The following is a 537,829-nucleotide window of genomic DNA, read 5'->3' on the forward strand; positions in this document are numbered from 1 at the left end:
TAGGGTTCGCACTGCCCAAAACAGTTTATTCAATTTAGGTCGGCAACATTAAAAAAAATCACTTCAATATTCTCGCTACTTGCTGGTTTGCACCTTTCCAGCATGCGTGATTTGGCTTCACGGGACGAATGTCTAGCGTTTCAATGCAGTCCTCGGTGCGGAGGCAAGTGGCCCTTGAGCGGCCTGGGTCCCTGTGCGGCCTGGTGCGCCCATGTTATCCGTTCGCGGTGTTATTGGGACCCGGGTTTCAGCATTCGTGCTAGTGCAGTGCGCGCCCTTCCCGGTCCGAGAGAACAGGGATAAAAAGAGCAAAAAAAAAATATGTTGAGAAATTTTTTTTTCCAGATACTATAATATCACAATATATTGGTTTGTGCGTTGCTTAAGAATATCTTCACTATAGTAAGTTGTGCGAGAAACTATATACAATTTTCTTTGATATGAGATATGAATGACGTAAATATTTCCCTAAATTTCATAAATAATACCCTATTATTGCCTCAGTTCAACTGAACATTTTGGATTATTCAATGCATCATTAGAAAGAAAACTGCATTATGCATTTCTAAACTGAGACACCCAAATGAAAAATATTGGCAAATGCGCACGGACCGAAAAATGCGAGATGACCAAAAAATAAAAGAAAATGGAATTTTATTTATTTGTTTATTTATTTTGATTTATTGACTGATTTATTATTATTGATTATTTTGACCAACATTATCACACAAAAAATTTGTATTTGCATATTAATATTTTTTGAACTGCGTGAGATAAAAATACTGTGACTTTATGTGAAGCCATACCGATACAAAATTGTGAATGTCTGCTTTATGTTCGTTTTTTAATTATGTTGCACTGTCTCGTGTTTATTAAATTATTCATTCATTCATGTAAAATGGAAGTAACTAGTCAAACCATTTCTTCATTTTCATACTTGAGTATTTTCAATCTTTCCTGTAGTATCTGGCAATACAAATATATATGCAAACGCGGCTTCAACGATGGGATCACAAGTATAGTATTTATTTCCAAGCGCCGGCGTCAACGCGCTTATCAGAGCTATAAAGAACGTATCAATTAGGTCAGAATATTTGTTCGGTTAGATCACGATTAAGGCGTGTAGCAGTGAGGTGCTTTATGTACTTTTTGTAGCAAAAAGTGACCCGTATTTATTCAACTTTATACGTAAGTGATTTTCTCGGAAACAGCTAGGAACGCCGCGTTTGTGTGCAAAAAGATGCCGTGTTAAATCAGAAATGCAAATATGCAGGTAAATGTAAAAGGAGCATCAGCGATTGGCATTGTCTAAATAGCGAGTGACGACAAGCTAATAACGGGGGGTTTTACCTGAAAATTATTTTAAGGTGTGCGTGTGGGAGAGACACTAAATATTGAATACGTCATCAAATGCATCATTGAATTCCCCTCAGACCCACCAAAGCGGATAAAATATCTCTTCGGGCTCGAGAATGTGAACCATTCATTTCTATTTTTAGCAAGCAGAGTTCACAGGACGATTTTTTGCACTAGATGAAAAGACCCTTTTATTTTGTATTTTCGACAAGTCGAATGTGGACAGAAAATATTTTTAGCGTTATATTTGTAGTTTAGTTTTGAAGTATTTTGAAGTTTAAAACAGGAGAAAAGAACATAAAAGCGCATTAGAACAAGTATGTTATGACAATGATTTTTTTAAAGTGCTATTTTACATGTAAATAATCATATTATTTTTTCAACAGTGTGTCAAAAGAAAAATTTGTATCTCATAAAAAATTGCCAGTTGGAATCAAAACACGTTAAGACTAATATAAAGTTTTTATCAATGACAAATTCGAATTTTATTTAGTTAGCAGAATATTAATGGCTTTCTTCAAATGGGAATACTTCAATTCATTACTCGAAATATTCTTGAAAAGGGAGAATGGAGGAATTGTGCACACATACTTAAATTGAAGAGAAAAAATATCTTGCAAGTTTTTATAGTGTAAAAAAGTCGTTTCAGCCCTTCATCTGTCGTCGACACTTGGCAGTGCATATCAAACAAAATGTATACTGCAGAATTGACTGCAAAGGATTCTGCGAATCACCGATTAACACAGCTCGCATCCTGAAAATAATAAAACATATTGAGCAAATAGCTTTTTATTTTGTTCATTTCATCTGAAAAATTGTGACATCGTCTTCTGCCTTCATTGGACACTACCAACTATTTTTCCATGTTTCAGTTCACTTACAAACCACCCCCTAAAATAAATTCTCCTGATTAAAGCCGTGCTGGGTTACCTTTAATCAATCTCAATTTTCGTCATCAAAAGATCCCTTTTGATGCAATAGAAAAAAGCTCTTTCAATATTTTTTGCAAAGTTTTCATTTAGATCTGATCAGTGCACATAAGATGAAAAATGACAATTTTTTCTCGCCGCAAGACCTTCAACAGAAGTTTATGTGCACTAAATGGAGAAGAAGTATTACATTTCCAGGCTGGACTGCAACGCTGAGAGAAAATAGAATTAAAATCAACTTCATTTGCAGGCGGCCGTATGCACATAAGGCAATTTAATATTTTAATCGGTCGCACATCCCACATCGAGGTGTTGTTAATTTATTTATTTGCGGCGGCTGTTGGCATCGTATTGTTTGCTTTTCAAGTCTCCGTCACTGCTTACCAATGCGTTCAGCTGTGGGTATTGTTTTTGCGAGTGGCGTGTATTATATGTATGTGCTCTCAGGACAACAAGCGAGAAATAAAAGCGGCGCCGTGTGCCGTAGAATGCCGCTGCGGCCGCCGATCGAGAGAAGAGAGAGAGATAGCGAGAGAGAGGGAATGAAATTTATCTGTGCATATAACGTGTATCGTAATGGTACGCGGAATTTGGAGTCTGATTCCAAGAAAAATACCGGCTGCGGAGTTTCCCTGTCGGACCAACTGCGCGAGAGAATAAAATGATATGCAAACGTGACTTGTTTCTCCTTTGAGTGTGTGGGGCAAAAGAATTATTATTCATGTGCGTGTATATATTGAATGATACTTTAAACGCCCATTTCTATTTCACCGGCGAATTAAAGAGGGCGATACAATTTTGCCTTCGCCGAAAGTATGTGTTGCAGCAGTTGGAATAGTGTATTTTGTATTTTTGCTGCGTGCGTTGCATTAGCAGGTGAAATTCGTGCAAAACACAAAGAAGTGCCGGCATAATGAGAGAGAAACGTGTATCATTACCACCAGACGAAAGCATCATTATCTCGCGAGGCCTCTATCATTTGCGCTGGCGCAATTTGCATCTTCTACCGTAATTATTGAGGCTTATTTCAGCAGCGTTCCAGATGATCTGGTCAGACGTTCGCTCTCTCGCTCGCAATGAAATCATTAAATTGATTGGGTGTTGAGTACCACTCTAAATATCAATTAGCCATAGACTTTTTATTTAGAGGTGAAAACTCCTCCAAAATCATTTCAAGGTATTTCTAATTAAACAGCGAAATCGTGCATCTGTTTAGAAACGATTTGATCGCCAATAAGATTATGTTTTTGAAATTATTTTAAGTAATTAAAGACAACAATTTGACTAGTAAGAAGTTAAATTTGCATTTTTTTGCTGCCCAACACAATTAATAAGCGCAACCTTGATTAAATTTATTTATTTTAAATGGTCGCAGGCTTTCGATATAAGATAAATCCTTCTTTCAGCAGCACACGAGCAAAGCAACGGCACCAACAGCACAGCAGCCCTCCGTATAATACATTCACGAGATGCAGCAAGAGGAGTGGTCGTCCGTCCCTGGCCGCGCTGCCGGGACCTTTTCGTACTGTACACATCTCGGCGATTGCTCTGAGAAATAAAATGAAACTCATTGCAGGCGCAAAGAAAGTGGGCAGCTTTCAAGTGAATAAAAATTATTTATGTGTTAATGCACGCACTCGTCGAGTTTTGGCGAGTAAATCAAGAAATTTTGAGTCGATGCTAATAGAAAGTTGTTCGCAGATTTTAGTCTGCGGTGGAGCGAATATAAATACATAAAAAATAAACAAAAACGAGTCTCTCGCTGCTGATCACAAACATATCAATGGCAGGCAAGGCACAAAAGGTGTTTATGCCGAGAGAGGCTGTGACGAGAGAAAGAGACACCGCGCCCGCCCTATATTTGTGTTTTGCTACCACTCGTCCTTTGTTTTATCCGCCAGCAAAAGCTATACATTTTGCGTGACAAGAGAGAAAACCACCAGCACGCAGATTTCGCGATACAAACAACACGGATCTAATGTGTTCAACCATACCATTGAGCCTAAACTGTTTTGGATATTGCCAAATAGAAGAAAAAGGGGAAGTATAAATATTGCGTTGGCTTAGAGTGTTATGACAGTGCAACCTCAAAATTAGTCTCTTATTTCATTAATACTTACTTTCACAATTTGTCATAAATACATAATATTGATTTTTCTTAAATCAAAATTAAAACACAAAAATGGCGACGCATCAGGTAAACAAATTGACTAAGACCCTCACTATATAGGAGGACAAAGCTCGAATGCGAAATGAGCTCCACTTATTATTAAGGATATTTTATTTTAGGTTTAATTTTTAATATTCGACTTGATTAATCTAAAAGGGTGTTTAGATTTCACTGGATAGTACTGATTTTAACAACTAGTATTTGGAATTTGATATGTTTTCTGGCTGATTTCGATTGCTCCTAACGAGATCTGACCAACGGTGCTTGCCTTATGATGGAAAATATCATTTTCTGTGTGAGACTATATGCTCGCCAATAGAAAAACTTTTTTGGCCACTTTTTTAGTGTTTGAGAAATGCTATAAAGTCAAGTCTGATTTTTTTTAATTAAAAAAATGAGGGTTTAATTAAAAAAATGATATTAAAATAAAATTACAATTCATATTGAAAAATCTCTTCATCAAGTGAATAAGTCAGAAAATCATTGCCTATGAAGGCAGATGTTCTCGAGGATGGCACATTTTTCATTTGAAATTCAAATATCATTTTAATACTCGAGCTAATAAATTGCACGATTTAACTAATTGTTTTCCTTGGCATTCTCGAAAGAAAATACTAAAATTTCACACCTACTTCACATTAAAACAATAATCTGTTAATTAATCGATCCGTCTTGATTGCACTGATATCGAATTCCTTTTGTATAAAGGATGTCGAATATCTTCAAAATCATACTTACGTCAGAGCCATCGAACCACCTATCCTACTTAAAAAAGTCCTTCGTATATAGTACTGAGTAAACAAGAAGATTTGCTGATTGAGCCTAATTTTGATTGAGGAGAAATTAGGCGGGCAAAGGGCAAGAATCCGAACGATATTTAGAGCAAATTTTGTCGCCGCGTGACTCTTCTTGTTACGCACGAGCTTTTTTATCTCCCCGCGAAAATTTCCCACATTTCTTTTATATGCTTCCCAGACAAATCCTTGTGATCACAAGAGATTAACAGATTTGGCTGAAAGTATAGTTTCGTCGATTTCGAAGCAACGCACCTTTATTTATAAACATTTTGGCCAATTTTAAAGCCCCACAGTGAGACAAGAATGGTCATAGACAATTCAATTCCCCAATGTTTTCTGTATTGTAAACGCAATTTCAAACTTAATTAAGTGTGAAGAAAGAAAGTTCTAATGCCCTTGAATTCCATCCAGGGCCATATACAATATGTCGCATATATATTTACGTCAACGTTTTTCATGAACTTTTGTAAAGGCTCATTTGGTAAACGGGGGCGAAAGAAATTTATTGTACGTAAAATACATGAATACCTGTATTAAAGACATAATTATTTCCTTGATTAATATTAATGACATGTGTTCATGACAAATGTCAAATTGTGACATATTGCACAGGGGAGATTTGATAACCAAAAAATTACTCGTGTGTTCTTCTTGAATTTCTATTTAAGTCGATAATTTTGGTAAAATTCTATCTAGTAAAACAGGTGATATTTCTCAACATCCCGTGAGCTACGATCTCGCTGGGTCCCAATAGCACCCCGCCCAGCGGATAGCATGGGACCCGAGTGGCTGCAGAGGAGCTTGTGCCCACTTATTAGAGCATCTTTTCGCCTCTCCGCTCTCCGCTCTGACCTTTTGATTGAGACACCAGATTCGTACGTAAAGCCGCTAAAAAGTGGCGAAAACCAGCAAGTTCAATGACAAAGCAATTTTCCACGAGTTTCCTTTGTTGATTATGATTATCGTGACACCGCGGCCCTATTATGTACTTTTCCAAAAATGGTTTCGGCAGTTAAAATTTTTAGAGCTTATTTTTGTCTCCAAAAACGATCAGCTCACACATTGGTTTCCAGACCTCGTGGCAGAGCAGCACCATGAAAAATGTACTTGGATTTATGGATCCAGGACAAATAAATCATTTTGTTTAATGATCGGGAAAAAAACGAAAGGCTGCAATTGAAATCATCTGCGCCATGTCCACGATAATCTGCTGCTCTTTATGTGTTTTTGTTTGATGATGCATTGAGAAAGATATACATAATAGCTTCAGCTGAGTTATTCAATAAAAAAATACAGAAGCGCGGGGGTGATCACGATATGACCTTAAACGTATAATAAAACCAACAGCAGCCCATGGATTTATATAGAGAGAATAAGCCACTTCAGCATATTATTGTACGACGTGTGTTCTGCACTTGCCTCCAGTCCATCTGTGTAGTGTTATTGTAATATTGAATGTATTATGTATATGCGGGCAAAAGAATGCAGGGCAGAAATCTATCTTTGCTTGCTTTAAATATTGAAATGAAAACCTCCGACACTTCTTTAACTTCTGCCAAGTGCACAGTACAGTTCGCCAAGCCTCGCTACCGGTATAGCATGCATTTGAAAAAATAAACACAGAGACATTTTCAAGACAACAGCTAATAGAAATTTGATATTTCCAACAAAAAGTGCTCATTACTTAATTGTGACACATAAATTATATGACTATATGTAAATTAAATTAAAATATTATCTTCGCCTTAATTACAGACAGAAATTAAAAATGTTCGAATGAACAGTAATCTTTTGTTGAGCCTAATTTTTCTATAAAATTTTAAATTAATATTTGAGATTTATCTGGTTTCTTGATAGATACCATTTGAGGCTGAAGAAGGTGAAATTGTCATATTTTTTCACTTGAAATTAAATGCAGTCTCCTCTGTGTATAGCGAGCTGTTGATTTTTCCTATTTTTACAGAAACGTCCTGATCAGCTATATAGTTATCCTCAGGAAGCTCATGCATTAAGGGTTGCAACAGACCTTCCTGTAGAAATTCGAAAAAAATAAGAAAGCTCGCTACTCTCCAAAGTAGCTACATTTAATTATGATTTAAAAAAATACACTTCGTTATTAAAGGAGGCAGCTCTCGGATCCCCTTATTCTATTTCTCAACTCAAAATACCTCTAACATGTAAGGATTAACTATTGCCACATTCGTGAGAAAACTTAATCAGTTCACCAACACCTTCACAATATGCGAGGGTTTAGAAACAATTTTTCTACGCAATGAAAGTGTTAAAATAGTTCCTTATGTAATAGACCATGGTATTAATTAAATGTCTTATTAACACGAATTTTTAGTTTCGTGCTCTATAAATTACCGTCTACAAGGTAACTGGCATTTTAGCAATATACAATTCTCTCATTCATTTTGAACAGAAGGTTGGAATGTGATTTATTTTTTGACTCATCTTCGTATTGAACTGTCTTGTATAGAGTAATGGAGAATCCGGGTGAGTCGAATTTAAGATAAATATGCTTTAATTTCATGGGCTTCACGGGTTATTGACAGTTCAAAAGCATAAAACATATCACCCACATCGCTTGTTGTGCTATACTAAATCCTCATCCCCTTTTGTAGAATACCACCATTTGTATTATTTTCAATATGGGATGCACGAAGTTTTGTCGCAGCACTAAGGGGTGCATTTTCATTGTTTGAGAGTTCTAGACGCCTACTGTACAAAAGATGTTACACACTACCTGTGTGGCGTAAGGTAATAGCTTGATTACAAAAAAATTCCAGAGTCGTGTGATTTAATGAAAAGACAAGCTTGCACTTTATTAATCGGCATGCAATGTGCATAACTCTAGAAACAACGCACCTGTCTCGAGATAAAGGCATGCCTCTTTCTTATCAGACCAGCCTCTCTAAAATAGCTCCTGTTTGCTTGGGATTTTCCACGCATCGGACTTTGATCGTGCTTAAAGCCGCATAAAACCAATTGGTATATCAACACGATTTAATAGTGATTCACATTGCAGGAAGTGAGAGAAAACAGAGATGCAAGATAATCATTTCCGTTCTAATTGAAATACTTGCCTGCTAAAGATTAAAAACAGCAGAATCTACATATGTGATCATCTTTCCTCATTGTCAAGCCATTATGACTTTTTCTCGCATATTTCTTGAGTGAAAACATCAAACGCGCCGATAAAACCAACATGCAATAACAATCAATATCGAGCGCGCGCTGTAAAAAGTTAATTAGAACTAGGCACAAGACTTCTTTGGTCTGATAATGACACCTGAGATCTTTTTTTTCAATTACCTTTTTCCGCCCGACAAAACAACATAACTGAGTGACTAGTAAAATCAGAATTTGAAAATGAAAAACAATGAGAGGAAATCAGAATAAAATCACAGACGCGCCTCTGTGATTTTTTGCGTATATTGCGCAATATACGCACTTGAAAGTTTGTTCTTCAAGACTGAAGGAAGCAAGGTGCGATGGGATTAGTCAAAGAAATTATATTTTTTATGCTTTTATTGTTTTATCCGGTTTTGTCCTTTTCATACCAAACTCCAAACATGATAAATATATTAATTGTCCTGCCCTTTTGTTATAAGCCAACAATTGTCGGCGATTTGAATTATTGTAATTATGCAATATTTTTTAACAGCAGAAATATGAGTTCACGCTATTTCTGCACTATTAAATGACCCGCATCAGCAACGTGGGGCTGACGGGAATTCTCATTTTCAAAATTATCTTTATGCTGTTAAACACTAATTCAAACCACCGACAATAATTGCTGGTTCACAATAAAAGGGCAGGACCGCGCACCTGAACAGCTATACAGAATACTTTTTACATAAAAAGCTTCTGCTAAGTATATATCTGGATCTAGAAGTGTTATATTATTTATTAATTGTTTCAAATAGTTCAATTAGTTTGTTTCAAACTCTTAGTGTCTTGTTCTACTTAATCTCTATGACCCAAAATTGGCTGTAAAATATTTCATTTTAACAGTTGACAACTGCTATTTCAACAGCCAATATATTAAATTAAATCTATAAAAATATATCTCTAATCTTTGTGAGCTGAGAAGCGCAGAAAATAAAAAAATCTTAGATTGTAAAATGAATGTATAATAGAAACATTTTTTATGAATAATTTCTTTTTGTAAATCAATTGATTTAGGATTTCATTTTTTATTAAAAGATTTTGTGTTTTATCATAGATCTGATTGCCGCTAATGATGCTACCAAGTATAGAATTAAGTCCTCCCGAATTAGATTTGCATTAAGTAAAGTGCACTAAGATATGGACACAAATTAAACAATATTAAACTCCCTTCAAGAAGTTCTGCATCTTGTCAAAAGTACGAATATGTATTTTTAAGAATTGTTTTTCATTTTTCCTCAAAATCAAGAAAGCTATATTTGTAATTAAAATTAATAATTGATTTAGATTGTCTAAACGAAAAGCTAGTTGAAGCCAAAAATGTCATTTATTGCTCTTTATTAAAAAAACGGCGGAAATAATTTGATTTTCTTTTTAAATTGTACAATTATGATTATGGATTAAAAATTAAAAAGCAATTTGTTGAAATCTAACAGAGGATTTATTTTTCTAAATCGTCCATCAATTTATTCGACTTCTTTTCTACCGTCTTGATTAAAACAATTCACTTAGCACACACTTGGTGATAAACCCAATTCCTAAAATTAATTGTTCTTATCTCCTTGCATCAACAAACGCAAACTTCCGCAGTGATATTATTCTGTCCGCGATCATTAAACCTATGCGATAAGCGCCAACATCTTCCAAATACGAATGAATGACTGCATCTCTGACTCAGTGACGTAACGAGAATGAAGATTCGTACTCTCAGCATACATATCCACACACGTATACCTGTGAAATTATCTCAATGGGGAGGAGTGGTTTGCCTCGGACGGCCGCCGTTAGTGTTTATTTTTTTAGCTTCTCTCCTGCGTTGAAGCGTGGGTGCGAGAATTGGTGGAGAGCATTTCAGGTAGAGGGGAGCAATAGAGGGAGGGACTTAATATTTCGCTCCGGACTTAATATATACATAAAAGGTGGCCTATTTGGAGTATATAATATCACTCTCTTTCGAGACCTGAAACCTCGCACACGACCGTAGGTCACCCGACTGAGAAGACCTTAGAGACGTTCCTCCGACCCAAGAAGGCAATCCCTATTACTCATCATCATGAAAGGTAAGGCTTTTTCCCGGAACTTTCACACCGGCCGCCGGAGCCGGCTGCTCGATTCTCCATATAGTCGCGGTTAGACGCTTAGCGTAGGTCAAGTGCCAGTTGTTGCACCACATTGAATTAAAATCGCGCGCCGCATTTACTAGGATGCTGCGATACATTTTTTCAAATTTGCCTTTGCTTATGAATTCAGACTCGCTAGTCTATGATTTAAATTAGGTGCTATGCACCAAATTGCTTCTGTGACGAGACGTAAAAGTACTGATGCGCGTTTTCTTGTACTTTGAAACCTTTTATGCTAAATCAATTCGTTGGAAAAAATTTTACAAGCTCCTTCCTGCTCTAGAGTTGAAATTTCCTTGATTATAATTTAATGCTTTTCTAAATCTGAGATCATTTCCTGAATTGTGGAAAAAGTAGTCTGTCTATAGCTAGTGAGATGTACCTAGCTGTACACATTTTAATGTTTAATAAATTTAATGCAGCATCGACAATACTTTACTAAAAGCTATATAACAAGTTTAATACCTTAATGATTTCTGTCTGATTTATCATTTTTTCGTCTCGGGTGCTCATCAAAATTTCAAGTTCAAGGTTTTGATGATCATCTTACAATTGATAAGTGTGATTTCTAAATCACGACAATATTTTTTTAATTCTTGTGTATTCGGATTAATTTGATCTCAATTTTTGAGAGAGCGCTTTGTTTTGATTTTCGAAATTCATTTTGCTGAAAATGTCTTTTTAAATAATTCATTTCGTTCTTTCACGCGTCACATTTTAGCTGCAAAATTCTCTCTCGTGTGCTTATGCTGGCCCCGTATTTTGCCAAGCCATATACACACGTGCTGAACTGGTCAGCGTGCGCTTATTAAACCGTCTGGCCATAATCAGCACATTTTGAGCCTCCCCTGCTCAATCTAGTTGGCTACAGTTTAGCATAATAAAATGTTATGCACAAAGTTAGCACACATTTATTTGGCGGAGGTCTATGGGTTTTTTGCGATTTTCGTCTAAGTTTCTTCACTAAATCGTCTTCTTTTTACACAAGTTATAAATCCCTACTTGACGTTTCTCAATCCGGCGTCAATTCGCATATTTTGGCCGAAAATGCCAAGGTAAACGCTCGCGCCACTAATTAAATTTGGTGAAAATTAAATATGGGTCAGCATTCCTGTGTCACAACCTGCTTGTTTTGTATGATCCGCGCAGAGGCGGTTGAAGGCAAAGAATTTTGTCGTCGACGGCACGTTGGCGAGACGCTTTTCGTTTTTAATTACTCGTGACACTATATAGTCGCGGGTAATTATGAGCACATTATACGTTTTGAAACGTCGAATTTCGTCTGGTCATTTTTCTCCTATTTCGTATGAATTGCCAGATTCAATTAGGAAATTACCATTGCGAGCACGGCTTATTTTAATTAAATGGCCATAATTTTAATTGACCCCGCGGCAATTAGTGTTTTGTTGTCCGGGCGCAGAATAAAATAGCTGCGCAAACCTGTTTGTTTTTCCTCTCTCTTATTCTTTGCAAAATAAGGGAATTTATAATGCTTGCATTATGATGTTTTTGGTAAAAAATTGCTCGCCGCGCATGAAATATAATAAGCCGACTTAAACTGTCGTTAACTTTTCCGACGTCTTCTCGTGAGATATGAGAAAATTGGTCAGAAATATCCTAAATATTAACTTCAAAGCAAGCGAAAGATTTTTGTCTCGCAAAACTGGTTGCACTCTCGTATAGTTATCATATACGGGGAAAGCAGTCTGCCGATAAGCCTCCCATTCACAACTCGCATCGATGATTAATTCACTCACTCTGCGCGAGGCTCACCGAGCGAGAGGTCTGAGAATCGAGCTGCCAATTCTCAAGAAAACGCAACGCATGTACTTATAAATTACTACACAGTGCTACGGCTGCTGCCTGTCTCCGTCCGCATGCAGCGCGAGCACATTTTAAAACATCTGAGTGACTCATGCAAAGGTCGCCCATGTCGAGAAAATCCCAGTCAGCAAAAAATTCATTCTGGACCGCTTTCTTGCGCGCTCATAGCTGTCTGTTCTGAGTCAATAGAAAATCAGGTAGACGCGAGGCTCCTTTGCAAATTAAATAAGTACGCCCACACGGATTCGGCAATTAACACATGGTTTGAGGTTTGAATGAATCATCACTCCGGGATAGGCTTCTAAATGGGTTTAAACAAGCGGTATTTTACCAAAATTCAACGCTTCATAAAGATATGTAAACACTCAAAAAGCACTTAAAGACGCTTGACAAAACTCTTGGCTGTAGGTTGAAGCTATAAATACTTTTGCATCCATTCCGTCCTTCTATCTGGATTCCTAATACTAGAGTTATTTTATTAAGGTCGGATTAAAAAATTAAATGATTATAGTACATAATACACGCTTCAAAAGTTCCTGACACTTGCTCAATTTAAAAGTGGGATCAGAATTTCATTCACAAACACTTATCAGTAATCTTAATTTTGTATATCTTTGGTTTATCTTTTAAATCTTAAACCGCAGATACGTTTTTAACTGGCATTCCCTAATAACCCCCGCAAGTGAACGACCATCAATCGGGGCGATGAAGTGGAAATAATAGTTTTGGATGGTTGAGAAGGGGAGGGTAAAATTTCATTCACGGTTTTCCTGTCGTTTGATTCCACTTTACCAATTTATACACTCGGAAAGTGACACCTCTGAATAATTAGAGAAAGATGAAACACACGAGATTATTTGACACTGCGCCAACAATAAAAAATACAAATAACTGCGCCAATGCCGATGGCACACAACTTGCGGCGGCGAGTCTCGCGCATAAAATACGAAATAGATAAAGCGTCTGGAGAGAGGCGAGAAAAGCTGCTCGTTCGCATGTGCAGGTAGAAAATCCAAATTCCGTCTTTTAAAATATGTTAACATGTCGCGAGCTAATTAATGCGCACTTGAATTTTCTCCAGTCGGCAATTTTATGTCATTATTAAAGCGACAAAAGGATCAGATCCTCTTGACTTAGAATATTCATGTCTGCCGGCCTGGCTCTCTTGCAATATTATCTACAGACTGTTTGGCACCTTTCATTGGGTGGAATACAAATGAGCACAACTCCTTCAAACTAACGTGTGTGTGTGTGTGTATATATATATATATATATATACACACATATAGTTTTATTTGCATTGACTCTTTCTTTCTCACTCTCTCGGCTGCGAGCTCGCACAGACAGCAATATAAAACAGGATTCTCTCTCATCCTGTTGACAGGTGTGCAATTCAACGATTTTAGAGCTATTTTGCCAGAATTGACAAGCGAACATGAATTTTAAGATCAATCATTGCGACGCAGTTTACTTTGTTGCTTGCGTGACTGAAATTATTGTGCAATTTGTCACTCTGGAGGTAATCGGAATAAATTATATTCCCAGCCATAAAAACTTACATGAGACAATCTGGCAGAAACTTTGTTAGTGAAAACTCGCCGAAGCTTTAGTGCCAAAACAATCCAACGCGCTCTCATGTGATGAGATCGGCTGCCATTGAGTCATCACCAAGAATGGCAAATGAATGAAATCGCACTTTTTTACTAGGATAAAAATAGCTGGGACAGAATACAAAACAAACTTGGATAAATCAAAAGGAAAAAAGGTCCAGCTTATTAATTCACTTTCCATACACATTAACTTAAATATTTTCCATAAACTTGAACTAGCTCTAGATAATGTGCCAATAACAATATTTTTTAATTTATCAACTTGCTCAGCTCTGCGCGGATCAATTCAGGATGGATAGCTATTAGCGAAATTTAGAGAGGAACAAGTAAATGATAGCTTCTCGCACTATTTCCTCTTTAAATTTCACTAATAGATGTCTACCCTGAAATAATCTACACACAGCCGAATCATTTTATTAATATTCTTAAAATTCATGTATGTCTATTTATTTTTTTCTGTTCTTAAATACATTATTTTAACCATAATGAGTTCCTCATGCTTCTCGATTGCTCTGCGAGCGGGTACGGACACACATAATTACACCGCATCTAATAACATAGTAAAAACAGTTTTATGTCCATAAAAACACATGTTGTCTGCGCACGATATAGGTTAAATAACAATAAAGAGTATAATGCTAGAAATGCAACTGCGAGATGAGAAAGAGATGCATTTGTTAATAGGAAAAGGCCGCTGCTCGGCTCGTGGCATAATCTATTATTCCTCGCTGCACTTATTATTATTTCTTACGTAAGCAATATTATATGCATCCCTGAGCAGACGGCAGCAGTCTATTAAAAAATCGCCGAGTGTATTATGTGCGCCGTTCGATTTGTGTGTTTAATTATTTCTAATGTGTGCAACCCAGTCGCCCACATTGCGCGGGGAAACTGTGCCACAAAGCAAGAGTCGTATAAATTTATTGCTCTAGAGCGATCTTTTTGTTTCTACCGAGCTCGAGGTTTGGACGTTTACACCGCATAGAACGATTAAATCTTTCTAATTGAATACCACTTCATGGGCAAAAATTTCTGTCTGGAGAAATCGGAGAGGGAAAACGGCAGTCGTAATTTGAATGATTTGTATACGCGTTGCTTGCTTGGAGAGTTAAATATATAGGGTTATCCGTGTTCCCCAACGGTGAAACATGTTAAGAAATCTTAAATTTTAATCAAAATATAAGAGTAAAGTTATCTTAAAATTCTCCGCACAGGGAAAGCCATTTTGGAATCATGTTGACTGATTGTTTCTAATCATTTACTTTCTCCAAATTTATTTTTAAACGTGATTTGAAACACCTGTTAGGTTTTTTTTATATAGCTTCTATCAAAGTTTGTTTTTAGTCTACGAAGGCGTCTAGCAGCAACATGCATAAATAGTGCGCTTGTTTTGTTTGACTCCCTCACAAAATAATAGCAAAACATGCTGGAGCTGTCTTTATAAATTTACTGGGCGAGCGCTAAAAATCACTCTTTGCGTCCAAATTACCCACATTATTCGGCACGTAGGACACGCTATTTAATAAAAATAACTCTCGCAATTTACCACCTACAAGTGCCAGTTCGGAAAGAGAAAATTTTAATACGTCGCGGGCACACATGTGTGTACGAGCAGCTCTTTATACACTCGTGCCACCTACCACTCATGCATCGAGGAGAGTCAGAATACATTACCTGCCGGCTCCAAACAACCGCCGCGTCATCGTCCGGTCCGCTCTTTTTTACCTGCCAATTGTTCATTTTATTGAGTCTAGCCAATTGTCATAAATCTCACCGTAATAACCCCTGGCATAAATAATAATACACATGCTGAAAGGCCAGATATTTGTCGAAAAAGTGCCGGAGTGGTGAGAAAAAAAAATCCTGATAGAGGTGTGCATAAGGGTCGTGTGGAGACACAATGAGGAGCGCGGCGCGGCGGCGGCGGTAAATCCAGACAAACAGACTTTTCATAAATCAAACCTGGCATATTTTTATAAAGAGAACGACCCATCACAGTTAAGCGAAAATAGCGGCCCACACCGCTTTTATGTTTTACAACATCCTCCCCATTCTTACCCATTTCAACAGCGCAGATTTGTCTACCGAAAAGAATTGTGTTAACACATATATTTGCGTTCCTCCCACGTGCGGCGCTTTTCTCGGATCGTTTTTATTTAAAATTTCCAACTGAAATAAACCTGTCTGATCAGAATTTCGCTACTAGTGTTGTGCACTTATGCCGAGACGAACCTTGTAATTAACCTGCGCCATTTTGAACCGCGCGCTCTCCGCAATCGCGGAACGATCTCGGTGGAAATCACGGCACAAAACCACCAATAAACACACAATAACATTATTACATGCACCTTTTGTTTGTCAAGAAGCAATAACTCAGGCGGCGCGCGGCGCAAATTGCGCCCGAGCGCCTTCTATATAATATACTCGCGCGGTGGAACACACCTTACTTACTCTTAGCCGGCAATAAAGCTCAGGCAAGGCATCAATAATTTATCCATTACCGTGACACAACACGGAATGGATTGCTATAGGCCGCGCGCGAATGCACCACCTCTCTCGGTTTGGTGTGTGAGTGTGTACGCGCTCAATGAAAGGTGCATTCGGAGCTCATTATTTTCGCCTGGTATGGACGAGCACGCTCTCCGCGCGGCGCAGCATCCTCTGCATGTGGCCTCTCTCGGTCGGGCTTATTTATGAAGACGTTGTAATAATTCAGCGGCCGCCGTGTGAGTGTGTTATTACGCGCGGGGCGATTAAGCCCCCGCGCGCAAATCTCCGTTGCATGCGGTTCTCACACCGACATGCACCGCGTCTCCTTTTTTACGACGCGGTTTGCAATTCCAGGAGACGATTTGCATTGATTGTTGCAATGAATTAAATTGAATGCGTGCAGCACACGGCGTTAAGATTTATTCAGGTTGTGCGATAAAGCGATAAACTGCAGGACGCATTTTTTTATTAACTGCCCATTTGTCGCGAAAGAGAGTAAAGTTTATTTCGATATAATGATGAAGGCGAGAAATTTTGAGCAAGACGCGTTTATAGAGCACGACACTGAATGAATTCTTGAAATGCTTCCAAGCCTGCTCGAATATTGAAGCGCTCATGCAGTGGCCGGTTTGCCCAAGTCTTACTCACATTAACAGCTCAATTTGCACTTTTATTAATTTATTGCTATGCGAATGCTGATTGGCCAGACCTCGCGCAGTACCTGTCTGAAGGTGCGTGGACGCCCCCAAAATACCTGCCTTTCTCGTCTATTAGCATTGTTCGCAATATAAATATTCATGGTGAAATTCGCTTCTCCTTAAGAGGTTTCACAATCTCGTTTCTCCTATTTTTCACCAAAACTATCACAATTTGCGGCTGTTTTTGCCCTTAAGCGCATCTCTTTTTCACAAATGCTCGCGCGACTGGTCCTCTCCTATATAACTCGTCTCGGCCGAGAGAATGCTTTATTATTATGCCGTCGAGAGTGTGTATGGGAAAAGCTGCACGCATCATTAAAATGTGAGTGATTCTTTTTTCAGGCATCAGTCGTAATAAATTGAAGGTTGTAACAAGAAAATAATAACTATCTCCGGTGGTCCTTTATGATATTTTCTCTTAAAAATATTCGGCCCAGGTCAAAGGGTTACTTGGCCTGCTATTTTACGGCCCCGCGCTTGATACATTTGCTCGCAGAACTGGTGCTGATGAGGTTCAGCAAAAGATTTTCACTGTGCCAGTGCTTTATGACGGGGATAAGAAAAGGAGCGTCTTTTATTCATCTTCCCTACCTATCTCGCAGAAAAAAAGCATTCCACGGAGAGATATGTTTGTAAAAAATTAATTTTCTCCCTATGAATGAGTAAGTCAAATTTAGCCAAAATTTCTGTTTCGAAGGAAAATTATCGCGTGCATCGGGTCTATTAACAATTCAAACTGTTGGACATAATATCGTACTTCCCCTTTCAACGCGTCGATAGGATTACCAGCGTTTGGTTCATCACAATATTTGCACAAGCAATCGTGCTGGTCAAACGAACACGCCACGAGCCAAAATACCCATACGTGTGTGCGTCAACAGAGATGTGCCGCAAGGGAATCCCTGTTTTGCATAATTAAGTGCAACGACCTGCTTTCTTTAATACTCGACAAATTTGTCCACACTGGCTGTTTTGGAATTTGCGTCATCGGACTTTTTTTCAAACAAAAGTTTAGAAGCTCGGTTTACTTTTGGCAGACCTGCAAACTCGGTGGAATGTGTGACGGTGGGCTGGTCCTCCGTCTCAAGAAAAGGGTCGCACGCTTTTCTACCGCGCGCAGCCAGTACCTGGAAAATAACATTAAAATAATTTTTCAAATTGACATCCGTGTGTATGTGTGTGTGTTCTTCCTCTGCAGCAGCTGGCAGAAATCTCTATTGTTGCCGCTGTTGTGGAGCGAGCGAAGAGGCAATTAAACAATCATTACACATATTTGCCTGTTTGCTCCTCACGGCAGCTTCATCAGATTTGAGATAAATAAAATTATAACCCGTTAAACTGATAACGCGCTTAACAGTTTGTCTCCGAAATTAATGGTCATGAAGGAGAGGATAGAGAAACAAAAGTAATTAATTTTTTACGACCCGCCGGGGCAAGAAAGAAAAATGCTGCCTAAGATTAGAGAAGGGATAGCACCAAACGGAAGCTAAATATTACTCCTTTATTTTACACGGCAGCAAACATAATATCTTTCGAATCCTCCAAGTTTCTCCAGTAGTTGTCTGTAAACTGAGCGAATAGCAACGACGCAGCCGCGGTCTCTATATATATATTACCTATTAGACGAGATCCCTAGCACGCGATGCTAAGCCACCGATTTTTAATAGAAACATCATCATCGTCAGGTGAAGCGCTGCCGCGGCAATTATTGATAGCCTTGCGAACCTCTCGCGGCTAATTAGAGAACAAAAATTAATAACCGAAGGTTTTCACGATATTCCTTTTCCTTTCTTGCAATCAGCAACTTAAAAGTAATTAACAAAAGCGGGTAAAAAGTGAAAATGTTTCTCTTCATATTCTGTCAAATCATAAATCATTTTTAAAATCACGTCACATCAAATTAACTAGGTTAACTATATTTTTGGCTTTGTGTTTCAGTCTCCATTGTCAGAGTTTGCGCCAGCTTCCTGATGCTCATGGTGGTCGCAGCCCATACGCTCCCAACTACCACTACTACTACAGAGAGGGTCGAATCTGTAAAAAAGCAAAAGCTAAGAAGATTTTGGTGGAGTAATCCATGCGGTCATCAGGGCGATCATTTTCCCCATGTGTCACGTAATGCGTCCAGAAAAAAGGATCATAAAACCGTAAATGAAACTGCAGTGGTGATAGAACTAGAAATTGCGCACAGCCATATCAAGGATATTTTTAACAAAACTACGGTAAGTTTTGTCATTACTTTCAGCTATTTATAGAGTGCTTATTTCTCTAGACAAAGTAACAGAAAGGTCAATTTTTCTACTAAACTAACGCTTACGATCCCTACTTGATATCATTAATGCACGAGATTATCAACTTCGGTTATTATATTCAATAACTCATTTAGTATAGATTTCACCATAGCTTTTTTAAGTTATGTATTTGAGCAATTTGCATCTTTTACGTTTTCCTAAAATAATATTTTCATTATCTATTGCATGGTCTTCTGACGCTATTAAACACTCTTACAGAATCGGACACAAAGACTCACTGTCAATTACGCGCTTCTAACTAAAATTTTTATGACGATGGAGGTGTAATCACTGATTTGTTTTCATTGGTTGAAGTTGAGATTTGTATTTTTCTTGACATGTTTCGGCTCCAACTGGCGCCCAAGTCATGAGGGGGTCCTGACACGTAGACCCTCAGGTACAAACTCGACTTCAACCAAGAGAACAAGTACGGCTATTTCTCCATCATCAAAAATGCCTCTCCTAAGTGAAAATAACAAAAGTTGTATTTCTAATCATATAAAAATGATAGTAATTTCGCAAACGATGTATAAAATTTCTAATCGTTTGGTCTCTTTCTAGGTAGCATTTCCAAACACGGAATTGAATTACCCTTGGCTGCCAAAAGCGGACGAACTATTAAAACAGGTTACAAAACGAAAGGTAGTTAATAATAGCGTTTTACCTCGATCCATTCTAATACCGGAAACTTTATCCTGATAATTAGATTACACCTGCTTTTGCCAAATTTTATAAAGGACTTATGAAATTTGCCATCACTATTGAGTGCTTGATGAGAGGAGAAGAGTGCGATAACTTTCGCAAAAGGCACGGTCTGCCCTACAGGACAGTTGCCGAAAATGACGCACGGAACAGGGTACTTGCGGAACTCAAGGGAAAACTACGAAAGGTAATAATTAAATTCTGAAAGCCCAACTAAATTGAATGATTCATATATAAAAGTTAGATCATTAATTTGCGATACATATTTCACTTCACAGTTTCCAATAACTAATTCAATTCAATTCAAACTTTATTTAGCTTGTGTGTTTACTATAGATCAGGTGGACTTCATCTCTATAATGCAGGCACCCACTTGCAAATTCACACAAATAATGCATTCAACAAAATAACAATAACATCTCTGCATGCGCTTACAAATCTTTGACATAAATTCTATCCATTAACTCATCGCAGTATATACATTTTACTTTGAATTTGTGCAATAAGCTTGAAAATTCATTGAGTCAGGTCAGAGTTCGAGACCTAGACGGAACGAAATATGGGCAAGGCATTTTGGTTAAAGAGTTCAAGTTTTTGGAAAACAAACTTGTCTGAGGCGGCACATATTAACTCAGGCTTTGCACTTTGCAAGCGTATTGTGATCGTGCACGACTCTGCGGTTTTTGTGAAGTATTGCCGATAAAATCATATAGAAGAAACAGTAAACAACTCTTCTTTGAACATCATAATATTAAAATCGATGATCTTAACAATAATGATTTTGAATACAAAAATTTCTTTGGATGAGATCTAACAACAGAATTTAACCAATTGAAAAGATATTTCTAAAAAAATGAAAAGAAACTCGTTACTAAAACTATTTCTATTTGATTGTTTCAGCTGTTATGTGAAGTTAACGATTTCCTTTGGACGAGAGTTAAAAAGCTGCCACCGGCACCTATCAATTTTTACTCTATCGATTTTAAATGGCTTGAAGAAGTGGACGGATCGGGAACAACAAATATCAAGCATGATTATGTGGTATTCAAGACGTACTTCGAATACTTGTCTAAATGGGTACACTTGACAAAAAAGCTAGCGAAAAGAGTGCTTCGGCAACATGCCGGCCATAAAAAAAACAAAAGCAGTAGAGTGCAAAAGTCGAAAACTGTTAAAGTCTAAACTGACACAGGTGGACAGTGTGAGATGGTTTTCACGTTTATAGTTACACGTTAAGTTAAAAAACTGCAAAAAGAAATATTGGCCAAATAGCACAGCGGTTGCTTCACACTAATATACATATCACTAGTTTTAGTAATTTATTCAATCATACTGTTAATAATTAATGACTGCTATAAAAGGTGCATTCCAAACAAGTTTTAACTTATTTATCATGTACGTATAATGTAAAATTTTTAAACTATCGAGAAAATATTTTTCGCAGAGAATGCAATAATTTTAACTTGACAAGTATCATTTCGAACAATCTTAAAGCTAAAAATTTGTAGAGTTTAGAAAATATGTGTTTCAGTAGACTGAAGGTAGATTTAATTTGAATTTTGATGTCAGAACCTTGGGATAGCTGAATACGCTTTTAAGATTTTAAAACTCGCTTTTCGCAGGAGAACGAAAATTAATTTCACGTTTGGCAATAATTATGGACATAGTGCAACAAACCGTATGACAATTGCCACAGATTTGCAATGAAAACACACCAGGATTGATTTGCTAAAGTTTATCGCCCAGCAATTAAAGTCCACCTTGTGAACATTCCTATGTATATAATTATGTGTAGTATTAATATATTTATGTCATTTATTACCTCAGTAACTTTGTAGTAATTTATTATACTATGTTAAAGAAAGCATTTTTCAATTTCAATTTACATTGCTCAACAATTGATGCCTAAGACAAATATTTATGTGCCTTTTGATGATAGTGTTCATAGTTCATATTAATGGGAAGAACTGTATTTAAAGTAATCAACCTTTTTTACTGTGTGCACGCACTCCTCAATGATGAGTCAAAATGCACTTCAATAGTTCCTTGCAGGTTGAGCCCGCATTTCATCGCGACTCAGCTGACGTGTTAAAATTATCAAAACTTAAAAGTCGGTTTTTTTGTGAAGTTTTGAACTTGTTTTGTAAGTTATGTTAAATAAATAGAAGATTGAAAATGGACAGTTCGTATTTTACTTAAGTTTACCCATTTTAGTAAAATAACGGAAGTTCTAAAGTAAAATAAGGTAGTTGTAAATAAAATAATACAACTACCTTATTTCAAGCTGCTAAATATAAGAAAGTGCATCTAAATAATATCGTTATATTAATGTACTCTGTGTTGTACACCGTTGGTGTCTAATAAATACAATAATAATAAAATAAAATAAATTAACAAACTTTGAATTGAATTATAACAATTTCAACACTTATTGTAAACAAAATTATTTCTGATTGAAAGCTAAATTTTCAAACAAAATTGCGAGTTTTTATTTTGAAGATCTGCTGGATACATCATCTTACAATAATTCAAACTGTGACAAATTATGCAACAATAATTGTGCTTTGTATAATATATTGCAACTTCTTCGACAAGCAATTTTCCAAAACGTTCATGATTATGAAAATAGCAGTTAAAAATTAAAAATGCACTTATGGTAAAGTCTTAAAGCATAACTCTGGATAGACTTAGAGTTGGATTTTGAAAACACTCTCTGCACAATTCTTGAGGGTTTTTACTGCGAATTCGATTTCATTCTTGGACAATAAGGCATTAACTGTGACCCGTATGCTTGGCTCTGGCAGATTCACTTCTCTATCAGACAGATATGCAGCAGTTGTCAATGCTAGGCCAGCCTCCTCACACTGCGAATCAGAAGTAGACAGATTTGAGCAACAATAAAATGTAAATTTTGTTATATTTTTTGTTTAAAGGCATCATGATTGCTTTTTTTTAACTCCTCACCCAATGATTCTCAAGCAGCGTAGGAACCAATTTATTTACAATTTACAGTCTATGCCATTTACCATTTTATTTAAGAATTAAAAATAATCCCTTCATGTTAATCACACTACTTGACCTAGTTGATCTTGTCATTTTAATTTTTTAGTGCATGATCAGTATAGAAAAATTATTCATTTGCAGAAATCACGCTTAGTGGAAGAAACAAGCAATAGATTGTAAGTTAGTTTGATTTATTTTCGTGAGCAATTTAGCCTTCTTGGGTTAAGTCTTTAGCGAGTCACGATGCTTAACTTGTCTCACCAAATTTAAACCATCACTAAAGAAGAATGTAAATGGTCATTATCAATGTTCGCCAGTTTTGCAATGCGCAAAAAGGCACCACAATTATACATTACTCAAAAATAGCAGCTGAAAATTGCAGAAAAAACATATGCAGGGGGATTTTCTAGTAAAAATGCAGGTCTTTGCAAATCCTGATTATGCTTTTTTACGCAAAAATACGCTTTAAGCAAATTGTGGTGACTGAGTTCTGTTTTGTGTCTGCAGGGAGTCTCTCATTAGTCAGTGGAGTTTTTAAAAGGCTTGAATCATGAATCATTTAGGCGCAAAATGTTTAGCACTGTGCGAACTGAGGAACTGTAATCATTGTACTTTATGTGCGTTAAGATACAACTTGCGCCGCTGAAGAATTGCAAATATGTCAATCTTACAATTGGATTGGATTTGAATTAATCAAGTAAATAGCTTTTTTTTAATTGTTTGCCCAATTTTTCAAGGTGGACTTAATGGAGTAGCTTAAATATTGTACATTAGCTTTCACTAACTGATTCTTATGCTAACTTTTAACCACTAGCTCAAATAAATCAATTTTAAGTTTTTCATCATTTAGGATGCGACTCTGATCACCATCAATCCTAAAAGTTTCTGATGCGTGCCGATTATAAAGACAAATGACCAAGTCTCAAATTATTCAAAATAAGTGATTCCCTACCTCTTCGACAATTTCATTGAGGAGTTGTTCATCTGCGACCTTGTCCCCAGATGGATTGGCAAGGCGAATATGTTTGATGACAGACTCGGGGTGACCGTGCACTCTCAGGTCTGAGGGCAGCTGGCTGCTCAGCTGAGAGTGAATAAAGGTAGAGTTGTCTCTGAGTGTCTGGAAGATGGACGGATCTCTCTGCATGATGTCAAGCGCGGTAATGGCAGCAGCCATAAGAAGAGGAGGCGCAGAAGCAGAAAAGCAATATCCTGAATAACGGAATATTGATAACGTACTGAAGGAACTTGAACTGAAACATTTACCAAGACCAGAGAGCCTTTGATGTTCAATGATAAAGTGTGAGCCGACGCAAAAGCCTCCAATCGACCCGATCGAGTTTTCCAAACTTCCCGAAATCATGTCCAATTCAGATGGATCAATGTTAAAGTACTCGGTGAGACCATGTCCGGTCTTGCCAATGGTTCCAAAGGAGATCGCCTCGTCAAGGAAAAAGCGCAGCTTGTACTTCTCTCTCAACTCAAGCAGTTTTGGCAGAGGAGCCATCAACCCCGTGTTCATGTAAATTCCCTCAGCGACCAAGAATCGCCGTGTCCTCTTAGCCTTCTTTGGATTCTGTTTAGATATGACATTTTGCATTAATTGATTCTCAATTTAAGGACAGGTCTACCTTTCTGTCCAAGTCCGCCTGTTCCATTAGCAACCGCTCGAGATCCTCCATGTCATTGTGCTTGAAATAGTTGATCTGGCTTCGAGAAGCGTCTAAGCCCTTTTGAATGGCAAAATTCACCATTTCGTCCCTGCAATATATCTTGTTATCACTTTTAATCTCATATTAGGTTTGCCATACACAAATATCACATCAGAGCGCTTAGCATAAGCAGGAATTGCACTGGCAATGGTCGAAAATCCATAAGAATAGACAACAGCCTCTTCACACTTCATGTATTCGGCCAGCTTGTCTTCAAGATCCAAATGAACCTCTGGAAGATACAATTGATTATAACATAAACACTAACGCTTGTCAATTGTAATAGTCATACCAGTTGTCCCGTAAAATCCTCTGGGCCCACATGATCCTACTCCATAATGAGAGAGGCATTCCAGGGCTGACTTCTCAATTTCAGGGTTCTCAATCATGCCAAGATAGTTGTTGGTTCCAAGGTTCAGGCAATTCCGCTCACCAAGCTGGATGTATTTTCCAACCTACAACAAAGTTCAAATAGTTGATATTCAATGTTCAGACAGTCAAATTTAAATCCTGATAACTACAATATTTTCAAATGAAAAATTAGAATCTATTTTAAGGATTACTATAGATTATTTGTCATATTCGTGACATTCATCAGAATAGAGCAAAATAAAAAAAAAATCAGAGAGTATACAATTTTATTAGACACCAACGTTTTGCGACTTAAAACTTAATTAGATGGTCTATAACAGGTGTATACAAAGAATTACTGAAATGCTGAACTATGCACTCTCTCTAGTCACAAGCACATGTGCAAATTGATGATAAAAATACAATTTTAATCTCAAGGGAATTTTAAAATGTAAGCATAGGCTGAAAATTTTCTGGTCACTCATTCCACTTTGAGATTTATTTCCTAAATACATCATTTAAAAAATTGTGCAAACCTTTAATTTAGCAATTATTGTTTATCCCTTGAAAAGTAATCCGAACACATAAGGTCTATGAGCCTTTTTCAGGGTGGTAAAAGAATGTAACACTCAGTCATCTGAGCTTTGCAGATTGCGATACCCTTCTCCATGCCAAAAATATACTAATGGTGAGTTTAAAGCGATCAATGATATTCAATTATTGTAATTTCCCTCATTGTCAGTGCGGCGAGATAATACCTACTGGGTGAGTCAGAATTTGACGCTTTACCGCAACCGTTTTCCTCAATTTTAATTAAAAGTTGAGGGGACAGTTGAGGTTTGGAGCTAATTTGGACTCGCCCACTCTGTTACAAATTGTTTTCGCTTGTTCTGTGCACTAATTCTTGCTTGTGTTTACTTAAATTTTTTTATATACTGTATTACTGTTAATCAAGTTCCATAGGCATTTTGGGTGTGGACTGGTGTCTGTAATGTACTCACCATACACGAGCAGAATTAAAAAAGTGTCTTCTTTTTCTCACAAACATTTAGCGTGTCAAAAATTGGTTTAAGTGAGCATTATACTATTTAAGACACAAAATGTGTGTAAATTAGAATAATAATGTTATCTAACAAGGGTAATGGTCCTAAAAATATGATGTTTATGATACAATACAATAATAGTGTTTTCGAAAGTAATATATAGCTCCTGTTGTTTGAGTTTCGTTAAAATGTCGAAATTTTAATAAATTTCAAAGCAAGACGAATCAAATGATATACGATTTTATACTGTTGCTAAAGTTTGTGTTTTTTTCCTAATATTTGAGACAGAAAAGTGCTCTGGGAAAATTGAACGCAGAAAAAGAGCAACAAAAAAGTGGTTCTGAATTACTAAGTGGTAAAGATGCTGTGCACAGCCAGGGATTTTTTCTAAGTGTTGTCATAGAATCAAGCTTCCTTTTGGCCGTTTTAATTTTTGCCGGCTGCTTAACTTCTTGGTAAGTTTGAATCAACTCAAGTTCCAGATATTGAGCAGAGGAAAATAATTGTTCAGCATAATGCTTTAGCAAATATCATCAGCTTTCCGAATTTAAAAATACTTTTGATCTAGCACTCTTAGCAGCTGAATTTCAGAGCTCGATCAGAGTATCCATCATTTTTCCTATCAATAAATTTTCAAGTATTTTTTTTGTGAAAGTCAGAAAATCTTTGTCAACACTAGATAGAGATTTTCAAGATTTTTCACTTAAGCTATCAGCTTTTAAAGCCATGGAGTTTAAAATTTTGAAATTTGAACGGCTGCAAATTGTGGAAAGATTTCCTTTGGTATATTTTAATTATGAATGATATTAATTAAAAAAATCGGATCTATTATTGGTATTTCCTCCTAGTAGATAATTTGTCTTGAAATTGTATTTTTCTATATTATACCTTGCCAGAAACAATTCTGGGATGCAGAGCTCTACTATCTTGTGGCGTCGCAGGAACAAGCGGCTCAGGTGTCCATTCATCGATAAGCTCTTGTTCCTCCTAATATGAAGTAGGTGATTGCAAAATCAAATATATACAGCCGTAAAATAACAAAATTTTACTGTTCTGGTCAGCCGTTCCCTGTCATGAGGGTTGTAGCTTGGCCTGAAGAGCAGCCACATAAGCCATGCGATAAGACCTGCCTCGAATAGTAGATGGTAAGTGGGCGCCTGTGAAAGATATGTAAAGCAAAAAATATTAATTATTAAAATAGAGAGTTGGAAATTGTAATAATATGTACATTTTGGAGCGCATTCAAGGACTCAAAGAGTTCGTGGAACATGTCCAGGGACACCATTTTTACGACGATGCTTCACAGTTTGAGGATCACGCCTTGGATCTTTGCAATTTAAACAATAAAATGACGCAGAAATGAGTCAGACGAGGAAACCACAGTCACAGCTGATTAGTACTAAAACTTAACAGCGAAATTCCACCTCAGAATTCTTGCCGGTCTGTCAGTCAGAGTCAGCAGGTTGATCAGCAGATAGCAGATAGACGGACACGCCCATTTGACAGATAAGAAAACAGCGGCGGCGCTGCAGCCGGGCTGCGGCAACGTGGGGATGGGCACGTACAGACTAAGGAGAGTAAAGGTACTGACTTTACTGACTTTACTCTCCTTAGTACAGACGGAGACCACAGACCACAGACACAGACACCGGTGCTGCTTGTGCCTGCACAGTAAAAATCGTAAAAATTTAAAAATAAAAATTCAAAATCCAGAGACAGAGAAGAGAAGAGACCCTGCCTGAATGCCTGGTCCAAGCAGCCTGTAAGAACTTAGTTTCTGTTGTGCAGTTTTAGCCTAAACCAGTCACAGCCACTAAAGTTCTTGTTTTCAAAACTGTGCCCGCATGTACTTTTATATTATTACATACATATGTATGTCGTGGACTTTTAAGTAACATACAAATCCTAAAATAATTTTATTGCTAAATCTCGTATCTCACGAAAATTCATTTCGATGATAATTATGATATTTACACTGCTGAACCATAACACGTGTGAGTATTGAAATCTTTAAGATGTGTCACAATAATATGTACATATCATGTATATTTTTTATATTATAATCTCTATCTGCCAAAACAGATCTGATAATATCTATCTCAATTTTCAAGAGCCAAGAAATACACACATGTCTACACTTCTTACGGATTATTAGCAGAATAATTTAATCATAAAATGCTGGACGTCGTCATCGTTGGGGCTGGAGCATCTGGGGTGGCTGCAGGCACCAGGCTACTCCGGGGCGGAATAACCAATTTTGGTAAAGATCAAAATTTTTAGTTGAACATACAATTATAGTGTCTGATAATATTGCAAAAGTTTTTTTTGGCTATCAGAAATTACGAGCAAATTTTTTATTTTCATAAATGAATACTCTCAATAATTTATGGGTGGAACTAATCGCACCTATATTATATGTAGATGCGACTTTGGGCTGAAATAATCCTAATTAGATGCGAATAGTGGAAGTAGGTCACGGCAGACAAGCCTATTTTGACAATTTTCATTGTAATCCTGGAATGAATGTTGCAAAATTTCATCTCTAAACCATTATCGAATTAGTTGCGAATTTAGGGGCTGCAGGGTTGTTCCATGATTTTATTCTATTCGCATCAAATTTTGGTGCACCTGAATTTAGGCTTGAGTATTAGCTATTATTATTCATAATTAATTTGACATCTCAATATAATATGTTGATATTTTGTGTTTTAGTGATATTAGAAGCAGAAAACCGGCTTGGAGGACGAGTTTACTCAACTGAATTCGGTAAAAGATAATGATAATTCTGCATTGCAGAATGATTAATCATGTTTCATGTTGTCTGAAACAGATGGATGTACTGTCGATATGGGTGCCCAGTGGGTGCACGGCGAGCAAAATAATGTCGTCTACCAGATGGCAAGTGACCGCGTTTCGGTCGACGAGCAGATGAGCAACTACGCATCGGCAGAGGTGTTTTTGGAAACTGGCGAAAAGTTTGATATGGGTCTTGTTTTCCTATTATACTCGTGGATCGGCGAAATCGAAGCAACCATGCCCCTGAAGCTCAAAGACTTCAAAGGCTCACTGGGTGAATTTTACAATCAAGAGTATGGATTAGGAGAATTTTTTAAATTGGATTTGCTTATTTTTCTATCAATCTCATACAGGTTGTTGAAAAGAATCAAAGAACACCCAGAGCCTCTTGCTGAAAATGATGTCCGAGCTTTTATGGAATGGTTTGAGAAGTTTGAAAACTCGATTGATGCGGCAGACTCTTGGTTTGACACTTCAGGCAAGGGTCATTTAGCCTACGTTGATTGTCCAGGAGAGCTCCTCAACAAGTGGAATTCTGGTGGCTACTCCTCGGCCATCAAACTCTTGATTGTAAAAAGTTAAGGTCCTGAAGTAAAAATTTTTGTTTTGACTTTTTTTATTTCAGGAGCAAACAAAGCAAGTTGAAGAATTCAACAAAAAAGTGGTTCTGAATTGCGAAGTGGAAAAGATTGATTATTCCAAAGGTCATGTACAAGTGTTGTGCAAAGGTGGGAATGTTTACAATGCCAAGAAAGTTATCGTGACAGTCTCGCTGGGCGTTTTGAAAGAAAGGGCATCTACCTTTTTTGCCCCGAATCTGCCACTGTACAAATTAAACGCAATTAAGGTTTGTTTACTCATCACAAGCAACTACACCAGGCTTATCTTTATTACAATCACTTAAATTACACAGGGGCTAGCAATTGGCAGCGTTAACAAAATTTACATGAGTTTTCCACATCGTTGGTGGCCTGATGAAGCCCCTGGTTTCTGCTTCTTTTGGAGCCATTCTCAAGATGATCTTCCAAAGGAAAAGGTCTGCTGCTATTCAAATTATGAAAAATCTTTAGGCAAAGCAATTTCTATAGAAATGGCACAGAGGCGTATTTGGCTTCTTCCCTGTGTCCAGTGCCCCAAATGTCTTGTGTGGCTGGATGGTCGGCCCTCTGGCCAGGCATGCAGAATACTTGCCGGACAATGAGGTGAAGAGTGGGTGCATGGAGCTGCTTAGAAGATTCCTTGGAAAGAAATACGCAGTAGTTGATTGCACTGAATTCAAACGGTACCTCGCCCCTGATCTCTACTCTATCTTTGGTTATTGTACTGTGCGAATCAATTTTTTTAGGACCCAGTGGTATTCCAATGCTCATTTCAGAGGGAGCTATTCCTTCCGGAGTATGCAAACAGAGCAGCTGGATACAGGTGCAATTCACCTCGCAACTCCAGTTACTAATTCAGAAGGAGCTGATGTAAGTAGTAGCTTCGTGCCTATTAACTAACAATTTTTGACAAAAATTTCTTGTAGGTTTTGCTCTTTGCTGGAGAGGCATCTCACCCAGACTATTTTTCAACCGTACATGGAGCCATTGAAACAGGATGGAGAGAAGCAGATAGAATTTTAAGAATCCAAAGGTATGGATACAATTAATTGTTTTAAACTGTCCAGGATAAATTAGTTCCTTTGATTTAAGACATTTGGACTTGGACTCTGCCCTTTTGAAGCAGTTTGATGTGATCATTGTCGGTGCTGGTTTCGCTGGTTTAGGAGCAGCAAGGACTCTTCACAAAGCTGGATTGAAGAATTTTACTATATTAGAGGGTAGTTAGTTCATTTCTTCTAGAATTTCAAATACATATGTGTTCATATTTAGCTCAAAATTATGCTGGTGGCCGAGCACACACTGTTAGGTGGGGAGATGGGTCGACCTTTGTTGAACAAGGTGCCCAGTGGATTCATGGGGAACACAGAAATCCTCTTCACAAAATAGCAATGGACTATGATTTGCTAACTAGCGTCGTTTCATTTGAAGGCTTAGGTAAGGCATTAATGTGTGCTACAATATTTAATCAGTTAAAACAATATTAAATCGGGTAATTTTGCCTGATTACAGTTAAGCTTATAAATATTTCAAGTTACTTTATCTTTGCAAATTCAACTCAGAATATAAACAATCAAGTACACGGTATAAGACTGATCATTTTTAAATGAATTAGGGCCTTATATCCTTGAAAACGGAGACAAAGTTGATCCGGCGCTGGTTCGTGAAGTAGCTACTGAAGTGAAAAAAATTCTTGAGAGGTGCGAGAGTTTTGCTGATAAAGGATGCCAGGAATACCCACCGTCAGTCGGCCACTTTCTGCGCCAAAAGTTTTATGCCTACATTGATAGAACGGCTGTCGATGAAAACGACAGACAAATCAAAGAGAATTTGCTGGACTGGCACCTGCGATTCCAAGTCATTGACAATTCCTGCCGCATCCTTGACGAACTCTCTGCTAAGTCGTGGGGCGACTATGACAACTGTCCTGGTAAGGACTGCAACAACCTTCAAAATGGCTACTCCTCTCTGGTGGATGCGATTGTTTCGGAGCTGCCCAAGGACGCCTTGTATTTGTCACACCCCATTGACACCATTGTATACCAGACAAATTTATCCAAAAACAATATTACGGAAAGTCTTGCTGGTCAACGCGGAAGTAAGGAAAAATGGAATCCACCTGTGATTGTGACCTGTGAAAATGGAGCGAAATTTGGCGCTCAGTTTGTGCTTGTCACATGTTCCCTGGGTGTTTTGAAGAGCTGCCATAACAACATGTTCTTGCCAGCCCTTCCCAACAGCCTGAGTCAGGTATGTTTTAGTTAATTGCTCAAGACGGAATTATCATTTTTAACATCATTAATTTTACAGACGATTCAAAATTTTGGTTTTGAAAACATAACTAAAATCTACTTGAAGTATGAAGAAAGATGGTGGCGTGAAGACGAGTACGGATTCCAACTGGTGTGGTCTCGTGATTCCTCAATTCTTCCAGGGGTAAAACTTCATGTTACTAAACAATAACTGAAATTTAAAACCTTTTTGTAGGAAGCAATCTGGTGCAAAGAAATGACTGGCTTTGACATTATGCCCAGCAATTATGGCAATGTGTTGCTTGGTTGGGTGGGATCTGAGAGTTCCAAGATTATCGAGAGTATTTCCGAGGATCAGATTGCTGCTGATTGCACCGAGGTGCTGAGGAAATTCCTGAACAGAAACGTTCCTATGCCCAAAGAAGTATTCAGGTATTTCATTATTACTTAACACCTAGTCGCATTGATTGAAATATTTAAACCAGGACACAGTGGCACAGCAATCCATACGTTAGAGGTTCCTACAGCTTTTCCTCTGACAGGTGCGATGAGTCTTGCTCCAAACCAAGTGACTTGCTCCAGCCTGTGATTGCAAATTGCGCAGAGCTCGATTTGGAGGTTTGTATTTAATAAAAATGTTTAGTAATTTTGTTGCTTAATTCTTAAATACTTGTAGATCCCAATCGTCATGTTGGCTGGTGAAGCAGCACATGATAGCCATTTCTCAACTACACATGGTGCGTATGAAACTGGAGAAACTCAGGCAACTAGAATTTTGCAGGTTCTCAAGCAGCAGCAACCCCAAATTGTGTCCAAATATTAAATTGTACCCATTTTTACATTGTTAATCTTTAATTTTATGACATGATATAAACAGTTTGACAATTTTTGTCAATAATAATGCATCATGTGTTGCACAAATGATATAGAATGGCCTCTCATAAATCACCTTGTCTTTCCAAGTGTTATCAAATGAACATTATTGGGAAAGCTAATAATTTGCTTTATTATTTGTGCAAGTAACATCTGGCACCTCCTCAGTGAACAGCTCCACGGGAGTGACATAAAAAATATTTTTAAAAGTAGAGTACTTCTTATGATGCTTGTTGCTGAGGCATGTTGTGCTGTTGTTGCTGCCTCTGCATCCTGATTCGCCTCTGCACGAGATGACATCTGAGTGATACCGGGTTGGCGCGAACAGTTTTCACCTTGGGATCTCCACGTGGGTTTAGAACGATGGGTGGGTTCATTTTGGACAGAACATCTTGGATCCTTTCATGCAAAGTCAGCAAAGAGTTATCTACAAAAGGCATTTTGACTTCCTCAATTGTGTCTGTGGAAGAAGGCGGTTCTGGCAGCTCCTAGGGCACAAAAATTTAATTTAGCGACAGCTGCATTTATTGACTTACTTCGAGTGTAATGAGGAGAGAGAAATCAGAAATATCAGTTCCTTTCATGGTTTTCTCCAGTCTTCGTAACACATCCTCCATTATCACATAAATTTCCTCATATGTCCAATAGGAAAACATGTTAACTTGTCTGTGATTTGTCTGAAATATGATAAAACAAGGAGTTGCAATCAACTTTCAGATGATCAAATTAAAAATTTTTACCATTTGAGGCGGATAAGCAGAGTTCAGCCGACCTGCGTTGTAGGCATCCAGCGCAAACTCCAAATTTATCTTACGCAATCTCTGCACAACTGCTCTTGTCGTTCTCTTATCTAGGCAATTGGGAGCGTCTCTCATTTCTTTCCAAAGTTGCAACACCAATTCCAAATCATTGTTGTTGAGTAGCCGAACCATGAATGAAAGAGTATTTTTGGGGAGTTCTGGAATTGAAAGAATACTTAGTGCTGAGCGTTTCTAATTTCACCAGATATATACCAGAGGGGATGTTGTTTGTGAGGCAAAACTTCAGTTTTGTATCCCTGGCATGAGTCCACAGTAAAAGAGTTTCTTTGTATTTATGCTCGTTCAAAGAATTTTCTATTAAGAGCTCTAACACATCAAGCAAGTCTTTTGATCCTCTTGAACCAGTGGTCTGTTGGAACTCTACAAAGTTTGTTCGATGTTAAAATATCCCTTTATGATTTTTACTATTTTAACTTACTCTTCAGCAGATCATATGCTTCTGGTGTGTGTCCCATTCTGAAGCACATCTTGCAACTTTTAAGCAGAATCTGTTCCAAAGAAATAGGTGAGTCCCTGTAAGACGTAACATTGTCCCAGTTGAAGTGGGTCATGCTCTTGGTAGTCAAGTAGACAGGTAGAGCTTCATTCATACAGTCTTGGTCAACCAGATCGAGCAAAATGTTGATCCCAATGGTGCCGAGAAGATTGTGAAATTTTTGCGCCAGTCCAGCTTGTGCAGTTTGAGCATTGCTTTTGACTGAAAAATATTTAAGCATAATAAAATTAACGTATTTCCTTAAACAACTATGAGCATTTACCACTAGCATAAGATGCAACTTTCAGAAAACCTTGGCTAGGCCTCTGCATCCTCTCCTTTAAAATATTGTACAAAATTCGCCCCCGGGGCAACTTGTCACCAGGATGTCTCAGAACAATTGAAGTAACTCTGGCAAAGTCTTCAGATTCCACAGCTCTCAACAATCGCGCAAACAAATCACGAATCAGTTCCTGTAACATACATAAAATTGGCTTATGACTTGAATCGTTGTTTTGTCGTTTGTGTAAGTCTGGGACTTAATTTCTCTATGGCTAAAATTTGAGTTGATGGTAATTTTAATCACACACACATAAATATAAAAGAAAATACTCACGGGCTTGTCATGTCCAACGCAGAGCACCTTCAATGATTCAGCATTGTGCTCAACATCGAAGGGGTCATCCAGCTCATCATCAGCCTTCTCAGAAGGACTGTACGGCCTGCTCATGTCTACTCCACTGATCAAAATTTCGTGAGGCATTGGAGGTGGCTGAACAGATGTTGGTGGAGGCGGTGGTATCTCTGCTGGTACTTCTGGAGGCAGGGGTGGCAAAGGAGAAGCTGACGGAGGCAAGGGAGGGTTTATCGACCGCTGCAAGGGATTTGGAGGCGGAAGAGGAGGTTTTACATCAAGTTTTGACGGAGCAGCTGGGGACTGTGTAGATGCACTTTTGATAAGGGTTGGAATTTGCCTTCCAAATGCAGCGGAAGTGGGTGGCGCCCTGCCAGACTTGGTATACAGGGAAATTCTGTCAGACTCCCCGCACAAGTAGGCCAATTCATGGATGACACCCTGGAACAATCAAGTGGCGATGGTTTAAAGCTTGGCCAAACTAAAAGAGTAAATGCAGATTTTTTTACATTTTCTTGTTCCTATGTGATAATTTTCTTCATAAAACTTAAAAAACAAAGATCACATAACTTTCCTCAATGAAATAGCTCTAAAGCATGAAATGTAAAACAAAGGTAATAATTTTGTTCAAGACGTTACATTCAATGTGTCATGTCAAAAGTTAAGCTGTTCATCTTTGATTACTTAATAATTTAAGCTGCTAGTAAACTTGAAAACTTATTAAAAAACATTAATTTCAAAGCTGTTTTTTAAATACCTTTAAATTTTAAAATAAACACCAAACAAAGACCAAGTCCCAGTATGATAGCATAGAAGAATGATTACCTGTTTGAAACGATGCCAAACACTGTCAGGCACATTTGCTACCAGAATCTCCAAGGCACGTTTGGTCCAAGGCTGAATTTTGTTCAGTAAGATGTGCTCGATGAGAGGCTCTACGATACTCTTATGAGCAACGAAATCTCTGTCTCTGAAAAGTTCATTCAGCACCACATGCACGTGCTGGTATGTCCTGATGCTGAGCCGAGCAACTTCATTCCGCAGCATCAAAGTGCAAGTTCTGTGGCCCATGACGTAGATTAACACTCTTTTCAACTCAAAGGCGTTGTCATCTCTAATTGCGTCAGCGACTTGCAAGAGAGCTTCTACTAGGCGAGACCACCAGTAAGGCCCAAGTTCATCTTCACGGTACATGACTTCGTAGCACAGGCACAAGAGCAGCCGAGCTTCACTGGCTCGAGACAACTTCTTCAAAAGCTCTTCAAAACATGGCTGGTAGTACACAGTGAACTGCTTCTGTCGGATGGACAAGTAACACTCCAGACTTCTGATTGGTGATAGGTTTTGCATACAGATACTCATTGACACCAACTGGAAACATGGACTGTCAATTTTCTTAAAAAGATGGATCGTAATGCATACCTCATGCAGCTGAGGACATCTGGGAACTTTGCACCCTTGACCTTTCATCTCAACAACACATCTGTTACATAAAAATTCAGGAATGGGAAACTCGTCCAACACTAACTTCCAGAATGAAACCTCCTCTGAAAAATAATAATAAACAGTAAAAAATTCCTCATGGTAAGAATATCCACTTACCAGACGTGTCTCTAAACAACGAAGGCAGTTTGTGGCCTTTGATTTGCCGGTCAAAGTCCTAAATGACACAGAATTAGTCAGAAACAACAAACTTTATTTCTTTTTAACGCACCTGCACATCAAGGAGATTGGAGGCGTTCCATATATTGCTAAGTTCTGGAACTGTTACCACAGTTGGCGGAGGTACAGGCTTTAGAGCTGCAGTGATTGGATGAGGCACAGGTTGAGGTACACCAAATGCATTTGGCGAGCTGTAAGGAAATGCAAGTCCGTTGCCGAGAGCAGGACTCCTTGAGGAATCCATTTGAGGAGGGGTCGCACCAGGCAAAGGAAAGAAAGACGGCCTTGGAGAACTTTGTGCGTTTGGTGCTCTGACTGGAGGCTGAATAAGAAGCTTGTGAAAACTGCAAGGTGTCAAACGCAATATATACTCACTGGCACTGGACTTGGAGCTGCTTTTTGCGATGCAAGCTGCATGAGGAATGGGTTAGTCTGGCGTAATCGTTCATCTAATGAAATATTTGCGGGAATATCACTGAAACAAAAACCAAGTGATTGTGTGAAAAACTAATGATCAAACACTTCCCAATTACGATAAATTTTCTAGTTTTTACATTTATAAAATTTGATTGAACCCTTTACATGATTTTTTAATTTTGCTTTGAAGCCATCAATAGAAGACATTACTTTATCTATAGAGTTTGTCATAGATAATTTTTTTTTAACAAAAAATAATACTTTATAATTTCAATCCTAGAATAATTTAAATATATGATTAAACTCGAAACCAGATTGAGCATGATTAGTCAGCGAATATCACGGAAATTGAAGTTTCATGTGAATTTAATACAATACCTGGTATTTAGCTGAGAAGTTGGGATCATGAAAGAGCTGCTTGTTTTCACAATACTTGTCAGGTCCAGCTCGTCTTGTGTAGGGGTGCTGTTACCTAGAGAATTTTGAAGGGGAGAGAAACCTGCTTCCTCCATAATGTTGTCCTGTGCGATGCTTGGACTAGATTTAGGCACTGCAAAATGCTGTTTGTGGTGTGTTTCAGATCTTGGGGTTGTGGAGGCGTGAGGTTTGTCACTTTCAGGAGCAAGCCTCCTGTTCACAGATTGGCCGACGTCCTCCACCTGAGGAGAGTTGACGTCTCTGCTTCCAGTGGTTGATGGTAGAGCAGCCTCCAGGCCATTTGGCACAGTATCTTGGTGGGCCCTGTGCTCTCTGCGCATCAGAGTTTCTTGGTGTTTCCGTTCTGTTTGGCCCATTTTGCTCAATGGCTTTGGAGTGTATTTTCGGTTCTTGTAGTCGTTGACGGAAATCTTGTGCTTCAGTCTATCAGTCTCTCTATGCTTCTCCACTTCCCTGGCCGCTTTTTCTGCCTCTGCTTTCTTCTGCCTGATATGTTGGAAGCGGACCAACTCAGCAGCTGCCACTGGTGGATTCCTGGACCATCTTGCAAGAACTATTGGCGCTTCTCTAATTTGCTGCCGCGCCAAAAGCATAAGATCCTCTACACTAGGTCCACTGTAGTTTTTCATGCAGCTGAGTGGGTCAGTTTGGACAGATCTCTCTAATGTGACAGCCTGAAACGTTAAGAATAATCTTACTGTACCGTCAAAGGAAAATTTTAAATTTAAATGAAAAAATTTAAAGCAGCTCAAACATTTTCAGGGTTTTAGAAAATCAACATTTCCAGAAAAAAAACCTTCATATAAAAAACTTTTGCAGTTTTTCTGAAAAGTTTATTTAAAGATGGTAATAAATGGTTTTCGTTATACATTTAACCCATTTAACTAAAATACGAGTTTAAAAAAATTAATGCTATACAGTTTACTAGTAATATAAAGATTGCTATGAATTTCAAAAAACCACTGGATTTTAAGATTTAATAAATTTTGCATACTCTGTTATCTTGCTTAGTGCATGACGTGACGTCAAATTAGGAATATCCAAAAATTACGCAAAAAAAAACAGTGCTTTTCAGCGCTTTGCAAAATATTTGAACCCTAATTATTTTACGTTTTGATTAGTTCTTTGAAGACAACAATGCGAATGAAAAAATTATTTTTTATCAAGTTACCTTTCTTCCTACCCTCGGCACATTCTGCACAGGTACTTTCTTTTCAGGTCTGCGGTGTTCAAGATCTTGGGCAGGAAGTATGGAAAACTCCTTGGGTGGTTTGGAAGTTTCTGTTCTTTTCGGAATTTTGAAAGATGGTGTCTGCAACGGTTTAGGAACCTCTGGCTTCTTAACTCGATTCTTTTCTTGCTTGCTTTGCTTTTTGCTGTTCTCTTTCAGCTCTCTTTCTTTCTCATTTTCTTTTTTGTCCTTTCTTTCTTTCTTTTCCTTGTCTTTTTTCTCCTCAGATCTGGAATTACTTCTTTCCGGCAAGGTATCTTTGTCAGCCTTTTCAACTACCTCCTTCTTTATCTTTACCGGCTCTTCATTTCTAGAATCACTTCTGGCAACAGTCTTTTCAGTCTCGCTCTTTTCCTTGGCTTTTTCTTCACCTCTGGAAACACTACTGTCCCTGGATATTGACCCCTCAGATCTTGTTTCTTCCGCCGACTCAAATACTGATTTACTTGCGTCATCTACCGCGGCACTTTTTGATTTGACTTTCACAGACTTTTTGGAATCTTTGTCAGAATCTTCATCGGTAGACATAAGTCGTTGCCTCTTTTTCTTCTTCTCCTTTTCTTTGCCCTGCGACTTCCTCTTCTTTGCTTGCTCTTTCAACTTTTTCTGCTCCTTCGCCTCCTCCTTCCCCATTTCCTCTTTGGCTAAGATGAGATCCACTATTTCGTTTCTAATCACCTTCATCTTTGACGAACTGTAATTCTGAGGTGGTTCAACTTCCATAGTCTTCTTTTTTGCTTTGCACGCCACCTTGATCTCTGCTTCGCTCAAACGGCGAAGATTGACGACGCACGGAAGAACGGTCAACTGGTCCAAGCAAGTGTCCATGTCTTGAGCGGAATAATTATGCTTTGACCTCAACATGATTCTCACTGCGTCTATCAACCATTGGACTGGAGCTCCGTGTTCCAACAAGCGAATTCCAGACCGAACTGCCGGTGGCTTCTTGTTAACTACTTTTGACACTTTTTTAGTTTCTTTAGCCTTCTTTTTCTTCTCGACTTTCTTCTCATGCTTCTCTTTTGCAGCTACATCTGAATCAGCTGAACTGCCATGTGTGCTAGAGGCCTTCAGCTCAACCCTTTCTTCCGGTTTCTCTTGATTTTGGTCAGCCTGAACATTTTCCGTCTCGGTCAAAGTCTTTGCTGGTTCTTCTAATTTCTCATCTGGTTCATTCACTGCCTCTTCCTTAATTCTAGTCTGAAGCAAATCATTTCTAATTTTGATAGTAAATGGTTGACCCGCAATGCTACTAGGGATCGCAGGCTTCTCAGGCTCCTCCCAGTCGAAACTTTTTAATCCAAAATTTGCTGGCAAGTTTGGCACAAGTGACAAACTTTGTTCAAGTGGAATAGAGATTCCCACTTGGTCAATAATGTCTTGTTTATCTTCTTTGAATTCTGTCATTTCCTCTTCATCAGACACAGGTTCATTTTTTATGACAAAAGGAGCAACATTCTCACTGGTGCACTCGACAAGCACAACCTCAGAGGTTTCTGCGTCAAATCGAGCTGGTGCATCCAAACTTTGGTTCTCATGAGTCCCAGAGAGTGAACTTGGCGCAGCTTCAGGTATCGATGGCTCAATAGCATCATCAAAGAATTCGTCAAAATTATCTAGATTCGCTAAGTTTCGTAGAGCTTCATCCACGTCCTCCTCTCCCACATCCTTCATTGTTGTTTCTGCTATTGTCTGCTCCATCGCCTCCGACAACGCCTGATCTGCGAAGAATGGTTCTTCATCCCCTTTGTCAACCTCAGCACTGAGCGCGAGGGCATTGATTGTGTCTCCGTCGCCAGGATGCTGAAATTAAATTTAAAAGTGTGAATTAAATATTTTGTTTCATTTCACATTATGTAGTTGTTTGAAGTGGAAATTTAGCAACAAACGCCAAAAAAAAAATACATACCAACTCTGAATCCATCCTAACTTTCTATCTTAAATAATTTTGGACATCCATACATAAATCTAGATGACTCTCTTAGGTATCGGATTAAAAGTAGATACGCGCCCGATTTTCTGAAACAAGAAAAATCATGACATTGATCAGGTGTTGCAAATAAATAACAAAAAAGCTAAATTAGCCACTCAAATGCATATAAAGGACAGTTTTCCAAGCAAAATTAATAGCTTGATTCCAATCAAAACAAAATACTGACAGGTATGTAAAGTTTAGCGACTCGAAGTTTTTAAATATTTAAGACGGTAAAGGCTTTGTATTTTTACATCTTTCCATCATCGACAAATAGTGCTGGATTTTACACAGCATTCTATGCCTTTGAGCGAGCAATGTGATGGCAATAGAACGCTAAAAAGGTTTGCCGACCATAACAGTAGAGCCTTACCAATTTTTGCCATCAATCGGAGTTTTGTCTCTTGTGTATGTATGTAAGTGTCTGGTGTTTCATTACTGTACTTATGATTCCTTACTTTCCCGCTGACTCGATCAGTGGCGCTACTCTACAGGTGACAGGAGCTGCAAAACTCGGCCAAGATAAGCGGGAAATTTAAGCGCATGAAATGAGTCAACCTTATTTGCTGTCTTCTGAAACTTTCACGCTTTGCATCAAACATTCCTCGAAGATATTTACTAAACAACTTCTGCTGTACTAAATTTGAGACTGATTGACAATGAGTGAGTTGAATTTTAGGTTTTCTAATTGCCTCTTCCTCGTCAAACACGGCAAGAATTGTGCGTCTGCGACCGGTCCTGCCAAAACAATTATGCCCCACCAAAATTTTTATATATATTTTGGCCAAGCCGACTGGAATGAAACTTTTTTCCATTTCAGCTGCAGTTCCAAGGAGTTTTCGTCTTTTGGAAGAACTTGAACAGGGCCAGAAAGGTGTCAGTGATGGCACCATAAGCTGGGGTCTGGAATGCGACGATGACATGAGCCTTACCCATTGGACTGGAATGATTATTGGACCACCTAGAGTAAGAATCGAATTCTTTTGTTTTCAATTTAGAGACAATGTTGTCCCTTTGGTTCATTGTACCTACATTAATTATCTATAGTAATTTTATAAATCCAATGCACAATTAAGGCACACATGAATTTTATAAAATTATCACTTATGTAGTGGTAGCGGAGCCGAGCTCCCACTCCTTTTTCATTTTTAGTCTAGGGTATTGTTATTTATGAGATTGTTAGAAATTCGTTAATGCAACAGAGAGAGAATATAGAATCATCCTGCTTTTAAGGTAATAATAATTATATTTGACTTCATATATTAGATTTCAAAATATTATTGTGCACTACCTAGATGTCAAGCAAAGAAAAAAAAGTTGATAACATGCACAATGTATCTTGACCTTAATAAGTATTCAAATAATTAATTAAACAGCACATCATGCTGATGTAACGTCAGGAAGTCTAGTAGGTACATGATTTATGCAATTTACATTTTCAAAGGTATAAAATTAAGAAAGTAAATTAATATTAATCTGCAAGAGACTAACGACGAAGTATTAAATTTTGTTCCAGACTCCTTACGAAAACAGGATGTACAGTTTGAGGATTGAATGCGGCCCTAATTATCCTGAGGTGGCTCCGACTGCCAAATTTCAAACCAAAATCAACATGAACTGTGTGAGCTCAACCGGAGCTGTAAGTCAATGAATAACTAGGGCCTTTGCTAAAATAACTTTCTGCTTATTTTCCTCTCAGGTGGACACTAGAATGGTGCCTGTACTAAGCAAGTGGCAGAATAACTTCACAATCAAAAACCTGCTGAGTGACCTACGTAGACTGATGGCCACCAAGGAGAACCTGAAGCAGAGTCAGCCTCCTGAAGGTACCAACTATTAACAGAAGTCCATTCCAGCGCATTCCTTTGATTTGATTTTGCTGAAAAATGCTGCAGCCATAATTGTGGTCATTTGGGCTGGTGTCGCTTTCTGGCAGCTCGTGCTGTTCATAAATTCTAATCAGTTGACCATTCAACCGCCGTCTTTTTCAAAATGAATAATTGTAAGCTTTTGCGTGAAGGTGTAGCTGTCACGTTTTTGTTATAACCAACTATTAACATGTGATAAAAGTTTGAAATAAAAACAAATGCTCCGCGGCTTTATCCAAGGGTTTGAATGAGTTATACTCGGCTCGACTACATTCAACAGCGACTTTATTCGGTTTTTTGGCTTTAACACCCCGTGTATCAAACATCTGGTTACTTGATAATTGGCACTCAATACATCTTTAACCTGAATTATTTATTATACACACTCAGTATCCACATTGTTTCTGTTGATTGGTTATTCTGCATAGACAAGAATTAGTTTTGACTTGATTATTTTGCCTTTGCGGGCCAATAGTGGCCACAGCTCCCGAATAAGGGTGTAGATTAATTGTTGTCGGACCCTTTTAACCAGCTTTGCCTTTGGAATACACTTATTTTTTCAGCCGCCGTAGGCTTTCTTTCGTCAACATCAAATACTCCATCTTGTGTAAATAACTCGTCAATACTTTGGATCTACAATAGACACAGAAGTGTGTAAGTTGATGTTTCTCAGCATTTTCGTTCAGCTCTGAAGTATATCTCTAACATAAATAGTTTGGAGTTAGATTAATATCTGATCCACTGAAACATCGAGTGCACATCAAACATGTAACATCAACTGGTGTATATTTTGTGTGTATATCGAATATTTTTGTGGGAGGCATTTTTATAGACGTACATTAGCCATGGTAATATTCCACAAGAGTCTTTCCATTATGATATTTGATTTTAAATGCTGTTTTAAGTTAATTTGAATGGAAGAGCTTTCAGTCTCAATTTGAGAAAATGTTCAGCCAAGAGATTTTTTGCCAAGATGGGACTGTGCCAATATTCACCCTCAGGCGAGTTCCGCGCAGCCATTCGAGAAACTACAGAGGGATAGTCCACTGTTTTGTATTTGAAATTTTGTTTTCGCTATGCTGCTTCCATAGATCGTTATTATTTGTCATATCCAGCAAAATGATATAATTAGAGCGTGTTTTCTTCTTCATCGCCTTCGATGTTTCAAGCTTTAACATAGGCCTAGAAAGTAATATTTTTCATTGCCGTAAATCTTATTTGTCTTCGCTAAACTCGTTCAATTTTAATGTGATTGTTCTCAAATTCTTGTCTCGTTCTTAAAGAAGGTCAAAAAATATTGACATCTCAAATGAACATGTTCTTTGGTTATTAATAAGGTCGTAGCAGAGATTGGTCAGATATATCTCGGCCACAAGCTCATTCCTACTTATTGTTCTGTGTCATTTATTCGTCTTCTTCCTCGTTCTGGTATGTAACATACCTCACTGATGATTTATCTCCTGTGACCAGGGACTGAAAAGAGATAAAATCATAATGTCATTTAACGAACATAAAAAATACAACTCACAGCTTTTTCCTCTCGACTTGGTGGGCTCTTAAGGATGAAGAGAAGGGGAGCGTAAAGGAAGGTGAGGCAAGCAATTCCAAAAAGCATCCATTCGAATCCAATCGAGTTGACTAGAGTGCCGCTCAAAGCAGGACCTGTTGGCACCCGGGAACGTTATTATTTTGTTGCCACTAAACGAATAATTTTAGCGCGAGACATACCCACTGCGAATCCCAGACAGAAAGCGACATCACCGATGGCGTAAACAGAACCGTAAACCGCGGTGTGGCGAATGTCCACCAAGTAACCCAACTCTGGCATCATGGAGCTGTCAACCATGCCAATGGCAAAGCCGAGCCCGGCGTTCGGAATGATCAGATGTTTCATGTTTGTTGCCAAGGGAATCTATAAATATTCAAATTTTATTTTTAAATTAAGTGCTACAAAATTCATCATAATTTTCTATGTTGTTGGTATATGCTGTAGAAATCAGTAGCATTTATAAAAATGTAATAATTTTTCATGTTCTTATGGTGTATAGCGAGCAATTTATTTTTCCGTATTTCCGAAAAGGAAGTTTCTGTAGATATATGGAAAAACAAACAGCTATAGCTCTTCAACGAGGGAGCTAACATTTAATTTTAACTGAGATTTTTTTAAATTTAGAAAATGCATCAGATAAAATCTTTAAAATAAATATGCGATTCTGGTTTCTTAGACTTGACTGCGTTTGAGGATTATTCATGAATCGAAATTAATAATTTTACAAGATCTTTAACTATTAGTTACCATCATGAGACAGAGGCCGATAACGATGAGTCCAATCATTGACGCCAACCAGCGTCCCATCCTGTGTCCCAGAGGTCCGAAAATATTGGTTCCTATCAGGTAGGAAATGCTCGCAGGCAGGAAAGTAACGCCCTGCTGCCACCTGTCAGCTCCCATTGTGTCCATCATCCAAATTGGAAGAGAGGGCTCAAGCATAGCGATTCCCATGTTGGCAAAAGTGATGGCTCCTTTTTTCAAGACAAATTTCAGCATGAGTTATATGTTAAATATGGTGCGGGTCCAACCTGCAGCGACAATGATGTACGGATCACTGATCAGGGCTTTCATTGAGGGTGGCTCAGCTTCCTGTCTTACCACTTTTGGCTGCAGGACTAACAGTTGCAGCACTGCACAGTTCAGGATTTTAAGAATCGTGTTGTAAAATCAAAAAGTTCAAAACTCACTTCCGTCTCCGAGCGCAAGAGCTGATAATATCAAGAAAGGGGCCGTTTTTCCAACAAACTCATACATGACTCCTCCAAAAGGTGGTCCGATTAACACTCCCAGAGCCAAACCACCAAGGGCGATTCCCATTGCATTTCCTCTTTCCTTGTCCTCGGGATAACGTTCTGCCAGCATTCCCATTCCTGAATTTTTCATTGCAATAAAAGTTATTGGTTTTAATTTTAATTTTCAAACCTGATACACTGGAGCACGATGATCCAATTCCTTGTAGAGCTCGGGCGATAAATAAAACGGTGTAGCTTCGTCCGAAAGCAAAAACTGAAAGCAATAGTCGGATCGTGTTGCTTTTATTTGAATTTCAACTCGGTAGGAAAAAGAATAGACTCAAACACGAAAGCGAGAGCTTAGAGAAAATCTTGAAAGAACAGAACTTTGAAATCGAGTCAATTGGAGGTCAATAATACTCACTGATTGTGGAGAGAAACATGATAACAAAGCCGGTGAACATAGGTAGGCTGTATCCGATCCTGAACAACAAGACGTTTCGTAATAACCGATCTCCACTTGGAGCAGGTGAGTAATTATCCGTACTTACTTGTGAGTCAAAGGGCCGACGATAGGGTTGGCAAGGAGCTGCACAAAAGCCTTTGAAGCAAACATAACTCCGACAGCCACGGTTTCCTCTATCAAGTCCTTGTGCCGCTGCAATTTCTTTTCCTCTGCCGGCGAGATGGTGGTGGTGGCGTTCAAGCCTGGAACACGCGACGAGCCTGACTGAGACACATGGGACAGGCCTCTCGCACACGGAAATTAAGCCCGTGAAATGTGGTCTCATTAGACGAGTCTCGACTGCCCGGACCGAAGTATGGAAACCACAAAATGAAAATAAGATCCTTACCTCGCAGCCAGTTAGTGTCGTCAAGGTCAGTCACAGGCGCCGCCGGGGTGGTCACGGCGAACGGGGTGGCGGTGGTCGTCATGCGGCTCTCGTTTGGGTGCCGGATCTCGTATAGAAACTCCGGTATGATCGGCACTGCAAAAAGGTCAGCAATACTAATTAAGGGATGATCTGAGATCTTTTTTTAATATATAAATGCTATCTGAGAGGGCTCGTTTCGTTGCATTGACAGAAAAGACTCGTGTGATATATCATGTACTGGCCTGCATTTAATGTGATCTTGATTTATCATATTATTTTTCTTCAACAAGGAAATAATTCCTTGCTGATTTATAATCGAACAAAATCCGATAGAAATACAAGAGTTGATATTTTGAGCTGAGATATATATTAAATGGTTTTATCAAAAATTTTATTATCTCATATTTACAAAAATCAACTCTAACCGATTTTGAGTGAGTTAAATTTACGCAGAATCAGTTGAAACATACATTGATGGATCAGTGAGAGGTAATTTTCGGCTCATATGCAATATTCTATATCCGGATGAAGTGCTGTTAGATGCATTGTTTTTTTTAATTATTTTATGCGTATTAACAAACAAAGCATAAATAAATCTGAATTTCTGGTTAAAACAGTTTAGCAATTATTCAGCAAATTGATTTTCCTCAAGCGGGAGTTTATTTATGGTTGTTTGCAGCTCCCACAGCAATTTGTAAAAGTATGAATCCTCATAAATACAAATTGATCGCCTAGAGGGCAATATTGAAAAATATTTGCAAGTAAAATTAGCAACAGCTCGCAATAAATAAGTGAATTTTTTCGCGACACCCGTTTATACCGCTGGAAAAATCGCGATTTTTTGCTAGCGCACGAAAACCAATATCCACAGCACTCCTGGTTCCTGATAGCATACAGAACGCAACCTGCTTCACAGCAGTGGTGTGCATGATGCATACTTTATTGATCCTGCATGCAAGCATAACAATTAAAACATTTCTACTCGATTTGAAATGAGGTTTTCACAAAACAGAAAAAAGATTCTACTCAATAGGGATTATTGCTGAACAAAAAGTAGAATTAGCGGATTAATCAAAAAGCGATCGGACAGAAAAAAGATTTAATGAATAATTTATCAGTATCAATCACGTGCGCACTCGCTCATTTGATGATAATGCATATCAGCAAGCTCTCAGCCGGCCGACGTATTTTTCACGAGTAAAAAATCAACGATAAGCTTAAAAGCCTCTGGGTGTTAACTTCAGCACGGTAATGTTTTATTCAATGCTTAAGTCTGCCATCAACCTTCGGGGCCGGCTATAGGGGTAGAAATATACGAGTGTGCTGCCTGCCCGCCAGCCATTTCCGATATTGACCAGAGCACAAAAAGACAGAGCGTTTGACCGAGGAGAGGGGTCGCTGCAGCAGATTTTTCCGAGGCGGAAAAGTCGTAGCTCGTCGCCTTGGGCAAATTCAACAAGTGGAATGACGCCGAGGAAAATGCAAGACTAAGTGTCTTTACATATGCTCTGTGACGACTTTCCTATTCAAGCTGAGCCAATATTTGAACTCGTCCCAACAGACGTACCGACGGTGGTGAGGAGCATGTTGTCCAAAAGGAGGGCGATCGCCACGATTGCCAGAACCAAGCGTCTCGACTCGCGCCATTCCTGCAGGTGCGCCGCGAAACGCGGCCCACCTATCAGCTCCATGATGCCCATTGGCCTCCTGAAAAAGAAAACGCAATTTTTCATTAGTTTAATAAGTTCTCTACGGAGGTTAAAGGAAAAAAGCAAAGTTTAACATGTAGAATAAAAACAAATTATTCTTCAACACTATTTAACAATTGTGAAACAAATATTTCGCACTTGTCCATAGTGGATAGCAGCTGTTTCAGCCCACTTGATACGCTGCAGCCCTCATTCATAAACACGGAAATTTTATTTCTAAATTTTTAATGTACAGAAGAAACAAAATTTCTTGCTTCCATTTAAGAGCGAATTTAGGGTTTATGGACATTTCAAAAAAGAGGTGGTTCTCGGAGAAGATTTCACAGAATTCATCCTTAGTATATCACTTTTAGCAGCTTAATCCGATTGAAGTCATTTGCAAATATATATTTTTTTCATTTTTTTTTAAATTAACACAATAGTTAAGCTCTTTGAAAAAATTGGTGCAGGTAATTCATAAAAAAATATAAAAGCAGCTATCAATATTTGGTTTGGCTTGTTTGGTTTCAGAAACTTAACATCTCTTATACTTTCACACTTAAACCATCCCTCTTTGATTTAAATTGTTGTAAGAATTTTTCAGTTGAAATTAAAATTGATATAATTTAAAATGAGACCCTAAACCGAAAATGTTATAAACTTTTACGACTCTTTAAAAAAACAAATTTCTCCTTTAAATCATTTTATTGGTCCACGAGAGAAAGCCTATAAAAGCCACCATATTCTCAACACATTCATTTTAAGTGCACAGATCTATCCACCGACGCAGTCACTTTATTATTCATGGCCTCAATATTTTTGCGCCTGGTTTTTCGGCAGAAAACATTAGCAGAGGCACTGGCTGGTCATAAATCTGCGACGAAACAGGTGGTCATAAAACCGATTCAGCCAGCACCCTGCATGAACAAATCCCTCGGGCTCAAAACTGACAAAGAGCTATTTTACGGCTGGCAGGGCCTAAAGCAGCCCGAGCGCCTTCCTCTCATGCAGAAATTTGATGTTTGCGTTCATACGCCATTTGAGCTCGCAGCCTTCTCGTGTCATATGTAATAGTAATAATAATTTTTACTGCACGCCGCCTTTTATACGCGCTGTACACTGCAAGACGAATATAAGAGACGTCACTTTTGTGTGGTGCGGAAAAATCAATGCACACGGATGAAAGTGGCTTTTCACGCGCTGCAATATAAAAGAGTTTGGGTGACCGTACGGCACGTACATATTTTGTGTCGCTTTATCGGAATTCGCTTTCCACTCACTTCGGCTGCAGGTCCATCAGCGGTAGCCACACGCCGATTTCATCAGAATAAAGCGCGTCCGACCGAACACAGCGATCTTTTTTTTCGAGCAGCGAAAATACGAGAGCCACCACCGCACTTGTGGAATTTTCGCTTGTGGTTTTGGGGAAACTGTTGCCTTGGGAAAACAAACACAGCGTTTTGCTTGAGCATATTAAATTTCCCAGACACAGCAATGCTGGTGGCAGGGAGGAGCTTACAGATGATTTTTCATCGAAAATTCGGAAAGTAACTCCGCAGTTAACTTTGCAAAAGAGAACATGTGTTTGAAACTTTATCACAAGACGACGACGGCAGCCAAACTTCTGCACGAACAGCCCGTCAAGTTCTTTTCAAGCCTCCCCTATCTTATTTAACATATATGTGCTCTTCCATAGCCATTAGCTGCGAGCACGGACTGGTCTAATTTAGAAGTTCGAATTCCAAATTACGCAGTCTCGATTTTGGCCCTTCATTTGGTGTTTAGCTGGCTTGGTAAGAAATTGTGCCATTTTGTGCAAATGGAAAGCCAAAAAAAGGCAAATAAAAATAGAAGTGATTAAGTTTTTTTGTAATTTTGGTTCTCTCTATTTTACGCACTTAAAAAAAAGTGTCTTGCTTCAATTTCAATTAGATAGTGTCAAAACCATCTTTTAAAGAAGCTATCTAGAAAACTTATTTTAATCTGATTCTAATTACATGCGTTTTCCGTGTTTTCAAAGAAACGATTTTTAACAATTTTTTAAATTTGCTACCTGCAACCTGGATATAGTTAAGTGAATTCTAAACACGTATTAGTTCTATTATGACAAAAATCGCGAAATATTATTTAAGTTGCAATGTGAGTGAAACTGAAATTATGTCTGGCTAATATATTGGTTAATTAAAATACAGGTTGTTGTAAACTTTTTTGTGCACTTCTTTCCTCATGTTAAATTTTATTGTCTTCTAGTGACAATAAGAGTGATATACTTGAGCATATTTTTAATGAAAAATTTATCAATTGTCTTTCGTAACGTCAATAATTGTTCATTTAATTTGTCCTACGTGTATGCAGATGTTGAACAAAAATCGCTTGTGCGTAGAAGTTAAACTCTCAGCTGCTTTGCGATGAGTTCCTTGCTTTTAATTAATTTCCGCAAGCACTGACGGGAGTGGATCGAGAAGTCAGAGCTTTTAATTTCACTAAGCACTCGATTCCTCGGCAAATAAACACCGGCGCCAAGGGCCAAAGGGAGAGAATGCAAGCAAAACGCGGCGTGAGGGTTGCCTTCTTTGGTCCTGATGATTGTGTGTGCCATGCATGAGGGGGCATAACTCGAGTCTGCCTGCTCCACTGGTGGTGGAAAGTGAGGAGCGGACGAACGGGCGATGGGAAATCGTTAAATTCAATCAGTCACTTAGAAATCCTGGCCTTCTTGGAGAGAACAAAAATCGGCGCCATCGTGAATGGACGATTTCCCGTCGTCTTTCTCCTCCGCTCTGCGCGGAGAGGAAGTGAGGTACTTTTACTCACTTTTCGCACGATATATAATCGCGCACTCCCTTCTTAAAATCAATTTCCTTTGTTCCTGCCGGTTACATTTGCGGCGTGAAATATTAAAAAGGCCCGGTCGCGAATTTTCCGCGACGTCACTTGCGCTTTTTCACGCCGATATTAATTGAGAACGCCAGATGAGCGGAGCATCGCGCTTTTGCGGTGTTTGCGTTTAATTATTCCACGCGCGCGTGCAATTAATGCTCGATTTTTCGCGTAATTTGACTGTTTGCCCTCCAGATTATTAGTTGGCCCGCTCGCTGCGTGTTTGCTCTTGAATCATCAACTGGGCAAACACAATCTGCGCACCCCTAAATAGCTCGGCCGACTCACTCTCAACAACCTCAGCCTTTTTCAGCGTGCAAGAGGGCCGAAATTTATGATACTGTGTAATCCACCAAATTTCTGGTAAAAAGGCTACTTTTTGTAAAAAAAATTAGCCGTGGTAAGTTTATCAGAGAAATATTGGAAAGTGCTTGCCAGTTCAATCAGCCAAAGGTCGTTTGAATTTGCGTCTGTTCTGCTGTCAAGAATTGGTAAAAATCCTCACTCCTTCATTTTGAGATCAATGTTAACAGAAAGCACTCTCATTCCTCATTCAATTTGCAAAAATAACCGACATATTACATTCATCTCGTTCTTCTGAATGCATGCACACAAAGCGTGTATATTTCATTTTACCTGGCGTAGCACGCGCCACGAATTTACAGCCGAAGTATTAGAGCCGGTGGATTGATTTCCCAAGAGGCGACCTGTGCAGCGATTTCAATTCTCTGATCACTTGCCGCTCTCCGTTCACTCCGGCTGGGAAATTTTGAGCAATTGTTCTCCTGTCCTCGTGTGTCTTTGCTTTACCTCCCTCACTTGAGAATGCAAAGCTTCTACTCCCATGGTCTTAGTAGAGAATGAAACATTTCTCGTTATTGCACAGTTAATAAATTATGTCTTACGATTTGTTCAATAGATTCAATGGTATCAGCATCCTCTTTTGTATTTTATTTTATCCAAATATATTTATCAAAGTCGATTCTATACTTTCAAAATTCAATTCTGTCCTAGCGTTAATGATTTGTTTCTTCATGAACACTCATCATCATTATTCATATTTTTTTATTTATTTAGAGTAAAAATATTATCCTTACGTATTGATGCGTAAAATTTTTTTGAGAAATGTCGTAAAAATAAAAATTCGGTATATTTATACATGTTAATAATAAAATGATTATTTATTTGATGAGTGAAAAACATGCAATTTGCGTTGGAAATTGGTTTTCAGTATCGAATGTTTGTGGCAAAGGATGTATAAATTCCAGTAAAAATATAACAGTGAAAATAAATCCTCGTATGAAAGTTTTTGTTTTTTAACTAGCTGTTTCTAGATTCACTCTAAACTTGTGAAGCACGTCTAAATCTAGCTTGTCTTGAAAGTCAAGGCAGTGCATTGCTTCAAAGTCCCTTGTATATGTGAGAGAGACTCTGTCATGATGAGTAAGACCGTGACACAAAATCGGCTTTTGCGCAATAAAGCAAAATCTCATTGTCAAACGTTGGCGTACGAAGCAAAAAAGCCTCGCTTTCCAGTGGAAAAATGATCAAAGCAGAGGATATTCACGACCGCTCGCGAGCAATTAGGATAATTTGCCTACCAGCAGCGAGGTAGACAAATAAAACCGATTCAAAGAAACACGGCGAGCTTTCTGCTGGACAAAGCACGCGAAACCACAAGAAGTGCATATCGCCAAGGCGCACCCTTCACCGCGGCAGAATGGCAAAATGACGCTCTCGAAACGAAACGGGCTCTCTTTTGACTCAAAATCCCCGTTGAATTGGACCGTAATTAGCAAGTCGTGTCGCGTTTTCAGCCGCCAGTCGATATTCCGTCGGCAGTCGGGGATGCGAAATATTAAAAAGCGGAACGGCTGGCGCGTACGAAGCCACCCTCGCTCTGTTGCGCCCTCGACCGGGCTTGAAATTGAATTTGCTCGTCGAATTGGAGCTTAAAGTTTAATAGCACGGGCGACACACCGGCAGCCGTTGATTGAAAGTGCGGCAAGCGCTGCCGTTCTCGTCATTTTTTGCGTACACCGCACCCCCGCAGAAACCTTAGCCCGGCGCTTGACACCGCGTGATGTTTTTCCAATAACTGTCTGCCGAGCGAAACGCGGTCAATCTTCTTTCCTGGCGCTTCTCTCTCTCTCTCTCTCTCTCTCTCTCTCTCTCTCTCTCTCTCTCACACACACACACCTCTTTACGCTCCACATTCCCGCGCTTTCTCGCTGGGGCGATGTTTGAAATATGACCCTATCAGGAAATATGGTATACGGTGCAAGTTTTTCCTCCAGGGGCACGACGGTGACAAGGGGTGCGCCTTGCACAATAAATTGTCCGTCTGCTTTCGTGAGAAATTATATTGCAAAGTCATTGAAATTTTTCTACTAGTGCGGCAACAATTTGCACAAAAGAGTTGAAACTTTTTGTTTAATATAGTCTAAAGGTTCTATCTATTTTGTGCTTTTTATAACTAAAAAAAACTCTTTTATCATCTCATATATTTAAAAAATCTAATCATTTCATTTTTAATGAAAGTAGTGAAATATCACGAGTCGCTCTTGATGATACACTTGTTCATTACTCTGCGTATCATTTCAAATGTAGGGTGTTTTAATGTGAAGAGGGAAATGGACATATTTCCTATGTACGTTATCTCGGTGCTATTCATCTCATTCGTTCGCACCATGTACCATAGCAGCGAGTTTGTTTTCGCACACGCAAGAGGCGGGGTTATGATTTTAATCATGAGTCAAGAAAGTAAAGATGAGAGGCAGGGAACGCTGTGATTTGGACGAAATACGTACATATAAATGTAAATATGTATGTACAGGGGTGCTGTATATTTTAAATGAAAACATGCCTTCTCTCCACGCCGCCAGTGCTTTTGAGCGAAGCCTGTCTTCGAATCTCACGTCTACCTCTCATGCTCTCCCTGTTCAAAAGCTGTATTGTTGCTTTTGAAGACTTGCTTGTTCGCGAGGCGAAAATAAGTTGATTCACTTTATTTGCTTTGAAAGAGCGAGCACTAAAAGGGACGATGACTCGCTCGCGCGCGAGCAACAGGAGTGTGCGAATGCTTTTTGTCAGAGAGAAAAAAATCGCAGTTTTGGCTGCTATAGTGTCGATGTTCAACCGTTTCCAATTTTATTAATTAGCAAACAAAGAGCTGATTCATTGAAAAATTGAAGTGGATCCAGGATATGAAGGGGAAAATAGTTTTGAAACGTGAATAATAGTTCTGAATTTTCAATTTGGTTTAAAAAAGCTTCATTCATTTTTAAAGCCAAGTTGTTGCGGAGTTTTGCTTTATGGAATAATGCATCATTCCGCAAGCCAATGTGGGGTTTAAGTAACTCAGCTTAAACTGACGTGTGGTGAGATTTTCCTTGGGCTTCCGCTCTCATCTCGCCGGCCGCCACGACCGCCACGCATGAAATATTCAACGCACAATAGACTGCTGGATGAATGAAACAGATTAATCTCTGTCTGTCAGATGCTGTGTGTTTTACGGTGCGGGGGTTGCTGCAGTATGTGGGTTAGTAATGGATGGCGATAATAAATGCCCCCATATGCTTTGCCGCGTGCCCTCCGGAAATAGTGCGATTTTTCTTTTCGTGAATTTTATATCTTTTCTACTTCAGTGGTGAATTTTTCCTCACTTTCATCAATTCGGTAGCTGTGACATTTTGTAAATCTTAAGGAAATTTTATTTTAGTAAAAATGATAGTTTATAAAAAACTCTCTTTAGGAATAAATGAAATGTAATCTAGGAAAATATCTTTAGGTAACGCCTCTAATACTGTCTGAAATGGGGCAAAGAGTTATAAAAAAACATATATCTCGTTAATGATATATGTCAAATTAACTTAAATATCCTTTGACAGCAATTGCTTCCCATAAAATTAAATCTAGATCTTTCTGCAGTCACAGAAATTAATGATAAATCAAATATTTTTTATTTTGATAGAAAATTGTAATTAATTTCAAACAACTGTGCAAAAATATTTTCTTCAATGTCCCTTTGAAGTTTAAGTGAAGTTTTGAATTTGGACTGACCGTGTGGCTCCGGGCTGGCCGGGGGCTTCGGGTGTCGTCCTACTCCATGGTTTGGGTGGTCAACGGCGGCAGCAGAGCCGCGAGTGCCGCCGTCGTGTGGCCGCTTCGGACTGTGGCGCCGCAGCCGGAGCACCCCTCGACGTACCCCATGGCGTGCTACCCTTCCGAGCGCACAGGTGACTGCTCGCCGCTTATTGGCTGTCGAGGGGCAACCCTTGCTCCATTGGTCCGCCTGCAGGATGCCGAGTTTTAATTTTGGCAGGGTCTGATGCTCTTGTCGCCCCGTGTGCCCGTCGTCATTTTGCCTCGACCAAGCCAGTGGGCATGCGCCCACCCCCGCACGAGGGGCGCGACAAGCACCCCTAACCCGCTCTCACGCTGCTCGCGATTGATTGCGTCAGAGGGTGCTCCTTCGCAGCAGCCCGCGAAAACGTCCTCTCGCTAATCCAAAGAGTGCTGACTAAAAGCCGGCTAATACAAATTTGGAGGTGTAATAATCAAATTGTTTGCCTCTGTCAAAAAAGTTTTACATTTTTTGTAGAGGCAAGATGCTGTTTCTAATTCCATAAAGCCCTATTTTATCGTATTATTTATTTGATGCTCTGGCAACCATATGTAGAATCATCTGAATTTTGACTCCTTGAATGTTAATTTTTTTGCTGAGAGAGCCATCAGGGAATATTTTAATGAATTCAAGAAATTAAAATATCCAAATTTTGTCTTATTTCAAACTATTTTTTCCTAAAAAATTTATGATCATAAGAGCTGGATTGAAGCCCAAAATAATTTTGATTTTTAACATAAGTATTCAATAAATTTTAAAATATTTTTTAACAGATAAAACGCTTGTAAACAATTTCACTCAGACACTGCAGTTTTATTTTGAAAAAATGAACTGCTTATCAGATATTACCATAGAAACAGAAAAAACTCGTATTGACGGTAATTTTTGAGGGGGTAATAAATTAGGGGTTCATGAGTGAGGGTGTGTAAAACCTTTTTTTTAGATTATTTCAAACATTCAAGGCCAGCTACTGTGCAATTAGTACTGGACAAAATTCATCAATTCTAAAACGGCGAGGGGTGGATCTGGGATGGAAAGGGGCGAGGGTTACCACCCTGAAACCTCTATTGCTTGATTGATTTTTAGACCTAATTAAAATTAATTGAATTCGTACTCGGCAGTTGTCCAACACACTCTTTCACTTTTTGTTGAAGTGTGTTGTAATTTCACATTAATTAGAGCAACCACAGAGGAAAGATTCTGAGCAGGATGGAAAAAAACCCTCGACCCTCTTTCCTTATACTGCATGCTGTTGAAAGACAGAGCTACGCAAGAGACTTGCTTTAAAGACGGGATTGATGTCAGCCGGGGGTAGAAAGATAAAACGCTAGGCCCGAAGGCTCTCCCCGAGCCGAGAAGCTAAAATATACAGACCAAACAAGAGAAACCACTCTCGGTATCAAATTAACCGTGCGAAGGAGTGAGCAAAATGATGACTCCTACGCATGAAAATCGGCTTGGGCGGCAGCGCATGAGGAAGAACCCGCGCTGCTGCATCAGACAACACCAATTTCCACTGTTATTTTTCACACACCGACCGAAATTGGCGAAACCTGTCTCTTTTTGCAAGCATGCATGCTGCTCTTCTCACGCCCGCAGGAAATTTCAGAAGCAGTGTAATTTTTAACATGGCAAGAGTTGCATTCTGCTGATTAAAAAATTTTAATCGATACCAAGTCTTCGCCGTATTATTTTTCGTCTGACGCTTTAGGCAAAACAAGACCGGATCATTAGCAGCACAGCCGTTAACTAAATCAAGTCAATTAATCTTCTCTGACGCCTCTTTTTATTGAGTCGAACTTTCAAAGAAATTTAATTCAAAGAAGGTTTTCAAGATATATATCTGTGCAGCATTCCACTCCTGCAGAACTGACTATTTTATTTAAATACGTAGTAGTTTGCTTTCATTCTACTTTACCCTAGGAGCTGATATTCATATATATTTTTTTAAACTCTTTTACGTTTTTATTTGCGAGAGCGAAAAATGTAATTTGAACAAATTTTGTTGGCGTATTAAAATATCTTTTATCTTTCCCGATACAGTGTTGAATTGTTAGAACCTGTTAACATCAAACATTTTTGCTCAATTTATAATTAAACGCCATAGATACGTAACTTAAAAAACGTCCGATTTTAAAAAGATAATATATATAACACTATTTAAATGTCAAAACTAAGAAAGTGAATATTATAATTCCTATTTGAAGAACTGAGTAAATTTGTTCTCAGTCGTCGCTCAGTAATGGATTCAATTAGCATAAAATCAGCCATTTCTCGTATACTTTTTTATCGAGGGTAAATCGTCGCTCTGCAGGCTCCACGCCAGATGTTGCTCAGTTGACTAAATTGGGGCGTGACACTTTGAAGCTGCTTTTTCCCTGTTCGCGCTTGGATCGCTCGGTGGCACTCGAAATAATAATTTTCGCCAGCTCGCTCGCTTGGCGCTATATCGAGCGTCGCTTTATGCTTGGGCGTGTGATACGCCAAGGTGTTAATTCAATTTCGCTGGCGCCCTTCTCCATCCATAATGTAGACTTGTCGCGCGGGTAAATTAATTTTCAACTCCTGATACTGATGTGTATATCACGAGACCCAGCGAGAGAGAGTGTGTGTATGTGTGTGAGAGAGAGAGAGAGAGGCGCAGATTGGCGTGCGTGCCAGCCAGTTAATCATCCACCCCTGCTCGATCGTTCAGCCGCTCGTTTTTCCAGCACTCGTGCCCCGGAGAGTGTGAGTCAGGGTGTTGTTCACGCAGCGAAAATCACCCCGTCACCAGATTATTGTTTGCTTGTGAGCAGTTGTATCGCTGCAGGGGATTTGGCGGCTGCTTCAAAGCCGGCTCAGATCTTCGCACCACGCACGCACAAAGCCAGCCACCCGAAGCTCATGGTTTCATTTCCTCCGCGCCAAAACCAAAATCGCGTTTCATCTTAGTCTTCGCTGCAGGTGCTTTTCCTATCAGCAGAAAAGTTTAAATTCGGTGCTGCTGGCTAAGAACGTTCAGATAGTGCAAAGTTTGAGAAAGATTTAAATCCACATGTTTCGATATGTTCAGCTAAAATTATTTAAAAACTTCGTCTAGAATATTAAGTTTGAATTCGCAAATAATTGCATGATTTCGTAATTATTTATCTTCCTCACCTTGAAAAAAGCAGGTGTGTTGATTAAATTTCATTTAAAAAAATCTTAAAATGCCTAGCCTGCATCTATTTTGCTTTAGACAAATGCCGTGCGATGGTTCCCATCTTTTTTTTCTGCAGCGCACGCCAAGACAAAACGTAACGACTTTTCTTCACAAAGTGCGCAAATTGGCGGAATCGCAAAAGTGTCACGCGCTGCTGCACAATGTAAAACTCAACAGGTCTGACTCTCTGCGCACTGCAACAGGTTCATTTTGGAGTTATACACACTCGTCGCTAACTCTGCACGTCAGCAGAAAAGAGACGCAGTAAAAAGCGTGTATAAAAAGATGGCTTTGATGTTACCAGAAAGGCGAGGAGGACCGTTTCTTGAATAATGGCCATGAGTTTTTTTTTTAAATTATTGACTGAGCTCATCATGATATTTATTGATTTTTAATTTTTCTTGAGTTGAATGATACATTCAAACATTTTAATAATATATTATATTTTTTCGATTTAAATAAAACTACTTCACGTGATACAATTTATCTAAAAATCACGGCAAGCGTTTTTATTTCCATTTATCGGAGGTTTAAAGTTTCCACAAGTAGGAAAGCCTTCAGGAACTTCTGGCAAATCATCCCTAGTTCCGACCTTTAGAATTGCGGACATTCCAGCTTCAGAGTGCGGCAATACGTGGCAGTGAACCAACCAGTAGCCTAAATTAAAATAATTATTTCAGATAATTCATTTTTAAAGCTGGTGCTTATACCTGGATTATCCGCCCTGAATCGCAACTGAACAAATCCTTTGCTTGGAACCATGATGGTATCCTTCATCGCAGGAACTTTAGAAGTTGATGCGGATTTGAGAAACTTTCCTTCGGCCTTTTCTGTGTCACTTCCTACCTTCATGACAAGAAATGAATGGCCGTGAAGATGAATGGGATGAGATTCGTCCTCTGCAGGATCATTCGCATCTTTTGAACATTATGTCCATAAATTAAAAATTAACATTTTCGATTGATTTCTCACAGCTGTCAGAAATTGTCATTTCGACGACTTTTCCCAAAGGCACAGAATAAATATTAATGCAGTGTCTGTAGTCCTGAACTTCATGCCCGTTCGCCCTATTCCAGCAGCATTTTTCGCTTCCTGAACGGCACAGGTCTCTCAACACATTTGGCTGGCTAAGTGGCGGTGCTGGTGGCATCATGAGGCTAACGTTGTTCATGTGGCTTCCTGCCAAATCCTCGTCCTCCACTAAGAGAATGAGAATATTGATTATAATAACATTATTTAATTTGCTGCATTTTATACCAAAGAATTTGAAGGGTCGTCCTGTTCCAAAGACATCAGCAGACTCAAAGGTTTGCATATCAAACACCAAATTCAGACGCTGCACATTATTTTCCAGTAAAATTGCTCGAATTTCTGGTGTTGGCTCGCTCAGTGCAAGTTGGTCAACGCAAATGTGACCGGAACCCTTGCAATCAGCGTTCATCACGTTCAATACCTTAAACGAAATCAAATTTCAAATTTGAGCTTGAAATATTAAATAAAAGACCCTACCCTTCCCTCCAGCAAAGGTGATTGAGGGTACTTGTCATTAGAAGCGTAGGCGTTACGATCAGCATTTTTGTAGCGCAAAATTCCGTTGTGCAGGATATTTTGGCCTTCGCAAGGCCCTAGAGCGATTACGTTCATCCAATAAATACGTTCAGCAGCATTTGCGTGCAACACAAGATCGTATCTTTCACCTGCAGACAAATACTGCGTTAAGATGGAGTTTCGCATATAATTAGTATTTTTTATTACCAGGCATGATAACAATTGAATCAACTTGCACCGGCTCAATATCATGGCTGTCCGCTGCGATCACCTGCAGGCTGTGTCCTTCAATCGTTAATCGCAAGGGACACACGAGACAACCAGCATTGATCAGTCGGAAGCGATATTTTTTTCCAGCCTCAACTTCAAACTCGGCCAAGGGAATGTCCCTCAGAAGAGTGTGGTTTGAAGGATCCTGAATTATAAAGTGGTGTTAAAATATTTCGATTACTATATATGCCCTGCGTTTTCTTACAAGTCGACCCCCTCTGCCGTTGATCAGCAAGGAGTCAGGGATTTCTGCGCTCTTTGTGAGCAATTTAGTCCCAGGCATGTACTCCGCAAAAAACTGAGCCTTCCAATCCTGGAGCACCACGACATGATCGGACAGGTCAAAGTCGTAAAGGTGTCTGCTTCGGTCAGTGGCACCTCTAACAATTAACGGGCCGACAATACCGTCCATTTTCTGAAAACCTGAGATCAATTTAGATTCGTTAATTTAACAGAAATCTATTAAGGTATAAATTTTTTGCCTTCGTGTGAATGCCAGAAGTAAGTGCCAGGATGATCAGGCTTGAATGTGTAGCGGAAAGAGCTGTGATGGCCCACTGGACATTGCGTTAGGAAGGGCACGCCATCCATATACTGGGTGCCGCGCTGACGCAGCCCGTGCCAGTGGATGGTGAGCCCGGTGCCGGACATGTAGTTCTCAACATCTACCACAATCGTGTCCCCTTCACAAACCTAGCGATTTAGAAAAATTTCAGTATTTTACTTAGTTAATTATTTTTAATATAAATTTTTATTACTTCAATAGATGGTCCCGGGATCTTGCGATTGACACTCAAAACACCCCTAGCAAAGCCATCAGCAACCACACACTCCGGCTCAAAGCACTCTGTTTTGTTACTGGGGCAGTCACCGCATTTGCTAAAATAAAAATCATATTTTTAATAAAATACGTGTATTATTTAATATTTTCCATTTCAACTCACGGTCCCATTGCAGAGTAGTACTCAGCGGTAAATTTAAAGTGGCAAATTAGTGCTTCCTGTTTTCCGCCGCAATCCCTGTTGCAAAGCTCGCCTTTGACGACTTTAGCGTCGCTTGCACTTGAGTCGCACCTTTGATCGTAGTGGAGAAAATCTGCCCGTGTTTTCCGTGAGTTAAATTAGTTCATCGAACTGATAATAAACACACAAACCTCCGTTTTCGTTAGTTGACAAATCATCTTCGGCAGCGCAGAAAAGCACAATGCAGAAAATCAGCAGTGCTGGTCTCAGGATGCCCATCTTCCAACCAAATGTTGACAAACTTCAATGCCAAGAAATTGTTCGACGCTAAATATTAAGCTAGCAAAGTATGCTTGGCAACGAGTGGGGGCAATCACGTGCCATATATGGAGGATGACTTAAGAATTTGAATTGCAGTGGACGTGATGTAATGGAAAACACAAGCCAATCAGTTTTGTCAACATTACCTTGACTTTGCTATATTTTGTTCTGAAGCATTTATCAGCATACTAATATTTTTCTGCCAATAAACGATGCGGTTTTAAATAAAATTTGGGATTTGATCCTCGTTGTAGTTACATTCATGTTTACTCTCAAAATATTAATTTTACGAGTTTTGGTGATCACATCACCCTAATTCGTGAGAGCAAGAAGAAATTATATTTGAATCGTGAAACCAACCACAATAATGTCATACTGATAAATCAATAAATGGAAAATATCATTTATTGGAATTGTTGCCTCGGTGTTTCTCAAATCAGCGCATAATACTGCCTATGACTGAATCGAATTCTCAATAAATGATTTTTTTACTCGATTTAATTCAATTCAGCCGGTTTGCCTGTATTAGTAATAAACCAAAATTGGGGATTCTCCCAAGTTCATTCCAGTGGTACAGTATGAGGAAAAGAGAAAATAAGTTAATTCTATTGGCATATGGTATCTTTTGGCCTTTGATGTTGCTGTCAGAACATTTGACCTATGACATTTATTTATCGCTGATGGACGATAGGGGAAAAATTTTGATGACACTTTTCAAGGGCACAGTTGAAGAAGGTCACGAATCAGCTTTTAATCCATTTCAGTAAAACCAGAGAGACGTGAGTTCATTACCGAAGCACGGATTCATTTAAAACGATTCGAGGCAGGTCTTTTTTACTTCAACCAGCGAAGGGCTGGAGCTGGGAAAAAATTGAGCAAGTGAACAGAGAAATGCTTTTAGATGGCTGACTCGCCGCCCCCGCCGACCTACATATTATATAATGACAGCGGCGAGAGAGCGTGTACGGGAGAGAGAGACCCATAGGAGGCGTCGATTAGAGTGGAATTCGAGGCTCGCCTCAATAAAAGCACCACTTTTATTCATTCAGCTGCGGCTGGCGAACGCCGAGGAATGCGTACTGCAGAAATATGCGGTAATGAAGTCGTCTCATCATCGCACCCAGTCTGCCTTCCCTCTTTTTCCACCATCTCTGTGTGTGGGTGTGTGCGTGCTGAGATGCATCGCCTTTGTTTTCTCCTTCTCTCTGAGCCATTTCCTCCACCTCTGAAGGCCTGAAGGGTGCGAAGTGGGCCTCTTCTTGCTTCAACTCACTCAACTGACTGAGAACAGTGAGAACAAAGCAAAGGCACTGAAATCCGAATCGCTCCTGCTCTGCCATGGCTTCAGCCATAAAATCTGACACTTTTAATGTTATAATGCGACCATTTAAACATGATATTCCCCGGCTACAGCTCAATATTTTCTCTCCATTTACGCAAGGTGTTGTATTTCTGGGCGAATACTTATTCCTTTTTATGCTTTATGAGCGACAGTAAATAAAATCCCGATGATCTTTAAACCCAAAATATAACCTGATCAGAACAAAAACCGAACAAACACTACAAGGCGTTTGTTTTGAGTTTTCTTTAAGACGAGGTTTTCCAGATTGATATCTTTCTTGCCATAGTGTTTTTGCGGGATATATATAGGCATAGGCTTGAGGCTTGAAACTAGTGATGAGGACTATGAAATTTAAACATTTACATTTTTTCCGAAAATAAAAAAGTTGCCTCAAAATAAATTAGGTAACTAGAATTTTGAAGCTTTTGTAAATCTTATTTTGGGCGTATATGAAATTAATTTTGAGGCTATATATGCATTAAATGTTGAGTTTAGTGGCTGAGTTTCTACAAAAAATGATAAAACTTGAATCTGCATTTTTGTTAATTTTGAAAAGATTTTGGGTGTAAAAGACAATATTTTGCTCTAGCTATATAAGCATATAAATAAATTTAAGGTTTTAAGATTTAAAATTTCATTATTTGTGATTATTTGACCCCTCTTTAACAATTAAAAGTTAATCAAAATTTCTCACAGACTGATTTGGTATTTAAAAGAAAAAATACAATTAAAAATAAATTAGTTTTGAAATGGTTTAAAAATAGGCAGCTCAAAACTGATTGTGAGTGCAAATATTTAATTAAGAAATTTTATTTAGACTTGTGGAATTGAGTCAGAAATTAGCTGTTCAAGATTTGGTAGATCGGACTTGAATTTAATGACACGCCCGCAATGCTCGACCAAAACTGGAAGTCAATAACGCTCTGTAATAACAGGCACATTTATACGCGATACCCTTGTCACGGGTTCCATTATGTACGGTAAAAAAAATAGAAACTACCACGAACTATGAACCAACAATAGACTGTGTTTGTAAACTCTACGATAAGAGAGCAAGCTTTTATTATTTCCTGAATTGTGAAATGAGATATTAGACTGACTGTAGCAAGTAAATGATACATAGTTGTACACTTTTCAGTGTTTAATAAATGAATAATCATTCAAATGAGGAAGTAAAGTTTTTATTTTGACGGGAGAAAATACATTTTGCTACAAAAGAAAAATATGGTGCATTGATTAATTGTTTCAATTCCAGTTTGTTGAATTTTTCGATCAAGAATATTAACTATTAATGATTGGATTACTCTTTCAACTGGAAAATAAAAGTAGTGTGCTTGAAACAGTATGTACTTGGACATAGGAATGTATAAAGGATTATTGAAAAATTTACCTTTCGTAAAAATTTCTGTCTCAAATTAAATAAAAATCTAATTTCTCTTTTCTGCGGAAATGATTTCTTGCTAACGAAATGTATTTTCTAATTAAAACACCTGTTCAATTAGATGGTGTAAGTGAATTCATGACATTTGCTCGTTCAGTCTGGCAGACACGTAATTTGGGAATGCTCAGTCCATCGGCGCCTTTTACAACCGTAATTAACAAACAATCGGCGGCGGCGGCGGCGAACGATCCGTTTAATATTGCCGACTGACATATTGTCACGGCTCGTTTGACGTCAGCGGGCATGCTCGCGCTTTTCCAAAGGGCCGCAATTGCGAGAGCTGTATTTTGCCGGCTTTTCAGAGCAGAAAGCTGCGCGGTGGTGTCAGCCACAGATGTGGGCGCCCATAGCCACTTGTGCGAGAGGTCCTCGAGAAGTAATTGGAGGGCGCGGGTGGGTGGCCGCGCGCGCAAATAAATGGCAGCACTAGCTGCGCCGATGGTTCGCACACTGCCGTCGCCGCCGACGCCTCAAGTGTCCTTGCTGCTAATAGAAAACATACCCCTGCAGCCGAAACTGCCGCAATCAAACCCCCGAGATTCTGCCGAAAGGAACGACTGGTGATTCCAGCACTGGAAAAAAGTGTTTTTGCCACCATTGCTTTGTTTAGAAAGTGTTTTTACTTAATTAATTTTGCTTTTTCGTTCGAAACATAAAAAGTTTGAATTATTATTACAAATAAATTTAAGTGTATTCAAATTAAATATGTTAATTTAGTCTATAAATGTATTATGATTAATTTTTGCTTGCTATGGAGACTTAATTTTTCTATATATTTATCATTTTAAATTAAATTGCGACTTTTTAATTTACGTAGATGTATTAGCTTATGTTTTAAAGTGAGGATTTACACATGTACAGTATAAGTCAGTGGTCTACAAAAATTGTTATTCAAACATCACAATTACAGAAATTAGGCGTTTTTTGTAGGACTACAGCGAAAAACGTAACAAAACTAATTATTTAAACCATGGCAAAATTTACATATCACAAACATTTAACATATCACCTATATTTTACAACATTTTAGATTCAAATGTAATCGTAGAAACTGGGAATTCGGACACAAATCAATCACGCAGAGAGGGAATTCGATTTGGTGCGTGGTTTGGAACGAAAATTAATGCACGCTTGCGAAGAGGAATCAGTCTGTGCTCGCCGTCCACATTTCTCATTGAACTGTCAAATTGTCATCACGAATCACCCGTTACTAAACCGATCGCGAGTTCCATAACCAGCTATTATTGGAATTCCTCGTCACCAAGGCATTGCATTTTAAACGACGTACATTCACCATATTCTCGACTATTCAGGGATCACGTCCGGCGAAAAAGGTGAAAACCTGCTTGCGGTGAGTCGATGCAGATTATTCAGCATCTCTTACTTAGAGTTCAGTGACCATCAGCTGGCGCATGAGTCCACCTTTAAATTCAATCTTTTCAACATATAAATGCGAAACATATACTAAAACTCTCACTGATGGAGCAAAATTATTGTGTTTGCAAAGCAAGCAATGCAACAACCCCATGCATCCAGCAAAATGAAAAATAAATGTGTGTGTTTTTTTGCAAATTGCGTAAACTAATTTTCCTTCAGTTTCTAACATTGGATGCTAATTTTCTCTTCTCGCAATCATTTCTTCTCTAACAGAATAGGAATATTTGACTCGTGAATTCAATGGAAACGGCTTTTCATTGGGGTGGTAAGCATAGAGTACTGTCAATCTTTTCCATTATTCCCAGTGCTATGCTGCAGAGGTGGCAGCTTGCAGGTAAATTAATTTTGAAGATATATTAAATGATCTGCAAATTTCAGAGCATGTATCTATGGCAAGCAGAAAAAAAACTTAGAATAGCTATTTATAATTCAATTTTAATATTTCAACACATTTATTCTTACTTGGAAATGCTGCACACAGTGCAAACTAACTGGCGTAATAATATATCGACTCGAGAGTATTATTTACGTAAGAGCCTACACTTTCAAGAGTATGCAACCTGCTTGGTTTGTGAGCTGCGCTGGTTGCGTATCTCTGTGTTAACTAAATTACGAATTTGCGTGAGAAGGTCAGAACGAAAAGAACGGTATTTACTTCAAGTATCTAACATGAAGCGAATTTCATTTGGAAGCCAACATATTCGGAATTACCAGAACACCTTTCCAGCATATATTACTGTTGGCAAGAGCTGTTTTAGAAGTATTACTATTATGTATCACACATATTGAAATAGTCAAGTCTGATTTTATCTATATTTCCAATCAAACATTTTTGGCATAGGCGTGAATTTCGCGGGGAAATCTCAAAATTTTCAAGATACCTGCCAAATTTTTAAATCAACATTATTCCAGTTAAGTAGAAAAAAATGGAAATGGATCTTGACAAAGGTTCTCAAGCTATACCTCAAAGTGGGTTTGAATTAATTATGAGATTAAAATGGGGATATCTTATTTTAATCAAATTCAAAAGATTCTATCAGGTCTCAGGTCCATCTAATATGTTTTGTAAAGATTTAATTAGCTTACGTTCCTCGATGATCTAGAGCATCGTTCTGTAATGGATGAATTAGCTCGCAAAGTAATCCTCTGCCAGCAGATTATAGTGAAAGCAAGAGCAAATGTGAGACGAAAATTTCTCTAATATTAGTTAAAAGGATTAAAGATTTACTCCACATTTCAATATATAATTAAATCTTCTTTTCATCCAAATCAGGGCCATCGCCTGGGCCAATTTAAACAAAAATGCAAGTTTAGCTTCTCGCCAAATTTCGTTGCTGGGCACGTGTTGTTAAAGCGCCTTCAGCGCGATGAAGATTCGCGGCCATAGCAACGGGCTCAATCCTTAGATTTTAGGACTAGAGTGAGACGTTAGAGTATTTTAAATAGACCCAATGTCAAATTTTAATGTAGCTCAAGTAGGCGAAGTATTTTTTCTTGGTGACTGGTGATCTACTCTGCGTGAAACTTTTAGATCATTATTCCCTAGAAAAAAAATTAACGTCACTCATTTTAACATGTTTTATTACAAAGCTTTACAAACGACGCTTCTCTCAAGCAGGATCCAATTATCTTAGTATTTTTCACTTCTTCTCCATTTATCATTTTACTGCCCGTTATAAATATTGTATTACATTCCAGCAGAGTCACGGTGAACACAAAAAACTGAATAAACTCTCGGAGGCAGTGAAAATCTCCGAAATTTCACTTTTCTCCAGCATCAGCGTAAAGCGGCCAAAGGGGATCGAGTGTCACATACGTTAATTGTCTTGAACAGCTGCAGGATGAGCGAGTGAGAAGATTTTTCTCTTTTTCGTGGCACCGCTGCCGCCGCGTAAACATTTTCGAAGGCGGATGGAGAGAACGAAGAGAAGACCGATGAGGCCAACTCTGGCCCACTAAAATGTGGGTCACCAAAGGCTCAGCAGGTACCTGGAGGGCGCCCACTCTGCCGCCGCTTTTTGCAGTCGACCAAAGACCCGTCTTGCATGTACACACACATACGCCGAATGTAAACCGCCGCGGCAAAAGTGGATTTTTGCGCATCATTTCCTGCGACTTGCCAGATCCGTTCGCCTTTAAATAAAACTGCAATGCTAATTTTGACTCTCTTTACAACGTGTTATTGCATCAGTCTTGACTCGCCAGTTAATTTTAACTAAAAACGAGGTTCACGGTTCGCGTGCTGAAAAAGTAATTTTAGCTATGAATTTTTTATTTCATTTTTTTTATAAATAGAGAATAGGTGAATGAACTTTTTATTCACAAAATATGTAGATACAATTTTAATAGTTTTGAACTAAATTTTGTAAATAAATTAATTGGATAAATAATTTTAAGCTTTTAACCTGAAACATTAAATTAAAAATACTTGCGAGTAATTTTTGCGGGTTCATAAATTCGTACTACTACTGTCAAAGAAAAAATAAGATAAATTTTGCAATCTCTTTGCACGCCATTACTAAATTCGAATCAAAACAAACAAAATAAAAAGGCTTGATGCGAGTAAGCATCTGCTGTTAAAAAAGCACTCAAGTGCCAAAGTTTCCAGCCGGGTGCTAACGTAAGAATGTGAATTGTGGGAATAGTCGGTCGTAGAAAAATTTGAAGCTGATGTGTGCGAAGAAGCGCCTTGGTCGGCGGATTGCATCAACACACGGGCTTGAGAACAAACAGCAGTTTCAATAAATTGGCCCTCCCGGGGCTAGACGCCGCTATTCACACACTTCGGACCAAGGAAGACAAATGCGTAGACGTGGAGGCAGCACATTTTTATGAAGTTATTGGCACGGAACTTACGAAATATTAAATCTCTTGTGTTTGGACGTGATAATTACATGGGGAGATGATTCAGGACGAGTGTGCTCTCGATTAGGCCTCCGCGTGCAACCGAATTCATGCGCTTTTTACAAACGGACTGAGAAGTCCGACACGGCAAATGAGCTGCACGTGTGTGTGTAATTAATTTACTGCTGTTGCAACTTTCGGGTAATTATTTTTGATATACTGCTGATTTGGAAATCCGTCTTTTCTCCTGCTGCTCCCGTTTTGCTGCATTTTCGACATCAGCGGTCCAAACTGTAAAACTGATTTATTCCAGATCACTACTCTACGTCTAGAGTTTCATTCCTGGAATTTCGTTGGAGAGCACAGAAAAAATACAGACCAATTTCCGCACCGTTATCATGAAAATTAAACCTGAATAAAACTAGTTGACTGTTGGTTTAAAGGAATATTTTCTAAGGTCAATTTTTTCTCGTTTCTTCCTAAGCAACGAATGAATAATTTTCCAAAAAGTGCTAGAGAAAGGGTTAAATTGTATTAAATTTATTTCGATTTACTATAAAGAACTAAAGGCATAGTTAATATAGGTTACTTTAATTTAAGCTTAGAAAATTATAGATTTATTTTTAATTTTTGAACAGTTCAACTTTATCGAGCTAGGTGACCCCCTGATAGCGAACAACTCGCGAAAACTCTGTGTCCCAGTAACATGGGCACGCAGGCCTCATTTGAAGAAACTTCAGTCCAGAAAAAAAACAGCTCGTGTTACTGCCCCAGCACTTTTACTGAAATATTAGACATTTTTGTACCATGAAATTAATCGACGCATGCTAGAAAGGTGTAAACCAGCAATTTGAGAATCGTAAATCATTCGCGATCCTCCTAAAATCAAATGGAATCGTCATTGCAATTTAAGAGAGTCAAATGTAGGCGCAAATCAGCATGCACATCACTTGGATGCTCAAAAGAGCAAGTAGTGGACACGAAGCATGTGCTCAACAATGCGAGCTAATTCGGCTTGGACTTGGAAGACACAAATTGTTATAATGGAGTCATAGGTCATTTTTTAAATTAAATAATGGAAACCATATCGTGATTGTCTTGTGATACTGTTTGCAGAGGTGAATTGACTTTTTATTTTTCTATATTCCTGCAGACAGCATTCCCAAAATCATGAGCACCTTTTTTGACGTTGACATGAAGAAACTAAGAAACTGTCCAATATATAAAGCTACATATTTTATTTTACGAAAAGCTAGAAACATAGTTGTTAGCTAAGCGCTGTCATCAAGCAGTTAGCAAAAAGTGTGAAAATAAGAGCCAATTTACCTGCTTGCGAAGTGACAAAGTGCAAAAAAACGCGAGTGCACTTATTGGGACAAAAGAGCATTAAAACTTAATTCCGGTAAAAACCTCCCATCAAGAAAAGTTGCACAAAAACGTTCTCACGCGTTAAAGTGAACTAATAATAACAAGTTGACGACAGCGGGCAGCCGAGCGAAACGCTAAGTCATGACAAAGAATGCCTTTTTCCTTCCGTCCCGCAGAATCTCCAAACACAAAAAGCATTGCCCGACTGTGATAATAATAAAACTATCACTTTCAAAGTGGCTTTTATCTCAAAACGAGGTGCTAATTCGGCGCACGAGAGAGATCCAATTCGTGCGCGTTTTGCGTCCGGAATGACTGGTGGAACGATTGTGTTGGAAGGACTCGACCTTCGGTGGAATGCGGGCCCCGGGGCGCCAGTGCCGCGACTAGATTCAGACACCGTTACTCATCACCGCCGGATTAGCACATAGATGCCTCCCGGTCGGCCAAGAGGATGCCTCCTATCAAAATGGACCCTGCTGATGTCATTGCGGCTTGCAATTCGCCGTAATTCGTCGCTCCCCGTTGCTCATAAAAATTCTCGTAGGAGTTGAATCGCCTTATCGGCGGTGCGTGCGGGACCTCCGCATTTGGACAAATACCTGATGCAACAGGAAACTCCGGTTTCCAGTCCACTATAGTGCGGATTCTATCATAGAAAGTAGTATAGCTAAGCGTGCGATTCTGATTGAGTATGCCACTTTCTTACGCTCTGCGTCGCAAAATGCAAATTCTGAGGTGACTCAGTGAGAAACTTGAATGATAAAACAGCTAAGAGACAATAAATGGCTTTACGCTTTGGGAATAAATATTCAAAATTTATTTCAGATATAATTTAAAACCAAAAATGTAAAGAGATTTTCAGGAATAATTTGATTTTTCTTTGATAAACATGATAGCCTTACATTATTCAAAAATTTGCTTTTTGTTTTGTATATTAATTAATATTGAAGATTTTTCGTAATAGTTTCCCCGCGTTTGAAATGCTTGAGTTAATTCAGTTCATATACATTTATGTTCTAAAAAAATGGAAAATAATCCTTTCAATGTCGTTAAAGAAACTCAGTGCACGCAAGTGTATAATATTCATTTAAAAATATTTCAATAGACAAAACAGAAAGCATATCTAAACATATCGTAAATGCTGATACATACATATATATTTAAACATGAAATCATAGAAATAATTACGGTTATTTAACTTTGGAAAAAATCCCTCCTAATTTGACACTTGCAGTACTAAACAAATCTGTTATATCACTCTATAATTTTAAAGTAAATACAAAGCCAAACTTTACAAATTTGATTTAATATTAAATAAGTGAATTAATAGATCGCAAGGTTTGAAATGATATTTCATGGGTAAAATATTAATCCACACAGAGATAGACGTTCCTCTAAAATTCATTCACTATATAGCTGGTACTTAATAGGCACAAGGTGTAATTATTCACATACTTGAGTGAAAAGTTAATAGCTACTCGTTTTATAATTGTCCTTTGCTAGTCTCATTCTGACACCAAGTGAAACACAATCTTGATAGATTTCGCATAATTAAAAGGCAACGCGATATCTAAAAGGCACGCCAATTTCCAAACTGATAATTTCGCGCGGATTTTAATGATCGCATTTCCTGCAGATTGAAAGGTAATTCCATATAATTAAGGGAGCCACGTTGCTAATTTAATTTGGAAGACGCGCGTCACATCGGCCGTTGTAATTATTGGTGCAGATTAATCGCTACCCGCGTGCAGACAGAACTGGTTTGCCGCCGAATTGTGGTGCCCGGACCACTGAGGCAAATAATCATTTTCGACGTTCATTATGTTTGACGTGCAACCTGATCCCCATTTGTTTACAGCTACTATTTGTTTCCGCCGCTTCACGATCGCGGAATGGTCACTGCGCGTATTTGCAATTACTGCAGCCGCACGATTTCAATTATAGAGCATGAGTAGATATAGGATGTCATTATTAGAAAGAAATTGCACAGGTGACCATCGCAAAAAGTGATGAAAATGAATTCAGCACGAACTTCACAATACGGCAAATGCAATGCAAAATATGTTAGGTAGTGTTCATCCTTATTTTCTCCTCGTCAAGGGGAGAAAATTTCATTATTTATAATCAAAACGAAACCATATAACGTTAGACTTCTATGTCATAAAGAATTTTTAATTTAAGATTAATTTAATTGGTTGGCGCAGTTTGGATTCTTCATTTGTTCGTAAATTTTATAATTTAAGATTCCCAATAAGTAGAAATGTTGTCTAGTCTTGCATATCTCAAATATTTTGTCTTTGACAATGATTTCATGAAAGATTTGGGTTCCTTTTGTTGATATCTTTATAATATGTAGCATGCATTTTATACAAGGAAACAACTTGAAATGAAACAGTTGTTGTTAGCAACCTGAAAAGCTCTCCAAACTTAATTTTTAAATTTATGTACAATGCTACCTGAGTCAATTTAGACTTGAACAAATTCCTCGAGGATTTTCCTGTGTTTTTAATTATCATTGCTTTTTAACTAGAAACCAAAGGAAAAGAAAGGTTATAAAAAATTATCAATAGTTCACCATCTTGAATAAAAGTCAAGTACAGACGTCATGGGATAAAAATTCGACTAGATATAAGAAGCGTGCATCCATTAATAGGATGAAGTCAGAATTATTGCGCTTTCAATCACGCTCTTTATGTAATGCACTCTTGAATAGGCAAAGTAAACCTCTCAAGACTCGGGGAGTTTAAAGCAGGTCAAGAGTTTAAAGCCAGATTCCAGCGACGCACAAATCAATATCTGCCGCGAACAAATAGACAATAATTGGTTGCGTGCGGGTCTCAAAATCCTTAGCTGGTTGGAATATAAAAAGGAACTCACTCGCGTGTGTTTTCCACCATTTATTTTGGTAATGAGGCCACGAGGGTTACATTGTTGTTTGGACAAAATTCCTTGCCTGCAGGTGGGTGTAGAAAGGTTAGAAGGAAAGAAAGGGTTCATTGGGTCACACGCAGCATTGGAATTATGCGCCGCCGTGGACCAAGACAATAGCTTGGGATGCTGCCTCAAAAATCGCCTTCGTGGAGAGCCGCGTTTGCTTGTGCTCGCGCGCGCGCGCACGTGTGTGTCTGTGAATAACAACCGTTATAGCCAGCACACACACACACATACACCCTACACACTTGTAGTGCGTCGCTTTGGCAAGACGGCCCCTCGTAGCACTAATAAATTGCCACTTTGCGAATCTGCTAACAAATGCGGACGAGGGCGAATCATAAAATTATTCAGCATCAAACGCCTTGCTGCCAAAGAACAGTTGAAGACCACGCAGCATTGAGTGAAGGAAGAATCTAACTATTAAGCTTCGTTTTCAGAGCATGTATAGAGTCCACTATTGTAATTCAAAAATAAGAATTTGAATTTCGCATTAACTTAATAGAAGGCATTCTTTAGCATAAACAAAAATCCAGATAGCATGAATAAAAATAAAAAGCGCATTACACATTTATTTTAGTTTTTTTTAGTTGGCACGAAATAGATGTGATCCAAAAACCTACTGAATCATTTTAGCTTTGTAGTTTGTTAATGAAAATTCATAAATTATTTTGTGGAACAACAAAATGATGTTCTTCATTTCATTTCATTTCAGAGAATTTTGCTCTGATAAAATATAAAAAGAAATAAAATATTAAAATTCAGAAAAAATACACTCAATTAGAATTAGAAGGCTGACCGATTGTGTTATCTTTGAAAATTAATTCATGGTCTGTGATAATGAATCTTAATTCGTCAAAAGATATATGACAATATTCTTCAACAAAAAATATGTCTTATCCTGATCCTGTCATGAATATAGGTAGATATATTTGTCCTCTATTCACGTCCCCTACAGCAGGAGAAAAAAATCATTATTTTACTTCATATGAGCTCAGCTATGGAGCCATCCATCTTCCTCAGCACAATAGCATTCACACCTAGCCTCTCTTTCGATAAGTATTTATAATAGACTTTCCCGTGGTGCATCATCACGAAAAACAAAGCGCCGTCTTGATGGCAAATATTGGCACACTTTCAAGCCAAGCCTTGTGTTATCGATAAAGCAAAAACAACAGTTCCGCCTCTCGCCATCTAATCAATTGCACATTGAAACGCGGCTCACGCAGCAGCGATTTGCTTTTAGTTTTAACACCTCGCAGCGCCGTTCAATTTATGCAAACTAATCCGATCGACGTCTGTATTAATTGGACAGCTGATCTAGCGTTTGCGATAAAAAAAAGAAAAGCGTCAGTCAATAAATCACGAGCGCGCGGATGTGGGTCAAAGTGGGTTTTTCTTCCCAAATGCGTGGCCCCTGGTGAACTTGACACTGACTGAGAGAACGCGCCGCTTCCTTCTTAGCGTAGGCTCAGGTCTTGAACTTGAGAAAGGTTGAGCCGAAAATCTCCACGTTGCTCTTGGGTGTGCCCGTTTGCCTAAACTCCGACCAGATCCTCGTGCGGTTGCTTTGTAATATAATGTACGTGTGCCCGCAAATTGCCGCATGTCGCGCCTCTGCAGCTCCATACTTGTCGCGAAACTGGCTCACTCGGCCGGGCGAGTTCGCTGAAAAAGTTGTTTCTCGCTGCATGAGTTATGATTCTCACACTTACGCTGCGGAAAATTATGCCTGTCTCATTGTGATCCTCGCACTGTAGCCCCGGGCGCTGCATGAACCTGGACGAAAATTGCATAATGAGGGGCATTTTCAGCGCCATTAGGCACGACATTGTCGTGATCGATTTTGATGAAATGCATTAACTCAAATTTCTTTATTCCCCAAATACTATGTTCTTAAAATTTATTAGAATAGTATGAGACTGAAAATAAACTTCTCAGATGGGAAAATATTTGTAGGTTTTTTGCCGTGAAATCCTTTTGATTAGACAATATAGTAGCAGCCAATATTAAATTACACGGTATTTTTATTTCTATGTCGTGTCCAAAAAAGTGAAATTTTGGTTTTACGAATTTTTGTAAGGAGTTTGTCGCCGAGTACAGTCGATTGTGTTCAAAACAGTCGAGAATCCAGAATCCTCTTCACTTCACTCCATGGTGTGGATTTTTTTTAGCAGGTACAGTACTGCTGAAGAAGCCTGTGCATAGACGAGCGAGTTAATTCTTTGCAAATATTCAGTTTTTAAATAGCGAAACAAACAGTACAAAATATCTTTGCTCGAACAGTTGGGCAAGAGTCCCAAAACCTTCATTTACCGTTCTCTGCGTATATTTCCCCTTTTAATGATCATTTGTCTTATAGGTTATGTAAATGAAGGTCTTGATGGGTTTTTGCACCGCGGCTAATCTGACTTAGCGTTGCGAATAAATAAAAGCAACGCCTAGCGCATCAAACACAGATTTGAAATGATAACTGATGTGATCTCTTAGGCAAATTGGAGGCATCCTCCTTTTAATTTCTTATTTATGCAAATTAGATCGCGCTCCGTAAAGTTTTTTATTAACTTTTTTGCCTACCAAAGATATTTGATGGGACTCGAGCAATAATTTACTTTTAATTCACCAGGATGCCCACTGGCCACTGAATGTAGAGTGCTGTGTGGTTTTTCGTTTTTATTATGTAGGAAACTGATAGATGCAGCCCTTGCTGGGGGCAAGGTTGGTTGGTCAGACGTGCGCGTCGGATCTAGGTTAGTGAAGCACCTCGCACCGAAAAATTTCGAACGAGAGATTCCGTCGCTCCGCGCGCATGCAACCACAATTATCATTGTTCTCGGAACTGATTTGGGTAAAGAGCGGAGTCATGAACTTCCATATCATGATCGTTGGAGGATTTCAGTCAGGCTCTCTGGCGCTGCCTACGTCTAGCCTACTTTCCTTGTGTTGCAGTTGACAATAAAATAAATAAATTGTAATTTATATGCGTTGGAAAAGGGAAACGTGCAAATCACGCCGGCTGGCTAGCCAAACGGTCGTCGTGCTTTATGGCGATCAAAGTCGTGTTTTTCTGCTCGTTAAATCGCTTCCACTGATGCGTGGGTGAATCATGGGACACGTCCTATAGACCTAGCTAAAAACTATTAAGGTGGCTTCCTCACCTCAATTGTGACTTTTTCGTGAATTGCAAAAATTCGCACATTCAAAATGATAAAAATCAGATATTAAATGGTTTAGCAGGTCATAAATGTATCGCAAAACAAAGTGACATGCAAAAATGCTCCCCCCCCCCCAAGAATGTGGCAAACTTTCGCATACTTTTACCCAACATATTTTGAAACTGCCATTCACTTCCTACTGTCCCGACAGTTTAAATTTTCTGGTCTCATCTGCCACCACAAATTTTAATTATTTTTTGGGCTGTCCAACGCGGCGTTGGCTCGTTAGGCGCAAATTCGAAATCTCTCTCGAGAGAGAGTGAGTGCCGTCACGAGGATGATTGATAGAATCGGGCCTAACCAGCAGACAACGCGCAGCTGACAATGAAATTCGGGGGTCCGCACAGCACGAGCCATAATTATAGCCACACATCTTCTACCGCCGAGATACGCATCGGAAATCATTTTATCTAACAGTATATTACTCACCAGCCTTGTTCGAGGCACATCCCTCTAAATGAAATAATGTATAGCAGGTCATGCGAGTGATAAGACATATTTCATTTAGGTTAAATAAGACGTCAGTAGGATTTTTTAATTAAAATTTGACAATCACGCGCGCTTTTTCTGCATTTTCCTTTTTCACAGCTCGTTTTCTTAATAAGATAGGGCCGAAAATTGCTTTGTTGGGAAGCCACGGCAACTCGTGCTCAAATCAAGCACAACAAGCTGTGCGTAACAAATTAGCAGCTGTTTTCCTTCCTGTTTAATTTGCAAAGCATGCACGGAGCGAGAATTGGTGATTCCACAGCACGTGGGTTAATTAATTGTCGACCTCTTGTTTGGTCACTTATTATATAATTTTCGGAAGGGGCAGGAGACTCTTTAAGAAGACTCATAAAACAATTAAAACGAACATTTTCCATGATACAGACCACTCTTTAGTTTAGAACGAGGATCGCACTCAGACACAGTTATTTTTAAGAGCCTTCAAACGAAAGGAAAGGGTTATTCGGGTCAGTCAGACTAGATTATTATGTAAGATAATCGAAGGGCTATGATAATTGGCTCTTCTAATGGTATTGGACTCTGAGGAATCCCCCAGCGGAAGACGAAAAAAGTAATTACCTGATTATATTTACAGCCCTCGTTCAAATGAAAAGTTCAATAAACCTATATCTGCATGTTTTGTTGGAATTTTTTATACATCCAAGTTTAATAAATTAAAATGCTATTTAGGCCAACGAAGATTAAAAGAAGACGCCTTGACCTATGTCATCGTCCACGCTGTTGCTTCGCCAGCCAAGCCAACCCAGTTATGTGCACAGCTTGGGTAATTGAAGAGCTGCTAACACAGTTTATTCTCCTTATTTCTTTTTTGATCTGGATCACTCCACAGGGAGTGCGTCTAATGTTTTACTCAAGCCTTATAAGGAGCTTATTTCCAACCTGGAAACATCCAATGTATTTTCGCTTAGCTCCTCATTTGAAGCTACTTTCTGCTGTTTTGCACATCAAGATAAATAAGATCTTTTAGATTTGTAAATTGTGTCCCAGCTGATTGAGACATTGCCATTAAAATTAGGTTAAACTGGGTTTGATGTTTTGTCAAGATTTTGCAGTTTGCCTGCCAAGTATTGTAGCCCATTCGTGCTATGCATTTGACCTTAGCAAGAATAAACATGTATATATTTTAGGACCGAAGCTAAAAGATCAAAAATATTTACACAAACGAACTCAGAGTAAGGATCTAGCTTTTATAAAAAGTCTAGAAAGTTTAAGAAACGATAAAAATTCCTTTTAAAATTCCTTTTTAAAAGCAATCTTTTATGTTCCTCCAGGCAGTTTACTAAATAAAATATAAAAATTTCCAATCTTATAATCATTAATTGTAATATTGCATGTTCTAATAAAAGCCTCCCTTAAGTAAAATCTGAGACTACGCAGCACAATTAGTAATGAAATCGAACTGTAATTTTTTCCGCTAGCTTTATAGCCTTTTCTTCTCTTCTTTTTTAAGTACCATTAATATAATTGTGACTTGGCTATGAATAAGCAACAATAGTAATATTTCATGTTAGTCTACTTGTCAAAAGAATTCAAGTGCACACAAATCAAGAGCTGGAATTATCTAGGGTCGTAAATATATCACGATTCGGACTAGTTCATCTTTGTATCTCCCCTCGGCGGTGCGTGTCAACGTACCTTCCATAATTTCGCGTCCGCGTCGAAAAGTGCCAACTATAAAATCCGTTCTGTTTTTGCGCAACTATTACACATCCTTCCATTCGCCGACAGGACGTGCGAGCGCGAAGAAGAACAATTCGCTCTGCGGCGACGGCAGCGGCAATTAAGTGAGCTGTTGTTGTACGCCAGAGCAAGGTGCAAGGCAAGTGAGTCATCTCGTGGGAGCGTGAGGTCGCTCGGCCCACCCCCAGGGGTTGCCAATATTCACGATCTCGTGAGAGACCTCATTCTCAGCAGCTTCACACCCGCGCCCGGAACAGTTTTAATTATTTGGACACCGTGCGCGGCGGAAAATGATCCAAAGTGAATATTTGTGTATGTCAAAAATTGGTATGGCTGACGAGTCGTTATGGCCGTGCCTAATAAACGGCGTTTTACTGGAACTCATCGAAATTTAATGGCCATGTAATAGGTGGACAATGACACCGATCGCAGCATTTTCCAGGATGCATGGTCTCACTTTTCTTTCCTTCTGTTGCGGCTTTTCAGACGATTATGCGGTAATTGTGAAGAAAGCAATAGGTGTGAGAGGGCAGCAGATTCTCAGGTCTCTCTGTAACATTACGATTGATTTGAATTCCTTTAGAAAATTATTGGACGGAGGTATATGAAGCATAATCCTGAATAATTTACTTTTAGATAGATTTATTTAAAACTAACGGTGAACAGCAACAGAGACAATAGATACAATTAATTGCTATTTTTAAATAAATCATTTTTGTTTTGATAAAATAAAACAATGCACTACAATGAGCTCCCTTTAAAATGCTACGAAGTAAACCATGCTCTCAATTTTTCTTATATCATAAAAACAGATTTTATGCCAGAAATCTGAAAATAATCTCACTTTCTCACCGTAAAACTCGAGAGTGTGTGCTTGCTTTTGAGATAAAATTAAAAACGATACACCAACATGCAGTTTCGCTCCCACGCCTATGTGAATTTACGAGGCTCCAAAATAGAGCGGCCAGATACTTATCAATTAGTAATTAGGATGCACGTATAGCTGGTGTTCTCCTCTGCTTTAATTACCACACAATGCGCAGCACACGGATAGAGCCGACAGGAGGTGCAGCGTGCCCCGTTTCTCTGCGCCTGACCCATATTTTCTGCGAGCGGAAGAGGATTCCTACGAATTTCACAATCGGGCGTTGGACTAACGCGCAGAATTATATTATCCAAACACAACATTCATCATGCTGATCATTTGAATAATAATGGACAGAGACTTGAACGCGCTGCGCGCAGATACTGTTATAATCGGCCGGCGCATTTAGTCACCGCGCGAGCCGCAAACTTTGTCAGAATTTTTTCTCCGTATTCGCTTCTCTCTCCCTCTTGCCTCTTATCTGCGACGGTCAACAGGCCCGCGGTGTGCTGTGTGTGTTTTGTGTTCGCCCGAGAACAAATTCTGTTTCTCTGTCACTCGAGAGGCCCCGGCATTTGTAACTGGACTAGTCATCAAATCGTAAACTCGCTGTTTTAGGCGAAAATACATCAATGACGCGCCGCTTCGTCTCCATTCAGGAAATAAAAAATAAAGTCGTTGGATCGTGCATTAGAAATTATATGGAAAGAATGCACCTTTTAGGGCTCCCAACACCTGTTTTATGTGTTTATTGACTCGCGTGACCGCGCCGTAGCCGTTGCGCTTTTTCGGTTAGAGATTGAAAACTCGTCAATTTTTATTTTGAACAATCCAAACGATTGAAAAAAATGGCAGGGGCACATTCCCAATCTCAAAAGAAATGAGAAAACACGTTAAATGAAATTTTCGCCTTTTTCAAAAATGAAACAAATTAAAAATTACTAAAACAATTATTCGAGAGATGAAGGAACGAAAAATTAGAAGCCTAATGATGAAATTAATGGTTTGGAGCAAATTGAGCATGAAAGCAGTGCACGTTAAGAAAATTCGCGGAGTGCAACAGAAAAATAATTACATCCAAACGTACGTCAGAGGCGAGGCAACAATAGAGCGTGATGTGAAATATTCTGTGGGCGGTCGGCCTAATTGCGAATTAGTTTGTGTGCAATTAGCTAGAATAATACACGTACCGTTTAATCGTACTTGTGCAGACAGCGCTATCTGAAGGCATAAAAATTACGCACACTACTCCACTTCAGGCACTGGATTGGATTAACGCTTTGCAGTAGTTGTCCGAAATTAGAGCGGAGACCTGAAAACAAACTTAATTGACTGAGAACCACACAATTGCCAGCGTTTCCTTTTCTCTTTCTCGTTTCGCAGAATGCGGATTCGAAAGAGGAGCATCTCGGAATATTTTCTATACGGAGGCGGATAATCCCAACTGCAAGATATGCACGTCAGAGATTCCACTGTTGGGCCGGACCAACGCGATTGGTGTGACCCAATGACAAACACACACAGAGAAACACGGCATAACCCACATATTCGGATACGCACCTTTCATAAGACACGGAAGCTGCGTGCTGAGCTTCACTTTCCACTCTTCGGCTGCATCTTTATATATTGGTTCAAACAATTTTCAAATAATCAACGCGTTGACCTACTTAAGAGAGGGAGAATGATTTCAAGCTTCTTATACTTCTTCTTAAATATTCAGACGCACACGCCTGAAGATGTACGCTATTGTCTTTGTGTCGCGTTTAGTTTCACGCACGCCTTTGTCTCAACAATTTTAATGTGAATTTCTTGCGTTCCGAACTTCCTCCTCTTGACACTCAGCGGGCTTTTACCGTTTGCTTATCCGCGGCTCTTTTTTATCGCTTTTCGCTTTCTCATCATACAGCACCACCTGATTCATCTCAGACGCATTTTCAGCCTCTCGCCTACTTTGATGTGTGCCAAAGTGCGTCTCGTCGAGATAAATTGTGTGCGCTTCAACCATAATTTATGAAGAAAATGGAATTATTACGGGAAGTCGAGAGCCTGAATTGCAATGAGCGCGAGCGTCAGTGCGCAAATCCGTAATTTAGCACAGACACCGGCAAGAAATTATGCATATACGCTGCTCACTTAAGCACCTGATCAGATTTTACGACCTTTCCCGAAATTTGCCCCGGCCATGATGCGAAATGTGAAACAGAGTGGCGTGTCTAAGCTGCAAGACTGCTCCTTTTGCTCCAACTTCGCGGAATAGAAACACGCACGAACAGCCAGGGGAAAAAGTTTTAATTTATGCTAGGATTGTAAAACACTAATTTCCACTCACGCGTCTTTCCTTGCCAAAAATGGCGCCTTGTAATGAACGGGTTTCGTCTATGTTTGTTTACTTAATGAATTTATCTCATTAACAGATTCTTTGGGTATAAAATTAGCCACGCGATTCCAGTGTTTCATGCGCCTTTTTCTGAAAACTGAATTGTGTCACACCTTTCCGCAAATATTTATTTGTCCGTTGGCCGCTATTTACTCAAACCGGTCGAGTAAGTGAAACGCGCACTTGTCAAGCAATCTTTTATCGTTTGTACAGCTTAGTTTTGCGCACAATTTTGCGTTGTCCGCGTTGTCAAAGGTATGAAATACTTAGCTTTTAAAATGATTTTTTTAATCGTGGCTTTTAGCATATCTATTATAAATTAGGGGAAGAAATCATAAACAAAAATGACTTTAGAAATTCAACCGTATTCTCCTATTATTACTCGTAATCCCAAAAAACGTTTATAATCTAAAACCGCAGCGGATTTCCATGTGGCAATTTAAGTAACAGCTCAATTTAAAGGTAATCTTAATTCACTTTTGCTAAGATGGCCTCCACACCTGTTGCTTGACAAAAAACCAGCTGTGCTCTCGCAAATCCTGTTTCTCAAAGCATATTCGCAGCCCACACCAGAGCGGCAACAGGCACAAACACCACCGTGAAAAATCCTGTTACCAAAAACGCCGGCCGATTCGCTCGGAGACCATATTTTTAGCAAATTAGACAAGGCACCCATTGATTTTCTGTGAATTTTAATTTAGCCAAATCCTACGAAAGATGAACGCAGGAAGACTCTCAGCAGTGACCCTGGAGGTCAAGCAGCCGGCTCCAGCACTTCGAAAATACCGCACAGTTCATCTGATGCGGCGTGAGGGGCGCTTCGGGCTCGCCGCAAATATATACATTTACAGCGTATGACCTCCTCCGAAATTTCGGTTCCTTCCTCTTGCAGCGTTCGTAATCACGGCCTTCTCGCGGTACAGACGACTTACTAGCTCCCGTGCAGGCCCATTCCACTAGCTTCAATTCCATTATTTATGCTGTCGTTTGTTTTGGAATTAACAAACCCTCGCCAGCAGGAACCAGCGGCCTCTAAGGTTTTCGCGCGAGCTTTCTTCTGTATGCAGTTGCTCTTAGAACGCGGAAAAGTGTGTTACGCGCCCGACCACCGGCCTTTATGTCTCGTTGAAGGTGGTTATAAATGTTAGCTAGGTCGGATTTGTTGCTTGACACAATAAAAACGTCAATGTACTAGTGTGCGATTTATAAATAGAAACTTGGCAACACAATGTGATCTTTCTTCAGTTCAGTGAGCTCAACAGGTAGGAATGCAACATAATAACTATGAATGCAAGAACTTTCATTTCAGTATTAACTCATTAGGTCAATGTTTTATCTAAAAAAATACATTTTTTTGTATCTCTGACTAAATTTGTTAAGTATTTCTGAAAAACGCAAAATGCTATTTAACGATTTGACCCATATTATCCTAGGTGATTAAGATTATTTTCCATCAAACTAAGGAGCAAGACAAGTGCTGGTGAATTGTGAATCCAGCCTACGCTAAATTTTTTTTCATTTTTGGGTCAACCCATGGTTACGCTTTGTTGGTGGCCCTTTTGCAGTGGCTTTTTTTAGAATAATCATCAAATATATATTTGAAGTACAATAGAGGGTACATTTTATTAAAAATCGTTTTGTGGTATTACTGAACCGCGAGCGACTGTCAAGATCTTAAAGATTCTAACACGAACTACTGGCCAGTGCCAGTTGGCATGCCTTGGTCAAGCGAATGATTGAAAAGTCGGCATTTCCCCTTTCCAGATTTTTTTTATGCATAAATGATGGTTGCCAATCCTGAACCCTATAAAACATGCTTTATATGAATAATGAAAATATCTATTCTTTCTTGGTATTCTGTCTATCGTATAATTTTATATTTTTTGAAGTTGAAAGTTTATGATGGAAAATTACCATAAATTAAATGGTGTAGGAAGAGGCCATACAACGAGGCAAATGATAAGTTTTTTGAAAACGGCAACTTTAACTAAATGATGACAAAACAGAGGACCACCAAATACCTGATAGCATTTCACCACATTACATAGGAACAGATTTACAGGTTTGGTGGTTAAAGACCTGGTAAAGGTGAAAGAGTCAATTGAGTATTAAAATATCAGTTTTTTGTCTCGTGAGTCACCGGGCAATGATCAAACGCTTTCAATGATCGAGGAGTTTCTTAAGTGATGTTCAAAATTAATTTAGTTAGACATTTAAAAGAGCCAACAATTTCAGATGTACAGATTGGAAGTGCAATTATTATTTTTATGATGCAACGGTCTGATTAGCTGAGTTTGTATTTGAAGACTGATTTTTCAACTCTATGACATTGACTTTATGAATTTAACCGTTCCTTGGAACATATCAAGTTAACTGCATGACCAAAGTGATGGGAATTTTTTTTATTTTTGATTGAACTGGTGAATCGCGAACTTGGTACCTGTTCAGTTAGGGCACGCATTTCTCCCCTCGGGACTAAAGCAACATTCCAATGATTGGGATGCCCGCAAGTGGTAGAGAAAAGCATCTGTGCAGGACAGCCCATTAATTTGGTCTGCTGCCAAATTTGGATCACGCGTCCTGGCCAACTAATTTTTTTTTCGCCCGCTCTGGCCGACATCACTTTTGGCGCAGCTTAATTGCCTCAAATGAGCGCGAGAGTGGCGGCGAAAATGCGACGAGAAGCTAGGTCATTGTGGATTGAATTTTGCATCTCGGCTGGTGCAAAAGAAGATGAAAAGGAAACGATAACACCGCCTTTAACAAGTCGGCGGCACCTGTGCCTCGATCTAATTGAGCTGCTTTTCAGACTACTTGCTAGATCTGCGCACATCAAACAGCCACCTGCGTTGTGGAGAATGACGGAAAGAAAGAGAATCAGCAGACCTGGCTGACTGAGATAAGCAGAGCTAATGTGATTTCGATCCCGCGGGCGTGATAAGCCGGCTTTTTGAGAACAATACGCCACGGCAGCGCGAATTTGGAGCGGCAGCGGCGGCGGTGGTCTCGGCCGGACCATTCAGACTGCATCTTCATCACATATGGATGAGCGGAGAGAGAATAATGCATAATTTATGAACGACCGGCCTGCTTCTCATTCGCCGCATTTTAATTCACTTTCAGGCAGCCACGATAAAACGAAAAATAGAGAAGAGCTTTTTCCTTTTCACTCCACTCTGGTTGACCAAAAAACAACCGAGAGGCCTACATCGGCACACGCACAAATATGCAGCCCGCTTTTTCACACATTCTGAAACGCGCCTGCAGCATTATTATCGCACTAATGATGTGTGTGCCATATTTGCTTCAATTACTTTTGTTCTCTGGCCGAAATCGACTGCTCGAATGGTTGCGCACCACCGACCGATGGACTCGGAGTGAAAATCAGATCTCTGCTCTGCCGCAACTGATGATGGTGGATATTTATAATAATAACGCTTTAATTGAAGCGGCTTAATTTTTGGCGTGTAAGAACAAGAGGTGTCGTACAGGAAGTAATTACGCACGTTTTGATACTCCAGCTGCAAGCTAAATACATTAAGACTTAATGACACTTGATGCTCGAGCCTTTTATTTAGAATTCAATGTGCATAGACGATGACAGTAACAATAATGTTAAATGCAACAAACGGCCCTGTCGTGTCTGACGTAGTAAATAAAATCAGAGTTCAAAAGTGCATTTCACTCAAAAGAAAAACGAGGTTACAGCAAAAGCTTAAAAAGAAATCAGCTATCCCATAAAACAAGCGATTCTCCTTTTTTTTCTCTAAATTTCGTTTCATGCTTTTTAGGCAAAAGGATATGCCTGCCACTAACAGTGCCTTCTTCTTTTGTGATGCCGTCAGCAATTTGCATGTTTCAGAATAGCTTATCACTCCTCTTAAGGCAGAGGTTTCTACTCAAAGTTGCCTGCTAGCTGTTCTCCAAACAACAGGAAATTTCTCTCAATTACAAACGCCTTATTGATAATTTTAGATTCAAGACTGTTTAGCAAACCGTTGAATCAGCTCATTTACACACGAATTTGGAGGCAAAAATCTTCACAAAGCTTACCCTCATACCCCGCCGCACACAAATTCCATAGCACCGAGTTGACTGTGCGGTTTTTTACGCAGCAAAATGTGCTTTGCTTTACAATGGGGCAAGCCACATCTCCCAATTCCGATAGAGAGAAATATTCTGAAATAAAACACACTCGCGCGAGCACGTCTACTGCTGCATGCAAAAAATGCCATTTATAGCATTGCGGGCGTTCATGTTCCCATGCCAGGAACTATATGCGTAAAAAACCGATGAAATGATTTATTTGACCATATAGGCATCACTTGTGCCAAATCATGCACATGATCTCACTGAGCCCACATTTTTCACCGAGGCGTAGTGAGTATACGCAGCATGTGACCGACTCTGGTATGTACATATTTGCAGAGCTTGCTCGCAATGTAAAAGTGAACTATAAACGCCGTGCCTCTCGTTTCGCCTTATTTTTATTTACGGCCGCGCGCAGTGAGAGAAAGAAAAAAAGGCAGCCGCGTTACGAGTGGATTTGCATCGCGAGCGGTAACGGTTTTATGCCAGAAAGTCATGCACAGGCTCTTTGACCGCGCGGCGAATTTTTCATTGATGACTTCCAACAATATTTGCCGTGCTTAGTTAAAATACTTGAGGAAAATAGCGTGCCCTGCACTCTGCACTCAAGCCGTGTTCTATATTCAAAAGGAAGAGTCCAATTACGGAGTTAGCAGCGCTGCTGTCTTTCTCTGCCAAAGTTTTATTTATTTATGCCGGCAAATTTCCTTCTCTCTTTGCTTACAAGCTTGTTTGCTGTTTCCATCATCGCGATTGGTAAAGAGGTAAAGGTCGTCGGGCAAATCTCTCGGCTGGGTGTTGTTCAGTGATAAAGGAATTTCGCACATTTAAGACAACTGTTAATTTTACGGTCCGTGCACGCGTAGTCATCGTGCCATTTTTTCATAAATCTCCGCACACACCTCTTTTCGCCGCGGACACTTTGTGGTGCGATAGCACATTATTCCCCTAATGCTAACGGACTGGCAGATTGTGTCAAACTTTCCGCGTTGCACCTAGCACTGGTCCCCAATTAAATCCAACAATCAGCCGGTTAATTTGGCCAATTAGCAGCTTCAAAAGAGAGCAATGATGCAGCACAAACGCAGGGGATTGAATGATTCTGCGAAAATATTAATTTTCTCGTCAGCTGTTCATTGTCTAATCGAGAAATCAATGTTTCGTCCAGTCACAGCAGGTGCCACTTGATTTAGACATCGATTACCATCTCGCCAACAATAAGATCAATTTGGCTCGAAACAAAAGAGACGCAATTGTAATTTTCTACGCTAATTTGATTTTTGTCGAGCGATAACCTATTTAAAACAAATTTATGCCTTGAAGACATTTCAGAATCATACCTACAAACTTTTTGAGTAAATGATCCACTTTGTTTATTCGATGCGGACACTTTGGGTTGTGAAGTTCAGAGCCCTTATAAGATCCGTTAATTAAATTAATAAATGCTGGAAACAGGCTTGCAACTTGAAAAAGCAAGGTCTTTAGTTTTACTTAAAATGTGTGAAAACACAACAAGCGTTTCCTGAATCGTGAGAGTCGCGGGCCAAATCTTGATGCAGAACCGACGCAAAATATTTCGCATTGCGGTGCCTTACTTGTTGGCGAGCGATACTGTTTTCGCGTGTGCCAAAAGGTTACGTTAACTCTTGACAGGATTGAATTTGCTCAGGAATTCTCAGCGAATTTGTTTCACAACAATTATTGTTACATGCTACGACGCAATCATGAGGAAACAATTAAAAATTCAGAGATCCGTTCCATCTTTGTATTGTTACTTCGTTGAAATGAGAGTTGGGGAACGGTTGTGGCTTTTCTAATAAACAGCAAGGTAGAATCAATTATATTAATACAATAATTTTTAGCATGGATTTAATTTTTGCATCAAAAACCAAAATTGAAATACAAACAATAAAACACCAAGTTATTCTTATGTGGTTTTTCACAATCATCAAACAAAAAATAGTTGATACTCAGAAGATATATCATTTAATTTGTTTAAAAGAATACTTTTAATTTAAATTCATGATTGAAGATAAAGACGAGTTAAACTGTAAGCAAACGCATGATGGTTTGATCTTGATCAAAATAGCCAAAACAGTAAAAATGTTTAGTTAACATTTTGGGAAGGTAATATTTTCAATTTTTATGATATTTAAAAAATTGTTCGTGAGATCTATGAATGCAAGAAATATAACTTAGAAAAGGTTGGAGTTCTTATCAATAAACCCGTCACGCATATTCCAGAGTGTGAAGCCGACCCGCGAAAATCGGCATTCAGAGCAATTTCACGTGCGCTTGAATGGAGGCAGACGCGAGCGTGAAATCTGCGTCTTTGAACTTGACATTCTGCATCAGGTCTGCGGTCGTGACACTGACGTGAGTCGCGCAAAAGCGAACGTGGAGCACATGCAGCGCGCGGCGCGCCTTTCGATCTCTCTGGCCGACAACAATGCGGATCAAAATGCGGCGAGAAATCAATTTCCTGCACGCGTAGCTCGCTACTCTCATTCAGGACGGATCTGACGCAACACCAGGCTAATGATATTGTTCCATAAAGCAGCGTGTCCGTGACATTGTCATTTGCAGTCGCAGCGAACGAGAAGCTATAGGAAGCGAGAAAGAAAGTGTGTACGCGGCGGGAAAAGTGGAAACGCGAGAGGTGGAGTCGGGGCCGCGCACCGGTGCAAGGGATGCATACAGAAAGATAAAACACATAGACGTACGCCAAGGATGATGGGATGTGTGTCACTTGGACCTCGAGACTCCTCCTCTCATCCCATATTACAATATTTTCGAGATTCGCGTACGCGCTGCTCACCTGCGGCCAGGAGGGGGGCAGCCTATAAAACCCGGCACTCCAGTATGCGGCACGCAATTTAACTCTAAAATCCATCCAGTTCGTATACCAAAGGAGCTCTCAGTTCAAGCCTATACATCCAGAAATGGCCGTGTTCAGAGTGTGCCTTCTCTTGGCCCTAGTGGCCGCCGCTTTGGCCGTCCCCGTGGCCCAGGAAACCGCTGCCGCGGTTCCTGCTAAGGAGTCCCAACGCGACATCGCCGATATGGTTGAAGCCGCCATCACCGGAGATGAAGACAAACTTGGACTTCTGCCTCGTGTCGCTCTTAAGCTGGCCGAGGCCGGAGGTGAGTCTGGTAAGCATCGCAGCGACCTTTTTTCTTGTTCAAATTCTTTTTCCTTGAAAACCAGTCTGGACGACACCAAAATGATTTTCTCTCCAGAATTTATCTTTAATTCCAATTCGATTCTGGACTGAAAATTTTATTTCGTCTTCCAACCGGTAATTTGTAAAAACAATCCTTGATGTGTGAATGTGGCTCTGGAAATTCTTTTAAAATTGTGTAGTCTCCGCTTAGGTTTGCGGTTGCTACAATTTTTTGAAAGAATTTTCGGTAACGTGTGATTTTGTAAAAATTGTATCTAAATAGTATTTCCGCGAAACGTAATAATTGGGCCTCCACTATTTTTCCTTTGGCGGCTGAGCAAAAATTAATTGCGAGTAGGTCCCTAACTGTTACCGCCTAATTACTATTTCAGACCAAAAAGGATTACTAAATTTCCATGTCCGTTATTTTTTCGTCTCTCCTCACTCGCTCACTTGCGGCGGCGTCTCTCGCATCTCCTTTTTTTTAACCAAACCCGAAGCATTAATTCCGGTGGTCAACACCACACATGTTCTGGCTTGCCCAATACCTGCCGCGGTGAATGGAGAGCACGCGGGTTCGATGACTCCCGCTAGGCGTGAGTTTTCGTTAGTGTACCAAAGGGTCAAGGGCGCCAAAAGACACACTCGTCTCGCTGGATTTTTATGCGCCGGAACGCAGCCACACGCGCGCAGACACACCTTTACTTACTTCTAGTTGGTGGCATTGTCGTTGCTCGCTCTGTTTGCGCTGCAACTGTAGTACGCCAGGCCTAATTGATTTAAAAGTAATTATTTATTACCTTTTTACGTAGCTAGTTCTTATGTATATAATGCTAGAATATCTATCTTGTACACACTTTTAGAGTTTCTTTTTGTAAATAAATACTTAATTTCAAAATTATTCAAAATTTCCTAGCTTCCTCGAAAAGTAGATTTGTTAATTTTTTACTATCAATTCTTTTGTAAATGTCACGTTTTTCACGGATGACAGGCTCTCTCAGTCATCTCTTGGACAAAAACTTCTCACAAGTACTCCACGTGATTTTGGTCGCTGCGACATTATTTAGATATGAAATATGTGTGCCAGAGTGTGAATCGTTGTGGTTGCATGGCTGGTGGTCATGTGTGCAGTTCCCAAACGCATGCAGGCTTGCTTCTCGCAGGGCGTTCCGGCCCTCTGAAACTTTGAACTTTTCCATTGCAGCTCGCGGCAAGCTCAAGCTGAAGAAACTGTTGCCCTTCCTGGCCATCTTCCCCCTGATCAAGATCCTGCTCCTGCCCATCGCTATCCTCTTCCTTAAGGGACTGACCCTGAAGGCCCTGATCATCGCCAAGATCGCTCTGCTCTTCGCTCTCTTCAACGCCGGCAAGAGCCTGTTCAGTAAGTGACTCCCTCACGGGCTTCAGGATTCGATCACTAACTCGCCGATTTTTCTTGTTGCAGGCGGAAAGGCCGGCGGCCTCCTCGGTGGACTCGGCGGCATCGGTGTTTCTTCTGACAGCTACGGCGCCTACGACAACAGCCACGGACACGACACTTACAGCAGCGCCAGCGCCGCCCCCGCACACCACAGCGGATACTCGCGCAGCTTCCTCGATGAGGCTGAGGTCAAGGTCAACTCGATGATCGAGGCCGCCGCCAAGTTCTTCGAGGGTGACGATGAGCCCGCCAAGACCCAGTAAACGTGTGCTGGAGCTTAATTTATTAATGCCGACAAAGACTCCAACTGTTAACCTTAAGGACTTGTGACTTGCCACTCTACTTCCTCTTCCTCTAGCGCTCTAGGGTGTATCATGACTTCCGGCCCCTGAGCGCACGCTCTCGGGCCCCGCTTTTTCAGTTACCAGTCGGTGGCATCCGAGTTATAGGTACACTTGACGCGCCCGCTGACAGACAGACAGACATGTATGAACAGACATATCAGTTTTAACCGGGGACTGTTGGTTGATTTCCCGCTCTCGTTTTCTCTGATTTTCCTCTCGCCACTTTCACAGCGGCTGAGCTGAGTAATTTCCCTTACTTTCGCATCACGTCTGCTGTCGCCACCTTTCTAGTTCACTTTCCAACCCCCCTTCGCTTTCACTCAGTTGTCAATCAAACACCCCTCCACGTGCCAAAATAGTTGTAACGAATCAAAATGCAATTATTTTTTTTAATTCTACCCAACCCTGGACGACGCGACGCAGAACTCTGTTTTACTTTTAAGTTGACGCTCAATCAAACGCACACGATAAGCAATAAGCGAACACATGCACCGACACTAAACGGTGACTTTATGCACACGTATACACACACAAGACACAAAGAAGCACAGTTTAATTTATTGTACAACTTATTTATTGTTGATCAATGTTAATTTATTGCCTAAATTATTCTGTTGAAAAAAATAAAACAAAGAATCTTGAAATTTATCTCTTTGCGTATTATTATTTATTTGGGCAAATCACGACGAAACAATGGCCTCTCGAGTATAAAAGGGGGCCCACGCGGCATTAAATCTTTCACTTCCCGTAGGTGCAATTATTCCAGATAAACCTCCGCCGCACACTCAACAAGGCACAAAATTATCCCACGGATACTTGCTCCGCGTGCCCTCGCAGTTTATAGGTTCGAAAGCAGTTTCGCAAAATGTACAGTTTGTCGGCGCTGAAGTGACGGCGCGAGTGAGAGAGAGAGAGAGAGAGAGAGAGAGAGAGAGAGAGAGAGAGAGAAAGAAGGAAAGAAAAGCAGCGCTAGATTAAAGGCGCGCATCATTCATGGATCGAGTCTTTAACCCAGTGGAACACATACACACTCGGTGCCCGGTGCGATGACGAGCCGGATAATACCGTGTTTGGCCGCGTTAGCCCGCAGAAGGCGCAGAATTTCGCAATCGCGCGTGATTTATGCAGCGTTGCACGTACGCACAGGAGAAGCCACGACGCGTTGTTTGATTTATTTTCCTCCTTGCCTAATTGTAAGACGGAATTGATGTTGGTAGCTTCTCGTCGCTGCACAAAGCATAATTTCTGGGTGTGTTTGTCTTTCTCTCCGTTTTCCGATTGTATATAAGGCAATAAAAATTCCTGGCTCCACCATCATAACGGCAACTCGGGGCTTTACTCAAAAAGGGACATTCCAGCAGCAGCCGCGTGCAATATTTGCTCGTGTACGGCTTTAAAAATAATTGTCATTAAAATGGTGGGCCGCCGCGTGCGCGAGAACCGGGAGCTGCGTGACCCAGGGCCACTCCTCAAATTTCAGAGATGACCAATTCGGTTATTCGTTGTGGTCGCGCTCACCGTTGCCCGCTGCCGAAATTGTAATCCGCAGAAATTGCTTATCGCGGCCATGAGAACAGAAATCGAGCTGTCGCTGCTGCACTTCGCTTGAAAAGTGAAGCGTGATCATGCAAAACACGATTAAATGAAATTATATCCTGCTTTCCGAGCTTTGTGGGTCAAGTTTGGCCCCACGACCTTCACGATTTGTGTTGGGGTCCAACTGCACGATGAATATCATTACCCGAGACCGCGGAATAAGAAGAAAGAAGAAAGAATATAAAATACCAATGCTGTTTTATTAAATTATGACGACCATTTAATAGTTAATAGTTTTCTTCTCTTTTTATTCCGAGCTGTGCGTGGTACCGTTAGGCGGATGGCTTTAAAGAGATGTGCGTCTCTTTTCTTTTGGCCACGCGCACACATAAAGATGCCGGCTGGACCCGCAGAGTGAGTGCGTCAGATGATGGGTGCGAGCTCGCACGCGTTTCTGAGGATGGCTCAACTTTTGACTATATATTCTATCACAGTTAGATGGGATGGCTCCTTTTTGATAATTAATCACTACACACTTACAGTTATTATAATTATATACAGACGCACAGCTAAACTCTTTGGACGCTTTGGCGCCACAGAATTTCGAGATAAAACGGACAGATTTTTCCTGAATCGGTAAAATACTTTTCACAACTTATTATTGATAAGTTGCACAGCTAGCAAACAGCAAGAATGTCAAGAATTTGAAAAAACCTATCAAGCAGTTACTGTGAGAGTGATTTATTGTTTATAAATTTATTTATCAAAATTATAAAAATAATATAAATTTTCTTGATGTTCCAAGTTGTTAATTTACCTAATTAAAAAAAATCAATTTTATAGTTGATAAATTATGAAATTATCGGCTTTTGAAAAGCAAAAATAAATTAAGGACTTTTTAAATATGTATGTGCGATTTTACTGTGTAAAAAAATAAATTATATTTTGAGATAGAACAGACTTTTGAGATGGATTTTATTCACAAAAACATTCACTATCATCTATTTTCACTATGAGCCTAATTATGATTGTAGATGTAAATTCTGTGGCGAGACTTGTGAAAAATATCATATCCAAAAGTGTACGCAAGAAAACTTACTTTGAGAATAGCAGCGAAAATTTGAAAAAATTTATTAACCTTTAGATGTAGAGTGTTGCACGCATATTTTGCGTTTAATAAACCATTAATAATTATATCAGCTATTGCCAAGAATAACTAATAAACAATAAATTAATCCCCAATCAATATTAATATAATATGTTATGACATGTGAGTTAATCGATTGTAGTAAATTTGCTTAACTAGAGCAAAGAGAATCAAGAGCGTTTATTATTAACTGTAGAATAAAACGCTACCAATGGGCCATAAATTACTTTAAATTGGTATATGCACGTTAGCGTGGATGGTAAAAACTCTAAACTGTATAGTATATGAATGTACAGCTTTACTTTCCGAAATGACTCGGCCGTCTGGAATGAAAGCAGCCAGATAGGCTGCCCGCAACAGTCTCCTACTATACTGGTTGCCTACACTACACTAAACAGATAATCACAAAGTTAACAGGTGAAAACTCTGAATCCTTTTATGCTCGAAGTCAAATAAAGCAAAAATTTAATCCATCAACACAGTACTTAATTTTTTGGTAGCATAATTTATATTTTAAGTATATTTTGAACACATGACTTTTTCCTACAATAAAAATTCTGATTTATCCTTGTTTTTCCTGAAACAATTAAAATTTATTGTCCATCATCCATATCTTTCTTCTTGAACACAAAACGCAAAATTCCGATTTCATGTGTCTGTAAATCTACACGTAATTAATGGATCCATTATTTTATTATATTATGCTATAGCAGCTATACTCTCCTGATTCCTTTACTAACTATATAGTAAATTAAAAAAGCTTCAGGTGGCGTTTCAGTGCCGCTCACAGCGTGGATATTTTTTCTGTTTCCACGGTAGGTGGCTTACACTGTCTCAATTTTTTGAAACATACACACGTAAGAAATATATTGAAATAAATCAAGATTTTTAAAAGATGATAGAGAAATTTAAACGAATTTGAATTTACTTGTAAAATAAAATGATATTATTTTAGTTTTGCACTAAAGTAGCTTTAGTGCATCTAGTTTCAGTTTGAGAGCAATTAAAAAGTCACTGCTCTCTATCTCCTCCAATAATTATTAGGAATGCCATTATTTTGTCAACCAAATACGGTTTTTGCAGTTTGTGTCATGTTTAATTTGATGCCATATTATTCAAAACAAACATAACCGTTCAATATTTAAATTTTAATATGATCATATATTTTGTTTCTTTAAAAAACTTAAATGCCAAACTTCTGGACCAATTTTTATTAAAGTCTATTTTAAACAGTCTAAAGGTGAATTACGAAATTGGTTTATCTCGCACGTTCTCGTAGTGAACATTAGCTTATTCAACCCCTTCAGGCCTCATTAGTGGTACCATATACCTGCAAAACAAAGTTCATTAAACAATAATAGTTAACTGCACTTATACCGCATCCCCAGCGCCATCGAAAGAGATTATAGCTGCACTTATTGCCAACAACACCTAAGCACAAATCAAAAAATACGGTGCTTGCCAAAATTTGTGATTAAACTCCACCTATCCATGCGACTTAATTCCCCTTTTCGATAATCCTCTAATCTAAATAATTCCATACTTTGTATTTTTAGCTGTTTCAAAAAGTAATTTAATTTAATTCTATTTTTAATAAATAACATACAATATACAAGGAAAATGTTTGTACGTTGGAATTAATAAACATCTCATTTACATCAAAGACTAACTCGAGACTACATTTATACATATACCTTAGTAACAATTTGAGCTGGTGTGTTAAATCGTATACAAGAGAATATGGTGACTTTTTTAATTTAAATTTTTGCATTTTATGTGTGTTCTCGTTATAATAGCTATATGTATAAGAATACGAAAACACTCCCACACATAGAGCCCTATAATTATTGTTTTTCATTCGAGGTTTGTTGCATTATCGTTGATTTAAGAATTTTTTAACATCCAATTTGCGCCATATTTTATGAGTCGGTCTCGTTTGGCTACAAATAATAAAAGTCTTTTGTTTTTATTAATTCCCCATATAAAATCCTAATATTTAGTTTGAAAGAACATATAGATCCCCAACAATAGCTTTGGCTGAATGCTCACTAATACAATATGACAGAACATAAGCGGGAAAACAAGAACATTGATTAGGGAATTGCTTTTATAATGCTAACAATAAAATACAATTGTGCACACTCAATGAACGATCTGGTGCAAAAATAAGGGGTTGAGTGGATAGTAAAAAATGCCAGATGTCATCAACAAATACTAGAAATATTTATTGTCTTCTCCAGTCGAGATAAACTTGCATTGCATGTAAAAATTAATCTTTGGATCATGAGAAAGTAATTAAAAACTGCTATTTCATTGCATCAGTTGCTGAAATTTTCTTCAATGCTGAGATACGGGTAACTGCACAGAACTGCAAAGTCAACAAGAGGTTAAAAAAATCTGTAACATCAGTTAAAGCACATTACAACCAATAACCTCTAGTGTGCGAATTAACTTTGGAATGTATAATAATTGAGTAATGATTATCGCTTGGGTTGATATGTAACAAATTCATCTTATTAAGTAAGCATTTGCCATTACTACAAATAATTTAACCAATATCATAACAATAAAAATAGCCTTAACAATAACGTGAGTCACGTTGAGAACACCATACTCTTTCCAATAAATTAAAAATAAATAAATACGTGCCGCTTACATTAGTATGACACACGCAATTTTCGGCATGCACATATATAGCACTTGATTGACTATTTCCTGGTTTGGAGATATTGGCGAACCTCACAGTGTCCGAAAAACTGGTCTTAAAAGCAACTGAGGGATTTCCAATATGAGGTTCGCCATTTCTCCAGAGACGTGGGTTGCTTTACACATTAAAATTGACTGGTATATCCACACATTAAAAATAAAGTCCAGCTAGTTTAATAAGTTTGAGCGGCTTGCGCGGTTTGGCCCAAATGAGCAGCCCTGTTGTAGGGGCTGAGGTACTGCTCGTTGGCGGCGGCGGTGGCGCCGACGTAGCTGCTGCGGCTGTACGGCGACGAGTGGTAGTCGGCGCTGGCGTGGCCCAATGTCTCCTTGTTCAGGCCGTGCAGGTGCACGTGCACAGGGGGTTGGGGTGCGGTGGCGAAGCCGCTGGGTGCGCTGAAGCCGCTCGCGTGGCCCTCGAAGCCGCCGCCCCAGTATGCCTTGTGCTTGACGGCGCTCGCCACGGCCAGGATGAGCAGGATGACGCCGATGGCCAGTCCCTTGGCCACCATCACCACCAGCACGCCTAGAAGGGTTGTCATCACGCCCAGCTTGTACATGATGGGCAGCAGGGCCATCTGCAGCCGTCTCTTGAAGAAGGTGCGACCTGCAATTGACATTTCGTATTAGTTGGATTGCTCAACGTTTTAAAATCGATTGCAATCAGAAAAAATCCTGTCCTTTTCCTTTGCATGTCTATATTTCCCAGAAAGGTTTATCCTATTAATACTCATGCCACTGCAATGAAGTATAGTAGACGTATAAAATACGTTTAATCAATTATCAAACCATTTTGAGCTCAAATAATTAGATGCATATAAAACGGTAGCAAAGCGTTGCAGTAATAAAGTATATGATTTCTAAAAAATTTCAAAAGTAAACTTCAAGCTATTGAAAACTCAGGAAACGAGAACTCCCAATGTCAATTTTTAATAATCAATTTTAAAATAAATATTAAACATCAATTGTTACTTAAAGAGTTAAAATAGCATGGGAAACTTTTTGACATAAGAAATACACATTGTAAAATACTGCAAATAATTCCATATTATTAAAATATTGGCAAAGTACTGAATGCTTTTAAAAAAAAATTTGCGTTAATTTAGTTTTCTCAGCATTATTTGTCAAATCATCATCAAAGAAATTATACAAAGTTTGAATTCCAGATTAAAAAAATACTTCTTGCAGCATTTCTATTTGCAGGAAAATTAATATCGTTATTCATAAAACAAATTCTCTAGCCAAACTTAAGAAATAAAGTGAATCCATAAGTAAATCGACAAATTATGTTTTAATTAACGGTGAGAAACCGCACGGCTTGTAAAATACGTTTATTTGACGAAGAAGTCAACCAAAACATTTAGGGTAACGGGATAAGGGAGATAGCTAAAATATTTGAATGCTCTGCATCTGCACATTTGGAAATGGAAATTGATCGGCAGCACGCGGACTGACCGGTTTATCCCTATCCATGTGTGGATTTAATGGCGCGCTCTCAACGAAGTGGAAACGCGCTTGGCTACCAAAATTTTGCCGTTAACTGTTTCTTTGGCGTGCAATTATGCAATGGCAAATTCCGCTTAAAAGATGAGATAAAAGAAAGGTTTTATTATGTTTTACTAAACTAGCGTCCCAACAATTAAATCAGGCGTGGAATTTATTTCTTTTATAGTGATATTCTATTCGGATGCATCCATGCGTGATTTTTACGTTTCAGATCAAATTTTATAACTCGATGCAGATATTATACGAGTGGTCTAAAGGTTTATTGGACTTTTGTGACCTGGGAAACTACTTTGTGAAAAGTGTTAAAATTAACAAAGGAAGGTGCGCGCGTGCTGGGCTTGCCAAAGAGGTGCGAAGTTGACTGCAAACAGAAATGGAATTTCGCTATCCGTAAATCAAATCTGCAAAAATTGAACAACGGCTGTTAAAAGGTTTCGGATGCATTATTCATCGTGGGTGAATTGCGCTGTCTTGGACTCAGCGAATCTGTGTCACTAGTGTGAGCAGACGAGTGGAATCAAAGTGTGAAGGGAATGTGCTATTAGCGGAGCAAAGCATGATTGTGTTGTTATTTTTTCTGATTATACCGCTTACTCTCCCATTCAGCGTCTCGCTGTTAGTTACGGTCGGGGATCGTGAACTTGGTATATATACTATTATCAGATCAGTGATTGTTAAGCCAGTCCCGGAATAACCGAAAGAAGAGATTGTCGGCATGTTGAGGGCCAAAATTTAGGCAAGGAGTGGCGCTCTTTAAAAAGTACTGATCATTCCTATACGTGGATGCGGAAATTCAATGCAAAAATCTTAGCTTTATAAAACACTTGGACATCGTAAAACCGGCATTTAAGTGTTTTTCTACATTTAAACTAGGAAAACCAGCATAATTTACAAAAGAGTATTTTAGGAAATAAAATTTTGTTCTAGCACTTGATTCGACTTAAATCGCTTCCATTTTTCGCACTGTAGATACTTTTAAATCTTTTTCTATCAGAAGGATATTTTTTATTATTAACAGTTCTGCGATGTCACCAGGCGTGGGCATTAATACCGCAATTTTCCAACATGTCTATTTTCTGGTCGAAGGAAATGATGATGATATTTCCCTTTCTGAATCACAGTTAACAAAAAAAAAACGATGACATTCGTAATTATATGTTGTTAAACGGACTAAAAAGGAATGATGGTATACTGTCAAGAACTCGACCTTAACATTAAGACAAAAAATAATGCCGGCAACAAGTGTCCTCAGCGTCGAGAGCTATACTAATTGAAAATCACCTCTCCTCGTAAATTGCTTCATATATAATAACCAAAGAGGCAACCTTCCAAAAATGAAAAATATTGTAAATCATTACCCTGAACTGTCTCCTGCGAGCCAACGTCCAGCGAAATGTCAAAAGGTCCCTGCGGCGTCTTGAACAGCTTGACAGACAGGCTGTTGGTGATGGGTGCCTTGACATCGTGCGTCTCGAGCAGGCGGCCGGCCCTCTGGAAGATGTTGCCCTGGGTCAGGTCGGGTAGCTGCGTCGCGTCCTCCCTCCTTTCCAAATACACCCTTTTGCCGAGCAAAGGGAAAAAGGAGCTTTTCTGCATGCGCTGCAGGCCTTGGTCGACGCCGACGGCGGCACAGGTGAGCAGGTCGGCGCACGGGGGCTGCACGTCGTGTGCCAAGACGCACGTGGCCGCGGCGAGAATCACTGCCAGGGCGCGGAGCATGTTGCTGCGGGACTGCCTCTGTGGGTACTCACTGACTGACTGACTGAGCGCCGGTGCTGTTGACCGCCGCTTCGGTGATACCAAATGTGGGGCACGCGTCGCGCTCGCAAAGCTGGATATTTAACTCGCACAGGTACACGCCTAGCTGCTTCCTCTAGTGCACTTGCAAGGCTACCGCCACGCCAAATGTTTATATAGCACTTTCCTGCTCCTACCGCAAGCTCCGTGCTTTTCCATTTTGGGACCGGCACTCGATGCCGGGGAGCAGGGTGCAAGAGGTGCCGCCTATTGTTCCGGCCACCCACTCTGTTTTCTTTGTTCATTGCAATAATAACATAATTATTGAACTTATTATAAAAGTTTAAAAAATATGTATTTAATCAATTTTATAATAATATTTTCACTTCATACATTAAATAGGTTTTAGTTTTAATATTTAATAAATTCCATTTTACTAAATTTTTAAACTTAGTTAATTATTCAATTGATTAAGCGTTTTAAACAAACAAAAATAAAATAAATTATTTACTAATCTTCTCTCTTTAAAGACATTATATATGTAATTAAATTGACCCTTTACTAACAATTGAATGTAGATTTTCGTTTTATCTCGATGGAACTAACTGATTGAACCCCACACCACATGCTACCATCATTTTGAGATCTATAAAAGAGCCTAATACCAACCTTGAACGTTGAGAGATTCAAAATTTCAAACTTGTTTTATTGGCTCTAGACGCTTGCGTAAATAAGACGAAATCTGGCGCATTCAATTTTCCTTATTATTCTAGACAATTACATGTAATTATTCCAAGCACGCATAATTAATTCCGCAAATTATAAACCATTTAAAAGCAGAAGATCTAGTTTACAAGTAATTTTTCCAATTACGCTCATATTTTTATGTACAGCACGTGTGTTGATTGCGCCGATAAATGAAATTTCATATTCAGCAGGCAGAGGCAGCTGAAAACAGTAAGTGCTCTCCTCATATGCAAACTGCAGAGGGAATCCAACAACTGCGGTCAGGGTCAGCGACGTCACCACTGTTCACGCAGTCTCGATCCAAGTCGGAGGCTGCGTTTACAGTAATGTAGCTAGCACAGTAACCCTTTCTTTGCTCTTGCGCATCAGGTCGTCTTCTTCCTTACGTAATTATCACCGCTCTTGCCTGCATCCAGCCGGCGGATTTACTTTCTTTCTTGCGCGAAAATAGCGTTTCCTGCGAAGCGGTTTCGGCGCATCAAAGGTTACAGCAAGAAGGAGCATTACTGACACGATAAACCACGCCTCGTGGACTCGCCCAAAACTAATTATTGCCGCTCGTTTGTTGTTTCCTTCCTTTATTTATCTGGCAGTGCTTCTTGAATTGGCGGTACCTCTGTAATCTTCTTTATTGTTAGGTAGTTCTCAGGTTTCCCAGCTTGTGGCCTCTCATATTCTGATAAATTAATTTTAGGGTACGGCTCCTTACCGTCTCTCTCAATTTTCTCATTCTATTTTATTTCTCCTAAACATTTTATCACATGGTTAAGTGAAATTTATGCTTGGATTGTAAGCAATTTTAAAAGCGATGTATCACTTAATGTGAATATAGGTGTTTCGCAAATTTAAACCATTTATCAAACACACATGAAATGCTTATATTGTAATTTATAATGTATAATGCTTTGAATTATTTCAAGTCCAGCCAATTCAATCATTGGCTGGTGCTAATCGCAGCTATAACAACAAAAAATCTGCTTATCATTTTGTGCAATTTGTTTAAAATCAAAGAATTCAATCAGTATAGGTACAGTGAATTGCTATATGTACAGGATTCGTATTCACCCACTTTGCATCCCTAAAATTGAAGAAACCATCGATATCATTTTAGTTTTGTCTATTTATATGAAAAACAAAGTTTGTGAAAATGTTCTACAAAAATGGGTTATTTAATTCATTTTAAAAACTTATAATTCGTCCTGGCCCCGGCAAAATTGCGTAACTTTCAACAACCAAACGCGAATTTCCTTGTTGCAAGAAAAGGTCAACAATCAATTCGACAATGAAAATTTGGGTGTTTGTTGAACGTTGCGCAATTTTGCCGGGACCAGGACAAATTATAGTTTCATCAATTTTAATAAGTAGCTTCAATATTCCTTCTACAAAGATTGTATAGCTGTTTGGATGGCAGCTTAATAAAAAGGACGATTATTTGAGTATGACTCAAACTTGTAGTCGTCACTGAGAGTAAAATTAATTAATAGAAGAACCGTTCCTCCCCGATGTTCATGTACGACCTTTGACTCTCGATTTTTTCCCCGGCTTAAAAACAGCTCAAATTGAACTCTTCTAAAAGCCGCTGGGCATTCCTCTACGAAAGTGCATGGGTGTATGTACAGCTCGTGCTGTAAATTTCGAAGCATCTGTCGTGTTGTCCACCAGCCAAACTGCTTGGCCGCTGTTGACCGGCTTTAACGGTTCTCGTTCCTTTTTTCCGCGCAGAAATGAGATACAAACACTGTGAAGGCGCAAAAAGTAGCGTAAAATCTCAATTTTTCTGCTCCTATATACCCATCATTATTCCAACTGATCAGAAGGTCTGAGAGCTTTGGTGGTCAGGCAACAATCGAGCTCGTGCGTCGGAAATTGGTGCCGGTCGATTCTGTACACATACATGCCGCAGGTGCATTATTCACTCGCGTCTAACCCACTAACCTGCACTGCTGGGTGCCAAATGAAATTGCTCGTGATTGTGATTTGACTGTGAATTAGCAGCAGCTCATTCCACTTTGAGAAAGAGAGATGGAATTATTTACTTTTAGAAATCGATCTCTCCTAAGATATTCATCTTGAGTTTCAATTAATATAATTTGTTTTTTATTTCCGCTTGGGTTCAGTCTAAATCAACTAATGCATATATGCATATTAATAATGATTTCATTCAGGATTTTGTGCGTATTATTGATTTATTTATGTAATTTATACAATTTGCTTGTTATAGGCATGAGTTGCCGTAGCATATTGAATAAAAATCAACGCTGTATTATTATGGAAAGCTCTTTCCCTATTGTAGCAATGTGACTGTGAAACGATCCTAGAGAAGAACAACTACGGATTAAATTTTTCAAACATAGCGCCAGTAACAAGTATTTCGAAAGTCATTGTTTGGTCGCCTCTTTAATGGAGCTGAGAATTTAAGACGAGATGAGGGTACCGCCAACACAGATTCATTTTCGGTGGCGTGGAGTTTTTACTGTATATCTAGCACGCACTAACGATAACCATGCAGTGCTACAAATTTAAATACACGAGGTGATTCGTTTTCACCAATTTTATCTCCATGCGACCCACTTAGTCCATGCGGAAACCTATAGACCTTCATGACTAATAAATTAGGGAGCTGATTAAAAAACCAGCGGCCTTTGTTTCGAGCGAGGAAATTAGAGACACGGTGCAAATGGTTGTGTGTGCGTGGAATCGAGTGGCCGCTGAAAAAGGAGACGCCGCTGAGCACCTGTTGTTGGCAAAGGAAGCTATTTTATTATCTTTCATGAATAGGTCTGTCGAAATATGCATTAATGACCCTTGATATAAAATAACAAACAAGTACAGTTAGTATATTAGACTAGATTGCACACAGTGTGCCAAATATTTGATGATGCGCCATCCTCATTACGGTGCAGTTTGCGAAATGTGCATTATTTTAAATGTCACCCACAGCCTTTCAATTTTTTAAATGTCACCTGCCTCTAGTCACTTTGGACGGTGTCCAAATTTGGAGTATTTGTGTCAGAATTTGCATTTTCTTGCGGTAGTCTCCTGCCAATGGACCACACCAGTGAGTTGCATTTCGCCAGCAATTTTTCATAATAATTGTGCGCCATTGAATTTCGATACGAAACCGCTATGTACGATGACTCATCATTTAAGAATAAATAAGATTCAATAAAGAAGAGATATTTTGTTTGTTATTCAAGCAGGTCATACCTTGGCACAGACAACTCTTCAAAATCATTTGTATGCCTAATTAAAAAACGCCTTAAATATGTTAAAACTAATTGTTATAATATCCATTTCATTTCAATCAATTAATTAACATGGAACTAAAAAAAAAACTTATTTTCAAGCTGCTAATATGTCATACTAATTTGAAGTGATAAAAATGGTGGCTATAGTATGTATCTCATTGTCAATTAAATTATTATTATTATTATAAATGTTTATTCTCACTTATATACAATATACAAATACATCAATATGTAAGACAAGTCAGAAGTAATATTAAATATATATCTTCAATATTAAGATATTTTTTACAATGCGTTTTTCTATAAAAGATCCAACAATCACAATCGCCGAGCAAAAGAATAAGAGCCACAACGCTGGTCACGCTGGCTCGAGGACCATTCAACGCAACGAATCAGACCGTGGCGGAAATAACACAGTCCGACTAGCAGCTCCCATCTCTGGTGCAGCGTGGACCAGTGCCCGAATGTTCCAGTTTCGGCCAGCGCCGTTGCACTCGTACTAGACAGATTACGTCTTAGGCTCTAAACGAGGGCCATTATCTCTCCCATTACTTTTGCCAGCATTATTCACGGCCGCGGCAATCTGATATTATGCACCGCCTTTTGCCGGACACGTGTGTGTATTGAGTAACAGCACTTGATAAGCATCCGCGCCGTGATGGATTCCTGCACCCTGGCTGCCAGGATATGATCTCGTAACGCAGAATACAGTTAGCGAGAGCGAAACGTCTAGCTTGAATTCAAAAAAACTCGTAGGCGTGCTTTGGCCGGTGGATTCTGATGCACTTACACGGAGCAAAAGGATGTGTAGCGGTGTTTGAATGAATATTTTGCACGTGAGAGAAACTCAGCGTCCACGCCTGGGAATGCTTTGAATTGACAAATGACACAATATTTCTTCTTTTCTATGATTTTCCAAGATAACGTTTAAATGGTGGTGGACAGCAGTAAAGAATTTTGAATAAAAAATAATAGCCATTTGAATGACAGTTCCTATTTCAACACACCTGCTCCATAAATTTGAACTAAAAATAAGGGAACGGGATTCTGACTAATTTATAGACTTTCCTTCTAAACGTTCTTTCAAAATATGCAGTTGATTAATGTGCGGCGGCTCTCTATTTTACAGTTGACTATTTTGAATAGCAATAAAATATGTTTTTCAAAAAATGCAATAAACATGGCAGCACGCGCCAGATGCTGCACTTTAGCAAAACCCCTCCAGCTGTTTAACTGCTCTTACAGTCGCACCGCAGATGGCTGTTCGCAGCCGCAAATTATCGTCACGTATTGCAACTTGAAACTTTTTCAGCAAACCAGACGACTCCTGCCCTTTGGGCCTTCCAAGAACGGTCGTAAACGGTTCGAGTGCAAAAAGATGTGGTTTGCTGGTCGACCCACAATTCGCCGCAAAACAATGAAAGTGCGTTATGCAAACACGCAGGAAGAGGTGAACTCGTACAACGCGCATACAGCTATTTTAACGACTTGATGGTTAAGAGGTAAAAAGTAGCCGCCTGCCAAATGCTTCGAGTTAGCCATCAATCACGACACGCGTTTTGTAATTTCCCTTTGCCACTTGAGGCGTAATCGTCAGCTTTCAACAAGATAATTTTGTCACCGGCTCCGCACCTGCAAACTAATGGGAGATTTAGAATTCAACGAAGAATCTCGCTTTTAAAGACTCGATACAAAATTCTTCTTATATGCTGTGAAATTTTTATAATATTTAATAGTTGTTTCCTTCACATGCATTAGCTCCCTTCTAATCCAATCCATTAGCATAAAATATATTTCCATTGAATTTCCTTATTAGATTTAATAGCTATCACCTACAAGATTTGGCGAGCCAAATTCAAAGAGCTTTTCCAATATTCCCAGTAATTTACCATAATTGGCGCGTAAAAAGTGAGTTTTCAAGGGCTAAGAGTAAACTAATTTTTGCAACTCAGCAGTTTCAACCTAAACTACAAAATTTATCTCCTTTCAATGACCTCTGAACTTTGCAAGATGGCGCAGATAGCCAGGAGCGTGGCAATAAAAGAGCAAACCAATCATTTCTATGAATTTGCGTCCTTGTCACGTTCCCAAGACAAATTCCTAGCCATATAATAATCACCGACATTCTCATGACCAAAACAGAGCTACGCGCTCGAACGACTAAGCGCGCAGCCGTCAGACAATGTACTAAAAAATTTCAGCGTTGCAAGAAGTTAGCATAAAAATTATACAGAAAAAAGTTAATTTGGAAAAAATGTATGCGCATCAAATTTTAACAGTTAATACAAATTGATACGATTTAAATTTAAAAAATCTAATTCGTAATATATGAAATGTTAAAATTTAATTTTATAATATTAAATACTTATAAAAGAAACATTGCAATTTATTTCAATATGGGTACCAACCATATGTTTCACACATGCGTTAACTCTCGTCACTATCATCCATGTGTTCGTGCTCCATTTTTATAAAGTGGTTTTCGCTGGTTAATTTAGCTATGATTATGATCACATTGATCGCTTTATTCATGATAAAATAAATAGCATAAAGGAAAATAAAAGTATACATAACTACCAAAGCTGACAAAGCTATTGATAAATAATTAATTTTGTTAACAAAATACTGCATTGTAATACTTGATAAGTGAAGAGGATCTTCACCAATAATTGTTAAATACTAATTATTTTAATGCAGAAATCAGCTAGAACGTTATAGTTTTCTAAATCACGCAATTAGAAACCAAACGGTGGTCCAAAACATGCAATCTTTTGGAGCAATAAACATTTTCCTGCTCAAACCAATTTTTGCACACCGTTGCGACCTAATGTAACAGCCCATTTTGTAACGGAATCTCCCTTTAGAAATATTTGCCCTGCGGTCACAAAAGTTATCACAAATGGATTCTCCGCGGGGCCACTGCAAGTGGGTTCTAATTACACACTCGTCAAAACTGATGCAACTTTAATTGCAGAGCAAAGATTTCTGATTCAATGAACAGTTTTGGCCACATTCTGCAAAAATCCATTAGGCGGCTAGATTGAGAGATAATCATTTTCACTGCCGTTTCACATATGAGATGCAACTGGTGAGAAATTTTGAAGAGACTGGTTGGCATTGTTATGTAAATATATTAATGAATGGCACGTTACCTAAGCGCAAAGGCCAAATGTCAACAAATAATCAAACAAGGCAGACTGGTCGAAAAAAAGTAAAAGTGCTGGGTTGGCATATGAGGTTTTTTTCCAGGGAGCGAGTGAGAAAGAGAGACATTCTTGCACGAACTCATCCTCGTCAGATAGGTGTGACCTTTGGAGGCTGACCCATTTGCCTCGGGTCAACACCTGCAGCTTTTGCACAATTGGCATCAGGCGGCCGATTACTAACTCTTGGAAATAAGGATGCACTCTCGAGTCAATGATAATATCACAGGTTTCTCTTGGATCATGATATATTTATTTGCTTCAAATACATTTATAAAATGCTTACAATTACTGAATATGCTGGATTGTACAAAAAGCGAAAAATGAACACGACTTTGATTTTGGCCCCAAGTTCAGAACATTCAGACCCTTTTTTCGTACAATTTAAACCCATTTACAGCGAGTGAGCGAAGTGAAAAAAAAAACTACTGCGAAGAATTATTTACAGGGCGTGCGATGAATCGGCACTGGAAATCGTAAAATTCCGTCTCTCGAGCTGACTATTGCGGACGTGGATGAGCGAGTTTAGCTGTTTAGTTTCTCCTGGACTTCTCCTTAGGAGGATCGGTCACGTAAGTCAGATCGTTGAGGTAGTACCTGGAACACAATAAAGGTGGATAAGAGAACAAATAAAACCTTATTTCGCATATATAGGGCGCCAAGTCAACACACTGGTGACGAAGACAATGAAAAGAGACGAGCTCTTTGTTCAGGCAAATATTGACATAACGCTACTTGAATTAGGCGGCTCAAGTTCAGCTTGAGATGCATTCAAAAGTGGTATTTCCATGAACACAGTCTTGTTCTAACTAACCCAATTTATCGTAATTTATTCCAAGTGAGTATTGTTAAAAAATAGATACAAAGTGTCGTTAAACTCAATTGCAAGGAACCACGAATTCAATGGTATTTTTCGCGGTCATCGCTTTGTAAGGTATTATGTGAAACAGATAAATATATTAAACGAGCGAATACAACAAAGGTTAATTAATGAAATGAAATCAGGAAAGTGCAGATAGGTGGAAGAAACGAAAATCGAAAAGGTCCGTTATGCAGCGGGCTCGCACGTTCGCCGAGATGACGAATGATAAGATAAAGCGGCACCTGTCTGCCTTTTAAATTGCCCCTGCACGCGGCAGGAAAATCATTTCACGCGTGCAGTTATAGCGGCGGCACGCGTCAAACTTAGTCACAGTGTGAACCCAGTTGCCGGAAGGAACTCGACGAGGGGCAATAATTAACCACACTTGCAATTAGCCGGCTGAAAGGAGGCGACGGATCGATATATGTATCTAGGATAATTGGAGCTTAACAATTGGCTTGAATATGCACATTTCTTGCTGGAAAAACGACTGGTCGTAATTTAAGGATGCATGCGGTTATAGGTGTAATAAAATTTAATTGAAAGCAAAACCCAAAAGCGTGAATTAAATACCGAGCACTCTCTTTCCATTGCTGATACCCGAGAAAAGCATTACAGAAATGAAAATTCAACTAGGCGAAAAAAATGTTTATTTACCACTTATCGGAATCCTCGCAGTTGAAGTTGTAGTTCCAGTCGCAGACCCTGTACTCCTGGTTGAATCCAGTGTTGTTGGCACAGATGTAGGGGATCCTGCGGCCCTCCTCGTCGCACATGTGGAAGATGTGGCAGTGGTGCTCCACGTCAGCATAGAAACCAATCGCCCTGTTGGAGCAGTCGAAGGTGAAGGTCACGTTCGGGAACTCCTCCCATCTTTTGGACTGCAAGCCGAAAACGAAAGTTGAGAGTCAATTTACGAAGAGCAAATTTGTGACGTAAGATCAGTCTGAGAACTGGACTCACCCTGTGCAGCACTGTGTTGTCAGTGTAGACGTACGCAACCACTGCAATGCGGAATATCACATTAAAAAGCGTCATAAAAAACTAACGAGCCATTCTTTGGTTTAAACTGGACCAAATGCGTGAGAAGGAAAAGCAGAAAGTGAAATTCGACGAGGAAATGCGTGTGCACGAAATTTGCAAATAAAGTGGATGTGAGTCGGGGCAAATAAAATCTGTACTAATACCAACGCGGGAAATTCCAACCGTTTCTTTTCTCTCAAACGCAGTTTGGCAAGCAATAAAAATATCATAAATCTTACCTGCAATGAGCAAGAGAGCTACAAGTTGCCGCATTTTCTGAAACACAGGAGCGGACAATTAATAAAAGTGTAGTTGACCTGGAAACAAAAAGCAGGCACGCATTTGACCTGTCTGAATGGGGAGTCAAGATTTCAAGCAACGTGAGTGAAATCGCAATGGCGTCATGTCTGCCCACTGTCAAATCACTCCGTTGGCAAACAAATCGAAGTAAAAAGTTTTGGACACTTGGTAATTAATCGTCGCGCTTTGTGTGTTCATTATGCAAGAGACGCACGAGCGACGAGTAATCCACCGAGAGATGAGTCGTAACGCGTCGATTACACAACTTTCTTTTTTCGAGTATCGCCGTTTATGCCCGTCACCGCTTCATGGTGACAATTACTGAGCATGCAAGGAAATATAAAAAGTGCTTTTATATTTATTCTACGAAGGCGATAATTGCGTAGTGACACCTTTCAACACCCCGTTTAACTCTACTTAAATACCATAGCTTTCAGGGACACAAAAAATGTTGCTACGTTTAATTTGAAAAAAATAGTTTTTACAGATACTACTTGTGTCACAATCAAATGGAAAATCAAATTAAAAAACTATTTGATTTTTTTTAAAGAAATTATAATCATTTGAAATTAATCACAAACTGCTCTCTAGAAATAGGTTTTTATACAAACAGTTCCTTTCCTTTTAAATTTGAATTTTTGCCATTGGTTAATCGATATTATTTAACTTAATAGAGAGAGAGAGTAAAAATTAAATTAAAATGAAAATGGTAAAATGTCACTATTTACTGGTTCCCACTGAAAATAATCCAAAGGCGGCGGTAAGCACTGCTGAGTTCAGTCGGTTCACTAAGGAGGCAGAGAGCAAAAGCAGGCAGGCAGCCACACTCACCTCTGCAGAAGATGAAAGTGATGGAGGTAAGGCACCAGTACACAAATTTGTGATCTCTGCAGCATGAAGATGCTCCTCTTATAGCCTGTCGCCCCCACCGAACACTCTCACCGCTGGCCCAGCCGCGGCCAGATGAGCCGCTGCAAGGACATCCCCATGCAGCAGCCCCGGACCTTTTTCAGCCATAAATCCCTCTAGCGTGCAGAATTATGGTGTCTGCTGCCGCTGGTGGCAAAAGGAACGAGTTTTCAAGGATCATCTGCCGCGATTTATCGCACCCTCGAAAGACTTCAACCAGAGTATTTTGTGGGAGCGGGTCGGCGCCGTGCTGTCGCCAAATACGGCAGTCAACTCATTAAAATGATTTTATTCGCTTTTGCAGAATCCGCATGCTGTACTTATTCTCTTCTTGGGCATTATTTGCATATAATCTGATTGGTGCTCCTCTAGCATTCTTGGAAATTGAAGGCCTCCCATTTAAGGAGTTTCCTGTTAAAAATGCCTGTGACTCATTGTTAAGTATTGTTATTTCTACACGGAAGAATATTGGAGATGATTTCTGTTGCAGTTAGTGGTTTTTGGACGAAGAAATTTCCAAGAGTTTAATGCAGCATTGTTAATTTCAACTCTACAAGTCTACAATGGAATATACATATATACATAAAATGATTCCTATAGGTATTTTTGAACAATTTAAGTATGCTTGTCTTTTATTCTCAAGTACATATAAATAAGTGTTCGTGATTCTCTGAATTAAGGATTTAAAATTAATTTCTCTGTTTTAGGCTATTCCAAAATAAAGAGACTTGTTTCATAATTTTAAATATGCACTCCTGGGTCAAAATGTAATAATACAAGCAGCTGATAATAATATGCTAACGCGAAACTTCATCATTTTGGCTATTGCACAAAATGTTAGCTAGAAACTCCTTTTGATTTCACTTCGATTCGCGGAAAGCATTTTTTTAATAAAATCCTCAGTATTTTTTGCTGCGCCTGATCAAGTCTCATTAATGCGCATTCCAACAAAAACAACGTCTGTGCAGCGCATCTTTCGTTTCCTCCCGAGATCGAGCCTTGAATTATAATAGGATCTCTTTTTAAAAAGGTTAAAGTTCGTTCTGGAAGCACCAATTCCCTTGTCAAACAAGCTAATCGCACCAATTAACACCAAATATTTAATTCGTCTATGTTTCTTCACAATGCGTGAAAAAACTGCAAATAAATCACCTTGAGAAATAGCAAGTGAACTTTTAGATCGTTACACAAGCAACCATTTTCAGCTAAAAAAGAAACTGATTGAAAAATGATTTCGTCGCAAGTAAAGTGTTCACGCGCTAATTGCGGTTCATTGTGGCCGTTTTCAAATAAATCACATTTTTGCTTGTGCATGGTGCGGGAAAGTTGGCTAATATTGGACTCATCGTGAGAAGAATAGTCTGGCTGCAATAATAATTTGTCGTTTGGGAACAATATTTTCCTGACAGATTATAAAGATTAAAGATTTGCCAGGGCCGTGCGTAAGACGCTCGCCTTGGCGAGTATTTTAGCTCGGATGTTACTGCTCATCTTCGCGGATCGCTGCTGGCGATGCTTGATTTTAACGTGTATTTACGCACGCATACTATGCCTCGTGGACCACTCAATTTCGGGCACTGTGATGGCAAGTCAAAGTGGGAGATGAATGGACCAACTTGCCGTGAACATTGGAAACAGGGCCGGAGCAACATCAATAATTACCCAAACAACTTGTCCGCGTAGTGATGGGATGAATTTATTACCAGAGTGTTTTCAATTCAGCAAAACCTCAATCCCACAGTAAATTAATTTTAAATGATGTGGTTTTCGAAATGGAAACCAAATTTTAAGTTAAGTTTAACCATTTATTGAAACAAGGCATTTAAAAACTGGGATGCGAAATAGAAAATAAAAATAAAAAAGAAGACGAGTTCAATGCCGTTTACATTCTATTCTGAAAGTATGTGTCCATTCCAAAAACATGCATGTCAATATGCACCGCAAGTAATAAACCTGCTTTTAAAACTAAAATTTAATAACACACATTAATACGTCTTTGCCTTCGGCTCAAATCCGTGGAGCAATTTGGTCTTCTCTCACTTAACCAAGACTGCTTCAAATTATGGAATTAAATCTCGACGCGTATATAATGAGTGCCCATAAACCGCATGTATGCTATTCCAGACTACCTTGAATTTATGATAGCAGGTGAGATAATCCACGCGACGTGCCGGATATGTGATTGATGAATTGGATGATCGTTTTAGAGCTCTTAGGTGTCGCAATCAGAGGGAGAAAAGCAGGAAAGGTGTTTTACCAGCTTTGCGACTAGTTAAAAGTATCATCACGTTTGCTGGCGCGTATTGAGCAAGAAGCAGCATCAATGAACGGATTGATGCAATTAGACATACAAATGTAAAGAGAAAATGCGCGATGCCGGGTGACTGCGAGATGCGCATCGGTCCTATTATCATTTCTGCCCGTCCCGTGCAGGCAGGACGAGGCAATCGGCATTATGGCTATATAGTAAGTAATAAAACCGGTGTAATTCATCAAGGATTATAAGTGCTCTCGTAACAAACACTGGGGAGAGAGAAAAGAAAGCTTTTGCTTGCAATATGGGTGCGAAATCCGAGCCTGGATAAATAATTTAATTGCCAGTCGGTTTGGATCGGTAAAAAGTAAAGAAACACAATCGCAGCTCAGATTTACGAGTGAGATAAATCGCGGGCCAGCGCGCGCGAGCGAGATGCAAAACGGCAATGTGTCAAGGTTACATCACACGCCGCGAGAAAGAAGACGGTTTCGGCCCTTCGGCCAGACCGTAAAAAGGCTGCGTCCCGTCCAATTGTGTGTTTTTCAGCCGGTCGTGTGTTACGAGATATGAATTTCGAGGTGCCCCTCGAATTCCTCCTCTCGTGCACTTTCCTTGACTGCTTTCTCCGCATATCCTCTCACTTTCAGCGCGATGATCACCGTGACAATCACATGTTTGTTAATATTTTATGTGTGTGCCGGCTCCATTCCTGCGGTGTGATGCATCCGAGAGATGTACCTCATGTACTGTGTAGAGGCTTTTGCCGAACGCCCACGCCAGTGAGAAAGGTCCGCGTTGCGCTCATTAAAAAGCGGAACCGCCCTCTATTATACATAGGTGCAGTAAATAGAGAGAAAGAGTTTCCCGCACGATGATCTGGCGTATTGGCATTTTTCATCTCGCGCGCTCTCGAGTAATCATAATTATTATTGTTACAGGAGATAAATAGCGAAGGGAAATTTCGGTATTCACGTCCGCGGACTGAAAAGGGCTGCGTGTCAGATTTGAGAGCTAGGGTGACCCTCTCAAACCTTTGCTAATTGAGCGATCTCATTGCATGACGTAGCTCTCTCGCGCTCAGCGAACTGCATGCTCAATTATGACATTAAATATGGCATTGTTTGACTTTGGCTAATTTTTATGAGTGATGCACGCTTTGCATGGTGGTAAAATAATGATACCATCTCTAAAATGCGGAACTTTTTTAATATAAACGCTGTGGGAAAGGCATCATCTTAAATGTAGCAAAACTTTTCAAATCTTAAAATTAGATCAAAGTTTTAAAACTTTCTTTACTAACTCTTGTGATTGGGAAAACCAAGTAGAATATTTGTTGCCAAAAATCTGATGAAATAGAGAAGCACAAAACCTTTTGATTTAGTCTCTTGATGCTTTGTACATTTCCAGCATGTGTGGACATCAATGATGATCACAAATTAAGACAGTTTTGGACTCCGTTTAAATGGTTTTGAATCCATATAATGTCAAAATTTTTTCCAATTTTATCAAACCTTTTGCTAACAATCTTTTCAAAAGGGAGAATATTTTCAAAAAAATAAAAATCAAATTCAGATCAGGTTTCATCAACGAATTCCGATTTTATTTAATAAAATATATTTATATATACAAATTTTAGACCTAAAACTTATTTTCAAGATGCACAAACTTCCAAAATAGACTAAGGCTGGATATAAGGGTCAATAAAATATTAGGGAAATATGGCATCTTCAAATTAACTAATACATAATTTACTGGTCAAACTCGACCATCTGTTTCCAATTAAAAATATATTAATGTATTTGAAAGCCTAAACAGTAATCCAGAAAATCGTGATCTTTTAATTTGACAGTAAAAAGAGATGCACGCTAAAATAATGTGGTAAAAATTACTTTTATTTTTATTATAGAACAAACAGATGTCAAAGGCTACTCCTGCGAAAGTTGAACTAAAGTCGCTTTTTTCTAGGAAATTAATAAATACACCGGTAGTGTAGACCATTGCGCGCCTCTCTATAATAAAATTTCACGGGTGATTTTATACGGCTTAACACAGTATTTTTGGAGCTTAGACGAGTGGGGTCTTATGTCGATTTTAGGTGTAGTTCAAAAGTCTTTAAACAGAAAATTTCGACAGTAAGACGCATAGAAAATAAATAATCAATCCAATGCTGAAATCCCAACTCTAAACCCAGGTTGTGAGCTCCCTTGCAGTGTGTGCTGCCCCATGTTATAAACCATGTGCTAGTTCCCATTGTTTCTAGGCGCACATGGTTTGATTGTTTCCAGGAAGGGGTTCACCTTTCTGATTTGGAGAAAAAATTCCGAATGGAAACTGAATTGACAAAAGCCCCTTTTATTTAAACATATTTGTAGTGGTTGCGGAGCCGAACTCCCACTCCTTTTTCATTTTTAGTCTAGGGTATTGTTATTCATGAGATTGTTAGAAATTCGTTAATGCAACAGAGAGAGATTTTGAATTTAAATTAGTTTTCGCCGGACACTGAAGCCAACAAATCGCATCTTAATTGTTCCGAGCGTTTAATTGTGAAGGACCCGGCTCATTCGGGTAAATTCTTTTCTAATTTAAATTGTTCTTCAAGTCGATTCTCTTAAATTGTTAATCCTAAAGTCAAATATCATTTCTGTTTAAAGGTCCTTGTAAACTGTTAGACTAAGTCGCCAAGTGACTGACGTTTATAAAAGAGAAGAATTCGTAGAAATTCCCGCAAGGTTTAATTTTCACCTCCTAACCCCAAATATTCAATGCAAATTTTTTTATGCCTCTTAAAATTTAACTCCTACACGCAATCTTGTATATTGTTTTTCCCCATTTCTGGCAACGCATATACAAAATCAGGCTGCGTAAATTGTTTATGTCACACGCCTGAAATTGAGAAAATAAATTACTTGGAAAGTGTAAAGTGACGGCGGAATTTAATTAGCTTGACTGTCCATAATGTCAAGGACAGCGGCACAGACTAGAATTCGCTGACTTTTAGAAGGTGTGCGCGTGTTTCCATCAGCACCAAAAAAGCGATTGTGCCCCAAGTCGATTTGCATGTATGCTGAATGTGAGCTTCTTGAATCATCGTGCGATCGCAACCCAAATAGCACACACCTGTTTTTTGGATGGCCCAACCAGCGATTCGATTTGTGTGCAATGCTCAATGTCAGTTTCTATAAAAACTGATTGGTCTTTTATTGTTTCTTGCTTATCCAAAGTCAGTGACTTAGAACATTTCTGGCTTTCACAACATTGTAACAACTTTTTCACGTCTTTCTCATGGTTAAATATTTGATTCAGTTCAATAAAATGAATTCCCCATTTCTAAAAAAATTGCAACTCTAATACTTTTAACTCCAAAATACTTATGCATTGTGTGCTTCTAGTTTTTGGTAGAAATCTAAAGCTGAAGTGGATCATGACGAAGTAGAATAAAAATTTGGAAAATTCTTTTGATAATTAACGAACAAAGCGTGCGTCACCCGGAGATTTATGCACCTTCTTCCGCTTGGATTGAAATGGGAGGAGTGATTGATTTTTGTCATGGCCCATCAATTTGTGCTGCTTGCAGGCCATTGAAACCGTCCTTAGAACTGTTGGAATGCAGCATTTGGACTCATCCTTGGCGCGGGAGAAGATAAAAATCCCCATTAACACTATGTGTCGCCAGCAGAACTTTCGCTGGCGCAAGAATTTCCTTTGTTCTGCTAAATATTCGTCCACTGATATATGAGAGGAAAGGAAAGGGCCGATTAATATTTTTCATGAGTGTGCTACTTCCTGCTGAATAAAGTCTTCTCGTCAATAAATAAAAAGCGAGACGAGACGCTCTCGTGCGATATCACGCTCACAAATTTTACGTGATTGTTATGCAATGGTATTTATGTTTTAATGGCGCATGCATACGCGAAGAATAAATCATCATTAGCTATGGTTCTTGCGACAAATGAAGAGGATCTTTTCAACTAAACTATTCTGGCTGCGCGTATATAGAATCATGAGGAAAGACACTGAGGCGCTAGTTTTAAAGACAGCTCTTTGGAAAACGTGAGCGTGCCTTTTATCGCATCTAATGTCTTCTTTACTTAATAAATTAAGTGAGAACAACACCTCGTATTTGCAATATTAATTCTATAATTTATTTTCCTTGTATTTTTTAAGGAGACGTCACTTCTAACCCATTTTCACCATCTGATACAATGCAGGAAAGTGAATTTATTAAATCAAATGAATTCTTTTCAAACTATGAAGAATGTCAGAGGCCACGTATAGGTTTGAAGAGTTGCATGATATACTTCTCGCAACTTTAATTGGCCTAGCGGATCAGTTAGCGTGTCAACAGTCAGAATTTTTGTTAAGAGTTTAGCTCATGCCCTCCAGAAGTAATCTAGCGGTCAGTATCCTTCGCCTCTGTTTAATGGTCGCGTCACATGTGCTATGCATATTCTTTGCTGGTTGGTCTGAATAATAATTTTACAAACGTCAGTCCTCTGTGGCGTTGAATCCTACACATACTTGTAACAATTTACTGTAAGTTGGAATAACTACGAAGCAAGTAAAGTGATACAATACCGACTTTATTTTTTTTTGTCAACCCTAGAATGTTTATTTTGCGTCAGTAGCAAATGGAATGGATCGAAGAATAAGTTTATCATTAATAATAAATTACACTTAAGTGGATAATTTATTAATCAAACATATTGTGGCACAAAATTCAAGCACCAATAATTTTCGTAGCATTCCAATACTAAATTGCTTGCAAGAAGCCACACATGTTATACCTGCAGCTTCGGTGTACCCAAAAGCGCAGTCAGCCATAACTCAAATCGGCCTGAATATTAGTATTTAGGAGCGAATAGTCTCCAGCAGCGTAAATGTTAGCACTGACAGCCGCAATGAGCAAGTGTGGTGGCAGTGTATTTTTATCTTGTAATAATTAATGCCGTGCAGCAGCAGCAGCAAGAGGAAAACCAGGTGCTAAAGAAGCAGGGGGTACTGCATAACAACAGTGGACACAATTAACGAGCCCATCCTTAAAAAAAATGCTCACACCTTGACCTATGTGAAAAATGATTTATTTCAGGCGTTAATTGCATTCTAAAAGCGTGCGATTGAGTGCGTCGTGAAGTGCGTTTAGTATACCTCTCTTTGAAAACTTATTTACTCGCACAAGTTAGATGGCTTTTGTCTGGAAACGCAAAACGGCTTTTCATTTAGTCCACCTTGAAGTGTCATGCCTTTACTGCTTTCAGACAATCTTTGTTAATTGATGTGTTTGAGAAGCTCACGTGAGCTTGCATTCGAAAGGCACGCTGACCATAATATAGCGTTCAAATGTCAGCGTAGCAATGCGTCATTGAGGATGAAATCGGACTTTTTGGCAAATTCTGTGCAACAACAATAAAATAGCAGTTCATCAAGGTCAGAATACTATTCTTTCGCGTGTTTCAATAGAATCTGAAGCGGTCACTTAACGGCACCACTCGTATTTTATTATATTTATTACTATGGTGTTTGGCCTGAAGTTCCTCGCGATTTTAAGGCAAAAATGTAATTTCATGCTCTTGTGTGCAGACTGATGAGTTCTAAACTTTTCAAGCTAATAACCAATTGAAAAGTATCGCAAAACGGAGTGTCAAATGAAACCCTAATTCAAATACACAAGATGTAAATATTAAAAGTGGAGATTTAAAGAATAATTCTGAAAAATCGTTTTATCTTTACTTAAATAATCCTTCTTTGTGTAATTCCCCAAAACCATATTTATCAAAATTTAAAAACACACGACATTTGTATTTTAGCATAGGGGCGAAAGCCTAAAAACTCAACCACGGTTGTATAAAATAACGAATGAAATTTTGTACAGTGAATAAGTTTTATAGATGCAATTGTCTTTGAAGCCTAATAAAATCCCTAAAGAGTCTCGCGCCTAATTTGCATATTTCAACTATTAACATAGATGACTTTAATACTTTCTACGGCAGGAAAAAATTAGCCAACAAAAGATTATGAGCTTAGAAGAGATTTTGCATAACACACCGAGCCAAGATAATAATCACTGGTCAGTGGCTCGACTCTCGCAGGATATTAAAAGCGCGTTTCCCAACCGCGAAGATGCGCGATTAATTTTATTGGCCATTTTTTTTTGCAATTAGCCTCCGAAAAGGAAAAGAAACTCGAATCTCCAGCTCATCAGCGACGACACCACGCACGACAATTATCACTCGCGGCTTTGATATTAATTTGGCTGAGCTTTCATCGGACGAGTCTGTGTGTGCTGCTCCAATCGAGCACTTCCAATCGAGCAAAAAGTGCGCATCATGCTTTTAGTGTTCACTTTCGCTGGTGCTGCGACCTGTGACCTATTGGCCACCAGGGCATATATCACTCGGCAGGCCAGAACCACTACAGGAAACACAGCTGCCGTGTATTGTGCCGGATTATGCATATCAGGCGCGCACTCTGCTTCGGATTTTCGGCATAACAAGCTCTCCTCTCTTGCGAGACGACCCGGCCAACCTCCTGCCCACCGAAACAGAAATCTGCTCGACCTGGCACTCGAGATTTTTGACCTGGGACTGCTCTCCCTACGAATAAATTCACTTTTAGAGTGTATACGTCAGCAACCTAAACTTGTTCTTCTTAATTCAATGTACATAATGAATTTGTATTCAAAGCAGATAACCGAGCTGAATTTAACTGTAAATTTCTTTTTCCCTTGTCCGTTTATTATTGCAACAGATTTGACTTACGTATTGGAGGGCCAAACACCTATCCTTCTAAAGTCCAGCCGTTTTCATTGATTGGAATATAAATAAACTTTGTCTTTTGTTCGTGAATGGAAAATCGTTCATGTTAAAATAGTCCTAGAGATCGATATTATCAAAACTATTTTACTTTTATCATTTTTATATAATATACTCGTCTCTTATTCAAAGAAAAGCTTTTACCGTTGCTTTAATTAAGTAAGCAAGGTAAACATTTATTCACATGTTTATGCAGATTCGTTGTTTAGTAAGCTATAAACTTCGCCATGCACTCAAAGGATTAACAACCTACAAGATCCTGAAGTGTTTGCATAGTCTCTATGCTGAAATGAAGTACACATATTGCGAGCGCGGTCTCCCATCAAAGACCAATAATTGTGCGTGATGTAATCAAAGAGAATCGCAGTTTAGATCCATCAAATACATTTTATCTCCTCTTTTCCATCTTCCAAAGCAACGAAATAATGCTGAAGGATTTATAGATTACAACATATGGTTATGCAACCGGCGCCGCACTCACGAATGGCGGAAAGCATAACGTGCTTTTGTTTCAGATTTTTTAATATTATATTTATATGGTTTTTAGCTTCTACTTTTTCACTTAGATATAAAAATATTGTACAGTGATTTCTTGATTTAAATGCTAGCCTAAGTACCTTATATTTTTTTAAATCTCCGCACCAAGGATTATTTGGCTTCCCCTCACCCCACTGTTTATAATTTAATTAATCGATAAATTAGAACAAAAATTATTAACAGTAAATAAAAGACAAAACTTTTTATAAATATTTCGATGATATCAATAAATATTTTTAATTAACATGCAACACCAACGGCCAGGCAAAAGGATAATTTAACTTTTTAATTTAAATATTACCGCAACCATAACTTTCAATTTAGTTTATAATATTTGATCCTGCAATTCCTGCAGCAGTGTACAATAATGATGAGGTAAATAAAGATGCTTCAAAATGCTTCATAATATTTATTTTAACCAACACAACATGACGTTTGTCAAATTACGTATGAGTTTCCTCAAATAAAAATTTTCGCTCCTAAATTGACCGAGCGGAGTAAATTTTTTGCACAGTTGGAGTGGTCGAAAGAATGCGGAACCCAAGATCGACCAGTCAGAGTGTTTTGTGTACGGCACGTACGCTATAAAGCAGCAGCGGTCGGTGAATTGCGAATTGCGAGGCTGATTGCGTTCTTCTGACCGTGGTGGCGCTTCGCAGAACCTTCCACGGCACTTGAGCAAAATCGAGTGACTGACCGCGCCATCTGGTACCTTTTCCTGATGATGACATGTAGTCTTGGACACGAGCTGCCTCTCTAAAAATCAAATTCAACAAAGAACATATATCGTATGTTGTTTGAAAAATGATACATGATCAATGGAATAGAAAAAAAATAATTTAACTATCATAATCTGTGGTTTTCTAAAGAATAGGTCTTTTAATATAATTTACAGAGAGTATGGTATTGTATTTCCAAAATTAAAGTGTAGGGATTTTGAAATTACTGAGGAGAAACTTCACTATAATTTTCTCCAAGATATCGATTATGGAAACGTCTCACAACAAAATCGAGATAAATGAAAATAAAACACAGCACGACAAGCTTATCTATCTTGAATCTATAGTTGACAGTGGTATCATCGTGAATTTTGTGTATGGTATATATTTTATTTTACCAAATTCATTTGAGAACTCGAGATGGCCATACAAAATTCATAAAATAATCAGCATCGATGCGCGTATGCCGTCAGCTTCGCTGTTTTCCTTGTGTTGGTTATGGCAACTAAAACTAACCTCTAACAGGCTATGTCTGAATCCTGAAGAAAGACAGACAAAGCCTAGGAGAGGCTATTTCACGTCACCAGAATATTTCAATCCTTTTGTGCCAATTTCTTGAAACCTAGAATTTTAAAAAGTTTGAGTTAAAAAATCAGTTCCTAATTTTGTTACGATAAATTCCCGGATTTATGTCTTTAATTTCCATTACGTCGGGAGAACAAGACGAAAAAGCTTGGGTCTATCTTGTGTAGCGGGTCTCATCTAAAGCTTTACGAGCACCACAAGCTATTAGCCGTGACTGGTTCATCATCATCTTCTTCCACCCTATAGCCACAGAGAGCATCTCGCTGTCAGACCCGGCAGGCGCCTTGAATCTGCATCAGTGACGTCATGCCAGGAGGATCATCTTTTCAAGATGTGTGGAATCGAGGCTGCAACGGCTCCAGAGGAGCTCTGTAGACCGCACTAATTGTAAGCAACTGTCAGTGCAAATTGAATTGGAAAGTGCAGTAATTGAGATAAAAAACAGTTGAAAATTTTAAACAAGTGAGTAACTATTTGAACGATAAATTAATATTGTGCTCTACTTGATCAAAATAAATTTAATTTTTGATAGGAACCATAAATTTTTAAGATAAGCACCTATGCAATAAAATGCTGAACTCTGGGTTGCAATTTAATTATTTTAAGCGAAGTGAAAACGTGTACTTACAGAAGGTGACAAAACGGTTGCGAGCTGGAAGCGTTGTGAGAAGCCAAAAAGCCGGCCGGCAATTTGACACGGTTTCAGCCGAGCACCATGAAACTTTCGCGGGCACTGAGTTTGGCATCGCACACTAAATATTTATGCACCGGCAGCACGAGAAGAGCGCGAGGTAGTGCGTTAAGGTCTCCGCAGAGAAAAGTGTGGTACATGGATGTGGTGCCTCCCTTCTTAATGGTTGGCCTGCCTTAAGAGCGGGGGCAACCCCTCTCGGTACAAAGAAAAGAGGCGTCCTTGGTTCGGCCTTGCCTGAGTGACGATAGCGAGGGCTTCCCTCAGTTATGCGAGGAATGTGACTTGCACAAAAAACACGCACGCTATATTTTAATAATTGATAGATGGTCATTCATGCTCTGCAGCCGCGGAGCGCTAGCAGTTTGGATATCAATTACGGATATGAAAATTCATATTTTATCCAAAAACAACAATGGATTTGTACTGTAATTTGAAAATGGACCCTTTGTAATTCTTTTTGGAAGAAAGATGTCCGAGTGAATATTTTTTCAAATTAAAAAAATTGTCTCAATATTGGACGGAATTTTAAATTAATTCAAAAGTCCGGCGTGGAACCAAAAAGTTTGCGCCTGCCCAGCAAAATCCAGCTAAAAATGCAAATGAAGTCATAAAAATAAAAACGATTTCCATCCCGGGCAGACTCGTTTGCAGGGCAAAAAGTAAAAAAGCGCGCCGAAAATTTATTTGTGGCTTGCGATTCGGATACCTGGCGGAGCGGCACGCAGATTGCCTAAAAAGTCGCCTGCCAATGAACCAGTCGAGGAGGAGAGCCGCCGAGGGTTGTGTGCCTCACTCACTCTCACAGAAATAAAGAAGAATCAGCGAGGAACAGTTGTTGTAACTGCTCGAGGGCCTTGAATGGGCGCCATCCAGCCGAGTTATTTAACCACACACAAAAGCAGGAGGGACATCTTTTTCTGCAGAGGAGGCACCGCAGACGAAATTCGTTACTCCGCGCGCGGCAGACGTGTGGGGGTGAAATGGGCACCGAATAAATAATTTTCTCACACGCCGCGCCGCTCGCTGAATTGTTTTTTCTCCGCGCGGTGCCCTGGACTATATTCTCTTAAATTTGATATTTTCTATTCGAGATATAAATCAAACGCGAGGGTTAATAAATTCGCTTTTTGCAGCAGCTGGAGCGGCGCAACAGCGTCTAGTTTAACTCGTAATGCATTGTGCTCTGGAGCAAAAAGCGTTCAGATTATCCTTGATGCTAACAGGATGTGCTCCAACTTTTGGCGAATCATTTTTTACAACACTCTCCTCTGCGATTGTAAGAGCGCATGAGAAAAAACGCGCTCCTTGTCGGCACAAACGACCAGTAGGGAACGCGTTTTCAGGCGTTTAATTTTATAAGTTTCCCACTATTCCAGCATTGGTTTGTACTTTTCTTTCTCAACTCTATGCGTTGATACAGCTTTTTTAAGTAATATAAGGCGTTGTTTTTTTTATAAAAAAAATATCCACAAGTCCGCATGCGTACTTTGACATTTTTCAAATTTACAAAATTTGTAAAGTCACTCCTTTGTTTATGATAATTTTTTGTTGTTGAATTTATGTTAAGATTCTAATTTTACCCATTCGCACGTAATTTATTTTATTGCAAATTCGACAGGAATAATACGTGTTGTAAACAATTAGTAGCAGTAATAACAAATATAAAGAAAAAATTTAATCAAAATTAACAGGTTCTATATCCTAAAAGAACTTCAAAATGAAGTAAAATTTTAATTTATTTTTGAGGAAAAAAACCTTCTTTATAAATAGAGAGGAAAGTGATTTACGGTGTCCTGCAGAAGACCTTGAAGGATTGAAGTATTTTGAATCGTATTTTTTAGTGTTTCTTAAAAGCAGACTAGTAGATTTTTCACATTAGAAGCTGAATTCCATTCTTTGAAATACCTTCAATAAGTGTAGGGTAGAATATTTGGCTCGTGATTGTTATTATGAAAGGACGGAATAAAGATGTACTTCGCTCTTCTCTGTTGTGCTCTCACAATCAGTTACGAGGACAGTTGATCGCTTACAACGACCAATGATTGAAAATTTCCTGCAGCTAGCACTTAAGCGTGATTTTCATCCTGACGAGGAGCCGAAAAAGTATGAGAAATAGCGTAGTTATTTTATTTCTCTTAAAAATTTTACTCTTTAAGCTGTTCTCCATTAGTCAATCTGTGCAGAATAGAGCAATTTATTTGTTATTTCTTTCTTTTTTAATTTCAAAATTCAAAACCGTTTCTTTTAAATAATTTAATTTATTGTAACATTATACAGAAACATCATTTGAATTAAATCAATCTGAGGCGAAATTAATAGAATTATTCAATATTGTTCTGCAAGTATTAAAATTTTAATTTGTAAAAAGGAGGAACTAATTGCGTGCAGGAAAATTATCTAATATATTCCATTACTTATTTATTAATTCCCTATCTCGGAGACACTCACACAATGATTTAAAAATAAAATAATAATAATTGCAACCCTTGCAAGTGGCTACCCTTTTGTAGCGGCAAGCGCGGCAGTTCTCGAATTCTCTTAAGCCATCGCAGCGGCGGAAAGGTGAATGTTTTTTAAGCTTACGAGCCGTGATCAAGTGCAAGGTTACCGTGAATCACTTCTATATACCTGCCGCGCGGCATACACCAAAATAGCACTTGAGGACCACGGGCATTTTCGCTCTCGGCTCCGCACCTTGACAGTGATCTTCTGGTGCTGGACGAAGGTTCAAACTGCCGACCCCGGTGCTGTCAGGGGCCGCGCAGCAACACGTTTTCGGCATTTTCGGTCGGTCAGTTCAGTGTCCAATTGTTGCGAGAGGTGCTCGCTGCGAGCGGCAGGTGCGTGACGTCACTCATCTTCATTACTTTTGTAGCAGTTTCGAATTGAGCGACCAAAGACGGCCTTGGCGTATAGGCAAAAAAGCGCGCGGGATGAAGAATTTTAGGTATGTGAGAGGTGCGCACGGAATGCAGTCCATCCAGACACACACATAAGGAGCTGGGCCAGCCGACATCCTATTTGCGACTTTACAGCATACACCCACCCATCTGGAACAAAAGGCTTTGTCGAAGAAATTCGCGTATTCGATTGGGCTGCGTTGCGAGCTCCAATAAAATTATCTTTATTCTTTGAGAATAGCAGAGGAGGCATTTTTTCTTTCTATAGGTTTTATTGTAACATCAATTTTGATATTTGATGGATAATAAACAAAATAAATATACATAATAGTTGGTTTAGTAATTTATTTACCTTTTGTGTCAATAATTCAATTCACAAACCTACAATGTTTTTTCTGACTATTAATGTTAATTTTATGTTTCAATTGACCAACTTAAAATGTTTAACATGTTATGAAATATTTTAAATTAAATCTTTAGAAAGAGAGAAAATAAAAGATAAAAAGATCAAGTTTTCTTTTTATCTTTTAAAGTGGAGCAGTTCGTGTTAAATGTAAGAAGCAATGTTGTGCGTCACCGGGCGATCAATTACAAAAGTGAACACACACTACATCATGTTGTACAGGATGAAATGAAATCAGCCCTTTGCGGGAGCGAATTATCCTAGATTGTTGGTAGGATCAGATTAGCGAGGAATGTGACAGTGCCGCCACAACAGCTAGCAGCTCAATCGACCTCCAGACCCGACGGCGCGAGGTGCTTAGATGGCGCCTGTCTTTGCAAATTTTTTGCCTGTTTCTTTTCGCGAGCAATCTCACTATACACTACACACAGGATGATGAGAACTCGGCGTGCTGCTGTGGTGGAGTAGGAGGAGCAGCGAGAAAGGGAGAGAGGAACCTTATTCTCTCTCTCTCTCTCATCGTCAAGAGTCAGCATCCTCTCTCTCCTGCTCACAGGCATCTGTGGTCTTTTCTATGTCTTGCCCCTTGTCCATTGCTAGTAGCTAGTATGCCAATATGCCATTCTGAAAGTGGCAGGAGTGCGTTCTTAAAAGTATAAAAAGAACTCCGAAATTCAAATAATTATTATTCGTACATATTTATTAAATTTATATATTCATTTTTTAATTTGAACAAGAATTTTTAACAGATCGCATTATGTATAAATAATTTTTTTCCATTGAATAAAAATTCTTCAGATGCAATCCTTTTCTCTTGCTTGCAATGAGTTCAATGAGTTCATTCAGCTCTCTCATACAATTTTTAAATATTTATAGTTTATTATTGTAATCATTTTGATTGAGAACTCAATTTATCATAAATAACATGACTGTGGTAAATAAAAACAATCTCTTCCATTTCATCTTTATGATGTTTCTTTTCAACAAGACATGCTTGTGGACCCCAAAGAAGCTCTTCTTATGTCTCATACTGTTAATGAATTTTGAAGCTCGATTTTAACCCTTTAACCCGTTTGGTGGATGCATGCTATCCAATTCAGTGCTACCATTTTATACGAAAGTAAATGAAAATAATAAATCTAAGGACATTTAAAATTTTTAACTCCTTAAGCAAATAATATCTTCTATGTAACTATGTAACTACTTCTATAAACATAACGCTCTAGTTGGCATTTTAATTCCATTGTAATTTTAGTATTCCATTGATTCCATTACTAATTCGCGGTCATGAAGTACAAAATATTCCGTATAGTGACGTCACAACGTGGCGCAAGAGTCGTTCGGCGCTTGTGTGTTCTGTGTTGCGCTTGGCCAACCCAGCCCCAGCAACTCAAAGGCCCTACACTTCAGCAGGATTATCCAATTTTTGAGAGCTGCCGGCATTCGTAATACTAAATCCGATTTTAATTACATCTCTGATAGTTCGTATTATCTTGAAATGTCTGGGCAGTGAAATTAATTTAGCGTGTTTTTTCAGACTGTGACACTGGCAGCTACATAAACCTGGTGACTAAATTACGCGGATTGAGGATTGAAACTGCTGGTGTTTATTGTGCACTTTGTCGGCACTGGCTGAATTGCTTCTTATTCATTTACCACCTACCCTAATATCATGGAAACTGCTGCAGAAATGAACAAACTTTTTTCTGACTTCTCTGAATACATTCGTCAGGAGCAGGACTTGAAAGAAGTATGTAATATTAATCATAATATATATTTATTTTGTTAATTGATGATTTTGTGGGTTACATTATTATCATTCGCCTAGGTTTTACATAATACATACATTATGTGGCTGAAAAATTGCGCAAAGCTCAACAGCCATAATATATGTACGCGAATTGCCTTGTTGAAAGAAAAGGGCAACAATCAATTCGACAGTGAAAATTTGGATGTTTGTTGACTGATGCGCAATTTCAGCGCTACTACGACGCATTCTTCTGTGTAGATTTTATATTACTAAAAATATGTAGAACATACATATTAATTATTTGTTATTGAGTTTTATAAGAATGCTCTCTATTCATGCGTTTTGCGACACGGAACACTACAGCTATGACTGAATTTTTACATTTGACAATCATCGTTTGCATAGAATCTCGTAAAATGTTGTAAACACTTTATTTTTACAATTTTAATTGAAATCCGGAAATAAATGAATTGGTGTTGTCATTATCATAATATGTAGATGATAATCGATTAAGGCGCAAATTTAGGGGCTGCTGGATTCTTTTCATGCTTTTAATCCTATTTGCACCTAAATAATATTCAATGATATCATATTATGTACTATAAAAGTTGAGGGGTCGAGCAAATGTGGACTCGTCCATAGTCACCGATTCGCATTTATGAGATTAGAAAACATGTGCCAAACGTTTGAATTTATTGTGATTTAATGAAAAAATTTAAAAGTATTTTGGAGTAGCTTAGTGTGTTGTGTACTGTGGGAATTACAATGTCTGATTGGCTTATGGTGCTATAGGGCACAGTGGGCATCACCCTGTGCGCCCCATTTTAACGTGGGCCTTATGCGGCGCTCCAATGGACCATATTGTGCCCCTCAAGGCCCCAAAAACTCAAAAAATGTTAGTGACCAGTAGATTTTTTACCCCGGTCCCTGTTTACATAAAAATAATTGACTAAGTCCACCAAAAGAATCTGATAAAATACACTACAAATATGAACTAGTGTAGTAGTTCATAAATTTAGTTTTTCAAGGTTGAAATACAACTGCTACAATTCTGCATCATGTGACATAGAATTTTTGAATTAAAACATTCTCAGGTGCTGAATTTCACTTACTAGTTAATCATTTGTAATTTTAATTTCAGAAAATCCGTGATGAAGTCAAAAATTTGGAACACATTGCAAGGGAAATCACAATGATCATGCAGAATGTTCACCAAAACCCGGCTCAAGATGAAGGTGAGTACTTTTGCAAAGCCAATACTTATAATATAATATTATTGTCTTTTCTCATTTGTGTATACATTTCAGTTTTGAAGTGTTGCAATTCATCCAGGGCCAGTTTCGCCACTTGCCAAACTCATTACGCCCAGTTGGCTGCTCTTGTACCTGTTAACCAGTTCTATCACTTCAATGATATGTGGCGATTTGCCACTCAGAAGCTGGCTTTCCTGGTCTCATTGACTGTTTTCCTGGAAACGGGGAAACTAGCTAGTTTTGAGGAAGTCGCTGAGAGTTTGGGACGTGAGTCTAGTCATCTACATTACAGGAATTAGTGACAAATCTTGTCAATGACTTTCAGTGAAGCCTGAAAGAGAAAAAGGGTTCCACTTGGATTTGGAGGATTACCTTACTGGTCTTCTTCAAATGGCCTCGGAATTGGTAATTACAACCCTACCATTATTCACGTGTATACAACTCGTACAATTGTTTTCATAGGCCAGATTTGCTACAAACAGTGTCACCAGTGGAAACTATGACAGACCCATTGAAATATCAAAGTTTGTCTCTGAGCTCAACGCGGGTTTCAGACTGCTGAACCTGAAAAATGATAGTTTGAGGAAGAAATTTGATGCTCTCAAGTATGATGTGAAAAAGATTGAGGAAATTGTTTATGATGTCTCCATTAGAGGCTTGCGCCCAGCAGTGGGCAATGCAGACCAGGCTGGGAACTAGATAAATTTAGTTGACTTTTTGAATTTGAATCAGGACTTCTGTGCTTGACTGGTGCAAACCTATAAATTATCACTTGAGCTTTGTGCTTGTAAGGTGGCACCCATAATATGTGCATATTTTACACATATTTTACACTTTTGGTCTCTGGTTAACTATTGAGGTACAAATAATAACTCATTTTGATCGTATGCTCTGTTGCTAATGGAAAACTTTTAAGTCCTCACTTCAATACTCGTAAACAAAACCTCAATTGAGTCTGAACTTTATTGTTAAATCAACTAAATATTTGTTTTCACTTATTTTCTTTAAGAATAATTTTGATAATATGCGCCAACTGTGTATGATGATCACACAAATAAAAATCGTCAACTGAAGAGTGTTCTGTATGTATAACTTGAAACATAACTAGCATAAAGACTTATGATTTACAGAAAGCGATACATATTCGTAAACTCACTGTAGAGTATTGACAAAGTGAATAATTCGGAGTTTGAAATGTGAATGGTCCTTACGTAAATGCTCATTTTTTTTAAACAAAATGCCATGCAGTGATTAGAATTACTTAAATTGAGTTTCTAAGCATGATGTCACTGATAGATAAAAAAGTTAAAAACTGCATTGGCAGGTGTCAGTTAACCTATCATTATAATAAACCATGAAACAATAATGAAGTGTTGCGAATATTGCCCTGCAGTTCACGCAAAAATAATATTTAAGCTTGTTGAAAGGGGTTGCTGCGGCATTGGGCGTCTTGCCAAATTATGATGTTTTTATTACTCATCTGGCTGAAGTCAAAATTATACAATCAAATGCTTGAAAAAAGCAAAAATTACAAAAAAGCAGTATCTACAAAGACTCGTTTTGCTCATGCTTGCTGCATTTATCAAAATTTGGAAACCTGTTTTTTAAGAACAAAGTAAACAACGTCATAAATATCAGTCCTATAATTTAGCTCTAAAACTGACACGAAAAGCAATGGGAGATATTTGAGCATTTACGGAATCTATTTTCTAGCTTCCCAACGCAAAAGTTGGTTTTAGTTTAAGTGAATTGATATGTTGAAGGGCTAGAGGGTTTTCGCACCTTTCCAGCGGCTCTGGGGACGTTTCAATAAAAGACCTCGGGGCAGGAAGACGAAAAATTGCCACATTTTGGGCCCGAGCTCCTCTGTGGCCACTCGGGGCTTTATTTTACCCACTTGGAGGTGTTATTAGGACCCGGTGAGAGCTCATAGCCCATGGGATGTGCTGAGCAGAGCAGGTTAACAAAAAAGCAATGTTTCCAATTTCGGAAAAAATACATACGTTCACTCATCGAGATTGGTTACGCGTGATAGAAAACAATTAAATAATAATAGGAATAATAGAGCATTTTTTAAATTTTTAATATTTTGGACCTCTGATAGAATGGTGTAACCAGAGCAATCTTTATATAATTTGACGTTTTTATTAAATATCTTAAATACAATAATACTCGCGTTCTAAAATAATGATTTAGCTCGCAAAAATAATCTAATCTTATTTTGCAATGAACAGCACTAATAATTGAAATATAATCAAAATTTAAAACCCTTATTTGCAGTCAAAGGTTATGTTAAAAAATAGGGATTTTTAACTTTGGATCAGAGGAAGCTGTTTATTGAGATATCAATGCTCAAGTTGTGTGTGGAATCTCCCGCCACATTTTTTAAATCGATTTGGCGCCATAGCTCATAATTGAAGATTGTGTAAAATTTTTACGAATAAGAAGTTTTGAAGACCTTGAAATAAAATATTAAACTAAAAATAATTTTTAAAATTGTTTTGATTCAATATTTATGGCATATAATTGTTTTTTTAAGTCTCCGACTTAACATAGTGCTTGTTATGACTCGGGGCCAACGCACGTCGAAAAGCTTCCCGCGCGCCGCAAATGCATTTTCGGTGAATCAAGATGGTCTTAAATCGCCAAGATGGCGATGAGTCTAAGGAGTCACAGTTTGTTGTTTGCATGCGGTTTTTTCTAATTGTTAACTGAGTGCACGCTAATTGTCATCATGGGTAGAAACTAGAGTCTTCAGAGTTTAAGTTCGACCAGGGCGAGGACCCTTAGTGGCCGCTTGAACAAGCCCCTGTGCCCTTTTTCGCGGCGTTTGGTGTGTGCATAGCCTGTCAACAACCATGAACAAGCTCTCATTTCGAGCCAGGGCGCTCGACGCCTCGAAGCCCATGCCCATTTACATGTCGGAGGAATTGCCTGATCTCCCGGAGTATTCGGCGATCAATCGAGCAGTCCCTCAAATGCCGAGTGGAATGGAAAAAGAGGAAGAATGTGTAAGTTTTTGGCTTTTTTCGGTAGCGTGCTCGGGCGGCCATATTAGATTGGCGCCATATTCAAAAATTTTGAATTTCGACTTGGACTCTTAACAAATTTTCAGTTTATTTGGTCTTGTCAACTGAAATTTACCAAGCTATTGCTGAAATATAATATTTCCCAATTTTTTCCACAAATTTTCTAAACGCTACAATTCCTAGTTTTCTCGTTATGAGAAAGTCCAAGTTTGGCTTATGACTTCCCTATCCAAAAAATAAAATAATATTTTACTAAATTCATCTGATTCTCTCAAGTTATATTTAGTTGTAAAGTCCAATTTTTCATTGATTCAAGATTCCTAAAATATTTCAATGAGAGCTCCCTAATCAAATCTCATTTTACAGGAACATCATCTTCAAAGGGCAATTTGCACAGGCATCATCATACCCACACCTGAAGTTTACGACCTTGTTGAAGATGCTGATTACGATATGTTGTATCCGGCAGACTATAAAATGCCTAAACAACTTATTCATATGCAACGTAAATGCGAAAACTGCTTAGTATCAAAACATTGTTATCATACTGTTAACCATAGCATTCCTTATTGACCAAGAAGTCCCTGAATATGACATGGATTCAGATGATGAAGCGTGGATTAGAGAGCAGTCCAAAAAGATGGACATCAACCCCTTAAAGGTAGATTTGGCATATTTGATTCATTTGGGTTCGCTCATATAACGTCTCTTCCGCAAAGTTTGAGGAGATGATGGACCGTCTTGAAAAGGGCTGTGGCCAGACCGTTTTGGAACTGAATGAAGCTAAAACGTTGCTCAAGGAGGATGACGACCTCACTGTAGCTGTTTATGATTATTGGTTGACGAAACGTCTAAACACAGTAAAGTTTCCACTAAATCTCCGAGAGCCATAAATCATTGACCTTGAAATTTTTTTAAAGCAACATCCCCTGATCCCACAAGTCAAGACAGAGTCACGAGCGCCCACCACAGCCACTAACAACCCCTACCTGGCCTTTAGGCGAAGAACAGAAAAAATGCAAACAAGGAAAAATAGGAAAAACGATGAAGCTTCATATGAAAAAATGCTCAAGCTGAGGCGGGACCTGTACCGTGCAATCACTCTCCTTGAACTTGTAAAGCGTCGTGAAAAGTACAAACGGGAAAATCTTCAACTTGCCATAGAAATCTACGAGAAGAGGTAATATAGAGCTGACTATTGAAGCCATCATTTAATTTGTCTCATCCTTTCAGATACCAAGCGCAAGATTTTTCAGGATCCATTGTGAATGAATTAAGTGCCGCAAAGCCGCCAAGGCCAGCGTTTACTCAACTATACAACCACTTAAATCACAATTGGGTGCATAAAATGCCGCCTCCCAAAGTAAGCCCTGTAGCTGCCAAGGTGAGTCATTGACGCTCCTGTTTTTTATCGTGACATTTTTTTAACTGTCTTTGTCTTTTACAGGAGGACATAAACTCGAGAAAAGAAAAGCGACAGTATAAAAAACGTAAACATAGGTCAGGGCAAGGCTCTGCAAATTTGAATCGAGGCAGTGCTTTGTTGGAGAGCTCCGCTATGCCAGTGAGCTCAGAAGATGACAGCTTTGAGCCTTTGGGCGGACTAGCTTCCGATACTGAAGAGGATGCAGATTCTGATGGACCGTTTACGTTCAGACGCAGGAAGAATTGCGACAGCTTCCTTGCTGTGAGTGCTAGTTGTAGCTGTATGGGTGCTAATTGGCTATTCATATTCAGCAGTAGTCGTCCCGTTTTCACTGATGGCACATCTTGTAGAATAAACTTACCTGCCATTTTGAGGCCCACATTTTGCATTTTTTTTCTTAAGTCAATCTGACTAACAATCTACAAACTTAGCTGGATAAAAATTCCCTTGTAAAACTCAATTTATATTCTTGTTGCAACATTTTGTTGAAAAATATTCAGGCAATAGTTGGTAAATATTAAAATATTCGTGAGATGGCAATGCTGAGATGATGTTTACCAAATTAATTCAGGGAAGGTTGACTTGTGTGCATTATTTGAACCATTTCAATGAAGAAATTTAGGCGTAATTTTGCACTGAATTCAATTTTCTTGCTCTAGCCAAAACCCCTTGGTCAAGGAAATTGGCCGTGGACAAGCAAAGAGGACGGTGGAGATGCAGATGTTAAATATAGGTACACACTGGCTTCAATTCGACGTCCAAAGCCTATGACTGTCGGCTTCGTGAGACGAAGATTGGGTCGAGGCGGAAGGTAGCATACACCACCACCCGAATCCATCAATTTTGACTAACAAGGTCCACTTCCCAGAGTAATACTGGATAGGGCAAGCACGTCGCTGGACGACTACTGGTCCACCCTCGATTTCACTGTTTTCGACTCGGCAGCGCCGAAAGTGGCAGCGTCGGTTGAAACGCCCCAGGCAGCCGCGGTTGCCGCCCCTCCTGCTTCGCCAGGGCCCTCAACGGCACTACCTCCTCCAACAGCAGCAGCTGCCGCAGCTTCGGTGCCAAGTTCTCCTTCCAAAGCGTTCACATTGACGGCACCGCCGCTCCCTTCACCGTTGACAGACAAGACAGACGCACAGTTGCTGGGCGAACTAACCTCCGACTGGCTCCACTTTCATCCTGTCTACAATTTCGGTGACGAGTTTAGTGACTGTCAATTGCCGTTCGAAGAGTTGGACGTTGAGGAACCAGACTTTGAAACAGCACCGTCGCAGCTTGAGCCAAGTGTCGACTTTGATTCTTCTGTATGGTCGTCGTCTAAGTTCACAGTGATTGATGCTTCAAGTTATGTTCCTCCCAAGCCCGTTTCACCCATTCCATCAACATCAACTGTCGTTTTACCGCCGCCGCCCGCTCCACCTCCGCTCAAGACTCAACGACTAGCTCTGAAGGATCGAATTTACCAGTTGCAAAATAATCGGGGCACCACTCCGAATGGGCCTCACAGTGGTTAGTGAATTTCCTTACTTACTTTTTCAATATTTTTTAAATTGTGGAAGTGCAGCTGTTCAGCTGTTTAGGAGAATTGTAGGACAATGCATCCGTGACAGCTCATTGAAATTTGTTTTAATTATTGATTTTTAATGTGCTCTCGCAGGGCGTCATCATTTACAAGTTTTAATTCAATCTATAATATAGAGGAGTGCTCTAGTTATACTCAAATTCTCTTTGTAATGGGTCCATTTGTTGTTCATTGGATTCATTCACATTGCAAAATAAGCAAGAGACAAAATTTAAAGTGTAGGCATCAACTGCAAATACTGCAAATACCGTAAGAATGCTCAATGAACACGAAAGAAAACGGTTGCCATTTAAATTTTAGCCTTGTATTATTCTTGTAATTATTGGCAGACCATGATTGTAAAATAATGTAATTTAAGTTACTAAAGAGAAATTGAAGACTTCATAATTGATGGGGGTTCTGGTGGTTTCTAAATTTTCCTAGAATTATTCATAAATAAACAGTTCCTCTTTGATTTCTGCATGTGTTTCACTGATTCAAGTGTCTGGTCGCATAGTCTTACAACCACCATAAACTAAAATTGCCCCTTAAGCGTGCTTTCAACGAATGGAAAAGATTGAGCTCACGGCAACGAGAGGGCACATTGAGGAGATCTTATTAAGCCCATAATATTTAAGGAATTTTTCAACTACATCTGAGGCGAGAGATTAGTCCTACTTTGTCAGTAATGTCAGGCTAGCGTGTTTGACCGCTTTACAAAAGGTACAAGCTTTTATATTTACGCCTTTCTGTAAAACTTTATAATAAGGTGTATTGAGCATAATCACTGATGGAAATATTCATGTTTTCAGTTAAAGCTGCAACTGGGATCCCTCAGCCAAATAACACGAGCAGCCCTGCAGCAATCACGGCACTTTCACCCCTCACCCCTTCTTGGACCTCTGACGCCCCCACCTCTTCACGACTGACAAAGCCGGTTCAGCCATCATCTACTGCAGAACCGTTAGTTGCTTCGGCGAATATTAAAGGGAAGACTTTGTTACACGTGCTATTTCATTTCAGGGCACTCCCTGGAGAAGGTGGTGCGGAGATGAAGAAGGAATCACAAATTCCTGACGATCAGTCTGTAGACGCGATTTTAAGACATGTCATGGAGGTCACATGATAGTAGCCCCCCGGAAAGCGTACTTTGAATTGGTAAAAACTCCTGCAGGCTTTTTTGATGTCATCATTGAGAGAGGCTCGACAAACACTGCTTTAGAACTGGTGCCGGCCTCTATTTCTGACTACGAATTCAAATAAGCTTTAAGACAGTTACATGATGTATAAAAAACAAACAAAAAATAATTAACTCTCTGTGATAATGTATAGTGTAAGCCTGGAGATCTTTGCCACCAAAATCTTTGTTGTCTTTTTGTTCTTGTAATAGACCTTGTGTGCATTTAATGATTGCAGTAGCCAAAATTTTAAATTGTATCAATCTCAATGTTTTATCCCACTGTACTCTCCATGATGATAATGTCATATAGTGGGTATTGAAAATAGCCCTCCATGTGGGTAAATTGTAAAACATGTATGTCTCACACAATATGATATTCTCGTGTATACAAGTAACTAAAACTAAAAATGGCTCATAATTACACAGTAGAATACCTGCAGGAGAGTCCTCAATTTTTTTGTGTATGGACATTCAAAATCATCCTAATTTGATCTGGTGCTACTTAATTGACAACTTGAATAAATCGGGCGCCGCCACTTCAACTGTTAAACGTGAGAAGACTTCAGTCAGTGAAAATGGGAGCGAATACGTGCTTTTTTATAAATGAATTTAAACGGACTGTAAATATTGTATCGAAACGAAAGAATGCGGAGTTAACTTTCGGTTGTAACATAAAAAGCTTTTTAAGTGAATAGAAATTTCAAAGTCTTCAATGTGAAACAAGTGTGCACTTTTTATTTTATGAAATTCCTTCTTTAAATAATTTTTATCTGTAATAACTTTACAAGAAATAATAGTGTTCTGCATTCAATTAATGACAGTGGCTTTTTGTCATGTATTGCTTTTATTGACTTGCTTCCGCCCACAGGAGTGAAAACGACAGTGAGATACAATATCTCTCAGCACAAAGGGCGGAAGTAGATTTCCACGAGATAGTCCCGGATCATGGCTATGTGCCAAAAATTGACCATGGCTTAGCAAGTGAATAACGTTGTGGGGTGAGGGCGAGTGCAGATAAAAGGCAGGCTTCACAGCACTCAGCCCAGCGCAGCCAATGCAGATAGATGTAAGCAAAGAAAATGTTGCCAACATAGGGAAACAAATATCGTAAAGTTTCGACGTAAGGGCGACTCAAAAATTGCATTAATATCTAAAAAAAGTCAAATAGTAAAATTTGAATATGTATGAACTTTCTTTTCAAAAAATTTGAAATTCCTAGGAAAATGAACCGAACTTGTTTTTTCACTCCGTCTGTTGGCAGCAATGGATAACGAAAATGGCGTTCTAAGCAAATTTAAAGAGTGACCACTGCAGCTCATCACAGCTCAAATGCGACACTGCAGTGTCCGGAGTGATCGCAACTGCATATGAACATGCGTTCCACGACGGTGAAGAGCCGTAAGAAAAAGGCATCGCGTTTTGATGAGTGACGACGATGCCGTACCTCAACGCCGGCTGAAAACAACCAGCCTGCATAGGGTAGCGCGAGCCGCGGCCTCCCCGAGGAACGTCGACCCACCTGAGCCGTCACCCTTGCTCACTCCTTACCAGCTTCCCGCCCTCAGGAAGAACAAGCCACCCCGATACAAACACTGGGTGAGGCTTATTTTCAATAAAACGCTTAGCTTTCAAGATCATGTTGAAATCAATTCTTAGCTGTGCGAAAATAGAACATAAAATCCCTTATGAAACGTGTAGAATTTCCCTTTGGCAAATTTTTGTGCTGCGAATATTTAAATTTACGCGTCTTTTGGTTAAATTAGGACAGTAGTTTCATCAGCTTAACGTAACGTGAATTTTTTTTACCTTAATTCCATTAAAAAAATACATGCATCTATGTATTACTGAAATATTAATTTTTGAAAAAATGAAATATTTGAATTTTTTTTATTTCAAATTTTCAAAACACCAAATGACTGAGTGAAGTCTTCAAAACGTTTAATATTATTTCCTTAAATAATGTTTGTGTTCTCGGTGTGAATTGATTCTGCAATGTTGTCATAAATGATGCTAGATAATAAGATAATATAGCCACGGTGTGAGTTGTGATCGATTGGAGCTTGAAATGCAACCGTCAAGTCATTGAGCACACACATAAATTGATCGGCTCAATTAAATGGCAATTGATGTCAGTTAAGACTCACACGCGACTTGCAATTTGCATGTTTGTGTATTGTGTGGCGTCAGGCAAATCGAATTTAGCGACTAGTTAGTTGCAAATATATGCGCGCAGCCAATTTGTCTATTCGTGTGGTGGCTTTCACGACACGCATTTTATGGGTCGGTCATTTAGATAATGCATCTGGTTCGGAGTTGTTGCTGCTATTCGTGTGTCCTTTAATAATTATTACTTTTTTATCCATTCCGTGAGGCCTAAAATCAAATAAAATACCCCGAAATATCTCCTTGAAAACTGAAAGTCTACTTTCGAATTTATGGCTGCATTTTGAGTTAAATGGCATATTTGACTGCCTCAGCTCTAGTCGTGATTATATAAGTAAACATTTACTTTCAACATACCAGCATCATAATATATATTGCTCTACCTCCAGTGTGTGAAAAGTGCATTTATCGAGTTCATCATCTCTAGATAGCAACATCGTCTAGTGCATGTTGGTCGCTTCTTCTTCTTCTCTCCTTGGGTGTTCAGTTTGGCTGCTTTCAGGTGCGAGAGATTTCTGCTTTTCCAATTTGTTCGATATGCTTTTTTTCGTTTAGCAGAGAAGCGTTTCAATTTTATACAAATGATAAAGCTTCTGTAGATCACCGTTTTCTTGATCGTCTTACTTCCTAAATCGGCTTATTGCATTTTAAGAAAAGTAGAGGCAATTAACCCACACACAACATAGATATCCTCCAATCTGTTATTCTATTCCTACGACATGGTATCAGTATTTTAAGCACTTTTTGTTCCTGGTCTCTAATGATATTCCTTATTGCAACTTTATCAGATTAGATTAAATATTTTTCATATATTTATTTGAATAACAGCAAACCCGATAATTTTGAGCCGAATTTCCTCAAACATTCAAACGGCAGGCTGGGAAATTTTAAGCTTTTTCCTTAGTTTTAGTTAGTTTTCATGTAAAAGTAACAATTATTTTACACAAATTTTCTGTTAAGTTTTGCTTTAATTATTACTACAAGCAGTATTTACTCAAGAATCTGTCCCAACAATTCGTTATGAAAATATGTTTTGAGAATGAAGCCATGCTAAAAATTGAAGTTTAAACATTCATAGTCAGCCACCCAAAACAGTTTTCCTGATCTCCGTAAATTTGTCAATGCTGCATGTACTCATTGACTTTTAGGTGGTAAAAAATCCGTGCTGGAATCGTTTGAAGAGAACCTTTTGCGAATGAAAGCATGATATTCGATTGTGTGCGTGACGGCGGCGGCTCAAAGGCAGCCAACCGCCTTGAATCAATATGCAGAGTCGCACTGTGATTTCCTTTGCTTGACATCTGCCTTTGTTATGTCCACAGATGGGTCGGGCGTACTCGCGGGGCCAAATCTACTCGGCCCTGCTGGTGGACAAGTGCAATAACGTCAACGGGCTGGCGGATGACACGAGACTGCTGCTGGCCGACGACGACGAGTACGCCGTCGGGCCGAGACGGTCGCCCATCTTCGCTGTCTGCTGCATCTTCCTCTTCCTACTCGCGCTACTATACATCCCCGTCTACTACCACGTCCAGGTTCGAGAGGGTAAGTTGACTCGCCTCTCCATTGTTTTGTTTCCATTTCCAAGCTCCCTGTGTCACGTTGGTTTTCGTTTTGTCCGCCAACATAAAATTGTGATGCAGCTTCTGGGGTGGTGGCTGCCTGCTTTTTTCTGGAGGAAGCCACAGGGGGATCGGTTTCATTTTTCATCACTGCTGGTTGTGGGATCGTGTTGCCTCTTTCTTTTTTTTATAACGTTGCAGCTGCTGCGTCCCGATTCATGCCTCAGTCAGCCATCCGCGCTCAGTTGATCCCATAATGGAATTGCTTGGAGCCACGTTCTACTCCTTTTTGCATTATTTCGTGTTTCCATTCCATATCCATTAACTTAAGGCTGTCTTTGCAACAATTTTGCATGTTGTATGTGCTGCGATTCTTCATAAATCTTCGTGAATATTGAGAAAAAATTTTCCTATTGTAACATTTTTGTTACGCAAAAATTACTTTATCCCCCATATTATGAAACAGCGCAATAAATCGAGGTTGCATGTTTTTCTTTTGTTCATTTACAAAACTTTATATAATTAAGCAAAAAAAAAAAGGCAAAAAAGTCTTGAATTATTTTTCTTTTTTTTCTTTTTCTACCCTTTTTTATTTCTAGAGCACAAAAAAAACTCTGAATGATATACTTTTTCGAGCCTGCTTAATCAGCAGATTTATATTTTAGACAGTCAAGCAGCACATTCACACTGTTTCCTAGGCGCTAGACGCGTTTATCAACGGCCTATGTGATTTAAACTGAAATTAATGGAAGAAAGAAGCTAATAATGAAACGATTACAAAAATGCTAATTGAGGTAATATTTTGGACATGTTGCATTCTGACATTCAAAATGTTTAGTAACATCTGAGCACTTAAAATAATATATAACGGACGTGGATAGTGTTATGTTGCGTCACTTATTGTTAGTTACCAAAAAAGTGTCTCTGGCGGTGAGTGATGGAATCCTTACATTCCTTAATTACGGTGAACGCAAAGTTGGGCAAAATTTTGGTATGTATTGCAAATTAAGACTGAAGGATTTTGTTAACCTCAAGTTCCCCAGAAATTTTTCACTTTAATCTTTTTTTACGATTTTATCTTGGTTAATCCTTTTTAATTAAATTTTTGTGTGAGTCTGTAGATATTTCAAAAATGAAACGGTTGAGTATGCGAATATATATGTAAGGCGTATGCCTTCCCGCATGAGCAAGCGACACGATATTAGACATTAACACATGAATTACGACACTAGCAAATAGTTACTCTCACTGTGTACAAAGCATTAAAACTGTGTTACGTGTGAGCAGCAATATTTACACTCCCTTGCTGGCGGGCATCGATTTTCAACGTGAACAAAGAATAGCTCATAATTGCTCCGATTTGCTTAGAACAGGTTGTGGAATCTGAAGCCGTAGAATCTGAGAATCACGCCATATATTTTTTGTTTGTGGCTTTCAGGCTTTTGGGGCGAATTTTGGAGCCGCGGTTCCGTTCGTGCTCATCGTAAAGCTGGACCCCAAGTTAAGTATTTCTAGCTGCCGCCGAACAAATGCATTGCCGCTGCTGCCGATTTCTCACTCAGCTCAGAACACCATCATATAATTCGCCCTTCTTTGTGTGCGTGCGTGTGACTGTGTTTGGTGGTTGGAGCAAAATGCATTATTTGTGCGTGGCGTGTTCGCCTTCTCTCTTGCTCTCTGCTCTTTTTCTCATCTGCTACCGTTTGCTGTTGTTGGCAAAATCAAGTTAGTAATCCACTCTCACCTGGGTGTGCTTGCTAGTTTGTGATGCGTGCACCTGAAGACGCTCGATTCGCGATCATTGATTTCGCCAACAAACTCATTAATTCGCGTCCGGTGGCAGGAAATCGATTCTATTGTATTCTGATTGCAGGTGGCTTCTCGACTCTGACTTTCAAACTTGGATTATACATTGTTGCTGTACTTAATATGTGTTGGACATTTCAGCCACTCAAAGAGTTTATCTGTCTGCTCATACTGAATACTAATTTGAAATTAATAATGTTGGTAGAATTACAGTTTTTAAAAATTAACTACCAGATCTTAAAGTGGTGTAAAAATCCGAAGCTTTAAAATTGTATTTTTTATAAACGCAAAAAATAATGATATTATATTTAAATCGCGATTAAAAACCTCATAATCCATCGTACTTAAATATAGATCATAGAAATGACTTGACATAGATTTAGAGATTTTGCAAGACTGGACGAAACTTAGACATTTCTAGGTGTTGACGAACCTTTCCTTATTTTACATTTCACCTAACAGATCACTAAAATAGCGAAACACAACATGCATCGTCATTAGGGAATGACGATGCTCGAGCTCGATGGACGAACTCGATGCTTTCCCTTTTTTCCCTTTCCTGCTTCACTTGTCCTTTCATAGCCACACAATCGATTTTCACTGTAATTTTTCTCACTGCAGCATGTCACTGACACAAACTTTTTCCATCGATTTCGCAGGCATTTTAACGTGACAAAATGTGTTTTGGTGTCGTTTCCCCCCACTTGTTTTGCCACACTTACTTTTCCACATGTTTTAAATTCTTTTTCGGCGTGCGGGTTCAAACACATTTTGCGTGTTTATCGCACTGGTGTCGGCACTTAAACTATTAGCGCTCTCATTTCTCTCGCCCCCGCCCGCTGATTTATCTTTGCCAACGCTCTGTAAATATACAAACTAGTTTATTTTTCATAACGTCGTCTGCTGGCATATGGAGCTAATTTTCCTGTTTTTCCTCGACTCCGCAGCTCCCGTCGCCGGTTGGGAACGCAACTCGAGCCGCAACCTGCGCGAGTACGTCCAGCCGGACAATCTGACTGCCATTATAGAACAACCCTCGATATGTGCCTCCAGCGGACCCATTCTCTTGCTGGTTATCGTCTGCTCCAGCGTCGACAACTTTGACGCGCGCCTCGCCATCCGAGAAACATGGGGTACGAATGGATCACTTACCAAGTGCGGCTTATTATGCAGCTGCGAGGAAATTTACTTTCGCCATTTAAATGCATGAGTCGTCGCGACAGATCAAAACCGACTGAATTATCATATGCATGCCACTCCAGTTCACTGACCTACAGCCCTCTCGCCAAAGAGGAAAAATTGAATTTCCAGCTCAAGACTCTAACTGGCCATTTGCTGATTTACTTGCAAATAATATGCATACATATTTCTTGAAACTAATTATAAGAAATATTCTCAATGGCTTTACTATGTGTTGAGCGACTAAAAGTGAACAAATGATGAGATTATAAAATACCTCGCACGTTCTCACGCACAAAATAAGCTGTTCTGGCCGGCTACTCAGGTCTGATCAGCAGTATTTAACCTGCGAAACAAAATCCGTATACCACAAAATGATATTCAGATGACTGTCAATCCCTATGGCCATTGAAAACGGGGGACCGCAAGAAACAAAGCTTAACTCATTGTCCCTGTAACACAACTTTGCCTGCAAAAACACACAAATCCAAAATTCCATCATTTTTTTTAAAGCAATTTCAAAGATTCATACTTAACGGAAAATCTCCATCAATTTTTTAACTAATGAAAAATTACTCATTAACAAAATTGTACTTGATCAGTTAGTACCTGTCCATACTGTTGTAAGTATTAATTTTTCGATTTCCAATGAAGTTCACTGCTGAATTCTTATTGAATAAAACAAAAAATGTTGCTTTCCTAATTCCCAGTCATTTGCAACTCCCGTGTCTCTTTCTAGGCTCGCCAGCCAACGTGAGCGATGAGACGCTGCGATTGGCCTTTCTGCTTGGCGACACGGAGTCGCTCGAGCTGCAGAACAAGGTGGAAGCAGAGAGCGGCAAGTACGGCGACATCATTCAAGAAGGCTTCCTCGACACCTACAACAACCTGACCCTCAAGTCAGTGATGCTGCTGAAGTGGGTGCGTTCGCACTGCCGACACGCGCAGTATGTGATGAAGACGGACGACGACATGTACGTTAATCTGCCCAAGTTGATCACCTACCTCCAAGAGGACCTGGCCAAATTCCGTCCCCGCATCGCGAAACCCACTGCTGTCGAGCTTCCTGCCACCACCTTGACAAGCTCTCTGCCAGATTTTGCAGACTCGCTTAGTGAGTTGCTCGTCGGAACTCTAATTTGCAACGCGCAGCCCATCTCCAACGCCCGAAGCAAGTGGTAAGTTGTTTAGTTTCATATTCTGCAGGACAACTTTGCCAAGTTTTAGACAAGTAATCAAATACTAAATAATCAATATAAAGAGAATGATCTAGTTATTGTATTAGCAGATTGAAGTATTTGAACATACTGCGTTCATGTCAAATTGAAGCTTAATTCCAATTTAAAAATTCATGAACTGATTAAGAATGACATCAAAAAACAGTTTAAGTTGGAACCATAAGTTTTTTTTGTCTATTTACTTTAAATTGAAAGGTCAGGTTTAGAAAAATTAAATAAACTATTCAGAGATACGAATTTTGTTGAGTAAAAAGAAGATAGTGACCGCTGTCAAAAAAAGGAAAGAAAAACAAAATCAATTGGACAGGGTTGACGACTGACGCCAAAGAGGCTGCTGGCTGACTTCCATGATGCTCGCTTGCCTAAATAAAATATATCTTAACCATTCCTTAAACTAAACACGTGGTGAGAAGGACTTGGTTTGTGTTTACAGAGCCAGGTTTGCCGAAATTGAGAAAAATCAAGGGGTACAATTGATTATATATATGCTATTTGTATCTCTGCACAGTTAATTTAAACTGTCTACAACAAACAGAATATTTCCAGTTACATTTTAGGAATATTACTCAATTTGTTCTTACCATAATCTTGCGTACAATATATTTTCAACTTAGTATCAACACATTGAAACTTTTTAGTTCGTAAATTTAACAAATAATTTTCCATTACCGTGTCTAACAATAAAAATATGTAGAGTTTTTCATTAAATTTTTGTATATGCGTGACATATATGGTCTTGATAAGGATTAATTAATTTAAAAAAATAACCTTCAGAGCAAAATAATCACTGCACGGACCACTACTTGTGGCTGGTTTTATCATTTGAGGAAATGGCATAAATGTATTCGTTTATCACAGTATTTGAAAACGAGGTTTCAGTCGAGCAAGATATAAAATTGAAAACTAAAATTACAGACGGGACAGGCGTGTCGTGCTAGCATAGAAAAACGCTCTTGAAATTTCGGTTCTGATTTGGTTGACCTCTATGAACACAGGGTTGAATGAAGAGAATTTAAATGGCAGACTAGCCGTGAATTTACCAAATGCGTCACAACGTCAGTCTCTGGAAATGGTTATTTATTAGAGTAGCTAATCGGCAATGAATTATGTGTCTGACAATTTTTATAGGCAGTGCTCATTTTCAAAACTCGATTTTGGGAATTTAGCTTGATTTTAGCGAGATCAAATCAAAACTAGTAACGCTCTCAGGGGTTTTCAATTTTGCACTAGTTTTTTTTGCATAAAAACCAGCTGGAAAAAAACACTAGTTTTAGGGTTTTCCGTATTTTTCCAAAATTAACCCCAATAAGGTCACATTTCGCACCAAAAAAGTAAGAAATATTGTAAAATTACTATTAGTGTTAACATTTTTAGTCTGTTGGTGAAACCAGTGGCTTTTATACTGATTTCGTAAAAATCCCTATTATTGGTTTTGGCATGAAGCGATAGTAATAGTTTATCATACTTAAGTATCTAGCGAGTTTATCGGCTGTGGCAGGTGGCAGCAAGCATTGCTCCCCTGTGGCAGCCACCATAATGGTCATACACCGTGCGATTTTTTTTTTATCTTGAATACAAATGCAAGTGTTCCGGAAAAATGCGCAAAATTCCTGCAGAAAAAAAGCAACGCAGTGGGGTTTTCCGTAAAAATGCGGATTTTTGCTAACCCTGATACCACTAGAGGTTTGTTGAAAAATTGACATAAAAAGACTTCATCCTCATTTATGCAATGAGTTATTTTATAACTCGACCAGTTTTGGTGTCTCCATGTAGAGCCTTAATTTAAAAGGCGCGGTCGGTGTCAAAAATCAAAAGACCAGATACATTTAGACTATCAAATTTAGTTATTTCAAAATGCTGGATTTATAAAATGGATTTGATTTTGTGTGTTTCTTTACTGTCACAGTGAGATAATAAATTTAATTTCCGATTATTATTTTTTCAAATATGATAAAGGAGATTACAGTGAGTTTCGATGTAAGCAAGGGAAATTCTATCTAGAGGATACGCTCTTTTTCCTTTTACGTTTCACAAATTCACAAAAGATAATAATTAAAATGTATAATGTTAGAAGAAATGTAGTTTCATAACAGAAGAAATCTCTTCATTTGGTAATCTTCCATTAAATTTTCAACATGGTAGATTCTCCCATGACAGCGGGGGTAAATTGTTGTTAAATTCAAATTGCAGGTATGCTCCGAAGTACATGTTTGAAGGCCGGAGGTATCCAAAGTACTTGTCTGGCACAGGATACGTGATGTCGGCAAGGGTGGTAAAAAAGCTGTTTGACGCAGCGTTGCACACGCCGCTGTTCCACCTGGAAGACGTGTACATCACAGGTATCTGCTCGAAAGCAGCCAAAATCCGGCCGCACGACCACGGAGGCTTCAGCTACCAGAAGCGCAAGCTGGAGGCGTGCGCGTACCGCAACCAGCTGTTCACCAGCCATCACATGAACAGCACCGACCTGCGAACGGTGTGGGCCGCCGTGCAGGACCCCGGCCTCGTGTGTCCCAAAGTGGTGCCTACCGCCAAGAAACCCACCAAGAAGGGCAAGAAAGCCCCGATATGTGTTTGATACGTGAACATTTCAAGTGCCTGTAAAGCCAGAAAACTTACTTTTCACTACAGTTTAATGCGATTTTTGGATGATGCGTGTCAGCAGGTTCTGCATTTTGCAAAATTAATTTAACTGGTTAAATGAAGGGTTTGTGTGCACAAATAGCGTGGTGAATATTAACTAGCCTTACCGAGGCAGAAAGTCGACTGAAAAGAGGTTGTGCAATCGTACTCTAAATAAGGGAATGCCTCAATTATGATGTAGTAATTCACCATCATTAACTAAAGCTTAATTTCGTACCGTGACTTCAAGTGAGCAAAAATTGGCAACAATATTTAATCCCTGATCCATCTCAACAGCTCTAACTAGAAGTCACTTGAGGTATTTAGTTCTGCTACCATTGCCTGTTTCTTTTCACCTCAAATTTCGATTTCAGCCGCACATTGCTTCATTATTTATTGACTCCGGGTCACGATAACCCTTGAAGATTTGTTCCTAAGGTTCCTACTGAAGCAAAATCAGAATTTGTACTGGCTGATATGTCCAAATTTTGCTCGTGGATCTAGAAAACTTACTAATTTTACATCACACATTCTTCGATCCTGGCCTAATTGAAAGAGTGAAATGTAGCAAAAGAGCAGCCGATGAAGCCTGCTGATTCTCTTCCCGTTTAGAATCAAAGAGTATATAAGGAAAAGTGTGATTCACCAAGTAAATTGATAATAACTGATAGCAAGCCGCATTCCCTGTGAGGATTTTAGTTGTTTAACTCGGGCCTGGTGCTTTTGTCAGTATTTTCTAATATCTTGGACAGGCTGAAATTTTATTTTATCTTGCGTCAGTCACAACTTTTATCTTTCAAACTTGACGACAGTTGATATCAAAAAGAGCTGTTACCAAAATTGTTGATTTGTGTGCTAACATAGAGAATGCTATTACATGTTTTGTTGGAATTGCTGGTGCTGGTTCTGCAAGAAAGCTGAGGTGCTGGAACGAATAATATTGGAGTAGAATGTTTCTATGAAACACAAATACTATTTAGATCCAATTTTTGAAACATCAAATTTCATATGAGGTATGTTTAACTCAAAGCCCTGTAATCTCAATCAAAAAGTTATCTCTGTATTCGTATTTGTATCCTCGCCTAACTAGCATGCTAGAAGTAACTTATTATTTTATTATCAAAAGTACACTTCTTGGATCTTTGAAAAAGCGAGTCATAATATTATCTTTGCACTTAAATTAATAGAATGCTTTCAACGCATTTGACATAGTAATTAATTTTTTTTATTTTGATTCTTAAGTATAAAATCGACCATCTCCTAAGGTGCTAATTATTAGAATTATCCATAGATTCCACCCAAACTACTATTTTGAAGTGGCTCCACAAAATATTTGGTCTTTCAAGATGCCAACAATATTCCCTAATTAAAACATATTCTTTATTTAAAGGTAGTGCAAGAAGTCAGTTCAATTTTTGGATTTTAGTCAATTGTTAAGATTGTAATATTGTGATAAATGAAAGGTTTCTTTAATTATATAATGCGAGATGAAGTATTATAATAAAATGAGAAATTCCAAACATAATTGCAGTCGTTTTCTTCCTCAGGAAAGCAAACAAATAGACCCAAGTGATATTATCAACCATTTATTATTAACTCCGCCTTGAATTATACAAAACACAATTCACGTTATATTTTTTTGTCACGAAGATTTTTAGATACAAATAGAGAGTGAGGAGTAGGATAAATATAAAATGGGCAAAGAGATTTACATGAATAGGCGACACTTACCAACATGGCAATGATTAAATATCCATACAAATAATGGCTGTTTGTACGAAGATACCGTCGAGTGAGCTAATTTTGCAATACCTACATTTCCTAAGATTTTTAACAGAAAAATAATGCTTCTCAAGTGTGGTGTGTTTGTTCCTCATCAATGAATTCATTGATTGATTAGCTGTTGCTACGCTAGCTGCCGTTGTTTATTGCAAAAGTATAAAATGCAGAAAAGCTGCCTGAAAGTACATGAAAAGTAATACTCTAAAATTAGTCAGTTTAATGAAAATTAAGTTCTCCTTATTATGGCACGCACATTTCTTTCTCTCATAAAAGCATCCAAGAGGTAGGTGTAAAATTTCATTACAACCAAAAGCATTATGTTTTATTCACATCTTTACAACACATTGTAAGTAGCGTAACGTTTTTCCAGCCAGACGTATTAATTTTCCATAGAAAGCTGTTGTGCTTCTACAATTTAGCTCATTATATAAAATCAGTCAACGTGTTATTCTTAATAATTTATATAAATTTAAAAACTTGCGCACCTGGTGAAAATGCGTTAGTCATGTCACTTACAATTAAGGTCAGCTGGACGTGGTTTTTAGCTAGCTTGACCCATGAATCGGTCAGCAGACACAAATTCCGGGTCTCTTTTCTTTTTACAAATAATCTATTTACATTATAATTTACGTTTCAAGGATGAGATCTCAGCATTCAAACTCTTTAGCTGTTATGGCGTTCAAGTCTTTCATCAAGCCTTCCAGGTTTGCCATTTCCTGGTTCAATTCTTCAGTGCTCAGTGAAGGCTGCGGATAAAGAATTTGGTAACGTTAATTTAAATTAGGTTAAATAACACACTGATTTGACATTGAAATAGATTATGTGATACCCTTATACTCTAGGAGGTACACTTAATTAACAAAATGGTTAACGTTTAATCAGATGACATTAATTTTCAAAATTTAGTAAAACCCAAATAAGGCTGTTTTAGACTGCTACCTTCGAAGATATATACAGTCTTCAGATCTCAATTTTTCCTCAGGCAAAACAAATTCAATACTAACCTGCAGCCTTGTGCTTTCAGTTGGCATTTCATTTTCACCCCACGAAGGTGTGAGCAAAGGGGTTGTGCACGTTGACGCACGACCAGCTTCTGAGCCTCTTTTAAGAGAGGACATGCCCGACGGCAGCTGGTTTGTCGATGGCAGCTTGTTCTTGAACGGGCTGCCAGACTGCCTGATGCCAGTCCCGGCCTGGGGCGGCGGCGCTGGCACGCTGAAACTCTTCAGGGGGTGACCCTGCATGCGCTTGCCCAAGGTTCCCGAATCTCCACTTGTACCCGCCAGAACACTAGAATTTCGAGTAAAAATTTAGTAAAAAAGAAATTTTATCATATATATTTTATGAGTACTTGTAATTAGCAGGAATTGCATGGGCGTGAGGTCTGTCCACGGTGTCGTACCCTCCTTGCAAGGAGTAGGGGTTTTCGGAGATGGTTGTTGACGCTGAAACAATGAGATGGTGAACCGAATTGTTCCACATCTTCGATATATCTCAAAGACTTACATGCAACTGTTGAGGTGCCTGGGTCAAGAGTCACGTGGGCTCTGGAGACGGTGTACTGAGTCCGAGGGTACGGCCTGGGATCATTGCTTGAAACTAAAGTTGCCCCTGAGCATTAGAAATCGTACCGAGCGATTAAAATAGCCACAATCACAACTTAAACAATTTAAAAAAGAGCTGCCAAAATATCTCCCTGCCAATTTTTCCACTTCATGTGTACAATTATATATATAATATAAATTTAGGTCCTGCTTCTAGGCAGGTTTCAAATGACAAGTGAAGTTTTAAGTAACAACACCACACTTTAAACACAGAAAAGAGGTCATGCACATATTTACATTCAAATTATATATAATTCAGACTTGGGGCTAGCGATACGTTTTGAACACAGTTCCAAGTTAATTTTTGCAGCTGTGCAGGAGCAGAGTTAGTGCAGAGGATACATACCTGGGTCCATGTGCAGCAGCGACGCGTCCACATGGACAGACACTGGCTTAGATCGGCGCACCGTGGATGACCTATCATCGTCACTGAGGCGACTGCTGGTGCTACTGCCACCTGGCGAGAGGGACAATCAAGGTGCAACGTGGAGTATCATGCAGGTTTATAAGCAAAGGTCAAAGCCAGGGGAAACGACTCGAAACAGGTCCAAAAAGCAAAATGCTTGCGCTTGTATAGGTGCAATCGAGCAGTGTGGTGGGTTTACCTTGCGACAGGTACGAGGGCACGTAGGTTCTTTTATCTATCGAGCTTGTGTTGACCCTTGCGAGCTGAGGAGGCTCCGAGGACGGCGGCGAGTCCTGATCCAGCGGGTCTTGCGACGAGCTGCTGCTCTGGCCATTCTTCTGCTCTAAAGCTTTCAGTTCCATTGTGTCATGGTGGATCCACAAATCAGGAGGCTTGATGTTGGGCTTCTTTTGCACCCTGTTGGAAATTATTGTATTTTTGTAAAGTTATTTTATACTCATAGTTATGTTTATTGTGGACCAGCAGTGTAACTATGCTCCATTCACCCAAAGTAAGAACAAAATCAGTCAACTCAGTATGTTGAGAAAAATACATGGCTGAGATTTTGTTTGAATGTACTGGAGTGTTTAAGGTAACTCAAATTCATCGATTTAATTCTAAATCTAATCAAAATCTTTCCAAATATAGGAGAATAGCTTAGCTTAGACATTATAACTTACGCTTTATTTCTTTCAGTAGTGTCATCTTGTTGCTTTTTGCAGCACACAAATATTAAGAAGGCAGAAACCAGCAGAATTCCCACAAGTGTCAAAACACCCGCCAAGAGAAATATGTTAATTTCTGGAAACTCTGTTTCATTGCCGGCGGAATTTCCAGAGCCATGAGAGTAGCTTCCAGATGCTAATTTAATCAATTAGTAATGAACAATTAATACTTGAGGCTTACAGTGTGGAGTCTTGAACGTTGTTACGCTTGAGAATGGTCCATGGCCGATTTTGTTTCTGGCCTGGATGCGGAAGTAGTAGGTGGTGTCAGGCTTCAATCCCTTAATCGACGTTGTCATTCTATCTTCGTCGACATCGTGCGTAGCCCATTCCTTTTCTGATTTGCGCTGGTCATCTGTATAAGCAATGTGATAGCCGGTGGTTTGCCCATTTGGCGTTTTGGGGGGCTGCCAGTTGAGATTGAAATCCGTGATGCTTCCTTCTGAAGACACAACGGTCAAATCCCTTGGCGCTGAGCTTGGAGCAGCTTCAAGAGTTGTGTTGTACACCATCATGCTGTAGTGGCTCTCTCGGTGACCCTAAAATAGCGATAAAAATATTGGATGATTTATTTCCTAGAACGGCACTGCTCAAAAAATATATTCCTCCAGGGAGTACTAGACATCTTTTATGACTAAAAATTCTGAGTCCTAAGCTTACGCTGAATGTATTGCGCTTTGCATTAAGCAAATAGACGTAGAAAAACTGGAAGTTTTTTAGTTACTTATTACTTCTTTAATGAAAGAACAAGTAAAATCAAAATTATTGACAGACAAGACCGTAAGAAATTTTGAAAATCAATACCAATATTTTTTCCGGAAAACCTAAGGCACAGCAATAAAATTAAAATTTTCTCACCTTGACAACTTTAACAGTGAACTCGTATTCGGTGTTTGGCTTCAGGTCGCCAATGATTACGTTCAGCTGAGAGGTGTTGACGTACTTGTACCGTGGATTTGGTGCGTGGTGCAAGGAAGTGTATCTCACTACGTAATGTCTTCCGTCAAACACCTCTTGGTTCTTGGGCAGTCCGGAGTCCGTCCAGTACACGACCGCAGACTGCGCTGAGGTGACGACCGCCTCGAGACCGATCGGTGGCAGTAGTACAGGCGCCACATCCAAAAGCTCTTCCTCTCTGGTCCGCACGCTGTCATAAACGGGTTGACCATCGCCCATGTTGTTGTACGCTCTCACAGAGATGACATACTCGGAATTAGGTTCTGCAAAGGAGTGGTACTATGAGTTTCAAATAATTTTATAAAACTTATAAACATACGCAAGTTTTTAATGTGGTAATATCTCTGCTTTCCCTCGACAACGTGGGTGAACACATCAGGAATTCCAATTCCCCATCCAATGGTGTAGCCTCTGACCATCACATTCCTACCAAGCGTGGGCGTCCACGTGACATGGACTGAATCAGCCGCTGGTCGAACCTTCAGGTTTGTGGGAGGGTCTGGCACTCTCGACTCGTCCAAGTCGTTATCCAACGTGGAAGCCGAGAGCCAGTCGGTTGGCGGTCCAGTTCCATTTGCGTTCAACGCAAACATTCTGACTTGATATTCTGCGTCTCTGTCCAAGCCGTCGATGGAGTACATCCGCCGATTTCCAGCAGCTGACACAGTCTCGGCGCCCTTGCTTCTGCCCTTCCGCCTGAACCGGATTTTGTAGCCGTTGATCAGACCGTTCTGGGTATGCTCTGGTGGTGGCTCCCAGCGAACTACAATGCTCTGGAATTTAAGAATGTATATATCAATTATAAAGTTAGTGTTATTTTAAATTTATCTGAAGTTATAACACTTCTGTAATAAAAATTAAAAAAAAATATAGAAAATAATACTCCTTTTATAAAAAACAATTAGTAAAAAAATAGGAATATTGGAGATATTTAACATGAAATCAAATTAATTTTAAGATAGTTAATTCGTGTATGAATTCTCATTCTCTTTTAATTATTGATTTTTTATTTAAATTAAATAAGTATTAAAAAAGTTAGTGTTCCTCAACTTTCATTTTAAGCGCATTTTCACCACTCCCTCATTTCAATTTTTTATTATTATTATGTGCCACATTATTTACTAGGACTTGCATGATAATAAAAATTTTGTAAATTATTTTATTAAAAGGAACCGCATCACTTACGGTCGACGAGGCTGCTTCCAGTGTTACGTTTGATGGAGGCTCCTCTGGAATGTCACCCAGAGTGCGAGCTACCACTTGCTCAGTGCTGGCTCCTGGTTCGTGATTCTTTGAGAAAGCAACAACCCACACTGAGTACTCTGAGTACTTCTTCAGGTCTCTGACTTCAAAGGAAGTGTTCATTGTGACCACGTGGTGTTCCATGGAAGAGTCGCCTAGCATGTAGAACAGTTTGTAGTAGCTGACGGGTGCTTCTCCGTTATCGGGCTGCCGCCACTCTGCTGCTATCGACGTTGAAGAGGTGGCGTACACTTTCAGATTTTTGGGAACTCCGGGCACGTGCGCTTCGGCCAAGGTGGACGCCTCTATCGAGTCAGAGAGCTTTCCGGTGCCCTGCGAATTGATGGCTGCCACTCTGAATACGTAGGTTCTCGACGGCATGAGGCCAGAAATGCTGATGTCAGGTCTGCTTGTGTTAGCAACCCTCTCCCTGTCAATCACTTGATTCAAGAAATGTTCATTTTCGGAAATGTATCCAATTACCTGTCAGAGTCTTTCAGTTTGTAAAAAACCGAGTAGGCGAGCACAGGGCTGCTACTGTACTCTGGCTCTTTCCACTTGAGAGTGATGAAACGCGCGTTTGTGAACGGCGCCATAACCTCTTGCGGCTCAGTTGGCACGTCATTGTACACAGAATCACCTAGTGGCATACGTTTTGGAATGGTGTTCTCTTTCGGTTGAGAACCTAAGTACCATGCAGAAAAAGAACAAAATCAAAATAAACGAAACTAAAACAAACAGAATATCTAAATTTCACAAAACTATAAAAAAATACAAAAAGAGGACATAAAGAAAGAAAAAATTGATCACCAAATAAAGTACCTGGTTTTAAAACGTTTAAGCGTGCTGCTGCTTGAATTTCCCCTGCTGGATTGGATGCGACACATTGGAACACTCCCGCATCCAGTGACATAAGACCAAGAATTCTTAAATTATTTCCGTTGAGCACCTGGCAACACAGGCAAGGATTGCAGCAATTTGCATCAGCAATGGAAGCGAGATTTCTACCTGCATGTATTCGTTCTGTTTGATTTCTTCTCCATTCTTCAACCAAACTACCCTTGGTTCAGGGTGGCCTTCCACCTCACAACTTAGCTCTATATCTTCTTTTTCCTCAGCAAAAGAGTCTAGTGGTTTTTTCTTGAATCTGGGAGGCACTGAAAATAAAGATATGATGGAAAGACTGTTTTTAACATTTTGTTACTCAATCATACCTTGAACTTTGAGATTAGCCGTGGCGTCCAACGAGTCTTCTTTGTTCTCAGCCCTGCACTGGTACGCGCCCGCGTCTCTAACTTGCACTTTGCTAATTTGCAGAGACGCTGTTCCGATCTTGATATACCTGCTGTCCAAATCCCTGTGAGATCACGCTTAATGATCACAGAAAGGACAGAAAAACGCCAACGCCTTACTTGAAATCGATGCTGACTCCATCCTTGAGCCAGATGAAAGACGGACTGGGGTTGCTGACCGCAGCACAGCCAAGGGTGACGTTGCTGCCCTCGATGGCTACAGTGTCCTCGGGTTTGGCAACAAAGGTCGGTGGCGTCAGTCTGGTCTGCTGCTCTTGTTTGATGGTCAGCGTGGCTTTTTCGCTGAGTGCGTGTCCGTTGGGACTGGTCGCGTTGCATCTGTAAATGCCAGCATCCCAGAACTCCACGTCGTTGATGTCCAATGAGCCGGAGGGCAGCTGCATCATTCTCGTCTCGTCCAGAGCGAGGACATGGTCATTCCTCAGCCACACGATGGACGCGGGTGGACTGGCCTCAACGCCGCACTCAAAATGGGCTATCTGCCCGTTTTGAATGGTTTGGCTCTTTGGCTGTCGTTTGACGTGGGGACCAACTGTGGACGCCAGGAATATAATTTAAAGACTCAAACACCCCTTTAAAAAATTAAAGTTTTTTTGTCAGTTGATTAATGAAAAAGTGGCTGTTGTAAGTGGTATGTTAAATATTGAATGTATTTTAAAGATTTAACATTACATCCCTTGTGGTCTTTGTTGATGCTGTTAACAATATGTAGTTTTTAACCAGTTAAAAAATTAAACATTTTACAATATTTCGTTTCAGCAAGTTGTTATTGAAGAAAGTTTTTCCTTCTGTTAATATACATATTTTAGTGATCGGTCCAAAATAAAAATTGATTTAATCCAAGCAAAATATTCAACAACATAAGTCAAAGTAATCGAAGAGGTATGCCTAATTCCTCCTTAATGTGATTTGCTTGCTTTAAATAAATTATAATATTCGTTATTATGATGACTTGCTATGGAGAATTAAACCGAACTGAATTGACTGTGCACAAAGTAAAACTTACATGCCAAGGAGAGGTTTGCCTTCCTGCTGGCTACAGTGCCTACGCCGTCGATGTGCACCAGGCACTGGTAGGTGCCGAGTAGCGTAGACATGCCGATGGGTACACTGCTGAAGAAAAGGGTGCCGTTGCCCAGCTGCCGACGAAGCGAGTCACCGATGAAGTTGAGCACGCTGCCGTCAGGACCACGCCAGGTGATGAAGGAAGTAGGTTCCGACGCTGAGGGTTTCAACTCGCAGTGCAGCCATGCCGGGGCACCCGGTGGTACCACCGTGTCCTGAGGCTCTTTGCTGAACTCGAGACTGCCTGCACTTGACCGAGCTGTAACATGAATTGCGAATTTAGATTAAGAAAAAGCCTGTATGGTATTTATTCAAACTTTTAGGTTAAGAGAGCACAAGAAAGGTCAACTTCTATTTTTAACCATTTAATAATTACTACTCTTTAACATGGTGAAAATAATATTTTTTGGGAGAGAGACTAATCAGAATTACGACCCGTACATAAATTATCTCTTAAAAACTTTCGCAATTAACAGTAAGAAAGGCCGCAATTAAAACTTCCAAAAGGAGTTCAATCTCTCCCACCCAGAATAAATCAATCGTACAAAAAGTTTCGTGTCTCTCTCTCTCTCTCTCTCTCTCTCTCTCTCTCTCTCTCTCTCTCTCTCTCTCTCGGATTGCAACCACTTTATGGTCTACAATGAATAATCACCGTACCCAAACGCAAAAAGATTCGCTCATGGCGCCAACAAATTAGATGAAATATTGCAGCTCATTGTGCGACTAGCGTGCTCAAAACTTGGAAATTTCCAGCATTGTTTGCGTCGAGCAAAAAACTCAATCTGATCATACAATGGCGCGAAGCGGAATTCGTTCTCGAGTTATCTGCCGCAATCTGGTGCACTCTTGTTACAAGCTGCGCGTTTCCGGAAAAACGCCTGAGTGGCTGACTGGTTGTGCTTCCAGTTTCATTTTGCACGCTTGAGCGGAAGTTTGGAAAGTAACTAAACTTCTTCTCGTTTGTTTCGGCGCGCTGCTGCTGCTGTTTACATAAAAAGGGAGACGTCGGTTCATTGAGACAGAAAAAGCAGTCGTCGCTCTCGAATGCTCAGCCACACGAAAAAGGAAATACATAATAACGATTTTAAAATGCTCGTTACATCACGAACGTTGCAAATGATGGGGTTCGAGCAGCAAACAGCAAAGCCGGCCTGATAACCAGCGTGCAGTGCACGCCGGGCAGCGAACTGGCGAAGAAAAGGAAACTTTTCCCATCGCGATAGACAATTGTAAACGTGCCAAACATCACGATAAGCAGCCAACGCCGCTTTTATGGCGCAAACGCTTTTTTGGCACCGGGTCCTATTGTTTCGCCCGTCTCCTCAGTGATCCAGAAGCGAATCCGGCGTAATCCACTTTGCAAAAGAGAAAAATGTATGCAGCGATTACGATCCGGATGCTTCTTGGCATCCCCAACTCAATCAATATTATTAGTCGTGATTGTCGTTGCGTTTGTCCGAGCGAACAAGAAGGCGGTCCCCGAGGGGCAAAAAGTGGCTTAATGACAAGAGACTCCATTAGCGGATGAGAAGCAAAAATGGCAAGAGATGGCATTTCGTCATATTGCTGCCGCCAGGCAAAATAACTCAGCGTCCAAGTCTTCATCTCTCTATATATCGAGGGCCCCGCGACGCGAGGGTTGTGATTTGAAATCAATAGATGATGCGAGTGGCTGACGTTCGCAAGTTCATAATGCATGCCCTCTCGCAGCAAAATTTGAGTGGCAGCGTCATTAGGGACAGACTGACATTATTATTTCCTACTGGAAATTGGATCGCTTTTTGCCTAACTTTTTGCTGGCGAACGGGAAGAAAGCGGGTCGGCTATGTTTTTTCACAAAGTCCCTAGGAATAAAGTTATGCACGCCAAAATCACCGTCTTGATATGGCAGATTGTATGCGTTTATTTTTTAACAGAGACACGTGGGCGTTGGTTTTGCAAGAAGATAATTTTTTATTCGTATTTCAAGGCGAAGCGAAATTCATTTTTGCAAATGATCTCGGTTTTGCTTCAAATAAACAAACGGTTTATGTTTCATTAGCATTACAATTTCGAAACGGTTGGGCGTTCGCGAGCTGAATACAAAGGGGATGCGTGAGAAACATTTTCCAAGCACGGAGGAAAGCAGCGGCCGCAATCATTTCGTGAGCGGGCAGCCGCGCAAAAAGAAACGCTTCATTAGCTGACCACAATCGTCCCGACGAAATGACCACTTTGGCCAAATAATAAAAACTGCGAGAGAGAGGCTGTGGAGATCGATTCAATTGGCCTGCCCGTGGGGCACAACAAATTCATATGAGCGCGCACAGGCCGTAATTACGCAGCGGCGGCCGGAAAATTGAATTCGGCGAATAGCGTTGCAGCATGCCGCTTTTTCACCAGCCACACATGAAAGTATAGTATACTCGGCGGCAGCATTCCCGAAATCCAATTTGCCTGGACATGCAACCCTGCTGCTGGCGTTTCACACACACAGCAGCAGCAGCAGCAGCAACGGCGACGGAGAGAAAGGCTCATACTGCAGTGTTCTCACGTCTGCTGCTGCTGCAAGCGCGGCGCCTAATTCATAAAGAGAGGGCTCACCGGCACCTGTCACCTCAGCACCTCTCGCCCTGCGAATTTCTTCTTCTCGTCTCGTAAATAAATTATCACGGGAAAAGACGAGAGGAAGAAATAGGGGCGGAGTGGAGCTCAGAATAAATAAAGCGATGCGCTGTGCACGAGAGCAGCGGTCGGTCGCGGTGGTCGTGAATTTCAATCAGCCCCCGCGAGCGGACCGAGAAGCCAATTTCCTAATTACGCCGCAATCAATCGTGCCCTTCGAACGTCTGACGGTGCGCCTCCATACACCGCTGCCGAGGCCCGATCGAGCAGAAACAGCACGTTGGCGGAGATGTCGAGGGTGCCGCTCTATGGTTGATTGGAATGTTTAGTGAAACAACAGACGCCTGCAAAAGGCACGCGATTGGCAACGCCAGAACTTGCTTGCTGCCAAAGTGTCAAACGCTTGTCTCAAAGTTATAGAGCACAGATCCGGTGCAATGCTTCCATGGACCGGAAAGTGGCATTTAGTTCGGAAAAGTCGCAAGACTGGTGCATGACGATGTCTGTTGCAACTCTATACGTATAATGGTTCATTGTTTATTTCAAACAGCAGGCACATTTAAAATATAGACATTTAATCGCCTGTGCACATGCACGCTATGAACATAAAGCTATAATTTAGGGCTCCACGCTTATTCTGGAAATTGCTGAAATAATTTTAAGCTCAAAAGTATATCCTACGAGCTAATTTAACTCCTCGCACTGTTGGCATGAGAGTTGCGCGAGATTTAAATTTAATTTTAATAATTGTTAGCGAAATGAAACGAAGAGTTTAATTCCTGCGGAACATTTCCATTTTGCATTATATGAAGCAAGCACGCTGCCGACGTGCAACAGAAAAAGCAATTTAAATTGCAAAGTGGTCGCGTTTGCGACACGTGCTATTGCTGGCAAAGTGTCCGAAAAGCTGAAAAGCGGCCAGTTTCTCTGATTCTCATTAGCCGGCTGAACCGCAAGCAATGAATAATATACACTGACTGAGTGAGAGAGGGAGGAGAAGTGTCAGCGCGCACTCTGCGGTCTTACCTTATCAAAAAAGCAGCGGCGCACCGACCAAAGTTGCGCCCGTCCGCAAATTTTCGCCTTCATTTGCAGGCGGCTCTCGTTTCCCCGTGAGAGAGCGAGAGAGGGAAGGTCGGAGGACCAATTTCCTAATTAAGGCCGGAATCAATTTGCGGAGCGGACGCAACGAGCTGCGCGTTTTTGCCTTTGTGCGTTTTGGCAATCAATGTGCCTTTGCCGTGTGTGTTTGTTGTTAAACTCATCATCGTGCGGTGAAAACGCGGCATAATTTGATTGCGACCGCGGCCGCAAACGAAAAAAAGCAGCCCAGCTGATCAAAAAAGGAGCCATTAGTGCAAAAAGCACGTGCCTTTCTCATCGTGGGAGTCGACAAAAGGCTGCAGTTCGGAAGGGGTTAATGTTCCCATCGGACGCCCCTTTTCCATTATGCAACGTTTTACAACCGGGAGGAGCTCACCTCGGAATATAATCATGCTGTTGGAAAGGCCCCTGCGCGTAATTACGCGACGGTACTTGAGGGGCCGCCGAGAGTGTGCAAGACGATTGCGTATTATGCACGCGCAGGCAGGCGACACTGGAAATGTATGCGAGAGCAGGCAAAGAAACGAGGTGCGAGCGAGGAGTCGAAAATAATGACTGCAGCACCGCTTGCTTGCTTGATGCTTCACAGTCGACGGAGACAATGGCCTTTCTGGCTCACTTCACCTCCGAGCTGTGTCACGCCGCATGTGGAGCCGACCGTCTTTTCCTCATTCCACGACTGTCGAGGGAGGAATTCGATTCAAAAACACTCTAGGAGTCGCGGGCGAGACTTGGAATAGAGTCAGTCAGGTAAGAAGTCAGTCTTGAGAAAAGACAATAGGCTTTACCTGTCTAGGAGGGTTTCGCCTATTAATATTTCTTAGTATCTGCGTTCTATGAAAATAATTGATGATTAATAAAGGATGAAATTATTTGGCTTAGTTGAATTGAATTATTATTTATTTGTTTATTCCTACTGTCATAGGCACAAAATTTAATTACATCAAATTAAGACATGGTAAGAACGGGCAAACAAATGCTAGCAGAAAACTGCAAAAACGCTTGAAAATTTAATGATTGCTCATTCAAAATTCTCTGCAGTTAATAATGTGGCAATGAGTTTTGTTTTCGAGGTAAAGTACTGCTGAGATGAGGTATGCGGGGTCGAAACAGCTGCTCTTCTGCACGAGAACGTGTGATATTAGTTTTCTTTACAATATTTCAATCTTAATTGTACAATTGTGGTAGCCATTGTAAAATAAGTAGAAAATAATTATGTTCATCATGGTCTTGTAGAAACGCATACGACACTTTTGCATAGAAATAGGACAACCCCCTCTTGCACACGCCCTGTTGCATTTCGGGAAATCCATACAATGTAATAATTTGAAAGTCAAATTACCATCAAACAACTTTATGCTAAAAATTTCTCTCAGCGTAGCAACGGGCCGCCTCTGAACTGTTTATACACACCTCTAAACTTATGAAGGATACTTTCAAGATAAAACGAAAACAATGTAATGAACACTTTCTGCTGTTTGTGTGCTGGGAGCAAAAGTTTAAATTACGCCAGACAAACTTTGTCTTTTTACAAGCTAATTAAATTGCAGATAAAGCAGCTCAGCTTAAACAGGTCTCTCTCCGAGATCTGCATAATTTAGGACGGTGTACTCGCCTCAAGAACATTTTACTGCGGACCTTACAACTTTTCGTGCGGTCCGACCGCAAATTTGCCTTCTCGTTAATTCAATTCCCATCCGCCGCCAAAATAACGCACGTCTAGCTCTTGAGCAAAATTCTCTTCAGAGCTCTCGTGCTCCATTAAATTCGAGTTATCCTGCACTTAGCACCTTCCGACGGGTTTTTAAGTGTCATAAAAGCATGATCGAAAGGTGCAATTTTCTTGATGGATCACGTCGCGCTAAAAGCATGGCATGAAGAATTTTCCGGCCTCTCTGCTGCTGCTCCATAAACACGGCTCCGTATCAAGCTAATTAAGGTTAATGCAGTTAATTTCGCGAGATATTAAACGGGCGCGGAGAGTAAGCTCACCAGGCGTTGTTGAAGTAGATTAACGCCGACAGTCTGCTCAAATTTTAAGCGATTCTACGTGTTTAGAGCAAATGGCTTCCGCTGAACTAACTTACGAACTTCTCCGCGGTAGCTGCCTGGATCTTGGCAGAAATTCTGTTCGCACCGAGCGTATTAGCGGCCGGGTGCAGACACTGCAGACCGTTTTGCAAATCTAAGAGCGCTGCTATCTGCTTTAATCGTGCGAAGATGCACTCTGGCCAAGCAAAGCAGGTGAGCTCTTCTCCTGCTACTTTTACGGCCTTTTTCCAGCACTTTTGCCGTTCTGCCGCGTCGAGAGATAATAAAAACCCCTTTTTCTCGGTGGAACTCCGCTGGGATTTGCATTCAGATGAAAGCAGTTTGCGCGCGCGACACCGTTGGGTACCTCTCTGCTTTGCGATGAGAGCGCAGTCGACGACGGCGACGACTCTTTTCCCTTTTATTTTGGCACAAAAGAGAGTGAGTGCTTGACGCTGGATTTTGCGAGTGACAAGAGACAAAAGACCAGACGCACACATGCAATTATTATTGCTCTGTCCAATCTGATACCGAGCGGATGACTGATGCGGGCATTCGCCAGCTGCCTCGCGATGATTTATTAACGGGTCATTATTGAAAATGCTGTCACTTATGTAAACGAAAGTAATTTCGTTTTGTCTGCGACGCGAAGTTATGGCGCTTTCAATAGGAATTCTCGTATAATAACTCTTCCTCCTCTTTCAGATTTGAAATCGAAGAGAGCAGGGCAGCGGATTATTTTTCTCTAGCTGCCGGTTATAAAAAAGGGTCAGCATTCACACAGATGGCTTTGTGTCTGCAAGTCGGATTATGAGGGGCTCTTTTGTCCAATCGGAATTACTTTTTTACTCAGCTGTTGTCTGAATGATGTTCTTTATGTTGTTAAAAAATATACTTTTTAATACCACAAGACAGTTCTATGCTCTCATTTCGCCACTCTTTCCTTTTAAGCTACAGAGCTCATATTTTAACTGCCAAAACCTTTTATCCAACAACGAAATTGCCAAAATATAATCTTTCTGTGAGACCTTATTTTTTTCTTCTCATTTTCGCACAACTTGGAGCCTTCTCCAGGTTTGCAGCTTTGTAAAAAGTTTGGCTTCACTTCTCTCCCGACGAAAACTGCCTGAAATAGTCTCTTCCTCCAACAATGAAGTGAAAATTTGTTCTGTTTGGGTAAAGTGGCGGACACTGCGCTACACAAATTATTAATAACTACTGCATGTCTCATCAAGAACTTTCCGTCTCGATCGCTTCGTAAAAGCCTTTCGGCAAACGAGCTCGAAAAAGAGGCTCTTCCGCGAGCGTCGAAGAAAAGAGGCCCATCTTCCAGCGCGGCGGAGAAGCAGACAAAAGGAGGTTTGCTGAAAGCACCGCAGACGGCGGAGGAGGACGCCCCTGCGGCTTGGCTCCGCATGCGAATAATTCGCAAACAAAGAAAGACGGGTTTGGTGATACATTCGCCGTTGGTCGAGTGAGACGGCCATCAATGCGCCTGAAGATCACCATCTCTGTCCGCCAACAAGCATGCAAATTATTCCAAATTTCCAAACAAAAAACGTTTCCAGGAAAAGAGCAACGGAGAGTATAGACTGGTCAATAAATGGTATATCATAAAGGTCGGTCGTAAACTTACGACAATCTATTTTTTTTTAGAAAATACCGGATGAAATTGTACCGTTATCATTACAACCCCTGATATAATACATTTCTGATATTCCCAATTCGATCTCGTAAAGGTATTTGAGAGTCAAGCATGCTCTGGGTAATAATGCAAAAAGTCAATAAAAAGCAAATGCGTAGGCGAAATCAGCAAAATCCAATCTAAAATGTCGAGGCAGAAAGCTAAGCAAATTTTCGGGCAAAAACTATATAGATTTTGGCATGAGAGCGAGGCGAGGAGAAAAAGTGGTGTCCCCGGATTGCACCGAATTTACGACGAGCGCCATAAATCGCGGACGGAGCCAGTGGCGGCGTCGGGGCTACACGGATAAATAGCATCGCGCGACATTAAAAAAGAGGCGTCCGATCGCCACCCATCCGTCAGGAAGTACTTAAGCTGCTGCTTGTGCGTCGTCCGCCGACCGCTCCGATGATATAATATACATTTCACTGCGCCGCGAACAACAGACACACGGGGCTGCTCTTTCTTTTATTGGCGCTCGCAATGGGGCGCCATCAGATTGCGAGCAGAGCGCCGTCCGCCATGTCTCGCTAGCGCAACGACAACAAATTCTTCTCTTTTTCTTCGTCTACGCTGGCCATTATTTATCATTGCAATCGCCAGGCTGGCGATTTAATTCAGCCTCGCGGGAACTGCCGCACATGCATTTCACGAAAGCTACACACAAGCCTGTTAGTTTGTTTGTTTATCTGCCTGAATGACGGCGGCGGCAAACATGCCATGAGCGAAATTGCGCCGGGGAGAGCCGCCAACGCCAACCATGCCACCGCACCAGGCAACCCCTCCTGGTTGACGGCCCTGTTTCGCACTGATTGGATTTCAAGTTAGAGTAAAAAACAGACTGCTCTCTGAAGTTGGATTAGTTCAATGTCACCGCTCAAAATCGACGCCTCGCGTGCAGACCGGCTGATTGCGAATTCACTCTGTGCACTTTCAAGCTTTGATTTCTCATCTCTCCGTTTTTTGCTCCCCGGGGAAAGCCTGATTAAAATGAATGTCATGCTCCAGCTTTTTCTCGTGCTTGTGGTGCGAATATTTAACATGTGGCTGACAGCTGTGGCCGAGCTGCAAATCATGCGAGACTTTTTGCCACAATTAAAGGCTTCTGTGGCCCACGTATCTCCATTGCAAATTACTCCTTTTTTGCAACCACACCAATTTAAGTGCTAATTACCTCAAGGTTATGCTCTGTATTTTCGCTTCTGGTTTGAATTTAAAAAATAGGGAACGAAAGGTCAAAACCTCGCTTTCAAAGGTTAGATAAACAACAATATTCATGAAATAGTTGTTTATTAGTGCATCAGTCATTGTTAGTAATGTTGTCAACAGATGGCTGTAATTGAATTAAAGGCATATCATAATAGTAACTAGCGAATAATTAGTACATTGCTTAACTACACGTTTTAGAAATGCTGTTGCGGATTTTTTCGGTCTGATGTGAGCATTCATATTTTACAAAATATACAGGTTTCCAAGATCAAACAGTTGAAAATAAGAAAAAGACGATTCAACTGATTCCTACAATTTTTTTAATATCAAACGTACGTGTTTTCGTGTTTTGACATTAAATCCATACGAAATCGCTTAAGAGTCCCCTTTTATTCCACAGAGCTTATCATAAGCCTAAAAGGGTCGTAACACCTCGCACTTCCACTCCAGCGCGCCGCACACGGCACACGCCTGATTGACCAGCACAGGGCGGAATTGGCCTGCAAAGCAAAGAGCCGATCGCGAAAGCCCGGCAGCGGTGTTCCCCGCCTTGCTATTGTGTTTGTTTGCACAGCATTTTCGCAACAATCTAGCCAGCAGTTTTGGGCGCGAAAATCTTGTGAACAGAAGGGCACGGCCTCCGATATTGGAATTCCTGAGCCACATGAAAGGGTTGCTGGCGGGCCGACTACTATATACTCGCTCGGTTGCTTGCTCCTCACCGCCTGGCATTATTAGCAGCAAAGCGTGCGCGACACTCGCTCTCTGCCAGTCTGTTATTCGGTCTTTGGTCGCCGGGGCGCGCGACACACGCAAAATTATCCGCCGCGAGCTATTGGAAAAGAGCGAGATTGATCCGACGAGGCGCCGGCTCCGCCGCCGCGCTGAAATTGGATGCGAAGCCAATTTGCATCTCGGCAGCGGGCACAATTCGCGCATGAGTTGTCATTAGCGAAGGGGACCCAAATTAAATACACGCATTGTTCGCTTTTCCGCTGCACAGAGATATAGGCACTCTTTGTTTAGACTCGTCAGTGCAGTGCACGCACACCGCCGCCTCGGCACAGACAGACGCGGATGTTTGGTTTCCAGAGCTATTTTCAGGGATTTTGTCCGGACAGCGGCAGGCATTCCGGAGAGATTCTTTCTCCCTGATAACACACGCGGCCCTGGAAATGGGAGAACGAGCCTTTTTTCGCTTTTTTTTATATTTAATTAAACGTGGAGAAGAGTGAAGCACGCGCGTGCTTTTATCTCTTTGCCTGTCAAAAATGCAGCTGACAGAGCGTACAGTCCCTCGCTTGCTTTCAACACAATTCTGGGAACGGGTCGCCTCATAAATTATTCAGATCGAATTGTTTTGGACGCGTCCTCGTGCACTGCGCGAATCAATTTCTATTCGACTCTCGACCCCAGTTAGAGTATACGCGCGAGGAATCAAATTTCTTTTAATTCTGCATGACAATGTGTGCGATCCAATGAATTTTGAATTTATCACATGATGCCTTTCACATAAAACTGGGCTCTTGTGTTCAACTTCGCCATGCGTTTTTATCATTATTATTTTCAATTCAGTGTAGTTTCTTCTGTAAGAATTAAAAACCTTCCTATATAATATAAAATCTGCTGTGGGAGATGGATATCGAAAAAAATGTCTTTTCGTGTTTTCTGCTGAGGGCAGGAAAGATTTAGGATACGCCAAGTGTACCTAAACTCGTGGTTCTCAAGATTTTTTGTTGCCAATGTGTTTTTTTTACCATAAAATTGAAAAGACAGGGCGACAAAATTAAAGTTTCATAGATCATATTTGATATGAGAATATTTTTAAATAAACCAATCTCTTTGTTTAGTGCTAGTTTTTAACTATGTGACGTGTTCTGGATGACCCAACGACTCTTCAATCTCAGAATATTTGGCTAACATTGCTAAATAAATTATTTATTTGACATCCATATTGTTGATGAGGCATGGCAAATTTCTCAAAATTTAGCGGGAACAAATTAACTATTGTGTTCTCCAGTCGTAAAGCACTACAAATTGAGAAAAGATGTCATAAAGAACTAAGATGTATTTGAGATATGTGAAATCTGTCAACCAAATCTGTTTAAGACCAAGGTCTTAAATAGAAATTTCACAGGAGAGATGCAACCAGTTTTAGCCACCGCGCGGAGTGAAATGGTTGCAGCGGATCTTTACGGAGATTTTTGCAAAGATTTTGTGCGGAAACCAGATGTGTGGGTCGAGTTTGGGTTGCTTTTAACATTTACAGGCAGACCGTTTCTTTATTTATCTGTTCACAATATAAATGAGGAAACATCCGGCTGTCCCAAAATAATAAACCTTTTTAAGGGATGCCACTGAGAAACTATGTAGTTTGAACCTTTCTCATTTTTAAAATATTTTTTTTCTTCTGGCTGACCACTGTGTTATTTTACCGTCACCATACGGATGTTCATTGATCATTGCACTAGTATTGAGTTTGGCATCTAATTACTGTCTTCTTATCAACTTAATTAACTATCCATTCCATTATTAATTGCGAAAATTTATTTTATGATATGCTAAATTAGCATAGAGATATTACAAGTATTTTGATTGACGCTAGCCCTATAGCTTTTTAAGATTTACAATAAAATAAATTAAAAGTAAAAATGGCGAGCAGAAGAGATTAGCAAAATAATGTGGTTTCTAAATGGAACAGGGGATATTGAAAACTCGAGAGATGTTGGCGTAGAAGACGAGGCTTTCCATTTCCTACCAAAAGAAACGTCACATTAGTTCTTTTCCACAAAATTCGTTCGTTTGAGAAATCGAGATACGCGTTTAAATTGCCCCCAGCTGGCTGCAGCGTCAAATTGGACGAGACTTGGGAGATGGGAACTGGGAACACACATATCTTTTTCCGAAGAGAAATGATAGAGCCCAAAAGGCCGATCTGCTCTGGCTGGATGCTGGCCGACGGTGGCAGAACCAATTTCGGCGAATCCAGTGGACCCGCATTCTCATTCAGATCAAGTTTCCTTGAGCTCGGAGCAATCATACACGTCTCGAGATTGCAATTTCGCTTGAGAAACGGGCCGAATTCCGACGCCGTGCACGCGGGGTGAGTTATTTTGCGAATTAAAACGCCGGCGGAGCAAATTTCCAATTACACGAGCGGGCGCTGGAACAGCTCTCTAGGGACGACACCGCTCCAGCATTAGCCAAATTACTTGGCCGTATCATCATCGGTTGATAAAATATTGATCTATCTATCTGTCTGCATGCGTGCGGCGGGGTGGCGCGCGTATATTTCGCGTCGAGGCACCACCATCACCACATCCCGGCAATTTTCTCTTTGGGGGTCTGCCACAATTGCACATATCGGCTGGCTGGCAAACAAAGGAGATTTGCACAGAAACGAGCGGCTGTTGGTGTCAGATGTTGCTGCTGGGAAAACACCAGCTGTCGCAACAAGCGCACCAATGAGCTAGCGGGTGAGCAGAGCAGCCTCTTGAATTTTATCCAGAATAAGTCCATTTGAGCGAGTGTCTGCTGCCCCGGGACGAGTGAAAGAGCATAAAGATCGGATTTTAATTAAACGGTGTGTTTGCCTCCGCTGCGAAATTGCGAATCGAGCGGAGATAGAAAAAGAAAAGCTGCGTCCGCTCTTTTATATGGCTGCGTTTAGCAGCTCTTTAAATATTTCTCGTCGGCGAAAATTTCGCTCTCTTTGAGCTTATAATTGGTTTCTGCCACTGGTGCGTTAAGGGCTTTGCTAAATCTGCCCTTTTCGGTAGACCAAAATTACATCCTAAAGAAGAAAATTCGAGCAAAGTTGCGGGTAAAAAGGACTCACTTTTTTCTTTTGCCAAAAAATATGAGAGAAAGAGGAGTAAGCTCCTAGGTCGTGAATTCAGGGAAATCTTCGCTAATTAGCTATAAGGGGCCTTTTGAAATAAATAGAAGCGGAATATTTTTTATCAAGAACACAAAGGACTTAAATTATGAAGGGGTTTCGTGTCCATTTATTCTGCTAAATTTAACACAAGCTAAAAGTAGTCAAACAAATACTTGAAAATTAATGATATCACTTACGAAAAGTGCGTCATCGTAGTAAAATGAGACATAAATCAGCAGTGCTGTTTATTTCCAGGGCGTTAATTTTCAATAAACAGCTCGTTCTATCTCCATCTCTGATTTATTAACAGCACAATAAATCAACTCTTTATGCTCTAATGTACCATTAATTCCGGCCTCTTTTTTGTGGCGCGCTGCTACTGAAATTCAGATTTACAGCGGTTGGCTCATCGCGCAATAATTTTTATGCTATCTGCCGCGGCGTGGCTATAAATTGGAGGCGCGAAACCGCGCGAGTAATTCGCTGTGATGGCACAGCAGAGAAAAACGACCGGACGAGAGATGAAAAATCATTGATAATCAATAGATAGGAGGCGGGAAAGAGAAATGCAGCCGTTGTGTTATGTCAGCAGCAGGCAGTCACTTCTTCGCGTAAAACGTCCCAATAGGGCCATTTGGACGGCTACTTAATACCCTTCCCTTCGCCGGATTTATTTTGCTTGTTCGGCGCAAAGGAGGCCATTTTTATTTGTGGGCTATCGAGAGGTTTCAGCCTCGCATCATTATGCGAATGAAAAGCTTTGCTCTTGCTCGCCGACTTAGAAAATTTCCTTTGAGGAACCTGTGGAGGTGGATGAAAGGAAGAGGAGGATTGATTTTCGGCAGGGTTCATATCACACAGTATAAAGACTGCTTTCATCTCTTTCTCCTTTTGCAAGCTAACAAGTTGCCAGTCGGTTGGTCTGCTGGGCCGGCCTCGGCGAATATAAATCCATTTATTTATTTTTCAAACATAAACAGCCATAATTCTGGCGGCTCTCCATCCTTTAAATTTTAATACTCACACCAACTCCTCTTCGCTAGAAAAGCAAGCAAGCAAACTTTTATATAGGGCTCACCGCGGTGCGAGCAGGATTAGAGCTTGTAAGACAAATTATGTCCGCCGTTGCGCTCTCAGAGAGAAGTCTCTGAATTTATTTTGTGTTTGTCATTTGGGACCAATGAGAGGGAAGTGCAAAAAACAGGTTACATCCAACTGTCCGTGACACACTTTTGTAGGTAACTTAAAAAGAATATTTATGGCAGCTTTAAGCAAGTAAAACAATTTCTTTCGTATAACAGAGCTGTAATTTTATAAACTAACAGAGTTTGATACGCTTAATACTTGATTCTTTAACAATGATTTTAAATTGATTGCGTCGGCCCCCTAAGTATTGACCAGCGCTTTTAATAATGTTGTTGTATAGAGTAGAAAATAATCCAAATTCAGCTTTGGAGCATTTCAAAGCTCTTCTGATTTACAACATGCAAATTCATGAATACTAATTCCACTTATTCATTATTCTTGCAAGCAACAAAACGTTGGCACAATAGCAGCCAAATTTCCACCCTTGTGCACAAGTTTCTCACTTCCCTTCTGAGTTGCGAGTGCGGTCGGAAGGCCCTCGCCTTTATTTAATACTGCCACAGCTCACACACACATGCTTCTGGCTTCTTGCTCTGGCGTCTTTTCATTTCCACTCCCTGGCTCCCTAATGTAAATAACGTGTAATCAAGAATCATTTGTTGAGCTACCATTTATCCTGTCAGTCAGTCAGATTACGTTATTCACCGCGGCGAGGCCGCTAAGTGTGTGTGTGTATTCGTATATATATATATATACATGTAATTCGTGCATGTGGACGAAGAGATTTATTCGGAGCAGGGCACAAACATTAGATTATCCGCCCGCGCGTTCGCTCTCTTTGAGTAATCAAATCAGCGGCCCAAAAGAGAGCAAAAGAGCACCAGCAGGGTTTAGTGTGTGCATTTCCACAAACTCCTCCCTCTCTTTCCGGCCGATTTCCATACCGAGCTGCAAAACGTGGCGCAATTCGAAAGGCCTTTTTGCGCATATCAGCATACAAGGCGAGGGCGGCTCATTTCGAATTCGCAGCAACCGTTTCTCCCTTTGCCGGCCGGATTTGGCCCGACACCTGCTGAAATTCTTTTTATCCCAGCTTTTAGTCACCCCATTTGAGAGAGAAAAAAAGGAGAAACTCGTCGCTGGAGGAACAATTTGGGCGCAATCTTCTTTGCATGAAAGTTTAAACGTGTACAGGAGAGCAGAGGCAAAATGTGTTTGCCTCAGCAGTGCTTTTAGTGGCTAAGAAGATTTAGAGGGGTTTATTTTGAAACACTCAAACTTTTTCCATCGCTTTCAAAGAACGCTTCAAATATTCACGCTAATATTTTTACCAATTCTAAATCCGAGAAATTCGCAGAAATGACAATTTCAGCTCCTACGAAGTAACCATAAATACGCCGCTCTCTTCCCGCACATCTTTCTGCTCGGCGACACATCTCGTTTCAATCAATGTGTGCACTCGAGTGAGCAGCGTTGATACACAAACGCATTATTCATAGCTCAAGAGATGGCCATCAACGCCAGCACCAATTACCTGAACGAGCTAGCAGGGCTGGAGAGAAAAGAAAAATTATTACAGCACGTCGTCATGGTGAACACGCAGACAATTGAATTTGAAAGAGGCATGAAACCACATGACGCGTGTGTGTGCCTGCCAGAGATAAACAAGAAAGAACGGCTGACTTTGACTGCTCGCTAGAGCAACAAGAGAGCAAGAGTGCGACACTCTTGAAGTCTTGGAGAAGAGAACTTGATACCTCTTTCTTGCTCCTCTCGACTCGAGAATTCGCTGCTTCCTGTCTCATCAATTCAATCCGCTGGCTTGGGAACTCGCGACGCATTAATTAAAGACCAATTTATTTTGACAAAACTAATTCCGCGCCGACTCTCGTGAACTTTTCTCATCTCGTACCGTTTGATTACCCTCTTTGTGCCCGTGTGAGCCGTATTTTACGTTTTTGATAGATTTTCATAGCTTGCAGCAAAGTCAACCAACTTTTCTTGCCTTGATCCAAGTTTTCGCACTGCGAAAAATTCGCTTTGACGCTGGAAAATGTAGCATGCGTGCCTGTTGAAATTAAATTTTGTTCGCCGAAATTGGTTTCGTTTGAGCAGCCAGAACTGTTTCTGAGTTTATAATTAACTCACGAGAGAATGGAAAAACAAATATGATATTATATTTATATTAACTATTCGCAAATGAGTACAAAACCACGTTTCGTTTCACTCCATCAAAACAAACCATTTTTTTACCGCTTCGCAGCTGGCGCGATTTTTGTAGAATATTTGTTTTACAAGTCATCAGCAACAGCAAAAAAGGAAGCCCTTCAAATAATCCAACTATTTCTACGAGGGAGAGAAAAATCGAAGCAAAAGCTGCCATTTCCACGCCGGTTGTGGGCTTTTTTGTGCGTAACACTCACTCCCGCCGAGAGAGACCCTTTTCATCGGTTGCCGCCACGCGAAAAGCGCTTTCCAAATCGAATGTGCACGCGCGAGAAATGGGGTTGCGAATTCGCACCACTCAGCACGTCGATGAAACACACATATTTTGATTCGAGCTGCAGCAGGCGGAAACGCGTGCACTCGCACACGAGAGTGAAAATCGGCGGCGCGCCGTGCTGGCTGTCACGGCTTATTTCATTTTCCTCCCCCTGCCCGACATACCAGCCAGCTTCAAAGCAGACAGAGAGGGTATCTGCCGACGGGGGTGGGTGGTGCTGGCGCACGCAAAAGCAACCCTCAGGTGACTGCTGTGCAAACTTACTTAGGAAATTGTGAAAGCCAGCAGCAGCACGCAGAGACACACACACACACACACACACACACACACACACACACACACACTTGGCTAGATCGCAGGCCCCTAGCCGTGCTCGCTGAGTAATTAATTTATGGAGTCAATTTTTGCCCGGCGACATTTTCCATTCCATTGTGGCTGTGCATGCTGGCGATAAACATTAACCGGCCTGCGTGTCCATCCCGCGCGAAAGGGAGAACGTAAATAAAGAGCCGTCCGCCTGGCCGGGGAAACAATTAAAACGAGGCCATCTGTCAACGTGCGACCTGGAAATTTAGCCCGCTCCGGTTACACCCCAACAGTGCAGATCTAAATTTAGAGGTTTTGGAATAACGCTCGGGAGGAAATCATTTTTTGTTCCAAACCGACGCGTGACAGCTTCAGGGAGCGGGTAAAGTGGTGCCACAAGAGGCAGCAGTTGTTTGTGCCTGTGAATCAAAATGCAGCTGCAGTGCTCGCGTAGGGTAAGATAATGGAAGCCAGTCGTTTGGTGGTGGAGTTGTGCACAACAGTACGGGGAAGACATTTTCAGCCTCCATAATTAAAACGTGAGAGCGTAATTCAATTCTGGAACATAATCTCTCACTTGGAAACTTACGTAAGCCTTTTAATTTCAATAAGACATTTTAATCAATTAACTCAACTCTATGAAGTTAAAGAACTGTATTATTTTCTGACTTGTCTTATTCGATGTATTTTTTATGTATATGAGTGAGAATAAACATTTAAAGATAAGCAAATATTTTTAATTTAGTATCAAAACTATTTAAAGTAATTTTAATAAAAAAAATAATGTTAAAAATCGAATCGATAGGCTATGCTATAGAAGCACAGTATGAAATAATGTGAAATGCCAAACATTTTTAGTCATAGACTACGCAGTGAACCATTTTAAAAATCAAATTTGATAACGAACTGAACTAAAATATCTCCAATATTTTACATTCGCTTCAATCGCTTTAAATCTAACTAGCAACCAATCTAACTAGTGTTTGCTGGACTTGAAAGAATTAAACGCTTTGGAAACGTTTCACTAAGCACAAATTACAAAGACAAGAGACGATGACACAAAATCGATCGAGCCTAATATTTGGAATCGAGTGCATTGTGGCAAGAATTTTTCCATTTCAAAACACATTGAATGGTTAATTGGCATGTTCAGTGGGACTATACCCAGTGTTGGGTGAACAAACAAAATCGCCACTAGTGTGCACGTGGCGACTGGCGACATTGAGTATTTATTCTCGTTGTTTGCATTTATTTGCACCGACGAGAGAACGGTAATCGCGAGAGCGTTCCTGCTTTGCGAGTCAGCAGCGTTAGCATTTCAGCGCGGCAGAGCAAAAAAGTTGCATCCTCCGTTGCTTTTGGCGTCGGGCTGCAAACAACGAGCTGTGCTGACTGATGCAGCAGAGAGTGAGCCAGCCTCTCACAGACCGTAATCAATTATCAGCGACCGGCGGGCTCATTTTATTAATAATGCCGTGAAACTGGATTATTCGATTCTATTGAAATCCGTTGACGCGGCACCGGCGTCAGAACGAGCCGGCACCGTTTAGCCTGCAGATTAAACTCTCGCAAAAGCTAGGCGCCGTGATTAATGTTCGCACGTGTATGGCAGAAAGAGACGGATTACAGGCGCGCCTTTGAAGTGCAAACCCTTTTGATGTGTTTTACCTGAAAGCGGAAGGCAAAAATGAATGATGTGCAAACATGTGTCCTCTCTCGTATTAATATTTATTTTGTCTATCGTTAGTGCAGCGTTTTTCCCATTGACGCATCCACGATATAATGTTGTTTTCGAGCGATTTTGTCGATAGGCATGTAAAGCATCACCAGCTTATATTCAGTGCCAGTTCTTATTTGAAAATTAAACCTCGTATATTTAGTAGGAGAACTCCAATAAATTTGTTGAGCATCATCATATTTATCGCTAAGCCTCTAGGCTGTTAGCAAAACGGGTTTATATTTTCACAGTAAACAAAGGCTTGAAGCATCAAAATATAAATGTGTTTGAAGAGATATGGGAACATGTTATTGCTTCTACCCCGAGCACGCTCGCAAAAATTTCATTACGCAACACCGCCATGCACGTATCAGGCAAATATGCTTGCCGACGTCTCTCCACCCGTTCGTCCAATCTTGAGTCAATTTTGCAAAGTCTCGACGGCAAAATCTATTTGCATACGTAGTGAAAGCGCCTTCGCAAGCCTTTCCTCAAACAGGATACTTGTATAAAATTTTCATGTATTCCATGCATATTTGTCGCGCTCGCGCTCTGGTCCCCGCGCCGATCGTTTTTTTCTATTCTCGCGCCAAGCAATTTGTTCAAATTGCTTCGAGCATTATTATTTTCCTCCCTGTGCTGTAAATACATTCTCGAAAACCGGCGGAACAGAAGGAACGCTCGAAGTGCACTGACATATCAATTTTCCCGAGCACTTTGCCATTATTATTCAGGAAACGAGGCTCTATTACTCCGGTTTGCCATTTTGTTATAATAACCCAGGCTCTTTCCTCTTTCTCTCTCGCGCGCAACGAACCTTTCGCATTTTATATTTCTCGCTGGCAAACAACAACAGCGACGACGACGTCGGCGAAGGAAGCAGCGGCAACAGCACCAGGGAAATTCAAATTACGCTATAATGTAATCCTCGCGGCGCCTGGCTCGTTTTTCGCGCGGCCTCGCACGAGCAAAACAAGCAGGTAATATATAACGAAAAAACCTCGTTACACCGAGGGTCGAAAGGGGATTAGAGACCGGAATTGCAGGAGAAAGGCGGGGCGAACTAATTGTGTTAAAATTTCATTTCCAATTTTGATGTCACCGGGCGCCGAGTGAAAGAGAGCGGCGCGTGGCTCTGAACGTGCAGACGTAATTTATCTGGACAAGAGAGGCTGGCCGGAGATCAAAAGCGACGGACGCAACAGCAGCAGAGCCACTTCATAATTTCCATAATCGAGTCGAGGAGCAGCGTAGGTGCGGAGGAGCAGTGAAACAGTTTGCCACTTCACAGAGCACAGAGGCAAATCCCGGCGGCCTGGTGCCTGTGTAAATCATGCGGGCTGCGAAACAACGCGCACAAACGCCGCACACACATTGTTCGTATATATATACGTATAGCATGTACGAGAGTGCACGGCTCTAGCTGCTGTGTGTTTGTGTATGCGAAAAGGCCACTCGAGGAGATCACACGTGCGTCGTGTCCACCGGCCAGACCGCAATAAAGCTAAATATTTGCAAAGGCTTTCGTGCAAGTGAGGAGGAACACAGCAGCGCACACCATCGCATTCGACGGAGAGAGAGAGAGAGAGAGAGCATTTTGAAGCCGATTGCCTCCTGTCTTTCTCAATCGTTGGTTTCGAGGGGTTTGGGATTACTGTTCGGAATGTGCGGCGCTTAGTTGTGACTCACAATCAGAAAATACAATCAGGTGGAGGTGTTGAAATTCGAGCCCTCTATAGATCAAGTGGTTGCAGACAAAATGTGAAGGCTGAATTTCAGCCTAAAATATATGATTATTCAATTCTGTTTCGAAAAATCAGCAGGACGTTCACATGTGTGTTGTAATACAAATTGCATTGAAAACTCACTTTGGTAAAAAAAAAAGGGATTGATAATGGCCAGTTGGGGCAATATTTCCACTCAGCAACCAATTAGCCTGGCTCGTAACAAAAAAGAAGGCTAGTTTTTCATTAACCGCTTCAAAAAAAGCAAAAAATTAACTTGGGCAAAGGATCAATACACAACACACATTTAGCGTAGGTTCTGAGCTTGATTTTCGCGCAATAATTTACCCCAAAAATTACCTCACCGTCGTCTTGTGCTAAAATATACCAACAGAGCCACCACTATATGTAAATGCGAAAGCCATTACAGAGACAACCGGCAGCACTCTGGGGCGAAATTAAAAATTTAAAATTTATGTTCAATTTCGACGCGCACGAATAGCGACATCAAAGCCGCGAAAATAACCGAGCGCCCATTAAAAAGGGGCCAGAGAGTGAACCCTTTACTTTCCGACCGACGATATTTCTTATAATTTATGGATGCACGGTAGAAAATGCGCTGCCACCGCCGCTGCTCCTTCTCTCGTCGCTGACGGTAATGGCGGTAATACGAATTTGAGCAGCCAGAGACGCATTCCCCATAAACGAACGACGAGGCTGCGGCTGCACCAATGTATTGCCTGGCGAAGCGCCAAAAAAGCCGGCGCTTATTTACAACCCCGCGACGGGACGGCCTGAGCGTGGGCCGCGGACAAAAAGTTTTGTGCAGCGACAGCGCTGTGGTGCGGCTGTCGTTTTTATGGCGACGCTAAGAATTAAAGTGCAATCGGGGGGCAAAAGATGCTGGAGAAACTCGATCGGTAGACTAATTTGACGTGACAGCTAAATCTATTCTCGAGCTGAGTGGCCTCGTAAACTGCGAGAAAAATACATTTTTAAATTGGTGTTAACTAACTGGACTAGAACCTCTCATGCAAGCAGGGAATTGATTCTAGTGGAGAAATAATGGAAATTAATTTGAAAAAGAGTTGGAGAGTACATACACGAAAAAGTTAGTTTTTCCAGAGATTGTTAGCGAACTTTTCCAATATCAATTTACTTTATTTTTCATTTCGTTAGCTTAATTTTGCAAGCAGAATGTAATAAAATCCACCCGCATGAACATCAAGCAGGCCATGTTGGGTTGGGCTGCCGAAGAGATTTACATCCCTATGTGGCGGGCGAAGTAATTTTCAAGATCCTCCGTCCTAATCTCCAAAGTGCTCCGGAACAAAAGCTGCAGTGCACACGATTTCGAGCCCGTACTTTGCAGAGGGTTCGCCCTCGCCGATATACAAAAAAAGGCTGAAACAGTGCACAAAACTCTTTTCGCATGGCTGGAGAGGAAGATTCCGTCTGCCCAGTGCTTTTTATACTTCTCGCAAACATGCAGCGTCGCAATTTCGTTCGCTTGCCAGTGCAGCGAGCAAGCGAGCGGGCTTATTTCGCGGGATTGCCGTGTGCACCCTGGCTGGCTGTTTGCCCTTCTTCCTATGGGCTTCCGCTCCTTTGTTGTTTCCCTTTATGCTCAGCGCATCAGCGCGGCCGACCCGCCCTTACTGCCGACGCGCTAATCCGCGCAGAATGCAAACGACCGGCTGCCGTTTTGCGCCAAACAAGCGGCACGCGATTTTTTTCCCAAGTAATTCGCACGGATTTCCCGCAGAGTTGGAAACGCTTAATGCAACCCGATGGCCGACAGAAAAGGGGCCCACGTGCGTGAAAAGGGGGTTGTGCCGCTGACACAAGGCGAAAATAGTTCGGACAGCGCTGATAAAAATTCTTTTGAAGTCGGTAAGCACTTTGAAACGACTTTCTAAAAGGTCTATTCTCGTGTTCATTAGTAACAGATGTGGCGAACGACAGTCTTAATTTGAAGAATCGCAAAGTTGGATTGAAAAAGTGCTAACAAGTCGCGGTGATGAAACTTTTAAGTGAGACGGACCAAGGACGCTGTCGTTTTCAGCAGAACACTTTGTAAAATGTCCAGGACAGAGCTTCATGCACAAAAGAAAGATCCCTCGAGTACAGAAATACGGTGTAACATTTGTGGATTTTGCACTCCATTCTCCTCCCCTTGTCGAGAAGGGTGCGTTCTATGGTTATTCAATTTCCGTCCTCAAACTGCATTTAGAAAACTGGATCGCCCATTCCTTTTGTTCTTCTCAAGTGCTCGTCAAAGAACAGCACAGAAGTTCGAAGTTGGGATTGGCAAACTTGGTCGCCAAATTGAAAGCTGCCGCGGAATCATCACTTTTGGTCTTGTCTCTGGAGAGCTCTTTTATCCAGCAGAAGACACCAAAACAACTCCGAGTCGCACGCAAAAACTGGATTCGGAAACTTTCCCTCTGAGCCGAATACGTGCAGAACGGGCTGGAAAAGGCACGATCTCCCAACTTGATCCATTATTCGAGCCTAACTTTCTGCAAAACACACCGGCCAACTTTTGAAAAACGAGTCCGGTCGCGGAGCAACAGCAAGGGAAAAGCGGAATAGAGAGAAAGAGAGAGGCACGTACGAGGCACACATATTTTCCAAATTCGAATATTTTCGGCAAACTCCCGTGGGCGAGAGAGAGAGAGAGAGAGCGAAAAAACACGCACCGCGCGCGCGAGATGATGCTCCAGCGGATCGATGAGGGCGCCATCATGACTCATGGTGGCAAGCGGCACTGGGACTGCACTCCCGTCACTTCAAGTGCCAGCGCCCATGGAAGAAATCCCCCCCCCCCCCCCCCGGGCACGTTATGTTGTTATGAAAACATATCACCGCTTCTGGGACACAAACAGTTGTCGTCACTTGCGACCATCACGGGGCAAAAGTCGGTCTCCCGGCGTGCGGGTGCTTGCCTGCCGGTCAGTATGGCTTGCAGGCCAAAACGTTGTTGCTCCTCTCCCGAGGGAGTCCAATAAAATAATGGTCACTGCCGGGACCACCCCGAAACGGACACGCCACTTAATCCAATCCAACCGGCTGCTTTTGTTTCGCCCCAAATGCGGCTGAATGTTTTTGTGAATCAGAGTGAGTGTGTGCGCGGGTACAGAGGATGCAGGGTTAGGCCCGATCGCTCACTCTCCCTCGCATTGCGACCGGCGTCAATATTTTTTGTGTCAAAGTGATACCTCCAACACGTTTGCCTGTTTTTGTTTTCCGGCTTGCTGCCTGGGAAATTTAATTTGGACGGTGATTTACATGCGCACCGCATCTGATTGGACCGACGGAATGGAAAATGGGGATGTTGTTTGTGTGCGGTTCAGGTGTTTGATGCCCTCCCTGCATCGAAATTAGCCCCGATGCTGTGCGGCGCAAAGCTCTCCGTAACAAAGTTATCCTACGCTGGTATTTTGTCTGACTTTTTTTTATCGCACTCACTGTTTTTATTGGCCACGTAGTATTCGGCTTCATGTTGGTAATAGTTAAGTCATTTTTTTATTGCCCAGTGCCTCGTACTGTAAGAGCTCTTTGTTTTGGCCATAAACCCAGTCAAATGGGTATAGAAATGACATTTTTTCAACGCAACGCTCTTGTTTTAAAAAAGACTTACATAGTGTTGAAGGTTGAAGTTTATATTTGTTGGACATACGTTTGACGCTTACGAAATAAATTTCTGGTTACATCCATTAAGTTTTGAAGTTAAAGCAAAGCAGGCTTTCAAAATCCAATAAATTAATAAGTAGTGAGTCCAAAACATCCAATCTCACACGCGATTTTAATTAAAAACAGTCTGTTGTCCTGATTTCACGTGTATACCCTCGTTCCCTATTCATCTCACGAGTATTTTTGATTTGGCAGTTCGTGTAACGGCAGATTTTCTTGTGAGCTACGCGGATGATGCGAGCTTGTTGATCTGTGACTCGCGTCCGCAGGAGTTGGTGCCGAAGGCAGGCGTTGCAGTGGAAACGATGCGGGACTACTGTGCTGAAAATTTCTTAAGGATGAACGTCGACAAGACAGTGGTAATTTCATTCAGAAAGCCAGGTTCCCGACTTGTAGCAGATAATCTGAAGGAGTTGAGTTTGAACGGTTTCCAGGTTTCGTTGGCGGCAGAGGTTAAAATTCTAGGTCTCCGTTTCACAGCGGATTTTTCCTGGAAGCGTCATGGAGAGTACGTCGTTGAAAAGCTGCACTCAGCGACGTTTATGGTGACTTCGCTTTTAAAAATTGTTGATTTCAAACAAGTGCTTAATGTGTACTATGCTTTCGCGTACTCCCATCTCCAGTATGCTGTGATTTTTTGGGGTTCATGCCCCAAAGTACGTCAGGAAGTGTTTGTTGCGCAGAAGCGTCTCATTCGGGCGATGGCTGGAGTTCGTTATTGGCGCTCTCCTGTGCCGCTTGAGTCAGCGAAACCATGGTTCGAGAAGTTTGATTTGTTGCCTGTCTTTTCCATATTTCTATTGCAATGTTGCAAATTTGTGCGTCGTCATCATCACTATTTTCAGCTAGTTAGGGAGGTGCACGGATACAACACTCGCTCCAGAGATAATTATTTTGTGCCCTCCCAGGTGTCAGCGGCGGCTTCTCGAAATCCAAAAATTTACATGCTAAATTTGTATAATAAACTTCCTGAGCAGATTCGGGGCGAGCAGCAGTTAGACGAATACGAAAAGCAGTTAAAGAATTTTGTTTATGCTAACAAATTTTATACTTATGATGAATATCTCAATTTCAGAGCATCAAATGTAGCAAAACACACACACTCGCTTGTTACACAAACATAACGAAATGTTAACACTATGTTTCTTCTTTATTGTTATTAATTATTTTGTTGTTTAAGACTCATTTGTAAATGCGCGGACAGAAATGGAGAAGCTTCGATTTTTGTACCGCTGTGTAATGCAAATAAAGGAAATTAAATTAAAGTACGCAGCCATTAGTTTTTTCATCAGGTCGGGCGTCCGAAATGAAACACGAGTGCGTTTGCGTTGCCTGCTGAAAAAACAAACGCGCTGGAAAAATAATCACCTCCCTTGTGTCATTCAACCCACAAAAATCACGAGAGCACACTTTTTAGCACCCGGCTGCCGCTCTAAATGCCTTTTCCAGCACCGTCTCTTTGCCGTCCATCGAGTGGGTGTATATTGGGGCTAATTTTCGCCGCTCAAAGAGTTGGAATGAAGCGTGAAAAGTTTGCCTATTTATTGTTGGTTAAAATCCGGTAACAAAACTCCAGGGAGCAAAAAAGCAAAATAACAGGCTGCTTGATAGCCAGACTGACGCCTCTCTTTGCACAATGAAGTGTATTCCTAATTAAAAATGCAACCCGACCCCTTTGATACTGCAGCATGTGTGGCCGGTGAAAGAAGAGGCGCGACGCCGTATAAGTGCCGTGTTTTGTGTACCACAACAGGCAATAACAAATTGGCGCAACCCATTATCCACTCGTGTTGCAATTATGATCTCGCCAAGCGAAGATTATATAAAATGCATGCAGCCACTGCGGTGATATTATTGCTCGAATTCGCCCTAATGTGCTCACGCTGCGAGCGAGTGCTGTGTGTGTGCGGTGTGAATTTGTTATGCGCCGTGTGACATTATTTGTGTGCTCAACAGGGCTTGTAATGAAATGCTGATGGTTTACAAATTGCGTTAAGCTGCATGCGTGAATAGCGATCACGACAGATGAATTTTGATTGTTTCGCCGAGACTAAACTAGGTTTGAGATTTCCAAGTTGGATGGCGATCACTTAAATCTTACATTAAAAATTAATTTCTAACAGGGATGTAATAGAATTTCTTTATGTCAACAAAATCAGTGACAAAAAGCCGAATAAAAAATAATTCAAATGATATAATTAGATGCGAAAAACTTGAAAAAGATCCCATTCATTTCTTTGGAAGTTAGGTTCACTCAAAATATCAATCCAAGATCTTAAAAGAACGATAGTACGTTATGTGCAGTAATTATTATTGTAAGATTAACGCTGAGTAAAGAAAAAATTATATAGAAGATAACCACGACGAAGAGATAACTTTGCTGCTTGTTATTTTGGTTCAGACGATAAAAGAGTGTCGGATAGTTAATACTATCAGGATTTTCAATAAATTTGATTTAAATCTATTATACAAGATCACGAATAATTTGGAAAATTTTAAAAAAACTGAAGATAATGTAACAATGAAAAACGGACATTGCTTGTATTTCTTCGATTCCAAAGAGGCATCAATTTATTTGTCCGACTTCAGTAGTTACGCCGAAACTGGTTAGAGAAATAAATTGACGCTTTTTGGTAACGAGGAAATACAAAGTCTGATTTTCTTTGTTACAATGAAACATTCTTCGACTGGCCTGTTCGGTAGAACTCAGGACAGTTTTTTTTAAATTAATTTAAATATTTCTGGCGATAGCAGTAGATGCCATACCTATTCCAACTCTCTATGATGTTCTTTTTCTGAATGAAAATCTTTCCAAATTCAATTTCTTGCTCCTCGTTAGAGATATATTTGAAGTTAAAAAATGTACTCAATTGTAGCAACTGTAAAATGAATACCTTTGGGCGTGCAGACCGTAATAATGCACACAAAGCACCGCGATTCATAATAAACACAGCAGGTGTGCGTCTTGCGAGACAGCCGCTGATGTTTACCAACAAAATCAATCGTACGCTGCTGCAGTTCGATCAATTTGAGCAACAAGAAAAGTGACATCGGACAGCGAGATTGTGTACAAACTGAACGGACTCACCTGCAGAAGTGGACGAGCAGTAAGTGGCTGACAACACTGCGAGGAGCAGCAAGCTAGGCCGAAGCAAGGACTCAAGCGGACGCATTTTGGACTCCGCTCAGGACGATTTCTTCACAGAAACAAAGGCGAGGAGCGCATATTGGACAGTCCAGCCTCAAGGAGCAGTCAGGCGAGAGGTTGCGTCCGAACTAGCCCCGCATATTTTGGACGACAACAACACAAGCGGCCGATGGAGAGGGAGCGGAGCCAACCAGCCAGCCAGCCACAGTGAGCAGTCGTAAAAATGAAATATGTGGAGAGTGGGCATGCGCCCTGCTTTCTCTCGAGCGCCCCTCGCTACCTGACACGCTAAAAGCACGCAAACTCCCTCAGCCGGCTGCGAGTCGAACCAACAGTGATTTGATTCATAAAATGCGCCAAGCTCTGCAGTCTGCAATCCCTGAAGTAATAGGGATCGAAGTAAGTAGAAAAGACAGCAAAGTGCTCATGATTTAATGACCTAACTGAATGCGCGTGAAACACAAATAAATCAGGGTGACTGTGCTACATATTTTGATTAATTTATGATTGAGAACACTAGGTAAAATAAAATAAAAGGAAAATGAGATAGAATTTTATCTTTTGCATTTTTAATTTAAAGTAGATTTATCAGCCAGTAGCGCTGCGCAGCGCCAGCCTGCTAATTTTGGGTTACGCGGACAGCCACCAGCCGCCGGTGAATAAGGGCAAACGATTAAAAAGTGCAGGAGAACAGAAAATGTAGGCCCTTCAGGCAGTTTTAAGACTTCAAACTTCACGTTTAAAATATTGTCAGCCACGCCAGCTACCGGTGAAATTGGCCAGCCGGCGCCGGAAAAAATTCGGCTAAGCCAGTCCTGCCAGCCGCCGCCTTAAATCTCGCGGTTGAGACCTCTAAATTTAAGAAGTATATACATTTTATAAAGGTCCATTAGAACAAAAATTATTTTACACTAAATTTAAAATATTTTAGTTGAGACCACGTATAAAACTTAACACTTGATCCTATATCAAATAATTAATATATACCATCCCCCTCTGCATCCAATTCCTCCTTCTCACTGAACAGAGTAGAAATAAATATAGCAACCTACGTAAAGTTTTTCTGTTAGGGCTCTACTGAATTTTTGCAAATAATTCTGATACATACCTTTTGTTTAATTAACAATCTTATTCTTTCCTTCTGATTAGTGTTTCGCTGTTTCCTTGCTTTTGGACATCCCTCTTTTAGCCAATGCGGTGAACCCTGTCCTACAATTTAGTTCTTGAAATTCTAGCTGCGGAATTTGATGCGGGTCTGATAGGATCAGGTTGTTGCCGCACTGTTCAAATTCAACCCTATGCCACATGCCACCAGCTTTTTTCCTCATCTTTTTATCCCTGTCCGAGGACCAAGAAGGACGCGCACTTTCAATGAAAGCAAAAGCACCTGTGGAATTTATTGATAAATCAGGATACTCTGTTATTAAATAATATCAAAATATATTATTATATTATCCATCTATTATTATTTTTACTCCGATAATGCCACCACTTTCTTTGTTGAAGCACTACTTATCATTCGCGCGCTTGGTGCCTTTCCCTTTCCTCCAATCCAATATCCAATGCCTCCCTCCGAATACGATTTTTCATTGGCTACATTAGAAATCAATGAAGATCTAACCTCCAATCCCATACATTCTCATAGTGGGCGTGGATCGGGATGTTCTGTAATCTGTGTTGTGTTTGTGGTTCGAGGCAGATTTGAGTGGGTTTAGCAAGGAGGTTGTTATTGTGCATTTTAAATTCATTTTCGTGGTATTCACTTGAAAAATTTTAACATAATTTCATACCACAGCTAAATAAGACCTCCCGTTACTTGAAAATCGTAATCTGGTATTGTTTTATCTGCTAAAATAGTAAATAGAAGACCTCTGAATTAATTCGAGGAGAAAACGTATCGTAGAGTAAGTACGCGTGTTAAAATAGTTATAATAATGTTACTTTGCCAATTTTTGCTTCGGTGAAGTGGGTTTTGCAACTGTATTGACTTAAAGAAAAATCCGAGAGTATGTAGAAAGACTCCGGCTATTATGTATTGTACATAACTAAATGTACAATCTTTGCACCACCACTACTTACACTGCTTCTTGGTACACTATTTCCATAAGAATAACATTATAATTATGTGTGTTATTCTTATAAAAAACGAGGAGTGTATGCAAGTGAGCGATAAGTGTACGAAAATGGTACTTATTTTAGCCGCGATAAAATTTGGTAAATTGGCCAAAGCCCAAAATCGTCAACGGGTGGGTTTGAGATAGGCTTGTCAATCAATGTGTCGCCTCACTTTTATAAATATGATATGTGTATGTTCCAGCTTAAAATTGAAAATTGAGGTGACAAATGAAAGGATTAGGTGACAAACCTGTCTCAGACAACAACCGTCAAAACGTTATTATATTATTAACTTTTCTTTTGTTATTTTTTGCATAAAAATTTTTAGAGTTCTTAAAAAAATAATGTATACAATACATTTATTATACCGTTTAAACCTTTATCAACGCTGAAGGAGGGAAACAGGAATAAGGGAGAAAAGTAAATAAATTACACCACACAATATTTTTTAACTGACACTATTATTCTTGCAGATGGAGCAAGAATTGGAAACCACCAGGATGAGGATTTTCTCCAACATGCTGACGACCCAAAAAGAAGATCTCAAAATTGCGTATGAGCGAAGGGAGAAGATGAAGCAAGAGTTGCTTGACTACAACGAGCTGGCAAACACTGTCAAGATCATGCTTGAAAACAGAGACGTGCAGGAAAATGGGCTGCAGACTTCAGTCAACTTGGGCTGCGACTTTTACGTTGACTCAGTTGTGAAAAAGCCAGAAACGATTGTCGTAAGCTTGGGCTTGGACCTTTTTGTCGAGTACACTCTTCCTGACGCCTTGACAGTGGTTGCCGCCAAACAGGCTGTCCTCGAGCATCAAATCGACTACATGACTCAACAAATAGCACAGATTGAAGGGTTCATCGCTTTATCTACGTCTTCCCTGGGATCTAATGCTCAGTTGCACCCTTCTGAGTTTGAACATTTGAGTGCCAGCAGCTTGAAAAACAAGCCAACAATATTTGACTGCCTTCAGAATCAACTGCTCAACCAATTGAAACAGTGAATTGATGTTATGGGGTCATCGATCCTACTAACTTTGTACATTCAAATATTAAATATTATAAGTCATTTAATAAACCCAACGATGTTTTAAATTTGAAGTTCAGTAGTTTATCTCGGTGCAACCAGCTTTTAATTTTTGCAATGTTATAAAATTGAATACACTTACACTTGATTTTATCGTTATGTTTTAGGAAACAAATGAACAAATCGGCATTCACCTGGGTTACACTGTCCTTGCTCTTTCCTTTGATACTTGCTAAAAGAAATTTTTGTCACAAAACAGCGACAGTTCACAGATGGGTCTCGCAGAATGGATTCCACAGGTTAAATCTCAAATGAATGTTTTGAATCGCTACAGTGACACATTTCTCAGATCTCTGCAAACGAGTATTCACATTCCCTGGAATCTGACGGGATGCATTATTTTATTGGAAGAGAAATTCCCATCAGGAGCCTTTGTCGATCCTGATGAGCTGGCCAGAGACAGGAAGAACGGGGTCAATTGCGTCCTGCAGCACATTGACGTTGAGGCATTTGAACCAAAAAGCAAACCATTCCGCGTCTACAGCTACAGCATGCCCATTACTTCAGGCCAAACAGGTGACAATCACATTGAATTTGACCTCATAGAGCTCAACAAACCTTTGTTGCAGAGGTGCGGATCACCTTACCTTTCCATCTTCGGTACCACGAAGCTGGCCCGAAGGACAAAGAAGTCGTGCTAGTCCAGCCGTCGCTTTTGGCTTCCTGTCCGTACCTACCCGGCGAAGTGGTGCAGAACTGTCCAGGGTGGTCTGAGGGGCCAGCACCGTGTGTCTATTGCAGCCACGAGTTGTGTGACTGGACGCACCTCCCGTACTCGTCGGTAACTAATTTGAATAAATTTTTGTTAAATTGAAGTTGATGTTCCAATATTTTACCCGTTGAAGAATGAAGTCTGAACCAACCAATTAATATGAATGATTGCTAAAAACGATGTTAAAGCAATTTGAGGTGTAAATTTTCTATTTTTTTTTTTTTCAAAGTTAGGATATTTATGAATTATGCCTAAACACAGTTCCGGTTTGTGCAAGGATTTTTAAAATTTTATTTCCCGTCTGTACAGTCAAACATAAACTTTCCCCCTACTAGAGATTTTTTCCATTTGTTCAACGTTTTTGTTTTTAAATCATTATCATATATATTTTTGATATATTATGTGTAATTTAAGTAGATTACCTTGATTTTATTGATGTCGTGGCAAGTATAAGTGAGAATAATGAACAGGAAACCAAATATTTTCAAACTCAAATGGTAAATTAAAGATTTACTTCAACAATTCAATATGAATAGTAATCATTCTAAGAAGAACACTGTTAATAATTTTTGGCTTCATAGCAAAACTATAAATCGGTATGTTACCTCTCAATGTCAAGCAATAAGTTGTGGTTTGATTTCAGAATGAGTTGGAGGTCAGCTTGAACGTTCCAGTGGGAAATTCAGACCACGGAGGAGTCGTGATGGTCGTGACAGCTTTCACTTTGATTCTAGCCACTATTTATTTGATATTTACTGTACAAAAAAGTGCAAAAAAGAATAGATAAACTACTAGTCCAAAACGTAGTTTAATTTTACAGCGTAACATATGGGACAGTGGCATTAAATTAAGAAATCGACCAAATTAATCTTCAGGCTTTCAGCGTTCATGTATGATTTATTATCACATTACAGACATAGCATAAATTAAAATTTAATCATGGTGCTAAATCATAGATATCACAATTTGCGGCTATTAGACGGAATGATTCTGCTGTTGCTCATAAGCAGATTCGAGCAGTTTGAGGTTTTCTCGCAGTGAGCAAACCTCATCCATTCTGCCTGCCTCCATGGCCTGTTCGATGTAGCCTCTGACCAAGTTGATTTGCTGAAGAATCGGGTCGTCCGTCTCAACAACCGCACTGCTGGTGGTGTAGGTGCCCCAACCAGCGCCCTGCATCACCCTGGCCGACTTGGAACCACCGGCTTGATTCAGTCTGCTGGATATTCCACTTTGCAGTCGCTGCCGCATCGTCTGCAACTCCATCTCGGTCGGCAGGGATGGCAGGCACATCAGTTTGTCGCGGATGAAGTTGGAGGCGGACATACGGATCGACTGCTGCAGTCGAAGAGAGCGGCCCCTTGGGGCACTTTCCTCGTTCGACTTGGTGCCCAGGATTAGAATAGATTTGCTGGTTTGCTCTATTTTCTCGGCTAGTTGCACCAGGTAGAGTCGAGTCGTTTTTGCCTCTCGCAGGTCGTAAATTGACTCGCCAGAGCACAACGAGGAACGCATTTTCAAGTAGTCTTTCAACAGAGCGTCCGCATCTAATTGTAATTGCTGAAAATTTATTATATTTAAGAAAATTAAATCTTTAAGATTCCCTGCACTGATCATAATAAAAGGATGGGGGCAATTAAAGACATTTTTAAAAAAAAAATCCCTTGGCGCACTGTGAAGGTGTGAAGCTAACTGTTTCTGGCCTACAGGCCTCACACCTATCCCTTCAAAGCAAAATTCATAAATTCATTTCGTTTCAATTAAAGACCTCAGTTCGAAGAGGCGTAAAGAAGGCCACATGGGGCCCAAGCTCCTCTGCGGTCACTTGGGCCCCATGTTGTTGGGACCCCATGTGCACATAACCCACGGGAAGTGCTGAGCAGAGGTTAATAAATAAAAACGCTAGGAGCGCTGATTGTGAGCTGGTGCATATTTTTCATCCCTTCATATTTAAATAGTTGTTATTTCTTACCTGCAGCTTATCATAAAATTGGCAAATGATTGGTCTGGCAGTCTTTCCCTCCACCTTCTGTCTTCGGTGTTCCAGCCTCTCAGAGCAGGGGGCGCACACCCTGAAGTCTGGAAGGTTCATTTGAAGTATTTCCTCAGAAGGTTTCTTGCTGGAAAGCTTGAGGGCATCTGCGATTGACAAGGAATGTGAGCATGAGTTACAGGTGATTGCACCGCACAGGCGACAGTGGTGCTTCCGTCGGGTGATGTTGAAAGAGCAGCCGCAACTTGGACATAAGTTTACTAGCGAGTCATCCAGCCAAGACACGACTGCTTGCTCATGAGCTTTTCTCTAAAATCACGAATTTTTTTTTATTTTTTTTTTATCAAAAATAATTATATTACAAACAAATTAAATTGTATGCCATGGATAGCATGAGTGATAAATTGATTAATCATAATTTGACGCACCTTAACAGCATCAGTGGAGATCCCACTCATCAATTTTTCAAGCCTAATGACTAGTTTGTTGATGTCTGTATTGTAGCTGTCCATTTTCTCACTCCGAAACTCTCGAAACTTGGAAGTCAGTGATCTTGTGGCACCAGGCTGCATTTTCGGGGCAGCTGCAGTGGCCCTAGCACCCTCAAATTCATCGTCTTCGTATTCATACATGACTATAATTTTCTGCAAAGTTCGGGAACCTATAAGTGAAGAAAATGATCGGATTAAAATTATTATAAAACTTTTTTGTATCTACACATATATAGATAAATCAGTTTCTTAAAAGCAAAGAAAATACCTTATGACATTTAGTTGCATATTATGAGATAATTTAACAATTAAGATTACCGAAAGAGCCTCACCTAATCCTCAACCTAGGCAGGCAAACTAGCACCCATAAAAACTTGATTGTGATTGATTTTGAAAATAAAGAGGCTGGAAACGCCTACCTATCCTTCTTTAGTAGGCGTGGCAGTTCATCGGGGGCGAATCAAATTGCAAGCAGAACGCGCGAATTAGTTCTGTGCCTAAATCCAAGAGCCACACACTCCCACAGTGAAGATCTACGATTGCGAAAGTAGTGGTTGTGGTGATTAATTTTAACAACGTTTGTTTATCTCTGTTAATGATTGTAGATAAACATCATCCTTAGTTTTATCGGATGTAGTTTATAAACCAAATAATCGATTTAATACACAAACATTATGTGTCAAGTTTTCCGGCTGAATTACTTTTCTGTGATCATTTTGGTAAATTATTAATTATTAAAAACATTATTGTTGTGAATAAAGCCTGTCAATTTCTATTACTATACCATGCACGAGTGACATCTTTTCCACGCATAATTTACTCTCCAAAATTTAAATTTTTTATTCTATTTTAATAGATAATTATATACATCTATTTAAACATAATTGAATCCAGCTTCGTATTTTATGTGGGAAAAAATCAAACACAAGTGTTTTTCTTCCAAAATAGGATTTATTATTATGTGCTGCCCTTAGTACATTAATCCGTTTATCACTTAAAATAAACACCACAGTAATTTTGGTACAAAGATAAAATATCCTCTCGCCATAAAATTACACTCGTGTGGTTGTTCATCTTCATCATCATTAAGCAATAATTTAAAATGTTATCTCAGACTACAATTTAATAATTATATAAACTCTCTGTCTCAAAGTCTGCACACATCTACGGAAACTCTGTTTTGCTCTCTTTTTCAATTATAGCTCTCTTTCTCTGTATCGTTTTACTTCACATCGTAATCAAAACTTGCATTTTACAATACAGAACAAGACAGAGAACTTCATCCGGGACTCTCGGTTTCATTAAACTCAAGGAGCACACAAATCATCAATAATTTATAGCGCGAGACAAGAAAACAAAAATTCATCTGTTACAGTTTTGCCACGTATTTCGACAAGCAAATATTTTTTGGGTGTAGAGATCATTGTTTATTTGATAGTCAAAACATTTTCTTTATTTTTAAAAGCAGGCTCAAGGTTTTTCTTCCTGCTTTTCCTGTCCTCTCGTGTGTTAATTTAGTTAACATACAACAAACACGGTTTATTTGCACTTTAGCCAACAAAATGCCGTCCAATCAAACAAATTGACTTTTCTCAACAGAAACGATTTCCACCCCAGATTTACACAGACATCCTTTTTGATTTGGGAGCTGCGCACATGCGTGTGTATGAATTTTAAGACTTTTCGACATTGAAACAACTTGCACATTATGATCATCCAACACAAATCATGGCATTTCTCTGCAATCGATTTTATGCGCTCAGTGAATGACGGGTAACAATGATCATTCACGAATATTTTACAAGATATTCAGCGACGATAAGAAACGAAAATAATACACTCTACATCCTGATGATAGTACAAAAGAATTATGTTGTGTGTGTGTGTGTTTTCCTGAGACTTTTATGACCAGCAGTTTAATGACAAAAACAAATTATTAAGGAACATCCGCATAAATGTTGGCCGACCGCGCGCGTTCAGCATGATAATTGTAATTTGATCTCGACCAAGTGACAGCTCACAGAAAACAGATTTAATTGTACATGAGGGTCCCGTTTCATTTAAATTACGTAGCAGCCAAAAGTATATTATGTAAGAAATGTGAAAATGGACTTTGGCAATGAAGTGTACAAGGGCGAATATCGAAATTTCTTTGGCTCTACTCTCCTTAACTTCAAAAACGTGTTTAATGACGAGGAGTGCAATTTTAGTTTGATTTTCGTCTCAGCGTTTTTGGCAACCTTAGATAGACAGAGGGAGTGCTTTACTTTACGCTTCACCTCTCCCGTTTCTTGCATTCATTCTCATATTTGGTAACTTTGCATTGAAATTTGTCTTTAGAATAGAAAATAATTCTTTGGGGACTATTTGGAGAACCACATTATGGTGATAAAGAAGCAACATACATAGTAAAACAATTAATTGATTGAAAAGGTACAGTCAGTCATAAAAATCAACACAAAACGCCATTCGCTGCGGATTAATATTTAGTGTCGACTTCTTTTGCTGTTTGATATTATTTCTATTTCTCTTGTTAAGTGTTTTTGCTGTTTTTCTCTCTTGCGCGCGCCCTCTTGATCGGCACGTGTGACTATTTACGTGTTTACTTCGCTTTAATTAAACTCTAAAATGCACTATCATCCAAAGAAATTACTCCTAATAATTATTTTAATTGTAATTATTCAATTATATGACTCGATTTTAAGTACATAATAGTGTAATAATAAATTCATTTTTCACAACAATAAAGGCACACACAAAACATCGTCTGCTGATTTTCTCCATCGTTACATGGCAATTGAACAAAATAACACATTGCATTTCCCACTTAATATTTCCTGTACTACACATCTACCAAGAAATCAACCAAAAATTTGAAGTTATAACAAAAAGATAAAAGAGAAGACACATACTTTTCGCGTGCCGAATGCAAAAACTAAACCAAAGAGAAGAAACACCAAACGAAATTAATCAAGGGGAGAAACCATCATAAAGTAAAGAAGTAACATTAAACCCACGTAATTTGCGGAAAATTAAAGACACAAAATGAATAACTGTCAAATGTTTCTAAATCAGGAGAGCGGGCGAAGAGTGCGATTCTTTGTCTGATTCCGCACATACTTTGCCCGAATTATTTATCGGCTCTTTTTACGTGTCGAAGGGGAGAGTAATTATGATTTTCTGTAAAAATATGTATAAATCCGCTGCACTATATTGATCTGTGACAGTTAATAATTTTCCTATCTTTGTGATATGACGGTTAATTTTTGCTCGTGTAATATAGAAATCTTTCATCTTCAGCTGCATCAACATTATACTGTTATTTATGACACCAACCAGCAACAATAAAAAAGTGTAAATATCCACCAATCAACGAATACGATCTCGATTCATACAACGTATATAATATTAATCAATAATGCGAGACAGGTCGAGCGTTACTATTTTGTTTTTGTCTGAATCCAGAGTGAATGAGTGAGTGTAGTAGCAACAGAGAACTTTTCTTCGCACGTACAACAACATGACACCTAAGACGTTGACACATCAGGCAGAGGAGGGACGGCGGTCAAAAGGTCAACACTCAACCAACAAATTGTTGTGGCAGTCTCAGAACCTACATCTAGGAAACAGAAAGCAAACAACAAGGTCAAAAATAAAGTAAATTAATCCATCCACACACTTAATTAAAGAGATTTAATACGTATATTAATCGAGAAAGAGACACGCTCTGCGCTTTGTACAGTGAAATAAATTCAACACACAACTTTTGTCTTCCCGTGGCGCTCGAGTTTATTGAGTGCCATATTCTGCCATTCTTGGAGAACGTTTACTCAGTAACAATACTGTTCTTTGTGAGTTATTAAACTAACAGTTATTTGAGCATGTAACCTTACTTTTTGGGGTTAATATGTATAATATTCCAATAGACACAGACACCAAACAGTTCTGTTATTTTCTTAGTAACACAGATCATCCTGTTTTTGGCAGACCCTGTGTCGTCCTTAAATGTAATTAATTCAGTTGAGGTGAAACCTTGTGTGAACCCCTAACCAAACGTAAATCGCTCCTCCATTTAATAACTTTTCCTCTACGATTGGCCCCGCGCAACACAAAGCATATATACATTATGAATCGGTTACAAACACGTCGTGACCTTTTTAACTGGTGTGGCCACCAAAACCATGACTGCACGATCTCTTTTCTGCTTGGTATTTTAATTTAATAGAGGAAGCAAGAGAATTGTTAACTTAGAATACCGCTTTCAATAGAATGAAAGGGGAATAGAACACTGACCAGAGTTAAGCAACCGAAACACCTCTTTGATTGAGCAATAAATTCTCACTTTGTAAGTAGTAATAAATAACGTTCACTTTGATTAGGATCACACAAGGAGTTTCACCCAGAGAGTAAGAGAGAGCCCAAGGCACATTTAAAATAGAGACATCAAGATGTAGCAGAGTGCAAAAATGCCACGCAATTACATAGATATGCACCATACTGATAATCTCATCTGGCTGTGGATTGATCACCGCAGCTAGAGCAAGTGCGAAATCAGCCAGAGATCGGACACATAGGTGCAGTACAGAGCTCACTGCTCACGACAACCTCTATTTTGTTGGATTGCGCACAAAAAATATATAAAAGCCTGTGCGTGTGTGTCTGAGGGAAACTATATTATCCGGAATAATTAAAATGCAATAATGAATGACTAGAGAGTGACTAGCGGATTTTTAAAGAGAGTGAGGAACACTGAACAGTAATTTGACACTGAGTTAATTTTTGATATCATTTCACGGAAAACAACTAATTCAAGACGATGAGAGATGCTCATCGGCTATGAGGGCAGGAATGGCTGAATGGGTGAAAGGGGACCGTCAAGTGGACCGCCTTTCAAAAATCGAAAAGTCAACCAAATGCAGCGCATTATGTTATGTGCAAATATACAGATAAACTTGCTTATATTCTCTTTCAAATAATGTTGCGTTCTCTCTCGCTCTTAGAAATCATCACTTTTTAGGCCTGTTAGTATGCCATGGCATGGGTTTTTTTCTGTTTGTTTAATGTTTTGTATTGTCGCACGTCTCTTTGGTCTTTCCTGGCGCCTCGCCGCACATACTTACTCATTAGTACGGCTTTGAGGCCTCTTTGGATCGCTTGAGCTGCACCTTGAGGCGTTTGGTTCCGATCTGAAAACCGTTCATCGACTGGATGGCAGACTGGGCACTCAAAGGGTTGTCGTATGATACAAAGCCTGATAATTAAAGAATTAATTAACGCCAGGAAAAAATGAATCAAAAATCGCCTTACCAAAGCACTTGGAGAGGTTCGTCTGCTTGTCGATGAATACTTTGGCAGAAAGCACCTGGCCGAAGGGAGCGAACGTTTGCCCAAGGTCAGAGTCACTGAACTCTTGTGGCAGGTGATAAATGAACAGGTTGGCACCTTCAGGGCCCTCGACTTGCTTTCCAGAGGTGACAGCCGCAGCCGCCACCGCCGCCGTATTCATTGTATTAGAACTAAAGCCAGGGAACCCTGAAATTTAAAAAAAGTTAATGTGTTGTCCAGCGAATAGTTTATTAGTTTAGTTTATTCAGCTAGCATATATTGCTGAATATTGAGAAACGAATTGTTAGTGCTTTTCCATGCTTTTCAAAGGAAACTAAAAATTCTTAACATTACAAAATATCCAGGTTTTGTAAGTATGTGAAATTTAAAAACAAAACAAGATTGTAGTAAATACATCGCTGAATTTTCTTAAGTAAAATTGAAAACAACACCAGCTTTAATAAATAGCTTGTTTGATAAATAGATCATTATTCTATATTTATTGAAAAAAATTCACCTGTGTACTGTTGTATGCTAGAGTAGGAAAGGGGGTCGAGGCTGGAGCCGTTGGTGGCCGCTGAGCCGGCGAGGCCATTGAGGCTGGTGAGGGTGGTCCCTGAGAGGGCGCCCAGTCCCATCGAGGTGACTGGACTGACTGCACTGAACGAGTTGCTCGCACTAGAAGTGACCGGCGCTATCGACCCTGCAAAGGTGTCAAAAAAGTCGGGCATGAAGACAACTGTCAGAAGGTCTTCTCGTGAAGAGATTTTTTTTATTGAAAATTATAATCAAATTGCTAATTGGTGGCTGGAAAATTATATGGCGGAGGGCTCTAGAGATGAATTATGTGTGATGTCATGCCGAAACCAATCAATTAAAAGAGAGTCTGGTGAGAACTTTATGTGGAGAGTAGCGAATTGCGGAGAACGCCAAAAAGCTTAAACGGACACATACAGAGAAAATGGAGAGACGCGCACACTTTTTAATATTTGAAAAGAAAGAGACTAGAAAAAAAGGAGCCAGTCGGTGAGCGAAAAGGAGAAATATACACAGACACGCACACAAAACACAGAGGCTTGAAACGAGAGAAAGGAAAAGAGAGAGTCGAAATAATGTGTAGGAGAATTCACGCCGCACACACTGGAAAAAGCGAAGAAAAACTACGCGATATTTACGCAGAGAGAAGTGAGAGCGGAGTTGAAGAAAAAGCGGGGAGAAATAAAAAGGAACGTCTCGGGATGACATAAATTTAACCCAAAAGATTGTATATCAGACCCACAAGTAGTAGTGTGTAGCACCCTCACCTTTGGATTTGGGTTTGCCAAGAAGGGCTAGGTAGGCAGAAACAAATAGAAGAGAGTATCAAAGAACTGCAGCGAATTTCCCATTTCCGAAAGAAATATACTATGAGTGCATGTACTTCTCTTTTATATCTTTCGCCAAAATTAAAGGGGAATTTTGGAAGAAGAGCAGGGGATTGAGTTCGTTTGCAACTTTTCCGCTCGTATTGCACCAAAATTGAAAAATCTCAATCCCCTTTGGAATAAGCTTTTTGACTTGAAATTTTTCCAATACTAAAACCTGATGCAAAAGAGAGTAATAAAGTGACACTTACACATACCTGCCGTTGAATTAGTCAACCCCGTGAGGGCTACAAAACAAAACAAAAAATAGAGTTTCCATCACAAAACACGATCCCGTGTGGGTTTTTGCTAAATTATTGATAGCACAGGGAAATTTGCGTCTGCAACGTTTCTGCTTTGTGTGATTTACACGGATTTGTTAATATAGTGGAAGGCTACAACATTAGGACAAATAATGCTTTTTCTTCAAGGGCTTGCGTGTGCACAATTTATTCATAACCCCTGCCATTTGCTCGCGTAACAGGAAGGAAATGAGTAGAGTGTGCTATTTTAGATAGAGAGCGAGGAGGGAAAGGTTTGCAAAAATTTACTGGGTATTCATAACAAACAGGTACAATGGAGAGTAATATGTCATTATATGATATGGAATACGGCATTGCGCACTCTTTGTACAAGTGGTCTCAGGCTACGGGTCGTGTGGACGCTATAATATAGTAGATGGTGAGAATGGGTTGAAAGGATACGATTCAGTGAGAGAGAGGAGGTATTATGTCAAAAGAATGGTTCAAAACTATACGCAATGGAGTATCAAACGGACATCGCATAAATTGCGTAAAAAATTATCGTTTCTTTTTTTCCAGAAGCAAAAACCAGTATGAAAAGCAGGCATATCTTAGTAAAATATAAAATAATGGCATGTAATCGAAAACGCTCCAAACTGCATGCTTTAATGATACACAATTCCAAGCTGGGGAAATCATCTGCTAGGAGGGAGATTAATACGCGCCTCCGAAAAATATACACATACGTCAAGTGAGGGAGAGAATACTTGAAAAACTACATCAAAACACACTTGTAATCCAGCATTGTAAGAAATGAAATGGCTAATTCAGAAGATTCATCAATTTGGGAGAGAGCATTCACATTTCTGCTGAAGCACTAGTCAAATGAAATTGATCGCTAATACAATATGCTTCTTACAACACTGACCAAGGCTAAAACTGTACGAGACTATAAATAAATAAACGCACTCAGTAGTAGTAGAGCGCGCGCACGGGGCATTAAAAAAGGTGAATCAGCAAAATGCATGTTCAGCTATGTAAATTAACAAATGTATACGCAATAAATGTATAATTACAAAACGAGAGAGATAGAGAGCATATATAGTGGACAGAATCTCAGAAAAAAATTGTTCAAAAATACGAGAGCAGATAGTAAAGAATATTACTTAATTTCTGCGTAAGAGATTTATATGTATGAGAAACCAACCTGGACTACTTAACCCAGAGGCACTGGATCCTATAATGTGGGAAAACAGCATCGTAAGTAAAATAATTAAGTCCAGAGAGACGATCAAAGTAAAAAGAGGAGAAACAGAAAGAAACGCCCGCGGAGAGAATTTTGCAACTTTCTGTTCATCGAGAGCTAGTTTGAAAATAAGAGCGGCCGCCCTGCTTTTCTTAATGCACAAAAATTGTCACAAGAAGTGTGAAGAAAACAACAATCAAACATAAACTTTTTATGTACCAATCAGGACAAGTGGCTGCATTCTCGATTCGAAAATGTTTTTCGACTTTGCGCAGCCACTTCTCGGCGCCAAATAAATTATACAAACTCACCAGTGGGTGAAACAGCCTGCAAATTCGCTCCGTTTCCACCAGAAATGGCGGCCAGAGTGACCAAATTCTGCATGCTCATCGGGTTCACAGCTGAAAACACGTCAGGCGGGTAATTAATCGTAAGTTGGCTGGATTGATGTCACCAAGCGAAAGATGGATTGTGTCTGAAGGGGGGTGGGGTGGGAGGCGATAATGAGAGTCAAGAAGTACTCACTTTGATTGGCGACAGAGAGGTTCGCCAGAGTGGCGAGTCCCTGAAGGTTGGCCGCGCTGATATCACTAGTGGCTCCGGACCCCGCAGAGCCGGACAGGCTCAAACCTGCAGAGCCCTGGAGGGCAGCTAGCGTTTGCAGGCCGGCTGCAAAAGTGCACGCTGTTACCATCCGACATTAAAACAAAGAGAGACATTGATTATTGAGCACAAAAGAGGCCCGAACAATGGTGGTGCACGTTACACTAGGCTCAAACCTCGCGAAAATTCAAGCCTTAACTATGAATAAGATATTATGTATATGAGCAAGTTAATGCCTTGAACCAGGTTGTTGAATTTTTGATCGTGAGCAACGAACAGTCTAAACTGAATTTTGGAGCAATATTGAAAAAAGTCTGCAAGAGAAAGCAGAGATCAAAATTTAACACGAAAGCTCTTTAAAGGCTTCTGCATCTGCTCCAATGTTGGATCGAAACTAAATGGGTTTTTTTGCGAAAGCAAGCAACCTGTGCAACAAGCGTGCTTAGTGGTTGCCTATCTATAGAATCGCAGGCGGCGGAGAATTTCCTCGCTGATGTAGTTTGTCTAACCTGATCCAGCCGCCTGCAGTTGCTGCATGCTCATTAGCTGCTGCATGCTGGCAAGCAGGTTGGCGGGTGAGTTGGCCGCCCCCGCTCCCTGTGTCGCCTGCGTCTGCTGCTGCATCTGCTGGAGCAACTGTAACAACACAACGTCAGCGCGCGTCTGCCCAAGCAATGCGTCATCTTTACGTTCGGGTTGGCACTCACAGTCAAGTACTGTGGCAGTGTGCTGAGGTTCCAGAGGTTGGCTTGCATCTGCTGCAGTCTCTTTTGGTCCTTCTCCTTCTGTGTGTCGGCAAACTTGACCACCAGGGGCGACGAGCAGCCCTGCGAAATTAGAGAGTCCAACTATTGGTTTCGTGGCTTGACTGTTTATGGCTGGTGATGACCTCCTTAAAATAATTAAGCCGCGGGGGGGGGGGGGGGTGCAGAGGAAGCAGCGTTACTCTCTTTTCGAGATTTCCCGTTGCGAAATTAATCACGACACGCGCTGCTACCGAGGGCTCTTAAGGCAACCCAATTTCAATGTAAATTGCGCGTTTAAAAGTAGAATCAAGGGATGCAATAAATTATTGATAAATTTAAAAATCTTGAAAAAGCTAGAGGTTCTTTTGTTTTCTCTAAATTGTTGTTTGTGTTGTGAAAACAGGAGCTGTCGCCAAAATTAGATCTACTAGTTTGTTAGAAAATATTAAAATCGCCTCACTTCAAATTATTACTTTCTTTCTAAATTAAGAAAAAAATACTTAGGAGAAAACTGATAATTTGGGGCCGGGTACCAGTTTTGAATCGCCCTAAGACTAGTACATAATCTCGTGCGTCATAAACAAACCCGGCGAGGGTGAGCAATCTCGACACCGAGCGACCGAGTTCATTGCCGAATCATCTGCGGCTGGCTGCTCGTTGATTAAATGCGAGCGAGCTCTTTCTCCGCGGCGGGACAAAATTATTCTCGGGGCTTCGCGGCTGTTGATTGAGTTTTCCCAGGGCTGCTCTCTCTGGGTTTAGAGCAAATTGGAATACGCGCCTCGTCGCCCCACCCTATCGAACAACCCCCGCTACGCGTGCCGTGCACCGAGCCATATTCGTGGCGATTATTGAGATTTTCCAGCGCGGGCGTACACACCCCTTTCGAAAATTAAAGCCGAGCAGCCCGCATATGGTTAAAGAGGCTCGCTAATTTCGGATTTGAATGCGTGGTTGCGAAAAACACTGCAATTAATCGGCAGCTCACGACCCCCATGCGTGGCGTCGAAACGGGGGCGCACAACTCACCTCCATGGTTTGGGAATGATGCATCGCCTTGATGGCGTTGATGGCACATTGTTTAGATGTGTAGGTAACAAAGGCACAGCCTGAAACAAACAGAACACACACAAATAATGTGACTTTCGGTTTTGTGAGAGCACTTTTTCTTCAAGCAGAACAATGCGGGCGCGAAAAAATCATGCATTTAGAGTATGTAAGTGCACACGCGGCGACGAATTCACTGCGGGAGCGAAATTTTTTTTACCGAAGCACAAGGAGAGGTTTGTGTATTTGATATGAAAAAAGCGATGTTGTTATGAATGCCAAGTGCTGAAAAAGCGGTGTGTTGCTAGTGGTCGATTCGGGGAAGCTTCGCAAAAACTCGCTGACGCACGCGGTTGATAGAAATTGGGAAAATTCTGCACAGCGTAAGCTTGGTAGAACGCAAGTGTGTAATTTTCTGTACCCATCAATTTTATTTCTCTACAAAGTATAGATGAGAGTGAATAAAACCAGTTCAGCGACAGTGTGCTGCATTTTGTTGACTGCACATGACATGAAACGCTTTTATTATTCTTGCTTGTTGTGAGAGTCTATATTTCCCGTATTTAAAAGGGCGGATAAGCACGCGGTGCTGACAAAAAGGCATGTGTACTTTATCCTGGGTGGAAAGATAAATTTGCTTTATGAGATCACCTCTACGATCGAAATATTTTGTTGGTTTTCCGGCACTACCTCGTTGGCACCTTTCACTTCTGCGGACATTTTCCAATATTTCTAGCTACCTGTTTACAATGGCTTATCGTTTATAAACGTTTCGTGCATTTAGCTATTCAGACTATTGCTGATAAAACTAAATTTATAGAGCATCGTCATTATGCATTTTCAAGTTATGCACATAAAACGTCGTTGGTTTTCCACGATACACCATTTCTTATGACTTCTCCCATTCAGTTCGAACTCCCGGTTTAGGTTAATTTCTTGAGATTAAAAAAAACGTGTTCCGGAATAACTCGACTTCGTGCAACGAGCGCGAAGACAATATTTCCAGTCTCTCGAGTTTTATTGGCCCATAAAGCGTCGAAATTTGGAATTCCGTCTCACAAACAGTCGTAACGCTTGCTGACAATTGTGGGGAACGATCAAGACGACGAAGACGATAGCACACACTACTGGTTGTGCTCGGCAGCAGCGTGCTTAAAATTATTCTAATGAGAACAATTATTTTGCATACGAATTTCCATTTGCCGGCACACTTCGCAACGCAAAACAATAGAAATGAAAGTCCAAGCTCGGATGAAACGAACGTCCCTTTCCGTTCCGTTTCGCTACCAGAACGTGCAAATACAGCGAAATTGATCCCTCGCACAGAGAGCACGTACCGTGTGGAGCGCTGGGGCAGATTCGGCGCTCGAAATCAATGTGTCGCAGCGGGAACAAAATACTAACACAAAATATAAAAAACAGAAGCCATCTAAGGCGAATCTCGGCGTGAGCGTAACGCGGCTTCGGGCGCGTGTTTTTTTAGAATTATTCAAATTACAGCGCACATGTTCCCGCGCCGAGTAAATTTGGACCGTAGGGACGTGTTCCGCACACGCAGTCCGATAAATTGTGTCGGACGCAGTAATTTTTTCTCGGGGCGCGCTTGTAAATTTGTCCGGGTGGATTTTATGCACCAACCCTGATATTTCACGCGTCTGCCTGCTTGCGCGGAATTCGGCGAGAGAGAATGGGCGGGTTAGCAGTGCTTGCTATCCTCGCAGACGTATACAAACTCTGGTGGAATTAAATTATTCAGGCTGTTATTCGCGAAAGAAGCACCGAGAGCACTCTAGCCGTCCGGCCCGCTGCCGCTGCGTTGCACATGGAACCACCGCTCTCGGTTGCGAGCATACGTGCTTGGCGTAAAAAGGAAAAAGCAAAAGCACTGCAATGAGCAACAAAATTTTATTACACGGCTCAGGAGGAATGTTTGTCTCGTCCTTTTGATGTTTTACGCGCAGAGAAAATGGAAAGCTGGCCAAATTTTACTGCGGCTTTCCGCCTTTTTCTCAGCCGAGGTGGAATTTATCTGAGGGACCAGTAGGGACCGGGGTTGAAGGTGAAATGAGCACCACAATAAAATAGTTGCTGCAGAAAGAGAGAACAGAGTTTCGGTCACTTGGGGAGGTCCGATAAAAAGCTTTCCAAAAGAGGGTCGTGTGCAAGATAACGCGAACAACGATTTTGTTTTATCGCTGGCGTACAGTTCACGCACCAAGCTAAAATTATTGGCGAAAAATTTTCACTGCTTTGTAGCTCAATTAAGTAAAAATTCCGTTTCAACTCCTCCCCAGTTATCTCGCTCTTCTCATTTAAGCAGGAAAGTAATTCAGGGAAATCGCTTTAAAGGATAGGAAGCACACTGTTTCTTGCCAAGAGCGTAAAACTCAATTTATAAACGCAAATGGCCGTTTCATGTCTTCCGACAGCACGTTCCCATTCGTTTCGACTCAATCACGCATTAAAAATTACCCCGCTGGGCTGGAAAAAAGATATGCAGCACGCTTCACTCCTATTCAAGACAGATACCACCGTTGGCGGGGAGCGAAATAAAAAAAACTTTTATTAAACGGCGATTGATTGAATTTATAAACGCCGGCTCACGACAGTAAAAACCGAGTTATCACGGGGGAAGGAAATTATTCCGAGAGCGGCGCCGATAAGCTGGAACATAACGCCAGACAGCCAGGTAAAAAGCCGTGGCTTACATCTCACATCAAGAATGTAACTTATTTGGTAGCGTGTCGTGTGCGCCAGAGGAAAGAAACGAGAACTTGGCTCATCAATACCAATCAATCAGGCTGGCGTGCACCGCGGCCTTCTTCGTTTCAGGCCCCTCCGCACTTGCTTTGCATGGCGGATCTTCTGCACTGCACACATACTAGCGCCCGGCCCGGCCCCGCCACGCAACCCTCTGATATTAAATTGCATTATAAATATTTCCCGGCCGACACGAAAGGCCGCCTTCTTTTATACGCTATGTACCCGCCATCCTTCATCAGAGATAAGTAATTGAGTTTTCCGAGAAAACCCTGTGAGCTTGTGGGTGCGTGGCGCAATTGATTACTATTTTCGGCGGGCGACACAACAAGTTGGCCCGACATTAAAAGAGTGGGCCAGTGTCGCTTCGATTTTCCTCTTTTAGAAAAGCGAGGGTGCTGTATTGGGTTACACACTGCGCGGGGAGGGTTAAATATAGAGACCGGGGTTGCGCCAAGCCGCGATATGCTGTGCACCGGGATTCGCAAGGTTAGCGCCGGGGGCAACTTTTTCGCGTGTCACGTCGAGCTACCAGGTTATTGAGACGCCACAAGCACTTTGACAACTCGCAGAAAGAGATGGAAGTTTGAACGGAAAGTGGATTTAAATCGAGTGGAATTGTATCTGCGGGCGGATTCGCTTTGTGTGAAGCACTTTTCCGCACAAGTAAAATTTTAATTTTGAACTGACTTTGCTCAGTGTGCAGGAAAACGCGTAAAGAAATTTAATCACATTCCTGTGCACGCAAATAACCAAAATATATTGAACAAGAAGAGTTTAAATCAATATGCTGATATATACGACATTTTATATTTGGCAAATTATATTAGATATCTGTTTTTAGCAAGGTTGAGCAAAATTATAGAAGTATTTTTCATGAGATGGAAATCAATGAATTATTACTGTGAGAAGATCATTTCGGCAAACCTATCCAAATATTCCAAAATATGTAGGGCACCACAATGTACAACAGTTATAAAAAAAACGGGAGGGAATCAAATCGAGGGAAACAGAGTTTGAAGTATCGAAAAAGTATGTTTCGAAGGCAAGCAAACTTTGCGGCGAATTGATCGCGTCAGTTGACGGACTGTCCAGCGAAGCAGAGTGGAAATCAATGTAAAAGGACGGCGAGAGCATTTCGATGCGACCTTTTATGCTCCGCCAGGCGTGTGTACGTTCGTTCCCTCTCTTGCAACCCTCATCGCGTCGACGGTCGGGCGGAGAGGCGTACGGTGAAACATGCCCAAGGCAGAAAAGGGAAAAATCGAGACTTGCGCGCCGAGGGGAGAAAAAAAGAGCTATTCACTCAGGCTCTTTTTCATGCAACACAAAATTAATTCCACAAGGCTCACTTAATGAGCCGGCAAAATTGAAAGTTAATTAGGAAAAGACGCGGCTTTCGAATTACCTACGAACAAAAGAAAGGGAGAAAACACCCTGGGGGAGAGTGAAAAGTAAGTAAGGCGGTCGAAGCGGCGAGAACGAGGGAGCTGGCCGGAAATGAAAGTTGCCCGTCTTTACTGAGTGCAAATTTTTATTTCTGGGAAGAGCAAAAATGGAGTTGGAAGAAAAATGATTGGCCGCCTTTCTGATATCCGCTTTTCCATGCATATGGCGCTATTTATATACACTTTTGTTAGATCGAAGTGTCGACTTCAGCGAAAAATATTTTTGCACACGGAAAAAGCGGATACAAAAATTGCACGAGTGCCGATTTATGGGCCAGATCAAGGCTCGAGCCAGATCCGCTTGCGGAGCTGTTTTTTAGTTATTTATCACGCGACTAAAAAATATAATTTCCCACTCTGATTGCCGATATTTGCCGCGCATGACTTCCACCTTATTTTTAAGCGCAGAGAAAATATTGCTACTAATATGATAGTGAAAAATGAAAGTCCCCAGACTTTTGAATTTTGCATTTCACTAACTAATTTAGAGTTCCGATTCCTCGAACGTGAAATAATGTCATAGTAGGATATAGTTTTACATGCTACTATAAGGCAAGCCAACTACAAGAGTCGCTATTCTAAAAGCAAAAGAGTAGACAGAAACTATGCTTGCTCGTGCCCTTGCGGCGTTACACGCTTGACTAATTCAACTGCCAATAGCTGTCTTTGTGATCGATTGAATATGGAGTTTTCTCATTATTACTATTTTGTTACAATAATATCCGTACTATTCGTAGCCGCAGCCAAAGTCGGGATCGAGAACTAGCAAGATGCAAGTTTGTATAATATATAAGTGAGATCGATAACACTGTCTGCCTGCCGCCTTCCTTTGTGCTTCTGCTAAAATAGAATTCCAAGTTTCCTTCTGTGACCGACGGATCGAACATTATCGTGCAAATGTCAATAGAAGTGATGGAGTTAGAATCAGACACTCACCTTTACTTTGGCCGTTGGTATCTCTCAGAACGGTGCACTCTTCAATTGTACCAAACGTTCCAAACATTCCTCTCACGTCATTTTCATTGCATTTCTTTGACAGCATACCAACAAAAAGTTTACGCTCTGAAACAAAAGAAGGCAAAAGTGATAAGTATGCGAACACTTGATACATTCAATGTGGAAGCTGGGAAAATAGGTCAGAGAGCCAGCCCGGGGGAGGAAAATCTTCATAAAATTTTCAACACGGTGCTTTTCATTTTTCCGCTCGCTTTGTAGCGGCGGGGGAGTCGTCGGCGTGTGGTGGTGCTTTTGAAAAATTACGCTGCCACTAAAATTGTGCATCCTAATGTATTCAAAAGAGCGAGCAGGCCGAAAAAGAGATTATCATCGCGCGTCGTCGTCGGCCGCCCCGCCACCATTTATTCTCTATGTAAAATTATAATAATGGATGTTTTATTCACCACCATTGGGCCATCATCAATATTTAAGCAGAGCGAAAGAGAGAGCCGCCGCGGCAAAGTCACCGCGAGGTCAAATTACCCTCCGGCGGCACAAGCGACGGAACATCCACCATCCACAGGATTATACAAACTTCGTCTCTGCTCTTGCTTTGCTTGCTTGCCAGCTTCATACACAAATATTGTGCACGGCGGATAGGGCTGAGCGTGTATAAATTTAAATATCGACCGCAGGCACCAGCACACATGCATTATTTAATGACCGCGCAGAGATTATTTCAGCATCTCGAGTGTATAATGACACACTTCAAGCCACGGGGGAGTGAAGCAAATCGAATAAGCAAGCGCGAATTGGCCAACTGCGAAATCACCATTTCCATTTCAAAGCCGGGCAAGCACGTCACCTACTTCAATTCAGCTTATATGATGGTTCCAGGGGAATTTCATCGCCATAATTTAATATGGTGGATAAATTATGTGGCAACTTCTCAAAAGAACTTGTTATGTATTAACTTGAAGTTTGAGTAATTAGAAATAAGAGGTTGAAAGATATTTAGCTAGCTTTGTCAATTATTACCTAAATGTAAATCATCTATTGTATATTCAAAATGAAAATTGTGAGAGTTTCAGTTTAGATTCTGCCTCAGACCTTGAAACTTAAAAACATGATCTCAAAAACTCGGGAAACGAATGATTTTTTTGCTTTTTTAAAATTAATTTTGTACTAATTTTAATGTCTGTGTTTCGATTTTCAAGATCATACTCAGATAAAACTTATGTTTAAGCCATAAATTCGAAATGAATGCTGAATTTTCCTCTACATACATTATGTGTCTATAGGAAGTTTTCAAAATTTATTAATTACCGAAGTGTGCAGGAAACGATACATCTAAAAACTAACCGGGGCCTATCGAATCCATCAGAATTGCGCAACAGCAAGTGCTTGAGGTCAATGTAAAGGCGAGTAGCCGTGATCTTCGCAAATAATAATAAATCGATTTAAGTGACGCTGAACAGCATCAACTGTCAATTTTTCTTGTAAACTGACTGTTGTGCTAGGCTCACTTCCCTCCTCTGCCTGGCACACACCGAATCTGCACATTGGGCAAAATCTTCTGCTCTCACACGGCGGCACTATCTTTTTAATGCTCTGCAAGCAACGCGTGCGAATAAAAGAGCAAAAGGGAGGACCCAGAGGGTGGTTTTAGCAACACGGCCGACGTGAGCGAGTGTTCATGCATGTTTCTGTATATACATATCATGTACTTTTCTTTGCAGCATAGGAAATTGGAGAGAAGCGCACAGAGCGTCATTAGCCCTTTCTCGTCGGCGCGGAGAGGCCGGTAATGGAGTTGCCCGCGGCGATAAGCACTGATAAGAAAGGAACCCCGAGGCGCCCCAATCGACTCCCGCCGCCGCCGGTATCTCGCAATAAGTGAAAAACATACACAAGCATACATAGCTCGAGGCGAGTGTGTCGGCCGCCCACACTTGGTGTGCCCCGGCACTTACTCCGCGTTTTAGTGCACCGGCCACCACATGCTGAGTCCCGCGTTACTCCATTTTCAGCAAAAAGTTTACTGCTAGCGAGCGAGCAAGCGAGGGAGAACCTTGCCGGAGATTGGCCGTTTTTGCCCACGGAGCAATTAAACTGTCGTTTGGCGGCGCAACTACCGCCGCTTTTTGGCGAGATTAAAATTTATCGATTTCCAACGGACGGGTCTAGATTGGATTTTTACTACGGTTGATTTAACCCAACGTGATGATGAAATCACATATTTTGAAACGAGTCTTTGGTTGTGCAACCTTTGATCAACAAAGTCTCTCGGTAAAAAACAAGCATTTTCATTTTGAAAATTTCTAGATAACAATTTTTTCTTGATAAACAGAATTGTGTTTTTCCTTTCAACTAATGCAACAATTTCAAGCATTCACTTAATTGTACGGCGTTGAAATGAATTGAATTACACGGCAATTGAAGTGCTGCAACAATTTCACTGTACACTATCAACGGATTCGGGTTTCGGAATAGAATCACAGAGACGTTGAGAAGTTAACCATGCTTTCCGTCGCGTCATGAATATTCAGCGCCTTGTCACGCCGCCTCACAAACGGATCTTGCCGCACGTGAATATCACCGGTCGGGGCTTTTCTCTCCCTAAGCAGGTACACGGGTGGATTGAGCTGAGCAGCCAGCGAGCACTTTTGTTCCGCCAAACCACGGACTGTAATATCACATAATGACACACGAACACTTAATCGATTTAGGCAACGTGCATAGCACAGAAGTCAAGACGGCTGCTTCTTCCCAGCACATTTAACATTTCCAGAAGCGACGGGCGCGGCACTTCACTCTGCCCACTCACTCGCACGGCCCGCCACCAACCAACTCGCTTTCACAATCGATTTTAAGGGGGTGCTATATGCAAAGAATGCGTGAAAGACGGGAGCACGAGATGGAGTGGTCTGGAATTTTGGATTTGCTTCGCTTCATTTAACATGCCGGGTAGAAAATTCGGAAAATTCCTGACACGTGCCTGCCGTGTTCATCGGGCGGAACGGTACGGCACAGAATTTGCTCGTGCGATATTTTAGGAATTTTTTAATAAATGAATAATGTTTCATCCCATCTACATATTATCGAAAGCGCTCTTCACGTGCTGGGGGAATTTGGTTCGTTACACGATAACTAGGGCAAAACAATACAATTCATGCGGGTCCGTTCCGAGAAGGCAACGCACTCAGCTTTAATCCAAAATACAACCCTCCTCGAATTTAGTGTTAGGGCTTTTGTTGCCCCTAGCGTGCACTGCATAAAGCGGTTTGATAATAATTCAAGGAGAGGAAATGGAAATTGCGGCAACGCACTCCAGTTGGACGCATGAATTGTTTAGCAGATCGAGCGGGTGATATACTTTACAGGCGGCTGACCGCTCAATGAAGAAAGAATTCTCTTATTAATGGACAACAGCAATTGCACAAGAATCTGACCGCGTGGACGAGAGAGGAAGAAGGATAGGTCTGCGTGCCAACCACTAGCGGTGAATCGTAAATAAGTTTCGCACGCGCATCAAATTTTCAGTCTCGCCGCCCAGTTGGCCACGAATTATTTTACCCAGAGGAGCGAGTCTGGTTGAAATAATTATAATCACCGTGGCCAACGCACGAACTTGCCAGAGCAGCTTTGGATGGAATTATTTATGCATTATACTGCTTGATAAAACACTAGACGCGAGACCTTAATATCGTTTTTTACTAATGCTGGCGAACTATTCGAGAAACTTAATTAAACGCAGCTGCGAGAGAACTTTTGCAGACTTTCCGGAAATTAATTCAATTTGCCATTAGATTGTTCTCATCTCGTCAGCGGGGAAACTCCAAGGGGCGCGAAGATTAACATACTAACAAGGCGCTGTGTGTGTCTTATTAGCATCATCTTGCTTTTGAGAAAATTTGACTCAAAAGGCAGATGGCCTGCTTCGCTTACAAGAATTTTAACGCAACTAATTTTCGTTTCCAAGGGGCATCAAAGGAGCAGCACGCATAATCTGCAATTTCAAAGTAATACGCTCGCCGGGACTGCATTGGGTATTATATTCAGCGATGCTGGATAATATAATTTTCTCCGGGACGCGCAAATTACTGGGCACTCTACACTGGAAATGCAAATGATCTGCTTCGCAAAGGCTGTGCGTTCATCGCATGCGTCATCAAACAGATAAAAATTTGTTGAGATTTGAAGGAACTGAGGAGGGGTTTTTAATTCCCCTTTTGATAAATTATGACCCATTTCTCTTTTTTAATTCTCTGTTGACATAATTCGATATAAATTTAGTTTGAACGTGCATATAAATGTTTACTCCATTCTAAATTCGAATGAATCTAGTACTTAATATTGTAAGCTCTTCATTTTTTCGGAAGCAACAAATTCGTTCGCAGCTCAAAAGGCACGCACCCATGCAAGAAAAATAACGACCGAGCAAAGGAAATCGCGTCACTTGCAATCTCGACGTAAAAACCTTAGCGACTCAGCTAGTTCAGCGGGTGGCTCGGAAAGGATGCTAGAGGAAGGGGAGCAGGGTGCACATTCCTCGGAAAGAGCTAGGTGGCGTGGCCAAAAAGCGCTCGAGAAAAGTGTCACATGCATAGAGCAGTAATCAGAATTGAGAGGTCTCTCTCACTATTAACGTGACCTCCACTCCGGGCCAAGAGCGCATTGTTTTCATTTGCCAGGCTCTAAATTTGCTTCCAGCGCTAACGCACGAAAGAATTGCACGGGGCACCATGCCAGCAGCGGGCGAGATAGAGAGAAAGAGAGAGAGAGAGAGAGAGAGAGAGAGAGAGAGCAGACAGAGACCGCAGGCCTGAGGGTTGGCCCGTTGGTTAGTTAGCGAGTGAGGATGCGAAGTTTGCGAGAGAGCGGCCAAAGACGGGACGTGAGCCGCTTGCGAATCGTCTGCATTAATCGCGCTCGTCAGGTGCATTTTAAAACATATTTTTATGGAGAGGCCGCGGCCAAAACAAGTTTTGATCGCCAATAAGACGAGAATGAATGCTGGCCTGATTTGCCGCAGCGAAAAGGGGGTCTTGCGTCGCGCTTATTCTCTGGTTAGCACCCAGGTGACAATGGCAAAGGGAAACATGTTGCTCCACGCGAGAGAGCTTCTTCCAGTATTATCATTTCGAGATGCTGCTCTTGTTAATCTGCAATGCTAAAAGCAAGAAAGATCTTAACAACAGATGAACAGAATTAAAACGCTCGGCGTGCTACTACTTCCTTGTCGCTGCTTTGATCTCTCACGTTATTGAAGCTGTTGAGCAGCAGATTCTCGCCGGCTTGGCGAAACAACCATACCAAGCTTGGCAAAAGAAAGAACACTTTGGAGAGCAATTTAGCGCTGTTAGTCGCCGCGGCAATTTCGTCATTTAATTGAACGAGCCCTTTTTGTCATGGTCAGGCAACGCAGTGAAAAACTGAACACCGAGAATACAATTTGAAAATATTGTCGTTATTTCTTCCTTAACACTTTAGACTTTCAAAGCATGGAATTACAATACGATGCAAATCAGAGATTAAATCGGAATTTTATATTTAAATTTAAATCCGTATACTTTGAAGGTTCCTCGACATTACAATTTTAAACACATCCACGATTTGGTACCGATTTAAATAATATTATGAAACCCTAATTCATATTCACGGCAGGGAACAATCTTTACATTAAATTGTAGGTCACTAGCCGAGCTGACCGCGAGTTATACGCAGGCAGCACGTACTTTTGGTATCCTACCATCGCCTAGCGAATTTGTCGAAGACCCCAATTCATCAGTTCCGATTTCAATATAGTTTTGCTGCAGCACTGCTGTACGGAAGTCCTTGAACCCGCAAGGTTGGGCCACGGCGGTAGCGGTAGTTCGCGGAAATCACGCTATATCTATTACCAGAAAAGTTGGGAGGTGTGAAATCCAGGTTATGCACACACTGCGTCTGCTCGCAGAAGAAACGAGCGAGGAGCGAGCAGGAATTAATTTACGTGCGAGCACGATCGCTCCGAGAGAGATTTGTGATATAATGCGAGAACAATGGCGAGTGGCAGGAATTGTACGGAGGAGAAAATGGATCTTTCTTTCTGCCGAGCTGCATTCGCTGAATATGTGCGTGAGTGTGTGCTCTTATCAGCTGAAAACACAGCTTTTCGACGACGATGACGACGGCCGCCTGCCTGCAGCGTTTGAGAGCAGCATTTTGTAATCAGAAAAGCGACGGCGGCAGCAGGTACTCTCGGGGGGTGGTGGGGAGAATTTAAACTACTTGGGTAAACAGCTCTCCGCTGACGACAAATAATAATGAGTCTCTCTGTTTGACTTTGCTGCTGCTGAAACTATACCCTCGGCGGAGTGCAGACGCACCGCTCTGTTTAATCATTAAGACTCGGTGCGCAGAACGAATTTGGGGCCTTGTGTGTGTGCACACGAAAATTACCATGCACACAGCATGCGCGACACGCAGCGCCTGAAAGCTGGTAATGATCAGTCGGTGCAGCACGTCTTTCTTTCGCGCTCGTCAACTTTTTGTACGCGACAGAAAATGTCTTTGTGCAGAGCAGAGCATGAAAAGTCGGTTCCACGAAGTTGAATCTCGGATATTGAAGTAGAGATTTTGTTTTGACGGCGGAAGGTATCCTTTAGAAATTTACAAAACGTTGTGTGAAACAGAATTTACAATTTTCATGCATACTTTGAGAAATAAAAACTACAGAGCAAATGGAAAGAATGAAACAGAACCCGGTTTTTATCTTAGCAAATCCAAAGTCGAGTGTTTTTGCGAATGGGGTTTTTGTTAAAATAGACTGATAGCTCTATACAACCTAAATAAAATATTTGCGAAAACTTTTATACCTTAAACACTCTAAACACTCTTATCTCCCATCTACTTCACCGCAAGTTCGTACATTTCAGAGAACCAGGAGAAAAAATCAGGCAGGCAAAGAAAAAGTTGAGCCCACTGCTCATACCACTAAACTTTCGCAATTAATTTAATTTGCTGCAGCGGCAAACTCGTGTCCCGCGAACTCTCGGTCAGATTCAAGAAAGGGAGACTCGAGAGTGACGAGTGAGTTTGTTGTGAAGTGCTTAAAAAGCAAGAAGCTGAAGCAGACAACACGATCTTAATTGAAAGCGGGCCAAGTTCGAAACTTTATACAAGATTAAGGAGACGGCAGGCAGCAGCAGTAATTTTTCATCGAGTCTCCGCGTGGACCTCCGCGCGAGCTACACACGCAGCACCGACCATATTGTTGTTAATAAGTTGAGCCAACATACACACACAAATCCGACGCCGTCACTCAGTTAGTTGGAAGATGATGCGCTCGCTACTCAAGCTCGTGACAACGTTTGCGCCGTGTTACCGCGCTGAGCTAGCAAAGCGAACAAGCGCCTTCCTGCATTTATTACATTTTATTATTCACACCCGACGACGCGCAGACATTTTTCATTTAAATATATGCCGTTGCCCGCTGCCGCTGGTGCATGCATACACAGCCGGACAATTTAATGCAGAGCGCAAACACTCTGAGGAAAAAGCAGCGACACAGTGCATATGGAAAATGTGTTTGTGACGATAGAGTGAGAGAACAAACACACATTCGTTATCACTTGTTTTCCAATGTGACACCTGAGCGAGTAGGTATGTGTTTTCGCTTTCTGTTTTCTCTCAGGGGGTTGGCAAAAATAGCATTATTTTGAGAAACAGCGTCAAGGCTCAAAATGAGCTGGCAGTTTTTCACACAGTTTTTGAATAGCTCAAAAATTTGTTTGGCACTTCCGAGGAGAGATATTAATGATGATACATTTCTCTAAGGGAAATTTCTTTTCCGTCTGATTGATTTGCAGTCGGTATCGGTGGAATATGCATTTCTAAAGCTCACATTCAAAAAAGCAAGCTATACAACTCTGAAAGCAGCAGCAGCATATTCGAAAGGCTCTTTTCAGCAGCCACGTCCGCTTCCTGTGCACGCAATCAAAGGCACGGGCAAAGGGGCACACGCGTAAAAAGCATCAAACGCAGCGAATTTCCCTTGCAGGCAATTTCGCCAGCCGAGTGAATGGGGTGTGCACCCTTTGGGTTCGCACATCGGCTCAAAAGCGGACCCGCCTCTCTGGTGTACACACAAACCTGCACGCGAAACTCAAAAGCGAGGAGAATCAGGCTGGCTGGAGAGGCCGTGATTAAATTATCAGCCGCACGCAAAATATGAGTCGAACTCTTGCTTGTGTGCGGAATGAGAGAGGGTGCAACAGACAGCAGCTTTTATCATTAGTCCGTTTCATCTTCAATCAGCAGCGCCATTCACCACAGTGGCCTCTAATCTCGGCTAAGAAATGCGGGAGGAGAAAAATATTGTGAAAATCACCATCGACCCTGATTCCGCGCGTGCTGTATAGCGCTGCAGAGAATCCGAATGCACGGCACGGCAGAGGGAAAGAACGCGGTCATTGAAGATGAAAAACGCTTGAATGGACGGTCGGCCGGCCGTCTTGCATCCCTTTCTGCTCACAGACATTATTCTGGCGCCGCTGGCCGGTGTGTGTTTATGCTGGTTTGTCGAGCTCTTAAAAAGTAAGTTCATGTCTGCAAATTAATCGCTCTTGGCGACCAAACGAGCGATGCAGCCCCGGCTTAAAGCCGGCTGCGCAGACACGTCACTCGAAATTATGCTTGCGGTGCCAAAAGCTAAATATGAGCCGGCTGCATTTTCATTTTGTAGCAAAAAGTAAGCTTGCATGTGCTCGCCGGCCCAGACAGTTAGTTTGCGCTTTGTCTTTTGGCACCCGGCGAAAAGAGGAATCGGCGTGCTGTGCATTGAGACGCGCGTGTTTTACACTCGTCTCACGTCTTGAGCGTTCCCGAGCGGGCGAAATGGATCTCAAGCCTGGCATCGTGCGGCCGACGAAAAGTTCATTAGACGACGAGGGTCTTCAACGTGTTTTTTCATGCCGTTGTTAATTGCGAAAAAAGACCGAGCACTTAAGAGTGCTCTACAAATTAATGAAGTTGGCCAAAGAATATTTTTCCTCTCATTTAGCGAGTGCTTGGATGGAATCAAGAAGAATTGGAAAGTGTGCAGTACTTTTAACAAGTGGGTTAGCTACGGTTTAGTTTAAAAGGGGTTAGCTATTCTTCGTTTTCTCAACAAACGCTTAAAATGCGCCCCTTCCCGAAATTCTGAATTTATGCAAATTAGAGAGATAAAACAAGCGCAATAAAGAACAGGTTATACGAGTGAAGAATTCGGCGAATAAGACAAGCTCTTCTGCTACATTTAGACACCTTTCCTGAGCAATAAAATTCGAAATCATCCCGAAATATCCGCGCTACATAACTGCCCGCCGGCCTAAACATGAAAGAGCGTGACGCATAATGAAGCCGGCGATTTCGCACTCATTGAACGCGACAGCAGCGAATAGCCCAAAACGACGCGCGCCGGTCGCAGACAATACACACACTTTTAATTAAAAGAACGGGCGAAAGGACGGCCGACAATTAGTATTAACGGCAAAAGGATGGCGTAGACCGACTGAGAGAAGAGCGGGCTGGCACGCAGAGTGTTGTGAAAACACGCAGTAAATTAAGTGAATTATATTTACAGGCTGCGCCAAAAAGCGACGATTAATCTGCGGATGCACTTTTCAACAACAATCACACTTGATCATTCCTTTGCTTGAGGAGACCATTACACCTGCCAGCAATAAGAATAGACTTAATCTATCATGGAATCAATGAGAAAGAAAGCTGTGAACGAGAAGGCGTGAGCCATCCAACTTACAATGAGCATTAAATTAAAATTCCCTCATTGACAGTCAAGTTGATTCCCAAACCTAAATTGAAAGGAATTCACATAAAATAAACACATAAGGAAAAAAACGGGGGAACGAATTCATTATTCTTGGATTTTCAACCCGCATAGCATGATACTCATTAAAATCTTGATTAATCATTTTTCAACTTGAATAATATTTCGACTTGTCATTGATTGATAGTGAACACGATAGTTGAAATCACAGAATGTCTAATTGATAGTTTCCAGAGCTCTTTTTCACCAAACAATGTTACATTGCCAACGCGTGCCGTTAATCAATATATACCAAGCCAAACTTGGTCGAGTGCAAAATCACCAAAACCAAAAACCGCAGGCTGAATGAACATTTCCATGGCAAATAAATTGTGTTGGCGACGCACGCGTGTTCCGTGCCATTTCTCTGCCGAGCAGTGCACAGAGGCCTATGTAATGATTCCAAGAATAGAGAGGTGTGCTGTTCGGTCACGTGGTGTGCGTTTGGTGCTCGTGCATGCGGGTGGATCCAACCCGCGGGGAGCACACACACATTTCCACATGCTGTTCATTCGTCGTCCTCGAAGTGGGCCGCGGGCCGGAACCCTTGCTTGTTCGACTGCATGCCTAATCGAAAAGCTGGTTGATGCTCTTCTCCAGCGGCAGGCGCGCGCGGCAGGTGGAAAATTGGAGTTTAACAGCCAATTACGGGGATCAAAGCGCGAGCACGGATTGCCTCCCGCGAGCGAGCAAGTTGAGCGAGCCGAGACGCAACTTTAATTATTTAGGACGGCGCGGTAATATCTGCCAAGAGTCATTTTTAATCCAATATATTCGCTCAGATGGTGGTGTCGCTTTCGCAAACTGCGGAAGGTGAGCTATTGCATTAATTACGAAAGCGGGCGTGTGACACGCGCTTCCTCGCATGTGAACAGATTAGCTCTTGTGTTATTTTACAAACTACCATACGTGGTTTCACAAAATGGTGCGGAATTTTCTTGAGTTCGTTCATGGAAAAGATTTTCAGAGCGCAGTCACGTGGTAAAATGTGCCGCAACTTTTTGCGACAGTCGAAAGCGCAATTAAAGAAAAGGAACCCTTCTTGCGAGAAGCATGCAACACGTGCAGCACGTTAGTGCAAACGGTTGCACCCCCTTTGAATGGATAATTATATTCAGACTCGTCGCTGCTACTCCCGCTGCTTTTGCTGACATAAATTCAGGAAAGCGCGCTAACACAATGGCACACAACGCCGGCAGCTCGCAGCGAAAATGAAATAAATATTGCGAAATGTGACGCGCTTCGCTCTCACCGATTACGGTTTTTATCGCAAAAAAGCACTCGCACTATCAACTCTTTATTGCTGATAGCAAAAATATGCAAACTCCTCTGTCAGCAGTGCGCTCGCTTCTCGCTGGTTGTGCAAGTCTGCATGCATAATTTCGCATTCCTACATAGGCGCTTTGCTTGCGAATAGCTTTTTTAAATACACCACTGCACTTCAGGGCAACATGAACGCTCAAATAGACTGCCACTTTAGAGAGAAATACATTTTATCCTCGGTGGATTTTCCTCGAATGCGAATTTCATATTTGTGCAAATCCAAATACATTTCACAACTGTAGCGTTTTTTAGTAATCTGACCCGGAGGCGGAAAGAGCGAACTGCTGATCATCACACGCGTACGGCAGCAGCCGCCCTCCAAAATACACAAAAGCTCTTTCTTCCCGCGGCTAACACGATCACATGCGAACTCACATTTCTTTCACTGGGTGCCTTGTGCAAATATTATAAATAACTGTTTGTGTGGCAGACGCGGAGCTGGTTCAAGCGGGACGCCGGATTTGTATTTATAATAATCAGGCGGACGGCTGCGAGTGACGCGCATAACAAAACGCGGGCGTGCGTCGGTTTTATTACACAAGCTGCCGAGTGCACGCGTCAGCCATCCAGCAACCCCCGCGACTTGGTGGTGGGCGAGCGAGCTGTTTATTTTTCCAGCGTGGCCGCGTGGTTTGTTGTTCCACCTGAGTCAGAAAGAGCGAGCGCGAGAGAGAGAGAGAGAGAGAGAGAGAGAGAGAGAGAGAGAGAGAGAGAGAGAGAGAGAGAGAGAGAGAGAGAATGAACCGTGGGGGCGCGTCACGCATTTCCGCACGGCCAGGTCCGCACGTGCGACGCACCGGCAACCGGCAGCGACAATAATCTGCAGGAAGGAAGTCAGTCGGGGCCCCGAGTGTCCAGCTCGTGGGCTTGACCTCTCGCTGGCATATTTATATGCGCCTTTAAAGGCTCGGCAGCTGTGTTCGCCGCGAATTAATGCGCGCATGCCGACACGCTCGAATACTTAATGAGCTGCGTACTGTTTTCGCTGGCTTTGTCTTCGCGAGGACTTAAATGGAAAGGCAATTCGATTTTAAATAAGGAGAATTTGCGGTTTGGCTGTGTGCACGCTTGGTTTTGGCGTTGGTCGGTGCCTGCACCTGAGTACCGCTCCATTCGTACTTGCCGAGACCTATTCGGTTTCGCACGCTGCATTGGATCATAACCAATATTACACAAGTTTAAAATTTTTATTAGACAATAGAAAAATATAGAAACCAAACTATGATGTTCACTTTGATTTTCGTACCTGTCTATAGTGTAAAACCGAATTTTTGTTTAACTTGAAGCAACCTAATTGGACGTGTAGACCAAAGTGATATATTAATTAGCTTCTGTTTGGAATTCCTATCATTGCCATACATAAATAATTACAACGGCTAAAACAATATGAGAAATTTGATAAATTCCTTGTGAAATATAATGGCATTGCGTTCACCTTCAATCGATTCCACCATTCATATTAATTCAGTTAGTGTCTTCGTAAGTTTCTTTTGTTGACATGCTGACACGCGTTCAGTAAACTTTCTCCAAAGTGGCCGTAACGCCGATCGAATAGTTCTGGAAACCGATTCGCGCCGACGGGTGATTCGTGTTCACAGACGCCGGGGCGAATTGCGGCCCGGCCGGCGCGCCGGTGCGCGCAACGTGTTACTAATAGATTTTCCGACTGCTCCGCCTCAATCGCAACGACCCAACTCGGCCCTGCTATATCTTTGTCTGGCATGATCAAATTCAGCACCACCTTTGGCTCAAATTCGTGCGAAAGGGAAATGTCGCGCAGCACACTTTGCTTTGCACTTTGAGCGCTCGAGCACGAGCACGAGCCACTGCCTGACTTGATTATAGTCAGCGGGGTCGCTGGGGACACAGCCCTGCTCGCACGCGCCTGCCAGACGAGCAGGAGCTACGCGCTGATGGATCCGTTCAGGCTGCTGTGGGACAAAGGAAGTCGAGAAGGATGCTACTGCTGCTGAGCCGCCAAAATGCGTTTGATTAAAACTTGCAGCGTGAGCCGAGAATTCGCGGAATTCTATCTTTGGAGAGCGAGTGTGATGCTGCATTTATTTTCGAAATAGTGCGGTGCTCGTGGCGATAAAGTGCGCGCGGCGCGCACGGGTGAGGCGACGTCGCTCCAGAAAAAGAGCACAAAGGGCCATAAAGATAAGGCACCGACTGCTGGTTGACTCTGACTGACTGCTGCTGAGGCGAACAGGCTTCGTGCATTAAGAACTGCAAGCTTGGGTGCCGGGACGAGCGTGGCCCAATCGCCTGACGCAAATAAAGCCCCCGCGACGAGAACGAGATCGATAAATGTAAACGGCAGATGATAAAAAGGAGGAAACTGTAGGAGAACACGTCGCTGCACACTCGGCGGAGGCATCTTTCAAAATGTGCCACGGCTCGACGAAACGTAATATTGCTGGAAAATGCAGAGATTGAGAAAAATCAAGCTGGGCTCACTCAGTTAGCCCTTGCGGAATGAATTTCGCGCCTTATTTCCCTAGGGAGCTGCACACGAGGTGCAATTTCTGTGACCTGAAAGCGTTGCGCTGAATCTGTTCGCCGTCGCACTTTTTGGAGGGAAGAGAGCAGTGCGCGACAGTTCTAGATTTACTTCAGGTCCCGAAACGACCATACAAATTTAAGAAATATGCTTTATAAATAAGGCATTTGAGGAAATGTAGTGGCGTCTGAGCTATAAAGTAGTAAAAAAATGCATGCTTCATCTGGCGAGGTGATTCCAAGAAAAAGTGTGCGGAGATTCAATCATCCCTTGCGCCAATACCTTTGGAATTCGTTTGTGGATTTTGTCGGCAGTATCATCGGTTTTTCTTTCAAACGACCGATCACGGGGAAAGATGGATCGAGCGAAGCGACGCAAACCATCTGCCCAAATGTTGTTATCTCTCGGGTGTCCAAACATCCCGGCCAAAATTTCATCTCCGCGGGCACCCACGGCCAATTTCTTCCCAAAGCGCGATGACAAATAGTAAAAAGCAGCCGGAGGCTCGATGATCGCCGAGGGGTTGCAGAGAGAAGGAAAACTGGTGGCTTGTGTTGCAATTTTTCTTGCTTAAATAAATTGGGGCTGCGCTCACCCGGCATCCCAAACATTAGAGGCCTGATCCTTTTTATGGGCGTGACACGACGTTTCGGATTTGCCCGTACGATTTATACTGTGTACTCGCTCGAAATATGAACACAGCTTAATTTACACTACACGCAGCAGCACCCTCTCCATCCCTCCACCAAACCGATTAATTATGCAAAAACGTGCTCCAAGCAGGCAGTCTCGGGAGATTTCGAGATTTGCAACGCCTCTGACATCGCAGCTGCCTAAATTAGGATTTGTTTCAGGCGGCGGGTTGATTACTGCGACGCACAAATCAGCCCTCCGTGGATGAGCTTCTAATCAATCAGTCGAGTGAAAAGAGCCGCAGATCACTTTCTGCGGTTTCATGCCTACTCCCGCGTAAATCTAGTGACCGCCTCGGGCTGGATAAAAAACGAAATAATCTCGTGCGCCCTGCCAGTCATTCAATTTTTTTACTGGGAGCAAGCAACTAATCTTTTTATAGGAAAGTCAAGAAGAAACTGACTCTATATCTGGAAGGGTAAGTAGATCTGTGCGCAAGGGGAAAGCGTCTGGAAAAGGCCTAGGGGTGCCGGGTTCCCTCCCATTTTTGATAGATGCCATTTTGAGCAGCTCAACATTTTGGGACATAAAATACATGCGGTACGAATTGGAAGCGCACTCAAGGAAGGTTGACCCGAATCACTATGCCATGATGTTTGCTTAGAATTGCAATATTAAGCGTATATGATGCGAAACACTGCGCAATAATCAAGCTGAGTGCCTTCTTTGCGATTTTTTGCATGGCAGGGCAGGCCTAAGAAATCAATACTCGGCAACCGTAAATCTACGAAATGCGGAGCGAGATTGAATTTGTTGCACGCTTAAAAGATTATCTCGCTATTCTCTGGCACTTTCTTAGGCCGTCAACCCTTTTGAGATAATATTATTCCGGAGCAAAAGCAGCTTCATAAATCGCGGCGGAAAACCTCATTCCACTTTCGCCCCACAGGCCAGATATAAATCTTCATTTGCCAACCCTAGTTCCACGCAGGCCACATTTCGAGGGTTTGATTGGACACGTGTCGCGAGCAAGAGGCACGTTCTGCTTTACCGAGTCAGCGCGTCGATTGATAAGCCAAACGAGGCAGCCGTAATTTTCACCACCGTCCTCGATGTCATTGCCACCAAGGAGAAAAAATCTTATCAAGTCCAGCGAATCAAGTTAGAAACAAAGTGGAGATAGGGAGAAAAAAAGCAGCATTGCATCCAATTTCCAGAGACCCCTTGGCCAGGGGAATTGCAGCTCATTTTTTTCCTTTCTCACCCCCCGATTCTACGTATTTTCCCCGCGGGAATGTTTTCCGTGCGTGCATTTCACTCGCAGGAATTTCTTGCCTAATAACTGACTCCTTACAACTAGCGAGAGGGAAAAAAGAGAAGGAAGGTTCATGCACTTGACGCACGAGAGAGACGACGACACTATTATCGCATCTTTGTTTCTCCGTTGCCTGCTGGTGCTCACAGGAAGGAAAAAAGAGGCTTTACCCATTGGTATGGAAGGTGTGCGGCGTATTTGGCCGCTTTGTATGCGAAGGCAACGCTCCTAAGGCTCGCCCGCTGCTGAGGCACGTCCCCTTACATGGGAACACCCACAACAAATAGAGAAAGACACTGTGCGGATCCATCAATCTGGTAATAAATTCCCTCCTCCCACAGCTTGCGATTATTATTCAACCTGTTTTCAGCATTTTTATATTTCAACTAAACGATGACTCTGCATTTTAGCAAGTGCAATATTTCCATCGAAAAAGGGTGGCAATAAAGGGAGAGGAACGGTTTTATTGCTGTTCAATATTTCAACGCGGAGACAAGAATGGTGCTCGTTTTCGGCGCGATTCCCTTTCAGCCGAGGTATATGGGAAATATTTAATTATTTCTGACGTTTTGCACAGCTCGACGATGAAGTGAATCTCGCTCAGCTTAAGTTAGCTCACGAGAAAGCAGACAGAGCAGATGATAAATTTTAATGATTATCGTTACAAAGCCACTCTGCACATACAAATAAGCTTGAATTTTATTTCCAACTAAGTGGTGTTTGCCTTTCCACTGCACTCGGGTGGAATCAAATATTCGCCGGTTGTTAGCGACCGAGGAGTTTCCCGCTGGGGAGAAAATTGGGAAGCGTGAATCAAATTCGGTGATGCAAGAACCTGGGCAAACACTGCGAAATACTAGTTGGAAATCAAAGGGAAACAGTCTCAGCGTGCATGCGAGTGTTGGTGTATATTTACTTTTTCCCCCTGCAAATATCAATAAACTAGAGCACAGAGAGCAAAGTGGAGTCAAGCATGCACCGCGTCCAAACGGGAAAGATGAAGGCACAAGCGGGAGATAAAATTTTCCGTCGCTCCGCTTATCACGTTATATACGTGATTGTAAATATAACGCGCCCCGATGCTGCTGCAATAGTAAAAAGGACTCATTTTCCCCCGCTGCGCTCAGGATGGAGTGATAAAAATGCAACACGCGTCTTAATTTTGTTACGCGTCGCAGCGGCGTTTCCTGTGTGGACGTGTGGAATTATCTTCGTGCACCGTGCTCTTTGTCGTGCAAGCATAGAGACGACGATAAAAATAATGAAACCAGAGAGACAGACAGAGAAGGCTTTTAAACACACTGCTCTGCTACAGGGACTTAATTGAATCTCTCTCCGCCACTCTCTAACTCTTTTGTACGTGTAAAAACGGGACGAATTAATTAAAAACGAGGATTGCGGAGGCGTCGAGTATTCTCTGGCGACCTCTCCATTTCTTAATACTTGCTCTTGTGAATAAAACCGTGCGTGCAACTAGCTCTCCGCAGCCTTGTTCGTGACATGGCGTTTCTGCTTCAGCTGACTTTCCTTTATCGATTACAGGTTTATTAAGTTGGCACCAGGCGTTTGATGATGATTAGCATAATTGGCGATGTCGTTGGGCGGATTTTTTTCGTAGCCGTTTGCAGAGAGAATGGATAAAGTTCGCTGCTATACGCAAAGGCAGATGGAGAGAGAAGCCAAAAGCCAGGAAGCGGTAAATTATTGGCTATTGAACTGCACTTTTTTACTACTTGGGTGGATAGATATGCTCTTCCTTGGCAAACTATTACACAAACTTTTCGCCAACGACCTCATCGTTTTTGCACCAAACACTGGCATCTTTCTATTCAAACAAAATCCTTTGCGAAGAAGAGTTCAAAGAGAAGTTTATAGTATGCATTATTAATCTTCTCAAGTTATCACAGACGCAAATCCGCACGTAAGCAAATCCGGATGATGGAAAACTGCAGACAAACTTTGGCAAGCCGATTTGCGGATTATACTCAATTATTCAAAATTCATTCAAGCCAAACTGATCGAAATAGGGTCTAATGGGCGTTCTCTCTCCATTCATAGGAACAAACATGGCACGTCAACATGCAATTTGATCGGGAAACAGCGCACACAGCGAAACCAAAATCTCTAATCACCAGCAATTTCGGTGCCAAATTTCAGCTGGTGGAGTGCAGATCAGCAGACAGACAGGCGGCTAACAAGCACCTAATGGGGGATGGAACGGCTCGCGTTACTTTTTGATGAGCCTGTGTTTGCACACCCGAGTGCTGCTCTTTTGCATCCGCCAATTTCCGACAAATAATCAGTTTCGGCGACGAAACAGCGAGACGGTCGGGTGAATTATTCATGCACCCCGTCGAATTGGATCATATTAACGTCGGTGTGCAACGGGAGGAGAGAGAGAGAGAGAGAGAGAGAGAGAGAGAGAGAGAGAGAGAGAGAGAGAGAGAGAGAGAGAGAGAGAGAGAGAGAGAGAGAGAGAGAGAGAGAGAGAGAGAGAGAGAGAGAGAGAGAGAGAGAGAGAGAGAGAGAGAGAGAGAGAGAGAGAGAGAGAGAGAGGCGAGCACACACCAGCGTTGCGCGATTTGGGTCATCTAATTGATCGGCGGGTCTGCAGCAGCCGCTGCTTTTCCACTTGCATCTCTCGCAATTGAATTCCTGTTTATGCGCGTCTGCGTCCACCTCTCGCTCACTATCTCTGGACTGAGCGGCAGCTGCGATTGCGGCCTCTTCTCAAGTGCACATAACGGTAAGTGCAACCTAATTGTGCGAGCGAGCTCGAGTTAATGCGCGCCGGCCGAGCGAGCGATAGCTGCCTAATGCGAGACGAGATGCATTTCGCTGCATCCGCGCGCCGGCCGGCTATACGTGACGTCACTTTCTCGACATTAGCCGCCGCCAAGACAAGTGCATGACCTCCTAACCACTTCTCGCGACGATGGGCAATGATCGTTGCATCTTGAAAATGGACTTTGGTGCGACGGTAATCATTTACACAGCACAAGTGTGAAGAATATAATATATTATTATTTTATTTCCTGTGGCTCGCCTCTGAAGGCGATGGTGGATTACAATAAAACGGGCATTTTTTGCATTAAATTTTGTAAATTTTTTAAGCAGCTCAGTTCTGAACCCAGAAGTTTGTGCAGGCCATGTTTCTTTCGTGACATTAATTCTTGAATCGACCGTGGCTGTTTCAACACAAAGGATAAGCTTTAAAAATTTAACGGCTGGAACGTAAATGTTTTATGTTCTTTGTTTTCGCACGCACAGACCTGGCCCCCAATTCAGCAAAAACGGCGTACGCTTGTCACGCGCCATGTGCAACCCGCAAATCGACACCCTGCCGGTGGCGACACGGTTTTGCTTTTGTCACTTTTCGGCTCCCGGCGGAGCTGCAGTTGAAATTGCACTTTAGGCTTTCGCAGTGATTGCTTTCGTGGCGCGTGTAAAGCACGTCGCGGTTATTGGTGCACTTAATGCGGTGAACACACATTGATTGCCACAGGTCAGGGATTGGTCTCACTCAGGTTTTTTTATTCACTCCGCCTCGCTGGTCGCCGCAGCATCGTTTGCGCTCACTTTCCTTTTCAATTTTCACCACGAATACCTGATATTTATCTCACCGACTCGGATAAAATTGTGGTGATTTCAAATGGGAAATGCGTCCAATGTTTCTGTTTGAGCACGTGAATTGAGCCGTTTCTGTAGCATCTTCACGCACTAAAAACCTAAAAAAGTACAACAAAGTCCGAAATTACCGATTTTTATGTCCCAATAAAAACGGTAATGAAACGTTTTGCTTGCGCAGATGGCGGTGACTTTTACGGCCAACAAAACACTTAAGCCGCGAATAATAAAACGGATTTTCCGCTGCGTGACATTATTATAAAAAAGGGAGGTATTTTCTCTCTCGCCTTGCAAACCCAGCGGCCTCGGAGAAATCCTCCAGAATTACGCATGTGCGCAAGTGGTGGCCCTTTAAGGAAGACGCCGCACGGTTGAATTATCCTCAACGCGCACCGAGAGAAAATTGGCGAAACCAGTTTGACCCAAACGCGCCGTTATTTATCAAATAGCGGCGGCAGGCTTACTTAATATGCGTTGGGTAAGGTCAGCACCATGCGCGCCGGTCTAATTATATTTAATGCGAGGATGCTCGAGCGACGTGAGCGGGACACCCATACACGCGCGTCCAGCAATAACAACATATTCAGTCCTATTACCTCGCAGCCTAATCGCCACTTTGTTGCACACTCACGGCTCCTTAATACAAGCACACATAATGAAGACACCGCTTTGTGTACGGAGTTTGGGCTACGACTTGAAAATACGCCCCGTTCCCATGCGTGATTCAGCGAGTTTGAATGGAGCTGCACTTAAGTGTGATTTAATGGAAAGTATATCTGGTCTTGGGAACTTGACGGACACTACATGAGGTTGTCGTCCAAAATATGAAAAAGCTTCTCGCTATAAATCGAGATTGATAACGACTGTGAAGACTCAAGTTGAGGAGATATCTATATTGTTTTTCTTTTAAAATTTATGAAAAGTAACCGTTTTTTAGTGGAAGATTGTCTCGAAAATTAAAATGAATAATTTACAATTGGTAATTTATTTAACACTTTTGCATATATTATGTGTTAAATTTTGCGATAGTAGTGAAATGAAATTTACTATTGACAACGTACTTTTAAATTAGCATTTTGTAGCCCAACGATACTGACTTCATAACCGTATATACACACACGCTTCACAATTATGTTGCTGGCAGATACTTGAACAATGCGAGTCGCGCAATTAGCACATAACAAGCATTCTCCCGCGTCATACCTGCCAGAGATAATTGGAGACATTTGTTTGCGTGAATAACGAAATTCAAACATTGCATTAAACTTTTACATGAAATTACCGCGCACTCGGTGCTTGCGCCACGCAGGCACACCATCATGCATGCACGCAGCCGAGCTGTGTTTAACTGTGCATTTGTGATGACAAGCGGGATTACTGCGAGCACTGCACCGCACTCACTCACACGTCCATTGCGTTTCGAGGCGAGGAGCGACCCGCTTGCTTCTACGGAAGATGCGCAGGTTTTTATTCATACAAAGGAATGCGAGCGCGTGCGTGTTAATTAATTTTCACGCTTTGTTATCTTCAGCTGTCTGCCTGACCGGCGCAACCTGCAGGCAGGCACGCGAGTCTCAATTTGATTGCCGAGATTAAGGGTAACGGACAGGCGTTGTGATAAAAAATTACATCGCCATTTCAAGTATTTCATTAAGAAACATGTTATATAATAATTGCGCAATTAGCATTCACTCTGAGTTATGAGAAATATTTGCTTGTTGTTAATAAAGAAGGAAAATACACAGCTATTTGAAAATATTTGCAGAAAAATACTCATTCACTTGCAGGACGAATGCATCAGAGCTAGAGCAAAAAAGAGGAATTTGTCGCTCAACTAGCAGAAAAAGCTGTACGAGAGATAAATATTAATAACGCAAGCAGCGATATGGAACATTATTTACAGCACCAACTAAACAGAAAAGCCTCTGGGAATGGGCGGCGTGATGTTGATTTAGATGCCGATATGTTTAGAACACGGAGGCGCGCATGCAGTCTGGGGAAAAAGGCCAACAACGGCACAAATACGTACACCACGAAACTCGCGCACAAAAATGGCACGAGCGGACGCATTGCCGTGCATGCTAACTGCTAATACTCTCCCAAATGTGGACGCCGCGTTCGCAATTAATTACACGGCCTTTATGAAACACAACGAGTGCGTAGCGTACACGACTCCCTGTGCACATTTGTGTATGTATCGCGAGCGCTCATATTTCGTGGCGCCAAACGCTGGTCGTCGCGTTTATAGCTCAAAATTGTTGCATGCAAGGCTCTTTTGCACGTAATCGCATTCGACTTTCGGGGCTGAACACAGCTGCGGCCCCTCCAACACGCCGGGCACGGGGACGTTCCGAGAAAATAATGGATTCAGATGGATTTTCAGCTTATCGGAGTTCCAGCTGTTGAATTTATAATACCAGAATATTTGAGTGGCCGAAACAGACGAAAAAGCATTAACTCAAAGGTGCTGAGTAAAAATTCTTAGCTCTTTCCACGAATACAATTTCCTCCTGATCACGCTATGATAGTTTTGTAAAATTCTTTGGAGGCGCATTTATTTAGATCTTTGCCAGGAGCTTAGATGCATATAATAAGTTACATTGCCCTGATTTGGTGCAGTATGGCACCCGCATGAAGGCGCCTGATTAGCATAAACAGGTAGTCAAATGGGAAGAAACAAATCGCTGGAACATAGACGTTGATCCATATAGCGATATGCAAAGCTTATAGCGGTTCCACCTCCAAAATCATCTTCACGCCCGATTGACGCATCCCCTACGTGATCAGATCCGAGCTCACTTTTGGCAGCCTGGCGGTCCAGCCCCAAAGTGGCGAACTTTGCCAGAAAATTACTCTCTGCTTCATAAAACGCCCATGTGCGCGGAAGAGTCGAAAAGTTCAAATAACGAGATTCACCGCACGTCCTGAATCTTCTTTTCGGTGCAAAGGCCAAAGTTCAGCTCTCGTCAAAGGCCGCCTGCCAAATTTGCGTCGCGCGCGTTTATTTAGTCCAAATTCTCCACGGCCGACAAGTGCGGCCGCGGCACCAATCAACGGGCGGGATAGAGAGAGCGGATTCGGGGGTTCCGAGACTGACTGATTGCCAGAGAATCAAGCGACGAGCGCGTTCAATTATTCACGTGGCTCAGTTCAATCGACCGAGGTCACAGCTGTGTGACCTTTCGCAAACAAGGGGTGGAGAACACGCGGCGTACGCATTCTTCTTCCTCTCGTTCGCTCGCTCGCACACATACACACACACACTCCGGCCGGAGATTAAAGCAAAGTTTATTTTGGTTACCAACGAGCTATAGCAAAGCAAAGGGTCCTGCCTGCGACTCAAGCCCATCAGCGCGCGATTCTCTCGGCTGCTGGGCCATGTGTGCGTGCACCGATGAATTATTCATCCGCAGCAGCAGCAACAATATTAGATTCGGAGAGACCCGGCCGGCGAATCTCTGGCATTGTTGGTTTTACAGAGATATCCGTGCTGTAGTTAGGGTTGAGGCTTCTAATTGATATAGACCGACGAGTTTGTCTACACTCGGATCTGGGATTTAAAGTTGTACCGGGGTTGGGGCGAGTGCTAACGACGCCTCCGATGAGCCGCTATGTAATTGCGCGTATTGCAAGATTTTGATTGCCTCATGTGCAGCGCGACACGGGCTTTGTCGCTTGAGCCGCATGGGGATGATATTACGACATGTCATGTTACTTGTATAGAGGATCGAACTGTCGCAACAAAATCGAGACGTGCCATGGTTTTGAAATATTGTTTCCTGAAAAAAGTTGAGAAGCCACTAAAAAATAACAAACACAAATTTTATGTAAGCATAAAAGGATGGAAACCACTTAGAGGGTGGAATCTGTTTTGAGAAGCTATCAAATTAACGCTTTGGTAATCTTATCAAAAATGCTGTTCGTAAGTATTTTTAAAGGACGTCAATAATTCAAAAACAATTTAAATTACATTATTATACGTAATAATCCATTTCAAAGTTTTTGTTTGTGGTTGACGGTACTACTGCTATCCTGCGCTGTACAGTAATTATTTGAACTTTGGATTCCAAAAGAGAGGCGACGCCTAAATTAAAACAAATAATGGTGGTGATAACATTAATTCACGTAGAGAATTTTCGCGCTCCATTACGCGGGGCTTAGTCCGAAAAATAGCGACAAGTTCCATTTGCGGCAGCGCTGTATAATTCATTGTTATGTTTTAGCAACACCTGAAAACATTCCACAAGCCAGCGAGTTGGACAACGAGAGAAGGAGGAATATCGCAGTTGTTCCAAGCGGAACTGTTGCTCATGAAGCACAATGTGTACATAACAATTTATCTAAACTCGGGAGAAAGTAAAAAGAGGACAAAATGCTGGCACACCTAAAGTGAAGCGCACTGTGGACACAATAACACACATAATACAGAGTGCACGGTCAGACTAGTTGAGGGCGAATAATATGTGTATATATTTATGGAAAAATGGATGAAAATCAATTTATGGAATGGAAAAGTTAAGAATCAAAAAATAATTACCTGGCACCAAATACGGACTATGAGAAGGCATAGCTGGCCAGAAGGCTCTTGCATACGAAGATGCGGGGTTAAGTGTAGTTGCAACAGTAGCGGGATACAAGTTTAGTGGATGTCGTCTGCTACTCTTCATAATTACATTACATATCGAGGCTTTCCAGCACAACACACATCGACAGTACCAGGAGCAGCAATTGTATCAGTAATTAATTAGATTGCCTTTGTCGGCTGTTGTTTGTGGTGGGCGAACAAAATGTGTAATGGATGTTTTACATCAACTGACTGAGAGCAGAAAAAAAACCAAGAAGAGACACACCGCACGAGAATGTCTGAAGCTCAAAACTCATCTGTACAACAACAAAAGAAGGGAGAAATCGAAAATTAATACCAACGAAAAAAATGTAAAAGTCTAAAACAAGTTGGCGGAGAGAAGGGTTGCGAAAGCGGTTTTTCAACGACGAAAATGAATAATTTCGAATTCCAGAAATCATAGGACTAAAAATGAAATTGTTTAACGTGTATGTATGTATGTACAAAAATGCAACACTAATGTTTTGGTTCACAGTTCAAATTGCCGTGAATTTGGTCCACAGACAGATGGAATGCAATTAAATAACATACACGAAAAAGTAACAGCTGTTTGATTTGTGTGTGAAATTAAAATGGATAAAGGGCGAACAAAATGAATAAATATCTACATAATTCATAGTCGAAGCTGGTCAAAACACAGGTTTGCTTGCCTCTGAGTCGGTTTTCCGGACAAATCAAATAAATTTTGAAACCCAAGTTACCAGACCAATGGTGACGGTGGTTTGTAATAAAAAAGTATTGCTAATAAATAAATAAATATACATAACAAGACGAGAAGTATATAACAATGAGAGTGAGTGTGTTCAGATAAAGTAACGAATTACATCCATCTATAGAGAAACAACAACTAACTCGAGAAATTAAAAGAAAACGAGAACCGTATAATAGAATTCATATTTTTGAATGGGACATAGCAGAAAATTACGAGATTGAACAGATCACACGAGAATAATAATGCGAACGAGACTCACTGATTCAAGAGACCGAAAAAGGTGTGTCCAACAAAATTTCGATAACCTCGCGAAAAACTTGCACACACTCACACAAGTAGTAGAATTTTTGCGAATTTAGGAAACTTACGCGGCGGCTGCATATACACGGGATTTTTAAGCGAAACGCGCGCACACGACCTGTAGCGAACACCAAGGCGCATCCGACTGACTGGGACAGAAACGCGCGGCGCGAGGCGCGACTGGCCTCGCAGGCGCTAGAGGGGTGTGGCACTCCACATAGCATAGTGGGGGCCGCCCGCTACCAACAGTACCAGCTCTTCCTCTCCATACAATAAAACCATAAACATGCCATTCTGCTCTGCTGCTAGGGACAAGTTCACTTATTATTTTTTGCAGCAATGCGATAAGACTCGAACCATTGTTCGACACGCTTGTAGCTCCATTGGAAAGGAAGGATATATGTATTATACTATTCTTTATACATATTTTTTGGATTTGATTAATTTTTTCCGATTTTTGTATTTGCAGGCAAAGGAGACAAGTTATTAAGTGACTACAAAATCAAATTCATTAAGTAAATATTTGAAATTATGATATTAAAATGTCATTTTCTGATTTCATTACCGTTTTACAATAATTAGAGCAGACTATTATTTCTGGAAATTATAGTTTTTTTAACTTACTAAATTGAAGATTAGCAAGATAATTAAAGGATCGAAATATCATTCATTCATCTGACAGGTTTAACACAAACAAGCATAATTTTCTAGAAAAGTAAAATATAATAATATTATGGGCTAATCGAAACTCGTGTTAGTTTAGCCATATATATATTGCTAATATTTTCAGTATGTTATAACGATATGTGGTAAATTAAATAATGATTGTGATTCCCATATCCCCTGTCCCTATATATTTTTTTAATAAATCGCGCCGCGCGTACAACGAGTGTAAAACAGTGCGTGCAGAGTGCAGTGAGTGCAACAAGAAGGAGAAGACTCCCACACCTGAGCTGCGCGCGAAATAGGTCTACCACGGGGGGAAAGGTTGCGACCTCTCGCACGAAAGTCAGTCAGTCGCCCAATAACCTTTGTCCGCCGACCTTCTTGATGGTGTCAACAGAAGGTTTCGGCAAATGTTTCGTCCGTAGGAAGGACGGATTTAACAGAAGCTCGGTCACGAGTGAAGTAAGTTAAAACACTTATTCAAAACATATTTCTGGGCGACTTATAAATTGAGCAACTTTCTGTGTGCTCATTTTTATTTTTATTTGGCGCGACTGACGGTAGACTTTGTGCGTTGCTTCCCTCAGGTAGCCCTGGTGGGCTCCTTCGTTACCCCTGGTGCAGCCCCGTCTTTTGGTGGTCCGTTTCAGACGTTTAGGCTGGCACCTCCCCATCCTGAAGCGGTCGGCAAGCAACACCTAGCCTGGACCCTTCGTGTGTAGCAGCTCCCTTCACCTTGCGCGACTACGGCACGGGAGACGTCCTCGGTTTGAGCGTCACCGTTCGTCGTCGTCGGCGCCGTCATCGACTCCTTCTTCACCCATCGTATAGATCGTCAATCGTTAAGTACAATGTCAGACTCGTGTGCGCGCGTATTTTCCGATTCCGAATATTTTTTTCATTGAAAGGCCTATCCCCCATTTATTGTAAACCCAAATTGTTCTATATCACAATTATTATTAAATTACCATTATCTCATTACATTATCAATATTCTATTTAATAATAACTATTCTACAATTTAATTGTTTAATGTTTAATTTATCCGTACACACCAGCAACACTTTAACTCCATTTTAAAGGTCGAATTTCCCACGGACTGAGAGTTGAACTAATTTAAGCCCGGAGTTTGTTAGCTTAGTTGATTTTGAGTAATAGCGACTTTTGTGTCGTTATAAATGGGCGCAGCTCAGGTGTGGGAGTCTTCTCCTTCTTGTTGCACTCACTGCACTCTGCACGCACTGTTTTACACTCGTTGTACGCGCGGCGCGATTTATTAAAAAAATATATAGGGACAGGGGATATGGGAATCACAATCATTATTTAATTTACCACATATCGTTATAATGTATTGGTTGATTTGGCTTAAGACTGGACTGATACGTAAATTATTGTAATTATTGTATTTCTATGTATTGTTGTTACTCTCTAATTTTGTATTGTTGGCCGAGAAGCAAAAACTCAACAGACCGAACATCCAGTATTTTACAAGTTAATTACAGATAACGTTAAACAAATTAACCGATCTCCCCGATAGCAATCGATTGAATCTGGCTTGTGGTATGTGTTGTGTGAACAGTTTAATGGAGCAGTCAAAACAACACGTGCCACGTATCAGCTTACTTTAGTGCATGCAAGTGTTTCATTCTTTGCTGTTAATTACATGCGATATTTTGTTGGCCATCATTCATTGTGCGTGCTGCTTCGCTTGCATACTGTTGAGTTTGCAGTTAGCTCCTCGTGTTGCGCGGCCCCTCTCTTTTCCCATACGGTTAATGTATTCATTGAGCTGACTTATCGGCCGTGTGTTATCAAAATGAGTCTGTGGGTCAGGGCCGGACTGCTCCTTAAATAGCATGCTTTTAAAGTCACGCATTTCAGTGAACTAAAGCGAGATTTACGGATGCTCTTTCACCTAGCTTCCGCTTTGATTTGCATATTTTGAGAAAGGAATAATAGTAAAATTTAGTTTCCATGCACGGCTTAAAGGTATAATACTTTCAGGTTAGTTAATGATACTCAAAATTTTATTTCTTAATAATTACCATAAAATTATTTCGAAAATTACAAATAGGAAAACCACAACAAGTTGATTAAGATTAATTAGTATATAACAGCTATTGATAATAAGAAATCCAGGCCCCGCTGCATGTACCTGCGCATCCGGTATCAGGCGTCGGAAACGATCGACAGGCAGTCCGTGCCTCTCACTATATTGGGAGGGTGGGATTTGCATAATACGCACTCCCAGCGCCGCCGCCACAGCCAGCATTTAACCCAGGTGTGGGACTCGACGGTCGGAAAACACGGTGGTGCGACATCTATCACTCATCCAACCACTGAATCTGTGGGGCCGCCGGTAGAAAAAAGCCTCTCGATTTTTGTTCCATTATTATGTATGCTGTAGCAGCGTCGGCTGCTGAATATTCAGCCGGCGGTCATTTGAAATTAAGATTTGCAGTGACCCTCGCAGGCGTGTAGCTTGCGACACACACAAAGAGAGCGTATTGCTTGAATAAACGAGCAGCTTCGTGTCCGTTGCGGCCGCGGCGACCGAAACACCCAAGTGCACCCAAAGCGGCCGAGAGATAGGGAAAGGGACGAGATGATCCACTTGGGCGCACGGACTGAATCGCAAAGTGGGCGAAATCGCCCTCAGCCGGGCGATAATCTCGTGTCCAGCCATTCAAATTCAAATTAGACATGCGGAACGGGGTGCAGAGCAGACGGAATTGCTCTGGACTTTTTATCTAAATTTTCCTAATCCTAAATCCGCGCCCCGCGTAAATTACCCATTAAGATGTGTCTGAGCACCAGCTGGAATGGAAAAAAATCACGAGCTTGATGTAATTAGCGAGCATAATAAAATGCACGTGCCGAAACTTCTGCGAATACGCCTGAAGCACGGCATTCCGCCTTGCCAGAAAAATGTGCGAGCCGCGAAAAAATTTAAACTTTCAACTTGCGGCCGAGGGCGGAGCTGTAAAACTTCCCTTTTTGCCTGGCACAGAAGGCAGACACGAGATAGAGAGCTTGGAAAGAATTTCCATGCAGCGAGGTGCGCTCACCCAGTAGAGGAATGTGCAGAAAAAGTAAACTGGCAAAGCTGATTAAAGGCCAAAATAAACACCGACGCGTTGGAAATAGCAGGACGGGTAATCGCTGAAAATTAGCACATAAATGATACGGCAGGATTTGCCGACTAAAGGGGAACTGACAGTTCAGCCCTTTAAATACCGAACCAAACTCGGCGTTTAGTGAATTCAACTATCATTCGGCCCATTCATCACGATACTAACGTAATTAAACGTCATTCCGCCATATTTCGCAAGACTGATGCTTCTCTCCGTTCATTATGATGGTCATTTATTAACAAAAAATAAAATAAAGCCTCGCAGGAAAGAGTGACGGGTGGTAATTGCGATGAAGAGCAATCGATCACCCATGACAAAGCAGCAAAAATTACGTCCAAATGGACCAAAGCGGCACAATTTTTTCCAGACGAATTGACAAAACAGCAGAATACGACTGGACTGACAAGTGCAGCAACAAACTCAAGTTCACGTGTGTACACATGCATAGTGGCGCTGAAAACTTGTCGCTGATCAATGATTAATGACCCCCATCCTTTGCATATATGCAGTAAACGGGTTGGGCGATCAGGTCAAACAAAGCGAGCTAATATCAATTTGGGTGGCAGCGTTGAAACCAGGCAGTTGGATATTGAAATTGCAAATGTACAAATTGATTTATTTAGCATATACATAAAAATGTAATGAAATATCGAATAGGGAAGATAAAAGCGTGGTTTGGACGGAAGCCACAATTTTGCCGTGACTTTAAGCGGCGAACCTCAATTTAACGTAAAATTAAATTTGTTGAAGTTATTTGACAAGCTGATCTGTACTGCAAACGCCGAATATACGCTGACCAAAGTCTAAACAGTTTCGCTTAAACGCGGAGCCTCAATCCAATGAAATAGATCACAAACTACAATCCTCAACCCCCACAGCTTCCAGCTAACAAAGCCCACGCAGTGAAGAGATCAGAAACTGCATTATTTCACCCATATAGCAGAGATCGAGGTGGGTTCTCGTATTCTCGTCAAACTTTGTGTGTGCGATCCTTTATTTATTCAGCGAGACAATCTGGCACAGAAACACAGAGCGGCGCGCAATCAAGGTTCTGGGCGGGCGGGCGTATGTTCGTTTACGGGGTCTCCATTATTTGTTTGATTTGACGAAGGGGCTGGACGGGTGCTGGGGGCATGTATGGTTTTTGTCTCGCATGATGAGAAGGATCGGCGCATCGGAGCGCAGTCAACGGCTATTTATAGCTCCTTCAAACTCGAGTAAGAGAGTAAAAACCCTTTTGCCGCCTAGCTCGCTCTCTACACGCTCTGTATACACGAGGTGGAGAGAAAACGGTTCGGATGTGATAATGTAAACAACCGTCTCATATCTCACGTGAGCCCATCTTGCGACTGACGTGCCAACCCGCGCTGCCACACCACTAATCGCGCAAAAGTATTTGCGCTGTCAAATTTCCGCCGTTCCACTCGAGCGTTGGTGGAAAATACAGCCCCAAGCGCGCGCACCAGTTTTTAAAAGCGCACAGCTGGATGTGTTCGGTAGAAAAAATGCGTAAATACTTTCCAGCGCGCGTGTTTTTCGCCAGTCAGGGTGGAGGTAAAAATTCTGTTTGACAGGCTGAAAGAGAAAAATACACAAAAAGTGGCGGCACGCATACACTCTGTATTTCACGAAGAAACTTTTCATAGAAATAATACAGCTCCGTGCGGTGAGCGCCGGCATCTATATTTATACGCCGCGCGAGCCCCTGATAGCACGCAAAGTGCAAAGCATATTTGCCCAGCGTGGTTGCATACTTACACGGGGCCCCTATTTGCCATAACGCTTTCCAAAATTGAGACAAATGGTTCTAATTGTCTCCCCGGATAGCTCTATTTAATTTCCGAGCAAACATTTGATGGGGAAAAAATGACGTACATAAAAACTTATTCATTTTGCTTCGCAAATAATAATTCCATTGATTTATTACTTAAACTGTGATGCATTTTGAATTGCACGGTTCTCAACAATTCTAACAATAAATTAAAAAAATTGTTGAATTTTAACTGACAGAATGTTTCCTCGTTTCCTGTTTATTAAAAATCTAATTCTGACATTTAAATTATTCATGAAAACATACATGATTTGCATAGGAGGGTTTCAGGCTGTTGGTTCCTTTCCTGAACAATGTCCTTATTAAGCCATAATATGAAACTGGAAAAAGGTGGCCACTTTGTAGCTGATTATAAGACAAATCCGATAGGTCACTTGATATAAATAAAACATAATAATAACTTCGCTAGCCCATAATATGTATATTTTTTGCCACTAGGTGAATGACAACTAAGGACAGCTATAGCATCACTTTGGGAGTTTTATTATCCGATACGCTTTGATGCATCCAATCAGGTTGACTCTGGGCCACGTGAGCCTTCCACCGGTTCAAAAATAGAACTTCTTTATGGATTAACAATGGGCCGAACGCATAAACACGACCTGACGAAATCAGACCCGCGTCATCGGCAGCGATCCATTTCTCTTTCACGCGGGGGGCGAGTTTGACACCCGTGTGCGGGCGTGTTAGTGTTTTACTGTGTATAATTCAGGCCGCACACAACGCGGTCTCTGTAATCAACATTCAATAAATCGGCAGTCAAGTCGGTTATTATTAAAGCGCGACGAGGGAGGGCCGACGGCAGCGGTCAGTCAGCGGGATTGCACTTCACATCTAATTAAAGTAATCTGTGAATTGCGTGCGGCGGTGGAAAATGCCAAGTGAGCAGGCGAGAGAGCAGAAGCAGCAAGGGTGGCCGCGCGGCTCCGAATTAAAATAGCAAATACGCGATGGGGAAGAAGCGAGTGGCATGCAACACAGCAATTCGAAGGGCCCGCTTCCCCGAATTATACCCGAACCCTTTTCTTGCCTCTTGTGTCCTGCCCAATAGTCCAATACAGCAATGCCTGCTGCACGGTCTATGTGCAGTTTATTTTTAGGGGGTCATTAAAGAGTCGCCCGACCGACCGACCGGGCGACCGCGCGCGTTATTGGTCCGTTTTTTGCAAATCACACAGCCGTCCGTCGGTGCTCTTTCCAGTGGCTAATGGTGCACATTTGCGAAATGCATTGGGGTCCACTCTGGCTCGTGGATAGCGGCGGTTTTTGGTTAAAGCGTAATTCCGCTGCTGATTCATTGTCCCGCGATTTTTATTGCCCCGACAATTACTTTGTTAGTGCAATTGAAACACTGTGGACGGGTTGCGTTGGTTGCTGCTCTCTTTGCTCGCCTGTGTGCGCCATTTACCTCGCAAACAGTCAAATGCATTTTTTCGCCCTATTTAAACTTCCACACTGCTACAGCAATGTAGGCGCAACGTGCAATTTTTCATTCGCAATCGCACTGTCAGCTGCAAATTACGCAGCTCTTGCCCCATACACGTTATTCAAAACGTTGAAATAGTCAACGCGTACATTAAATATATGCTACCTGAATCGCAAAACTGTCATCATTTTAAAGTGAAACAATTAAATTGAGTGTTGCAAGGGTGCAACAGCTATACTAAATTTGAACAAACAAAAACAAAAGTTTAAGACGAATAGATTTTGTTTGAATGTAATCAAAATGCAATTTCGTCAATCTACAAGTGCAGAATAATAACAAACTGTACAAAAATTTAGCTGCGTTGCGCAACAGTGCAAACAGCTTTCGTCTCTCGTAGATCCAGCTGAAAGTGGCAGTGTCACGGTGCACTCCTTCTGACCACATTGACAAAAATAAACAACTCTTACTTAACAAGATCCACACAGCACGCTTTCCTCTTCCGCAGATGCGCTGCGTCATCCCACAAAATTAACCTTTGTTTCAGCGAGAGCACAATTTCTCGTAATTACACACCGGGCACATTTATATGTTCTATACACCAGACCGTCTGCGCGTCCGCAGTAATCTAATTATCCGCGGCAAAGGTCGGTTCATTTGTCTGAAATTCGTGGCGCGCGGGTGTTCTATATTCATTGTTTCGTCGCACGCTTCGGCTAAAAATAGCCGGTCCTCAAGTCAAAACACAAAAATGTCAAGCACTCGCGGCAGGAAAATGCCGACCATTTGGCAGGCACATAGTGCTCGTTGGGAGCCGTCATAAGGTTTTGCCAGGCACCGATTAAAAAGTAGTGAGGCAAATCACCGCGTCGAGCCATAAATTAAGCGCGTAGCAAATGGCATCAATGGGCCGCTAACATATCACTTTTCTCGCCGATGAGGCTTGTTTCCCCATTTGTTTCCGCGGTGATGGTCCACCCGCCAGCCTTTATTTCAGATAATTAACTCACCAGCTGGCGCGTCGAAAAAAGTCCTAACTTTTGGCACCACGCGCACACACTGCTTGGAGTGGAGCAGGGAGATGAATGATAAAGAACAATCGAGAGAGCGCTGCAGCAATCAACAAAACACAGTCGCGTGTATGTGTTTGAGACGCGGCTAACGAAGTAAGTGAGCCGCTTATATTGTGTGTGCACGCTTTTTTGCACTGATCCGGCCGCTGGTTTCGCGTTGCTCTCGTTCTAAATTACTGAGATGGCCCGTGGCCAACACCGTCGATAGCAGAAAGAACAAGAAGACCCGCTTGCTCGGTTGGTTGCCTTCTCTCTGAGGATTCGCACGCACTCGTCGAGATTATTTTATCTTCTAATGGGCGGCAAAAGGAAGCGAAAAGCCTCAATTAGGAAGATTAATTCGGTCCAGAGACTGCTTCCAATTAAAGTCGCCGCCCTTTATCACCGGCACCGGCGATGAGACTTGTAGGTCGGTCGTTTTAATAAATATCCCTGCGTGTGTTTGCACACTCTAAGCGAAGCCAATTCCTCCCCGAGAGAGGAATGCGCGCACGGTAAATAATGGAGCCGATGTGGTACTCACCATTTCTATTTTCACTATCCGCAGGCTTCATTTGAATCGGGTGATGCATCTGAAACATAAATGTTGCGAAGCATTAGCTTGGAAGCTTGATTGTTATCCAGAAGCGCATTTTGCGAAAATTTAATCATATTTTGAAAGTCCTGAAAAGCTCCCGATTCCTTTTGACAGATCAAAAGTCTCAAGGATGCTGGCGAAAAATGTTAATTCCCTCTAAAGCCTCCTTTGAAGCGTCATTTATGATAAAGAAAGGCTTCTTCAAAGGGTTTAGAGAGGAAGGAAGGCGAGTATTTTAACTTTGTTCCATGGCGGACGTCTCTTCAAAGGAGCAATTTGGCATAAACATATTTATAAAGCAAAAGTCCAACTAATTTTTTGCCCACGCGAACAGAATATAGCAAACTCCATTTAAAGCCTAATGTAAAACAGGTAGGGAAACTTTTAAAGAATGCCGTATCGATCATATTCCGTTTAAAATTCCATACCGTCGCATCTCATTTATGTACTTAAAAGGGTATTGCTCTTTTTAACAGCCCAGCAATATTTTCGTGAACTCCCCACGTATAAAGTCAGCCCTTTGAAGTTTGAGCACGACAACTTGTTTAATATTCATAAGCGAATTGCGTCTTAAAGTAGGCTCTTTATTAACATTTATTTTCCAATTTTCAGCGCGCCAGAGCGGCAGTATCATCCGCGCGGCAGCCCCGAAAGAGAACCGATTGCAGTGACAGTCAGGCGCCGGTAATGGACTACTAATTAATCAAAACGCGGCGACAGCGAACGGGGTCGCGTGAGCGGAGCAGCCCGCTCATTTTCTGGCTCACGTCGTGCGACATTCATATTTGACTTGCGAACGCGAGCTGCGCGCTCTCGACTTCTCGTCAATAATGCACGCGCCGCTCGCTGTGCTGCCAAATGGAGATGGATCGAAAATACGGACAAATTCGACGCGACGGGCAGCGCACAAGGCAAACAGGGGACTTTGAGAAGAGGATTAAAATTACAGCGCGCGCCGATGAATAATGCAGACAGAAACTTCCCTCTCCGAGGGGCAAACACAAAATTAGGCTGGAACAAAGAAAGCCAGCGAGCACGTGAAGGAGCAGTCGGTTTGATCGATTGCTATCGCGCTCGATGAGCGTTATTTATTTAGGGCCAACCCCTTTCGCCCTTGGCTTTCTCGGGTAAAGAGAAGGGCGCCCGTTGTGCAACAGCGGACGCTTGATATGAACGCCTCAATATTTGATGCAAACACTCCCTGTCGCGAGAGAAGGAATTTTTTCATAAACAAAGGCTAACTTGGTTAGTTCAGTTTCAGATGGATTAAAACGTGAGGTAGGAGTTCCTTTAGTAGTTTTCTCTGCAAATGAACAGTTTATTACCTTTGTGAAGCTTTTCTGATGTACATATATCACAGTCTTTGTGAGACGGTAGTTAAGGTTGTAAAATTAAGACGGTTTAATGGTCGCGATTTAGACAGTTTTTAACACATCGTTCTTTGCATAATTTTCAAGTATTTGGTGTTTTAAATTGATTTTTTTTTCAGCCTATCAAAATCATTGCAAAGGTCACTTTTTTATGCTGGATTGTTTTCTCTAAGAATTTCTAACTTCGATTTTAAATAACGACAAGTTTGCATTTATTTGTTTAATCCTGTATTGCGAATCCTTTGTTCTTTTCTATTTGAGTGTTTTTTCTGTAACGAGTAATTGTATATCACTCGTTTAATTTCTTGTATGATTGATATGTTTCGCCATCTGAGGGATATGTTTGGAAATATTTGTAATTCACTATTAGAATGTTTGTGAGCCGGCAAGAGCGAATGCTCAAGCCTGGCATTAGGAGTGCGTGTCTGGCCGAGTGCAGCACGTAGCTCATTGAAGGTGGAATGGCCACGACGGGCCATGTCCACGAATGACGCACGCTTGATGCGGATCTGCGTACCTTTGTAATTTGAACTGATGTTCAAATTAATTTTTGTGAGTATTTTCTTATTGTGAATTTCTTTCCAAACTATTGTTATTCTTTTGTGAATTGTAAATTTATTATGGCGAAATATGTATGTTATAAAGGCAACCTGGCCGATAGGCTGTAGCGTGGACATGGACCAGCTACTACTGTTAATTAAGGACGAATCAATGGGATGTTTAATGCTCGAATCGGATCTGTACGAAGATGAGATTAGCTCCATTGAAGATCGTCGATTGAAGATCAATTTGTATATTTGTTGGGTATGATTGTGAATTACTAACCATGAGCTGAAATTTATAATTTAATTGCCACACGTCACTTAGAATTAAATCTGACGATTTTTAATTGATTTTTATCAAAACAATCAGTTTATTTCTCCTCTCGCCCCAAAGAAACTTCTATTCGTTAGATTTCCATGGAAAAATTGCATAGAATGTCAAGAATCAGCCCATGACGATGGGAAGCTTAGTGAAAAAAGTCTATATCGTTTTACACTTACGGCTTTAGCTTTAATGGGGTTTCCAATATTAATCAAGATGTGATTTGCATTCAAGTTGGCTGTTAAACTCTCATGTTACAATCAAATCATCGAGCTTCATGCGCGCATTATTACACCACGACAACTTTATTTCATGGAAGATTCAGCTTTCATAATATCTATTAACTTGAGCGTAATACATATATAATTATGTCACAGCAGAATACTGGAAGTGACAATATCCTAGTCGTATAGCTATTATAAAATCAACCAGGTCTCTAAAGGATGATTTTCCATTTATAGAAGCGAATCAAGTTGACGTGTCTCACCATGTCCGCTCGAGACTCATTAAGACCGAGGATGCTCTTTCTGTATTCAAGGAAATCCATTAGCTGCTGCATGTACCCGCCACACAAAGCAGACATCTAGTAACGAGCAAGAATCCTTCGATCGCGAATGTTTGCACACCTTAAGCCCGACTTTTTCAAACTGTGCAGAGAAACACGAAGCTGCTAGCGCAGCGAAAATATAGTACTCCCTCCACTGCAAGACGAGAGCGAACAGGCACGAGATGACGAGAGAGAGAGAGAGAGAGAGAGAGAGAGAGAGAGAGAGAGATTCGGTGCTCTTCACAGCACTTTTCCTCTCGTGCTTGTCTGCAAAAAAGTTGAATGAATGGGCGAGCATGCGTGATTACTGTAAAAATTCAAAGTCATCACTTTCGAGTGGACGCGCGCATTTTCTCCACGGAACTTTGGTGCTTGACAATTGCGAAATGCGTTTCCATGCTTCGGAAAAGGAGAAAAAAATTATTTGCGATATATTGCCGCAGCAGCAGCAATCAAAGTCACATTTTGCACTGGCGCGTTGGCACCAAATGACCTTGCGCAGAGATTCTCTTCCCTCCGCTTCATGGCAAAAGATGGCTTTGTTTTTGCTCTTTACACGAGGAGTGCAATTAACATGCCATTTTATGACGGCTCAGCGCGGCAAGTCGGACTATTAGTCGCGTCTCGTGCAATAATAAAAACAAACGAGTTACCCGGCAGGTTTTGTTGGGTAATAAATTATCACGCGCGCCTGCATCTCCACCCTTATGTGCGAGGTAATTGAACTGTTGGTACAACTTCGTCAAGTGTGCTCTCATCACTGTGTGCGCGTTGCATCACAGAATATTGCTGAGGCAACGCAAAAATGATATCAAGAGAGCGCTTGCACTCGTCTGTTGAGCATATCTGAGTAATTATTGCTAAAAATGAAGACAGGCTAATCATGCTTGACTTGATTTACATTAAAATTTACCAAAAATTGGTTCTTTACTAAATAAGTTATGAATGACGGGAAAGTTGCACGGTATTCAAAAATTAACGATGTTAGTGTACAGGCGCGGATTACCGGGACGAGACTGGCCTGGAGGATGGAAATAAGAGCCTTGAACTAACGCATAACTTCAAAAATGAGGACTACCATACTTCAATTTATTTTCTCACCGGCGTGGCAGACAGGGAGGGCCAATTATACATCTTATCATCACATGAAATTTTGCCCCAAAAGAGTATTATTTGCGATATTTCAATATTATTAATTGTTGATATATATCATCGTTTTAAAGCAAAAGTTTACGAGTGGGGAAAAAAGTACGACATTTCTATTTCCTCTTCGATTTATTTATTGACGGAAAATCCTTGCAAGGAGAAATCTTGTTTTGAGGCTCGTACCTTACCTTATACAATAGACTGAAAATGCTTCTTGCGTATGTGTTTGTTAACAAATTTCCGTTCACGTCAGCGAAAAGTGCGTGCGTCAGCATTTTCGCGTTTCACCTCTGGTGCCAATATCTTGTAAACAGAAACCCAGAACGTGAGAAGCGGATGGGCCGCTCGTTCACTGCATGCACGCCATGGAAGATGCACCGGCACGCAAGACGACGGCCGATTCAAAGTGCACGTTCCGCTGTAAGTTGAGCGAAAGGGCGAAATTTTCTGCGTGACGTCGATCGCCGTTCATTTCCATTCTCTCTCAACGAGAGCCGTGCATCGTGTGTGTACATAAATACACACATCGACAGCGCAGCCTCCAACCAGTTTCAACCCTCCAATGATTCTATTCTTATGCAAAAATATTTTGGCCACCGTTCAAAGAAGGCACAGGGAGCGAGAAAAAATCGCCGTGCTTGGGCGCTCAACAATTATTATTGCTTTTTGGTGCATTGTTTAATAGCTATTAGCATGGCAGAGGCGGATGAGATATATCTGGCGCGCGCATGATCTTGATCGAGATTTATGGCGCGGATCATCAGCACGCGGCGAAAACAGCGTCTTGATAGGGCGGCAGAAAAACGAATGGGTTTATTTATTGCTGCTGCGTCAGACGGGAAATATGAGAAATGTTATCTGTTGTGGCGCACAGGACAGCCATGGGAGCGTAAATGTAAACCATACAAACAGTAATTTTAGATAAAGGTAGTTCATAAAAGCAATTAATGACCTAAAAAGCCAAATGACCTTTATTAAAGCACGTATCTACAATGCCAACCAAATATTACACTCAGAAACTTTATATTCTCGTTCCCGCATGTAAAATGCTATCTCGCTCTCAGCATAACTTCTTTTTAGTTATTTCTTGAATTAGTAACTTGAAAAATGGGCGTTCGGCATTAAATTAGGCAAAGCGCACGGATAAGAATTGCGATATTGCGTACTTTGGCTACGTACATACTGGACAGACACTGGATGGAGCAGGGCGATAGAGACACCGGTGGTGGCGCCAGCTCGCTCGGAGTTAGTCTGGTTGGCGAATGCGCCGTTCGCCAACAGGTGCTCCGCAGCGCTGTACCCCATTCACCGACTCAGCCTCCACCCTGGTGGCGCCGCTGCGAACCGCGTGCAGCACACCGGACATCTTTGAACTTGGTTGGAGCCAACTCTTTCCAACTAGGACTCTATTTCCAACGATTGACGGCGTGATATTATGACAATACACAATAAGACAAGTTTATTTTTGAGAAATCTTGAAATCGTCATCAGACTTAAAAACAGACTTAATCTTGACAGTGCCACAAATTATAATTAATGACATACTATCGCGAGTAAAATTAAAATTATTAAATGTCGCTTGCAAATTTGAGAAATATGCGAGGAGAAAAAACATTCGTCTGCAGACCAAAATGTGATGATAAATCAGCAAAAACCTTCATACCATTTTCGAAAACATCTCGCAGTTAGAAGTCACAGACTTAGCAACGACGTTTTGCTCATGTTAATAAAAAAATCAATGCGTAAAACGCGCATTTAATTTAGTTTTGAGCAGGGAGGACGGAACTTCAGGGAGATAATTTTTCAATCAATTTCCGAGAGTCTGCCGTATCTGCCTATCTTTATGAATGGGGCGCGAGATTGATTCGGGCAAATTGCCCCGCTCCACCCACTCTCAATTTCTTAGAAAGCACTCAGTCAGAGAAGCGAGCGACGCTCACAAATCAATTTTCAATTGCAATAAAAATGCAGTTGAGGGCCACGCATTGCTATCACTCTCTCGCTGGCAGTCCTATTAAATTTTAATGGTAGCTGAGCATATATCAGTTTTTATATTACGCGGGGGTCCTAAAACTCGGAGCCATAAAGTTCTACACGAACACGGGCATAGCAAATCCTTGACTATTTGAATCGCAAGACAGCCATAATATTTCTGTGAGCAGGAAAGTGTTTTACTATCAATATAGAATAACGCTGATAACTTTCACCCGCGCAAGGTCAAAGCCGATGCAAGCAGAAGAACCTTTTTATTATAATTTAGTTAATGACGATTGAAACTGCAAAACATCGGCAATATTTGTTGCCAATGCAAAAACTAATCCTGAAGAAGGATTCATTTAAAGCCAAAATTGAACTTGGTATAGGACTGTATCTTTTTTTAGAAAAATGGGTGCACAGTTAAGCATGCGTTCCCTATTTGAGATCTTATTTTATTTCACAGGAAAGAGTTCCCCCAAAAAGCTAAAAACACCATTGGATAGATTGCGACAAGGAGAATCGAAATCTGCCACGAAAATATGAGCAGTATAAAGTAAAAAGTTTGGGAGAAAATTGGAAAAAATTGAATTATTTTGTGGTAAAGTCTTCTTTTGAGTATCGCACATTGTAGAACAATTTGATCAACTAACTACTTCTTAAAGCCAACAATCCTAATTCGATGTTTATAAATCCACTTTAGGTTTGCATTATTAATATATTTCGTTTGTGACTCGCTTTGTTTAGCTCGAATGCTTTGCGTGCTCGTTGCATTGTGAGAATCTTAGCGATGTTTGGGGGTCGGATGCGGGCCGATATGCGTCTACATTTTTGACTCCTTGCAAAATGACGATTCCATTCGGATTTGGTAGGGTTGCGCAATCTTCTCGACTCAATACTAATTGCTGTTTTGCACCTTTCCGGCATGCGTGAATTAATTTCACGGGACGAAAGCGTTAAGCGTTTCAAAAATGACCCCGGTGCGGGGGCAGTAACATGAGTTGGTCCTTTTCTGGACTGGGCTTCTTTCAACGCTATCCATTCACGAAGTTAAAAAAGGATAATTAGACCTATTTTTCAGAAGAAAACAATTTTGGCTTTTCTTGAAATATGTTCCGTTCGTATATTTTCAACGTGTAAAGTTTAACGCGTTTCTTTTTAACAGTAAAAGCTGCAGTTCGGGCTTAACGCTTGTTGTATGTGCCTCGATGAGTTATCCATCAAGAGCGATTTCGCTCGCGCTGCATAAATCAGCTTACCAACCCATCAGCTGTCAAAAGTTGGTAAATCAAGAGCAGCAAGCTGCTTAAAATGTATTAGAAGGGAACGTTTCAGCTTGTGGTGGTCCCCGGTCCCCGCCACTTACTGGCGCCAGTCTAGTTCATACGCTCCCGAATCGGCAAAGGGCAGTGTAACTGTGCGATAAGCGAGTTACCTGTACTGACCCTTGCACCTCGCACGACAACTCACTCCACATTGGAAATTCCATGCGAGCAAAAGATACAGAGGCAGAAACATAATATTTCATTAACTCGGATTCGGGGTAAGCCTTTTGTGATAATATATATTATTATATAAGTAGGGTCCATAATTGATTTTGTGATAAAATATTAGTTGTAAACGATTAATTATTTAATGTGAATATTTGTAATTGATTTACTCTTATCTATGAATTATAAATTTACAAGCTACATCTAAGATGATGATTAATGATTAAGGCGCTTATTAATAAGGCAAAGATGCTTTTCCATTCTGGGCTCCTCAACAACAACCCACAAGCTCAACGCTACCGAAATTTCAGCTCCTTTAGCCAGCGCGAGTCTCAAAGCGAGCAGATTAGCACTTACAGCAAGCAGATGAGAGCGAGGGAATATTTCTTCAGCCATATTGTGATGCCACATCGCCTCAGCATCACGTGTTGCCTTTCCACGCTTCCACAAGGTGCAACCAAAATGTATTTTGTTTTTACCACTCGCTACAAAAGCAGCTTGAAAAATGAATTCGCTAGAATTTTTCTGTATGCCTTTTTTATCCCTGTCCTCTCGGGCCGGGAAAGGCGCGCACTGCATTAGCACGAATGCTGAAACCCGGGTCCTAATAACACCGCGAACGGATAACATGGGCGCACCAGGCCGCACAGGGACCCAGCCCACTGAAGGGCCACTTGCCTCCGCACCGAGGACTGCATTGAAACGCTAGACATTTGTCCCGTGAAGCCAAATCACGCATGCTGGAAAGATGCAAACCAGCAAGTAGCGAGTCGGCGCCGGTGCGCCTCCCAGTCCGTTGATCAATTTGAGTATTTCGAGTCACTAAACTAACCACTTTTTGCCATCTCTGACATTGGGTAGCCAGTATTAGATCTCTGAACTGCTCAAATACCTCCCATTGCTTCGACACTCCTGAGAATGCCTTAACAATGCGAGTTAACGGGCTGGTTTGAACGTCAGAAGATCACAAAGAACTTTTTTACACTGACTATTGAAAATCAAAGTTAAATTTTTAAAACTTCTAGCAATAAAATAATAATTTATGAAACAAAATTCCGATTAGGAATTAAAAAATGATAAATGGAAAATCACATCAAAAATGCTAAAGATCGAACAGCAAGGTTGCACTTTTTAGCCTTTTTATCATCGGCAAAAGATGTGAGCAGATTGGTATGCTGAGGCTACGGTGGAAAAATTCGCTAGATCGCTTTTTGCACAAAAGTGGCTGATTTTTATTCCGGTGGAGCGCCATTGTTTTACACGTCAAATGAATTTTGATCACATCAGCATAAAAAGCGGCGGGCGCACACGCGTTTTAACATTCGACGCGTGAAATTCCAAGCTGGAAAAGCGGTGGCGGCAGTGATATCTGAATTTCCATTTGACATACGTTGATTGGCAGACGTGCACGTGACGTGAAAGATTTTCGATAGCCTTTATGCCATTCTGCAAAAGAATTTGCTGTTTTTTGGCATCTAGTATATCTGCAGGTAGGTTTTTGCTCTATTCATTTCTACTTGGGACGGATAAAGATATGACTTCTAATTTGTGGCATGGTATGAAAAAAGTAACTTTTACTCATTACAACATCATGGGCAAAAACAATTATCAGAAGGTTGGGCGATGAAGATTTTTTAAAATTAATTAAATTTCCGCAGAGATTGGAAGTATCGAGGTAATAGTTTAAAAATGCCACTCAAACTCTAGTAAGATTCTTAACCTTAATTTACAATTTGTTCAACGGTATTTGCTGAAGATATTCAAATTCCAGTGAATAGGTTTTTAAATTTACAAACCCATTGGGTCCGCTCTCTGCTGATCTGGGTTGTCAACAGGTCTCTCCACGATTGCTCCTTACAAAATCATGAGCTGTTTTTGCGGCGTGCGTGGTGGTGTGTGTTTTCGCGACGCCGCGTCCCACTTGTTTACACTTTGGCAAGGCCCCAAAACAATGTCCAGCAGCATTTTCCTGCGCGGACCATCGGACCGAAAGCATCAGAGAAACTTGCTGGCTGATTCGCACGCCTCGCTGAGTGAGTTACACACTTTTCGCACCACCGGCCAACGGCAGCGATAAATTTCGCTTGAATAAATATTTTGTCTTGTCGGAAAGCGGGAGCTGGAAAATACGACGATGGGCCTCACTTTGCCCGCGCCTGATAACAGAAAAATATACCCATTTCACGCCAGAACAAATATTTGTTTTGACGCTTTCACTGTGTTTCTCCTCTTTCCTATTGGGGGAATCTTAAATTTGATGCTTATTGATTCATTATCAAGAAATTTTTATGCTTCATGGTTCGCACTTTTCCCAGAATTAGTTTTTTGGCCAATGATTTAGCCCTTAATTACAATAAAATTTCCCCATTCTCTTACTCGGAATCACTGATTTATTCACAAACTTGGAAAGATATCAAATTCAAAATTAACCTACCTAACGCTTCAACTGAAACTAATAGGGGATGTAATTTATGAAGGCATCAAAGCGAAATTATTTAAATGAAGGTCCGAACAGTAAGATCTGCTTTTCTTCCGAGCCAATAGAAAATAAATATAAACCATATAAATTTTGATTGATTCCCCTTAGGTTGAGTGTCAGCGCTCGGCATGTGAGTAAGCAATATAGGATGTTGTAATTATATAAATCCCACGGGCACAGTGAAATTATGGAAATTACATTGAACACTATGCTTCAAACAGAGCCGACCGCAGCGCCATATTACATGTATTGCGGAGGTACGCTCGCTCGCTAGGCCTGTCCGACACGCTTTGTTATGCGCGCTCTTGTGGAATTTTGACCACACATAAATATGCAATTTCGAGCAGCTGAAATACTACCACGCACAATGGTGTAAGTGTGTAAATTTTGGCTCAGCATCAATAAATCTCTTTTAGGCTTATAGAAAATTTCATCGCGTTTGCTGCTTGGTTAGTGGAGAACAAGGTCGTAAAATCAAATTGAGCTCTTTTTCAAGCACGGAACTTTCAAACAATTTTAATATCCAATTAAAAGTGAAACACGTGGAAAATTCCTTGCAGAACTATTGCAATATAGCGTTTGATGGAATGTTAGCACATCAAATAACTGGTTCGACAACTAATTTCACAATCAGCTCACGCTGGTGCCGGCGACGCAATCGCCAGTCCACCAGCATGTACGCAGAAATCAACAACACATCTATGCAAATCGAATCGAAATTAGACGAGGGGCTGGTGGGGAGCGTGGCGACTGCTGCTGTTTCATCACCACCGAGTGCATAGGTCTTTGGCGGCGCTGCCTCGATTGGTCGCCGCCGCACACTCAGCAAACGCACGTCGGAGGCCAGAAATGTAATTATTTGCCTGCTTGTTGCAGATGCGGGTTCTGCGGTTGTTTGCCAATTTCGAGTCCACCACGCAAATAATAATAATGATATGCCTAATACGTAGACTGCTGTTGCTGGCATCGGCATCAATCACCCACCCTCGGTCGGGCTGGATAAATAGTTTGCATGCGTCGCCTAATTTCCAGTGCGGCTGAATTATGGATGGCCTTGTCAACGAACTGAGAACTGTGGTTTGCAGCACAGCGCGTTTATTGCGATCCCTTCCTCTCAATTTATGTTCGTTGAGGTAATTTTATGTCCCATTGCATTTCGGGCGATGCTGATGTTCTCCCCGCGGACGTTCATCATTCTGCAGTGTACGCGTACATTTTAATTTTGCTCTTTTTCGTGTAAAACAAATACCAGATCCAAAAGGGATTGATGGGAACGAGCAAAAAATGCATGGCTTTTCCTGGGCAAATGAAAGTCAAATAAGAAATTCCATCGTCCCTTGAGGCAGCGACACACATCAAAGGCGCGAATATTGTTTTCCAGGCGGGGTCGAGTTGCAATCATCTCGAGAAAACGGGCGGTGCGTGTCATGGACAAGGACGAAATAGGACGCCCGCTGGACATTACTATTGCATGCGACAAGAGTGGAGAGACTTGTTTTCTCTCCCGCTCGGAAAAGTAGTTCTCTCTCTCTCTCTCTCTCTCTCTCTCTCTCGCGAGCGCACATTATCAGACGGCGCGTGTTTCATTTTTCACATCTGCTTGTGGCTCGAGGATGACGTCAAGCATCGGATTCCCTCTTGGCAAAGCGGGGTGCATCACTAATTCAAGCGAAATTTCCGACGGTGCGAAGAAACAAACAAACATTGACGCGCACCAGATGCGCGCGACTAAAAGCCGAAAAGAAGGCTGCAAGAGAATCAAGAAACTTGGCCTTTTCAACTCGTGGTGCATTTGAATAAAATAATACACTGCGAGCAAGCAGAGGAAATTTCCGAAACTTTCCCAGCACGAAAGGAAAACTTTCGCTTTCATAAATAAGTCTCTGGCCGAAAATGTATTCATTTTGCGTAGGGGCCCATTTTAATGGCTCGCAGCAGATGCTGCTGTTGAGATGTGAATGTAACTTCGCAGCAGAATCCAAAACGGGAATGCGGTAAGTCATCAAAACGACCGGAAACTTTCAAAAGTAAAAATTCCTCATTTTCAAGGCTTCGCCTGTTTGCTGTTTTGGTTCCAGAGTTTTCGCTTACAGAACAGAATACTCCAGCTGTGCTTGCCTAGTTAAATAACAATAAGAGATTTTATTTCAACGAAGTGCTCGTTAAAACAAACAAAGGCTAATTTAAAAAAGGCTTTCTTTGCGTATAAGAAAAAACAATAATGCTTTTCTTCTCCACGTTCCATTACTAATTCTCAGAAATTTGATAGCATTTGAGGAAGCTTCCTCTGAAATATTAGAGACGAGGAAACCGCATTGACAAGGGAAACAAAGAAAGTTGGTCTGCCTTGTATTCGTCTGCTTGTGAGCAAAAAATGTCAAGACATTTCTCAAAGGGAAAGGAGGCGAGTGCATCGGCGCACTAATGAGGTGGAAAAATTGAGGCTTTCACAGGAAGACTGAATTTGAGATCACTGCCGTGTTCTCCCTGGGGGCTGTTTTTTCGCTCGCTTGATCTCGCCTGCTTGACAAGACATTTTTCGTCCCGAGCCGAGAAAATTCGAGCCACTTTCAGCCTGTGTGACGGCGTAGATTCAATTTTGGCATCGCGTCGTTCACAGGCGGATGAAAAACTCGATACCGCACAAATTTGAGGACGATTTAAGCTTGAAACGGTACTAACTGTGAGTGTTTACGGACTATAATTGCATCTCATAAGGAGTTATATAGTTTAAAAATATATATATAAATTACTGACAGTAGGAGTTCCCGATAATTATATGACATGTTGTGTGATACATAAGAAATTGAATGGAAACTTCGCTGATCCTGGTATAATGTTTATTTTTTTTACGTTTTCAGTCATGTGTATTATCTTTTTTGTACTCACCCCTGTTAAAGTCTTGATATTATGAAGCGCATTCTGCGCATCCAAAGCAGCCTTTCTTGTATAGAAGGTGACAAAGCAGCAGCCTGAAACAAAAAAAAGATAAAGATAAATAACAGTTAACCTTTGACAAGAAGAATAACATTTTAAATGCACTTTAAAATTTTGCATTATATTACAAAAATGCCATATAACTTGTTTATTTTAGCAAGGTAGAATATTGTGCTATTTTTTTATCATAACCAAGTATTACTGACTTTCCATTTTTCCTCTCTTACACTCATAATATTTACAAGATATTGTCTTAAAATACACCTACTTTTGGGCCATTAAGGGCATAGACCGACAAGAAACGTTATGGCTCGACCCAATTAAAAAATCCAGGTACTTCATTATTCCATTAATTTATAGATTATAAAGCATTACAAACCACAAAGACACATCTAATTCACATTTTTCCTAACTCACGACTGCAATATCACTATGAAGTTATAACTACAATAACAGTTATTTCTTTTCTAAAAGTAGTTTGTTTCGTTCCAACACTTATTCTTATTCTTCTTAGGACCCTTTAGCCTCACCCTCAATTGCTCTCTGGGCAATTTTGTATTGTAGGCATTGGGTCTATTTTTCCTAATTTTGAATGGACAAATTAATCATCAATTCCGCAAATAATAGAGTGCCATTTTTCCATAGCCTTATGCAATTCGACAAGAAACTAGATTTCCACTTGACGGTAGTGACGGCACAGGTGGAGGCGCGGTCCTCCGGGAGATGACTCTGGCGGTGCCTTTAGCGCGCGAGGCGAGCTCGGGTGAAAATGCAGTCGTCGCGTCTACATGGCGGGTAATGGGCACTTCAATCAATTTAGCTGGCTGGGGGCCTCGCGCCATTAAATCTTGGCCACACACGCTCGCCTGCGTTTGGAGAGCGCGCGGCTATCACCTGTCACTCAGACCGGATAATTAATCAAAATGCCTTTGTCCGGCCGCCCCCCGGGGGTGGTGAGCGACACGGAGATGACATCAAAAAGGCACCCAATTTGTTGGCCCTATTATTAGCCGGCGGGCCGGCAAAAAACAATGCCGCCGGTCGTATTTATGGACTATTGATCAACTGCCAAACCGACCGGCAACGCACTCTCGCACCGCCTCTACTGCAAGATAGCCCTTAAAAAATAAAACGCCGGTCTCGTTTTTGTTTCGTCTCACCGACGACGGCGCAGCTTTTGGCTGTGTTGCGTAGAATTTGTCACGCAGCACACACTACTTTTTGATGAAGACAAAACACGATCGGTTTTTATGTGACCAGTTCTCGAGCGAGCTAGCTCAGACATCAGAAATGGCGTTTTCACGACACCCATTTATGCAGCTGGTTTGGTCACACTGTAATGACCAATGAAAATGGAATATTTATTTTCAACAAAATCATGTTAATGGCAACAATTTAAGTGGATCAGCGCAGCAACAGCACAAAAAAGTGCTTGCTTTTGCTTAAAATAATCATCTAAAAATACCAACTGATCTTTGATAAAGGGTGCCACGTTTATCGAAATCAAAATTTGTATGATATTTGATTTTTTGCATGTTGAAAATCGAGATTAATTTTAATTATTACAGAGAAAACCCATTAAATAAATGTCGCAAAAAATGGGATTTTCACTGTTGCTTGGTTCTTTTTTAGTATTATTTGATAGAAGCAGTGTTTTATTCTGCGAACGTTTTATTGAATCCATTAAATCTGCCACTTGCTGGAGCCAACAATGTACACACCTCTAATGTTGATGGCTTCCTACATTGCACGACTGTCGCCATAAAATTAAATATGGTGATAAGTGTACAATTCAGATTTTGATGTTATGAGCAAACATTTTGAAAAATTCATTAAGTATAGGGTAATTTATTTTCCAATTACGTAGGTGCGAAAAGATGGGAGGAAAATCAGTTTGAATAAAATCACCTGCGAACTGGATGTAGGAATTGATCTATTGTAAAAATCTGTGCACACAAATAAAAAAAGCATCATAGATTAAAGGGTTAATGCGGCCATGGCGGCCGGTTGCGGAGGCTATAAATTCAGCGCTGGAAGGTGCGACGGGCGCTGGCAGGGTAGGCTAAAGGGTATTCAATTAGCGGTAGAGCGGGCAGTCACCAGCGAGAGTCATAACCGCTGGTCGCTCCGTCATCTCGGATGCAAGCGAGACCATAAAAGTGGAGCTACCCGTTTTTATTGCCGCCGCAAGATGAGTCGGGCCCATTTCTCGACAGATAGGTATAAAAGGGATCAATTCGGGTAAAAGCTTTTGAGCCGCCGAAAACACACACACACACAACTCGGCCAGCGCACACTTTGCTCTGCTCCCCTGTGTTGCAATATGTGTGTGTATGGAACAGACTGCTGGGGCCGGCACCGAAATTAATTTCGGCAAAGTCGTCTGCGGAGCAAAAGTCATAGGCTGAGCCCACTTATTGTCCACCCAGCGGCTCTCTTTATGACGACGACGTCGCCTCGCTGGATTTGGCACGCGCTGCACTGTTTTTATTCGCGCTTTTTGCGCCTGCCGGCTTAATTAAAATGTTTCCCTTGAAAACTGCCGACTATGCGGTGGAATAGAGAGCAAAACCAGACAGTCGGCTGTTAATGGTTTATGTGGTGGCACATCAGTTTTGACGCGAGAGAGAGAGAGAGAGAGAGAGAGAGAGAGAGAGAGAGAGAGAGGAGAGAGAGAGAAGAAGCGCGTGCAAATGCAAAATATGTAGATGAGCTTTGCTGATTCTGTGCATATCAATAGAAATTTAACCATCGACTTCAAAGATAAGTGCCCCATTCAATCATACCAGAAATTGCAGGATCATTTATTTTCATAACTATCATACGTCGATTTCCATTTGAAAGCAATAAAAGCGGCCAACATTAATTCTCAAGAGGCACTTATCGACGATGTTAGCAAGCCAAGTAACAAACTAGAAACACGAGCAGGTTCAACGACCCCTCAGCGTTACAGCAAACTCGATTTCCTCTCTCGGCATGATTTACGAACGAATGGCCCATGCATATACACACACTCACACGGAGCGATGCATATGCAACCGGCAGCGCTCGCACTGACAATTGAAATCCAACTTCTCCCCTGGAGTGCTCATGAGCGACATTCATCTCTCCCACCAACCGAGTAAGTGCGCCTATTATTTTCCAAAGTTATGCATCCCGCTTGGCAAACTCGCTGCACAGGTTGCATAACCAATCGTCGCTGCCTAAGGACTAAGGATGCAATTTATAAAGTGGGATGGAGCGAGCGAGCGAGCGATATTTGATGAAAGCACGAACAATGAAAGACGCGGCTAATTTATGGGATTGAAAAGTTGGTGAGCGAGCGAGTCGATGGAATTAGCAAGCAAAAAGCATGTCGCTGAGCAGGAAGCGCGAGAGCCAATGCAGTAGTAACACGAAAAACAACAAAAGAAGAGGGATCGTTAAGTAATTAGAGTGGAGTCAGAGCTAGCGAGCTCTCTCTCTCTCTCTCTCACACACACACACACACACAGACAACCCCGCCGCCGAGGGAAACTCTGGAAAGTCGAAGATCATTGTCGTGAAATTAGTGCTGTGCGGCGGTAGTGAAAAGGGCCTTTCCGATGGCAAGCGAGCAAATCTCTGGCTGCCTGCTCCTTTGTGCGTGTCTGCGAAATTCACTTAAGATTCTACGCCGCGTCGCCCCGAGTACTAGGCAAAGATTGCGCCATAGCTTGCCAGACTTTCGGCCTCTTGAAAAGGCATAGAGCGATTGTTTGTTTGTATGCTCGCTCTTCAAAGGGACGAAAATCAAGAGGCGCCACCCGCCGCTTTTTGCTCTCTTGTGAATGTGTTCTTGTTTAGGACACGTTTCCAAACTTGGTTTCCAATTGTCTCTGTGTTTCCCATTGTTGGTCGAGGCTCTGTTACCCTGGCGTGGATACAGGAATTAAGTGCTCCGAGCTATTCAATGAGACCATCTCTCTGTTCTCCAAAACCAAATAGTCAAATACTCATTTTTGTTCAGGTCAGTAGTATACAACTTAGGCTGTGAATTGTGGATGGATTTTTCCGAATATTAATCAACGGATAGTTGGGTTCTATAGCCAGATTTTGTGATAAAACATTTTGAAGCCCAAATTATTTACATGCGTATTTTATTATTTTTCTTCCGTATATTTGTAATAATTTAAGAATCTTTATTTTCTCGGGGAATATTATTGCAACAGAGGTACAATTAAATATAATTAAGTTTAAAAGTAGAGACACATATAACGTACCTTAAACTGACAATTTTGACACTGAATCTTAATAATTGAATTTTTTAAATAGGCGCATGAATTGAAAATAGAACTTGTAAATTTTAACACTCTTTTGCTGGATTTTGCTGTCCAAAAGAATATAAATATGCAAAAAATAAGTATTAAAATTGCAATAAAACCAAATTTCAAAAGGAAAATAAGCATTTTGGCCTGTAGCAAACTGATTTGAAAATATATTTTGGGCTCAGAAATTTCAACCAAATGACAACCCTTTGGTCGAGGGATGCTATACGCTACAGAAATTAAATATAAGATGTGGTTTTCCAAGGCTATATAGCTGATTTAAGAGGTTTTGGCATTTAAACGATTTTAGTATGGTACCAATGGTTCGAAATTGCTTGGTTCTTGCCCGTATGCAAAATAAAAGTTCATAAAAACTTGATGTAAAATTTGAAAGCAGAGCAAGAAGAAAAACTACAATAACCCGAGATCAACAACCTGCAATATACAATCTAAAATTTTATCCATAAAACTCGATGATTTACCGGAATAATTGTTTTCATTTTTGCTACAAGAAGCTCAAGCAATTGATTGACTCTTTTTGGCAAATTTTACGGGCCACCAAGCGCCTGACAATTGTGAAAATTTAGTTCAATTCCATATCGATTCCTTTGTCAGCGGAGAACAAAAGAATCTGCTCAGACTTTGTTCTGGAGATTTACAGCCGGTGCTGGAAAAAAGTATTCCCAGCGCTCTCATACATCTCGTTGGCTGTGTGTATGATTTCTTCGCTCCAACGACGGAAATACGCATGCAAATTGGAGCCGATGCCCGTGAAACACAAACGCGTGTTCCGACCTGCTCCTCCTCCTCCTCACCATCTCTGCCGCTCGTTGTGTATTATTCAATACGAATTTTATATCGTTGCTTCAATGTTCCTCCATCCGACGGGTGGAGCGGCGCAATATTGGAATCCGCGCGCCGCACCTCCGCATGCATCGGCTTCACGAACACAACACGCACTTTTACATAATATTGATTCTGCGCGTGCAAGATCAACTTGTAAATCTGTCGACACCGCGTTCCTCGAGTGGAAAGTGTACTTACTCGTTTAAAAACCAAGTATCGTGGGAGACAACCACATCTGCTGCGCGCAGGAGTGAAGTGCAGAATAAATACACGCGTGGTGGTGAAAGATGGCAATCGACTGCGTTCTATCCCTTTCGCAATCTTGCAAAAAGTGATGTAGCATATAATGAGTTTCCCATCATATTGTCACTCATGACTTCCATACCTCTCATATTGCAATCGTTTAGCGAGAGAAAATAAAAATGTTTGGAATTCGGATGATTTTTTTAAATTTATATTAATAGCAGTTCCCAATCATGTAGGGGGTTTAAATTCACTTTCAATTGGTAATCCGATCGATTTATTGTTAGAGATACAAAATAGTTCATTTGTTTCCCAGTAGGTAAGTAAATGAATCCACATGGATTTAAAACGGCTAGCTGTCATACAGAATGATCTGGCTAAAAAGTCACGCTAGCTAGAAACGTCTGAACATTTTTAACTTCTTTTGTTTATTATTACTATTTATAATTCAAAGTTTCTAAATAAATTATGGGTGACATTAAAAAAGAAAAAATATTTTGCTATTATTGGTTAAACTATTTAAAAATCAATGATTGTTCACTCCTCAGACTGGATTAAGTTAGTGAAACATTAAAGAGTCAAGTAAATTACCAAATTGTAGACAACAGCATTTCATTTTTCAAGTCCTATTTATAAATTCTTGAAATAATTTACAATTACTCTACCACTCGTACTTGATCGCAGGTGGGAAGACGGCAATTTGGTTCATTCCGTTACGCAAAAGGTAGAGCAGAAAATTGGCGCTGGGATTCGCGAGCGGCTAATTCGAGAAGCACGACGAGGGCCTGCGGCGTTTTCGGAAAAGGTTGCGGGCCGCATTTGCATAATTCCTCGGGCGGCGACGGCCTCCATGCTGGGCAATTTGTATTCCACGCGCGCGTTCGCCGCGGGCGAGGCACCGCCAGACTGCCTGCTTCATTCATTTATTCGAAATTATTATAAATATTTAGCCGATCGAGGGAGGGGCTGCTGATATATCGGACGAAAAATCCCCGTGGCTGTGCGCGTGATAGGGCGAATTCTTTTTGCATATTTGCTTTTCGCCACGCTGATAATCTTGTTCAGCCGGGGAAGCGAGCAAACATCCCCTCGACTTCCACCAGGCGCACACACACACTGTATTGGAATATTAAGATATTTTATGTATGCGCTGGGAAAATATTGGAAAAACGGCTTCTTGGCTTATGGCAGCTGCAGGGGTGTAGTTTTGATGTCGGAACCTGAATGTGACGTGTTTGGACTCGAGCGGGCGAAACTATTTCGCTTTCTCGACGGCGGTGGCGGCGAAAGCAGCGGGAAATCGAATCTGTCATTTTTGTGCGAGTGTGTGTGCGCGCAAAGCATTCTGCTCCGGGGCCTCGGCTGTCTTGTTCTTCGTCGTCGACGACGATGAGCCCGCGCCATGCATCTCAATAATGGGGCCCGGCATCAATGTATCCGCCGAAAGCGAATGCCAAATTGCTGTCTCCCTCCATCCCGCCCTTCAATTCAAAGTTCAAGGTGCAGCTAATGCGCGCGACCCTTCCCCAAAACTTTTTCTCAGCTGTGCTGTTTTTAAGAGGGAGACTAGAATTTATTGCAATTGACAAAGAAATTTTATTTTTCTAAGCAAAGATCAAATGAAAAGTTTATAAAGAAATATGTTTTTCCAGTTTGAAAAACGAATAGCTAGAGATCTGCCTTTTAAATCACTATCAAGACTGTAGAAAATGTAAATTTATTTTAAATTCTACGATTGTCAAATACAGGTTAGTTTTGGATCTACATTTGTTTTTTTCATAAAAAGTTTGAAAATGTAAGTGCTTACTGCACTTTAAGTGACGCAAACCATTTTTGGAAATAATAAAAATCTAGAATACCACCAGAATATCTATAAATTTTCAAAAACTTTTCCGGCAAGCGGGGAAATGAGAGTTTAAAATTATCAGAATGGAATTTATTATATTCCAGGGGCGTGCATTCCACTCTTCAAACACTAGTACATAACTAACTAACATTATCTTACTGCTGCAGCTTCTCTGTAACTAATTTGCATTTTACCATGTGATATTTTTCTCATTTGTAGACTCAAGACTTAACTATGAATTTCTGGGGTATTCAACCCAAATCAACTACAATTTCAATTTGGTTCAGACGAAAGCACTCTTCAATAAGTGCTTGATGTTTCAAAAAGAATTTTAGAGAGAAAAATGTCAGGGAAATGATTGACTCCTAATTATCGATATGATTACTTTGCAATTTGCAGAGTTACACTTTTTGTTAACAAAAAATGAAATGATTCCAGCGTTCGTTTCACCGACTTCATCTGATTTTGAAATAACGCAGTGTCAGGGAAATGCAATCTGAACACGCTGCTGCAAAAAAGAAATAAAAAGCGCGATTCTAACGAGAAAGAAAAATCGGAAATAGAGTTGCATACGTGGCCGCGACGTGACGCCAATCCACTTCAGTTGCAAATGATTGAACACGCTCTGACGGAATGAAAAATGTAGATTACTCGCACTCGGCCGCACAGCCAACAAGTTAGCGAATTTCCGGGCGAGCAGTTGAAATCGGCGGCAGATGTCTGGGAACAAGCGGACCAAAGTGGTGGCGGGGCACAAATTCAGCGGCTCAATTGAGCGTAAAGGAGCTGGTGCTGCCTTGTTTTCCATACACCCGCACACATCATTCGCTCAAATCGCGCGCGTACAGCCGGAGCGAGAGCCAGAGGCAAATAAATTCGCCTGTCAGCGTCAAATGCCCCGTTTGATTCGTAGCAATCGCCGACCCACTCTGATTCGAATTTGATCCCCGGCTCTTTATTATTTATGGCACGCATTACGCCAAACTTTGCCGCGCGTTTGCTTTCGCTCCGCATCCCAAATCGAATGCGGTGAAATTACGTGGCGAGCGTGCGTTATTCTATGTGTGCGTGGTGAAAATTCGTCTCGTCCGCACCGCTTGATATGTGTACAATCAAATACGCACTGTCAAATGACCTTTTCGAAAATTCAGAGATCAAATTTTATTGAATTCAGGATAAAATTACACGTGTGACTGTGACATGTTTGGCATGTATTGGAAAAAATGTTTAAAATTCACGGCTATAGCCCTAAATTTATTTATTTTTAACGGCTGATTTGATGAGATTTAAGCTGATTGGTCGACAATTTCAAACAACTGCCATTCCACAGTATTTTTCCATTTAACAATTCAAGAATCTGCTTGCATGCAGAGTGTCAATGGATCAAAGGCAGTGCAGAGATCAAAGATTTACGAGCTGATTGGAGCTCCAATCAGGAAAAACAAATAACGTGCAAAAAGCGTGTCCGCGTGACAAGCATTCCAATCAGTTTCTTTTGTTGCAGCGTCGACCGTCCAATGATGCGCGAAATCAAATTAACAGCATCACAAAGCGATCACTTTGCATTCTTGCCGCGCGAAGGGCGCGAATTTTTAATTGTTTTGCCAATGAATGTGAATTGAAGGGAAACTGACGGATTTATCTCTGGGCGCGCGTGCCAGCGGCGACTGACTGACTACGAGGAGCGGCGTCCAAATCGAAATCCACCGACATGATTTGCGCGTTTGGCCCTACAGTATAAATTTCCGGCACCCGGCAAATGGCTCCTGCGCGTAAGGAGATTTAGGGTTTTGGCGGGCCACGCGCAGCATATTGCACCAGTTCCTTTTGCCACTGGGAAAAGCGGCAGGTAAGACGATTGACTGCTCGCAGGATCGAGCAGGCTCACCGGGTATTAATTGTGTGACCCGAGTTTGTTCGTTTTTAGATTTCCCCGGAGACACCGAGGGAAACTAATCACCCTCGAAGATCGCCGGCAAGAAACAACCCCGTCTTGTTTCCCACTGCGATCCTTCACTCTATTTCTTTCTCATTGACGTTGTCAATGTAGCCGACGAAAATAACAACAAGAAACGAGTCGTCATGGGTCGATGGATCGTCAAACATTTACGACCCGGATTAAAAATTTAGCGGCTATATTCTTGATCCTCCCTCCCTCCGTAATTGCAGACGAGACAATTATTCGATCCATATATATGTAGGGGTTGCTGCGGTAGGGAGGCGCTTTGTCGTGTTTGATGGTCGACCTCTATTACCAGCACGTGAATTTAGGCGAGTGGATTAGGTCTTCTCTTTTTCAATTTTTCTTTTCTGCCTCGGATTATACGCTTTAATTATTGAAACCATGCATATTTCATTCTTCCGATTCTTCATCCCGACAAAATGAAATTGACGCAGCAAAACGTTTATTTATAGAAATTTTTACACGGCACTTGGGTTTAATTTGAAATATGGATTGGTGTAAATAAAAATTGAAAATTAGTCCTCTTGATTGATTTATTTTGTTTTGAGAGGTGGAATAGTTTCAAAATCGTTTCCTCTTTTTAAATACTAACGCCGAAAATAAGAACAACAACTGTTTATGTACTGTTTTCTTGGGCTTACAAAATGGCACAATAACGTTCCCATTGTAAGAAGGGAAACGTGCTATGATTATTTTAATGAGCGAGAATTTATTCAGCGCTGAAATAAGCAGCATGTAAATGACGGGGGGCTGCTTTTTGCCGCTTTATTTGCATTCATGACGTGAGCCAACACACACACGCGCGCGCTCGCAACGTCGGGCGGGCCGTTCGCAGAATATGCGAGGAAATCCCGGGGCAAAAAAGAACATCAAGCGCTGCCGGGAAAATTAAAAATTACAAAAAAGCAGCAGGCGGCGTAATGCACACACGTGATTTAATGATATGCATGGACACGTATTAGCTGCGGCATTAAAAAGCACAATCCTCGCGCCGAAGAGACCAGTGGGTGAGCTGCAACTTGAATATTTATGACGGAGCGCCCAGTAATTTCTAAATTTGTTTTACCGCTTGAAAACAACGGCGGCGGCGCAGCTTGCTCAGTCTCGAGAGTGGTTGCAAAAATAGCAAGAGCGAATTTGCATTTTTCCTTCATTAATTGAAAATAGAGCAAATATTTGGTTTACGCTAAAAAAAGGCTGCAATAAAAATGGGAGGCACTTTGAAGGCGTTTTTCCTCAAGCCGATGCTTTCATTTCACTCACAAAGCAACCGCACTCTGTCGATATGAGGACGAGAGGGTTTCCCTTACCTGAAACAGAAATAGAGCATGTTCAATGACGGGATTTTTTTATTCAAATTTTAAACTTTCGAAATTTACAAAGGTGGATTGGTAGATTGACATTATTTAAGAGCTGTAGGTGAATCTCGAAGAGTTTTTGTAAATGTCTTCATCGATTAAACTCCTGAGCAAGGAGTAGACTTCCATAAGCAACAAGGTTGAACAGGTTGGCGTGTTCCGCAAGTAACGCACAATAGACGGACTGTCGAGCAAATCTCGAGTGCACACACTCGCAAGCGGGAAAAACGCACTAGGAGATGGCGGGTGGGTTTCGCCAGTCGGTAAATTAGAAATTAATTTATTCATTATCGCACGTGCAGCATCAGCATCAGGGGCTAATAACTTGAGACTGCTCGGCGCGCTTATTAAACAGGCGGCAGGGGCTGCTCATTAAGGCGCCATTGTTCCGCTCGGCGCGCCGTAATTTATTGTTGGGGCTGCATGGTAATGATCGCCATAATTATGCTTGTCAATACAGTGCCGAGCAGCCTTTTGCGGGCCTGTACATGCTCACTTTATTAGCTGCTTCCTCGTTGCTCTCGCCTCCTGATAAATTGCACGCGTTCTACCCCGCACTCTCTCGCAATCCATCCTTCCCGCAGAGAGAAAGGCCGCACAAGTGTGGGTAAGGTGGGTAAGAAGAGCTGCTGCTGCTGCTGCTCTCTCGACTCAAATATTTGCATAAGACGGCCTTAAAATTTCTGCCAGAGTAGTTTTCGTTTGCATCTCGTTGGGTCTTGCAGAGCGGCAGGGGTGCGACAATTGAATTGGAATCGCGGCTCGATTGCCGCTTCTCGCAATTAGATTCATTCCACAGCTCACGCAGCCAGAGGGGAAAAGCTTTTGATCAAATATTATTACCATTAGAGAGGGTTTTTCTCTTTGATACTGTTAACCCTTTGTTAACGGGAAACGATTTCTTGTCTTAAAAATACCTATTAGACGTGAACGGTTAAACTAGTTTTGGTAGATTGAATATTCAAATCATATTTTTACGGAAATTAATTTTTTACCAATAATAAAAAATATAAGAGCACGAGTTGAAACAGAATAATGTAACAAATGAGGGAACGCAACGAAAAGATTTTAGCATAGCAAGCACAATTGAAATTGAATTCCACTGGACGAATTTCACCACTCGAATCTATTTTCGATTCCCCACGTTTTCCGTTCTGGTGTGCCAGCAGAAATCACAATTTGCTGAGGTGTAAACGAGTGAGCTGTTTTTCCCTCTGCAAATTAACAGCGGCGCTTTTGAATTGTACAACGTGTTTCCACTCGCGTATGTAATTCAAAGCCGTGGGTGCCGTTTAACGCGCAAAAAGCGGCAGGCAGCGTGTGCATTGAACAGACAGACAGATACTGTTTTGTGCACGACAGAGAGACGGAAACACGCGTCTGCTCTCTCTTTGTCCTTTTTTCACACAGCAGCAGGAAAATCTGCATGGAAATGCACGCACGCCTTGTCGAATGAATTGAGGCGCACGTGCAGCTCCAGCTGACATGGACAATTGAACAAATGAGCCGTTTTTCCATGAAAAGCGATTGCCGTATTTGCGCATCAAAGCGAGCTGTCTGATACTGCAAAGGCAACGTGTAGGACGACAAATAATACTGAACTAGGGAGAAGTTGCAAAAAAATATGATTTTATTTAACTGATAAATTTTATACCTCAATTCAATGGTCTCTTTAAAATAAATTTTAATTGTTATTTCTCATTAACAAATTGCTAGAGGTACGATAAGAGTTGATATAAAATTAATTTAGCTGTGAGGTGACACGATTGGATGTTGCTTTTTAATGAATTAAAAGTCATCGCATGCGTCTCGCAACAGTGGGCAGTCCTTTTTGCCACATGTCCTCTCGTTGGTGGTGCAGACATGCCCCTCGAGAGCTGCACCTGCTATGCTCTGCTCCCCAGGCTGACGCAATTCTCATTAAGGCCAATATTCCAGCCGGCTTGCAGGCGCCGCATGCAATATTTAGGTCGGCGTGAGCGCGTGCAATTTGCGTCTCGCCGCTGGTGCAGGCAGCCGCGTTGCTGCTGGTCGCGGATTTGCATCCGACGAGAGAAGAAGTCGGCCGGGTGGAGAATCAGAAAATCTTGCTCGCCTCAGCACAGGCAGCATCCATGCAGCCGGTGTATGTAAATCACGCTCGTGTGTGTATGTTTGTGAATGTTGGTGCGATGAAACCGGGTTGTTGAACCCTCTACTGCGCCGAGCGGTGGCAGTCAAGGGTTAAATCAACACACCACCGGGCCCGCAAGAACACTTAAGGGGTGCCTGCCAGCTTGGCAAGCGGCTTTAAGTCAGAAAGGTTAACCTTTGCGTTCAAACAGGGTTTTGCTACTTAGTGCTGACTAAAGGTCTTCTCGGCCAGAGCCAGACAAAAGTTTCTAATTAGTTGGCAGAATCAGCTTCTCAAGTTAAACAAATTCACGACGGTTTTGAAATTTTAAAAAAATGTAAAATACAAAACTAAAATAGTTTGAAAGGATGAAATTTTCGGGGTATTGAATTTTATAAAAATCGCATCTAAGAGAAATTGAGTGGAAAAGGCCGGTTATTCAGAATCCTCAAAAGTGGCGTGGATTCAAGTAAAATTAACTACTGTTAAGGTCTTACAGGGACGAAGCAGATTTCTTAATTTGAAAATCAAGCTTAAAAGTATTGAATTTTTAATTTTTTGGGATAATTACTAGCAGTGTGATTTTATTATTAGTAAACTTCTCTACCATAAATTATTGTGGTCGTTCTTCTATAAAAAGACAATTTTCGTATTTCACTGCTTTTTCATTTCTATATAATAATGCCTCAGTGAAGAATTTTCATTCAATATCCAGCATTTCAATCTTTATTTGCTCCGTCAGTTGGTTTCTTCCCACTCAATAAGCCGAGCCGAAGAAATTAACTCTCAGAGGAGCACCACCAATTCCTCTCACTCATTGTCTGCCAAAAATTGACATCTCGCATTAAAAAAGTTGCATCAGCAGCCGCTGTCACGCCGGTTGAAATGGAATTTTCGGCGCGCGCAAAACTCCCTCGTCGCATTCGTCACTAATACATTCGCTCCGTCTCTCTCTCTCACACACACTTCAGGCCTTTATTCCCTCTAAGAAAGGGAGATGGAGATAATTCCCCGACGAGCGAACAGGCAGGCAGGCAGGCGACCGACCAACCTAGGCGGGCCTAATTGAGACGGATCGACGCCCCTGCTTTAAATCCCCAGAGAGATAGAATCTGACAGTCGGACTGACTTCCCTCTAATATACTAAGTAAGCACTCCACCCAAAATCGCCCGCCGCTCGCGCAAAATACCAAAGGACCAAGGGCCGGCTTGCATGTGGTCGCACGATCTTTATCGAGCCGCTTGATGATGACGATTTGGCCATTTAATTTGAGAGCTCGCTGCTGAATTACTCCTCTCGTCGACAGGTCTTCATCCGGATTATCAGGCAAAGCCATCGCCCGTCCTTTTTGTGCTCATTTTTCTTCCGGGTGACAAATTTTTATGGCAATGCACCCGCTCGCTCTTCTCTCGACTGGCAAATTGGGTCAGCTGCCGAGAATGACTTCTTTGCCCGAGCCGGTTAGCGGTGGCGAAGCACAGGGATTATTGAAAAGGAGGCCGCCGTGACTGCTTTGTTGAGATGATTGCGTGAAAGATTGCATCAACTAGACGATTGTGTCCGCACTGATTTCAAGTTGAGACGGTGCCTATTCAATTGCTCTTTGATTTTTTGTAATATAAAAGTGATGAAAGCGATAGATTTATTGCTTTATAGACTTTTTATTATTTTCGCAGCACCAAAATACTCTTACAACGGAAATTTGAGCTATAAAATCGTTGAATATTTGATATTTTTACATGACTACATAAAAATTGTATTTTTTTGTCATTTTCCAGTCTATGATCCAGGAAACGATTTTTTTGCGCAAAAACTCGACAAAATCCATTATTTTTCATCAATTTATTTGGCCCTCATATTCACACCCCTTATCAACATTGTGCATTTGAATTTGAATCAAGCCGAAAGGGCTGTCCGACGTGCGTTCCCCTCAGCCACAAAGGCTGGAAACAAATCAGACAGAAGCGGGGACCAGCAGCAGCGGCGGCCACGCAATTTCCTGGCAAAGCTATCTAACTCTAGCTGCATTCGCAGATTAACAGCGCGCTAGTCGGCTTGGTTTCAATTACGCGCATGCATAATTGAAATGCACCACTCGGATCAATAGCAGCTGCCGACAGGCACGAATCTCACATTTGTCGGCATCGTGTGCACGCCAAAGAGAGTGTGTATGTGTGTTAGCAATAAGTTAGCCCGTTTGCGTTGATGTGTTGGGCGGCGTGTATTTATTCGCACGTACGTCTATAGGATATGATGTATATGTCGGCACGGGAGTCGACTTTCAGCGCCCGCAAGACCGGCGTAATTACGCGTACATGCATTCTGTGCTGCTGCATTACATATTTACGAGAGCAGATCACGGCAGCCAGCTGCTGGCGGCGAGCGCCAAGTAGGCGGCCGTGAGCGATTCCATATCGCCGACCGGTGACGGGTGCCAAGAATCTGCATGTGTATTACAAAGATATGAGCGCGCACAGGCCACTACAAAGTGTGTGCTGCCGGAGTAATAACAATCTTGTTGAGCTCTCGCGAGAGAGAGGAAACGGTCTTTTCGACCTCTGCGCTGGCTGGTTATTATTTTTAACGTCTTTACTCGAGTCTGCAGCCATATACAATCCGAGTGACTTGACGTGGTGCTTGGGATCCGCTCTTTGTAAGTGAATTCATAAACCGTTGAATTTGCACGGCGCGCATAGACTTGTTAAAATGTTTTTTACTGCTGCTACGCAGTAAAATGAGCCCTAATTGCGACTGCAATTTAAATACTTGAGATTAAATTTCTAAAATTACAGCAATGAACAGGTATGGAAATTTATGTCGTTTTTTAAGCCAATAGATTTAATGTTCTTTTTTACCAAAATAGTATCTGTTGACAGCTGATAATTTTAGTGTTACTATAGGGATGAAAACCCGCGCTTTTTTGGCAATTTGATCACTAGTGAAAATTCAGATTAAATTTTGAAACATGCAAAATCGATAATTTTCTTAAATTTGCCTGACTTTATAAAGATTTGGGATCTTTTTAACCATTTTGAGGGTAGAAAAATATGTACGGAAAATACATTTTTTTTACTTGAAAATGGTTTGCTTCATTAAAAATATATGATAAAAATCAATACTTCAGAGAATCTGTATTTTTGGTCGCATTATTTTGAGATTTTGTAGTAACAAAAATGTTTTAACAGAGTTATTTCAGATGTTATGTTGTCTACGGAGCTTACAAAAATACAGTCGATCGACTATATTACCCAAGCACTTAAATCTGCTTGGTTAAGGATAAGGTTGGTGAGGATAACCGCACAAAGTTTAAAATCGAGTCAGTATTTGATAATGAAGCTGATGACAGGGTCAGATCCAATAAATTTCCAAACAATAGACTGCGCATGAATGAGATCACACTAACACACATCCCAAAAAATCGGGATCAAATTTCAATTTCACCCGTTGACGGTTCAGTTGGGCATTATACAAATAACGCAGAACTCTCTGGCAGCAAATTAGATATAACAGATGCACAATTCATGTTGAAACATTCAAACGTCATTTTTGATGGAAATCCATGCGTAATCCCGAACACAGTCAGACGGGCCATTCCAAAATGTGCAGGTAATCCTCCATCTGCTCAAAAGAATAATCCCCCACACACGTTGTTTCATCAAACACGAGTGAGTTCATTTGCCATCAGCATGAAATACTAGGAAAACACACTCGGGGAAGTTGGCTCGGCGCGATTGATAATTTCTAATCCAGGCGCGCGCGCGCGCGCGCGCGAACGAGCAGTTTAATTGAAACAACCGATTTCTGGGCTAATCCGCGGCATGTTTACCTTGGCCTGCTGTCGCTCGCGATTTAATTAACTTTGCGCCGAGGAAATCGAATCAGCAGCGGGCGCGACGCAACACGCGCACGTGTGCAAATCGCACGTCTCGCGCCGCCTTTTCCGCGTCACCTGCGCCCACTCTGCATAATTGTAGATTTATTAGCTGCTCGACGGATCAGCGGCACTCGCAGCCTCCGCTCTCGTCTCATCCATCAACGTCAATTTTTTCCCTGTGCAACCACCGGCGTATGCCGCGCCTCCTTCCTAATATTGGCCACTAATCGATCTGGTTAATCTCTCTCTCTCTCTCTCTCTCTCTCTCTCTCTCTCTCTCTCTCTCTCTCGGCTCACAGCTGGCCAAACTTTGCCTTGCACTGCACCGCCGCATTTTTCAATCTGCGCCCGCCAAGATTTCGCACTGATAAGCCGCTTGGATTCTCCTTTGTTCGCGCCTTTCTTTTCTTGCAGTTTGAGAGAGCCATCAAAACTTATAAACTTGAGCAGCTTGCTTGCATGAATTTTTGTTGAAAAATATTTGAATAAATGATTTATTAAACACGAGAGGGTACAAGAGACACAATAAATGCTATATATTATCAAAGAACAATAAAAGCAGACATTCACAATTTGATATTGGCGGCTTCACATCAAGTTAAAGTATTATTTTTATATCAAAGTTCAAAACACTGACGCTAACTCGGCCTCAAAATTTCTAGAAAAATACTACTGTAACATCTGTAACATGTTATAAACATTTTAATCGCCAAATCAATAAAAAGCGAATTTAACACATCGATTTTCAGACTTATGAATTCAAGTCCCTGATCTTCCGAACAAAAAACACGAGCCTGATGATTTCAGGTCCCTGAACCCCAACCAAATTTTACTGAATTTTTCCATGCATGCAGAAAATGTTCAGTGCGGGCACCACTGATGCTAGATATATCACGTGCCCAGCGGTTTGTAAAAAATAATAAACGCCATTACCAGGCGGAAAATGAAACTTATTTCATAGCTGCGCGTCGAGCATGTTGTGGTGGTTTGTATATCAGCACGAAATCGAATTTCCCCGCTCAACGGACTGCATAAACCGACACCTTAATTAGCTAATGAGATGTGTGTATGTGCCGCGCATTTTGCATTTTATCGAGCGCCGCACTCACACATATGCTAATGTGGCCGCGGAGTTGCTGCCGGCGAGTAATTTGTTATGCTGTGCTGATGATAATGCACACTCGCTCTCTCTCTCGCTCGCACTCACACATATACACCGTACACACACATGCGCTCGTCGCTAGTTCGCTCACCACCGGCAACAGGTATTACCAGCGTGAGGTTGGCGAATGTTTAGAGGCACCACCCTAGCACACATGCACACCCTTTTACAGGGAGTGTCGTGCTGACAAAACTCCCACTGCCAATTGAATAAAGTGTGTTGCGCAATTATCGGCAAGCCTTGAATTTAGTAGTGTATTTGGATCTCGGAGAAAAGCATTTTGGGAGTCAAGCGACAAGATTTTGGTAGCGTCAAGCGTGTATAGAAGCCAAAGGCCGAAATAACTACATCAGAGGGTGTTTGAAAATTTGATCACTCTGCATGAAGCCATATTTTGCTAAAATAAACCTTTACGATATGTTGCAACAATAAAGTTGTTTGTTATTTTATCAGGACACAATGATCATTATGTTTACATTTACATGTGAAACGAGCTACATTGCAGAAACGTATTTTACAAAAAGGGGGGTGCAGCGCGCGCGGTGCTGAGCGTGCGGTTTCAATAAATGCCAACACGCATTCTGCCAGCAAAACAAATTTCCACCAGTTGTACATATATTTCTACGCTCGGGGCGGAAAGAATGAAAAGCAAACAGCAGAGGAAGGGCACGGCACGCAGCCTCAAAGCTCCTTCACAGGCATAGAGGCAGGCCTAAATGCGTTTGCTTTTCGCCCTTTCCCGCGTGTAATGTGTATTAAATATGAAACGCGCGTCGGCATATGGCCCAGGGTGCTTTTAAAAACCGACCGACTCACTTTAATTCCGGCTGGCACAACAATAATTCACGATGCTATGCAGCGCGGTAAAAGCATAAAACTCAATTTTCCGCACCTAGAGATCTCTCTCACCTTTTACGCACCCCTTTCCCGCATATTGAAGTGGCCACGCGCAATATTGAAAGCACCGCGAAGAGCAGCTTGACGCACGTATTATACAGCCGAGAGCAACAAAAAGCTGCCGGAAAAACACGTGATGTCGTGCGCGTTAAACAATATACGCGCGCTCGACGAGGTCGACGACGCCTGGGAACTGCTGCTGGGAAAACACACACTGCAGAAAAGCGAACAGTAGCGTGAGAGAGGCGAGTCGGGCCAAAGGGTTGTTAATGGCAGTTTTGGCATTCTCTAACTAAAACTTACGTTTTGCAAGTTGCGGAATTGTAAACAACAGGTACTATATTTGCATATCGGCCATGTTTGCACTCAAAACGTGGGCAGTTTTCAAGAGCTGCCTGTTTATTTTTTTTTATCTAAATTAAATGTGAGTTGCTAGTTTTGGAAGTTGCTACTGTCTAATGGTCAAGCCTCTTTTTTGGCTCGGAAAATTTCGTCTATTTTAAACAGAAATTTTTCACGTTGCCTCAAAGAGTTGACTGACAAATTAATAAACTAAAGAAATAAATCAGTGGCTTTATATCTATACTCGGCGTAGATTTATGATAGGATGAGCAGCTTAAAATGTAATTTAAACATCCTGTTCGCACTTTACTCAGCATTTCCAATGTTTAAATTTAAAATATTGTTGTATAGAAAAAAAATTGGGATTCACCTCATTAAAGATTTTTTTTTAGAAGCAGTTTGTTTATATTTTTCGGGGTTTTGGTCCACAACAATTTCGACTGATGCAAAGACTGCTTTTGTTTCATTAGAAGTGGTAAACTTTCTCCTCTCGTTGCTGACGGTGCTCTTTTTGGCAGCTACGGCTTCTGAGAGTAGCAAAGACAACGTGCGTGGAAAATCGAAGCCATTTATCTGTGGAGTGGGCAGGTTTTTGCGGGGAGCTGGAGATAAACTGCGCGTCGTGCGTCCAGTATGCCGGCCAGACCCGCCGGGGTGAGAGTGAATAATTGAATTAGGCGGCGCACAGCAGGCCATATTAATAAGAATACCTGATTACGGCCGGCGGCTAGACGCGCGCGCACTAGGCCGATTAAATTGGAGAAAAACGGACAAGTGGTGCGTCCTTCTCCGCCGGCTCTTACTTGTATTACATTTTATCGATTACACGCGGCGATAAGGCTCGGCTCCCGATATACACGCGCGGTGTAGTACTCTCGATAGCTGTCCAGTGGGGGAGGCCGGCGGAGCGGCTCATCAATATTTCGCGCGGCACGCAAGTCCCAAAAGGCGGACGGATAAATGGACGGACGGCTCGGCCGACGGGCTAAAGTGGAAAATTAGCGCCAAATAAAAATGCCTGCGCTGTCACTCGATGATTTATCAGAGCTGGAAAATCGACAGGCCGGGAACAGCTTACTCGCCACGCCGGCCAATCGGCTTTTTCCACCGCGCAGCCTGCTATAAATTTTTTCTAATAAACCCTACTTTTGACACGTTTGATAATGCGCTCCACTGTTTATATGCCACTTTTATGCAAATGAAACTCGTTGATGGAGCGAAATAAATCATGAAAATCTAGTGGCTATGCGGACCGAATGTTTAATAACACACGATGACAAGAGGAATGGGCCGCTAATTAGGGCGCTCGGCTCTGTTGCTGTGCAGCTTTATCAGTCCACATACAAATGAGGCATATTATAATTAATTAGACAATTGTAGCGGATACGGAGCCGAGTTCCTATTCCTTTTTCATTTTTGGTTCCGAGTATTGTTTGTGATTGTGGATAAATTATTATTGTTTTACGCCGTTAGATGGATATATCATTGTGAAACAGAGTGGTTTTAAATTCAATTTAGTTTTTGCCGGAGTAAGGTGAGTAGAGACTCTCCTTACGCGGGACTGCGGACTTAACAAGTCGCAATTCTTAGTGCCGAGCGTGTTTAACTGTGAAAGAGCCGGATCAATCGGGTAAATTCTTACTCTTATTTAAGTTGTTACATAATAATTGAACTAGATTTATATTTGTCAAAATACGATTTGCTGCAAAGGTCAAATTCTGATTGTTGTTAAGAATTTCTTTCTGATGGGATTTCAATTGTTACAGGTCTTAGTGTTCAACTTGAATTATTAAAGAAGAAAAATCAAACATCCAACAGCGATTTCATCTCACATCCCCTAAACAAATAAAACGCAGAGCTGGTTGTTGATTGCCTAATTAATGTTACACACACAACACCAAAGCAACGTAAAAACTAGTTTGCCAATTAGGTTGCAAAACTGTAGAAATGTTTGTTGAGCAAACATCGGAAAATATTTAACTTTTGAAAACATCATTTTGAAATCGTGTTTGGCAAGTTTTGAATTGGGATAGAAAAACTTGATTAATAATTTTACCATAGTCAATGAACATTTAGGAGTTCCACATATCGCATTCTCCTCAACGATTTCTCAGGCACATTTCCTTTTGCATCAATGTTCTCACGACGGAATCCAATTAGCGTCCCTATCTTTTGCAAATAGTTGACGGACGATTTTTGCCGGAGGACAAAACAGTCGTGTTTGATAAGCAATAACTGCCACCGCCAACTCGCAATCAATCAAAATTTATTCTCGAGAGCACACAGAACGGAGCCTTTAATATCACAGTGGCCTCCTATTGTATGTATGTTTCGCCGATGCGTGGATTTCGCTCGCCTGGCTGAGGCGGTCCGCAGTCGGCAATTTGATGACTAAACAGAATCGACGGAGGCAGCTCTGCAGGGAGCTGATTATTCGAGTGAATAATGTCGTCCAATACTTAGCGACGCATTCAAGAGTGGGCGAACCAGTCGCCATGCCATCGCTGCTGCAACAACACTCGCAAAATTACACAATCTGTTCGGGACAGTGCGGAAGGACTTTCATCACCGATACTTTTTAATCAGCCAAGAGAGTTACTTTTTATATTACTGCAAGATATTTTTTCGTTGCACTTCTATCCCAGAGGTTTCCCAGCCGTAAAATTTCAATGTGGCGGCTTGCTGAATTTCGCTCGGCTGGCAATTTTTTAAAGATTATATAGAGTTTTATTGAAATTTGTCCCTGAAATTCCGAAGGTTTTTCAGCGGCAATTATTTTATTATACTGGTGGCTAGCGTGTCTGGCTCAGCTTAGTCAAAATCATGAGTGGCTGGCGACGGACCACGTGACCCAAAATAAGCTCAGAGATAAGGTTTTCATCTATCACAAGACAGAACAAACTTATGTTTTTTACATGTTTTAAAAATTTTGCTGGTCTTCCTTTTTATTATTTTTAATTACATTATGAATGAATCAATAGCACACTGTCCAACTTTCGCCATTGCTTGAAATATCAATAACTTTTCTTTACGAGGTGGCAAAGTGCCCATTAATTATTAACAATCGTAACCGTTTCCCGCGATTGATTTTCCGCACTGCCCCGAAATACACGCCGCACGTCGACCATCACAGGCAAGGAGGAAAAAAGGGAGGCCATCATCACATAGCGACGCACTCGCACACAACACTGCCGGGCTGCACAGGCGAATTTTTGCCATTGAAGCAGCACAAGATCAGAGGCAGTCGGTCTCCCCCGCACGGGCGAATCTTTTACATAAGCCTCATTATTTCGTTAGATTTTACGTTGAGAGAGAGAGAGAGAGAGAAAGAGAGACTGCAAAGCTGCAGCAAAACGCTTTGCCTCTCGCTTCATCTCTCCCTCATTTTTCGAGCCAGCGACTCGCTGCTGACGACGAATTGTGGCAGCGAAACGGCGCTGATGACAAGAAACACGCCAACGTGTCATCACACTGCGCGCAATTTCATCTCGAGGGTGCATCTGGGGGTGCGTGGCAAGGTACGGTGGGCGGGCGACGGGGGGAGCGGGCGCAAAATGAATGTATCGCGCAATTATGCACTCGTGCTGCCAGTATACGCGCGCACCACTTGAGTTTTTAATGTGCCGTGGGAGTTTAGAGATCTGCGAGGAGGGAAAAGTTTCGAGTGAATTGAATCAAGAGGAAACTTTTGAGCGGCGCGCATAACTTCAGCCGGTGTGTCTTATATTGCGAGCGGCAGGGGATTTGACGCCAAGCAACGAATTGAGCCAGCACACTGTATCGTATATTTCCTGCCCTTTCCTGTGTTTGCACGTTTCCTTTTCTTTTGAGTTCATTTCTTGATTAGATATAAAGATTTATATGCTGATGAGATATACTTAAACATTGTTGAAACATAGGAGAGTAGATTTTCACGCGGTTTTATTTGTTGATCGAATTGCAGAAAATCTAGGCACAAAATACAAAAACTGCCAAGAATATAATATTTTTCAACTAGAAACTTTGTTAAGTTTTGTTCTAAAAAATTAGTCGCCACTTTAAGCTTCGTAACGTTTCTGCAATATGTATATATTTATGCTGTCTGATATTTTAATTATTTGCTATTTTATTTTACAAATATTGTGATTACCTTTTTTAGAATTAAACTGTATTGGATCACCTTCAACCAATAGTTTGATCCAAATTTCTGGTCTCTCTTTAACTTGAATAAAACACTAAAAATAATACATTTCTCATAAAGCAAAAAATGAGGCTTTTACGATTTAAATTTAATATATTCAAATTTAGAGTTGCATATACCCCTATAGATTCGCGTGAAGCAAAGGCGTTGCAGACCTCTAGCTAGAGCAAAGAATATCATTTTAATGAAGCAGAAGCGTCGGGATGCCTCCCCCTCGCCATTTCGACGGGCGTAATTCAGCAGAGCGGGAGGCAAAAATTTCCAAATTCCGCATGACGTCGTTAAAAAGAAGCCCCCCGGCGAGAAAGATGGAGCAGCAATATTGCGCACGGCGTGCGCGATGAGAGGGGCGTAAGCTAATTTACAGCCGCGCGTTTTGCATATAAATGAATTAAAATTTGTCGCCGGCTGCTTCACGCTCGATGTACTCGGCGGACAAAAGTCGTCGCGCCGGCCGCCGGCTTGTTGCTCTTTCAAGCTGCGGGCCGGATTTTGCTCCTCAGAGAGCGAGAAACTTTCTGCGGGTGACCGCAGCAAAAGTGGAAGCCGACTGCTGTGTGTGTATCGCTCGTGATAGAAGAAGCGAGAAGACGCCAGCCAACTAATTTGCTGCGGCCGGCCAGGGCATTAGCCATCGGGGAATTGCCGCTCACAGAAATCAGGGAAACGAGCAAAAGGGGAGAGAGCGACGCAAAAAAGCCGGCAGAACGTGTGCCACATTTTAAACCAACCAGACATGTGTGAAGTGAGTTACAAATACCGTGCGGCAGAATTTACTTTCGTTAGCAGTGAAAAAATTCTTGCTCGGCGCACTGTCACAAATGTTTCGGTACATTTCAGCGCGAGTAAACAAATTGAAAAGGGCTTGATTAGTGCGAATGCCAATCTCCGACAGACGAGTCTTGTTGACCTTTCCAACGCCACATTACTTTTCAGACAGCGAAGTACTTAAAATTACAGTGATTGTAGTGTTACATGATTTTGAAGTTGTGTCTTTAAGTAAAGCAAATATTTAGCAGTGTTAAATTTCTTATCTAAGCGTGTTCTTCAGTATCAACATTTGACAGATTTATAAATCTAAAAAAATGTACATCATGCAGGTATAAAAATGCAAACTAGGGAATAAATAAACATTAATATCTATTGCATGAATTGATTTTGCCAACAGCAATGACCCGTGGAAAGTAGAAATTAGCACATTTATTTATAATGCTCTATCGTTGGGTTCAAACTCATTTGAACAGGGCGGTAATGAACAGTGCAGAGTGGCGCAGGTGTGTGCCAGAGAAATTAAACAAGGTAGCTGCAGCATTGGAGACAGAAATAAAAACGTTCCGACAGTAAATAAGCCGCGAGAAACCGCAAATAATACGAAAGGACAAATAAATTGGCCGCTAGACGATGAAGGCGTCGACAGGCTACGCAAAAAGAAACCGCCAACGTCGCCTCGCAATTAGCAAAGCATTTTACACCGATTCTCTGGCAAGCAACGAGTGCCTAAGCAGTTGAAGGGGTTGCATAACGTGCGGCGGCTCAGCCTCGGCAGCGTTTTCCTGCTGCTCAAGCGGTGTTAAACTCGGTGTTTTGCACCTACTTGCTTCATTCTGCGCGCAGTAAAACTGCGTCTTAAAGAAAATAGCGTTCCTTTTTTAGTGTCCGGCTTGGAAACTAATTTTCCGCCCAGCCCGTAAAGAGTTTACGGCCTTTTCCAAAGGCTTTCAAATAATAATGCGGTTTGCGATGCAAAATTGAAAGCGTCTCGTGCTTAATGACGCGGCGGCAGTTTGAGTTGATGGACTGTGTAATAACGTTATATTGATTTCCGTCTCGGTTGCCAATCCTGCAGGCTCTGCTAGCTGCCAGTAGTGCATTTTTAAATTCGTGCTGCATTATCTGCTCTAGTGGTTCTCATCGAGAAATGGATATTCCACATGCCTGGAATGCAATTTGTAACCAGTTTACATGTAACCATTCTTCGATAGCCTGAAATCCATTAGATGCACACACTTGCTCAGAATTCCATTAATAGAAACGTTGAAGAGCTCAAGTGAGTAAATAACGTTTTCCAAGAAAAAGCTCCTTTAATTTGTCTGCAGGAAATAAAACAATCTTAACGAACTTCAGCGTCGCTGGCTTGACCAACGAATGTGTGTGTGTAGACGATTCCAATTTTAAAAGCGTCAGGCTAATGGAAAGAAAACATCAGATGGGCCATCAAGGTGAAACGATAGCACCCCTGCTGCCATTTGGAAAACCACCAAACGTGCGCGTTTGACGTGAGCGGCAATTTCCATTTCTGCGTGTGTGCTGATGGCAAAGCCATTTCCACGTTCGGTCGGTTTCAAAAAAGCGGCGCGGCAGCAGGAAGCGGCTCACACTTGTGCCTCCCCCGCAATAAAAGCAGCTATGGCACACTTTTACTTCGGCAGGCAGCCGCCGGCAATAAAGATTAAGAGTACAGAGCAGCCTGCACTTCTCTCCGTCTCGCGCAGCGCAGAAAACACCGAAAGTGCGAGCAAACTGCTGCGCTCCGGAAAAAAGATAAAGATGGATACACTTGCGTCGGAACGAACCAAATGCTGACTTGACACTGCTGTTTGCACCGTTGCAGCAAAGCTCAAGATTGTAGAGGAGAAACTGCTTCGTGCCTTGTCATGACTTACATGGAGACTAAAATGCCATTTTAAATGAAACTTTTTTAATAAACGTTTGTATTCCTCTCTAATCAGCTATATTCCATTAAATCAATTCGGCTTTATTAAAGGGAAATCTACTGTACAAGCTGTAAATTTACTTATTCAACATATTCACTCAACAGTAATTGTAAATAAGAGACCCCTGTACGCTTTATTTTTAGATTTACAAAAAGCATTCGATTCTATTAGTAGAACATTTATCTTTAAGAAAGTCGTAGATACAAAAATCTTTTCTTTTGAAGAGCTAAACTTGCTTGCAGAAATTCTTGACGTAAATTTTCTATTAATTAATGATGGTATTTCCGTTTCTGAAGAAATTTTACAGTCAAACGGGGTTAAACAAGGAGGGTGCATGTCACCCTTCCTGTTCATTTTTGCTATCAGTGATATTAACGATATTATGAAAGATTTCCCTGGCGTTAAATGCATTTTGTATGCAGATGATATTGTACTTTTAAGTGAAAATTTAAATGATTTTTCCATTTTACTGCCCAGAATTACAGACTACCTAGCTATAAGATGTTTAAAATTAAACGAAAAGAAATGCCAAGTCATGAAATTTAGAGCCGGTGGTCATGGTCGTTATAGCAAAGTAGATTTGAACTGGGAAAAACAGAATAAAATTACCTTCTGCTCTTCAATTAATTATCTAGGAGTCACTTTCCAAACTGCAGGTGTATGTTTTAGTAAACATATTGATAAGAGAGTTAAAGCCTCAATATTTGCTACAGGCAAAATTAAAAATTTGTCAAAAAGTTCTATTGTTACAGCCAAAAAATTATTTGATTTAGCTATTTCTCCTGTTGCCTCATATGGTATTGAAGCTGTCTGGAAATACTTGACTTTAAAAGACTTAAATAATCTTGAATGTGCTAAGTCTAGATTTTTTAAGAAAGCCTTATGTGTCGATAAGAGAATGAAATCAAGATTTGTATATGATCTAGTTGAGACTGATTATTTTGTAAATGACTTAAAGACAAAATTCTCCCTGCCGGACACACCTGTTTATATTAAATTCTTGGATAATATGATGCATAAAAAACAAAATATTCACCCTAATTTTTACAGTACCCCAGCTATGACAAACAAGAACTGGTGGCTACCCTATTGTAAAGATCGAAGTGTTTTTACGAGATACTCTTTCCATGGTTATCATTTTCTGTTATGTAAAGACAAACGTTTCCATCTTGATGTTTCTGCTAATTGTGTTTGCCAATTCTGCGATGAAAGCGGTATAGACATGTATCATTTCCTCAATTGTAAAAATAATACAACTACCTTATTTCAAGCTGCTAAATATAAGAAATTGCAGTTAAATAATATCGTTATATAATGTACTCTGTGTTGTACACCGTTGGTGTCTAATATAATAAATAATAATAATAAATGAAACTTTTTTAATCGAAGCATTTTTCAAGTCTATATCTTGAGTTAAATCCCGGGAACAGAGGACAACAGTTTGAATTATTTTTTGCATTGCTGGCTTCAGCTAAGGATTGTAGATATTAGTATCAGACAATAGGTTAGGAATCCTGTTATCGGTTGGCATAAGAATTGGGGGTTAACAGGATTGTCGAATCTTAATCTCTACATTCTCTGCATACCTCAGCTTCAACAAGCAGTCGTTTGAGATGATTTTTGGAACAAAATGGAACTTTACAACGTTAAAAAGGATAAAGCTGAAAGCGAAAGTTTATGATTTGCAAATTTTCTCGGAAATTTATAGAGTTTGACCTATTTTTACCTTAAATATTTCAATTGTTCTCGACGAAAGGAAACTCGTTGAAATGAAAATATATATATATTACCATCTAGTGGTGGACAGTTCTAACCATAAACACATTGAATTCACGATTCTCGACTCATTAATTTAAGTGTTACACAAATTTTGGCTTGAAATCAATTCTTAAGGATTGCTTGGTGCCGTGGGTTTCACGTTTCACAGCATCGATTTACTTGATTTATTTTTAATAGCTCCAAACAAATCCACAAATCTTATTTTGTAATGTTTACTCTCTGGCATATATACATCTGTTGCTGGTTTCTTTGGGATTAATTTTCCTTTTATGGGAATGCCAACGCATTTGGAGGCGGATTAAATTCCACGATCCTGCCTGCACGAGCAGGGCCTTGAGCGGCGGCTCGCTCTCCAGCTGCATCTGCGGCCGTCGGGTTATTAATAATTCGGAAGAGCGGCTCAGTCATCGCCGGCGAGTTTGTTTTGCTGATGGCAAAGATGTATTCAGTGCACATTACGCCAATGCACACCTCGTTCCTCCTCTGCTTGCTTTAATGCAAACACCGCCGTAAAAAATAAAGAGAGAGAAAGACGACAGCGAATACAATTTTTATGGCGCCCCGTTTTTTTAAAGAAAAACTCCATGAATACATTATTATTATCGTCGTGGCGCGGCAATACACACTTACAGCTTCTTCTAGAGAGAGCTGTTTACTTTTACTTAAGCTCTGACAAACATATCTCTCGGCTCTCCGATTCCACAGGCACCGCCGGCTGCTGGAAAATTGAAAGAGTTTGCCGCCATCAAACTTATTCCACGGTTTTTCCGCGCTGCCTAATGGCAAAACCATTTGCATGCACCGACCGACTTTGAAAACTAAAACTCTCGCACCGCGACGAGGGCGGCGGGTTATTAAATTTTCAGCGAAAGAGTTTGCGATTAAATAGTGCCACAGAAGAGAAGAAAAATAAAATCCCAGAGCAAACGTTTTGCCCGCGCGCTCGCCGATTTGCATAAAATATTGCTTCTTTCGCATCACGTGCGGCTCTAATCCCGCGACGCCGACATTTTACCCAAAACACTTAGTCGCGATAACAGCAGTCAGCAAGGAAAATAATACTCAACCCTTTACAATGTACAGAACTGGCGTTTTTTTCCTCCAGTAGGTATTCAACTTTATTCCGGTTGAAATTGCAAGTGAGCATCTCGTGCGACGCTGGCTGCTTTCTCCAGCAGACCTATTTGTGTTTAATCCACGTGTGTGTTCTCAAACAAACACACACGTACGCAGCGCTAGGGAAAGGGGGAAAAGCGCGCTAGAGACAGACGGATTATTTATATTGCGGTGAGCAAGGGAGGATGAAGTGCGAAGCCTTTTAATAATGTGTGTTGCGCTGGCTTTAATGAATTGTAAACAAGATAGTGTTATCGGTGCGGTTAGAGCTAAGATGCTTCTGGAGCAACAAACCCGCGACGCGAACACACTTCTCAGGAATACTTAAACGATTTTACTGGTGCCAGCAAAACAATGGGAAAAAAGGTGTCATGCTTTAAAATAAAAAAGAGTTTATATAGATCGTGAATAGAGCAGCTAAACTTTTTCTGCTGATGTTTTAATTTAAGTTTTTATGACGGTGTGATGATTTGTATAAACAAAGAATTGTTTGCATGCGAAAGTAATTAACAGCATATGGAGGAGTTTAATTAGGGTTTGCGTTTGTATACTTATTCGCATGCCAGAATATTCTAACAATTAAAATTGATTCAAATTACCAAAATAAACGCCAAAAATAACAATTTCCTCTTTTGGTTTATGTTAGATCAAATTAATCCATTTGATATTCTACTGTGATTTTTGCCCAACAAAATGCATTCAGCTGTCAGCAGATATTATTGCAAAGGCGTAATCAATTTGAGAGCAGGCAGGAGAAACCATAGCATTAAAAGGGCACTCCAAATTAACTCTAAAAGATCTATGGTTTACTCTTTCGCGACCGAATAAGTGTTTTTATACTAGCCCATGAAAGGAAATTGGAATGCAGTAAAAAGACGAATGACGGTTGGCTACGATTTTCGTAGTCTTGATCTGGTCCATTCCTTTTCCACGGTCGAGCTTGGTCCGCTCGTAATCGTTTTTGTTGTTATTCGACAGGATAATCCGATTTGCAGGCATATTATTGAATCGGCAGTCACCGCCGTTGTTCGCTTAAATTTGATTAACTAGTCAAAATTCAGTATCGCCGTGTTTTATTACTGCGATATTTCAGCAACGCGAGCAGATGTTAAATAAACACTATTTGCCAGGCACAATATTTCAACAATGAGCTGTGGATTTCGCGATGCACTGAACGAGATTATTCATATGTGGCCGGTGTTTATTTATTCCGCGATCCCACCGAACGTATATCAATAGAAATATTTAAATTACGTGTGCCTCGTGGAATTAGAGGTCTGTTTTGCATTCCGCCTTTCAATGGATGGCCGACATTACACTCAGTGCCGCTTATAAATATTTTCATTTGGAATCAAACTGTTTATGTGGAACGCTCATGGATGACTGAATTCAATTTTGATAAAATCGCCGAGTGTATATATTTTAGCGATTGGAGCTGAATGCAGGAAACTAGGATGTGTAACGAACCGAGATTTGATCTGCTCACTAAATATAATTTTCGTAATATAATTCACAAATTTAAAACTGATTAATGTTTATGTTTTGAATTCATCCCCAAATTAGCTTGAGTTTGTGAAGTAATGCGGAAAAATCTTTACTTTCCATGTTTTATGATGCTTCAGCACGGCACAGCAGGCTCTCTACGCGTCTGGAAAATGCGCACCATCAGGCGGAGTCGATTGCGGTGTGTGCTTGTGCTGATGAGGCACTCGAAAATCGCCGAATCTGCAGCAGATTCTAATCGCCTCTCCTTCTCTCATTTGGCAGAAAAATCGCATTTTTGCATTTTCCAGGGGTATAAACCGATTCAATGACGAATATTGTCGAATAGAAACTAACTTTCCAACATCGCCAGCGAGCCACCCTAATGATATGCCACTCGTTACTTTATTTGTTTGCACTTTCACGGCCCATTAATTTAGCAGGCTGAGGGATGAGGGTGGGGAGCTCTCAGATTTTCACATTAAATCTTATCGCGCGCACAGGGATTAGCAAGCCCGGGCTGAAGTGCGTGGCGCGTTTTAGCGACGCCGGCAGATAAACAAAAGTGACCGAATCCGATTGTAAATCACTGCAAATTGCCGTCCGGCTGAAACTCACACCCATACACCGCCAGCAGGATTAATGAACGGGAAAGCAGCGTGTGCGTCCGGCGGGTATAAATGCACCCAGCTGCACTCCGCGGCACCTAATGGACGGGATTAATTTTAAATTTTATGCACTCTTCGTGCCGCGTAAGCCGCAATCCAACTCTCCTAAATCGCGTCCGAGTGGGCTGCCGAGGTTGCTGAATTTGCACCAAATCCGCAATCCGCTCCCTGTCACGCGGACTGCCAGAATATTAGAGGTGCTTTTTGCCGTTTGTAATCTTGTTTGTGCGCAGTTTGAAAAGCTGTGTGGCCGGCGTGGTGACGGATTAAAAAAGATTCGAACACATTAGGTGGAAATTGACACGGGAGGGGAAAGCATCGATCACAATTTTGACCTTTTTCGGAGCACCATTTCCCACCACCTTTCCTCGATAGAAAAAAAATTAATTGCAAATATCTGCTTGTCTGTATTATTTGAAAACGGACCACAAGGTAATAAAACAAACTTGCATGATTTCATGTTTTTCTGTACGGCACAAAAACACGAGTCTGCCCACTCAAACCGCGTGGGTGGAGGACCGAGCGGAGAAGAAAAATAATAAGCACGCCAGTAAAGCTATCAAAAGTTATAATGTTTGCACTGAAAAGTTTCCTGTTTGGCAGAGCGCAGGGAACGGCATTATCCGCCGCAAATAAACTCTATGCTCTAATGATTGCGATCTCCGCAACGAGAGCGCAGCTTCGTGAGCGAAATAAAGAGAGAAAAATTGGAGAGGCCAGAGGAGAAAAATAGGAGGACATCATTGGCGGGCGACGGGCAAAAAGAAAAGGGAGCAAAACGCGCCACTGACGCAGAAGAAATAACAAAACTCGAGATGACCACGCGAGCCGGGAAAAATGGAACGGGCGATGAAAGGCCTAATGACCGGCCCTCAATGGACGCTCCAGGCCATAATAATTGGTGTCCGTGAGTGCAGCTGCCTGCCCGCGGCCATTAGGCGGCCGATCTGATAGATCGCATTACGGAATGCAGCAGCAGTTATTTCCGGCCGTAGAGGAGCGAGCCCTCGTCGTAAAACAATCATGTGTGCCAGCCAGCCAGCCAGCACGGCCTGGTGGTATATAAAAGTTTTAATGGAGTGAAATAACAAAATGATGAGGCGGCGGAGGAGCAGGCAAGCAGGGTCAGCCAAGCAAAATTCAATTTCGACTCAATTTGATATCTGTGCCGCCGCTTGCTCGCTCACTCGCTCCGTCTCCTCTCACCAAGCCAAGCTTTCTCAGCACTGTGCCAACCGAATTATTAAAAGTTGAGAGAAAAATGTGGCCGTTTAGGCTGAACGGCGAAATTGGGGATTTTGCACTAAGCCTCTCGCATGCAAAGTTCGTCGGTTTCGTGGACGGAATTTCCAGCAAGACATTCCTAATTTCTCGGAATTGCTCCCAAAGCCGATATCTACTTACAAATTGTCCGCTTACAAATGGAATTCAGCTCATACCTGGAACAGAGGAAGATACAAATTAGAGAAAATACGACAAACGATAAAATATGTATCAAGAAGGAAAGCATGTGCGCAATTTTGACTTGTTATGCAATCCGCTCGGCACAACTGCCGCGCGCGTTGCATACTTTTGATATTGCTCCCGCGGTATTTCAATTAAACGTACACATATCACATTATTCATTATTAAATTTCGCTCATTAATTTGGTTTTTTCTAATAATCAAGCGTGCATATATTACGGATTCCGGGGAGCAGAAGAAGCAATGCGTCGCGAAATGTTTTCATCAGGGAAGAGGCATGAGAGGCCTTGGCAGGAACGAAATTTGATTTTAATATTCTGCTGGCAACTGCATCTCAAAAAAGAGAGCTCAATCAGACCGCGCGCGCATCTCGTTATTCGGCCGACGAGACCGAGAGATGGATATGCAGCCAGGGGAAATAATTGGGAAACGTTATTGGGAAATGTATGCTGCTGGGCGCACAAAAAAGAAGCGGCGCATGCAAATAAATAAAACTGCTTGGGCCAAAGAGAAGGTAGACACGAGACCCCGTCCGCCATCCAACTTCACGTTTTTTGGCTTGCCGAGGCTACGGGCGGCTTTTTAATATAAGCACCAAAAGAAGGAGAAGAAGAAGACATCGCAGTCGAGAGATGATGCCTCTCTCTCTCTCACTCTTTTTCTCAGTCGGTGTACCTTGCTGGCGCAGTGATTTGTCCGTTGCTATGGCTCTCACTAATAAGACACGCATCCCCTTCCCCCAACCCCCTTTTACCCCCGACGGGCCTCACCGCACTCTCTCTTCATTCAATATGGGCGGATTTTGTGCTGAGCCGAAGCATTTTTCCTCTGCCGCCTTTCACTCGTCCTTCTTTCTGCTCGCAGTCGCCAACTGCCGACGACGTGACGCATTGATTTTTGCGTGCGTCCTTGTGCACCCCTTTTGTCGACGCTTGTTTTCAGACGAGTATTGTGACGAGTGTATACTAATAACGCGACCTGCCCTCAGCTCGTCAATCCTCTATTGACGGCCCAAGGGAACCGCACGCACCCTCGATTTTTGGTCCGCGGGACAAGCACGTCGACTCGTCTGATTATTTTGAGTGCTTTGTTTCGAGAAGTGCACGTAACAATGGCAGTTCAACCATGATGGCAACTTGGTAAGGGGAGCATCGATTGGAAAAAGATTGTTTGTAAATGTAAGAAGAAAAAATCGCTCGCTCGCAGAATGTACAGTTTATATTATTTGCAGATATTTTTTGAAAAGAAAATTTACAAACCAAGAAAGAGTTTGATGTATAAGAAATTTTGTTTTTAACTTTACCATTTTATTTAACTTTTTGGTTCCATGTACATCTCTAAATGAGTAAGGGTTGACCAATGAATACCTCTTTTCAGAAGATTAAAAATTTGATTTAATCTCAAAACTATTGCAGAAAAAGAGGTTGAAAATTCAAGTTTCTTCTTTGAGTTCGATTTACTTTTACGTACCAAGCGACCAAGAATCTCGCCAAATGTGAATGTAACATTTATTCTGAGCTTGATTTTTAATTATAGTGTCTTGTTTGGTGAAATAAAACAGAACAGATATGTACAGAATTTCCCCCTGTATTTTAACTTATTTTTTTATTATATTTTGGTGTAGGGATGTTTGAAGTCTAGTTAACATGCTAATCCGCGATGCCCATACATTTTTAGTTCAATTCTTTGCTGTTACCGAATATAATATTGCATAGCAAAAATTATTTATGCAAGCATAAAATGAAATTTAATGCATCTTTTCCTCCTTAAACTAAATCAAATTTGTATTGCAGTTAATTCATCACGTCCACAATAGTCGATGCAAGCAAGGAAAATATTTAGTCAAGCAAAGCGAAATATCAAAAGTTCACCGGCGCTTTCATCAAGTGGTTCTATTTGCAGTCCGCAGAAATTGAAAAGGCCTTTATGCAGAGAGGCCGTGCAAGCCCCATTCGTATAATTACATTCCGATCCGCATAAAAGTGTGAAAGGGCTGCGGCGGGAGCGTGAAAAGGGGGTGCCAACTGCACTGCCCGGCGCTGCAACGAATTAATCGTAGCAGCGGCGGCGGCGGCGGCTTTGTTGTTGTGCACTAACCCAGATTCGCAGGCGGCCGGCAGCATTTTTGCGCGATTCACGCGCCGCCGACTCCAGCTCCAGAGGGCGGGCGGCCAGCTCATTGCCGGCCGGGGGTCGGGGGGCTCGACTGTCGCTCATTACCGCGTGCTCCTGACGTGGAAAAAAGCTGCGCTGCTTTTCACCGACCAACAGCAGCCGCAACACGCCGCCGACAGCTGGCTTTTTTAAATAAATGAGTTCGCCCTTTGATTCTGTGTGGCGCGCACACAAAGTTGGGAAAATCCGGCGCGCTCTCTCCTTCAAAGTCATCTCGCGCGTAATTCATTTTTCGCGGCGCAGCCCTTTGATCTGCCAGCGCGGCAGCGACGGCGGCGTCAGCGGACTTCATTTGCCTTGCTGTACAGTGGAAAATTACACGAGCCCCCATTTTATTGATAGGGAGAGCGTGTTCGCAGTATCGACGTGTGCGAATTTCAGCCAGCAGTTATTTACCAGGGAGTTTTTCATTATAATGGCGCAGCAGCCTGCTCCTTTGATTGTTGAGGCGTGTGCCGAGAGCTGTCGGCAGAGATTACAGCGGCGTGCAGCTGAAACGCGCGGCGACGCGCACACTGGGAGACGCGAACCAGCACCTTGACAGCACAAGTTGCGAAGAAACGGGAAGTGAGGCTAAGAGATGAGATTCAAGATTGCCTTGAACTGTTCAAAAAGTTCACATTGCACTAGCTCAAAAAAGCACAGTTTTAGATCACGATCGCTCTTCAAGAAGAAACAATCTGGTGGTTTCCTAGTACAAAGTTTTATGCCTCTCAAAGACTGCAGATATACGGTTAAAAATTGATATTTTTAGAATCCCTCCACGTCAACATTAATCTTGGAAATTTGTCCTCATACAGAAAACATTGTTTAAGGCGAAATATGATTAAGATTTTTTTAAAGAAGGAATCTTCTCAGGTGGAAGGTAAAATTTTAAATTAATGAAGCAAATATACAGTATTCATGCGAGAAATAAAGATCCGGCCTGGTGCGTCCATGTTATCAGTTCGCGGTGTTATTGGGACCCGGGTTTCAGCATTGGTGCTAGTACAGTGCATGCCCTTCCTGGTCCCCGGACAGGGATAGAAAGAAAAAAAGAGTTTCAAATGCAGTTAATTACTTCCGAATTCATTTTTCTTTCTCCCCTATTCACATCCAGCAAGCAAATAATAACGTTCTGTCGCTTATATAATTTTGCTGGTGAAAATATTTTTCATGATTAAAAATGACGACGAAAGACCCTTTGACAAAGTTTATTAATTTGAATCAAAAGCGGCTCGTCAAAGACCTGACCCTCCCTCTCTGCTTCCTCTCAAAATTTACTTGCAGCTCCAGTTTGATGTCGCAGAGGGAACTTGCCGAGCTCAAAGGGCCCGACGACTGTTTGCCTGGGAATACATTATAATGCGAAAACGCGTCACCAATTTGCCGGCGCCAGGCACGAAAAAATTGAAAGAAAAAGCAGTAGAGAAGAGAGAAAATGAGATTGCAGATTGATACGAGTTTCTCTACTCTCATTGGGGACTAATGATCTCCGGTCGCGAGAGCTTCCTGCCAAAACATTTTCATCGGCAGTTGTAGAGAGAGAAGTAGATGAAGAGAAAGAGAGGAAAGATTTCCTCCTCACTTCACCCTTCCAATTATGGAGTCATCAATAAAATTGGGGTGGCGTTGGTGGCGACGGCAACGGGAAAAAAGCTCGGGCTTTCTCTCATTCGGCTGATATTTAATCCTTGGGCTCTTTTATTTCCTCTTTTTTACTCTCGCAATTATTCCCGAAACTGCGCAGAGTGGAGAGCGGCCGTGCACCATTAAAATCTTTTGTTCTCGGCTTGTTTTTGTTGGCCGGCATTTATCCGTCGTTTATTCCAAACTCCTTAATGGAGACAAACTTTTGCGAGGCGCGTTTAATTTCGGCGGAAAGAAAGGAGCGTGCTTTTCCCTCTTTTCTTCTCGACAAGCCTCCACCCGTCGTCGCCTATTCACAGGATAATTAGAGTTTGCTTCTTCGCACTGTGCACGGGCGCAGCAAAGGAAATTGAGTTAGTCGGAGAGGAAATTCGGGTTATTTCGGGCCCTGATAAAGAAAGATTCTGTCTCTGCAATACTAAACAGTCGACGCGCGAAATAGTGCAAATCGCTAGCCTCTGGGCGCAGGCACACTGCCGACGCGTGTGCGATTAATTCAATTACTGCCAACTGACCGCAGCGAGAGAGGGCGGAAGCGCATCAAGAGGGAATATATGTGAAAGAGAGGAAACGCGAATCGAAAGCAATGCGCACACGGCGTTATTTTTTTTTTGCGAAATCTGCGATGAGTAATGCGAGCACAAGCCGCACTTTACCATCATCGGTGCGCGTGGTTTTATGACCTTCGCTGAAATAATTATTTAACAAAACTTCCCTTTGTGCAAAACCTATTTTTTGTCAAAATTCTAAGGAGATTATACGAATAATTTCGGAGATTAGCTATTAGGAAGTGTGAAATATTACAAGAGAAGTCACCTATTATCCTAAGAGAAAAAACAGTTTGAACAAAACCAGGCCATTTTACTAAACTAGATAGCTCAATACTAATTTGTAAATTTTGGACTAATGCAGATATTATTACATAATCATAGCTATGCCAAAGTAATAGAAAAGCCTATTTATGTTCCATGAAATTAAAAATAAATTTATGGAAAGTAAAAGTTATGCACTCGACGTCATTCATTTCTATTCCTTTCTATTTAGAACCAAATTATCACATCACTAACTATTAGACCACACGAGTTTCTTTAAAAGCCGGCAAATATATCATTCAAGGAATCTCAGATGCTTTTAACCACAAACGCACCCCCTACAAATTGCACAGACGCCTCAGATTTATAGCAAATGTAAAAGATGTGGCGGAAAAAGATTTGACATGTGTGTGCTACGAGATATCCTGGTGATTTTTTCCTGCTCTTCTTATAATTAATGCCACTACAGCCCAGATAATTAATGTAAAAAATGCGTCTCATAACATCACATTAAAATAATTAATTTACAAAACAGCGTGCGTGTTTGTCGCCTTGCGAAGAGGCACGGTGGTGTAGCATCGGCTTTCCAATTCATTAACGCTAACAGCGTCCGTTTTTCTCTGCCCCCGCGGTGACAAATTTACGTGAGCGGGAGCCGACTTGCACCACGGCTGATTAGCTGGCGTGCGCGTCACGATTTTGGTCCGCCGAGAGAGAGGGCGCTGTTTATTTTCGCCGGGCTGTGTGTGTGAATCATTAACGCGGTGCGGATTATTAAATTAAAAAGAGCGAGGTGCAGCTCGAGGGCCGCACGGGCAGATTAGGTGTCGTGTTTGGCACCAGCACGAGAGCGGGAGGCCTTGGACGACCTCCAATCGAAAGTGAGCGGTCGACGTTATGACCGACGACAATTTAAATTCTGCGCCACACTATGTTAAAGCCGAGAGCCACTTTGTAGTCGGCCGAATAATAGCGGCGTGAGTGTTTCGATCAAACGGCTCGGCTTCTGCGAAAATCGGCGAGTGTGACTTGGCCGCACAGGGACCTTCGAAAGCGCGCTTTGAGCACTCTTACTTGGGATTTAATTAAAATGGGCTGAATTAGCCAGAGGAATGCGTTTGTCGGACCCTTTTAAAACTGATCCGGCTGGCCTGAAATTAGTAAGTGCGCCCTAATTAAATTCTTTGAGCCGGCCAGGAGTGATCTGCGCTAATTGGAGTGAATACAGTTTAAAATAGAGGTCTATTGCCTTTTTATATTAAATAAAATATGAGCACTTGAGAGAGGAAATTTTAACAAAATTAGGAAATTCCTGGATATACGAAGCGCTATTTCTGAAATGCAATATCCTTTGTGCCTTTGGGGCTCAATATTGTAATTAAATTGCGCATGCCAGCACCGAGGGCTTTTTTAGTTACCTAAACAATTTTCAGCTCTTGAATGAATTCGGATTCATGGTATTACTACCCAAAATGGATTAAGGTGTTTAGCACAAAAATAACTTCTATATGTATGCATTATTTGTGTCACAATTCATGCAAAATTTTTATTGAGAGCAAGTTTTAAATTAAAAAATAAGGTCATTTTGAGTCTGGTTCTGAAGTTATTCATTCTCATATAGCTTTATGAGTTCATTATGAGTTCATTTGCCTTTTAAAAAACAAAACGCAAAAACTTTCTGATTGCAAATGGCCTTTCTTATTCTTTAGCAATAAAATCGTCGCTGTCTGGTGAAAAAACCGCAGAGCCGGTTTGATTCACGCTCTTCCAATGAAACAACGGCCAAGTGAGCTCAGCGCGCAAAAATGCTGCAGGCCGCATTCCCTGGCGGCGATATTTGTCAGAGGGCAGAAAGATGGAAACGCTTGTTTTGCTTCGAGTGCGAATAAAGCAAGTCACGCGTTGGCACCTGCATTCGACAGCTTGCCAGATTTCTTGTAAAATCTTCGTTTATCTCCCAGTTGGCCTCGGGACAACAATGCCGGGGCAAGCTATTAGCGCAGAGACTTAAGGACGGCCGAGTGGTTATCTTGGTTCACTGCGGGACAAATCACCGCTATGTCTTCAATCGGGTTGCAAAAGCAAAACAAAGAAAAAGCGAGCCCGGCATCATTTCGACCGGGAATTTCGAGAAATTCCGCAGTGAGCCCTCGAGCCGTGGGCGGAAAACAATGTCAGAAATTAAAACCGCCTCACCGCCCCAGAGAATCAAATTACACGGCCTCTTCACTGGCTGTTTGTCTGCTGTTTGGTGCACGCGGGGCGAGGGAAATAAAAAGCTATACCTGCCGAGAGAAATGAGAGAAAGAGGCAAGCAAAAGCAAAGGAGAGGAAGCGCAGACACGCCCTTGTGCTTTCATCGAGCAATAAACAGAGCAATAAGATAGCGCGAGACGCGCCGTGGGAGGCAGAAATCATTTATCCTCATGAAGTCATGAAACTGTCTGCGCAACGAGTATTTTTCTGCTCTCTCTTGCCAATTACAAAGCGGCCGTAATAACTTTTAATTAAGCGCCAAGCTCGGAATTTAATTTCGAGCGCGCATTTTCCGGCAGAGCAATTTTTAAGGAGAGTCCTAAGATCATTTCTCGTGTCGACGGTGTTCGGGCTTTTCATCCTCTCCGTCTCACTTGCTCTTGTTGGCGATTTCAATTTGGACGGGCAACAAACGAGCCCCCAGGGTCGTGTAATTACCTCCTAATTACTGCTCTGCGAATCAGATTCATTCCAAGAGTTAGTACGTAGGTAGTTAGCTCGTGGAGCGCATCAAGTGGCGCTGATCAATGATTCAGGAAGCTGGCGTGACATTTCCCCGATTGTAATCATATGCCTGAGCGCAACTTTCATGCGTGTCGCAAATTGACTGGTCAGTTTATTGGACAGTTGAAGTAAAACAGCAAAAATGTTTACTAGCAAACAAATCTAATGCCCTTTTGTTTGTTTGCTGTTAAAAAAGGAAAGTCATGAAAATATCGCATGAAATTTGAAACGCTTGAAAAAATTTTCTTGCTAAATAAAACTTAATGGGATTATATTAAATCCTTTTTGCAAAGAAATTAAATTTGCTAGTCACATCAGGAAACATCCTTGCTCTCTCGTCAACTCGAAATTTTGTGTAATAAAAAAGCTGCAAACCAAATAGAGCAAGGAATAATGTTTGCAGAGGCGGTGGCGCCGGTCAAATATTCATAAGCGAGCAGCCGAAGACGCAACTCAGCCGACCGACCGGAAAGAGAGTTTGGCGTGTTTGCACGCCGCACTCGACACAGAGAGCCAAGTGCTGGCCAGCCGAGCCTCTAAATGAATTAGTATTGACACGAACTGCACAAAGCTGGAAATAGAAAAACCTTAGACACTGGATATTTTTGACGCCGATAATTGGCGTCTTTTTGGAATTGCACCATCGCTCAAAATAGTAGCCTGGTACAACAGCCAAATATTTCATTACTCTCGAGTACGTGGTTATAAATTGTAAATAGCTTTTGACCCTAAAATGTAATAATAGTTCTAACAAAATCTTTCCCACAGAAGAATAAAAAATAACTACAACAAAGACTAGCTGATAAAGGGGGATGCTTTTATAGTTTAAATTAAAATGCCAACAGTAGGTTTAATTATAAGATTTACTCTGAGTTAATTAAAAAAAACTCGAGCAGTTCTTTTTGTAACAGTAGCATGGGAAAACCAACAAAATGCTGTCTTGGTCTGACCAAAATAATTTATCAAATTAATCATTTTTCATTTTGTTTTGGAGTTGGAAACAAACTTTTACGTCGGTGGAGAAAAATTCCAACGTGTTTGATTAACCGACGAAAAAATAACACACCGTGGAGGATCGATTTATTCAGTTTGTGTAGTCTCTAAAAAAGGAAAAAAGTCGCTTCATTAGCGAAATTGAAAAGTACCATTAAAAGTATTGGCCGGTGGAAAAACGGGCCGACACGGACCTACACGAACGTGCGGTGGTTTGCTTCAATTGATGAGATTGCGCGCCGATTTTCATTTTTTATCATTACACTCACACGAGGAGAAGTCATTTCGGGTCCGGCAAAAAGGATTCTTTTTACTGCTGCTGGCACGCCCAGCGCACTACAAAAGCCCAAAGTGAGTGAGTGAACTGGCCAGCTCTTTTTACCACAGTGGGCAGCTCCTCCAGCTCTTTGCTAACCGGGTGAAAGATTGTTCTGACGGTCAAGTTAAAACAATTCCTCCCTCGAGGGCGCGTAAATCATCGTGGACGCAGCTTGCACATTTCCACACGCACGGTCGGCACTCTCTGCCCCACATATAATTCCGGGGATAAATTTCAATTTACGACCGAAAAAAGAGTGCTGGAAATTATTATATTGTCCGAGAGCGCGCGCGCCCGTTTTGTTATTAGTGGGCTCTGAACGAAACGCCATCGTTTTTGCAACAATAACTGTCGGCAAAAACGCTCCGCACGGTCGACTCTTGTATGTATGAGCGAAATCGATTCCGCTTTTTTAGCGTGAGCCGCGCGCGCGATTGAAATAAACAGCAGTTTGTTTTTTCCCTCGCGCCACCCTCTCGTGTTTTTGGAGAGATTCCAGTTTTTGTGCGGGATCAAATGTTGAAATTATTAAAAGTACGGCCACGCTGACCACAATTAGCCGGAAAAATGGAGCCACATCTGCCCGCGCGTAATTTTTCCACAGGATTAACTCGGCTCGCACACGGCATATTTCATTTCTGTGTATACTATATTTTTTTAATTGATTTCCCATCAAAAAATACCGTGGCGCTAAATATGTATTGTCAGAGGAGGGAAAATAAAAGCATTAAAAAGCATCAATGGATGATAAATCCCTCATTTACCGTCGATTTTCAAAATTCACAAATTAGAATCATCAAATAATATAACAATCATTCAGAATATACATATAATAATCCCCACAAAAAATTGTGCTGAAATGCATGGATGAAAATCCTAATTTATAAAACTGTTAGATCCCAAGGATTCATTAACGTATTTCATCTATGTTAAGCGCGCAGAGAGTGCGAAGCGTGAAATAAATTAGTCTATCTTTGGCCATGAAAGAGTGAGGTTCATTTCTTTCCTCCTGGAGCGGCCACTCCTCAATGCATACGTTTCATAAGAAAATTCTGCATGTAAGTTTTGAATAAATCACTGATACTTGAAGAGGATTCTGATTCAAAGACAGCTAAGGGCAAATTAATGGAAAATTCTTTGAGTATATAACTGACGCCAACAAATTTACTGAATTAGCACTTTGCCCGCATTTCCCACTCGCCATCTGACACGAAATAAAAAGGACGGGAGGAAAGGCGCCAAATAGAATCCATTTAGAGGGTAATATCCCGGTGGAATTGGACGAATTCGATTAAAACGGCCCTCAAATAAGCAGCTAGCTCTCGGCGCCGGATCCGAGGAAATAAAAGCAGCGAGAAGTATTTTCCGGTCCACATTGCGATCCGTCAGAAGGAAGGAAAGTGGGCCAGGCGCGTCCGCCAGCTTTAGCTGACCAGCCTTGCGTCCGTGCTTCATAGCCTTTATTCGCCGCGTGATATTTCGAACGGGGCAACGTGCACGCGGCCGCAACGCCTAATGCCAAATAATAGGTTTTGGCCCGTTTCAACAGCTCAGCTTCTTACAAGTGTGCGAGTGTATGTGTTTGTGTGAGCAGGCGTGGATTTAGTCATTTTATTCCAGCGAGTTGCGGTTCGCCATTGCGTGACTGGAGGCGCGCGCGAAGCCTGACATGGTCATTATTTACCCCTGCTACCACCCCATGATATTATGCGGGGCACAAAATTTGAATGCGCCCCAGTTGCTTGCCGCCAGCGGTGCGGACAGCCGCTGACGAGAGCAGTGCGTTTTTTATTACTATTCCATTCTATCCGCGCCTGCTAGTTAGATATTCCAATTTCCACACGCCACTTTTTTATCTCGTTCCTTGCGCCACAAATTTCCACACGGTACATAATTACGTTTCTTTTTGCATATGCACAGTCCGTCGGCTTTGTGGCCTCCAAAGCAAGCCATGATAAATGCCAGGCTGCTGTTTTACAAACTAAAGAATGCTGCAGACTGCGACTCATTATTACTTCACTTGAGTGTCAGACTACGCTTTACTTTTACAATCTTAAAATGTAATCGAAAAGTCCTATTGATACAACAAAAATATTTTTTGACTTAGCTATTTCTCCTGTTGCCTCATTGAAGCTGTTTGGAAACACTTAACTCTGAAAGACTTATACAATCTTGAATGTGCCAAGACAAGATTATTTAATAAAGCTTTATGATGTGTAGTTAAACGGATGAAATCAAGACTGGTCTATGAGTTAGTTGAGACTTTGATTATTTTATTAATGATCTAAAGAATAAATTCTCCCTTCCAGTTACGTTTATAACAATTTTTTGGAAAACATGATGCATCAAAAACAAAATACCCAATTTTTACAGCACAGCAGCTATGACAAATAAGAAAACTTGTGGCTTCCTAATTGCAAAGATCGGTATGTTTTTACTTGACACTCCTTCCATGGGTACCATTTTCTTACTTGTAAAGAAAGACAAACGTTTCCATCTAGATACTTCTTTCAATTGTTAGTGCCAATTTTTTCATGAAGAATGTATTGACATTTATCATTTGCTCAATTGTAAAAATAGTAATATCACATTATTCCAAACTGCTAAATATAAAAAGTGTTCCCCTACCGTATCAATTTGTTAATATGATAAATTTCATGTGTTTTACACCGTAGGCATCTAATAAATATTGTAATCCGAAATAGTTTAAAATTATGTCGAATTGTTACTGTTTTCAATGGCAAGAATTTATCACTCGGAAACAATTTCCTCTCAATTTGTGTTCACTATCAGATTTAGACGACCCCTGCTAATCCGATTTGTCCAGGCGCCATTTCCCGACTTGGCCTCTTTTGTATGTTATGTGTATTACTGTTTATCCAGAAAAAAACAGAATAATAATAAAAAAATATTATTGTATTTTTTTAAGATGGGAATTGGCGCGTAAACTATTCAAAATGCAGATTGGTTCATTTTTTGCCTTCAATACTTCGACATTGCACAAAAATAGTTTTGTTCCTGACTTGCTGAATAGCACTTCGTTTTTATTGTGCGTTGGAGAAAAATGTATTCAACTAAAAGCAGCTTCAATGTTGACGGCACAAAGAAGTTACCGCAGCAATAAGTAATACAAATTATTAATGTTTGCACAGTTTGCTTCACACATTTTTATGGAAAAAGGGCTGCTGGATTTTTTATGTGTATAATTGCATAACAAAATTAGCATCATGAAACATGGGAAGCCCGTTAAATCCAAATGAGATACGAATTTTCAAAGAAAATGTATTTCATGTAGATAAAGACAGTCAAAATCAAAAGCACCGAAAACACTTCATCATAGTCAGCGACCCAGGTGTGTAAACATTTTGCTTCTATGGCCGTAAATCATCTCAAAGTTCGAAGAGTGTAGTGACTAATTACAAGTCTGCTTAGCAAATCGTCTTGATGGCTGAGTGCCCGCCGGAGCCACTGGGGCGGCGTCGGCGATGCTTTATTGGATTGCACATAGCAGCTAGCAGTGAAGAAATCTGCGAGCGCGAGGTCCAGCAGCTGCAGTAATTTAGAGCGCTCGTAATTGAATTCCCGGCAAGCAATGATAATCAATTAAAAGTTGCTTTGTTGGACTTTTCTCTCTCTCCAGAGCAACGCCATAGACTAGACACTTGCTTGGTTGGCGCTGTGTTTACGGTTGACAATACTTTATGCTCTGAAAATTCCCTGCTCTCAGAGTTTATTGCCCGACCGCTCGTCAAAGACTTTGAAGTGCGCCAGTGTAGCCATCTATCTATAATATTGGTTGTCCGCTGCCGGAGAAACTTTTCTATTATTGACTGTCGCCGTGCGGAACAAACTTTTCCGCTTTACTACCTCCGCCGATCGGTCGCACGGCTCGGGCCTCATAAAAGCGGCGGCTGCTGCGTAATATTTTTGTTTGGGGATGTCTTGATCGTTTCCGAATAATTCCTGCCTCCGTCTTTCAATTCGGCATGCACGCGCGCGAAGCAGAAAAGCCCATCCATCAAATAACCTGCTGCCGCTCACAATAAAACTCGGTGTGCGTCTCAAGAGCAGAGAGAGAGAGAGAAGGAAGGATATCGCTGCTTTATATCGCATTATTATTATTCCCACTCACTCCCGCTGCTCCTTCGTGGGCTCTCGCTTGACGTGCCATTTATCAATGGGCTTGTCACCGCTGCGAATTTATTAAGAAAAATTGTCCCGTCGAATCTTATTGGCGTTTCAGAAGAAATCTGCCCGCGCACCTGCGACGGAAATTCTATTTCTGGCTGACAGCGGTCTCGCCGCGGCATCAAGGCGACGCGTGTATTTCTGCTTTTAAGGAAATTGGACTCGCACCGATTTTATTTTCCAGCTTGCATTTGCAGGAATTGCACGTCGTGTCCTTTCTAGCTTTCACGTGGCACTGAAATACGTGATGAAATTGAATACGCTTTTCCTTGTTACCGGAACACCACCACCATACCAGCAAGTCTGAACAAATTTCCTGAAAAAGATAGTTCATACTGTAGAATTTAAAAAAAAGCTTCGGAAATACGAAAGCTAAACGAATTCATGGTTTTCATGACACATCATGCTTTAAATATTTTGCAATCTTGCTGCTGTTTCATAAGAAGGCTCCTGAAGCCAAACAAATAAATAAGAAGTTTAAGCTCCCTTATAAAAACTATGCCATTAATTGTCATGTCTAATTAAAAACGTTAGCAACTGTTTACATGGGGAAATATTAAATTGGAAAATGCCCACTAATTTTAAATAACGCACGTCAACAAGCATGCACTTCATCCCACACGAATTTTCCACTGCAAAATTTGCGTGTCACGTAGCCACCAGAGCGCGAAACACCATCGCTACGGTCCATTGCAAACGAGAAGCTTTTATTTCACAAAATAAAAGGACCGCACGAATGAAAAAGCAAAAATTCCGAAACACAAAACAGCTCATTTATAAGGCAGCAGGGGAAAATCGGCGCTCTTTAGCCTGAAATTCAAAACATCGAGTGAATGACCGAAAAAAACAGAGCAAAACTGACTCACGGCACGCGTTGGACCTTTGCACCTCGCTCTCACCTGCGGTTGAAAAGCTCGGAAAATAGCCCGCTCGGCGTGTGTGCAAAGCCAGTCAGAGGCGGCGGGCGGGTCGCACCGATTCCGCCGAGGGGAAGGAAGTAGACAAGCAAGGTGATGAATGGAGTATTCAAGAGCAGCGGCCCGCTGCTGTTTAACCCTGATATAGCCTTTGCAGCGAGCGAGCGCGCGCGATTTTGCTTTTTCCGTACCTCTCGCAGCGAGTGGAAAAGAGAGAAGAGAGCATAGCGGACGAGTTTTTGCAGCTCCACTCGCCGCCGGGGCCATTTCTTAAGGCATTTTCCTAATAGAGCTCGGTGACAAATCATTGCAGCCGCGCAGCAACGGCGAGAATGGCGCTCGCTGATTGATGGTCGGATTAAGTGTGAGAGTGCCAGCCGGGGGTTTGCCACTCGCTTCTTGCCTCCGCCGTCGCGGCCGCCGCACCAAACGCTGCCTGCCTGAATAATGAAGTGCAGCTAATTAGACGCGGGTATTCATTGTCGCTGCGCTGCTGGGTGGGAGCAGCAAGGCGCTGGCGAAACACACAAAGGCAGACTGACTGAGTGACTTGAGAAGTTTTTAGTCAGAAGCTGTAAGAGGGGAATTAATTGTGATTCCGGCAGTTGGAATGGAAACAATCCGTCTGCATGCAGGAAATAGCGCGCGTTCTATTCGCACAAAGCCTGCGCTCGCTAAATTAAGTGGATTAGGTCGTCGCCAACGGCATCGACACATTTCCGTTTCAAATTCATGCAAGCTGCGGAATTTGTGAGGGAATTAAACAATTCTGTACGCGGAATTCGATAAAGGTGGGCGATGCGACTTTCTCTTCGTTTGAAAACATGAAAATAGCTTTTTCACCTCTTTTCAAGCAAGAAAAACTTTATTGAGGTTTGCCAAAAATTTCAGTTAATCTTAGCCCCTCCAAACAATGCAAGCCAAAGGTTTGAACAAAATTTCAAAATTTCAAGTGTACAATTTAGAGGAATTGTTCCAGGTTTCGAAGGGTAAAAACCTGCAGATTTCCATCCTCATTCCACTAGCACAATTGTAATTTTCAGAATATTAATAACGCATGTAATTTAATCTAAATCCTCTTAACGTCGGAAATGAATTCAGCAAGACAAGTTAATTACATTTTTTGTGTGCCGGCACGCTGGGACTTGTTGTAAATTCGTGACATTGCATTAAATTTTGAACAGACGGCGTCTTTTGCGTTGTTGTGCTAAAGTCTAGGCAAAGTAAGTGTTTTAACCCCCTGCTCTCTCGTCGTCACATAAAAGCCTCTCTTCATTTTGAAAAGTTGTCGCTGAAAAGGCTATTTAGCGTCGCAACAGCAGCAGTCTTCTCATTTTATAACCGGAGCTGCAGGCCTTCCCAGGGATTAAATTTTCGTCACTCTCGCGACAACGACGGTATTAAAATACATATATACGGCGTGCACTTCTGTTATACCTTCTGGCGGGACGCGAAGCACATTTCAGCCCGGCAGTGCGCTGCTCACATTTGAATGCTTTATTGGTTCAACCGACTGTGCCGAAAATTAACAACTTGTGGCAAGAAAACAAATTCACCAAAGGCGAAACGAAGCCTGAATATTTTACGCTATTTCACAGATTAGCAAGTTCTTCGGTTTAAACTGTTTTCGAAAATTAAATTTGTTGTACCTCTAATGGAGATGTAAACTTCATAAGCTCCAGTTAATTTATACTCGGATGCTGTAAACATTCGCAGGAAAGTTACTTATTTTTAATGCCAGCATAGATCTCGCGGTACTTCTGCATCGCTAATGCACACCGGCGCAAAATAACAGATAAAATGCAAATGAATCGCATTACGTGTGCCGGCCTTAAATAACGGAGTTCGCGTAATGCGGAGAGTGAATAAAACTGGCGAGTGCATGGTGCAGTGCCCGAGTTTGTTTATATTATTTGCATCGCGCGCGCAGCCTTATCGCTGCTCCCCGCACCCTGGACACGTATCTCGAATTCCTAGCCGATGCATCTTGCCGCTAGACTCCAGGTGAATGATAATGTGCACGGTGTGGTGTATGGTGTTGGGCGGAAATTTAATGGCGAGGCACGTCCATTAGCGCTATTAAATTCACTCTTCCGACAACAACTCGGCAAAGCCGCCGCCGCCGCCGCCTCCGCTTCCAAGGAGCGCTTTGGCGATTTCTCATTTGGAATGCGAGGCGCCAGATGGAGGCGAGCATGGTTTGCTTTCCCAATGTTTCCCCGCTGGTTATTAAACGCCTATTTTCTTTTAGAAATTTTTATTGCGCCTTCCAGAAATGCCAGTGGAATGCTCAATCGACCGTATCTTTGCTATCCAGGGCATACTGCGCCGCAACACACTCCCGTCGTGCGAGCTGCTTAGAACTCTTAGCGCGAGAAACCAATTTGTTCCTCAACCTTTTCATTTTTTATTTCGTTCTGAAGAGCGTTTGCTGGAAATATGTTGCAAAATACCAGAGCACTTTTACAAGCAAAATCATTAAATTTAATGAAAAGAGCATTGAATTCCAAAACTCTTACGAATAAAAAGCGCCTAGCTATTTCTGAACTTTTTAATGTGCTTTTCCATCACTAGGATATTGCGTAAGAGGTAAAATTCAAAGCCGATTAATTAGTAAACGGCTTGCACAACCAATCTGCATGAAAAGACAAACAAGAATTTGCCTTCCCGCTCTTTGACTGCGGTTCATGTGTGTTGAGCTGGATCACGCTGACACGGTGGAGCAAAGGGCGGAAAAGTTTTATTTCTCATCAAGCACGAGTTCCTGGGGCGCAAGCAAATCCGTTGCTGGCGTCTTTTGCTCAGCAGCTAGCTAGTTGATGAAATCAAATTGCTTTTAAGTGCCGTAAAATCTGATAAAGGAGAGGAGAGAGAGAGACCCAACTGAGAGCTGCTTTCTCTCTTTCTCATTACGCGCAGCTAGCGTTTGGTGCGGCTGATTAAGACCTCTTTTATTTCTGTTCCTCCATCGCAGAACAAGCGCGAGTAAGAAACCAACCAAGCAAGCCCATCAAAAGCGAGAGAGAGAGAGAGAGAGAGAGAGAGAGAGAGAAGCCGATTTGCATCGTTTGCGATAGTTTGCAGCAGCTGCTTAGTGATTTGGTTTTATCGCGGTTGAGCTTTGACGACTTGCTGAGCAGGAATGCGAAAGGCCGTTCCACTCTCCACATTCATTACCCCTTGATATTGCCATATCCCAACGCAAGAGGGTGAAAATTTAATTACCCGCCTTTGCCACGCTGAAGCTAATTCGGTGCCAGCAGCGAAAGAACGAAAAAGACAATAACAGTATCGGCTAACTGCTTCGCGGCACAGGCTGATACGACATTTTTATCCGCTGGCACGACGCTAATTAGCCGTAAATTCGATGGCGGGGCAAGAGGACGAGGGGATGGCAGGAAAAGTTTCAATGGCGTCGTTGCAACTTACGTCTCATCAGGCATTTAAAAAAGATTTTCATTTAAGCAGCTAAAGAACTAAAGAAAAAAGGGAGGTTTAAATCGGAAAAAAATTAAAGGAAGCAAAACATGCTTCAATGAAATCAATTTAGCACAGTTTTTTTATAGAATTCCCCAAATGGGACGAGCAAATGGGACTCATCGCCGTATATTTTCAAATATAGGAAGGAGCTGTAGTGCCTTCAGATTGTGTTTATTTCAGTTTTTCGGCAGCCGGAGAACAAGGAAGCAGAGGGAAGTAAAATTAGATATGCATCACACTGTTTCCAGCTCCGTGCGTCAGTCGGAAAAATTTCCAGCCCCGGGCTGTGTTTGAGACTAAATATTCGCCGACAGCTCACTCCGCTCGCGCTCTCAGCACCTCGTAACACGGAGGGAAATTCGTGCACAATTTACGCGCGCACGCCGCTAGCGAGCGAGTTGAGAAATCACTTGGCAACATGTCCAGCTGTCGGCCGACAGAAAAAATTCATTTCGTCAACACGGAATATTTCATTGAACGCCCCTGAAATATACGGTTTGGCTCGGCGTGATTGTTTAAAACGCAGCGGCGCTGCGAGTATTAATTCTTACTCATTATCACTGGCGCGCGCTAATAAATCAGCAAACTATGTGGGTGGAATGCGCACTGGCCACTCACAAAGCGAGCGGCCCTTTCATCTCGCAAAAACAAGCCGGCCAGGAAATAATTTCCCTCCCCGTCAGCCGGCCTTTTTTGTTCTTTCATTCGATCGGACTTTGCAGTCTGCTTGAGGATTGGGTCTTGTTACCGGCCTGCATCGCGATGCGAAGGGCACGTGATTGCCAGACGTAATGGCCGCCGGGGCTTTCGTCTTTATTTATGCAGCATAACGAGCCAATATCCCTGGTGGAAGTCAATTTGCCGCCGCCGTTGCTGCTCGGCAAAATCATCACGCAGCCGAAAGTAATCTTGGAATTGCGACAAGAGCAGACACCGCCACAGCATCTCTCAGCTGACCTGCCGGCCGGATGGAGAGTTATTGGACCGCTCTCTGTCAAAGCGGGTGGCTCGAGGAAACTTGTCCGTCTTATTGCTTGCGTCAAAAACACGTTCAATCTCCAATGGGACTGACCTGTCACCTCATGAATTATGCAAAATAGTTATGATTAAAAATATTTAAATAAATCACGTCAACTTTTACACACTATTTTTTTCAAAGATAAGATAGAATACGAAAATTTGTCCCAATTTCTTTTCAACACGAATGATTCATACTAGGAATAACTTTCTCGCATTTAATTAATATCTTTTTGGATTTACAAAAGGTGGAGAAGCCTCATTACGTAAATTTTCATTTTTTCAAAATTAATAAAGCCGGGATGTATAATTCCTGCGGAGCGCGGTGAGCTTTGCAGCGTTTTTCTGCTCATCCTTTTTATCTCATCCGCCTGCTGGAGCTTCAGAGAGAAATATGGTATTAAACCACATCACGTGTTTTACCTGGCTGGCTTTTGTTCTAACGCAGGCTTCCCGAACAAAGGTGTGGTGAAAACGTTTTTTGATCCTGCGTTCAGCGACGACGAATTTGTTCCTATTCCGGTGCGAGCAATCCATTTCCCGGTATTCTTAGCAGGAGGATCTGTGTAATCCACCTCTCTTATTCACAATTTAGCGCCGAGCAAGAAACTGGCAGCGGCAGCAACCATACATCCAGCGCCGGCGTCTCTGCAGAGTGTATTAGCGGTGCTGTAACTGCTTCTGCACATATAAACTTTGATGTTTTGCTCTAGTTGAGCCGCAGACAAACAGCATTACGCTCACTCCTTTATTTATTGTTTCAAATCGAGAGCCAAGGCTCACTCAACGACACGGAGAGCCAAGTATACGGGAATTTTTTTGCACGAGCACCAAGTAATATCGAGCAGTAATGGTCACGAGTGCAGGTAATACCACGTATACTGCCGGCAAGAGTAGCTCGATGACTACGCTTCTTTCAGTTTTGTGGTGCGGAATAACTAGTGTATAGCAGTAGAATCAATAGCAGATCGAATGTAAGGATACTTGCAAGCTTACTGACTGATTGAACAAACAGAGCATGGTCTTGAAGGAGTTCAATTATATTCTTGTATTAAAGCGAATTGAATTAATCTTTAAGGCAGATTACCTCATTGAATAAAATCAATATCATCGATGGAGATAAATTTGATTAAAATACACAGATTCCATCCCATACATTAATTCAAGCTAAGATTTTTTTAATTCTTTTAATTCATATTAAGAAAATTATTCAAGAGTCGATTAGAAAGAACGGAAAAGTACCAGCAATAATCATGGTTGATCCTTAACGACAGCTAAAAGTAATTTATTCCTTAATGCCGGAAACAAAGCAATATTTTTTGCAATTCCTATAGCTAGTGCCTGTTTATTTTCACAATTAATCTCCTCGAGCTCACGGGGGGCAAGTTTTCCAATTAAAACTTTCATGACGGTGCTCGCATTTGAAGTGAGTCCTAAGCGCACTGGCTTCCGTCTCAAAAGAAGCGAATCCAGCCTCTGGGTGCGCAAATAAGAGGGAAAACCTGTTTGCGCGCGCCCAGCCAGACAGCCAGTGCAAATTCTCGATGCAACAGCAGAGCCAGAGAGCAAAAACCGACCGCGAGCGCGATGTTTGTGTATGGGCGGCGTGTTTGCTTGCCAATAATAACACACACAAACAGCATCCGCGCGCGCGTTACTTTTTACGACGAGAGTAGGCCAATATCTGCATGAATACGAAATAGGCGTTGAAATGCAGACGGAGGAAGCGAGCTGCATCTCTTTCGGCGATGACATTTCCCCGATACATAAAAGTGCCATTTGCATTTTGTCGGAGAGCGTAATGCTTTTTGCTCTTTTTCCCCAGCTCTCCTATACTACACTACACACACTCAAGGTGAGCGGCGTATTGATTTTAAACGCGCGCCTCTAATGTCGTTTGCCTCCTTTGCACACAAACTCACTCTGTGCTCGCATCCGAAATTTCCTTCGCGTGCGATCTGGTGGGGGACAGTGAAAAATTGATGCTCCGCGTTACGACCACGTCACGTCGCGTCCCGAGTCTGTGTGTTTTCAGCGACGGGATCAAAGCGGACGATGAGCGAGCGACGACGCTAGGCAAGCTTGCTCTGCGGTCCTTTTAACTCGGCACAAAAAGCCCTCCATTTCGGGATTAAAAATTCGTCCCATTACCATGGGCATTAAACTTTCAGGACGAAATCTCGCATGTTGCACTTCCCTCCGCAGTTGGAAAAACGGAAAAGGCCTTTTCCAGCAAGACAACAAAAAGATGTTTGAGTTAGTCTCTAAAGGCATTTTAGTGGGTGTCTGCGTAAGCTTTGAAATGTGTTTGCATTCAAAGTTCTACGTTTTTGCTGATCCAGCACGATGTCCGACTTCATTAATGTTGATGGCGTTTAAAACACTTACTGAAAGTTGCAGAAGAATGACAAACAAAAGTGATTCAGTGAATTGTGTTTGTTAACATTTCCTGCATACACAGTAAGCTTTCAACGCAAACTTAAGATCTCCCTGTGGAAGACGCACTTCACCATAATCGTCAGTTTCTAGAACTGAGCTATCCTTTGAAGAGCTGAAAGGCTTTTCCCGTTAAGTAGCTATAATCTAATGAACGTAGCCAAATTTAAAGTAGGAGTTCTCACATTTCTTCTCAAGTGAATAATCAGTTGCGTTCCAATTATCTCTCACATCCAAATCTGGGGGTTGTCACTCTCTTTTTTTCCATAAAATTTTAACATTTGTAAAATTTCCTAAAAGATGTGATACTACATATGTATAATGTATTATGACTAAATGTGAGAATAAACAAACATATATAGAAAGCGTCACAAAAAAATATTCTTAATTCTTGCTAACAATACTTTCAAAAATAAAGGGATCCAAAAATTCGAACCAAAAATTGATTAGTTCCTTGCGTTAATGCCCAAGTTTGGAGAGCAAACGTGCCAAAAATTAGGTTTCTATTTCATCAAATTGCTAGCAATCGTAATAAAAGCATCGTGCTTTACAAGAAAAGCTAAACAAATAATATTTTAACAATTGATTTTACTGTTATCATTAATTATTTCTTGACATAATTTTCGTGGAAAAATGTGAATAAAAACTAAAATCTATTTTCTACTAAAGGGAGTGATAGTTTTATAGAGGTTGTAGAGGCTCTTGGAATAAGTATACAAGTTGATTATCCGGACTCCGACTGAAACACTGTCTAAAAACTAATCGAAGTTTTGGCAATAAATATTAAAATATTTTTTATATTTGTGCCGGTGGTTTCTTCCAATTCTCAATTTTTATCGAGAGGCAAATCAAGAAGCCTTTACCAAAAAGGTGACCCTCGTTGATTCTGCTTCAGCTGGCAGAAAGCACAATTTAGCCTGGGGCAAGTCGATGCCGATTATTTTCGTGACCGCTTAGATAAACAGACGAGCGTGCTTAATGGAATATTTATGGCAGGTTGATAAGACAAGCGACTGGCGGTGGGTGGTGAGGCTCGTCACGAGTCTATTCTCGGTAGGGTCGCGCGCGCGGCGTGTCCGCGTCGTCAGGGGCCACAGACAAGACAATGAATGCTCGGGCCGCACACTCACACACAGAAAACAGAAACTGTCAGCCCGTGTAATGTCATAATCGTGTCGTCTATGACCAAAAGCAGCGTCGCCGGGCCCCTCTTGCCTCGGCCGCAAGAAGTTTGAAATGCAAACTTTGTCCGCCGATTACTTGCTGAAAATGTGTCGACCGCAACGAGACGCCAGCCGGCATAGTTTCTCCGCTTCCACTTGCACGACACGTATACATAAATTGCGGAGACAATAATAGCGGTGGAGTTATGAATTCGTTCCAACTCTGCTAGCAAGCACGGCTTCGCGCAACTTTGGCCCAGCTGCTTGCTATTCAGCCAGCCGGAAAAATTACAACAGTAATAATGCCCCTTGTCGTCGTCGTTTCTGGCTGGCAGCGCGTGCGTGTTTGTAGTTTTGGTTTTGAGATTTCATTGTCCGCGAAGGCACGCGCCGCACAGTTCACAAATAGTTTTGTTTCAATGGACCGCTCGCGCTGCATGCACTGCTCGCCTAGTTGGTCGCCCACCGCATGTGCACCAGCAGGGCACACGAAGGATGTTGCGCAAATCGTAAACACAGCAGGGCAAAGCTCTATTTTGGAATAACCGCATTCAGCCTCCGTACACGGGGGAGCAAAATGTAAAAATAGTTATGGACGAAAATCGACTCGTTTTGCGTCAGCTGAACATCTGTTTCGCGGCTGCTCAATCAGCAGCACAAAACGCGTCACTTAGGTGAAAGGGTTACAGCTCATTGAAATTCAGCACTCTTCTCCCACGCTGTAAAAACGGCACAATAATCGCAAAGCAGCTGTTTTATAAATAAAAGTTGGGCGCCCGTGACAAAAATATTTGCTTAGCGTTGAGTGCAAGCAATTTATTCCATTTTCAATTCTGGCTGCGTGGATTCAGTAGGCAAATTGCTTCGCTCCATTTGCGCGGCGCAAAAAGTTTTCTCAATAAATGCCACGAAGCGGCAAGGCGATCGTAAGCTATGCAAAATTGATTTCCAAAGCGAGGAGAGAGCCCAAGTTGTGGGTCGGAAAGACGGTGCAGAAAAACCGAACCGCCGCGTGTACACTTCCTCAAGCGACTTCAATTTGCGTGCGCGCGAGCGGGCAGGCGGGCGAACGAGCGAAAAGGGAGCTGCAAAGTTGGGAAATAAAAATTCGACACGTTCCCTCGATTGGCTATGGCAGCGAGCGAAAAAAGTAGGCAAACTGCATCTCTGGAAGTGCGTGTTTTGTTGTTACGCGACTTGGGCGAAATTGCTTTATTAACTTCATTCAATCATTGCCAAAAGTTGGCACAAAAGCGGAGAGAGGTGCCAAAGAAAGAAGCGCGGCCAGAACGAAAAGAATAAGGCAGAAAGAACCGCGTCGAACTGTTATAATAATATATCTGGCGCTACCTTATATTATGAAAGTTTCGAAACGATCCAAACGCACACACACGTACGCGCGCACCCTTTGCTCACAGAGCCAACTCCGATAAACAGGCCATACACTCAGAACATTTAATTCGATTTCTTTGTTTGGTTGTCGGTGGCTTCTAGCTACTTGCACAATGCCAACGATAGTTTTTCTAAGAAATCGAGCAGAGAAAGCTATAGGAACTTAATATGAAATCGAAAGGGGGAATTTGTTAAGTAAGCTAATATGCTGTCCATACAATTTGATAAAAATACAAGTTCCATTTAAAAAATTATTTTACCCTTTCAAAATTTTGTAAGCCTTACGAATCTTTTTGGCGACAAATTGATTGATAGAAGATTGATCCTAGTTTGCCTGCTGAAAAACATAAAGATAAACTGATTTTGAACGATATGGAATGCTTTTGGTTTTGCCCGCTTCAAAGGCGTTCCCGACTTGACGCACCGTGTGTAACAAAAAGTTCGATAATATTTTTCCCGTGCTGGAAAGATATATCATCGGAGAAGGACAAGTTGCGCGTTGGCTGTGCGAAATTTGGCTTGGGCTCTCCGCCGTGCGCAGCGCGACCAAAGTTTGTTTGTTCGCTCTCGCAGACGAGCAGAGCATTGTTATAGATATGGTCTATTGCTGCTGCGGACAGGTGAATGCGGTGAGGGCAAAATACATTTCAGCAGCAGCCGATGATGTATGACGAGTGTCTCAACGGTATACGCCCGCCAAACTTTGGAACACGGGATTTCCATTTGGTGCCGGCTGATTGAGTTATATTTCACGATACCGGCCTGTTAATGGACAGAGCCCCGGGAGCTCGAAATAAACGCGGGCAGGATTGATCTGCAGACAGCACGGCTGCGACCTACCTTTGCTCTGGCTGGTGACTTTGTCCCGCAGCACGTTGATTTGATGCACTTTGCCGAACTCTTCAAACATCTGGCGCAACTTCTCCTCGTCCATGCTACGAGGGATTTGGCCGACGAACATCTTGATCGCGTCTGGGTCTGGCTGGTCCAACATCTCGACACATCTGTTGTTCATATTCCTGCAACATATGAATAGGAATAGTCAGTTTTAAATCATTTCATTTAATTAAAATGAATAATAACATTTTAACCAAAGTCAGTTGAGTTCTGCATGTACGGTCAGGATCTTTGCTCAAACTTTCCGTAATAATTAGAACTTCTGGTTAACGGCACTGACCCAATTGTACATCTCATGTTAAATGTATGAAAGCAGGTCAAAGAAGTTATACTGGTTCAGTCACTTGAGCACATTATCAATAGTTTAGAGACACACCAATTTTAAAACAACATACTCGCTTTAACAATAAAATGGCACTGTGTGGCAGTCGGGCAGTAAAATTTCACACCGACCACAAAGGCTATCCACAATGGAGGCAGGCGCCCGTGTGCCAAGTTGACTCGTAAAAAGTGCCATTTCGCGCGGCATATATCCCACCGGGGCCCTTAAAAGCGCGATGCATCTTTTGGCTGCGGTTCGCAAAAACGGCATCAGAAGAAAAAACAGGATTATCCGACGAGTGGTGGCAAGAAAGACAACTGCAGCAGCAAAGTTTGCAATTAGAAAAGGCGGACGTGCCGTTTCGGAGCAGCTAATTGGCTCCGAGAGACCATCTATGCAGGTCAGGCGACAACTGCAACATTATAGCGTGGAAGTAGGCAGGGTTGCCTGCCTGCGATTGCGGCTGCCGTATTGCCGTCTCGAGGCAGTAAAAGCGGCCGGCTGGCATTAGCGGCCCAAGACGCCTAATGGCCAGGACATTAATAAAAGTTGGGAGAAGCGGCGCGAAACAGTTAAAACTACACCAGCAGACATCTTGCCGGCTCTTTATTTTATCACTCCTAGCGCGTTCCGCTCAGATTCTCCGCATTTGTGCAGTTTGTCCCGTTGTGTGAGTGTGTGCAGCCTGCCTTTTTAGACCGAGATAGAGCGCGAGAGAGAGCGAGAGGGAGAGAGAGAGGACCGGTATGCATCAAGGTTGGAATTCACTCCGAGAGGAGGCTATATAGGTGCGCTTGTTGGTACGGAAATTTCCTTCCGGCTGAGTAAAAATTCCGACGAAGCTGCTTTTTCTGCTAACAAGATGCTCCAGCGCTCTTCTAATGCCTCTAGAGAGACATACAATAGGGTTTAGTTAGACTTGTGTGCATTAGAACCTATTAAACAGGGTTAAATCGACGGAAGAGTGGAGAGAGAGATAGCAGCGTAAAAAGGGTTAAGCTCCGTTGCAAAACAACATAAACTGGAAATTGCCCTGAAACTCAAGTACTGCGATCGCTATTGGGAAATTTAACTGCTCCTCTTTAGTTAATTGTTAAAGATGCATATCTGTTCACTTATTTTGATTGAGAATAAAAGATGCTCAATAAAGTTGATTTATTTGAAATTATTAAATTAACTAAAATAACGGAGCTGTTCCGTTAGGAAAATCAAATAGATAAAAAGGAAGATTATGAAAAAGAAATTAAAGATGGACTTACTAATTTCTTCTAATGAAATCGACGGAAAATTAGAACACTTGTTCGTCGAGTCGATCTGTAAGCTCAGTCGTGATTTTAAGGCTGAATATGAGCCAAAACAAAGCTAATCTGCAACTTTAAAAAACAGGGAGGGGAAACAGGGTATAGTCAGCTCTACACTTAGGAGTAATTTCTCAATATTTCAAAAGTTACAACACTTCGAGTCAACACTTCGATTGTACTTTTTTTTAATTTTGACCTCCACAAACTTCATCCTAGTTTTATCTTTTACCATGTTCTCTCTATACTAATATTACTGTGATTTTTTTATAAATCTTTTCTAGGATAATTTCTACAAAATCTTCTGCTTTGAACTGAATTCCCATCGCATGTTCTTTCTATTCGAATAGGATTCAATTTTAGTTTGCATTGATCAATCACTCCAGCCAAACCAAAGAAAAGTCACTTCAAAGGGCATAGGGCATATTCAGAGAGGCCCCTGTGCCGACGAGACAGCCGGTCCATTCGTTAGTTTCGCTTATTGAGCACATGTGCTGGTGATTCGGTTTGAATCCTGTTAGCCTTTCTCTTTTCGTCTGTTCTCGATCTTCTATCTTCTTCTCGGCCTGTCTGCCGCGGATTTTATCTTTAGAATCCCAAAGGTTGAGCGTGTTGTTGCGAAACAATATCGACTTAATCCACGCTAAAAGTAGTGTGGCGGCGGTGGAGCTACCGCCGACGTCTCTTTCGATGCCTGTCAGGCCAAATTAAAATAATGGAGATCCGAGTCTGTTGTTCGACGAGCGAGCAAGCGCACAGAAAAAAATAAAATTAGCAAGCCGGCGCTTGCTGCGCCCCAGGGAAAGAAGCTGCAACGCGCAGTGTTTGCTTAGTCACCAACAGCGAAAAAGAATGGTTTTAAGACCGGGATTTTATTCCTAAGACGTTTCCCTGCTTTTAATTTCAGCCGACTTACTCGGCGTCATGTGATTTGGGAGAAAACAATAAAAAAAGCGGCGTCGAGCAAAAAATAGGGTCTGCGCCTCCGCAAGGTACGTAGTGTACTCTTATAATGAAGTTTGAGTTGGAATAAATTTATAAGAAGGGCAAAGCCGACGCCGCGAGATATTCGCTCTGAATTCGCCTTCCTGCACACTGCACATACAATGCTCGGCGCTCACAGCCGGTCGGTGAGGCCGGATTTGTGTTTGAAGAGTTTGTTATACACAAGTAGGAAACGCACCTCGACTCGGCTCGGCGTTTTCCCCCAGCCGAGTGAGCAGCAGTGTGGCGGTGCCTTCGGGTCAAGAGTTTGCTCAGCCGGCAGCAATATTGTGCAAACTTCATCACAGAAATTTAATCAAAAGTAATTGCACTTACTATTTGCACAACTTGCAAACCGCACGAGCACAAAGGGGGCGGGCGTGTTTCGCTTTGTTGTTTTTGCTTCTGGTTTGAAAGTGCATGCATGCACAAATATGCATATGGAGGAGTATTTGTTTATATTTCCAGCGGTTGCAGTTGTTGCATAGCTCAATTCCACAAATTGCCTCCGTTGGATTGGGAAACGAAGCAAAGTGTGCTGACTGTGCTGGAGCCTTCACTTTGCAACAATTAGAAACTTTTTACTCGCCTAGTCCTTTATTATCCGCAACGCACATTCTGGGCAAAGTCGCTGTTGAAGTTCGCCCGCGGAAGAGAGGATTTCAACAGTTGGAGTGCGAGAGAGCGATTAACCAAACGTGCGGCACTAGGTCTCTTTCTCTTATTCTGCGCTGGCCGCGCGCGACCAAATTAATGAGCGGCGTGTAAAATTACTTTTGCTCCGCCACCGACGCAAAGAGGGGCTTTAAAAAAATTTCATTCCAACTGGCGTGCACGCGCTGCGAAGGGAGCAGGTTGTTAAAAAAGGGCCCATTCGCAGCAACTGCTTGGGTAATAAATAGTCGCGCGGGCGGCACCAGCAGCGGCACATACACGCGCGGCTGACTGTTCTTTAGATTTCTCCACTTACGGTCCATTTTCTCACGCGCCGGGTTTTTCTTAAGTAATTGTAGCGGCGGGCGAAATGAAACTTGCTGGGAAAATATGCGTGCCGAAAGTGGAGGGCGGCTAGAAAAGCGAAGCCGCTAGGTTGCCACCGCCGCCGCCAGCCGAGAAAACTTTTTCCCGCCAGATAATAAATGCATCCCCAGGGCCGAAGAAACATAGATGGAAGGCAGAATGTAGAAACTTTGAGTAGCGTAATACTTTTAGCTGGCAAAATTTTTCATTTCGGGCCTAGCACGTGAAAAAATAAATTATATCCACCGGCGCGAGGGAGTGGGAATAAATTTTCGCCGCGAAAATAATCTGCCGGCTCGGAATTATGCGCGGAAGCCACTTGGCCGGAATTTGCGCCCTATCGATAGGCTGCTTTTCCGCTGAGACGGCGCAAATTTCGCTTTTTTGCATTCATCACCGGCCTCTTCGGCGCGCGAATAACAAACTCCGCCATCAACTTTAACTGCCACCCGACAGAGAAATTTTGCCGGAAACTTTTTCCCTCTCTCGTCGCTGCACAAATTCTACAGCTATAAAATTAAGCCTAGCCTTGCTTACAGCAAACGGGCCATGCATCATGCGCGCCCGGATAATCCAATAAGTGTTGTCATATTTCATAATCCGCATGAATCAAAACTTTTGCAGCGTGAAAGCGGCAGCGTGTTTGTGTTTCCAGCACTCTCTAACTCTCGTCGCGGATAAAGAGATTACTCGCGCGCAATAACTCTTTCAGGCCAGCGCGCCGATCGAGCATCGACTTAATAAATTAGACTCGAGAGATGGTCCGCGTGGTGTGAACTTTTCATAACTCCGAAGTAATCCCGCAATACAAAAGAAAATCATACTCAGTGATAGACAATTAAAGTACAGGCCAACAATCAAGAACATTTTGTATTATTGACTTTATCAAGTTAGTAGGTCATTGAGGCTATTAAGTTGGCGAAATTTAGCAACAGTTAGTTTCTACAATGTGCATAATGAATTCAGGACCAAGGAACAGTTAATTTTGTACAATTTATCGCAATATGCAATGTATTAAACAAGTTGTGAACGATTTTTCGCTTGATTTCGATCCCTCTCGTCACGATATATCCAATGGTGTGTGAATTATGAGCTAAATTTCCCTTCTGGCAAAATAAACCATGAAATCCGATATAAAAAAGTGCTCGCCGCTTATTAAGCGTGCAAGCTTTTTAGTTGATTTTCTCAAAAATTTAAGACAAACCTGGGAATTTGTTAGCTTTTTCCATATTTTAGATGGCATTTCAAGTAAAAGTAAAAAGGATTTTCACAATTTTTCTGTAAAGCTATACTGAATAGAAAATATCATATTTTTGCAAAACTGGTAACAAATGGAATGTTTTGACATATTTTGTAAATCATTACACCATAAATAGTGTGATAATATGCGGCCTACACATGTCTAGGTCAATGAGCCACGATGACACACAAGTCCGACTATATTAATCATTTTCATCGCTGAAATGTCTCCTTCTAAAAACAAGAAGTTTCCAGTTATAATTGAAATTTGGATTGATTTTTAAAAATTCGACAACATGTTCGAAAGTTTAATTTAATTTCCATACATGCAATATCTATACTACTCCCTCGTTGAAATTTGATCTGGACAATTAGATAGTTGTAGGGAAAATTGTCGGAGCCAAGTAATTACGAAGTTTGCAGTACTGCTCTTTGGATGTGCTAGCTAGCGCTCTAATTATTTCAAGATGCCAGACGCGAGATAAGCGTGTAAGCGCACCTTTGCACTCACTCGCTCATTTGGCTGGCCGTGTTAATTTTCAGTCGGCACAAAATAACGCGCCGTCTGCTTTTATCAGCGCAGATTCAGACCCACTTGTTTTCCCGGTTAAGTGCGCGGCGCTGGCAAAATTAATTCAACCAGAGTATGTTTTACAGTCGTGAGGTCCTGATAGCCGAACTCATTAGCCGCTTATTAGAATACACAAACATACATAACACAGAGAGCAGCAGCTTGCCTCTCTCTCTCTCTTCGCGGTGGGCAAGCTGTGCGCGCAATGAAAATTTCATCTCGACGTCGGCTGATAACAAAACCGAGCCTGCTTTTATGGTGCAGCGTGTGGTTGCGATGAGTGCCTGCTGCTGCTATTTTTCTTTTTTCCATTGCTCGTCGGCTCGCAAACAGCGCCGGAATGTAAAACATTCTGCGGCGAGTGGTATTTCGACATGGATTATTTCCCTAAACATGGCATAAAATTTACTGCTGGGCGGAGTTGGAGTATGTAACGTGCGCGCGGTATTGAATGAGCGCAACAATAAAACAGAGTCGTTGCCCGACTTAAGTGCTTCATCGGCCAACTTGACGCCTGAAGGGTAAAAAGAAGCGGCTCTCAATCAAGACGAAGACGCTACTCGTTTTTCTGCACCAGCCGTGCAGCAGTGGCAGTATCTTGCTTTAACAAAAACGAGAGGTTTGAGCTGATTGAGTGGAGGTCGTGTCAAAATTTTCGGAAGGCAGCGAACATTTTCATTAAAATCTTATCACGCCCGTTTGACAGCCTCTTCATGCTGCTGCTGCGACTTGCACCAAATCACTGCTCTGCTCTCATCTTTTTCTGCCTGCCGCTTTTTATTCGCTCATTCACCGCGTCGTGGTGAAGGGTGTTATTTTTCAGGCCATTATTAAAAAGAAGAGCGTCTTTCTTTCATTTTTCGCGTACGTATAGAGAGAGAACAAGGCTGGCGAGCGCGACACTGGCAGACACTGCTGCTCTTTTCTATTGAAAGGGCGTCGCGCGGCGCCAATTTCTCATGGTCTCCTTTATGATGTCAGCCAGCCGCGTGACATATGATGAATGAAAGCGGCCGGGATGCGCCCGTCTGGCTCAAGCCAAACTTCCCGCTGCCGTCGTCGTCGTGAGCTGATAATAATTGCTTATTCTATTAAACTCTGGCTTGCCGCCTCGAGCGAGCAAACTCTCAAGAGCAGGAAGCCGCGCCGAACAGATCCGCCAGTGCTAATTAACATAAAGACCGGCCCATTAGCTGGATTGGCAAAGCCGAAATGCGCGCGGGCTAATATTTACATTACACGCCGTCACTCCCGTGGCTCGGATCTCTTGTTGGTACTGCCGCGCTTACAGCCCTCGAGTCAGACTGTTTTCAGAAGCTAATGGAAAGTCACGAATTTGTTCCTCCGGGGAAGGAAAACGCCGCATTAACGAAGGCAGATTTGGCATTTGGCACAGGATGAGTATACCATCATTAACCGCTCTTACCCTTTCATGATTTAAATGGTCAGGGAGGCCGAATCGCTATTATAAGAGGAAAATTCCCTAGTTCTGGTAAACACCTTCATACGAAAGCAATTTAACATTGACGTTTTAAATTTTTTCACCATAAATGTCTGAGTTGGAATTTTTAGAAATGTCCCCGCGGTAGCGAACAAGCGCTGAAAAGAGAGAGAGAGAGAGAGAGAGAGAGAGAGAGAGAGAGAGAGAGAGAGAGAGAGCAAGGTATGATTGAAATAGGACCATGATTGTTCGGCTACTTTATTTGTTTCCTATTGGCACCAATATTACTCACATGGAATAATTCTGACAACTAAAGAGACCCAACAATCAGGTTAGCCAACGGAATGTCGTTTTCTGGTCTCAAGTTTCCTCCTTGAAGGGTAGCAGCCAGAACATTGACGTCATTACTGTTGAAGCTGGTAAGGATCTTCTCAATATATCCATATACTTAATTTAGTAAACACGGCGGCCGTTTCTCTTGAAAATTCCAACGCTTCTCTGATTTGATTATCAGCGTTTTTGCTGAATAAATAGAATAATTTTTCGACCTCCACGTTTTTAAAACATTTTAAAGCTTATTCTCATGTACATGAATTATACATTTTACCCTCATAAAATACCTTATAAATTTACTGTTTTGAAATTTAGCAAACGGTCGCTGAACAATTTTCGCCTGAAAATGATTTTCGAGTTAATACAGGTTATGTCATGAAGTTTAAATCCCAGAGCTGCAACAAACAGTACTGCTGAGGGACCAAATGTTGTGCTACATTTTAGCCAAACGTCAACTGAAATTCAACCTCTTGCGGCCAATTTGCATATGCGCTATCAGAACAAACGTCAAGCGCAGTCACAGCATTATGCTAATTACCTCTGACGATATCAATCAAGCATTTAGCCGGCAAAACTGCAAAATAAAAACACCTCCACGCAACAGAAAGCCCTTAGCTCGCTGGGCAAAACCAACAAATCCGAATTATAAACGCAGCATTCGTGGCAGCGAATAATTCCGTCCGAATAAATCAACTTTCGTGTGTGAACCGGAGCGGAAAACAAATCGGGTCCGAGTGGTGCCGTGTTGGGTGTGAGTGTGCATCGGCCGAATAAATTATGTGGCCCCCGTGTTTAGAGAAGCGCGGCATGCTTTATCATCAATAAACAAGCGGCGCATTAATCATCCGTCGGTTGGACCGACCGTTCGGTGACGGACAAGAGTAAATAATGCTGGCGGCAGCGGCGGTGGCAATCACTGCAGATGCTGGCCAAATAATTGACACATCACACCATGCTTGAGCAATCTGATTGAACATGCACATGCTATAAACACACAAACGTACTGCAGACTGGGCCACATTGCGGTGTTGGATCCCACCACCGCCTGCGGCCGAGTTAAATTCGAACACGTTCATGGTGCGATTAAGAGCCAAGTGCTACGTTCAAAATTATCAAAAAGCACATCATCTGCGTAGCAGATCATATAAAATCAACTGTACTTGTAGACGTGAGCGACAGTGCGATGAAAATTGGTGAATTTTAATCTCGCAATCTGACTGCTTATTTGATCAAATTAAAAAACACATTAAAAAGGAGAAAAGAACTATAAAATATAAAAATTCTACTGTTAATTAAGTAATAATATGAATAATCTATTTAAAATCTCAATTTAGACTACCCAGGAAAATCTAAAATATTTAGTAGCAAGACTTTGAATCTATAAATGAATTTAAAAGTAGCACATGCCGATACGAAAATCAATTGAAAATGATATACTACTTTATAAAAAGACCGTTTGTTGAAAAACTTTTTAGAATTTAATGCCCTTGGGAACCGCAAAAAGTTTTTGTTTTTCTTTAGCTTTTCTGTCTTCTCTCATGTATCTTGGGGGCAAATCTCATTTGCAGGCGAAAGTAGGTCCAAAGGCTTTGGGCGTCAGCAAGCATTCAACGTGCAGAGAGACACAAAACCTGCTTTTAGCAACTCGAGGGAATCTCCTTAGAAGACGCAATTTTCGGGCTGTTAGAGCAACTCATTTTAAGTTAATCAAAACATTATTTAATTCCCCCGTCATCCCCTCCCACCCGGAGGAGTGCAATTTGCGGCGTGGAATTTCGAGACTTACTAAATACATTTCTTGTGCTTCGGCGGCGGCAGCGGTGCAGTGTAATTTGCTTTGACTGGGTGCTGAGAGAAAGCAAGCCTCACGAACGACGACAGCGGCGCCGGCACACACGCACATCGGCGCGCCGCTGTACTGCCTGTTTGCGCTTGGCGAATGTACGCCAGAAACAGTTTTGATAAGCTGCTTATACGCAAATACCACATAAGTATGTAAAAGTTCATTAAGCAGCTTAATTTGTAGTCCAGGGTTGGAAACGTGCGAGCGAACGCGCCCACGTTATTATTTCCTTTTTGCTCGCAGCAGCCCAAAGTGTGTATAATGTGGAGTGTGTATGTGTTCGTCTCAAACTTATAGGGTTTCTGGAAATCACAAGGCACATTTTTGCGTTTGCTGATTTTCCATCGTTAGGTTTGAATACGGTAAAATATCACCTTGTGTATTCACGTGTCCGCTTTTATCAAGTGCGCTCTCGAAAAGGCAAAGCCATTCAACGGGCTTTTCAATAGCAACTTTCATATTCAATAAAGCGGGGTTTTCTGTGGATATTGCAAGCATGTCATTTATCAATTTCAAATTAAACCTGTTCCTTGAATGCTAATTTTGTTTTTCTACCACTTTGCCATATGTGATAAAGTGATGTAGAAAGTTAATTGCCACAAACTTTGTCCGAAATAGCTTCTTCATTGTTCGTAAGTCGCTGTTAACACGCCTTTTTGTCACTGAAAGCTGTTTGTGACAAGCGAAACATATTATCTGGCGTAAAGCACGGAAACAATGTTTGTCCGCACAGCCTCTTGCAGGTTTGCAAGCTACATAAAATGGTTCACTGTGTTATTATTTGCTTCTATCAGCAAAAGAGGTTTCGTTGTCCTGGCTGCTGAGCGGAAGGGCGTACAAGCAAACAAAGAAAATTCAATTAAACGCCCGCCTGCGAATGCTAATTATCAGAGTAATTTACTAACTAGACGAGAAACAGCGACGACGACATTGCCGAAAACAGGAACACTCTCAAATGGTTCTTCTGCTGAGGAGCAGGAGGAGGAGATTTTGTTTTGTTTTGGGGCGAATGGTTTGCTTGAAAAGTTGAGCCCTCGTCTCGGCTTGCTCACTCTGCGATAAGAGAGAATGTGCTCCTTACGTGGATCAAGTCAACTCAGTCGTCGACTCCCACGCGAAAGGATGCTCCTTGATTAAAAACCGAAAGGAATTCAAAAGGCAGTTGACGACGTCGACGGGGTGAAAAGAATGAATGCGAGGCTGACAAATTTCTGGAGAAAAGCAGCTCGGCTTCTTGACTTACTTCCCCGAAAATTTAAAAATGAGATTTTCTGAATTTTAGGCAGTGCACCTGGCTTCAACTCCTGCTCCTTCTCTCTTCATCACTGTCTCTTCATTTTGCGCAAATCCCTGAACCACTCCATGTCCCATTAAGAGCAAAATTAATTTTTCCGCGCAACACTGACAGGCCTCTCTGGCAAATGGAGCCCGTCAAGAATTTGCTTTTCAATGGGAATAACGCGAGCAAAGTGAGCATCAGTGGCGTGTGACAGGTGAAAAGAGGCATCCAGTCGACGGAGGAGAAGAGTGCAAGCAAGTTCTGCAAAGTTAGACTGCTCTATTCTATTCTGCACGCTGGCTCAGCAGCAGATAGGCAACTTTGAGAAAAAGCTGTGTGCTGGCGTTTCAAACAATAGAGCAGCGAGCAAGCGAGCAACGAGCGAGAAAAGCAAGTTCTATCTCTCCTAGCAGCCAGCATGTGTATAATTTGTAACTCGAGCCATGAAACACCCATATTGCAATAAAATATATAAGAGCAGCGCGCGTGGTAACAGAAGGGACTCGCAATAGGAATGGAAAGGGCAGTGCAGGAAATTTAACAGCAGGTAAGGCATAGATTGTTTTGTTAGATTTTTTATTTGTTACCATCCATAAAATAAAAAGATACGCTTGTGCTTCCAACCACATAACGATCCCATTTTCATTAGTTATGAAGCCATTTATTATTTTTTTTCTAAACAATGACATTAATTTGAATGTCTTCACATATGCAGAATCGTAAACAAACTAAAGCCACTTAAGTTGGATTTATTTCAACAAAAAATTTATATTCATTTGGAGATATCCTCAATCGAGAAAATCGGTACTTTTGAAAAAAAACTGCGTGCTGCTGGAAATCAAAATAAAATTTAATTGATTTTAATGTTAACCGAATTAAATTAAATAGTAAATTTATTTTATTTGAATGAAATAACAAAATTCCAGTGTATGTGGTTGAACATAAATTTTTTTTAAAAAACGTATCTCTAGCACTACCCCTAACGTTGGGTTAACCCCGTTCTAATAGCCACCCCCACCATACATATGGGGAGGAAGAGTGCGCCTGCCAGCGATTTGTTTCGTCTTTTTGTTTAGCACGTCTGCTCAACCGGTTGCATAACTTGCACACGAGCACGTAGCTCGCGTCTGCTGAAAAGCTGCTGGAATAAAGCATGCCGAGGATTTCGCTCTTTTTCTCCCTGCAGAGGCCCCTTTTTCTTCCTCCCCCCGCCGCAGTTGCTTAGCGGGCGTGCTGAATAAAATAAATAGCCGTCTGAACGGCGTTCGAAGACTATCAAATAGTTTAACAGCAAAATAAAAGAGAACAAACAACTCTTTGCATTCCAGATAAGGGGATTTCCTTGGGCCATTGTTTTTCAGACAACACAAAAGCCAGGCACAATGCAGATTATTACCCGCTCGTCTTCTCCCCCTAAGACTCGAAGCAGTGTCCTCGGTAAGCCCTTTAGCAAACCACGGAATATAATTTCGTCACCAAAGTCGAAATTTGAGCACGTGTATATAGACGAAAATGTTTTAGTGAATTTGTTTTTTGCTCTCGGTAGTAATTGAGGCGTGGAAATTTCGAACACGATTGTATTCAGACAGAAACAAAAAGGCAGCGGCAACTTTTTACGGCGCATTTTTCTCTCTCTCTCTCTCTCTCTCTCTCTTTCTCACTCAGCTGCAGGCCTCACATAAAAATAAAAGCAATAGTTTGGAGCGATTCCAAGAGTTTGAGGCCGCGTTTGAAACTTTTACACACGCGGGTGAACGGACCGAAAAACAACATCAACTACTAACTCGTCGTATAGTTCACGCTTAATTAGGTGCCCGGCCGGGCCAAATGTTGCCTCTGAGGCTTCTCCCCGCCGGCCCGTGCGACATGGCGGGAATTATTTAATTTAAAGGCCGAGTTAATTACGTGTGTTGGAGTCGTAAAATTAACGCCGGATGACACTTAACACGCATAAATAGCGGCAAGTAATCGGTTATATCTCGAGAAAAATGTTTTCTCTCCGGCTGGCCGCCTCGTTTGAAAAAGAAGGACAATTTTATTACCCTGTAGGTTGTAAATTCTCACTTGAGAACTAAAAAGATGCACGTCCGCAAACGTTTGGCATGTTGATCTACTTCTCCTAATTTGTTGTTTAAAATATTCAAGTAATTTGTCACATTCACAGCTTTAATTTATGGTTGCGAGAGGCTCGAGTTTCTCATTTTGATAATTTAAATGTTTTCAGAAGGTGGGATACGAATCCCGCAAGTTAAATTCCAAATAAAATTCCCTGATAAAAAAAAAATGATAAAAGAACGTCTAAAATAGATTTCGAGATTCAAATCAGGAAAATTTTACACCAGATAACATAATCGTCTTACACTTTGTTCACCTAGCAGCTTTTGAAGCGTGCAGCACGCCCAACCCTTTAATTAAGAAAGGGTTGACTTTGGAAGCCCTTCATCACATTCGAGAGACAGAAAGGCGGGCGAATTTAATCTAGACGACGCCGAAGCCTCTGCTCTAATGAGGGCGGCGATCATTTTTCCTGCTGATCCGTCTTGCGCTCGCCAAGATCAAAAGCCGTGGGCGGCTGGCTAATTGGACCCGGCGGCGAGTCACAATGCGCGTATGATCATTTTTCACATATTATTATTCGTCTGACCGTATCTGTCGCGTGCCGGTGTGGGTGCCTGCTATTGTCGCCAGCTTCTACGCCTCGATTAATATGCATTAAGCCGCTAATCCGCCGTGGAATTCCTCGCAATTAGGTTGGCTGGATGCGCGCGGCTTCGTGCATGCCTTATCTCATAATCTGGCTCGCCACCAAATTAATTATGATTTTTGTCACCAAGGCGCACGGATATTATGCTAACCTAATCTGCATCTTATGCTTTGTGTTGGTTGGTTGGCTGGCTGGCGCAATTACTATGCGAGAATTATGGCTGGTTAAAACACCAGCTCCAACGGAAAGACAAGCAAAATAATGCGCATTCTTACTATAACGAAAACTTCAGGAAAAAGTCCAAAAGAAAATAAGTAAGGTTAAAAAATAAGTGAGTGTTCTGATATTCAAACAAATAAGGTATGGAGCCAACAAAGTGAATTAATTAAAATATATTGGCAAATTAATACCTTAATTTTGTTATTTTGTTTAAATAAAACGCTATACTAAATTTGTCAAATATATAGCTTAATAAAACGATAGCCTTTTTTAAAATGTTTTATTAGTCCTATATGTCAAGCAGAATCCAGCATATTTGTGATTTCAGACACGAACTCGACTCATCAGCGTTTTTGCGTGAAAAATGACGCGTTTTGTGATACGTGTCAGCATCTACAACCCCTTTGCTGCCCTTTTTTCCCCTTGCATCGCAAACAATAACTCATCCGCGAGTGCATCATTAATTACTTTGGAGATAGCTGGCTGGCTAGATGGCCGGCTGGTATTCATCCGCTCGCGCGCGCCCCGTTTCAATTAATGATGATTACTCGTCAGTCCCACTGCAGCAGCTAGCTCCAATTATGAATTGCACAAAAAGCCAGCGAGGATTTTAATCAATGGCCCTCTCACTGCTGTATTTATTGTCATTTTTTTAATATGCATCAAAACAGGCAACTTTGGCATCCGTTAATATTTTTATTTTTAACGTCACACCGGCGTACGCAACGAAAGGAAGGGGAGAAATATAAGTAATAATTACGCGCGCGACGGGCGGAGAGAAATTCGTGAAAAGCAGACAGGCATCGTGAATTTCGCAATAATTATTCCCTCCAGCCGGCTTAATTGGAACGTTCTGAATTGGAATTCTGCGTCAGCAGCTCTCGTCGTTGCTGCGCAAAAATAAAAAAATAAAACCAGCGTCACGAGTACACATGCAAAGAAGCGAGCGCGGCAGCAGCACACGGTTCACTAATGATTGCACTCGAAAGATGGAAATGTAAGTTGAAGAGGTGCCTCTTGAATTCTGCTTACTTGAGCTCCTCCAACGCGGCGGCGGAGCTTCGATTGTTTTGTTGCTGCTGCGGGCTCCAGATTCGAGATATACGTAAAGACGCACAAGTGGGGCTAGAACTCGTCTCGCTGCCGGCAGCCAGGAAGTGCGCGGCCCCGCCTCTCGCGTATTTTCCATTTCCTCGGCAAATACTCCCCAATCGAGGAAGCAAACTTTTTGATTTCCAACGCAAACTTTTTTAGCATCTCCAAATTGCCACTCAAAAAGTCGTAACAGAAGAGCAATTCCGCTTGCGCTCTCGCACTCGGCGTGTTCTGTGTTACGTTTCTTGCCGACGGGTAGTTGAATTTAATTTGCATCTTATCTTGTTTCCTTGTTAAGAACGGTGTTTACGGCTCTATAGAAACAAAAAACCAACTCTCTCCCTTGCGCTCTGTTTCTGGATCGAGAGGGTCGTCAAAGGCTGTTTAATGCCGCACAATTGAATTTCATTTGCCTCGAGGCTCTAATTGCAAATGTAAATTCCATCTTCAAAGGATGTCGTAAAACGGAGTCCGTGCATTTTTATATCCGGGAGAAATGCGAGATCCGGCTAATTCTTGGCGATTTAATAAGGAAAAATCTCTCTCGTATCGACACAGCCCGGCACAGAAGAAAAATAAAGAGCTTTCTGCTTCGTGACAAAAGCCGTCGACCACTTTTTCCACCAGCATCGCATTTTTCACACTGCCTGCTGCTCCAGCCGTGCGATTGTTTTTCAATCGCAACTCACCTGTTCGCGGCAGGGGGCAATTTATCGGCAGGTAGATTGAATCGACGAGCACGGCCATTATTTGAGGCCCATTTAATGAATTACCCCATTACGTTGTCCGCGGGGGGTGTGCGGGCCGTAATTGCGAGGGCCGGAGGAGGTGTCTTGCTGCAAGACGCCCGCAAATTATTTCGGGCAAGGGTAGACGGGCCAGAAAATTGACTCGGCGCGCCCCGGCCCCTGCTGCAGTCAATAATGGGGTGCAAGCAAGCAGTATATATACAACACAATGGACGGATCGGCACGAGGGACACCAAGGCTGCCACAGGAACAATGACCGCCGAATAAGAAGCCGGGGCGAGCGCTTTTGTGCTCGGGCAAAAATAATGAGACTTCGGAATAATATATACGAGCCAGGGTTGATATTTGATCGGCCGCGCGCGGCCAGCGCTTATTGTTATTGAGAGCACCAGCAACGAAAAGAGAGAGGTCGAAAATTTTTATTGGATTCCTGTTGGTATACAGCGGCATTGGGTAGGAAATCTGATATGAAAGGCTGCTGCAATATCGCGCAATTTCGGGAGACCAGGATAGATTGACCTGTAACGTATTATGGAATAAAGGGGGAAAGTGCGTTAAAGATATTGAAACTGATACAAATTTAACAGAACCTCAAAGCCCTGGGGATTTCTTATAAGGTTCATGGTTGATTTATTACAACCTTATTCTTTCGCGGAAAAATAAAATCCCGGCGGATTCATAATATGCTTTGCAGCTCGTCTGAGCATCCTTATTCGCAAATCGATTTTCCACCTTGGGGCTGATTGAATCACGGGCAAAGCGTCGGGCTGATGGTTTTTTAATACCGCCTCCTCTCCTGAACAGCGCATAAAATTGAAAAATTAAATTTTTATCGCGCCTCAATAGTGCCTGGCGAGGTGTGGCTTGGTTCGATAACGCACACGCCTCCGTCAGATCAGCGAACCTTTCTCTTGCCGCCGTGCCTTTCCCTTGCTTGCGTACAAACACGACGACGAGCGTTTCGAGGGAAACTCGTTGAATGTGCCCTGACGAGCAAATCCGTGTACAAAGTGCGCAGCGCGGACCTAATCTCGAAGGGATTTGGCAACGATTTTTTAGCACAGCTAAGATACAAGGGCGCGGTAAATGGAAAACAGAAGCTCGCGCAAATATTGGCACAGCGTGTGGATTTCAAATTGCAGCAAGCGAAAAACTGAGTGAGGGCGGGCGGCGAGCAGCCAGCAGCTTCTCGGGCACGCAAGCAGAGCGAAGCTTTCTCGATTAATGGTGCCTGGAAGGATCAACCACTGCTGCCCAAGTCGACAAAGGGAGCGCAATTAGAGCACCAGCCAGCCGGCAGATCAGATCGGATGAACCCTAACACAAAGAGAGAGAGAGAGAGAGAGAGAGAGAGAGAGAGAGAGACGCAGGCAGGCAAAAATACACGTTCATAGTGCTGAGTAAGAGACAAGTCAAATATTTGCGGCCAGCGCAGGAGAAGCGGGCGGACCGACAGTTTTTTGCCAAGATACAGGGTAACAGTATCAGACGACGTGGTGCGGGGCAAAAAATACGTTAGGCCGAAGCTGCAGAGGAAATTGGAAACTGCTGGGCAATCATGGTACGCCTTTCATTAGTGCAAAGCATTTTGCTACAAATAAAAAAAAACAAAATAGCTCATTTGTTGCCGGGCCGTAAATTTGTTGAAATATGAGGCTGATTTAAGATCTAGAATCTAAGAGGGTTGGCAAGTAAGCCGTTATTCAAAAATTCCTTGCCAAAAACTTTGTCACAGCGCGAACTTCTGCAATATCACGTTTTCGGCCTTTACATTTTACAGCCGTTTTCTCGGAACTTTTCCGCTCCGAAAAGACGAAAAGCGCTGTCGTCGCTCAAGGCAGCACTTTGTCTCCTCGCCGCGTGCCCAATAAAAAATCGCCCTCCTTCACAACGGCTGAATTAATTTGCTAATGTGTTCCGCGCAGATAAAAGCGCACGAAAGCGCCCTGCGAATTATGACAATTATTTTAATAATAAAACTTTTGCGCAGCAGCGACTTAAAAAGTTAGCTGCTCGCGAGCAATACCACGCCGCCGTGCACCAACGAGATACAAAAAGCTCACAATTTATTCGCACTAAATGTCGTCGCCAGCAGCAGCAATAAAAAAGCACGAGTGAGCGCGCTTGTTTTAATTAAAAGCATCGAGCAGGCGGAGTGGAGGAATCCACCCTCCCCTAAAATTATGGAATACTGCTAGCGCTATACCTGCCGCCTTGCTGCGCGCCGCGCACTTATTTGCCAAGTGAGAGAGATCACAAAATCCACTGCTCCACTTCTCATCTTCTGGTTTCATGCTCTTTTTCAGCAAGGATTTCCGTTCTTAGCGCAAGGAAGGAATATTTTAAGACGAACAAAAACCTAATCTGCTCCTCTCCATTTTTTGTTGACTCTTTCCTTTGTCAATATTAGCTTCCGTGGGGCATCCTGGCAAATTGAGTTTTTAATTTGCATGAATTTTTTAGGAATAACTTGTTTGTTCCATTTGGATTCATAGAGTTCCACTCAAAAAGTCTGGTTTAAATTACCAACGGTTGCATAACAAAAATTTGGATCCTCTCGACATTGAGAGCTGTTTAAAATTTTAAGTATATCATTACTCGCACCGTTGAAGACTTATTTTAACAGTTTGTCACTTCATTCGTGCAATAAAGCTTGCGAGATTTACAATTAAGATACACTAAACAAAACTCGTAATCCTACTTCTAAACGTTTGCAATTCATTTGCCGCCTTAGCTAATGAAAAAACAGTGGGGACCATTAAAACGTGGCCGAATTACGAGTGAATGGCAATTTTATTTCGGTCCAGAAAGTTATCCCCCATTAAAGTTGTGTATTACGACAAGCTAAAATAATAATAATCCAGCGGCAGCGTGCTGCGTGTATCAAAGGAGTCTCGACGTAAATTCACTTCAAAGCTGGTGATTTACGGCGCGGAGGCTCGCCGCGGGACACGCGGATTCGCACGTCCCGCCGACGCAGCGTCCGCCTCGGCAAAATATTTGCGCACAACATGTCACTATAGGAGAGTGCGGGACGTCTGCGAATTATTTTTAAAGTGCTTTCGGAGCCGATGAAGCAAAAGAGGCGTCTCCTGCGCGTTTCCCCGTGCCGCGGTGTTTTGGCGAGCACGCACATTTCTGCCGCCACCCTCTCTCGATCTTGCTCGATCTTGTCGGCGTCTATTTTTACGAGTCGGACTCAGTCAGTCATGAGTCGAAGCCGACGCCGTTTTCATATTTTGCGCTAATTGGCTTCCAGACTGAACGACGCGCGTGTGTGTGTATTCTGTCTGCCGCTCTGTGCTCCGTCAGCCTGCAATAATTCAGCAGCGATGCATGCCGCTCCACTGAACTTGCATCCAATTAGCACACAACTAAAGTTAATTTGCTCGCCTGCCACCTTAATTAATGAGCAAATTGCCTACTGCTCGGCGCGCACGTCGCCTCCGTTTTTCCCGCTCCACTCTTAGGCGTCTTTCTTTATTTGCGCTCCGGATACGTGAATAAAAAGCTCTAGCTTGGCTGCCTGCACGCCGGCATTTTTATCAAGAGATCATCTGCCAAGCATCTCACTCCATTCTGTGAGCCGAGTAATAATCTAGCGAGGATCGCGTTGAGAGCAGTAATTGCGAGCGAATTGCATTGCAATTTCTCTGAGAGGAGATGAAAAATTGCTATTTATACAAGAGACAACATTACTTATTAGTTACGCCCTGGTATAAATCACGAGTTCCTCTATTCATATTCAGAATCAATGTTAGCGTGCTCAGAAGCGAGAAATTAGAGGCAGATATGAAATGATGCAATCGATTCATGATTTTAGATTTCATTTCGGTGCAGCGGCTTAGCCTAAAAAGGAATGAACTCCTTCAGCAGAGTGAATAAACTGTGAAAATTTGAAGTTTACACAGAATATAATCCGATCAAATAGCAAGAACCTATTACTTGTTCATTGTACACTAATTACCGCTTGACCTGATTCACAAGAAGCACTCTATGTTCTTTCTTACTTTCCTTTTCTGTTGTAAATACAAAGTAGAGGCCGGATGTTACACCGCGGCCACTGGTGCTGTTTGCTTCCTTTTTGTGCTGGAAAGTTAGCAGCTTTGGCGGACGGATTTGATTGTGAGGTTTCTCTGCGCGCATGCAACCCGTTCGGCCGACCGAACCAAGCGAGCAAAACGACTATGTGTGTGCTCTACTTCATCAGTGTTCATACAAGCTCTTAAGTAAGAGGCTTATGGTTGCAAACCACATGCTAAATCTGCTGATTATTCGGCGAAGGTCTGCATTTCGGTCGGAGCGTCTGCGGCCACCTCTGCGCCGCTCTTTTATTTCCACGCGCGCTTCGATACTCTCCTCCGCCGAGGAGAGCAGGAGTATGCAAATTCCGGTGTGTGCGCTGCTCTCGGGTAATCGCAATTACACAAACACGGGATTAGCATTTGCGCGGCCCGGACGTACGTGCGCCTGTTTGTTTATTTTGGCAGCAGAATGTGCCACCCAACCGACTCTCCAGCTGCCCGCTAGGCTTTCGACTGAGTCAATTTGCAGCTATTGCCATTTCGGCCAAGGACACGCACTCCCAACGCTTCGTGAAAGCATGCGGATTAGATTTGAGTGTACACTTCGACACTCAGTTCGCACCAAATGACGAGGAGCATGAATTGAGGGTAATCGTACCAAGAGCCGAAATATTTGGTTAGTTTTCTTTCTGACCTAATTTTGGAATATAAAGAGAGACTGGAGAACAGATGCTATCTATTAAAAAAGCCGTATGTTTGATTAATTGAGTAACAAAATGGAATAAAAAATGCTTTCCCGTTCCCTGCTGCTTCAGATTTAACGACCTCCTTTTATTAAATTTCGTCACACATCTCTCGCCGTCCAACTGCGCAAAGTTTATTATCAAATCTGTGTCCATGTAACGCACCGAGCAAAGCGGCATTATAAATCTCGAAGCTTCTCCCATTTATGTGCAATTCCGACGCCGGCAAACTGCTTTTGGCACCAGCGCCCGGGGCACAAAAGAAACACGAAGTGGAAAAGAAGTGTTGCCCAAACACACATCTCCAGCGCAAATTGCGCGCACACGCTTTCGCTATTCCGTATAGCTGCCTCATGTGCGTCTGTGAGCCGGAATATTAAATTATTTACATGTCCTGCCCGCCTCAGTGCAACACAGGGCCTTTCTGCTCCTTCATGATTGAAGGAATGGAACGGCAGGGAGGCCTCTTCTGTGCGCACGTCCGTCTGGCTGTGGTATCATTTTTCCGCCGCCAATTTGGCACACGTCAAACATGGTTACTGTTGCTATTTGAATAATAATGTTACTTTCTCTGCACAAAAGCAAGCGCAACAACATAAAAACATAAAAAACGGCTCAATGTCAGTGTTATGAAATTTTAAGATCTTCAGATGGTTCAGTTTCCATTAGCCTCGCTTAATTTGATATGATACATGTTATTAGCAAGTTTAATTTTAAAAATCAGTGTAATAATTTCTTGTTTGATTCAGAATAAATGGTTATGCAAATCAAGCTAAATTTTAAGATAGCCTCATGATGACAGCATTGATAAAACAAAAACCCATCCAAAACTACGAATTTGCACGGTGGGATTACTTTGTTTTGGAAACACTGTACATTCGGGGACTCAGAGACCATAACAATATCACATTAAGCTTGAGTTTGACGGCGGACGGCTATAATTCCGCGATCATTCAACAGAGCATAATCTCCAGGCGATTCATATTTGCCGGGGATGTGGCTAGTCAAAATCGCAAATCGCGACAGCAGCGATGGCATTAATCACCGTCGGACAAGCATCTCCCCTGATGCGGCCGGAAAATTATCGTGCAGAGATGCAAACTCGCAGTGTATGTATTCGCACAAGGGTAGCTCGCGGTGAAAACGAATTAGCATTGCGGCTTATTCTGCCGACGAGTGGCAGCACCACCAAATTGACAATCACACAAACCCTGCAGCTTTATTATTGGATTTATGAACTGGCCCTGGGCTGCGAATAAATTTCACGGTATCTAAAACAGCGGCACTCTCAACTACACAAAAAGCGCTGATTTTAGGCAGGAATTAATCGCAGAATTTCGAAATCTGACCCTTCAATTTATTTAAAGCATTCGTGTTTTAAAAGTTAAAAAGGTTAGTTGATAGATAAAAAAGCTCTCGTTTATCAAAAGCCACCAGCAATGTACACAGGGAATTTTCCATGGAGTAGCAAAATAAACATGCAGACAATGGAAAATCGTGTTTTAAATCATTCAACAGGGAATGTTTAGCGGAAAATTTACTCGAAACTGCTGTCGTAAACAGTCTGCTTTTTGCACACGTTCATTATAAATTATCTGGTGCGTGTTCCGCCGTAATTTCTCATCAAGGCGCATGTTTTGGCCGAGCAGACGATGGTAAGTAAGCAGTTTTAAACTTCCCTCTGAGACGCGGCGTGGTCTTTCATAATTCTTGCCCAACTTTTACTCACAGTGTGCGACTTGCTTTCTTGCCCGTGCCTATATACTCTCTTTCCCACTTTCCTGTGCACATTACCCTGAATGAGCACAGCTAACTTTTTCTCGCAAACACACCGTGATAATTTGTAGCCGGTTAAAAAGTGAAATACGAGGCGCGTAATTGAAATTCACGTCGAAAACAGACAACACGAGAGTCGCTTTTATTGGCGTGATAAATTTCGTCTCGTTTTAATTCCTTTGTTTTCACGCAGGTGCCGTTGCAGCGACTGACGTGGTATGCTTTCCCAATTTATCAGCGAAACGCGCGCGTTCATTGCGGTTTAAACACTGCACCACTTGTGTGTTTGACAAATCAACCCGCAACGGCGCAATTCAACTGCACATCCATCACCTTAATTGCAGCGCATTATTTGAACAAATACATGCAAAACAAATAGGCAAACGCTTGCGACTGTAGAAACTCCCCTGTAGATCAAATATCGTATTCAAGGTTAACTCGTGTGTGTCACGAAAATTTTGAAGCAAATTTCACGCAAAATGATTGCGTTCTGATAACATTTTGCTTGCCGCAGACGCAGCTCCAAAATGGGGCAAAGAACTGTTCCGTGTATGCTATCAAATCGCACAAACAGTGAGTGGCGGTGGTAAACCCAGCTGTCTGTCAGTCAGAGCGTTAATTATCAAAAGTCCGCGTCCCTACGCACTAACTTTTTCAATTTGCCTCTCATTGAGATGCATGGAAATCTTTCGTTCCTGACGTCGCACATACAGCCCTGCTGGTCATTTTGCACGAGGGGCGGCGGCGAGAGATAATGTACATCTCCACTTGGCTGGCGGCAGACGGACGGTCTCTCACTCACTCTCTGCGCTGCGATAGCGGGCGTAATTCAATTCTTGCCAAGATTTAATTTGTATGTAAATCGTCGGCGGACAAGTCAGAGACATACGATGAGCTACGGGGATGATTATTATTTCATTGTCAACCCTTTTCGCGCAGACTTCATGGACGAATGCCAAGTGAAGAGTGTGGCAATTGTGAAGCCGCAAGCGTTCGTTCCTCAGGCAGGGAGAAAACAAATTGTTTCGTTATTATTATAACTTTTGCCGTTTACATTATCTGCGGCTCTAGATTAAAACACAACACGATTCCCCAGCACAATGTTGCACAGCTTGAAATTGTGGGAAATTTTTCTTTCTCCTCGTGCTGTGATTAGCGAAATTCTAGAAAGCACTCAAAAAGACAGGCTTTAAAAACCAATTTCGAGACGGAGAGCTTACTAATGTTATAGTCGAGCACCTGCTCGAATGCATTTCAACGACAAAGCGCATTCCCGAGTGCGACGCGTGCCGTGTGTCGTTCAGCTCGCTTGAGCCCTTTTGTGCGTCAGAAGGCAATGTCTAAATAATAAACGACGATCGAGCCAGCCGTTGCGTAATTTCCATTTAGCCTGGCCAAAAGCTGCGGCGGTTGGTCTGGTTTTGTTGCGAAAGACACACAAAATAATATCGCGGGTTCCGTTCGGGGCTCGCGTGCTTTTTTCCGAGCGGGTTTGTGAAAGAAGCAAAAAGGACGGCTTTTCCGTTCCGAAGCGAGGTATGCGTGCCAAGGGCACATCTTGTTTGTCGGTCGTCACCGCCGTCGGTTTGTCTCTGGCCCATCAAAATATAATGAAATTCCGCCGTCTCGTAATGAAATTGTTGATATTTCATAGAGCAATCGCTCGGGGATTAAATCATTCCAGCCACGCCATCTGTATTTCATATTCCGAGTGGAGGGCAAGAGGTGAATTTCGCCAGGCCGCAGTCCGTGCTGCGCTCCACGTTGCCCGTCCGTGATGGTGCTTTACGACGCCTATGCTTTTAATTTAATTCACATCGTATAAAAGCAGCCGCGGTAATTTTTCCGTACGGAATCGCGTGACTTGGCGTGTACAAATCCATTTTCACTTGATCCAAATTTATGTCTCCATTTTTTTCCGCGCGAGGTTAATGGAAAATCACGCGCCCGGCACCGGCCTCGTACACATAATTAAAGAGCTGGCTGGCTGCTCGGTTCGTAGCCGAGAATATTAATTATACGCAACGACGGCCACGGGACTGCTGGCTGACTTTCCCTAATATCTGGGCCTGCATCTGCGTGACCCTACCTAGGCGCACACTTAAAGGGACTTTAATGACAACCAACTGGCCCGCGCTCGCTTTCTGGTTAAGACCCACCAGATCAAAGGGCCTAAATTGAAGCAACGCCGGAATAATTGTGTCTCCTGCTCTTGTGGCTCAAGGGCAAAACAAGTCGGCCGTGCAACTCCTTCAGGGCGCACCGAGCATTCGTGATTCACGATCATGAATCTCCAGTGGGGAACATAATGTTATCGAGCTTTGGCGGGAAAGTAAACAATCCGAATTCTGAGTCACAGGCTAAAAATTTATCGGGCAAACCTTTTAATACTGAAAAGGAAATTTCCACAAAAAGCGGCGAACAATTTATGGGGGCTGAACAAGGCGAAAGGAGATAAACCACAGCTCGCCTCGGTTGCAAGTTTGCTTCCGTGAATGCGTCCTTTGACAAAGTCTTTGATGGCGTAGAGAAAAACCAACGCGGCGTCAATTTTTTTCCGTCGACGCCGCGATTTATGAACCCACAAATATACGCATGGTGCGGACTAATGGGCGTTATACGAGCCCATTCCGTGAATGAGCTGCAGTGTGCGCTAAGCAAAAATAGACACCACGACGTGTGATGTGACAAGCGCAATCTAACATTCCCAGAGGCAGCTCCGATTTTCAAGCATATTTCTCGGTGGGAAACTTGAAACTAGCAGCTATTAAGGTCACAATTACTCTTTTGCCGTCTCAACACCGCGTTTCACGGTCGATCGAGCGTGTGAAAAAACAACTCCAGCTGGAAGATTAGGAAAATTAAATTAAATTTCCTGGTGTGATTTCTCACTTTCCTCAGCCCTTTGAAACTCAAGACCGGCGAAATTTGTCAAAAGAGTTTGAAAAATGTCCTCTCATTCTCTTAGTTAGCTAACGTTTTCTCCCCTGCCCTCTTTGTTCGTCGACGCACGCCACCGACATGGAAATGATCGCGTGCGTGTTTCACCCATTGATTAATCTGCGCGCGCGATGCCCTGCCGCAGATAACGGGCCAGGAGGACGAGTTGTTAAAAATATCATTTGCCCCCAGGTGTGTTTTAATTGGCTTCATTACCGAACGGTGGCCGCCGGCCGGGACACCCGATACCGCACTCCATTCGCCCTTATCCAAATTGACGCCCTAATGAATCTGGTCTTGACTTGGAGCGTTGTTTGATAGACGATAATTAGCACTTTCCGTGAGCGATCATTTTGCTCACGATCCTATCACGTTCCACGCAGCACTCGCAAGTGAAAATGTGGGGCTAATAGTATCCCTAGGTGTTTTAGAGCACTGAACACGAAGCAGCAAAACAAGACCACTTGAATATATCAACAAGCTTAACCTTGAACTTATTAATTTTGAGAGAAAAGAAACGTGTTAATTACACAGTTTTAATTATCTGAACATGACGCGGAATAAATTGAATGTGTGAAATGAAAACACTAGGACAAATGTGTGGCGGCCACGTTAATTTGAAATTTAAAAACTATATCACATTTTAGGTCATACCGCGCTAGGCATTTGGGCAACATCTTGTCGGTTCCTGCCTTTTTTTCAGCAGCTCAGATGGCGCAGTGTCCGATGCATTAGTTTCGCTTCTCGTTAGAACAAGATGCCCACACTAGCAGTGTTTTTACAAAAATATTGCCCATAATTTCACTGTTCTCTTTACTCCATGGGACTGTAGGGATACATTAGGAGGCTCAAAGTAAATAATTCCAGCCTCCCGCTCTCGCAATTACCATTAATAAACACACAAATTCCGTGACTAGACTCCATCGCACAAAGTTAGATTGCCGTACTTGTGGCTATGAATAAGTGAATAAGCCGCAATAATCGTCGCTATGGAAGCTGAGAGTTATGTTTTATTTCAGCCCCATATTTCACAAGTGTGGGACAGCCTGCGTGCGATCCATCCGCCTCGAGCTGCAGCTACATTCTAAATGGAAGGACGATGTTGTCGACGGTGCATCGCTCACTCCATTAGAATTGCTAATAATACAAAGCAGGAGGCGTCATGACCGCGCTTTTGACACGTGTCACCCTAACGACGCAAGTCTCATCACGGCTGGCTCCTCCATTAAGTAAGGAACATAAATAACCCGCCTGAGATAGATAGATAAAGCGACGAGCACAGTTTCCGCCGCCGCGCGTCTCTTCAACACGCGGACCGACACAAACGCAAATAAATAATGTCAAGAGCAGCAGGACACCGATTACCTAAGCGCCCCGTTGTTATGTTGACCCACCGGTCACCTACTTGCTCAGCAGCCGAATGCGGATTGCGAGAGTGCTTGCTCTCGCGTAGATTATTCGGGCAGGTGCATTGTGCGTGCTCAGCCGCCCGCGGCCGACCCGACATCAGTGAAATCATCTCGCACACCAAATCCAAATCACGTATATGCTGTATGCATGCTCGTGAATACATATGAGGAGTGCGTACGATCGCAAAACGGTAGATAACAAGTGGATCATAGTCCTTCACTTTTGACCTGACAAAGATACGTGTAATTTTAAATTGGCATGTATAAAATGGTTTCTTGAAGCTTAAACTTTAGATATATAGTCTTTTGAGCTACCTTTAAAACCACCAAAAACCGTCTTCAGAGCAGAAACACATCTAATTCAAAACAGTTTAAAAATCTCATAATTCGACGAGATAATATAATCGATAGACATACTAACTCTTCAGCTGCAAGTAGAGACCAAACAATCGGTTTCCCACTCATAGGTAGCAAAATTAAGCGATTTACCATAGGCATATTTGACCAGAGATTCTTATGTGAGGAAAAAGCGTTCGGTGACTTCGGCCACTCAGCGACTCTTCTTAAAGTTTTAATAAGAGATGAAAATTTGTTTGGGGCTAAGATTAGCATGTCTAAGTTCAGTAACAATAAAAATTTGCCAATGAAACCATTTAAACTTGACCTGTAGATCTTTTCTGAACGCAAAAAAAGCACAGTTATGTTAAATAGGAAGGAAATTTTTCAGAAAAATAGTAAAATCAATAAAAAACCCGTTAAAATATTGTCGTTATTTTTAGTGAAAATTAAAAAAACCTAAAGAGGTCCCAACTCTGGTAATTAAAAGTATTTTGTAATTTTGATCTGACAGTCTTTGATTCATTTGTCGCACTGAAAAAGGACTTCTTCGAAATGTGACATTTAACTTTGGTCTCTGTTAATGTTTGTCAAAATGTTATTCGATAGAATGCGACCAATTAAGTTGAAGAGGCAAACGCTGACGTCACGTCAGGCAACGGTGAATTCGCGATAGCGGAGTCGTTAACAATTCAATGGGTTTGCAGCAGCCCTCGGGTACACAGGAATGTGCGACAATATCTTGATGTCTCTGCGCCAGGGCAAACTCACTCGCTCTCCTCTCATTTAACACATCAACACGCCCGACAGTGATTGCTGTTTGCTTGTCAAACTGATTGCCAATTCATACTAGACTGCGTGCATTAGCAGGTTGTTGTTTTAGTTCGAGTGCGACTGTGTGTGTGCATTGATCTCCATTCGCAGCCCGAGGTTGGTTGGCGGGGCCGGAGGGTTCAGCAGACTATCCCAAAGCACGTGTGACAGATAGGGTAGGACAGTGGTGCACTCGGTTGCACCCTGTGTGCACGTGCTGCACGCATCACTTAGTTAATTCGCACCAAGCTATAATCGAATGAAAAAGCACGAGCTAAGTGAAGTGAGACAATATTGTCGCAGCGAACTATCCAGAATGGATCGAAGGATAAAATCGTAGCTTCATTGACATTTGACCATATTTAGAGCTAAGGTCTTTTGGAAAGTCAACCTCATTATCACACTCAAAAGGAAATTTAAGTGAATATGCATGTACAGCAAATTTCTGAAACAATCATAGCTACCTGCTTTACCTTAAATTTTATCTGAAATTCTAGAATTTGCACTGAAGTGCCGTTTATATTTCCAAGAAAATCGTATTTCAATAGTTTCCATGCAAAGCACGTGGCAGTAACTATATCCCTAATTAAAATCATGATTTTATTCATTTATGTATTCATTTTAGCAGGAAAATTGGATAGATGATGTCCGAGTAAAATCTAAATCAAGAGAAAAGCATGGAAAATACTTTTAATTTTTGAGAAATCCTATTTTAACTGTTGCTGGGTCCTGATTTGATTGTTGCCTTTTGAAAAGATCAAATATCGAGATTCCACAAACAATATTAAATGGAGCACTCGGTAGAGGCAACGGTTTTTCATTGCTGTCGTATGAAGATCCACTTTAAACTCTCGGAAACTCATACATATTTTCGGTAGAAATGCCCGATATATAAAGTTACTCATTTTAGCGTTTCAAAATTGGAATGCGGCGGAGAATTTCCGGCAAAAAGCGTGGTTCAGATTTCATATCGCCTCAACACTCGACGCGCCAAGCGAAATTTTCGCCCACAACAGCCCTCATGCCACAATTACTTCCAGATTCTAGAATGTACACGTATTTAAATTTCCGCAGCCAGTTTCTGCGTGCGCTGCTGCTTGTGGCGCTTTTAATTAAATTCTTGACATATCATAATAATAACCGCAACAGCGCCGGCCACCAGCTAGATTCTCTTTCTCAGTACGTGTGCTATCTTGCAGAGTGGAATATTCCAGCAGCGCTCATAACGCGAATAGCAATCATTTGCCCCAATAAATTTACACATGTCCACTACGGCGGCCATTGTTCACAACAAATTCCTAGCAAGGAATTGAGGGAATTTGGATAATCCGGCCGCCGTGCAGATTTAGCTCTCGTAACCTGCAACAAAAGGCCGGCCGGCTGTAGCGGTGCTCTCACTCTTGGTATAATTAAAACCGCATACCTGAGCCAGCAGGCACCAGCAATCTGCTTTTATTGTTATGGCATCTAACGCCGCCAGTCGGAAAGAACGCACCAAGGCCAGCCTTCCAACGCGATTTTCCCCTTCTCGACAATAATCACCCAGCCCGTCAATTATGAAACAACATTGCAGTTAAGCCTAATTGGCTCGAGACGCACAAAAGGTCTTGGCGAATTTTCCCGGTAAAAATTGTGAAATGCAGCCCAATTTAAGGCTGATAAATTAATTTTGGAGAGGAAATTATGATGTTCAATAACTTCCTTATGAAGAATACATTTTTATACAGCTATGGAACGGGATAAGACTGCTATTTATTTTTTAAAGCTGTAAATAGGCTGGAAGCTATTCATTTTTTAAGGGGTTACGAAAATGAGTCGTATCATCTTTCCTACAAATTGTTCTAAATTCAAATTTTAATTTAAATCAATCTTTGGGGTCAAACACGATTTTGCCGTTTCAATAGACACATGACAGCTCTAATTTTGAGGTCTCGTAATCACTAAACGTGTGATGTAATAAAAGCTATGTAGAGCGTGAAGCAACTCATTAATGGCCAATTAAAATGTCGGCTGGTTGACAGATTCGATTTAATTACTAATTGATGAAGTCTGACAAGCTCATCGGTGAGCACCGTGTGGAATTCATTATATATATTGTGTAATTATAATTATGCAGGTGGCAAGCAGTGCATTTTGCTTCGCTCGATCTCTCGAGGTGACTGCAGACTGGCGAGTAGGAAGAAGTGGCTTCTTTTGCGGATGCTGAACTTTGCAGCTGCATCTGGGTCACGGCGGTCGTAAAGACGGAATGGCAGCATGCAAAAATTATAATGCACCCGTCGTGTGCAGTACAGATCCCGGCCGGCACATTCGCCAGCTTCCAATTTCAATTCAACTTGTTGTCGAGCACTGTAGCGGAACTATGCAACAAAATCCCTCGGACGTTGCTTTGTTTCAAGCGAAGAAGAGGAGTCGAAAGGGTTGAGGGCCCTCGAAAAAGTGCTGTGTGAATTTGGAGAGATTAAAAAGTGCCACGAGCGAGGCGAATTCCAGCACCCTACTTGGACAAAAGAGCAAAAAAGTGCGCGCGGATCTTCTCGAGTGCCAATTAAACACTTAACGAAACAAAGGTCCAAATTACGCGCTGACAAAAGGCACCTGGAGAGTCAGCTGGTATGCAATTGTACGCCCTTTGATGCGTTCCGGGGAGCCCGAGACTCGCGCGACAATTGCCACTCCGCTCCACCCACTTGAAAAAAGGTTCGCGTGATTCCAGTTTCATGCAGCGACCTCTGCAACTGGTACTTGCTCTGGGAATTACATTATTTCCAGCGGCTGCGTAATTGCTAAAGAGCACACACATTGTGCATATACAACGGGCCCCGAAATGAGTATAAATTACCCCGTGTCTTTCTTTTGCCAGCCGTGTTTCTCATTATTACTTTTGTGTCGCAGCAGACAATCACCGAGCTCGATTTATACTTTTTAATTTCCACCACCGCCCTCTGCAGACATGCAAACTAGACATTAGTGAGCGGATCTTATTACTTGACTGGAGGCCCAAGGTTCCAACTTGCACAGTTAAGCGAGGACGTGCACAACACACGAAACTGTTTCTTTAAATGAAAATATGCAGCTTTAAACTTTTTAAACTCACCTAAACGAAATGCACATACGAACTATTTGAAACAGAAAGCTGAGAGAATCTCGATGAAATAAGCGATTTTCACCGTTTTAAGTTGGAGAGTCTGGATTTGAGGCTGGTCCAATCGGCAAGTGTTCAAGTGATTGAATGGGAGCTAGATTGGCTGGCGCTTGGCAGTAGAATGTGATTTCGTGCAGCCAGCAGCACGCCGTCAAAACTCTATTACCATTCTGCAGAGAGCGGCACAAATTTTCATGACCAGCTGCCAGCACAGCCATCTGAATGCGAATCGGGCGATCGGGCCAAGCAATTACTTTTAAATGGAAGTGGCTCTCTTTTACAAGCGTTTGATGTCGCCCCGAGATCTCTCGCGCCTTTGTGAGAGAGAACGAGAGCGGCTGCAGAGGCGGGGCGCGGCAAATAAAAAATTTCATTGCAGCAAAATGATTGCAGATTGGCTGAATATCGATCAGGGGCCGCGGGAGCGAGCGGCCAGGCAGACAAACCGACCGACACCTCCACCTCGTGCACATTTATCCTCCAAGGCGTGCATCAGCAGCAGCAGCAACGGAGAATTTGTGTTTGTCTGCAGCCATTAGGGGGTGTAAATGAGGTGTTACGTTTCAGTCGCGCACGGCGCTTATCTCCCGATCCAATTACAGTCACGGGACGCGCGCGTTCCATTCAGCCGGCGGATCGCAACAGACTTTAATTTGTTGTCAGCAGACATTTGTTCCCAGAGACAAATTCACGTTGAATCGATGGCGCTGAAAGGAGTCGATAGCCGAGCGTGCGATGTTTTAACATAAAGTGATAAAAAATTGGGATTTCATGAGTCGTGAAGGCGCGGGCAATGGCGGCGCGGTGGCGGCTGCTGCTGCTTCCTCTTTCTTTCAATCCCTCGGCCGCCATGCATCTTGCCTCGAATTGGCAAACGTGACTGGAAATTTCAATTGTTTGATTTGGTATGTGCGAGCGGTGCGTGAGTGAGCGGCGAGCTAGCGAGCGAAAGAACAAGCCAACCAGCCTCTTTCGCCGCTCTGCGGTCGTCCTGCTTTTTTACTTGAAAACTGCCGATGCTCCCCGGGGCAGTGATTCAAACTTAACTATTTCCCAATATTTTCGGCCGAGTCTGTAATTAATTCAGAATATAAAATATCCATATTTTAAATAAAGTCGATAGTGTTGGGTTGAGTGCGCTTATGGATCTGAGAGAACTTAATTATGTACTTAATGCATCATTTTATAGATAAAATAAATTTAATGCTTTTATACCAAGATTAAGACAGAGTTGGATTTTTTTTCAATTTTCTGTGATGTACTAAAAATTTTCCAATAAAAAGAATTTCACTTTATAAGATATTTTATATGATTCGAAAACAATCCTTAAAAAATCGGAAGTTTTCACAACCTATTTTACACTGCCCCTTTATTCACACGTTGCATTTGCCGCCACATTTTACAGCAGACCTTGCGCACTTCCACAAGTTCAATATTAGATTTCCTGGTGAGTGCACTAGTCTGCGAGAGCAAGAAGTGGAAGTTGGGGGAGTGAGTGTGTGCTTTTCTCCGCCAATCATAAATTTGACGAGGACCAAAATTTATCATGTGCGTTTAAACCGCGCTCGGATGTTACACGTTCCGAGCAACCACGCACGCGGTGCCTGAATGTGTGCAAAACAATCGGACGGGTTTTGAGGCCGCCGCGTGCTCCGTCTTTGCCGTCCGGCGTTGCGGCCCACAGGTCGGAGAAGGCACTGCATAAATTTTCACGCACGCCCGCTTTTTATCTATCTCGGAAAACAGCGAGAAAGAGACTCTTCCCCCAGCAGGGCAAACTGCATTAGAATATCACCCGGCGGCTGAATTATGGCGAGAAAACAAATAATAAATTCTGCACTTAGAAAAAGATAAGCGCGCAGAGTAAACAGGCAATCGATATTCATGAAGTTTACTCTGTCCCCATCTCTATCTTTAGAGGCTTTTGTCGGCCGGCTCGTTGGGCTTAGAAACTCAAGGAATTGAGCTTCATTCTTTCCGCCTCCTTTATGCGGTTTATTATTACGGTCTCTATCAAAATCCAAGTTCTGCACTTTATTAAAGGGTATTTATGGAAAGAAAAGCTTCTCACTCAAGATAATAACTCATTTTTTGTTATCTACGTTAAAATTCCCCTTAAGATTGAACAAAAGGGGAAATCTATTTCTGTGAACAGAACCGCTCTTTTTATCAACTCATAAGCACATTTCGACAGATGAAATGAGTACACCTTTTAGAGAAAAAAGATTGCCTTTTTAAAAATACAAACTGGTTAAAGCTAGTGAAACAATATGGTACTAGTTTCTCAGATTTAATTAAAATTTATAAGGGCTCAGACACTAAAGGACTAGATGTGCGTTTTCACTATTAATTTGCTTACATTTTCCTCCTCCTCCTAAGGCTTTATTCACCTGGCTGTGAGGCAAAATTTTGATTGGCCCCAGAAGAATAATTTGGTTTACTAAAACTCACCGAGGCGTAGGTTTGATCCCTGTGCTAGCTGCTGTGTCAATAAAGAGACCCACCTCACAGAGTTAACGCCTACACCGCTAAACCATGTGCTGTACTCACCTGCAAACAAAAGAGGAAACATAATGAATAATGCGCTCTGCGTGAATTTCGCCGGTTGACGAACTTTTTTCTACCACGGAGCAAAGTAAAGCAAACATTTGTTTAATCTCTCACATTAAGTTCTTGAAAACTACGCTGTTTTTCTTAGAGGGAATTTTATAGTTGAATCATCTTTAATTCATCCCCTCTTCTTCTCTCAATTATTTTAAATATTTATGACAGTGAACAGTCTTCGAACATAACAACCAAAAAAATTTGAATTACATTTTCATGAACAGGAAAAGTCCATGTGCAGATTATCGGTGTTGGTAAATTTTGCCCATCCTCATCAAAATAAGTGAGTTATTTTATTTTTTAATATCCTACTTGACGTTGGAAAACAGCCCAAAATATTGTTTGAAAATTTATGAAATTTCAAAATTTAAGTAGTTTGTTCTACCAGAGATTTTGTGTCTTCGACTTGACCTTGAAAGGTATGTTTCCATTCCTTCCAAGGTGTTTTGCAGATTGCATACCTCTACCTCGATAAGAATTGCTATGAAATGCTGGCCGGATTGTTAAAGCTCGTTTAGTGTTTCATGAACCTGGATATAATGCTTCCATCCCATTAATGTTCACCGGGCGGGATGCGAGGTCGGCGGCGCGCTTCAAATATTTGCGCCCGAAATTTATCGCCAGGCCGGTCGGCCGTTATTATGATGTCGGCCGATTATTATGTTGCGGCTGGCGCTTTTTATTCCCGAAAATTAATAACGCGGCGTCGGACAATGGACAGTGAGCGAGAGGGAGGGAGGCACAATGCATGTTAAATGCCCATTATTTACCGGGAACCCGAGACACAATGGGCAAAATATTGCGCACAGCGGCGTGCACACACACATCCATACACACGACGTGCATACTTCCATTTAACCGGGGGTATAATGGCGGCGACGGAGCCAAACACAAAAGCAGCCAACGCGCGGTGGCTGAGGCGAAAGTTTAAAACAGGTGTTTCCAAGATTGATTGTGTTCGTATCAATGGAAGCGGCGCGCGCCATTGTTTCCGCCGTATGTCGATGTATTTATTTATTATTCATTATTATTATTTTCACGGCGAAAGGCGAGTGCTGGCCGTGACAGTTCTCGGCCTGTGTTCGGGGGCTTCTATTTGCTCAGCGAGCGTGATTATTTGTTCCGCGCAGCCCCCGCCATAATGCAATTAGCGACGCCGACTTGCACATTTTCAATGAAATATGTGGCACACGCCCGGTGCTTCACAATAGAGCATGTGTGTGAAAGCATATATATACAAAATGGTATTATTATTCACTGCACCTTTGCCTAACTGCGCCTAATCGAAAAAGTTGAGTCGCTCAGCAGACAAGAATTTGTCTGCCATTGTAGGTATTTGAAAAAATTAAGTGAATAATAGCGGTTGAGATTGAATACATTTTTCATGTATTAACCTTCGTTATGTAACCAGCCTTATGGATAATAATTAATATCCATTTTGCGAGTACGTTCTAAAGTGGTTCCAAATTCAAATGATATCGTAATAATTTAATAGTTTAATCTTGTAATATATTTCACAATTTAAGCGATAGTTTACTTTTTAAAAAGTCTCGGAGCGGATATTTTGCAATGAGTAAATTAATCCAATCCAAAATAATTAATTCAAAAGTGTAATCATAATTTGAAAAAATATATAGATGTAAAATAAAAAAATGAAAAGAAAATTCTACAGGTGAACGGAACTGGGAAATTGTTATCTTGATTATGTGGTTGCTCGGCCAGAGTTTAAGTAATTGCATGTACTTAGTTCTTCTCTTTTAGGCCTCACAAATTTTACTACCGGTCAGGAATTTATTCTTTTACATTTCTTCGGGAGGGGGGGGGGGGGTAGTTGGAATTTCATTTTTAATTAATTTTATCTTTAGGGACGCTTAAAAAGTTGGGCGAGAAACTCGAAAATGATTTAATTGTTATTTGGATATATAAGATTTTTTTATTCTTAGTTAGCGCTGTGATTCCTCATTTCCTGCTTTTAAAAGGGCGAAAAGAATTTTAACAAATCTGCGCCAAATAATTAAGATTTTTCCTTCATTAGGAAAAATCTGAATGCTCTCCTAGCTTATAGCGAAATTTTAAGGGATTGCAATGATAAACTATATCGACACCCTGTTAGCGAGGGTCTCGAATATCGATAAAAATTGGTGGTGCCTGGTGCCCTAGTGGAATAGTGGCCCAATTGAAAATTCCAGAGGAGAAAAAACCGCAATGCGAGGATGAATATAGCAGAGTGTGGCAAATAATGAATTTTTAATTACACTCGTTAATATCAATGAAGCTAAACTTGACCAATCCCTAGCTTCGGAAGTTGATGTGTTGCTGCTTTATGGCCTCCGGGCGACACAGCATTTCGCTTTCCGAGGCAGGCGGCCGGCCAAAAAGCAATAAAACTATCACACGTTCAACCGACAATTAAAATTAATTAGACTCGCAATGAGCGAGAGCGAGCACGAGAGTGAGTGAGAGAGAGCGAGAGGCCCCCGCTGTCGACGACGCCGCTAATTAAATTTTAGCGTGCCGCACACAGGCAATAAAATTATGCAAACGCAAAACGCAGTAAATAATAATGCGAGCCAGCCGAGCAGCCAACACTGCTTTTGTGTTATTATGGCCGCCGAGTGCGCACTCTCCACGCCTTCCAGCTCATGCCTGACAACGCCGAACAGGTGTAACGCACGCTTCAATCCCACCCGCACAGCTGACAGCTGAGGAAAAATTCCAACCTCCCGATTCCCAATGCATAGACCAAACGGTACACATGCCCAAAATTATTGAATACGTTTGAACGACAACTGTCATTGAATTTGTTTTAATTTCCACTACATTCTAAAAGAAATAAATATACATTCCGAATGATCATTGATGAAATTTTTTATCCACATTATGCATTTGATGAAAAGTTGTTAAATTTATAATAATTATTCTTGGAAATATTTTATGGCACCCAATAATAAATCATCTAAATATTGATTAATTGCTGGCAACATTTTAAGTTCGTTTGCCAAGTAGTAAAAATGAAGGAAAATCTACTTAACGATTTAGAGGTTGAAATATTTAGCAAAGTAAAATCGATTAGGTTAGCCCCTGACAAACAATTACTGTTTTCATGTAGTCAAGTAGATACAGTATGTAATTAATTGAAAATTTTTGTTGTGAATGGTGAAAAACGATGTAAATTTCATATATCTATAATCTTGGTGAATGGGCGATAATTTTTTACTCATTGTCAATGCAGTACTAATTTTTCATTTAAAAATATTACGACTAATTACCTGGTTAAAATAACTAATAATTTTTAATGACATTTTACAATTTAAAACAATAATACTAGCCTTTAAAGTAAATTATTATATTTTGTATTCGTATTACTTTACTTAATTTAGCACTAATTGAAACTATTGTAATGAAAAATCGTGGCTTAACATTAATCATTTAAACATCATAAAAAATCAAACGCGAAAATTTGTATTTTATGATTCTTAATTGCTGGGAAAAGTCAGGTAAAAAATCGAAACATACATATGTAGAAATTAATTTATTGAAGTTCAAAAGAACAGCAGGTAACCCTTTTCGTGCACTTCTCGCTCACTTACACTCCTATTTTTTTCTTTAAGAATAACATTTTACCGAGATGTAAAAGAAGGTGAGCGAAAAGTGTTGATTTACTATACCTCATATTTGTGTCGAATCGAATGATTTCCATCTCTTTTTCCTGAGACGTTACAAACGAAACTGAGTCATCTTCGGATTCCTGGTTGTTGAAAAGGAAAGAGTTTTTCGCCGCCCAACACAATGCCATCTTTTCACAAGAAAACAAGATCACAAAACGGACTAATAGACAAACACGTGCGCTTGAACGCAGTCAACACAGACAAACACAGCTAAAGGCACAGCAGATATTTGCATTGTCTCTGTCTCGTCTCTCAGTCTGGACTCAGGACGCGAACGAGACGCGGAAACGAGAAAGCAGAAAGAGAAGATTAGGATGGCGGGGGCGGAGAATGCGTGCACGTGTAGGTGGATAAGTATTTTTTTTCTCTTTTTATTTGTAATATTATTTATTTTAATCGTGCGTGTAATGCTGCAGTCGGAATTTGCCAAAAATGAGCTGAGAGTGGGAGATGACGAGAGCGTTTGGAATTTTTAGCTGGCTCTGGCTGCATTCCTAATTCTTACCAGAATTTATACCAACTGCAGCCTGCTGTAACTCGTCTCAGGTCTCTGATTTTTTTATCGAGCAAGATCAAAATATATTATTTAACCACCCTCATCACCTCACAATCAATAAACACTTCGTATTTCCATATCAATCTCATTCTGACACCCCTCTAATAAACTCATAAATAAAATGTTTTAAGAAGAAATTTATTTTTTATGAATGAGTATGATGAATACTAAAATTAATAATATCATAAATAACACATAAAATATTTGAAAACATCTATAAGGGAAGTTTTTTACATATTATCTTTAAGATCCATGAAAAATAATCAAATCAAAACAATAATTCTTATTACCACACTTATTAAAACGTGTTTTGATATCAAAATCAAGCTATAGCGGCGCAATTCAAATATCTTGTTTTATTAATTGCCCTCTTTTAAATATGACCCAATTTTTTGTTTGACTTTATAATCATATACAAATTTAGATAAGAGCAATTTTAAAAAAATAATCAAGAGGAAACGAATTATTGTTAAACTTTTTTATTTTACCATGAGTGGGGTGTACATTATTTGTTTAATCCTGTTTGATTTAAAAATGAATAATCCCCAAAAATTGTAAAAAAAAAACGAGAGTATTATATTTCTTGAGCATATTATAATATTTAATTGCTGATTGACTTAATAAAAAATCCACTAGTGAACAATTGGTTCATTAAATTGTTATTGCCACGAGATACAAACGCCAATTCAGAACATGCAATTTTACCATTTTCTTTCTGAATAAGAGTGAGAACAAAACACGATCAATTTTCTTTGCATATTTTATTTTTGATTGTTTAATCCCGATATTGGTAGGCACACGATAAAACGCAGGAAAAAAGGCTTGAGTAAAAGAGTCAAGAAGCTGAGTGAGACCTTCCGATGCCCAGAAGGCAGTCAAAATTGCATTATTTGTAATTTGGTGACCTGTTGAGCTGGATGGTGAGCAGCAGAGGCGAATGATTTATTGATTGCTGCTTATCTACCCGTCTTAGGGTTGCCAACTAGCCAGACATGAGGCTCCTACCCCCCCCCCCCCGATATTGGCATCAGAGAATAAAGTGACCGCTTATATTTTCCAAGGGACCAATATTTGCAACTGGAGTAAACATAATAACTGGAGTGGCATCCTCCGGTTTAACTTCCAGATCATGTGGTACCATTACGGAGCTGCAGAGACGTTCACAAGGTATAAGAGGAGCTGCTTTGCGGCTGGTTGTAACTCACTCTCGGTGCGCCGGGGCCAGTGCCAAAATTGTGAAACATTGCTCCGCGTGCCGTACAAATTAGGCGCAGCATCGCGCTGCTAGGCAACAGGAATTATAAATAATTAGCGCGCTACCAAGCGCTGTGGAGTGGAAATGTAGACAAAAGCAACTGTTGGTTTCAAACCTGGTCGTGGTTACCCGTGAGAATGCATGAGATATGGGATATTGGTGTCACAGGGAGGGCGAGTGGCGCAGTGGACAAGATTTCGGCTTCATTTCCTCTTTTTGATTGTTGCTCAGAAATGGATGAAGTCAGATGTTTTCAATGATCGCCGATTCAGCAGATTTCTCAGCAGCTATTACATCCTGTGCTAGGAATTTTGTTTCGGGTGGTTAAGTACTGCTAATGAGGCTTTAGGGGCTGAAACAGCCGCTGCACAACTCGAGAACGTGTTATTTGTTTTCTATTAAAGGTTCCAATAATTTCATCCTTAGCAAATCAGCGCAGAGCGAAGCCATTCAATAAATTAAATAGCATATTATATTAACTTTTAAGCCGAGGCTCAAATCAACCATCAATTTCAAATCACGCCACTCCAATTGAAGCGTTTCATTTGTCAAGCATAAAAAAAATTAATTCTAAAAATCCCCCAAAGATTACAAATTAAACGGGAGTTTCAGCTCTGAGGCATTTAATCCATCTACCTCGTTCGCCGGGACGAGCCGCAAGGTGGCCAATTGGAGATTAAAGCGAGAGACTAATGATTAGCGGTGTGCAGGTAAGTAGCACGTGCGCGGCCAATTCGGCTCAGAGCACGCCAAAGGAGAGCTTTGCGCGAGTATGTGTTTGTTATGTGTGCGCGCACAAAATCGATTGGCCCGACACTGGGCTGTGTTGATGCGCACTCACACACATACACGCATACACCCATTATCATCACATGGTAACTTAATACGGGTTCATTAAAATCTACCTCCAAAGAGAGTGGGTGCGTTGGCGGCGGCGGCGGCGGCGGCGCGTTTCATCACTGGGGGCTGCAAGAGTGTATTGTTTTTGCTGCCGGGGTAAACAAGCAACCAACGCAACTCTCGCACCTCACTTCAAAAACCTAGTTTCCAGCCCACAAGCGACCCTGCCGTTATCGGGTTATAATCTCGGCGCATTTCTTATCGCTGGCTCAGCCCACAGTTTCATCATGCAGTAATTCTACACTTTGCAAAATCATTTCCACCGAGGGATAATTTGTGCACTACTATTGTAGGAAAAATTAACATGCTATAGATATCGGTTATATTTATTGATAAAATGGCTTATAGTTTGAAGTTTCATGATTTCCCATTTAATCTTTTTCTAATCCAAAGAGGATGGTGATTAATTATTTAACTGTCTGATCATCAGATCACTCAAATTTTAATAATTAATATTAAACTTGATTTCAATTTAGTGTTTCCCCTATTATCAAAGTGAAAATATTGTTTGTAAGGGAACATTGATAAAACTCTGTATTGGTCTGACCAAAAATAGAGCAATGGAAAAGAGAATAAATTGATTTTATTAAAATTTAATTTCTTAACAATTACTTGGCATAACAGCCTTTGGCCATTTTAAGTGGACAGAGCTCAAAATAGATGCTTATCTCTAGGGCTGATGCAATAAAAATCACGACATCGATATGTTTTGAAACTTGATGCTTCAATATAATGTGGATACAGTAAAAATAGTAGACTTTTGTTTGACCATTATTTTCCAAGGAATGCCTTTTTGAATAGAAGCAACTGCTGTTGTGACAATGCGCATAGCCTATAAATTTTTTACCTTTCAACGACACTCATTGTGAAATCTAGCATCGCATTTAGATTGTCCATTGCTGCATTTAACTAACCCATAAGCAATTTCAGGAAGCCAGCAAATCTTCATAAAGCAGCCCCTGCTGATGCATTCAGTACGCCATAAAACGGCGCATGTAAATTTACAGGGTAGTTTTAAATGCATTGGCGCGCTCTCGCGCGGGTATAAACATGATAGAAGAGGAAAGCCGTAAAATTCCAGCCCCATCTTCGTGAGTAGTTGGCAGCAGGTGAATAAAAATATGAGAGGTATACGCTGGAATGCATTTCTGCTCAATAAGCCGCGGCTGGCGAGGCTTTATAATGTCACTTTGCGCGGTTTCGCTGGCAAAGTGCCTCGTCGCTGATTCCGCTGCTGCACTCAACTGCGCATTCTGGGAGCAACAAATAAATTTTCGGGCTGTTGAATCATCTGGTTGTGGTTAAAAATATTGCTAATTAAATCTCTCCTCTTTTCCTCGCGGCTGCACGAGGGAAAGCACGCTCGGATTTATAAATCGCACAAGACGACAGACAATTACATATGTCACAACTGCCACGTACAGAGCGTGCTGCTTTATTATGAAATTTATTGCCCGTGCCAGCGTTTCCACCGCCGCCGCCGTCGCTGGCTGCTGCTGCTGCAGGCAGTTTAATTACACCAGAGATTTGCACCCCTTTTCTATAATCTATTGTTATTTAATCTCACCAAGTAGGAGAGAGAAAGCTACGATCGCGGCGTGGATTCCAATTATTCCAGCAGGCGCGCAAAAACTTTGTAATAGAAGAGAAGTTCGTTTGTTCCCTTCTTGATTGGTATTGTCTCTTCTCGCTGGTTTATATCTATCATCACACTGAATGGTTGGTTCCGCGCCTCATAATAGTTTTTGTGATTAACGAGAGTGATGTTGCAATCTTCATCTAATAGTCTTTTTTCGACAAATCATGATTATTGAATTAAGATAAAAAAAATTCAGCACGCTCTTTTTATAGATATTCGCAATTCTTGTGTTGATATAGATTTAACACACTTGGTGTGCACCAAAAAATACTTTAATATTTTATTTTTAAAATTATTTTGGGTGGGAAAACAACTACACGCCGGATTAAAAAAATGGTTGAAATTTAAATTATATTTATTAATTGCATCAATTGGGTAAAAATAAAAGTAATCTTAGGTTCAATATTTTGTTTATTATTATGGATCAGCTGATCAGCAACTGCCCAGATTAAAAATACATAATTTCATAATTCAAAGCTTCAAATTAGACCTTTTGTTAATTATATAAATTAAAAAAAAATATTGTTCTCAAGCAACTGACAAAAGATTTTGAAATCTTCGCTGTGAATTCTGTTATTCATTGAGAAAATGATTTGTCTGGGCGAAACCCTCATATTTCAGCATCCATCCCGTGGCAGTGGTTCTGTGTTGGCGGGGCAGCTGTTGCTTTTGGCAGAGCCAGCGGCGACAATTCCGTCAACAAACATAATTACATAAAAAGGATGGTGGAAAGTCAATTAAATAAGCGCGCCGGATTGGAATCTTGAGCGGAACGAGTTGTGACACGTCAACGTCTCGGCGGTTTTAGGCACCAACAAGTGCGATGAAAATTTCGCTCTTCGGCAACACGAGAGTTTAAAAGCCAAGCTTTTCGCAAAACGAAACGACAGCGAGAGAGGGAGAAAGAGCGTGTCACTCCGACTGAGAAGAAGCAGGAGAGAACAGAAGCTGGCATTCAGCCGGAAGCTGCCAGCGAGCGCGCCAACATAAAAGCTTTGCAAATTTGTAGCATTTTATTAGCAGGGTTCGCGCAATCTCTCTCTTTCCCTCTCTCCTCGTTCTCTCTCGCAGCAGGCAGATGTGTTAGGGGAAAAAGGATTATTTTCATGGTGTATTAATTTCATTCGAGGTAGAAAATGTGTTGCCATGGAAATCCATTAGCGCGCATGCCGTCGGCGGCGCCGGCGCCGCAAAATTACTTTTTTCCTGAATCGCAGGCGATGATATTGACTCGCCCCTCTGGCGTCGCCGATATGCAAATTGGAAGGAGGTCTGCGCATGCAGATGGTCCGATTCTCAATTAAGGTGAATTTCATGCTAATTGAGAGCGTAATTGTCGCGGCACGGGCGGCTTTAACAAGTTTCATTAGTCATTTCGGCAGTCGAGAGGGGCGTGGAGGGTTCATATCGCCCATGCACATGAGCGAGCATCATTATATTTCGAGTGGCGCCCTTCGACGACTCGAGGATTATCCCGGACCGATGCGATGAATATGTATCTTCATTATGACGACTCACTCCGCTAATTCCACCTCTCGTGAGCTCACTGTGTATCAGTTTACCCTTCATTATTTTTGCTGCGTCGTAGTGTGCGTTAATTACGATTTGCTGAGAATGATGTGACGTGTGCACGCAGCGCTGGTTTCATTAGTCGGCTTCTAGCAAATTCCGTTCCTTCCCTGCCAGGTGCTTTTTCAGGCTTTTCGGATCAACTTTACTTTTTGCGAATTTGCACGCTGTTCATTCTAGCCGGAGCAACAGACCGAATTAATATACACGCGCTCCAAATGACTGTTGTTTTTTGCGGAGAACACGCCTCACACAAAATAAGCAGCAGCCGCACGAGAGAGAGGCTGCTGCTTTTTCATGCTTTGTTGAATGCGAAATAAAATAATGCGTGGCGCGCCAAACTTTTCTCTCCCTCATTCTCTTTTGCGAGGATGTATGTGTCTGCGAGTTTATCCCGCCGCTGACTAAACAGCAGCAGCAGCAGCAGCAGTGGTGCGCGGCGCGGCAGAAGTAATAATGTGTGTTGAAAACGCACTACACATTCGAGAGACACATTTGTGCGTGGACTTTGCGCGAAAGAGAAGTGTACGGTGTGCGGTGCTGTATCTGGACGGACTCTCGATGTTGTGGTGGCAAAATAAATAGAATGGAAAGTTGACTGCTGCGAAATTGAAATTTGCGCAAAGCCCTTTGACAAGAGAAGCAGAAAACTTTTCTCATTTGGAAGTTTGCGCAGTTGTGGTGTGTTGCTGTTTTGACTTGTAGTGTCATTGTTCACGCTCTTTATTTGCCCATTTTTGTCCTCTGAACGCTTGACGGATTGATTTCGTCGGTATGCTATGGGGAGTTCAGAAATGTACCCGCTCGAGATGAACGCAGGAAAGGGCAAAATCCAGCAGCCAAAAAGCATTTATAGCTCGCAGGCGGCACCAAAAATAGAACCACCAGAGAGCGCAATAAATTCTCAAGCATCAACTTGGATAATCTTCTCCAAAGATTATAGAATGTAAATTTCACTCTCTCCTAATTTATTCAACCCGACTTTTACTTCCCCGCGAGCTCGTTACTCCGTTTGAAGAGTTCATAAATCCGAAACACCAGCGAGATACCAAATTGCTTCCATCCGGAGTCGTTGGTCTATTTTTCGCTGCAAAAGCATAATTTCGCAGGCAAAATTTTGTAACGTCTCTCCCACCAAGAACATCAGCACGCCACAGCTGAGAGGACTGGCGCACACAAAAAGGCCCTCGCTGCTGTGGTCCAGAAAATCAGAGGCAAAGAGCGAAATGAGTCCTTTCCTGGCCAGCTAACTCGACTTCCTGTGCCAGGGCCACCGCACGTTTTTTTACAGCTTGTTCCCGGAATGAAGAGCATTTTTATTGCACCGAGCGACGACGGCCGCTTTTTGCCGCCGGACGAGCAGACGCATGAATGCACGGGTTATACCGGCCGGGCAGCATATCACGCCAACTCGAATACTTATCTCCAGATGAGCTCAAGTGCTCCTGCCTGCCTGGCTGACGTCGAGCCAGCCGGAGAAGATAACGCTCCTCCGAGTGCATCCATCCTCCGCTTATTTCATCCTGATCCCCTTTACGACCCCGTCCTCATTATTTACTCGCGAATTCGCTGCCACACGAGCGCTGTATTATTTACTTTTATGACTCACATAAAACTGTTATTAATTCTTATTTGCGGGGGACATATTGTATGTGCAACATCGGCCAAAGCTCGCACGTGGACGCTGTTCAAGAGCGAGAGAGGACCTATGCGTTTGAAAGCCGGTTCATTATCTCCCCGACGAGCTAGGGGTTGCTCTTCGCTTGTCGGACACGTGACTGTCTCGCCCTTCTTCCGGCTCCGCACTCGTGTGCACAATGGACCGTGTCTCTTTTTCCAGTCGTTGAATTGACGATCTATTTACATAGCGACCTTCTCCCTGCGCTTGGCACGATTGCTCACAAATTGGCGAATTTAGAGTCGATTTTCTTCCTCTTTATGCACTTCAAATTCTGGTGTATTCTGAAGCTGACATACACTTTTCCGAATAAAGATAAGCAACAAATAATTATTCAGGTAAATTTTAAATTTTGTATTTAAACTAAAATATCGCTCGTTTATAAAGGAATTGTTATTATATATTTTTACAACGGTAGGAGTTTTTTTTTTTTTTTTTTTTTTTTTTTTTTTTTTTTTTGAAAAACAATCTGGCATCCTTCAAACAAATATATTTAATCTCCAGGTGGATTGTTCCATGGAAATAGATTCTCCGTGATCTCGTTGTATTAATTTTTGGCTTCCCTTTGTTGCCAATTTTAGTCACATTAAATTATTGGAACAATCGACGATATGGTCTCTACATTCCTTAGCCTGAGGTTGTTTATAAATAGACTGTAAACTAACAGAGCAAAACTTGAAGAAACAATGTGAAATTTGTTTACCAGCAATTATAGTCACAGGTCAAGAGGCATAAATTTAATTGTTGTATAGTCACAATTGCCGCTTTATACTGTCAATATCTCGGGCGCATGGGGCTTGTTCCGGAGGGCATGCGTTACTCGTTTACTCATTTGCACGCTCAGATTATTTGCACTGTAGTGTTTGTATTTTCAAAGGGACGGGAGGAAAGGCACGCTGTGTTGCACGTAAAACAAGAGGGCAAAAAGAGTGCGCACGATAATAATTACAGGACGAGAAGCGCAAAAATGAATTAGAGCTTCCGTGTATTGTATTTTTTTCTGCCGTTCCAACACGTTAACCTACATTTCACAGCACGTGTATTTGTTTCAAAAAGCTCGCGAGCGCTCGTCATCGCAAACACAAAACTTTTTGCTCGTTAATGAAATGCTGCCGCTTATATTCTCGTGCACTTCGCGCTGTCTGCAAAACGCAACGATCTGACACAAAATGCGAGCGAGTTGGAAGCTTATTTTTATCTTTGCAGCGCGCTGCATTTGCAAGCAAAGCCATTGTGCACTTCTTATACCGAAACTTGGAATTACAGTCTCCGAGCAGCGGCAGCAATTCAGCTCTCAGATCGCGCGTCGCTTTGGCTCGCAAACTGTAAAACCCTTTCACATGCAGCAAACTTTGGTGTGTGTAAGTGCCGCACCACACAAATGTAATATGGCAGCAGTTCTGGCTGGCTGGGTTAATACATTTTATGTTCCACACTTGTGTGTCACTCTCTGCATGCACAGCAAGACGTGCGGAGATCTTTGCAGTATCGCTGTCTATCTGACGAAGTTTCGGCGCGCTCGCTCGCGCTTAACGGCCGAAAACTTAGCAAACTCGTTCGTGTCGCTCCAACCCTCTTGGCGAACAATAATAATTATAAAATATAAGACTCCATTCGGATGGGATTTAATCTTTTTATCGCGCTGGGGACAATTAAAACTTTTTCCCATAAGAATCCCTTTGCGCTTAATCCCGGCCCTGGCGAGCGACGAATGATGAATCAATTAATTTGTTTTCCTTCTTAATTAGAACTTGTGCTGAAGGAAGAAAGCCGCCCTCTGTGGAATTCGTCGCGTCGCTCAGCATGAATTTAATATTCTCTAATCTATTGTGACCGAACTTGATATCTGAGTCACGTTTCTCGCCATTACGGAATGGCAAACAGCAGGCGTCGCTCTCTGGAAAGTCTTGCTCGCCTGCCTGCGACCACTTTTAGCCTGAATAGCAGCCGTTCCTTCCGAAAATTTCTCATCTCCGCCGCCACCCGCTTCTTCGCATGCTTTGAATGAATGCTGGTGCTGATTGCTCATAAAATCTGCTGACGCTAGCTCTCCCTTTTTTCGAATAATCAGCAAATGCGCGCGTCAAGGCCGCTCCGACAGGAGTTCACGGGAGTAAAAGTGCCCGCCAAACGCCGGGGAATTTAGACACACTTTTTGATCTCAAGGAAACGGCTCCTTTGAAGTGTGCAGATGAAAATCCGTCCACACAGCACTCCTTTTAGATGAAGCGATTTAGCAACAAATTTTCTCAGCAGATGTTCCTCCTTGCCTTCTTCCTACTCTTCGGTGCATCAGTTTTATCCCTATAGAATAAATTTAGAACGAAAAAAACCGTTTGCTCCAGGATAAATAATTCACGCTACAAATATTCTACAATTCAATCTAAACGTATAACGTATTTGAGAAGGAATCAATTTATTCTGTCAAATGATCAAAACAACCCATTTCGCAGACATCGCATGCAGCAGCTCCGATGAAAATATAAATTATTGCATGCATGAGTTGCCCCGTGCGATGTGTCGCCTCTCACAGAGCAATCACTCCAAAGTTCATCGCAGTGCAGTCAGTCAAATAAAAGTATCAATATCGCTCATCCGCGTGGACGGCTACATTTATTTGTGCATGATAGTTGTGTTTGGCCAGTGGATCGGGGTCAAAGGTTTCCTTCATAATCACTCTTGCGTCGGTTGGATTTTCTGTCGTCGATCCTCTCTAAAACTGAGTGCAGTATTTCCAAGTCCAGTGCTGCCGGTTTTGGAAGAATCTGTCGCTGGACGAATGTAAACTCAAGTGCATTTAAACGCGGGCAATCGAAGATCTGATGTTTTTCATTACTGAACAAACCTCTATTTTTAATTTTTTGTTATATTTGTAATATTTTGGTTTTCAATGTAGGCAAGTATGGGGCAAAGTTGCCCTGCTGGTCCATAACAACAAGTTGAACCTAAATCCCGTAACACGCTCTAGTTTGCCTTATTTTTTCTTCATTTCTTGTCCACTTATTTGTATATGGAACGCAACACACGTGTGATAAGATAAGGACATAAAATAATAACGTAGCAGATGATGGTGGCGGCTCTGCGTTGGCTGTGCTGGTGTAATATTTAATCGCCGTGTTACACAACCTGCTCTCTCGCGTTGTACGCCGCGTCCAGCCACATGAAATAAGGTGTCCAATATCTACAGTCTGCTGAGTCTGCAGGCAAAAGATGAGCCTGTACAACTGGATGTATGTAGCTTGGTTAGCTTGCAGCACGCGGTGCAGAGCAATAATCGTTTTACAAAAAATCCAGCAGTCTGCGGCCGACGCGCCAAAGATAAGCTGGCCGACGCTTTTTTGCGCTCACGCTTCGCACTGTAGCCGAGTATTGTTTTGTAAATAAATGCCGTGAGAGTGGAGCCGCGACTGTTTGTGCAAAATTAACGGAATTAACACTGTCTGGGTAAAAAAGCATGCTCAACGCGTTTATACGGTTAGCATTTTCAAAGTAAATATTCAGCTGGGGAATGGAGATTAGTGACAACTAATTTCCTTTGGAGAAAGAGCTCATTATTTTATTATGAATATATATGTAGCGGGTAACGTGATGATGCTGAGGATTTTCAATTGTGTGAGTTGAAACGCTTCCTTAAACCGAGATAAAATGGGATAATTAAAAATAGAAGAAATCTACGCAGACACCTTTCTAAACGATAAAAATAATTAATTTTTGTCTCCTTTTTTTTTAAAAGTCCCAAGCGGGTCTGCTGATAGTTACGGTAGTAATATTAATAATGGTCGGGCGCAGTCCACTTTGTTGTTATGCCAAAAATAGATTAGCCGCCATCCGAGTCCATAAATAAATAATAAAAAAATACACCCAGCGCGCCTGGCGGTCGACTCGCTCACAGTCGTCGTGCCATGCGCTGCTGCTTTTTTTAAATCCACACACAATGCTTGTGTATAGTCATATGGGTGTAGTGGGTGTAGGCATGCATGAGAGAGCTGGCGGGCGAAGTGATATCGGAAGTATTTCGCACGCATCATTGCGAGATGACATTTTCAGTGCTCGCTCAACCGCAAAATGCAACCGGCCGACCTTTTTTTCATTATCGCGGCGTCAGAGAGCTGGCTCGAGTGCTGAGCCAAGCTTTTTATCTTATCGGAGGAGTGGCTTCATATGTACTCTCGCCAGAATCTTTATTAACAAAATATTTGCCGCGGCTTTTGTGCGGCTTCATCCGAGCTGAGTTTTATTAACTAGAGAAATTGACACATAGAAATTGATTGAAGACGAGAGTAATGGTGATAGTGATGATGGATGTTGTTTTTAATTATTATTTTATTATTTAATGATGAGCAAAATAAAAACACCTACGTATCCAAGCAATTATATTTTACGCTTATTTTTTAAATTTAATTCACATGCAAAAAATAAAATTTGCTAGCAATAGATATAATATTTTTTAACGTTTTCCTCTTAGGTGAAGACTGTCTAGCTTTTATAATACGTAATAAAAATTTTATCCACGTTGAAGATGGTAAATAACGATGCACAAAATAATTTTAAAGTACAAATTGTGCTCAATTAGAGGTTTTAGAGGAGATAAGAGAAAATCAGTCTATTGGATAATATTGTGAGCTGATATTTTTAAAAGTTTCACCTTAACAGCTGAATATCTTCAAAAAATAGTAAGGTGACTCAAGGTTACAATCCAGGTGGTATACATCCTCTAGAAAGTGAAAGTATAGTTTTTTCAATATTATTAAACTGCAGAGTAATTTTAATGTTATTTGTGTTGGGTCGAAAGTTTTTAAATTCATGCGTAAAATGGACAAAAGCTACTTTCCAACCAGTGCGTCTAATTACGAATTCAGCTGACAACGCACCAGCAACCACGCATTGAAAGTGGTCGCGATGATGCTGCTGCCAAAGATGAAAGTATTGATATACACAATACATATGCGACCAAAAGGGCTCAAAAGAGAGCACCAACACGCATCAACGTCACGCACTCGCTCAATTGTTTCACAATCGCAAACTTTTAAATTAAATTACCATAATTAAAACGCAATCGCGCGCTCCATTCATCTGTTCATTTGCATTGCGCGCGTTTACATGCACGACGGATCTCTGCGCTGCTCTCACTGGGTGGGTGGGTGTGCTCGTTCGGCATGCACTCTTGCAAATTCAAATTACAGAGCAGACATTCTGCGGGAGGCTCGCCCGGCATTAAAGCGGCACGGAATTTAATGAAATTCGCGCGCACACAAATCAGAGAACAGCAGGCTGCACACGCTTCATGTGTATAAAACTGGCGGAAATATTCGAGAGAGAAACGCCGTAAAAATGACTATTATTTGCACAGCCAACATTAAACTAATTAAAAAGTGCTTGCTGGGCATGAAACGCGCTCGGAGCGGGGAAAAAGAGAGCGCGTGTGTGTACAATAATTTATTACCCTCGCACACCACCGCATGCATGCTAATGTGCGTACGTACACGTGGAGAGGCAGTCAGAAAGGGCGGAATCGCGGCTCTCCGCCTTTCGGCAGACACTTTGCTGCGCGTGCAAATGCTCTATTCTAGCAAATGGAAAAAAATTGATTGAATTAATGGGAGGCCGCGAGACGGCGTATTTATGCCAAAAGTTGGCGGCATTTATTTCGCGCTGCTTTCCGCCGACAACAAACAGCACTTCGGGCGAGTGCGAAATAATGTTATCATGACAGATTAACACTCAATCTCTGGGGTTTGCAAATTTTGTTTGCGCGCCACGCTGCCGACAGTAACTTTGCGCCGCATGTGTGTCGGCTTCTATTCCCTCGGTGGCGGGGAAAAATATGGCGCAAACAATATTTAATGGGGAAACTATAACTAGCACGCCACCGCGTGTGACGCGCGACTGAGTGCTTCAGTCAGATTTCCATTCACATTTTGCTACGGAGAGGTTTATTTTCACCAAAGAGATCCTAAAAATCATTTGGCACGTGCAGAGAGGCCGCGGAAAGTGGTTGACGCGTGTTTGTGTGTGTTGGTCTGTTTGATGCGTTTTTATTTTGACACATAAAGCTCTTTTACCAGACTATTTTGACAAGAAAAAGATAAAAGATTTTGTGTTGTATATTACACAGCCAGAATTGTATTTTTATGGCCTCATCCTACACTCCAGGATTATATACCACTATGTTCGATTTAAATTGTGTTTCCAATTTTAATCCAGGCGATTTCATTTAATATTAATTTAACTGGGAGTTATTAAGCTTTACACAAGGCACAATTTTCACTTAGATATGCAGGATTTATTCTCGCTCGCAGGGAGTGCTTTGACCCTTAAAGATCTTTTCTGCACCAGAGGTGTTTTGTTTGAACCCTTTACTCGTCTGTGAGCTGCGAGCTTTATTATTTTCCAATTCCAGCAATGCACACAGCATTCTTTTCTTTCAATTCCATCCTCGCATCGAGCGGCGCAACTCATTTCCTTTTTCCCTCCGCACTGGCGGCAGAATGAAAATTTTTCTGTTTCCCTTTGCGCAGAGTGCATATTTTACCCCGCAGTGGCGCGCACACACACACACACACACACACACACACACACACACACACACACACACACACACACACACACAGCAGAAGCACAGAAGGTCTTCCAACGAGAAACATTATTTAAGGCGCAACAGCAGCGTCCACTATTGCTTTGGTTTCAACAAACTCGGCCGGCTCTCAATTTCCCTTTTTATGGGCCAGCCAGAGCCGGGTCCGCTTTTATGCAGACGCAGATAATTTTCAATAACGATCAGCAGCAGGTGCGGGATCTATGGGGGTCGGAACACGCGCGCGCGTGCACGACGAGAATTTGCATAGAATAGAAATTCGCTCCCCGTAAATCTGCCAAATCTCGGCGGAGGCTCGGCTGCTGGCGAGCCTTTTTATTTTCCGCCTGGCTTCGGCCGCGCGCCTTTCACCCTGAATATAATTTATTTCTTTCGAATGACACGCACTGCAAAGTCATCGCGGTGTTGCGTTCGCCGTCCTTATTGATTGCGCAGCTTGCCTCGCCGCGCGCGTTTTTGCTACAAACGTGAGATCGCATCTTCGAACTCTTGTCTCCCCCGAGCTCCCTCTCTCCGCGGAGGAAATTAAAATTGGCGCGGAAAAGAAGCTGAAATGACGGCGTAATATCGCCTCGGTTGCAGATAAGGCTCTGCTGCAGAAACGCCATAAAGTTGTGTGTGTGTTTCTTTGTCTCTCAAAGGCAGGTGCGACGAGGCACAAAAGAATTGTGCCCGTTTTACGACAGCACTCGCTCTGTCAGGCGGGTTGCATAGCTGAAATGAATTGCCATAAAGGCGGATAGAAGGTATCCCTCGCCTCTTGCAAAACTCTGAAAGGAAAATAGCGTAATTTCAATTCAATGAAACCTTATTACAATGCCATTCCCTCTCTTAAATTGAATCTCTGTCTTGTTCACTACAAGACAGAGTTGCCACGTGTCACATTTCATAATATCGTGTTTCATTGTCAGCCGCAGCTCAAAATTACATTTCATTTCAGACAGAACAATCGGAAATTTCTTGTCGATGAAATCACGTTTCAAAATCTCGACACACTTGTCAGGAAAGAGCAAACACCAAGGATAAATTTAAATAGAGAATGCCTGATTATTATTGAAAATTGCACAATGTTAAGTAATCAAGATTTCATTTCATCGTCAAGTAAACAAATTGTTAAAACGATTATTTGCTCAAACCGTTATCACATATTACTCCATTTACAATCTTGCTATTCAATGTCACAACGCAAGCTGTCCAGAGGAGTTACCTTCTCGCATGACTCCCCGCTTAATCCTATTGCGCATTTCGCTGAATACGGTACGCCGACCGACCGGTCGGTTTCAAAAGCAATCCGGCTGGCTCTCCAGTCTGCAGTGAATGTGTCTGTTTGGCCGAGTAATTTAGAAAACGCCACCACACATAATACTCATTGTTTGCCAGGCCTTTTACCCGGCGAGCGGCTTTATCTCAACTCTTATTCAATCAAACTCGGCAGCTCGGCCCCTGTCGCTCTTTTATTTGCGCGCGCTTCCATGTCCAAATAATATCGCGCGTTCGAGTGCGGATACAGTCGACAGGGAAGAGAGGAAGGGTGGAGCGGGCGTTATTATCTGGATAGTGATCGCCGCCGCCGCACATTCTGCTCGCTGCGTCACACACACACACAAATAAACGTACTCTATAGTATACACACTCCACACTCTTGAATTTGATATTTGAAAAGTCCCTCTCTGGCCACCGCCGCTGCTCCTTTCCTCCGCGCCGCCGGATAATAATGCAAAGAGGGACGTGTTTGCTCCTCCGCTCGTGCTCGCAGACAAATTATCCCGATAAAAAGCTCGACTTTGATAAGCAGCCATTGCGCCTCGCCGCTTTTTGTGTCGAGCTGCGGGGGTGCGTGTGCATGCGTCTGATGGACATTGAGCTGCTTTTTCCTCTAGACTCGGCCGCCAACTCTGTCCTGTGTAAGCTGACGAGCCGCTCGCTCGGCTGGGGGTTGAAATCGTGTTCTGTTGGATGAAAAAGTGCTGTCGGAGCCCTATTTTGTGCCGGCAAACTTTGCCCATTAACTAAATTAAAGCGACTGGCAGCGCGCGCGTTCGAATTTTTGCGCACTTCGCCTGGCAAATATTTTGACAAGCATTTGAGGCGCGCGCTCTCCGTCCCCGAGAAACTCCCTTGATGAATTCATTCGTAATCGGAAAAGTTGAATAGAGAGTGGCTTCAGCAGTATTCATTCAATTAGTCCACTCATTTAATTAGCCTTTAGATCAAATTGAGACCTTCATTAAACTCTCGAAAGTTTCCGCAGCCGAGGTACACCACTTTTAATTGAGTATACTGATAGTTTGTTTATTTTTATTTTGCTGTACCAATTAAAAAGTTAACACTGATTAATAAAAAAATGTTGATTTAACAAAAAATAAAATAAAATAAAACTGAAGTAAAAATATTACCAGCCATACTGAAAAAATTAATACATCAATTTTAAAATGGCTTCTAATTTGTATTTAAGCACATTTAACAAGGTAACATGACGCATTCTAACTGTGTTCAAGAAACTAGAGAGACAAACAATTAACTGCTCTTCGGAGCTAAAGCGACATGCCTGTAAGACACACTTGGCATTATTAGCTGTCGTTGCCTGACCACAATAGCACTCTGTCTGACGTCTAGCAGGCGCAAGCAAACACATCCAGCCATTACAGCACATGCATTCATTGCTGCAATTGCACTTTTGCATTGCTGCGGGCGGAACGAGCGGCCACAACCCAACCGCGCGCGCCAGATTTCCGAGCAGAGAGAAAGCCAAAGGATAACTCCAATTTCATAAAGAGCAGAGCCGGCGAGCGCGGGCAAAGAGCGGGCGTGGTACACTATATTAGTTTAAAATTTCGCAACCGCACCACCCAGCGGCGCCGAGGCACTTGAACACCCACCCTGGTAATAGGGGTTGAATGTTTACAAAGAACTTTATGAAGTTGGCGCACCTGTTGCCCCCTGGGAGACTTGTTGAGTGCAAAAGCGGCATTAATTACCAAATTAGCAAATTATATTGCACGCGTGTGCATCCTAATGAGTGGGAGGCAGCCAGTGATTGGCCTCGCGGGACACACGCGGGAGCAGTACATCAGCGAAAAGAGGCAAAAGCAGGCACCTCGCCAGCCAAGCTGTGTGTCTCTCTCGATGCCGATCGATCGGCACTCGGCCCATTGTTGGCCCCGACACGACGATGTGTGCGCTCGCACACACATACACACTCACACACGGCGCTAATTGGCCATTGTTGGCTACCGACCGACGTCGAAATGTAAATTATGGCGCGCAAGTGTGTGAGCGACGCGCTTTCAATGAGCTCCTGGCTCGATGCGCGCGTGCCATGCCCTCTTTCCCTAACGCTTTTCTGTGTAATTGGAGATTGGGGACGACGCGTGAAATAATTAAGTTTAAAATAGAATCTTGCTTGTGAGCGGTGTGATGGGTTCACGTTAATAGCCAGACCACCGATCGAAATTTCATTTTGAATTTCAATCACTGTTGAATGCTTTGATCTAGAATCAAGAGAGCAAGTCATGTGGCACTGTGTTATTGAAAATTATTTAAAACTTAATTTCTGGCTTTCCCTCCCTGAGTTTAGTGTTATATCGGGTTTCTGCCTGAAATGTGTCATTTTCTCAGTTTTTGGCCAAATGTATATATTTTTAACGCGACATTTACGCCTAAATTAAGAATCAATAATAATAATAAATGGAAACAATTTTAGGTGTTTAACGTAGTATAAAATCTTGCATTAGTTTTACATTATAAAAATAACTATAAACTAATTAGACAAAAATAAGGTGAGACAAGAACCAATAATTTTTTGGAATGTGTTCAATACCAATGTGCACCGTTTAAAATGTTAACAATGGAAAGATTGGTTGCGCAATCCCCAGAGCTAGTGCTTCATCCAGGCATTTATACTGTCTCAATTTATCCCGTTGCGTTCTTCCCCCCCCCCCCCACCCTCAGGTTATATTGACACTTTTAGCTGAAATATAATAGACTTGTTTTCAGGTGTTGTAATTTATTTTTCTTCTTGTTTTTCGAAAATTCTTTATTTCTCAACGCTCTTTCAGAAATATTACTATATCATGATAACTCTGCTCTCAGCGGTATGTTGCTGCATAGATCGTGTCGAATAAAAATATAAGCAATAAATGATTCACTGCAATCCTATGCAAATTCTGAATAATGGTTACGTGGCATTTAAGTTTTTACTGAACACTACTGCGAACAGCTGGAAATGTGGATCCTCGGAGAATACAGTAAATTATAAAAAAGAGTTGTTTGCCGGCTGCAGTAAACTGTAAATGAAGATAAATCCCCAGGACGGCAGGCGCCGATTAAATGGTGCAGTAGCGGAATGAACGCACGCGCCAGCATCCCTTTCGGTCCATTCTTTATCATCATTCCAGCGTAAGCAGACAGCAATTAAATGCAGAGCTGAGAGAACGCAGATCTCCGCTTTCTTGAAGGAGCTGCAGACTTTTCAATTCAATTTACTCGGCGGAGTTAATTTAATAACACCGACTGCTGTTTCCAGTGCGCAGATAGTGTTTGCAACATCGAGAATATTGCATATGGCCCCAAACACAGTGCGCGTGTGCACTTTAATAGAAAGGAACATAAAACGAACGACCGAACGAGTTTATTTGCCCTCTGACTCAATCAGACTTTTCGCTGTGAGGTCATGGTTATTTAATACTATACACAGCGAGTGAGAGAGCGCGAGCGAGCCCGTGCACGAGGGCGGCTGGTTGTAAAATCTGGAAGGAATAACAAAGAGGAAGTCGAGTGGAAGCGAGTGAGTTTGGCCTTTTACTCACTCACCCACTTTATATGTAAACACTCAGCAGTCTCTCAGTGAACTAGCGAGTGGCCAAATGCATGAAGTTGGAGCAATCGGATTAATGATTGGGGCCAATCACGTTTGTTAGTTAATCAAAGAGTGCAACAGCATTATATTTGCTTCCGGCGAATGCATTTTCAACGCTACATGTTTGCACTGGTTGGTTTTGCACATTAGTGGTCAGGGCAATGAGCAGTGGATTATTGTGCTCTATTTGCTCTGCCTCCACAGCCATTGTTTTTGCACCCGGCATTTCCATTGCTATTTTCTGGCCGTCTTCTATACAGTGCCAGATAAGATATAAATTCAACTATGGTAGCGATCAAGACTGAGCACAGATAATAAAAAATGGACGGCTTTTTGAGTGATCTTTTGTCAGTTAGATAAACCGACAGTCATCCATATTGTGACGTGTTACAAGAGCAAATAATGTGTGTGCATTACCTCGTATGTGCGCGAGGTGGGATTATTATTGCGAGGAAATGCTTTCGCAAAGTCGTAAATTCAATGTTACACCTGATGAAACAGCAACAAGTACAACTAAAATCTACCAAATTATTCGCCACAATGCAAGACACCGAACAACACGCGAGCCAAATTCGAGACTGTCAGCATATTTTTTTATTTGCAGTAAAAAGGTTTCTCTCAACGCTGCTTTCTACCGAGTGGTCTGTTTCGCAACATGGAAATACGCACGACAATGGCATGTTATCAGCGAGCAAATGACCCACGACCTCCGGCGTCCATGCAGCTCCGAGAAACTTATTTGTCTCTCTCGCGCCAAGCACAGTAAGCTGGAGGTTAACCCTCCGTTCGTACCAAGATTAACAACCCCTCGCAAGCAAATCCGCGCGTCCGATTTACAGCGAAACTTGGCCAACTTCGCCGCAAAACACGCTCATAATTGAGTCCGTAACGATCTAAATTTAAAATGTCATTAGTCGTCAAGCATGGTTGTCGTCAAACTGCTGCAAAGCACGCGCGCACATTGCGCCACGAGGAGTATATAGACCGCGGGAGAAAGAGAGAGAGAGAGAGAATTCGCGCTAGAGTTAAAAGGGGAAAGTGGAAACGAGAGACAATAATATGTACAAGAGGGAAAAACTATACAAAATGAAGAGTACACACGACCTCTAGATAAATATAAAATATATACGTAATGAGACGTCACAGACAGCGCTTTTTATCAGGCCATAAACGAGCACCAGTCACTCACGCACCGAACCGACGGGAATTTAAGAGAGATAACAATAATCCACATCCGAGAGAAGAAATATTGCCGCAATTTTAGCTCAAAATGAGAGGAATACTCACATTTGACTAGAGGGGCTGAGACGGCCGTTGGAGTTGGCCTCCGAGTTAGGGGATGGCTCGGAGGCGGTGCTGCCGCCGCTGCTGGACACCTCCACCTTGGCCACCTTATGGTACGGGTGATGGTGGTTGTTGTTGTTGTGGTTGGTGTTGTTGTTATTGTTGTTGTTGTGCGGCGCGGCCGGTTTGCCACTCTGCGGCGAAATCTTACCGGCCAGGGTGTTGAGCGAGTGGAGCATTTCCATCTGGACACCTGTCTGCTGCTGCTCGTGCTGTCCAACTAACAGACTGAGTCTGATTTGGTCTTATCGTTATCTCTCTTACTCGTGCCGCGGCGCGATAAGACACACAGATATAGAGATATAGTAGTCTATGTGTATCAGAGAAGAGAGGATTTTGTACAAATAGTATTTGATGGCAGGCCGGAGTAAATTGTTTTGACCGGTGGTGGTGGTGATTGGTGGTGATAGAAGCAATTTCAAGTACACTTCAAGCAATATATTGATAGAGACACATTCATTAGCAGGACATCACTTCCATAAGATATTGAATAATAATAATTCTTGACACTACGAAGCACACACAGAGCACGGTTTTCGGATAGATAATCGCGGTGCTAATTGAGAGTAGTAGTACACATCGATCCAACAGATCACATCTATATATCTCAACACAGACAATCAACGGCCAGTTTACCGCTGCAGTTGAGGTTTGTTGGCAGAAGTCACCACGTGCTGGCGGCCGAAAAGCGACTCATAGTTCAGGTGGCCGGCATTCGGCACCACTGCACCGCACATTCAATTGTCCCCCGACGCCTGACACTGTCCGTGCGCTGGCCGAAAGAAAGGGTTGCTGCACTGCACGCGAGTTATGCAGGGTGAGAGAACAGCGAGTGAGGGAGAGAAACGTTGGCTGCTGTCCGTGTCGCACGCCGCCACACGACTACTGCCTGCCGACCGACCGACCGCCCGCCCGCTCGCCCGCCAGCCCGCGTAGGAGGATGGTGTGCGCGGCCGGCACCGCGCCGCCAGCGCCGCCGTCGCCGCCACGCAGAGGGCGCCTCTAGCTCGCTAAATGGACCGCAGCATCCCTCCAGACCGTGTGTCCGCCCGCTATCTTTCTCTACGTGGCAACGCAACACCGTTGTTAGGGATGAGCACCAAAAATATACGCACGTCGGCCCCTGAAACTTGGTGCCACAAAAGGAATTATTATTTGCTGCTGTCGAGGAATTGCGCTACGGCTTATTTTGCGATTTTTTACTGCTTTTGTCGGTGGCCCGGTGAGCTTTGATTCGAGTCTGGCTGCATGCTTTTTGCGCCCTCCCGCTGCTGGATTTTTGAGTGTTTTTGACACGCGCGCGCCCGCCGAGGTACATTGTTCCGAGTCGCGAAATGAGGAAAATCTCTGCTGGTTTCCATAGCACTCGCTGATGAGAGTGCCTCTACTTCGAACTCGCTTGTCAGCGGTCTTATCAAATCGTCAATTTTTTATACTGACAGTCGGTGTGTAATTGGAATCGTTTCAATTGAAATCGCAGGTAGACAGATTTTCATAATGATGATGACTCTTTCCAATCATTCAAAAACGGCTCTTCACTTCTTTTGTCATGCAAGCAGTAAGAGCATTTGAAAGCAGCGCACTAATGAATGCGCATCCAGTCGTTGATGATCTGAAGTCATTAAAAAACAAGGATTTTCAAAGTTGGTGAGCGCATATCACAAGAACAGTTTGTTATTGAGCAAATCCTTGAAAATATTTACTGAAATAAAACTAAAATCATAGTTTAAGGTTATGACAGCAATTGAAATAACAACAAACTATGAGGCAGTTTCTGGCCAAAAACAGCATAATACAAGTAAAGCAATTTATGGAAAGATATAATTTAAAAATACGTACAGGCCAAAACATCAGCAAAACTGCATAGATACAAGCAAGATTTTTCTTTTTTAACTATCCACTGCTGTCTATCATCTTTAAAATGCATTAAAATTTTAATTATTTAAACAAATATGCTTTTTTCATGCACCGTGTTGATTTTCTTCACAAGCTTTAAATTAATGTAAAAAACTGTCATGTTCGTTTTACACCCGGGGCCATCTTTACCAGACATAACTTTCTCAATCACGGTCTAATCGTCTGGTGCACTCAAGAAGACAAAACAAAACATCAGCATCCGGCTCATTTGTCTCAATGGCACAGCCAGAGAGAACTTTATCCGTCAGTGGATGCTGAGGAGAGAAGACACGCTGCTGCTGCGCAAAAAGGTAAAAATAAAACAAAAAGAGCTAGCAAATCCTCCGAAAGAACAAGTTTCGAATTACTTATTCATGACAGTGAGAGCAGCAAAACAGCTCGTCGGCGACAAACAAAAGTTATTTTCCATGCGAATGGCTCAATATTCTCGCGGCAAGCTCGGCATTCTATCGAGGCAGCGGGGGCGAAATCATCATCGTCGTAGTCGTCGTTGCGCGCACGGATATATTGTTTTCCATTCCGACCCATTTCGCCTGGATGGCCGCCGAAGGAGGAAGCGAATCTAAGCTGCACGCGCGAGCAAAAAAGCAGCCAGACTGACTGAGCTCGGTCGGAATGATTGAAAAGTGATTCGAGAGCACCAATATGTCTGTCACAGGCACGCACTGGCTGGCGGGTAAAAAAAATGGCCAGCCTTGTGAGCGAGGGCGGCAGGCGTATGGCGGCGCAAATCAAGGTGGACTCGCATCAATCACTTTTCGCACACGCCCGCGCGTCGGGGAGCGGGCGAAGTGCAGTAAACAGTGAAAAAGGCGCTCTCACCATGATGTGGCTTGACATTTGTCAGTCGAGGGCTCGTGGCACGGACTGGCGCTGCGTTATATTTGGACTGCGTTCTAAGTAATTAATTGCAGCTATAGGATCATCTGTCTCAATTTTGACTTATTAATAGGAGGCTGGTCAAGATCAAGACTAATTTCGAGATTCATTAATAATATAAAAATATTCGAGAAAATTCTTAGTAAATGGTTCTGGCTTCAACGATTTGGAAATACATTCTATAATAGTTCGCCGGTGTAAAAATCGAGTCCACTGTGGTTCAAACTTGGGTAATCATGCCAATTTACGTCACGGTCATGCCCTCGGTCACGCGCGTAATTGGTGTTTAGGATTCTATTTGCAGACAATTATTGACAGACGGTGTATATGCAATCTCAAGGCGTTGATGCTTCGCAGGTTGTATATACTGAACAGTATAAATCAATATACGTAATTTCAGAGCATCACGCTTCACGCTCTAAACCTAAAATACTCATTTATATGTGTACTGTTTACTGTTTAAAATGTCAAAGTATCGTTTTCTTTATAACCATTGTTCTATTTTTTTCCACTAAACAGTAGTGGGGCACATTTTTCACTATAGAGAGCTCCGAACATTGTTTTAATTATGCGATTCCTAGATAAAAATCTTCTGATAATATTTCAACTTATGAACACACCACTCTAAAAATATATTATACGAAGCACGGATTACTGACCTTCAATACAAATCTCAAATATAGCTTTCTGTCAAAACCATTTATTTATTTTATTTAATTTGCAATCTGAAAATAAGGGCAGTTTTAAGGGCTAACTTAAGCGGCCCTTTTCAATATCAGGTGGAAGCAGCTTATTCTGAAATTTTAAAATTATGAGGCACTTAAATTAATGAAGGGAAATTTCAATATTAATATTTTGTGTGGGAAGTTGTGAAATGTGGTCTTGACATATTAAGATCTTCATGTGAAAGTTTCAAAATATAGATCCATTTTAAAAATAATATTAATTAATAATATTATATAAATGAATGAAATTTAAATAAAATAATTTCAGCATTATATAAACAGATCAAGTCCCAATATAGTTAGAAGTGTTTGTCAGATTGTCTGGCTCCTTGCTATGTCCGTGGGCTTGAAGAATTTCTCCCCAATTTCACCGGACCTGAAAACCTGCCACTGTCATTAAATGAAAGTTTTTTGATTTTCTAAAAGATCGCTTTGCTTTTTTTTCTTGCGATCCAATATTTCGCAGGTCAAAAAGCCGCCAAATTTCCCAGAGAAAGGCAGGCCAAGGGACGCACGCACCTATAAAATTTATCATTCGACCCGGCAGTCTTTCCCTAAATTGAGTATCACGACGCAAGGAGCAGAGAGTCATATATATAGTACAGAGACCATGCATTCGCCATCAAATAAATTCAACATCTGTTGGCGACACCATAAATTTTTTATTCGGCTATCGCGTTTCGCAGGCGAGGCTTCGTCTCATTTTGGGCAAAGGGGTTTGAGCCTTATAATTTCATGAAGCAGTCCGCCGACCGATATCTAATTTATCCCATCGACGAGCCCCTCGTTCAATTTGCAGTAAATGTCAAGAGACTAGAGGTAATATTAGGTCGGATGTATTCGTTCCGACTCTTTTTTCTGCCGCTGATATCGTATTATTGACTGCTGTTATTGACCACACGCAGACTAAGCTCTGGCAGCAGCACGACGAAATGCACTCGTTTCGCGGCTCGCGGCTGGGAGATAGATAAGCTGCTTGTGGTCGCCGATCTTTATTGTGTGCACCAGCATGATGTTTATTCTGTTGGGATACGCTTGCTGCGACCTTTGTGGGGATCTCCAACTCCCTACACAGCGAAACAATCATTGTTCCTGTGCTGCTCATGAAATGCTCATTGTCAGAGAAAATTGGCAAGCTCGTTTTCAGGGCGTATATGTTTTACCATCTGGTATTTTGATATTTAAACCTTTTCAGTCAAACTATTAGGTGAGAAAAGATAGACAGTAATTTAGCGTTTATTTTGCTCAATCCTTGATTTTTTTTGTAAACAAATCAGTTTTTAGCAATAATTTTTACAATATCGTATATATGACAATGATAATTTTATCAATAAAATGTATACTCTCAAGAATAGCATGCAAGTTTGAGCTGAATCATGTCGAGAAAAACAAAATCTCAACACTAAATTAACGAGAACAAGATCGATTATTTCATCTCGCTAGATAATACATGACTTTCCTCGAGTGGAAACTTCAAGTCATAATATTCATCAATGGGTGCGGACCTTACATCAAATTCGCGAGAAATTTGTATAATTCTCTGGCATTAATTCTTTGAGAATAGCTGTACACATAACTACTGGGTATGCAAAAGAGGCCAAGTCGAGCAATGGCGTCTGGAAAAATTAGAATAGCCGAAGTCGTCTTTGGAGGTGAGTTCAGGGCGCCAGCCCACACTGCAGACTTGGGCCGTGCACCCACCGCACACACTACGAGCCGTGAAGTCTACTCGACTGATGGCCAGAAACCTCGACGTCAGTCTGGAATGGACTGTTTTTCTCCAAAACTGACTAAAATGAGTAACACGCATGGTGAGCAAGGGGGCGTTTGATTAGATAATAAATGCATTTTAACTTCCTATTATTTCAACTTCTTAATTCAAGTTTCAAAGTCTCATCAGACATGTTGACAAGACTACTTGCGGAAATGGAAAAACTTTCCTTGACCTCCAAACGCTTTATAGCTTATTCAAAGCGGATATTTGGTCGGACAGCATCCGCTTTCGAAATTTTTGATAAAGTCTGAAATATCATATGCGGTTTAATATATTACACATTGGCATTAGTTGTTGAGCATGACAAATGAAACCAAATTTGACGCTGTATAGAAAGTCTAAGCACCAAATAAACAACAATATTTAACTGCATAACCTATATGGAATATGGAACTTGCATTCATCACTCTAAACATCGAGTTCATTTGGAGGAGTTGAACTAGTCGTAGTTTCCTCGCTGCTGCTGGGACCACCAATGCCGCATCGAAGATACTCAGAGAAAGCATTGCGGAACCCTCTCAATTGCCAAGCATAAATTATTGGATTCATGGCCGAATTGAAGGAGGCCAAAATGTACGTGATAGCAAGAATTTCTGGAGAAACTTTAAACATGGCACTGGAGCCACCAGATTGGTTATGATGAACAACTGACATCATGCAAACCATGAAGGGCAGCCAGCAGATCATGTAGCAACTCACGATTGTAGCAAACATCTGCGAAAAATGTATATTTCAAAGATAAACATCGATCGTTGCCAAAATTAACCACAAACCTTGAGCGGTTTCTTGTTGCTACGCAGCCGAGCAGAAGCGATGTGCGCAATTTTCGCATACATGAAAATGATGAGGAATAAGGTGCTTATGTACGAGCCAAACATCACGAAATAAAAATAGTAAATCGTGACTGTCACGGTTGCCTGCAAAAAATAAATTGAATAAAGAGAAATTTTGATATAATTTATTTTCATTACGCAGCCATATCCGTCTCCTATTTCTTGGGGAAAATTGTTCCAAATGACCGGCGGCAGCGCTCCTAAGCCTGCAACGCCGAAGGCGATGAGTACTGCGTACCGAGCTTTCCTGATATATTGGGAAACGCTCTATTACTAAGCACATCTTGAAAAAAATAAATACTACCTTTTTGTCATAAACGTCTTGTGCTCCAAAGGTTTTGTGATGGCGAAATACCTGTCTAGCCCAATCAAAAATAGATGCAGAAAGGAGGCAACCGAAGACAGGAAAATCGGGCATAGAGAAACGAGACAGAATACAGCATATTCACTGTATGTCACTATAGGTTTGTCGCCGTGCAACGCGGTCATCACTGTGTCGTACGGGATTGAAAATCCAACCTAAAAAGATCAATTTAAAGCGACTCAATAGCTACCTGTTAATAAATTACGAGTAAGTCGGCAAACGCAAGTCCCATGATGAATTGATTGGACGTGGTTTTCAGTTTTGGCTTCCTCAGAATTGCGATGATTGTGAAAACGTTGCCTCCAATCACTAATATGGTGATCAAAAACGACGACATCAAAACTACCACTTCAAACACTTCCATTTTTGTTAAAATTTTAGTGCAACATGCACCAATAAAGTCCCTGGTCCCTAGCCTTTGTGAAGCAGTTTACAAAGAACCAGACAGTGTGACTGTTAGTAGGACTTAAAACGTTAAAAACGCCGGAAGCTGGCAAATAAATGCATGCGTAGTCAAAGGTTATCGTGGTTTCCTCATGAAATGTGACGTACAAACGCACATCCTTTAGCTATGATATAATTTAAAAAATTATATTGAAATAAACTGTTCCACTTTCCAAACTGATATTTTAAATGCGTTTTATTTTACTTTTTTTAGTTTCTCTGCTGCTCCATCAAAAAACTTAAGTATGAAACAAACTCAAGAATAATGATATACTATACGCAACAAATAAAGTAAAATTATTAACTCCACTGGTACTCAAAACAATTAATAACAGGATTAAAAAATATTTTAATTACACAGTGCAAGCGAAACATCATATCTTTCTAATTTTATGTTTTTTACAATTTTTCTCTCCGTACATTTCATTTTGATTTTGTGATGAAATGAAAGATAAAAATTATTAAAGCTCCTTTCAAGAAAGAAGGGTATGTACACTTTCAATTTTCGGCCACCAAAGCTATTCTATACTATTCCAAAGAGAGGCTGCCAAAAGAGGGCCTTATGGAGGTCGTGGCAGGCAGCGCGCGCAGGAGTTATGCTTTGTAATTTAGCGTTTGAAGGCCCATTGAGATAGGAAAAAGACACGTGCCCAAGTAATGGACCGCAGCAGGCCGAGGAGATAAGGGCGGCGCAGGCATGCATCTTTTTATGTCGGATGCTTGGAGCGCGCGCGGGCACCATTGAGGGACTGAAATAGTTTGAGTACGTCGGCATGCAGAGCCCGCGAGAACCCCTTGAATGCATGACAGCAGCTATTAATATGGATTCTGAATATTAACAGCTCCGGTCGGCTTGCGCGACACGTTAGAAAATTGCCGCGAGCAAAATGAAGCATCGCAAATTAGCTGATGAAGCGTGGTCGTCAATCTTCTTTGATCAGCAGCACGCGTCACGGAGTAAGGCGCGCAAAATAAAAGTCAAAGAAAATTAATGGCAAAGCACCCCTCGGATAGTTAATCTTGAGTAGCCGAAAATCGACACGGGGTCAAAAGAAATAGGCTTGGATTAGTATAAAATCTGTAAACACATACTTTCAGGCAAGGCTATCTCAAAAATATAATGTAGAACTTTGTGAACGTTGTCTCAAGGAAAAAACTTACAGGAAATTCCTGCTGAGATGCAATATATAAATCTTTCCGTCTGAATAACGAGCTTTAATGCATTTTGTACGAGACATGCCTTGCGGCAGGTCAAATAAATCAAGGATTCAATATTTAAATCTGCTTTTCGACGTCGAGATGGAAGAAGAGTTTGAACACTGTAAATAAATAAAGCAGCGTGCGCCTCTCGTGAAACATTATTTGGTATGCGAGTCAGAAAACGGCAGCTCTGCTCTGCTCGCATAGTGCCCCATTTTTAAAAATGGCAAGATGTAGCAGGGTTTTTACTCACCGTAATGGAGGCAGCATGCACATCGTCGAATCCAGTCTGGTCGGGCTGGATATTCGCCTCGGTAGAGTCGAATCTGCAACACTGTTTGACATTTTAATGCGTGTTTCCTATTTCGCGTTCCAAGCAATCGAAATAAGTATCGAGATAGACGAGTAAAAAGACTTGCATTGATATTCGAATAGAAATTGATGAAAGACGTTTGTGAACTCACCAAAAATTTAAAGCTTTGCAGAAAATTTGTTAAAAATACATTGTACCCGATCTTTTACTTGAAATACTATCTAAAAATTAGGAAGCTAAAAATTTCACAGTTTTAATTTTGAGAAAGTCGGCTCAAAAGTTTGCATGTTAATCAAGCGGCGAGCACAGTCTCCTTGTTGGAAATCATGATTTATTTTGGCAAAAAGGAAATTTAGCTGATAATTCGCACTCTATTGAATAGACAACGAAGAGAGGGATAGAAATAAATCAAAATTCACATCATTCCCAAAACCGTTTAAGTTGTTCGATAAATTTTGCAAAACATTTAAAATGTCTCTGTTTCTCGGTCCTGATTTCATTACTTGCACATTTTAGAGATAAACTATTGCTAAATTTAACAACAATAAACTCAATGAACTAATTAGTCTTGCTCTATTAAAAAATTCAAAATGTTCTTAATTGTTGGACTGTTAAGCTCTACTTTCTTTATTTCTCAAATAAAACATTTCTCAAAATGGAACTTATACAGGCAATTTTTGTTGTTGTTGTTGTGAGGTTTTCCCTCCTCGGGATTATATGGGCATACACCACAGGATGTCTTAAAGATGCTTTCGGCTTAATGGCTCCCAAAATCACTTTGGCTAAAAAGTGCTGCAAAACCGTTTTACAACACACACACACCTCTATCTGCTAGGCCGGCGAGCTGTTTTGCTATGCCACCTTTATTTGCCTTGTTATCTGTTTGCAGCTTGATAAAATAAAACAGGCCGCACAGCTCTCGCTCTATTTGAGCAGCATTACCACTCCACTTACTCCGCCTCCTCTTACATCCTTCCTTTAGCATTTATTGATTCGACTCGTGGGTATAAATTGTTTTTGCACGCCACTGTGAACACTCATCCAAGCAGGAAGAACAGAGTAGTGCACCAGCAACTTGTCTCTTTCTCCTTGTTAGCACACGATAAATATTAATTTCGCCGCTGAACCATTACTCATCGCAACAAACAGACACACCGTACGAATTCGCGAGTTATATATTATGGAATATCCCACCGTGTCAGCAGCAGCAGCAGCAGCGGCGGCGGCGTCTTCATCAGGGCAAACAGCCAGAAATTAGCATGATCATTTTTCCTGCCTGCGATGATGTGAGCAAGGCCGAAAACACAATCCAATTTGAAAAATACACCGCCGGGCCTCACGTCGGGAAAAATGGCCTGCATGTCTGCTGTTTTGTGCGGTGGGAAATTGTAATTAATGACGAGTGCAGTAACGAAGCACGGCTCTAACTGCCGCCAGGCCATTATGCTTCGCTGTTCGTGCGATTACACCCCCGGGAGGCGGGTGGATTGCACTAAAGTGCGTATAGCCTATCTCTTCAGCTAGTTGACGCAATTTCCCACTCGCTCTCGTGTGTGCGGTCAGTCGACTGGCTACCCCTTTTCCAACCGGCGCGTTTCGAAAATATTGTTGTTGTTCTTGCTCGTCAGGCAGCTCCGAATAAATTAGTTTAGTACCCAGCAGCACTCGACAATTTCTTCTCTCTTGTATTCTTTCCAAGCCTTTTAACAAGCGTTTCCACGATCTGGAGTGTTTTATTAAATTTAATATTTGCTTTTTTTAAATTAATATCGGCTTTGTTTAAATCAAAATTATTTCTATTTCTAGATTTAATTGCATGTTTTAATAATTAAGAAGTAATAGAGCTAAACGTTAATGAAGTTTGTTATTCCGAAAAAATTATGGTTGATGTTTCTTCAATTGATGGTTAACTTTGGATTACTCTGACTTAAAATTAGAAGTAAAGTTAATGTAATTGTAATTGTGTATCAAGAATCGGGAAACAGGAAAATTTTGCAAAATTCATCAACTTCAGCAAAATGGGAATTTTCCTATAAGCTGGGGAATAGGTCATTTAAGAGGAAATATTTCTTTTTTTTCAGAAAATAACGATTTTAAACAAAGGAATTGTCCAGGAAATTATTCAAGATCAAAAACGATGTCTCTGTGTTTTGCACCAAGACTTTTCAATTTGGTCTACGTGAGCATTTTCAATTTCGCACAAAATGGCACGCAAACTCAATCCGCTATTCGTTCCCATTCTCCGCGCAACACATTTTCAAACACACGGGCAAAGTGAGGTGAGCTCAAACCTATTCAATTGCGTACGGGCTCCTACATATATGCCGTCAGGAGCACACAAAAAGCAGCAAAACCGATACCGACGATACGTTCCCCAATAAAACCGAAATCAACCTCAGCGTGGTGGAGTAGAACGCCTGGCAAATAATATCAGCGGAAAGCAGCTTGCTCCGGCGGCGGGGGAAGCAGCAAGAAACGAACGCACGAGAGAGAGAGAGAGAGAGAGAGAGAGAGAGAGAGAGAGAGAGAGAGAGAGAGAGAGAGAGATGCTTTTAGAATACATAAATATTATCAGCTGCCACACATGCACTTGCATGCATACAATTTTTCCCAAGCGCTTTCCGCTAAATTTGATGCCGGGTGCAAAATAAATCTTGCTGGAGAGGATTTGAGCAAGCCGCTGATCCGCCGATACTTTTCCTTTTTCCCTGCGGTTCGAACCCAACGCAGCAGCCGCTCGAACGTATGCATCCCACGAAAAACACACATACTCGCAGCAAGCAAGCAGGTTAAGTGCCACGGATCCCAATATTTATCCGAGCGGAAAAGAGAGAGAGAGAGAGAGAGAGAGAGAGAGAGAGAGAGAGAGAGAGAGAGAGAGAGAGAGAGAGAGAGAGAGAGAGAGAGAGAGAGAAGGGAGATTTGAATAATTCATCGGCGTCAAGTATAATTCATGTCACCCGGGCGCGTGAGGCAAGAAGAAGGAATGCCCTTGCCAGGGGTTGCCTAGGCTACCCGCAGTGACCACACAAGGGTGGCTGACTGGCAGATGCGGTGTTTCGCCCTGACAGCCGCTCGGCCGCCGTGTTGCTGCTTATCGGCGGCCAGCAGAAAGCGGCCCGATCGTGTTAATAATGAATCCGCATTAGGGCCGAGGTTTTAATGTCAATCAACCTGCCGACGCAATTTCGCCGGCCGTCCGCTTCCACCGCCGCTTAAAAACTTTTGCATGTTGTTTGCTCTCAAGCCGAGCGGCAAAACTGCTGCTGCTGTGCGGTCCTTGGAGAGCTGCCGCTCCTCTGATGGATTAGCGGCGTGCAAATAATTAATGGCCGCGCCGTCCGCCGCCGCCGGAAAAAGAGTCGGAATCGAGCAGTCAGCAGTGTTTGTGCTCGAGTTTGTTTAATTAACTATTAGCGCGCGCACTCGCCGAACGATTATCTCGGCGCGGTGACTGTTGTTTTTCGCTCTTCCTTTACCTCCCTTTCGCAGACTTGCCAGCATAGTTTGCTCTGCGCGCTATAGCTGGATCTAGCACTTTTTTTACGCTGCTTCTGCTGCAGTTTGCAGAGTTAACTTCAGCGTGGACTTTCATTATGCACGGATTTGTCATGGATGTCTAAAGCATAAGCTGACTTTGCCATTTTAAAAGCAAATACTGAAGATCCGTAAAGACTAGGTCAAATGGAACTAATTATCAACTCTTATTAGAGTAATTGTTAATTAACACAATCATCCAGTTTTACAATTAGTTAGAAATAGAATTTTAATCAAAGTAACCAAAGGCTCACATATTACAAGCATGAAATTCATTTTAAAAATCAGATGCAGCCAACAAAATTTAATGTATGCGTCGCATAAGCTTTTATTTCCAGAAATTCCAAGAAATTTGTTGTGGTCATCCATATGAGTTTTCTAATGGTGGTGTCTATTTTGTTGATGGACTAAACGAAAAGAGGACCAAAAGCTGATATGAAAATTGGATTTTCTCACAAATAAATGTTAAGCTATATTTCAAAGGCTAAGTTTGATTTCTCTCGACGAGATCAACACAACGTCGAGCAAGATTTCTTGGAAACTCCACGTAACGAAATCAAATGATATTACTTGACAGGAGACAGTGCTCGCCATTTGAAAAGCACGCAAACTTTGCAGCCAACTTTCTCAAAAGTTAAGGTACTTCCTATATTGACAGCAAGGATCTTCCCTGGTTTGGCAGTATCATTCCCTCTTTAATTAAACCATAGCTAACTTAGGCGAAAGTTAGATTTATTTATATATTTTTAAACTTAACTCGAGCACACGACAGTTCAACTACTTTGCCAATTTCAAAAGCATTAAAGTACACGTAGAAGAAACAAAATATTAAATTGAGTCAGAGGGTTAACAAATTTTCCGTCTGGATTTTCATCTCTCCTTTTTCAGGAAATCGACAAATAAAACCAGAAACTACATATTTCGACGTGGCAACTAATATTTGCAGTAATTTATGCAGTCAAGAAACATTTTGCGTTAAGCACAAATATAAAATAAATAAATCAATGGCGAAGTTTCACATTTGGTCTTAGATAAAAATGAAGTTAAATGATAAACACTCTCCCTCATTAATGTGAAATACAATCGAACTCTTTTTTCAGAATTTTATCTTGTTGTTAAAATCATTCTCAATCACCTCTGCGACGTTGCGTTATTTCAGTGGTCGTGAAACTCCTGAAATTCTGTACAATAAAATAGCTGCAGGTCCAAAGCATTTATGGGACACGCAGCAGACACAAATGTAATTAGCAACCCAACCGCTCTGGGCAAGGGCTTTCGCATTCTGATATATGGTGTGTTTATTTGTATCGTGTTTCGCTGTCGACAAAATACAATTATCTTAGGCTTCGGATTACTATTTGAAAATTGCAGAATCACTCAGTCGACGGAACAAATTAAATTTGCCACTGATAACACGTCATCGGAAAATCAGCCTGGACATATCATTATAAGCTTTACCAACCACCCACGCAGGTAGAGCAGCGTTGATATGGATACAAAACCATGGCGGGGTGGCCGGCCGGCCACTCACACGCTCACACACTCGCAGTGAAAGAGAGGCCACCCCTAATTAGAGAATATTGCGTGGCTTCATTAATTTCTGCCATCGAGGCACTTTTATTACGACCTAACAACCGGCCAGCGAAACCACGCCAACTGTGTAATTTTCCACTGTGAATCGTGCATAATCAACTTTGTGCATTGTGCGCCGCGGCTACTGCCCGGTGGAGCGGCACAAAATCATGTTCTGTTCATTAAGTCAATAATTACCGTGTGTGTTCGTGATCATTTGATTTGAGTCGGCTGGTGCCGGCATCGCGCTCCGTTTGATGTGCAGCGAGAAAAATGACAGGGAACAGTTAAAAATTACGCGCGCGAGTTCCGATTCACTTTGTGACAAATCGCGCGCGCCGCGCTGTAGCTGCCGGCAGCCTCGTCATGATTAAAAGCCTCTAAATCAGCCTTTAAAATTTTGCAATTTTAAATTTTGTAAACAGACTATTGTGACGCTCCTAAGAGGTTTGCATGCCGAGAGAAAATATAATTATGAATTTCGAAAAAGATTGATCAATCATGGCTCTAATTTTATAGTACTTTCACAACAATTGCCCATAATATTTTATGTTAATAGCCCATCATTTCCTGAACAAACAGGCTTTGCCTTAAATCTCAAAATCAAAAAGAATAGTTTTAAATTGAGATCCAGTTAAATTTCAATTGGCTAAAACATAACTTCACCTGAATAAATTAAAACAAAAAATGTAGCTGAAGAGTTAGCAAAACAAAATTTGATGCATGCAAAAAGTTTAAACGCCATCCATCGCATCTATTCGATCTACATTCCTATGGCAAATATTTGCTGATTATTCCGAAATCCAAAATACACATTCGCTAACAACCCCTTTGCAAACAACACATGCACAGCGGCACATGGTTTCGTTTGATGCCGAAAGCAGGCGGTAGCAGCGATTCCAATTTTGTTCCGCTCGAGCTAAATCCAGCGGCAAGCGGCTCATATTTCAATTGTTTGAACTCGGCTCAGCAAAAATGGAAATATGCTGTGCACGACAAGAGGGCGCAGAGAATTTCAAAGTGCGTCTGCGGAGGCGTGTGCGCTGACTGCACCAGGGGGAGAAGCAATAATAATGCACCTTTGCCGCCGCCGGTATATTCCGCCAGACCTGTTGTTTTGTTAAACGTGCGCCATATAGACACACATATATATACTCTCACTCCTACGTACGCGTGTGTATGGTGCGACGGTGTGTGTTTAAGCCTGCCGGACGGAGATTTCCCCGCTGCGAATCAATATATTTGCGACAAAACACATGGTGTGTCTGATATTGCACCGGGTGAAGTGAAACTCACAAGCTGAGGACTCTGGTACACCAAACCAGATAATGCTTTAACCTATTGCGTATACTGCAGTGTTCAACCCCAAACTCTGCATTTACACTTATAACGTTGTAAAGGTTAATTATTGGCTTAACACGTAACTATTCAAAGTGAGAATATTTTTGATTATTAAGAAGAATTTATTGCCGAAATGCGACCAAGTAGGGACGCGTTAAATTTTAAACTGAAAACCTAGCAGATATTCTTTATGACGTTCTATTTTTAAGTAGGTAAATCCACGAAAATATTTTCAATTATATTTCACATTTTAGATTATCATAAGGGCTACTACACTACTAGGAGATAAAAATTTAATTTTGCTTTACTTATTAAGAGATAATCATTCAGCTCATTGTAAGATTACATATTTTAGTGGGCGAGAGACATTTTACAGAGGAAACAAAGTTATTATATTTTGACAAAACATATTTAATTTAAAAAAATTATTTCAAATATTTAATCATTATTTCCTTTGATCAAAATAAAGAAAGCACAGCCGTTAGCTGCACACGTGACCTTTGGTCTCCCTTTCCGCAGAATTGAAATTTATCTGAATCACCAATTTTCCCCGTTTTTTACTGATGAATTGCGGCTTTCTCCTTTCCTTGAGTTCAAACAGCTTCCAATGGCGATTACTCACCCTCAGATCGATAACACCCGCACCAACATGCACTCTGAACACGAGATTTACAAGTGCGAATACAAGTGCAAATCTCTCGCGTTCGTACGGGAATAACGGCACAACAGGGAATACAGGGGATGAGGCGAGGGGGTGGCTGGTGTTCGAGCTCTTCCCTGCGCCTTCCACTAATGACGAAGTGAAACACTTGTTATATGCAGCCGGCAGTGCGTAGTTCTCGGCAATAGAGTGAGAAGGAGGCTGGCGGCGGCCTCCTATTCAGTGCCGGGGGTTGAGTTCACCGAGTTGAGTGAGTGCATTGCAATGTAACATTATTTGTCTTGAGAAAAGTCACTCTGAGAGCTACCACCGCGATCCTTTATTATGCGTGACTTGCTCCAGCGAGGCTGCCTTTTTACTTATTTGTCTGACAGGCTGATTGAATTGGAACTCGAGCAATCCAGTGTGCAAACAATTCTGCGACTAGATCTCATTATGACTGCACGCCCGACTGGCTGGGTGCAAAGTGCATTTAACAATGCATTTTGTTGAGTGCTCGGTGCAGCAGCACGTGCTATTCTGATACGCAATCAAGCGTACTCCCACATACAAACAGTTTCATTTCATTTTTAAAGTTCGATATGGGTAATTAATTTCTATTTGTTTTCTACCACTACAACAGTTAATACAAATATTTTGTATTATTTATTATCGAAATGAACCTCGTGTAATGGGGCTACGGATGCATCGATTTATGGATGAATTGTCAGTGACAGTTGCAAGCACAAAAGGTTTATCGCAAACACATGTCCGCTGTCACAGCTGATTATGTAAATAAAAAGGACATCCTAGGGCAATCCTTTGGCCCATAGACAAGTGACAGGAGAGAGTAGAACATGCGTAAACTAAAACTCACATTTCTTGTGAGTGCATTTTTTGACAAATTGATGCTTCTAACGATTTTAAAACTCGCTGAAAAGGCTTGAAAAATAACCAGAAAAAAATATTTGCCAAATTACACATTAATTTCAAAATCGGTATACAGTAAAATTACGGGATTGTTGCTCAAATACAGTAAAGTTTCAGTTAATTTTAGGAAAATGCCAATCCCCAGTCAACATCGAAATGCGACGTTTTCTTAATAATCCGAATTCGAGAGTAAATCCTCTCTAATGGCAGTAGAAAAAGCTAATTTTCTGTTGTGCTTTTTGTGCAAATTACTCTTAATTTCGATCCAAACAACCAGCAATTTGATCTACATACAAATAGAAAAGGGACGAGGATGTGACGGAAGGCGTCAGGGGCCAACTTCCTCTCACACTAGGAATTCACGGCCACGACAGTGTCTTATCTGCTTGGCTGTCGCAGTTTTGGCCCCCCATTAACGCCAGAGCAGCCTAGCGAAAGGCGACATTCAAATTTAGAAGCCGCTAAATGTTTCAAGCGGCAGTCAAAGTCACTGCCGTCGTCGTCGGCGTCGTCGGCGCAGCGCTCTCGCAATATGGCGTGCTGCTGCTTTTGTACTGCTTAAATATTCAAGACACGTGGATCCTTTGGCCCGTGATCTTTTGACATGGGTGTCACAATGTGAGTGTGCTCGCCCGCCGACAAAATCTGAACCAAATCCGGCCTGGCGCTGCGGCATAAGTTGGCTGGGCCGCGCGCTCAAAGAGAATGCCTGCCGAGCGCTCGCTCATTTAAATTCAATCCTGCGCGACCGTCGGGCGGGCGCATCATTGAAATCGGAGAAGCAAATCACTTTGTTAGATTGCGCGCAGTGATGAGGCGCGGCCATCAAGGTGAGCGAAACAACTCCGACTGGCAATCGATACGTGGGCCAAGAGCGCTCGGGCAATTCGTCTGCGGTGCCAGATCTTTTCTAGATCATCTCTCCCTCTCGTCGTAAAAGGCTGGTATATATAGTCAGCACGAGAGATATTGTTTCGATTGGATGGATGTGCAGCTGAATTATTCATTCTTTTCATTTACAAGCAGTTCCAATCAATGCAAAACAGAACAGACATGTCTATGTCAGGTGTATTGATTACTGTGCCAGGACATCAACTTTCTTTCTCCGAAACGCACCTTAATGGGTACCGCCGTCGAAAATAACTGTTCTCCCATTTGCAGCGAAAAACGTGTGCCCGGAGCACCGTTTGAATTTCCAGAATCGGCAACCACACGTTTAAATCAATTTCGTTAGCTAAAGAGAACGACCAATACATTAATCTGTCGAACAGCTACATTTTTCCTAAGATGTCATAGCCCAAATTTTTTATATTTATTTTTATATTATTTAATTATTTAGTAAAATTGAGGCACAATTGATTGATCCATAGCCAATTTGTGAATGTGATATATTTTCATTGATTAGCAAACAAAATAATTATTAATTATTCAAATGCGAGAAAATTGCAGCCAACTTCATATGTATTGCATTCACATTAATAATGTTCATAACATTATGACAGGTATAAACCCATGAATCATTTGTTAAATTGACGATTCCGACTCTCAACGTTAGAAGTGCCAACGAATAATTATTTTAAAAAATGTACACTTGAATTAATAGCACGAAACATTTTTAGTTCATTGAAATACACGACTTTGTATAAAATCGAAGCATTTACTTAAAAATATCACGATGGAACAATATTTTCTGCCTAGTTGCTTATCAGCTTGGCAAATTATTTAAAAAGCCAAATCATATTTACCAAGCTCACATAATTCCCAAGCAAATAACGAGCACGCGAGCAGATGAATAAATAAATACGCGAGGGCCGGCAATTTTTTCTCTACCATTGTGGAAATGTAGCGTTCCCGGCAGGATCAGCAGAAATTTCCGCGTTTGATTAATGTCACCGCCACCAGAGCAATATTTAAATTTACATCATCAAGATAGCAGGCCAGAGAGAGCGAGATGATGAATACGCATACAAAACGCGCGCGCTCCGCGGATGGACGATAAATAAACGGCAAGCACACATATACATAGTATAAACTCCCGCGCACCCATAATAAATACATTTTTACGATGACATCGTGTATTACAAATCATGCTTCATTTTTCACTTTCCGTTCCGCCGTTCGACACCACTGAACGGCCAAAATGGCAAATAATATTAATAACCATTACCAACTAGGCTCTATTAATGTTTAGAGACTCAAAATATAGTCACGCAATAATTTCGTAAATTGAAATTTGATTAAGGGTTAATTATTTCAATTCTCAATTGCACGATTCTCAAAGTCTACAGATGAGAATTAAAATATTTATGATTACGGGAAAACTAATGAAATAAAGAGACACAGTTGATATTCAATGATCGCGATGCTTCAGTTTTGGTTTATTTATTTATTTGAAATTATTCAAAATGGTTGAAATTTTGTGTTTGGCTTGGATCCTGGTTGAAATAAATTCGAAAGAAAAATTCAGCTGTTTGATTGGAATTACGAATTATTTACGAATAACCTACGGCTTTATGTAGTTTATTTGGTACACGTTTTATTTGGTTAAGCCCAATAAGTTCCATAGTATTGTTGCTAATGTAAACACAGGTACATTGCATTTAATTAAAAAAAAAATGGAACCTTATAATTTGTTTCGTAGATCGCTATTATTGCATTCCCTGATTATTAATATTAGATAAAATAATTAAAATTACTTGTGATCACTGAACTGTTAAATTTTTGCTCAAATGGACTAACGCAACATCTGGGCCTGTTATGAGCCCTTTTTGCCTCTGGCTCACAGAACTATGCACTAGCTGTAACTTTGTCCATAAAGATCCATTTGTCTAGGCTCACGTCGCGCGGTTTGCGACGGCAAAAACGAGCTCCAATGAGGTGCAAGCGGGCGTCGCTTTTAACGCTGTTTTGTCGCGGCTCTCCGATACACCTGGGGCTTTGTGATATTAGGTTCTCAAATTTTCGCATCCCTCATCTGCTGCTGGTGGTGGTGCTGTTGTTGTTTGCAAAGTTAATTAAAAGTTTGAATGCGCGCCGTGCTCACAGGCGTGCGGATAAACCAACTATATTGGCAATTCTGAGTTGGCCAACAAGTGCCGTGTGTGTGTGGATCGACGGCGCTCAAAACGTGCCATGTTACGCTGCGGTATAATTATTCGTCACACTCCACCGCTCGCTCTTTGACTTGTGACACGCTGCGCCCAGCCCCATGTATCGTTCCTCAACTTTCTTCCCGGCTTATCCTTCTTTAAAGTATGCGCTGCGATAGACATGAGTGTCGCGACATTGACGTGCCGTAATTTAACGAAGATTCGAAAGTTTCCGAGCCATATATTGGAGGTGAAAAAGTGGTTTAAAAGTTAGCGAAATTTCCGCAAGGCTCACCATAACTTTTGCTGTTTTATAAGCTGCAATTTCGGTTCAATAATATATCACAGCGCCCAAGTTGAACAACTTTTTATGAATCGTTTCTCATAAAACTTTTCTGCCTTTGAAAAATGTTATGTAACCCATTGACAGAGTTCATTATTTCCAATAGAAACAAGTCAAAATTAGAGCTCTTATTGTATGATTTATATTTGGTGAGAACAAGACAGAGCTATGCTATGATGATTTAGTAGTTTTTGGTGAATATAGCATCAACGAATTGTGCCAAAAGAAAAATATGACCATTAAAACAATTATAAATATTAAAAACGTCGTGTGTGTTAACTTAGCCACTTTTAGAGTGGTCATTTTAAAATTGTGAGTTAATGGGATAAATCGGTTTCTGATATGTTTTTATTCTTACTACTTACTAGATGCTCAATATTATGATCAGGTTGAGTAAAATAAAGTTTTAGAAAGTTTCGTCAAGTTAATTAGATGATAATTTCTGCTCTCACGTCTAAAGACTAATAATTCTTGTTCAACAAAATGTTAAAAATGGTTAGCTCCGGGTTAATAGGGCCTTTCAGACTCTAAATATTGCATTTTATTTCAAAACGAGGCCCTCGAAACCACTTACGCAATTTGCAAAACGACCTCATTAATACTGGCTTTGCCTCAAACAAGCATCTGCTTGGAAAAGTTTTGAGCTGAAAACACACTCAGTGGCTCCAGCTGTCTAAATTAGTCTGTCTCTCGGCAACTGCAAAGCGCCGTGGAAAAGCTTTTTCCAGCACTTTGCGCGCCAAACAAAAAAGGATTAGCCCGAGGGCGGGCAGGAGGCCCAATCAATTTGAGCCTGTATAATGCGGAATTGCTGCATTTGAAGTTGGGGCGACAGTTCGTTCGTACGCGCAGAGCACAGCAGAGAGAAAGAGGAGAGAAAGCGTCGTCAAATTAGCGTCGGCTGACGCAGGACCTGTGGCGCTTTAATAATGAAGGTGCCCTGCAGCGGCTGTTGTCGCACTGGCTGCTGCTAGGGGCGGCCAGATTTAATCTTGGTGGGTCCCCTTTTGCGCGCAAATCGCCGCCGCCCGATCAATCTTATTTCGTTGGCAACCTCACGTACGATTAAGCCGCTTGTAATAATTAAACACAATCCACCCACGCCAGGTGCTGGTCACGCCTGCCCGCCCGCCCGCCCATCGTTTGCTTGCTTTCTATCGCGCCTTGCCGCTCGGGACGAACGGCCCTCGCCTGCCGCTTCTGCTCGGCAAAGTGTAAATTTTGCATTAGCAGGTGCGTGTCCGGCGTCGGCTTCCGAGATCGAGTGGAATTTTACATCACTGGGCTTAACCGGCGAACGCAATTGTTTGTCCCCGAGCTGCAAAAATTGAATCCGGGCTGATATTGAGTGGAAATGGCTTGTTTCTCCATCGCTGGGTCTGATGAATTTTTAAAAATCCAGGTTTGTGCTCGTTTTGTTGCTGATGGCAACGAAAGTTTTACTTGGCAACTGCTCTTTTGATTGTTTCCCACACGAACAAGAATACCATCAGCTTTCTTTTTTCAACGAATGCGAAATATAATATATTAATATGGTTCGTAAATCATATCAATAATTTATTTTATAAAAATCTGTATACCCTTTAATTTTTTATTCTCAATATTATATAATATCACCTTTGCTGGTAAGAAATTATAAACTTTAAATTATAGTTCTATATTTCTAAATTATTATATTGGAATCATACGTATGTACTTTTTTTTATCAAATTTGTATTTTTAAATTTTAATCAATACATTCATTGTTTTGCAAAAAATGCTCCTGAGGGGAAATTTTGGAAAGTTTAATTCAACAAAAGTAATTTTTTTTTGCTCACTGTTCGTTTGGGTGCCGGGCTTGAATGCATACTGAATCAACACTGGCTCACTAGGATTCAGTACTCATGTGGGGAAGAATTTTATTTCTCGGATTTCCATTGTTCATTAAAATGACGACGAATTACTTATTCGTGTTTTTATTGCGTCTGGAGTTGAAATAGCAAAGAAAAAGTGTGGGAAATCAAAATAGCTCATTATTGCGACAGTTGTCAGAAAAATATTATCCGGAATCTGTTACATCAATTTTGCGCGCATATCGCCTCAAAAGTAAATTGTGTAAAAGAATACTAACGCCTATTTACTCACAAAAAGCAATCATTACTCCACAAAATAAAGTATTGGGATCAAAACTTCGAACTTTTGATATTTACAGTTTAAACAGATTTTTGAAAAAAATGGAATATTGATTTTTTTCATTATCATTAATTTTTAATTGATTTTAGCGTAGTTACAATAGATTATACATACATGTATACAATAATTTAAAATCGACAAAAATGTAGCCAACATAGATGAAATAAATAAATAAAAGTTTAAAATTCACCTTGTCCTCCTTGCCCATCCACAATTTATTTACTTTTATTTGATTTATTTTGTATTCTACTGGATCATGTTATGGATATTGTGAATTTAACATGTCTACGCACTTCCCATTTGTTCACTGCTAAATGTTGAAGTTAACTTGGCATTACTGACAAGTTGAACAGATTTTTTTTGTCTGAAAATAATTTGCTTGAACGCTTCTTTGAAATTCTTAGAATTAAAAGCATAAATAAAAGGATTCATGAATGAATTGCAACATGCAAGCATAAACGAAATTGCATAGATATCATCGCTAACAATTGGATCTATTTTAGGAGATTTGGCGCTGTAGAGAACCAAAAACAAACATATCATCTGGGGGAGCCATGTGATGCAGTAGCAGCAAAGAATTGTCATCATCATCTAAACACGTGAAAGGGAATATATTAGTCTGTGTATCATAGGTTGATCAAAATGCTCTTGTACTTTAAGAGATTTTTTGGCTTGACTCTTGTTTGCGACTTTTGAAAGCGCAACCTTTATGATGTTGGTATATGCAAATAAAATCAGAAGAACAGCGGCGATGAAAGTTGGAAGTAAAATGTAAACGTAGTATTCGAATTTCAATGTTAGCACCTCCTGATGGAAAATACTGTTACTTTTAGTACGTACTTTAAAATGCTATTGCTATTTACGCAGGTTTCGCTTGATTTGGAATTAGTAGGAAAATTATTCCATAATACTGGCAATATGGCAGCAATGGCAGACAAGAGGAAACATATTCCAACTCCCTGGCGAGCTTTTCTGTGAACCTCGATGGTAAAATAAAGTTGAATCCATCAGCCACAATTATTTATACAGTACCTAATAGTGAGAAAGTTGCGGTGTGCTACTGGGTTACAGATGGAAAAATACCGTTCAATTGCAATAAGGATCAGGTTAAAATTCGACGATAAGCATGAAAATAGCACAGGCACTACTGACAGCAAGCACTTGGCAGCAAAATCCGAGTAACTATCAAAATCACTATCTTTCAGTTCAAAGGTAACGTATGCGTTGTAAGGTGTGGAGATCGCAACCTATAAATTGATCGTGATAAGACTGAATATCATAAGAATTTGTGGATTTTTACCATCAGATCCGCTATAGCCAGGCCCAAAATGAACTGATTCGATGCCGTTTGCAGTATCGGTTTGGTGAGAATAGCAAAAATGGTCAATATGTTGCCGAGAAAAATGACCAAAGATATGCAGATTGCAGCAACGCATAACACAATATCAAACGTATCCATTTCAACGCAAAATCAAAACAATAGCGCGATAAATATGCGTAATACTATTTTTCTAAATATTTAAACGGAAGTGGTGCAAACCGATAAGTCAAAATCTGGTAGTGAACAAAATTGGAGAGGAAATTGTTTCGAGTGATAAATTCTTGCCATTAAAAACAGGAACAATTCGACATAATTTTAAACTGTTTTAGATTTAAAATATTTATTAGACACCTGCAAGGTGTACAAAAACATGAAATTTACCATATTACAAAGTGCACTGAGTTGGAAAATACTTTTATAATTATCGGCTTGGGATAACGTAACACTTCTATTTTTACAATTGAGCAAGTGATACAACATATCAATACATTCTTCATCCTAAAATTGGCATTTACTGTCGACGGAAACATCTAGATGAAAACATTTGTCTATAAGAAAATAAAATCACGGAAGGAGTGTCTAGTGAAAACATATCGATCTTTACAGTTGGGAGCCACAAGTTTTATTATTTGTCATTGCTGGTGTGCTATAAAAATTGAGATGAGTGTTTTTTGTATAAACCATGATTTCCAACAGTTGAAAAATATTTATACATAATATTTTATCTTTTCTGAAACATAAACCTGAAGCTTGGAAAGTGACTCCAAGATAATTTATAAAAGAATAAAAATTTATTTTATCTGTTTCACCTAGTTTAACTCCAATTTACTAAAACGACCATGAGCACCGGCCGTAAATTTCAAAACTTGACATTTCTTCTCATATAATTTTAGACAACTTATAGCGTTTGGGCAACTTATAGCCAACAATAAGCTGTCTTTTACTATGGGCGGTAAAACACTGCGATATCATTTGAATTTTCGGTTAGAAGTACAATATCGTCAGCGTAAAATATACATTTATCTTCAGGCAAAGCTTTTAAAATATCTTTAAAATTTTAAACTTTACTCTGCGTATTATTGTTTTAATTAAAATTGCCAAATAGCTTATTGTGACATCGAAATTCCGTTCATTTTGGATCTGTGAGAGCAATCCCATTTCATGGTGTATATATGAAGCTCTTTTAAAAAGTATTCAGTCTCCAAAACTAGTGAAGATACTAAAGAGCTTTATTTGTCACCGAGGATAGAGTCTACTTTTTATCAACCTATGCTTTGCAAATTTGGGCATTATTGATTTTAAAAATACCCAAATCGTAATTTTTCTTCAAAACGGCCTTTGTCGAAATCCTGCACTGATAAATATATTTATTACTCAATTACAAGTTCTTTATTCGAAAGGGCGTGCATCTAAAGGGGTTCTTTGTGCCTTTGGGTGTCTTTGGAAGCATTTTCATCAGGCCACCCAGTCTGTGTGTGCAGGAACATGTGACAGCTTAATTGACTATGCGGAGAATTCACCACCCCTGGGCGAAGGGAACGCCGAGACACAACAAAATGCATTATTAAATCTCTCCCCGCCGAAAAGTGGAGCCCGTAATTGCTGTCTCACGTTGAGCCGGGGGAGGAGAAAAATTTGCCACCAGCCAAGAACGCTCGCATATTGCTCGCTGGCGCAATTGATAAGCGCATTAATAAACGAGGCTTTTAGCGGACGGCGCCGCGCCTCTCGTCCGGGGAGCCAAATAAATAAGTTGATCCCTCGCAAGCAGTGGAGAAAATAAAGGAGGCGCACGCTGCAGGCGAAATGCGAACAAGTTGCCCATGCATGTGTGCGTAGTCTGAATTTGATGCACCAGGCCGCCGCCGAGAGTGAGTTCCGCTCTTGGGGGGAAAACGACACAGGCAAGCAATTTCGCTAGCGCATCGTAGCCGCGGGGGTGTTGCACTCACCCAGCACACACACACACACACACACACACACACACACACACACACACACACACACACACACACACACACACACATACACACACACAGAGTCATCCCTCTTCTGGTCGGCGCGCATGCATACTTCAATGCCGCTATTAACGCTGTTTACTCGCTAAATAATATCAATTTCGCCGGCGCTGCATGCAGCCCCACATAATGTTGCGCGTCCAAAGTTAGTTTATCCACACTGGTGCTGGCGGGCGGCGCGCAGACTAATTTATCTGATGGCGTTGTAAACACGAGATATTATGCTGATGCTCGTGTACATGTACCAGTGAGTTTCGACGAGAATTTCCTCGACGCGATTCCAATCAAATTTGCTCGACTCAACTTTGTGCGTGGAATTGTTAAATTGGATCGGCGTTCCGTCCAAGTTCTCATGTGTGCACAGCCAGTGTGTGCTCGCGGGGTATGAATTTTGATAAAATTATAGGCGGGTGCTTGTATCTTAATTAGCATTTGGCTTTTGAGCTTTGTTCCAACCGTGCCGGCTTACAAACAATGTATGGCAAAACATGACGATAATTAATGAAAATCAATACGTTAAAAATTCTAATTTATTGGTTATTCAATACTGTTCTACACAAACATACCAATTTTGATGTGTAGACTTGATTTAGTATGAATCACACAATGAAGACTTTTGGCTTTTGAGCTTTGTTCCAACCGTGCCGGCTTACAAACAATGTATGGCAAAACATGACGATAATTAATGAAAATCAATACGTTAAAAATTCTAATTTATTGGTTATTCAATACTGTTCTACACAAACATACCAATTTTGATGTGTAGACTTGATTTAGTATGAATCACACAATGAAGACTTTTGACACCATCATTAAAATTCCAAACTGTTTTCCATGTCGATTCGATAGACATAATTATGAAATTGTGTTATTAAATTTATATACTGTAAATTTCCAGGACATGTGAAAAATCCTTTGTCGACATTTTTTAATTTTCACGAAAATTTCAACCAATTCACATTTGATTGAATTGTGATGAAGTTTTCATTGCATGAATTAAAAATATAATTGAAAATTTTCAAAATACGTCATAATGCCACTGATACATGGAATCGAAATTGACAAATCGTGGATACGGAAAATGATTTTAGATTAGTGTACTTTGCTGTGATTTTAATTAAAACTTGACGAAAAGGCGTTCTCAAAAATAAAGTATAATATAATTATGAAAATGGAATGTGGAAGCAGCGAAAATTTGTAAAAATTGATTAACCTTTTGATATAGAGTGTTGCACGCATATTTTGCGTTTAATAACCCATTAATTAAAATGGAATGTAGAGGATTTGGTGCAAGGGACTGAAAATAACTTACAATCCAGATGAAATTAAAAATTGCTGCAATAATTTCAAGGAAGATTGGACGCTTTTATCATGTTTCACTCCGAGGAAAAATATTTTATAATTTGTAGGTTTGTTGGAAGAAAATTCAGAGAGATGTAACTCAACTACTTATCAATTACCAACAAATCAATAAGACTAAGTTTGGTTTGAACGTAGTTATTAATGTGATGAATTAATTGAAATGAAGCATGGGATTTTTACTCATTGTTTTACTTTCTATTCTGTTGATTACTTTATCAGTTATTTGTAAATTTTTTACAGTTCATCAAAATATGTATTGAATTTGAATGATTTTTAAAAGCGATGATTTTACATAAAAAACTGGTACGTTCGCAGTTGAGAGAATCTCCACTGTAATTCCTGGAACCAGGAAATTTGATCTATTTGTAAATTTCCAACACACATCTTCAGGGACATAGTAGCCACATAGTAGTAATGTATTTTATCCTGCTCGCGGTAAAATAAACTTTCAACACCAAAATTTTCTTTGTCGAATTGGTTGTTTCCATTTTCTTGCAACAAGGAAACTCGCGTTTGGTTGTTGAAAGTTGCGCAATTTTGCAGCTACCAGTACAATTTGCTTCAAAGTAGCGGAGGATGAAAGCGTGAAGAAGTGTTGTCCTCAACGCCTGGCACAACCTCAGCATATGCAACGAGCCCGACGCGGCTGCCGACGGGTTTGCCTACTCTGTATCCACCAGGCGACCAGTGAACACCCATTCCGAAAACAATTCGGCCTCGATAACAGCCATTACTTTTAGGCACGACGAGATTAGCAGGCGAAAAACATTTTGCGGGGCGAGCACGGCGGAAAAGGGCGGTCGGATTTACGCCGCGCGCCGAGCTGAGCGAGGTTAGGGGAGGGGGAGTGCGGGGGTGCAGTAACGAGTGCTGCGATTTTAAATGCCGTCGCCGTAATATCCTGCCTAGTGAACCAATAAAGCTTTGATAACCGGCAAAAGAGGCCCGGGCAGGCGCGCCGTCGGTCTGCTGGCTGAATAAAATAATTTCCAACGTAAGCCCCGGCCGGCAGCCGAGTGGCCCATTCAAATTGCTCTCTCGTGCGTGCATGTGTATACAGACATAAGAGGATTCTCGACGGATTTGCCGCCACCGCCACGCCACGTCCGTGTGTGTATGTGCGCACCGGCACCAGTCTGTTTGTACGGGTGAATTTGTGCGTGGACCGACCCGACAAGATTCTCGCTAATTTGGCGCCAATCAAAATGACGAGATGATTTGCTGGTATCGCCAATTTGTTAATTGGCCCGGCTTAGTGCGCGTTGTGCTAGGCGAGGGCGGCCATGTTCGCATGCTGGGCGTCCGCCTAAGCTTCTTAGCGTGATAATTGAGCGCCTGCTTTTGCCGGGCTGCGTCGGCTGCCTGCTGAGTGAGTTCATCAATCAGCGGATTGGTGTGTTCATTTCCAAAATTGCACATGTGTGTTTGGACACCCCCTATCTCACCACCTCTGGTAACGAGCCTATTATCCAATAGGAGCATCAATTCTAGAATTTTAAATAAAAATGATTAATGATAATTCAGAAAATGCCAGTGAAAAACAAATGTAAAATATTATATCGAATCAGTTTAATCCAATTTTTAAGAGGGACTTCGAAAGTCCCCTGAGGTAAACTTTTGCCGGCACTTTGAAATTTCAAAACGCTTGTTTATTTAAATTTGACATTGCTATCTTAGCCATAATCTTAGAGTTAATTAATTTTTTATTATTTCATACCATTCAGAAAATATTCGCCGTGTGTTATCAATAAATCCAGGATCAAAGTTAACAATATAATTAATATTCACGCAAAAAGGTGAAGATTGAACTTTTAGAATAAAATCAACATGCATGAAATAATCTTAAAGACAGGTTTTAATTTCAAGAAATTAAACAAAATATTTATGTCGAATAACCAACAAAAATCAACTGTTATAAAGGCCAAAAGCGTTTAAATTTAATACAACTCATCTACAAGAAAAAATAAATCGTGGATCAAATCAAACAAATTTAGAACAGTTTTAAAATGAATGAAATGAGAGAAGTTGGATGCAGTGTTCAAAATAAAAAGAACAAGAATAATTTATCACGACGCCCTCCGAAAATAAACAATTCCACATCGCGATTCAAGTTTAAGCTCACTGTCTAAACAAAAATAAATCTTCATTTCATGTTTCATAATTTAGGCTGCGTGTAGCTTAAAAAGCCGTAAAATCTAAATTCTTGCTGGCCGCGCACGTAAAGGAATGCAGCTTGTATCAGAAAGGGTAATTTACGGCGACTGCTGAATTTCGCCAGGCCTGCAGCACACACGACGGCATCTCGCGGCAATTTATGTGTGGAGAGCTTTGGGTCCTAATCCCGGTGCGCTGCAGCAATTATACACACAATAGAGAATATGCGCTTGAGCTCGGCCGACAGAGAATTATTGAATAATTTGTTTCCAGAGCTTAAATGGCATTAATACACACACATAGAGCCGCGGCATGAGAGACAAGCACAGAGAAACCAACTCGATATGCCTTACTCTGAACGCGATGATACCATGTGCAACAAAAAGCAAATTAATTAACAAAATGAAACACTGCAATGCCTGGTGTAAACAAATTAAATTAATTTGTAACACTACACTTTTCCACAGAGCTAAAAACAAAACTAAAAATACAATTAAAAACACACAAATACTAGGTAGAATAGCCCAAGGCAGACGTTGTGTTTCCTTTTTAGCTTCGCTCGACAACAAGAAATTTCAGCTCGAATTTGCACAAAAGCTGTACACGCGGCCACAGCCACCAACAAAACAAATAAATTAAAACTTGGGTCTAAAGTTGGGAGCACATAATGCGGACGGCGGGTGAGAAGCAGACGAGACCCGCCGGAGGACAACGGAGTTAACAAGTGCATGGCGCGACTGTAAATTTAAATTTGGACACCGCAAGCAGTCGTTAGGTAGGCCTCGGTCGCGTCACCCGAAACAAATGGCCCAGGTCGGAGACCCTAAATTTCACAGACCACCGCCAAATTTATTGGCAAATTTTGGTCTCGTTCGTTTGACGCCGCCTGAGGCTTGTTTTTGGCCAGCCAGGGTACCCAGAAACCTTCTCTCTCATTTCTCTCTCTCGCTCCCTCACGCTCGCACTCACACAGCCTCTCGCTCTCATGCTCGCATGCACAAACAAATTCTTCTTCGATCGTCGTTTCTTCTTTATGCTTTCTGCATGGCAGGATTCCATTCACTTACGGTCGTTTATTTCGAAACGCTACGGATGGGGAAGAGAACAGTCATTATCTCTGCATTTTTGCCCGCCTGCTGTTTGCTTGGTTGGGCGCGAACAGCCAGCGCGATATGGCGGCAAGCCTCTCTCTCTCTCTCTCTCTCTCTCTCTCTCTCTCTCTCTCTCTCTCGCACCAGAATGTCTGTTGTGCTGCTTTTAATCAGAATAAAACACTCCTCCATCTCGCCAACAATCAGCAGCGTACGAAAAGAGGAACAGCAGAGAGATTGTGCGCCGAAAACACGCCTCGCTGCCACGGGTCTCCTTGTCTTCATTTTAATTTCAAAAGAGCATTGAACATTTTGCCAAAATTTGAAGATAATATCTACAGGTCGGGAATATTAGATGGTTCTTTACCATGAATATACTACGGTTTGAAAGTTATTGAGACTATATTAAAGATGCTCTTTCTGCCATTGTCATACATTCCGTTTTCAAAGGTTGAAAATTTTCCAAATTGGTAATTGATTTTTTCTTAGATCAAATAAAGAATATAATTTGCAAATATCACAAAATCTCGCAAAAATTATTTTTTCACATCATGCCCTTTTTATACGTTTTCTGTATGGTTATAGCCAAAACGTATCTCTACATTTTTCAACGGGAATCAATATGCTTAAAAATTGTTTTTATACCGAATTTATTTGAGTCGAACCAAGCGACACCATTTTTTCCGAGACCAAAGAGGAAGGATAAAAAACGAAAGAGGTTTTAATAATTTCTAGATCATTTTGAATATTGCAAACTCCAACGACATGGATCAAACTCGACCTTTAAAACAAAAATTTACTCTTCAAATAAAAATTATTCGCACAAAAATTATATCATTTAAAATTTTCAACCTAATAATAGACCAGTTCGATAAATGGAGATTGAGTGCTTCGGATATGTGCTATCGTTTTTAAAATTTGCACATAAGCTTTTAAGAAAATATTATTTCACTCTCTTAAACATTTATTCTATATTAAGCACGGAAGGTTATGCACGACTTCATCTGGCCTCCAGTGTTATTGATGTACTCCAAGAAAGTTTTATAAGAGCAACCAAGAAGTCATTCGTTTTTAATCTCGATTTCCGCGAAATGCCATCGCATTTGCCGCGTTTCATCCTCTCTGCAACAAGCTGCCAGTCAGTCAGAGGCAAAAAGAGGCCCACCCACTCGATTTGAATGAAAAATGTACAAGCATTCCACTCTCGTCAGAGAGACAGATTATAAAGGGAAGCAGAGACGGCAACTCGAAAATCTCCCTCTCATCTGGAGGCAGTGACGGGAGCTGCGACAAAATTTTCCACCTCAAGACTGACTTGAAATCCCGACGGTGAATTTTATCTTTATTTGCTCCTGCCCGTTTGCCTTTCTGGCAGCGAGCGAGCGAGATAGAGGGATGACATATTCTAATAATGGCAAAGTGGCCAGCGAGCGAGCGAGAGAGCAAGCATGTTGGTTCAGGCAGCGAGAGGAGGCAATATTCATAATCAAAGCTGCCAGGCCGCTTGTAGTTTTGATGATGACGAGAGCCTGGCACCGACCGAGCAGGGACGAGAGAGAACCCGCCGCCGCCGCCGCCGCCACCGCCACCGCTGCTGCTGCAAAGCCATCAAGCTGATGAATTTCACTGGCGTGCTCACTTTCCTGTAGCCTGCAGCCAGAGAGTCCATCACTGTGATAGCGCCAACTCTCGCAACGGCAGCATTATTACGTTGATGAAGTGAAGAGCAATCGAGATTTACTCGATCATTGACAGGAATTCAATAAAATTTGTCGCCGTGCAGCGAAACTCGCTCATATCTCTCCTGTGTGCGGACCCTCCTCGGTGCTGCAGGCTGGTTAGCTGCTCTTGTGTGCTGAGCTTTCACAAAAATTACGCTTTTTCATTATCCGTGCGCGCTGCCGCTCGGCTCTTGCACAAGAAGGTTAAGTGCCTCTTCACATGCAGAAAATCCCATCAATTTTTTTCTCTTCGGTAAAAAAATTCATCAGTGTTTCAGAGCGCCGCTGACATTTTATTTGCGTTGGCGTTAAAATATTCAAGTTCTTCCCATACATGGCGTAAGGAAATATGAATAGCTAATTTGATACAGAGTTGAGTTGGAACTATAACAAGGAAACTCTAACTATTTTAATTGGTGATGAATTTACTGAATCTAAGCACTTTTAAAAAATGTGAAAAGAAAATGCTAGGAAAAATTTTAATTCAATTAACGAGTTAAAACATTTTGAGGCCAGTTTTTGTTCAATTACGATGATGGGTATACAATCTATTTGATGAGATAAATTGATCATGTACTTAGGAAAAACTGTTTTTTTTTAACGATTCAACTTCTTGAATTTATCTAAATAAATCTTTAAAAGAAGAAAACTTCGTAATTTTAGATCCGCCTTTCAGCATGAAAATTAAGAAATTATTCATAAGTGATCAGATTTTATTAGGTTTTTTGGCCCTCACAATGAAGCGTTTTAAAAGTTAAAGGGCCCACAACGAATCTTTATGGAATAGTTTTGGATTTTTTCAGAATATCAAAAATTAAAAACGTTTTGATCAATGTTTCTCATCAAATAATGACTACAAACCTAATTTTTCTTCAATTTAACAAAACAGGCAAATATTTTGGTTTTTGTAACAGGTCTGAAATTTACGAATCGATACATTTCAACCACTGAGTTTGATTTACTTCTCGCGAGGCTAACTAACTTTAAAAGATAGCTTTGTTAGAACGTTGAGAGTATTCAATTAATACGAAAAAACATTTTAACAAAGATGTAGCATATCGTTTTTTTACATTATTCCCTAAGAAGTTTAATATGATTTGATTTGAATAATGTTACATTTTTCGCACGAACTATAGAGAGCGTAGTAACCATTGTTGTTATAGCTTTTTTCGAGGTTAAATAGATTTGTAGTTTGCAGGCAGAAGGTTATTTTTAACAATATGCAGCTCTCATTGAACGCAAACACCCTAGATCCGTAGAAGCAAAATTGATGTCCTCTATGATGAACAAGTTCGGCACGACGAAGCCCTGTGCTTACGCGGTTGAAAGCAAGTGTCACTTTTCCAGAAGATCTCGTGTATAACAACTTCCAAGAAAACATATCAGAGGGACGCAATTCAATTTCCAGCAGCCGCGGGAGCACACAGAGAGGCCGCCTTCTGACCCTTCGGAAAAGGAAGTTTCGTCCTCCGGGTGGGTGTGCAGTGAATGGACGCGCGCGACTCTTTTTCGCCAACTTTGTGCGCCTCGCCTTCTATTCAAATCTACATAAAAAGCGGCGGAGACGACCGCGCGCGCTCTCAGCGACCGGAGTAGTAATATCGAAAATGAAAAACAGCAAGAAATTGCAAATTGTCGGCAGCTGCAGCGTGTCAAAGAGCGAGCGGCTGGCGGAGCGAGGGTTGCAAACATCAAACGCAGCGCCGCGCGGCAGAAATAGCCTTCAGCAGGGACACACGAGCCCGGAAATTAACTCCGTTCCTGATGACACAACAATACACGCGGCGGCGGCCGACGCCATCTTGATACTTGTTGGTCTGGCCGGCCGAATCTTTGCACCTAACAAAGCATGATTAAGGACCACGGAGCACGACCGGCAACCAGCCTGCTTGATTCATGGCACGCAGCGCAAATTGATCAAAACACGCTTGCACAAACACAGGGGAGGCCTCCGCTTTATTAATCCGGATGGGCAACTCTGCTCGCCCGCCCGATATTTCGCTGAATGTGTTTTGCTTCTTGCGTCGGTGGCAAATATGTCCGATACACACGCAGGCGTTCTGCGAATTCCGAGCCAAAGTCAACAGACCGGCTGCTTTTTGCGCAGCTCTCTCGATCGGATATGACTAATGCCACCCACCGACGGCCTCTGTTTGAGTTTGCATCTGTTTTCCTCTGATCCGTTTTTGCCAGATGAGATTACTCGTATTTAGATTATCGGGTATTCGTTACGATCTACACAGGACTCGTGGATGTTTGTGAAATAGTGCGCTTAAATCGTTCAGCGGAAAATTTATCTCTTGTGGAGGAATACATCCGGAAATATTTCCACGAGACTTCTTACTCCTTTGGTAAATTTTCCGCATAGCTATTAAATCGTGTAAACAATTTCTGAATTTATGCTTTTTGCGTTTAAAATACATCTAGAAAATGATTTAAATTGTTGGGCACAAAAAGCAAACGATCGCGTTGATAGTTATAAAAAAATCAACTCGTTTAAACATAAAATTGAGCCTTTGCTACAGTAAAAATGTAAAATTTTCAGGGCTTATCACCATATATGTATTGTATTCTCATGGTGGATTTCAATTCCACTCGTCGAAGTGTTCAAAGTTATGGAGCTTGAGTTTTGAATAATTTTAAGTACATATATAATATTTTTATTTTAAAATAAATTTAGTTAGCAATCTCCTTTTAGTAATGGATTTAAACTTTCCAACTTATTAGCAGAAGGAGCTGAAGAAATCTTGATCGCCAGAGTTCAAAGAATTTGTAAAAATATACGATAAATATGGACCATTTTATTGTGTTTTGAATGTTAACGTACTAGTTTCCTAAAACTAATAAAACCAAATCTGAACTATCCAACGGTGAATGGAATTTTTCGGGAAATAGTTTACGAAATAAAATCAAATTTTAAGAAGTAGTTCGCACACAAACTTTTCAGTATCTTTTCTACAAACGTTAGCAGTGCTATATCTAGGAACAAATTGGACCATAGCGCAATCCTCATGAGTAAGAGAGTATGCAACATGATTGCACGATTTTTCGGGATTTTCCTGCAGCACCAATCCTCGTAATTAATTATAGGTATCGCAAACATTCAAAGGATTAATTTATGGCTTATTGGCCTGGAAACTTCTGTTTGTTTGAATTTTCCCGAAATAGGCAATCATGGTTTCCATGCAATCTAAATTTCCTTTGAAGCAGTAAAATTTTCAAATTTTCGCGGAGCTGCGGCGAGAAGCCAAATTCGAAATTAAAAAATTCGCGCACACGTGGCTGCTTTGTTGGCATTTATAAATGGGCGCGCACGTTCCCTTTGAGGGTGCTCGTAGGGGAGCGAGTGGAAAGTGGAGTACGCACACCTGCATGCATTGGCAGAATTATTTTTTGCGCGGCGATCGATCACTTTCTTGCATTTACTGCTTATGAAGCTTTTAGTGCGGCGATTATACACAAGGCGAGGTGATGAACAAAGTCAACAAAACGAGAGATCGTACTGATAACCCACGTGTGTGTGCGCGCTACTTTTGTTCGCCGCAGTTGCCGACGGCGTACGTGCGCTTATCAAGATAATGAGAATATGGGTCCCTCATTGTTGCTTCACGAGCTCTCCCTCTCTGCACTTTTATCAGCGTCGCAGTTCGCCTTTGTTGCTTGAATTACGGCGCAATTACGTTTTAATTAAAAAATTTGAGCGCATGCACCCGCTTAACTTTGTAATTAGGAGCGCGGAATTGTCAGTGGTGCAATTAAAACGCGGGCTTTTTGCTTATGCGGCGCGCCGACTGTCGCTCTCTTGCAGTCATTTAGTTAACTCAGGCGCCCTAATGGAGATGAAACGAAGCGAATCGGGGGAAAAAGGAGAGAAGCACTTTCATGCAGTTGCAGTAGGTTTGATCAGGAGAAAATTGCTTTTAAATTAGACCAGAACAGACCATCATATTTCATTACAAAAGTAATTTCTGCGTGCACTTTCTTGCATTAAAAAAACACGAATAATTATTTTATGCTCTTTCTTCAACTCGCTTATCGTAGAAAATAATTAAATCAAAGCCTTTTAACTTGAAAAATGTTAACTGGGCCACTGCAAATGGCCTCAAGCCACTTTTATTAGGACAGTAGAACATAAATCAAAACAGGCTTTTCTTAAGAGATAAAAGAAAACCGGTGCTACCAGATTAATACATTTAGCAATGCCTTTTTTGCTCTTTTTATCCCTGTCCGAGGACCGGAGGACCAGGAAGGGCGCGCACTGCACTAGCACGAATGCTGAATTCCGGGTCCCAATAACACCGCGAACGGATAACATGGGCGCACCAGGCCGCACAGGGACCCAGCCCACTCAAGGGCCACTTGCCTCCGCACCGAGGACTGCATTGAAACGCTAGACATTTGTCCCGTGAAGCCAAATCACGCATGCTGGAAAGATGCAAACCAGCAAGTAGCGAGTCGGCGCCGGTGCGCCTCCCAGTCCGTTGATCAATTTGAGTATTTCGAGTCACTAAACTAACCACTTTTTGCCATCTCTGACATTGGGTAGCCAGTATTAGATCTCCGAACTGCTCAAATACCTCCCATTGCTTTGACACTCCTGAGAGTGCCTTAACAATGCAAGCCAACGGGCTGGTTATACTGGCTTAACTTTCCAAAATTTTAAAATTGGCTCTTATATCAAAGTTGCACAGCATTAACCAATTAATCGTCCAAAAATAGAGAAAGAAACTAATTAAATTCATTCAATGATATTTAAATAAAAAAGCCGAAAATTTGTTTATAAAAATGTAGATCCAAATTCCTTCGTGTAAGAAACATTAATCGTTCCCACAAAAGATTATTTAAAGAGAATTTCTTATCTAAAAAGTCACGTGAAACCCTTAAATGCTTTCTGTTTAAATGTATTGAATTAAACCTCGTGAAGCGGGCTGATAAACACATTAAAATATTCAAAACGTAATTGACATGTTTATTGGCCAGACGTTATATAGCACGCTCGAATTTACGGCCCTGCAAGGCGTTCCTATACATTAACTCCTTCCGCTCAGACGCGATGAGCAATTTCCTCGACCGATTAAATGAAGGCTTCTTTTTGACGCGTTGAACAGTTTGCAAATCGCTCGCTGGAGCGTCACAGCAGTCATTCTAATTGAAATTAACGGCATATTATTATGCGCTCAGATTGCTTCAAGTGAAACACACCATTGATTGCATACAACAGCCACCGACACGAGACAAAGCAGTCTTTGCACGTACACACAGGCGACAAAAAGTGTGCGCCTTCGTGCTGCATAATTCAGACACCATTACCGTAAATTAATTGCGAACGGCAGGTAGTATAGCTGGCGAAATAATTAAAACGCAAATTCTTGGTGCTTTACATTCTGTGCGTTCATAAGCCCCTTGTTTAACTTTGTCTATAAAATATATTCCGAGTGCACCAGCTGTTACGGTGTTTAAATAAAGCCATAAACTCAGTCTCGGCATGCTCAAAGAAAATGAGAAATTCGCTCGGCAAACACGCACTCAAAAGCATTTCTAGACCTCGTTACTGCGGTCGATTGCCACTGCTGCTGGAATAAATCTGCTGAGCGACAGCTTCAATACTCCGCTCATTAATCACACAATCAAGAGTCAGACGCGCCAACAAGTTTTTTAATCTCCTTTTCTTTTCAACGTCACATCTTTGCGCAAATTTATGGTTTTTGCTGCCGCACCGGTCTCCAGGGAATCGAGTTGCTTCAGAGCGAGAGAGCGGTTTGTAATTGTTTGCTGTGGCGTAAACTTTTCCACCGTGTGGACGAGAGGGGGTGCATTTTTATTTTTTAAATGAGCAGTAGCCGCGTTTGCGGTCGTCCTCTGAGAGTGAGGCTGCAACCGGCACGACACGCCTGCTCAACTTGTTGCCTACCTTGGTTTTGAACAAATTTGATCTATGCGGGAGGTGTAGCATTGATTTTTCCCTTGCGCCATGAATCCTTTTACAGATAAAACTTGCTCTCTTCTATCTTTTGTCAAGCTGTGAAAATTTAGCTCATATCCACATTGTTAAGTTTTGAGCCGCTTACCTGCTAATTCAGCTTGCCTTTTCTAGTTTCTAATTATTGTGTTGCAATGATTCAGATATATTAAATTAACTTAATAAATCTAAAAATTTGGGTTCAAATCTTAAATGTAAATATAAATATTTTGGAATAGGCAACCACTCGAGGTTGTTTTCATGTTAAATATGAATAAAACCAGGCTTCATCCTCTTTGTTTTAAAGAATTCGTCGTTTTAATCCTCGACCAGTTTCGACGTCATCAATTGCGTCTTAATCCTGAGCGATCAATTACAATCATACATTGTACAACAATACAATAATGTCACATCTAAAATTACAAAAATCCGAGACAAGAAATATTTTATCCAATACATATATTTAATATAAAATAAAAAATAATGATAAAATAATTTATCATATTATATTTCTGCATGTACAATCGTAGCTTTTATAAGAATTAAAAATGCAATTAATGATCACTTTTCAATTTTTATTAGGTGTAGCTTTAATTTCATTGAAATTGAGGGCCAACCTTCACACAAGGAATTTACTAAAAAAAATGTAATTGAGAACCACTTTTGGTCTTAGTTGAGGCGTCCGCGGATTTTCAATGCTATTTTTAACAATCTTTAAAAAAAGACTCATATAAAGGTTGAAATTTTGGGCTTGTGCATTTTTTTAAGAACTGGAAGAACTAAAAAAGATTTGTACCGCAAAGAGAGTTGCGCAGTTTCACGAGAATCCGTCTCTTGATTTTTTTGTATCGTGCTCAACAATGTCATTCGTTTAAAACAACCATATATATAGTGCTACAAAAATTCCTGCAGTTATCGTATCACGAAGTTTGTTTTGTATGTAGGCAAAATGAAAAATACTGCTGATTATTTCTCTCTAAATTTTCAATATCAGCTGCTGATCATTAATTATTCTGTCTTGTGTATAGAGAGTAGAGACATTTTGAATTCTTGTTCTTTATTAAACGTATAACATTTCTGCCTGTTTATTAGAAGAAAGAATAATTTTACAATGGCTAAAACTTTTTTAAATCCCTGCTTTTTAAAAGTGCGAAGCAGGCAGGTGACGACAACCATACCTTCCCGTGTGGCCGTGTTTCGTTCCGAATAATTAAAACCAGCTTTACGCGCCGCAACACACTCAGCGAAAATTTAATTAAAAAAAAGAAGGGCCGACGAGGGCGGCGCACGAGGCAGGAATGAGAAAGAAAAGTGGAAAAAGTCTTGTATCTGCGAGAGGTGCGGTGTTAATGCTGCAATATTTCATGAACGCCGCGCGCACACTTCTCTGGCAGGCAACAATCGAGCAAGAAAGACGGCGACAACAGCACACTCGAGATGAGGGACGGAAAAGCAATTTACATTTTCACTTACGCCACGCGCGCCGCGGCAAGATGTTTTGCTCTCTAATGTCTTCAGGCTTTACACCAAATATGCAATTCTAATGTCATTTCTGCGCGCGCGGTGACGGCAGCGGCAACATCGCTCGATGTTCGCGCCTCTGCCGCCTCCGCCGCATCCTCCATTTCAACCTCATTTCAACTTCATCACCGCAACAAAGGTGCATCAACAGCAGTTAACTCGCGCATTGTTTTATTCACGTGGAAAGCGGAGCGAGTAGGAGATAATGAAAAAGTTTTCCCCGCGTGCGCACGCAAAACATATTATAGCGATTTCATGTCCCGATTTCTGCCAGCTCTCTCTCTCTCGCTCGAGCCGAGTAAATTGAATGTGAAGCGCAAGACAAAAGAAAGGGGAGAGAGATTTGGTCGATTTGAATTGTATTCTAATGTATTCAAACGCACTTCGCTCTAATTTCCCTAAAGGTTTGACGGGTGTAAATTAGACGATGAAGCGCACAAAAACTCTCCTTTGCTTTTGAATTTCATTATTACTTCCTCCAACTGCGCTAAAACTTGTGTTAATGTTGAAGGGAAAGAGAGTTCTGTACATCGATATTCACAGGTAAATAACTCTTCTTAACCCATTTGAAGATAACGAAAGGTAAATCAAACAGTTACATGTTATTGTGCACTTACAATTATTTTTACAATGCATACTCCCACAAGCGAACGAAGTGAACAAATAGGCATGGAAGGCTAACAAATTGTTAAATAAATATAATATGTATCACACGCTCTCGTACCGTAGAGTGGAATTTTTCGGTTCCGCAGGCCTCGCATCAGCAAAACAAAATTCGTAGCCACAGTATTACAGAGAATTTTGAAGCAGTGATCGTTGAAAACATCCACATGCACTCATCTCTTGAGTACAATCGAAATGAGAAACAAGCAACGAAATTTACAACCTCGCAACTTGCATACAAATTCCTCCTACAAAAATTCAACTAAGCCAAAATTTTCAAAGGGTGAATTCTTGTAAATTTATAGCTTTGAAAAATGGGATGCAAATTCAACTACGGGCGCGTTAGCTGGATTATTCAGCTGCGGATTGAATTAAATGGCGTGATATATTTGAAGGGAACTGTGCCAGCTGCCTTTTCCCACTGTCGTAAAAGCAAACAACTTTCTTTTCCACATACTTTTCATCATATATAATTCATTTCGAGGAGTGTGAGAAAATCTTGATTTTTTATTTTTGGCTGAGTAAACTTAGACATATAGTAAAAAACATGTAATGGAAACTCTCAAAGTTAGTACTAAACTTTTTTCGACTTTTCACATCGACCAATTGTTATAATTTGCCTTTAGCACAGTTCGAACGATCATTTGTTGACTTCCATGCAATTGAGATGGATGAAACGAAAACTGCCTACAATGCATTATCTCGTCGGGCTTGCATTATTAATGGAATTTTGAACCCTGAAAATCGAGCTGTGAAAAGGCTGCAGATGAAAAGCTGCAGCAGCGTGAGTGCAGGATGGAAAAGGAATAAAAGCTTTTACTTTAGTTAGTATGAGCTGCGGAGCCGGCTGGCTGGCTGGCTCCTGCACCACGTGAGAGAGTTTGCCGTTCTTATTCATATTCCCGAGCAGCAGCGGCGTGTAAATTAGATAGGAAAAAGAAGGTAATGCTGCACAGCACACATACATCCACACCCTCTTCATATTCGTGCGCGCACAAAGGTGCACTGCACGAAGCCAAGGAATATTCCACTCTCTTTCTCTCTGCGCGCACAACAAAGAGAGAAACTAACTCGGCCGCCGCGCTTTAAGTCTCTTTTTTACATTTCGCCCGGCTTCTTAACGTAATAAAGAAACTTTTTGTACTTCATTAAAGTATAAGTAGTTTGTAACAAGTTTTTCTTCTCATCCGCTCTGACCAACTTTTCGCCTCGAGCCCGTTTTCTCGCACGACCATTTCAGCCGGTCTGCCACTTTCCTTCTTTCCTTATCTGATTATATTTCGCTGATTCAATTTGCTGGCCGGATTCGAAACTGCACATTGGCCCGGCTCCGTCCAAGCGGGAAGGTGAGTTTTGGCAGTGCAGGGCTGACTGGGCCTTTTATGAAAATTAAATATACACAAGACCATGCGGGCCTTCCCTGGCTCTGTTTGCTTTCCGGCCTGAGAGTCGGTGGAAACGTGTGAGCGTAATAAACGTGCGCAGAGCGGTGAGTACATATGGCAGCGCGTAAAAAGTGGAAATTTTGCTCCCTCGGGTTAATAGACAGCCAAAGCAACCGTGATGGCAAAATGAGTGCTTTTCGCTGTAAAAACACTGCTGGAAATCAAACGGACGCTCAATATTTTGAAGACCTAAATACCTGCGTATTTTACTGCGGTGAAAAACTCAAAATGAGATTTTAATTTTTAACTCAGTGTCTTTTTTACTAGTTCTATTTACTTTGAGGCTAAATATATTACAATAAATCCACAAAAAAACGTTTTCTTCGATTAAAAAGCGGCATTTTTTCACTGGCGTAACTCTAACTCTGTGATAAAAAAACGCTGCCAGTTAAAATTAATAGCTAAATAAAAGATGAATGCTCAAACCAAAATATAATTCATTAAAACTGGATATAGAACATTCACGGATATTTAATCAGAAGTTTGCTTTAAATTTTTGGCCACAAAATGAAAAAAAAATAACCTAAAAGTATTAAAAATTTAGAAGAATTATCAGCTCGTGCTTATTCGATAGCTATGAGGCTGTACTTGGATGCAAACGGAAATAAGAGAAACGTTTACAAGTATTATCCATTTGTGTACCAAAGCTAAGCAGGCATTTAGATGACGAACTTTTTGAGGGTGCTAACTAATGCTATCGTTTTATCAACAAGGAAAGCTATGAGTGTAAATTTCACCATACTTGTACCACTTTCACAAACGTATTTCAATATTTCCTCTGTGTGCACTTTCCCACAAAATATTTTGTCTTCATGGCTGCAAGACAAAAAAATATGGCCGGAAATTGCGGCGCCAAACTCGATTATTTTGTAGCGTATCTTGAATCATATCTTAACAAGATAAAACGCTTGACATTTCCAAGCCCTCTGAGAGCGAAATGATGAGCAAAAATCGCGCGGTTGGCGCTTCCGGCAGTGCAGCGCAAAATGAGCTGCCAGGCAAAATAGAAATCCGGCTGACAATGCTTAATGCAGGTGACATGGAGCGTGAAATAATCCCCTCGCGCTAGTGTCGCGCACTAGAAAATTGGAATAAAAATTGGGTGTGATTTTTCTAGCGCGCATCTGTCCGAGACTGGCTGCTTTGCTGCACCCTGCTCTCGTGGCAGGAGCACTCTCACCGCCGCCTTTTGAGAAATGGCAGCGTCACCGGCCTTGTTTCTATCAATTTTTCGCCGAGTTGCTTTGTCACCGGCACAGGTTGGTTCGTCCGAGGGCTAGAGAAAAAGGGCGGCGCGCACACTCTTTATTTACAGCTGTAATAAGATTATCCGGTGATATATTTCCCAGACGTTTCCGTGATTTATGCCGCGAGATGCGAGGCTGCTCGCTAGCTTGCTCACACTCTGCATACGTAAAATTACGCTTTATTCAATTCCCGTGCAGCAACTTTTTTCTTTCATATTCAAATGTTTTCGCCCCGTAAGTTATTGCCACTGCTGCTCGGAAAGGGAGAAAAGCCCAGCATCTCGCACAGGTACGCATTCACTCTCCACCATCTACGTACGTACAGCCGTAATCCATTTTCGTGTGCAGAGGAATTATATGTAGTCTCTAGGCGACATTCTTTTTCGCCGGTGCGTCGGCGGAGGAAATGTCCAATTCACATGCAGATCCGATTTTAAGAATCAATATTTTGCCAACCCAAACAGTCGGTACTTTTCTGTGCGTTTTGCTCAAATCGCGAAAGCGGAAACGTCTTTGGAGCACATCTTATTTATCTGTTTGCCAAGGAGCAAATATTTCGAGAGCGAATAAAAGGCGGATGAAAAACTCATGTTCACGTCGAGCAAACAAAACAGCACCTGTGTGTTCCATACACATGCAGCAGAGTCAAAAGCGAGCTTCGACTCTGATGAAGCGCACGGGCATTTTTCCATTAAATGATACAATCGTTGGCGATATTTTTCATCAGGGAGAACACGAGCGACAGAAAAATGGCCGCTGCAAAATTCGCATCGCGCGCGCATAAATCACCACCTCATATCTGATGCCGGCTATTTGTATCAACGGGTTTGATGGATTTGCGGGACGGCTGGCTTTGATGAGCGCCACTGGAAGCTTCGCACTCTTTTGTTCGGTTGGCCAGAAAAAAACGTCTGTTTGTGATGGTGAAATTTCATCAAAATATTCGAATCGAATTCATTTTGCAATCAAAAACTATATCAGATTCTGGAAATTTGGCCAAGCCATCAAATTTCAGTCTGGAAAAGCTAGCGAGGGTTTTTGTGCCTGGGATTCGCTCTTCAAATGACGGAGGCTCGTCTCCGCCCGCTCTGGAGCATTGTTTCAGGCCGGGGGATCTGGGGGATCAAATATTCAGATTGGGAGCTCGTTATTGAGTTATTTGGGTTGCTTTCAAGTGGGAGGCAAAGACAGACAGAGCCAGCGAATGCCGCCGGTATTGATTGCAGTGCGCTGCCTTAAAAGTCACCTGAGGCAAGCCACATCTCATTATCCGGACTAGAGAGAGACGAAGACAAGAGGAAAAGCGCGATGACACGAGAGACAGCCACATTAGACGCGCACACATTAGCCGCACAGCTCTCAAGAGTTGCGCCACAGACTGTTTCTGACGCGATAATACCACCGAGATTATTTATTGACATCCGCAACGTCAGTCGAAATAATTACTTTTCCACCCACAGCGTGCGCACAAACACACACACTCTCGCGCACAATAACACACACATTTCGCCTCCTCCGCCAGCCGAAAGGTGCTTTTCGCTGATTCGTGAGTGCGCGCACAGACGTTAGTTATTATTGACAACGCACGGCCTGTTGAATTAACAATCTGCCAAAAGCTCTCTCTCTCTCTCTCTCTCTCTCTCTCTCTCTCTCTCTCTCCCCCGCTTAATTATGCCACCCGACGATGAGAATTCGCGTCGCTCCGTTACTGCGGCTGCAAAATCAGATTCCCTTTGTCAGACGCTCATCGGGTTTCAAGCGTCTCAAGAGGAAATTGAATAGTGCTTGAATTTCAGTTTTTCCGTTTAAGCCTATAAACACGTCTTTTCAACTTAACAGGCAGAATTTGAGCATATAATGCCATTCATTTTTTGTCAAGAATGCAGAAAAAAATCTTTTTTGAGGATATGCTATTGAATGTTGTGTTCTCTATTTACCATCTCACAAGCTCAATAGCAATTAATTACAACCAGAGAAGCCAACGGTGATGGTGACGAAGTAGATGTTACTACAAATTAACCTCCCATTCAAGCAGGATTTTCGAACCCTTGCAATTTTTATTATCTGAATTTTCTCAGATCTGTCAAATTGATAATTTAGACATTCGTACTCTTCTACATTTATTAGTGAATGCGTGCGCTTCAAAAATAAGTCCAAGTGTTACTCAGATTTTACTCATATCACCATCTATAATTGACTTTTTTCCCAGTGGGGAATTATTTTAGAAGTGTTAGGAATTTAAGGTGCTTTCTGACGAAAAACTGTTTTTAGTCAGGTTTGAAGCCAATTTATAAAGGTTTTATATGTGTGTTTTGCCAATTATTCCGAATACTTCTCAAAACCTCGAACTGAAGTTTTCATGAGACTTTAATATGGAGTCAGACTTTGATGATTTTGTTGTAAAATTTCTAGATTGTTTTAGGCAGAGCTTTTTTACAGCTCTGTAAAAGTCTGCTACAGATAATTTTTTTGTCAGAAAATCATTGCTTATTATAAATTTACGCCACAAACAGTAATAAAATTATTGATCAGAGGTTTCAAAAGTACTCGACAGATGATTTTATATGGTTTTGGACTCCAAATAAGGCAGATAAATAAAATTTTCAGCTTGGCTTGAAAAGCGTGAAAATAACATATTGCATATTCATTTAGCCCCAAAAGGCTACTTACATAATTTTTTTTAAATTGCAACCCTTAGATATTTTAAGCACTGCATATTATATTTCTCTTTCTGGGCTCACGTCGGCTATGTCCTCCTGGACAAAGTCTTAGCAACTTGTTTTCCATAAGTGTCGCCCTTTCTCACATGCTTTTTTTCCTATTTGTAAACTGACCTGTGATAACATGAATGTAGTGACAAATTGTGAGAATAAACAACCATAATAATATTTGATTGATTTTACGATATATGTTATTGATCTGTCACTCCTGCACAAGGGAGTTCAAATATTGTGATAATTGCCTTCGTGGTAAATGATGAGGCAGTTGAATTTGTCCCTGAATTTACCTATTTGGGAGTCACCTTTCAGTCCTCCGGTCGTTCCTTTTCTACTCATATGTCCAAAAAAGCTAGAGCCGCCATATTTGCCACGGCTAAGCTGACCTCCCTCTCAAAATCGTCTGTCAATACGGCCCTTAAGCTCTTTGACCTGGCCGTGGCGCCTATCGCCAGCTACGGCATTCAAGTAATGTGGCCGTATCTTACGCTGCACGATCTAATAAAATTAGAATCCGTTAAGTCGAGATATCTGAAAAAAGCATTGGGCCTCTCTAAGTTTATGAAATCCAGATTGACCTACAAACTGGCTGACACTGACTTTTTTGTCAAGGACTTAATGTCCAGATTTTCACTGCCTGAGACTCCAACTTCTAGTAAATTTATTCAAAATCAATTGTTTAAATTCTCTCAGATAGAGCCGGAATTTTACGACACACCCGCTATGGTCAACCAGACCTGGAAGACAGCATGCTACGCTAACAGACATGTAATCACGAGACACGCTTGTCACGGTTTTCATTTTGTACTATGCCAAACCAAAGAGTACCACAGCGTAGCGAAGCCAACATGTGTTTGTGAACTTTGTGGAAAAAGTATGGAGCTGTACCACCTTTTTAACTGTGATATGAACCAATCTAGTTTGACACAAGTAGCTAAGACTGCTAATTATATTTCTAAAAATAAGTGATAATAATGATACGATTGTTGTACACGAAATGTGTTTAATAAAACCTTGATTGATAAATATTGTGATAATCTATTAATCAATCAAATTCTACCATTTCCTCGACTATGATGAGAAGAATTAGAATTATCTCAAGCCGCCAAAACAAATTCGAGCATGCTATTCTTGCCTGTGTTAAAAGTTTTTATTTTCATGATATTAGTGAGGATGGGAAACTAATTTGTTATATTGCATTGAGATGCGGGTAGTAAAAATAGAAAAACATAACAAATGCCCTCGCTGATTAGTCCAAATTGGATGAAAGCGGAGTCAGGCGACCCGCAAAGGCTCATTTGTCGGCTTTCCCCCAAATCCCTTCCCTGTGCAACAATAATATTCGAGCCGGCACAATGATGATTCGAGTCGGCGTGAGCCAGGCGAGGTGATTGCGTTTAACTCGCACACAGATAGACAGCGCGAGTCGAGAGCAGAGCGAAGAGGACCGAAACCCGCTTGTCTCGTCGGTTCAAAAGGGCGAGTATATGCGGTCGTGTAATTCAATTAAAAGATCAAACGAAAGCTCCACATGACAGAACAACTACGCGGCAAAAGAGCATTAAAAGGTAATAAAATTGTGCGCCCATCCTACTTGTCTCTCGTTCGCTTTTGCGCTCGTCAGGCTCCTTTTGCGCTTGCTGCTGAAAAGACACGGTTTTTTCTGCCTTCAAATCGCGCTAATTGGATTCTCCTTATTTCCCCTGTCTCAGCAGCAGCTATAGCGTTTTGTATTTTTATTGTTGTCTCGCAGCGTATCTACGCAGTGTCGCTGATTGAATTCGCCACGGTCTGCCTCCGCCACCCCCGTTTTCCGTTTTTCGCAACTTTCTCCCCGTTGAATAATTAAATCCGCTTTTCCTTTCCTCTTTTCGCAAATAAAAGTTTTCCGAATGCGTGTTCGGAAGCGAACGAGCGAGTGAGCGAGGGCGGCAGCCGCTCGCCTGTTTTCCGTTGGCCTCGTCGTCTCTTGTTCCGCACGCTCTGCTGGCCGTTGAATGTCCTTTCAAATTCAATAACCGTTGGTGCGATGATGTTCGTTCGAATAGTTTACGCTTTTCTGAGCAGCTCGAATTTAAGAGAGCCGCCCCATAAAAACACGCGCGCATAGTCCGTGCGACCTCGGAACACACTCGCCCTATGTGCCGTTTTACTACCCGCTGCACACACCTTGGCCATGGAAACCCCAATGGCCTACCGGAATGCTAGCTTATTGCTGCTTGTTCCTGAGCAGGCGTTTCGCCATTCCGGTGTTGTTGTGTGCTCACAGACAGAAATCGATCCAGGTGCGTTTGCCAAAAATACTTGCTGCAGGAAGAAAACTTATAAAGTAGATTTCTCTCCCCACCTGAATATTTTTTCAAATATTCCTCTGCCTACTAGTTTATTCTTGCCAGCTGAGAGTCAATTTAATGGATTAAAATTGTGGAGAAAATTACATATCGACAATTTGGCAATTAGAACTTGGAAAAGAGCAAAAAAGATCAATCAATTACAAGAGAAACCAAAATCGCGTAAACTAAAGAATTAATTAGTACCACGGAATTGAAAGTCAAGTTTTTAACCCTAAATTTTCTAATTTATTTGAGTATAAGGATTATAATTCTAACCATGCTAAACTCTGCTGTTAGAGTGCGACAACAACATATATCCGATAGTATCCCACAATTTTTACTCAATTCCATTCAATTATTGATTGTTAGTATGACAAAATCTTGTTTTCGTGCATATCTCACAATCAGCCGAATATGAAACACATTTTTAATATAGACTAGACCTGGGGAAATCTCCCCTGCCCAGCCACAGCAAAACGGTTCCAAATTTATTGAAGTCACTCTCTCGAGTGATTTTGTTTATGAATGCCGAGCGTTCATGCAGCCACGGAAATAACGATAGGCCTGTGGCCGGCAGCGATTCCCCATGCAGCCCGCGCGCAGCACACAGGAAAGTCAGGGGGCAAAGGTACGTGACCCACTCGCCGGGCCAAATCCCTAAATAGGCGGGGGAGATGACTGCCGCTTCCCGCGCATTTATTCGAAGACCTTTTCTTCGGCGACGGACCACCGGGAATTGGGGACGGAGTTGACAGGAAATAATGAAAGGAAGTGCGAAAGGACCTTCAGATCATCGGATGAGGACCAAATTGAAAGTTGCCGCTCTCGGCTCCCTGCCGGACAATTAACAACTCGAGTCCGATTGTGCACCATATTTTTCCGCTGGTGCAGTTGTGCAAAAGAAAATTGCAATGCTTGCTGGGAATGAGAAAGAGCAGCCGGGGCTCGAGCCGGCCTTTTTAATTCCATTTTCCGCCCCATCCTCTCGCAACTTTTCTCTCTCTCGTGCGCACACATTTCTTTTGCAATTCTCCCGGGAGTAGAAACCACTCAAACACAACCCAACTCGGCTAAAGGGGAAAATATAATGATTTTAACTGCGAGGCGTTCACCATTTTTAACAAACAGGATAAACAGCCGGAAAAAAATGTGAGAGCCCGCACCACACGTGTGCTCAGGGACGAAAAGTGTCTGGAGCGGGCCTGAGGATAAATTTGAAAGTCACAGCAGTGAGAGCGGAAAGAAAAGTGGGAAGAGAAAAGCGTCTCGGCTTTTTTTACCTTTGTTTTCCACTTTTATTTGGCATGCAAGTTGACTGGGATTGCGCTTCTCAGGGGATGCCGCCGACTTGTAATCCGAGCTAGAAGCATGATCAGTTGGCCTTCAGGGGCCCGACACGTCAAAGGTCTGCGCGGGAGCTTGCACATTTGCGCCACGAGGCTTCTTGCATTCTGCATTATTCACGGCCGCGCACTATTGATTCCTGCATTGAATCACTTGAAAATTTCATGGCGTCTAGCAATGGAAGAGTTGCTTGCCACTCTGTTGAACGCTAAAGTTTTCGCTGGCAATCCGGTTGCCTTATTCAATGGGGGAGTTCAGAATCGTTGAGGTGCAGCTTGAAATCGGAATAGCAGAGCACAACTCTAATTAATGGCAAATAAATTATTCACTTTGTTCTTCAACATTTCAGGTGTTCAATTTTTGAAATTTTCATGTTGGAAAATAATTTTGCGAGTGTTATTGCTACGAATTTATGCCAAAATGGGAATTTGTCAAAATATACCAGACCGATAAGATATTCTGAATTCAATGTAATTGGATGTTGATATTCAAACAAATTTTAATTTTACTTTTTATTACACCATCAATTTTTAACAAAAATCAAGACCTACAAATTTCTCCTTGTTATAAAAATGTTCAAGGATAATAGTATTGTTTCTTTGTGCAATTCTTGACCATTCTTGACAAAAATAAATTTGGCACCAAAAAATTAACCAGTATGGAGAGATAGTTTATCAATAAAATTGGGGGGGGGGGGGGCTGAGTTAAATTTAGAATTAGGGGGGCCTTCAGAAAACGCCGATTTAAGTCAAATAGATAGTTTCTGTGTTCAGACGAGCAGAACAAGAGCGAACGTTTGTCAGAGATGACGGTGTAGCTGTCTCGTATTTGTAGACTTTTTTACCTGTGAAGCTCGGCAGAGAGACGAACTATCTCTGTAAAATGGATTCGCAATGCTTCCTGCAAGAAACAATGAGTTAGAAACGACTGACTTGCTTCCGTTTACGTAAAGAAAATGCTCGCCGTGCAGCAGCAGCAGCAGCATCATTTGGGAATAAAAGCGGAGGCGGAGGCAACTTCGTGTATGCCTGAATAACGCTACACACAAACGGCGTGTATTTGTAACACATTTTATTAAAGGAAAAGACAAAAGGGTCTGGGCGCGCACACCGTATAGAATAGGTGCGTGTGTGTATATATTTTGCAGGAAAAACATAAGTGCACACAATAGCATGGGGTAAAACACGCCTCTTGTCTCGATGGCAGCTGCGCTGAAGCTCCCAAACAAACAGAGCCGTCAAAAGACCCAAACAGCCGCCGCCGCCTTTGGCTGCCATTAAAATGCAAATCGCGCGATCTTGCCCTTTAATGCGACCGGCAGTCGGAAAGTTGCAATACGCACACGCCCACACAGAGATAGCCAGCAGCCAGCCAGCCGCAGAGATAGTTATTTGCAGGGAGAGCCGGGGAATTTTAATTGCAGCCGCCGAGTCGGCGGGATTTTCACCGCAATTAAAAGACAAATGAGTGAGTGAGTTAGTAAGTAAGCCGCGCGGATGAGCAGTGCTGGCTTTTGCTTGATGGCGCTTTTAGCCGGAGCCGATTCCTCGTCAGCCTTTGTGCCAAAACAAATACAGAATAATGAGATGAGAAAAGTTAAAAGATGCTGACTTTTGATACGCAACCAGACGAAAGCGGAGGCGCCTTTTGCAATAATGAAGCATAAAGAGAAATGGTTGCGCGCGGGGTTTTAGTCTTAGCTGCGCGCTCTCCCATAATGTGTATAATCAGAGAGACTTTGCTCGGGGATAATGAAGGAAGGAAGGAAAGCGGGTGGCGGCATATCTTCAAGGGTACGTGAGACGAGCAGTTCGCAACCCGCAGGCAAGTTACGAAGTCGCGCATAACACACACACACACCAAATGCTAAGGAGAAAATCCATAATTGCGGCCGGGATTATCGGATTTTTGCGACACATTTGCTGCTGTTCTCTCTTGACACTCGACTTGGTGGTGGCGTCAAGTGCCCTCTCTCTCAGTTTGTTAAAAAATCTTCTATAACTTCGAGCATTGAGTGGACTCGGCGTCAACCGCGGTATATGTTGGCTAACGAATAGTGCAGGGAGAAGATCACGGACGAGGTATATACATGCTCTTTGAGTTCTGCACGTTTTCCTCACGAAAAAAAGGTATCCAACTCTACCGATAAATGTTAAGAACTTTTGAGCGAGGAAAAAATGTCTTAACTTTCAGCTTTAGACGGTTCATGACAATTATTAAGAACTTATCTCGTAAGCGCAAGCCAATATATACGTGATCAAAGTTCAAACTGTTATCCCAAAGGTTGCTAATTTTAAACAAACAGTCGGATTCAATGGATCGAGGGTGCATCCCAATTACATAATTTGAACAAACAGAAGACAACTATTTATTTTCAAATAAAATATGGCAAAAATGCTGCACTTTAAAATGCCGATACTTAATGGATATAGTAGAGATTAAAGGATCCGACAATTGTAAATTATTTAGCATTTTAACCTTTTTCAAGTACTTTATAACCATGGAAGTGACAAATAAATTTGACTCATTGACCAATAAAAATAAATCATTGTTAGTAATTAATTAACAATTAACTAATCTCTTACATGCCGTTTTCATAATTACATCCTAAATTAAAATACATGTTATTAATAGAAGAGCTTTGTAGAATCTGTTCAATACGTCTCCTGGAGGATTTGATTTGTTATTTTCTTAGGGACAATAAATCCAACTATAGTTGCTAGATTTCAAATTTATTGGAGTGGGAATTTTCAGGTGCGCCCGACAGGACGCCACTACTTAAGATGCGCTTCCTCAGCCAACAAGAGGTATTCTGCAACCAATCCGACCCCTTGCAGGCTTTAAGCTAGACTCTTATACAACGTCCTACAGGGATATTCCTCTGGCCTGGACCGTGAGTGTTTACCGCCCCTAAAGGTTAAGAGGAAATTCCGAATTAAAGTGAGAGAAGAGTAAAGAAGCTGCAGTTCAAAGCACTTAGGAAAAGAGATGACATATGATAATTTATGAATAAAATGATTTAACATTCTTTGACTTCTGAAAATTTGTTGTTTCAGTTTGAATCTTATTCCTATAATGCTTCATTGATTTGTTGCGCAATTTTCTGCATTGATATAATTTTTTCCAATTTTTCATCCCAAATCTACCTATTATGTTTATAAAAAAGTCTATTTGTTCAAATTTTACACCTCTCATCAGAAAACACGGCATCATCAAAGACACAAGAACCAATTTTCACACACGGTCTTTCCTCTGAAGTCTGAGGACCTAATTTATTGATAAATTATTGCCACTCAACCTTGATTACGTCAAGCCGAATCCACAATTGTACCTCTGCCCCAGCAAAATGCTGCATTGCTAAATTGGCTCTGGGATGGCGAAATTGTTTCAAAGGCTGTTTTGTGGCGCCTATATTGCATTAATAAGTGAAAACCAGTAACGGTCGTAAAGCCTCGGCGCGGTATGCTCGCTGCTCTCTAATATTTTTCCGCCATAAGGTATTTCCCTGAAAAAGTGATAGTGGCCCCGGAGAGGCTACTTCCCGCTCCGCTCGATGGTACATAAAGCCGGTAGGCTGCAGGCATTATTTCCACTATTTTTATTTCCCAGCGGTGCATTACTTTGCCCAAACTTCAATACACAATGAGCTAATATAATCTAAATTCATGGCGACGGCATACAAATAAAAAAGAACGCGCAGCACCACACAATACGCGCTTGCTGCGGCAGCCTAGCCAGCAACAACGTGCACAGGTGAGGCGGAAGAACGAGATTAGACCCATTATGCCTCTCAGAAAATGAAAATGTGGACGTGTATCCCAGAAAAGCTCATAAAAGCCTTCGGTGTATACTCGTCATTTTCCAAGAAAGCTTAAAAACAGAATTGCCATGCAGAGGTCGTTCTATGTAAGAATAATATATATTAGATATACCATATGAATTACCCCCGGAATAAAATTAATGAACGAATAATACGTCAAAGAAAGTGGTACTCAATATTTTTCTGATTAATTTTTATAATAGATACAAAAGATTGAAAATATATTTCGAACTTCATATGGACATGATACTAAACTAACAGGGGGAGATTACAAACACCGAATCAGTCGTTCCTGCTCTCCATCATCTGAATAAAAGGCCTAACAACTGGAATAACCAATTAAAGAAAAGAAGATAGATATGCTTTAATGGGCTTAAAATAAAATTGTGCCATTTATAATGGAAAAAATCAAACACAAATTCTGCACCGATAAGATTTAATTTGGTCGAACCCAATAGAAAAATGGCATTTTATAAAATATATAATGCTATTTAGGCGTTGGTGATGAAATATTCCAAAATGACTTTTTAACTTTTGCCAGTCGATGTGAAGATGGTGAAACCTGAGGTTTGGTTATCCGAGTGTCAAGATTGGATTACGTTGAAATTGATTTACTTGAAATAAGAGCGCATAGTGAAATGGGAGGCTGCGGATCTGATTGTGAGCGGCCGGGATGATGAGAAATGTGAGCTGCCGCTGCGAAATCGGAAAAATGATTGTGCAAAACGCGCGTGGCTCCCCCAACGTCCTGGCAGACGACCTCTATCGGCTCGGCTAGAGCCCCCATTAAAGCCAAATATAGCATTCAATTACAGATTTGTAGTTGGAGTTGACAATGTCAGTGCAGTAATTAATTGCGCGCAGAGAATCGAGATCGAGCGGAATGTTCTTTGTCTCTCTCAATAGAGTTGCAATTAACAAGCGCAGAGACGAACTGGCATGTATCAATTAATTAAACATCCTTTTCGACAGGCGGCCGTTTTCATGTTGGCTCGTTTAGCAGCAGCACTTTTGTTTGTTAGCCACCCGTTGTTATCAGTAACAAGCTGCGAATTCGCCGACTGCGCCTGTTTATTGATATTACTGCGAGAGGCGGATGGCGCGGTGTCGCTCTCGCGCGCTAGCTGCAACACAACTAATTGGAATATTGATTTGATTTAGTTGCCCCCAGGGCATTATTAACGAACTGCCGTTTCCTCACTTAATCATCAAGCGTTTTGAAAAATTCGCTACACCAAAACACGCGTGCCTATTGTGAAATTTCGTTTGTCAACATGGCCGGGACAACAGAAACCTGTCTGGCTGAGCCGAATTTAGCCTGTTCTATTTGAGGTATTTTGCCCTTTCAGCAACACAGCGATTTAACGTTTTGCACTTATGCGATTTTAATTGACCTGCCAACAATTTTACAATTCGCTGTGGTAGCGACTATTGACTCTAATTACGCTTGGTAGCGAGCGCAGAATGACTGGTAATTACAATACCTCCGCAATTTTTACCTCTAATTGCACTTCGCTACCAAAGACATTTTCGCGCGAATTTTGAATTTTTGATCCATTATACACAACATAGCAAAATTTTACATCGTTTTGATGATGGGAAGCAAGATTTTTATGCCATCTAGTGTAATACTTGCAATTATTTCTACCCAATCTGCCCTATAGTGTAGTAGTATAGAGAAATGTCACGACCAATTAATTTCTTGGACTAAAAAGGCAATACTTCATCCAGAATCATTACTTTTGTTTACAATTAGATAAAAAAAACCATCTATTTCGTTCCCGACGTTCATGCACACTCTGTGCTGAGTTGCAAAATATATAATTATTGAGCCAAAATCTCTTGAACACAGCAAATTGTTGTTGATGGATTTTAATGAAAATTTTGTTGCGTGAACTTTGCCCTAACTACAAAACAGTTGAGAAAACTCTGACTTTCCAATTTTTGCGGGTTTTGCGGGCGTTCAAATGTAAAAAAATCTGGGAATTTTGACTACTTCATAACTTTGCTCAGGGTAGTCATAGAACGAAAATTAAAAAACCGTATAACTCGACTCAACAAGGCAAACAACTTTATGTTGACCTCAAAGTGGTAGGTCAAAGGTCAAGGACATAAAATTTGATTTTTTTTATTTAAACTCAAATTTGAAAATGAATATATTGAAATTTTTTATTTTTTTTCGTAGCCATTATGTAGAACACAAAAAATTAAGTTTGGAATGTTAAAATTTGGAATGGCACTTTGCCTCATTTTTTAATAAAAAATGAAAACTTCAAAAAACCTTGTTTTTCGAGGTTGGTAAAAAACGATGATCAACTAAATCTCGACTTCTAATCATCCGATTTTGAAAAACCACATACCGTTAGACTCGTCTCGACGTCCCCAAGTGCACTAAAGGGGTATGGAATCTACCAACCCCAACCCCTTTTTTAACCCCCTTAATAACGTAAAATTTAGAATTTTTCGTCCGTTTCAACACCTTAGCACGACGTTGACGAGTAATTGTCTTCTTCAAACCAATTCAGTTACTTAGTTCACTCAAAGACGAGTCAAATGGAACTTATTTTTTGTAAATAGGACCACCACAACCTGAGATTCGGGTGCACAAAGTTTTTTTAATCGAGGCGGATGTAATATAATGCTTGATGAGCACGAAATCTCGAATTCTGCACTAAATGGGTTGATGGTTCTGGGAAGCTAGAAGCCAAATATGGATATTTGGGGTCTCCATTTCTGTTGTCAGTGTCTCGGAAGTGGTTAAATTACAATTTTCCGAACAAAAATGGATACAAAAATAAACGCGCTTGGGATGGGGTGTGTATTAGGGGTTGAATGGGATAGCACCCTGTAATCCCGAAAGGGATGTCAGGGCATGTTGAGTGGTGTGCTGTTTATTTTATAATTGCGACGAGATTTTTAGTGCAGCATTCGAGATTTGGTGCTCATCCAGAATTTTATTGCATCGCGATTAGAATAAAAATCTTTGTGCACCCGAATCTCGGATTGTAGTGGTACTATTAACAAAAATTAAGTACCGTTTGACTCGTCTTTAATGTAACTAAGTAACTGAATTGGTTTGAAGAAGACAATTACTCGTCAACGTCGTGCTAAGGTGTTGAAACGGACAAAAAATGCTAAATTTCCCGTTATTGAGGGGATTAAAAGGGGGTAGGGGGTTGGTGGGTCCCATACCCCTTTAGTGCACTTGGGGATGTCAAGACGAGTCTAACGGTATGCGGTTTTTCAAAATCGGATGATTACAAGTCGAGATTTAGTCGATCAACGATTTTTAGCAACCTCGAAAAACAAGATTTTTCGAAGTTTTCATTTTTTATTAAAAAATGAGGCAAATTGCCATTCCAAATTTTAATGTTTCTAGTCTATTTTTTTGTGCTCTAAAAAATGGCTATGAAGGAAGTAAAAAACTTGATATTTTTCATTTTCAAATTAGAGTTCAAAATAAAAAAATAAATTTTTATGACCTTGACCTTTGACCTACCACATTGAGATCAATATAAAAGTTGTTTGCCTTGTTGAGACGAGCTTACGGGTTTTTAAATTTTTGTTCTAGAACCACCCTGAGCAAAGTTATGAAGTGCTCAAAATTCCCATATTTTGACATTTGAAGGCCCGTAAAACCCGCAAATTTTGGAAAGCCATTTTGTCGATCATACTGAGTCCTCCATAATTGAAAATTTTTGAATGAAACAATTAGAAAAATATGAAAGAATGGAAAATAATTTTAACGCACTAATTAGGAACATATATAATATATAAAATCGAAAAAATACTTCCTTGGAATGTTTTGAAAACTGAAATATTTTTTTCTGAGCATAAATACATATAGTGTGGACTCAGTTAAGTGTTCAGGTATTTTTTTTGTGACTCAAGAAGAGCTGTTTTGGTAAGTCTTTTAATGAACGAAATTTTGGCAAATGCGTCGTCACTTATCGAACCTGAGGGCTTGATAATTCACCATCACAGTAGGTCCTTTATCCCTCAAATAATATTCCACGACATTATTGTTCATTACAACTAAAATTCGTGCGTGGAAGTCTACATTATTACGCGGTAACGAATTAAAAAATAAAGCTGCCACAGATGTTGCCATGTTTGAGTGAGAATAGGCAACAGAAACGGGCCAATAGATAATCGGTAAGACACATGAAAATAACCGGATGATAATGTAGATTCATAATACCAAAATATTATTTGTCCAACTTAAAGAGGATATTAATAAACCGGTTTTTTGTTGCTCCTGTAAAATCGATTTCTGTGCAGTTAGAGGTAAAAATTGCGGAGGTATTGTAATTACCAGTCATTCTGCGCTCGCTACCAAGCGTAATTAGAGTCAATAGTCGCTACCACAACGAATTGGCATCCACATTAAATGTTGTTCATGCGTGTTCTGATAAATCCGTCTGCGTCCATGGTAACGGCGAACGTGAATAGAAGTACCATTTGAGGATGGAGAGGAATTTAATTAGTCTGGCTGGATCCATTGGCACGAACAGCATGATTATTTTCAGAACCTTAAACTTACGCACAAATGAGCGTAAAATTTCAAATTAATTCTGCTGCAAAGGACAGCGCAGGTATGATGTATATGTCAACAAAAGTTTCAAACTTATCTGAAATAATGAAAGGCAAAGCAAACCAGACTGTTTTCCAGGAAATCATAGCAACAGAATTTTCATCGTAACGACTGTTTGTTCTGCGTTTACAAAGAGGCAAAAGGGCTTAATCAGTCGCGCGTGCCCTTTGAAAACTGAAAATAACGCTAATAAATCTTACAAATAAATAGGATGCACCCAAGTAATCAGCCGGTAGGCGGCGAGGCTTCTCGAGACGCGAGCTGCTCTTTGTTCTTCGTGTCGCAATCAGTCTTAATTAAGCTGCGACTCATTGCACGCGACCCACCGACAATAGGTGCGAGCGGGGCAGGGGGTGCAGTGGAGTAGGGAAGACCGCCGGCCGGGGGTGTTTCTTGGCGACAGTCAGGTAGGCGCCTCCCCTCGAAGCCATCCTTTCGGCAGATCGATCTGCGCTGCTAAGAAACGCCACTTTTGCATCGCCACACAACAAAACATTGCCATCGCCACATGATATTAAAATATACTAGCTCGGCACGAGACGGCGCGGTCCCTTTTGTGCGACCGCATATCATGTATTTCATACACGAGAGGAGCGGAGCAGCTTCCCATTTCTCTTTTCTACCTTGTGTTACGCACACAAGACCGGGCAGACCATTTTTATTGCCGCGGTTGAATGACGCAAAGAAAGAATGTGGCCGACGTTTGCCCGTGGGCCCACATGAAAAATCTACCTCGAGGCCCAACGACAATGAGTATTAATTTCTACACAGCCACTCGCAAACGTTGCTTTAGCGGGGGATGCAAATATTTTTTTATTCCTGCCGCAGCAGCGTTCAGGGCGGGACACTTTTATGCCTCGCATGGTCGCCGAGGGATTCGATTAGGTCAGGTCGACGGGGAAAAGGGGAGAATAAGGTGGGACGTAAAATCCGGGGCTTTATTCTTTTTTGGGATTCGAGCTGTCAGTAGAACGACGCGAGCACACACTGGTTTTAGCACCTGTGAATAAATAGCTCCCAGAAGCGTATGAATGGCAGCCAGCAGTGATTTTCTCGTGGTTTGTGCAGCACTAGTAACCGACAAGAAAGTGTTTAGACGATGCCACGGGAATATTTCAAAATAAAAATTTTTAATTTACTTAAAACAACATTTTTGGTACCCATTAAAGACAAAGACGCTCAAGACAAGTGTTGGATAGGCAACCTGTGCAGCAACTGCGAGAATCTAGTTGCATATTAGCAAACCAGTAGTTGTTGTTTGTGGAGCAAGGATAAAGTTAGAGATGATTTAACATCAAAATTATCGCTTTAACTCAATAAAACCTCGAAATAAGTTCCAGGATAATTTCCATGTTGTTCATTAAAAGTTTGAAGAGGTATTAACTAAAGATCAAAGTCAAAATTAAGTCAACCTGATACAATAATTTTAACGATTTTCTTCGTAGCTAACTCGCTAGGTGCGCACCAGTTATTTGCAAAAGCTGTATAGGCAACGTGCTCCCAGGAGTTAATATATTAGTTACGAAACTATGCAGCAAAATATTTCGTCACACGCGCACGCGGCATTCGCTAATTACGAGCACCCTAGCATGCTTATCTCTTTGCTTGGGCTTCTCTGTTGGTCAGCAGAAGTGCGTGTGTTGAAATCTGATGGTCGCAACGCATTTAGTAATTAGAGTGGCTCACAAACCATGCGAGGACGGTCAGCTCAATATTGCCACCACATTCCGCGTCGCTTCTGTAAGAAGCTTTATAAATTCAGCATGATGCGAACACGATACTGACTGTTTCACAACACAGCAGACACGATTTAAACTTTTTTATAAATCTCTGCGACCCCCACTGTAAAAATTAAAGGTGGATAATATATATCAGGTTGTGTGCTAGTTTACGTAGATAATATAAAAAATACGACAAGTGTAGTTTAGACCGTAAAAGTTGCTGATGCGTGTGCTGAGTATTCAATCCATGCTTTATCACTTTATCTCGACCTTCAATATGAAACAATCTTATTCGAGGGCATGAACTTTGATGGCTGACATTCGAGATAGAGGGCCCACTTTTCAGTTCTGATAAGAGATCAAAAAATTATGTTTCACTTTTTAAGACTAAACATTCCATTTAAATAATGAACGATAGCCGTCTAGACAAAACACCCATTAAATAAAATGTAACAACAGCTCAAAACGGAAAAGCGTGGCAGTTATAAAAATTCAGGCGGCTGTGTGTCATCTGTCAGAAGCGCTGAACAATTTTACGAAATAGGTGATTCATCAAACAGGCGCATAAAAACTCTCAAGGGCGCTGTGATGACCATTTTGCTATTGACAGCAACTGCTTCAAACATTTTGTGGAAACTTAGCATCATAATCCAATTTTTATCTAGATTTTGAAATAACATAAAAAAATTCTCAAGAAAAAAAATTAAGCCTTCTTACTCACCGGAAACAGTAGGACATGTAAGATACACTTGACACAGCAAAATAGTGCACACAGAGTACAGTTAACTTCACAAAACAAAACAAAACTGACGTGGAGGACAGTCTAACACAGTCTAGTAGAGACCAGCAAGGCCCAATACTAGCAGCTGTTGCTGCGCTGCGTGTGGAGGGGAAATTATTATTTGTCGCTCTCACCATTCACTGGCAAAGCCCATAAAATAGCAATATTTTTCATCTGACGTGGATATATGTTAAAAAAGACACACCTTGTTTTAGCTAAAATTGTTTCATTTCTTTAAAGAGCACAATCACAAGGTTCACTTGCATGGACATATTACCCCAAACGCTTGAATTTACATTCAAATTTGATCAAAACAACGTTTTGAAGTCTTCGAAATAAAACATTTTTGTATGAGAAATATTGGCTTCTTGATTTCTCCTTCCACTACATATGATAAGTCCTTAGCCAACTGGAAGTGTTAAAAAAGTCGCTTACCAATTGATAAGTGGTAGCAAAATGTTGCAGTTAACGGTCCTTAGCGAAACAGATGAGCAAAATCTTTCAGCGCATGAGATACATCTTTTATGTGCTCGGCCCTACAAACAGAACGATAAGATTGACATTATTCAAGCTAGTAAGCTACAATTTGCACAAGAAAATTAATTAATATAAGAAGTTATCCACAAATTACATAATGGCTGAATGTAGAAATGATATATATCGTATATGTGTTATCTTCCACCTTATTTAATTCAAAAATGAATAAACCTAAATTGATGTCAATATTCCAATTTTTCCAGTTCACGCAGGAAGTTATGGAATTTTGCCTTGAACGTTTAAGAATGTGAAAGACATAGCAACCTGCTAGCGAGCAGGACCTGAAGGCCACCTTGCTGTCTTTTTAGAAACAGATGGCAACTTGCCATCGAAAAGAGAAATTTTATAAATCGCTGCAATGGAGTCAAAAACAGATCCAATCGGTAGGTTGTGTTAATGGGCATTGCTCATTCCTTACAAAGTATTCATGGTCAGTCTGTATGCACACATGTACTGAGGAACTGGTGGGTATTTCAATAGCCAGGTTTGCTGACGAGGCTTGGGATTTGCCGCAATTGAAATACAGACCAGTGCTCCAATTGAATCTTTAATTGATCTCCTTGCATAATTTTTTAACAACTCTTCCTGACAGTATAAGTAAATGGGAAAATTCCACTTCCATCTTGGGAATTTTTCCAATTTGAAAAGTTTTGTCTTCAATTAGTTTATTCAATAATATTGGCATATTCATTCTCATCAGTACACTGCTTACCTTGTCACAGTTTTATGAAACTCAACAAGCTGCTGTTGAGTGGCGTTGACGTGGCCTCCAGCGTTTGTCAGTGGCAGCGACTTCAGAGCGACTTCCAGCCACACGCAAAGCTCCTGCGATACAAAGGGAAATGGCTTGTGTGCTTGCTTAATTAAAGTGCTGCCAGCTTACAGCCCTGTTCAGAAGCATCATCTCGTAAATGACTTCAGCTACTCCGCCCAGCATGTATGAATGGAGGTAAAATACACTAGAGTGCAGCAGACTCTGCACCAGCAGCTGTCCACCTTCCTTCATAATGTTTTGCACCAATTGCTGTCTCACGGCAAAGTCTGGCTTGCTCTGAAATCAAACTCTGAGGCTTGTATGTCCTTAGGAAGCTGTGCAACAAACATACCTCTCCACTCCGACCACAATGTACGAGATCAAGAAAGAATTTCATAACGGTTGAGTTTGCGTCTTTATGATCTAAAGAGCTGGCCATTAGCGCACATTGTAAAACAGCATTCAAAAATGCAGACTGGAGAAACGCTACAGGTGAGCGTTGTAAAAATCTGAAACCAAGATCAACAATTTGCATATCTAACCTTCAAGAAACTCAAAAGAGAGTTAAGTTGACAACAGAACAATAACAAGAAGTTGTTTTGCAAAAGAATTCTCTCAGCCTTGTTTTGAACTGAATAAAAATTTCACATGATTAAGTGAGTTGTATGAAAAATGTAACTACTATTAGCTTTTTGGAGTTCTGATGGAATAAATTAATATTTCATTCTTCTGAAATTGAATGCTTAAGTCTGTTTTGTCAAATCAAGTTTATTTTTGCTGGTTGACTCATAATAGACGTGACAAGTAATAATGATTGAAGAAAACCTAGAAAGCATTTTTTGGGTAATGCCTTCAACACTGCCAATGAGGGCCAAGCCAACTTTCACCAAGCAAAGTCTCTCGATTTTCCATGAGGATCAGGTAAAATGCATTTATCAAACTTTTCTGCTCTAAATGATATCCTATATTTTTCAAAATTTCTTATTTAGTTTCATTAACTTTAGTAATTTGGAAGGAGCCAGCACTGAATTAGCATTTTGGCTAACACGGAAAAAAGAAAGAAAATATCATCAGCTCTCAAAATATGTATTGTGATGTTTTTAGCTCAACAAATATGACTTATTTTAAAAGACACAGAGCCCACAACAAACTCATATTATGGATAGTATTTTGGTAATGTCAAAAATTACCCATCAATCAATTCTTCTCAACAAGTATTATCATTTGGACAAATTCTACGAAATAACAAAAAAATTATGCTCCTAGGCTCCGCTAATCACTTAAATTATTGAATCGTAAAATTTAGAAAACTGACGCCACATCACGCCAGACTACACAAATCAAGTTGGGTAAGAAAAGTGTCATATTCTAATCTTAAAATTGTGGCAGCATGTAGGTAATTATACCATTGAAGTGTGTGAAGCAACATTAGATTGAAAATCATGTTATCACGCAGCAAGAGATATTTCATTTTTAAAATGTACCTGTTACAAAGTCTGAAAAAATCGTCGACCGTGTCAGGGTTGTTTTTCAGTCCGCTTGGTGACTGCATAATCTCAAAAGCAGGCCCAATGAAGGCTTGAAGCATCCCCAGCAAGCCCTGGATGCATCCTGCTTCAGTTGCATACTCATCAACCAGAATACTCCCCAAATAGAGGAAACAGCTATGCTTGTGAACCGCGTACAGGGACACAATCTAAAGCCATTTTTCCGTTGATTAGGAACAAATTGCGAAGAATTTTGACAAACACACCTGTTTAACGAGCGGCTCCAAAAAACTGCCTGCTTGCTTTCCCACGCATCTGATGGCGAACCGAAGGCATCTAGCGCACCTTTCCATGATGCTCATTCTGTCCTGATACTTCTCTAGCGCTTTGGAAAGAACTGGGAACACTTCTGAGATGACTTTGAGACAGGGATGCACTGAATTTGTGCTCTCGATCAGAGGGTTTGTGTGCCTGAAAATGGCACTTAGCCTGTCAAGCCACAAAACTGGATCACTTGGTGTGCCCTTTTCAATTTTACCATCTCCCTGCAAATAACCAAATTTTTGTTAATGAAAGTAGAAATACTTTTAGTATTATTGATTAATCACACAGTTGTTCAAATACAAACATTAGTCAGTGAAATTAAAAAAGCATGCGAGAAAAGAAAACACTCCTAGCTAAAACAACTTACGAAAATCCTGTCTAAAAGGACAGGAAAACTCAGTTTTTGAGATATAGAAATACACATATAGGTTATTTGTTGAAATAAAAATAGACTGCATGGCTAAACTCTGCGCGGAAAATTAATTGATGATGGTCAGCTAGTAGGGAAAATTATATTTAAAAAACACGTAATATTGTTCAGTCGCTGTTTCGAGCCCGCAGGCCTCATAAGCAGTAATTTAGTTATTAGCTTTAGTGTTAGCTGCAGAAAATTTTGATTCAGTGAATGTCGAAAACTTCTGGCTTACTCATTGCTAAGTAACATTGAAAAGAGGATACAAGAGACAAAATCTTGAGTCTGCCACTCACCCTCCCTATATGATTCAACCTTCCCTCACAAAAATTAACAAGCTCAAAAATACTATCCGTTACAATAAAAGGTAATTTTAAAGAGAGATTTTATGCTTTTCTAGCATGGGAGTTGATGAAAGAAAAGAAAATTCACTTGTACCCTAACAGCTGCGAAATGCTGCCCTACCAAGAGAGGATTTTAAGGCTAAGAGCCTGAGAATCCTGAGATGTCTTCTTATTCAAGAACTTCAAAGAATTTTCACTACTAGATAACTGTGAGGAAATTGTGCGCAGAGGCGAGAGCGGCAATTTAAACTAACTGACCATCCTGAGGTAATTTTCCACGCAGAGCCATTCATTAGGTATAAATTTAATTTTTTTTTGGTCTGTTCTTGCAATAAAATCGTTAATAGTGAAAAAATTAAATCAAGAAAACCCTTAGGTTCTGTTAATTTAAAAATAGCCCCAATTTTATATCCAAGGATTGTTTGAAAAAGTTTATCGCCATATTACAAGTAATTTTAGTATAGTCTACATAAAAAATTAAAGCTTGAACATATTTAGGGAAAGCTATTGTAATTATCCCGTGTATTTACCTCAATTAACTGACAAAGCGGCGCAACTTGGCAGTTGCATATTTCCCTGAAGGCAGGGTCAATTTGCTCGGGAGGAAGGCGGCCAATGATGATGGACACTCCCTTTAGAAGCCCAAGAGCTGCCTCATTAGAGATTTTGAAGCTGTTCATCGATCGGACGATTTCCAACAGTCCTCCCAAGTGCACATTCATGTGGTCTCTGCAAGCGCTGCAAATGTTTTGTAGCGCAGTGGCGGACGCAGATCCAAGTAGGGGGTGTTGCAAGCACACTAGCAGATAGTTCAACACCGGCTCTGGAATTTAGCATTAATTTAATTATTTTTAGGAATTTTAAGATGTGAAAATGAATTGAAATTTCATTCCTATGTTTCAAAAATATAAATTGAGTAATAAAGATTAAGAGCTGAAAATCTCAGGCAATTTAAGTTTCAAAAAACATTATTTTAGAGCAAATTTCCTGTCTGAAGATCTCACCAAGCGTATGATGGTTCTTTTCGATCCATTCGCAGAGTTCTCCCAATAGAACGACAGCTGTGTGCCTGACCATGATGTGAACGTCAGGTGGCATATTTAAAATGGCCTCCAGTACTTTCGGAACAACTTCCTTTTCATCTCTGTGTGTTGAAAGGCAATTAGAACTTGTTTTCTTAGTGTGCACTGCATCTTACGGAAGTATGTTCTTGGCTACAGACTGCATGACATAGAGAGCAGCTTCTGTCACGTCCCACGTTATTCCTGGTGACTGCAGCTGAAGAAACATTTGCCGAAAGCAATGGGATGAGCCAATTATGAAAACTACATCTTTAATCAATTCCGAAACTTTCAACCGAAAGCCTGAAAAGTCTTCTCCATCGGCAATCAAACCCTCCTGCAATCAGCAAGATATTAAATTAAATTGACTTACTTCCAAACCATCTCTTCTAATTACAATATGACATTATTAAAGAAAGTTATCTTGGGTGGGTGAAAAATCATTCTTACGTGATCAGGTTCAATTTGGCAGTGTCGGCAGAGAGCAACGATCAATCTTTCAACGTAAGGAGAAAAAACTGCATTCAGATCTTCTTTGTTCTTCACATAGAGCTCCTCAGAGAGGCGGTACCAGAGGTTGAAAGTAATTTCAGCCACTTCATAGTCATGGTGCCCGACACACATCAGGACCAAATCCAAAACACCAATTGCAAAATGTGGTTTTCCAGTTGATGAACCACTAATAATTTTGTCCAACATGGCTTCTGACAATTCAGTGAAAATCCGGCAGTAATTTATTGACCTGAAACATTAGATGCATTTATTAAAGCATATGAAATCTGCGTTCTTGATTCAGACAAGATATTAAAACAGTGGAGGTTAAAAGCCATTTAAAAAAAATTATTTTTAAAAAATGTTTTCCTGCTTAAAAAAACTAGATTAACATACTTTTCTGTTGATTCCTCTGCCACAGTCATATGGTAACTACTGTCTAGTCTGACTACAGCGTCTACTATTTGCATTTCCAGTTCTTGTTGGTTATTGTTGTCCTCAAGATGTTGCAGGAGGGCACATATACAGTCGGTTGCACTGTCGTGCATATTAAATGGTGCCTAAGGAACATTAGTAAATAAGATCTGGCGGCTTCTTGAGAGTTAAATCAAAACCTCGTGTGAAAGCAGAATTGTAAAGGCCTGAGACACAATCGGATTGTCTGGGATGTCTGCCAAGGTGATGGCTTGTATCGATATCCACGAGGTAAAGCACTTCAATACTTTTATATTTAATTGGTGATTATTCGATCCCTGTGCCAGGCAAGCCTTCTGCAATTTGAAAGCTTAAATTGACGACGTTAAGAGTGGAATTAGTAATACGCACCAAATACTCTAGGACAATTTTGGAATGGTTTGATAGCTCGGCAGTTACTTCATTTCTGCGGTTTGCTCCTAGTCTAAGCAATCTGGAGTTCACCTCCTCGGGTAAGACCGTGAGGATTTCAAGCAGAGGCCACATGTTGGTCTGACTGTACTTGTGAATGAGGTCCTCTATCGGATTTTGCCAGGAGGTCATTTGCAGCGCCAAATCAGCCATCGCCAAACATAACTATAAATCAGATGTTCCATTAAATTAATAAATTGACTAATTCTTCAAATTAAAAATTCATACTGCAAAATATTGTTAGATTCAATGTCTACCTGAGTAACTATGACAACATTGGTCTGCTCCGAGACCTGGCTGATGTGTTCCATCAGAGAGTCCCTGAGGGATTCGTGCGATTCCCTGGGCAGTTCGTTGAAGTTGAGTTGCACTTTGGTTCTCATCGTTTGGGCCGCGAAATAGCACGACTCTAAGTCCTTCTTTTCGTGCAGCATCGCGTCTGCTATCTTCCAAGCGTAAACCTGGAGCAAGAGTACGAAATTATATTTTATGCACAGTGAGCTAGAGACGCGGCAAACCGATTTCTGCAACTCGTCTAGCCATGCCGAGGCCTTCTCCTTTTGCGTGTTGTCCAAGTTGTTGAAGAGCGTCGAAACGGCTTCGTAGACATTTTCCAAAGACGGCGCAGCTTGCATTTTTACCAATTTTACTTAATGGCCACCGCTAATCATCACAGTAATCAGGAAAATAATTATAACCGATAATCCCTACGTAAAACTATACATAAACAAACACGGAGTCCACGGGTAGTGTGCCGCAAGCTGCAAGGCATAAGGCAAAGCAATCTCTTTTTTAACTTCTACTTCATGACGAAAGGCGCATGCGCTGGGACCTCGCCACGCGATTTTAGTCCATCGTTGCCGCGCCTGCTTCTTAGAGACACCTACCGATTGATCCCTAAAGCTTTTAAGCCGGGAAACAGAGAGCCGGGAGGGAGGCTAAACCTGGAGCATTTTTCCATTTTTTTCTATAATAAAACCATATCAACGATCAAGTCGATATATTATAAAGTTCCCGTAGGGATAAAGTCATTTGGGGACGTATTTTTTATTTTGGGGTACGTTATTAAAATTCTTGGCCCGGAGCAAAAACTGGAGCGGGGGTTTTTGTGTACATTATAATTATGGATATGTATATTAATATGATTAATATAGGGTAAGGTTACTGCCGGGTTACACAACATCTCGCTATTTCTTATAGAATCCCATAATTATTATAAATAAAATTAGGGGTGGCAAAAACTGTAATTTTTCCATAGTGCGAGCATGAGTGAGTATGCGAGTTCATTCAGAGAATACCATCACCATTATAGAATACTTATTTTTGTCATTACTCTGCCAACACGAATTTGGATTTTGGATTTAAGCAAATATACTAAATTCAAATACTGTGAAGTCTTACGTCAAACTATTTTATATTTAGTTTTACGTTTTACTAAAACGCTGTAATTTCGCAATTCAATGCCAGAATATTACTCCATGTTGTCCTATATACCGTTCATACATTGCAAAAAATTTGTGGACCAAAAAAGCGGTAAAAAACAATGAGCGTTGATTTTGAGAGTATATATAATGCATAAGAAATATATTTTGAATATAAACTTTTCCTCGTGCAAGTTGAAAATGCTTTCCTAACTGTAAATACACACAATATTTGTTCGATTTATGTAGACTGATGATTCAGCTGACAGGCCGTTTGCATTTTTGAATTTGCTGTGAATGTAAGTCCAAAATCCGTGCTTTACACTACATATTACACAAAATGGGTATATGGCAGACTCACCATTTTCGCCCAACTCACACTTCTCGCTAGGATAGGGATTAACATTGAATCTTCCCATCAGAGCGAGAAGTGTGAGTGAGCGGAAAGTGTGAGTCCCCCACAGTGCGCTAAAAAACAAAAGGGACTATTATATTCCTTCTTTTTAAACCAACAAACTGAAACGATATTTTAAAGTTGCAATTATGTGTTGTATAATAAAATGCATCATTCGTCTCTTCATAGCAACTATATTCAATTTCATTGTTTGAGGTTAATTCGAGCTTTCCTTTTTGATGGTCAACACCAAAATAAAAGTGCTGTGTGTGATTAGGATTGCGTGCGAGGAACACAAAAATAGTATGTAAGAAATAATTTTTAAATGTTTTGAAGAATTAAAGCTGTGGGTAAGAGTTCCTTCTTTCAACAAAATATGTGACCAAATTTACACTTTACTAATAGCAGATAGACCACAAATTTGTTAGTTGAAATCGTTAAAATGTCAAAATGTTTTGAGATTTAAAAGTCATGCATCATGCAGCATAGTGATTAAATCAGATTGTTAATAGTGTCTGAGATTAATATGAAACCCAACATCATCTCTCATCTCTCGTGTCTGACTGAACTGTGGATTCTGCAAATTCAACACTCATAATGTTCAATTAAAAATACACATAATAATTGCATGCAGAGCTAATTTAGAATACACCTATATATAAGCTGTCATTATATATAGTCAGCATTCATTTATCAGGTTCATATCTGGTAATTTATATTTGCTGGGAATTATGATGACGACGACTAAATGGTGTAATTGAATCAGCTTATAACGTTGTATTGATTAATTGGCATTTGACGAAATCAACACGTAAATTATTCAAACAGACGAGTGATTTATTTTAATTAAAAGATTTATTGTCCAGCATAATAGGTAAATCAACACTACCCGTCACCTCATTGTACGTCTTATCAGCCAGTTCAACTCGCTTAATATTTGACTTCTCTACACGCAATTCCAGCTGCTTTACGATTGGAATGCCCGGCCCTCCAATAATGCATACCGATGCGCCAAAACGACCACACATTTTTGAGCCGTGAGAAGAACGACGACAAGACCGACTTGTGATCTATTTAATAATTTAGGGATGCCAGCTATTGTACCTCCAATAGCAGGCATCCCTAAATTATTAAATAGAGCAAAGTTTTGCGATAAGCTGGCCAATTTAAAATTAATTGAAATTAGCTTATACTCCACATGCTTTCTGAAAAGGTAAACATGGAAGATAAAAATCCCCGTAACATTTTATTGTAATCACAATTTTTTTAAAAATATTCAAAATAATTTTTGATGATATTTGAACCTACACATTTTTCATTAATTTCTACAACACTTTGAATTCTTTGTATTATATTGTTTTGCTATATGTTAGTAAAGGGCACTTTTACTGTGCCCCTTATGAGAATAGTAGCCTCTGCGTTTTAATTTATTTTGTTTCAGAGTTGGATAACTTTCAAATAACTTTCAATGTTGACATTCAATAATGTTTGTATTTATTTCAAATTCAAATCAACACAGTAACACAGCAATAGAGATAGGAGGTAATATACATGACATAATTTCTTTAAACACTTTGCAATAATGGACGCTTAACAGTTCAATTGAATATACTTGTGCATTCAACAAAATTCCCATGTGTTTTGGGCGATAAATATAGTTATATTCCACTCTGTGAACTTTTAAAATATAAAAGATAAAATTCGAAGCTTCATACAAAAGCAACTCAAAAAATACGAGTTAAAAAAACATGCTCTGGTAATCTGACAGAATGTTTGTCACAAAGGAAGTATGTTGCTGTACCATTCGAAAACCAATTAAAAATAACTTACAATATATTAAATTCTGCATTTTATGCCTGCACATTCGCTTTGTTCTTGGTCAAGAGAATTTCATTGTTATTTTATTTAACAAAATCACAATCTCCACTAGTTTAGTGTGTTGTTTCAATAAAAAAAATTCACTTTTAATGCTGGAAGGGGCCATGTTGGCTGCGCCTAACTCAAATTTGATTGCAACTCAGATTGAACGACTGCATATGCGTCGCAGAGCAAGGCTTTTGCACAAAGGGACTCGTTAGACCGGTCAGACGAATGATCTGTTCGACAGTACCTGCAAGTGAACACTTTGCTTTCGCGTATCAAATTCTAAAAGAAATATAATGTCTGTAAATATAAATTTCAAATTATTTTAACTTTGATTTTGATCATAAAATAAGCGCTATTTCTGCGATTTTAATTTTATTGATCATCTAACTCTCAATTTAGCAAGACTGCTTCAGCAAAATATTTAACAGCTTTCATGTCTTAATTTAATGAATCTGCATGATGGAAATTTTGTTCAAAACCGGTTAATTAAAAGCCATTTGAATTTCAGAATTGTTTACCAAACCTTCTAAAGATTTCCTAAATAATCCTGAAATATCTCAACTCCAATCAAGACGAAAGCGAACTATAGCGAGTAGTTTTTTTTTGCGAAACAGTTGAAAATGCGTGACAGGATATAGTGAGATTTATTTTCGCGACATTTTGGATTATTTTCATTGAAGATTGCTGAAACACGGATAAGTTGACATGCAAAGCAAAAATTTTAGTTCCTTTTATTCGCATGGAATTATAAAAAGAAATCAATCAAAACGTTTTCAAACATTGACACTTCTTGTCGACTCTTGGGACACAAGCGTGCCAGATGCCATGCACTTGTGGACGAAGCTATTATCGAGAATTGCTATCAGACAGGCACATAGCTCCCTCTCAGCAGTTTGTCCTCTACATCAGGCGATTACGTCTAATTAGCCCGTGCAGGCGTGCACGTCATTGGCACATCAATTAATATCTGCGCAATCTTATTCGAAGCTAGCTATACATTTCGAGTTCGTGATCCTGCAGTGACTCTCCTGGATATTGTTTGATAGCTCGACTTTCAAATGATTCATAACATATTGCATAATTTTGAGGAAAAATCTAAATCTACTAAATAACCATTTAGTGTCCGTTAATTAAGTGCAATCACAACCAATGTTTCCAGTTGAATAATAATATAAATGTATAGGTGCCATAACAACTTAAAAAACTTCCTGGTCAACTATATTTTTGTTGCGTCAAACATAAGCTATAGAATGAAACATGAAATACAATAACTTGAGTTTTTGTTTGGAAAATATCCGCATTTTTCATATCCGCGCATTTTTGATGATTAGAAATTATTTCTCATTTCGCACTGCAGATTTTGATACATGCCGGTTTGTCAACGCATTTAAAAAATACACATTTTCAGTGTTAGCTAATCGATTTGACTAAAACTGTATTAAATCTTGCAATTAAAGAAAAACAAAAATTAATAATAACGAGATTTTAAAATTGCTTGTTGATAACAAAATAATGCTGAGAAATATACAAAATCAAACTCCAATTTAAACTTATGTTCCGGGTCATTCTACAGATCATGAATCAGGGCTTCAACTATAGTGTTAAAAAGATACCAGGAAATTTCTCAAGTGATAAAAAAACAGCTCGCTGTACACCTGTAATAAAGCTACACTAATATTTTCAATGGAAAACATCATGATTTCCTCGATTAAATGCTTTCATTGACAGCAATTGAAACACCTAAAAGTTGGATCCGCTGCTATTCTCTAAAACATAAGCAAGACGATTCAAAAACGATTTAAATTAGGGTTAAAATTTAAAAAGCGAGTTAATGGAAATAAAATATTACACACTAAATTAATTTTTACGTGGTAATAATATTTGAAATGCATAGAAAATTAAACATTGTTTGAAATTCACGCTATTTCTTGGGAGCAGGAATTTATCTCTTAAAATCGCTTCAAACAAAGGATGAACTTTATGTACAGTGAATTTTTGTAACATACACGAGTAGGGCGGGACAATATTTTGTCTCGCGGCACCATCTCTTTTTTTTCGATTGTGCTTCAGCAATGTTAGCCAATGTACAGGCGATCATTTTTACCGGTCGGTTAATTTTAATTCTCTGCAGCGTGGATTTTGTTTTTCATGGCGAGCACTACCACGGCCTCCTGAGGGGCCAAAACCAAAACAACAGCTATATAACTGTCCAGTTCGGGAGCCTAATACATATATATATATATATATATATATATATATGTATGCATGTTATAATTTTTACTTTGATTTTTCACTTTTCCGTCCATTTTTTATCAGAAAATGCAAACGAAACATATAAAAGCATTACAAAAATTATTTAAATTAAAATATTATCCCCATATTGTTTACTATATGAAGTGGGTAAATAATTTTATATTTATATAGAGTTTCAAATTAACTAATTTAAAATGTTTCGTCTTAAGCACGAGCAAAGTGACATATAACTGTAGTAAATCTGTCATGTAATTAAAATCTGAAAAACCTACGAGTATTAAATTTACCAATTTTACACCGCATTTTGCGTCTGCATTTCAATAATTTAAACGGTATAATAATCAGTTTAATGAACGAAAAACAGATAAACACAAAACAACATATTAAGAGAAGAATATGGAGTTAAAAGGAACGCCGTTATTATTTGACAGTAAAGTTTGAACGTGTAAGGAACTCTTAATAAAGATGTCTTCAAAACGTTGCTATTTCAATAAAAAACAATAATAAATAATACATGATTCATTCTTCTTCATTATTACAAGCTTGATGCTTAAAGTTTAAAATACGTAAGTAGCAAAAGTAAAAGTTGAAACACAGCCTTTTCCCTAATTTTAACTGATTTGTGTTTATATATCCCTGTATAATTTCACAGTAAAAACATTGCACTTTGAGCACGATTGAACAAAATAAATGTAAATTTAAATTATATCATGGAAAATGATAAGAAAAATATCTAATAGAAAATAGTTCCAAATAATTAATTACTTGGACTTAGACGGATCCTATTTTTTCAGCTTTCTTGGAGCTTTGATATATGCATTTAAATGAAATTAATGAGACCTGCAATAACGGAGAAAAGCTTGTTCCTGAAGGAGTCAGGTAATTCTAAGGAGCATATCAATCTACACAAAATATTCATGCTGTAGATAAATTCTTCAGCAACTAAACTTTTGTTTGGAGTTTCCTCCTTCAACATACGTATACAGTTTCCTACGCTTTTGTAAATTGCTTTCGAAATATGCTGCCGCCAAACAATTTGCTTTCTCACAAGAACGCGATACACTGTGCAAAACACAACTCCCCCGGCGAATCAACGTCGGGGCAAAAACACCGACTTCGAAATAAAACTCGCTGTGTGGCATTGTGCGCCCGCGATCATGTTAGCGATTCCGCCCATGGGACGCTGCAAATTGCGTGCGCACGTGGATTAAAAGTGGCACTGCTGCGCCGAGATGGGCACGGACGAATCGTTCAGCGTGGACAAGTGCCTCGAGTGCCTGAGAAAGCATTTTCGGTGTGGGCTGTGGTCGATGTAGTTGGTGTTGCTGAGGGTGCTCATGCTGTGCGTGCCGCCGTGGTTGGAGCTGTACGTTAGGCCGGCTGGACACGAGTCGTAGCCACTAGAAGAGCTGTGTGTTTGACGACCACGTGTGTAGCTCGAGCTTGAATGGGTCGCCGCGCATTCGACACCGGGAGAAGATGCAGCCCTGTTGACACCTCGCATCTCCATTACCTCGGAGCTCTGCGCCTTCATCTGGTTAGGCGAGCCGTCGCGCTGGCAGTCATGCAGACCGATGTTTGCACCCAACGGCACTCGATTCTGAGAACATATTGAACACAAATATTGAATTTCCTAAAGAACGTCTGTTGGGAATAAGAAAATTTCATTTCCTCTTTGCTCTTTAGCTCCCTGACATAATTTTCTTTTCCAAACATAACATGATATAACTCAATACAACGTTTGGTAAATATTAATATTGAAGGATTACGGTTCGAAAATTTATGCTCAGACAATAGTTATGCTCTTAGCACGGACAAAACAAGTAAGCACTCTAAAATCAATACAAGTCAGAATATATTCATCAAGAATGTAATGGCATGCCGCCAGGGCCCCATATCTTAACTTTGTTCAGTCGGTTTTGCCTGTGTATTTCATCCAATTCCTTAATGAAAGCCAACAAATACGCTTAGTTTCGATTAAATGTTCCACAAACCTCTTCACTGAATGGCACAAAAGACACATTATATATGAAAAGGCAAGCAGTGGCTTTAACGAGACGCACACAACTCACACAGTAATGCTTCAGTTTGAAACATTTCAAAGCAATATTCAGAAAGCACATTGCTTCAAATCCAAACGTCTGCTAGCTATTTATAGCACAAAGTTATGACGAAATATCATAAACTGCTTAATATATTCCAGCCAGGAACGAGTTATTTTTATCTCAAGTTGTTATATCAATTTATGTTTGAAAAATAATTTATTCGAGGGCATTGAATCGTGATACTATCAGCTCCAACCTTATTATTTTTCTTTTTTGTATTTAATAGGGTTGGACCAATTAATAATATAGCTTTACTCTTACAGTAATATTTCCAACGTAAATTATTGTTCACAATAAAAAAGGGTTAATGTCGTTTTCTCCTTATAAAACGAATTGTAAACTTCCAATATTAATATTACATTATATTATGAATTGCGAAATGATTGCAATATTTTGATATATCTTTTGAGCAGTGTGTTAGGGTTGGTTGCAGTAAAGCTGCATGCTAGCGTCCGACTAACACGCAATTGCATGTCAGTCAATTTGAATTGGGTTTGACTACTTGCAGGCTTTGCACCTTTCTAGAGTACGTGAATGGCTTCACGAGACAAAAGTCTACGTTTCAATCAAAGCCTTTAGTGCAGGAGAGGCAACGGTGGGGTCAAACAAGACCCGGCTCCTTTTGCGGCTTGTGCACTCATCAAAGTTATTCGTTTGCGATGTTATTGGGTGCACATAGTTTGCTGGAGAACGCCGGCTAAATCAAGACAGGAGTTTGCCTTTCTGCAAGTTATGTAGAACCATCCAATCTAAAATGAGCGGTTTGCTCGACCAGCTTCTCTTTGGTATAAAAAACAGTAAATATATATTAAAATTGTCGCATATTAGTTATTTATTTCTCACAATCAGTAAAGCGCCCCCTCGTTGCAACGCGGAGAGAAATTTGTATTACAATTAATGAAACTCTGGTTACCCCCCATTCTGTTGATTGTTAATTAACTTTTAAATTGGATTCATTCTGAGAATTACTTACTAGTATAATGTGTAGCAATGGTCTCCACTCTGTGCGATGTGAAAATATTTGGATTCAAAATACATTCAATGGTCAGAGTATCGCAAACCCACCATGCTCTATCTTAAATGGAAATTTATAGACCGTGCGGGAAAGTTGCGCGCCCAAGGTGGTAGCAAGGCCAACTAATATGAGAGGGAATTTATGGGTTCCCAGCCTGAATTACAGCCTACGCAGGATAAATAAATCTGCAGTAGCGTGCAGTTTAAAATCAATGCCGCGAGGGAGAAGAGTTTCACTCACGCTGCTCGCAGTTACGTGTGGGCAGAGAGCTAACGCCTGCCTGTATATTGTAACCATGTACCGCCTGCTTTCCAGTAATGCATTTATTTCAACATAAAAATGCGAGCCCTCAATTGATTAATCACTCCTTGTCACAAGCGTTCGAAGCTTGTTGATAAAAGCTCATGTAGTGCCTACGCACATACGAATCCTTTTGTATCAGCAAAAGCATTCATTTATGTTAACCAAAATCAAAAGAAAAAGTGAAAACACGTGAAATTTGAAGTATAATTAGCATAATTGATTGCTCCTTTGATAAATGTTGCCAAAGTCCATAAATGCTTGCAAAAGCTAACATCTCTTACCGAGTAGAAATGCCAATTTTAATCAACTAAGTTGTGTAGTTTTTAAAGCAAGTGACTCGATCGGTTCAATATTTATCTTAAAAACACCGTCAACGCATTATATTAACTTTCTAGACTTCAGTGACTGAGAGGTTTCCTTGAAGGAATTAGGCGCTTCACGCGTGGCCTACTCCTTTGCCCACTAAAATTTCATGTTACAAACTAAAATACTTTTGATATTTTTATTAGAATTTCACGATATCCAACTATTTGCTATTCTCAACAAAATATTTTACCTTGTATCTGCGAAATTGGTACGTGGAACAGGCATGCCCGTTTTGGTTCAAAGGTGATATTGCAGCCCTATCAGATGATCCAGCGTTTTGCACCCTGCAGCATTTGCAAATGGGAGAAAATATTTGGCGTACTGTATTCCTGGAACAAACAAAATAAAAACAGTGTTTATCAAAAGCTCAAAACACTTAATATAATGAAATTTTCCCACGATTTCCTGGTACAGATATTGTAATTTCGATCAGCGATTGAAAGGTACAAATATGTTTAAAAAAAAGCAAATTTTCAGAAGGAAAAAGGAAATTATAAATTGAATGTACGCTTCATTTCTTGGAAAACGTAAAAAGCCTTGTTTAAAATGAATTTTCGCAAATTAAATTAATAATATTTTAACGCTATGAAAGATTCATGATGTATGACCTCGCCAAAAGAAAATATAGAAACTATTTTTTAAAATTTCCTTTGATTTTAAGCACTGGGCGCCGGGTTTGGCTTCGGATGGGGTGCGGCGCTTTGAAGCGAGCAAATGAAAATATGGTAAATAGGAGTTATCGGCAATATCGCGATATAATTTGAAGATCATGAATTAATTACACCGAGCAGAGTCAAAATAGAGCTTGAAGTTTACAACATTTCAACACCATCTTGGATCTGACTGGCGGTTTCCGCATCTGGCCACCGGTGGATTGTACCTTAGTTTTGGTTGAAATTAATATTCGCGTGAAATGGTAAAGCTTTACCCGACACAAACACAAATGCCTCAGAGCAGATATCTCTACGGCTTTCAGAAGTCACTTTGGTACTTTCATTTCCCAGAAGCTCAAAATAATCACAAACTTTTCTGTGATCCTAAGTCCACTTCACAAAAGGGAACTTACCTGAAATTTCTTGTGAGAAAACAATAGAGCAGCGGGTTGATTGCAGAGTTTGCGTGGCCAAGCAGCAAAGTGAAAGGCAGCATGGCGAAAATCTGCTCAGCATTTGGCCTCGATTCGTCCAGGTCAAGCAGCAAATTCAAAATGTTGTACGGAAGCCAGCACAGGGCGAACAAAATTGCCAGGAGCAGCAGGATTTTGGCGACACGTTTTCGGTCTCGCACCAGGCGTTCGCCGCCTGCCTGGTAGCGCGAAACCCCTGGGGCGGCGCCGGCGTTGATCTGCTGCAAGAGACTGGCGGCGCACAGGCGTCGGCCCATGAGCGAGTAGGCCAGAATCACGATCGAGCCCGGAACCGCATACACGAGAACAAAGCACAGGATGCTGTAAGAGCGGCGGTTCTTTGGGGTGCCCCACTGCTCCACGCAGAAGATCAGTTGGTGGTCAGCGTTCTCCACCAGCACCTTGCTTGTTTGTCGTACGACCAGCAGCGGCGCGAAGAGGAGCAGCGACACACCCCACAGAGCGACAATAACCTGCGGAAGCGAAACGGCAAATCATAATTAACTTGTTCATAATTGACTTGCTTTCAAGCTAATTGTGTTAATTGTTCCCTTTCAAAACTGCCGATGCACAGTATTATCATATCATCATGTTTGAAGTTTAGGTGTCCATTGTGGTGCAATTCTAAATTTTCATGTTATCAAATCCTGGACCGCAAGTTTTAGCTTTAGCAGGTAAATGCTCAAACAATACATTTTTCCAAACTCGGACTGTAATGTTCCACAGAAATTTTATAGTATTTCCTTTGCAATTTGGGCTCATTTATTTAGTCCATGTATTCTTATTCTACATTAGACGTTCCTATCTAAAAGCATTTTTACGCGATCAAGTATGTAACAGTATGTAGACCCCAAAGGGCATATTTTTCAGAGGAAAGGAATGCTCCTTCGATTTTCTCTGTTCCTATGGTTTGATCAGAACAGATCTGCGTGGCGTCTGGTTAATTTATTTAAAATGCTTGCAGCGGAAAAGTTGACGAGATCTGCTGGATGTTCGATAGCGTGCTCACAGATAATAAAGAAGGCTGCCTATGCGCGCGCGATCCGCAAAAGGAAGTACACAAAACTCGCTTCATGCTCTGTATACAGGAAAGCAATCTCCCCTTCGCGTCACTTTTGTGAGGATGTTCAAAAAAGCGTTCATTCATTGAAAAACTCGGGAAAATTTTCATCAACCGAAAAGATTTTGAGGTAAATGTTTAAACAATGTTTATCTGCATTACAATACAATAAACAAGATATCATTGAGAAAGAGCCTTAGCAAAGCATGTGTGCGTTTATTTTTGTCCCCAAATTTTGGCCTGCTGTCACTCAATCGAGGCAGTAACAGAAGAAAATCAAATCTCGGACGTCGATCTGAGCTTGGATATCAGGTGTCATCATTTCCAGAGCTTTTCAAAATGTATAACCGGATATGAAGGGAATAAAACTCTAGCATGCGTAGGATAGCGAATAAAACGCTACATTTAACGCATTTAACTATAAAGGTAAACGCAGTTTGTGAGTTGATCCCCCAATATGAAGCCCATAAAAATGATCCCTCTGCCTTGATATTAACCTCGATTCATCGCACGCTATGTGACGCTCAAAAGAAATTTAATCTTTGCAATTTGAAATTTCTTTCATTTATTCTGGAGGGCACTCAGAGGTGCTTCACAAAATATTCCCATGCATTTCTCTACTAGAATTTTCTTTCATGAAATTGGAGAAAATAAAGCTTCTTTTCTACAGCTATAACCAAAAAGCAAACAAGTGAACGAAATTAAATTTTTTCTTGTGCCGCTTGGCGAATGAATTTTTAGCATCTGGCGGTTGAACGGAAAAATACCAGTAAAATCTTAGTGTTGTAGCAGTTTGAAATAATATTTATGAAGTTTCTTTTAATTAAAATATTGTGTAGAGCCTGTTTACCATCTTTTTTCTTCCATTAAATACCTAGGAAATATATTTCGTAGATGTGACATTTCTTTTAATGCGAAAGCAAATGAGAGAAGCGCTTTACTTCATTACTTACGGAAATTATTATAGTTTTGAACCGAGCTACTTCTCGGAATAACAACCAGCTGAAATTTGTAATTAGCTGACTTTCCTGGTTTCATATTAGCTTATCAGATGTTGCTCAAGGAAGAGTTTATTTCAAAAGACCAACCAATTCCAGTCGTAAAGAGAGAATGCTAATCAAAACACTCGGCTCTCGGGGTTTAATGAGATTTCTTTTATTAACTAGGATAACATCAAACCATCAAAGACTCAAAATGTTTCGCCTAAATTTAGCTGGATTTCAGTAAATATTAAAACTTAATTATTAATATGGTTAAATATGTAAAACCTAAAAGTTCTTGTCAAAGGGAAGGTTTCTTCATATAATTTAACATTGTGATACATCTCGAGTCAGTCGTATAACTTTGGGATGTGCAATACCTACCATTATTGTGGAGCGTCTGTTGAACACCTTGCGAAATGCTATCGGTCGTCGTATGGCGAGGTATCTGTCGATGCTCATTACCGTGATAGTAAACACGCTAGCGCCCACAGACACTCCTACAACATTGATAATAGAAAATTTTAAGGCTTGGAAAAACGTATGGATGAGGAAAAGTAATGTTGTCTTCGTTACATAAATTTGTTGCGCTCTAATTCTAATTGATATTTTCAAGTGATCTATTGCCCAGAAAAAGACGTGCATGAATTCAAACATTTCTTGTTTGCATCTATCATGACAAACATGAAAAGAGTACCCAATATAGGTGTACGATATTGTATCGTGGTCTTAATTTCTGCCTCTAATTATATACGATTTGAAAATTCGCTGTGGCAGCGCCTTTTCCCAGTATCCCAAACAAAAGAGTTGATTTTCGATTTTTGCACACATTGTTGAGCGATTTTTGCAACACGCAAATTTTGCTATAATCGGAAAAGATACTGGGATTGGAATTATTCACGTTAGGGAATAGTTGGAAATACAAAATCAAAAAATTCCAAAAGCATCTGAAAAACACTTTAATTATTTTTAAAGCAAGGAAAAATATTGTGTTTATACCAGGGTAGTAAATGTGGAACGATTTAACTGCTTTTGCAAGATAGTTAGGTTTCCTATAGAGAAATTTGATTTAAGGAGATAAAAGTGACTGAAACTAGCACAAACATGCTTGAGGCTTTCTTTACAGGCAGTACAGACTCAAGAAATAAAATTTACCCTTCACCTCAACTAGAAGTGTATCAAGACGTGTGCTGATTTAATTTGATCCAATTGTTTGTTTACTAAATTACAATGGAAATTGAAATGTCCTCCAATGAAAGCATTTTTCAACGCACGCACAGAGGCGTTTTGAGGGACAACGGAATTCTAAAAACGAGTATAATAAAGCGTTTAAAGTTTGAATGATTCTTAGAGAAAGGGGTTAGTTAAGGGTTTAACCGTTTTGGAAGCACTCCGTCGTATCTGTGCCAATTTTTGTCACCCGTAATTTTTACCTCCAAATCCATTTCATTAAAAAAAACAATTTGTTCTCAGCTAACAACTTTCGGTAATGAATTTTGATTATTTGTTATATTATGTTATTTTTGTAGCGCAACGTTTTATTTTTTAAAGTAATTAAAACGACAGTGTAATTTCTCTATGATACAGTGTGAAAAATGAAAATATTTTATGAATTTAGTAGATTTTTTAGAGATGAGAAAAGGTGTGCAACGAAAACCTCCAAACTAGTAAGAGATTGGCAACATAATTTTCATCATAAGATTATAGTGTCTAAATATTTAATTTCCTAAATGCGAAAGTGTTTTAACAAGTTGTAAAACTTTAGTAAAAAATTATACTCTTTATTTATTGCAAAATTTCTTATTAATAAAGTAGTGAGAAAAGCAAAATTATGTTGATTATAGTAAAAAGAGGATGGTGTGTGTGAAAATTGTGTCGCAGAATAACCTTTACCATTTTCAGTACCAAAGAAATTTTAAATTTCGTCCTGTCATGCGTATAACAAATAATATTAGTGGTATCAATTTCTGCCTTGCTACATTGATATAAAATTGACAAGTCAAAGTCAGACGGAGAGGAAATTCAAATTAACTTTCCTCTGCAAGAGACTGGATGATTTAATGCCTAAGCAACGAGCCGGTAAATTAATTTTGATGAGAGGAAAGTAAACGACAGTCTTGTGGGCTTTTTTCGTTACTGCTTTCCAAGTGATTGCACATATTCCAAGCCAGAAGGCTCACAAATTTCGCACAGTAATGAGCACATTGACACAAACTCAGTGCTGTATAAAATGTTTTCAATGCTGGAGTTTCCGTAATTATGAATACGTTTTGCGCAGTTCATTGCGACAGGCAGAATATCAGATGCGTGCTAACTGTTTAATACAATTAGAGCTGCTTCACGGTGCTCAGTGAAATGTGATATTTTGCTTCCTCCTCGTCATTGCTTATTTTCCTCACACAAAAAAATGAGTACAGCCGCCGGAGCGCAAGTTCTGCATGACACTGTTTGGGTGAAACAGTCGACGTTGTTTACCTTGCAAATAGTATGTGAGCTTGCACATGACGTCACCGTAGAGCCAGAGCCGGTTCACTGCCTGTCCGATGGCCATTGGCATGCATATTAATGTAACCAAAAGATCTGCAACGCTCAGGTTAACGAGAAAGTAGTTTGTGACGCTGAAACAAAACGACAAATTTGCAATCAGATGTTCTTCCTCAATTAGAAACTGAAATTCAAAGCTGAAATTACAAAACTGAAAGAAATCAAGCAAATTGTAATTTGGAAAAGAGGAACATTCAATTAGTTCAGTTTGGAGTTCAAAAACAGACATAAAAGTATATTATCAAAGGTTGGCAAAACTATATTGACATTTTTAGTTGAAAATACTTCAAAATATTACTGTGAGAAACAATTTAAAAAAAATATATAGATTGTGATAAACCTCGGCGCATGAACATAACAGTGGAGGTTTTTTTTGTTCAAGCCCTCAAACGCGCACAAGTGAACGATCACATGCGTAACAAAGCAGGCATTTTGCCGTGCTGACAAGTCGAGCGGAATGCCTAACTTGTCGAAATTTCTACGAGCTAAAGTTACAAACTCAAAAAACATACAAACAACGATTCGCCCGCTTCACCCCTCTATTACCCTATCTTATAATAAAAAATTATATTCTTTATTTTGATTTTTTGCGTGCACATAATTCATCACAATAAATGTACCAAATTACATACATACATCCCATTTCAAAAATACAAACATACAGCCACATTCATTCAAGATGAAACACAGTACTTTTGCTACAATTACTGTACAAAAAAATGTTCAGCACAGTAAAATTGATTTTTACGAACAAAATCACAGCACATTAACAAACTCCAATATATCAATGTGTCAAATAGTCATGTCTGGTTTTAAATTTGCGAGTTACGTAACCTCGTCACCCGGGAATAACCAGGCTCAATTTTGTATGAAATACGTGAAAGAATTATATTGTTATTCTTCGTGGTCTTCCGGTTTAAATGGTGCTGTTCCAGATTGTTGAAGTCCCAAATGCACCTAGCGATGCTCTCTCCGAAAAATATGGCAAAAAGCTTACGAGATAAATTAAAATTGTACAAAAAGGTCAAAAGTGTAAAATGCTAAATAAATAATTTCATTTGCATGATACAGGCTGGCAACGGCTTAGTCGATGATCGAAATTAACTTGCTTTCCACGAACATCCATTGCGACAGGGTTGTGTAAGATTCTCAGAATTGTTCATTAGCTCCATTTATGATGAGTTAAAACAGACGTGACTATTCAAGCATGAAAGACCCAATACAGAATATTCAGAAAGGACGATCGCAATGCCAAACTAAAACAGATATTGCTTCGGTTCACTGAATCTAACTAGATATTAACATTTTCATAAGCGCCCTTTCATTAGGTTCCTGAAGTTTATCAGGGCATCACTCAATCAGAATAATGGCTATTATTAAATACTTGTAAATCGGGGCTATAGTGACATGGGATTAATATGAATAATTATTGTTGTTTATTATTAGTATTAAGTTTATATTCGGTGGAAGTTAATATCATCACATTAATTTACATGTTGCGTTGTTTTTAATATCATTGGAATTTATTTGTGCACAAAACGGGGTTTCCTATGACAAGTAGTTTTTATAAACGTATACGTTTCAACATGTAAAAAGATAGACTATTGACTTTTACAAATTAGTGTTTATTCTTTCTCTACCCTTTACATAAAAATTGATGCAATTCAAAAGATAAAAAGTAACTCTCAGTTGTATGTATGTAATAAATTGAGCTCAAATTTTGAACATTTGTTAGTTCACCAACAGTTTAACATAGCATCCAAATCCACCGCATTGTTTGCTTATACTTCAAGATAATCACGAACTTTATCACGTTTTTTTCAACATTTTTCCTATTTGTAATGTTCTGAAAATTATTAACATTTGTTATGGGTTAAAAATTGAAAGTTTGAAGGTCAGCAAAATTATAAGAATACACTCCAAGGAAATCAACTGAAACAATGAAACAAACTACAGGGAGGAATTTTAGGTTCATGAATATATTGTTAAAATAAGTTTTGTCACTCTGAGAGTGAGTGGCGGGGTTTCATGAGATTTTGCCACTTGCTTTTCTTTATTAATGCTTTCAATTATGCTTGCATAGATTTTACATTGAATGAGGCTGAAAATGGCGTTAAAGTCGAAAAACAAATAGATTGTTTTTAATTTAAATTACTGTAAATATTCATCTAAATTGGAAACTCAATTAATGTGAATAATTCAGAGGAGGAAATAAAAAATATATTTAGGTGGAAGAAGGAAGAACTTGCAAACAATGAAAGTGCTGATTAATATAAATCAAGATGATGCAAGAATCCTTCGTGATCAATATATACAATTATACATAGTTTGTAAAGTATTCAAACTTTGATCATAAAGAAATTATCTGAGTCTTAAGTTCAACAAGCACAAAAGGTAGAATTGCACAAAGGCCTTCTCTTTTTACAACGCTCATAAATTTTTTGCCCAAGAGTGCTTTTTATCAAGAATTTGTGTGCTAAGAAGAATAAATTAAAACAGAGAGAGTCAGTGCATTGATCGCGAAGAAATCCTTTTGCAGGGAATACTTATTTAGAAAATGTAGGCGCCGAATTTTTTTGCATCATGAATTAAATAAGGCGCCAGAACATTAAAAGGCGATGATAATACAGACGGTGGAGCAGATTAATAAAATGCCATCCTTTGTTCCTTCTGTCTCATTTGGCAAAGTTCCTAATGCTGAAAAGCCTCCTGGCGTCGGAAGCGAATGTCGCTTTTTGCGAGAGAATGCAGCGTTCAGAGAGAACTTCCACTTCCTCCGTTTTTCGCTTCGCAAGCATATATAACACATATGATTCGGCAAACAGCTCTTTTTACTCTTTTACCGGCTGCTTCACCAAAATTTCCAAATAATATCCAAGTTTAAAGACGTCTTTGAATAAGTTTCTGAGCACACTAATCAATTCTTGACGGTCAAATTAGGTAAAGTATGTAAAGTTGATATTTTCCGATCAAAATGTCACGCGCGACGTGCATATAGCACAAGTAGAACTTTTTTACTGTCAAAACAATAATTATGAACCTATTTGCGAGAGCTGCGCATGCGTCAGAGCTGGCTGGATCTGACAAAGAAGTCATTCGCACAGGCGGCCTCTCTGCAAGTGCTCAAACCAGCTCTGTTCTCGCAAATAGGTTCATATTGTTTTGGCGGTAAAAAAGTTCTACTTGTTCTACGCACGTCGCGCTGGAATTTTTGGTCGGAAAAATATCCACTTTACCTAATTCTACAGTCAAGAATCGATTAGGTGTGCTCAGAAACTTCCTCAAAGATGGTCTTTAAAATACAACACAAAATATCAGAAAAATTATCAGACGGGGAAAATATTTTTCTAGGAATCTATAAAATTACTTCTTAAATAACGTTGTTAGTCTTTCTTTCACGGATATTGGCATGGGTTCAATACGTCAAGGAGAGCAAAACATAGGTAAGTTAATGCGGCTTTATCTATTTATTTCAATATAATGCTGCGCGAGAGGCGAGGATTTGATATAATCTTTTTAAGCAGAACAACTTTGTTAGAATCTTTAAGCGAGGTGGTTAATTGTAGGCTAACACGGCTAACATCTGTTTCAATGCACGGTAAGTATTTAACAATTTTTTTATTACTCTGGCAATAAGATGAGTTGCAAATTCATAAATATGTCTTCCCTAAGTAATTTGCAACAAACAGTGCTCCGTAGATCAATTTCGGAAAGCGCCTTTCTCGGCCCAGATAACAAATGATGATGACCTTGCTACCTCGGCAGCTTTTATCATACATAACAACGGTGGCGGACGTGAGGGTGCAAATTTTTTCCCTCATCTCTCGCGCGCCCGCAATCGCTTTCATCCGCCCCTAAATCAATAAGAGGCACGCACGACGGCCCCCTTTTCGGTCCACCAGGCATCTGGCCAGCGCGTGGTCTAATTAATTATCGCACCTAGCTGCTCGACATTAAGAGTTCATTTTTGGGACGAGACTTGCTCGCCCAGCAAGTTTAGTGTGCTTAGCTCCGTCTCGGTAGCACCCTTCAGCTCGGGGATGATAAATGTCAGCGCGTTATTACGGAACCAACATCGTGTAGGTCTGCGCGCACCACTGTCTCGCGCTCACCACGTTTCTCCGTGAGCAACCGTTTCTTCCCTTTTTGCTGCCGTCTCTTTCAGCCGTCGCCGACAATCAATCTTTGCTTCGCAATCTGTACGCCTAATCAATAATCAACCCCATAGTTCTTGTACATCTATGGCTCTATACGCATGTGGCAAATATTGCCAAATTGAGCTCGGAAATTAGGTTCGTTAGGAAGTTGTCTGACAGGATAATCAAACTCCACCAACTGACGGAACATTATTAGTCTATTCTAATAGCCAGCGTAAAATTGCTTTTCTTGGCAAACAACATTTCGCACCTTATAACAAAGACGTTTTTTTTCGGTTAATCAATCCATGTAAAAAACACTTTCACAATTTTGTTAGATTACTAAATTTTCTCAATTCGGACAGGCCAATCTACGAAAATAAAATCTGCAAGCTTTGCGTAAAACGGTGTGATAAAAGTTTGGACTGAAGAGCAATTCTCCTGGGAGCTAGCACACATTCGAACGTTCAGAAAGCTTCTCGAGTAATGGAAGAGACCTTCCTTCGTAAGTAAATAAAAAGGGGCCTGTGATAAACTTTTTACAATACACCGTCTCCCCTGGAACGTGTCTCTGTTAGCGATCTGCTGGGAATAATCGTATACCGTTGAGAAAAGAGATTTACTCAACCCTAGTGAACGAAATAGCAAAGTTGGATAAAGAGAAGGCACCGCCAAGAAGTGAAAGTTATATAGGTATCAGAAACAAAATATGTTTAACACTGTATTGATAGCATGAATATATAACATCCTACATTAAAGTATACTTTTGTGGTTTCACTATAGGAATTACGCAACTTGTAAAATAGACATGAAAGAACTAAGGAGACATTAACTTTCTGGACGTGTATACGCCCAAATTATCAAATTGATTTTGTTAAGAGAGTAAACAACATAATTCACGTTCTAGTGCTGACGCTGACAAAAGTCATTAAAGAGACTTCCATTAAGCAGAATAAAGAAAACGTGAACTTGAATTTGCATGATACAGAAAATCCTAAAATGGCAAGATATTTAATATCATCAATTAAGTTAATCGAGAATTGAATCTTTACTTTAAATTTCCTACAGTTAACAAAAACAAACACGCCTCTAAAATTACAATTTCTGTTTGAATGTCGCAAAATGGAAATAAATTTTTGGATTAAAATGGGGAAAATTCTAAATCTAACACAGTGAGCGTTTCAGTGGCTCATCATATTCATATTGTGAGGGTGAGAATATTGATTTTTATATCACAGCCTCTCGTATCTCCTGCATCATGATATCATTTGATTCTTCATTGATTTGCATGCTTTTGGCAGCGAAAGTCATTTTCAATGCAGGCGATGGCGCTACACAGAAGAAGTGAAAACGTCGAGGGCCAGCCCATGACAAAGGTTATAAATGACGCAAGCGTTATTATTCATTTCCAGTTGAGGGACCATGCTTACGAGAAGGCTCTGGTTTTGAATGAAGCAAGCTCTACTTGCAGAGAGAGAAGACAGGAGAGCAATAAAAGGATGGAAAGCATTTTTTAATATAAATATATCTCAAGCCCACCTAATTGCTTTTCAACTAACACGATTTTAGGTTTTAACTTTTCCACTTTGGTGATTGCGCGATGTGCCTGAAATGACTATTAACGAGAAGTTTTCTCTTGAGTATTTTACATGTTTATATGGTGCTCTTGCTGACGCCTAACTTTTGATTGAAGAGGCGAAGGGTCGTACCAGGCAGACTTTGTTCTTAAGAAATCACTTTAATATAATTTTTAGCCAAGGAAAATAAAATGATGGTTGCTTGATTTTGGCCATTTTTTGAAAACCTATTTAGATTATCCATGACAAAAATTGAGTTATTTTTTTATATTTTATGTTTTTAGCGTCTACAGCATCATTTATATAGTGGAATATTTTTATGATAGCAATCAATATGAAGTTAAAATTTTCAGAGCTTATTCTGTGGGAGCGAGGCAACAAAACACGCAAGAAGAAAGTACTAAAATATCATGTTTTACCTCTAAGGAAAAGCCCGAGGAGCACGGAAAAGAATAGAAGCCGAGTCCTAATAACATCGCCGAGCGGATTACATGGGGCCAGAGTGGCCGCAAAGAAGCTTGGGCCCAATGTGGCCATCTTTTCGCTCTCCACATCGAGGACTTTTATTGAAACGCCACACATTTTTCCCGCTGTCATATTTTTCTGCAGTTGACTACACTTCATAATATTGCAGATAGATTTTTTGGTTCACATAAAAAAGCTATCAAATTTTACCTTACATGGAGTATATATATATAATTGATAAGCTTTTCTTTTTGAACGACGCACAAAAATAGGAAAACCCTATAACAGAAATTTCACTCTATTTTTTCTATTCGCTGCTTTGAAAATGTATAAAGAATTGTGCATTTATGCGTCAGAAAAATTTGTAATGGCTCACGAGTGTTATCAAGAAACAGAGCACCTTATCTTCTCTTTGCTTTTTGGTTTGCTAAAAGAGTTCTGACACAGCTTTTATTTCGCGAATTTGCCGTGGGCATTCAGATTTAGAGATCAAGTTGATATTGCTATGTTTGGTATTGCTATTGCAGCTCAACTGACTAATCAGGCACGCTTGGGGGAGCTGAAAATGATGTCAAACATTTGCGATTCCTCATTATAAGCTTCCAAAATAGACTTATTTGAATTCAAATGATGAAACACGGCATTAACATAAATACTGTACCCACGCACGTGTTTGCATGAGGTTGATTCAAAAAGTAAACTATATAACGCTTGTTTTATCATCTAAAAAGTCTTTACGGGTAAAATTTGTGTTAATTTTTCGGCAGACATGATATTACTTTGTAAAGGATCGTTTTAGCTTTATTTTACTAGAACTGTTCGCCATTTCTTGCTTTTAAATTTTCTATTTAATGTATTTATTGTATTGACCATTGCAAGAATAAACAAGAATATAGACAAAGGTACGCAAATATTAACAACCACAGCAAACGCTTCGTAGAAAATGCAAATCCGTTACCAAACACACTACCGGTAATTGGAACACTATTCCTGTCTGACGCAGATTTGCCAAGTCATATGCGTGCCGTATTTAGAGAACAGGTCTGATTTGGACTAATTTACAGTTCCATAATATCCTTTATATTAATCAAGCTTCGACTTTATTGTGCGCTGATTCCCCCTCTGACAGGGCCTTCCTAAATCCGTCTTTGGACCTCGATCAGAATTTCCAGGAATTTTGCGCCACGGCTCTAATTCGTTCCAACAGCGGCAAATCCCCTCTCGTGATCCGAATCTAGTGGGCGCAGATACGATCAGGCCAAATATGACAGCGCTGGTGAGATATTAAAATCACCACTCGGCGGCGGTATCGCCAGCGCTTCCATGTTCAGGCAGCGATATTAGTTTTGTGTGTTGACAATAAATGTTGGCTGTCGAAAACAATTTGCAGCGACCTTATCGGCTCAACTCGTCCAGCATAAACTGCAACCCCTCGACGCCGGGGGCATCGGATGAATGAGTCATTCGCTGCATATCTCTCCAAAGTGGCACCACGCAATAAGCGGTTGCTGTCAATTTAGTCAACCTGTTGCACTCTTTGCAGTGGTGTTGCAGCTAGGTTGAAAGTATTAATCAATCTACTATTTTGTAATCACTTTTGCCACGGAACTATTGCAAAAATTGTACATTTTCGAGCGTTACACTCCAATCAGAAACAGGTGGTATCGGTGTAAGGAATTATTAATTTTTCCCTTGCATAAAAGTGAGTCCGGTGTACAAAATATGAACTTTGTTGGCGGAGCGTAACATAGGAGGAATTCCATACAAATCCCTATTTCATAAAAGAGGCTTTTGCAATATTCGCCAGTCAATCCAGAATTTCAATATGCAACATAAAGTGCCCTGTCAATGTCAGAGCTCGGCTTGCTCGAAATAAATGCCAGCAGAGTCACAAAAAGCTCGGCCTTCCTGTGCCCGCAGAAATCCAATAATTCCAATCATCCCACTCGTGGCCTGAACCCATCTGTCAATGTATGACGCAAAAGATTATATAGGTGCGAATTTTGGCCAGTAAAAGAGACATTTTCTTGTTACAACTGTGAGCAAAACTTGAAACAAGTAAATTAAAAATTTTATGCCAGAATGCAGTTATAATATCAAATTAACGTGCTGCTTTTGTCTAACCGATTACAATTTTTAGACGAGAATATCTATTTGGATTTTTATCAAATAGGTATAGCTGTTAGCTTCAAATCTTTTTTCTGGACATACAATATTGATTTAAATTTGCTCAATCTCCACCAAAAAAGAGGTAAAGATTTTAGCCCTTTTATGGAATGCCCACATGTAGTCTTTGAACCTGGAACAGCAGCTCTCGTTAATTGCTGCGCGCCTTAAAAATCGCTCTGGCAAGCTTTGCACGCGTCGCTTACTCAAGAAGAGCCAAAGTGGACTTTAAAGGCGGCAGTTATTTTTTTCAGCTCTGCTCGCGCAGGGAAAGTCACTGCTCCAGATCAAACATCTGAGGCCCCATTGTTTGCTTTGGCATCGGGCCTAACCAATTAACTGAGATTTAAGAGCTCGTTACCAATTCACCACGAACGATTCGATTAAGCAAACAGAAGCAGTTGAAAGTATATTTTTTCGGATCGTCTTAGAACAACGCTGGGGGGATGCTGTGCGAAGCGTTCAGCTTTCAAAGCACACGGTGCAAATTAGAAAACTCGGATGGAACGCCGTGTAATCACTCGGCTCAAAAGTAATTTCCTCAGGTGACAACAGCCTCTGATTACATTAAGATCCAGTCCGCCCGGGGACACCGGTCTCGTGTTTGCTTTGGTCTTTTTCTTCTGTCAGAAAACGTTCGCGCCGCCAGACGATGAGTTATAACCCTCTATGGAAGTTCCTACAGAGGCGTTCTGGGAGGGTTGAAGGGGGTAAGCGGTGAGGCCATTAAGTGCACAAGTGTACGCGGTCAGGTGTGCGTGTTTTCCAGGTTGCCGTGCAAAAAATGACTGCCGTGTTTCAGACGCGGGGTTTGGCGAGCACGTATACACACTTAGGGAGAGCCAACAGCTATGGCTTAATATTTCGCATGCTGACACATCCATATATATAAAACACGCCGCCCGCCTACCCCTATACATATTCACACGCCTCTTTTCGTTCGTTCGTTCGTTCGTTTTTATTTTCATATTGAAGCGGGACCCAAGAAGACCTTCGCAATTTGGGGAGCTCTTTTACGCTAGCTGGGGCATGTTGTTAGCAGACAAGATACTGAGAGGCATACGACCGCCCGCGCGCCTGCCGCGCGCGTTATTAAGAATCAGATATTTATGCATGCGTATGCCGTGAATGCGAAGACAGTTGACGTGGCAGCGAGATTAATGAGGAGAAAATGTATATATACATAAGGGATGTCGCGGGCATTTTGATTGGACCATGTAACGGATGAACAAATATTTGACGAGCTTGTCACTGTGGAACGAGACTTTTACACAATTTGCCGGTTGTGGCGGTTGCCATATTAAAAATGAGGTTTTTTTCTTTCAAGGGCCCTGCAGCGATCCTCCCACTTGAATACAGCTTCCGTAAAATTTTCCTGTTCGTTCAAATACTGTATATGCATTTTTCAATTTTGACCACTACTTTTTAAAGCACACAAAACTTGCTTGATGTTGTATTCACACGATCCCTCACAATTTGTCAATTCATTGGTCTTTAACTAATTTCAATAATTTCGCAAACATATGTGGATAACGACTTTAACAAACAAAAAGCTTACCCTCCGTTCTCCAAATAGTGCCGCGCTTGTAAATAAATTATCGTGAGCATTTTTTCCTAATCTACATTTGGTTATATACCAAATAGTCAGCTCAAAAGCAGAAATTATGACGATGTCATCCTCCTCATTTTGTTTCTTCTAAATACGACATGTGTTTTTTTGCAGGAGGAGGGTTGCCGCGGCAGCAGTTCTTCCAGTTTGGGATAATGTAGCGAACATTTTAGCGAATTCTAACCAAGGATTCATAACGGTTACCTGCATCAAAAAAGGGGGTAAATATTAGCAAACGGCTCCCCTATTTGCTTTGAAAAGTGCACAAAAAGCTCAATTCAATGGAATTGAACAAAAATGATCGCAAAAATATCCCGGTCAAAATGATTAGTTTTGTGGGTTGTATTGAAATGTGATATTCGTGTACGTATTCCAACCAATCGGATCGGAAACCAACCTCCCGGAGCTCGTCTCCCTGCTTCGCCCACAAGCTTGAAAAGCATGGATCATTTTTCCCATTGCCCTTTTTGTACCTTAAAGCCTAAAAGAGGAAGAGTGTGATAAGGAGCTAACTCAAGAGATGCTTTATTTCTGTTGCCTGATGAGTAGTAAAATTTGAGCTCGTCAAATGGCAATTGTCACCAGCACAACCTTTAGCTAGATGATGAACTAAATTAAAAATGGTTACTTTTTCGTTTTTTTTTCAGCTGAAAATGTAACCCTATATACCAAAAAAACAACGCAATAGCTCCATTAATATAGAAACCTTTTCTGTCCATTGTCCCATTTAATGGTAACACTAGACATTTGTCCGGCGGAGCACATGATAACATGCCAAAAACCTACAAACAAGCCATAATAAAGTAATTTGAAACAGTGCACTCACAGGCGTCGTAAATGATACTGTGGATATTATATTACAAATTTCAAATTTGATGATGATCTCTCAAGGAGAGTGAGTCAAACAAATGTTTCACATTACAGCTGTTCCATATGAGATATAAGAGGCTGAAAAATAAAATTGACTCCACAAACAACTTTCAATGGGATAATTTTAATCTTGTATAAGTATGTTTTTCGTATAATAAAAAGATAAATTCAAACAGAATTTTGAACTATTATTATGGTTCTTACAATTAGCATAGCAAAGTAGGAACTTTAATGGATTCCGTACATAATCACGGTAAAATGCAAAAAACAGAAAGACTAAAAAAGGGTTCAACGCAAACACACGAATGCTGTCCAACGTGGTGTGCCACCGATATGCTGATATGATTACAAAGTTAACGTAATCAAGGCTTTGCGGAGCAATTTATCAAACGGATTGATTTCTCTAGTGCTCTACATAGCGGTCAAGTGTGGTAGAGAACTCTAATGAACCCACTTTGCATGGATCAAATTGCATTTTAAGTGATTTTCTCATCATCACTCATGCATTATTTCCATCCAGCTCACAACAGTTAAGTAATATAGCGACCAAACTTGAACGCGCTTGCTGATTGATAATCAATAAAAAAACGTTGCGGCAGATACATCCCCAACAACATGAGCAGGCGAAAAATTCTTGATCTCTCCCGGAAAATATTTCATCGATGGGATACACATATAAAAGGAATTTTAGCGTGGGTATAATTTGAAAAAAAAATACAAATTGGCCAAATTGGATGGTTTGACAGGGCTAAAGAATGCTCCGCAATTCGCTTCGTTCACTAATTAAACAGTTTAATGGTTCACCATTGCAATGCTAACTTGACATGTTTGGCATTTACATCTCTTTCACTTCTGTAATTCTGCAAATTGTTTTTCAACTCTGAGTGAAAATTACACTATATTTTGATTGCCTTCCCATATCGCGGTTTTATCCTGGTTTTACTATGGCAGAAAATTACTTTTGCTGGAGCAAGGCACCTTCATTTTTACGCTCAAACAATCCACCATTAACGTTCAGAACGCAAAAAAATAATATCTACTTTGATGAAAAGGCCAATTTTTTTAACCATTAGTATGTTTAGCGTAGTTATATCGGGATGAAAAAGAGCTAATTACGTATAGGGTGCATGTAAACAAAATAGGCTGTCAATCTAAAATATTGTACATTTCCATTCCGTATGAGGGAAGTGTCTTGCAAATTTGGCGAGTCTGTTTTATTGTCCATGTTATGAATGATAAAGCGGAAATTGCGAAGATTACAGTCGTGCAGAGAGGCAATCCATAAAACGACCAGTTCGAGGGGGGCAACATGAAAGTCGACCCAGGAAGAGAACGTGCGTGTATCGTGCGAACAGCGTTGTTGAATCGTAAAAAGCGGTGAAATGTTTTATTATACGTGTATATATATCAAGTATTAAATCTCCCGTCATCGATCTCTCCTCTCAAGCACATCTCTTTCCATTATAGATATCCCAGTGGATTTCGCGAGTCAAAAATTTTCAGGAGTATGACATAGTTCTCAATCAATTTTCCGCCTTTTTCGACTACTGTTCTAAAAGAATAAAGAGCGTACTTCACAATGTATGCGTTTACTTTCGTGAATTGCAAACAGCAGGCACATTCAAAGAGGAACGAGTACCGAATATTCACAATACAAGAGGAAGAGGAAGGAGAGAAATCATCAATAAGCACAATCTTGCGGGTTGCATACCTCCGCAGGTGGTTGTACTTGGAGACTACGCCGATGACGAGTGCGTTGCTGACTGTTGCGAGCAGAATGAGCGGCACGTAGCACGAGATTAGCGCTACGTTGCCTGGCTCGTGGTACACGAACATGCTGCTGGCGAAGTCCTTGAGCACCTCGTCCACCAAAAACGTCAGGTTGTTGTTCGCGGCCGTGGTCGTGACCATGGCCGTGCCCGTGGTCGTGGCCTTGTCCGACGCCGTCTCGTTCTGGATCGACCCGTCGACCATCGTGTTGCAGACTGAGGACTGTGGCTCACTGACTAGGCTCCGACAGAGAGCGAAAGAGAGAGCCCGCACCCCGTCGGCGGCGCATGCACTCGTCGCCGCCGCCTCCGACGCGCGCTGCGTGGTTTCGGGGTTGGGGGAGGTGAACCAGGCAGTCGCCCTTTTACAACATATTTCGGCATGGCTATAGTTGAGTCGCACTAATTGAGTTGACGGAGTTGACGGATTTAAAATTTGACGCCAGTCTTTTGTCTGGGCCTGGATTTTTTCGCTGGCGTATGCTTGACTTCAAACATCGTCTAATGGTTTTGTGCCCCTTAACGTGGAGCATCTGGAAAATTTTCTTGCTTTTTCGTACACAAAGGATATAGCAGTAACGATCGTACTTGTTAAGTGCTTTCCTTTTAGAAAGTTGAGACCCAAGAGGCGAAAATTGTTCACAAAATTTAATATCCTCCATTAAAAGTTTTCCGGTTCCTATTTAATATCTGAATTTGTTAGTGCAGTTTGTAAATGCAAAATCTCTAATTTATTGACATTAATGGCAATGGCAATTTACGACCTGACTGCGTATGCGTAGCTAAATAAGGCTCATGATCTTTACAATACCGTGGAAGTCAAGCTATACCTTTTGCTGGAAGAAATCGGATAGATGTAAAAGTTTCGGAAAAAACAAAGGGTTATTTATTATTTATGAAGCCTTCGACACACTCGGCTTCTTACTTTGACCTTTTGATATCTGCCTTTTTCGCACATGGAGTGACAAGTCTGCACCTGATTTGTGACTTCGAGGAGGCACAAAAAAGGTGTTCGAGCAAGTTTATGTGTTTTCTTTCCACGGGTGGTATTTTATATGAAACAACCAATCAATATAACGACTTGTTAATGATTACAGACTATGCGGCAACCATGACTGCAATCATTATCAAAATTTGCTGCTGGCAAATTTAATGTTTGACGAATGAGCTGCTTTGCATTCAGCACATAGATAATGGCATTTGCATTTCAAGAATGTTTTGGATTGCACTTAAGCATGCAATGGTTCTTACTTGGCATATATGGCAAAAACAACCTATTAACAAACAATATTATATAATTAGTTTTTATATTAATTTCTGTGCTTGCTGGAAAATTTAAGAATATTACGGTTTCTTCGTAATGATTAATTATGTTTTGCTACAGTAAAAAATGCTAACCACAGCTTCGAGTGCATAATCAAGTAGAGTTGTGGAAAAAAATAACGATGCGCTGATAAAAATATGAAGAAAGTTTCAATGACCCTTGAAATGGAGGCAGAGTTAGAAGAAGAGTTTGGCGTTCATTAATCTCGGCCTAAAAATTCACAGTTGAATGCTTTTGAGATGGTATTTGCGTTAACTCGTTAAGAACAATTGTGTGTAAATCAATTAGTGGTCAGTGAGCACGCAAACACCTCATTACTGCCGATTAACTGTCTAGATTGCCTCACTTTTTCAGCTTAATTGATGGAGGGAATTGCGTCTGAAGTAATTCGTATCGATCGTTCCGACGTAGAGTGAAGTCGATTGGAATCCAATATTAACCCCTCGTGTTATCCAATTGCTCCTATCTACTGACTATTAACGCTATATTATAATCGATTTTCATTCAGAACAGCAATCACTTGTCGTGCGTCTTGTTTGCAGGGAGAGAAGGAGGCACACGTATTCATTCCACAATCACCAACTTTATACTACTGTTTTTAATGAAAAGAGGGCCGTGCATTGTTTATTTTCCCTAAAGTAAAAAAAATCTCACAAATCAGCATGTTTATTGTTCCTGAAAAAGGTCTGTTGGCGTCTGCATGTAACAGTAGAGTTCATTCAAGCACATATTCATTCGCCCTCCGGCACAGTAGGCATTACCAATAATTTGGCGAAATATATTTCCTCCGACATTTCAACATGGACTGGCAAAAGCTTTAATCTTGAAAGAGGAAGAGCATGTGGCGCATTGGGTGGGTTTATAACTCTCACAATTATGACTTTCAAATTAGTGAATAGCCTGCACTGAACAACAGAGGACTTATACCAAGAGGGAAAATGTTTCTGGCACGGCTGTCACGTCCTCTGAATACCTCTAGTGGCGGAAAAGGCACTTTATATTACACAAGGGTAAAATTTAGGACCAACGGAAACCCCTGTTTACGTATATATGCGTTGGGGAAGCGAGAGTGTCAACCACGGACACGCCATGTGTATTGGCACTACAAAGAATTTCACCTCTGTGGACGAGTATATTATTCAAAAGCCAGAAAATTTGTCTCGTTCGTGTTGTTCCACAGCTGTACAATTTGAACCAAAACAAGCTTCACACAATTCCTCGGACCTGTGGTAGCAGAAACATGCAAATAGACTATTAATTATCTCACATGGATGAAACTTAGCGTTGGTTCATTGAATTTCAAATATTTTTTGGGTTCATTTTATCATATTTTCGCCTGTTACATATATGAGTATTTCGTCTGCAAAAAGTCGCATTTCGTCTTCATGAAAATTTGTACTATTTCATCTTGAAAGACACACGACTACGTGCACCTCTCCAGAGCAGTCGGAGTCAGTCGTGTTTCACTCAAATGCACACACTTGAATAGAGCGCATGCTACTGGGTTCGTTCATGACACACAGGCTTACCCTCTCCTCCGACCATCTTTTCAAACTTTACCCTAGAGACGCCATTGCTCTTCCCTGCACGCGAGACGGCTTGCAAATTGCTCGCTGCGAGCACTCATTTTGTGGCTTCAGTAATTAAAGAGGACCATTTACAGCCTCTTTTAATACCTCTCTTGTGCAAAGTATTCCACTTTGTGGAAAACCATTAAAAAGCAGAGAATGATAATTAGGCTTCGCATACGTGAAATTATGAAAAAAGCAATATCAGCAGTGGTTTTCCTTTTATAATATTCAGAGAGTAATTAAAAATGCATCAACTAAACACAACGTTTACAGCAAGCACTAGCGTTGATTTCTTTTAATGCAGATTGTTTTCCTTTTAGGATCAATTTAAGTTAGTAAAAAAGGGGCGAGATAAATAGCATGAAGCACATATTTTTATTAATTTTATTAAATTGCAATAAAAACCGATTTAGTTTAATAATCAAAACTCATTTTATTTTTTATTATATATATTGTAAAAATATAATAACATATCTCATATGGCTAGTGAGTACATTTTAGTATAATATATATTGATTTAGAGCATCATTTTATTATTAGTCAAAGTTAAGGTGGCGCTCAAAATATTCGATTTCCTCCAACTCAGTCTTTCCTTCCTGCAGTCCGCTCAGTTCCACTTCCCCTTTCAGATTCTTGTAAATCCGCAGATGCAGAAAATTCCCGTTGCCCGTGTCCACCTTAAAAGTAAAATTTGAGAAGTTATCACTTTTTACTTTAATTCTGCATTGTTGAACAATCCATCAAAAAGTGCAAAGTCCAGCTAAGCCTTCAAGTGGTAACAAACCACAACATGACACTGTGTGGAGTGGTAATATAATATAAGAGCAACTTCCCTTCGCCTTATCACAAAGACCAAAGGCATTTGATTGAAACGCTAGACCTTGTTTCGTCGTGAGGGCCACCACGCAGAAAATATGCGTGAAGCAGCAAGAGTAAACTTGAAAGCGAAGCCTTTCATTTAATTTTTAAGAAAGTCAAGAAATTAATATATGACGGCCTCAAGAACATCTGCCTTCATTGGCATCCACCATCAAAATACTATCTAATAATTATTTTGTTGTTTAATCTCACAATTTTTAGTCGAATAATAATGTAATGTACGACAAAGTAATGTGAGAATAATAATAATTCTTATTAAATAATAAATGTTGATGGATGCCAATGAAGGCAGATGCGGATACACTTGAGGCGGTCATAATTTTTAAATACTGTCACAGCCTCATCAGTGTCAGTGTATAGAAAAAATAAGTAGCGAGCCATAAACTGAGGCAGCTTTGATTCTTTTGCATTGCAATGACGAGTCCGTTCAAATTTGAGAGAATTGTAAAAGCGTTCCGACTTCCAACTCTCTATTTGCTGATGGTTTGCACCTTTCCGGCATCCGTGAATTAATTTCAGTAGCACGGACTGGTCCTTTTCTTGACTGGATATCCCCCAATGAGCCCATTGGATGTTATTGGGACGCGAATTTTTCGCTATCAGGGGGCCACCCACCTCAAAAACAAAAATAAATAAATATAAAATAAACTTTAAAATTGATTAATATTCCAATATTCGTTTTTAACGTGTAAAACTGACAATTTTTGAGAATGGTGTTAGCTTTGGAAACGGAAATATTTGCAGTAAAATAATTTTCATTAGTGCGGGTCAACTTCGTTAGCCTCATTACGAAATACGTAGAATATATATTAAAGCAACATTAACCACTAATTTGTAAGCATTAAATTTGCAGGACTTCACTGCTGTATCCCTTTGACAGTCTAGTCACATTAGTCTGTATCAAACTAGACCCATTAAACGACAATTCTCTGGTGGACCTACCTTCACAAAGTAGTTGATGCCAGCAACCGTTTGCGGTCTGTACTTGAGCGCCCGGTACTGTGTGAGACTGGTGCCCAAAATCTGCTCCACCCGGGGTTTCACCCGATCACAAACATTTTGCACTTCGTCGCTCGCATCCCTGGCCGGCGCGGCTCCACCACAGACAACACGCGACATTATTCTTCTTCAAGGGCTTTTGTTGCAGCGCCGCTCGGCAAATTCTTGGCGCTACACGAAAGGAGAGAGATGCTGGAACAAAAGAAGCATGTTGCTGAATGAGGATACATTTATTAACGCGCGGATGACGCCTGTATGGCGAGTCCCTCAGCGCTGTGTCATTCGTGAGCGTGTATGCATGCAAATAACATTATCTGCGAGTGTCAGGGAAAAGCTTTCAAAATGGCGTTCAAATAATACACTGCCGCACAGAGAGCAGAGAGAGTGTGAGTTATGAATCGCGCCGAAGAATGTGACTTTGCGGGAAATGCTTTCAGCGGACGCTGATGCGAGGCAATTTCTCTTCTTTTTCATTAATTCTTTTTTTGGGTCGCACGCATATCTTTCTCCCTTGAGCACCCTCCCTCGTAAGGGATTGCTGGTAAGCTTGAATTTTGGTGCTAACACAGGATGAAAAAATAAAATATATTTCGGTAGCTGCACAATTGTCAGAACACGAGGGAGTATTGTACCCTCTGCGTCTGTCTTTCAACATCAGAATCTCGTTAAAGGTCCCTATGCGACTTTCAATGAAAAAGTCGCTCGACTTCAAGTGGTAATACAAAATTTTTTATTGGATTTCCAGGAAAGGGGTTTTTCAGTGGTTCTCTCACAAGAGAAGACCACGTAGCCGTGGCAGGTTGCCTTCCCATTTTTGTAAAGCTTTGACCAACACACATGAAGGAAAACTGTAAATCTCTTCTTGCTCAATTATTTTTCCTTTTTTGAAACAGCTTCTAAATTATCATCATTAGATAGTTTTTTCAATGGCCTAAAAACGCTACAAAGCCATAAAAAGAAATCGTGACACGTAAACAAATTTATTTGTAATGCATTATTGCTTTTGAATTGCCCACTCAATTTAGTGACGGTGTTTTCATTACTTTGCTTTACTAATAGAACGTTTTTATTTTATCGTTGTTGATAGTTCTGGTACTTTTGATAGTGCGGAATGATATGTTTTCTTTGCTTAGTATAAACGTTATATAGCTATGTTTAGATAAGATTAGAATATTTATTAGACGCATATACGGTGTACAACAACATGAAATATACCATATTACAAAGTGGTTTCAGTTGGAAATCACTTTTTTATATTTTGCGGCTTGGAAGAACGTAATACTTCTAGCTATATAATATATGCTATACTTTTTAATATAATTTGTTTTTTATTACAAATACCTTGTTGCAAAATTTAAATACGTGCTAAGATTAAAATTGATCCAACTAATACATACACATATTGAGACTCTTTTTTCGCTAAAAATAATCAGAAAAACGAATCCTAAATGAAAATGAAAAATTATTTATAGCATATACCCAAGAACCATAAAGTTGAGGTAAGAAATATTCTGCTCTGACAATTTATCTGCTTGTATGAAAGAGGAAACAGTGGCGGAAATAAAAATAGATTTTTATGCTTGTTTCTAAGAACAGACTTGAATCATAATCATCGCCGCGAAAGAGGATTGGAGGTTCTACGCGCACACATTTCGCAGAAAGAATCTTATTGAGGTCCACGAAAATCAAAACTGTTTTGTTAAGCAATTTGGTGCAAAGATTTCATCTCTGGGAATCAAAGGCAACTTATGTTCGCTTATTATAAATATGGCAGACTCACCATTTCGCCCAACTCACTCACACTTCTCGATAGGATAGGGCATTAACACATTGTTTCTTCCCATCAGAGCGAGAAGTGTGAGTGATCCGAAAGCGTGAGTCCCTTACATAACGCGTAAAACTCCCCTGATTTTTACCAAGGTGCCCGCGGATTTAAATTTTCCAGCTGGAGAGTATGTATGTTTAACATAAAATAATTCCAAAAATTATATCTTGAGTAGTTATCTTAGTTGCAAAAAGTTTATAACGTCGTATGTAGTAGCGGAAAAATTGCGCATAGCTCAACAACCAAATGCGAATTTCCTTCTTGCAAGAAAAGGGCAACAATCAATTATTTAACAATTAAAACTACATAGTGTATTTATTGAACGATGCGACGCAAATATTATATTACAGTTTACACCCTGGAAATGCAACTCACCGAAAACTGACAGCCGTGACAACCAAGTTCGCTGGTGTTGTTTGTTTTGTATTGTTGCGTTTTGCGTAGGGTAGAATAGAATATAAACGATGGTGTTGGCTCATCCGAATCAGCTGACTCTGACAGTGCTGAGTGCTGTGAAGCAGCGAAGAAAATAATTAGCCCACGCCCCAGTGAGTGAGTCATCGAAGCTGGCTTGCTTGTAGTTCACGTTCTCTCCGATAGTCTTTTTATGATAAAAATTTTATCTGACAAAACGAGTATGTAAAGCAACTAAAGGCAAAAGCAATAAGCAGCAAAAAAGCCACTACAAAATTTCCCTCGAGATTAATTAGTACTTTTAGTAAACATCCAAACAGTTTGAATAAATAAATGGTTCTAGTCCAAACGGAAATATTAAATAAAATTTTATTGTCTATTTTTTGTTCAATCTTTAAATAAATTGTTAAAAAATATATTTATATGACGACTTGAAATTTCCATTCAGGTATTTCTGATCAGGACTTCTTTTTGTTGGTTGAAGATTGTTATTATTATAATGTAGACATGTTTCGGCTCCAATTCCAACTGATGTTATTCACGAGATTCTACATTTTTCTGTTATAATTACATTATCATAATATATATTGTAGAAAATTAGAGTTAAAAAATGGAGGAAAACCATTCCTAAAAATATTTTAACAAAAAGTTAAACTATATTTACTAATTGCAAGCACAAATGCACAAGAAAAATAAAATATGTTTTTTATTTACAATTAGTTTAAACATCATGCAAATTTCCTTCTTTTTAAAAATATAGTACATAACAATTTAATTTTTAACATTTGTTATAACAATAATATTATATTATTGTTATATATATATATATATATATATATATATATATATATATATATATATATATATATGAGCAAAATCTTATGACAAAAAGGCCTCCAGTTAGGAGCCGTTACATGCCGAGAGTTAAAAAATTATAAAAATCTCAACTTCAACCAACGAGGACAAGACTATTTATTTCTCCATCGTCGAATAAATATATTTAATTTATTTGCGTCATGGCAATATAGATTTTCCCAGAGAGAGTAAATTTTACAGTAAACAAAAATGCAGCATGATTTTTACAACAATTTCTTCGTTTTCTTATAAATCTTCCTCAGAAAATATAAATAAGGAAAATTTTAAACGAGCAATTTATGAATAAACTCATTCAAGAAAAACACAACTATTTCCTCATTCTGCGCGGATCGACTAACTTTGCAAGTGAGATTTGATGGGCGCGCGTTTTTTTATTTGATAATTATCACTGGGTGAATTTTACTTTTAAATTTTAACACATAAAAACTCAAGTCTTAGATGGAAAATTTTCACTCTGCAGTGCCCTCTTGATTTGACAGCATGCAGTAGCAGTCTTCTGTGTGGTTCATAAGACAGAAATAAGAAACAGATTGAAATAATGAGGGATGTAATCTAGGGTGAAAGGCAGAGTTTCACGAAGTTGCTCTCTCTTATTTGATCATGCGCTCAGTAATTAGTTCAGTCGGTTGTTTTCAATCAGTGACTCAATTATGCTCAGTAAATATTTTATTTTAATGATACTACGATATAATGCTGATGAGGCCCAAAGAGTCAAAACAGTGGCCGTCTAAAACGAAAACGTGTGCCGAATTATTTTACTTCGCCTTAAATATCCATCGTTGCCGCCTTTCATTAAATTAATATTCGCGAAAGCTTCTTTTTTGTCAGGAAGGGAAAGGTTAAGCTTAATTAAAGCTTTAATTTTTCAAATCCACCCATTCTTTAAAATATCCTGAGAGATATATTGAATTGTCGCTCACTCGCTATTCTCATATAGTATGTAACGCACAAGTTGGCTCGCATTTTGAAGGCATTATTCTGAGTTGAATCGAAGCAGTGGGAGATATTTGAGAATTTCAAGGATCTAATCTAAACTTTCTGAACTCTTTAAAAAATGTCAAATATTAGGTGAAGTCGATAGGAGAAATCTGCGCGCATGTGTTACTGCAGACACACAAAATTCTGTAGAAAACTAGTCCACCTTGTTTGAGCCCTCTATAGTAGCCATACGCTGTACGATGTTAACCTGTTTGTCAGAACAAGAGCACATCGAATGAAACTACTGGCCCCGTTTTTAAGTGTTGAAGTGTCCGGAAACTGTTTTCAAGTTTAGATCTACCGTGTCTGTGGAATGATCTCCCAGCGAATCTGTGCCTAATCAAAAACGTATGTGTATTTAAAGAATTTTTAAAAGAACAGCTCCTCAAGAGATATTGAACCAACGTCTCACCTCTCTTTCAACAATGATGTTCATATTTGAATTTAGTTGTCTGGATAAGATACTGTATGGGGCAAAATAGCCATGCAGAACCATAATAAAGTTAATTTTGAAACTAATCATCAAGGCTGCCAAATGTCAGATATGATAAAATTAGTTTCGCTAATTTAGAGATTATAGAAACGCTCAAATAGCTCAACGGACTGGGAGACGCAACGCCGCCGACTCGCCACTTGCAGGTTTTCGCATCTTTTCCAGCGGCTTTAGGGACAAATGTCTGGCGTTTCAATCAAAGACCTCGGTGCGGAGAGGCGGGCACCATGTTATCCGCTTGGCGGTGTAATTGAAGACCAGCAAGGTTAAAAAAATCTCGTCGTAATCTTTCTGCACGTTCAGTTTCATCTTTTCCCTTGCGTAAATTGATTTAGCGCAATGATCAAATGTCACGCACGCAGGAAATCGCAATCATGAAAAGCGATCGATTCAATGAAAACGTGAGAATCATTCTAATATATTGCCATTCAAAAATGTGCCCCTGTGACACGCCGCAGTTTTCCTCTCGCAATATCGCAATCTAATCTTTTAACAGAAGAACAGACGGCGCAAAGGAAAATGCGTTCGTTCCTACATCTTCGAGCGACTAAATCTGTTTTGTGTTCTGGTGCGTTCTACCGCTTGTGCCACTTTCATTTATATAAAAAAGTTCTGAGTGGCTTTATACCATCTAAAATGTACGCAATCCTCGCCAGGCACAGCTCATCCGCGAAGTTGGGAAGAAGTGCGAAATTGAATTCTTCGCTAGTTTCTGACAAGGAAACTTACAGCAAAAAATCTCGTCCTCTGCAAATCTTAATATGTAGTTTCAATAAGAATGTCTCGGGCAATAAGGAAAAGATCGACCAATAATCAATTTTTTATCCTTTCAATTAATACAGAAGCTGTAAAACCCACAAGTTTTTCGAGCAATATCGCCTTTTGGTATTAAAATGCAAGCAAAATCAGGGTCAACTTAATCATTTAAAAATGCAAAAAAATTAATCTTAAACTATATAAAGTAATATCTACTTGAAAAAATAAGAGAGAGTGAGTTTCGGTGTTAAAAATGACGCACTTCTTGTTTTTTAGCTTTTCTCTCTTTTTTATAACGTCGATAAAACACCTCTACAAAGGAAAAATGTTCTTTTTTACATAAAGCATAAAAAACATCGCTGCTTGCAGACAGTTTGAACTTGCGTATCTATTAATCATGATAAAAGTAGTAAAGTCAAGGATTTAAGTGTGTGAAATAAAACCAGATGGAGTTCATGCGAGACGCAAAATATATAAAATGACAAAAAGTAGAAAGCGAGATAACAGAAAGATAACTGTGCAGAAGCCTCTGCGGGCAAGCCAGCCTAAAAAATATAAGTGGCCGTGAAACGAGTATACTTCATCAGGTAAAAAGGGCTGAGCAGAAAGATATTTTCCAACAAAAAGCACATAAGTGCTTTTACTCACGGTGAACGCTACTCTGTCAAAGTGCGGGACATTTTTGCTCACTACTTTAGCACAAAGAGAGCATTTTTGCTACTCTTTTTGCAAGCCGCATATACGAATAATGGTCACGTAAAGTTGCTATACAACTAGGATGGAAGCTTTGATGAAATCAAAGAGGTCAAAGCTATATCAATGAATTTTTATTCCTCTGAATTACATGCACAACATTGTATTATCAACCGTAAATATTCAATCCTTTTGATCTTCTCAATGAAATCCAATTAAATCCACAACGCTTGTGAAAACACCAAACAAGTGTTCACATGTTCGTATTTTCAACATGTCAAAGCGGTCGGTAAAATTCCCAAAATTACAAAGCAACATCATTGTTGGGTTATCCCAACAAAGAGTCAGTGGCGTAACTTCAAACAGAAATTTCGCCGGCTTTTCGTCGCCAGTGGGCAAGGAACACATAGTTTCCTTTTTATTTTTCTGCTGCTTTTGCCCGCAAGAAGAATAATAAGGAAAGAGTTTAGTGATGCAGAAAGCAAAGCCGATATACATTCTTCGTGTAACTCGCGCACAAAACTTTTAGACAATATGCTATAGGATCCGTGGTTTGCATCGTTAAACGGATTAAACGCACCAGGAAGTTTTTAATTCCACCTCACATAAAATATATTACACTCCATCAAAGAGCTTTTCTTCAGAGATGGAAGAACTTGCACTATAACTTCTTCTATATAGAGTTACGCCACTGATTCTTAGCGCGTAATAAATTACATGTTTTTCATTTTTCTCTTAAGGAATGCGTTTTCCTTTTTGTAAAATGTACAGCTGCCAACATTCTAACATCACCATATTCTCACAATATTTTTTATGATTCAAAACTGTAAAACACTTTTGCTATAACGAATTACCGCTTTGGAAAAATTTGTGCTTATATATTTTTGAAATTTTTATCCATATGAGTACACATCAAACAAATCTCTATATTTTTCGGGTATATGAATTTTTGGCAGTTTAGTGCATATTTTAATTTGCTGTAAACGCCAAGGCCAAAGATTTTCCTCCCTTTCATAATTCTCTCCAGAAGTATTAACTTTATTTTGGCACCAGCTCTCTTATCCTCTTCGTAAATTTACTTTAAAATGGATTTATATTTAAGTCTTTGCTTGTCTGTTTAAATATGCAGTGTGTTGTTTGATATACCCGCATCAAGGATTAACCACCTGGTTCCTACCTAAAGTAGTAGAGTGGACAAAGTTATCCGGATTTTTGGCGTTGTTTCAGCGGCGTTTTCCTTACTTTTATTCTGGGCCCCAGGGTCGTTATACAAACTCACCATCTCACTAGAGATATGCACATTTATCAATAGTTCACTTTGAGCCCTAAAGTTTTATCACATTCTTTGTGTACACATCACGTTTATTATCATTTTCGTTTATTATCAAGACACTTTAAAAATCGATTGAAATAAATTTGTTTCAAAAATGTTGTGCGAAATTATGTTTGTGTAAAGAAAAAAGCTCAAGCATTAAGACTAACTATAAGTTAAAAAAGCTATGATAATGAATCAAGATTCACGAGAAAAAGAAACAATTTTTAAAAATCTATACATACAGGTCTTAAAATTCATTTTTATAGGCATCGCATGTTTAGTGCTAGGTGATTTTAGCAGCGGAGAGGGGCACATAAAAATACATACTTTAGTACGGCTACGGTCTATCATTGTTTTAAAATGGTGATTTTGAATAACGATTTTCCCAGTGCTCTAGTTAGTTGGCTTTTTAAATACAGTTTAATTTTAGAAACAATGCGCTCTGTGAATAATTAGCAATGTAGCCATAAATTCGCTCAAAGGCCATAAAACAGGAATTCCACATATTTTTAAAAAGGAAACCTCCTGCAGGAGCCTATTCATTTTTTGTAATACGTTTTTTCCCAATTTTACAATAACACAAGTCACGTTCAACTTTCTTTCTTTCTTTTACACGGTAATGCATTACAACTGCATGGATTACCTGGATTTTGATTAAACATTTTGCATTTTATACAATGCAGATCAGAGCATGTGTATAAGTATAAATAGCTCCGAGACTTTTGAGTGATCAAAAAGGCTGGTTTGGCGCGGTTTAAGCGATTTTCAGCCATCTGTCAATGCTGTACTCCAGAGCAGCCATCCACCTGGGAACAAAAGCGTTCAAATAAAATGAGATGAAATTTTATCTTTCAGTCACTTACCTCTTTTTGTCCAGTTCCGTGTCTGTGTGAAAGTAAAAATGTTTCTGCTTCGATTCCGGCGCTAAAAGATCAAAAGCAAAGCGCTTCCCACCTGCGCTTGCTGTTTGCACTCGATACCCGTGTAGACACAATAAACCTGAAACAAATTGCACCTTACAATATCAATAATATATTTCGAAAAGAAACAAGCAGGTAAACAATCTAATAGTTTCTTTTTTTATTCCAATATTAATTTGATGATTGATTTTGTTGGTCAAATGAAACGTTACCTGAAGCTCTGGGAGAGTCTGATGACGGAAAAAGAAAGAGACATGCGTCTTTCAGCACGCAGTAGAGGCGATTCCAATTTCTCCAACGCCTTCCCAGCTTGTTGAGGAAGCCAAAGCAGTCAGGATTGATAATCTCTGACGGGCCCAGAGCCAAAGTGCCCCTATTCACTAATCGATCCTCCCACTGGAACCCAAGCAAGAGATAACCATCTCTTAATACACATTACTTTGGTTAAGTGATTGGATTTGTGCTCGTGTAGAAAACACCAAGATCACACTGTATAAAACAGCAGCAAAACTCAGCAGGGTAGAAAACACGAGGAAAAAGTCTGTTTTGTAAAGAAAATTAAATGAAACCTTGATTGGGGTCGTGGCTGCCGTGTAGAGGCTGGAAAGCCATTGATCGCGCTCGGCCTGGCTGTCGGCGCCGAGAGTCATGGCCAAGGCGCCGTCCTTGAGCAGGCGGATGAGCCAACGTGGTTCACTGGATCCGTCGCCAACAGCGGCGGGCTCTGGCGCCGACACGGTGTATTGCGAAACCAGAATTGCGCCCAGCGGCCTACTCTCCTTTAAAATTGAAATTTTCGGTTATATTTCCTTAGTTATAAAAATCAATTCTCGTATCGCGATTCTCAGTAAGTAATTATTTAATTAAAAGTACAATGATTACATGATATAAGACCAAAAGAAATATTTGCACTAGATACATAGTAAAGAAATTACTGGAACTGACAACTACAAATTTTCCGGTGCAAAACCTTAAATAATTTGAGAAATTTTCAGCTGGAAAATATTGTAATTATAGTTTTGCAATTTTAAAATCTACTATATACAAATAAAAACGATTTTATAATTGAAATTCCAAATTTAAATTTAAATTCAAAATTAAACAAAATTAGCGTTCTTAACTAGACTAAAATATATGCAACACGTTTAAAAAATTAAGACAAGTTCACCATTTGCGAAAGTCATTAATGTTTGAAGTTTAAAGCCGCCAATATAAATGGCGCCAGCGATTCCATTCAAATTTAAGGCTTTTTCGTTGTGATTTCAGACTCAGTTCTGTCAACGTGCATTCTTCACTTAAAATTTATTTTTGTGTTCAAAATAAAAATCAGTTCAGCTAATCGTCATAGACACGTTGGCATAGATTTTTTATTTTGAAAAATTATTTTTCACGTTTCTATGGCGATTTTTGGACCGATGTCGGTTTGAAAGAAATCATTTAAATGAAGAATGCATGGTGGCGGGATCGAGTCTGAAATCGTAGCGGAAGCAGTGCCTTTAAAACGAAAGTAACCGCTGGCGCTATCTATTGGCGGCTTCAAACATTAAGTAAGGGGCTTGCGCAAAATCTGAATTAGTTGCTTTAGTTATTTTAATAATACCGTATTTCCTTAATTTGTTTTACTTACCAATGACGGCGTTTTGTAGTAGTAGAGGCATCCATCAGCGCGCAAAACGAACCACCTGTGAACCCACTGCCCAGCGGTCGGTGTCTTCTTTACGAGGTGTCCGCACCTCTCCACCCCTGCAACGCACTCGGGGGAGTCGCTGTCGTCAGGGCTAATTAGATGCCTTGTGCGCGCCACTTCCAATTGCAGCACTTCCGAACCTAAAATCATTCGAATCCTACCAGCTAAAGGAAATTTCCGAAAATCAGTACACCAAAATACGAACGAACCATCCATGAGGCAACTCAGGGCAAATAACAAGATACAAAATTAATCAAAAGGCATTTCAATTCAAAATAAATTAAATATGTGCTTTTTAGAAGAGGCAAAGGAATTTTCCAAGCATTTATTTATAAAATAATACAGAAAAATATTGTACCATGCAGAAATATTACTATTAGAAGGTTTTAAAATTATATAACAAGTTAAATTCACAGCGATTTTTCACTGACCTGCATGCGCGATTTTAACCACCTCTGAATGCGAGGCGTCCAGCACATTGACCCCATTCACGCTGATGACAATATCGCCGACCTCCAGGCCAGAGCTCTCGGCCGGCGTGGCAGGCTCGATGGCCGAGACCACCACGGGACGCGAGCCGTGGATGCGGAAACCAAATTCGCCATCGCCTTTCCGCACGGTCACCGTTTGCTCAGTCTCTACAAAAATAATGAAACTACGCGTGAAAACCATTTTTCACTTTGGCGAGTGCCATGCAGAAGCGGCCTTTACCAGGATCACCATTTTTCGAAAACAACCTGAGGAAGACCTCCTGCCAGCAATAGATTCGCAACAGAGAGCGGTACACCTCGTCCACCTGGTCCGCGAGACAAACGCTTTCGAACATGACTGACGAGAAAATTTGTCTAAGCGTTTTAGAGGCTTGGTCTTAATGAGCGCGCTCGCTCGGAGGCGCCGTGCGCTAAAATTAGTTGTTATTCCGAGCGCAAAGGCAGAAATAACACACGCGATATTGTTTCATGCAGCAGTTATGCTAAGTGGTTGCCTGCTTGCAAGAGATGCGCTCGTCAGAATGTAAACTGGCAATTGTAAATAGTATAGCTTTGACGTTTTTCTAATTAATTAACCAAACATTTGCATTTAATTTTCGAGCTGAAAAAGGTAATATTTATTTCCTCAACTGCTTTGAAGGGAGCTCGACGGTTTAAATATATAATTGTTAATTTGGAAAATGTTTTTCTAATGATTATTTAAACGGCCGGGAAAAATCTCTAATTAATCACCTGGCACTAAATTTGCCACTCATTCATTTATCTGAGCGCAAAAATAGCGTCGCCGCATGCCGTTGTGCTGGTATTAGAACACAAAGCGCCGAATGGCATCTCGCCAGGGCAAATACTACGCTCAAGCGGTCCTGCCGCAAGAAATTCCTCAAAAATTGTGGTCCGAGGCGCGCGCACACACGTGCTTTCGATTTGCTTTTGTACATTTGAGCTCTATTTCGGTGTCGGCCGCGCAATTGTGAAGTACGCGGTCGCGGCTCATTTATCTCTTCGCCCATGGGCATTTGTCATCAAATCAAATTTGCGCGTGTTGTAAATTACACACTCGCGGACACAAAGGAGAGATGCGCAAATGCGGCGCTGGCCAAAACTGACAATGAGGTGAGCCAGACGCCAAGAGCCATTACAAAAAACACTGCGGTGGCTTGCACAAGGTTTGCGTCCTGCTATTCGTGTCATATTGTTAAACTTAAGTCACAAGACAACATCAAGGATAAAGCCAAGTAATGTGGTATTATATTTCCTTGTTTATTTAATTAATCGAATTCACTTTCGAGGAGATAATTATTATAGAATGGTAAAATTGATTCAAAAGAACTTTTTACAAAAGAAAAAGAATCAGAAATTAGGGAACACCTTTTATGCTTTGAAGTTATCGTATACGCAATAGTTTTTTTTAATATATCGTAGCCAGCAACTTCCATGTACAGAAACTGGTTAATTGAAAATCATGTTCCATTTTAGATCGTGAATTAGGTCTGCAACCAGCAGCCGAAACTAGTTGAGCAGGAGTAACACGGAAAAATAAATAAATAGCTCGCTCAACACCAAAGAAGCTGCATTAAAATTTCATTTTTACTGACACAGCATGTTAAATTTAGAAATAAAAAGTGTAAAAAAAACATGTTCCACGAGTGAGAATGATTTTTGTAATGTAACCGTCTCATCGAATAATTTGGATTAAAAAATATAAATTTAACATTTTGTACCAAACGTTCTAGCTGCAAGTCGTTCAAACATCTCAGCACTGGCCCGTCGATGAACCATCCTGTGAGTCACAGCCTGATAGCGGCGCCGGAAGTCTCTCTCGCTGCAAGTTGAGCCGTCTGGGGACGTTGGCGGTGATCCTGGTCGGGCAAGAATTTTATCTACAGCTCTCCGCATTAATTGTCTTTCTTGTCTTACCGACTGGCGTAACAGGTAAAGGCTTCTTCCAAACGAGTTTCTCGTCCCTGGGCGAAATGTAGAGCCAAAAGGTGGAGCGAAAGGAGCCATAAATCACGCCTATCTCGTCAGGATTCTCGGTCTGCATGTTGGGCGAACTGCCTGCAGCGCGTAAAAGTTCCAAACTCGAGTTGGCCGATCTTGATGACGCCACTCTGCAATAAAAGCGGACAAATATTAGAAACTAATAAATCTCGAGTCTCGGGTGCTGACTTTGTATTTTCCCCCTTCTCCCCCCGCCGCTCCTCCGACTTCGCCCTGGCCGTTACGTGTTTGCATGCCCTGTGCTGGTGTCTGCGGGGGTGGGTTCCAGTCCCCTCCTTGTGCTGGTGACCGCAAGAACCACGCTCTTCAGATTTAAACCGTCTCTTTTCAAGTTTCTTATACAGTCTACAATTTAAATACACGTAGATAATTACGCGATGAGGAAATACTATTGTTTTACCTTCCGCTTGGCTTCTTAGGGCCTTCAGGGGAGTCACCAAAACCTTCAGGTGGTTTGACAATGAAAGCGTTTCCATTTGCAGGGGCCTCAGCTTGTGCGGGCTGTGAATTAAAAGATAAAGAATGTTTTTATTTTTTCTCTAAAAGCATTCATTAATATAAATTAGCCATACATTAATCACAATTTCGAAAATGTGTGCAGAGAAATTTCTAAAAGTTCCAAATATATAAAATTTATATTATATTTAATGCATTTCATTAATTTTTCATAACGTTCTAAATATTTCCAGAGAGAAAAGGTTTAGTTCACAAAATTTTCACTTACCTGGGGCGATGTGTCTGTTCCTGCCGCGGTTGACGGGGAACCAGAGAGCTGTGGATCGTAAAACACAGAGTCACTTCCTGGGCTGACGGAACGCAAGCTTTCCGCGCTGACAGCTGCCTTCACGATGTGAACAGGGCTGGCCTAATTAATTATTCAGGAATAATAAAAAGCGCTGCTCGCCAAAACACGCATAATACTTTGTTCGAGCCGGATTTTCTGCCCAGGCTGTGGAACTTGAGGTGCGGATGTGGTGAGAGCAACTTTTCAGGAGGCACGATTTTTCCGTCAGGACCTGAGATGAAAATCACTAGTGTTCTACGTGCCACATTAATTAAAATTTGTTTAAACGTATACCTTTCACCGGTGAGCAGATTTTGGGAGCCGATTTTCTCCTGACAGAACTGGCAGTGTGAGTGATTGCTGGCAGAGCGGTCTGAGATGTACTCATTCCTTTCATTTCCTCAGAAACACTTTTTCTACGAATTGGTCTACACAAAAAACTTTTTAATATTCAATTTCATTATTTTTTTAAGTTAGATTCAGTTCCAGCTTTTATATGACTTTTGTACCTTTGGAAGCGTTAAATGACACTCTCGAAATTTTTATTGTGTCACACTCAAAGCATAAAAATATGTTATTTTGTTTTTACAATATTTAGAGTAAGTACCTCTGGAGACTAGCAGTCGGACTCCTTGCAGGCCGTCTCCTGGGACTGGCTCTGGGAAGCGTTTTGCAGTTTGTAGGACTGCGAGCGGAGGGGCTCGGCGTGCGATGCCTTACTTCCTCGTCAGTGCTACTGGACGAGTCGTGTCGCATCGCTTGCAGCCGCCTGCTGCTCGGTGACACAGCCTAAATGAACAAAAAATTATGATATGAAATAAAAAATGTCCTGCAGAAACCATAGATGCAGTCTGAGGCGAAATTCTCTCCGATGGAGGAATATTGGAGGCGGAAGGCGTCGGAAGGGACGTGACTGGAGACGCTCTTTGGACGACCCAGTCCTCGGCTCGGAAGCCTTGGTGCATTGCTGGCGATCTGACCATGCCTGGGGTGGAAGCGTCCCCTTGCTCAACGGCTGAAGATGAATACAAAGTAAGGTTGTAGTGAAAGACGCGGATTTGACACTTTTGTGTGACTCACCACCGTGTCTGTGTTGTTTCCTGCGGGGCGGCTTTGTCACAGGAATGCCAGCTTCATTTTTAGAGGGGGATGGGGTGTTCGGCAAGTCTAGCTTGAAGCCACGTTTGGCCTTTGTTCGCTCTTCTTCTCCCCACGGAGCTGGCGGCTGGGCCACTTGCTGGAGCCTGATTTTCATTATCGTAATTAGCATACGGATTTCCATAAACTCTAGTCTAAATTATTGTGTGATTTTGAGCATTAAGAGGTATGGTATATTTATCAAGGGCATTTTTAAAATTTTTAGCTTAGATGTTAGCCAATTATTTTCATTCGACTTGGGAATTATAAGTTTTATCAAGGTATTTTATTAAGACATTTACGTGGGCTGTTGGTCAACAGCTGAAACGTCAAGTGGTGGTTTTTGTTTAGATTTTGCGCTGGTCTGAGGTGAGGAATGGGCTTGGTCAGCATCAGCCGCCGAACTTCCTTGCAGACTGTAACTGCGTTAACCCCAAACCAAAAACACATAAATATAGTTGCATTCCCTTTTTTACACCAATTAATTCACCTTCCTTGGCTGCTACTACTCTCTGCGCTAGGTGAACTTGGCGAGGCAGTCTCGGCCGGCGCTTTAGGCGTACCCTCAATCAGATCAGGCCGAGGGGTCGGCGTGGAATCACCGCCAACAGGCTCAGCCAACGGCACCTTCAATCATAAATGTGCTCGAGTTGGTTCAATTGAATCGCGAAAGGCAATTGTTTCGTGCTTTCTACGCTACCCGCTACTTTGAACTAATAAATATATTTTTTAAATAGAGACCAAAGTCTCACCTGCTCCTCATCTTTGCTCTGCATCGATGATGCACTTTCAAAAGAGCTTCCCCCCTCACCCAGGTTGCTTGAAGAGGTTCCTGAGGGTTCATGCTGTCCATCAGGCTACAACATTCATGCACAACGCTCACGTTACATTTATGCAAAGGTGGGTGAAGCATTTGAAGATAGAGGTATATTATGCATTGTTTGTCCAAATTCGTTTCGTCGTCGTGGATATAGAATATTTGCAGCAGGAAATGCAGGATTTTAAAAAGCTTGGAAGTTGATTTCTGTAAGGACGATAAGAAGAAATAAGTTTCTAGAAAAATTTACACTGTTTTCAAAAAGTGCAGCTCAAGTTAAAATATTCCAGAAAGTGTGCCTTTATCTACCCTTGAACTATATATATTTGGTTATATTTGAACTAATAGTATGATGACAAAGATTAACAATATACAGTGAGTACACACCAAAAACAAAAATTAAATATACAGACCCTCTGCAACCTTGAGCTGGAGTCGGTCGCGCCGGAATTGTCTGTGGCTGTGATATAATCTTCAGAAGTCTCTGAAACGTCTAAACACGCGGTTGAAGGTCTTAAGAGAGACGGAGAGTGACGTGGCGATGCTTTATTTGAATATGGCGAGGAAACTGTTTTGGGTGGCTGCGGTGACGGAGATTTCCTTTAAAAATATTTATTTAATTTTGGCTGGTGATTTTCTTTGGTATTCACAAACCTGCTTTCTGAAATACTTTTTGCGATCCTGTCCTCTTCGACCAAATCTGGCTGCTGGCTGACGACCAAAATACCGCGCTTTTGAATGGTACCATTTGACATTTCTGACATGCTGCCCATCGTTTCTGGGTCCGAGTTGTTGACTCCGATGACGGTCGCTTGCGATTCCCGCCAAGTGTTTTGCTGGCTGCCTGTATAGCCACTGACTGACAGCGAGTCACAGGAAGAGCCTCCAGTTTGCTTACTTGTGTCTGGCAGAAGTAGCAAACCTAAAAAAATGCTTCATTAAATTTATAACTGAAAAAATTAAAATAAATAACCTGAGGTGTTTATCACAGTTGCTGGCTGACTTTGTGGTCTTCTTTCGCCTTCTTCAACTCCTTTATCGTCGGAGAACTCTGAATCTTCAGAACGACCTATTGATCGGCCATCGAGGGAAAGTCTTCGTTTTCCAAAAAGCCCCTCACGTAACTGAATTATGGGTTTTGCGTGAAAATGGGTTTTTAAATGCCTTTATTTATCCTCACCAGAATGTTTTCGTGAAACTCTTCTTCGTCCAATAAAGAGGACGAACTAAACATACTGCCATTGGTGCCATCAGTGCCTTCGGAAGATTTCTTTGCAAGTGCCAGGGGCGGTGAACCTTCAGGGGAGGTCGGATCAAAATGCCGCCCATACAGTTCTGCGTCCTCCACCGTTGCCGAAGACTCACATTGCTGTAATAAAAAGATCAAAAATGTTTATAGGTGAATTTGGTATGCAACCTGCGCGACGAGAGTGCTGCACCGGTTGCATCGATTCAAATTTCGATTGCCCATATAACACAATTGAGAAACTTACCCTGTCAATGTAATCAGAATGTTGGATCCGTCTTCTCTCGAGCAAAATCTCGCCTTCGGACAAAGTTTTGTGCAGGGGTCTTTTGGCCTTTGGCGATGGCTGGGGCGAAACCTTGTTGGGGTTGGGCTCAAAATCTATGAAAATCTCTTTGTAGCGCGGTGACAAGTCCCTCTTCTCGAGGCTCTGATGTACCGAGAATAATGTCTGCTAATTAATGCGAGCGACACTTGGATGCACTCAAAATCGCACCTTGTGCCTCATGGACGGCTGCGCCGACTGCGATCTCTGCATGTAGGGCCGCTCTTTAAACACGTGCTCGTCGTCGTCAGCGCTGTCTTGAATTTGCTCCCAGCCTGAAGTGCTGCCAGATATACAAGATATGTCGGACGCTTGCGACTGAGCGGCCGTGCTGCCACCGCACGAGGCAGAGTAGCTCTTTGGCGTTCTGTACATTAAAGAGATGTCAACAGTCGTAAAATGAGATTAAGTAAGCGAACCGTGGCCCACAAACGTTGGAGTGTATTGGAGGCGCGTGCTTTTTCGTTTAGTGGGAGAGGAAAAGTTCCATAAGTGGCAAAATTATTTTACGTGCAGAAACTTTTATATTACGGTTTCCTCCTACGAAAAAATAAAAACTTAATTTGAAACACATGTTATGATTCAAACAAAAAGTTTAAATTGAATTGTCAGAGCACTAGAGACAGATCGAAATTCGATTCCAGGGCACTAAAATATCGCGTTACGTAATGACCGGCCGCAAATTTCCCCAAACGAAGGGAACAAACAAAATTTGCAAACAACAGCCGTAAATCGTATACCTTACTTCTACCGGAGTTTCCACTAGACCTGGCACAAGTTTGGCCATTATCGGCTTCGGAAATCGAGAAGCAATAAATACCTCGTTCGCTGGGCTTGCGTTGATTTGTGCATGGAGCGAGGGCTGAGTGACAAATAGCCGTGCTGGTGGTGGTGATGGTGGTGGTGTCGTTTTTCTCTGGGCGGCTTCTGCACCACGGCTGGCAGTGGCAGCTCCGTCTGGGTGGCCTGGGTCTTCATGGTCGCCCTCTTCAGCTTCTCTGTCAACAGCACAGCCACCGCAGAGTGAGAAAAGATACTTTCGGCGGCTTGCAAGTAAGTACGGTTGAATTTAATTCACACTCACTCCCGCAAGTCCCGAGAGGACCGCAAATTAATTCAAATGCTCTGGCCGAGCCCATGCTAATGAAAAAGACGTAGATTATGCAATTTCGCCGCTTACCCATGATCACAGTCTTTTTGGCCGGTGACTCCTCCTCGTGCGTGAAGCAGTGAACCGACGCCTTTTTCGGTTTGATCATCGGCCCGTCCAGAAGACGCTCCTGACTCTTAGCCAATCTCCACCTGGCGGACGCGGAAGACTCTTCGAAGCTGGAGGTAGTTTGCGAACGGACTAGACCACTCCTGTGCTCCATGAAACTGACGTGTTTGCTCCCTCTCCTCTCATCAATGTCCTGATTTACAATATTCAACTTTTGATATGAGCAAAAGAAAGCTTTTGCAAACGCTGGACTAATGGAAACGAGTTTTCTTTTGGCTTTGTAGTTGAAAAGAGCTAATTCCAACTTTTAATAAAATTTTCAGCAAGCCAAAACTTGGCTTTTAGAGCTGGGAGCTGAATAACAAATCGTCGAGAGAGATTATATTCGCGGGAGGGGGAGAGCGCGGAAGCGGATATCGCATTAAGTAAACAGAGCATAAGGGACATTTCATCTCCATTTCACATCCAGCCGGCGGACTATATCTGTGTGTCAATTTATTCCATGTCGGGCCAACCGCCATGCGGAGCGAGTCTGCCCAACTGAGATCTGTGTAGCGGGTGCATCCAAGCTATGCAAATTTAATGGTGCTCACCAGCGCGTGTCCTTTCCTCGAGCTGAGCGGCGTGTTGGGCTCTGTGTGGTTGAAGCCACGCATTCTGGCCTGCGCCTGTCTAATCTGCTCCTCGGTGATTTTCATGTTGCCTTGCCCTATGAGTCGACCGCCGCTGCCCTCGCCTGGCTTTTGGAAGTCCTGCGTCGGAAATCCAGCGATGGGAATCGGTCGTGGGCGTTCCTGTGTGCGCCGCGTTTGTGTTAGAAGTGGCTCGACTTTTTCTGCAGTCTACATTTACGTTTTCGAGGAAAGTTTTAAAGTGGCGTAATTGATTCCGAAAAAGTTTTGCCAGCGAGTTATTTTGAATGGCTATGCTATTTACATGAGTTTAGCGTGTTCATGCTGACAAAAACTCGAGTTTTGTGTAATGGAGGCAGTGCTTTTTGCTAAAGTAATTTGACACACATTTAGAGTGTATGCGCCTGGTGGATGTTTCAGTGAAAAATAAATCTGATGGTGAAGATGGAACACTGATGAGAAAAATAGTTTTAGTGGGAATAAAATTAACCCAATTAAGTGTCTGTCCGGTTAAAAGCACATCAAAGAGCTTGATAATGAACCGTGTAAATAAGACGAGCTGAGAGTGTTTTATCTTGTTGGAAAGTTAATAAAGCCAATGTACTCGGCCAAAGTAAATTTTCTCCTGAGCCTCTCCGCGCTGCAGCATTGCACAGAGAGACTAGCTAATTCAACTGTGGTGGTGGGGAAAACGTCGCTTTTGCATTTAACAAAGTCGGCATGACAACATTCACAATTTCATACCGAGACATCTGTGCACAAATACTTGGTAAATGTTGAAGATGGAAGGCATGCGAATGCGAACAGTTTCAATGTTTTCCATTGGAAAATGAAAGAAGAGAAGCAACACTTTTGAACACTCTCGCGCACTCACCAAACTGAGGTAGGCTTCGTCGGCTTGTTCTGGTACCCACTGGTACCGGCCTCGTCCACCGCGTCCAGCCTGTTCGGACATAGAAGTGGCATGCCAGCACGACATTGAGTAGGGTGGCCAGTCGAATCGCCCATTTTCGAGTAAATATCAAACATTTTGCTATGCTAAACACATATTTTCATTTTTTTACACATTCTTAAGCAAGGGGAAGATGTTTGTTTATTTTTGAATTGGAATGTTCAAGGCTCGGAAAGGAATCAACTATATAGTCATCTAAACAGGGAGTTTTTCTGATAGTTTAAATTGACTTTTGAGAAAATGGACCCGATGTAATCGTCAGCCACTCCAACAATGAGACAAGAGAGAGTTCACAGAGGACAGAGAGAAAAGGCGGATAGAGTTAGCGTGCAAGAGAATGTTCCCAATGTTAGGAGGTACATATGTATTAATGGGTTTGCTTTGCTGTTTCAAGATACATAATGAAAGTAAACGTTTCCGCTCATTTCATCAGCTCCAACTGGCAGCGGAAGCGCGCTAGTCGAGTGACTCATCAGGCGTAAATACGGTAAATGCCTAACCAGCGTCATTCTCAATTGAAAAATTGCCAACTACTGTTGCATAGCGTATTGAGAGCACAAAAGCACAACTCGCTGCGCCTACCTGGTTGGCGGGAGGAGGGGGAGCGGGGGGCAGATCGGAGGCTCGCAGCGGCTTCTGGGGCCAGTACTGGGCCATTTCCTCGGCACCGTTGCTCTGACGACCCACGCACAGCGACAGCAACGACGACCTGCTGCATACTGATCCCTGGAACGGATCATAAAAGTGCTACTTAAGTCGGTACATAAAAAGTTACTTGCTTCTACTTCTATAAAAAAATCCAAGTAAACCAAAAAGAAGATTTAAAGCCTGGGAAATTTAGCACGTCTTGTGCTGCGAGCGAACAGAATTGTTACAACAGTAGAAAGTAAGTAATATAAAAACATAAGCAAGAAAACTCGATTTTTCGCGTAGCAATATCATTTTGGCAAAGGGTCAGCAGCCCGCCCATGTTATTTCGTTCACAAGTCCAGCGTGTGTGCTGCTGACCTGTTGATTGCTGGAAAGGCAGCCAAATAATCCTCCTCCCTGGTGGTTGTTGACGGCATTAGCGATCTTGTCGAGGGCTTTCAGCTGATGAGGAGTGACGCAGTACTGCTCCATGAAGTCCTGACGCGAGTAGTGTTGCTGCCCCGTCGAACGGGTCGAGGTCACCCGAGACAGATAGCGCCGGCCAGAATCCCATAGTCCGCTCACAACCCTTTCGGATGAAAATAATAACCATCATATATAAAGTTTAAAATACACGCATTTACTAGAGAAGGCATTGAAAGCAACACAGACCACTTTCAGAAATTATGAAAAAGTAAAATAAAAACATATTTTTTCAAAACAATTTCCCATTTTTAATCATAAACGTTTTCTTTCTGTCAACATTCTGACTTAGAGAGCCTGTTGCAAACCTACTGAAACTAACGCGTCAATTTTCAAGTCATAAGTAAGTCAACCAGGTTGACAGTAAACGCGTGAAATAGATTTCTCAAATTGTGTTAATTTTTGCAACTCTCGTAATTTAATTAATTAATAAGGGAAACACGGATATGTTGCTTGTCCCTGAATTTTCAGGCGCGAAAAAGAGTAGTATTTTTTGAACAGTGTTTTAAATTGATTTTTTTTTCAATTACATGGAAGTGATAATTTATCTAGTTAACGTTGAAAACATGTTGATTAAAAGGTTTCAATATAGAACTGTTACTTTCTAGACGTTTCCCACCTCTTGGCTTACATCTTTAAAGTGTACCGCTTACAGCAAAAACAAGGTTGCAAAGCTCTCAGTCTTTTGTTCACAAAAGAATATTTCTCTTTAGGAAAGAAAAATTCATGCTGCAGTTTGTTAAAAATGCACTCTTTGAGAGTATGAGAAAAAAATCACGCGCTCTTTGTGCATATTTCTAGTCTGTTGGCATTATGTTCATAGAGAAAATTAAAAAAAGATCCAATCGCTCGGAAAAACGTCGCATTTGCTGCAAGCCCTCTAATTAAGTCAACCCACACAAAGTCAGCAGCTCGAGGGCAGCAACATTAAAAAGCACAAATCCAGTTTATTTATATTCGTCGCGTGCGTGAGAGCCGGCACAAAAGATACACGCTTGCTCGCGAGGTGAGCAAAATCCGGAGTCTGCAGGCGGAATGGTTTTGCACGGTGAATAAAACAGACAACAATGCAAACCTGCTCCTGCCGTGGGATGAGTACTCGTCGTCGGAGTAACTGGCGTTCACGTCGGGCCGCGGCGGTCGAATGTCAGCCTGCCGACACAAAAGAATGCCGCTCATTTAGCGCCTGCCGGCTCACAAGTATGCAGCCGGCTTGACAGACACGCTTCCCCGGTAGCGTGTGCGTGCTCGGGCGGACGAGACGAGCCGCGTCGTCAAACTACACATTATAGTACACATTCTGAATTAGCACCATTAGCCCGGAGGCCGACAGGAGAATGCGCTCGAGCCGACGCGCGTGGCGGGCGGGGGTTTAATTTTAATTAAGCGGACGTAATTGTTGCCGTGAGAGCTAGATGAGAACACGCGCGCGGATTAATTATGCAAACAGATGAGATGGAGATGAAACAAAGAAAAGAAGGAGCACAGTTTTGCCGGCGTGTGCTGTGTGCACCGGGGGTCACCGCTGGAATATTAATGAAGCGAGCAGAAACGGTTCGGTCGGAGTTCATGGTCGATATTTTATGGGACCGAGATGCGCGTGCAATGTATGCACACTTTTTTCCTACACTCTGCGGGCTTATTTCGTTAATATTTGAGCAGTTCACGTGGCTTTTTAACGCGCGCTTGCACCGTCAAAAGGATGATATCCCTTTCGAATATCTTACAGCGGACGTGTTGCCGCCAGGGATTTGTCTTTCAAGTGAAAATAAGGAAACGCGTTTTTTTCGTAAGCTCTCATCTCCAGCAAAAAACAAGGAAAATAAAATTAAAAATCCCGAACGCTAAATAGATTTTAAAAGTTGAATCCATAATTATTTTTTGGCTAAAATTGTTCTATGTATCAGATTTTCCTATCAATTTAAATTTTTTCTCTGTTGCAAAATACAATAATTGTTGTAATCGGCCAATTTTTTATATAAAAATTTGTATATTTTCAAACGACGACCGCGCGTCTGAAATATTTAAAAATATGGGCCAAATATTTATGCGTGAGAGTGAATATTGTTTTCTTGTGTGGAAATTCACTATACGTTTTTTGCTGTGGTTGAGTTGTTATTAATGTCTAAAACTTTTGGTTATGTCGGACTTGGCAAAATAAAGTCTTTTTAAGACTACATTTCTTCATTAATAAATTTACAAGATTTATTAATTGCCATGTACAGATCTCAGAAAAAAATTATGTAAAATATGAACCTGGAATTTTTTTGAATTAAAAAAATAAATCTGCATTATGAGCTGGTGGCTGGCGGGTGGCGCGTGATGTGTTCATTTCCGCACAAATTTATACAGCATTAGAAAGCGGTTAGGGAATATGGGAGGCAATTTAAAAAGCAAAGTGAGATTTATATCACGCCAAGCGCCGCAAGAAAAAAGCTGATAACGGCTGCCGGCGACAACCATATGCCAGCAATGGTGCCAATCTCTCACTTGTTTTCCACACGGTGCGTCAGCCCACGCTCCCGCGCCACTGATCTCGATGGCAACATACGTGAACTTTTCCGTCATTCCCCTAGAACTTTCAACTAGCTCTCGAACGAAAACGTATCGCGGATCGACAATATCTTAAATTGCCTCTTGAGCCACTTAATACACCGAGCACACAGGGCGAAAACTTTTTTGAACTCGTTAAAAAGTTCCATGCAAATTTTCGCCGAGAATAAACATCTGAGCTCTCGTTGCTCGTGCCGCGGGTCTTTCAAAACGAGGACCGGAGCAGACGATGCGTCGAGAATTGGAATAACGAGGCCGGCATTTGCAAGGGATATTAAACGCTATCTTTTATTATTCACTCGGTGGAAAAAGTCGTGGAATGTGCTCGTTTGTGGTGTGTGGAGCAGCGAAATGGCAAACTTTTAATAATAAACACCGTCCTCTGGCATCGCGGCGTGTACGAACACATTTTTCGGCCATGTCGTGCACCTTGGGGATAGACAATAGAAGCGAGGCCTTTATTACTCGACGAGAAGAGCATCTCTCGTGCGCATTATTCTGGTCCTGCTCGAAATTTGCCTTCGCCTCGAGTTTTTGGACTTTATCACGTTCTGGAGGCGGGCGGGCGAGAGCGAGCTAGAGAGAGGAAGAGAGATAGAGGCCTGTGCGAAAAGTGGCCTGGCGCACATTTTTTATTGATTACCGGGGCGAAAAGCGCTTTGCCGTCGCCGCCGCCGCCACATGTTTGGACGAGACGCGCGGCCATGCGTTACTAACCTAAATTACAATGCACGCCGGCAGCGGATTTCGAAGCCGAACTCTTACCTGAGTGCCCACGTCGATGTGCGCCTCGTATCTGTGGCCGAGTGGATCTGGAAAATGTGAACAGAGCGTCAGTAGGGCCAAAAATATGCTTCGCGAGTATTGATTTATTGCATGCGTCGCGCCGTCTCTATGCTGCGCGTCATCTCTAATTAATCTCTGCAGCGCATCGGATTTTTCTCGTTTACCAGGGCTTGCGTGGCAGCTGACCGATTAATTTGAGAGCCACCACGGCAACAGATCAATTATAACGACTTTTGCTTGGCAACTGTGTTTCCACGTTAATACGCAAACTCGAGTGACACTCATATCTATATACATGTTTCAGAGTTGTTCAGTTTAATCTGATGGATTAAATTTTAAATCATAAGCAAAAAATACTAGCTGCTTGACTATTATTTAAACGGATAGGATATATCTTTTTAGTGAGTTTTATAAAGATAGTATTGCACTCTTAAGTCAGATTCCGGTCATTATTCCAGCACTTTTTTTTAAAAAAATATCCCAATTTTTTCTTTTTAAATAATATCTCTGAATTTTGCTTTGACCTTAGTGCAAATCTTCCGTCGTAGACATATCTTTAGGCAAAATAAAAGAAGATGGTATTGCTGCTGAAATTTAAAACTTTTAACTAAAAAAATAGAAGCCTAATCTTTAGAGGTGAAGATATAAGGATCAATTTTATTTGTATATATTTATACATTTTAAATATATTAGTGCAGGACTGTACAAGAAAATCCAACTATGAATCAAAGCGGTAGCTATTTTCTGCATGACTGCTTTTCTTGAGAGAATTGATCACAAGTTTCAGCATCGTTAAACTCCAATACACTCTGCACGAGGTGATTTATCGCACGTCATAGAAGCTACCGTTTTGCGAAAAGAGCTTTTTAGTGAGATTTACGCTGAAGCAAGCGGCTGCATAAAATTCTCGCAACAGACCAGACGGCATCCATATTCGCTTGTGGTTGCGTCATAATAAAGATTGAATGGGGGATAAGAGGATAAAAATGTATTCAAGCCGAAGTATAGGTGCTGCTGTATCGCTGCAAACTTAACATCTGCGTATGAGATTGCCTCGAAAGTTTCCAGCCAAGGACGTGCCTCCGTTGAAAATGCGTTCAGCAAGACACAAATTATGAGGGAAAAACTGCTGGCGCGGTAAGCGACTGAAAAATTGCTTTGCTACGTTTTGAAAAAGTTTGCAGGTTGCTCAGCCACCCGCACGTATTTTGTTGAGCCTAAAAGTGAGCTAGAGTTGCTTTTTGTAAGTTCTCACTGCGCACACTTTTATTTCCACCAAGCCAGCCTTTTATTACCATTCTTGAGCTAATTTTAAATTTATCCTTCCACAAACTCAACTCTCTAAAAATAATTTGCCAGCCAAGAGTAGCTTGGGAGCCATATAATTTCAATCTCTTTGCTAAAAGTGCTTGTGGTAAGCTTTTACAGATCGGTGAAATATTTTTTACAGCTCAGTGTGGCGAGAGATTACTTTAATGTTAATCGTTTCCAAGCCCGTTATAAGGCTCACATTGTTAAGGTATTTTCTTGAAAGCCAAAGCAACGGGAGATATTCGAGCATTTCTTGGTGTCTAATACTGTCTGGGTTCCAAAAAATGTCAGAGAGGACAAAATGTGGTTTATTTAGTAGTGGGTAGAAATCCTAAATTAGCTCAACACTGGCTGGTTTGCGCACCTTTTCGGCGACGTTATGGATAACTGTATGGCGTTTTAATCACAGACCTCGGTGCGGGGAGGCAAAAATAAAGCCAAATTTTGGCTCTGCAACCACTCGGGTCCCATGTTATCCGCTCGGCGGTGTTATTGGAACCCAGTGAGCTTTTAGCCCACGGGATGTTTTGAGCAGAGGTTCTAAAAAAAAATACTGTCGTAAATCATAACAGTGTGGAGTGATATTTATTTTGGAGGCTTTAATAAATTGTCAAATTGAACGAAAATAATCTCTTTGTTGATGCTGTTAGCATCAAGATTGTCGTTTAACAATTTGGCGGATTAGTGTTTTGGCCCTTGGATGTCTAAAGCAATTCCATTAAACCATAGCATTGTGCTCTGTCAAGCTTGCTGGCTTGTGCGGACATCAGTGTGCGAGAGCGGTGTGCAATAACGAAGAATAACTGCCACCCGCGGTCGTGATTTATTGGACGTAATTCGAGCGTCGCGGATTTATCAAGAACAGCAACCTCGCTGGAGGCCATTAATCGTGCGATTTTCCAGATTCTGCGTGTCCAGCAGTATTGCCGCTCACTCAGAATTGAATCCGGTGGTGGCAGTGTCGGCGGCAGCGGCGGTAACTTTGGGCCCATAAAATTCTCTCTTTCCGCCCACGAACCGATAGCCAGAAGAGAAAGCACACTACTCGCCATCTCCGCTTCTGCAGTCATTAGTTATCGACTCCACCCGCACGTATTGTTTGCAACAACAACAACAAAACACTTTGAGCCAGCTTTGAGAGAGTCAACTTTGCCTGTGAAGCCCCTGCATGCGAGCAATGCTCTTGCCCTAACCATGGAGCTAAAAGGGAGAGACGCGATCTAAATCTATTTTCAAAGACCTAAATCCAGTCACTTTTTCAATCTGGACTTAAATCCAGATTTGTGAAACTGGGGAACGTGATTACAAAATACAGTTCAATGAAAAGAATAACATGCACATAATGATTTGTAATTAAATTTCAGGTGGGTTTTCCTTATTTGTTGTCCTCCTTTACGCAAAATGATTGAATGATGATGAATCGAGAAAAAAAATTAGTAAACATTTATGCTCTACAGAATTTTCAGCTTCGACATAAAAAAATAACAGCTTATTTGAACAACTATTTCAAACTTTTTGTTTGCATTACCACACTTTTATAATTGTAGAATAGTTATTATGCCTTTGCCCTCTTTGCGATAAGTGTGAGCAAACTGTCTTCCAAACCGAAAATGATTTCACAAATAATATACCACCATAAATAGTGACCTAAATTAGGTTGGATAATTTCGGCACTAGATATATGTTAACAAGAGTATTTATTACCATATGAATTTTTAACTAAAAATAATTTTAATTAATGACTGCACTGTTTAGTAGAGGCATCCGAAGTCTGTTTAGAATGCGCATCTCTGTTACACCACCGCGACAAAATAGGCGGTAGAGTTTGTGGCGAACTTTAGTAAACGCCAAACTATCGCATCCATGGGGGTCTGGAACGGACGTATCGATTATAATTTCATTACACACGTGATGAATCGGAGCGTGAGTGGGAGCTGGTGCGGTCCTTGTTCCGCTCGAGCGACAGAAACGATTAGGCTGGACGAATTTTTCAGCGGAACGTCCGTTTCTGCGGCAAAGGGCTCGCTCGGTCGCTCACGAAGCTTTCAAAAGCACAGGGGCTGGAGAAAATAATATTGTTGTTCGACGGTTATTACATTCGTCTGGCACCCGTGGGAGTGTCTCCGGCGAAGAGCAACTTTTGCTCTGATTATGAGCAGCTCTTTTGCGCTCGTTTGCGATTGTAAACACAAAAAGCAGCGCGTCTCTTTGTGCGCGGCACGGCGGCTAATTTATTCTTGCGTCTTGCAAAAAGGGGGATAATTTGCACGAGTGAGTGCATTTTATCCGCCCGCCGAGCACGTCTCCTTTGTTGGAGGGGATTTCAATTAAAAATGCGCCGCTCCGTAATTGTTTGGGGAAAATAAAAGGGCGAGCGGCTGGCCGACGTGAATTATTCAAGTGCCGGGTGGTTTGGAAAACGATTTTCTTTTGAAATATATGGGCGTCTTGCTGTTTCCTAAAACCCACGCTTTAGAAGTGTCTGGATCTTGATGAAGTGCTCTCTTGCATTAACAAATCAACCGAATTTTAATCTTCCCTTATCTTAAAATACTGGTAATTTGATAAAGGAAGTGTTTAATTTTATTTAAAAAGTAATTAAACAGCTGCAAAAGTGTTACTATTTACTCTTTTTATCCCTGTCTGAGGACCGGGAAGGGCGCGCACTGCACTAGCACGAATGCTGAAACCCGGGTCCCAATAATACCGCGAACGGATAACATGGGTGCACCAGGCCGCACAGGCCCACTGAAGGGCCACTTGCCTCCGCACCGAGGATTGCATTGAAACGCTAGACATTCGTCCCGTGAAGCCAAATCACGCATGCTGCAAAGGTGCAAACCATCAGCAAGAAGCGAGTCGGCGCCGGTGCGCCTCCCAGCCCGTTGAGCAATTTGAGCATTTCGAGTCACTAAACTAACCACTTTTTGCCATCTCTGACATTGGGTAGCCAGTATTGGATCTCCGAACTGCTCAAATACCTCCCATTGCTTTGACACTCCTGAGAGTGCCTTAACAATGCGAGCCAACGGGCTGGTCAAACACATTAAATAGATTAATTCATGGATGCATGAAACTTAAATGGGCATTTCTTGCAGAGTGAGGCCTATTGCAAAGCCTGAAACCATCCACCAGGAAATTCAAAGGATGCATAATCTGCTAGTACGCCACTCATCCCAAAATCTTTCGCAGCATAGTGAGCATATATTCAAACAAATCAGATTCTGCAAAATGGATATAAACTGGTACAATCATCCAAGCGCTCTTTCACTTTTATGGACGCAGAGAGAGAGATAGAGATAGAGCGAGAGAGAGAGAGAGAGAGAGAGAGAGAGAGAGAGAGAGAGAGAGAGAGAGAGAGAGAGAGAGAGAGAGAGAGAGAGAGAGAGAGAGAGAGAGAGAGAGAGAGAGAGAGAGAGAGAGAGAGAGAGAGAGAGCAGTGCACGGCGATTTTTCGCCTGGTGAACAACGGCAGCTCGGGCTCGTTCCGCCCTGCAGAGAGCTGGAAATTTAATTTAGCCGCGTGTGTCGTCGGCACCTCAGGCTCCGGGTCTAGCCATTGCATTTCGTACGGCAAAACAAAATCGAATTCGACCCAGCGCGAAATGCCTGTGCAGCACGGAGGCGACGGTGGCGGAGAGTGTGTGTTTGGCAATAAATTCAGGGCCTTCGATGGCTGCCAGCAGCGTCGACGTGTAATTGGACGGCGGTATTGAGACATTATCCGACGTCTCAATATGAAAAGAATGTTGCACTCCCTTGTGTACAAGTCTAGCTCGCTGGCTCAGCTGGCATTTGCATTGTAAATCAGGCCAAGAAGTGAGAGGGCTGCCGACGAGGCTGAATGGAAAGAGGGGCACGTCTCTTCCTTTGTAATTTGATCAGATAGATAGTAGTGAGAGCGAAAGAGAGAGAGAGAGAGAGAGAGAGAGAGAGAGAGCGCATTCTTGCTAAAATCACACAATAGCTGGTGGTGCCGGCGTCAGGGCTTCGCTGCCGTTGCTTTTCTCCTTGCGCGCACCAGGTTAACCAAGTGAAAAGTCTGTATAATTCACGGGACGAGTGAGCTCTCGAGTATTAAATCTACGCCAGCGAAGGAAGACTCTTTTTGTGCTTGCCGAGGAGAAAAATTCGTTTTGTCCAATCTGGTAAATTGCTCTTCCGCTAACGGTTAACAATGGCCGTCCGTTATTGGATTAGGCTGAAGAATAACGCCGACTCTCTTGCAGGAATATTGATAGTGTGAAATAGAAACATAATCAATTTTTGAGCTAAACTTCGGAAAATGTGTGGCACTTACTTCGATTTTATCGAGTTATCAAGCTCCTTCTTCTCTTTCGTACCACGAAACTGTTCCAAAATTATTCATCCTCTCCAGTTGCAAATTGCAATTTTGCCGCATATATGATTAAGGAAATGGGTTCTCATAATACGGAAGGAAATGGGAATTTGGGTAATAAAGCTGGTGTAAAGGAAGGGTGGAGAGGATGTTTCAAATGTCTCTCGAAATTCAATTAATAATGTAGCCTCTCTTGCGTGTAAAATTCATTTGACATTTCCACATCTCCAACGGAGAGGCTGTTCATTTTCCAATCGATCTTTTTCGCTCGCTATTTCCTACTCCAGCGTTTCATTCCACGTGTTTGCCGACCAAATTCTTGCCTCCGGTGGAATGCCGGGGAAATAAGTTTTCTCGTTCTGCGCGGGCGGCCATCATTATTGCATCACGGGACTGACTTGGCCGCAGATAATCCGACTTTTTGAAGTTGCTCAAGCCCGTCCGGCCCAGAGGCAGTGCTGCCGATTCCGATTCAACTTTAATTCGATCCCGCCGTTCGGATGAATACTTAAGCTCGGCAGCCGCCATTTGCGGTCGAATCAGACCTCATCGTTACGTTGTAAAAAGCCAAATTCATCTCTGTCGGTTTTTCGTCGTCACTTTGCTGACCGCTTAAAATCATTGGGACGCTCTCTGCGGCGTTCGTGCCAGTGGACGTCGCGCGGTAAACAATGGGAAGGGTGGATGATAAATTTATCACTCTCCCGAGCCTCCAGTCGACGCGAATTTTTTGCAGCGGCCTCATTTGGAAGGCAGCAAATCAAACGGAGTAAAGTTATACATACGTATGTAGGCAACCGGCGCGATCAATTTGGCGAGCGCGTTGCATACTTTCATTCGCCAGCAGGTGAGTGGCTTTGGTTTATGACAGCAGTTTTTGGATCGTGGTTTTTCGGAATGCCATTTAATCTGCATCCGCCCTGCCTCCGGAATTTATGGAAATCCATTCATGGCCCAACATTTCGCAGCAGCCTGCCGGCGGAATATTAAATCAATAAAAATCCAATTTAGCCGCGTGAATTCTTTTTGCGACGAGCAACGGGCCAGAGTGTTTTTGATTTGCCACACAAGACAAACAGGAAATTGACTTGTAGAAAATGCAATCCGTTCGAATCTGCAGGCGTGAGGCCTGTTGAGATGCAAGTTGAAATCGGAGAAAGCCTCCTTACACTACACAGGCGATCAGATCGAAAGTGCTCTTTATATCTCTCAGCTGAAAAAGCCTGCTTCCGCTCCAAGCGTGCCGGTTTTCAAAGGGCATTAACGCGAGCTTGCCGGGCTCTTTCACCCAAACTCTCTCTCGCTCACTCGGCTAGCCAAGGCAAACGGAAGGTTTCGTCTTCGGAGGCCGCTCTTCGCACCTGCCATCGGCGGCCCAAAGTTTCGCCCATCCTTACCTTGCAGAAGGCGAAATCGATAACGAGCTGCGAGAAGAATGGGCGAGTGAGCGAAAACATCTCCTCTCAACTCTAATTCAGCTACGCTGCTCGACTTTGATCTCTCATCCGCGGTTATGATGCGCGCCCACAAGAGGAAAAGCATCGTTGGGAAATTTCACTTGGAAGCAGCTCAAGTGCTTGGATGTGATGTTTATTTACCCAATTCTTTCGCCTCTCTATGTAATAGGCGTAGTGCCTGCCGTTCGTCGTGTTCTCTCTTTCTCAGCCCTACTACGTACGGTAGGTTGTATATTTATTTTTGGCGCACCCCAGCACATGTACACACGCATTTCCTCGCGTATCTGCGCGCACTCAGCTTGGCCTCTTACGCAGCGCTTTTATGAAAATTTATTCGTACGCTGCGCATTTTTTCCGCCAGCACGATTGTTCCACTTTTTATTTTCAGCGCATGCTAAGCAGATTTTCCATGTACGCGGGTCGAGTTGGCTCTCGACAGCGTTTGCATGGGAATGTTTTGTTTCAAGGTAAATACAGTAGTGCGGGTAGAGCATGACGAGGCGTGTGTCAGCGTTCTGACCCATCAATCACAATGGATGTGCAGGCGTGTGCTAACCCACTTGCATGTTCCATTTCTGAAAAATGGAACCTATAGAATATTTATGTTGAAAGGCAGCTCCACTTTTATCGAGACTGGTTTACAAAATTCACTTGTTGGAAATGAATTCTGTTGATTGTGTAGTGAATTTAAATAAAAGTATGCACAAAATAAAATATGGTACAGTTTTATTGCAAATTAATTGTATCAATGGATATTTATTTTGCGATTGAATTTTTGTGATTGAGGCTCAGTGCGGTGAAGGATTGCACATTTTTTGTTTGATGTTTCTTTCTAGTTTTCCATGCCCATTATTATATTATTTTATTTTAACTAATCTTTAGTTTTGTATTTACTTAGCAAGAATGAACAAGTAAATTGTTCTCAAGGACTGTATTGCATTGCTGGCGAGTGGCGACTTTCATGGAATTCATTGCATTTCCCAATGTATTTTGATTAGACTCTTCAAAACTTTCATTCTTGTATGGATTATATATATTATGTTTTCAAAAACTGCTGATGAAGCCCTAGGGGGCGGAACAAGCTGTAGACCAATATAAGAACGGAGGTGTGTTATTTTTCAGCAATTATCCTGATTAAATTTATAGTCCCATTCATAAAATTCAGACATTGATATGCTCTAAATATCCAAACCTCTATCATAAATTTCTAGAATGGCGTTTGTCCAATTCAATAAGGGGATATAAAGTCGTTAAGAGGATCCTCTTCCATTATAAGCAGATTAAATGAAAACTGTCCCTTATGTACTGCCAGCTGGAATGGTTGCCGTAAAAAGGTTCCTAGTGTGGAACATAATATGCACTCCTATAAAATTCCCCTTGTTCTACGAGCTGTTGCAGAGCTAGAAGAAGCGAAACAATGAATAAGTGGTTGAAAATGTAGACAGCATATGTGTTCACATCGTGAGCGTTTCCAAGAACGCGTGTCGCTCTGCTACTGGGCTAATTTCCTCTAGCGCTGATGACAAAGCGAGCCGGCGTTGCGAAAATGGAGCTCGTGTGTCCCTGCACCACAAACAGCGCACATGCAGAGGCGTGTAGCATCGTTCGCTGGTATGATTTAAATTCAATTCCCCGGCGCACTTGGTGCGCCCAGCGAGCAGCTTTTGTAAATAACGTAGCTCGCACGCATCTGCGTCGCGCCCACCCAGGCCGTTCGTTTCCTTTTAGTTGGAAAAACAATGAGAGTGGGCCTTTTAAAAGTCAGTATAAATAAAGCGGGGAGAACGCCCAACACGAAGCCTGAGTTATTGGCCTTTGGGATGCTGCTTGCAAAGTTACGAGGGTGGGCTTCCACTTCTTGTAAACGAAAAGACCCATAAATACGTGGGAGGAAAGAGTGAGTGGGAGTAAGACAAGCATTCCTCTTTCGGCTACTGCTCTGCGTCCGACTGCAGGCAGGTGTCTTAATTTTCTGCTCAGCTGAAAATTTCTGGGCTACATTAACTGAGCCGTCTTACTTTGCGTGCTTTGCGGAAAGTCTTAACTCCGCCGCAGAGACGCTATTAAAAGCGGCGGCGGTCCCCAGTCGACGGGTGTTTTTCTCCGCGCCGTCTCTAGACAAGTGCCGGCGAAAATTAACTTTGTCTGTGGTTTCCGAAGTTTTTCTTTACAGTCTTATTGCGAAAGCACCAACTTTCTTTTGTGCATGCGAAAAAGCTTCCGCTCTGATAAATTCTGGCGGAATAATGAACAGCGACGCCGCCGGATCGTTTTCTCGCTGAAATGAAAACGTAAATTCTGCAGCCAAGGCAGAGGAAAATAAAAGAAATGCAAAGCAAGTAATTTGCTCCGACGCCTTAATTACTCTACTCCGGGTTTCATTTGCAATTTTAAGCGGCCAGCAATTTGTCCGCCCGGCAGGTAGTCTGCCGGGAGTATGTGTATAGCGATAATATTAACGCTTTCTGGCTGGAACAGGCGCACAAACGCCATTCCGGCTGCTGCATATTGTTCAATAACACGCACAGACGGAAACAAACCGGGCCCGTCCCTTTGAATTCCCTGCCTCTGTCGTCGCTCGCTGAGCAAATTTCCAGGTCCATTGTTGACTTGGATTTTCGACCGAGTGCTGCCCTTTAATGACGCAGCCTGCATGAGCGTGCCCCTGCGTTGAATGCTTTCCCGCCTCGCGTTCGCACCTCTCGCGCGTGCAAATGGAATTATTCAACAACGCCGCGCGCGCTCAGATTCCCCAACTTTTGCCTTTTCAATTTTTTTCCTTTTTCCGTGACAGCACCGAAACCCAAAAGTTTAGTCGCAAGTTTGCCCTTCTCTGCCCGGCTAACAGATTACTTCTTCCTCTCAAAAAATAGGCTCCGCAGCTTGTTTTTATGTGCGTCGGCGCTTCCTTTCCCAGATATGTACGCAACTTCAATTCGCCGGCAAACTTTGTTCTGTTTGTTGTTCCTACATGGCTGAAAAGCTTGACAGCCCATGCAGTAATTTCGTTAGCCTTTCGCTGCCAAAGTCAAATACCGCAAATTACGTATTCATCGCCTTTCTTTGTTAATGATGCTCCGTCATGAGATTTTCAAATTTTGGTTTAAATCATTCATATTTATTTTTACACGGCTAAAAATGCCGCTGGTTAAGTGCCAGATGAAATTGACTTTAAAGTATGCATTTGAATTGTTGTCTGTAGCAGGTATGTGCGTCATAAAAGAGAGCGATGACAAATATTTTGCTGTAAGCGTGTAAACATTCGCTTTCCACAACAATATATATGTGAGGTTTCGACAAACATTATTTATCCTGTTCTCGTTTTACCGGTATCAAGAGCCAAAGCACATTAAATTTAACTATATGAAGAATTTAAATTCCGCGCGTTTTCCTGCAATTGACCGAACGTCATTTTATTACTCTACTATCAGTCGAGGAAAATGTCCAGACTTTTAATTCTTCATGCAAATAGGACCTGTTAGGATTATTCCAGAAAATTAACTTCAACATTTGCATAGCTTAAAATAGCTTCCTTTCATTTACATTGCTTGCGACAGTTTAAAAGTCATTTGCAAATGTTGATCTGACTAAAACGCCTTCATGAGCTCTCATAGTTGTACTGGCGAAGGTACAAAATGTTGGTATGAATGAGATGAAATTGGTTCTCCCGAACTAAATATTTGGCTAAATTTTCATTGCAATGTTTTGTAGAATAAGCCAAAAGCATCTGTGAGAATACGTGATTTACATAATTCTCCAGAGAAATTGCAAATAACACTAAGCGTGTTTTTGTTCTTAGCGCACCGTGAAGAGGTGATTAAATAGCATTTATCCAAGCTTGCTGTATACTTCCTAAATTTTCATGATTGCAAAATTCAGTATTTTAAGTCAACACAGCAAAAGGGCGTGCTATTTTTCTTTCGTGATTTTCCTTTGATGACTCATGAATTGAAGCATTTTGCCGACGGCTAAAATCGTACTCCGACATACGCAATGAGGATATCATCGAGATTTAGGGCGGCTTTCGCAACTCGTGCTCAAAAGCGTCCGATATCCGCTGGAACAAAAAAGCAGAGGCGCAAAACAAGCCGGCTCGAGCATCATGAATAATCGGCTCCTGTTACAGAACGCTTCACAAACACACAAACACCCCACATGACACTAGAAGCGGGGCACAGAGCTTAAAAAAGGAGCGAGTAAAAAGGCCTGATCAATTCTAGAGTTAATTTGATTAAACGAGCGGAAGAGTGGAGCTTTTATTTTGGAGCGCGCACCTCCTGTACGGGCATTTATTTTAATTAAATTTGAGCCTGATCTGCGAGTGATTGCGAGTGACGTGGAATAATGAGAGGCTGCGTGCTCGTTGATGCCTGCCATGCAGCGGCAAAGCACTCCACATTATACTCCGCCTCGTTCTCCCGCACCACTCTCGCACACACATAGTCGTCAGTCAACATAAATATTACGCGAGGGCAGACGAACGCGCGATCGATCAAGTCGGTCGGCGCGAGATATAGCTCCTGAATATTTGCTATGAAAGCGCGTCGCGCGCCAGCATCACCTTCTGCATTCCCACGGGCCAGGCCGGAGAGCCGACTTTGTCGAGATCGTTATACCTATCAGTTGTAGCTGGTGCTGCATTTGAGAAAAAGAGCTGAATCATGTCTCGTCTGAGAATTGAATCTGCCGCAATTACACTGAGAGCTCCTTCATTTACGCTTTCAGATATTAAATGAATTATTCATCGATTAGGGTGTCAGTCAAACTAAAATTTTAATGTATTCCAGGTAAGCATATTGATTTCACCCATCTGAATTTCAAATTCCTCTTTTATTAACCTTTATTAATTTTCAATCGGTTGTTAAATATTATCTTGTTGAGAGTTAAATCTTTTTGTTTATTAACCTATCAAATGAATGTGTCAGGTTTCAGTCCTATTGAGCCACCAGTTTAATACAACTAATCAATTCCATTAATTGTTCAAATAAATCAAAGGTTAATATATATTGACAAAATTTCAACATCATTACAATTTCAAAACTGCGCTAGAAGGAAACAACCTGAAACCCTTTGGCTAGATCCGTTTTGCAAAAGTATCAGAAATCCCGTTCCAATGCTGTTTGCGCATTTACTTAAATTTACAATCAAAAATTTCGTTTCAAAGTGTATACAAATCACATACGGCTCATGGCACAACCTTTTCCTTGCTGGGCGTTCATAATTATACCTAAATTTGCAATTTGTAACGATTACCTTCTTATAAGCTTAAATAAAGAATAAAAATTAAAACGAGTCGTGTATGTACAGCACCCTGCTCCTTGGTCATCAGTCTTGGATCTTGAGTACTTGGAGAAGTTTAATTTTTCAACTTACACTTTAGAATCGTGGATTATTCGCTTGAGGCTGCCGTAAACGCGTACCTTGAGCCCCGGCGTTAATTACACGATCGCACTAACGAGAACGACGAAAAACACTCAAGCCGTCAGAGCAACGCGCGCATGCACATGTTTGCGCGGTGCAAAGCAGCTCTCACATCAAACGCACGGGTTGAAAAGATGGGCCACGTGCGCGAGAAAATGAAATTTCGCTTTACGCAAATTAGCCAACCACTCCGGCGAGCTAATGTGGCAGGTCAATATTTATTAATTAAATTCCCCCTGCAAAGCTGGTGCGCGGCGGCGAGAGAAGCAGTCGAGGCAAGGTTTATGAAGCCATCCTCCAGCCCAGCCTGGCGCTTTTTCGCAAGACGATGCTGAGTGGGCCCGAGAGAGGCGAAAGGTCAGCAAGTCGGGCAAGCGGGGCGTAATTTTGCTAAGGCTCGTGCATATTAAAACGAGACCACCGCCCTATTTTCAATGCATGCGTGCGTATTCATTTCATTATGCCTGGCGCTAGGCAAACACACACACGCCCTTTTGTTGCCAGTTCAGCCGACAATGCAGGTCATACTCACAAACAGCGCGCGGCCAGCCCCATTTGTTCTTGGTCCGACCCTTTCGCTGCTCGGACCTGTTTCCAAGCGGCAGCGGTAAATTGAATAGTATCGATTGTTCCTCGATGTGCAGTGTAGCACGTGTATTGTGCACACATTGATCGCACACTCGTCTGATGCGGAGTGAGATGAAACTCGGTCTCTGTTCATCATCATAATTAAAACGAGCAGCCACCCAATGGAATAATGGACGAGGGAGAGCGTCGTTACTGTTTGAATACTAGCACGCAAACTCATGTGCCTGTATTCCTCGGACAGAATTCATCGCATTCATCTCTTGATTAAAAAAAGTATATACGTGTGAAAAAAATGTATTTTTACGATGTGCAGAAAAATATGATAAATGATTTAAGTTATAAAAGATCAGTCCCCTTCAGCTTTTCTCTCCACACGTTTGTTTGCCTGAAATGTTGCTTTCTTATCACTTGTTTATATGCTAAAACAAATTTAAAATTGTAAAATTGATTTTACAATGGTCACTCCATAGGCAAACAAGGAATGAAAGGCTAAAAGAATTGAAAAAATTCTAAAAGAATTACAATATCGCAAGCTCTTGTATTTTTTTGCTTACTTGAGAAAAACAAGTACACTGTATTAAAAAAAAACACTTTAGAAATCTAGTGAGCTGATGAAAAGTTAGTATATTGTAATAGCAAGTTTATTGCAAATGAAACTGATATCTATGGCTGTGAACAATCAGATAATGAAGGGTGTGAAAATCCACTCCTTTAGTACCTCTCGAATTACACGGGAGCACAGCTAACATGCAGGTTAGTCAGGTAATTTCTAGCAATTTCCGGGGATATTGACACGCGTTTTAAGGATAAACAAGATAACTAAGCAGGGGCCCAAACTCCCAGGCAACAAAGCACGAAATTGCCGGACCTTGCTGGTCGAGGGGCGGACGCTCCCTAATCATATAATCGCTGGCTTTGTCCCTCGAGGGTGTGTGCTTCGTGTTTTCCTACTTGGCACGTAGAAACAACGACATAAACGAACTGATTTTGAGAGAAAATTACGCTGGCTCAGAATTAATCACGTCTCCTCCTCGTTCATGTCATCGCAAGTTTGTTTCTGAGTTAATGTCATGAAGTGAAAATTTCGTTAAAAGTACAAGAGGAAAGTTTTGTGCGTCAGAGAGTCTTTTGTGACAGCAGCCACTGACAGCAGCTCTAAACTCGAATATTAACTTTGGGAGAAGCGAAACGAGCACAATTATTTGAGAGTTCGGGACAAATTAGGATGAAGTGCTGTTTTCATCAAATGCAAGAAAGCAAAACTCTTCAAAAGACTGGGTGGGCTCGATGAATTGGAACGGGAGATGTGAAATGTTGATTTATTGGCTTCTTCAGCTTCCTCCATCGTCAAAAGCACTCCTAAATCTTAAATAAAGATTTCAATACAAGATATATTATTCCTTTGGCTGTTGTGACTTTTCAAATGGGTACAGATTTATCAAGATTTTTCTTTTCCCTTTAATTAGAAGACTTTGAAGACGATGGTAAAAAGCAGAAAGATACGTTCTCCACGTTCTGAGCTCTCATTAGTGATTTTCCGCGCAGCATATTGGAATGATTAACCCCATCCCACTTAACAGCGCTCATCAAGATAGTTTCGGAATATTACTCTCTGGCAGAGCCAAAGCGATTAATCGGCCTGACAAATGAGCGCGAGACCATCAGCGGCGTGTGCAGTGTGATCGTCTCATCACTTTGGTGCGAACGAGGCTGCGGCCAGGCAAGCAGACTGGGGTGACCACCCGTTTTTCTCCCTCGCTCAGCCAGGCCAGGCCAGTCATGGCGCGTGTGTGTGCTTTGCTTTTGCAAAGAGGATGCAATAAAGCATATCTGAAAACACGAGAGCGAGAGGCCGCGTTTGGGAGCACATTCGCAAAGCCCAGGAAAATCCCTGGAGGGTGCTGGATTTAGCGCACGACTCGGTGGAATTGCAATTGCGATGTCCGCCCCTCGGGGAGCGGCGGGTCCTTAGACACACACCGCACTGTACTCACTCGCCCGTTAATTTAAAGCAGTTAGCGCTCCAAACACATGGTCACCGGGGGCTGCTAGTCCCTGCCCGATCATTAGGTCAGCCCGCCCTCGTTTTCTGCATCACGTTTGGACCGAGACATCGTTTACATAGCGCTACCAGATCGGCTGCAACCCAGATTTGCTTATGTGACAACGGGGCTATTCCCACTGATGACGAGACACTAAATCGTTAGCCCGCCTCCTACGTGGTCAAGCTATAAATTAAATGCCGTAGAATTACCTCTCAAAGGGTCGTAGTTTTGTAATTATGCCGGCTCATCTCCATTGTTGCAATAGTTTAGGCGTAGAGACGAGTAAAAAAATCTTGAAAGATATGCCAATGAAGGCAGAAGCATGCGAGGTTGTCATAATTGTCAGAAGAATTAAATAATGCAGCTTCCACGGTATGTAACGGGCTGTTTATTTCCATTTTCCTACAGGAAGGTCCTGCTCTGCCAGTTTCGGCTATGCTTCCATTCTAGCTCAAGAGTTAGTGCTGCAACTAGTAGCTGAAACTATAGTAGAGCAGTTCCTTTCTGTAGAAATATGGAAAAATATACATCTCGCTAAACACCGAGGAAACTGCATTTAATTCCTCTGACAATACAAAAATCTGGCAAAAATCGGAGTCGTAAAGTACTATCACACTTTAATATTGCCAGCCGCGCCAGCCGCCGCCGGGCGAAAAAATCGGCTAAACCTTTCCCGCCAGCCGCCGCCTTAAATCTCGCGGCTCAGACCACTCTAATAAAAATTGATTTAATTGAAGCCATAACTCAGTCAGTTTTCTTACACTTAATTATACATTGATTGTCTTCCAGAAAATTGTGCAACTTAAAAGTTTTCATTTGGCAATGCAATTGGGATACCCGCAAAAATGTGAAAAATGTGAAGCCTACTTTAAATGCAAAATCTATACTAGCGACGCGGCAAGAAAGATTGAAACAAAGTGATCGCTCAACGTCTTCCGTCGCCGGTGACAAATTAGCTAACCCACTGAAAAAAGGCGCTTCGTCGTCAGTAAAAATAGCTGCCGAAAGACTTAGAATAATAGCACGCCATTCCTCAAGCACGTCGTTATGCATCGTCATAAATTCTTTATTACGTCCTAAACAAATAGCGTTTGTGAGCGAAAGACCGGCGTACATAAAGCGGGAAATCTTATCTGCGCGTCTCATTTCCGCGCTCCCACCTCCTTTGTGTCGCAAATCCTGTAGCACCATGCTGCCTGCATGCATTCATCGGCAATAATGATGCGACGCCGAGAGAGGGTTAATCGATCGGCGCCCGCTGCACCGCTCAACGAGAGATGCTGCGAGTTAGTCACGAATCAGCTTATCTGCTCCACATTTCATTTTATTGTGTCACCCTCAACATGGGCCGTCCGTGCACAAAATACTGGGGCGCGTTTTTGACGAGTCTGGCTGCTGCAATTTGTCACGTATTTGTGTACAAGAGACAGCTATAGGCAAGGGCGGGGCCTCGTGAGTCCACCACACGCCGCCCAACATGCATATTCAAATCCGCGAGCAAAAAGCAGCCAGTTTTGTCAGGTTATTACCATACTTAACTCCTGCTGCAGCTTTTATTCGGGGTTTACGGGGTTTATAAAAATTTCATGACCAAGCGCGAATAAAATTTACATCAAGCGCGGTTTTAGCAGCGCCAGATTTATATTAAAAACAAACCGCGCCCGCCTGCCACGTGCACCGCTATATTTGCGCAGTGAAAATAGTGGAGAAACGCGAGGCATTTTCAATTAAGCTGGCCGCACAACAAATTGCGTCCGGCCACCTGAGAACCTCTTTACACCATTAGTAGATGCTTTTTGGGCCATTCGTTTGTACGACGCTCTCAAGAGAACGACTGGCTGGCGCTCTTTGTTTCTGTCACTCGCACCTACTCTGCAGGCTCGGCTCGCGTAAACTAATTGATATGCGAAGAATGGATGTGCGGACAAGCCAATCACTCATTCTGCGAGCAAAACACGACTGTGAAATCTAATTGGCGCCGCTGGTTGAATTGCAAATTAGCCACGAGCTGCACATTTCACGCGCGCAAATCTGATTTAAATGCAAATCGATTGCGATGAATACACGAGCGACGCAATCCCTAAAGCTGCAACTCGATTATTTCCAAGCATATACGGCGTTGTAATTTGTCCAGTGGACGCATATCAATTTACACATCGGCAGCTGCGAAAGTTGTGAGTGATTGGTTAAGCCTCTGTACGTATAAAGAGGATTGATACTGCAAAGTCCTGGAAAATCCTTGTTACCAGTACATGAACTCATGCCTTAGGATTCAGTTGAATCCAAAATTGACGTAAGTAGAACTCTATTTTTTTTATAAATGTGGCTGCAACGTTAGCATGCTTTTCAAAAGGTGAAAAACTGTCTCCCTATACTTGAAATATGTATTATTTTATTTCACAACAAAGAGTTTCCTTAAAAGGTTTCATACGCTGTTAAACAGATCACGACGAGAGAAAATGCGGTCAATTTGTAGAAAATTTGACAAATTTGAATATTGACTGTAGCAAAATCATTTTTTGATTTATACATATTGTACATTGGACAAATAAGTTATCGATCAACTACTGCTTTTGCATCCAACAATTCAAATATTTTTCAATTGTCACCATGTATCAATCCACTTTAAAGCAAGTTCTGGCTTATAAAGATTTTTTTAATTCAGTGATTGAAAATTTTATTTTCTTGCGGAGTTAAAAAGAGTTAAGTTTCTAAAAATAAAATTACCTTTAAGTTGAACTGATTGAACTCCCCCTCACTCATTAGCCTTCACAAACCTCATAAATTGAGCATTCATGTTAGCATCAGAGAGGATTAATTGGGATTAATTGATGATTGCGAGTTGCTGATAACTCTGGAGTGCATTGAAGAGGCATGAATAAATAATATCTCTCCTTGTAATATTAATTGGCTCACAATTTTACCACGTTATTGATCCCTAACGATTATCTCACTTAATAATAATTAATTTCCGTTCCATGAAGCGCATAATGTAGATTTTGATGAGCTCGTTTTCGATGAGATTGCCTTGCAATATGCAGAACCTTTGAAAGCCAACGTCGCTAAGACAGCCGCAAACTTACTTACAAACTCCATCATTCCGAGCAGCTTTGCTCTCATATTCCCGAGTTTCTCCTTGCAGCGCAGAGGACTAACGAACGTGTCGGCTGACGCGGTTTCCATCCATCTTTCGGGAGGAAATCGATGCGTGCTGAATTAAAATCAATCAATCAGAAGGCAGCCAAATTAATTAGATCAGCTTGCCACAACGCGGAAAGAAGAGGGGTGAAAATCGATTTTGCTGCTGCTGCAGGCCTCCTTTCATTTTTAAGGTAGCACGTGGAGGTGTCTCTCCTCTCGGACCAAATGCTGCTTTGACAGCAGCACTGAGTGCATTTTGCAAATACATACGTATGTATGCGCTCGACATTGTGTATAATCGGCCATGTAATAACGCCTGAGTGGCCACAGCCTCTTGACTTCGGTGCTCTACTTTGGCGCTCTACTGCTGAACAATGGAAGCCCTGCAAGCCTCAGCGCCGGCAGTGACTTTTATCATTAACGAGTAAAGTCCATCTGTGCAATAAGTCAGCAATATTAAATATTCAAAGCTTTAATCGCCACTGTCGGGATGTTTGAAATGTCTCATTGAGTCTCGCTCACTCACACTCTCCCTCATTGTTTGACGTTCCGCTCTGCAAGCGAAACTTTCCTCTCGAGAACAGAAAAGAGAACGAGGCGCGCCCGAGATTAGAGCGTGAAACTAATTAGCAAAACAGTGCTGAGCTAGAGGGAAGAGACTTGAGCAAATCTTTCTGATCTCCCTTTTGAATCCACCCTCTCCAGTAATGATGATTGCTTTTCAGATTCTTTTGTTGTGAAAATTTAGCTAACGGCATGGTTTTTATGTCTCTCTATTTTAATTAATTTCTAAAGAAAAAATTTATTTTTAGATTTCACTTTACCACTAATTTGAATTGAATAATTGCCAACCAAATTAAAACTTAACAATGACGAATAGGAAGAAAAGTTGCTGAGATTCTAATCTATGGTGGCAACGACGCTTCTCCACATTAACCTACTTTCGAATTATCAATACGAGCTCGACGTCAGCGTACCGAGGTGTTTGTGCAAAAGTTTACAAGAACGTGAGAGCGGACAGAGCTGCGAGCATCTTTTTATAGGGCTTGGAAAGGGAGATTGAAAAAGTACTCACAGTGGTGGAGCAGGTAGAGAGAGAACAACGAGAACTCTTGCTTCGAGAGCGAAGCCTTAAGAGCTTAGCAGCGGCAGGCCTTTTAATTTAAAATTTAATTTCCAGGTATGTAGGGAAGCTGGGAAGCGGATAAATCATTGTCAGAGCTCGGAACGGATGGGATAAAGCAGCAGTCTCATTACGATTACACAAGCGGCGCAGCCCGGGAAAAAAAGAAACAGAAAACTGCACAAAGAGTCGTTAATCTTAATCATGAGAAATCAAGCATCAAAGAGAGCTCAGGCATGCGCTGTCGGCAGCGAAAGGCCGACGCCAATCCGATGGATCGACAGGATCGCACATCATTGCGATTCCCAGAGGGAAGCCGGGTTTTCGGGCCGTCTAAATTGCATTGGGCATGGTGAAAACACACACGCAGTGCGTGCCCCAATTCATTTATAGCTAATATGCGTTTTACAACCGTTTTTACGGTCGTTTGTCAAAAGTTTGTGCGCTTAGCGTAAACACGCAAGACGACGTTTTTGGCCTATAAACGCGGAAGCCGAGGGGATGAATGGTGAAAGTTTAGCGCCTTGAGCCGTTCGGGTGGACGCAGCCATGGAGGGTTCTTTAATCAAATTAAAAGTCCGCTATGAGCCGTTTGTTGTGTCCCAATGCGCAACTAATCATAATTAGCTCGCTCGTAAATACACAGAAATCCCTGGCGTCGCAGAAGTTGTGAAAAATCCAATCCCGCAAATCTACATGTCTCATGATTTGTATTTTTCTTGTCATTTCGTTAAATCGGCTGTAATTTAATGAAGTGTCCTTCTCATTTGACTATCATGTTGCGGGAAATAAAATCGGCCGTATACATAGAACGCTGACGGGTAGCTTTGGATTTGAAACACGAAAATTACACCAACTACAAGAAAAATAGCGCAATTTGGAGTAGAATTGCTTTGAGAGATAGCCTGACGCTATCAAATGACGGCCTATTTGCATTTCAAAGGGGTGCTCCCAGGCTACGAGGAATATGCCAGCCCAAGTGACCCATCAAGAATTCCAATCCAAAGGGCAAATCAATTCTTTGTGCTTTTGAATAAGAATGGCTGCGTGACGGAGATTATTTCCCAACTTAAAAATTCCGTCCGCATTGTTCGCGTGATAAAAATTTCTCCCAAAAAATCATCAGCTCTCTACAGAACAAAAGCGAGCGCTGGATGCCTCTCTCGTCCTCCAACGCTACGCAATCTGCGAGACAATGAGAAGGTAGTCCACCCGCTTATCATTCACGCTACACGGGCTGCATAACCATTTAATCGGCGGGCGCTAGGGTAAGCCTACTCCGGCGGCGAGAACGCGAGCTATCAGTCATCACATAACTCTCGCAACATTACGCGTCGCACCACTCACTGCCTTTGGTGTGAGTGACATTCCACAGCGAGGTGTGCATTAAATATGCCTGCCAGCTCCTTTTTGCATGCTCCACTATTTTATGCTGTCGGTTGACGCGGCGCAGAATGCCTTCTGCAAATTAGACTGACTGAGAGCAGCTCCATAATTTATTCGCTCACTGTGCTGGTGCATCTGAAATTTTTAAGCGGATTTTCGAGTTTCACGTAGCAACGCTCGGAATAAATTACGAAAACTTTTTCACTTATAAAGAGAGGAAATGCTTGTTATAAAGAGCAAATTGCATACAACGTTACTGCGCTGTTTAGAAGGGCTGCGGAATTTTGTTACAAATAAAAGATGACCTTTGCAATACACAATCATTATTTTTGGTCCCCTTTTTTTGGAGTTTGCTAGTCGAAATGGTGTCATATATATCATATTCAAAAAGCATTTATTATTTGTTTAAATAGCATTAAAGAAGAAACGGTTAAATAATTATTTTATTTTAATTAAAGTACAGTTGATTGCTACAAGACTTTCATTTAGTAAAAAATCAACATGGGTTATGTTGAAAATATTTTCCTCCTCCTCTATTGCACAAGCAGAAAATTATCATTTTCAACTAACATCCACTCGGTTCACCTTTTTGCATCACCTCAGAATATTCGCGACCATTCCATTTTCTCCTGAAATCGATACTTGACTCTCAATGCGACGGCATAATGATGAATAATGCAAATTCGACAACTCAGTTGTTATATCCGGGTGGAGGTGGATAGAGAGCATCGCATTTCCAGGTATAAGACTCCCTCACGGACGGTAAGTAGGGTAAATAGGCCAAATCGGTATAAACGCCAGCCTTTTCATCTGCAATCTTCCTCTCCACTGGAGCTTTATCTTCACTTGATGACAGTTGCGAGGAAACACAATTTCCAGCGAGCATTTTCCACGGCGCGGAGTAAAAGATGTTCTTCATTTTTTCCCCACCCCAGCCACTCTCGGCACAGCACCAAGGCTCAAGTAGTCTCCGAGAGAGGCATTTCGGGGGCTCACAATTCAATTTCAAGCACAACTTTTGCACGCGCGAGCAAAAAGTACGCAACAAGAGAATATTTCTGCTTTGAGTGTCTGGGCCAATAAAATCAGAGATAAATTTCAACGAAACAGCAACGCAACCGCGAGCAAGTCCGTGTGTCAAATGGAACAACGAGTGGCTGGGGCTTTCGGGGGGTGTCCTACCTGCGTCGAAGTATCTCTTTGACGTGGCCGTCTCCATTTTTATTTCCCTCGGCGGTTGCCTTTAGGACCTGCAAAGAGATTTTCAACATCATGTCAATGTCCCTGGCGTACATACACAGCCGTGTAGTTTAATATTACAGCAGTAAGAAGGGCACAAAAAGCAGACAGCGCGTGGTCGGCTATTATTTTTTCTTTCGTCTCTTTTCCCTACCTTGACAGTGTTTACCTTCTCGTCGTGCGGGAGGGCGAGGGAAAGTGTTAAAAAAAAGAAGGACGCAGACGGAAGATCGAGCTTTTATGGTCCACCCATCGGGGTCACGCGGAGTCCCTGGAGCGGTACACAATAGCGCCGGCGACGGCGATAGGGCGTCGACGAGAAATATTTATCCGCACTCACATGAAGGAACAAAAAGCAAAAACGGGTCTGCGCCGTCCCACCCCGCCATTATTAATTTGCTTCAGCGTGTTTCTCGCATGAGCTTTATGGAGCGTGTGTGATTGAGAATGATGCCTGCTGCATTCTAGAGAGAAGGAGAGAGAGAAAGAGAGAGAGCGAAAGTGGTGTGGCAGTGGTGGCGGTGGCCGACCCCACATAACACATATGCTGCTGGCTGGCGAACGCACAAGATCGATATTTATTAACTCAGGCGGAAGAATTTTTCATAAATATACTATTTTACCGTTGATTTCCCGTAGGAATTTTTATGCCGTGCTCCGGGAAATGCGCTCACATACTTACACACTGCAGCGGATGTGTGCGAACGACCATAAAGAGTGCGCGAGAAAATGCGAGGGCTGCAAGCGCGCGCGCCTCTAATCCATCAAAGATTGGGCCGCAGAGAAATTGCTCTTTCAAAGGCGGCGCTGCTGCTCGCGCCCTTGAGGAAAAGGAGAAAAAATAAATTTCACTGCTGTCTCTCGCTCGGTGTAAGAATGCCTTAATTAGCGGCCTTTAAGAGCTAATTTGTCGCGTCATTCAGTCTCAAAGTGGCGAAACAATTACAAAAATCCTATTCCACTCCTCTGTCTGCTTCCAATTATAAGATCGAATTTTTCGGCTCTCTTGAACGCGCGTTTACTCGAATACCTCGCAATGTAATTGATCCCCGAACAGTTTCCAATTCTCATCTATTTATTCTTTAAACCTGCTCAAGCAAATATTTGCAGGAGGAAAATCATCTTGAAAAGTTAAACCTCTGCCACTGCTGCATGTGGAATAAATTCGTGAGAGTTTTTCCCTTCAACGTTTGAAAGGGAAGGTATTTTTCCGCTTCGTCGGAAGCTTCATTGCTGTTTTAGTGCGTTTCAGTTTTCACAAGATTCGAGCGCTGTGTAGCAGTATTAGTGCCATTTACATGATACTCTTGAAAATCGCATGTTCTTTGCTGATGCTCCATAATACAAAATATACAACTTGGCGTGTTTCCTCTCCTCGCATGTCAGCAACAGAAATCACCAAATTTCCATGCCATTGATTTTGACAAGCGAATCCCCGTCGAACAATGTATTATTATTTCCTCGAATCCTTTTGCCAAAAATTCGATCTCAACGTGCGTCATCGTTGAGGGTGTGAGACAGCGAGCAGCAGTTTCGAAACAGCGGAGAGAAAGATTATACACGAGTGTTTCGCCGGAAGACCTTCATTCAGCGAATTCTGCACAACTCACTGTGCCTGGTGGGCGAGCAAATTAGTTTCCTAATTTCCTCAACGACTTGATTCCGACAGAGGCGTGCGTGAACAAGGCCCACCCTGAGCACTGCCTGGCGAGTATGGTGAAATCCACTTATCCGGGTATATGCCAGCCAGCCGCATTATGTTATATCACCCGCGCCGGGACACCGCGCCGTTAGTGTATAGGATAGGCTGGTTCATTATAGCAGGCAGGGCAGATGCTGTGAGATCGAGGTTGCTGGCAAAATTTCTCGCGGATATTGCCCTTGGAATATAATAGGGAGAATCTCATACTCCAGAGACGACAAAGCTCCGTCGTCTGATTTAAATTTCAAATTCGTCTCTCGTCGCCAGTGCGTCCGGAAAGTGAAGCAGAATAAGTGCGGATTTTTTTGAGATAATTGCTTCACACACCGTGCATTAATTCATCTTGAGTACACTTTCTTGGGCTCTTTTGCTGAGGGATTTGCATTTTTATTGCCAACGAGAGAGCTGCTCTCGTTATACAAGTAACGAGATAGCAAGGGAATAGGAATTAAAAATCTCTGCTCGGCGGAGATTGAGAAGAGTGATCTATATAGCGCTTTTGTGCCGGACTCTAGTTGGCCAATAAATTGGCGGGTTACACGTGTGTGTTCTTCCCTTTCACATCTGATAAGGGACATTAACTGGAGGGCGGCGGAAGACCCAAACAGGAATTAATTGTGCAAAAACACACCGAGACCGCGCGTGCGGGGGCGGCGTAACATCGGAAAGGCCCGCGCAGGCTGCGCGGTGCCGCAGGTCGGCTGCTGAGTGAGGCAGAGATGTGATCGCGAGCGTGGAAACGCGAGAGCAGCAGTGGTAGCAGCAAAAAATCATGAAACACAATACACACGGGAAAATTACCTATTTCCATCGATTTTGCCGCCGTTCAAGCGTCGGATACTGGAGATGCGGAGGTCGTCAATAAAGAGCACTTTGGCGGTGTGGTTGGTGCAGTGGAGCAGGTGAAGCGGCGGCGGCGGGTGTTTGTGTGTCGAGCTCAAAAGTGACCCCAGGCAACTGCAAGAAGGGGTGACCCGGCCCGTGTGCGAGATGCCCCTCTCGCCAAGCTGTTCCGCTCTCTCTGCTCCGCTCTGCTGCTGCGACTCCAATTCACCCCCTCAATTTATATCTCTCACCCCTCTAACACTGGAAGCCTGGCTGCTGCTGTGTACTTTATCTGCCTTTTTGCAACTGCGCCCTTCGGCGGGCGCCCACCCCACGGAGCGAGCGGGTGTGCGGGCGCACGCGGTTCGGCCAAATCGCAGCATCCCACACATACAGCAACACACGATTCCTCCAGCTCTCGCTCTCTCTGGACCACCGCTGGAAACACAACCCTAAAGCGAGCGCACCGCACACCCCACCGCCGCACCCTTGATTAAAACGCTGGCCGCTGATAGCGCCTCGCGCGACTGCCCGGAAAAATCTCATGAAATATTTAGGCCGTGATTTCAGCTGCGGAAGTTCCACTGAGCCTGCAGCCGCGGGGTTCTCACCAGCAGATGAAAAGTTTAGTTTCACCGTCGCCGCAGCTCTAAATTGCAGTGCTTAACATATTTGAAAAGTAAAAAGCTGTAACATTAGATTATTGTATATTCACGAAATTTCCATCAAATGAATGGTGCAAAATAATGTGCGGTGTGCCTCTATAATAACGAGTATGATGCAATCTTAATTTTTACCCAACTATGGTGACTATTTAATTTTTGGGCACTAAATGATCATACCCGGATTTTTATTACTATCTTCAAAAGTTAAGTTTGCTTACAGGGAAACGTTTTAAGGTTAAGACGTTTTATTTGTTGGCAAAGCCATTGGATTCGTGCAGCCCTTCCTGATGCTTACCGCGTACGGCGATTGAAAAAAATTCGATTTGATGACTTTAGTTTTTTTGGGATTTTTAGGAAAAATGACTCAAATTTTCAATATTGATTGCTAAATAAAGTGTTTGCTCAATTTAACTTGATTTGGGTCTGTTGTCTGTTAACACAGTTCTAATAAGGCAAATCGATTGGAGGATAATTTTTAACGTCCTAGAAAAAAGAAATTTCCCTCAAGCGTAAGTTCCGAGCTTTTCCAGTTTTTAATTAATAATTTAAGAGCAGAATATCAATCATATTCTGATAGCTTATGAATATTTAGTTTAAAATCCTTTTCATTCTTAATCAATCAATGAATAATTTATCTATTTACTAAACCGTCAAATCCTTAAGTTTTGACTAAATGAAGGATGGAACATTACGAACCAATTTTCAGTAGCTCCGGCAGTTTTAAACTGCTTGAGTTTATGATTTCATCGCATTATGACATTCAGCTTGGCGTAGTGAATTATTAGTCCCTCTTAAAAAAGCTCTCAAATTCAAATGATTTTATTTTTTAAGCTATCGCGTTTTCTAATTGACCATTATAACTAGCAAAATTAACAATACTCATTTGTATAATTTTAACTAAGGCCATGGTTGAACAGATACCAGTTGCATTTTGGGAAATCTTTTAAATTTAATTGGGTAGTTAACAGGATTACACCATGCGACGGAGCAGGGCATTAATCGTATCTTCACGGTTACCGAAGTCACCACCCTCGACATAGTGCGTCGTCTTCTTGCGCCAGCCACCAGTGGGTGTGTTCAGCTGAAAAATAATTCAATTGTTAAAATATCGATAAAGAAAATAATTCAGCAATGAATTTATATCAAAAATGTTTGCTTCTCAACAAAGAAATTCTAATCAAATTTCTTCCAGTTTCAAAACAAATTATTCTTTGACATCATGGAAGGTGTGCAAAGTCATTTCAGACTTTGACGCCATGGAAATGTCACAATAAAGTGCAGCACTAAATTAAAAAAAGGATAATACCTTGAATGGCCACAAGAAGTTTGAGGCGTATTTGAACCTAGGTCCAACAGTGAAGATTTCGTGGATCAAATCTTCAACGCAAATGATGCTTCCGTCCTTCTTGCCTGGAAAATGATCATAATATTAGATTGATATACTTGTCTCGAATATCCTAGTTGTTTTTTTGGTATTTCTAGAATAATTTGTCTGCAAGTTTAAACTAGCTGAGGAAACATTAATTATTTCAACAACACTCTCAATGCAGATTTATCTAGTCCATAAGCGAAACCGCACAACTAACAATAATTGCGCAGAATTAGAATGGACAGTGCGGACATTTCATAATTGTGTCTAGACTCACCAAGGGCGTTCTCAATGATTTCATTGCTGGTGATGGGAATGCGCCTGCCCTGTACCTTGCCGAACCCTCTCTTGTAGATGAGCTCACGCACGCTCTTCAGGTTGGGGTATCCCCAGGTGACGTGGGGCTCGCAGATGCGCAGCATGTTCAATGTGGCCTACGAATGGAGAAAAAATACTAACAACTTTATTTGGAAAAAATACACGCAAAATGCTATCATGATAATGCACACAACATGCAATTAATTGCACACTTTTCAGTATCGTTAGCTTTCATCAATTATTTCAGGCAACGTGAAGAAAAATTAATTTCAGCATCATAAAGTGGAACACTCAAAACATGTGTTAAGACTGTTAAGGGTTGCTTTACTTGATGTATTGGCTTAGAAATTACCTTGTTCAGCTTGACGAAGACACCATTGTTGATCTGTCTCAGTCTGAACAGCTGCAGGACCTTCCTTACCTTGGGAGACACCTGGTTGATACTGAAATAGAGTAAAACCAATACATAAATAAAATGAACAATCATGTTATGTGTTATTTTCAATGATGATGCTCTTAAATTGTAAAACATTCATGATAAATATCTAGCAGGCTTAAAATTTGGCCGAGATTCAAATAACAAATGGTAGGTAATGTTAAATTATTTCAATTTTCACGGGTCAATCAAGTTACTAGCAGTATAATTTATTTAAGTAAAAACCTGATACATGAGAACACATCAAATTGAAAGTATTGGCCAAAGGCAAATTAGAGTTAGTTACATTATAATGAGGAAGTCGCACTATAAGCAGCAACTGATTATAATTTAAAATATATGGTTCATTGACTCACCCTCTAATGCGGACGACAAAAGCGAGTTTCGCCTCTCCTGGAATATAGTAGTTTCCACGGTTGCGGGCTTGTCTGGCCAAACGGATTTCTTCCCTCTCCTTCAGGCGGTATTCCTTAACGTACCTCTCGGCACGCTTGAAAATTTCCCTCCTCTTCTTGAGGCGATCGACCTTAGCCTGAAACCCGAAAGAAATTGGTAAATTGTGACCAAGCAGTTAAGTTTCATGCTCAACTGACCTTAAGCGCGGTCTTGACTTTGTGAAGTCTCTCATGATCTCTCCTTTTCCTGCGGAGAAGCACAGATTCTGGGACTGCGGGCAATTTGTTGCCGACCGGGGCCTTCTTGGCAGCCGCTGGTCCCTTCTGAGCTCCCTCCTTGGGCACTGCTTTTTTCTTGCTGAAAAATTTGTAAGTCAAAACTTCAGCGGCACGCTGCAAATCGCAATCAAAACAAGGGTGTTGTTGCTACCAAAACCACTCGCACGATGTTTATTTTTTACATAAACGAACCGCAATGAAGCAAATGTGGGATTTTTATGTCAAATTCAACCAATAACCAAGAAAACTGATGTTCCATGAAGTTGTTATAAATAGCGGCTGCATGGTTTACTTATGAAACACGTTGACATGAGGGAAAATGCAAAATTATTTTGAGTATATCGATGACGATGAGTTAAATAACTTTGACCAATTATTAAAATCAAGTAGTCTGGATATTAATTAATAAGATCTGTGCTATTAAAACACAATATTTTTCATGATTGTTTCAATATTTTGAGATTCAACCAAGATAAAATTTTACTCACGTATCGCTCATGGCTGCTACAGGCTCACGAAAGACGGCGAACACGAACGGCGATGGACTGTAGTGTAGTGCATGCGCAATGCGCAACTCAGAAAAAAAAGAAGCAATGAAATGAAGCGCGCGAAAATTTTAAACTAGCCCATGCCTTGGTGTGGGATGGTGTGGGACTGTGGGAGCATAGCAATGGTCGTGCCAGCCTGCTGGGAAAGGTTTAGTTCTGTTATGGAAAAGTAGCTAGAGGCGCTGATATCACTTTGTTGATGTTTTCATAAGTACAGTAACTTGCCATCGCAGTGTTGCTGCAAACGTGTCCCTTGCCTCTTTGGTAATTTCAATTAATAATTATTAGTACTCGACTTATGTAGCTACACTCACTCTATCGATTAGTAAGAAGAGAAGTAAGTTTTGATTTTTAATTATTTGATTATTCGTTCTGAACTTTATTATTTTATTATATTTATAGGAGTTATATGTTACGTAAACTCTTCAGTGATCAATTTAATGGACAGTGCTGAAGCGTAAATCAGTTTTTGAACATTAACAACTCTGTTGGACATCATGGGCAAGAATAACAAGGCCCAGCGAACAAAAAACAACGCACGGGTAAAGTTTTGTACTAAGTTATGATTTTTATTTTTTACTCTGCTAGAAGTGCTATTCACCATTATGTGTATGCTATGTAAACAAGAATTGTTTTCGAGTTGCTCCATAATTTTTGTATTAATTTGTTCCTATAAATATTTATTTAGCCATCAAGCAGTGGCCGTAGCGCACAGCTGTTAGAGACCAATGTCTCTTTCTCTTCACATCAAGCAGAAGGATTTGGTTCTCCGCTGCCATCATTTGCTGGTCTTTCAAATTTAACCTTGGATGATGGAGAATCGCAATCATTGGACCCGCAAACTCAACTGATATTGAAAAAGCTCAATAAAAAAGATGCTGTCACCCGACAGAAGGTGCTGAACATTGATAAAAGAAAACATTCATAATTTTAAAATTTCTTTAGGGTCTGCAAGAGCTGGGTGAAGTTTGTGTCGCTGCAGAAGAACAGGAAATCAAAGCAATTTTGAAGTTGTGGCCACGAATGTTCTCCTCTCTGAGCACAGATCCTGATCATCGAGTTCGAGAAGCAACGTTTGTGGCTCACAAGCATGTAGCCAAGAAGGCTGGCAGAAATTTGGCACCATATTTGAAAAATTTGTCTGGACCTTGGTTTGTTGGACAGTTTGACACATTCGCACCAGCCTCAAGTGCTGCCCAGGCAGCATTCAAGGTAATATAATTTACAATAAGGCTGTGCATTCCTTAACACCAAGTTACTGTTGTAGGATTCATTTCCAGACAAGAAATATGAAGATGCTGTCAAGTACTGTCAAAAAGAGATTTTATCATACATATCTGAGAACATGTTAAGCCAAACTATTGAAACTGTGGCTTATGAAAAGTAGGTTGTTTGTCGTTTCTTTGGCTCTGTGAACGGATTATTCCATTAAATTAAATTCAGGTCTCTTTCCCCTGATGAGCTGGAGGCCAGGATGGAACGAGTTCTCACAAGCAACTTGAAAGCGTACAATTCGTTACTCTCAGAGCAGCCAACAAGTCAAATCAAGGAAATGGCGGAGGCCAACAAGGCCATCACAACGTCCAACAAATTCTGGAAGCTGAACAAACACAAGTCTCCATTTGTACGCAGAGCTTGGTTTACAGCCATGGCTTCAATTCTGCATACCGCTGATTTCCTCCTCGAAGGGCAAGCTGCTCAAACCGTTCCTGCCATCTTTGGAAGTTTGGACGAGTCGGACCCGATCGTTCTTTCGTCTGTTTGGGATGCAGCTCTCAGTGCCATAATCTCAATCAAAGTACTGAGAAACACAATTGCACCCATATGTTAAATCTTAAACCAAAAATTTTGTAGGACTGCTGGTCACATGTTAACTGCGAGAAAGTAGTTTTTCCAAAGCTGTGGCATGTCTTGAAAGAAGGTGGCTATGGGAACTCTGCTACTATTTTTCCAAACATGCTGCCTTTAATCAGCAAAGTTGAACCAAAAGACAAGACTGTCTTCACCGCCAAGTTCTTCTCCAACATGCTAATTGGGTTAGTTTTAAATTTAATAATTGTGTTATTATTATTAAATTTGATAATTTTCCTAGGCTTGGACAAAAGTCTGTTCTCCAAAGCTTGTCTGAGAGCAGTGCTATTGTGACTGCATACATTGAGTGCCTCAGATACGTCATTAATATAGAGGATGTGAAAGAAAGCAAGGAAACACTTGTTAAGCAACAGGTAATGGAAGAAAAATTTAAGAAAATTCCGCTCAACTTCGATTTCTTACTCTTTCCTTAGTTCTCGATTAATTTGGTGAACATATACTTACCCAGGTCACTAAAAATATTAGTAAATCATTTTGACTATGTAGATGATAAAAGAGTAAATTAATGTACAATAACTAGTCCAATAAGACTGTTTATCTTATTAAAGTCTGCATATGATTCATTAGCTTCTAGGTGTGATCAGCCAGCAAATGTTTTACACATCAATTTTAAATTTTCAGCTCCTGCCCTTGCTTAACGCTTGTATTCTTGACCGGAAATTTCATCTGACCATCAACGCACTGGCTCTGCAACTTTCGAATTTGCTCCCAGCGTGGAACAGCTCAAATTTAGACGAACCAATTTGGTGGCACTTTGGTTCAATGCTCTCTGACTTCAATGAGAGTTCAGAATTGAATCATCAGTCTTTCGTGGAGTTGGTTGTCCTCCTGGCCGATCCCTCCAAAATCAAGAAGCCCCGTAGGGTGAACTTTGCTGGAGGAGATGACGAACATATCAAGAAAGTTGACAGTGAACCTGAGGAGAGGCAAACTGTTGCTTACTGGCAGCCACTGCTCAGAATTGCCACCTGCGCTGCCACTTACGCTTTGGATGCTGCTCTTACTACAAAATCGCCAGAAAAGCTTGTTTCTACTCTATTTCATCTTGTAAAAGCGTTCAAGAGTGAAGAGTTTTTCAAGACTGTCAGACCATCAGTTTTTTCTTTTTACGAGGATATTTTCAAGCTGCTGAATGAAGAGAGAGGAGACAGCAAGGAAATAATCAAGATGATATTCCTGCTTTTTGAATTTCTCGATCAAGATGAGAAGTCCACTGCTTATGATAATTTCACAAAGGTAATACTGATTTAATTGTAAGCAACTCACCAGACCACTTTTTATTCCAATTATATGAATCAGATTGCAGACCGTAGCATCCTTCTGTGTTGCATTGAAGAAGCAGTGCATGCTGACAAGTTGGGAGAAAAGTCAGTGATTATGTGGTTGCGCAGTGCCGGCATGAGCGATGTCATGCTTACTTTAGCCAAAGAAGTCTCAAACATGCTGGAGTCTACTGAGAAGCAGAAATCTACTTCTTGGACAATATTGAAATTGTGCTTCTCACCCTCCACTCAACATGACAAAGGTAGGCATTAAGGAAAATGGATTCTGTTCATGACATTCACCTTTAAATTTTTGCAGAAATTTTTGCCAACTTCAACACTGTATCGGCAATCATGCTCATCTTCTGCGAGGCCCTGGCGGTTCCAAAAACTGCATTAGATGACAGAACTACTTTGGAATCTTATGCAAATTTCATCGGCGAACTAATGAGCTCTCTCTTCAGCCAGCAGTTCAAACTTTGCGAAAATACTCTGCAAGAACTGCTCTTGGGGACATTCAAACTGTGCTGCTCGTCCATTGGGCTCAGCCCAGCTGCCTCAGACAGTCTCCAGAATGCTTTGGTTAATGGTGTCATGCATCTGAAATACTCCAGCAAAAATGTGATTGACATGAGCAAGAAATTTGCCAGCGTTGTTAGGCATGAGTTTTCATTCATGAACTTGAAGCCCGTAACTTGCATAGGAAAATTCTTGGAAACCGTCAACTGCACTGAGGCCTTCGAGGTTTTCTTGAATGGCCAGCCTAAATATCAGGGTTGGCAAAAGCAACTTGAGGATGCTTGTATGCTGAACGAAGTCGTGCAAGGCGTTTACTGGCCAAAGGGAAACAAAATTCCTCTGGCAACAAGCGTTGATTGTATTTTTGACTTCACTGTGGAAACACTTCTGAGAGCCAACCTTTTACTTGAAATGCTGAATAGGAAAGCAGCTCTTCCAAATGAAGCGTACTCTGATTTGAAAGGAGAGGTGCCAATTGAAGAGTTGGAGACTGAACTGGAATTCAACTCTGTGTATTCTGACGCAATTTTGAAAGAAATGACCAGCCTTATTCAGGCATTTGTTATCTGCGATAAAACTGTTTCACACTACAAAAACGTGAGTATTAATTTATGGGAAATTACGGATAAACACACATTTTTGTTATTTCAGAACCCAAACTGCTCTAAAATTTCAGTGGACATTTCTATGCTGAAACATGTGATGGATACTCTTTCAGTAAAGCTGCCACCTAGCTTTATTTCTAAAAATTTTGCTGTAATGTTTGACAGGTACTTGAACCTAATAATTTATAATGGATGTTTATTATTTGAGTTTTCTAGTCTGAGAGCTGGTAATTATCCTGCATATTGGGTTGTGGTCCAGCTCTGCCAATGGGATGACCATCTCCCTGACCAACTCTGCGATGCCTTGGCGGAACCAGTTGCAGAAGTCCTTCCGTGGAGACTTTGGCTGTTTCAAGTATGTTTTGCGATTTAATGTCTTGAAGGAATTTAAATGTATCTGTTAATAGTGGCAGGCGATCTTGTGCGGCAAGCCAAATGTTACAGGACAGTATTACAGGGAGGGTAATGAACTGTTGGATAAGAAGGATCCACTGTGCGCCCGCTACTTCACTGATTTTCAAGCCTTCATGAACCATACAGAGGAGGTCGACAAACTTCTGGATCTAGTGATTAAGTGGAGCAAGCTGGAGTACTGGAAATCAGCTTTTGAGTATAGCCATTTGATTTCTTTGTGCTTTCAGTGTTTTATACTTAATTTTTGTTACAGAGGAGATTTAGAAGAGCACAATCAATTCATTGCTGTCATCACTTTTCTCACTCGGCTGATTGAAATCAATGCTTCTAAACTGCATCACACTCAGTGGGATACTGTCCTCTGTTCCCTTGCTGGCTATCTTCAAAATGCCAAGAAATTTGTGGTGTAAGTTGATCATCAGTAAGGCCTGGAGCTTTAATCCTAATTTTACTATTGCAATTTTCAGGCAACAACCAACCAACCCAATACACGCTGCAAAACTGGTTTCACTGTGCCCATTGGTTAAGAACATTCAGTTCTTCATGAAAATCCTTGAAAAGGGGAGCGGAACGAAAACTAATGTCAGCAAACCTGAGAATTTGCTGGACGAGTGGAAGAGTTTATTTGTGCCCGAGTTTTATTCAATTTTGATGTCATTTTACTTCGCTTCAATGGGTACGTGAAGAAATACTAGAGCGTCGCAATTACTAATTCAAATCATTCCAGAGGCGACAATTGTTCCCTTGTTTGAGCAAACAAAAATGTCAGCAGTCGGATCATGCCTTGCCAGTGTGCCCCAAGATTGGCTTGTGCAGCTTGCTCCTCCCAAGCACATGGTGAAGCAACACAAGTTGATATCCAATCAGGAAAAACGCGTCCAGGACTTGGTTCTTCTGCTTGCTCCACTCCTTCATTCAACAGACAGAAACCTGAAAGTCACGGCTTACCATCTTCTAAAGAAGTAATTTGCTATTATTATGACAAAACATTAATTCAATCAAATAATCTGTTGCAGAATGTTGAAAGAGTTGGTGAAAAAAGATGAAGAGTACTTACTCTCGGTGGACACTGACGCAGTTGATACCAAAAAGCTGGCCTGTGAGCTTCTGGAAAAAGAGCTGGCAGAAACGCATGAGGTGGTGAAGGCGATGCTGAGCGACTTCAGAGTTGGCGACTGCTGCATCGTCCAGCCATTCACTGATGGCCACATTTACACCTACTCCTACCTCATGATTTGGAGTCTTCTCCTGGACATGTGCAAGGAGGCAAAGTCTGAGCTCCGCTACCAGCTCTCTTGCTGGCTGAAGTGAGTTCAAGCTGGAAAGTAGGTGTCCGTGACTTAACGCATGTTTCTAATCAACAGCAACGGAGGCTACACAAAGACTATGCTGGAAATCGTGTTCCGTCTGATGCCCGATTACGTGATTCAGCCGTTCCATGGGAACGCAGATCGCGTTGTCAGTAAGGAGGCGTCAGAAATGTTCACCCATGAACACAGCCCAAGCTATGAAGGCAAATACACAAGCGGTAGCATTATGAAGATGGCTTGCTGGATCTACCTGAAGAGTTTGCTCCACCTTCCTGCGCTGGTCAGAGATTGGTGGACCGATTTGGACCCTCAAATGTCTGGTTTAGTGGAGAGACTCACCGCATCCCTCGTCTCTAAACATGTGATAGGCATTGAGATGAAGTCTGTTCTGGAGAGGAAGGAGAGCTGCACTGAATTGGAGGTACAAAGAACTAATTGGCTTAGGGGAAGTCGGTCATATTCTCTCATGCAGATTAAAGTTCATCCACTTGCGCGAGAGGTGATTGCGACTTACACTGTGGATGAAGTCAGAATGGAGCTGACAGTTACCTTGCCTGTCAATCATCCTCTTGGCCCGATCAGAGTTGAAGGAAACAACACAATTGACATTGCCAAGTGGAAGCAATGGGTGAAACAGCTCACCATCTTCTTGACTCACCAGGTATGATTCAATTAAATTTTAATGTCATGCTGATAGAAAATTAACTATGATTCTAGAATGGATCTATCTGGGATGGACTGATGCTATGGAAGAGAAATCTGGACAACAAGTTCCAGGGTGTGGAGGAATGCTACATTTGCTACTCAATATTGCACAGCTCAAACTATCAAATACCAAAGCTCTCATGCCGAACTTGTCACAAAAAATTCCACTCCTCGTGCCTGGTAAGTAACATTTAGCTTAACTTCCTTTTCTGTCACTTTCTTAAGATAAATTATTCATTACGTTCCTGTTGAAACTTTCAGTATCGGTGGTTCCACACTAGCAACAACTCGACCTGTCCGCTTTGCAGGAACCTTTTCTAACTTATGGACAGAAGCCATCTTTCACTTGTTACAGTTCAGCGGAACAATTAATTTTTGGATATAGTCCTACTTATGTTAAATATCAAATAAAAACGGGGTTTTTAAAAAGACTTAAGGTTTATTAATCAGAAGGAATATTTACAATGATATCAATCATAGCACAGAATTAAATTTAAAATGAGCAAATACCCGCAATCAAAAATCGGCTCACTTCTATACAGTTACCTCTCTTATACACTTTCCGACAAATCTATTCTACAACAGAGCTTTACTACATGCTTGGCACATTGGAGTCGATATATCTTTAATAAATACTCTTGCTCATGTATATCAGTTGGTCTTTCCGCAAGCTTTGCCTCTAGTAATTAGGCGCTGCAGCCCTTTAGCCTTTGGGTCTTGAGCCACAAGCAGGCGCTGGTCATGGAAGCGCTGGCCAGCAGAATGAGGAGGAACATTGAGCCGAGGATGAAGGCAGAGGTGGACACGCAGATTCCATCTTGAGCTAAGATTAAAAATTAAATTGCCGCGCACTAGAATAAAAATCAGGAAATAAATTACGAGCAGCGACGTTGATAACTGTAGATGAAGTTCCCAGGGCGGATTCCTCAAGCAGGGCGAGGTCATCGTCAGTGACCACGTGCACCTTCCTGATCAACCTAACAGGGTCAGTCAAACTTCCACTGGGGGTGGTATCGGTTGAGTTAGCTGCACGCTTGGTACGGCCTGCCCCCTTCTGCAAATAGAAAATGGGCCCATTAATATTTCAAAACTTAAAATCTATAGAACTCGAGGAAACTACTGAAAGAAGGTTCAAATTAAAATTTTAAAATTTCTGAATGCTAAGGAATAAAAACAAATTAATCTCTGGCTATACAGTAATGTTAGCAATACTTACTCCTCTTGGGCAGATTTTGCATCCAGTCTTGCAAAGTTCGACCTCGCATTCGATGTTGAGCTCCATTTGGTCCGGGAACTTGAAGGCCTGGAAGTAAGCGAAGGCCAGGACGGAGGCTTTGGTGCCCTGAGTGTCCTTGGTGGTCTGAAAGGCGTCGGGGAACAGTTTGGTCTTCAGGGGGCAGCCGTCGGAGTCAGTCAGCTTGACGATGGGGCCGCCGCGGTCACGATCTCCAGCGTGGGCCACGCACTCGCCAACGCTGATGTCAAAGTCTGGGTCGCCATCGACGGTGACCACCAGGGTCATGGTCTCACCGATCTTAACCAAGCCGTTGGCAGGGGCGGCGAAGGGTCCGCGTCCAACCTGAGTGGTTGTTGTAAATAATTAGCCTGCTTCATGGAGCAAAAACCTCTAAAATTCTCATGTTATGCGTATCAGATGGAACGTAAAAGCGTTTTTATGGCAAAAAGTAGAATTTCAAGAACAATTATAATAATTACTGTGCGAACTAGAAACGTGTGCAGAAATACGCGAAATAGCATTGTTTGTTTCCAGGAGCGTTACTAAATAACGAACAATTAAAATTATGCCACAGGTACGAAAGGGATCTGAAAGAAAGAAAAAGTGACTCAACTTAACATTTATAGGGCAACGAAATTAATTTTAGCGCGCGTCTTAACCTACATTCAACCACCGCGTCACAATAAACCATAATTGCCTGGATCCCTAGCACTGTTTTCGCACAGTTGAATTTATCTACGCGCACCCATCTGCATTTCGCCCGTGGGAATTAGAAAGGGCGCATCCTCCATCCGTTTGAACGAACGGAGACGCATTAATTATGCATCAGTACGAGATGTCGTTTCCATGCAAAGCGCCAACTCGTTGTAATAATTGGCGAACAATAGACCAAGCGAACCTTTCGGCAGTCGTAAAAGTACGCAAAATATGAGAGGCTTGCCTGGATATCGAGACGCGCGGTAGCAGTATCGCCGCTGAAAGTCACGACTTCCTGGTTCAATACGTCGACGTTGAGCGAGGTGGAGAGCGCCTCCTTGATGTTGCCGGCCCACAAGCACCTCACGCGACGGATGGTGTCCCACACCTGCACACATTAATAATTGGTTTGTTTTCATATATAAACGACGGAAAGTGATTTCGTCTGACACTTTTAGCCAGCAATAAAAATGAAATCTTAATTGTTTTGCTCCACATCGAGTGTGAATTTCGGCTGTTTATGCAACTCTGATCAAATAGCTTACTTCTTGGATTCCGGGTTCGTTTTGCAGGACCAACACATTCTCGAGGTAGGCCTGTCCGCCAGTGGAGAATTCGTCAACGAACTGAGTGCCGCAAGAGTCGAGGCTGACAGTAAATTCTGTTTGGGACCTTCCAGAGTTAGCATCCAGATACCTGCAGTTGGGCTGGTTGTAGAATCCCTACAAAAAATTTCATTTCCATTTAATAAAATTTCTGTCCAAAAATTGTATGTTCAGTTTTAGACAACATAGAAAAAATAATGTAAAACTGCCAGGTCGTAAGCAAAAACCAGAATTTTAATTGCAGATCTAAATCTTTGCCGCATACCTTTGAGTAAATAACGCCGTCGAACGCTCCGCTGAACTGCAGCTTGATGGTCATCTGGTCCTTGGCGCAGACCACGTCGATGTTGTCGATGTGGGCGCCATGGTGATGGTGGTCTTCGTCGTTCGTCGCTGCCGAGGAGTCCGAGTCAACGAAAGGGTTTTCGCGCTCGCGCTCGGTCGTAGTCGGGTAGTTGGTGACGCCGACGGCGGGTCGAGAGGTCACGGCAGTCGGGCGCTGCTGCGGCTGGAAAGGCCGCGGCTTGTCCTGCGCGGCTACTGGCAGGGGTAGGTATTCCCTCGAAGGTGAGTCGACGGAGCCCTGCTGCGCAGAGTCGCGGGTCGCTGCAACGGGGATTTTTAATTTTTGTTTCCCACGAGCGACGAGTTGTTATTAGGATTTAGTTTCCCTTCAAACCGTGTTAAATTGGTCAATTCGAGGGGAACTGTGAAGTTGTTATTATTATGTAAATCAAACGTTAATGCGAATTTTGATAAGGAGCCTATTTTCGGTTAGTGTGAAAAGCGAAGCAAAAGGCATTATATTATGTTATTCAAGGGTTTGTGTGCGAAATCCATATTTCATGAGCGCCTGCTCTCTCATCTTTTTTACATTGACCTTGATGCGATCTCAAGTTTGAAAATTATTTTACATAAATAATTTCGCGGAGAGAAAGGTGAACATTTCGTTAATGGCAATTAACTGCTGTACATAAACTGAATTTTTAATCAACTGGGCTAAAGTTCAAGATTAGAAAATGTAGAGGGGCGCACCTTTGCGCGACGTTGTTTGAGACCGATCGTCGAATTGGCCTCTGAACCACCGGAAAACATTTTCGAGGGGCAAGTTTGATTGTGCTTGGCGGATTTGTCTATCATCTGCAAGCAAAACACGGGCTTCATAACCTACTTTCGTGCGTGTCACCACTAAACCCAGCATGATCTTTTATAAAATGCGTGTTAAATTTTAGTTAAATAATGATGCTGTTTATCACGGCTGCGGTGACATTTTTTCAAAAACTCACGTTCAGGCTCTTCAACCAAGGGGTTTGACGGTTTGTTCAAACTGTAGCCGGTGGGTTGCTGTCGTTGTTGTCGAACGAAAAGGGCCTGGCGCTTGTTCTGAGCATCAGGAGCTGCGAGTGTGACTGCGCACAAGGCCTGGAACACAATATACATCAAATAATTTTTAATAACATAAACCAGCCAGTGACTTTAGAAGTAAAATAGAAACATGCTACGTGAAAAGGTACATTCACATATGCTATTGAAGACAAGCAATTCCTTGGGTGCCGCGACTCTATAAACAATTAATAAAATGGTCTGTGTATATATTCTTTCACTTCAAACCATGCAAAACTTTAAAAAATTGATCTGCAATTTTCTAGTTTAGAGTGTGACGGGGGTCAACTAGGGGACTTATGCTTTATTTAATTTAATTATTTATTTTCATTTACAAACAAGAATGGAAATTGGAATTCCAGTTATAAAGTTATTTCTTTGGAGAATTTTAAGGGGAAGCTATCACTGTCATTATTTGTAACTAGGTGTTCAGCTAGAAAAATAGAAATCACTAAATTGATAGTAAATATCGTGATTAATTAAAAACATTAATCGTGTTGGTCGAGAGAAAACAACTAAATCGAAATAATAATTTGACTTTTGACTTTGATAATTAATTTAAAAAAATCAATTAAATCATTTTCATAATACGATTGACACTCCTCTTTTACATATTTGTTTTATTCCTTTTAAAATGGGGCAGGTTTCTGCTAGACGCCAGCGAGAGTGGAAGCAATTAAAAATTTCAATTTCACATAGCATCGCTCGTAGACGGATTAGCATGACAATCAAAAGTTCGCGGTGTCAAACGTGACCTTTGCGGCTGAAGCATGAACGAAAGGAGAAGGAAAAAAGCAACAATTATATGTATGCGCCCGCTATCTGACTGGGAAACTGCTCCCACGCCACTTTTGCTTGCTTTCACTGTCCATTCTTCGCTGCTCTTTCTCGTCCGTCGTGCCGTACCGGCTCTCTCGCACCGCGGGAAAGTGCCCCGACGCAGCATCCTGCGCAGCCGATCCATCTCAAGAGACGAGTCGCGCGGTGCACGGGTCAGGGGTCGGCCGATTCCCCTTTCTCTGTTTTCATGCAACACCTGCTGGTCGTGCACGAATCGAAAATCACATGCACATTGTTCTGCCTGACTGTTCCAGATTTTTGGTGGAGAAATCGCCGAAATGTTCACTGGGTGCTGAGCATTGCCCAGCTATACGTGCACATTAATTTCAGTGGCGTGACCTCGCGTTTAGATTTAATTTGGGGTTCACGCCTCCACAACAACGAGCTTTAGAGGCTTTTTACAAATCGTGATAAGTTAATCGAGCGGCTTGCTTTTTCGTGTGCTCCATATTGAGCAGCAACTGTAGACGTTAATGGTGTGCATTTCATTACTGAGAAAATAATTGCCATCCAATTGAAAGCTTATATTGATACGCCATTTGAAATGAATGTGTTGGTCTAGAGAAAAAAATTTATGGAAATAAAAATGTAACTATATTTTTGAAATTAAAATTTTCAAACTTTAATTTTTTTTCTGCTGATAATGGTGAGAAATTTATGATATTTTTATTGATTTTTAAGAAAAAAAATCGTAGCTCTATTGAAAGATATAAGATTGTATTAAGTTTTTTTCAATACCAGTTAGAAAGTTAGTGCGATTTTCTGTATAAAAATAAAATTTTGTTTTCCTTTTTACTACAATCAAAGGAATTTATTTGATTATACATTTAATTGGTAAGATATGTTGAGTTGGTTCCTAACCTTGCTCAACGCTCGTCCAGAAAAGCATCCTTGGACGCGTTAGTAAAGAAATGATGATTCATGCGTGATTTTTTTATCTTGAAAAGTGATCAAAGGTATTTCCTCTGCGAAATACCGTGCGCCAGTGGGCTGTCGTGTCGTATCCTTGTATCTTGTTAATCAGGTAGCAATCAACTTGACCCCAAAAATCTGATTTTATCGCAACCGTCGTGAATAACAAGCGCAGGCACCTCAATTAAAAGCAACTCATTATTATATTTATGCTAACATGAGCACTTTGAAACAGACAGCTTGGTTTCCATCAGAATAACTTTAGCAAAATTATTTTGATATATAAAATGTAGTTTTTAGGTATTTTTAATCTAGACTTCTGGCAGAAATAACGCTTTCGTTGGTCTTTTAGTTTAAAGATTGGAATTGTTAATAAAAAAAAAAGTTTGGTTTGTTAATAGGCGATTGTTTAAATTTCAGGCTTAATTATAAATTAAACTCCGCGATGAAAAATCTCTGATAAATAAGCAAAATTAGTACTCACCAAAGAAATGGCAAAAACTTGGAAAGTCCTCATCTTCACAGGACCTGCAACTGCAGTTTCAGGTTGTCAGATACTTTCTCACAGAAAATCAACGTGCCTCGCCGCTTGAGAAATGAAAAATAGTAGAAAATCCAGAGGAGTACCTCTTCAGGTGTGCGATCCGCACGAGAGACGGGAGATTTAAACGTCTGCAGATTCCCGTGGGGATCTTTATAAGTCAGGTTGGCGCGCAAGTGGGGAATCTGCAGCGGGGGCGCCGCTGATGAGCACAAAGAACAAGATTATCATCGACAATGGTCTGGCGCTACGGCAAACACTCTCACTTCGGCACATAGCCTCTATTGGACAAACAGCGAAAATGGGGCAGCCTTGGCGTCCGATTCGCAGGCATTGGTGGTGTCAATAATTTATTTGCACGCTCATTTTGACATGATTATGAGGTCGATTTGATTGAATGTTTACTTTTGGTCGGACGGCCAATGATGACTTTATTATATCTAAACTGCGCGTTGCCTTTCCACATTTTTAGTAAATGAGCGATTCTGATTTATTTGTTTGCTGTTTACCCAAAGATATGAAAGAAAGCAAAATTTTATTTTATAATAAATAATAAAGGAATCGTGTACTATTCCAATTTTCCTTTTCACTATCTCTTCCTCAGCTAAAGAGTTAGTTATTTACATGAAGTTAAGAAGCCTTAAAAAGGTCAAAGAATAACGATGTTTTTTGCTGATTGACCCGACTCGCAGTCTTTTTATGAAGCTTTTGTTTCCGTTTATTTAACTTGTTGTTTTCTCTGACTTTTACTTCCCATGTTTGCACTAAAAATAAATAAATAAATAAACTAACAAGAAATAAGTCTTTAGACAAGAAATGAACTATCAAATTTTCCACAAGAATTTTATTGCAGCCTATTTACACCATCTAAAACCGTTTATTAAGTTTTTAATTTGTACATTTTTACAGAAGCAACTTTTTAAGCAATCCGCACACACTCTGAAAAGAAATATTCTTGGTTAACCGTCATCGGTGTTATAAAAGAAAGGGAAAGGATGGAACATGTATTTTTGTCTTGTCACAGAGATCTGACATGCATTGTCGTGCCTGAGAATGTTTACTTGCAACCAAATAAGCTGCAGATAGCAACAACCTGGTTCGGCAGTAAAATTGCTGCCGCTCGTAACACTAGGAAGCGGTGTGTTTTGCTCTGTTTTGAGAAGGAAATTTTAATAAGCTCGGTTCTCGCCGCAAAACGCATTACGCGACAGCCTAATTGTGGCCCGGCCACGATGACGAGAGAGAGAGAGAGATGCTCATGGGAAATTATCACTTTTGATAATGAGCGACACACAAACTAACGCAACACTTTTCAGTTTCTCCCCGGGTGACTCAACAGAAATGCACAATTTTTGATGCGCGGCATGCAGCTGCAACGATTGCTTTCAATTTGGCCGCGTCGCTCCCATTAGAGCCGCTGGACTGCTCCTCTTCACTTCATCGGCTTGTCAGGAATTAACATCTCATTTTAACTGCCGGCTGAATTTGTATCACCGAAATTGCACGCATGGAAAGTTTTGTTATTGCTGGGATGGGCGAAAGGGATTTCGAAGAGAGCGTTCATTGTCTTGCTTTCTTCTCGCTTTTCCATACGGCACACTTCATTGACACAATACGCGAGCGCGCTAGAGATCCTTTTGTGCAAAAATTCATATATGTCCTCTTATATTAAAAGAAGCACGTTTTGTGGGCGTCGCAAGAGGACCAAGCCCGTCGGGGCAATTATGGGCCAAAGAATCACATTTGAAAGCAGACGATGCGAAAATAATATACACTGCGTGCAGACTGGAGCTGCAAATTTCGCTCACGTACGCGCGTCTTGACTTTTGGCATACACTTTCAGTTTGTCCCGGCAATTAGAGATGCAAAAGAAAAATGAAAAATGTCCCAAAACAGGAGATGAGGGTAACCTGATTAAATTAGTCTTTGGGTATGTTAATCGATGTAGACAAATAGTATTTTATTATAGCAAAAATTGTTCCCTCTCTACCTTTTTTAACAGAGTAAAAATTTTTAAATAAAAAAATTTATAGGCTTAGAATATCATGTTTTACTAAATAATGTAAGTAATTTTACAAATTCAAACGTCTGAATAAAAGAACAATATATTCCTGGTTAAATTTCTTTAATCATACTGGAGGTCTACTGTTTTTATTCACCGTAACCCACGTATCTGATGATCTTACAAGTTCAAGGAACAGTAAAACAGTAAATTGGATGCTATATACTTTTATTTCAATTGTATACGTGCTACTTGTTGAATAAAAAGTGAAACCTTCAAACCAAAATAAAATCTGCTAATTTAAACCAAATTGCATTTTTTGACCTTTTAAATTCAACTGTAAAATTGGAAGAACGCGCATTCATTTTAGTTCCGCGCTTGAATGTTTATTTGTTCATTGTATTCACGCAAATATTCTCTTGTAAAAAGTTCGGATGTGTTTCGCACCTGAGTGCAAAAATTCTCGGTTCGCCACTCTAAACACACAGAAAAGTGATTTCGTTGAGAATCGCCCGTGAAATTAGCGAACACCATTAAAATCCTTTTGGCAATCTCTCCTTCACTTCTTCCCGCGCTCGTAAAAGTGTTAAAAGGTCATCGACGCCGGGTTCATTTCACTTGCTGACCACATCACGGTATGTCACTTCTTCATGCTCGCAACACTTTCTTGTCGTAAATGGGGGAATTTACTGCAGCATAAATGAAAAGTGAGAAAGGTCCTTGCAGCACTTGTCGTGAAAACTAATCCGTGTCTTTAATTCTCACAGTTTAAATGATAACATTGATTTCGTAGAGAGTAATTATCCTTTTTGTTACTCTACTTACGCTATTACGGAAGTGTTGATAACATTTTCAACATCTTTAGCGTTTATTTTAAAATGGGAGTTGAAAGATTGTGTAGCACCTTGCAACTGTCGGTTAAACACCTTCTCAGTCTGAGATTTTTGGCATTTAAATCAGGTGAATCAAGCAATGAAAGATAAACGGAATCACCGGAGCCAATTCGCGTTAGGCAGGATAATCTGCGTTGCAAATTTACGAGCTGTCAAGTGCTTTAAGCGGCGCGACCAATATATCTGCGCAAATAAAGTACAGCAGCGCACAAAGGGGCCATTAACGGCCATGATCAAGCGTTGATGCATCCCGTCAGATAAGTGGACTGTTTGTTGACGCTAAAAGTGCCATAAACAAAAACTGCACGCAATGGAAGGGATTGCGTGAAAAATGGATTGAGTCTCGTGGCGCCCAATTTGGCCCAAACAGATGTTTTCAATGAAAGTACTCAGAGCAATGGCACGCGGATTTCACTCTCACCAGCGAACCGACGCGACTTGTCCAATTTTTCACGCGCAATCAGAGCCGCGGCTGGGCGCTTTATGCCGATTATCGCCATGTGCGATCAGTGCAAATTCTGACAAATGATATGCCCCAAACGTGATGCTCACGCGCTGCGGGTCATTGCTTTATTTTGCAGAGTTTCTCTGTCTCTCCCGCGCTGATTAATCGGCCCCAGAAAGGAACGCGCTTTACAGTCGTGATCCTCATTTCGGCGTTTATTTGCCAGAGAGTGCATGCTGGAGCAGTTGTTTAGAGATCATCTCAAGATTGGAGACTACCGTGCACACTAGTTTGTATGAATAAACTTCACGAGTCCGCATTAAAAAATTCAGTAGCAATGTGCAAGTCAGCAACTTTTTAATGGATGCGTCCTCTGACTTTCGAATTATTGTCCTATCGCGCTGATTTAAAAATCATACTCTTTCAATAAATATGAGAAGTTCTTCCAGGAAATACGTTATTTAAAAATATTTTTTGAACTTTCACCACAATTTTAGTCTCGAAAATAAATTCCTTTTGTTTTAGAGGGGTTTCGCCGCAATGGCAACGCCTTTTCTCATACAAACCAACCTACGCAAAACATATAGCATTTGTCCTAAACATTAAATTGATTCTTTATTGCTTTATGGAAAGGAGACAGATTTTTTGGAAATCCTATTGTCTTGGCAAAAAATATGTTAATATCGGTGGTTATTAAAACGCTGGAAACGCCTTATGGTGGATATATTGTGACTTTCGTAAAAGTGCATTCGGCATAACTTTCAAACAGCACTCATCTCGCCACATTGAGGAAAAGAGCACACATATTATTTTGTCTGTACGCGTCAGAACATCATTATTGAAAGTTGTTATTTAGTTAGACAATGATGATAGCTGTTGAGCATGCTTCTCGAGCCGCAGGAGAGTTGGTTGCTTTTGTATTTCTAATGTGGTACATGCATCTTCGATCGGGAGAGCGAGATGAGTGATTGATCATTATTCTTTTTCAATGTGCTGACCCTTTTGCAGAGGCCTGAAATTTCTGCTGCAGTTTCCTTTCTCTGCAAAAATTTCTTGAGTGTTATTTCATTAGTATGTGGGAAACGCTCTGTTTGTGTCTCTTTCGAGTGTAGGCCTGGTGGGGATTTTTTAAGATAGAGATGACGATGCATCTGCAAATTTCTTTTCTACTCAATATTGTTCAGTTACTGTCAAAAAGTGTTGTATTTTCAATCACATACAGTGTCGTGCCGATGATGCATCCGCTAGAGTAGGTCAAGCACCTGACTGCGGTATATTTGACGAATGGATGCTAAATAGACAAGTTTAACTGCCTATATCAGATGAAATCTGCTGACTTGTTTCGGGTTAAAAGGGAAACCGCAAGATGTGCATCACACGATGCATATGACAAACGTGCTTTCTAGCTAGAAAAATCAAATCAATGTGAATATTCATTTTGAACTGGTGTATTTGCGAATATTTTAAATGTCTTTCCTCAATAAATACCATAATTCAAAAATTTCAAACGCCTTTTCCTCTTTGCACATTTATCAACGAGTTTGGGTACAAATTCTGTCGTAATTTAAATTATAGTATGCAATCAATTTGGTATTGGTAAATTTTTTATCATCTGTATGATTCATAATTTATAACCATGCAACTTATAATGAGTAAATTTTTTAAATCATTTGAGCCAACCTCCATAAGAAACATGAAAGAATTCTCTTGTAGGAATTTTATTACATCTGTGGCGTGTGTGTACATAAGTATACTCTCTCCTATAGCGATGCAATCAATTATCATTCAGAATTACTCCTTGCTTTGGTGACTTGCTCAATTATATTCTCATTGAAAGTTGCTAACGTTGCGAGGCTACTCTGCTGCGCCTCAAACAAAAATCCATACGTGCTAATTCAAATTTTGCTTATTGACACAAGCAATTTTCGCCTAGGCGAAATTTCTCCACCCGTCAACTCACAAACAGTCGGCATAATAAAGGAAAACACAGCAGGATTGCAGCACATTTGAATGAAAATGAAATCCCGCGTTAGGTGTTAAATGCAGGGGTTAGGCAACACTCACGTATCCTGTGCTGCTGTTACATAAATTTTTCCTCACACTATTGCTCTTCTGTGCGACTCTAAGCGTTTTTATTGTGATAAAGAAGAGCATGTAGGTATTCTTGAGCCATAAAATGCTTTATTGTGTGCTACTATTGAGGTTGTAAATCTGCTTTTCGCACTGATGCGCTTTTGAGCTTTTTGCATCATCATCCGCTGATGGGTCGCAAGAAATTATTATTCAATCATCCCGTCCATTTGGAGAAAATGCAGTTTAAATGCGGATCACATACAGTTTGGTAAATGAGTGTGAGATACCTGACTCATTCACTAAAAAGTGCGATCCAACTATTGCAGAGCTCTTAATTTGACTTTAATTCAACTCTTACACAATAATTTACGCTTGATGCAAATTTAAGTCCCCTTCTCTCCGTCTTCAAATGAACTTATAATGTTGTTATCCTTCTGTGCTCATTTTTTTTTCAATAAACGGAGTCCCAAAATTAATTAATATCATTACTTCATTAGGTTCGTGATTTAATTAGCTGAATTGAAATTGCACATTATTCTCTTCATTTATAATTTGGCGTTACGTAGCTTTCTCCTTTGACAGCCAAATTCTGTCATTCACATTGTCATCTTTGGTTGCGTATCCGTGTCAATTAATCACAGAGTTCCATGCATTGCGCAACTGCTATTATCATAGACCTAGACAATGGGCGAAAGGGCAACAAGCGAAATTTATCGATCGTCGCTCGCGCGGACAGGAATAGTCAGCCCGAGGCATATAAACATAAACAACGGCGAAGGATGCACAAAGCGACGAGTTGCGATATTTGAATGAGTGTCATTTAAAGCCATTCTGGTAGAGGACGTATTTATCGGACCGGGAAGAAGGGATAATTTTGCTCGCGACCTTAATTGCTCGAGACACGCTGCTAGTCTATTCTTTAAAAATTAATTTCAGAAGAAAACGACAGTTTTCGTTGATCTGATGAAGCAGATTTTTGGTCTGCTTGGGCTGCACGAGCCTTTTAGGGAGATTTTTACAAATAGCTTTCTAAATAATTGGCTACACATTGTGCGTAAATAATGGGACAAAAGAGTGAGCAGATGATGTCTTTTGTGAGATATGCGTCTTCATTCAATAATGCTCAGTCAGATAATGATGCACAGCGCTTTCAATTTTAGGGGCCATATACTCTAGGATTTGTTACAAAATGGTTTGACCTCTACTTCTATTGCAATATAATGCTCATTTTATTTTCTTAATTTCTTGCAATTACATATGCACAGTAAAACAAATTACAGCTGCTTTATTAAGGCCATGAGTACAAAATAATACAACGTTTGAGCTTTTCTTAATTGTTAAGCCATGCTTTCAAGGATTGCGTCTTTAAACAAGAAATTAGTAGAGTCACAGAGAGTGTTGCAGCAAAAATTTGAAGGTTCCTTTTGAAAAAACAAATTGAGGACCGCAGTATGATTTCAAAAATATTTAGACCATAGATTGAGCTGAATGTTTTATGAATATTACAATGTACAAACAAATGTTTGAATGAAAAATTATATTGGAATAATCGGTTTGTTTCTACCTCATTTAAAAAAAGTATATTCTGCAGACTGATTTTTATTTCTCAGTTGGAGGATTGAACGTGCACACAAGCGGCGCTCTAATTAGGCATTCACACACACGCTTATAAAATTACGACAATCATACACACACTCACAAGAAGCGGCGCGACGTTGCGTATATCAGGGAAAAAGATAAATACGCGAGAAGAAAAACATAGGCACGCGTTTCCTGGTTCGTCCATCGCAGAAAATGTGGATCATTGTTTTATTGTTCTCCCACTGCACTGACACACTCACACACGTAAGAGACGTTTAATAGACACCCGACCGAGCAGTGCAGCCTCTTTAAATTCACTATCAACAGCCAGCTCTCGCTCGTATTCACGCAATCCAGCCTGAGAAAATAAATAATGCGGTTTTATCAATGGGAGCTGCTGACGAGTCGCGAGCGCGCGAGCAGGAAAAGCACCGCAGCTGGAGAGAAGATTTTCGGCGTCGAAGGAATCTTCTGCCGCTGCTTCTCGCGATGGGAAGCAATTCCGAAAAGCTCCCACACGTCGCGATGCACGACATAACAATAATAAGCGAGATGCACTCGAACATGCAGCGGCCTTGTCTCATTACCATACTCACTTTGCGGTTGTACGCATCATATTTAAAAAAAATTGATACTTTTAAATATCTCACGCTTTTAATGTGCAGAGAGCAAAAACTTTCTTGTTTTAATTACCTAGATGATTAATTGCGAGCATTGTTTATTTCGCTCTCTGTTCTAATGATGTTATGAACAACAGTTCCCATTTCAATTTATTCTTGATAGGAAAGAAAGCGAAATCTTCTGGGTATTTGAGAAAAGTTTGTTTGCATTGAAGGAGAGTGGGATCGGCCAAAGGTGCGTATTTTAAAGGGGATCCTAGATTTGTTTACATTGCAACGGAATTAAAATTATGAGCTCTTTGGCACGTCTCACAACCTCAATCAAGTGAGCTCGCGAGTCTTTCGAGAAAAGAAGAAGCATCAAGACAAGTGAAAGGGCTTAGTAAAAGGCTGAGATCAACGAATTTGATACCATATACATATATGCTGTAAAGGCTATCAAAGGACGCCCACGTTTTAATTACTTCATTTCCTATTTTTATGCGATTTTCACATTTAAATATCTTTTGTGTAAAATTTGTATTTGAGAGAACTCATTAAGGCTTGGAGGAAACTTGTATTTTAAAAATTCTCTTTTTTACCAATCTTTTTTAAATATACGTAATGACTCAGCCCAGCGCCAAGTTACGCAGGATAGATAGCATGTTTGTCCTTTTTTAAAAATATATTTCACAACTATTCCACTGCGCACAGTATGGTCTGCGGAGACAGTAGCTTGGCTTTTCTGTGGGAATCCTAATGACTCCGTATAATCAATTTATGCAGAGAAAGTTTTGTTAATTACCCATCAGTGCTGTATATAGGATCAATTAAAAACCCATAAAGTCGTCATAAATCCTGAAAAAATGTAGTGATCTATCACCAACAGTGCGAGGTCCAACGGCAATTCATGCAAATGTATTTGTCGGTTCCCAGCCTGCTCGTGCGTTTGCGATAAAGCAAGCTGAACAATTAATTATTGAAACATCCTCGAGCACAAACGCGGACGATTATCTCACAACGGCAGCAGCAGCAGCAATGCGCAAGAAAGTGATAGTTTCCTTCCGAGGTATGTAAATTTATGTCTGCATGAGTGTTCAGTATATATGAGTGCTGGCATCCGTTTTTCTATGTAATCATAAATGCTTGCTGTAAACAATTTTCCCTTTCGAACAGGCTGCTTGGATAAATACATTATGTGAGGTGTTTGCACGGGAAGTAATTGCCGCCGCGGGCGGAAAGATGCGCACACAGAATTGGTGTCAAGCCTCCAGTGTGTGTGTATACGACGATCGCACTGCTGCTGCAAACTCGGCGGCGCATACGAAATGAACATGCATGAAATTATCCGCGGCGAGGCTGAAGGAAAGAAAAAACTTCTGTCCACCTTCGCAGAGAAAGTGATCGTGCATCTCGTCTTCCTGATAATTTGTTGTCTCCGCTTATATAAATAACAATATGTATATACATCATATAGCGCTGTACGTGCGCACTGAAGATTTTTAGAATGCGTTGACCTTTCCAGTACTGCATTTAGAAATAATGGAAAGGGATCCGTTGAGGTTTCTACATTTTTCGCGTCGGATTTTGCCAATAAATTGTGCGCTTGTAATTCAGACGATATTTATTAGGATGCTAGCCTTTTCTAAAGTTTCCCGCGTAACTCAAATAAAAATATACTAAATCACCAGATATAGGAAATGCTGACGCGATTTCTAGCGCTGTGTGTTGATTGTCATCTGAAATCGCTGAAATAAAAAGAAAGTAGATTGTGACTCTAAATTAATGAACTATAAAAACTGCCTTTCATTCAACGTCAGAGATTTTATTTTAAAACGTTATAAAGCAGACGTAAACAGATTTAGATCTCACAATGGAGATGAAATGCTATTCTCCATTTAATGAAAGATCATCTATTTTAGAAATATATAAGAAAAACGTTTCCCGAAAACAACGAACTCAAATAAAGTTAAAAAAATGGTTCATTTAAGCTGCTCATGGTACAATACATAGGAGTATTAATTTTTATAATAAATATATATCTATTCATGAAGCTAAAGTAATGAGTAGAGGCAGTTTACGTTAGAGCCTTGCTAATTGAATTTATTTACGAAACAAATTAAAACTTTTAGGAGTACTTAAATCGCTTGCAGATTGTTTTAACTGTAGGCAGGATTGTAAAATTTACACGATCGATCATCGTCTATTTTATTCTGAGCGTCCAATCGTTGCGGAGCCGTAAAATGAGCACAATAAATCATGCAATTTTAGTTCGCTTTTAACCGTACTTAAAATCGCTTAAACCAAGGAAAATCGCATATTTACGCTTGCAAATTTGTCTCATGGTTTCATTTTTAAGCGGATTTTAAGTCTAATCATTTTTTATCGGGGTTTCTGTCTAAACAGTAGGCTTTGTTGCAATTTTTAGACCTCTTGAAAAACAGACAGAAACAGAACTGTCCTCGTTTTTGGTTTTATTTAAGTTTCAAACAGTTTTTTATCCCTATTTTCCAATTAAGAATTTTTAAACGTTTTTCAAAATGATTCTCAAACGTATTTGCAACGTGGAAAAATGTACATCTTTCATTCGTTTTGGCAAGAAATGAAAAACCAAATTTAGGTTCAGATGTTGTTGAAAAAGGGTTGAATTAAATCTCAACAGAGAAAGAAAATTGACTTTCGTTTCCTGTTTTACTATTTTTCAGTTTAGACGAAAAAATATGGACAGCTCTAATTTTTTCTGTATTTTTGTTAAAGAGCATTTTTGGTGGAGTTTTCTTTAATATAATGGAATATGTTTTGGACAAAAACGAAAACGTAAGATTTAAAAGAAAAAAATGCTAAAAGTTAGCAGGCAACCAGTGATAATTGGGCTAAATAGATGTCTCGAAATACCGTCTATCCTGCTCAGGATAAAAAATATAATAAAGCCAAATTGATTTTAATTAAATCCAAACCATCATCCCGTAAAGAAAATTTACCATGGAATTTTCCAAAGCACAAAAGTCACAAGGTTTTGCTAAAATTAACATAACGTACACAAAAGATGCACGCATTTGTAATTCTGTGTAGCAGTCGTGGAGCAGCCGTAATTGGACATGGTGTAGGCACTCAACAAAAATTGACACGGCACATTATGAATAAAATCATTATCCATGTACGTCCGCGAATGAAAAGATCACTTTCTCTCCCAGGGTCTCGTTGCTTTTCTTCTTTTCTCTCTCCGCGCCAGTTTTATCGGCGTAGGTAAATGCTCATCAACTCTCTTTTATTTGACCCTCGGTAGGTCGCAAGGTTAGCTTTTGCTCCAGCCGAAACACAATCTCCCTTCTGGAACGACTGCTGCTGCCGATCTTCTCTCTGTATTTGCGCTGC

At 41.0% G+C, this 537,829-nt stretch overlaps 27 protein-coding genes and 3 long non-coding RNA genes across 59 annotated transcripts; 12 read left to right on the forward strand and 18 right to left on the reverse strand.

Moving 5' to 3' along the window:
- Positions 1-10,359: 10,359 nt before the first annotated feature.
- LOC135941079 (uncharacterized) lies at positions 10,360-22,341 on the forward strand. The gene is made up of 5 exons (XM_065486333.1): positions 10,360-10,486; positions 19,107-19,390; positions 20,021-20,101; positions 20,166-20,348; positions 21,062-22,341. Exons 1-5 carry the CDS (start codon positions 10,480-10,482, stop codon positions 21,341-21,343), a joined length of 837 nt encoding a protein of 278 aa, XP_065342405.1. The 5' UTR covers positions 10,360-10,479; the 3' UTR covers positions 21,344-22,341.
- A 285-nt stretch (positions 22,342-22,626) lies between these two features.
- Spt-I (serine palmitoyltransferase subunit I) lies at positions 22,627-27,736 on the reverse strand. The gene is made up of 9 exons (XM_065486273.1): positions 27,499-27,736; positions 27,320-27,427; positions 27,159-27,257; positions 25,169-25,331; positions 24,976-25,108; positions 24,796-24,925; positions 24,431-24,740; positions 24,117-24,376; positions 22,627-23,025 (listed from the first exon to the last, which is right to left on the reverse strand). Exons 1-9 carry the CDS (start codon positions 27,553-27,555, stop codon positions 22,849-22,851), a joined length of 1,437 nt encoding a protein of 478 aa, XP_065342345.1. The 5' UTR covers positions 27,556-27,736; the 3' UTR covers positions 22,627-22,848.
- Positions 27,737-27,880: 144 nt separating this feature from the next.
- On the forward strand, positions 27,881-32,756 carry LOC135941026 (spermine oxidase-like). The gene is made up of 17 exons (XM_065486234.1): positions 27,881-28,032; positions 28,382-28,530; positions 28,983-29,036; positions 29,101-29,359; positions 29,420-29,636; positions 29,692-29,913; positions 29,980-30,102; positions 30,155-30,348; positions 30,412-30,535; positions 30,592-30,698; positions 30,758-30,885; positions 30,938-31,102; positions 31,281-31,915; positions 31,976-32,101; positions 32,153-32,349; positions 32,403-32,535; positions 32,594-32,756. Exons 2-17 carry the CDS (start codon positions 28,446-28,448, stop codon positions 32,738-32,740), a joined length of 2,916 nt encoding a protein of 971 aa, XP_065342306.1. The 5' UTR covers positions 27,881-28,032; positions 28,382-28,445; the 3' UTR covers positions 32,741-32,756.
- Positions 32,757-32,904: 148 nt separating this feature from the next.
- On the reverse strand, positions 32,905-40,838 carry LOC135941016 (uncharacterized). Its single transcript, XM_065486221.1, has 16 exons — positions 40,814-40,838; positions 40,378-40,487; positions 38,409-40,271; positions 37,178-37,911; positions 36,758-36,857; positions 36,435-36,704; positions 36,323-36,380; positions 36,143-36,267; positions 35,546-36,091; positions 34,703-35,161; positions 34,370-34,559; positions 34,030-34,308; positions 33,804-33,971; positions 33,531-33,748; positions 33,327-33,467; positions 32,905-33,278 (listed from the first exon to the last, which is right to left on the reverse strand). The coding sequence occupies exons 2-16, from the start codon at positions 40,390-40,392 to the stop codon at positions 33,012-33,014; spliced, it is 5,433 nt and encodes a 1,810-aa protein (XP_065342293.1). The 5' UTR covers positions 40,393-40,487; positions 40,814-40,838; the 3' UTR covers positions 32,905-33,011.
- A 111-nt stretch (positions 40,839-40,949) lies between these two features.
- LOC135941081 (ubiquitin-conjugating enzyme E2 variant 2-like) lies at positions 40,950-42,542 on the forward strand. Its single transcript, XM_065486347.1, has 4 exons — positions 40,950-41,103; positions 41,261-41,406; positions 41,957-42,079; positions 42,140-42,542. Exons 1-4 carry the CDS (start codon positions 41,100-41,102, stop codon positions 42,278-42,280), a joined length of 414 nt encoding a protein of 137 aa, XP_065342419.1. The 5' UTR covers positions 40,950-41,099; the 3' UTR covers positions 42,281-42,542.
- A 34-nt stretch (positions 42,543-42,576) lies between these two features.
- Positions 42,577-54,907, reverse strand: Vmat (Vesicular monoamine transporter). Its single transcript, XM_065486248.1, has 12 exons — positions 54,598-54,907; positions 47,535-47,674; positions 45,947-46,081; positions 45,644-45,800; positions 45,517-45,575; positions 45,283-45,366; positions 45,048-45,230; positions 44,889-44,990; positions 44,605-44,831; positions 44,037-44,220; positions 43,837-43,970; positions 42,577-43,781 (listed from the first exon to the last, which is right to left on the reverse strand). Exons 2-12 carry the CDS (start codon positions 47,665-47,667, stop codon positions 43,713-43,715), a joined length of 1,467 nt encoding a protein of 488 aa, XP_065342320.1. The 5' UTR covers positions 47,668-47,674; positions 54,598-54,907; the 3' UTR covers positions 42,577-43,712.
- A 3,412-nt stretch (positions 54,908-58,319) lies between these two features.
- On the reverse strand, positions 58,320-60,972 carry LOC135948032 (uncharacterized). The gene is made up of 11 exons (XM_065497085.1): positions 60,817-60,972; positions 60,608-60,758; positions 60,422-60,542; positions 60,146-60,356; positions 59,869-60,086; positions 59,601-59,808; positions 59,355-59,542; positions 59,103-59,298; positions 58,818-59,045; positions 58,556-58,762; positions 58,320-58,502 (listed from the first exon to the last, which is right to left on the reverse strand). The coding sequence occupies exons 1-11, from the start codon at positions 60,902-60,904 to the stop codon at positions 58,333-58,335; spliced, it is 1,986 nt and encodes a 661-aa protein (XP_065353157.1). The 5' UTR covers positions 60,905-60,972; the 3' UTR covers positions 58,320-58,332.
- Positions 60,973-87,910: 26,938 nt separating this feature from the next.
- On the forward strand, positions 87,911-90,624 carry LOC135947679 (uncharacterized). 2 transcript variants are annotated; one of them, XM_065496573.1, is made up of 3 exons: positions 87,911-88,192; positions 89,417-89,593; positions 89,657-90,624. In XM_065496573.1, the coding sequence occupies exons 1-3, from the start codon at positions 87,991-87,993 to the stop codon at positions 89,893-89,895; spliced, it is 618 nt and encodes a 205-aa protein (XP_065352645.1). In that variant the 5' UTR covers positions 87,911-87,990; the 3' UTR covers positions 89,896-90,624. The 2 variants fall into 2 exon arrangements, with proteins under 2 accessions (XP_065352645.1, XP_065352644.1); XM_065496572.1 differs by having other exon boundaries at positions 87,912-88,201.
- Positions 90,625-94,860: 4,236 nt separating this feature from the next.
- On the reverse strand, positions 94,861-98,764 carry apn (apnoia). Its single transcript, XM_065497515.1, has 2 exons — positions 98,230-98,764; positions 94,861-95,972 (listed from the first exon to the last, which is right to left on the reverse strand). Exons 1-2 carry the CDS (start codon positions 98,588-98,590, stop codon positions 95,539-95,541), a joined length of 795 nt encoding a protein of 264 aa, XP_065353587.1. The 5' UTR covers positions 98,591-98,764; the 3' UTR covers positions 94,861-95,538.
- A 7,272-nt stretch (positions 98,765-106,036) lies between these two features.
- On the reverse strand, positions 106,037-108,971 carry LOC135948282 (U-scoloptoxin(01)-Er1a-like). Of its 2 annotated transcripts, none has more exons than XM_065497489.1 (5): positions 108,823-108,971; positions 107,931-107,967; positions 107,632-107,672; positions 107,326-107,549; positions 106,037-106,403 (listed from the first exon to the last, which is right to left on the reverse strand). In XM_065497489.1, the coding sequence occupies exons 2-5, from the start codon at positions 107,962-107,964 to the stop codon at positions 106,340-106,342; spliced, it is 363 nt and encodes a 120-aa protein (XP_065353561.1). In that variant the 5' UTR covers positions 107,965-107,967; positions 108,823-108,971; the 3' UTR covers positions 106,037-106,339. The 2 variants fall into 2 exon arrangements, with proteins under 2 accessions (XP_065353561.1, XP_065353562.1); XM_065497490.1 differs by lacking the exon at positions 108,823-108,971 and adding an exon at positions 108,720-108,801.
- A 9,928-nt stretch (positions 108,972-118,899) lies between these two features.
- LOC135947891 (uncharacterized) lies at positions 118,900-120,626 on the reverse strand. Its single transcript, XR_010575734.1, has 3 exons — positions 120,436-120,626; positions 119,739-120,188; positions 118,900-119,259 (listed from the first exon to the last, which is right to left on the reverse strand). It is a non-coding gene; the product is annotated as an uncharacterized LOC135947891 (long non-coding RNA).
- Positions 120,627-122,991: 2,365 nt separating this feature from the next.
- Positions 122,992-123,729, forward strand: LOC135948281 (uncharacterized). The gene is made up of 2 exons (XR_010575791.1): positions 122,992-123,292; positions 123,377-123,729. It is a non-coding gene; the product is annotated as an uncharacterized LOC135948281 (long non-coding RNA).
- A 1,399-nt stretch (positions 123,730-125,128) lies between these two features.
- Positions 125,129-127,880, forward strand: trsn (translin). 2 transcript variants are annotated; one of them, XM_065497804.1, is made up of 6 exons: positions 125,131-125,285; positions 125,342-125,554; positions 126,696-126,789; positions 126,862-127,074; positions 127,133-127,212; positions 127,270-127,880. In XM_065497804.1, the coding sequence occupies exons 2-6, from the start codon at positions 125,477-125,479 to the stop codon at positions 127,504-127,506; spliced, it is 702 nt and encodes a 233-aa protein (XP_065353876.1). In that variant the 5' UTR covers positions 125,131-125,285; positions 125,342-125,476; the 3' UTR covers positions 127,507-127,880. The 2 variants fall into 2 exon arrangements, with proteins under 2 accessions (XP_065353875.1, XP_065353876.1); XM_065497803.1 differs by having other exon boundaries at positions 125,129-125,285; positions 126,696-127,074.
- Positions 127,881-129,409: 1,529 nt separating this feature from the next.
- On the forward strand, positions 129,410-134,732 carry E(Pc) (Enhancer of Polycomb). Its single transcript, XM_065488541.1, has 11 exons — positions 129,410-129,818; positions 130,203-130,341; positions 130,397-130,497; positions 130,556-130,696; positions 130,757-131,016; positions 131,070-131,220; positions 131,284-131,523; positions 131,922-132,073; positions 132,131-132,777; positions 133,642-133,792; positions 133,853-134,732. Exons 1-11 carry the CDS (start codon positions 129,666-129,668, stop codon positions 133,953-133,955), a joined length of 2,238 nt encoding a protein of 745 aa, XP_065344613.1. The 5' UTR covers positions 129,410-129,665; the 3' UTR covers positions 133,956-134,732.
- A 552-nt stretch (positions 134,733-135,284) lies between these two features.
- On the forward strand, positions 135,285-146,104 carry LOC135934513 (beta-1,3-galactosyltransferase 1-like). The gene is made up of 5 exons (XM_065476330.1): positions 135,285-135,605; positions 137,495-137,717; positions 140,488-140,673; positions 141,459-141,897; positions 144,148-146,104. The coding sequence occupies exons 1-5, from the start codon at positions 135,432-135,434 to the stop codon at positions 144,533-144,535; spliced, it is 1,410 nt and encodes a 469-aa protein (XP_065332402.1). The 5' UTR covers positions 135,285-135,431; the 3' UTR covers positions 144,536-146,104.
- Positions 146,105-146,145: 41 nt separating this feature from the next.
- On the reverse strand, positions 146,146-180,589 carry fra (frazzled). 3 transcript variants are annotated; one of them, XM_065476327.1, is made up of 18 exons: positions 180,306-180,589; positions 153,615-153,932; positions 152,708-153,140; positions 152,510-152,652; positions 152,304-152,452; positions 152,118-152,244; positions 151,779-151,935; positions 151,239-151,725; positions 150,373-150,826; positions 149,955-150,316; positions 149,278-149,635; positions 149,052-149,232; positions 148,571-148,788; positions 148,312-148,422; positions 147,868-147,972; positions 147,713-147,806; positions 147,366-147,651; positions 146,146-147,107 (listed from the first exon to the last, which is right to left on the reverse strand). In XM_065476327.1, the coding sequence occupies exons 1-18, from the start codon at positions 180,388-180,390 to the stop codon at positions 147,009-147,011; spliced, it is 4,167 nt and encodes a 1,388-aa protein (XP_065332399.1). In that variant the 5' UTR covers positions 180,391-180,589; the 3' UTR covers positions 146,146-147,008. The 3 variants fall into 3 exon arrangements, with proteins under 3 accessions (XP_065332399.1, XP_065332398.1, XP_065332401.1); XM_065476326.1 differs by having other exon boundaries at positions 151,779-151,980; XM_065476329.1 differs by lacking the exon at positions 148,312-148,422 and having other exon boundaries at positions 151,779-151,980.
- Positions 180,590-182,049: 1,460 nt separating this feature from the next.
- LOC135947811 (phosphatidylinositol-glycan biosynthesis class X protein-like) lies at positions 182,050-185,081 on the forward strand. The gene is made up of 5 exons (XM_065496758.1): positions 182,050-182,269; positions 183,675-183,806; positions 183,857-184,083; positions 184,137-184,348; positions 184,923-185,081. The coding sequence occupies exons 2-5, from the start codon at positions 183,682-183,684 to the stop codon at positions 185,064-185,066; spliced, it is 708 nt and encodes a 235-aa protein (XP_065352830.1). The 5' UTR covers positions 182,050-182,269; positions 183,675-183,681; the 3' UTR covers positions 185,067-185,081.
- Positions 182,324-183,581, forward strand: LOC135947812 (protein UXT homolog). Its single transcript, XM_065496759.1, has 2 exons — positions 182,324-182,900; positions 182,954-183,581. Exon 2 carries the CDS (start codon positions 182,954-182,956, stop codon positions 183,482-183,484), a length of 531 nt encoding a protein of 176 aa, XP_065352831.1. The 5' UTR covers positions 182,324-182,900; the 3' UTR covers positions 183,485-183,581.
- Positions 185,082-185,143: 62 nt separating the features above from the next.
- Positions 185,144-187,211, reverse strand: Rbsn-5 (Rabenosyn-5). 2 transcript variants are annotated; one of them, XM_065496756.1, is made up of 4 exons: positions 187,096-187,211; positions 186,701-186,933; positions 186,252-186,581; positions 185,144-185,839 (listed from the first exon to the last, which is right to left on the reverse strand). In XM_065496756.1, exons 2-4 carry the CDS (start codon positions 186,902-186,904, stop codon positions 185,255-185,257), a joined length of 1,119 nt encoding a protein of 372 aa, XP_065352828.1. In that variant the 5' UTR covers positions 186,905-186,933; positions 187,096-187,211; the 3' UTR covers positions 185,144-185,254. The 2 variants fall into 2 exon arrangements, with proteins under 2 accessions (XP_065352828.1, XP_065352829.1); XM_065496757.1 differs by having other exon boundaries at positions 186,701-186,916; positions 187,096-187,183.
- Positions 187,212-187,694: 483 nt separating this feature from the next.
- LOC135939593 (CUGBP Elav-like family member 2) lies at positions 187,695-422,338 on the reverse strand. Of its 16 annotated transcripts, none has more exons than XM_065484179.1 (18): positions 422,207-422,338; positions 370,771-370,851; positions 305,375-305,553; positions 248,872-248,954; positions 236,059-236,107; positions 202,520-202,645; positions 197,358-197,437; positions 196,272-196,430; positions 196,092-196,218; positions 195,505-195,648; positions 195,291-195,380; positions 194,941-194,970; positions 193,710-193,739; positions 193,393-193,419; positions 192,606-192,791; positions 192,071-192,295; positions 191,884-192,014; positions 187,695-190,382 (listed from the first exon to the last, which is right to left on the reverse strand). In XM_065484179.1, the coding sequence occupies exons 1-17, from the start codon at positions 422,221-422,223 to the stop codon at positions 191,887-191,889; spliced, it is 1,761 nt and encodes a 586-aa protein (XP_065340251.1). In that variant the 5' UTR covers positions 422,224-422,338; the 3' UTR covers positions 187,695-190,382; positions 191,884-191,886. The 16 variants fall into 16 exon arrangements, with proteins under 16 accessions (XP_065340251.1, XP_065340170.1, XP_065340334.1 ...); XM_065484098.1 differs by having other exon boundaries at positions 193,704-193,739; XM_065484262.1 differs by having other exon boundaries at positions 193,704-193,739; positions 196,272-196,409; positions 422,207-422,336.
- Positions 367,138-369,333, reverse strand: LOC135933968 (probable G-protein coupled receptor No9). The gene is made up of 5 exons (XM_065475451.1): positions 369,079-369,333; positions 368,814-369,028; positions 368,648-368,756; positions 368,450-368,593; positions 367,138-368,390 (listed from the first exon to the last, which is right to left on the reverse strand). Exons 1-5 carry the CDS (start codon positions 369,235-369,237, stop codon positions 368,085-368,087), a joined length of 933 nt encoding a protein of 310 aa, XP_065331523.1. The 5' UTR covers positions 369,238-369,333; the 3' UTR covers positions 367,138-368,084.
- LOC135934211 (adenosine receptor A1-like) lies at positions 384,519-386,005 on the reverse strand. The gene is made up of 5 exons (XM_065475794.1): positions 385,755-386,005; positions 385,487-385,701; positions 385,318-385,426; positions 385,109-385,261; positions 384,519-385,045 (listed from the first exon to the last, which is right to left on the reverse strand). The coding sequence occupies exons 1-5, from the start codon at positions 385,911-385,913 to the stop codon at positions 384,740-384,742; spliced, it is 942 nt and encodes a 313-aa protein (XP_065331866.1). The 5' UTR covers positions 385,914-386,005; the 3' UTR covers positions 384,519-384,739.
- A 134-nt stretch (positions 422,339-422,472) lies between the features above and the next one.
- Positions 422,473-429,395, reverse strand: Tnpo-SR (transportin 3). 2 transcript variants are annotated; one of them, XM_065483988.1, is made up of 16 exons: positions 429,286-429,395; positions 429,081-429,225; positions 428,820-429,023; positions 428,503-428,727; positions 428,292-428,447; positions 428,074-428,237; positions 427,636-427,927; positions 427,323-427,522; positions 427,129-427,268; positions 426,655-426,947; positions 425,311-425,589; positions 425,042-425,253; positions 423,910-424,066; positions 423,687-423,854; positions 423,516-423,628; positions 422,473-422,802 (listed from the first exon to the last, which is right to left on the reverse strand). In XM_065483988.1, exons 2-16 carry the CDS (start codon positions 429,195-429,197, stop codon positions 422,742-422,744), a joined length of 2,781 nt encoding a protein of 926 aa, XP_065340060.1. In that variant the 5' UTR covers positions 429,198-429,225; positions 429,286-429,395; the 3' UTR covers positions 422,473-422,741. The 2 variants fall into 2 exon arrangements, with proteins under 2 accessions (XP_065340060.1, XP_065339972.1); XM_065483900.1 differs by having other exon boundaries at positions 429,081-429,357.
- A 5,084-nt stretch (positions 429,396-434,479) lies between these two features.
- LOC135948549 (orexin/Hypocretin receptor type 1-like) lies at positions 434,480-456,926 on the reverse strand. Its single transcript, XM_065497885.1, has 6 exons — positions 456,530-456,926; positions 443,927-444,069; positions 441,836-441,951; positions 439,352-439,884; positions 438,476-438,614; positions 434,480-436,096 (listed from the first exon to the last, which is right to left on the reverse strand). Exons 1-6 carry the CDS (start codon positions 456,790-456,792, stop codon positions 435,704-435,706), a joined length of 1,587 nt encoding a protein of 528 aa, XP_065353957.1. The 5' UTR covers positions 456,793-456,926; the 3' UTR covers positions 434,480-435,703.
- A 3,074-nt stretch (positions 456,927-460,000) lies between these two features.
- On the reverse strand, positions 460,001-463,712 carry LOC135948451 (cystatin-A-like). Its single transcript, XM_065497745.1, has 3 exons — positions 463,561-463,712; positions 461,304-461,552; positions 460,001-460,159 (listed from the first exon to the last, which is right to left on the reverse strand). Exons 2-3 carry the CDS (start codon positions 461,478-461,480, stop codon positions 460,019-460,021), a joined length of 318 nt encoding a protein of 105 aa, XP_065353817.1. The 5' UTR covers positions 461,481-461,552; positions 463,561-463,712; the 3' UTR covers positions 460,001-460,018.
- Positions 463,713-467,512: 3,800 nt separating this feature from the next.
- LOC135935946 (uncharacterized) lies at positions 467,513-510,296 on the reverse strand. 6 transcript variants are annotated; one of them, XM_065478580.1, is made up of 35 exons: positions 509,927-510,293; positions 507,367-507,434; positions 485,353-485,399; positions 483,110-483,186; positions 481,930-482,140; positions 481,504-481,647; positions 480,844-480,912; positions 479,931-480,131; positions 479,299-479,530; positions 478,939-479,116; positions 478,290-478,485; positions 478,041-478,223; positions 477,728-477,916; positions 477,521-477,671; positions 477,202-477,469; positions 476,961-477,147; positions 476,483-476,587; positions 476,221-476,357; positions 476,033-476,152; positions 475,674-475,837; positions 475,433-475,608; positions 475,201-475,382; positions 474,888-475,021; positions 474,731-474,840; positions 474,534-474,674; positions 474,210-474,310; positions 473,978-474,154; positions 473,726-473,919; positions 473,530-473,667; positions 471,749-471,955; positions 471,258-471,481; positions 470,200-470,409; positions 469,843-470,026; positions 469,574-469,709; positions 467,513-469,516 (listed from the first exon to the last, which is right to left on the reverse strand). In XM_065478580.1, the coding sequence occupies exons 2-35, from the start codon at positions 507,401-507,403 to the stop codon at positions 469,465-469,467; spliced, it is 5,262 nt and encodes a 1,753-aa protein (XP_065334652.1). In that variant the 5' UTR covers positions 507,404-507,434; positions 509,927-510,293; the 3' UTR covers positions 467,513-469,464. The 6 variants fall into 6 exon arrangements, with proteins under 6 accessions (XP_065334652.1, XP_065334670.1, XP_065334662.1 ...); XM_065478598.1 differs by having other exon boundaries at positions 471,258-471,457; positions 509,927-510,292; XM_065478590.1 differs by having other exon boundaries at positions 474,731-474,825; positions 509,927-510,291.
- On the forward strand, positions 475,247-481,578 carry LOC135935979 (uncharacterized). The gene is made up of 4 exons (XR_010574266.1): positions 475,247-475,372; positions 475,429-477,667; positions 477,731-481,408; positions 481,466-481,578. It is a non-coding gene; the product is annotated as an uncharacterized LOC135935979 (long non-coding RNA).
- Positions 510,297-511,544: 1,248 nt separating the features above from the next.
- On the reverse strand, positions 511,545-514,056 carry RpL7 (ribosomal protein L7). The gene is made up of 7 exons (XM_065496866.1): positions 513,901-514,056; positions 513,332-513,491; positions 513,095-513,270; positions 512,655-512,745; positions 512,262-512,418; positions 511,922-512,025; positions 511,545-511,696 (listed from the first exon to the last, which is right to left on the reverse strand). Exons 1-7 carry the CDS (start codon positions 513,909-513,911, stop codon positions 511,586-511,588), a joined length of 810 nt encoding a protein of 269 aa, XP_065352938.1. The 5' UTR covers positions 513,912-514,056; the 3' UTR covers positions 511,545-511,585.
- Positions 514,057-514,161: 105 nt separating this feature from the next.
- Positions 514,162-521,078, forward strand: Ltn1 (E3 ubiquitin-protein ligase listerin). Of its 2 annotated transcripts, XM_065496835.1 has the most exons (22): positions 514,163-514,297; positions 514,363-514,502; positions 514,649-514,855; positions 514,906-515,172; positions 515,228-515,343; positions 515,404-515,758; positions 515,815-515,996; positions 516,053-516,185; positions 516,454-517,068; positions 517,132-517,357; positions 517,414-518,210; positions 518,265-518,383; positions 518,435-518,573; positions 518,626-518,828; positions 518,886-519,038; positions 519,100-519,308; positions 519,360-519,594; positions 519,649-519,939; positions 519,997-520,363; positions 520,415-520,603; positions 520,660-520,827; positions 520,909-521,078. In XM_065496835.1, the coding sequence occupies exons 2-22, from the start codon at positions 514,458-514,460 to the stop codon at positions 520,966-520,968; spliced, it is 5,076 nt and encodes a 1,691-aa protein (XP_065352907.1). In that variant the 5' UTR covers positions 514,163-514,297; positions 514,363-514,457; the 3' UTR covers positions 520,969-521,078. The 2 variants fall into 2 exon arrangements, with proteins under 2 accessions (XP_065352899.1, XP_065352907.1); XM_065496827.1 differs by having other exon boundaries at positions 514,162-514,297; positions 518,265-518,573.
- Positions 521,067-527,033, reverse strand: LOC135947871 (uncharacterized). 2 transcript variants are annotated; one of them, XM_065496846.1, is made up of 10 exons: positions 526,948-527,033; positions 526,805-526,854; positions 524,472-524,607; positions 524,221-524,325; positions 523,451-523,791; positions 523,126-523,302; positions 522,825-522,968; positions 521,864-522,226; positions 521,527-521,701; positions 521,067-521,470 (listed from the first exon to the last, which is right to left on the reverse strand). In XM_065496846.1, the coding sequence occupies exons 2-10, from the start codon at positions 526,835-526,837 to the stop codon at positions 521,334-521,336; spliced, it is 1,611 nt and encodes a 536-aa protein (XP_065352918.1). In that variant the 5' UTR covers positions 526,838-526,854; positions 526,948-527,033; the 3' UTR covers positions 521,067-521,333. The 2 variants fall into 2 exon arrangements, with proteins under 2 accessions (XP_065352918.1, XP_065352926.1); XM_065496854.1 differs by lacking the exon at positions 524,221-524,325 and having other exon boundaries at positions 526,805-526,997.
- Positions 527,034-537,829: the final 10,796 nt, after the last annotated feature.

Source organism: Cloeon dipterum, chromosome 1 (assembly GCF_949628265.1).
Source record: "Cloeon dipterum chromosome 1, ieCloDipt1.1, whole genome shotgun sequence".
NCBI lineage: Eukaryota > Metazoa > Arthropoda > Insecta > Ephemeroptera > Baetidae > Cloeon > Cloeon dipterum.

Excerpts from the sequence above, each read along its gene's own strand:
- LOC135941079 (XM_065486333.1), top strand. Across the intron at positions 20,102-20,165 it reads AACAGGTTACAAAACGAAAG|ATTACACCTGCTTTTGCCAA; the intron begins GTAGTTAATAAT and ends CCTGATAATTAG. Across the intron at positions 20,349-21,061 it reads TCAAGGGAAAACTACGAAAG|CTGTTATGTGAAGTTAACGA; the intron begins GTAATAATTAAA and ends TGATTGTTTCAG.
- Spt-I (XM_065486273.1), bottom strand. The coding sequence starts at position 27,555 with ATGGTGTCCCTGGACATGTTCCACGAACTCTTTGAGTCCTTGAATGCG. Across the intron at positions 27,428-27,498 it reads CCTTGAATGCGCTCCAAAAT|GCGCCCACTTACCATCTACT; the intron begins GTACATATTATT and ends TATCTTTCACAG. Across the intron at positions 24,377-24,430 it reads TCAAAGGCTCTCTGGTCTTG|GATATTGCTTTTCTGCTTCT; the intron begins GTAAATGTTTCA and ends TCCGTTATTCAG.
- LOC135941026 (XM_065486234.1), top strand. The coding sequence starts at position 28,446 with ATGCTGGACGTCGTCATCGTTGGGGCTGGAGCATCTGGGGTGGCTGCA. Across the intron at positions 31,916-31,975 it reads TTCCCAACAGCCTGAGTCAG|ACGATTCAAAATTTTGGTTT; the intron begins GTATGTTTTAGT and ends TTAATTTTACAG. Across the intron at positions 32,102-32,152 it reads ATTCCTCAATTCTTCCAGGG|GAAGCAATCTGGTGCAAAGA; the intron begins GTAAAACTTCAT and ends ACCTTTTTGTAG.
- LOC135941016 (XM_065486221.1), bottom strand. Across the intron at positions 36,092-36,142 it reads GATGTCCTCAGCTGCATGAG|TTGGTGTCAATGAGTATCTG; the intron begins GTATGCATTACG and ends CCATGTTTCCAG. Across the intron at positions 34,309-34,369 it reads AGTTGCATCTTATGCTAGTG|TCAAAAGCAATGCTCAAACT; the intron begins GTAAATGCTCAT and ends AATATTTTTCAG.
- LOC135941081 (XM_065486347.1), top strand. Across the intron at positions 41,407-41,956 it reads TGATTATTGGACCACCTAGA|ACTCCTTACGAAAACAGGAT; the intron begins GTAAGAATCGAA and ends ATTTTGTTCCAG. Across the intron at positions 42,080-42,139 it reads GTGTGAGCTCAACCGGAGCT|GTGGACACTAGAATGGTGCC; the intron begins GTAAGTCAATGA and ends TTTTCCTCTCAG.
- Vmat (XM_065486248.1), bottom strand. The coding sequence starts at position 47,667 with ATGGGCATCATGGAGCTGATAGGTGGGCCGCGTTTCGCGGCGCACCTG. Across the intron at positions 43,971-44,036 it reads CTGTCTGGGATTCGCAGTGG|GTCCTGCTTTGAGCGGCACT; the intron begins GTATGTCTCGCG and ends GGGTGCCAACAG. Across the intron at positions 43,782-43,836 it reads CAAGTCGAGAGGAAAAAGCT|TCCCTGGTCACAGGAGATAA; the intron begins GTGAGTTGTATT and ends ATCTCTTTTCAG.
- LOC135948032 (XM_065497085.1), bottom strand. The coding sequence starts at position 60,904 with ATGGGCATCCTGAGACCAGCACTGCTGATTTTCTGCATTGTGCTTTTC. Across the intron at positions 59,809-59,868 it reads ACGGCAGAGGGGGTCGACTT|GATCCTTCAAACCACACTCT; the intron begins GTAAGAAAACGC and ends TTTATAATTCAG. Across the intron at positions 59,299-59,354 it reads CACCTTTGCTGGAGGGAAGG|GTATTGAACGTGATGAACGC; the intron begins GTAGGGTCTTTT and ends ATTTCGTTTAAG.
- LOC135947679 (XM_065496572.1), top strand. The coding sequence starts at position 87,991 with ATGGCCGTGTTCAGAGTGTGCCTTCTCTTGGCCCTAGTGGCCGCCGCT. Across the intron at positions 88,202-89,416 it reads CGAGGCCGGAGGTGAGTCTG|CTCGCGGCAAGCTCAAGCTG; the intron begins GTAAGCATCGCA and ends TTTCCATTGCAG. Across the intron at positions 89,594-89,656 it reads CGCCGGCAAGAGCCTGTTCA|GCGGAAAGGCCGGCGGCCTC; the intron begins GTAAGTGACTCC and ends TTCTTGTTGCAG.
- apn (XM_065497515.1), bottom strand. The coding sequence starts at position 98,590 with ATGCTCCGCGCCCTGGCAGTGATTCTCGCCGCGGCCACGTGCGTCTTG. Across the intron at positions 95,973-98,229 it reads CTCGCAGGAGACAGTTCAGG|GTCGCACCTTCTTCAAGAGA; the intron begins GTAATGATTTAC and ends TGTCAATTGCAG.
- LOC135948282 (XM_065497489.1), bottom strand. The coding sequence starts at position 107,964 with ATGCGGCAACTTGTAGCTCTCTTGCTCATTGCAG. Across the intron at positions 107,673-107,930 it reads AGCTCTCTTGCTCATTGCAG|TGGTTGCGTACGTCTACACT; the intron begins GTAAGATTTATG and ends TCCGCATTGCAG. Across the intron at positions 106,404-107,325 it reads TGCGAGGATTCCGATAAGTG|GTACTACCTCAACGATCTGA; the intron begins GTAAATAAACAT and ends ATTGTGTTCCAG.
- trsn (XM_065497803.1), top strand. The coding sequence starts at position 125,477 with ATGGAAACTGCTGCAGAAATGAACAAACTTTTTTCTGACTTCTCTGAA. Across the intron at positions 127,075-127,132 it reads AGTCGCTGAGAGTTTGGGAC|TGAAGCCTGAAAGAGAAAAA; the intron begins GTGAGTCTAGTC and ends AATGACTTTCAG. Across the intron at positions 127,213-127,269 it reads TTCAAATGGCCTCGGAATTG|GCCAGATTTGCTACAAACAG; the intron begins GTAATTACAACC and ends TTGTTTTCATAG.
- LOC135934513 (XM_065476330.1), top strand. The coding sequence starts at position 135,432 with ATGAGTGACGACGATGCCGTACCTCAACGCCGGCTGAAAACAACCAGC. Across the intron at positions 140,674-141,458 it reads CGCCATCCGAGAAACATGGG|GCTCGCCAGCCAACGTGAGC; the intron begins GTACGAATGGAT and ends GTCTCTTTCTAG. Across the intron at positions 141,898-144,147 it reads TCCAACGCCCGAAGCAAGTG|GTATGCTCCGAAGTACATGT; the intron begins GTAAGTTGTTTA and ends TTCAAATTGCAG.
- fra (XM_065476326.1), bottom strand. The coding sequence starts at position 180,390 with ATGCGTCCGCTTGAGTCCTTGCTTCGGCCTAGCTTGCTGCTCCTCGCA. Across the intron at positions 153,141-153,614 it reads GGCAAACCTCTCCTTGGCAT|TTGGTCCCCACGTCAAACGA; the intron begins GTAAGTTTTACT and ends TGGCGTCCACAG. Across the intron at positions 147,108-147,365 it reads CTGAAAGCACAAGGCTGCAG|CCTTCACTGAGCACTGAAGA; the intron begins GTTAGTATTGAA and ends CTTTATCCGCAG.
- LOC135947812 (XM_065496759.1), top strand. The coding sequence starts at position 182,954 with ATGGAGCAAGAATTGGAAACCACCAGGATGAGGATTTTCTCCAACATG.
- LOC135947811 (XM_065496758.1), top strand. The coding sequence starts at position 183,682 with ATGAACAAATCGGCATTCACCTGGGTTACACTGTCCTTGCTCTTTCCT. Across the intron at positions 183,807-183,856 it reads TCGCAGAATGGATTCCACAG|ATCTCTGCAAACGAGTATTC; the intron begins GTTAAATCTCAA and ends CACATTTCTCAG. Across the intron at positions 184,349-184,922 it reads CGCACCTCCCGTACTCGTCG|AATGAGTTGGAGGTCAGCTT; the intron begins GTAACTAATTTG and ends GTTTGATTTCAG.
- Rbsn-5 (XM_065496756.1), bottom strand. The coding sequence starts at position 186,904 with ATGTATGAATACGAAGACGATGAATTTGAGGGTGCTAGGGCCACTGCA. Across the intron at positions 186,582-186,700 it reads TCTCCACTGATGCTGTTAAG|AGAAAAGCTCATGAGCAAGC; the intron begins GTGCGTCAAATT and ends TCGTGATTTTAG. Across the intron at positions 185,840-186,251 it reads AATTTTATGATAAGCTGCAG|CAATTACAATTAGATGCGGA; the intron begins GTAAGAAATAAC and ends ATAAATTTTCAG.
- LOC135939593 (XM_065484581.1), bottom strand. The coding sequence starts at position 362,566 with ATGGAAATGCTCCACTCGCTCAACACCCTGGCCGGTAAGATTTCGCCG. Across the intron at positions 197,438-202,519 it reads TACCAACGGCCAAAGTAAAG|GCTGTGCCTTTGTTACCTAC; the intron begins GTGAGTGTCTGA and ends TGTTTGTTTCAG. Across the intron at positions 192,792-193,392 it reads TGGCAAACCCAAATCCAAAG|GGTCGATAGCGCCGGTCACT; the intron begins GTGAGGGTGCTA and ends ACACCTTTGCAG.
- LOC135933968 (XM_065475451.1), bottom strand. The coding sequence starts at position 369,237 with ATGGAAGTGTTTGAAGTGGTAGTTTTGATGTCGTCGTTTTTGATCACC. Across the intron at positions 369,029-369,078 it reads TTGCGTTTGCCGACTTACTC|GTTGGATTTTCAATCCCGTA; the intron begins GTAATTTATTAA and ends TGATCTTTTTAG. Across the intron at positions 368,391-368,449 it reads GCAACAAGAAACCGCTCAAG|ATGTTTGCTACAATCGTGAG; the intron begins GTTTGTGGTTAA and ends CATTTTTCGCAG.
- LOC135934211 (XM_065475794.1), bottom strand. The coding sequence starts at position 385,913 with ATGGATACGTTTGATATTGTGTTATGCGTTGCTGCAATCTGCATATCT. Across the intron at positions 385,427-385,486 it reads CGCAACTTTCTCACTATTAG|AAAAGCTCGCCAGGGAGTTG; the intron begins GTACTGTATAAA and ends CGAGGTTCACAG. Across the intron at positions 385,046-385,108 it reads AAGCCAAAAAATCTCTTAAA|ATGATGATGACAATTCTTTG; the intron begins GTACAAGAGCAT and ends TCACGTGTTTAG.
- Tnpo-SR (XM_065483988.1), bottom strand. The coding sequence starts at position 429,197 with ATGCAAGCTGCGCCGTCTTTGGAAAATGTCTACGAAGCCGTTTCGACG. Across the intron at positions 428,238-428,291 it reads CAATTCTGCTTTCACACGAG|GCACCATTTAATATGCACGA; the intron begins GTTTTGATTTAA and ends AATGTTCCTTAG. Across the intron at positions 425,254-425,310 it reads TGGAGCCGCTCGTTAAACAG|ATTGTGTCCCTGTACGCGGT; the intron begins GTGTGTTTGTCA and ends AAATGGCTTTAG.
- LOC135948549 (XM_065497885.1), bottom strand. The coding sequence starts at position 456,792 with ATGGTCGACGGGTCGATCCAGAACGAGACGGCGTCGGACAAGGCCACG. Across the intron at positions 444,070-456,529 it reads AAGTACAACCACCTGCGGAG|CGTCACAAACTACTTTCTCG; the intron begins GTATGCAACCCG and ends GTTTTGTTTCAG. Across the intron at positions 439,885-441,835 it reads ACAGACGCTCCACAATAATG|GTTATTGTCGCTCTGTGGGG; the intron begins GTAGGTATTGCA and ends TCGCTTCCGCAG.
- LOC135948451 (XM_065497745.1), bottom strand. The coding sequence starts at position 461,480 with ATGTCGCGTGTTGTCTGTGGTGGAGCCGCGCCGGCCAGGGATGCGAGC. Across the intron at positions 460,160-461,303 it reads GCATCAACTACTTTGTGAAG|GTGGACACGGGCAACGGGAA; the intron begins GTAGGTCCACCA and ends TTTACTTTTAAG.
- LOC135935946 (XM_065478580.1), bottom strand. The coding sequence starts at position 507,403 with ATGGAGACGGCCACGTCAAAGAGATACTTCGACGCAG. Across the intron at positions 480,132-480,843 it reads ACGAAGCCTACCTCAGTTTG|GAACGCCCACGACCGATTCC; the intron begins GTGAGTGCGCGA and ends CGGCGCACACAG. Across the intron at positions 470,027-470,199 it reads CAGCCACGACCCCAATCAAG|TGGGAGGATCGATTAGTGAA; the intron begins GTTTCATTTAAT and ends CTTGGGTTCCAG.
- RpL7 (XM_065496866.1), bottom strand. Across the intron at positions 513,271-513,331 it reads AAGTCAAGACCGCGCTTAAG|GCTAAGGTCGATCGCCTCAA; the intron begins GTCAGTTGAGCA and ends TTCGGGTTTCAG. Across the intron at positions 512,419-512,654 it reads TCTTCGTCAAGCTGAACAAG|GCCACATTGAACATGCTGCG; the intron begins GTAATTTCTAAG and ends CTCCATTCGTAG.
- Ltn1 (XM_065496827.1), top strand. The coding sequence starts at position 514,458 with ATGGGCAAGAATAACAAGGCCCAGCGAACAAAAAACAACGCACGG. Across the intron at positions 516,186-516,453 it reads AAACACTTGTTAAGCAACAG|CTCCTGCCCTTGCTTAACGC; the intron begins GTAATGGAAGAA and ends TTAAATTTTCAG. Across the intron at positions 517,069-517,131 it reads CTTATGATAATTTCACAAAG|ATTGCAGACCGTAGCATCCT; the intron begins GTAATACTGATT and ends TATATGAATCAG.
- LOC135947871 (XM_065496846.1), bottom strand. The coding sequence starts at position 526,837 with ATGAGGACTTTCCAAGTTTTTGCCATTTCTTTG. Across the intron at positions 523,792-524,220 it reads TCAAACAACGTCGCGCAAAG|CGACCCGCGACTCTGCGCAG; the intron begins GTGCGCCCCTCT and ends TCCCCGTTGCAG. Across the intron at positions 523,303-523,450 it reads ACGGCGTTATTTACTCAAAG|GGATTCTACAACCAGCCCAA; the intron begins GTATGCGGCAAA and ends AATTTTTTGTAG.